At 41.2% G+C, this 545465-nt stretch overlaps 2 protein-coding genes across 5 annotated transcripts; both read right to left on the bottom strand.

The window, feature by feature from the left end:
- Window positions 1-118863: 118863 nt before the first annotated feature.
- LOC140195933 (SPRY domain-containing SOCS box protein 1-like) lies at window positions 118864-370583 on the bottom strand. Of its 4 annotated transcripts, none has more exons than XM_072254618.1 (3): window positions 370164-370583; window positions 233807-234633; window positions 118864-120039 (listed from the first exon to the last, which is right to left on the bottom strand). In XM_072254618.1, the coding sequence occupies exons 2-3, from the start codon at window positions 234498-234500 to the stop codon at window positions 119912-119914; spliced, it is 822 nt and encodes a 273-aa protein (XP_072110719.1). In that variant the 5' UTR covers window positions 234501-234633; window positions 370164-370583; the 3' UTR covers window positions 118864-119911. The 4 variants fall into 4 exon arrangements, with proteins under 4 accessions (XP_072110719.1, XP_072110720.1, XP_072110721.1 ...); XM_072254619.1 differs by lacking the exon at window positions 370164-370583 and adding an exon at window positions 369623-369691; XM_072254620.1 differs by lacking the exon at window positions 370164-370583 and adding an exon at window positions 255815-255870.
- Window positions 370584-455452: 84869 nt separating this feature from the next.
- slc25a36a (solute carrier family 25 member 36a) lies at window positions 455453-545195 on the bottom strand. The gene is made up of 7 exons (XM_072255502.1): window positions 544880-545195; window positions 503264-503434; window positions 481332-481409; window positions 476013-476113; window positions 460602-460668; window positions 458809-459098; window positions 455453-457225 (listed from the first exon to the last, which is right to left on the bottom strand). The coding sequence occupies exons 1-7, from the start codon at window positions 544918-544920 to the stop codon at window positions 457032-457034; spliced, it is 942 nt and encodes a 313-aa protein (XP_072111603.1). The 5' UTR covers window positions 544921-545195; the 3' UTR covers window positions 455453-457031.
- Between the last annotated feature and the right edge of the window lie 270 nt (window positions 545196-545465).

Genomic DNA, 545465 nt, shown 5'->3' with positions numbered 1-545465 from the left:
GCCCAACAATTCTAGTGCACTGGACTTATAAGGCATTACAGTCCTCCCTGCTTCCTCCTCCCCCATCCACAGAGTTGCTACAAGCAAACTCCAATATAGATTAAAATAGCAAACACGAGGAAAGAAACCTGCAGATGCTGGAATTTCAAGCAACACACATAAAATTTGCTGGTGAACGCAGCAGGCCAGGCAACATCTCTAGGAAGAGGTACAGTTGATGTTCCAGGCCTTCGTCAGGACTAACTGAAAGATGAGCTAGTAAGAGATTCGGAAGTGGCAGGGGGAGGGGGAGATCCAAAATGATAGGAGAAGACAGGAGGGGGAGGGACCAAAATGATAGGAAAAGACAGGAGGGGGAGGGACCGAAATGATAGGAGAAGACGGGGGGGGGGGGTCAAACTTCCGCTAGTGCCCCACCTTCCCCTTGTACCTCATCCGTTATTTATTTATATACACACATTCTGTTTCTCTCTCTCCTTTTTCTCCCTCTGTCCCTCTCACTATACCCCTTGCCCATCCTCTGGTTTTTCCCCCCTCCCCCTTTTCTTTCTCCCTAGGCCTCCTGTCCCATGATCCTCTCATATCCCTCTTGCCTATCACCTGTCCAGCTCTTGTCTCCATCCCTCCTCCTCCTGTCTTCTCCTATCATTTTGGATCTCCCCCTCCCCCTCCCACTTTTAAATCTCTTTCAGTTAGTCCTGACAAAGGGTCTCGGCCCGAAACGTTAACTGTACCTCTTCCTAGAGATGCTGCCTGGCCTGCTGCGTTCACCAGCAACTTTTATGTGTGTTGATAGATTAAAATAGCCTTGTTTGCCACCCACCCCCTTGACACCAGGTTTGGATCTTGTTATTCACTGGATTAGTTGGTCCTGTGCTGGGGCCTGTGGTTGGGGTGGGTGGTGAAGATAGCATTATGGAGGAGCATGTATGTCCATTTTGTTCTGGGGCACCCAAAGGAGCATTGCATTGAAAGTGCCACCATTTCATGCACCCGGTTCATAAATCATGTCATGAGAACAGGGGTGATCGATAAAAGAAAGAGTCTAGTGATTTCTTCTGCTTGGTGCAATATAATGCAATCATAGAACATAGAATATGCAGGCCCCTTGGCCCACTATATTGTGCTGACCCTTCAACCTACTCCAAGATCAATCTAATACTTTGCTCCCATATAACAAAATTTCTTTCATCCATGGGCCTATCTTAAGTCTTTTAAATAGCCCTGATGTATCAGCCCCTAACTCTACCATCAGAAAAATCCTCCAAACTCTTACCACTCACTGTGTAAAGATGCTGCCCCTGATATACTCCCTACACTTTCCTCCCAACACCTTAAAGTTATGCCCCCTTGTATTAGCCATTTCCACCCTGGGAAAATCTTTAGTTGTCCACGCGATCTATGCCTCTTATTATCTTGTACTCTATCAAATTACCTCTCATCCTCCGTCACGACTAAGAGAAAAGCCCTAGCTCGATCAGCCTATCCTTTTAAAACATGCTTCCTAATCCAGGCATCATCCTGGAAAATCTCCTCTGCACCCTCTCTAAGGCTTCCACATCCTTCCTATAGTGAGGTGACCAGAAAGGAACACAATATTCTAAGTATGGTCTAACAGGGTTTATAGACCTTCAACATTACCTCATGGCACGTGAACTCCACACTGTTAAGAATCTTGCCATTAATCCTATACAAGTTTCCCCCGCCATCCAAAGGTAGAGCGTTCTTATGAAATGGTTCGTAAGCCGAAATGTCGTAAAGCAAAGAAGCAATTACCATTTATTTATATGGGAAAATTTTGTGAGCGTTCGCAGACCCAAAAATAACCTACCAAATCATGCCAAATAACACATAAAACCTAAAATAACAGTAACGTATAGTAAAAGCAGGAATAATATGATAAATACACAGCCTATATAAAGTAGAAATACTTCTCTACAACGATTGCCTGCACAGATCTCCGTAGCGAAAATCTCACACAAGCGCTGTTGGCATAAACGCGCTCTCCAATAACCTTTAAACTATGAAGCTGCCAAATCTACCAAATAACACATAAAAATACACAGCCTATATAAAGTAGAAATAATGTATGTACAGTGTAGTATCATTTACCGGAATTGGGAAAACAGCGCCGAGCACACTGATGATGGTGTGTTAGACTGAGTCGTTGCAGGCTGGGTGGTGCAGTGGCCCCCACCCTCTGGGCCACCAACCCGATACATTGCTGTGAAGAATGCAGCGGTAGCTGGGAGGCACACAGCACATCGTTAAGAAAAAAGCCAAAATAAACATGCTAATTAATTAGGTGCTGCCCGGCACGTAAATGTCGGTGCAGATCAGAGGCGACTGCCGATTGCATCGCCTCTGATCTGGGCCGACAATTACGTGCTAGGTGGCACCTAATTAATTAGCATGTTTATTTCGGCTTTTTTCTTAAAGATGTGCTGTGTGCCTCCCGGCTACCGCTGCGTTCTTCGCGAATCAGTACAGTATCTGTCCGGGGCCCGGGTGTTGGGGTGGTGGGACACGGGGGTGTCATCTCATCGTCGATCAGGGCAGGCAGCTCATCTTCTCCTATGACTCCCCGTCTCAATGTCGAAGGTCGAGGTTCGTCGTCTGCTGTGGCTGATGTGGAAGGTTTGCTTGACTGCTGAGCCTCGCGTATTTTTCTATCATACAGTTGTTTGTAAGCACTCAAACTATCCTGCAAATATCCCCTAAACCTACGTACTGTTTCAAAATTAAAGTCGTACTTTATCATTGTAGTGAAAATCTCACGCAGTTGCTTCGCTTTCTGCATTCGGTTTCGATTGTTATCCTTTCCTCTTCCAATTGCATCAGCTCTTCATCTAGTTCTTGGTCATGGGATGCCAAAATCTCTTCAACATCATCTTCATCAACCTCCACAAGCCAAATTCACTTTGTCCTTGCTTCGTTCACCACGATCGAAAGGTTTAATTATGTGTAGTTTTACACTAAGTGTAACACCCTTACTCTTTCAGGCTTTTCTGACACCTTAGAACTCATCTTGCTGACGGCTGCTCAATGCAACGTGTTTAAGCAATGCCGTTCCGAATCCGGGGCAGAGCGGCTGCTCGGGGCGCGCGCTGCCTTTTATCGCGCGCTGCCTTTCTTCATAACAGTGAAAACACCTTCTGAAAGCGAAAACAGGGTACTAATGTAGGTCTTTCATAACAGTGAGGTTTCGTAAAGCGAATGTCGAAAAGCGGGGGACACCTGTATTCTGACTTCAGTATGACTTTCCAAAATGAATCGCTTCACACTTTTCCAGGTTGAATTCCATTTGCCACTTGTAAGATCGGCTCTGCATTGTATCAATGTCTTGTTGTAACTGACAAGCACATCTAGAATCCCATGCAACATTCACATTTCTGATGTGCTTTTCCCAGAGTACATCTATTCTCAATTTACCCTCCCAAGTTTCTGCCTAATAGCATCATAATTCACCCTCATTCAATTAAATACTTCCCCATACCTTCTGCTCCTATCCCTGTTGAAGACTATGGTAAAGGTCAGGAGGCTGTGGTCACTTTCTCTGAAATGTTCACCCACCGAGAGATTTGTGACCTGACCAGGTTCATTACGTAGTACCAGATCCATTACAGACTCTCCTCTAGTTGGCCTGTCTACGTTTTGTGACAAGAATCATTCCTGGATATACCTAACAAATTCCACGCCATGTGCACCATTATTATAGTGATTCTTACACTACCATCTTATCAGTGTAATCCACTGTGTAATCCATAGTGGAAATCTTGTAAATCTTGTACATCTTATTTTTAAGGTAACATATTTTATTTTTCTTACTTCTCTTCTAATATTTGTATATCTGTGCACTTATAATGCTATTGTGACACTGCAGTTTCTTTGGGATCAATAAGTATATATCTATCTAAACCTTTTGCACTGTGGAGGTGCCATTCAATATTACTGAAGCTGAAGTTACCCATGACAACAACCTTGTTATTATTGCACCTTTCCAAAATCTGCCTCTCAATCTGCACCTCAGTGTCTCTGTTGCTTTTGGAGGAGTCTGTAGAACTCACCCAGTAGAGTGATTGGCCTCTTCCTATTTCTTACCTCCACCCACACCAGCTCAGTAGACAATCCCTCCAGGATATTTTCCCTTTCTGCAACTGTTATCCTATCCTCCCCATCTCTTTTACTTCCCTCTCTTTCCCTTTTGAAACATCTAAACCCCAGAACATTCAGTAGCCATTCTTGCCCATGTAATAGCCAAGCCTGTTTAATGACCACAACATCATTGCCCAAAGTACTAGTCCAAGCCCTATATTGCCCTTGTTTCTGACACTCATCGCAATAAATAGACACGTCAACACATGCATTATACACTTTCTACTACCTATCCTTCCTTACAATCCCTCTACAATCTGCGTCTATATTTACAACAACTGCACCATCTCATGACTTATCACTCTGGTTCAGTTCCTTCTGTCAAAATAGTCTCAAACATCTCTAGCAAAACCTGCCCGCAAGGATACTGGTCTCCCTTGAGTTCAAGTGTAACCCATCGCTTTTGTACATGGCTAGTAGAAACAAATCATATTGGTAGAAACAAATTTTGATGAATTAGGATTGAAAAAATAAGCAATGCTAAAACAATTAATTTTTTTGACTTGTGAGAGTACTTAGTCTTTATGCAGGAAATGTTTCATGTTACTTCTTTTACCACTGCCTTCCAATTTGAGGAAGATCTCCACCCATCATTGTGGAAAATATGTACACATTTCCCAGAAGCAGATGTTCGATGTGACAGTCCAACAAACATGGCTGCACTGTTGTGTGTCATCGCCACTAATTGGAAGGATCAGTTGCGTATTTAACCTTTGCAGATTTTCCGGATCCCACTACCTTCAAATAAACCCTTGATCCACTGGAATGAATTAGCCATGTCTGTAAACCTGCCAAATAAAAAAGATAAAATTACAAGAATTTATCGCATAATTGTTTGTTCTTAGCCAGTAATAGAGAATCAAGAGGTGACCTAAGTGAAGATTTTAGCGATTAAGTTAATAAAATAGGAATTATTTTCTTTAGTTGAAGAATCCTCAATGAAGGAGCATAACCCATTAGCAATAATTTTAAGGTTAAAGGTGAAGTATGGGAGAAATTCTTTACGAAAGACTCAGGAAGATCTGAATCATTCCCACTCAGAAATGCTCAAGGTTCAGTCAATTGAATGTTAATGAAATCTCAACTTTGTTATGCAGTTTGCAAAATCAAAGTTGGTAAATGAACTTGACATTTAAATACAATCTCATTGAATGGAAAGCAAGCTCAGTCAAGGGTCTTGATTTTTTTTCTCTACTTTTATCTCTGAAAGAGGATACACACAGATACTGTTTTACAGATGGCACTGTGGTTACATTCTGCTATGTTAGTTTATTGTTTAATTTACACTCATATGGAAAATGGAATGGCAGTGAATATAAGGTATAATTTCTGTAACTCAATTGATTAAGATTATATTATTTGAAGAAAATAAACAAGCTGCATCTGAATGAAGCAATACTGAGTATTTAAAATAAATATTCTTATACTTTTGTCTCACATGTTTTGGGGAAACCATTTAAAGGCCATTCTTTGAAAGAATTGATGAACCTTTCTTAGCTGATCATAAGCTTCCAGTGACAGAGGGCAATCTTTATGAGACACCTTCTCATCAAAGTCAATGCTTCTCTGATGTTAACTCCTCTCTGTGGTTTGAAGTCATGCAGATGTCATTCTAGAAACACGGTCACATCCCACATATATTTCTGTTTCATTGGGCGAACATTCCAAATCATTACACAAGCTGCTCATTAAATTTTGTACCTCACTGGGCTTGAAGTATTTATCTCAGGCTTTGGCAAGTGGGGGGGGGGGGTGCGCTGCGACTGGAAGATGTATGAACTAACAAGTAAATGAAAGAAAAGAGTGATGTGAAATGGAGCCTCAGGCATCCTGGAGGAACGTTTCTGGCTGACAGAATACACTTTGTTATTCTGGACGGGTGGAAAGGGCAGCACTCTGTTGGACATTCAGGTACCTCATATACAGATTGTAGGACTGTAGATATAAAAAGCTTAGGCTCAACAGTCTGAAAAGTCCAAAAGTAGCACATGTAATTCATTTTGGAGAAGTATGGAAAATGTGCTCTGTACCTGTGATGCAGCTCCAAATAACTTCTTTCCATTGTATTTACACATGCCTGAACTTGTGCACATGGCAGTCAATTCAACTTTGAATCTGAGATGCATTTGAGGGTTAAAAAAAAATCTCAATAACCGATACGTCATGTGGATTTGTCAAGGAACAAAGGGATTAAAGTTCAAGGTTCAAAGTTCAAAGTATAATGTATTATCTGAGTACATACATGTCACCACAGACAACCCTGAGACTCTTTTTCTATGGGTATACTTAGAAAATCTATAGAATAGTAACTGTAAACAGGATCAATGGATAACAAACTGTGCAAATGCAAATATAAATAAATTAGCCATAAATAAGGAGCATGAATTGACAAAATAAAAGAATCCTTAAATGAGTGTAGTTATCCCCTTTCTTCAAGAGCCTGATGGTTGAGGGGTAATAACTGTTCTTGAACCTGGTGCTGCAAGTCATGAGGCACTTGTACCTCCTACCTGATAGCAACAGCGAGAAAAGAGCATGGTCTGGATGGTGAGGATCCTTGATGATGGATGATGCTTTTCTACGGCAACATTTCCTGTAGATGTGCTCAATGATTGGGAGGGTTTTACCGATGATGTACAGGGCCAAATCTATAATGTTTTGTAGGTTTTCCGCCCAAAAACATTAGTGTTCCCATTCTAGGCTGTAACGCAGCCAGCCAGCACAATTTCCACCACACATCTAGAGAAGTTTACCAAAATTTCTGATGACATGCCAAATTTCTGCAGATTCCTAAAGAAGTAGAGGTGCTTTTGTGCTTTCTTTGCAATTATATTTATATGATGGGACAAGAACAGGACCACTGACACAAAGGAATTTAAAGTTACTGACCCTCTCCACCTCTGATCCTCTGATGATGATTGGCTCATGGACCTCTGGTTTCCCTCTCCTGAAGTCTACAATCAGTTCCTTGGTCTTACAGACAGTGAGTGAGAGGTTAGTGTTATGACACCATTCAGCCAAATTCTCAATCTCCCTCCTGTATGCTGATTCATCACCTCCTTTGATACCGCCCACAACAGTGGTGTCATCAGCAAACTTGCATATGGTGTTAGAGCCATACTTAGCCATGCAGTCATAGGCGTAAAGCGTAATAATAGCAGTATTTGGCATGTCAATGTACATGTATATGATTTAATATGTTAGTATTGTTTAATATAGCATTCACATTAATTGCATTAATTGTTAAAACATTAGTTACTGAAAGAAGCACTGTATATTGTATAATCAATGAATGTTCACAAACAACTATGTGAAAGATAAACTGTGGAATCTGGAGCCAAACTGAACAAGAGATAAGGTGATATTTACTGACCTATAGTAGTTAAGTAAAATTTTAAAAAGTACAAATGTACATTATGTACACTTGCGGAATATGAAGTTTAACAGGTTATGTAGAAACTTAGGCTCAGAGCGAGAGGCATGGCTGTTGTGGGAAAACCCTCTATATGAGAAGTGGGAACTGAATGGGTTACTGAAGTGGTCCTCCAAATTAAAATGCAGCAGTGCTTAGTTAAAAATACTGTGGGACTTTGAGTGCAATATCCCTCTGGGAATCCCAGTTCACGTTCTCCAGCAAGCTCATGATAAAAAGTTAAAAGGTAAAGAATGTGATGTAGCTGTAAGTGATGGGCGACAACCTTCAGCAGAGATAAATAGCAAGCTAAAGAATTGTGAGAAGCAGAGACTCAAAGGGAAAATGGGAAGAATTAGTGAATATGAAAGAAGAAATTAAACAGTACTTGAAAGAAGGTGGCAATAGATCAGAGAGAGAAAGATAAAAGTGAACATACACATTTAAGTGATCACTTCATTAGGTGCACCTATACACCTGCTCACTAATGAAAGTATCTAACAGTCAATCACTGGAGGCAACTCAATGCATAAAAGCATGCAGACACGGGCAAGAGATTCAGTTGTTGTTCAGACCAGACATCAGAATGGGGAAGAAATGTGACCTAGGCGACTTTGACCATGAAAAGATTGTTGATGCCAGACTGAGTTGTTTTTGGTATCTTGGAAACTACTGATCTCCTGGGATTTTCACATGCGACAATCTCTGGAGCTTATAGAGAATGGTGCCAGAAACAAAAAAAGCATCCAGTGAGCAGCAGATTTGTGGACAACAGTATCTCAAATAACCACGCATTACAACAGTAATGAAGAGCATCTCTGGATGCTCAACACGTCGGACCTTGAAGTGGATGGGCTTCTGCAGCAGAAGACCACAACAAATTCCACTCCTGTACCTAATAAAGTGCCAGATAAGAAATGTTCAGCAGGTATCTGATGAGTCAGATTGAATAGCATGTGAGAAGGAAAAGAGGAGATTAGAAAAAGAAATGGAGAAAGAGGAATAAAATCCCAGGAGAAAGCAGCAGTCCTGAAATATATCAAAAGGATGTGTATTTAACGGTGGTATGATAGTGCTAGTCAATGTGTGATTGTATTGGGTTTGCTGACTGTGTAGTTTCAAACTTTAAAGACCTTAAACCCTATCAGATATTAATAGCCACAAGATCCCTCACTAAGGGGAGGTTATACTGCAACTACGCAATCTTCAAAGACTGGTTCACTTTCCTGTTTATTCTCCACAGCAAGTTTAGCTACCAATACCCTGTATTTGAATGATCAGTCCCCTCTCCCTACGAAGATACTTTCAGCGAACAAAGCAGCTTAAAGCACAGTTCATTTGTTTTCAGTGATACCCATTGAAATCCAAACAACATTCTTAAAACACATTTAAGTCTCAGAGTATTTCTATATTACAAAAGACTACCATAATACAAAGCATCTCCAAAACCCAGGTAAAACTCCTATAAGCTAAAAATACATATCAACAACGCAGAAGAACAAATTGTCCATCACGGAAATTGAAGGCAGGGGAATGTACTCTAGTTCACCCCACATTTCTTTCATGCTTCTTGATGTTCCTTACCCCATTCCTAATAAGCCTGAATTTCTGTCTGCGTTTATACAATTTCTTTGCCACTTAGGAGACTTCATACACATGTGATATTTCACACAGTCTAAAAGTTTGTTGGAGACTCAGTTTCCAGCTACCCACAATTAATGCTGTGAAGCTAAGTTCCCTGCGTATATAAACCTTCCAAGATTAATAGATCAGTTATTGATATGTAAAGTGATTGCCTCCATTTGGTCCACAAGCTTCCTTGAGCAATACAATTTAGCCAGTTTTGTCTATTTTGAAACAAGCTAAATTAAATAATGAATTGTCTTACACTACACCTCTTTAGTAGTTAAACAGGTGCAGTACACAACATCCTGCTTTCTAAAGACAATGTATCTGCTTTCAAACTCATTACTGATTACTGCTTTTCACTTAACCAGAAGTAAGATAATGAATATTAGTGGGAAGTTTAGCTTACAATTGTTTGGAGTTTTACAAGTGACTATGCGGTAAGCCGAGCTTGGCAAAAACTTCCTAGCTCAGAAAGCACAATAGTACAAAATATCCATCACAATAGTACACTTGGTTGCCACTTTATTTGTGGTCTTCTGCTGCTGTAGCCCATCCACTTCAAAGCATGATGTGCTGAGCATTCAGAGATACTCTCCTGCACACCGCTGTTGTAATGTGTGATTATGTGAGTTACTGTCGCCTTCCTGTCAGCTTGAACCAGAATGGCCATTCTCTTTTGACCTCCCTCATCAACAAGCCAGTTCTGCTCATAAAATTGCCACTTACTGGATTTTTTTGTTTTTTGCATTACCCTCGGTAAACTCTAGAGGCTATTTTGCATGGAAATCCCAGGAGATCAATGGTTTCTGAAATACTCAAATCACCCCATCTGGCACCAACAATCATTTCAAAGTCAAAGTCACTTAGATTACATTTCTCCCCTATTCTGATGTTTGGTATGAGCAACAATTGAACTGTTTGACCATTTCTGCATGTTTTTATGGATTAAGTTGGCTGATTAGATATTTGCATTAACAATCAGGTATACAGATGTATCTAATAACGTGGCCAATGATTGTTAGTGCATAAAATAAGCCGAGCTGCAAACTAGATGTAGGTCCGAAAGGGAATAATGCTTGTGACATGGCAAGTAAGACAGATGGGAGGGGAAGAGGCCACTGAGTGGGAGCATTCAGAGGATCAGTTTGGAAGGAATGGAAAAGTTGAAGAAGTAGAGAAGTAGGAAATGAGAGATAACTCACAAGAACAGAAACTGAAAAGAGCAGCTGCTATGACCATTGGGATAGACTGAGGGCCAGGTGATGCAACAAGGATGGTGATTGCCATTCCCCTTAATCCTGTACGATTGCCAAAACTTATTAAAGCAATACTTAAATGGGATGATTCTACAGAAGTGACAGTGTTGCTGCAAGAGGTAAAAATAATAACATTAAGTGGCTAGATGGGTAGGAGAAGAGGTTAGTCTGGTATGCTTAGGGCCAGATGTTAAGGAAAAGTTAAGCACTGCACTACTGGGGAAGGATATGTATTTGATGAGCTAAAGGCAGAATTCATGGGAATAGGGATCAAAGAGGTTGAGATCCAGCAGCAGCCTTAACAAAGTGCTGACAGGGACCATGATAGCACTCAGAGACCTATTTGAATAGGTTATAAAATAGTGCAATGTATGACTGAGGACAGTGGGATCAGCTAACTGGAAACAATCGTAGGAGATAGCTGAGCGAAGAGCCATTTCTCAAACTAATCCAACTTTTCAGGAAATGGCCCAGGTAGTGCAAGTTCCAGAGGATGGGTGTAGCGATGAATGATGGGAAACCTCCAAGAGGAGAGACACTAAAGGACCAAAAGGCTAAAGCATCAGTAGTAATGTGGGGAAATGAAGGAACAGCAAAATAATAGGAACAGAAACTAGAGGGACACCAAAGAGTACAGGGTATGTAGTTTAATTGTGGGAAGCCAGGCTGCTTTGCTGAGGCAGCCAACTGCAGCCACAGGTACCTGAACTTGGATGGCCTATAATGGGATCTGATCAAACTTCCAGCGTGGCCCAGTAACACCAAAAGAAGGGAATCAGTGTGATCAGCTTCCTCAATTTTTGATTGCTAATGGGTAATTGGAAGCTGCTGGTGTTATTGTTTTGTTTAACACAGTCATGTCTGAACATATGTCATTCCATGATCAATGTCCAGCAGCATTCTTTTCTATTAGATCATGAAGGATTCGAAGGGTTTCCTTGAGGTGTGTATTACTGTATTTGATTTTTTGATTGACAGTTTTTGATTGCCAATTGTATTTTGTTTGAAGTCTTTACCGGTCTGCAAGTTTTAAAACGTAATTATTGAGTTTATAGAAAATGTGAGAGAGTGTGGGGCCTCATCAATCCTTTAATTTTCTTCTCCCTTTTGGAATACAGTATATGTTACAGATTTTCATTATAAAACTTAAACTGTTACTATAGGGTTTTCAATTATTTGCAAAGATTCTGAAGGTAAAAATGTACAAGCATGGATCTTTGTTTTGTTTTACCTGTGGTTTAAGTTTTTGTTCTTTTAATTATTTCCTTCGAAACTGATATGTGGGAAAAAGCAAGAGGAAAACCCAGATTTCACACTGGCCACATAAAATCCAGATTCAGGCATTAGAAATGTGAGTGACTCTATTTTGGATATGAGCTTCCCACATTTTAGACAGCAATTGGAAATTTGAAATTGCTATTTTGGAAATAGATTGGAAAAACTGGAGAGTAATCTTAAATGTTGCTTTTCTTAATAAGAATGCTTGTCCAGAATGGTAAAAAATATTGCTCAAGACTTCTGATTGATTGATTTTGAGTAATTTTGGGAAAGCATGCTTTGATGCTGTCACTGTGTTTGTCTCATAAAACGCAAATATGCTGCCAGGATTCTTGTCTCCGAGAATGTAAAAATGTAATACACTGAAATTCAGCATGTGATAACAAACACAAATAAGGGTTTGTGGATTTCTCTGTAAATTGATTACATCAGGCCTGGTCTTGCAAAGGATGATAATTGCTCTTTTTTTAAAAAACTAAGTAAAATGAAAATTACAAAAGTGTCAAGCATGAGCAGCAAATCATCTCAAGGACTGTGAACCATTTACCCATTAACTTTGGCAAAACTGGAGATGATATTCTCCATTTAAGGATATGGGAAGCAGTAGGAAAGGGGTAGGACAGGAGAGATTTAATGGACAATGTGTTAGGAAGTGTTGGAATGGGATTGGGTGCAGTTAACTTCTCAATTATCAAAACACTTATAAGGAAATGAAACTAGAGTCATTGTATAATACAGCACAGATACAAACCCTTCATCCAAATGAGTCCACGTTGACCACAGTTCCCACCCAGTTAGCTCCAATTTCCTGTGTTTGATCCATATACCTCTCAGTTTCACCCTTCCATGTACATCTTAAATTAAACTATTGTACTTGCCTCAACAATTTCCTCTGAGAGATCATTCACCACCTCTGCATGAAAATTTTTCCCCGCAGGTCTTTTTTAAATCTCTTCCCCTCTCACCTTCTAATCTTCTGGATTCCCCTACACTGGGAAAATGACTGTTACATCCACTCTGTTTATATTTTAAACACTTCTATAAGGTCATCTCTCATTCTCCTGTTTAAAAGGAATAAAAACATAGCCGGGCTAAGCTCTCTCTATAACTTAAGCTCTCTAGTCCTGGCAACATCCTTGCAAAATTCTCTCTGCTCCTTCTAGTTTAACTACATCTTTCCTCTAATAGGGTGAACAAAACAGTTTTGAGGTCCAAGTTCGGCCTCACCAACGACTTATACTACTGCAGCTAATGCCTAACTCCTAAACCCAGTGCTTGACTTATTCAATAATGGGTCTCTGGAAATGATTATTGGGAAGATGGAAATTTCACACAATGAACACAGCCAAATGGCCAACCCAAAATCATGAAATGTGGGAACTTCCCCTTTTACAATGAAATTAACAGAGTCTTTCAGGGTAATAGAAGATAGAACATAGAATAGTACAGCACAGTACAGGCCCTTTGGCCCACAATGTAAAATGGAACAAGTTGAAGGTTTTATGAAAAGATCACCTGAGGTAACTTAAAAATTAAACTAAATTCAAGCAACACACATAAAAATTGCTGGTGAACGCAGCAGGCCAGGCAGCATCTCTAGGAAGAGGTACAGTCGATGTTTTGGGCCGAGACCCTTCGTCAGGTCTAACTGAAAGAAGAGCTAGTATGAGATTTGAAAGTGGGAGGGGGAGGGGGAGATCCAAAATCTGCACCCCCCACCCCCCCGCCTAGGATCTGTGAAGAAAGGAGGTTAATATAGTGTATGATTGGGAAGAATTATACAGAATGGCTAAGGTGCAGACAGACCTTACTGTGCACTGCTGATGGGACATATTTAATGGTTGGTCCCTCAAGGCTATTAATATTTTGAAATCAATTCTTCATCCTGTAACTATTGTTTATGTTAATATTAGTCATTGTGCTTTGCTATATCTTTTGAAGGTTAATTATTATTGGATTCTGTCTGCTGTAAAGGGAGCTTGTTTGAGTTATCATTGAGATATTAAATATATCAGGATCAAAGAGGATAATAATATAGCAGTACTTAACATGTCTTTGTTCAATATTCCTTCCTGATGAGCTTGACACAATCTATGCACGATTTGAACAGAAGGGGATTGCAATGTCAGCACCCACCATGACAGCCTCCAATACACTCAAAGCCACAGTCACCATTTTTGAAGCAAGATCAGAAGTGAAGCACAGAAAGCAAATGGCCTTGATGGTATCCCTGGCCATGCTCTTAGATGTTGCGCAGATGAGCTGGTGGGGGTATCTGTAGACATTTTAATTTCTCCTTGCTTCAATCTGAAGTTCCCACTGGTTGAATAAACTCTTGTCAGGCTTCTAGCCAGGTACAGATATCGGTTTTAACCAATGTTTTGATGACAAACTCTGCCATCTTCATCAAGTTTGCAGGTGATGCCATTGGAGTGGGCCACATCTCAAATAACAATGAGTCAGAGTAGAGGAAGGAGAAAGAGAGCCTAGTTCAAAGTTCAAAGTAAATTTATTATCAAAGCACATATATGTCACCATATACAACCCTGAGATTCATTTTTTCTTGTGGGCATTTTCAATAACTCCTATAAGGATAATAGAATCAATGAAAGACTGCACCAACCAGATGGACATCCACTGTACAAAAGACAATGAACAGTGGTAATACAAAAGGAAATTATACTTCATACTTCATTGTCGCCAAACAATTGATACTAGAACGTACAATCATCATAGCGATATTTGATTCTGCGCTTCCTGCTCCCTGGATTGCAAATCGATAGTAAATATTAAAAATTTAAATTATAAATCATAAATAGAAAATAGAAAAGGGAAAGTAAGGTAGTGCATAAAAACGGAGAGGCAGGTCCGGATATTTGGAGGGTACGGCCCCGATCCGGGTCAGGATCGTTCAGCAGTCTTATCACAGTTGGAAAGAAGCTGTTCCCAAATCTGGCCGTACGAGTCTTCAAGCTCCTGAGCCTTCTCCCGGAGGGAAGAGGAACGAAAAGTGTGTTGGCTGGGTGGGCCGTGTTCTTGATTATCCTGGCAGCACTGCTCCGACAGCGTGCGGTGTAAAGTGAGTCCAAGGACGGAAGATTGGTTTGTGTGATGTGCTTTGCCGTGTTTACGATCTTCTGCAGCTTCTTCCACTCTTGGACAGGACAACTTCCATACTAGGTTGTGATGCACCCTAGAAGAATGCTTTCTACGGTGCATCTATAAAAATCAGTGAGGGTTTTAGGGGACAGGCCAAACTTCTTTAGTTTTAATTAAAACAAGAAATAATAATAAATAAATAAGGAATACATATCAAGAACATGAGATGAACAGTCCTTGTGGAACAAGCTGATGGTGAAAAAAGTGACATGGTTTCATGACAACAAACTCTCCCTCAACGTCAGCAAACCAAAAGAGCTGTTCATTGACTTTAACGAGAGAATGGTAAATCTGTGGACTTCGTTGCTGTGGAGTCCAAGTCTTTATGTAGATTTGAGGTAGAGATAGGTGGGAAGGGACTGAACCAAGGGAGATAGAATGGAATCCAGATACGATGAAATGGGTTCTGTGGGGCAGGAGCAGGCAGATACAATAGGCCTACCTGGACAGTCTGGTTTGTGGATCTTCGGTAGGAGGTAGAAGTGAGCAGCATAGGATAAGGGAACAATGAGCTTGGTGGCGGTGGGTGGGTGTTCTCCAGAGTGGGTGAGATCAGTGATGGTGTTGGAGACAGTTTTCTGATGGTCTGGTGTGAGGTTCTCTTCAATGGGTAGGTATGAGGAGGTGTCTGAAAGTTGCTGCCTGAGCTCAGCAGGGTAGAGATCAGTGTGCCACTCTACAACGACACCTCCTTTGTCTGTGGGTTTGATGGTAAGGTTGGAACCGGTGCAGAGAGAGTGGAGGGCAGTACAATCAGAGCAGGTAAGGTTGGAGGAGATCAGAGGAGGGCTGAAGTTGCGATGGTCAATGTCTTGTCGGCAATTCAAGATGAAAAGATCCAGAGCAGGCAGAGAACCAGACCAGGGTGTCCAAGAAGAGGAGAGCTGAAGACAGAAGAAGGGGGTCATAAGTGCAGGGTGTGGAATCCTTGCCAAAGAAGTGGGCTCAGTGACAGAGATGACAGAAGAGCTTGACGTCACGGCGGGCACTGAGGTGCAGGTGAAGACAGTCAAGAGTGAGGCCCTTACTGAGGACAGAACATTCTTCCTCAGAGAGGGGAAGACACGGCTAGAATTAGGGCTGGGATCAGAGGGGAGAAGAGATTTTATGGTGCCAAAGGAGAGAGGAGGGTTGGGGTGTTTAGGGAAGTCGGTGTGGGAGGAAGATGGAGGCTTTGAGGATCCAAGAGCTGATGGTATGGCTTGAGCGCACAGGATTGCAGGGTGGTGGTGGGGGAAAGGGAGATGGGGATCCAGTGACAACGCTTAAGTGCTCAGCTCAGAGGTGCAGGCAGTCAAGATCCATGCTGGAGACTGCGCTAGAGGCCACGCAATCAGCAGTCTGAAGTTGTCCGGGGTCATAGGAACCAGCACTGATGGCAGTGGAATCCGGGTTCTGGATCTGCTCAGGACTGTCGGAATCGGTGATGGAGATAGTAATGTTGCCAGTCCAGAGGTGCCCAGACCCGACGGGGCCAGGGATGGAGTCAGTGAGTTCCGTAACCTACGGGTGTCCGGTGGAATTGAGGTCGAGCGGGAAGCGGCAGGGATCATGGGACGGGAGCGTCCAGGGATTGTCGGAGTTGGAGGTGGCAGGATCTGAGGTCTAGACTCAGGTGATCTTCCGATCCTTGCTGGACACGAGAAAGAAGAAGAACTGGTGGTTGAAGGTGCAGATCTGGCAGAGGATGACCTCAATCTACCTTGCTGTGACCTTACAGCTGACTGTCTACCTGCACTGCTTTGTCCTGATACTGTAACACTTCATTCTGCAATGTAAAAGTGTTACTTTTACTTTCTACTACCAAAGGACTGTTGTAATGAAGTGATCTGTTTGGATGGTATGCAAAACAGGCTTCTTCACAGTATCTCAGTACATTCATTGTACTTCAGTACATGTGGCAATAATAATAAAACAAATCTGACGTGGTATTCACATTGATCATTAAAACTCTATTCAGAAGTTTTCTGATGACTCTGCCATAGTTGGATGCATCAGCGAGGGAGATGAGGCTGAGTACAGGGCTACGGCAGGAAACTTTGTCACATGATGTGAGCAGAATTATCTGCAGCTTAATGTGAAAAAGACTAAGGAGCTGATGGTAGACCTGAGGAGAGCTAAGGTACCGGTAACCCCTGTTTCCATCCAGGGGGTCAGTGTGGACATGGTGGAGGATTACAAATACCTGGGGATACGAATTGACAATGAACTGGACTGGTCAAAGAACACTGAGGCTGTCTACAAGAAGGGTCAGAGCCATCTCTATTTCCTGAGGAGACTGAGGTCCTTTAACATTTGCCAGACAATGCTGAGGATGTTCTACGAGTCTGTGGTGGCCAGTGCGATCATGTTTGCTGTTGTGTTCTGGAGCAGCAGGCTGAGGGTGGCAGACACTAACAGAATCAACAAACTCATTCGTAAGGCCAGTGATGTTGTGGGGATGGAACTGGCCTCTCTGACGGTGGTGTCTGAAAAGAGGATGCTCTCTAAGTTGCATGCCATCTTGGTCAATGTCTCCCATCCACTACATAATGTACTGGGTGGGCACAGGAGTACATTCAGCCAGAGACTCATTCCACCGAGATGCAGCACAGAGCGTCATAGGAAATCATTCCTGCCTGTGGCCATCAAACTTTACAACTCCTCCCTTGGAGGGTCAGACATCCTGAGCCAATAGGCTGGTCCTGGACTTATTTCATAATTTACTGGCATAATTTACATATTACTATTTAACTATTTATGGTTCTATTACTATTTATTACATATGGAGCAACTGTAACGAAAACCAATTTCCCCTGGGATTAATAAAGTATGACTATGACGATGACTACTATTTGAGGGAAGTGTAGTAGATTGCCTAATCAATGAAAGGTCACTGTAGACAATGCAAACAAAAGGAATTCTGCAGATACTGGAAATTCAAGCAACACACATCAAAGTTGCTGGTGAACACATCAGGCCAGGCAGCATCTCTAGGAAGAGGTACAGTCGACATTTCGGGCCGAGGGTCTTCTCTGACGAAGGGTCTCAGCCCAAAATGTCGACTGTACCTCTTCCTAGAGATGCTGCCTGGCCTGATGTGTTCACCAGCAACTTTGATGTGTGTTCACTGTAGACAAACTGTGGAGTCAGTGGAGCTGAACTGAACAATGGTACTAAGAGAAGATGAGGAAGACATGTTTACTGATCAATTAGTCAGATAGACTGCAACACCATAGAGGACTAAACAAAAAATATATGAAGTATAGTTATGGAATCCAAAATATAAGAAGTTGTGCGGGATTGGGCTCTCTGGACATAGCAAATGCCCTCTTGCTTATTTGACTATATAGGAGATGGCCAAGCATTTCTCAAAGTCAGAGGCCCAGAGCTTCAATCAACATTAATGTGTGCATTTCATAAGAAACCTGTGAAGACTACCTGCCTGAGATCAGGTAATATATGTGACCTCAGAGTAACTGGGTTTGTAAAAATAATACCAACTAGTTTGATGTAACTTTGAACTCTTGATTATTTCAATGCATCACTTCCTCCAGAAATTTCTTAAATCTGGGAACCTATGCTCATATACTCCTGAAGGTAATACACTCAGTGGCCACTTTCTTAGGTACTCCTGTTCACCTCCTCATTATTGCAAGTATCTCATCAGCATTAAGTTGGCAGTGACTTAATACATGAAAGCATGCAGGCATGGTTAAGAGGTTCAGTTGTTGAAAGAATGGCAACGAAATGTGATTTAGACCCAACTTGGGGCCAGACAGGGTGGTTTGAGTATCTAAGAAAGTGCTGATCTCCTGCGATTTTCACATACAACTATCTCTAGAGTTTGCAGAGAATGCTCTGAAAAACAAAAAAAAAATCCAGTGAGCAGCAGTTCTGTGAGTAAAAGTGCCTTGTTAATGAGTATTTTAGGAGGAGTATGGCCAAACTGGTTCAAGCAGACAGAAAGGCAATAGTAACTCAAACAACCATGTGTTACAACAGTGGTGTTCAGAAGAGCATCAACATGTCCAACCTTGAAGTGGATGGGCTACAGTAGCAGAACACAATGAACATACATTCAGTGGCTACTTCATTAGGCACAGGAGGTGTCTAATAAAGTGGCCATTCAATGTAGAATATTAACAGTGATAATAAATAGGAAAAATAAAGAGGGTATTTTATTGGCTGATGTATAGGCATTCTGCTGCAACCATAGTTATGTCATGGTCTGGTCTGTGAAGTCCGCATTCCAGTTCACGGTCCGGTCCGTGGACTCAGGACACCGGGTCTTCCAGCTGTCCCTTGTTTGAGTTAATCATAGGCACCTGATTCCCAACTTGGGGCTTGCAATATAAGTAGCCTTGGGGTTGAGTGTGAGTGGCTGGTTTGTCTTGTCAGTCCCCCTTGGAGCAACCTGCTGATGGAAGGCTAGTGAAACCATTTGTGATCTCTAGGCCTGGTTGGAGGACCACTCCTTCATAGAACCTTGTTGCCACTCATTGGAGTAGTCTTTGCGGTATGGATTCAGCTGTTTCCTGGGCCAGCTGAGTGGCCGTCAGCCACTCCGAGCTAGGTAGGGTTCCAGCAGCTTCTGGAGTCAGAGGAGCTTGCTGGCCAAACTGAGACCCGGAGTTACCCCGGAGCAGAGATGGAACTGTCTGTCGTTCTTTGGTGTTGTCTCTTCTTGTCCTTGCCTCCGTGGGGTAAGCCAGGCCGTTTTGCCATTGCCCTGTGGAGGGATCTGTCTTGTCTTGTCCTCGCCTCTGTGGGTAAGTCAGGCTGTTCTGCCGTTGCTCTGCGGGGGGTCTTGTTTTGTCCTCACTATCGCAGGGTAGTCAGGCCATTTTGCTGTTGCCCTGCGGGGGGATCTGTCTTGTCTTGTCTTTGCCTCTACTGGGTAAGTCCGGTCGTTCTGCCGTTACACGATGGATGATCCTGTCCCATCTTGGTATGGAGGAGTTGAGTCCCGGCTTGTCTAACTTTAAGTCCCGGCTCTATGTTAATGTACAGTTCCCAGTCTGTCTCCGAGTTCCAGCCTCCGCATTTCAAGATGAAGATCCCGCAGCCAAGCTCCAAGAACCCAAGCCTCGAAGATCCCACAGCCAAGCTCCAAGAACCCAAGCCTCGAGGATCCCGCAGCCAAGCTCCAAGAACCCAAGCCTCGAAGATCCTGCAGCCAAGCTCCAAGAACCCAAGCCTCGAAGATCCTGCAGCCAAGCTCCAAGAACCCAAGCCTCAAGGATCCCAAGCTCCAAGAAAATTAACCTCGAGGATCCCAAGCCAAGATCCAAGAACCCAAGCCTCGAGGATTCCAAGCCAAGCTCCAAGAACACTAGCCTCGGGGACCCCAAGCCAAGCTCGAAGAACACTAGCCTTGGCGACCCCAAGCCAAGCTCCAAGAACACTAGCCTCGGGGACCCCAAGCCAAGCTCCAAGAACACTAGCCTCGGGGACCCCAAGCCAAGCTCCAAGAACACTAGCCTTGGCGACCCCGAGCCAAGCTCCAAGAACACTAGCCTCGGGGACCCCAAGCCAAGCTCCAAGAACCCAAGCTTCGAGGATCCCAAGCCAAGCTCCAAGAACACAAGCCTGAAGGCCCCAGCCTGCAGCCAAGCTCACGACCCAAGGCCCCAGTGTCAAGCCTCAAGAGCAAAGACCCCAGCCTGTCTCCAAGCTCAGGCCTCTAGACCCCAGCCATGTCCTGTCCTGAAGCCATATCTTGTCCTTGCCTGGTTCTGGGGTCCGAGCCCAAGGGTAGACCCTGGTTCTGGGTCCTTGTCCAGCCTCAGGCTCGAAGTCGAAGCCTTGTCTCCTTGTCCATGGTTTCTAGTCCTGGTCCCGCTTTCCCTAGCCCAAGTCTGCATTCTTGTCCCTGCTCTTGGTCTGTACCCTGTCACATCCCTACTCTAGTCAAGTCCTGTTCCTTGTACTTCAGTGTCTGTGTCTCGCATTTGGGTCCGTTACCAGCACCCCATTGTGACAAGTTAGACAATAGATGGAGTAGTAAATACTGATCATGCCACCATTCTACAGAAAGGATGCAATACCAGTAGAGATTTACAACAATGTTTATATGAATAAAGACAGAGTTTACCAAAGAAGATGGATTAGCATAGTGTTTTTGGTAGAAAGGAGTCGGGGTGTGATTTATTAAATATCCAATACAAGAAGGACCTTTTTTACTAAAAATAAAGATAATCAATGAGGGGAAATTGTGAGAAATATTGAAAAGTGAAACTAAATAGAGGAGGCATCTGGAAGTAGTGTAGCCTATAAAATGAGTAATGGGGGTCTGTAACTCACTGTCCAAAGGTTGTGTTGGGAACTGGAATCCTCATTTGAAAGACACTTAGATGAATATTTGATGAGTTGTGATCTGCAAGACTATAGAAAGTGAATAGCTCCAAAGGTTTCAACTGATGAACAACATAAACATGGGCCAACTAGTCTATTACATCATAGAACTTCATTGATTTTTCATAATAGGTGGTGGATGTGATCTTCATTTTATGAACCATTACACTCATAAAATGTACAGGCAAGTGATCAAATTGATACCATCCTTCCATGATACTTAAATCTGCAGAAGCAACAGTCAATTAATTCATTGAATTAGCCAATGTAAAAGAATCCAATAGCTTCCAATGCTTCAATGGTTTTCATGGACAAGAGAGTCTGGTGCCTCAAGAGAAAGCTCTTTTGTTCTTGGCATAGTACAAAAGGACTAATCAAGTCAGCAAATAGTGGGAAGTAGTATGTGTACAACTAACATATCAAATACCTTTATACATGCCACAAATCTCAGAGTATCAGTAGAATTCCAAATCTAGTATCTGCTATCCAGTTGTTCAAAATTCCACAAATTTACCATCCTCTGGCTAAAGAAATTTCTCCTCATCTCCATTCTAAATGGATGTCCCACTATTCTGATAGGTTGTCCTCTGATCTTAGACTCCCCCACCATAGGAAACATCCTGTCCAGAATCACCCTATTGATGCCTTCCAACATTTGTTAGTTTTCAATGAGATTCGCCCTCTTTCTGCTGTATTCCAGGCCAAGAGCCATCAAATGTTCCTCCTATGGTAAGCCTTTCAATCCCGGAATCTGTTTTGTGAACCTCCTTTGAACCCTCTCCAAAGTCAGCAGGTCCTTTCTTAGATAAGAACTTAGATAAGATAAGGAACTGTTCACAGTGGGGCCTCACCAGTGTCACCTCACACTACAAATTTTGTGCAGCATGGTCTCACTTCTACAGTAGACATTTTACAAATGTGAAAATGTAGACAGTGGGTCATTCAGTTGCAGGGGAACTAAAACACGTTGATCAAACCTGGTGTAAAATTGCACGCCCGCCATAATCAGGGAGTATTCCCCTAGTCACACAAGGTCAGATATCATCTGGTGAATCACATCTGCTCCCCAGACCCTACCACTTGTCGAATGAAACAGATGTGCGGAGTTAATTTATTGAACAAAGACCCGACTGAGTAGAACAATACTCACCCTGTAAGGATAGCTCCATTTACCTTCTCCATTGGCATTAACTGCACGGACCTTGAAGATAACTTCAGTATTGTCTTTCAATGTTGTCTCAAAAGAAGAGGCACTTATTCCAGAAAACACCACGCCCACTTGCTGTGGGGTAGCTATTTCATTATCATAACCAACCTCTTGTAAGTGTACATCAAAAGAATCCACTATCTCTTGCTCTGGAACCATCCAAAAAATCTGGAAAGATTAAGATGGATTGTTTTCATATTCATAAATTACCTTATGCTTATTGTTATAGTATGAAATTGCATAAAAATGTTTTTGCATCAGCTAAACTATGCTTACAGACTTTAAATGCTCCATATAGATTTTAAAAAGATGATAAATCAGGCATAGCTATTAAATACTTATGATATTCAAAAGTTTGAATGCAAAATTCACATTAATTATCCACTTTTGAAATTTGCATTGCTCTGAGCTTTATTAAAAGCATCCATCTATGAAATGTTGAAATAGTTCTCAATAAACAATGGAATTATCCATTAAATTGTGAAATATAGTTGATAGCCCCTAGATTTCTCAATTTTTTTCTAGTGGGTGTAAGCCCTCAGTTCTATGTCATCCTAGCATATTTTTTTGTTTTTCCTTTATAGTATAGAGACTATAGGTTATCACAGTACACCCTGTGTGGTCGGGGTTAATGTTCGATGCAAGTTTAGCAAGGGGAGTAGGTGAGCTAGGATGCTTCACGTTGTCCTTGCTTTTAAGAATGTTCCATTTCTCTTCCACCTTAATACTTTGGCTACTACCTACATTTCGCGTATTAATGGTTATTTCCGTAGTTTATTGAGATCTATTTCAGCATTTCACTATGTTTATTAGTAGCCAATTAGGCTTATACAGCAGGTTGGAAGAGCAACCTTTTCAAGCAACACACACAAAATACTAGAGCAACTCAGCAGACCAGGCAGCATCTATGGAAGAGAGTTAACAGTCAATGTTTTGGGCCAAGACACTGCATCAGATTTGGAGAAAAAGATGAGAAGTCAGAGTAAGAAGGTGGGGGGGGGGGGAAAGAGGAGGAAGAAATACAAGATGGCAGGTGATAGGTGAAACCAGGATGGAGGGGGTGAAGCAAAGAGCTGGCAAGTCAATTGGTGAAAGAGATATAGGGCTGGAGAAAGGGGAATCTGATAGGAGAGGACAGAAGGCCATGGAAGAAAGGGAAGGGAGAAGAGCACCAGAGGGAGGTGATGGGCAGGTAAGGGGATAAGGTGAGAGAAGGAAATGGGAATGGAGAAAGGTGCAGGGAGGGGCCATTACCAGAAGTTCAAGAAATCGATGTTCATGCCATCAGGTTGGAAGTGACCCAGACAGAATATAAGCTGTTGCTCCTCCAACCTGAGTGTAGCCTCATCACGGCAGTAGAGGAGGCTATGGACTGACATGTTGGAATGGGAATGAGAAGTGGAATTAAAGTGGGTAGCCACTGGGAAATTCCACTTTTTTTGGAAGGTGGAGCACAGGTGCTGGGTGAAGTGGTCTCTCAATCTACGACAGATCTCACCAATACACAGGAGGCCACACAGGGAGCACCGGATACAATAGATGACCCCACAGACTCACAGGTAAAGTGTCACCTCGCCTGGAAGGGCAGTTTGGGGCCCTGAATGGTAGTGAGGGAGGAGGTGTAGGGGCAGGTGTAGCATTTTTTCTGCTTGCAAGCATAAGTGCCAGGAGGGAGATCAGTGGGGAGGGATGAATAGACAAGGGAGTTGCATAGGGAGTGATTCATACAGAAAACAGCAAGTGGGTAGGAGGTAAAGATATGCTTGGTGGGGGATCCCATTGGAGATGGCAGAAGTTATGAAGAATTATGTGCTGGACACGGAGGCTGGTGGGTGGTAGGTGAGGACAAGAGATTGAGGGCAGATGTGCGTAAAATGGAAGAGATGCAGTTGAGACATCATTGATGGTGGAGGAAGGAAAGCTCCTTTCTTTGAAAAAGGAGGACACCTCCTTAGTTCTGGAATGAAAAGCCTCATCCTGAGAGCAGATGCAGTGGTGACAGAGGAATTGAGAGATGGGGATGGCATTTTTACAAGTAACAGGGTGGGAAGAGGTATCATGCAGATAGCTGTGAGAATCAGCGGGTTTATAAAGACGTCAGTAGATAAGCTGTCTCCAGAGATAGAGACAGAGAGAAAGAGGAGGGATGTGTCGGAAATGGACCAGGTAAATTTGAGGGCAGGGTGGAAGTTGGAGACAAAGTTGATGAAGTCGATAAGCTCTATATGAGTGCAGGAAGCAACACCAATGCAGTCATCGATGTAGCATAGGAAAAGTTGGGGAGTGATACCAGTGTAGGCTTGGGACATAGAATGTTCCATGTAGCTAACAAAAAGGCAGGCATTGCAGGGTCCCATGTAATTGCCTGTCACTACACCTTTTGTTTGAAGGAAATGGGAGGAGTGAAAGACAAAATTATTGAGAGTGAGGACCAGTTCTGCCAGATGGAGGAGAGTGGTAGTGGAAGGGAACTGGTTGTGTCTGGTGTCCAGAAAGAAACAGAGAGCTTTGAGGCCTTACTGGTGGTGGTGGTGGTGGGGGCGGGGGGTTGTTGGAGATGTATAGGGACTGGACATCCACAGTGAAAATAAGAAAAATAAGATGATCAGGGCCAGTGAACTTGAAATCATTAAAAAGATCAAGAGCAAGTGAAGTGTCATGGATGTAGGTAGGAAAGCACCGAACTGGGGGGATAAAAGTGAGTCAAAGAATGTAGATATAAGTTCAGTGGAGCAAAAACAAGCTGAAACAATGGACCTGCAGGGTTGTGGATCCCAATTAAAATTTTTAACCAGTTGCCTTGGTCATGGACCGTAATAAAACCATTCAACTACTACTTCTTCTTCTTATCGTGTCCATGGACAGTCTATACATGGCTCAGCCAGAAGTGGACACATTTTTGTGCCTTGCTGTTGAATTCAGCAAGATCTGCAACGGTACAGGGTTCCTCTAGCAATGGGCATTGCAGGAGATGTTGCATAGTAACTCACACTATATTATGTTTATTCTATGTATGGTTAGCAGCGCTCTGGATCAAGATATCTAAAGGCACATTCAATGGGATTAGGGAATCATTAAATATTTTATTGGGAATGATTTAATAATTACCCATATATCTGTTTGAACATTTTTTTTTATTCTCAATGGATTCAAGGACTACAATTAGTCCTGAGGGAAAGCATAACTGCCACAAAAACTTACAGAGTAGATTTTGGGTGTAAACCTGATGTCTGTTTGAGAAATAGCTAGGTTACGCTTTTGTTTTGAAGTCTGGTAGATTTACAACTGCAATAGGCCTTTTACATCTGGGCACCAATATCATATCTTCATAGTCAGTGCACCCCTAACAACCATAACAAGGAATGTCTTAAGAATAATTTCAGCTGGATTTTTCTAAATTACAAAGGAAATTCCCTTTGATAACAAAATACAAATAGTGAGATTTCAAGCACCTTCCCTTTGATAAAAATGATTATTTCCAGCATAAAATAGCTGAGCAATGATGTAGTAGAAATGCAGGTAGTATATGAAAAGTTACAGAAGCAGTTCCTCAGCTCAACAAATCTTACGATACTTAGTGTATACGAGTTGCATTTTAACAAGGCATCACCTTTTGAAGATTTTATTTGAATTCCAAAAGTACAGAGCATGAAAGAGACTGTGAGGTCAAACAAATCCCCACTGGAAGCGGTGAATTTGAACATTCAGTGTGCCCAATATCCTGCCCCAGGGGTGGCCAACCTTTTACATTCCATGCGTCAGTTTTTTCACGCACGAGTTCAGATGCGCCTTACAACTCTTGTACACCCACAATTCTTGTAAAAATATGTTAATATAGAACTTGTGCGTGAAAAAATTGACGCATGGAATGTAAAAGGTTGGCCAGCCCTGTCCTAACCTGTAATTTGGTAGACACAAAAGGATTAGGGAGTCTAGTTAGTTTAGTCTACCTTTAGTCTAATGTTAGGGGAGTCTGAAACTAGAGGGCTTAGGTTTAAATTGAGAAAGGAGAAATTTAAAGGGGACATAAGGGGCAAGTTTCTCCAGAGGGTGGTGATTATGTGGAACGGGCTGTCAGAGGAAGTGAGGGAGGCAGGTATAATTACAACACTTAACAGACTTTGGACATGTGTTTGTTAGGAAAAGGTTTTCGAGATATGGGCCAAATGCAGGCACAAGGGACTTAGCTCATGTTAGGATATATTCTGGAGCAGGGTATAGAGCAAATATTAATTTCACCCGCAACCAGTCATCAGACCTGAGTGTGGATTGTAGATTTAATTTAAAATGCAGTCCTGAACAATAGTGTTCCTGGAGCTGCAGACTGGAGATGATTACAAAACAGACAATGCTGACTAAAATTCATTGTGGATGACCGGAGTGTGGGTGCAAAGAAGGGGATGCTTGAAAGCTATATGTAATTCAAAGAGGCATTGTACATACATTGTAACTATAGAATTGTCCTGCTGTTACCTTTGATATTTAGCATCTAAAAATGTCATGTAATATTGGGTCAACAAGCCTCTTCTTCCAAGAGTGTCTCAATATGATGCCTGTTGCCTGTTTCTGTTGAATGAACACTTTTATATCCACTGGCTTTAGTGTCTTTCCAGTGACTTTGTTCACGTTACGACAGCTCAGATAGGAAATTTGGACGAGTTGGACTGAAAGACCTGTTTCTGAGCTGTATACTCAATACCCAACACAAACCTGTATTATTGTTCTGCTGGCAAAAGAGCAGCCATTACATATGCTGTGAGATTCTAACTACCCCAGTGATATAAGTATAACAGCTTTTCCTAAGGAATAACAATTGTGAAACTGCAGATCATCCCCTTCCAGGGAAGCACATTGGAAAATTGTTCCTAATTTGGCTGTATGTTGCTCGACGCTTGTCAATGCCATTGTCTCTTAATCTTCAGGAATGATTATGGATGGACCACAAAATGCATTACCAGCAATGTCCGTATCACTTGAACAAATAATAAAAAATAAATTCCCAAATATCTTTAGTTCAACAATAACATTTTGTACTAATAAAGTACTATTCATGTTGCAAAATGTCTTTGGAGCTTCACAGATTTGGCATTCTGTGTACGTTTTGGGGAAATATGAGGTTATCCACTTTGGTAGAAAGAATTGGAAGAGTAGAGTATTGTTTGTATGGAAAAAAGACTAGAGAGTGATGCTGTTCAATAAGATAGGAAGCTATTAAGCAGGTAAAACAAGGAGTTAGAAAGGTAAGTGGAATGCTGCCTTTCATTGGAAGTAGAATGGATGTGTTATAGAGATGAAAAAAAGAAGCTTTAGTGATGCCATGCAGACCCCTGAATAAAGGTGATTTCATCCTGCTCCTCCCCCTTCAGTCTGGGGGCAGGCACGAAGCATGCTGGAAGTCATATTTTACTGTGAATAAAGGCCTTTCAATATTTACCCTACTTTTGGAATTATTGAAGGTGCTTCAATTTTATTCGCAGTAAAATCTGACTTCCAGCATGCTGCGTGTCTGCGCCCGGACTGAGGGGGAGAAGCTGGGCAAAATCACCTTTATTCAGGAGCCACAGCGACAGTCAGCAGAGAGGTGTGTCCAGACAGTTAACCCAGTTACAACATATATGTATGGTTTACCACAATGGATATGATTTCAAAGTTCATCTTGGAGTCATGCACAAATCTAGGGCTGCAGGCAGTCTGGTTCAACTTCAGTTTCCAATGTCAGGGACTGATTTGGGAACTGTTGCATATTTAATAGTTCAGTATTATTGTAATTGTATTGTTTGATAAAGCATTCTTTGTTTGTTTAAATAATTCATTTTAAGTTATATGTAGAAGTATGTTAATGGCATTAATCATTATGTCACCACGTCATAAGTGTGTGCCTCATTAAAGTAAGAAACAAAATTAAGACACATATTTTCTGGCTCAGTGTACTTCTTTCAATTAGTTCTATGTTTTGGAGTTGTAAAAGATAACAGTGGTGACAAAGAAGCTTTTGATGAACCTGAGACAAGTACCTATCTGATGAAGCGCAGCAGACATTGGGGTTAAAAAAATCAGCGAGATGTTTAAGTTAAAAAAACACACAGCTCCTTTGCTTCTTCACAAGGGGAAGAGAAAGACCGCTGAGTTTAAAAAAATTACAGAAAACGGACAAAATTCATGGGTTCAGAAACAGTGATTACCAGGTGAAAAATCATCATAAATAAAAAAAGAGCAGAAATGGCTGGCGACGTCGGAAATGTTTGAGATTGTGTTTGATTTCACAAGAGATAAGTGGATATTATATATTGAGTTAATTAAGCCGTATTTTAAAGCAAATGAAATAGCCAACAAAAAGCAAATGCCAGTTTTGCTGCGTGCATTCCGTGGAAAGGCATGTAGATTACTTAGAAGTGTGACTACTCCAAAAAAAACCCATTCAAATTCAGATTTGCTGTTATCATAAAAGTAATGCTGGAACACTTAGAACCAAAGCAATTGTTGATTGTAGAACTCTTTAGGTTTCATAAGTGAAATCCAGAGGAAGGGGAGTCCATTTCAGGGCACGTGGATGAATGGAAGAGATTGTCAGCTCAGTGATGAATTTTTTTAGTTTGTGGACTTTTTCCAAGAAAGCATTCAAAAATAGTTCCTAACTGAAGTACAACTCACATTTAAAAGAGCAGTTGAAATTGCTTTATCAATCATTAGCAGACAGAGTCTCACATAAACCAGACTAATGCAGATTTAAAGGCAGAACTTGTAGAAAATGCAACAAAGTAGGACACATATAAACATGTCGGGTAGACAAAATTAAATGGACTGCACAAGGGAGGGAAAAAGGTAAGTCAAGTTGTAGTTTCAAAAAGAGCACTAATCTGCATGCTGTTGACAAAAAAAAATGAGAGTGACACAGCACTGAGTAGCCTTGAGGTTGACAAAATTAAAACGAACAAACAATATGGCTTTCACCAGAGGTGAACAGCAAATTAATAAAAATGGAATTGGATACTGGCTTAACTGTTTCAATATTCCGCAAAATGAGTTTGAACGACATTTCAAAGATAGTGAATTGAAGCCTGCAGATATCCAACTAAGAACTTATTCTGGAGTAAAGATAACTCCTATGGGAATGACATTCATAACAGTAAGGTACAACATGGAATGACATTTGTATCAGTGAAATACAACAACCAACAAGCCACATTTGGGCCAAAACAGCGACTGTATTCTTTTCCATAGATGCTGTCTGGCCTGCTGAGTTCCTCCAGCATCTTGGGTGTGTTGCTCGGATTTCCAGCATCTGCAGATTTTATCTTGTTTATGATTGCTTTACAAAACCCATCGGGTTTCTTATACCATCCGTGATAAAGTAGCCATGAGCTGGATCTCATGGAGGCTGAAGGAATTCTTTCCAAGGGTGAGCGGAGCCTGTTACAAAGATTGCCCCTTAGTAATACTGATCAGTTGGGCACAAAGATAATCTATATTTAATAACAAGTACCTCTCAACTAAAATGCATGTGTGTCCACAAACTAACTAACTGAGTACATAGTTACTAGGTTTCCTTGACCCTTCATGAACAGTTAGGTTGACCTAGAAAAGGTAGCAGCCAGGAAAAAGACTCTGTGCAGGCCAGGCACACAGCATGGACCCAATGAGATCTCCACATCTCCGAAGTGGGATCCTCCACATTTGTGGTGGCTGGTCCCTGAAGATTTGTCATTGTTTGTCCTCTTGAAATCCTTTATTCTTATTCCTTCCATTATCAAATCAGTCTATGATATTTCAGTTTCTTTGGCTCAAAGTCATCTGACTGACCTGTGTCAGATTCTCATTCAGTGTAGCTCAGGGCCTAAGAGCAATATTGTGTTATGGCCCACTCTCAACGACATGCCTTGAGCAACTTATGTTGTATTCAACTTTGACTGGTTCAAACCAGTCAAACCAGTCAAACCAGGTCACCCAGACAGTGGTCTAGTGAGATCCTAGATTGCTTTCTCAAGCCTGTGATTTTACACAATAAACAGCGATCTGAGAGTAGTCCCAGGTTTAGCAAATCATTAGCAGAAACACTTTGTGTCCACTTTCAATTCCTCTGATTAAGTTATCCCAGAGCAAGAACCAGTTCACAAAATCGTGGCCACAGAGACAGTCCCACAAAATGGCCACATCCATTCCTGGTTACTGATTGCAGTTCTTTCTGGTCAAGAAGTGCAAGGGCAACATCAGTAGTCTCAGTACCAAGAAGAATGGGTCTGTCAGGGTCTGTGCTGCCTTAAGGTTACCATCAACCCAGTATTGAGAGTAGATCAATACCCTCTACCCAGGATAAAGGATACCTTTGCCAACTTTTCAGGAGGGAAGCACTTTGGTAAAGTAGACTTAGCTGAGATTTACCTCCAGGTGGAGACTGAAGAAGAATCCAAAGTGTTTCTCATCATAAACACTCAGAATGGCTTTATCACTATAACAGGCTTATCTTTGGAGTAGCATCTGCACCTGCACTCAGGCTATAGACCAGATATTGCAAAGGCTACCCAGGCACTCAGTGTTAACTGGATGGCATCATTGTTGTCAGTACGGTTGATGAGAACCATCTCCAAAATCAAAAAACAGTATTTAAAAGGTTACAAGATTATGGGATCCGAGCACAATGCAATAAATGTGAATTCTTTAAACTAAGCATCACTTACTGTGGTCACACCATTGACAGACAAGGCTTACGCAAGCGTGTAGAGAAAATTAATGCAGTGGTGGGTGCCTCAAGGTCAAAGGACGTGTAACAATAGTGGTCTTTTTTAGGATTTATCAATTTCTATAACAAGTTTCTGACAAACCTGTTACTGTGCTCTACCCCTTGATCTAATTACTACAGATCGGGAAGAAATGGCAATGGACAAAACAGTGTGAGGTGGCTTTCCAAAAGGCAATTGAAATTGAGACGTCAGTCACTGTGGCATTATGATCCACATCATCCAGTGAAGTTTGCCTGTGACATCTCACTGTATGGTACACGTTCAGTCGTGTCATATGTTATGAGTGATGGAAGTGAATGCCCCATCACATTCCCTTACTGCTGCAGAGAAAGATTACACACAGATTAACTGAGAGGCCTTGCGCCTGGTTTGGGGTGTAAAATGTTTCAACCAGTACTTGTATGGGAGGGAGCTTACCTTTGTTACTGATTAACAACCACTAGTGTCCGTTTTCAATCTACAGAAGGGTGTTCTACTAACAGCAGAAGACAATTGCAGAGATGGGTTCTATTTCTTGGAGGATACAATTACAAGATCAGATTCAAAAGGGCATCTAATTACTGAAATACTGATGGATTGACCCGTTTATTCTTGGAATAGGATACACTTAAAAATTTTACAAAAGCGGACCTCCCTCTTGACATATTCTCCCTAACACAAATCACAAGTCTACCTATTTTTGGAGATGATCCAAAGGGAAACTAGAAAAGACCCCACACAGTCTCAAGTCTACATGGCCACTCAAAATGGTTGGAATGTGCCGCAGAAATTCCAGCTCCTCCATTTTTACCAGTGCCAGGATGAAATTGCCTTTGACGGAGGTGGGCTTATGTGTTGATTGAGAGTTGTTGTACCATCCAAGCTGGGACCTAAGGTGCTGGAGGAGCTATAAGCCTGTCAGCGAGGCATAGTCAAAATGAAAGCATTGGCTTAATGTTTTGTCTGGTTGCCTGGGATAAATCAGCAGGTTGAGCAGCTTGCCATGCACAGTTCGGTATGCCAACACATCCAGAAGATGCCAAGAGCAGCGCCTCTCCGTCCCCAGGAATGGCCTGCATTGCCCTGGCAGAGGATTTTTGAGGATTTTGCCAGACCGTTCATGGGCAGTAGCGGATGCAGCTACAAAATGGCCAGAGGTGTCCCCAAAAGCCTCACATACTTTTAATGTGCTGAGAAGCCTCTTCTTAAGGACTGGTGTTCTTCAGAACACTTAGTCAGTGACAATGGACTACATTTTGTTGCGGAACAGTTTCAGTCATTCCTGAAAATGAATGGAATAAGACATATTACACCTGCACCACATCACCCACCTCCAAATGGCTTGGCGGAGATGTTTGTCTAGAGCCTAACGAATGCAGAGTGAGCAATGTTAGCAGAACAGACTACACTAACACCGTATCAGAAGCTCGCCAATTTCCTCCTTGCATATCGCAAAGCAGCAGCTCATCAGCTATGCTGTTACCAGGTCATCCCTTGCACTCATGCTTGGATCTCCTCGAACCCAATCTCAGATGGAGTAGGTAGGACATACAGCTGAGATAAATTGAAGACTCCTTAAACAAGGATGGTTGATGTTTCACTCCTGGACAAGCAGTCTTGAAAGGGACTACAGAGGTGATCAAAAGTGGAAAGATTAAGAATTGGAACATTCTCCTAGACAGAGGAGGCTGTATCTGATGTCATTGGGAGACAACAAATTGATCAGTTGAGTAGAACAGTCATTTGTTAGGGAAGAAAGGTGCCAATGCTGTCAGAACCTCTTCCTGCAGCCCAAGAGTCATTTCCTACAATTGCCAAGGAGGAAACCCCAGAACCTGAGATTGTTTCACAGCCACATTTCCACCTGCCAGGCAGAGTGATCTTGTCATGGTCCGGTCCGTGAAGTCTGCATTCCAGTCCGTGGACTCGGGACTCTGGGTCTTCCAGCTGTCCCTTGTTTCAATTGGGCTTAATCATAGACACCTGATGCTTGTCTTGGGGCTGGGAATATAAGTGCCCTGGAATTAAGTGTGGTTGCTGGTTTGCCTTGTCAGTATCCCCTTGGAGCAATCTGCTGGTGGAAGGCTAGAGTAGCCATTTGTGATCTCTAGGCCTGGTTGGAGGACACCGCTTCATGGAACCTTGTTGTCTCTTGTCGGAGCAGTCATCGTGGTACGGATTCGGCTGTTTCTGGGGCCAGCTGAGTGGCCATCTGCCACTCTGATCTAGGTATGGATTTGGCTGGTTCTGTGGCCAGCAAAGGTTGCTGACTGCCTTAAGACTCGGAACCACCCTGGACTGAGCTCCCTTCCTGTCCTAGCCTCTGTGGGGTAAGTCAGGCAGTCTTTGCTGTTACCCTGTGGTTGGATCTGTCCCTTCCTGTCCTTGCCTCCGTGGGGTAAGCCAGGCTGTCTTTGCCGTTACCCTGAGGCTGGACTGTTCCCTTCCCCTCCCAATCTGAATTCCTGACAGTTTCCTTGGTGGTTTACCTCAGCAGTCATCCCGGTCCCACATCCTAGTAAGCATCCTGGCCCTGCGTCCTAGGAACAGCCCTGGCCCTGTGCTCTAAGGAGTCCTGGCTCTGTACTCAAGGGCCTAACCAACCCGAGCCTCGAGGGACCCAAGCCTGTGTCCAGTCCCGTAGCCACGTCATGTCTTCACCTATTTCCGGGGTCCAAGCCTGAGTCAAGACCCAGGTTCTGGGTCCTTGTCCAGTTTTTGGCTCGGAGTCCAAGCCCAGGCTCCTAGTTCTCAGTTCCTTGTCCTGGTCCCGCTTTCCTAGCCAAAGTCCTAGCCCAAGTCTGTGTCCTGTTCCAGCTCCTAGTCTGTGTCCAGTCCAATCTAGTTCCCAGTACTTCAGTGTCTGTGTCTTGCATTTGGGTCCAACTTCAGCGCCCACTGTATGACAGATCTCCCTTGTCAGGAAAGACGTAATCCCACAAAAATAAGAAATCTTCCCCCACAATTACATCTTTAGGCCTGAATAAGACAATTTTAAATTTGCTATGCTCTGGGTGTCAATATAGTAGTTGTATTGTGAAGTATACTGTGTGTATGTATGTGTGTGTGTGTATATATATATATATATATATAATACATACACACACATATTTTCTTCACCCCTTATGGAAGTTGTCCTGTCCAAGACTGGAAGAAGCTGCAGAAGATCAAAAACACAGCCCAGCACATCACACAAACCAATCTTCCATCCTTAGACTCACTTCACACCGCACACTGTCGGAGCAGTGCTGTCAGGATAACCAAGGACACAGTCCACCCAGCCAACACACTTTTTGTCCCTCTTCCCTTTGGGAGAAGGCTCAGGAGCTTGAAGACTCGTACGGCCAGATTTGGGAACAGTTTCTTTCCAACTGTGATAAGACTGCTGAACGGATCCTGAACCGGATCTGGGCCGTACCCCGCAAATATCTGGACCTGACTCTCATTTTTTTTTTTTTTTGCACTACCTTACTTTCCCTTCTCTATTTTCTACTTATGATTTATAATTCAAATTTTTAATATTTACTATCAATTTGTACTCCCGGGAGCGCGTAGCAAAGAATCAAATATCGCTGTGATGATTGTACACTCTAGTATCAATTGTGTGGTGACAATAAAGTAAAGTTATGGGTGATATGCATGTGTATTTTTCCCTCAATCTTGGGTCCTCTCCAGAGATCTGGGAGCTTGAGGATTTGGTGCAGTATCCTTGCTGTTCCTAGCAGTGTGCTCTTCTGGACTGAGATCTCAGATGTTAATCCCAGGATATCTTGGAGCCACTCTCCCAGTCCAGGTGTCACAGCTCCAAGTGCTCCTATCACCACTGGGATTACTCTGGCTTTTAAACTTCCACATCCCTTCTATCTGCTCTTTCAAGCCCTGGTATTTCTTCAGCTTCTCATCTTTCTTTCTGATGTTACTGTCATTGGGGGTTGCCACATCTATTACTATTGCTTTCTTCTGTTCCTTCTCCAATATTACTATGTCTGGTTGGTTGACCAGTACCTGTTTATCAGTCTGTATTTGGAAATCCTACAGATCTTTCTCTGTCATTCTCGAGTATTTCCCTTTCGGACTTGGGAGTATCCAATCAAACAGTCCACTGGCAGAACTTCTGGTTGAACAGGGTCCTGATGCATAATCTGACACAATACACTACAATTTCTTTCCTCCCACAGATGCTGTTTTACCCACTGATTTCCTCCAGCAGACTGTCCGTTGCTCCAGGTTCATGCATGTGTCTCCAGGGTCAAGGTAGTTATCAGTTGTATGAACATATGGGAAGATAGAGCTGTGTTTTTGGTTGAATTTGCCAAGAGACATTACTTTAAATAAAATTGTAAAACAGCTGTCGGAGAGATAGTGAGATAATGTTCTTAACTTTAATGACCACCATTCATCCCATTAGGCACCCCAGGAAACCATACCCACCTCCCTTCTCCCTATTTCCTTGCAATTTATCGTCTCTCAGACATAGCCACAACTCCTGTTTGCTTTTTATTGCCATTGATTTAAGCTGCCAGTATGCCTTTACAATAGGGGAGGAAAATGAAGCACTTCCCAGAACCCATAAAGTCACAAAGCAGGACTAAACTTAAATGCCTGGAGCAATGACACAATAACACTATTCTTGCCTTAAATATAAAGCTTCTATAAAAAGCATTTTTCACATACCTTGGCTGTAGACCGATTCACGATATGATGGTAAATAGTTGGTGCTACAGGTCTCTCAATATTTGCATGCTGGTTTTGGGTATTCATTTGGTCATTATCTTCTGCACTACGCTTACTTTCCATGCTTTCAATACTTTCTTTATCTATGTGAACTTCAGAAATGTTTTCCTGTGAAATTTCTGATGGAGACGAAGATTCTTCTAATTGAATTGTCTCTGATTCCTTAATTTCTGGTTCCATGCTCTTTATTTCCTCAGTTTCTGATTTCATCTTTTCTGGTTGTTCAGATTTTGATTTTAAAATTTCTGGTTGTGCTTCCATAGGACTAATGTTGTTCTTCCTTACGGAGGATGATGACTTTGAAGATCTCAACATTTGATATTTTTCTGAAATTGGTTGAAAAATTTGGTTCATTTGTTCTGAAAATCTTCGAAAATCAAAAGAAGTAGCAGGATTTGTCATTAGCTCTTTGTCTGACATATTAATACCATTCACTTTCTCCTTCAGCTGTTCTATCAACTGGTTAACAGTTTGCAAAAGCACAAATTCATCTGTTTCCTTTGCTGCTTCTCTGGCATATTGAACCAAACCTTCTGCATTTGATACATGTTTAGCTGTTGCTGTCATAAAATTGTTGATGTCTGCAATCTTCATATTTAACTCACTGTCATAAATTGCTTTGACCTGTTTTTCTATTAACTTGAGATGATTGTGTAAGATTTGAAATTCATCAAAAACCTGCTTCTGAAACTTGTTTCTGTTATCTTGAAGCATGGATTTAAAAATACTCAACTTCAGTATGTCATTTTCACTTTCATCTTTAGCTGAAAGACATAAGTTTGGATAATAACAAAAAACTATGGGAGTGTCAAAATTCCACCACAGGAGGTGTGCAAAACTGTTTCTGAAGACCCCTAAGATATGTGAACGGTTATCCATTGCTAAATTTCCACTGGCAGATTTTCTCTTTTTGCTCAAAAAAACAAGAAAAAATATGTCAATGAACTATTCAGCACTTAGTATTTAGAAATCTGCACTGACAATTTTCCACTAATCACAAAATTCAGCTCATCTAAGATGTGTTTGATGTTATTTAATTAATTTGTTTTTTACTCAGTCAACAACCATTGCCTCTCTGCTCTACATTGTTTATTTTTCTGCCCTCAATATATTTAATATTGAGGAATAAACTCTTATACATATAATCACTCAATCTCCAGTCCATCTACATAACTGGAGATAGTTATGCTTGGAAGCATTCTTGTCAACCGTTATTGCACCCTTTTAAACACCACACCTAAACGACAGTTCCAAAACCAATAACATATCTATCCTCCTGTCACAGCAGAACCAGTACGAAGGGTCTCGGCCCGAAACGTCGACTGTACCTCTTCCTAGAGATGCTGCCTGGCCTGCTGCGTTCACCAGCAACTTTGATGTGTGTTGCCAGTACTTTATATGTATGAGATAACTCGACTGCCCTGCTGCAAATTCTCTTCCAGGCATTCCCACTTTGAGGAAATTTCCCTCTATGGTGAACATCCATGAGATATTGTTTTTGCATACTCTACACTCCATTAACCCCAATATGCCTTGTATTTTAACTATTTTCGCATCAGGTCCTACTCCTTGGTCCCTCGTTTCTTGCACCCAGATTTGAATTGCACGTTGCTACTCCTTGTTCTTCCTGTCTCGGTGTATCACTGCATGCTTCCCAAAGTTAGTTTAAATCTGTTTGTGTGTGTCCCCCACCTGTCCAGCCTGTGAGCATCTTTTATAGGATGATCACTATCTTCTACGCTGTTACACTTCCAAATGTTCTATCATATGTGAAACCTTTAGAAATTAATGGTACCCACCTTTGCCATATTTTGCAATAGTGTGAAATAGATGAATTGCTTGGTCCTTGAAAGCATCCTCTATGGAACCTGTATGATGATTTTTATGCTTTTCTTTGGTGCATTCTTCACATATGGGAACCTTGTCAGCCATGCAAAATGCTGTCAGGGGTGTGTCAGGGTGATCAAAACACAGCATCTGCTGCTCTCCACCAGATGGCTCAATAAAACTGTGGTCTGTGTAGGTTTTGTTGTGCTGTTTTAGGCAGTCCTTGCAGAAATTCAGATTACAAGTTTCACATTTCTTGACTGAAAGCTGTCTGTTTTTCTTCTCACAAAGCTGGCAATAACGTTGCTGCTTGATTGTCGACTTCCTTGAAAATTTCTTGTTCCGTTTTTCCACCCTATTTAAAACCTCATTGAGCAGAAAGTTCGTTGGGAATTTGACTTTTTCAGAGCTGGTGAAATAATGCTTCTCTTGGCATACTGGGCATGTGACAACGACATGTTTCATTATTCCCCTTTTGGATATCTCTTTCTGCTTTGCAATACAGGATTCACATATGTTGTGCTTGCATGGCAATAGTTGAGGGTTAGCATACAGCTTCCCACAGGTCGGGCAAGTAAGTACATCATATATTGGTTGCCTTACATATTTCTTTTTATGCTTTGCATTTGGATCACTTGGTACTTCTGAATCAGGGCTGAAAATTTAAAAACATTTTTGAATTAGAGCAGATATGAATATTAGACTAAAGACCATCAAGCCTTCATTTCCTTGGCAGATGAATTCCATTTAATCATGATTCAGGGTTTCTGGTTTTTGAAACTTCGATGGTTGTAAGGGAAAGTAACTATGGTAGAGACCTCTTTTGTAGCCAAGGAAACAATGTTCAATCTAATTTTTTGATATGACAGTTGCAAAGGCATGATGATTCTGCCTACCTAGAAGACTTGTCAGCTGAAGAGACAAAATTAAATAAACTCCGTCAGCAGCAACCCATAATGCAGCTGTGAAGGAAGATTACAGTATCCATAAAGGAGGTGAAAATGATGTGCTAAATATGTTAGCCATCTTCCATATTAGGCATCAAACCAGGGTAGGTGAGGCTACTAACCGCACATTAATTCTTCCAATTGAAGTTATAGACAATAGGTGCAGGAGTAGGCCATACGGCCCTTCGAGCCAGCACCGCCATTCACTGTGATCATGGCTGATCATCCACAATCAGTACCCCGTTCCTGCCTTCTCCCCATATCCCTTGACTCCACGATTGTTAAGAGCTCTATCTAACTTTTTCTTGAAAGAATCTAGAGAATTGGCCTCCACTGCCTTCTGAGGCAGAGCATTCCACAGATCCACAACTCTCTGGGTGAAAAAGTTTTTCCTCAACTCCATTCTAAATGGCCTAACCCTTATTCTCAAATTGTGGCCTCTGGTTCTGGACTGGTTATAACTCTTGCATCTCTCAATCTCAGGATTTGAGACTCAGCTCTTATCTTTTCCTCCTGCAAAAGACTGTCAGGTTATTCCAGAGGCAGGCCTCTGGAGTACATCCACTGAGGCCTTGCTATGTCTCACCATATGTCATAGTTAAAGACCTGAAGAGCAATAGTAAATAATTATTATTACTACTGCATATCTTCCCTGGGTCTTAATTTGTTCTTATATTCATCCATGATAATTTATGCTTGAGAAAGCTGTTACTGAACACTGATGTGAAATGAGTCTCCATCCCTAGTCCATTTATTTCCAGTTTGATGGGTTTGATGAAAATGACTCTATACATATCGCCCATACAAAATAGCACCTATTGTAGCACCTATTGAGTCCTACATTGTGAAAAATCTTTTGCAGGTATACCATCAGGGCCTCTTGTTCAGTAATCTGTCTCGGAGACCAACGTTCCTGATGGCGTACCTGATGGGGCTCTGAAAACCTGTGTCAGTCAACTGGCAGGAGTGTTTAAGGACATCTTCAATCCCTCACTGCTGCATTTGGAGGATCCCACCTGTTTGAAAAGGGCAACAATCATACCAGTGCCCAATAAGAGCAGGGTGAACTGCCTCAAAGTCTATCGCCCAGCAGCACTCGCAGCTACTGTGATGAAGTGTTTTGAGAGGTTGGTCACAGCTGGAATCAACTCCTGCCTAAGCAAGGATCTACACCCAATGCAATTTGCCTACTGCCACAATAGGACTACAATGGATGCAGTCTCATTGGTTCTCCACTTAACCTTGGATCACCTGGACAACAGCAATACTTATGTCAGGCTGTTTGTTGACTACAGCTCAGCATTCAACACAATCATACCCTCAGTTATAATCAACAAATTTCAAAACCTGGGCCTCTGTATGTCCATCTGCAAATGGATCCTTGACTTCCTCACCAGATTCTGATTCAGATAATTTAATTATTCTACTTGTGTAGTTTAATCTTGTCAAATAAACTGTTTAAACATAGAAATATAGAAACATAGAAAATAGGTGCAGGAGTAGGCCATTCGGCCCTTTGCGCCTGCACCGCCATTTATTATGATCATGGCTGATCATCCAACTCAGAACCCCGCCCCAGCCTTCCCTCCATACCCCCTGATTCCCGTAGCCACAAGGGCCATATCTAACTCCCTCTTAAATATAGCCAATGAACTGGCCTCAACCGTTTCCTGTGGCAGAGAATTCCACAGATTCACCACTCTCTGTGTGAAGAAGTTTTTCCTAATCTCGGTCCTAAAAGGCTTCCCCTTTATCCTCAAACTGTGACCCCTCGTTCTGGACTTCCCCAACATCAGGAACAATCTTCCTGCATCTAGCCTGTCCAATCCCTTTAGGATTTTATACGTTTCAATCAGATCCTCCCTCAATCTTCTAAATTCCAACGAGTACAAGCCCAGTTCATCCAGTCTTTCTTCATATGAAAGTCCTGCCATCCCAGGAATCAATCTGGTGAACCTTCTTTGTACTCCCTCTATGGCAAGGATGTCTTTCCTCAGATTAGGGGACCAAAACTGCACACAATACTCCAGGTGTGGTCTCACCAAGGCCTTGTACAACTGCAGTAGTACCTCCCTGCTCCTGTACTCGAATCCTCTCGCTATAAATGCCAGCATACCATTCGCCTTTTTCACCGCCTGCTGTACCTGCATGCCCACTTTCAATGACTGGTGTATAATGACACCCAGTTAATTTATAATTAATATATTTACAATACCACTGAAAAAGAAAAAGTTCCTACGTGAATTCTTATCACCCTAATTTGAGCACTTTAAATAAAAATAACAGCTTTATAATAAATGCACTGTTTTAAGATTCAAATTTTTTTCAAGTTTCACCCTTATGACAGAATTTCTATGATATTTTTTCTGTTGCTTGGGAACTGCATTCGTTGGTTTCCAGAGATCTGTGGAAACCAGTTAACTGAAAAATGAGCATACTAATGTGCAAATATAGCAATTTTCTGTCTGAAACTATTACAGAGTTAATTACGCAGACCAACTTAAACTAAAGATAAAATCAATTTAATCTAGTCAAAAGGAAATATTACGTACAAACAAATTTCTTCCTCATCATATGGGGATTTCCAACAGACAAAGTCAACTGCAGTTTCGCTTTGCTGAGTTTTCCTTTCCTTTCTTATTGATGAATTTACATCCTTGATACTTGTCTGTAAATCCCTGGAGATTTTGGAGCTCACTATGTTGTCTGATTCTTGCTGTTCTATAAGTGACCCTTTCCTCAATCCGCTGATTTTCTTTAATGTATCTCCTTCTTGCTCACCCTCAGTTAATTCTGATTTGCTGCTTCCATTCTTTTCAGCCCATATGTCCTGCCCTTCTCCCTGCTTCCACTGCGTTTGACTCATTGCCAGTGATGTAGTGGAACACTGCAGCAGGTGCACAAAACTTCATTGGAATGTCAGCTCTTTTTAGCAGTTCTTTTATGGTTACAATTCATGATGGCTGTGAAGAAAAATGCTGAAGTAGAATATAACAATGTCAGATGCTCTGCAGCCAAACCTGCGTTACAATCAGTCACTAATGTCTTGAAATGTTAAACCATCTTCAGCTCAGTTTTTTTAACCTTTGCTGGTATGGCTCTTTAGCTCCCTGCCCAAGATTAAACAGAGCACTGATGTGAACTTAGAGTATGACATTATGACTCAGCCAGGGGATGTAAACATCACAGAAGGTTTATCACAAGGCTGAAACTCATATCACTGTGTCTATGACATCATAAATTGGCATCAAGGCAAGCTGTAGAAAGCCTGACCAAAGAGTTTTGTGGTCAAATCACCAGCAATATGAAATTATAGAATAAACTGTAAGATGCTTCTTCATGTACTGTGGTACGTCTTGTGGTATTTTGGTCATGGTAATTGGGAATGTATCTGCACTGTTGTGGGATACAGCTAAAGACTTTCCCACTATGGTCAGATTCCTAATGATGAGCTCTTGAATCTTCACAATGTAGAAAATGATTAACTCTTTATCCTTGCTAAGTTCACTCTCCTACCCCAGCCCCTGTTCTCTATCTCTCAATCGGGTGGATCCACTGATACTTTAGCCATTATGGGTTTTGATAGAAATCACTGCCATATTGAGATTATTTGCAGGTTACTAGATCACCTGTACTCTGTTCACCCACTAACTGTTCTTTGGGCCTTTAATTTTGATGTTGGGCCTCAGCTTACAAATGCCCCTTGAACTGTTTTTGTCTTGTCTTGAGATGTGACTGAGTTCTCAATCAAAGAATGCCTGCATTGATAGTGACTTCACTCCTGGACTTCACGGTCATTCCCATCAAGACAGTTGCAATATTTCCAAAGTTCAAAGTAAATTTTATTATCAAAGTACATATACTGTATGTCACCATATACAACCCCGAGATTTATTTGCTTGTGGGCCTACTTGACAAATACAAAGCCCATAATAAAATCCAGATAGAGGATCTGAAATGCTAATGTTAGTGGATTTCAGGCCAGTCCATGAATTGTAAACATGCTGCAGTTCCAATCAGCTGGAGTCATCGGTTGCCTGTGAGGCATTATATGAACAGAGCTTTCTTTAGAGGTCCCTTGAGATCTTCAAAAGTGATTATGGTAACATTGCTGTTGTTTTAGAGCCAGTGAGATAGAGATAACAGATTAAGGGGTGGTCAGTCATCAGTACCAATCATGGCCAGGATGAAGTGAAAATCACTGTAGTCTCTCACTCAGTCATTAACATAGATTAAAAGGTATTGGATCAAGGACATTGCTATGAAGCCTTGCACTTGGCTGTCTAATAAAGAAAAATATTATGAGTGATAAGGTAGTGTTCTAAGCATTTCATCAAGCTGTATGACTGTATTAAAATTTAACTTTCCCTAGCATTTTTTCATGCCAATCATGTACTCCAAATATACGTTAAACTTCGTTAGAAGAGTGGGGCAGTCAAACACTAGCACTTCTTTAATGAGCTCACCTGGGGTCCACGGTGAAGCTACCTCTACACTGGAAAAAACGAAAACTGACCAGGTGGCTGCACAACACCACTATTCATTCTGCTATTGTAATCAAGAGTTACGAGGAGAGGGCAGGAGAACCAGGTTAAGAGGGATACTAAATCAGGGGAGAGGACTAGATGGGCCCAATGGCCTAATTGTGCTCCAATGTCTTATGTTCTTATGATAACCATGAACTTGCAGCACAGATAGACTAGAGTCAAATCGAACTACATCATCACCATAACGCTTTTGTCAATGTTTCTCAACATATGTCACCTGTATTCCAGAACCAAGTACCCAGTCACTGAGTTGCAGAACATTATATTACTTGCCTATGTACATGTTTAATTACTGAGCTCCAAATCATTATTACATTTTTGACAAGAAATTGGGCAGACACTAAACGTCAGCAAAATAAATATCCTTATCAACTTGCTCACATTCCACAACATTTCCCTTCATTATTAAAGATTCAAGGTACGATCATGAAAAAATGTGAACTACTTTTCAGATTTTTGGGAGCGATCTCGCAGCAAAGATAGGCGTCAATGATAAAATGCACCATTTCCTTTTGTGCATCAGCACAGCTTTTGGCCATCAAGCCAAGAATTGCTTGAAGAGCAGGATATCAAACCCAGTGCAGAGTCCAAAGTTCTAAGCAGTGATCCCTGCTCTTCTGTACATTTCACAGACAGACATGAACATCTGGAGTTCAATCCTCAATCACCAATGCTGTCTTCGTAAAATCACCCAAAGCCATGATTAGAATAAACAGAGCAACAAAAGTATCATCTCCCATGCTAACATCTCCAGCCAGGGGCCTTATTACATTAAATGGCCTCAGTTGGCAGACCACATCATATGTACACACTGGGCCCCTATACCTCTCTCTGCAACTGGATAGTTGTATTCTCATCAGTAGATCTTAGTGAGGATTGGTAATAACATCTCCTCCTCACTGACCATCAAAATAAGGGCACCTCAAGGCTGCCTGCTTAGCCTCCTATTTGACTCTTTATAAAAGAAAAGCTCCAAAGCCACATACAAACTTGTTGATGACGCTGCTGGTTATTGGATGAATCACAGAATGTGATGAGTCAGCTTACTGAAGCAAGATACGGCACCATATTGAAGGGTGCCACAACAACCACATTTCAATGAATATCAGTAAAACTAAAGAACTAATTGCTGACTTCTGGAAGGGGAAGGCAAGTGAGTCAGTCTGCATTGCGGAATCGTTGGAGAAAGACAGCACTTTTAAATTCCTGGACTAAAGTATTGGATAATGTGCATTATGCCCTGAATATAGATGTATCACACGAAAAATGTGCCAGCATCTTTACTTTATTTAGTCAGTTCAGGACATTCAGCATGTCACCGAACACTCTAACAATCCTCTACAAACGTGCTATTGAAAGTGTCCTGACTAGGGGTTGCATTGTGTACAGTCTGTTACAGCAGTTCAAATGCACAGGAACTCAGGAAGCTCTAGAAAGTAGTAATACATCATGGACACATCCTTCCTCACCATCAGTAGTATCTAAAGAAGGTGCTTCCTCAAATGGTCCTCACCAACCAGGGCCTTTTCACAACAACTATTGGCCAGGAGTTACAGAAGCCGGAAGTCCCACACCACCAGGCTCAACAACAACGAGTTCCTTTCAACCATTTGGTTCCTGAAACAACTGGCACAACCCTAATCACTTGAGTTCAGCAATACTGTAACATAAGACCATAAGACACTGGAGCAGAATTAGGCCATTTTAACCCATCAAGTCTTCTCTGCCATTTAATCATAGCTGATTTATTATTCCTCTCAACCCCATTCTCCTGCCTTCTCTCCATAACATTACACATCCTTACTAATCAAAAACTATCAACCTTTGCTTTAAGTATACTCTATGCCTTGGCCTCCAAAGCCATCTGCAGCAATGAATTCCATAGATTCACCACTCTCTGGCTAAAGAAATTCCTCCTCATCTCCATCCTAAAAGGATATCCTCATATTCTGAGGCTGTCCCATTAGTCCTAGGCTCTCCAATCACCTTGCACTAAAATTGAGTTCTTTTTTTGATTTGTGTTCTTTCTTGTAAAAGTGTTTAATTTATAAACACGAGAAAGTCTGCAGATGCTGCAAATACAAAACAACACACAGATAACACTGCAGGAACTCAGCAGGTCAGGCAGCATCTATGGGAAAAAAATCAACAGTCGATGTTTCGCACCGTGACTCTTCTTCAGGACTGAGAAGGAAGGGGGAAGATGTCAAAGTAAAAAGGTTGGGGGGAGGGGAAGGAGGCAGATGAACCCAGGTGGGTGGGAAAAGTCAAGAGCTGGAGAAGAAAGAATCTGATAGGAGAGGAGAATGGACCATAGGAAAAAGGAAAGGAGAAGGGGACCCAGGGGGAAGCAATAGGCAGTTGAGTGAAGTAAAAGGGCAGAGTGGGAAACAGAGTAAGTGGGGGGCAGAATTTGTTTACTGGAAGGAGAAATCGATATTCATGCCATCAGGTTAGGGGCTATCCAGACCGAATATAAGGTGTTGCTCCTCCTACTCTGAGAGTGGCCTCATCTTGGCACAAGGGAAGGCCATGGATCAACATGTCAGGACGGGAATGGGAATGAGGGAGCAGGTGAATTGGCAGGTCGCAGCTCCAGGATCTCACCAAAAACAATCAAATATCCGAATGTTATTAGTGGTATTTTCCCCACCAGCCACCACCTCCTCTCCCCAACCTCCGCTTCCATAAAATTCCCTCTATTTAATATGCGGCCGCTGTTAAATTCCCCACTTGTTTATTTTGACTTTTTTTTTAACGGAGGCGCCAGAGCGGTGCACCCCTGGGTGTAGCACTCAGGCCACTTGCAGGGATAAGGGCCTGGAGGGAGATTAGTGGGGAGGGATGAATTGACAAGGGAATCACGGAGGGAGTGATCCCTGCAGAAAGTGGGGGGGGGGGAGGTAAAGATATGTTTAGTGGTAGGATCCCTTTGAAGATGGTGGACGTTCTGGAGGATAATGTATTGGATGTGGAGACTTTTTGCAAATGCTGCTTCATGTTGCTATGCGGCTATGATACAGCTGCAAATGTTTTTCATCACACTCATGCATACATGCACTTGTACAGATGACAATAACATTGACCTTGACGTTTTAACATCATCTCTTCAACCCTGTAAACAAGGTTGGAAAGTTTCCAGAGGTATCCTGAAATAATGGATCTGTCTTGCAGCTTCTCCGAGAACTGAGCTCTATGCCAATAACTTTCGGTTGTATCTAGATGACAAGGGGCAGATGAAAATTATTGAGCTGAATACTAAAGTTTTAGTGAAATTTTCATTTTACAATTTTACCTAAGTACTAATCATTTCACAGATTGGGGTTTTGGTATGACTGGACGTGTAAGTTGACCTTTCAAGCAGAAATATGCTGGCAGGGGGATGGGAGCTTAAGCTTGCCCAATAGGTCAGCAGGCTTGAGATTGTAAAGAGTCATTGGCTTGTGCATTGTGGCAGCAAGATTTGAAAAAAGGAGTGGAGTCAATTGGGACATTCAATTGAGATCATGGCCAATTGGCAAGGGCCAATAAAAAGAAGTGCAGACATTCCACCTCTCCCGGAAGTTCCGGGAGTCTCCGGCATATTGATAGTGGCTCCCTGATGCCCGGAAATTATATACAATATCCCGCAAATCGACTGTTTTGAGAGGGAGAGGGAGAGCAAGAGCAAGCATCCTGATTGTTCTCTCTTCATGCTAAGTAGACCTAACAGTTTTCCCTGTGGGCGGGCTTTACAGTCGACCTCAAAAATAATGACAGTGTTGCTCGCTGCACTGTTTGCAACAGTGACCTTTCTATTGCCCATGGTGGGTTAAAATGTAAAAGACATGTTGAGGTGAGTTTAACAGGTGTCATTACAGCATAGCTAACGTTATTTAAACTAGCTGGCTAGCTGCTAAGGAGCTACTCTATTGATGTCCTATGTGAGGGGATCCAGGAGTGCCCCTATTAACTGTTTGAAGAGAGACAGAGAAAGACATTCATCATTGATGATTTGTTTGGAAGAGAGAGAGACGAAGATTAACGTCACTTTAAGGCATTGGAAGTAACTTTGGATTTTTACTGAGCTTGGAGTTGGAGACAGCACCGAGCAGCTCGTAAGTTGCTACGGTGACCGACAGGACATTATTGATGTTACTTTCGAGGACTTGTTGCCTGCTTGTGCATTTCTTTACAGACAAAGGAGGGAGGGACTCTTTGAATGACAGGTGATGCTCAGCCTGGTGAAATAAATAGGAGATCAGATGATACAGACCTCAGGACACATGATCTGGACACTGAATGAGCATTGTTGTGCCCGCAGAGAAAGTGGGTTTTGGAGGATCGATCAGGCGGATCAATTCCAAATTGCTATTCCACTTTGAGGAGAAGGGGTTGACTGGTGGGGGGTTGTCTATGTGTCCACCCTCGCCTGGGTGATAGCTCCACCACAGAAGACCGGTCCCCCTGGTTAAGGTCATAGTCGGTGACTTGAAAAGGATTTCGGAGGACGACGAGAAGATTATCTGCATCAGCTCACCTGAGGACTCAACTCACTCTCTCTCTCTCTCTCCATCACTACTCAACTCAATACCACGAACTGAACTGAACTGAACTTTACTCAACATCGTAAGACTGTATCTTTTTACCCCTACACTTAAAGAAGCTTGGTTTTCATACATATCTATTCCACACTTACTTTTATATATAATCATTGCTAACCTGTTTGATTTATGTATATTTATATTACTGTATTGCCTAGTTACTAATAAATATTAGTAATTTATAGCAATACTGGACTCCAAAGTGTTTTCTATTTCTGCTGGTCTCTTTATCCCCTTCACAGGGTACGTGACACCTACGTGATGAGGCCAAACTCCCTGTAGACTTGCTTAAAGTTGTAATAGAATTAACATGATAATATAATATAATATATGTACATATTTTAATGTCACATTTTCTGCATATACTCAACTTGGTTTACAGATTAGACAAAATCACTAAACGAAGTATTACATAGATCCTTGGAGGTCGACTGGGGGCGGGGGGGGGAATATGGGGTTGCAGGGGGCAGAGCTGCTACCTCCCTGAGATGAGTTTTTTTAGGGTGGGATGTCTGGAAGTGGAGTGGCCATTGTGTAAGCAGTCATTGCTGGAGTGGGACATTGTTAGAGTAGAGAGCTGAGGCTTTGGTGATGTGCAGTAACTGCATGATGTGAGAACTGGTGGAACCCATGGCAGTTCCTGTTGACCACATCTGCAGCAAGTGTTGGCTGTTCGGGGAACTGGAGCTCAAACTTGATAACCTGGAAGCTGAGCTTCAAACATCGCGATGCATCAGGGAGGTGGAGAATTAAGTGTTAAGTGGACATAGATTAACTGTGTCAAATGCAGTCTGTGACCAGGGACAAGAGGATGTGACTGCAAGTGAAGAAGGTAGGATGATCCCAGAGGTAGTGCTAGGAAGTATCAGCCCTTGAGCTTGTGTCACAACCACGGATTCGGCAATTGCACTCGTGAATATGCACGTGTCAGCTAATTATTATTTCATTGTTATAGTGTTTAACTCCATTCATTCCATCGTAGTATTTGTCGAGACTTGGACTCAGCCAACGCTTCGCTGCCTGTTTGCTTTCTGCCTTGCCTGAGAAATTGAATTGTCGAGTCAACTGATTCTGAAAACTAACCATATTTGATTTATTCTTAGTTGTTCTTTTCAGCTGCAGTGTAAGCTACGTTTTCCATTTGAGAGTTTTAGTTAACGGCCCTGCTTGGGTTAGTGTTTTTTGTTTTATTTTCTCTTTAACACTGTTTGCATTAAAGTCTGTGAATTATCAACCCACTTCAGTGTCCCTCACTCGGCACTTGGGCCTGATCTGAACCCGGGTGACAGCAAGTCTCGACCACACAAAGATGGACCCAGCAGAAACGGCAGCTGATCTTGGCTATAAGGTTCATTGGACAGAGTGATTCATCTGTTCCGTTGGAATTCCTATGTATAAACTGTTGCTTCTGTCTCCATCGTGACAGAAGGATCTTGCCAAGTAATGGACCCAGAAAAGTTTGAACAATGACGTTCTGACATTGGTGGCTTGAGGAGAGGGTGCCTTTATTCTGAATGCATGCCCTGACTCTACATTCCGAGAGTCCCTAGTCTACATACTGAGCTTCTCTCGTCTACATTGTGTTTCTCTGGTATCCATTCCAAGCTTTTCAAGTCACAAGTACCCAGGTTCCCAGCTTTATGGTCCCGTGACTCAGGTCTGCATAACAAATGAGCGGCTCAAGCAAGCTTATCAATTGATTCAACAAATTCTCATTCTATTCAATAGTGTAAATTCTGGAACAGCCCTCCAAAAGCAGATCCCTGGTGGAGTGTGCGAATAAACAAGTAAAATAACCCTATCAAGAGTATTTTTAACTTCTTTTTAGAAGTCATTGTACAGACTGGGAAAACTGAACTTTCAAATAGCAAATTAAGCAGATCTACAGAGAACCAGCTTAGCAATGAAAGAAACCTGTCTATGCTGTCTTGATCTGTAAAATTGAGAGTATATCCTAATTGCCTCTGGAAAAAATTGTGAAAGATAAAACACTGACCAAGATTTGAAACGGTTCCTTCTCTAGGTTTCAAGTTTCATGCTGTCAAGGTTTCCCAAGAACTTTTCTTTATGTTCCCAAGGTTTTTATTTTTCCGATTGTTTCCAAGGCTTATTCAATGTGTTTAGGGTTTTTCATTGCCCTTCCCATCTCGAGGACTCCCAAGCCACCCATCAGCCTCGCCTGAGGTTTCTTGACCTCACTCGAGGTTCCCTGGTCTCTCAGTCTGTTGGGGTTCCCCAGGTCTCTCAGTCTCTCTGGATCCCCAAGTCTCCCTGCCTCTCGACTTCCCCATGCCTCCCTCTCAAGTTCCCCAGCTCTCTCAAGTCTTTCCTGGATCTCGAGTTTTCAGGTCTTTCTGGGCCATCAAGTGCCAGCTATCGGGAGGGGGGTCCTGTAATGACTTCTTCAGGCCTGTGCAGGGCATCAGAGAGCATTGGGCTCTGAGGTTTTTAGAGCACCTGACTTGGTTAATTGTTGCTTTACAGTTATTAATGGTTTTAGAGTTTCTTATGTTTTTCTCGAGCGACTCGCTCTTTGTAATGCAGTTTCTTGATACTTTCTGTTTAAGTTTAAGTTTATTTTGATAGGCTCAGGGATTGTGTGTGAGTTTTATTCTTGAAGCAGATGCCGTATTAGCTCCAACTGGAGGGTCCTCATTTTGAGAATGATTTGTCTCACGATGTCACTTGGTCGAGCTACTTCTATATAAGCTCTTGTTTCTGTCTCTACATGGAAGTCTTTGGCTCTGATATTGGCAGTGCACACCATGGCACTTATCTACCAGCGTCACTGAAGGACATCTTGGACAAGTCCCTCATCCCGGACTTCCAGCAGACGCAGGTCTGTGGCACCTCAGGGGCTGCGCCTAGAGAGGGGGACCCTATCACAGCCGTGGATTCGGCAGCGCATCAGATTCGGCAATTACGTTCGTGAATATGCATGTGTCAGCTAATTATTGCATTGCGATAGTATTTAACTCCATTCATCCCATCGTAGTGTTTGCCGAGACTTGGACACAGCCAGCGCTTCGCTGTTCTTTTCAGCTGCAGTTTAAGCTACGTTTTCCGTTTGAGAGTTTTAGTTGACGGCCCTGCTTGGGTTAGCGTTTATTGTTTTATTTTCCCTTTAACACTGTTCGCATTAAAGTCTGTGAATTATCAACCCACTTCAGTGTCCCTCACTCGGCACTTGGGCCTTATCCAAACCGGGTGACAGCAAGTCTCGACCACACAGAGATGGACCCAGCAGAGAGAGGGCAGCTGACCTTGGCCATGAGGTTCATTAGTCAGAGTGATTCATCGAGGCAACATCCGCATTGGGTGACAGCTTGCCCAACAGGCCTGATATTGTTGCTCTCTGTGAGGATGAGAATGGGAGCTGTAGGAAGGATGAGCAACCAAACTGTGGCATTGAGGTTCCGGAGCATTCCGGGGGGGGGCGGGGGGAGGGAAGAAGAAAAATCTAGATGTAACTGGGGATCATATAATCACTGGAATAGACAGAATTCTCTGTTGCAAAGAACAAGAATCCCGCAGGCTGTGTTGTTTCCCTGGTGTCTGGGTTTAGGACATCTCATCTGACCAGCGGAGGAATTTGGAGTGGGAAGGGGAAAGATCTAGTTGTTGTGATCCAAATGGGCACGAACAACAACAAAGGAAGAACAAGGAAAGAGGTTATGCAGAGCAAATTTGAGCAGCTACAACTAAGTTAAAGCACAGAACCAAAAAGATAATAATCTCTGGATTGTCATCTGAGCCACTTGCAAATTGGCACAAGGCTAATAAGATCAGTAAACTAAATGTGTGGTTCAAAGACTGATGTGGGAGAAATGGGACTCATGAGACATTGGCACCAGTATTGGGGAAGGAGGGAGCTGTTCCAATGGGACAACATAAGCAGTGCTGGGGCCAGGGTCCTGGCGAATTGTGTAACTAGGGTTTTGGATAGGGCTTTGAACAAAATAGTTCAACAGCTTTGAAAAATACAGATAAAGTAAAAGGGAATAAAAATGCAGGAGAGATTGCAGAAGTCCCCACAATAAAGCAAAATACAAAGTTTACAAAGGGACAAGAATTTAACTTCCAGTCACATGGATACATGCCTAAAAATGGTGTTGAATACAGTACTAAAGGTGTTGTGTTTGAATGCATGCTGTGTATATAAAAAGGTAGATGATCTTGTAGATCAGATAGAAATTAGGAATTGTGGGGATTATTGAGCCATGGCTGAAAGAAGATCAATTGGGGGCTTAACATCCAAGGATACACAACATATTGAAAAGATAGACAGGTGGGCAGAGGGGGTGAGTGGCTCTGATGGTAATATATGAAATCAAATCCTTAGCTAAAAGTGAAATAGGATGGGAAGATGTAAAATCCTTCTGGGTAGGGTTACGAAACTGAAGAAGTACAAAGACCCGGATGCTAATGATATACAGGCATTCAAACGGTAGCCAGGATTAGGGGTACAAACCACAAATGTAGCTAGAAAAGCATGTGAAAAGGTTAATGTTAAAATGATCATGGGGGATTTCAATATGATAGATTGGTGCTGAATCCCAGGAGATGGAATTTGTAAAATACCTGTGAGATGGCTTATTGAAGCAACTTGAGGGTGAACCCACTAGGGAAAAGGCAATTTTGGATTGGGTGTTGTGTAATGAACCAGATTTGATTTAGGGAGCTTAAGGTAATGGAACCCTGAGGAGGCAGTGATTATAATATAGAATACACCCTGCAACTTGAGAGAGTGAAGCTAAAATCAGATGTATTTACAATGGAGTAAATGGAATTACAGAGGCATGAGAGATGAGCTGACCAAGGTTGATTTGAAGGGGATATTAGTGGAGATGATGGTACAGCAGCATGAACTGGATTTCTGGGAGTAATTCAGAAGTCACAGGATCATTTCAGTCAAAAGAATAAAAATCATTCATAAGGCAACAATTAAAAGCAGTAGGGAAAAAATAGATTAAATATGAAGGTACGCTAGCCAATAACAGAAAAGAAGATACAAAAAGTTTATTCAGATGCATAAAGAGGCAGGAGTGGATATTGAACAGTTCAAAAATAATGCTGGAGAGTTAGTAATTGGGGACAAAGAAATGGGGAATAATTCAGTAAGTACTTTTGTGCCAGTCTTCACTGTGGAAGACACCAGCAGAATGCCAGAAATTCAAGAGTGTCAGGGGTAGAGGTGAGTGCAATCACTATTACTAAGAAGAAGAGATGCTTGGGAAGCTGAAAGGTCTGATGGTTGATAAGTCATCTGAACCAGATGGATGAATCCCCAAGTTTCCAATGGAGGTAGATGAAGAGAATCTGGAAGCATTACTAATGATTTTTCCAAGAATCACCAGAATCTAGGATGCTTCTGGGGGGTTGGAAAATTTTAAATATCACTCCCCACATTAAGGAGGGAGGGAGGCAAAAGAAAGGATATTATAAGCCAATTAGTTTGACTTCAGCTGTCAGTAAAATGTTAATGTCCATTATTAAGTATGAGGTTTTAGAGTACTTGGAGACACATGATAAAATAGGCCAATGTCAGCATGATTTCCTTAAAGGGAAATCTTGCATGGCAAAACCTTTGGAATTCTTTGAGGAAATAGAAGGCAAATAGACAAAGGACAGTCAGTGGATGATGATAACTAGAATTTTCAGAAGGCCTTTGACAAGGTGCTGCACGTGAGGCTGCTAAACAAGATAAGAACTTATGTTATTACAGAAAAAATACTATCAATGATAGAAGATTGGCTAACTGGCAGGAATGGAAATAAAGGGGGCATTTCTATTTTGATGCCAGTTACTAGTGGTGTTCCACAGGGGTCAGTTTTGGGACTGTTTCTTTTCACTTTACATGATGGAATTGATGGATTTGTGGTCAGGTTTGCAGATGATACCAAGATAGGTGGAAGGGCAAGCAGTGCTGATGGAGCAGGGAGTCTCCAGAAGGACTTAGACAGATTAGGATAATACTCAAAGAAATGGGAGATAGAATACAGTGTCGATAAGTGGATAGTCATGCCCTTTGGTAGAGGGAATAAAGGTGTAGATTAATTTCTAAGCAGGGAGAAATTTCAGAAATTGGAATTGCAATGGGATTTGGGAGGACTAGTGCAGATTCACTTGCAAATTGAGTCAGTTGTAAGGAGGGCAAATGCAATGCTAGCATTCATTTCAAGTAACTCTGAGACTTTATAAGGCATTGGTCAGACTGCATTTCGAACATTGTGAACAGTTTTGGGTCCCTTATCTAAGAAAGGATGTGTTGGCATTGCAAGGATCCAGAGGAGATTCATGAGAATGATCCTGGGAATGATAGGATTAATGTATGGGGAGCTTTTGATTCCTCTGGTCTTGTACTCCCTGAAGTTTAGAAGAATAAGCAGAGATCTTATTGAAACCTATGCTGATAACAATCCTAGGAAAATAGCAGAAGTAGAGCATTTGGCCTATTGAAAGGCCTAGGTAGAGTGGACATTGATAGGATGTCGCCAATAGTCGGGGAGTCTAGGACCAGATAGTACAAGTTCAGAATACAAGGATGTCCCTTCAGAACAGGGATGAAGAGGAATTTCTTTCACCAGAGGGTGTGAATCTATGAAATTCATTCCCTCTGATGTCTTTGGAGGCCCATGTATTTCATATATTTAAAGTGGAAGTTGATAGGTTATTGATAGTAAGTGCATCAAAGATTATGGGGAGAAGACAGGAGAATGGGATTGTGAGGGATATAAATCAGCCATGATCAAATAGCAGAGCAGACCTAATGAGCCAAATGTTCTAATTCTGCTCTCCCTAGGATTGTCAGCAGTGTGGGGAATTGCGGGGTCTTTAGGTCCAAGTCTAAAGTTGCTGCGCAAATTGATAAGGTAGTTAGGAAGGTTTATGGTGTGTTGGCCTTGATTAGTTGGGGGATTGAGTTCAAGAGTTGCAAGATAATGTTTCAGCTCTATAATACTCTGGGTGGACCACACTTGGAGTATTGTGCTCGGTTCTGGTCACCTCATTTTAGGAAGGATGTGGAAGCTTTAGTGAAGGTACAGCAGAGATTTACCAAGATGCTACCTGAATTAGAGTATCTGTTTTATGAAGAAAACAAGCCAAGGCTTTTTGCTTTGGATTGAAGAAGGATGGGAGGTGACCTGATAGTAATGTATAAGATGATAAGAGGAATAGATAAAGTGGACAACCACCACCTTTATTCTTGGGCAGCAATGACTAATACAAGAAGACATTTTAATGGTGACTGGAGGAAAGTTCAGGGAGGATATTAGAAATAGATTTTTTACACAGAGACTGGAGAGTGCTTGAAACTCACTGATTGCTGCCAGTGGTGGTAAAGGCAAATATATTAGGGACGTTTTTAGAGATTCTTAGATAGGCACAGGAATGAAAGAAAAATGCAGGGCTATGTGGGAGGGAAGGGTTAGATTCATCTTGCAGAAAGTAAAAAAAAATCAGCACAATGTCATGGCAAGGGCTTGTACTGAGCAGTACTGTTCCATGCTCTATGTTCTAATAGTTCAGCTTAAAAATGTAGAGCTTTTAAGTGCAAGCAATGATTGACAGAGACACACAGCTGCAGTTACAGTCAGCTAGTTCAGATCCTCCGAATGATGGGAGCTATGGAGTGAATATTTAGTAACTGTATTTGAATCTTTTTACAATCAAACCAGACAGGCTAGAGGAGAAGCAGGTTGCAGATTCACTGCGTTCACTGACAGGTAGCTATGCTGCTTCGGTGGGATTTTTAATTGACATTTCGAAGGAAGGGCAGCATTCCAATGCACTCACACAAAATTGGCAATAAAAGCTATTGGGAGACAATTACACAGCCCGGAGCCATATTACATTAACCAGTCCTGGCAAAATAGCTGAAATTAAAGATGGAATTGATGAATTTACTGCATACTATCAAAGCAGATAGATCCAGAAAAATGATAAAAGTATTTCAGGACATTCAAATTTAGCTGTAAACATTTGCTTGCGCAATGTGGTTACATTAATGTGCAGATTTGCTGGAGGCATCTAGTAATAGGATATGCATGGTTTATCTTGGAAATTAGGAGGTTTTGCTTCATTTTAAATGTGTAAGTGGTTCTGCTTACCTGAGATGTACAGGTTGAAAATGCCAGTAAATGTTGAGTTGCCTATTTCAGTATAAGTATGATTTAACAGACAATAGGTGCAGGAGTAGGCCATACGGCCCTTCGAGCCAGCACCGCCATTCACTGTGATCATGGCTGATCACCCACAATCAGTATCCCTTTCCTGCCTTCTCCCCATAACCCTGGATTCCACTATCATTAAGAGTTCTATCTAACTCTTTCTTGAAAGCATCCAGTGAATTGGCCTCCACTGCCTTCTGGGGCAGAGCATTCCACAGATCCACAACTCTCTGGGTGAAGAAGTTTTTCCTCAACTCCGTTCTAAATGGCCTACCCCTTATTCTCAAATTGTGGCCTCTGGTTCCAGACTCCTCCAACATTGGGAACATGTTTCCTGCATCTAGCGTGTCCAATCCCTTAATAATCTTACATGTTTCAATCAGACCCCCTCTCATCCTTCTAAATTCCAGTGTATACAAGCCCAGTCACTCCAATCTTTCAACATATGACAGTCCCTTCATTCCAGGAATTAGCCTCGATGTACCTACACTGCACTCCCTCAATAGCAAGAATATCCTTCCTCAAATTTGGAGACCAAAACTGTACACAATACTCCAGGTGGAGTCTCACCACGGCCCTATACCACTGCAGAAGGACCTCTTTGCTCCTATACTCAAGTCCCCTTGTTATGAAGGCCAACATGCCATTAGCTTTCTTCACTGCCTGCTGTACCTGTATGCTTACTTTCAGTGACTGATGAACAAGGACACCAAGGTCTCGTTGTACTTCCCCTTTTCCTAACTTGACACCATTCAAATAGTAATTTGCCTTCCTGTTCTTGCCACCAAAGTGGATAACCTCACATTTATCCACATTAAACTGCATCTGCCATGCATCTGCCCATTCACCCAACCTGTCCAAGTCATCCTGCATTATCATGACATCCTCCGCACATTTCACACTGCCACCCAGCTTTGTGTCATCTGCAAATTTGCTAATGTTACTTTTAATCCCTTCATCTAAATCATTAATGTATATTGTAAAGCTGTGTCCCAGCACCGAGCATTGCGGTACCCCACTAGTCACTGCCTGCCATTCTGAATGGGACCCATTAATCCCTACTCTTTGTTTCCTGTCTGCCAACCACTTTTCTGTCCATGTCAGTACCCTACCCCAATACCATGTGCTCTAATTTTGCCCACTAATCTCATATGTGGGACCTTATCAAAGGCTTTCAAAAGTCCAGGCACACTACATCCACTGGCTCTCCCTTGTCCATTTTCATAGTTACATCCTCAAAAAATTCCAGAAGATTAGTCAAGCATGATTTCCCCTTCATAAATCCATGCTGACTCGGACCAATCCTGTTATTGCTATCCAAATGTGCCGCTATTTCATCCTTTATAATTGACTCCAGCATCTTCCCCACCACTGATGTCAGGCTAGCTGGTCTATAATTCCCTGTTTTCTCTCTCTCTCCTTTCTTAAAAAGTGGGATAACATTAGCTACACTCTAGTCCTCAGGAACTGATCCTGAATCTATAGAACATTGGAAAATGATTACCAATGGGTCCACAATTTCTAGAGCCACCTCCTTAAGTACCCTGGGGTGCAGACCATCAGACCCTGGGTATTTATCAGCTTTCAGTCCCATCAGTCTATCCAACACCATTTTCCACCTAATGTGAATTTCCTTCAGTTCCTCCGTTACCCTAGGTCCTCCGGCCACTATTACATCTGGGAGATTGTTTGTGTCTTCCTTAGTGAAGACAGATCCAAAGTACCTGTTCAACTCGTCTGCCATTTCCTTGTTCCCCATAATAAATTCACTCGTTTCTGTCTTCAAGGGCCCAACTTTGGTCTTAACTAATTTTTTCCTCTTCACATACCTAAAGAAGCTTTTACTATCCTCCTTGATATCCTTGGCTAGCTTGCCTTCATACCTCATCTTTTCTCCCCGTATTGCCTTTTTAGTTATCCTCTGTTGCTCTTTAAAAGTTTCCCAATCCTCTGGCTTCCCGCTCATCTTTGCTATGTTATACTTCTTCACTTTTATTTTTATACTGTCCTTGACTTCCCTTGTCAGCCACAGTCACCCCTTACTCCCCTTAGAATCTTTCTTCCTCTTTGGAATGAACTGATCCTGCACCTTCTGTATTATTCCCAGAAACACCTGCCATTATTGTTCCACTGTCATCCCTGCTGGGGTGTCTTTCCAGTCAACTTTGGCCAGCTCCTCCCTCATGGCTCCATAGTCCCCTTTGTTCAACTGTAATACTGACACTTCCGATTTTCCCTTCTCCCAATTATTAATTTAATAGCCTAATTATTGTTAATAGTTGTCACGGCTTTAAAAGTTAATTTTCACAAGTGTGGAACTTGAGATTTTTTTTATTGCTGGAGATCTATGCCAATTAAATACTTTAATTAATTTCATGAATTTTCATTATACTGTGCTGCATGCAAACTAATTTGTTAATAAGTTGCTCTGTTTCTTTACCTATTCATACATGCCAGATACCAGTCATGAAGAGAGATGGTTACTGATGGTTGTCCAGCAGAAATACCCACTGCAGAAACTCACACGTCTTTAGACAAGTGCAACCATAGATCGTGACGTCGATTTCCTCAATTTACATTATTTGGTAATAACTAAACTGAGTAACTCCCTTGGAAGAAGATAAATGAATAACAAATATACAATACCTGTAAAGTGTATTCCCCCCTTGGAAGTTTTCATGATTTATTGTTTTACAACATTGAACCACAGTGGATTTAATTTGGCTTCTTTTGACACAAATCAATGGCAAAAGACTCTTTCAAAGTGAAAACAGATCTCTACAAAGTGATCTAAATTAATAACAAATATAAAACACAAAATAATTGATTGCACAAGTATTCACCCAATTTTTAATATGGCACACAAAATCATCACTGGTGCAGCCAATTGGTTTTAGAAGTCATGTAATTAGTTAAATGAAGATCACCTTGAGCAGTCAAGGTGTTTCAATTGATTAAAGGAAAAATAGACCTGTATTGGGAAGATCCAGCTGCTGGTGAGTCAGTATTCTGACAAAAACTACACCTTGAGGACAAGAGAACACTCCAAACAACTCCATGAAAAGGTTATTGAAAAGCGCAAGTCGAGAGATGAATACAAGAAAATTTCCAAGTCACTGAATACCTCTTGGAGTACAGTTAAGTCAATCATCAAGAAATGGTAAGAATATGGCACAGCTGTAAAGCTGCCTAGAGCAGGCCGTCCTCAAAAACTGAGTGAGTATGCAAGAAAGGGACTAGTGAGGGAGGCCACCAAGAGAACTATGACAACTCTGGAGGAGTTACAAGCTTCAGTGGTTGAGATAGAAGAGATTGCTTTCTGCAGGGATCGCTCCCTATGCGACTCCCTTGTCCATTCGTCCCCCCCATCCCTCCCCTCCAATCTCCCTCCTGGCACTTATCCTTGTAAGCGGAACAAGTGCTACACATGCCTTTACACTTCCTCCCTCACTACCATTCAAGGTCCCAGACAGTCCTTCCAGGTGAGGCGACTCTTCACCTGTAAGTCGACAGGGGTGATATACTGCGTCCGGTGATCCCGATGTGACCTTCTATACATTGGCGAGACCCGACGTGGACTGGGAGATTGTTTCACTGAACACCTACGCTCTGTCTGCCAGAGTAAGCAGGATCTTCCAGTGGCCACACATTTTAATTCCACGTCCCATTCCCATTCTGATATGTCTATCCACGGCCTCCTCTACTGTAAAGACGAAGCCACACTCAGGTTGGAGGAACAACACCTTACATTCCGTCTGGGTAGCCTCCAACCTGATGGCATGAACATTGACTTCTCAAACTTCTGCTAATGCCCCACCTCCCCCTTGTACCCCATCCGTGATTTATTTATATACACACATTCTTTTTCGCTCTCTCCTTTTTTTCCCTCTGACCCCCTTGCCCATCCTCTGGTTCTCTCCCCCCCCCCCCACTTTTCTTTCTCCCCAGGCCTCCTGTCCCATGGTCCTCTCATATCCCTTTTGCCAATCAACTGTCCAGCTCTTAGCTCCATCCCTCCCCTTCCTGTCTTCTCCTATCATTTTGGATCTACCCCTCCCTCTCCAACTTTCAAATCTCTTACTAGTTCTTCTTTCAGTGAGTCCTGACAAAGGATCTCGGCCTGAAACATCGACTGTACCTCTTCCTAGAGATGCTGGCTGGCCTGCTGCATTCACCAGCAACTTTGATGTGTGTTGCTTGAAATCCCAGCATCTGCAGATTTCCTCGTGTTTGCATATAACATCTGTTGCCCTGGTGCTTCACCAGTCACAGCTTTATGGGAGAGTGGCAAAGAGAAAGCCACTGTTGGAAAAAGCACTCACATGCAATCTTGGCTAGAGTTTGCCAGAGGCATGTGGGAGACTCTGAAGTCAGCTGGAAGAAGGTTCTATGGACTGAGCTTTTTCGTCATCAGCCTAAATCCTATGTTTGGCGTAAGCCAAGCACAACACTTCATCAAAACCACACCATCCCTACTGTGAAGCATGGTGGTGGCTGCATCATGATATCAGGATCCTTCTCTGCAGCAGGCCCTGGAAGGCTTGTGAAGGTAGAGGGTAAAATGAATACAGCAAAATGCAGGGAAATTCTAGAGGGAAAACCTGATGCAGTCTGCAAGAGAACTGTGACTTGGGAGAAAAATTGTTTTCCGGCAAGATCATGACACCCAGCATAAAGTCAAAGCTACACAGGAATGGCTTTAAAACAACAAAGTTAATGTCCTGCAGTGGCCAAGTCAGAGTCTGGACCTCAATTCAATTGAGAATTTGTGGCTGGACTTGCTCACCCAATGCAATCTGACAGAGTTTGACAGTTTTGTAAAAAAGAATGGGAAAAATTGCAGTATCCAGATGCGCAAAGCTGATAGAGACCTATTCATACAGACCCAAGGCTGTAATTGCTGCCAGAGCTGCATCTACTAAATGCTGACTCAATTATTTTGTCTCTAATAATTGTATTAAATTGTAGAAATTTGTTTTCACTTTGACATGGAAAAAGTCTTTTCTGTTGATCAGTGTCAAAAAAGCCAAATTAAATCCACTGTGATTCAATGTTGTAAAACAATAAAGCATGAAAACTTCCAAGGGGGCTGAATACTTTTTATAGGTACTGTGTACGTTATTTATCATCTCAGAAGATTTCCCAGAGACTGAGTGACTGAGTCAGGAATGGGACCAAGATTTTTCCAAATCTAACCCCAGCAGGAATTGAGCTGTAGATGTAGGAGGAGGGCTTGGTTGAGATGCTTACTATAATTTTAAAAATCAGTCATGAATATACATGCATGAAGAAGTGTTACCTAGTTAAGATTTAACATTGCATGCGTTGTCTTAACAAAGGATGGTGTCTGTCCAGGAATGAACAAGCAAATTGGTAAGAAAATGCAAACATATATAAATCGTTCAATGACTTATGTACAAAACGTTTATGTTTGGTTAGGAAGTTTTGTAGGTGAGTGTAACTTACAATTTAATATATTTCAGGTCAGTTGGTAAAAATAATCATCTTTGATGGATTGAGGATAGCCACATTGAGATAAGTATTGATGTATTAAGTTTACCTCAAGACAGATTGCTGGAAGACAGGTAATGAGATAGATTTGTTGATTTCATCAGTCTTAATTTGTGATGAATATTCACTTCTCACACCAAGGTGTCTCTTGATTTTTGACAAGTTTGGCTTCCTAAACAGAGTTATAAGTTAAACTTCCAACTATTATTCATTGTTTAGTTTTTGGTTATGAACAGGAGCCAGCCTTGGTCCTTAATACAAATGGATAGCAGTAAGCAGGTTGAAATGGGGGGGGGGGGGGGGCGGGGAGCAGCACAGCTTTGCAAACAGACACACTGTCTATAGAAGAACAGGATGTTGGCACAACAGCACCTGTCTTATTGTGGAAGTGGTGGAATATAAGACAATGGGTTATTTAATTTGGCTTGTTTCAAAATAGACAATGCTGGCAAAGTTGCTCAGTTCAAGGAAGCTTACAGACCAGATGGAGACAATCACTTAGCACATCAATAACTGATCTATTAATAAGTTGGAAATGTATGAAGTTAGCTTCACAGCATTTATTGTGGGCACCTGGGATCTGCATCTCCAACAAGTTTTTAGACAATTTGTGTTAAAAGATATCTGAAAGACTATCACGTGTGTGAAGTCACCCAGGCATGATGTTACTTTAAGAAACATGGGCTGAACCAGAGTCCATTCCTCTGCCTTCAGTTTCTGCAATGGATAATTGGTTCATCTGTGGCTCCTAGGAATGCCTTTTTAGCTATAGGAATTGTTTTGGAAATCCTTTGTGTGTTAGAAAGGGTTTGTAATTTGAAAAACTTTTGTAAGAGAGAAATCCTCTGAGTTTTAAATGCGTTTTAAGAATGTTGTCTGGATTTAAATGTGTGTCAATGAAAATAAATGCTGTATTTTAAACTCAAAACACTCTGCAGATGCTGGGGTCAATTAACGCATAGAGAGAGGAGACCCACTGCTCAAATAGTGGGTAGGGGCAGCTAAACTCACCATGGAGAATAAATAGGGATGTACACTAGTCTTTGAAGATTGGGTAGTTACAGTATCTTCTTCTTCATGTGCCTTGCGCGTTACACACTTGAGCGATCATGCTTTCCACATCGAAAGATCCTATGCAGTGTCAATGATATCTTGCACACTTAGAACTGTTAGTTCTTTCACAGTGTCCATATATTTTCTCCTTTGCCTTCCTCTTCCACGTTTCCCAGGTATACGGCCTTGTAATGTGAGGCACTCATTTCTCCCTTTCTGATGATATGACCCAGGAATTTAAGTTTCCTCTCATTTAATGTTCTCATTAAAGATCTTTTTGTATGGGCACATTGGAGTACTGTCTCAGATATTTTCACATGATATTTTACATGATATTTTCAGCATTCTCCTAAGAAACCACATTTCTGTTGCTTTGGAGTTCTGGTGTTATAGTCCATGTTTCAGAAGCATACAGCAAGATTGAACAGATGTAACATTTTAGTAGCCTAAGCCTTGTTGTCATAGAAATGTGTCTGTTGGTAAAAATGGGTTTCATTTTTTGGAGGTTGGTTTTGGCAATGGTAATTCTTTTTATTTCTACTTTACTTCTAGCATCTTGTGATATAAAACTACCAAGGTAATTAAAGGTGGTCTTTTGTTCAATCTCTTGGTTACTGATGTACAATTGGCAGTTGGGAGTATTCTGCTGTTTTGATAGTACCATACATTTGTTTTTTTTTACAGTTGATGATTAGACCAAAATCTGCACTTGTTTGTACTATGTCTAGGAGGATTTGTAGGTCTTCTGCAGCACATGCTATTAGGGTGGTATCATCCACATATCTTATTGTTGATGTTAACACCTCCCATCTAGATCTTCTACTTCTCTGAGAATCATTTCACTATAGATATTAAACAATTCCGGTGAGGCAACGCTTCCCTGTCTCACTCCTCTTTGAATTTTAGTCCAACTGCTTATATTATCATCAATTTATACTGCCGCCCTTTGATTCCAGTATAAATTTTGAAGCAGTTGTTGGTCCCTTCCATCAATGTTTAGCTTAGCGAGAATTTGAAATAATTTTTCATGTTGCACTTTGTCGAATGCTTTAGTGAAATCAATAAAACATAAAAAGACATCATTTTGATATTCAATTGCCCTTTCTGAAAGCATTCGTAGAATGAAAATTGCGTTCCTAGTTCCTCTATCCTCAATAAACCCATATTGTAGTTTAGAAGTTTCTGGTCTTAACTTGTTTTTAATTCGGCTCAGAACAATTCCCAACAAAATCTTAATTATGTGACTCATAAAACTGATTGTCTTATAATTTTTGCAGTCAATAGTTCCAGGAATTTTTGGCAGAGTTATAAATACTGATTTCAAGAGATCAGGCAATACACCAGACTCGTATATGCCATTAAACAGTTCAAAAAGAATATCTATACCCAAATCTTCTAGGGCTTGTATCCCGAGGGCTTCTAGGGAGGAGGAGGAGAAGATGGCAGCGCGATGCAGCGTGCAGCGGCCACTCCGGCGAATGATATCTGTAATCTGTTAAGTAGGGTGCCGAGCACAATCCTGATTTGATGGAGACAGATGTGAGAGAACAGAGGAACATCTGGAGAAACTTCTGAAATGCCTTTTTTGCTGTCGCTGCTACTGTGTGATCCAGAATCTCCGGAGGGGAAGGCCCCGCGTCCTCGGCTTTGCTTGTTGCTCGGCGGCCGGAGTGGGGTCAAAGTGCTCGGCAGAGATGGTGCTCGGTGTCGTTGGGGTGATCGGAGGCTCAAAGTTTTCGGATGGACTCAGAGTCGGCTGTGGTCGGGTGCTTCCAACGCGTCGGCAGTTGTCGGCACCTGGAGGTTTATGGCAGGGAGAGTTTCTCCCTTCTGCCGCCTGCTATCGGGGACTACCGGGAGTCGATCAGAACTTTGAGACTTTTTTTTTACCTTGCCCATGGTCTGCTCTTTATCAAATTATGGTATTGCTTTGCACTGCTGTAACTATATGTTATAATTATGTGGTCTTGTCAGTGTTAGTCTTGGTCTGTCCTGTGTTTCTGTGATATCCCTCTGGAGGAACGTTGTATCATTTCTTAATGTATGCATTTCTAAATGACAATAAATGAGGACTGACTGTCCTTATAATCTAATTTAACCTAATCTAATTTCCACTGAAATGTCATCAGGTCCAGTGGCTTTACCATGTTTCATGCTTTTCATTGCTTTAGTTATTTCTTCTTTGGTAATAGGTGGGCCAGAATTAGGGTGTTTAATATCTGGGGGTTCCTCTCGATTATCCTCAAGCAGCTGATCTATATACTGAATCCACCTCTCACATACTTTATCTGGATCTGTTAGTATGGATCTGTCTGCTGATCCCATGCATCCTGTAGAGGTGGTTTTCTTAATTCCAGTAATTTCCTTAATTTTCTTGTGCATTCCTTTGCTGTTGTTAATATGGCCTTCTACTTCATTACATTTTTGATTCAGCCATTCTTCCTTTGCAATATTGCACAATTGTCTGGTCTGTCTGTCCAGCTCTCTGTATTGCACTTCATTATTCTTCACTAACCACCTTTGTTCCATCAGATCTAGAATTTCTTGGGTTACCCACCCCTTGTTGGAGTGTTGGGTGTTCTTTTACAGCTGTCTTGAATTGTTGCTTCAGTATGCTATCTTTTTTAAGAGCTCCCAACATATACTTTCTCTTTTTTCCACATTTCAGTTTCTTTAATTTCGTTCTAATAGTAGCTACTACTAGATGGTGATCTGAACCACAGTCTGCTCCTGGGTAGGCTTTAGAATTTGTGATATTATTTCTAAAGCGTTCTTTGATAGTAATGAGATCTATTTGATTCCTTTTTCTACCTCCAGGGCTAATCCAAGTACACAATCTACATGGATGATTTTTATACCAAGTACTGGTGGTCACTTGGTTGTTTCTGACACACCAATCAGTAAACCTTTCCCCATTTTCATTTTTCTCCCCTAATCCAAAGGGTTCTATTATGTTATCAACTCTTTCCTGTCCAACTTTGGCGTTAAATCTCCCATGACTAGTTTTATATCCTGAGATTTACATTGCTCATAAGCACTGTCAAGATCTTCATAAAAATTGTTGATATCCTCTTCATCTGCATCATTTGTTGGCACATACGCTTGGATTAAGCTAATGTTAAAAGGGTTACCGCTTAACTTAACTAAAAGCAGCCAATCGGATATCGCCCAATATCCCATAAGATATTAAAGTAATTCCAACTCCATACATCCAGAATACATTACCAGAGAACTATTCTTAGTGAATTTGCCACTGTTGGTCCATCTAATTTCTGAGAGGCCTAAAATACCAACTTCCAACCTTTTCATTTCATTTAATGTATTGTCCAACTTTCCTTTCTGGTAAAGTGTATGGATGTTCCATGTTGCTACCCTTAGCCTTTCCCTATTGCTTACAGTCTCTGGATGACGGTCTGGTGTCACCTGCAGCACATGGCTACCCCTACCAAGCGAGGTGTTGTTCTGTTCATTAGAATCAACCCCATTCACGCTGTTGTCTGGTTTCCTTCTTTTGTTTCTTTCCATGATTGACTAGGCAGAAATTTCAACAGTGGTTTTCTGTTGCCGCAGTGCTCATCTAACTAGAGCATTTGACCTCTACTGGTGTTCCCAATTGGAAATCGTACACTAGATGTCGCCCAATCTTTGCTGTTGTTGTACAAAGACAATTCTGCACCAAAGCTTGGAATCCATCTCCCTGCTGCCGAAGACTTCAGTGATTTTAGGTGACACCATCACCATTGGTCTGGTTATTGTTCTGGTGCCAAACACTTGCCACAGACAGAGCTCCTTCATCGAGACAAGGTGCACCCGCACCTAAGCCCTGTGTGAAGGCGGGGTTGTCTTGGGTGGTAGAAGCTATATAATTGCTATTGGCATTTCCTGATATTTAGTTACAGTATAAACTCCCTTTAGTGAGGGTAGTTATGGCTATTTATATCAGATAGGGCTTAAAGTTTGAGTCTACAACTTTGCGGTCAGCAATCCTAATACCATCACAAGTTTAAATATAAAATGCTAGGACTTGCCCAAGAACACCTCACCATTTTCGATTTCATCCCACTGCATTTTATATATTTTTTAAAATATATTATAGGCTTAACAATATACTGCACTTGCATTAATAGACAACAGCTACTTTCTAGTATATCTCATGCTAATATATGTGAACATGCACAGTTACTTTGCAGGTTGTAGGTATTACACAGATATGGGGAGATACGAGGACACAGAGCTGCTATAAAATGAGCCACAATTTCTGCAACTCTACATTGTGCTTACACATTTATATTCTCTGCACTGTTTACCCTTTTTGAAAAGACAGAATAATTCATGAATGCACACTACTTGGAAGCTTGACCAATTTGCAGTTTTTCTGAAACTCCTTAATCTTCTCAAAAGAATATGTGTCATGGGTGCTATATCCACTTATTGAGTTAAGAAAGCTGTAACTTTGGATTCAATTCAGTGGAATCTCACATCTTTGGATCAACTCGCATCTTCATATGTCTTTATTTTCTTTTATACAATGTGTTGAAGTGTGCTTTTAACACCATTGTGCTTTCAACATGTTATCACAAAATAGCTCATATTTCAATGATTATCCTAATACTCCATTTCTGAATTTTACATTTGCATGGTGATATTTACAGACAAATTCTGTCATATTGTTTGAATTGTTTCTCTCTCCATGGCTTGAAGTATAATTTTATTTCTAGCTCAATTCTCTCTTTCAATCATGTTTTGCATCTTCTATAGATTAGTCATTCAGTATGAGTGGAACCTAACATAAAAAGAGCTGTCCTTCTGTAACTCAACAAAAATATTGCCAAGTGCTATCTGATTGTTAACCTTGTCATACTTGGTTTCTTGATGCTTCTACTTTAATAATTATTGGCAATGTCTCCATAGCTCTATTTGACACTGGATGTAATAGTTCAAAATTCAAAGTAATTTTTTTTTATCAATGTACATATATGTCACCATATAATATCTTGAGATTCATTTTCTTGCAGGTATTCACAGTGGGGAAAAAAAACAACACAAACAATGAAAAACTACACACAAATAAAGAAACAGAATTAGGTTCACCATCACCAGCATATGTTGTGAAATTTGTTAATTTTGCGGCAGCAGTACAATGCAATACATGATAATATAGGAAAAATATATAAATGAATTAATTACAGTAATTGGACATGTGCATATTAAATAGTTACATTAAAAATAGTGTAAAAACATAAATAATAAAAGTGAGGTAGGGTTCATGGGTAAATGTCCATTTACGAAACAGATGGCAAAGGAGAAGGAGCTTTTCCTGAATCGCTAAGGGTGTGCCTTCAGGCTACTGTATTTCCTTCCTAACAGTAACAATGAGAAGAGGGCATGTCCTGGGTGATGGGGGTCCTTAATGATGGGCGCCACCTTTCTGAGACACCGCTCCTGAAGATGTCTTCGATACTACAAAGGCTAATACTCAAGATGGAGCAGATTAATTTTACAACTTTCTGTAGCTTCTTTCAGTCCTGTGCAGTAACGCTCCAGTACCAATCCAAACAGATTGTGGTCTTCTGTTTAGGAAGTTACGCATCCATTTACAGAGGGAGGTACAGGGAGACCTAGTTTCTATAGCTTATCGGTCAGGACAGTAGCAATTATGGTGTTAAATGCTGAGCTATAGTCAACTAACAGCATCTTGACATAGGTAGTTGTATTGTCCAAGTGATCTAAGGCCATGTGAAGAGCCATTGAGATTGCATCTGCCATAGACCTATTGTGGCAATAGGAAAATTACAGTGGGTCCAGTTCCTTGTTGAGGCAGCCATTGATTCGGGCCATGACCAACCTCTCAAAGCATTTCATCACCATAGATGTGAGTGCTACAGGATGATAGTCATTAAGGCAGATCACACTACTCTTCTTGGGCCCACTCTACTCAACCTGTTCTCATACAGCAAACCCAACTACAACCAGTCTGCTGAATCTTCTTGGCACATCCCTTACAGTGGATATATTCTTTTATTCTTTTACAAGATGTATACATAAAAATCCAGGCGTGGTCTCTTGTAATAAAGACCAGCATATAATTTGTCCTGAGCAACACACACACACTGCTGGAGGAGCTCAGCAAGTCAGGTAGCAGCTCTGGAGGGATCTAAACAGTTCACGTTTTAGGTTGCGATCCTTCAACAGGATTGGAAAGAAAGGGAGCAGAAGCCAGAATAGGAGAATGAGAGGAGGAGGATGAGTTACACGCTGACAGATGATAAGTGGAATCGGGTGAAGGGGAAGGTGGGTTGGTAGGGGAGAGGATTTATGAAGTAATAAGCTGGGAGGTGATAGATGAAAGAGGTAAAAGGTTGAAGCAGAAGGAATCTGAGAGGCAAGGATAGTGGACCATGGAAGTAAGGGAAGGAGGAGAGTCACCAGAGGGAGGTGAAGAGTACATGATTTTACTTTCATAGATCTGCAGTGAAGTGCTAAGTATATCACCCTTGATCATTTCCTTGGCCTGACCTACTGCAGAATATATAAAAATCTTGGGCTAAAAGAGAAAACAATTCTAGATTATGAGTGTTTCTGTTATCATACATGCAAACACTCAGAAGACCAGGCAGCTCCTACAGAGGAAAGTTGATAGTGAGGTGTAGGTACACATACACCTGATAAGTGTTTGTGTCAGTGTTTTCTAGACTTCTGCACAGATGTGCTGGCACTTAAACCTCCACTGCAATCAGGGACTCACTACTGTATTGGGATCTGACTCACTATCTCCTTAATGTACTGAGCAGCCAGACATACTTTATACCTGGTCCCTCAGCTTTACTACGCTCATAGCTTGGGTACCTCTTAGTTCAATGAGTTCACTGATCTTCATTGAAATGGGAAGTAAAACTCAGTGGCTTGTTCATGTTTCTTTCTTTAATGTATTTTAAATTACTTCCATGAAGAAAAGTATTTATAAATTTATTACTTTATAGTGTTTTTAAAAATCATTTTCAACTTGTCTCTAATGTCGTTTGAGGCAGTATGAGCTGGCAGGGTATTCTGTGGGTGGGGCTACAGGAGGTGAATGGGAGACATATTTCAAGTTGAGCTGAAGACACCCAATTGTTTCATGCCTATGTGGGCTTTCATTTGACCTCAGTGCCAGTATGACAAGGATGGAAAACAGTGCTTTGACTCAGGAACCTAAATATCAGCTCATTATGTACCATGCAACTATTGATACAACAGATATGGCAAAGTCAGATACTAACAAATGTAGCAATCAGCAAGTCTATAACAAAGGTCAAAAGTTTTGTTTTCCTTGAAGGGTATTGGATTAGGTTATTGGATATCTTTACTCCATTCATTAAAATGAGCACAGTTTCCATTCATAAAGCAAGAGCAAACCGATAAAATTTCCCAAATAAAAGCTTTTATGCCATTCAAAGAAAGAGTTTTAACCAAGTGGTGAATATTTTATTCGTGCACTGTTACAGTAGGATTGAATTTCTGTGAAACATCTTCCAGTTATCTGTTGTTGCTGAAGCAGCCAAGCGAAGGTAAGAAATAAAAGAAAGAGTGGCCCATTTGGGCCTGTTGCATATTTTCACCATTCAATAAGATCAACTTTGCCTCAGCAAAACTCTCTTGCTCTGGCCTCATATTTCTAAATTCTCTTAATATCTACAATATCTACTGATTTTTGTCACTCAACAGCCTTGCTTGTAGAGAAATGCAAGAATTCACTACTATCAAGATGTTTCATCTCAGACTTGAATGGCTGACAGTTTATTTTGAGACATTAGCCTGGTTCTAGACACCCCAGACAAAGGAAACATCATCCCTCTATCTACTCTGTGAAGTCCCATAAAAGTGTTGTATGTTTCAGCCAGATCACCTCTCATTCTTTAAAACATAGATAGTATATGCCCATTCTGCTTAACCTCTCATTGTTGAAAAATCATCCAACCCCAGGAATCTTTAATCTACACACTTTCCTTCCTCGTGTGGAAAGACTAGGCCTGTTCCCAAATACCCCAAATGCAATTGCACTAGGGTTCAGCTTAATTGCAGTAAGGCATCAAATTTTCTTTCAATAAAGGTCAATATACCCTCTGCCTTCCTAATCATTTGCTATGTCTGTATGTTAAAGTTCAAGTTTAATCGTCATTCAACCATACACATGAATACAGCCAAGCAAAAGTGTACCTCCAGGGCCAAGGAGCAAAATACATTATCAATAGTCACACACAGCACATAGAGCACAAATAGTTAAACATTCAGTCACAAAACAATAACATAGCCCAAGTCCCTGAGTGTCATGGCCTGTACAAGCCAATTTACCACACCCAGGTTCCTTTGATTAAAAATGCTTTTCAGTCTCCCACCATAAAAATGCCCTGCTTTTCTATTTTTTAATTATTATTCTAACAGTATATATCTTCACATTTGTGCAGATTATATCAAATTGACCTTGCCCTTTCATTTTGCTGGTCTATATCCCATTTAAGTCTCTCTATGTCCTTGTCACAAGTCACACTGCCACCTAGTAGATCAACAGAAAACATTCTTCCAGACTTGCTGCCAGTCCACCTTTCAAGTTACTGAGGATCATGCCAAGGTAAATTCTATCCGATGAGTGATCATTGTTTCTCCTGAAGGCATGAACTAATGTTGGTAAACACTTACATGGATGGTATTAACACCCCTCTACCTCAACTTTGTATCAATTAAAGGAATATTAGATTATTATTCTTTGGGGTGTATGGGGTGGCCACGGAAGTGTAGCACACCTCTGACCTCTGGTGTAGGGGCTTGTCGTGCCCATTCTGGGGCAGTTCACTCACCTTTGGTCCCCAGCAGACTCTCAGCTCTCACCTGTGGCTCCAAGTAGCTGTTTGCATGTGACAGTGGCCACCACAACAACCTAACCTAAGTGAGGGTAGCTGGCGGCCTCATACCCCAGTGAGTTAGGGACATACCTGTCCCAGCATGTGGAGCCTGAGTGGATGAGGTCTACAGTGAGATCCAATGGTCTGGAAGGCAGTACTGCAACACTCTGTGGAGAGCGAAGGGCACGACAAGCCACAGAAGATGTCATGGTCATCTACTGCAACCAAGGAAGATCCCAGTTAGTGATGCTTGTTCATACTACTGGACTTGGACCTTTGAGGTCAAGAAGTTGAACTGCCCCAGTACAATGGTTTTTCCACCTTCAAAAACTCTCCTGAACAGTTTTCCTGTCATCGTTAGACATGATGGACAACCTTCCATTAGATTATTAACTCATAACACTATAGACCATGAGGCAAAGGAGCAGAATTTGGCCATTCGGCCCGTCAAATCTGCTCCCAAGTTAATCATGGCTGATTTTATTTTCCCTTTCCTACTTGCCTGCCTTCTCCTCATAACCTTTGAGGCTCTTATTAATTAAGAACCCATTGATCTCTGCTTTAAATGGACCCAATGATTTGGCATGCATAGATAGCCATTTGTGGCAGTGAGTTCTACAGATCCTCTACCCTCTGTGTAAAGAAATTCCTCCTTGTCTCTGTTCTACAGGGATGTCCTTGTACTTTGAGGCTGTGCTCTCTGGTCCTAGATGCTCCCACTGCATGTTCACTCTATTTAGACCTTTAAATATCATGAGACCATTAGATATAGGAGCAGAAGTAGGCCATTCAGCTCGTCGAGACTGCTCCCCCATTCAATCATGGACTGATCTACTTCATCCAGTCATCTCCACTCCCCTGCTTTCACCCCATACCTTTTGATGCCCTGGCTAATCAAGAACCTATCTATCGCTGCCTTAAATAGATCCAATGACTTGGCCTGCACAGTCGCTCGTGACAACAGATTCCACAGATTTACCATCCTCTAACTAAAGTAATTTCTCTGCATCTCAGTTCTAAAAGGATGTTCTTCGATCCTGAAGTAGTGCACTCTTGTCCTTGAATGAGAACCCCACACATTTTCCTAATTTCCAGTGAGGACAGGCCCAGAGCCGTCCAAGTGTTCCTCGTATGTTAACCATTTCTTCTGGACTCTCTCTAATGCCAGCACAACCTTCCTAAACTATGAAACCCAAAACAGCATTATTTTTATATTCTTGTCCTCTAGAAATGCATGCTAACATTGCATATGCTATCCTTACTAACTTGCAGGTTAACCTTTAGGAAGTTAACCTTTAGGAAGGGTGGGTAATGTAGCAGGATCCTCTTTTGAGTCAATATGGGTGGAAGTCAGGAACAGGAAGGGAGCAGTTACTCTATTGGGGGTATTCTATAGGCCCCCTGGTAGCAGCAGAGATACAGAGGAGCAGATTGGGAGGCAGATTTTGGAAAGGTGCAAAAATAACAGGGTTGTTATTTTGGGTGACTTTAACTTCCCTAATATTGATTGGCACCTGGTTAGTTCCAAGGGTTGAGATGGGGCAGAGTTTGTTCAGTGTGTTAAGAATTTTTTGAGGATGTAACTAGTCGAGTGGATAGGGGAGAACCAGTGGATGTGGTATATTTGGATTTTCAGAAGGCTTTTGACAAGGTCCCACACAGGAGATTAGTGTGCAAACTTAAAGCACACGGTATTGGGGGTAAGGTATTGGTGTGGGTGGAGAGTTGGTTAGCAGACAGGAAGCAAAGAGTGGGAATAAACGGGACCTTTTCAGAATGGCAGGTGGTGACTAGTGGGGTACCGCAAGGCTCAGTGCTGGGACCCCAGTTGTTTACAATATATATTAATGACTTGGATGAGGGAATTAAATGCAGCATCTCCAAGTTTGCGGATGACACGAAGCTGGGTGGCAGTGTTAGCTGTGAGGAGGATTCTAAGAGGATGCAGGGTGACTTGGATAGGTTGGGTGAGTGGGCAAATTCATGGCAGATGCAATTTAATGTGGATAAATGTGAAGTTATCCACTTTGGTGGCAAAAATAGGAAAACAGATTATTATCTGAATGGTGGCCGATTGGGAAAAGGGGAGGTGCAACGAGACCTGGGTGTCATTATACACCAGTCATTGAAAGTGGGCATGCAGGTACAGCAGGCGGTGAAAAAGGTGAATGGTATGCTGGCATTTATAGCGAGAAGATTTGAGTACAGGAGCAGGGAGGTACTACTGCAGTTGTACAAGGCCTTGGTGAGACCACACCTGGAATATTGTGTGCAGTTTTGGTCCCCTAATCTGAGGAAAGACATCCTTGCCATAGAGGGAGTACAGAGAAGGTTCACCAGATTGATTCCTGGGATGGCAGGACTTTCATATGAAGAAAGACTGGATGAACTGGGCTTGTACTCGTTGGAATTTAGAAGATTGAGGGGGGATCTGATTGAAACGTATAATATCCTAAAGGGATTGGACAGGCTAGATGCAGGAAGATTGTTCCCGATGTTGGGGAAGTCCAGAACGAGGGGTCACAGTTTGAGGATAGAGGGGAAGCCTTTTAGGACCGAGATTAGGAAAAACTTCTTCACACAGAGAGTGGTGAATCTGTGGAATTCTCTGCCACAGGAAACAGTTGAGGCCAGTTCATTGGCTATATTTAAGAGGGAGTTAGATATGGCCCTTGTGGCTACGGGGGTCAGGGGGTATGGAGGGAAGGCTGGGGCAGGGTTCTGAGTTGGATGATCAGCCATGATCATAATAAATGGCGGTGCAGGCTCGAAGGGCCGAATGGCCTACTCCTGCACCTATTTTCTATGTTTCTATGTTTCTATGTGTCCAGGACGGATTCCTGTCACACTGTGTGGACAGGCCGACCAGGGGGAATGCCATACTAGATCTAGTACTAGGTAATGAACCGGGTCAGGTCACAGATCTCTCAGTGGGTGAGCATCTGGGGGACAGTGACCACCGCTCCCTGGCCTTTAGCATTATCATGGAAAAGGATAGAATCAGACAGGACAGGAAAATTTTTAATTGGGGAAGGGCAAATTATGAGGCTATAAGGCTAGAACCTGCGGGTGTGAATTGGGATGATGTTATTGCAGGGAAATGTACTATGGACAAGTGGTCGATGTTTAGAGATCTCTTGCGAGATGTTAGGGACAAATTTGTCCTGGTGAGGAAGATAAAGAATGGTAGGGTGAAGGAACCATGGGTGACAAGTGAGGTGGAAAATCTAGTCAGGTGGAAGAAGGCAGCATACATGAGGTTTAGGAAGCAAGGATCAGATGGGTCTATTGAGGAATATAGGGAAGCAAGAAAGGAGCTTACAAAGGGGCTGAGAAGAGCAAGAAGGGGGCATGAGAAGACCTTGGCGGGTAGGGTAAAGGAAAACCCCAAGGCATTCTTCAATTATGTGAAGAAAAAAAGGATGACAGGAGTGAAGGTAGGACCGATTAGAGATAAAGGTGGGAAGATGTGCCTGGAGGCTGTGGAAGTGAGCGAGGACCTCAATGAATACTCCTCTTCGGTATTCACCAATGAGAGGGAACTTGATGATGGTGAGTACAATATGAGTGAGGTTGATGTTCTGGAGCATGTTGATATTAAGGGAGAGGAGGTGTTGGAGTTGTTAAAATACATTAGGACGGATAAGTCCCCGGGGCCTGACAGAATATTCTCCAGGCTGCTCCACGAGGCGAGGGAAGAGATTGCTGAGCCTCTGGCTAGGATCTTTATGTCCTCGTTGTCCATGGGAATGGTACCGGAGGATTGGAGGGAGGCGAATGTTGTCCCATTGTTCAAAAAAGATAGTAGGGGTAGTCCGGGTAATTATAGACCAGTGAGCCTTACGTCTGTGGTGGGAAAGGATCTCTGGGCATTTAGAGAATCATGGTCTGATCAGGGACAGTCAGCATGGCTTTGTGAAGGGCAGATCGTGTCTAACAAGCCTGATAGAGTTCTTTGAGGAGGTGACCAGGCATATAGATGAGGGTAGTGCAGTGGATGTGATCTAAATGGATTTTAGTAAGGCATTTGACAAGGTTCCACACGGTAGGCTTATTCAGAAAGTCAGACGGCATGGGATCAAGGGAAGTTTGGCCAGGTGGATTCAGAATTGGCTTGCCTGCAGAAGGCAGAGGGTCGTGGTGGAGGGAGTACATTCAGATTGGAGGATTGTGACTAGTGGTGTCCCACAAGGATCTGTTCTGGGACCTCTACTTTTCATGATTTTTATTAACGACCTGGATGTGGAGGTAGAAGGGTGGGTTGGCAAGTTTGCAGATGACACAAAGGTTGGTTTGTGTAGAGGATTGTCGAAGGTTGCAGAGAGACATTGATAGGATGCAGAAGTGGGCTGAGAAGTGGCAGATGGAGCTCAACTCGGAGAAGTGTGAGGTGGTACACTTTGGAAGGACAAACTCCAAGGCAGAGTACAAAGTAAATGGCAAGATACTTGGTAGTGTGGAGGAGCAGAGGGATCTGGGGGTACATGTCCACAGATCCATGAAAGTTGCCTCACAGGTAGATAGGATAGTTAAGAAAGCTTATGGGGTGTTAGCTTTCATAAGTCGAGGGGTAGAGTTTAAGAGTCGCGATATAATGATGCAGCTCTATAAAACTCTGGCTAGGCCACACTTGGAGTACTGTGTCCGGTTCTGGTCACCTCACTATAGGAAGAATGTGAAAGCATTGGAAAGGGTACAGAGGAGATTTGCCAGGATGCTGCCTGGTTTAGGGAGTATGCATTATGATCAGAGATTAAGGGAGCTAGGACTTTACTCTTTGGAGAGAAGGAGGATGAGAGGAGACATGATAGAGGTGTACAAGATAATAAGAGGAATAGGTAGAGTGGATAGCCAGCACCTCTTCCCCAGGGCAGCACTGCTCAATACAAGAGGACATGGCTTTAAGGTAAGGGGTGGGAAGTTGAAGGGGGATATTAGAGGAAGGTTTTTTACTCAGAGAGTGGTTGGTGCATGGAATGCACTGCCTGAGTCAGTGGTGGAGGCAGATACACTAGTGAAGTTTAAGAGACTACTAGACAGGCATATGGAGGAATTTAAGGTGGGGGGTTATATGGGAGGCAGGGTTTGAGGGTTGGCACAACAGTGTGGACTGAAGGGCCTGTAATGTGCTGTACTATTCTATGTTCTATGTAAGTCCTACACTAGGCCTCCCATAACTCTGTGCATTTCCAATTTCTGAATTTGTTCCCCGTTTAGAAAATAGTCTGCTCCTTCATTCCTTCTACCAAAGAGCATGACCACATATTTCCCTGCACCATATTCCATCTGCCCTTTCCTTGCCCATTCACCAAAACTGTCCAGGTCATTTTGAAAACCCGCTGCTTCCTCAGTACTACCTGTCTCTCCGCCTATCTTTACGATGGCCACAGAACTATCAATTCTGTCATCCAAATCATTCACACATAACGTGAAAATTAGCTGCTGCAAAACACTACTAGTCACTTGCAGACAACCAGAAAAGGGTGCCTTTATTCCCACTCTTTGCCTCTGCCAGTCAGCCAACCTTCTGGCCTTCCTGAAATACCAGGTCTCTTAACTTGTTTAGCAGCCTCATCTATGGCACTTTGTAAAAGAACTTGTGAAAATCCAAGTAAACAACATCTATAGACTTTTTTTGCCTATACTTCCTGTTATTTCCTCAAGAAATTCCAACAGATTTTTATTTTTATTTTTCAAATTTTATTTAAAGATAGAGCATGCTAACAGGCCCTTCCAGGCAATTGCACACATGTGACCAATTAACCTTCAAATCTGTACTTCTTTGGAATGTGGGAGGAAACCAGAGCACCCAGAGGAAACACATGACACGAGATGAATATTCAAACAACTTACAGGCAATGGTAGAATTGATCCTGGGTTTCTGGTCCGGTAATAGCATTACACTAACCACGAAACTACCATGTCACCCTTTGTTTGGCAAGATTTCCCCTTAAGGAAATCATGCTGACTTTGGCCTTTTTATTGGGTGCCTCCAAGTTCCTCGAAACTTCATCCTTAATAATGGACTCTAACATCTTACGAACTACTGAAATGAGTAGTAATAGAAATTACACTCACTTCTGCCCCTGAGAATCTTGAACTTCTGGCATCTTGAATCTTGAATTTTACAGAAAATACTTTTTTCAGTTCATCTGCTATTTCTTTGTCACCCATTAATACCTCTCCAGAGTTACTTTCCAGAATCATTTCTCAATGTCTACACTTGCTTCTCTTTTACTCTTTACATATCTGTAAAAGCTTTTAGTATCGTGTTTTTTATTTTTGGCTAGATTACATTCATATTTCATCTTTTCTTTCCTTATTGATCTTGGTTGTCTTCTACTGGTTTTTAAAAACTCCCAACCTCTAGCTTCCTACTATTTTTTTCTATTAAGCTTCTTCTTTGGGATGAATTGATACTGCGTCTTCCAAATTACTCCCAGAAACTCCAGTCGTTGCTGCTCTACCATCAACCCTGCTTGTATACCCTTCCAAATAACTGTAGACCGCTCCTCGCTAATGCCTCTGTAATTCCCTTTACTCCATTGTAATACTAATACATCTGATTTTACCTTCTCCCTCTCAATCTGTAGGGTGAATTCTATCATATTATGATCACTGCTTTCTTAGAAATCTTTTACCTTAAGCTCACTAATCAAATCTGCTTCATTACACAACACCCAATCTAATGTAGAATTGCCTTTTTCCTCGTGGCTCAACCACAAGCTGCTCTAAAAAAACATCTGGTGATTCTTGAACGATCACTACAAATGCCTCCACATTTTCTTCAGGTACCTCTTCAGAATCCTGGCTTCAGACCTTTCAGCTTCCCAAACACCTTCTCCTTGGTAATTAGTGCACTGATACTCTTGAACTTCTGGCATACTGCCGGTGTCTTCCACAGTGAAGACAGGAGCAAAATACTTACTGAGTTATTCTTGCAAACACGAGGAATTCTGCAGATGCTGGCAACTCAAGCAACACACATCAAAGTTGCTGGTGAACGCAGCAGGCCAGGCAGCATCTCTAGGAAGAGGTACAGTCGACGTTGCAGGCCGAGACCCTTCGTCAGAACTAGACGAAGGGTCTCGGCCTGAGACATCGACTGTACCTCTTCCTAGAGATGCTGCCAGGCCTGCTACGTTCACCAGCAACTTTGATGTGTGTTACTGAGTTATTCTGCCATTTCTTTGTTCCCCCATTACAACCACTTCAGCTTCATTTCCTAGTGGTCCAAAATCCACTCTGGTCTTTCTTTTATCCTTTGTACACTATATCTGAGAAAGCTTTTGGTACTGACTTTTCTATTATTGGCTAGCTTACCTTGATATTTCATATTTTCTCTCTTTATTGATTTTAGTTGTTTTCTATTGTTTTTTTAAACTTCCCAATCCTCTAGCTTCCTATTTTTTTTTCTATACTGTATGCCCTCACTTTTGCTTTTATGCACTCTTTTATTTCCCTTGTCAACCACACTTTCCTAATTCCCTTTGGGATGAACCAGTTCCTTTCCAATCAACCAGCGCATCTCTCATGCCTCTGCAATTCCCTATACTCTACTGTAATATATCTGATTTGAGCTTCAATCTCTCAAACTGCAGGGTATATTTTATCATATTATGATCACTGTCTCCTAAGGGTTCCATTATCTTAAGCTCCAATAAAATCTGGTTCATTACACAACATCCAATCTACTGTAGAACTGCCTCTTCCATAATGGCTCGATCACAAACTGCTCTAAAATGCCATCTCATAGGCACTCCAGAAACTCCCTCTCTTAGGATCCAGCACCAACTTGATTTTCCCAGTCTTCTTGTATATTGAAATACCCCATGCCCATCTTAATGTTACCCTTTTTATGTGCCTTTTCTATCTACCATTGTAATCTTTTGCCCACATCCTGGCTGCTGTTCAAACTCCCATCATTGTCCTTTTATCCTTGCAGTTTCTCAGATCTACCCACAAAGATTCTACACCTTCTGATACAATGTCATTTCTTTTTAAGTATATGATTTCATTTTTTAATCAACACCCACCCCACCCCCTCTGTCCAGCTACCTGTCCTTTTGATGGAAGGAGTATCCTTGGAGGTTAAGAATCTATCTGTTATCTTCTTTCAACCACAACTCTCTGATGCCCACAACATCTTAGCTGCCAATTTCTACCTGTGTTAGAAAATTATCAATTCAGGAAGGTCTCTTAGTTAATCCTAACTTATTTGATTCATGGGTTATAAACACACATTCTGAATGCCAGTGACAGTTCTCAGGGACGTTAGTTGGGATCAGCTGTCTCACTGTAAACTAAGATCAAACCTGAAACCTTCCTGGTCCCTATAGTTCTGCTCCATCAGAGAAAATTAATTTGTATTTAGCAAGCATGTGCAATTCACCATTGTACAACATAATGCCATTTGAGTTCATTACTAACACATGATCCTGAGTTGGAAGATTCCAACAAACACTGATGCAGAATTTCAGATGGTGACAAGAGGGCGTACAGGAGCATGTTATATCAGCTAGTTGAGTGGTGCCACAACCACAACCTGGCACTCAATGTCAGTACAACCAAAGAGCTCACTGTGGACTTCAGGAAGGGTAAGACAGGGGAACGTGAACCAATCATCATAGAGGGATCAGAAGTGGAGAGAGTGAGCAATTTCAAGTTCCAGGGTGTCAATATCTCTGGGGATCTAACCTGACCTCAACATATCGATGCAGCTATAAAGAAGGCAAGACAGCGACTATGTTTCATTTGAAGTTTGAGGAGTTTTGGTTTGTCACCTAAAACACTCGCAAACTTCTACAGATGTACTGTGGAGAGCACTCTGACAGGCTGCATCACCGTCTGGTATGGCGAAGAGGAAGGGGAGCTACTGCAAAGGATTGAAAGAAGCTACAGAAAGTTGTAAAATTGGTCAGCTCCATGTTGGGTGTTAGCTCTTGTAGTATCCAAGACAACTTCAAGAAGCGGAGCCTCAAAAAGGCAGTGTCCATTATTATGGATCACCATCACCCAGGACATGCCCTGTTCTTAGTACCTTCATCAGAAAGGAGGTATAGGAGCCTGAAGGCATAAACTCAGCGATTCAGGAACAGCTTCTTCCCCTCAGCCATCTGATTTATAAATGGACATTGAATCTATGGACACTACCTCACTTTTATTATTCTTCTTTTTGCACTATTTTTAATTTAACTATTTAATATACATATATATGCCTACTGCAAATTATTTATTTTTTCTGTGTTTGTCATGAACTGCGTTATTAGTGCTGCCACTAAGTTAACAAATTAATGTCCCGTCCCTAGGAAGCCAGGAGGTGGGACACAAGCCCATGATCAACTCCATCTCTTGCAAATCTTGCCAATTAAAGTGCCGAGGCAGGTGTCTCTCACTTGCTGCTGCCAGAGCAGGACGTCTGCATGCGACGCTCTCTCTCTCCCTCTCACTCAATACTGTCGGAGAATGGTGCCGGAGCAAGGTTTAATCGCCATACTTTGTGGATTTGGACTCTAATTCAGGTTTAAGATTTGTTCTAGTTCTGGTTGCTCCTTTTTTTTTGTTGTTACTTCTGGGTGATTTTTGAGTCGGGGCAGCCTGCAGATAATGAACACTGAGCTGAATTGAACTGAAATATGCCTTTTGATTTTGTATTTTATATTCTGTGTTTTTGCACTTTTTTTATTGCCATTTGCATGGTTTTTTTTTGCTTGAGGTTGGAGGGTGAGGGTTTGATGTTTTCCTTTGAACAGGTTGTTCAATGTTTCTTTGCTTCAGGCTGCCTTTAGGGAAGACGAATTTCAGGGTAGTATGCTATATACATACTTTGATAACAAATGTACCTTGAATCTTTAAATCAATACATCATCCAACCACAGCATCTTCAGTGCATGTCAGTTTCATTTGTTTATCTTAGAATATGGAAAGCACAATTTTGTTACCATATCTATCTATAAATTAATATACACATTTCAAAAGTGCTGGATGTGAGATTTTTGGAACTTTTTAAAGACATGCAAAATGCTAATTGTGGATATGTTCTTTATGTTTCACAATACTGCTGAAATGATTCCTGAAATTATGGTTAAGTCTTACCATTTTAATACACATCATAGATTGAATTCTTCCTAAAACAATGGAATTCTATTCTCAATTTACTGCTCTGCATGGAACACAAGTAGAGGTGTCCCCCGCTTTTCGAATGTTCGCTTTACGAAACCTCACTGTTACGAAAGACCTACATTAGTACCCTGTTTTCGCTTTCAGAAGGTGTTTTCACTGTTATGAAAAAAAAATTCAGCGCATGAAAAATCAGCGTGCGACAAAAGAGCAGCCGCTCTCTCCCGGATTCGGAACTGCTTTGCTTTAACACGTGCCTGTGAGCAACCGTTTGCAAGATGAGTTCTATGGTATCGGAAAAGCCTGAAAGAGCTCGTAAGAGTGTTCGCTTACGGTAAAACTAGACATAACTGAGCATTTTGATCGTGGTGAACGAAGTAAGGACAACGTGAGTTTGGCTTGTGGAAGCTGACGAACATGATGTTGAAAGGTTTTGGCATCCCATCGCCAAGAACTGACAGATGAAGAGCTGATGCAATTGGAAGAAAAAAGGATAACAATTGAAACCGAATGAGTAATGATAAAGTACGACTTTAATTTTGAAAGGATACATTGGTTTAGGGGATATTTGCAGGATGGTTTGAATCCTTATTAAAGGACTGTGTGCTAGAAAAATGCGCGAGGCTCAGCAGTCAAGCAAGCCTTCCACATCAGCCACAGCAGACGGCGAACCTCGACCTTCGACATCGAGGCAGGCAGAGATAGAAGATGAGCTGCCTGCTCTAATGGAAACAGGCGACGAGATGACACCCCAGTGTGCCACCACCCCAACCCCCAGGCCACGGATAGATACCAATTTGCGGAGAATGCAAAGCTAGCCGGGAGACACACAGCACATCTTTAAGAAAAAAGTCGAAATAAAAATGCTAATTAATTAGGTGCCGCCGACACGTAATTGTTGGCCCAGATCAGAGACGACGCAATCGGAAATCGGCACTGATCTGGGACGACAATTACAGGCGGCACCTAATTAATTAGCATGTTTGTTTCGGCTTTTTTCTTAAAGATGTGCTGTGTACCTCCTGGCTACCGCTGGACCCCTGCGTTCTTCACGGCAATGTATCGCTCAGCGGCCTGGAGGGTGAAGGCCACTGCACCACCCAAACTCCGACAAGTCTAACACACCATTTTTTACTCGGCGCTGTCTTCCCGATTCCCGTAAGTGATACTACACTGTACATACGTTATTTCTACTTTATATTGGCAGTGTATTTTTACGTGTTATTTGGTATGATTTGGCAGCTTCATAGCTTAAAGGTTACTGAAGAGCGCTTGCGCCGTGTTTCTGCTGAGAGCGCTTGCGTGAGATTTTCTGCCAACGGCACTTGTGTGCGATTTTCGCTACGGAGAGCAGTGCAGTAATGATTGTGGAAAAGTATTTCTACTTTATATAGGCTGAGTATTTATCATATTATTCCTGCTTTTACTATGTGTTACTGTTACTTTAGGTTTTATGTGTTGTTTGGCATGATTCGGTAGGTTATTTTTGGGTCTGCGAACCCTCACAAAATTTTCCCATATAAATAAATGGTAATTGCGTCTTCGCTTTACGACATTTCGGCTTATGAACAGTTTCATAGGAACGCTCTACCTTCGGATGGTGGGGAAAACCTGTACAATGATTCTGTGGTAAGCGTCTATTAATATGTACTACTACACAGCTCCACATGGTGGTGGTACTGTATTCCTGACATTAACTTGTATATCTCTAGATTGTATGGAAAGCAGCTGGAAAACATAATATTCCATCTCATATTAATTTCAGAAGGCCAATGTGCCAAAAGCTTTCACAAGGGGAAGTTAAGATCTCAAGGTAAGTCAAAGCTATACTCTTTTAAATGTCTATTACAGAACTGGTAAAGAAATTGGAACATCAAGATCAGAAGGTTAAGAGTGATGAAACGGAATGCAAGTGAATTGGTGTTCTGCTCATTTGTAGTGTGTTGGTTTAATTCTGGTCTTCACACCAGAAGAAAACTTGTAAATAGATGTCGCTAGTTTAAACAGCTGCAACTGATATCTATTTGAATTGATCTGTCAGTTCCCCACTGAGTTTTTATTTCCGTATACATCACAAGGCATGTCACAGACTGTCACTTGATATGGCTTGACCTCTGTCTGCTTTTGAGGTTGAGGTGCTGTGTAAACAGGGTGCAGGATTACAGTTCGGAACTGAATTCCATCTGCCACGTTGACTGGGTAAAGGTTAGGAATGTGGTAGAACTGAAAGTGATTGCTGTTCTGTTCTGTCTGGTGTTTGTTTCTGCTGAATTGGGATTCTGCTGATGCCAGAAACAGCACACAGTCCACCTGGGCATTGAATGGCACGGTCTTCACCACTCAATCACCTTTGTATTTTAGAGGTGATGCATTAAGAATAACAACAGGCAGGGAGTTCCTCTAATAAGGATTCTTCTGCATTTGATTTTGTATTTATTTTGACACATGTAGTTATGTACCTACAGTCTGCAGTGTGAAAGAAATTGTGTGTTGGGTGATGGTCTACTTCCTTCAACCTAACTGGTCTGTTTATCTTACATTTTTATTCACCTCTTTGGTCTTGCATGAGGCAGTTAGCATACAAGGTGGGAGATTTGACAGAATTCCAACACATGGGAATGGAGAGATGGGGAATGTGGAAAGAATTCAAATTTACTTCTTACGCTAATTGCATGGTATCTGCTTATTCCTTTCTTGTACCTTCATCTGGTCCTTAAAAGCCAAAATCAAAATCTCATCATAACCTTTCAGCTTCTTGGATGCAAACTCAGAGGCAAAATGACAATTAGGTGACTAAAAGTCAGTGAAATGGATACTTAAAATTCTACTAGTTTGTTTACTGTATGGTAATGTTTTTTCCCACACTCCCAGATAGGATCAGACCTAGCATTTTCCAAGTTAAATGACAGTTGCCAAACATGAGCTCATTCTTCAATCTACAGTACTCAACTTGGAGTGTTTGCTTAACATTCTGTAAGCTTTGGGGAGGGTGTGTTATTGTCCCAGAAACTACATAGATTATTCATGAATAAACTCAAAGGTGCTCATACTGACTTCTGTCAGGCAGGACTAGCAATCATTTTCCAAATAGATGCAAATCCATTGACTGTTCTTTTGAACTTTACAGCAGAAATTTTCACAAGGACATGCATGCATAGTATATGACGCTAAAGGTGCATAACAACTAATATTTTAATTCATAAAGAGCTTGCTTATAAATCTTTTGAAGTCAGTAATATAGGCTGGGAAATGTATGATTTAACTACCTTCTAAAATTATTTTCTTTTACCAATTAGCCAGTTGGGAAAACTGTATTGAACCATTATTTAGTTTAAATTTACAATATGTTTTTAACATCATAGGTCATATAACGTGCTGATGAAAGGATCATATTTAAGAAGAATCAGTTTTGAGACTAATGCGTTGAAATGGACGTTGGATGCATCAATGAAAATGGCGGGGGTCAGAATTTTACCATATACAGATTATATTTTATAGTTATGACAGCTGATAGAAAAAAAATGTCACCTCTGGATTATTACAAGAACCATTGTTCACTGTGATACAAATAATGTATTAATTGAAGTAGTACTACTGTGCTTCTCAATTGCATATGCATCTCCCTTAGTCAAGCCATTGTCCCCAGATGCTTCAAAACCTCCACAATCATCCCTGTAGCAAAGAAATGAGTTGTAGCCTGTCTGAATGACTACCGTCCTATTGCCCTGACCCCCAGAGTGATGAAATGTTTTGAACGGGTTGTCAAGCCTCATATCACAGCCAGCCTCCCCTCATTGCTGGATCCTCTACAGTTTGCTAATCGTCCAAATCGCTCTACGAAGGACGCAATATCCACCACACTGCACACAGTTCTCTCTCACTTGGACAACAAAGACACTTATGCCAGAATCCTGTACATTGATTTCAGTTCAGTATTCAATACCATCATCCCGCAGAGACTAGTGGAGAAACTGTCGCTGCCTGGCCTTAACACTGCCATGTGTCGCTGGATTCTGAATTTCTTGACAGAGAGACCACAGTCAGTCCTTGTTGGCAGGAACATCTCTGACTCCATCACACTGAGCACTGGATCCCCACAAGGCTGTGTGTTTAACCCATTGCTGTTTACACTGCTAACTACATGACTGTGCAGTCAGATTCAAGGAGAACCTGATCATTAAATTTGCTGATGATACCACAGTGGTACAAAAATGATGAAACAATGTACAGGGAGGAGGTCAAACAACTGGAGAGCTGGTGCAGGGATAACAACTTGATGCTTAATGTCACCAAAACCAAGGAGATGATCGTTGATTTCAGACGGTCTTAGCCTGAGCACACACCCCTCAGCATCAACGGCTCCACAGTGGAGGGAGTGGAAAACATCAAGTTCCTTGGGGTGCAGATCTCAGACAATCTCACCTGGGTCCAGGAACACTACTGGGATTGTGAAACAGGCCCAGCAGAGATTGCACTTTCTGAGGAAGCTTAAACAAGCATCACTCCCCACTAACATCTTAACTACATTCTACAGAGGCGTGATTGAGAGTATGCTGACCTTTTGCATCACAACTTGGTACTCCAGCTGCAGTGCTGTCGACAAAAAAGCCTTGCAGAGGGTGGTTAGGGGAGCAGAGAAGGTTATTGGGGTCTCCCTACCTTCTATCCAAGACCTCTTTCAGAGTCGATGCCTCCAGAAGACACGGTACCTCATTAAAGACCCCTCACACCCTCTCCATGAACTGTTTGTTCTCTGCCATCAGGCAAACGTTACAGGAGCATCAAAACTAAAACCACAAGGCTACTAAACAGCTTCCTCCCACAGGCAGTCAGACTGCTAAATAGCTGCTCTACCTGACTCTGCTTTGGACACTTTTAACTTGTACTGGACACTTATAACTTGATTTTAACTGACATGTGGCTGTTGTGTTTTACTATTTATTGTTATGTTTATTATTTAGTGTTGCATTTTGTTATGTTATGATTGCACTGCTCCTGGGAAACGCTGTCTCATTCTGCCCTGCAGAGCTGATGTACAGTTAGAATGACAATAAAGTTTTTTAAATCTTGAATCTTGAATAATGCTCTCTTGACAGCATATTGAATATTTCAGTTGCAATGTCTGGTCAGTTTTGCTAATTCATAGTGATGTATCTATCACGGTACTTATTAATTTGAGACCCTGAGAAAACACATTTATCATTAGAAATTGTTAAAAAAGAGATGTGATATAAACTGAAAGATTGCAACATTTCAAAAGGCTCTGAGGGGGCTTCAAGGCACAGGAATTTTTTTTTGGTAGGGCAATCAAGAATTACGGGATATTAGGATAAGGTATGACCAATCTAAGGCAAAGGTTGGAAGGAATTTCTTCTCTCAAAAAGTTGTAAATCTTTTTAATTGTATTTATTTATTTAGCAATACAGCACAGAACAGGCCCTTCTGGCCCAATGAGCCACACCACCCAGCATTCCACCTATTTAACACTAGCCTAATCACAGGACAATTTACAATGACCAACTACTAACCAATACCCTTTTTTGGATTGTAGTAGGAAACTGGAATGCCTGGAGGAAACCCATGTGGTTCATGGGGAGAGCTTACAAAGTCCTTCCAAATGGCTCTGGAATTGAACTCTGAACTCTGGAACGCCTTGAGCTGTAATGGCATTGCGCTAACTGCTATGCTACTGTAGTGCCCTGCACTACCAAGGTGCTACATAAGCCTGAGAACTGTGGAAGCTAAGTAACAAATATAGTCAAGGCTAAGTTCAATGTTTAGACCTGAGGGGAAAAAGAAGATTTAGGATCAGGCAAGAAAGTGATGGCCAAATTCAGATCAAATTCAAATTCAGTGTGCTTGTTCTTTTTCATTGATTCGATTGTACTTCTTGGATCTACTGTGAATGCCTGCAAGAAAATGAATCTTAGGGTAGTATATGGTGACATTTCTGTACTTTAGACCATAAGATATAGGAGCAGAATTAGGGCTTATGGCCCATCAAGTCTGCTCCACCATTTCATGATGGCTGATCCAATTTTCCTCTCAGCCCCAATCTCCTGCCTTCTCCCTGTATCTCTTCATGCCCTGACCAGTCAAGAATCAATCCACCTCGGCCTTAAATATATGTAACCAGGTGACCGTTGGATCTAATTCAGTATCGTTAAAGGTGTACTTAGGCATCCATCCGGGTAATGTTAGAATAGTTGTCTGTGCCTTTAAGGGAGTTGGTGATGTCATTACGCACGCGCAGGATAGTGGGGAGACCATTTTGCTTTCTGTTGAAGATGCGTTGGGGTGTTAGAATTGAGTTCTGCCAGAGTAGGCTGGGCATGGTGAGGAAAAATTTCCACGAGTGAAGAAATCAACGCTGGATAGCATGGCTTATACCAAGTAGGATTGCCACTACCGTATTTGTACCGTATTAGTTCTGGTATTTTTTATGCTGCAAACGCAATTCTGTCCATACACAAGGGTGTGGATGGAAAGTTAAACTGAGATTGTAACGGCAAAAACTGCTTGTAAATTCGTTCGTTTTGTTTCGCGACCCTCTTCTGGCACTTAAACATCGAAAACCGATAAAGGAATTAAAACCCGAAAAAGTCTTTGTTGTCCTGAGCGTGTACTTTTTCCCAGGCTACAAAGTGTGGTACCAGGAGTGGGGCTAATTCCAAGCCAGTTTAGAGGGTCTCTGACTGTTGTATGCAGTATAATATACAGTACCTAATACAGTAGTGGTGAAGACAGGTCCGAGTTCCCGTCGGGCGGAAGGGGAGAGCGCGGGAGAGCCTCGTGGAGAGCGCACTGGAGCCTCGGGAACGTGTCGAGACGGCAGCAACTGACGTCAGGACGCAGAGCGGTAACGTGGACCCAGGGAACTGCGGGCCATGAAGCCATCGCGTTTGCAGCAAAGGACAGCAGCAGCTCCTTTTGCAGGCTTGTGTGAACTTTAAAGACTTGAGGATTTACTATGTCACGCTCAGAGGACACACCAGTTGAACTTGATTTGAGTGAACAAATTAGGGAATTGCGTAGTAGGTATGATGAAGCCATGGCAACCATTGATAAATTAAGCAAAAGGTCCTATTTTTATGTTCCAAGGGAAAGACACATTGTTCCATTTATGGGGCATATTGAGAAAGATGGGAGGTCTGTTGACGACGTTATTGAAGAAGTACAACGTGCACTTCATAGTAGAAATCAGTCTGACCAGGATCAGTATGACTTTGTTATGTCCCTGCTCAGGGGTGCAGCCTTAGAGGAAGCACGTATATGCAGTGATGCTGGGGAAGACCACGCTGATGACTTGTTCACCTATCTCAGGGAAGCTTTTAGAGACAAGCGTAGTGCACCCCAGCTGTGGCATAGCTTCTACAGTCGCAAACAGCATGAGGGTGAAGATGTAAGAGAGTTTTCCCATGCCCTAGCCAAAGCTCTTAACTTGATACTGAAGCACTTCCCCGATGCCGTGACCAATAAGAGGGTGGTACTAAGAGATCAATTTATCGAAGGGATCAGGGATCCATCCCTCAGAAGGGAGCTCCACAGATTCGTGCGGGGCCACCCTGAGTCCTCAATGATAGATGTGAGGGAGGAGGCTCGTCTATGGCTCGTAGAAGAGACCCTGGGAAATACAAGGTCTGGAAAGTCAAAGTGTAGCAGTGGCCAGGCACAATTTTTGACTCTTAAAGCTCAGGAATCTGAGTCTGTCACACTAGGTGACGTCCTTAAAGTGGTCACAGAGCAGGGCAAAGCCCTTTGTGAATTGACCCAAGCAGTGAAAGATCTCACTGTACAGAGGGATTTTACAGGTGCTACTAGTGGCAGACATAATTTACAGCCTAGAGTCACAGAAGATGGGCAACCAATATGTTTCAAGTGTCAGGTGGGAGGGCATTTGGCCAAGAATTGCCACAGAAGCGGGGTGCAAGGGAAGTGGAGTCTGCATCCTCCTGCCCTCAAGAGGTTGGGAGTCGGGCCATTCGGCGGAACCTCATAGATACAGATAATGTACAGCTACCCTGTGACCAGTTGCTGCAACGCGCCATAGGAACATGTCCAGTTGTGGAGCTTGAAGTATCAGGTGGCGCTGTCCGTTGTCTGTTGGACACAGGTAGTCAGGTCAGCACCCTGACTGAGCAGTTCTTTCAAGAACACTTGAATGAAGAGGATGAGCGTATGTTGTCCACTGCTGGCTGGCTTATGCTAGCAGCTGCAAATGGTCTTGGTATTCCTTACCTTGGGTATCTAGAGCTAGAGATTCAAGCATTGGGCATGAAGATACCCAATTGTGGTTTTCTAGTAGTCAGGGATCCTGTTAGCATTGAGCCACCTATCCCATGTATTGTAGGCATGAACATTATCAGCCAGTACAGGCAACTTGTGTATGCAGTGTTTGACTTCGACGTCCAGTATCGTCCGGGTCAGAGCAATACCGTGGCTGATGCACTCTCTAAGCAGCCATTTGCAGGGGAGCCTGAGCCTGTCTCAGAGGATGCAGAGTTTGATGGGGCTGTGGCGATCTGTAGTTTGATCAATCGTGGCACTGCCCTTGACCCGGCACTGGTTACCGCTGGTCTTTACAGCTGTAGGGTTAAGCAAATTCAAGCCTGGGAAGCTGGTACTAGTGATGTAAGTGGTCCGGTGCGAGGGAACACTCCAACCCTCCCAGGTTACTCTAATGGGGACTTGCGTACTTTTCAGCAGCAAGACCCTGTGTTAGGTGTCCTAAGAGACTTATGGGATCAGAAAAGGCAGCTGAGAGGCCAGGAGCGTAAAACTCTGCCTAAACCCGTTTTGTCTCTGTTAAGGCACTGGGACAGTATCAGGGAGCGTGAAGGGTTGCTGTATAGGGTAGTTGAGGATGAGAAGCTTGGGGAGCGTTACCAGCTTCTGGTACCTAACAGCTTGAGGAGCAAAGTGTTAGAGTATGTACATGATTCTATGGGCCATCAAAGCATAGAACGTACTCTGCAGTTGTTGAAAAGCTGATGTTTTTGGGTGGGCATACACAAGGATGTGGCACGGTGGGTCAAAAATTGTCTACATTGTGTACTAACTAAGATGCCGCAGCCTAGGATCCGCACCCCCCCCCCGCCCCCGATGAAGTCATTTCTGGCTTCTAGGCCGCTTGAGGTTGTAGCGGTAGATTTCACTGTGTTGGAGCCGGCAAGTGATAGGCGTGAGAGTGTCTTAGTGGTCACGGACGTTTGTCAAGAGGCTTTTGACAAGGTCCCACACAGGAGATTAGTGTGCAAACTTAAAGCACACGGTATTGGGGGTAAGGTATTGATATGGATAGAGAATTGGTTGGCAGACAGGAAGCAAAGAGTGGGGATAAGCAGGACCTTTTCAGAATGACAGGCGGTAATTAGTGGGGTACCGCAAGGCTCAGTGCTGGGACCCCAGTTCTTTACAATATATATTAATGACTTGGATGAGGGAATTAAATGCAGCATCTCCAAGTTTGCGGATGACACGAAGCTGGGTGGCAGTGTTGGTTGTGAGGAGGATGCTAAGAGGATGCAGGGTGACTTGGATAGGTTGGGTGAGTGGGCAAATTCATGGCAGATGCAATTTAATGTAGATAAATGTGAGGTTATCCACTTTGGTGGCAAAAACAGGAAAACAGATTATTATCTGAATGGTGGCCAATTAGGAAAAGGGGGGTGCAACGAGACCTGGGTGTCATTATACACCAGTCATTGAAAGTGGGCATGCAGGTACAGCAGGCAGTGAAAAAGACGAATGGTATGCTGGCATTTATAGCAAGAGGATTCGAGTACAGGAGCAGGGAGGTACTACTGCAGTTGTACAAGGCCTTGGTGAGACAACACCTGGAGTATTGTGTGCAATTTTGGTCCCCTAATCTGAGGAAAGACATCCTTGCCATAGAGGGAGTACAAAGAAGGTTCACCAGATTGATTCCTGGGATGGCAGGACTTTCATATGATGAAAGACTGGATGAACTAGGCTTATACTCGTTGGAATTTAGAAGATTGAGGGAGGATCTGATTGAAACGTATAAAATCCTAAAGGGATTGGACAGGCTAGATGCAGGAAGATTGTTCCCGATGTTGGGGAAGTCCAGAACGAGGGGTCACAGTTTGAGGATAAAGGGGAAGCCTTTTAGGACCGAGATTAGGAAAGACTGCTTCACACAGAGAGTGGTGAATCTGTGGAATTCTCTGCCACAGGAAACAGTTGAGGCCAGTTCATTGGCTATATTTAAGAGGGAGTTAGATATGGCCCTTGTGGCTAAAGGGATCGGGGGTACGGAGAGAAGGCTGGTACAGGGTTCTGAGTTGGATGATCAGCCATGATCATACTCAATGGCAGTGCAGGCTTGAAGGGCCAAATGGCCTACTCCTGCACCTATTTTCTATGTTTCTATGTATGTTTCTATGTTTTCACTAAATTTACCCAAGCATTTCCGACTCGGGATCAAAAGGCAGATACAACAGTAAGGGTGCTCTTGAGGGAATGGTTCATGAAGTACGGTGTCCCTGAGAGGTTGCATTCTGACCAGGGCCATAACTTCGAAAGTGAGGTCATAGCGGAGCTTTGCGAACTGTACGGGGTAAAGAAAATCCGTACCACACCTCATCATCCTACTGGCAACGCGCAGTGCGAGCGTTTCAACAGGACGATGCATGATTTGTTGCATACGTTGCCTCCAGAAAAGAAGCGCAGATGGCCAGAACATCTACCCGAGTTGGTGGATGCATATAATGCGACACCTCACGCAACCACCGGGTATTCACTTTACTATCTGTTGCTTGGGCTGGATCCCCACTTGCCCATAGTTGCTCTGCTGGGGCAAGAACAGTCTGGGGACCGGAAACATGACTGGCTAGCTGTACACCAGAGCCGATCGAGGGATACGCATGCCAGAACAAAAGAATACTCTGAACAGAAGGCGGCAGAACGCATTGCCTGGCAGGAGGACAAAGTGCACTGTCCCAAAGTTGATGTGGATGTGCTGGTTTACTTGAGGAACAGATCATTAGGCTGTAATAAGATCCAGGGTGCTTGGAACTCAATGGTCTCCAGGGTAGTAGAGGTACTGGGCAACACATACATGGTGGAACCTTCGGAGGGTGGGCCTAGCAAGAGGGTGAACAGGGTAGACATCAGGCCCTGTGAGAACCATCCCACTCCAGCTATCCGAAGGAGACTGCAATCTCCAGTAACTCAGGCCAGCTCAACCCTGGGGCATGAATCAGATTCTGAGGATTCAGAGAATGGTGTGATAGTGGTAGAAGACATGTCAGAACAGGGGGTACAGAGTCCTGACCCTAGCCTAGACAACATACCTTCCGAAAATATGACACCTTCCGGAACTGAGACCGGGGAGCCGACGATGGCTAATGCAGGGGCAGAGGTCGGTAGCCCTCTTGTAGCAGCACCCTGCAGGAGTAAACGAGTAAATGCTGGACAGCACCCCAACCCACATCACGAACCCAGGTCAGTCCTTGATGAGGTTTCCATAAGTCTGACAGCAGTGTCTCAGATACTGGATAGTCTCCGTTCAGTTCTCTTTAGAGAAGCAGTTAAGGAGGTTAAAATTACCCTTGTCGTAATCGAGGACGATTAATTGAATGCAGGGGAGAATGTAACCGGGTGATTATCGGATCTAATTCAGTATCATTAAAGGTGTACTTAGGCATCCATCCGGGTAATGCTAAAATAGTTGTCTGTGCCTTTAAGGGAGTTGGTGATGTCATTACGCACATGCGGGATAGTGGGGAGACCATTTTGCTTTCTGTTGAAGACGCGTTGGGGCGTTGGAATTGAGTTCCGCCAGAGTAGGCTGGGCATGGAGAGGAAAGATTTCCACGAGTGAAGAAAACAACACTGGATAGCATGGCTTATACCAAGTAGGATTGCCACTACTGTATTTGTACCGTATTAGTTCTGGTATTTTTTATACTGCATATGCAATTCTGTCCATACACAAGGGTGTGGATCGAAATTTAAACTGAGATTGTAACAGCAAGAACTGGTTGTAAATTCGTTCGTTTTGTTTTGTGACCCTCTTCTGGCACTTAAACATCGAAAACCGATAAAGGAATTAAAACCCGAAAAAGTCTTTGTTGTCCTGAGTGTGTACTTTTCCCCAGGCTACATACACATAAAGACTTACCCTCCACAGCTGCCTGTTGCAAAGAATTCCACAGATTCACCACTCTCTGGCTAAAGAAATTCCTCCTAATCTCCATTCTAAAAGGACACACCTCTATTCTGAGGCTATGTCCTCTTTTCATAGACTCTCCCACCATGGAAAACATTCTTTCCACATCCACTCTATCAAGGTCTTTCACTATTTGATAGAATTCAATGAGGTCACCCCTCATTCTTCTGAATTCCAATGAATACAGGCCCAGAGCCATCAAACGCTCTTCATATGACAAGCCATTCAATCCTGGAATCATTTTCGTGAACCTCCTTTGAACCATCTCCAGTTTTAGCACACTCTTTCTAAGAAAAGGGGCCAAAACTCCTCACAATACTCCAAGTGAGGCCTCACCAGTGCTTTATAAAATCTCAACATTACATCCTTGCTTTTATATTCTAGTCCTAATGAATGGTAACATTGCATTTGTCTTCCTCTCCACAGACTTGATAGGGAATTCTGCACAAGGTTTCTCAAGTCCCTTTGTTCCTCAGTTTTCTGGATTTTCTCTCCATTTAGAAAGTAGTCAACTTTTAATAACAAATTTTCATTGAACTTTGAACTTTGAGATCAGTTATGTCAGCATTAAATCACAAAGCAGACTTGTTTTTTTTTCATTCTATAGGTACATCTTCAAGATAATTTAACATCACATGCTTCAGGTACAAAGACTTGTGCAAAGCTTTTATAGTTCATGCTATCACTGTTGTTTTATAAATTAACATTAAATGATTGGTTTTCTTAACCTGAAAGACAAGTAAAGAGTGTAGGTGTGGACTACTCATGATTTTCCAACCAGAAGCTCCGAGAAACTGTGAATGGAGAAAGCTTCACCATGGTGTAAATGTCACCAGAATCAGACTGTTAATTCAGAGTCCTTGACCAACTTTTCAGTGATGAATTATCCCAGTACAGAGGTTGAACAAAGTCCCATCTTAAACATTCTGGTTAGAGCTTCAATTTTCAGGCACAAGATCAATTGGCCCTCTCGTGTTTGTTCTCATCACCTGATATTCTTTTTTTTTTCCAAACTTTATTTCTAGAAAAATTTTTAACCCTGAACTCTTGAGTCACTGTTGGAATTACGTAAACCATAGCTTACAAAACATAAAATTATCCATAAATTAAAAACAAACATGGCCGAAATAAATATCAATATAATAACCATGTGTGCCAATTTAGACCTCTAATAACAGAAAAGGCTGCCATTCAGCAATATGCCTCACCACTATTTCCCCCCCAGGAAACCTAAATATTTGCCCCATTTTTGTGTAAAGATGTCCGGTCTATCAAACTGTTTGTATGACGTGCGTTCAGAAACTGCCACTTTGGCTATTTCTGTGACCCACTCCTGAAATCATGGTCCCCCCAGGTTCCTCCAATCTCTAAGTATAATTTGCCTTCCTACCATTATACTTGTCTGGATCCAATTTTGAGAGTGTTTATCGCCAAGTGTGTCTCCCAAGACAAAAAGTCTAGGGCAGAAAGGGATTTGAATATCTGAAACTTCACCAATATACTTATTAGCCTCACTGCTAACTACCACTTTGACCTAGCTCCCTTCCAAGTTAGAGTTATATTCTCAGGCTACAACGTATACTCCAACCTGCTGGCATGAACATCGATTTCTCCTTCCAGTAATTTCCCCTCCCCCATCGCTCTTCTTTTATTTCCCACTCTGGCCTCTTATCTCTTCTCCTCACCTGCCTATCACCTCATCCTGGTGCTCCACCTTCTTCCTTTTCTCCCATGGTCCACTCTAATCTCCTATCAGATTCCTCCTTCTCCAACCTTTTACTTTTCCTGCCCACCTAGCTTCACCGATCTAGCAAGCCCTCTTTCCTTACCCCCACCTTTTTATTCTGGCATCTTCCCCCTTCCTTTCCAGTCCTGAAGAGGGGATTCAGCCCAAAAAGTCAACTGTTTACATTTCCATAGATGCATTCTGACCTGCTGAGCTCCTCCAGCATTTTGAGTGTGTTGCTCTGGTTTTCCAACATGTGCAGAATTCCTTGTGTTTATTCTTGCAATTTAAATTAATTTCTGTGATTAACACTCCCAAGTTATCCATTGACACAACTCTGCAAGATCAACTTTCAGATTCAGATTTGGAAAGCTTATACTTTGGAAAGCATAAGGAAATCAGTGTTTCTTTATGATTTAGAGTTGAGTGACTAAGGATTAGCTTTGAGAGTTTTCTCTTCACTGCATCCAATACCTGAATATCTCACTTGGATGATGAATATACAAGCAAATTGTTGTGAACAGCTATGGGTTTAAACTCAGTACAGGCTAAATAAAGGGCATGCTTATGGATAAATAAACCCATAATTTATTGAAAATGTTGCAATAACCAATGGAGCAGATGGTGTGCCTCACAGCATATCATTTATTAAATGGTAAAACATCAGTTTAATTCAAAAGCAGAATTAAATTACATTGGATATCAAAACTTCAGCAACTTTCCCTATAAAAGAAATGCATTTTTTCCAAAATAAAGTGCATGGAAAAGAAGAGTTGCATACAAATTATATACATAACTTAATTTCATTTATTCAAGCGGTCACTAGGTTTGATTGACAGAAGAACTATCCACCATTACCATTCTAGCTGGTGATATCATTGTTAATAAACTTAGTCATAAAAATAGCTAACATATAAAATGCTCATAGGTTATCTGATCACTTGCAAAAGAAGGATACAGTATAGTATCTGAGGCTGAGGGTCTTTAGAAGTGAACCTTTACCTATTTTCCTCTTAAACATTAAAATATTTATTAGATGAAGAAGGAAGCTCTTAACATTTAGTTTTACAATAAATTGAAGAGCATCATTTAAGTTTCACCTAAGGTAGACTAATGTCAGTAATGAATTATCCAACTACCTACACTAAATGAGTAATTTAAGAGGGGTAAGAGATAACCCATTTCTATTTATTAGTATTACTATGAGGTAATTTGCTTTTTACCTGAATAAATTTAATCCTTTGATTTAAGGAGGTGACCAATAGGCCAAGGGAAGAGTTGTTGACATTGCCTGCATGATCTTCAGCAAGATTCTTGGTAGGGTCCAGCATGATAGGTCCAAAAGGTCAGGCTGCATGAGATCCGGTGTGAGAAAGGCAACTGGATACACAATAGGCTGGATGGTAGTGGAGGCGTGCTTTTCAGATTGGAGGACTGTGACCTGTGATGCGTTGCAGGGATCAGTGCTGAGTTTTTTGCTGTTTGTCATATATATTAACAACTTGGATGAGAACATAAATGGCACGATTAGCACATCTGCAGATGAGACCAAAATTGGTGGTATAGTGGACAGTGAAGGTAGTCTAATGTTACAATGGCATGTAGATCAACTGGTAAAATGGACCAAGGAATGGCAGATGAAATTTAACTCAGACCAGTTCGTGGTGATGTATATTAGAACATTAAACCAGGCCAGGACACACAAAGTGAATGGCAGGGCCCTGGAGAATATTGTAGAACAGAGAGACTTTGGAATACTATTCAGAATTCCCCCTAAACAGGAAGACAAGAAGAGAAGGTGGTGAAAAAGGATATGGCTGCTTGCCTTCATTGGATGGAGCATTGAGGACAAGAGTGGGAGCATCATGTTACAGCTGTAGGAGACATTGGTGATACTAAACCAGAAATATTGTGTGAGTTATTGCTATCAAGCTACAGGAAGTATGTAATTAAGTTAGAGAAGATGCAGAAAAGATTCACAAGGATGTTGCTGGGCTTAGAGGGCTTGAATTCTAAGGAGAGACTGGGTAGACTGGTACTGCTTTCCCCAGAGCAAAGGAAGAGTGACATTAGAGGGGTTCATAATATCATGAGGGGTATAGATACAGTCATTTTCCCAGGGTAAATGAGTTTAAAACACGAGGACATGGGGTTAAGGTGAGAGGGGAAAGGTTTAAAGGGGACTTGAGAGGCATGTTTTTCACAGAGAGAGTAGTGTGTTTATAGAACAAGCTGCTAGATGAAGTGATAGAGGTGGATACAAGTAGGATGGCATTTCAATTTGTACATGAATTGTAAAAGTTTATATTTGAGGCAAATGTAGACAAATGGGACTACCTGTTTCCATGCTATGTATCATTCTCAGATAGTTATATAAGTTATGCAGTAGTAATTGTGCCTGATAACACTCTGATCAGTCCATTTGGTCATCACCCATTACGGGGCTTGAGCTTTGTCCTGGTGTATCCCTTTCAGATCTGCCAACGCACATATCCCTGCTGCTTGCGACTTCTTGTGCCCCGTGGTTCACTCCATCTTGCCTTCACAAGCTGTTCATGCTTCCCCCTATCTGGTGTGCTGGCATTCTACATTTGCCCTGCCCACTTCCAATCACACAGCTCTCCCTGCCGCTTCTTCATGTCTATCCTGTCCCTAGTTCACCCTACACAGTCTGTTCAGGCATCACGCGTTCAGGTCCACTTTAGTGACACCCTGGTGTACCAATTTCAGGTCTGCTTGAGCTCTGCTCTTAAATAAAACTTAGATTTTTATTGTCTGTTAAGGATGCAAGCACATATTGGCAGGCCAATATTTTTCTTGAAACCAATGGTTCAGTTAATTTAAAAAATGGCTCTTTAGTATGTGAAGATGTCTAAACCTAATGTATTTGAAAATTAGGTAAGTTAATTTCAAAGAGATATGACTAAGAAGTTATTGTAAAGATTTGCTCTATAATGAGAAAAGTTAATTAGGGCCATTCCCACAGCTCTTTCTCCAGGAATTAAGAAGTGCTTCTTCAGCTCATAAAGAAATTAAAGATTACATTACTTGTGTTCCTAATTTCTATACTGATCTCACTTTTACATGGTCATCTCTGAATCTTTTCTTTCTTTTCTGAATTGCTTTGTCTCCATATCAAGGGATAGGTTAGACATCCCCTTGGTGTCTTAGCTATACTCCCTCCCGTTCTACCTCCTGCAAGGACTCCATTCCATTCTCAAAGTTCCTCCATCTCTGTCATAACTGCACTGATTTTGGCTCTTTCCATACAGATGCCTCTGAGATATCTTCCTTCTTTCTGAACCATGACATCTCTTCCATCATAGATGGCAAAACCCTTGGATGGATCACTATTCTACTTCTAGCACTGTTACTTTCACTCTTCTCCACCCAGGCGAGGAAATTCCACATCTTTTACTTTCCACCCTTCCAGCCTCTACTTTCAATTATTTGTAATTTTCTTCATGTAGCAGACACATTTTCTTTCTCTCCTCTTTTCAGAATGCCAACTTTATCCCCAACAACCACCTCCATTCTCATGACAGTTTCCCATCTAAATGCATGAGATGCAATGTTTTCCCTTTTACTTTTCTCTTCTCACCACTCAACAACACAACATTCCTTCCATGTAAAACAGTGATTGACTTGCCCTTCTTCCAATCTAGTGTATTGCACTGAGTGTGCCCTCTTCTACAACAGAGAAACCACAAAGGCAGATTCGGCACCTTTGCGAAACAGCTACCTTCTGTCTGCAGCAGTGACTCAGAACTACCTGCTTCCTGCCATGTTCTCCATCCCACACCATGTCTGACATATTTATCTACAGCATTCTGTATTATTATAATGAGGCCAATGTAAACTTGAGGAACAGCACCTCATTTTTCATCTGATTGTGCAATCGCCCTCCAGACCCCATACTGAATTCAACAACTTTAAGTAATTTGCTTTTGTATTGGAAGTGATAAGTTTTGCTGTAGGTACTGTATGTATTTTGGTTTAGTTTTTTCTCTCTCCTGTAGTGTAATCTCCCGTAGTGCTTTTCCTATACTTCTGCATTTCACATTTATTACATTCCTTTGTGTTCCATCTGTAACTGCCCATATTAACCTATCACTAGATAGCTTATCAACAAATTATCACACAGCAACCTCACGCTATCAGAGATATTTCCTTTCTCCTACCAATCCTCCCTAACCTCTGCAAGTGAGTAAGAGCTTGCTTTAACTCTTGCACGATTTCAGCTAAGGGTCTTTAACTTGAAACATGAACTCTGTTTTGCTCTTAATAGATGCTGCCTGGCCTGCTGAGTGCTTCCAGGGTTTTCTGTATTCATTCGGAAAAATAGATTTCCGAATAGATTTAGAAAAATAGAAGGTTAACTGTAATAGGCAACAGCAATCTGTTATAATACAAGTCTAAAGTGATTCTTTGCCAGACTAAAACCCTGATAAATATTTTATGAATTCTTATGAACACTTATTTTTCATAGCCATCCGCACTGAGTGATTAATGATTATTGATTCCTCGAAGCATCATTGGATCTGAACCATCTCTGGTTTCTAATTTTTCTAAATTTATCTACTGTGCTTATTGTAGTCAAATACATCAACAAATTACTAATGAAAGTTCCTTTGAGAGTTGTATAAGACCCATCTCTTTGTATGATGCTCACATATCAATTGATTATTGTATTCCTGTGGGAGCGAAAGAGTGTTAGACAGAGGAGGTGACCATTCAGCTCGTAATGACTGTGATGGCTCTTCAGTAAATCTCAATTCCTAACCCTTCCTCATTTTCCAGAAATAGTCTTCTCTTTTTCATGCATCACATTCTGATTTGATTGTAACCACTGAATCTGCTTTCATGTCTTCTCCATTTCAAATTGCAACAGACCACACAAAAGGTCACGTTTTCATTCCTTTTACTGATTACAATTGCTCTGCACTCTGATTACTGAGCTTTTCTCACTAGAAACAATTACTTCTCGTTTTCTCTTTCATGATTTGGAATATCTCTATCTCTTCACATTCTTTGCTCCAAATTGAACTAAGTAAAGGTTACCTTCATTCGAATAAATCTCTCTGCACCCTCTTGAAGTAATCGAAGTGCCCAGAATTTAAAACAAGATTCCAGCTGAGGTTTAACCTGTATTATATAAGGATTAAGCACAACAGCCTTTTTGTGTAGACATAGAGACAAGGTCCCATGCCTTTTGCAGCCTCTCAACTTGTCTTACCAATTACAGTGACTTGTGAACATTAAACCTTTCAGTTCTATTTTGCTGCAGCTCTGTTGCGATTATGCTGGTAGGTTAATTAGCCACTGTAAATTAAACATAGTGTAGGTAAGCAGCAATGGAATCAATGGGGAGTTCATTGACATGTGAGAGAGAACAGGTTATTGTGCTGCAGTGAAATAAGGAGGGGGATAAGTCTGATAAGTCTGATTCCTCTGCTTGAAGCTGGGAAGGATCTTGGATGCCGCCAGGGACGGGACTTGTCTCGAAACTTGGATGCCGCCATGTCCAGGACTTGACTCGGAACTTGGATGCTGTCAGGAACGGGACTTGACTCGGTACGTGGATGCCGCCAGAGCCAGGACTTGACTTGGAGCCTCCGGGTAGTGGCGAGCTCTCAACTCGGCCTGGGAACAGTAGACAGTGGTTCTTGATTCCCTCCGGCGGGTTAACTGACGGACCCACCTTGGTGAGGAAACTTCGCAGGCTCGCTTTGGTGAGGTAACTTGACAGGGTTGCTCCGGTGAGGAAAGGCGAATTACCGGCACTCGCTTTGGGCAGAGACTAGGCTTGCTCTGGCCTGATGACATTGGCACGCCATACCTTGGTGACTTTGCAAATGCTTTCGAGCCGAACAGCTGAAAACCGGAGACTATAAACTACCGGTTCAGCCGGGAGTAAATTGCCTCCAATCACCAAGTCTGAGGGACACGGGAAAACAGGGAACCAAAGGGAAACAGGGAGTCAATGGTCTGGATCATAATATAAACAAAGTAAATTTAAAGGGACCCCAATCCAGACCATGACATGGAGGTGGTGTGAGTAACTCAGAAACTGCTGATCACCTGGGATTTTCATGCTAAACTGTCTCTAGTGTTTACAAAGATTGGTGCATCTAGTGAGCAGCAGTTCTGTAGTTAAAAACGTCTTGTTAATGAGAGAGGTCAGAGGAGAATGGCCAGATTAGTTCAAGGGTCATCTAAAATGAACTGTTGTGTTTTTAAAGGTATGGGGGAAGGGAGATTTGTTCCTTGAAATGATGTGAACATAGGAGATAGGAAAAGTGATGGTGTGAGGGTTTGTGAAAGACAGGGGGAGAAAGTAGAACACCTAATGGAATGAAAGAATGGACATGAGGAGCTGGAATGCATTGAGATGAAGCAACTCCAAGCCTGGGTTTTGAGTTTACCACGGGATGGGAATAGCTAAAAAGGCATTTGGCATGATGACCTTCACTGATCAGGACATTGAAAATAAAAATTGGGAGATTACGTTTTAATGTGCGAGAAAATTCATAAGGCCGCACTGGAGTTGTGTTCAGTTTTGTTCACCCTTTTATACAAATGATTTGATTAAACTGGAAGCTGGTACTCAAAGATGCTGCCAAGAGTTGAGGTTTTGTGTTATAGGGAGAGGTTAGACAAGCTGGGTCCTTACTCCTTGGAGAAACTGAGCAGTGATCTGAAAATTATGTAAAATCAAATGGGGCAAAGATAAGTGGTCTTTCTTCTACAGTTAGGAAATTAAAAACTAGAGGATATAGTTTTAAGATTAAGGTGAAAGGTTTAATGAGAATGTGAGAGGCAACTGTTTTTTACACAGTGGGCAATTACTATATGGAACCAGCTACCAGCGTAAGTAGTTTAGACAGGTACATTAGATACATTTAAGAACTACGTGGATAGGTATACAGAGCTTAGAGTGATATCAGCCAAATGCTGGGAATTGGGGTTAGCTTGAATAAACACATCTTTGTCAGCATTGACACAGATGGGCTGAAGGGCCTTTTTTACATGCTGTACAACTCTATGACTCTGTAAAGGAAACAATAACTCAAATAAGCACACGTTACAACAGTAGTATGCAGAAGAGCATTTCTGAATACACAACATGTCAAATTTGAAGTGCCTGGGCTAGAGCAGCAGAATAACATGACCATACACTCAGTGGCCACTTTATTAGGTACAAGAGATATCTAGTTGTAGTGCATTTAATATTTCAGGAATATTTGAGTACTATTATGAATATACTGTTTGATTAAGCATCCTTTGTTTGTTTATATAATTCATTGCAGGTTACGTGTACGAAGTACATGAACAGCATATGTCATTACACCACCACATCACATGAAGTCACCTCACTAAAAGAAAAGGAAAGCAAAAGCAAGTAGACTCATAACCCTGGCTCCCATATTTTCTTTTGATTAGTTTCCGGAGTTACAAAACATAACAGTGGTGACAAGGAATTTTTTGAAAGGACACCAAATGACTTCCTATCTGTTGAACAACACCACATTTGTTTTCTATGCGGGGGGGGGGAGGGGGAGAGAAAGAGAGAGAGAGGGGAGAGAGAGAGAGAGAGAGTCAAGTAAAATAAAAGCGCAGCATGTGCTTCTTTGGTAGGGGAGAGAGTCAGTTGAGTTAAAAGGCAGAAAACAGACAAAATTCACAGGTTCATAAACTGTGAGTACCAGGTGATAGTGATAATAATTTTCTTTAAAAAGCAGAAATGGCTGGCTACATCGGAAAGATAAACGCATTCAATTGCATAGCAGATAACTGGATGATGTGTACTGAATGAACTGAGAAGTATTTTGAAGCAAATGAAATACCCAATGAAAAGCAACTGCCAGAGTGCAATTGGTTAAAAAGCACAATGTTTGCTGAAAATTTTAACTGCTCTAATCAAACCAGTCAGAATGAGCTTTGCTGATATTGCGAATGTAATGCAGGAACTCTAGAATCGAAACCATTGTTGATTGTTGAATGCTTTAGGTTTTGTAAGAAGAATCAAAAGGCAGGGAAGTCCATTTCAGCATATGGGCTGAATTGAAGAAATTGCCTGAGCATTGCCAGTCCAGTAATAGGCTTAATGATACACTGAAAGATCAATACTTAGTGGAATCTTACAAGAAAGCATTAAAAAACGGCTCCTAACCAAAGCGTAACTCACATTTAAGAGAGCAGTACAAATTGCTATATCAATGAAAACAGCAGCCAGAGTCACAATTGAGCTGCAGCCAGGAGTGAAAGCGAGCATGAACAAAATTGTAGTGTCTAAACAGAAACCTGCCTTGCCAAACAAATTACGTTAACATTGTGGTAGGGGCTCACATACACCAGACCAATGCAGGTTTAAAGGCGAAACATGCAAGAAATACAACAAAGTCAGACGCATACAAAAAGCAGGCTGGTCAGACAAATATAAATGGACTGTACTGGGAAGAGAAAAAGATAAAAAGTCAAGTTCCAGTTGCAGAAAGAGCGCTAAACAGCATGCTGTTGATGAAAAATCTGATAAAGAGGAGAGTGACACAGGACTGAGTAGCCATCAGATTTATCATGTGAAAACTAACAAGAGGCCAGCATATGGCTTATGCCAGAAGTGTTAATTAAAATGGACCTGGACACTGACTCAACTGATTCAGTCATTCCACAAAATAAGTTTGAATGGCATTTCAAAGATATTGAATTGAAGCATGCAGATATCCAACTAAGAACTTATACTAAAGAAAAGATAACTCCTGCAGGAAAGACATTTGTTACAGTGAGATACAACAACCAAGAAGCCACATTGGGCTTGTATGTAGTAACAATGGGAAGGCCATCATTGTGGGGATGTCATTGGCTGAGATAACTACAACTTGACTGGAGATCCAATACAATTTTCATACCACATACCCTGCAATAAAGTTAACTAAAAGCAAACTAAGAAAGGTGCCACAGCAGTGGAAAACTCAAACATATCAAGGATAAACAAGCAAGAAAAAGTCTGCTGATGCTGGAAATCTGAGCAACACGTACAAAATGCTGGAGGAACTCAGCAGGCCAGGCACAATCTGTGGAAAAAAGTACAGTCGACGTTTTGGACCTAAACCCTGCCGAAGGGTTTCGGCCCAAAACGTCGACTGTACTTTTTTCAATAGATGCTGCCTGCCCTGCTGAGTTCCTCCAGCATTTTATGTGCATATCAAGGGTAACATAATCTTAAATGAAAATACCATCTGTGATAAAGTAGCCAGAAAGCTAGATTTCTGGAGGCTGAAAGAATTCTTTCCAAGGTTGAGTGAAGCCCATGGGTAATTTCAGTGGTCCTAGTAGCCAAGAAGAGTGGGTCTATCAGGATCTGTGGTGATTTTAAGGTCACCACCAACCCAATACCCTCTGCCCAGGACAGAGGATATCTCTGCAAACCTTTCTGGAGGGAACACTTCAACAAAGTGGACTTAGCTGAGGCCTACCTACAGATGGAGATGGAAGAAGAGTCCAAAATGTTTCTCATCATAGGCACTCACAAAGAGCTTTATCACTATAATAGGCTTATTTTTGCTGTATTATCTGCACCTGCACTCTTACAAAATGTTATGGACCAGGTGCTATAAGGCACTCACTGTTACCTGGATGGCATTATTGTTACTGGAGAAGAAGACAAAGAACATCTCCAAAATCTTAAGACAATGTTAAAAAGATTAGAAAATTATGAGCTCAGAGCACCACGCAACAAGTATGAATTCTTTAGAAAAGGCATTATTTACTGTGATCACACCACTGACACACAAGGATTACAGAAGTGTGCAGAGAAAATTCAATCAGTGGTGGATGCTTCAAGGTCAAAATACCTGTCACATTTGTGGTCCTTTTATGATTTGTCAATTACTCTGACAGATTCCTGCCAAACCTGGCTACTGTGCTCCATCCCATGAACTTATTACTACAGGTAAGGAAGAAGTGGCAATGATCAAGGCAGTGTAAGGTGGCTTTCAAAAAGGCAAACAAAATGATGACATCAGACTCTGTGGCATTATGACCCACATCGTCCACTGAAGCTTGCCTGTGATGTCTCGCTTTATGGTACGGGTGCAATCATGTCCCATAGCCCTAGCATCACATTCCCTTACTACTTCAGAGAAAAATTATGCACAGATTGACAGAGAGGCCTTGAGACTGGTTTGGTGTTTAAAACATTTCAACCAGTACTTGTGTGGGAGAAAGATAACCCTCTTCCAGTTAAGATGGCACTACCGATTGCGAGTGACAGCTCTCTGGTAGTTAAAAGATAAGAAATCCAATGAAAACATCACTAAAAATAGCTTTACTGGGATAATTTTTGTTAAATTATCACCTCAAACAGTGAAGGGGAAAGCAATGGTGAGGTGACTTTGGGGGATGAGCCAAGATGGTGTGCAGCAGATTCGTTGCAGATGGAGTTGTGATGTCTGCTCAAGTGGTCTGTGTGTGAGGTTGGATCACTCTGGGCGCTGAACTGATTTGAACAGCTTGAGAGTGGCTTTGGGCTGGGCAGCAAAATCTGGGCCTGGAGCGAGTTGCTGAGCAGTGTGGTCTAGGCCCGGAGCCTTTCACTGCAGCCAGGTCCTAGACTGCGGTACGATTTGCTGTTTAGACAATTTAAATACCAGCCCAGATCAGTGCTGATTTTTCTCACTCTCCACAATTTTCACTCCTCTCTACAGGGCGCCGAAGCCTTTCGCTGTCCATTGTTTGGTCAATTTAAGCACTGTCCAAGATCAATCCGAAAGACAGGGTGTCAGGATCCAGGATGAGAGTTGATATCGCTCGTTCTCCGCAATGGTCAGTCCTCTCCCCATGGCGCTTAGGTTATGAAGACGGCCCTGGCTGCCATGTTCTGTGCCCACTGATATGATGAACTGATAAGCGAGGCTTTGAATCTATTCCAGGCTGCTCCAGAGTGTGGTTCTGAGGTCTCAATTTTGTTTCGGAATGTTGTTGTTTGTTCCAATTGTTTGCATGGTTTGTGATTTTCTTTCTTACTTTCTCTTGCGCATTGGGTGTTGGTCTTTTATTTTAATTATTATTCTTTTTTTTCTCTTTAACTGGGTTCTTTCAGGTTTCTTGCTTTGTGGCTACCTGTGAGCAAGCAAATCTCAAGGTTGTGTAATTTATACATTCTTTGATAATAAATGTACTTGAATCTTTACTGATCATCAACCATAGGTGCCAATTTTTGAGTCCACAGGAGGGTGTTCCACTAACAGAAGTGGTATGAGTGTAGAGAAGGGCTCTGTTTCTTGAAGGACACTATTACAAGATCAAATTCAAGAGGACAACTAATCATGAAAATGCTGATAGATTGTCCCATTTACCCTTGGAAAAGCAAGTACCTGAAAAATTTACAAAAGACGATTTTCCTCCTGGCGTATTCTCCCTATTCAGCAGAAATGACCCAAGGGAAATCAGAAAAGAACCCACACTGCCTGGATAGGCAGAGAGAGCGGTGCATCCCTGTGGCCATTCCCCTCAATAATAAGTACACAGTTTTTGATACTGTTGTGGGGGATGACCACTGGCACTGAGTATGGGTCCATGGTGCAGACGGGAAAGAGAGAGAAGAGCAGAGTAGTACTGATAGGGGACTCAATAGTCAAAGGAACAGACAGGAGATTCTGTGGACGTGAATGGGACACCCTGATGGTATGCCACCTCCCATGTGTCAGGGCCAAGGATATCTCAGATCATGTCCACAGCATTTTAGAGAGGAAGAAGGAGCAGCCAGGTGTCTTGGTGCATATTGTTACCAATGACATAGGAAGGAAAAGCAATGAGGTCCTGAAGAGAGAATTTAGAGAACTAGGTAGAAAGCGGAGAAGCAGGACCTCTCAGGTAGTAATTTCTGGATTGCTATCTGTGCCATTTGGTAATGAGGGTAGAAACAGGATGACTGAGGCGTGGCTGAGAAGTTGGTGCCAATAATGTAGGAAAGAAAAGCAAAGAGGTCCTACTGCTAATTCACAACTGTTTGGCAATTCTCTTGCCCCAGTTAAGAGGTACCATGTCCCAAATAAACAAAAGGAACCCTGACAATTTTCTCAATATTTTTTTCTTCGTTAAGACTAGTCGCAAATAACTGGCTGCCCTGGTTAACCGATGGCCCAATGAACCAGAGCCCACTGTATATGCATTGACACTGGGCAGAAATTGTGCTAGGCTTAACTGACACAAACACGAGGAAATCTGCAGATGCTGGAATTTCAAGCAACACACATAAAAGTTGCTGGTGAATGCAGTAGGCCAGGCAGCATCTCTAGGAAGAGGTACAGTCGACCCTTCGTCCTGATGAAGGGTCTCGGCCCAAAACGTCGACTGTACCTCTTCCTAGAGATGCTGCCTGGCCTGCTGCGTTCACCAGCAACTTTTATGTGTGTTGCTAGGCTTAACTGATTCCTCTTTGAATTTAAAAGCCCACCAACTCTCACTAATTAAGCTAATGTATGGAATGTCTACTGTACTTGGGTGTGATGGAGTGTCTGGGCATTCCAGATGAGAGTAAATTGGACGTGGACTCATTTTCTCTAAGAAATAATTGCATGTATTCATTTCAAAAGTATATTTCATCCTTTGGATTGCAGAATACCAAAAGATGTTTCATTTAAACTAAATGATCCTTTAGATTTTCTTTCCCAAATTTCCCCTTAATAATTCAAAGTATTGCACTTCAAATAGTAAATGGATATTTCCATTTATGCATTTTGATGGCATTGACAAATTAATCACTTATTTTAACAACCAAGCATCAATGTATTAAATGCTAATAGCAATGATGCAAGGCTTAATTATACAGATACTTAATGTTTGCTGATTCTAGAGACATTAATAAAAGAACAGAAATTTTGGGATGTTAAATCAGTTTCCTTAGAGAAAGGAGAGGTCATAAATTTATTCAAGGACAAGAAGAACCTTTGGGTTTACCTCACCTGCCACAGTCACCATGCTGCATGACAAGTAATTGTTCTGTATGTGGCGAGGAAATAATAATGTTAGGGGACAGGTTAGAATTTACTCACAGGAATGAGGGAGTGTCAGAGATCAGGGATAGTAAATGAAGAGTTAGGAGCAGGGGCTGGTGTTCAGGTTAACAAGGCGCTGAGCTGTGAAGACCATCGATGTCATGGCACTGACTTAGTTGTTTTTTAGGTTTGTAGCAATGGTTTTTGGGATAGTCACAGAGAGTTAGGGATCAGGTTAGGGTTTGAGGGCAGAGATGAGGGACTTAGAGGTCAGAGGCAGCAGATGAAGAGTCAGGGTAGGAGCTGGTGTTCGTAGTCTGTGGTCAAAGATCAGCGATCCCAGAGGTTGAGTTGCAGACAGTGAGGATACCAGCAATGCCCAGGTCCTCAGGTCCTGGATTGGAGGTCTGTTAGGACAGAAGTCATGAGTGCTGGTGACCTCCCACATCAGGGGGATGAGAGGTCCGTGCAAGTTCAGAAGTTGAGGGTGGGCGCAAGTGAAACCTGTAATTGGCTAGTCCTGGGGTTGAGCCCCGAAGTCAACCCATGATCAGTCAGTTCTGGGGTCGAGGCCTTTTGGTTAAAAACTAATCGGAGGGTCCTGAGGTCAGTGAAGTCTAAAGCCTGGAGGTAGAAGCCTGAAGGTCAAAGGCCCTGGATCAGCTTTTTCTGTTGGTTAGAGGCCAACACTGCCTCTTTTTTGTTTGTGAGTCTATGCCAGGGACTGGAGGCACAGAGGCTGCCTATCCTGGTATTGGAGGCTTGTCTGTGTGGTGCGAGAGTGGGGAAGGGGCTTGCTTTGCTTTGTTGCAGTTGTTGCTGCTATTTGTGCTGTTCTGCTGAACATTGTGGGCATGGTTGTATCAGTGCCAGAATGTGCAGTGATACTGGGAGGCTGCTCCCAGCACGTCATTGGGTGTGTTGGTTGTTAACGCAAACGCAGCTTTTTACTATGTTTTGACGTACATGTGATAACTTAATCTAAATTTGATTCTGAATCTGAATGTTTCTTGTTTCATCTGCCCTCTACTTAGCCAGTTCCACAACCTTGCCAACACGCCGAATTATAATGGATAGCCGATGACTCAGTATGTATTTAAAGGGAAGGATAATCCAGCATCATTTGCTTCCTAGCTATTTAGTTCCAATAATGAATGCATTTATTTTCTTCAGTACAATTCCGGTTCATTTTAACATCATGGTTGAATGATTTGTTCAAAGATGAGGAAAGCAATCTGACACCAGAACAAGTCAAATACAGAGACTTTCAGTACCATCTGCTTTGGTAGGTTTTACAAATGGTTTCCAGATCTTCAACAAAGTCCAAAAATTCATGCAACTTCCAATTAATTATAACATACCAGAACATTGCCCCAGAATCCTTGCAAAATTGCAGGTAGCCCTCAACAGATATACTCCTATTTAACAGTAGCAAACACAGAACTGAATTTCTCACCTCATTGTGAAAACTCTCATATCTTTGGATGCAGGCAAAGGCCATTATGAGCAGTTAATCGCTCTTCTGATTAAACTAAATTTAGATGCTGATTAAAGTAAATGCTCTCCAGAGATGAAATTCACTTCCTGAACATTTTATCATTCACAGTTAGTTGATAGCTCAAATGAGATATTAACTGATTTACTGAAGAAAATGTTTTTAATTCTGAAGAACAATAGGGACAAACAGTTCGTTTAGGAATTTCCCGAAGAAGAACAATGCACTAGATAATACTTTCTACATTAATTATGATTTGAGAGTTTTCTATGAGGTAGGCAATGAGGAAGAGTGAAGATTTGGAGTTTAAAGGTCACCTACTTTTGACAAAGTTTGGGAGTGTGGAAAAAGAAAAAATACCAAACAAGTTATTTTTGGATCAACAGACATAAAATTCTGGCAGAACTCAACGGGTCTGGCAGAACTCAACGGGTCAGGCAGCACTTATGATGAGAAACTAACACAGTCAATGTTTTGGGCCAAGATCCTTCATCAGGACCTGAAAAGAGGGCAAAAGCCAGAATAAATATTTATGGTAAGGGAGAGCACAATCTGGTGGATGATAGGCGAATCCAAGTGGAAGAAGCAAAGGGCTGATGAAGAATGAATCTGATAGGAGAGGACAGCAGACAACAGAATAAAAGGAAGAACGTGGAGTACCTGAGGCAGGAAGGTGAAGGTGATGAGTAGATTGTAAAAGTCGGGGATAACAGGGCCACAGGAATAAGGAAAATGAGTAGACGTGGTGAAATCAGAGGGGAGTTAGAAAGATGGATGCTGATGCCATCAAGCTGGAGATCACCAAGTTTGAATATGAGGTGTTGTTCCAGTCTGCATGTGGCTTCAAAGTGGCAGTAAAGGAGACTGTGGACAGACACGTCAGTGTGGGAATGGGAAATGGAATTAAGATGTCTAGTCACTAGCCCTAACTGGCTGTTGCAGTGGATGTAATGAAGGTGTTCAATGAAACAGTCCCCCAGTTAGCACCAGGTCTCACTGATGTAGAGAAGGCCACCCCAGGAGCACCGGATACAATAAATGACATTAATGGATTCACAGGTGAAGTGCTGCTTCACCTGGGGGGACGCCTTAGGACCCTACATGGTGGTAAGGGAGGAGATGTAACCCTTAGCGTGATTGTAGAGATAAGTGACTGGAGGGTGACCAAAGGTTAGCAAATGGAGTTTAGCTACAACTGGAAAGGATGGGAACCAGGCTCTGTTGTCAGTTGATGTTGGATTACTCAATGCTGCTTGACTGTGGATTTAAACTTTCTGAAAGGTGCCGACTCATCATTTCCTTGTGTACTCCAGTTAAATTACTTCTGGAGGTCATCCCATTGAGAACTCTATGGGAGAACTCCAATGTGATCTTCAGCTGGCACTGTGGCTCTGGGCCAAGCTGTCAACTACATTTGCTAAACAATCAGATCTCACCTCCACTTGATCCTCAGTTTTGTGGAAGGACATTACATGACCATGCTTGAGAGCATGAAGTTGAGCAAAATTATATTTCGATACTGCTGACTTCTTGCTCTTCCTAAGATCACTGGTCATGATGTACTCCCTTGAAATGACAAATTAGTACAGGGCAAAGCTATAGTGCAGGGAATGCAGAGAACCTATACCATCTGCAGCCTATGAAGCAGTAGTGGTTAATAGAAACAGAGAAACATAGAAATCTGCAGCACATTACAGGTCCTTGGGCCCACAATATTTTGCCGACCATGTAACCTACACTACAAACTGCCTAGAATTTTCCTACTGCATAGCCTTCTATTTTTCTAAGCTCCATGCACCTTTCTAAGAGTCTCTTAAAAGACCCTATTGTATCCACCTCTACCATCTTCATTGGCAGTGCATTCCACGCACTCACCACTTCCTGTGTGAAAAACTTACCCGATATCCCCTGGTACCTACTTCCAAGCACCTTAAAACTACGCTCCCTCGTGTTAGCCATTGCGGCCCTGGGAAAAAGCTTCTGGCTACCCACACGTAAAATGCCTCTCATCATCTTTTACACCTCTATCAGGTTACCTCTCATCCTCCGTCACTCCAAGGAGAAAAGGCCAAGTTCATTCAATCTATTCTCATAAGGCATGCTGTCCAATCAAGCAACATCCTTATAAATCTCCTCTGCACTCTCTCGATAGAATCCACATCCTTCCTGTAATGAAGTGAGCAGAACTGAACACAGTATTCCAAGTAGGGTCTAACTAAGGGCTAATATAACTATAACATTACCTCCTGGCTCTTGAACTCAATCCCACAGTTGATGAAGGCCAACACATCATACACCTTCAACACTGTCAACCTGGTTAAGGAAAGGACAAGGTTGAATGTGCCAATTCTGTGTAACTGTACATACTTTGAATATGGCTTCAGTACTGATCCACCCAAAATTGGCCAGCATAATTCCCTACTCGGTGAGTCAAGAAACCCAAATGTATTTCTTTCCCTCCCATTTGTGCCTGTTACCACTGCTTGTGTGTCCTTGGTCTGAAAGAAAGTAGGGCATTAAGTATACTCTCATTTCCTGAGTGATGTGGCTCTCCTGGTGTAATCCTTGACAGCTTGTGTGAACTGGGAGATATGTGAGCAGGGCTTACAACAATACTCAGTGTGCAAAGTTGAATGTACCTAGGAACATTTGGTACAAATCCTAATGACGATTGCTTGATGTTGGTGTGGTGCATTCAGCAGTTCCCAAGGTTGGTTAATGTGATAAGACACACTCATGACGTTAAACAAAGTACTCAAAGTATCTTAATGTGACTATATACTACCCTGAGATTAATTTTTTGCAAGCATTTACAAACAAAGAAATATAATGGAATCAATGAAAAACTAAAAGCAAAGACTAACAAACCCAACCAATGTGCAAAAGAAAACAAACTGAAATTAAAATGAAATATAAATAATACTGAGAATGTGAGTTGTAGAGTCCTTGAAAGTGACTCCAAAGGTTATGGAATCAGTTCAGAGTTGAGGTGAGTGAAGTTATTCATGCTGATTTAAGACCCTGATGGTTGAAGGATAATAACTGCTCCTGAACCTGATTGTGTGGGACCAAAGGCTCCTGTACCTCCTTCCCAACAGCAGCTGCAAGGAAAGAGCATGGCTGGATGGTGAGGTTCTTGAAGTCATTAAACTGCTTACAGTTCTGATTCCACCTCCTTTGGGTTAGACTCCTGGAATTAACTTTTGTTGTTCACTAGCCAGTTTTCCAAGGAATTGACCTCAATACTCCAGCAGTATCCAAGTAACTCATAATATTAAGCAAATGTTAACCATTTGATGCCTTAGTTCTCACTGCAGGACCAAAAATAGATGAAGATGAGTTGGCAATGGCCTAAAATTATATTGCAGTTAGAAGGCATTACCTTACTTGGTACTTACTCCACCACAGCCTCTGTCCATGATCTAAAATCCTCAGAATTCTCTGTTAGCTATGCACTGCTGCCTCCTCTCCCGCTTCCCAAGTTGGAATTACTTCCTGCTTCATTCACAAATGCACCTTTATCTTAAGTTGGGAAGTGCAAATATTCATTTACAACATTGGCATCTGCAGATGAGCCCATCTTAAACAACACAGCTTGCACTGGATGAAGATGTAAATTATTCAGGTGAACAGGTAGTTCACAGGTGCCATGCTCTCTACGTTCAGCGGAAATGGGCCAATCATGGACCTCAACCCTCATTTCTGTTTGGAGGAATATTACACTCCCTTTAAATCAGAAACTAAATCAAATGTATATGGATGAAATAAAAGTTATTACCTAGACTTGGATCATGCTACTTTGTTCATCAGAACTTCATTAATTTGGACAAAATTCCAAAATAAATTTATTTGAAATTAAATAATAAAATTATGGAAAGACCAAGCAAGTTGCTGCTTAATAAAAATTCAGGCAAATAATGATGCAAATTTATGAATAAACCTTCAAAAATAAACATATCTCCAGTCATGCAATTGCATAGTTCACAAATTAAATGTTAATTCAAAGTGAGTTGCCTTATGGAAAAGGAACAAAATATCCTATTCAAATTGTAACCAGGCAGCAATCACATAGTTTTCATTCAACATACAATAGGTGCAGATGGCACTAAGGACATTGGACTTTGCAATAGTTTACTTGTTTTATAGTTACAGGTAGTATCAGAGAATAAGAGCAGCTGGGGAAAAATCCTCAAATCAATGATGGGGGTGGGTGAAGGTAAGACATGGGGTGGTGAAACAGTTATTTCCGTTCCATCACAGGACCTCAAGTTCTTGGGATTCAAAGGCAAGTCCTTACAGCTCTTCAGTTGAAAAACCTATTATGCAATGTGGTATTTACATAACATTCAGCCAGAGCTTCTGCTCCATATCCAGCAGTGGCAGTTGACCACATCTGCAGCAAGGGGAACTGTGACAATCCCAGAAGTGGCTCATGACCCAGTTGGCTTCATCAAGTAGAGAATAGCAAGTTGCTGATGTATGTGTACAATGAGCCAAGTAAGGAGAAAGCTGATAAAAACACTATGGATGAAAAATAATTTAATTCAGTTTGTTGTAATTGCTGGATGATTTCCTGCTTAAGTGCTTCCAAGAATCTCGTGTCTACAGGTGTTATTTTCTAGTTATCTTCCAAACATTTTTTAAATGTGTCACGATGTCTGTTAATTTTTCTGTTTTAATTTGTCATTCAAGCCATACAATGGCCAGCAGCACAAGAGAATAAATTGTTGTGGAGCACAACCACCAACTCTACAGCACAATCAAATTGAGACACACGGCATGCATTTCAGAGGTAATTTAGAGATTACACATTTTCTGCTTCTTGATCACTGGTCACATTTGAGATCATAGAAAACCATTGTTTTATAACAACTTCTGACTTTGTATTATTCTTTAATAAGTATTTAAGGAAAAAGGCAAGTTAATAAACAATATGGTGCTTTTAGTAAATATCTTTAATGTAGCAGAAATTCAATGTTCTTTCTAGTGTTATAATCAGATATATGTATGGACATCTGCTCTATTGTATTACTGACCTGAGTTGGAGGAATTCTTGGAGGTTAAAACAGGTTATGTCCAAACGAATCACTGCATTAATGCAGACTCAGACACGAGAAAATCTGCAGATGCTGGAAATTCAAGCAACACTCACAAAAAATGTTGGTGAACGCAGCAGGCCAGGCAGCATCTATAGGAAGAGGTACAGTCGACATTTCAGGCCGGGACCCTTTGTCAGGACTAACTGAAAGAAGCGATACTAAGAAATTTGAAAATGGGAGGGGGAGGGGGAGATCTGAAATGATAGGAGAAGACAGGAGGGAAAAGGTGGATCTAAGAACTGGAAAGTTGATTAGCAAAAGGGATACCAGGCTGGAGAAAGGAGAGGATCATGGGACAGGAAGCCTGGGGAGAAAGAGAAGGGGGGAGAGGATCCTAGAGGGTGGAGAGCAGGCAAGGAGTTATAGTGAGTGGGACAGACGGAGAAAAAAAGAGGAAAAAAGGGGGAAAATAAAAAAATGTATTATATAAATAAATAAGGGATGGGATGTGAAGGGGAGGAGGGGCATTAACTGAAGTTAGAGAAGTCAATATTCATGCCATCAGGTTGGAGGCTACGCAGACAGAATATAAGGTGTTGCTCCCCTAACCTGAGTGTGGCTTCATCTTTACGGTAGAGGAGGCCATGGATAGACATATCAGAATGGGAATGGGGCGTGGAATTAAAATGTGTGGCCACTGGGAGATCCTGCTTTTTCTGGTGGACAGAGCGTAGGTGTTCAGCAAAACGGTCTCCCAGCCTGTGTCGGACCTCGCCAGTATATAGAAGGCCGCACCGGGAGCACCGGACGCAGTATATCACCCCAGCTGACTCACAGGTGAAGTGTCGCCTCACCTGGAAGGACTGTCTGGGTCAAGTGCTACATATGCCCTTACACTTCCTCCCTCACCACCATTCAGGGCCCCAGACAGTCCTTCCATGTGAGGCGATACTTCACCAGTGAGTCGGCTGGGGTGATATACTGCGTCCGGTGCTCCCGGTGCGGCCTTCTATATAATGGCGAGACCCGACGCAGGCTGGGAGACCGTTTCGCTGAACACCTACGCTCTGTCCACCAGAGAAAGCAGGATCTCCCAGTGGCCACACATTTTAATTCCACGTCCCATTCCCATTCTGACATGTCTATCCACGGCCCCTTCTACTGTCAAGATGAAGCCACACTCAGGTTGAAGGAACAAAACCTTATATTCCGTCTGGGTAGCCTCCAACCTGATGGCATGAATATTGACTTAACTTCTGTTAATGCCCCTCCTCCCCTTCACACCCCGCCCCTTATTTATTTATTTTTTATTTTCCCCCTTTTTTCTCCTCTCTCTTTTTTCTCCCTCTGTCCCTCTCACTATAACTCCTTGCCTGCTCTCCACTCTCCAGGCACCCCTCCCCCCTTCTCTTTCTCCCCAGGCTTCCTGTCCCATGATCCTCTCCCCTCTCCAGTCTGGTATCCCTTTTGCCAATCAACTTTCTAGCTCTTAGATCCACCCCTCCCCTCCTGTCTTCTCCTATCATCTTGGATCTCCCCCTCCCCCTTTCAAATCTCTTACTATCTCTTCTTTCAGTTAGTCCTGACAAAGGGTCCTGGCCCGAAATGTCAACTGTACCTCTTCCTATAGGTACTGCCTGGTCTGCTGCATTCACCAGCATTTTTTGATTAATGCCGACTGCCTGGTCTACAGTTGAGAATAATTTCATGTGATTTCGTGCCAGTGATAGTGGGATAAATCATATTGAGGACCGAGCATTTTCTGCTGCCTGAAAGAATAATGGAGGCAGCTTCAACAATGACTAACAAGAAATGAATATGCACACAGTGGCCACCTGAGTACCTCCTGCTCCTAACAAAGTGACCACCAAGTGTATATTCATGGTCTTCTGCTGCAGCAGCCCATCCATTTCAATGTTCAACATGTTGTGTGTTCAGAAATGTTCTTCTGCATATTAACATGTAATGATTTGAGTAAAGTGGCCACTGAGTGTATACTTTAATAGCAAATATTAAGGTCTGCAGTAAAAGAGCTGGTAGAGGAACTAATTGGATGGCACTTTTATTGAGTTAGCAGAGGGATAGCAGGACAAATGACTCCATTTCCTAGTGTAGACTTCTAAGACCAGCAAACTGGTTAGAAGAAATGCAGGCCACAAAAGAGGAGAGAAAAAAACAAGCAAGTGATATGTAGGACTTGGGGGGGGGCGGGGGCAGGAGGGATTTCAGAATCAGGAAGGACTGAGGTCTTTTGAAACATAGAAACATAGAAAATAGGTGCAGGAGTAGGCCATTCGGCCCTTCGAGCCTGCACTGCCATTTATTATGATCATGGCTGATCATCCAACTCAGAACCCCACCCCAGCCTTCCCTCTATACCCCCTGACCCCCGTAGCCACAAGGGCCATATCTAACTCCCTCTTAAATATAGCCAATGAACTGGCCTCAACTGCTTCCTGTGGCAGAGAATTCCACAGATTCACCACTCTCTGTGTGAAGAAGTTTTTCCTAATCTCGGTCCTAAAAGGCTTCCCCTCTATCCTCAAACTGTGGCCCCTCGTTCTGGACTTCCCCAACATCGGGAACAATCTTCCTGCATCTAGCCTGTCCAATCCCTTTAGGATCTTATACGTTTCAATCAGATCCCCCCTCAATCTTCTAAATTCCAACGAGTACAAGCCCAGTTCATCCAGTCTTTCTTCATATAAAAGTTCTGCCATCCCAGGAATCAATCTGGTGAACCTTCTTTGTACTCCCTCTATGGCAAGGATGTCTTTCCTCAGATTAGGGGACCAAAACTGCACACAATACTCCACACAATATCCCGGACCCTGGCACCAGGGAGGCAAACTACCATCCATGTCACCATTAAGCAGTAATAATTTACTGAAATTACCCTTACAATATGCTGATCTTCATCCTTAAATAACAGCAAAGTACAAGATCCAGTAAAGCTTCCCATTTGATTGGACGTTTAACGTGCAGGACTTACTTGGACTCTAGTTTGCAATCTGATTTCACAGCTCTAGTCCTGGAGCCTCAATCATAGTCAATCAATTCTTGGATTTTATATGGCAAAACCATACAGTCCAGACCAATGGAATCAAACCAAGGTGATGCATAATGGCCAAGCAGGCTCATTGTTTGAAGCTCCTCTTGCACAACAATGGTTCTCAATTCCATACCTTTTTTTCTAGATGCCCATTACTAGATGCACTCTATGCTCAGACTCCATACAGGTAGGGCTTTAATAGAATGATCAAAATTACAGTGCAAGTGGGACATATGGTGGAGATGGTTTGAAATATGCTTGTCCAATGCCAAAAGATATCCATGTAACACAGTGGCATTGTGACAACCCTACAGCCCAAAGAATATGTTAGAAATGCTCATCAGAAGCTTAGCACAAGATGTGTATTTTAAGGTATTCTTCAAAGCGGGATAGGAAATCAAGTGGAAGAATATTAACTCAGACAAATGAATCGCCAAGTGCATATGATGAGGCAAAGGGATGCAGACAGGAATAGCTCAGAGGTATACAGAGTTCCAAGGAACGTATGTCTGGAAGAATTCACTTTGTAATCATGGGTGTAAGTAAGGGATTTAACAAGTCCCTCATCCTAACTAAAAAAAGATTAATTGGAAACACAGATAATGCATTAATTATCCTCGGATTCGTTTATGGCATCATCGCATATGGTGAAGTCACATAGGGAAAGGTCCAATTGTCTGCATTTCTGAGGGCAAGTTGCAACAACAAGAATGTACTTCCACTTTTGTATGCATCTTGCGAACTTTATTTCTAGCCAGACTACAGTAGCACTGCTGACCAGTTATCAACTAATACATCTCTTTCTAGCAGTTAGCTGTAGAAAACAGACACAGACACACACATTGTAAAGCATGTATTGGAACAATTTCATTGCGACAGTAAACTTTATTAGAAACTTTGTCGTTCAGTGAATTCACATTTAAAACTCTGAAGGCAACACCATCCTTACATTCGACATCCTACAACTGCAACAAGTTCCAGTTTAAAAACTAAATAAATTGATCAGGCAGACACTATTAAAACAGATCCAAATTAAGCAGCAGCATCTTAAAAAGTTCTGGTCTGAGCAGCAGTGAAATGACTTAACTCCACCTGTGTAAGGACTGGTATGGAGCAGAGTCTCACACATTCTGCACAGACAAACTATTCCACACACAACAGTACATTGCAGTAAACAAAGTTTACAAGCCTGAATGAAGTAAAGGCTTTTGCAAAACTTTGTTCATTTAAAAAAGTGACTTGAGCTTTGTAAGATTGAATTTTGTGTGATCTTCCAGCGGTGTTTTTAAATTCATTCAAAGCTTCCCGAGGATATTTGCCACTAGAAGCTCTTGCATACAAGTTCAGAGGCATACATTTTCACTGTACCTGAACAGCCAGATCTCAAATCAGTCATGCTGAAATTAATAGCATAGTTAATGTATTCATGCCAGTATCTTTGCACTTAGCTATTTTAATAGCCCCCTTGATGGTGTGCATCAACTGATTATCAAAATCAAGAATCTTTTTAACTTGCGTGTTCAATTTTAAATGGGGGGCGGGTGGATGAACAATTGCAAGACTACTGGTTAATATCACAGAATGCATGTGAACAATGTAGTTTAAAGGGACTAGCTAAATTACATATGCATATAAAGGCTTCCTGGATGAAGAGAATATCATGAGGTACTCTTTTACTGTTAAAATAAGAAATTCTTTAAACACTGTTTGAAATAATTCTCTTACTTCAGAAGATGGAATCTCCTAATTCTGTTTCTGCTAAACATAGTCTATATGGAAGTCACTATTTCAAACAACTACGGTGTCCTCCACAGATTAAAATAGGATGTAAACTCTAGTTTTCCATCTCTTTGCATTGATTTTTAAACTTAGTACCAGTTTTTTCTCATCATTGGTATTGTAAATAATTCTTCAGGGAAATCGGCATTGGTAGCGTTTCTATTTCATGCAGTCGCTCTCTGCCGAGAGAAAGGCGAATGGATCTTCGGCATAAGTCCATTAAAGGCAACGGCTCCGCTAAAACAAAATAACAAAAAGTCAACATGTTAAATACTGAATAATTAAATTCAAAATTATTGGGATGAAAACTGTCTTGTACAAGCACTGCTAATTCTCAAAAAGGAAGCATCTTAATTCTGTTCTATTGTACCTTTTTATAATTTTACACCATTTTAAAGAGGTGTACCCATTTAAAATGTAACAGTCACTCTTGTTTCTTCCATTATCTTCGGGTCAAAATCCTGAAATGCTCTATTTAACAACATTGCTGATATCCCTTTAACTTACAAACTGCAGAAGTTCAAAGAAGATTATCACTGTCCCTCAAAGACAAATTTTGGAGGGATAGTGCATGATGGTCTTGAGCTAAAAATAAGATCTCCTCCAACATCACTAATCTACCAATTAGCGGAAACAATTTTTATATACAATTAATTCTCTCAATATCACTCAAGTTTGAAAACACTTCAGATCTTCTACTCTAATGCACGAAGTCCAACTCTTGGTCAATAGAAGTTATTCATTCATTATAGTTTCAAGCACACTAACAGCAAATCCCCCACAAGTCACCAAATGTTCATTCAACACACTTGCCTGCACAAGGTGGCATTGGTGAAATATTCAGCTGAGCACAAGCACAACCTCATAGATGTCCTTACAAATGTGCTTCCCAGTAAGGGCCATAATCCCACACTATTATTCCTTTCACTAAGACATACATGTAAAGTTAACTGTGGTATTTCAGTGCTATGTCAGCTAAGAATAGCTCACATGAGACGATTAAAGGTTTCTTACCACACCAAGTAGTTATCTAATGAGCTTAGAGTCAGGCATCATACATAATGAAAAAAAGTCCCTTCTATCCCCACCAACCATCAAACACACATTTATACAAATCCCATTTTATTCACTACATGTTCTCATCAATTCCCCCCCAGATTCTTCCAGTCTTCTACACACCAGAGGCATTTTAGAGGCCAATTAACCCATCAACATGACAATCCTAGAATTTTCCTATGATTTTGCTCCTACCATTAAAATGGTCAGAGCATGCAAGCTCTGTGTTCTTTAAATCAATTAGGCAGAATCAAGTTCTAGAGTGTGGCAATAATGCAGCTTCATATCTCTAGCCACCCGGCATTCTGACCTCTAATGATGTCTGTGTCCAGTTTGTCCATTCTCCCTGTGACTGCACGTCTCAAAGATGTATGTGGCTAATTGACTACTGTAGTAAATGCCCACCTCATGTAGGTTGGTGCTAGGTTAATCAGTAGAATTGATGGAACAGGTTATAGGCAAAGAAAATTGAATTACTCAAGCCAGTGAATACTCAGCCCGAATGGCCTCCTTCAAAGTCATGAGAAAATGAAAACATTTGTATAGCTAAACACTAAAAGCAAAAAGCCCACATCTGTAATAAAATACGAAGAACAAGTGCACATTTTCAAAACATGTACTGAGATTCTGGTAATTCACCATTGACTAAAATTAACCATTAAGCTAAAAGTAAACTTATTACAAGGTTTTTGCCTGGCCCACCAGTTATTTCGCATTTCAAAAACAGCAGTGTAAAATAAAGATTTCTTGAAGCATGTGTCAATCAAATGGTACAAACTGGAGTTCACATGCCAATATACTGTATATTACATGACTTCTCACTCCATCTCTTGTTCTCTCTTTAATAATAATAATACTGTAATTGGCTGTAGTCTATAAAAATTAGATGAAAAGTTATCGACCCAAAATATTCAGTCTTTTTTCTGCCAACAAATGCTGCCTGACCTGCTGAGTATTTCTAGTGTTTTGTATAGTCATGAGTGAAAGCAGCCTTGGCTAGATTTCATACTTGATTTACTTGCAGGTGGATTTGTTCAGAAAGTTCATTACAATTACAGGTGTTCCCCGCTTTTTGAACGTTCGCTTTACGAAACCTCACTGTTACAAAAGACCTACATTAGTTCCCCGTTTTCGCTAACAGAAGGTGTTTTCACTGTTACGAAAAAGATCAGCGCGCAAAAAAATCAGTGCGCGATAAAAGGTAGCACGCTCCCCGAGCAGCCGCTCTCCCCCAGATTCGGAACGGCATTGCTTTAACACGTGCCTGTGAGCAGCCGTTTGCAAGATGAGTTCTGAGGTATTGGAAAAGCCTGAAAGAGCTCATAAGGGTGTTACACTTAGCGTAAAACTAGACATAATTAAACGGTTTGATCGTGGTGAACAAAGTAAGGACAACATGAGTTTGGCTTGTGGAAGCTGACGAAGATGATGTTGAAGAGGTTTTGGCATCTCATGACCAAGAACTGATAGATGAAGTGCTGATGCAATTGGAAGAGGAAAGGATAACAATTGAAACCGAACGCAGTAGCGAAATGAACGTGAAGTGACTGTGTGAGATTTTCGCTGCAATGATAAGGTACAACTTTAATTTTGAAAGAGTATGTAGGTTTAGGGGATATTTGCAAGATGGTTTGAGTCCTTACAAAGAACTGTGTGATAGAAAAATGCGCGAGGCTCAGCAGTCAAGCAAGCCTTCCACATCAGCCACAGCAGACGACAAACCTCGACCTTCGACATCGAGGAGAAGATGAGCCGGCTGCACTAATGGAAACAGATGATGAGATGACACCCCAGTGTCCCACCACCCCAACCCCCGGGCCACGGACAGATACCGATTCGCGGAGAATGCAGTGGTAGCCGGGAGGCACACAGCACATCTTTGAAAAAAAGCCGAAATAAACATGCTAAATAATTAGGTGCCGCCCCACACGTAAATGTCGGCCCAGATCAGAGGCGATGCAATCGGCAATCGGCACTGATCTGGGCCAACAATTATGTGCCGGGCAGCACCTAATTAATTAGCATGTTTATTTCGGGTTTTTTCTTAAAGATGTGCTGTGTGCCTCCCGGCTACTGCAGGACCCCTGCATACTTCGCGGCAATGTATCGGTCGGCGGCCTGGAGGGTGGGGGCCACTGCACCACCCCAACCCGTGACTACTCATCTTAAAACACCATCATCAGTGTGCTCTGCGCTGTCTTCCAGATTCCAGTAAGTGATACTAGACTGTACATACATTATTTCTACTTTATATAGGCTGTGTATTTTTATGTGTTATTTGGTATGATTTGGCAGCTTCATAGCTTAAAGGTTACTGGAGAGCGCTTGCGCCATGTTTTCGCCAACAGCGCTTGCGTGAGATTTTTGCTTCGGCGAACAGTGCCGGCAATGATTGTGGAAAAGTATTTCTACTTTATTTAGGCTGTGTATTTATCATATTATTCCTGCTTTTACTATATGTTACTGTTACTTTAGGTTTTATGTGTTATTTGGCATGATTTGGTAGGTTATTTTTGGGTCTGCAAACGCTCACAAAATTTTCCCATATAAATAAATGGTAATTGCTTCTTCGCTTTACGACATTTCGGCTTACGAATCGTTTCATAGGAACACTCTACCTTCGGATGGCGGGGGAAACCTGTATCAAGATTCTATAATTAACCTGCATGAACTATCTCAAATTTTATGCATAGTCCTGAAGGGTTTTGACTCTAAAATGTCCAGTTTGTTCCTTATCATAGATGCTGCCCTATCTATTGAGTTCCTCCCAGTTCCTTTGTGTGTTATTATACATGAATAATATTGATCTCAACAGAGCAAAACTCATGAACACTAATGTCAGTAAAAAACAGGAGTAAGTAGAATTTGGCAAAAGTTGTCCAGGACCAAAATATCTACACTTTTCAACAAATATTTTAAGCTTTAAATATAATTATTCAAGCAGTGTATTGAAGTGTTTTTATCTTGATTATTTGATATTCAGATGAGATAAAATTTTCATTCAAAAGACAAAAGAACCAGGAAGCAATATTGATTAAAGAAAATATAAAGGGTTCCAAAGAGGAATAGTGGACAGGAAAGTTGTACAAACAAGGTTATATAGTGTGAAAAAGAAATACAATGCAACTTTACTGAATGTGTATGTTACTCATCTCCAGAGGGAGGTGAAATTCCAATATGCAGGTGTTTCTAAAAAGTGCATAAGTTACAAGACAATTACAAATTTTATGTACTTTGATATCAATTGGGCGTGAATCAGCTTAAGTTTAGAAAGTGCAGGATTCTTTAAGTTCATTCAGGATAACTATTTTAAATTAGCAACATGGAGATTTGGTAAGGTTAAAGGGGATCAGCCATCTTAATCAAAGGCTTCAGGTGCAGAGAAACACTACCACCACCAGTAGGTTACCTCCAAATATCACACTCTATCAGTTTGAAAATAAATCACTGTTCCTGCTTTCTCACAAGCTTAAATTCCAAATCTTTCCACCCAATAACAAGGTGAAAGTAGCTTCAGCAGAAGAAATGCAGTGGTTCATTTTAATTATGGATAGACAAAATTTCTTGCCGTGCCTATGATGCCAGATCCTAAAAAATGGATAAGGACAAGAAAACTAACAGGGATAAATCTGAGATTGTTTGGAGAAATGACATCTCTTCAGCCTAACTTCTTGCCTATTCTGTTTCCATTGTCTGATGGGAATGACTAAAACTCCTTTAAGTATCAGTGTAGAACCTGTCCTGTTCAATTTAGGGGCAAGAGGAAGAACAAAACAATGTATAGTGAGCATGTAATCCAATTTAAGTATCAACAGCTACAAAGCACATCAAGATGAGGAACCTTATTGAATGTGGACAGTACATTTATCTACCATGCTGTATATTTTTAAAACAATGAGGTAACTTGCAATCATTTTAGTGGACAACTAGCATTTAGCTTTAATATATCTTTGGAGAATAAAGGAAATTGACATCCACAACATAAAGTGCATCCAGTATGCATTCTCTCTGGAGAAGGAAGTTCATTAGTTAACTTACCCTTGGACAAGAATACATAACATTCATAAAGTGATAATGCACAATTTGGATGATTGCATATTGATGAGATATAGCAGATATAGATGGTAAATTGATAATGGATTAAACATTCAATTAAACAGATGTGCGTCAAGCCCAGATTTACCAAACAGTTTGACAGCAGAAAGTGAATGTTTTAAAATGTGAACACACATCACTTATATCTATTATCTCCACTTCTTATCCAAGCTTGCAACAGGACTGCAACTGAATTACCCAGATAGGCAGAAATCCTGACTGCAATTTTACAAAAGACAAAATTCCTTAATATCTGTGGTGAAACACTATCACTTGAAGTTCAGAAACGTCAAAACCTCAATTTAAGAGCCGACACTAGAAACACTTCTCTTTCTCTTTATAGCTCTGTGCATACTCACAACCACCCTGGGGTCAATGTGCTGATGATCCATTGAGGGAAGTTACCCAGTCACCTCTTCTTGAATGCAGCCCTTGTTTAAGTGATCTGCCTCCTAACATCTGCTACTGACTGATCAGTTCACCTTTCTTGACTGCAGGCCTGGTGACTGAGAAAGCTTATTTTTAAAGTGAAGCCCTGCCAGATATAAGCAACTAAAATTCTAGCTTCCCCTTGATTTAAGACTAAGTTCCAATCTGGCCCTTACCTGCTGGTGTGAGCAAATAGTGCTTGGCTCTTTTCTTCCTCTCCTGTCTGGCATCTGAGGCAGCTGTTTGATACAATTTTTAATGATACAATGTCATAACTTCTGAATTAAATTCCATGTGGACCAACATAGTTTGAATTGCTACAATGGGATTGTACTTAATACTTCAGTAAGTCTCAAGTGCAAGAACATTTTTAATGGAATATGTATTTACAATGGGGTGTGTTCCAAGTGGGGGAATCAACAATTTGAAAGCTGCCCAGCATCTGTTCTCTTTTCATTTACATGCCTTTTGTTGGTTTGCCTATCTGAAATGCTCCTTCTGATGCCCTTTTCCTCCAATGGCTCGTGATTTAATAGAAATCTATTAGCATTTATAAAAACTGCAAGAACAGGACTGTGACACAAGAAGCATGCTTTCTGCAGTATTTTGAATATTGTAGCTCTAAGGGGATCCAAAAAAAACGGGGGGGGGGGTCAGAGAAGAAAATCATGATTAAACTAAGAAATCACTCTCCCTCCCCTTACAGCTCATATTTCATGGAACTTCAGTTCAAAAAAGTCTGAACTACTACACTTATGATAATTGTCTACAAACGTGGTTGACAATTTCTCACCCATACATCTGTGCAGATCATTTAATGCAGGTACAATTAGCCACAAGTTATTTTACACCACCTTTAGGTTTTAAAACTTGATCAGCTGCCTTAGTACCTTTGACATGTCCCAAAGGAAAATGAACATCCCACCCTGACTGGAAAGTGGAGTTGCGTTAAGATGGGGGAGAGAGCAGAGTGAACTACTTACAAGGAAGTTTTCAAATATAGAAATTCTATATGGAAGGTACATGGAGGAAATAGCAGTAAAAGAGAATATATTCAATCATAATGTTTTTTCCCCCAAAAATTGGGTTTGAAATGTTTTGAGGAGAGAATGGAGGGGCATAGACATTGCCAGTAGCTTCAGTTCTACTTTAAACATTTATAGTAACCGATGACAGTTTACATTTTTTTGTGTTTCTAAAAAATGCTGCATCACACCGTACAAGCAAATACAGAAAAAGAAGCTTCTGGATTTCCCCGTTGTTAATTGTTTAACTGTCCTAATTCTACAATTATATTGACCTTTTGTTCAAGGTAACAGTATAAAGTATTTGGAGAGCAAGAGATAAAGAGCCAGAACAGTCTGGTTATGGCTCCTGAGTGCTTGCTGTCCATTAACTAGCAGAAAGTGCATGTCCATGGATATGAGAGCAGAAACTGTCTTGGCCTGGATTCATCCCATATCTCCTGCCAATACACTCTGTCTGGGCTAGTTGGCTAAGATACCAGAAGGCAGTTGGAACCTATGGAAAACTTTCTCCAGCGTGATTCAGCACCATTAGGCAAATACCTCTCATAAGATTATAAACAACTAGAAAGAGCTTCCATCCACTATTGATGGGATGCATTAATATCGAAAAAGCACTGCATCAGTGCACAACTGATACTAGACTTTATAAATCATTAATGTCATATTGCTTGTTGTGGCCTGTTTTTGTACAAAAGGACAAAATTATCATTAGATTTGCTTTCTACTGCTGTATGACGGAAAATCAGTCTCCATAATTCATAAGGATCTTTTATTCTTTTTAGAACTGCCAAGTCATTGGCACTTACCAGCAGCTGATTTGAGAACTAATGACCCAATTTATATTGGTATCTGAACACAGTACAGATTCTTTGATCAATATGAAATTAACTTTTTTTGTGTGACATCTGAACATTTTGTCTTGTTAGAAAGTTAATGCCAAAGTATGCTTCTACAGCAAAGTCACTTAATAATTCAAATGGTACTTTGTTCAAATATTACATAGTAATAACATAATTGCAATATTTGAAACTTACAGGTTATTATTGCTAATAGCTGAAGCTGAGGAATGATGCAGATGGGGTAGGGTTGCAGTGAGACTAGATTGCTATTGACAGTACAATGTAGGTTATAATCCCAGCAGTTTTATTGTGCATATTTATTATAAGGGAAAGTAATAGAATATGGCCAACACTCATTAGCTTCAGAAACACCTTGTTAACACATGAACAACAAGCCATGGGAATATAACTTAATTGCATTTGACATAAATACTTAAATGGCTCTTCCAGCACTGGATTTCAACTGTGTAGCAGGATTCCAATTTATCTTTCCTTTTCAGATGGATAGAAGATACTTAAATAAAAATAAAACAATGAATAGTTAAAAAAACAAACAGTACAGACTGTTTAATATTAAAAATGATCCCAGTTAAATGAATATTTTGCACACCATAAGTTCAAAGGTTCTTTTCATTGTCAAAGTATGTACAATAAAAATCTGATATTTTTTCTCCAGACAGCCATGAAATACAGAAAAGCCCCAGGAGTCGTTGAAAGAAAAGACATCAGCTCCCTTCTCCACTCGAAAAGGAAAAAAAAACAAAACTCACAAACCCCCAAACTCTTTTCACCCAATAACTTATATATGGAAAATGGCAGCTGGAAAAAAAAACCCCAAACCTCTCCCTTGAAAAAAAACCAGCGACAATAACATCAACCCTCACCCCCCCCAGCACCCTCCCTTGCAAAAAAAACAGCAATAGCATCAAACCCCCAATCCCCTTTCTCTCAAACAAAAACTAACAGATCACTCTTTTGCATAGATTCACAAAAAGGTTCATAAAAGTTTGCACTTTTGTATAGATTCACTAATGTATTATTTACAACCCCGTGAAAATACCCATACGCCTTCCAGTGGAAGTGGTGGAATAACCATTTTATTTACATCTATTTTTCAGATTGTGGGTGGCACTAGCAAGGCCAGCATTTGAAGGTCCTCCTATAATGCTGTGGAACAGACCAGTGATATATTTGCAGCCAGGATAATGTGCAATTTTGAGAGGATCCTGCAGGAGGTGACATTGCTGTGCAGATTGTGGATTTAGCTGTTGTTGGCGGAAATGAGCATTTTGTGGATGACTCTCAATGAATTCAGTGCACTGGTAATGCAGGGTATAAATGTTTAATGTGAGGCTAGGGCATTAGTCAAGAGAGCGGCATTGTCCAGAATATTGTTGAACTTTTCAGGTTTAGCCAAGCAGATGGAAAAAAAACGTTCAAACCCCTTGTGCCTCACAGATGATAAAAGACTTAGCTGGAATTCAGAACTTATAATGTAGTACATTATAGCTCTTAAATTTCACACTGGAATAGTCAAGCTAAAGAGGAAAAACATTATAGATGCAGGGGTCAATTAAAAGATCCCAGTGTTGCAAACATCATTCGTACTTTGTCTCATATAATGCTTTTTCTACTTCTGGAAAGTATGATTCATAAAAGTGGTCAGATTCTTGTAACACAGTACTGTGGGATCATTTACTTCAAGTCCTCAACCTGTCAGACACTGTGGTACCATCATCATGTTCTTCCTCAGCACCACCATTTGTTTACGTCTCACAAAATAATTCAGATGACACTCCAATCCATACGAAAAGTCCAGTGTAATAAATGAAAAGCTATTGCAGACGCTGGAATCTAGAACAAAAACAGATGCTTGAAGAATTCAGGGGGTCTAGGTGCAGGGGTTCCCAACCTGGGGACAACAGACCTCTGGGTTAATGGTAAGGCTCCGCAACATAAAACAGATTGGGTACCCCTGGTCTAGGGACTCAGATTAAAACAATGACTTACACCTCTTACCTCCAAAAATGCAGGTTAATCCAATGAGTTCCTCCATCTTTCTATTCTTATTCAAATATGCCAAAGCCATTTCTATACAACTGAACCTTTTCACAATCCCAAATAAATCAATTTCTGGAGCTTGCTTCTGAATCAAAGTGTATTGAATTTTTAAAATTCATTTAAAATTAAAATGTTAACAGTTTTATATGCAGAAATATCAGACATTTATAACATGTAAGAACTGAAATAATTTACATTACAGATTTGATTGAAATATATTCTAAACTGATTTAAATAATCCCTTAGAAGGTGCACGTCAATTAAAATAGTTAAAACAGAAACTTTTCTTGCTAATTACATCTGAAGTCACAGTGGCTTAAAGACTATTTATGCTGCCATTTGTTAGTTATTCAATAATTACAAGTTTAAATTGCAATAGGCAATTAACACGTCAAATGTTATCACTTCAATTTCCTACAAATGTCCATTCATGCTGTGCTGCACATAGGTCTCAAGCTAATGCAATGTGTTATGACTGGCTCATCCTCAGAGATTTTAAATTACTTCAAAACAGCATCATTGGCAAATAATCGAGGACATTGTTGATTTAATGACCGCCTCGGCTTGGGGTAAATAATGGCCATCTCACTGAGACACTTGGTTTCCAATGAAACACTAATTAGCTGGACTCCAGAAAGCACAGTTGTATCTGAAATAATTGGGTACAAGTCTTTTCAATAAGCAATTCCTCAATTTGGCTGGAGGATATAGAGCTTGGAAAGCAGATCCATTTTCATGTGCAAATAGTTTAATGAAGTAACGTTAACAGTCAAACCTGAGTGATGATGCCAACCTTGGGCAAATCAGTCAATTCACTTTGATGCACTTGTTTCCTGGTATCAACCACGCACTGAACACTGTGGCCTGTTACGCCACTCCTTTACAGCAGTTTACAACCTTGTTAAATACTCAAACCAATAGGAGTACTTGTGTATTTATGTAAAGAGGTGAAAACTGGACAGCAGCATAAGTGACTACAGTGTGCTCAAATACCTCCCAAAGCTCATAGTGTGCTTGAGCTAGTTGGGTCTGCTCTCTCCTTAACTCAAATAGATACTTATTTAATGGGTGCCTCAGTGATGACACCGATGGCAGCACTCCAAGTATTGGAGGTGTTGGTAGAGCAATGTCTGGATGCATGGTGGTTTTGTGGAATGCCCATCTATGAAGATCTTCAGAGACAAAGTACTCTATGTGGATCTTTTAATCTGCAAATATGTGGTTCATCTTAGGTTTTCTGAGGCCATTATCACAGTGGTGTGGGAAAACACTTAACTATGCTCTTGTGCCTGGTCTGCACCCACCACAAGGTTACAGTCACCTTGATTCTGAATTTCCTTGCCAAAGAATCATTCCAAGTAGCTGCAACAGAACTTTACAATGTTTCACAATTTGCTTCTCGTCCCAGCATCAGAGAGGTCACCCAGACACTATTTCTGCAGGCATGAGCTCACTCTTCCATTTCAGTAAGGAACAGGTGGCATCCTAGAGATTGGGATCTGACAGCATTGCTGGCTTACCATGAATGCAGAGAAAGGCAGCATCACGCTCAATTACACCTCCCATTAATAACACAGATTACTTCATTAATACAAAAGTTTTCCACTCCCTCAAAGTTTAGGTGGTTGTGGATCATCAAGTGAATTCCTGATTTTGAATGGCAAGTTTTTTCTGGAAGTAAGTGATACATTAATCTTCAGAACCTGAACAGCCAGGCATTTTCTGCAGCCAGAGGATTATAACTCAACGGACCAGCATGATTCTCCACTTCTCTGACCAATTTGGTATCCTACGAAAACCACTTTGCACACTTAGATTGAACTCATGCAAGCAGAAGAACATTGTGTAAAAGGAAAATAAATGGACTGGTCTAAGGGCATTCTGTAGTACACAGTGAACTGGACAGAATCTTTTTTGTACAACCCATGACTGTCATTAAACACACTTAGTACAACCAGTAGTACATCATTCTACTCTACAGATAGCAGGAGCATCTATTTATAGTGAACCACTGCTGACATCAGGGTTTTCCACATGCCTTCCAAAGTTAATTATGCGCTCCATGCCGCACAACTAAATCAATTAAATACAGTAGTACATGCCCAAAGAATAACATGATGTACATCCAAAGCCCGAGGAACAGTCTGTTGAGCAACAGGAACTTGTGGTGTAGGACAAAGGCTGTCAGTGTGATCCTCCAGGGCAGTGCAGAAGGGAGGCATTGACTACATGGCCAATTAGGGATATCCTTAAGGAGCCTGCTAAATCATGGGCTCCATCCCAGGGAAAGAAAGGAACTTAATGGCATACTGTAACACCAACAGAATTCAGCAGTGGTCAGCAGAGAACCCAGCTGACAACAATCTTACATATCCTCACATGCAGATCAATCACCACTGATAGCAACAGATGAAATAATGAATGCCCAATCCATTAACCCAACAACTGTAACCAGTGGAGTGCAGCTCACCCTGATAAGATCAGGGTATGGAATTTACTTATTCATTGCTTGAGTGAGTAGAGTTTTTCAATCTGGAAGAGCTGACAGGATTTATCATCTGTCATGGTGACCTTAGATAGTTGCCACTAACACAAATTTCAGTGAAAGAAACATAGTAATGGTTCTTTTTCAGTTTCCCATCATTCTACAGGCCCTCCCCAAGTTAAATCTCCAGATTTGTGGATTGCTCCCCTCCATCGGTGCTGCCCGCTTGCTGAGTTCCTCCAAAATGTTGTGCTGTTGTCCAAGCATTTGGGAGGCTCTTGGGATGGAATTACTGGCTGCTGCAAGGCTGCAGGCATCTTTTTGGCAAGTGGAAACAGGACAGTTCCACATGCCCACTCTGAGCCAACCCACTCAATCACTCATTGAGTCTGAAAGCGACTGGCAGTGTTCTGCCCATGAGCTCCATCACAGTTGTTTCTGTTATTCTCTCTAATACTATATTTTTGTTTGTTTCTGATTTATAAACTGTTCAGGTTATGAACAGTTCTCAGGAATAGAACCATGCATAATTTGGCGAAGACCTGCATGTGTAACTGGTGCCTGGTTGCTACAGAGGGTGCACCTTTAAGAGCTGACATAATCATCTGGTGTTTGGAAAAACTACATTTAATTGAATCTGGCTCCATCACAGACATGTTAATTCATTTTTCTGGATAGAAATCACTGTTCCAAATGCACTACTGGCTAATTTCACAATCTTTTACAAGCAACATATCAAGGAGAAATCCAGTTTTGTGCAGTATATTTGTGAATCCTCACTAAAACCATGTCTGAACATTCTGCTGATTCAGAAAGTAACAAAGCAGCAAAGGGCATCCCATCAAACATCATTAAAATTAATAGCTATGAATTTGTCAGATAATGATGATGCTCATTGACCTGAAAGATTGACTATGTTTCTCTCCGCACAGATGATGTCTGACCCACTGAATATTCCCAACTTTTTCGTTTGCAAATTTTTTGCTTGACACTCTTGATAGTTAAGTGGAAACTTGACCCAGATGCAGAAATCCAGACAATGCCATCAGTAATCCTCTCTTAACAAGCTAGTCAACAATTGAAAGCTTTTACTTCTTGGTTTTCTCCTTGGCAGAGTTCTTCAATGTATTTGCAACCAAGCCAACCTACTGAAAGTCACAGAGCCCCTAATAGCTGGTAATTAATATCAGGGAAACCGATGCTACTATCTGTGTGGGAGAATTTCTGAGGCCCTTTGTGAGCACTGTCCCTTAAATGCTGAATGGAAAATGGTCGGTATGGTATAGTCATTATCACATTGCTTGCTGCTTGACAGAGATGATTTTGCATTAATTTACTTCTGTGTCTTCTAGATTACAAATGGTGACCAGATTACAGTATATCACTGTTTGTAAATTGCTTCTGGATGTTCCAGTAAACAGGTCTTTTGTTGTTTATCTGATTGTCTGTGTTGTTTTTGAGCTTGTACAAGTTGTTGGAATGCTGTGTACAGTTTTGGACACCATGTTACAGGAAAGATATCGTTCAGCTGAAGGGAGTGCAAAGGAGATTTACATGGATGTACTAGAACTAGAGGGCCTGAGTTGTAGGGAGAGGTCAACCTGACTATGTTTTTATTCCTTGGTACTTAGGTGGGGAGTGGCGACCTTACAGAAAAATTCAAAATTATCATCAGTTAGTTGCCAACAGTCTTTTCGCCAGGGTAGTGGAGTCCAAAACTAGGAAAGTATAGATTTAAGGTGATGAGGAAAGATTTAAAAAGGATCTGAGGGGCAACATTTTCATAAAGAGGGTGGTGAGAATATGGAACAAGCTGCCAGAGGAAATGGTTGAGGCAGGTACAATAGTATCATTTAAGAAACACTGGAATAGGTGTACAGATGAGTGGGACTTGAAGGGATATGGGCCAAACAAAGGAAATTGGGTTTAGCTAGATGGACACAGTGGTCAGCATCGACTGCCTGGGCCAAATGGCCTGTGTCCTTGCTATACAGCTGTATCTGATTGAGGAGGATACAATGAGACATTCTAAGGCTAGTAAAGACATTATAGAAATGCAAGTTATTTCTTTCTAATGTCAGGACCAAAGGCTGATTTATACTTCTGCATCAACTCGACGCCATACATACGGCGTTGCTGCGAACCCTACGCAGTGCCTACGCGGATCCCTATGCTGTAGTCTGACACGCACCTCTCCCAAAATGTAACTGCGCGTTGCAGCAACGCAGATCGTAACAACTGTGATTGGTCCGCCTGGTAGCATCGCATTTCCTCCTACGCTGCAATAGCTTCCTATTGGCCGACTGAAGGGCAGGGAAGGAACCCTGGCTGCAATGCTTTCCGTAAAGCTTTACAGACCTTTGATATTACGGAGGACACATTTCGCTTTTACGAAAAAAGACGCTCGCTTTAAACTTGTTTACCCCGAGAAAGACTACCATAACCATGAAGGCTTGTGCGGGCAGCTGTGTGCGCATGCGCGACGTGCCCAAATTGCAGAGCAATGCAGACACACCAACGCACAAGTATAGATGCTCACAATGCGCGTAGGCCACTTGCGTAGGTTACGGTGTCGAGTTGACCCACAAGTATAAATCAGCCTTAACACATGTCATTACTGCAGGATAGACAGTGTTAAATTGTAGCACGCGTCCTTGGAGTACCAAGCACAGAAACGAATGTCAAAAGGAGGATTATATTTCAATTCCCTAGCAACATTGTACCTCTCATAACAACAACAGAGCATAAATACAATTTTAAATATTCCCCCGCATGCGATGGATCAAATCTTTACCGTGGATTTGTTTTGTCAAGATACAGATGACAGGAACTGGTACAAAGGATCAAGTGATGTTAGGCATCATTATCCTGTGGAAGCAGACTTTTATGTTTGACACCGAGGAGCTGGAAGAGCAACCTAACACTCCCCTCTCTTAATTAAATTCCTCTGGCTTCATGTCAGATTTGAATATTCTACATGATTATTGAAGCCATGTAATTGTTGATCCAATAATTATGTATAACCACTACATGATTATCTTTTGAGGAAAAAAAAAGTAAAGGCAGAAAACTGAAACAAAGCCTCTGCCCCACAGTCCTCTCACTAATGGACAACAGGCGATACTACTGCAACCACACACTGTGCTAACTACAAGTGAGCATTTAAAAATTAGAATATTAGAGTATCAAATTATATTACATACCTCACACCATTATCACAGGTATCAAAGTTGTGACAAAGACGCAGTGTGTGTGTGTTCATTCACAACTGTTGGGCTAAATGTGCAAAATGTTAATTATTCATTTTGGCAGGAAAGATAGAAAGATTTCAAACTGAATGATAAGGGATTATAGAGCTCAGAGAGGGAGGAGGATCTAGGTACCCATATATAATGGGATAGGATGTAGGTACAGCATATAATTAGAAAAGTTAATTACTGTTTGTTGTGAGGTGAATTAAATACAATACCATGACAATTATGTTTCAGTTATATGGCATATTGTTGAGACTACATCTGGAGTACTGTGTGCAATGCTGGGCTCCTTATTTAAGGAGGAATGTTAATGCTCTAGAAGCAGTTCAAAGAATGTTGACTAGAATACTTCGGTTGGCTTGTAAGGAATACTTGGGCAAACTAAGCTTGCATTTGTGCTGGGAAGAGTAAGGGAGTTTTAACTGAAATCTATAAGATCCTGTAGGACCTCGTCCATTACTAATGGAAAAATCTATGAATTGGGGTCACTGTTTAAAAGTACAGGTTTTCCATTTGAGACAGAGATGAGATCAAATGTCTACTCTCAAAGAGTTAAACTGATTTGGAAGCCTTCCCTCAAAAAGGCCATGGAAACATTATATTTGAATTTTTGAAGATTATAGGTATATAGATTCTCCAAGAACAGGGTGGTGAAAGACAACTGGGAATAAGCAGGAATCCAGGGCTGAGTGGCCTGCTTCAGCTCGTAACAAGTAGGCTCATGTGTTCTTATTTATGGTATATTCCTAGCTATTTTGATTCTTAACAGGGTTGATTAATGGCTGCTAGTGGCAACAAGGGTACATTTCTGTGATGACACTGAGCATATCATTTTCACACTGATGTTTGAAAGTAACCACTGATATTTATGTTTAATTAGCAGACATGCTTTCACTTTCCAAGTTAAGAGGGACTGATGGAATGATTTCAATGCAAGTTTACATAGAAGTGTAAACTAAAGAAGATACTAAGGGCACGCTGTAGGCCCTTTAATCCACCACGTTGTGACAACCTAAATAAACCTGTTCCACAATCAATCTGACTCTTTTCTCCTACACAGCAATAATCTTTCAGTTTTCTTACATTCATGTGCCTGTCTACTATAAGACTTTGAAATGAATCTATCATATCAGCCTCTACCACCATTCCCAGCAGTGTGTTCAAGGAATCTCGTACTCTGTTAAAAAAAACCTACTTCTAACATCTTCCCTCCCAACTATTCAAATTCACAAGGCCCTCAGAAATTCTCAATCACACTTTTATTTGCCTCACTTCTTGGGCAAATAAGAAATAGAAGTAGTGGGTCCCTAACGCTTGTCCCACCATTCATTAAGATCATGACTGATCTTTGACAATAACAATTTATTTCCTCAACTTCCAAAAACATCCATCAAAAGCTGTTGTATTTAACAAGCTACTGAACCTCCACTGACTTTAGGTAAATAATTCCCAAGATTTACAACTCCTCAGGTGAAGGAATTTCATTTCTCCTCAGTCCTGAATGCTGATGCCTCATTTTGACATGGCAACCGCTGGTTCAAGATACCCAGATAAAAGGAATGTCAATCCAGTCAAGCCCCAAATCCAAGTCAGTAAAAATGTACTGTGATGATATCCATGAGTAGAGAGTCTGCTATCCCAAAAAGCAAATTAGCCTTTAGAAACAGAGTTCTACAGCAGAGAAATGGGCCCTTCAGCCCATCACATCCATGTTGAAATTACTGCTCATCTCCATGAATCTCACTTTCCTGAATTAGGTTTCGAATCCTTCTATACCTTGCCTATTCTAGTGCTCACCTATACACCTCTTAAGCATCGTAATTGTATCTGATTCCACCATCTCCTCCAGTAGGTATCAACCACCTTCTGTGTTGAGGAAAAAGATCCTCTCAATCCCCTTTAGAAATCCATCTGCTCATATTAAACCTATGCCCTTTTGGTTTTGATATTTCAATCAAGGGGGAAAGATTCTGACTCCCCACCCTATTGACGCCTCTTAAGCCATTTTATATACTATTATCAGGTCATCACTCAGTTTTCTTTGCTCCAGGGAAAACAAGCCCAGCTGATCCAATCTCTTCCCATAATTAAAGTACTGTAATCCAGGCCACATCCTGATGAATCCTCTACACCCTCTCCAGTGCAAGCACACCCCCATACAGTATGGTGATCAGAATTACTTACAATACTTCAAGCGTCACCGTACGAGTGTTTTGTAAAGCTGTCACACAACATTTCTTTTGTATTCTGAAGGGGACTAGAAGAGGATGGTTGGTATATGGACGGACCTGGCAGAGGAAGTGGTAGAAGCAGGTATAATCAAAACACTTAAAAGACATTTAGACAGGTATGCAGATTGGAAAGGATTGAATAGATATGGGCCAAATGCAGGCATATGGGTCTACCTCAAGTAGGCAACTTAGTCAGCATGAATGAGTTGGGCCAAAGGCCTCACTTCCATGCGAAATAATTATAATTCAATCTACAAAGGCAAGCATGCCAAAAGTCTTCTCAAGTCTCCAGTTACCCATGTTGCCACTGTTACAGAACTATGGCTTGACGAACATCCTTCTGTTAATCAACATCCCTTAATGTTATGCTACTTACTGTATTAGATAACCTTATTTGACTATCCTGATGGGTTAGAACATGGTCTGGTATGACATTTCAAATGCACAGAATGTAAGGAGCCACAGAGAGTAATGGACTCAGCTTGATGCATCACAGGCAAATCTCTTGCACCATTGAATGTATCTACATAAGACACTGCCACAAAAAGGCACCATCTATCAGAGATCCGTCATCCAGGTCATGTCATCTTCTTGCAGCTATCATCTGGCAGAAACTACTAAGCCTGAAGTCCCACACCACCAGACTCAAGAACAGCTACTTCACTTCCACCATTTGGTTCTTGAAGCAAGCTACTCAACATTAATGACTACCTCAGTATAGCAACACCGTGCTTGTTTTACATTACAATTGACTTTGTTTTTGTTCTAATAGCGTTCTTTCTTATATCATTTTGTATAAAGTTTAATTTATGTTTTCCTAGTCAATGTTGTCTCCAATGCTATATGCCTGTAATGCTGCTGTAGGTTAAGCTTTTCATTGCTGCTGTGCATACATACTGAAAGCACAAGAGATTCTGCAGGTGCTAGAAATACAGAGTCAGGTTCTGATGGAGAGACCTGGCTTAAAACATTGAATGTTTACTATTTTCCATAGATATGGAGTTCTTCCTGTGTTTTGTGTCTGTACACATATTTCTGCATTTGACAATAAACTTGACTTTGATTTCAACCAGAAAATGGATCACCTTTTATCCATCAAGGTTCTGCCCATCTTCCTATTTGATTTCTCTCCTGGTGTAACCGTAGACAACCTTCCTTGCTATACACATCACCAACTTTATCATCATCTTGTACAAGACTCAGTGGTTGTGCTTTGTCACAGAACACCTCATCAGAATCAGAATCAGGTTTAAGATCACTGGCACATGTCGTGAAATTTGTTAACTTTGCGGCAGCAGCACAATGCAATATATAATAAATACAGAAAAAAACTTAATTGCTGTAACCTCACATTTATCCACATTAAACTGCATCTGCCCACTCATCCAACCTGTCCAAGTCACTCTGCGTTCTCATAACATCCTCCTCACATTTCATACTGTCACCTACCTTTGTGTCATCTGCAAATTTGCTAATATTATTTTTAATCCCTTCATCTAAATCATTAATGTCTATTGTAAATAGCTGCGGTCCCAGCACTGAGACTTGCTGTACCCCACTAGTCACTGCCTGCCATTCTGAAAAGGACCCGTTAATCCCTACTCTTTGTTTCCTGTCTGCCAACCAATTTTCAATCCATGTCAGTACCTACCCCCAATACTACGTGCTCTAATTTTGCCCACTAACCTCCTATGTGGGACCTTATCAAAGGCTTTCTGAAAGTACACTGCATCCACTGGCTTTCCCATGTCCATTTTCATAGTTACATCCTCAAAAAATTCCAGAAGATTAGTCAAGCATGATTTCCCCTTCATAAATCCATGCTGACTCCGACCTACCCTGCTACTGCTATCCAAATATGCCACGATTTCATCATTTATGATTGACTCCGATGTCAGACTAACTGGTCTATAATTGCCTGTTTTCTCTCTCCCTCCTTTCTTAAAATGTGGGATAACATTAGCTATCCTCCAATCCGCAGGAACTGATCCTGAATCTATAGAACATTGGAAAATGATTAGCAATGCGTCCACGATTTCTAGAGTCACCTCCTTAAATACCCTGGGATGCAGACCATCAGGCCCTGGGGATTTATTACCCTTCAGTCCCACCAGTCTATCCAACACCATTTTCTGCCTAATGTGAATTTCCTTCAGTTCCTCCATTACCCTAGGTCCTCTGGTCACTATAACATCTGGGAGATTGTTTATGTCTTCCCTAGTGAAGACAGATCCAAAGTACCTGTTCAGCTCATCTGCCATTTCCTTGTTCCCCATAATAATTTCACCCGTTTCTCTCTTCAAGAGCCCGACTTCGGTCTTAACTAATTTTTTCTTCTTCACATACCTAAAGAAGCTTTTACTATCCTCCTTTATATTCTTGGCTAACTTACCTTCGTACCTCATCTTTTCCCCCCCTATTGCCTTTTTAGTTATCTTCTGTTGCTCCTTAAAAGTCCATTTAGGAATCGTATGGCAGAAGGGAAGCAGCTGTACCTGAATCACTGCGTGTGTGCCTTCAAACTTCTGGAGCTCCTTACTGATGGTAGCAATGAGAAGGGGGCATGTTCTGGGTGCTGGGGGTCCTTAATGATGGAAGCCAACTTTCTGAGGCACCGCTCCTTGAGGATGTCTTGGATACTATGGAGGCTAGTACCCATAATGGAGCTGTCTAATTTTACCTCTCATTGCAGTTTACTTCAATCCTCCCCGCATTAACGGTGGTGCAGCCAGTCAGAATGCTCTCCACAGTCCATTTGAACGCTTTAGGTGATAAACCAAATCTCCTCAAACTCGTAGTGAAAGATAGCTGCTGCCTTGCCTTCTTTATAGCTGGTGAAGTTCCACATGATGATAAGTTGTGCAAGTTCCTCACAATTTACACCGAAGTGGTCACTTTATTAGGTACACCTGTACACCTTGTAAATGTAAATAACTAATCAGCCAATCATGTGGCAGCAACCCAATGCATCAAAGCAATCAGACATGGTCAAAAGGTTCAATTTTTGTCAGACCAAACATCAGAATGGAGAGAAATGTGATCTAAGTGACTTTGACCATGGAATAGTTATTGCTGCCAGGAGATCAGCAGTTTTTGCTCTCAGAAACTACTGATCTCCTGGAATTTTCATGCACAACAGCCTCTACAGAGTTTACTGAGAAAGGTGTGAAAAACAAAAACATCCAGTTCTGGGGCCAAAATAGCCTGTTAATAAGAGAGATCAGAGAAGAATGGCCAGAATGGTTCAAGCTGACAGGACGGCGACAGTAACTCAAATAACCATCCATTACAAAAGTGTAGTGCAGGACAGCATCTCTGAATGCGCAACGTGGCAAACTCAAAGCGGATGGACTACAACAGCAGTAGACCATAAACATACACAATACATTCAATGGCCACTTTACTAAGTACCTCCTGTACCCAAAAGTTGCAACTGTGTATAATAGGGAACATCACATACCGTACCACGTCTCAATTCAGTGAAGGGGATCATTGAATCTCCGCAGGTTTTAGGCTTTTTGATTTTTTTGTTAGTGCTTTTGCCTTTAATTTCTTGCCTCAATTAAAAAATACTGAACTGAGACAAATCTGTTTGCTTTTGTATGCTGAAACTATTCAGTCTTAGGTAGTTCTAGTTAAGTCAGTGGGCATGGCTTTGCAGCCGACAGGCTGTTAAACTGTATGAGATTTTACTTTCCTTGTACATCTTCTTTAGCTATCCAAATGATAAATTGCTTTCACAGTAGTTATCAGCTATCAAACCATGCTGCCTATTCTTTCCCACTCTCTACACTACAGAATGATCTAAAGTGACTCCCTGATGGGCTTGTGTTGTGGGACTGCTTCAGACTCCCATGAAGGCATGACCTTGGGTCCAAGTATCCAAGCCTGCTATAACCTGCCAGTGAACTCTGATGCTGTGAACTCAACTCTGAAACTCGACACCGATATATCTCCAAATCCCACACTGCCACACTGACCACCCCCCCCCCACACCCCACCGTGCAATCCACCCAATGACATTAATTCCATTCAGGAACAAAAAACGCTAAAAGATAAGTTCTACATACCTGAAATAGATGTGAAATAAGAGCTTGTGAACCAAACTGCATACACTTAAAACTATTATCCTTTAGCCTACAGGCTAGCAATAAGATAAAATATTTATGTCTGGCACACTACAATAGTAGTATTGATTCTTTGCAAACTGTTTTAACACTAAACCTTGCAATATTTGTTGAACAATGTTTACTTCCTGCAACTCATTTATTTGTACCTAGCAACCTTATCTTCTTTGGGCTAGAACAGATGCAGCTCTTTTGAATCATATGTAATCAAGCTGCTTTTTAAACCTATATATATAATTCCTTACTCTAAATCTATCCTTTATTACGTCAAGACTTTTCAAGTTCCAGCTGACAAATTTTCTGAAGGAAAAAGTGCAAAAACCACATGCATTTCCTGGGGTAAATTCCATATCTAAATCTTCAAATTTATACACAGTGTGATTTATCAAATGCTGCAGCCAAAAAAAATCTTGCTCCCCTTTTCAACTACCGCTGAAGCACCTCAACAGCAGACCAGTTGAGGAAGTATTTGCAAAAGAAAGGAGTTATTGTTCAAGCTCTTGTATAAAATTTATTTCAGTCAACTTTCAAAACCCATGTATTCTTCCCTTCATGTTTTCATTCCCCATTTAAAATAGTATTTTTTTTGAAGAGGGAAAGGAGGGGAGGGAAATATCACATGCCATTTGTTTTGTTTTGGCATTTGACCAGAGTTTAGGTAAGGACCATGGTTACAGCAAAGTTCAAAAAATTCAAAGAAACTGTATTATCAAAGTACCTATATGTTACTATTTATAACCCTCAGGTTCATTTTCTTATGAACGTACTCAGCAAATCTACAGAATAGTAACTATAAACAGAATCAATGAAAGATCAACCAGAGTACTGAAGACAACAAACTGTGTAAATACAAATATAAATAAATAGCAAGAGCATGCAATAATGAGATAAGGAATTCTTTAAAGTGTGACCAAGGGTAGTATCAAGTTGGAGATTCAATCTAGGACAGACTAGAAGAATATTTCCAAATGCATGTCCTAAAACAAGAATTCACTCAATCCAATGTAAAATATATTCGATCCATTCTTGACAGAAATGGTTAAGCTCTGCCTTCCCAGTTTACATAATTAAGACTAGCTCCCATACCACAAAGGTGGCACAACGGTGCAACCAGTAATACACTGCCTCACTGCACCAGAGACCCAGGTACAATCCCAACGTTGAGTGCTATACATGTAGAGTTTTCATGCTCTCCCTGTGACCCCCGAGTGCTTTATTTCAGGCATTCAGGTTTCTTCCCATGTCCCAAAGACGTGGGATCATAGATTAAAAGGTTACTATAAATTTCCCCCATGCAAGTGAATGGTAGAAACTGAGGAGAGTTAAATGAGAATGTGTAGAGTGATATAAAGGGAAAAAAATGGGATTAATTTACAAATAGTTATTGAGGTTATCACAGACTCAGTGGGTTGAAGGTCTTATTGTTATGTTTTATTTCTTTATGGTCCTAAGGTTGAACTAATGACATTCACCCAGACTTACTCAGACACAGCATAACAGCAGCAGTCTCCATCAAATGTAAACATTTTTTAAACACTGAGATCTAGAAAGAATGTCAGGAAGAGTTGCACACTTTAAAATTTCAGTGGTGGTTTAACGTGTGCTTAACTACAAGGGAACTGGCAAATCACCTCCCCTGAGGCTCAAGAAAGTGCTTCAAAAGATCATTCTGCAACGCAATTCAAAAGAAGATGGAAATACTTGTACTTAGCTCACTGCTATTCACACTGCTGGTACAACAGTGGTTGACCTCATCAGCAACAACGATTAAGTTGGCACAGAGAGAGAAGGTAGAGAGGCTTGTCAAATGGTGTGAAAACAGCAACCTGAATCTCAGCGTGGACAAGATAAGAGATGATTGTGGACTTCAAGGAGGCAAAGGTCAACCATTCTCCATTATGCATCAATGGCTCTGCCATGGGAGAGAGTAAAGAGCACAAAGTTCTTTGGTGTGCACTTTACAGACGATCTAACCTGTTAACACACCTCATTAGTCAAGAAGGCACAGTAGTATCGGAGAAAATTGAGGCATGCCAGGCTCCCCGTCCCCATTTTAACAACTTTCTACATGAGCAGCATCATGGGTGTCCTGTTTGACTACATCATTGTGCGGTACGGAAGCTACAAGGCATTGGAGCACAAGAGGATAGTAAAAACAGCTGATAGGATCAATGGTGACTTCTTCCCCCCATTTGTGACATTCACCAGGAGCGTTCTACACAAAGGGTCTGAAGCATTATTGAGGATCCCTACCACCCGTCTCACCATCTCTTTGACCCACTACCATCAGGAAGGAGGTACAGGAGTATCAGGACCAGGACTGCCAGACTGACTAACAGCTTCTTTGCCCAGGCAGTGAGACTAATGAATACTCTGTCAGCACCAAAGTCTTGTCACCAGGACACCGAGCTGTTTACTGTTTACCTGTGTTGTGCGCTACATGTGTTTTAAATTATATTTTACTTAATTTTTTATGGTAATATTTTGTTTTTTCATTTTAAGATGGCGCTACTGAAGATGTGCGACAACTTTACTGGTAATTCAGAAGGCAAGAAATATGACAAAAACATCATTAATAACACTTTTTATGAGGTAAATTGTGGGATTATCATTGCAAACAGTGAAGAGGCAAATGAGGGTGAAACTGACTCAAAAGATGAGCTGTGCTGATGTGCTGTAAAGTCAGGGCGCAACATGGTTGAGCCAGTTTCAGAGACGGAGATAGAGTTAGAGTGAGTGCCCATCCACCTAAACCAGATGTGAGGTTGGATCGCTCTAAGCATGAAGCTGATATGGAGAGATCAAGAATAGCTTTGGGCTGGGTGATGAGATCTAGGCCCTGCGCCAGGGCACAGCAGGGCATGACCTGGTGTTTGGATGATTATTCCAGATAGACTGAAAAGCAGGGTGCTGGGACCAGAGGCGAGGGTTGGGTCGATTTTGCTTGCTCTTCTGCGACATTCACGCCCATCTTCGCGGCACTGAGGCTTGAGTCTTCTCCCGCTGCTACAAGTTTCATGCCTGCGAGTCTCACGGTGGCTTGCCCTGCTATATGAAGAACTTGAGACAGAGGCTTTGGGCCCACTCTGACTGTTCTGGGGATTCGGGTCTATGGACTCAATTTGTTTCAAAATGCTGTCGCTTGCTTCTATAGTTTGCATGAGTTGTGTTTTTTCCCTCTTTCACTGCGCTTTGGGTGTTGGTCTTCTTTTAAAATTGGGTTCTTTTGTGTTTCTTGTTTTTTGTTCTTTGCCTGTAAGGAGACAAAGCTCATGGCTGTATAATTATATATACATTTAGACATACTTTGATAATAAATGTACTTTGAGTCTTTTATGTGCTGCGGGTGCAACATGGTTCAGAGGAATCTTGTTTCATTTGGTTGTACAGTATCGATGTACAGTCAGATGACAATTAACTTGAACTTGATATACATGAATAATGACTGAACCAGAAGAATCATCCAGGCTATTGGTATGAATTAGGTATTTTCTTTGCCATTATATAGACAAATAATGGCCCAAGTTGAAAATCATTCACATCCATTTAGATTAAGCAGTGCAACTGAACACAATGCTAACCCAAAGGCTTGTTGAGAGTAAACTATCCCATAAAAATTTTACTGGGAATGACATATTGCTGAAATGTTGAAATGTAATTTACAAGGAAATGGGAAGTGTAATTGCACACCATTCATCTAACATCCAGCTTTGAAAGAGACAGACAGGAATGTATCAGAATTACTTATTGTAGAGGTTGAGATGAATCTGAATGTGGTTTCATTAAAATGTCTTATGGGGGAAACATATAAAGACTTCTTTCTGTGGAGCTGTTATAAAGCGATAGATTGAGGGACTTCTCAGGTCTGCTTCTGACCTGCTATTGTAATTTTGCCCCAGGTGCAAATGAGATTCAATTACACTTGTAGTGGAGCATGGGTGGCTCTGGGTAAATGCAATGATCGTTTGTAAGATTATTTTAGGTATAATATACAAGAAACAAAAATGTGTACATTTGGAGGGGGAGGGGGGAGGAAAGAGGGGGGAGAGAGAGAGGGGGAGAGAGGGGGGAGAGAGAGGGGGGAGAGAGGGGGGAGAGAGGGGGGAGAGAGGGGGGAGAGAGGGGGGGAGAGAGGGGGGGAGAGGGGGGGAGAGAGAGGGGGAGAGAGGGGGAGAGAGGGGGAGAGAGGGGGAGAGAGGGGGAGAGAGGGGGGAGAGAGGGGGGAGAGGGGGAGGGGGGAGATAGAAGGGGAGAGGGAGTGAGAGGGGAGAGATAGAGAGGGAGAGGGGGGAGAGGGGAGAGAGAGGGGGAGGGGAGGGAGGGGGAAGAGGGGGAGGGGAGGGAGGGGAAGAGGGGCAAAGGGAGGGGGGAAGAGGGGGAGGGAGGGGGAAGGGGGGTATGGGGAGGGAGGGGAAAGAGGGGAGGGGAGGGGAGGGGGAGAGCGAGAGAGGAGGGGAGAAAGGGCGCATTCATATGCAGAGAAGAGTTAAGAGTTGACTTTGTGGGCCGAGACCCTTCATCGGATCTTCGAACTCCTGTGGCAGCAAGAGATGATTCCAGAAGATTTTAAAGGTACACCCCTCATCCACCTATATATACACACAAGTAAAAGGGAAATAAGCAATCCTGTCACAAGTATCGGAGAATGTCCTTGCTGTCACAGGTAAGATCTTCGCCAGGTTTCTTCTCAGCTGTCTCACATCACACCTTGACCAGGGGTTCCTAACAAAGAGCTAGTGTGCATTCTGGGAAGACTGTGTGACTACGGACATGATGTGTGTTGCAAGAGAAATATCAGCAGCAAAATGCTGAGCTGTTCTCTTGCCATATCAATCTGACTAAAGCCTTTGACACTGTTAGCAGAGAGGGTCTCAGGAAGGTGTTGGTGAAGTATGGATGCCCAAGCAAGTTCATCACTATGGGGCCGCAATTCCATGATGGCATGTAAGCTCAAATTCAGGACAATAGTGAGACATCCAAGCTCTTCCCCATCTCAAACAGGGTCCAGCAGGACAGCATCTTGGTGCCAATGCTATTCAGCCTGGTGTTTTCTGCCATGTTGACTGAGGCGGCGATGTAGGCATCAGCATCAGATTCCGTATTGATGGGAAACTGTTCAACCTCAGGAAGCTCCAAGCAAAACCTAAGCTTAAAATGGACATCATCAGAGAGACTTGCTTTTTGCTGATGACTGTGCCCTCAATGCTGTTCTAAAGATGATAGGCAGCGCTGTGTTGACAAGTTTTCTGATGCATGTACCAACTTTGGGTAAACCATCAACACCACTACTAAAGTAATGCATCAGCCTGTTCCAGGAAAATCATACTTTCAGCCAACCACCACAATCAACGGTCAAAGACTTAACAGGTTCGCGTATCTTGGCATCACACTGTCCCAGAACATCGTCATTGATGATGACATAAATGCCAGGATCACCACAGCAAGTGCAGCCTTGTCTAGAACAGAAGAGGCACAAGTCTGTAGACGAAGCTGAAGGTGTATAGGACCCAAAGTACTTCCCACTCTGCTTTATGCCTGTGAAACATGGACAGTGTACCAATGGCATGCCAAGAGGTGGAACCATGTCCACACAGACTGCCTCAGAGAGCTCAAGAAAAATGGCAAGAAAGAATCCCTGACACTGAGGCAATGACCAAGGCGGGTCTGCCCAGCATCTACACTATCCTGCTCTAGTCCCAGTTAACACGGGGTAGGCAGCGTAGCTCATATGTCAGTCCATCAGCTGCCTAACAGACTGCTTTAAGGTGAACTACAGAAAGGAAATGCTATAAAGGCACCCTGGAAAACTTCACTAAGAGCCTTTGGCATCAATCCAGGTAGATAGGAACATCAATCCTCTCCCAGGATTGGGTTGAATGATGCTGCTCAGTCTATAAGGGTTCTGTGACACACAAGGCAAAAAGGACAATTGCAGCAGAGAGATGTAGGCTGCCTGGAAAGCCACAACCAGTGACCCCCAACCCAACATAGCTGCTATCTTTTGTCCAGATTGCCAAAGAATTTTGAGTGTGGATTGGCCTCTCCAGCCATCCCCTACAAATCGCGGATGACTGGAGTGGCTCTCATCATTGCATGATGGACGAAACAGCACAAGAAATAAATATACACAACTACAAAAACAGGTAAATGTATAAATATTACTGACATTTGAACGATACTCCAGTACTAAACTAGGAGGAAGAAAGAATCCTTTGAAGCAGTGGCTAAACAGACTATCTGGATATGTTAGTCACATACAAGTTAGTTGCTGTTTTGAGTTACATAAGTCACTTGCACTTCCAGCCTGGAATTAATGGACAGGATGATGCAAACCTGGATCGTCACTGTTTCTCCTCCAGCCAAATGGCTATGAATCCAACTGGAGAAACATAAATGACCATTTTCCTAAATGCCTCTAATTGAAACTCAAAGCCAACTTTTTGTAGATCTTTATCGCTCACTGAAACAGGCTTTCAGCCTGACAAAAAAAGTCTTCCTCTCCATTATTAAGCGAAGAGAATAAGAGATTGTCGACCAATATTGAGACAAATAAAATAATAATTTTGTTTGAAAAACTACTACACAAAGTTAAAATAAACCCAAAATGAGCATTTAGTTTCCCATGCTGGTTTGATACTCCAGTCTGACAGCTTTGCAGTTTTATTACTGTGGTATCAGTGTTTCCAACAACATTGTGATGCACAAACAAAACAAGGTTGGTGGCCACTTCAATGGATATGCCAGCAGCCAAAACCAATACATCTCCATATCATCAAAAGTACTGGCCATCTGTGTCTTTCCAGTCGAATCTCACATTTACTAATGTGAAGTTTTTTTGGTTAAAAAGTATCAGTAGAATCAATGTGGTAACAGATTATACACAGACGGGTTTAGGAGCGCTCATGGGAATGGAGTGTGAAATACAATAGGCAATGCATTGTTCGGTGGTCAGAAGCTAGATGCTATAACAAGCAGCTTTGCATTCAAGTCACATGGGGGATCTGCTACTCATTTAATATTTATAACGTGGTACTATGAAAATTAAATTACCACTTACACAGACACCAGAAAAATTAGCAAAGCAGATTTTAGAAACAGCATGTCCATGAATAAGCTAAGCATGGTCACTGTGGCTATCCAAAACATAATAAGATTCGAAACAACATAAGAAGACTGCAAAAAGAAGTTGTAATGCAATGAGGGGAGTCAACAGAAAGGACTTTGCAGTGAGGTCAACAACCAGGGAACAGGAGAAGATGAGAAAACGTTTCCATTCAAAGGCTGTCAGGGGTCAGGAACTTGCTTTCTGAAAGGGTGGCAGAGGCAGGAACAACATCAGGTGTGTACTTAAAGAATTAGAATGTGCAGGGCCAGCGTCCTAATGCCAAAGATGGGATTGGCCTTTTTTAACCAGACTCAATGGGCTAAATGGCCTTATTCACTGTTGCAGATTTTTCATAATCTCGTGAAAATATAGTCAGTGAATTTATTATCCAAGTATGCATATGTTACCATATACTACGGAGGGATTCACTTCCTTGCAAGCATTTACAAAATACATTAGAATTTATGGGAAAACCATACATAAATGAACAATGACAAATAATTAAAGTGCAAAAGAAGACAAGTTGTGATCACGATATATTTCATAACTATGCATTTATTTCTCCTAGTTTGGGCCAGGTCTGTGCTCGTGTGTCTTTTTGACTAGAAGGACCACGGACCCAGGCAAAGAAGTTCAATTGTGCTGGTTTCTGTCTGTCTGTATCTTGTTTTACGGCAGTTGGCATCCAGCTTAATGGTGCATTACCGCCACCCTCTGCTCCGGAATGTGCACTAGACATATATTCTAAATCCTTTCACCCAATCACACACACACACACACACACACACACACACACCCCTACACTTTACCCTCCCATCTTTGACCATCCTAGTACCCTATTCCTGTTTATCCGTCATATCCTATAAAAAAACCCTTGTACCCCTTTGTGCTGGTTTCATTGGGGTCGCTATCCTTAAAGATCTGGAGGTTAATGAGCTCTCAGAGTTGTTCATATGAGTGTCTTGAACTCAGCAAATTGCCTATAATCAAATGATTAATGTAGTTCAATAGCAACTAACCATCTCCAATGCCAGCCTTGTTGCAGTTAACATTTCAAATTAAGCAGTAAGTTAACCACACCCTGAAGAATGAGAAGTAGATATCTATTTCACTTTTACCCTAGCAAACCATTTAATTCTTTAAAGTTAATGATCTGAGCTGCGAAAATGTGCAGCTGCTCTCTCTGAACAATCGGGACAAGATTGCTGAAGCATTGAAATGATTCAATATTTTTAGGAAAGGGATTTATCCAGAAAAAAACCCACCTTTCACCAGTGTTGTTTCTTTCTTTGCTTTCAAGAAACTAGTAGCTTTTTGCAGTGATTGAGTTTCACTAGTTTTGAAAACTTGCATATCTTGTACACTTTAAAAAGAAATAATTTGATTACAGGTGTCCCCCACTTTTCGAACGTTCGCTTTACGACACTTCGCTGTTACGAAAGACCTACATTAGTTACCTGTTTTCGCTAACAGGTGTTTTCACTGTTACGAAAAAAGGCAGCGTGCGATAAGAGGCAGCATGTGCCCCGAGCAGAAAGCTCCTCCCCCAGAACTGCATTCTAGCCGGCATTGCTTCAACACGTGAGCATCTGTGCTTTATGTCGATTTATTTTGAGTATCCATTTGCAAGATGAGTTCTAAGGTATCGGAAAAGCCTAAAAGAGCTTGTAAGAGTGTTACACTTGGCATAAAACTAGACATAATTAAGCGTTTTGATGGTGGTGAACGAAGTAAAGACAAACTGAGTTTGGCTTGTGGAAGTTGACGAAGATGATGTTGAAGAGGTTTTGGCATCCCACGACCAAGAACTGATAGATGAAGAGCTGATGCAATTGGAAGAGGAAAGGATAACAATCGAAACCGAATGCAGTAGCAAACGGATGGAAATTGAACTCGTCCAGGAAGTGAACGTGAAGCAACAGCGTGAGATTTTCGCTGCAATGATTCCAGAAAAGTACGACTTTAATTTTGAAAGGGTACATAGGTTTAGGGCATATTTGCAGGATGGTTTGAGTGCTTACAAAGAACTGTATGATAGAAAAATGCGCGAGGCTAAGCAGTCAAGCATACTGTTGTTTTTCAAGCCTTCCACATCAGCCACAGCAAACAACGAACCTCGACATTTGATATCCAGGCAGGCAGACATAGAAGAAGATGATCTGCCTGCCCTGATGGAAACAGACAACGATGAGATGACACCTCAGCGTCCCACCACCCCAGTGATCCCAACCTCTGGGCCACGGACCAATACATTGCCACAAAGTATGCAGGAATGCGATTGCTGATTGCGTTGCCTCTGATCTGGGCCAACATTTACATGCCGGGCAGCACCTAATTAATTAGCTTGTTTATTTCAGCTTTTTTCTTAAAGATGTGCTGGGTGCATCCCGGCCACCGCTGCACGCTTTGCGGATCGGTATCGGTCCACGGCCTGGAGGTTGGGGACCACTGCACCCCCCCAGCCTCCGATGACTCATCTTAAAACACCATCATCAGTGTGCTCTGCGCTCTCTTCCCAATTCCGGTAATTATTTCTACTTTATATAGGCAGTGTATTTTTATGTGTTACTTGGTTGATTGGGCAGCTTCATAGCTGAAAGGTTACTGGAGAGAGTGTTTCTGCCGAGAACACTTGTGTGAGATTTTTGCTACGGAGGACAGTGCGACAATGATTGTAGAAAAGTATTCCTACTTCATATAGGCTGTGTATTTATCATATCATTCCTGCTTTTACTATATATTACTGTTATTTTAGGTTTTATGTGTTATATGGCAATATTTGGTAGGTTATTTTTTGGGTCTGCGAACGCTCACTAATTTTTCCCATATAAATAAATGGTAATTGCTTCTTCACTTTACGACATTCCAGCTTATGAACCGTTTCATAGGAACACTCTACCTTCGGATGGCGGGGGAAACGTGTATCTCAAAAACAAGAGAAAATCTGCAGATGCTGGAAATCCGAGCAACACACCCAGAATGCTGCAGGAACTCAGCAGGCCAGGCAGCATCTATGGACGAGAGTACAGTTGATGTTTTGGGCCAAAACCCTTCAGCAAACCAGAAGAAAAAAAAATGAGGAGTCAGAGTTAGAAGGTGAGCAAGGGGAGAGAGATGCACAAGGCAACAGGTGAAACCAGGAGGGTGGTGGAGGAGTGAAGTAAAAAGTTGGGAAGGTACAGGACTGGAGAAGGGGGAAACCAATAGGAGAGAACAGAAGGCCATGGAAGAAAGACAAGGGGGAGGAGCAGCCAAGGGAAGTGATGGGCAAGCACGGAGATATGGTGAGAGGGGGAAAAGGAGATTGGAATGGTGAGGTGGGGGGGGGGGCATTACTGGAAGTTCGAGAAATTGATGTTCACGCCATCAGGTTGGAGGCTACCCAGACGTAATATAAGGTGTTGCTCTTCCAGTCTGAGTGTGGCCTCAACACGACAGTAGAAGAGATATAGACTGTCATGTCGTAATGGTAATGGGAAGTGGAATTGGAATTAAAATGGGCGGCCACTGGGAGATCCCGCTTTTTCTGGCAGATGGAGCGTAGGTGCTCAGCGAAGCGGTCTCCCCATCTACACCAGTTCTCACCGATATACAAGAAGCCACACTGGGAGCACCGAATACAGTAGATGACCCCAGTAGACTTTCAGGTGAAGTGTCACCTCACCTGGAAGGCCCTGAATGGTCGTGAGGGAGGAGGTGTAGGGGCGGGTGTAGCACACGTTCCGCTTGCAAGGGTAAGTGCCAGGAGGGAGATCAGCGGGGAGGGACAAATGGACAAGGGAATCACGTAGGGAGTAATCCCTGCAGAAAGTGGGGGGGGGGGGGGGGAGGGAAAGATGCGCTTGGTGGTGGGATCCCATTGGAGATGGCAGAAGTTATGGAGAATTATGTGCTGGATGCAGAGGCTGGTGTGATGGTAAGTGAGGTAAAGAGGAACCCTATCCCTGATGGGCTGGCCGGAGGATGGGGTGAAGGCAGACATGCGCAAAATGGAAGACAGCTTTCACCTCCTCTCCCCCACCTTCTAACCTGACTCCTCATCTTTTTTCTCCAGTCCTGCTGAAGGGTCTCGGCCCAAAACGTCAACTATACTCTTTCCATAGATGCTTCCTGGCCTGCTGAGTCCCTCCAGCATTTTGTGTGTGTTATTAATTTGATTATTTATTCATTTACTATAAGTAGGACCTCAATGAAGTCAAACTGGCTGTAAATTTGTCTTTACTGATATAGTGTTATGACCAAAGTAACTTATTGATCATAGTACATCTCTGCAGGGTAAGATGGATGGTTTTCACAAATATTTGCATTTGGCATAAACATCTGAAGGAAATTGACTGATTAGCATTAGGAAGATGGATGCAATTTTAGTAAGAAAGAGATTATCAGTGAATGATTATAATTTATTTATCCTCAATTAACCCACCATCTTGTACAAGGGATTCCAATCCGTTTTCAAATGATGCACAATAATACTTCACTGTGCAGTAGGCTATTACAGGAGTGTATGACACCTGGTTATATCTGCACGAATTTGGTTCACTGAAAGTAAATTCATTACTATCAAAAATAAAAGTCTAGGAGCTCGTGATATTAAATTCCAGTCCATATTAAAAGAAATGCATTTTGATGTGTGGGGCAGGAAGTGTGTGGAAATATCACTGCAACAGACAGATTTTGAAAAGGAATTGTCTTACCATTGTACGTGGAGTGAGTTTAAAGCATTTTGGCACAGTAAAAAAAAAATAACTTTGATTTCTAGAGCTTTTGGATGGAGCTGTTAATGCTTTTTGATTAGGTTTAACAAGGTGTGTATCAATATTACTGGTCATACGAATCAGGCACGTTGACTCAATGGCTATCAACAGTGTACACTGGATGCCAAGGCTTGCCAAAGTTTTAAAGGTGGAATTAAAGCAGCTTTTACCATCTGAATTTTCTGTGCAATCCTTTTATATAATGGGCCAGAAGCATGCTCATTTTCTTCCTTTTATGCAGTACTTTAGTATCTTAGGCAATTGTTGTAAAACTAAGTTTTAAGCACTCTAGAATTTATTTAAAGATCATAGTAACATAGAAAAAATCAAAAGCAGTAGTATGTTTCTGGTGGAAACTGCAAGAAGTTTTGTTAGATGTAAGATGTGAATTTCAGAAGTAATCAAAACCAGAGGGTACAAATGCAGAGTCATACATTAAAATAAATTAAGGATTTTTAAATCAAAATCAGGCAGGAGGTTTTGAATTTAAAATACCCTTTATGTGAGCTCTCATTTAATTACTGTGGATAAATTATTACTAGAAAAAATGCACAAAATTCACTTCTGACAAGAATGTATTACTATATTAACAATATTAGATATTAATGAGTACATATTGGAAATTGTGTAGAATTACATGTTAAATGCTATTGAAAATTATTGTTTGAATTGTCGTGCGCATAATCTTCCATATGCTTACTAATATTTTAATACAATCAACCTCTAAACATTTTTCTTAGTACAATGACCAAATTTTAAAATCTGGATTCCTTACTAAAATCTGATGCTAGAAACTAGCTATGAGGTTTTGCAGTTTTTACCATTGTATTAAGGATGTCCTTTGTTATTGACTCCATGATAATGAGTGAAAGCCTGGACATATCAAGTGAGAATGGTGTGAGAAATTAGTGGAAAACTTAGCATTTATGATCTTGTCACAACATACCAATTGCTGCCCAGCTTGGAGAAAGGTCTGCTTTAGTAGTAATTTGATTAATTACAATTCTGTGGTTTGTACAGACTGCAGCCACATTACTGAGTGTATGCGTAATTCCGTGGTGAAGGTGTTTACAAATTGAACTGCTTTCCCCTGGAAGATGTTGAGCTCAAATATTGCTGCAATTGCATTCCTTCCTGATATACACCGTCATCGAATTAATCAGAGGCAACCAATCCATTTGTGTTTTATATAACCATGCCTATCCTGCCCCTTTTCAATCTTTGCAAAAATTTATTACTGAGGTAATGTCAATAACAATTGTCAAAATATATTACTACCAGATAGTATTTAATTAATCATGTTATATACTAAATCTATTCCTAAATTTTTGCTCTTTTCACATCAGTTCAATTGGAAAGCTGTGGTTCGTCCCTCAAAAGAAATATACTTGGCAAATATATTCCTTTCAGAGTCATGGAAAAAGTTTAGCACAGAAATAGGCCCTTTGGCCCATCAAGCCTGTGGTGAACCATTTAAACTACCTACTCCCATCAACTTGTACTGGGGCCATAGCCCACCAAACCCCTACCATCCATGTATCTTAAATGTTGAAATCAAACTCACATGCCCCACTTGTGCTGACAGCTCCTTCCACCCTCTCATGACCCTCTGAATAAAGAAGTTTCTCCTCATTTTCCTCAAACTTTTCACCTTTCACCCTTAACCCATGACCTCTGGTTGTAGTCCCATCCAATTTCATTCACTAATTCCCAAAGAGGAGCTTTCACTAATGATTCAATTGAATTCAAGATGATGAGTAGATGAGGTCTGTGGTTTTCTACTTCAAGCCTATCCTAAATTAGCTGGCAGCAAAGATTTGACCTTCATGGGAAATAATACCAAGTTTCCATTCTGATTACTGCCCAGGAAATGCTTCTGGCAGCGGCCATGTAGTTTCCAGATATAGATCACCATAGGGCAACCTCTCTGCAGATTGGTGTCATGACATCTTGTTCTCAAGATACACATACCGTGTGTTTCATACACACAGGGCACCTGACAAACAGGCTGTAGTTCTATTGGACAAAGTAGTTCAAGGTCCGATCCATGAAAGGCAGCTTGGCTTGGGGAACAGTGATTGAGCTCCAATGCCATATTTAGGATTGCAGATGACTCCACTGTCATTGGCCAAATCATAGATGGTGACAAATCAGCTATATAGGAGGATATTTAAAATCTGGCCGAGCAGCGCTACAACAACAACCTCTCACTCAATGTTAGCAAGACCAATGAGCTTGAAGAAGAAGCTGGAGGTCCGTGAGCCAGTCCTCACTGGGTGGAGAGGGTCAGCAATTTCAAATTCCTCAGTGTTGTCATTTCAGAAGATCTGTCTTGGGTCCAGCACGCAAGTGCCATTACAAAGAAAGCACTGCAGCACCTCTGCTTTCTTAGAAGTTTGTGAAGATTCAGCATGTCATCTAAAACTTTGACAAACTTCTATGGATGTGTGGTGCAGACTATACTGATTGGTTGCATCACAGCCTGGTATAGACCCACCAATGCCCCCGAGTTGAAAAGACTACAAAAAGTTGTGGATACGGCCCAGTCTATCATGGATAAAGCCTCCCACTGTTGAGCATTATCTACATGAAACACTATCACAAAAAAGCAACTTCCATCATCAGCGGCCCCCACCACCCAGGACATGTCTCTTCTCGCTGTTGCCATCAGGAAGAAGCTACAGGAGCCTCAAGACCCATACAGCCAGGTTCAGGAACAGTTATTACCTCTCAACAATCAGGCTCTTGAAACAGAAGGATAACTTCACTCACCCAACACTGAAGTATTGCCATAACCCCATTGGCTTTAGTTCTCCATTGCTTTTTCTGCAGAAGGCATGAGAGACGCAAAGAAGAAGTAGGTATAATTTGACCACATCCTTTTGATCTAGAACTCATGGTGATGAGCAACTTTATAAAGGTGGAAAGAATGGTATAGTAAAAGGATTGGCGGTGTGGTCCAAAGCAAATCTTGAACTCAAATGCAAAGAAACTGCAAAAAGCATTTTCTAGACAAATACTAGGGTGACAGATGGAATTATTGGCTTTGGAACAGAGTTTGCAAAGGGGACTGAATTAGTGGCTTCAAATTAACTGGCAGACATTTGAGGAAACTTCAGTCCATATATACTGAATAACCTGATACTTTAGTGACAAAGGAAGCCTCAAGAAAAGTGGTATTGAACCAAGATGGATGCTGTCTTTCTGGATGATGTTACATTATCCCATTTGAGTGGATGTAATAAGAGTGCTTATTTTGAAAGTGCCTGCTTTGAGGATAATATTTGTAAGTAGTTTAATTACATTACAGATTAAGTTTAATATTTAAATCAGCACATTGGCTTTAATTAAATTGAAAACACAAAGTCTTGAAAAGGAGGATATAGAGAGAATGTTCCCTCCTGGTCACTATTTATAAACAGCGATTGCCTATTTATGACAGAGGGGACAAAAACCATTTAGAAAACTGACTCTTTCTGGAATTGCCTTCTAAAGTACGTTGAAGTGTTTTTTAAGTCAAAGGTAGAAAGGTACTTGATAAGAAAGGGAGCAAGAATCACCAAGAGAAGATGGGACTGCAGAGTTGCAATTACAACCAGATCAGCTATTGTCTCATTAAGTAGCTTGAGAGGGTGAGCAGCTTACTCCTAATTCATGAACATTTTTACACTGGAGTATTTAGTACATAACTCAGAAGCCTTCACAGCTGCACTCAAGCACTATGATTGGAATTACTTGATTATTTCTTACTTAGTTGTGAGAAGTAATCAAATAATCGCAATCATAAAAGGCTGGTCCATTGAGATTCTAGCTTGATCTCCAGTCTCTACCGAGTTAGCGGATGTAACCCCCTGAGCTGCAGCTGCAGCAGTGTAACACTCCTATCAGTTCCAGACAAGGACAATAGAATATCCCTTTTCTCCAAGGATTTTGCCAAGAGGTAGAACACTGTGTACAGATAAAGATTAGGCCTGTTTTTATTTTTTATTTCACCCCTCCCCCACATCCCCCAAGGTAACATATTCTCTATTTTAGTCAACTTACAAATACTGTTACACTTTTTTCCTGCTTTCCACATCTTGAGTCTCTAGTCATGCGGGGGGGGGGGGGGGGGAGGGATAGCTCCCTCCATGATCCCCTTGTCCATTTGTCCATCATCACCATCTCCCTCCTGGCACATAACCCTGCAAGCAACAGAAATGCTACACCTGACCATTCACCTCCTCCTTTACCTCCATTAAGGGCCCCAAGCAGTCCTTTCAGGTGAGGCAACACTTCAACTGTGAATCTGATGGAGTCATCTATTCCCCATTCAGACCTCTTACTACTTCTCCTCACTTGCCTATCACCTCCCCCTCATGCCCCTCATTCATCTCCATCTCCATCTCCTCTCTTATCAGATTCCTTCTTCTCCAGCTGTTTACCTTTCCCACCCACCTGCCTTCACCTATCACCTTCTAGCTATTCCTCCTCATCCCTCCCCCCACCTTTTTATTCTGGCATCTTCCACCTTCCTTTCCAGTCCTGAAGGAGGATCTCAGCCTGAAACATTGACTGTTTATTCATTTCCAGAGATGTTGCCTAACTTTCTGAGTTTCTCCAGCATTTTGTGTGTGTCTTGCTCTGATCTTTGTCTTGCATTGCAGTCTTACCAGCCCACATTAAATCCTGTGTAGCAAATTCTTTTTCTCTAATACTTATCCAGAAATACCTAGAGGCCTTGGTTTGCAATATACATTTTGCCATTCACTAATTATCATTTTCAGCTCATCTCACGAACAGTAGAACAATGAATAAACAAATAAGTGTCTTCATTCTTTTGTCAATTTCTTTTTCATCCTTTTAGTTGAACCTCAAATACCCAAATTTTGTTTTGTGACCATTTATCCTCAACCTGAGCAATTTTAGCTCTAAATCTTCAAATGCTGATAAAGAGCAAGAGTTTTTAAGTGCTCCTTTTGACTGCAATCGCACTGCTACAGTATCCCTGCTGCAGTCTCTCCTGCACAGGGGTTCCCAACATTATGATGTAATGCTCTTGGATTCCCCGGCATTTTTTCAGGACCAAGTGAGACAGAGCTAAGACAAGCCAATGCTTTGTTAACAGCCGAAAGTTGTGTTAACCAGCTCTCAGACAAGTCCAAGAAAGAATTTCTGTTATGATTTACAGAGCATTTCAGAATTCAACAGTAAATTCAGATGACAGCCAGTTTATGAGACCATTAATTCAAAAAGTGTGTTCTCTATATACAGTATAAACTTTTCATTCATGGTATATCCAGATCAGGCTGTAAAGCCACCTTTTGTATACATCCTACTCAGTTCAGACAGACAGCATACATTTTTGCGTCAGTGAACAAGGACAAATGTGTACTGGATAAGTAAATGGCTTAAGACCAACATTTCTATAGTTGAGTGTAATGAAGTAGGAACTCAAACTCATGGGCCTAGATTTCAATGTGCAATATATTAAATATACCACAAATCATTCTCATTTTAGTTAATAAGCTCAGCTTTTGTAAAGAAACAATGTTAAATAAATCTAGAAATAAATTCACAATTAATTTAGGTCACTCAAGGAAGTCTGGTAATCAATTCACTCATATAGAACTAGATTCAGACGGAATACATCAACAGTAAGAAGGTTGAAACAATTAACAATATCCTAAATAATTAAATCAATGCTTTGCCAATCAAATACATTGCACTCCACATCTTAGAAATAGAATATAGAATATAAGCATCATTAGCACAACAAGCTAGGCTGCAGGACAAGGCGCAAAGCACATAAATTACCCAGAACCATGAACAGCCTATACTTGTTTTCTCAGGATTCACAACCTGATACCCATGAGCCCAGTTTATTGGGAACTCATGATTTTAATGTCTTACTAAAGGAGAGATTTATAGTGAAACTGGGAATTGCCTTTGGACGGTCAGTTTCACAGAAATCAATGATGATGACGACGACGATGTCGACTCAGGCCTGAGAGGCCAGCGTTGGGCATTTTTATGCCTTGCAAGGTGTGGAACGAGAGACTGTGTGGCGGGCCACTCCTGAAACAGACATTTTGCAGTATAGCATTTTTCTTTTATTTTACGAGGTCAAGTTGCGAGCTCAACACTCAACCCAGCATGGATGGAAAGTGTACTTGGCAACGGCCCGACTGGATTCGAACCCGGGAATCTCCGTTCTGGAGTCCAGCGCTGATGTCACTGCGCCACCAGCCAACCGAAATCAAAAAGCATTAAAAATGTACCACTAGACAAGTAGACTAGGTTGCAAAATTTTATTAACTTGCTTTTGAAGAGTCCAGAGTAGCAGTACCTTAATCACTCATTTTGCAAATGGTAGTGTTAATTACATAATTAAATTGTGGGGATGGAGAGGCCTCAAAAGTTTTGAAATTTTCAGCACTTTTCTATTCTATCATAAATATATCTACCATAGCAATATGCACTGTGATTAAAGCAAAATTTGCAATGAGATGCCTTCCTGAATTAGAGATCCAGGGAGTGTACTAGTAAATGGAGCGAGGGGCGGGGGGGATGAGAAGAAAACTACCCAGTGCTTTGAAATGCTACGCACTAAGTGAAATCTGAATTTTTTTTAAAAAGTTAATATTCAGAACCATCCTTATCTCTGAAAGGGCATATCTTCCAGTGCCAACATTTAGTTCACAGCATTCAGAGATAAACTTGTTAGTTTGAAAGGAAGGAGGTGCTTTGATGGTAAGACACTGAAAGAGAAAGATAACTTATCTAGTCGGTCTCCTTGTTATTCCAAAGGTGAAAAGATGAAAGAACCTTCACAGCATTTTTCACCGCCTCACGACACACAAAGGCAGCTGACAGGCAAGTGCAATCACTGTAGCAATTCAGTCAAGAAACGCAGCAGATGTGTACTCAGCCACGTTCCACAAAGAGCAAAATTTTCAGTGACAAACTGCAATGTCACCACAAAACTTTTGTCTTTCTCACTTGTAACCTATACATTCAGCAATCATTCAGTTTGGATGTGAATGGAATAAATTAAACCATCCCTAGGGAAGAAAATCTTCCAGCTACCAATGTAGATTAGGGGACCACCTCATTAAGCATCTTCGCTCTTTCCACCACAAAAGGCAGGATCTCCCAATGGCCATGTTGTTGCGTGGATGAAATTACCGGAGAGGCAGAGTCACTGGTAGATAAAAAGCAGCTTCTTTATTCGACACAACAAGCAGGCATCATACCAACGGAGACGCTTTCCACAGAAAGGTCTGTTAGCTCAATGTGGGCTCGATATTTATATGCTAAACACAAAGGCAATCGCTACTTAAAAGTTATAGATGATGCATAGACAATGCTTCCTATTGAAGCTACATACGAAATATCACACCATCCTTTCCTTCTGATGCCAACATGTCTGGGTTGGTATCCACAGCCTTTAGGAATGTAAGTTAAGTCTACGATACATTTATTTGTCATTTCCCATGCTAACATAGAAGACAATTAATATTGATAATGTACAGATAATACTGTTTTCAAAACTACAGCATCAGGCGCCAGAAGCATCTGGTATTTACACCTTTTAGGAAGCCCATTGTGGTGGACTCAATCCACAGTCCTTTGTCAAACATTAAAATAGAAGTCTGGTGGCCAAAGTCATTTAAGTGTAAACAAATCATCAACCCAAAAAAATCCACTCGAACAGGCCACACATTTCAATTTGACTTCCCATTCCCATTCTGACATTTCTGTCCCTGACCACTTCGATAGGTTGAATGGCCTAATTCTACTCGATTGTCTTATGGTCTCAGGATCTTATTTCATATTCTGCCTGGGTACCCTCCAACCTTATATCATAAACAGCGATTTCCCTAACTTCAAGTAAATTCTCCCCCCTCTATAATTGCTGCCTGACTTCCCAAGTTCCTCCAGAATTTTGTGTGTATCGCTTAAGATTTCCAGCATCTGCATAATGTGATGTTTACGTTTAGCTCCGCTTCACAAGGAGTTACTTAAATTTTATCATCTGGCAGTAGGATACCAGCTGGATCAGACTGGCCACTGTTTTTAACTCTCCATTAAGTCGAATATAAAATATTATGCAAGGTCTCTAAAATGCAACCAATCCATTTTCCATTATGTGGATTAGTTTAAAATCAGCTCTATATACTGTATATTCCCCTCCTGCTTCAATGACCAATATGGATGCCACTTTCACAGTTTATCTGCTGCTGACTTGAAGCAAATACAAATAGAACTTGACATGGTCTGGTTAGGATTGAGGAGGACTTTCTTCCTCTCCAGTTTTCTGCCTTCTGAAGTGGCTGTTGAGGAAGGCTTTATTATAGAGGAGGCAGGCAGTGCTGAGCAGCTTCTCTAGTGTCTGTTGAACTTCTTTGTGCTTCCAAAACATGGACTGAAATTGGGGCCTATATTTCTAGGGAAGTCACCTTAGGAGAAGATGCTTCTATCTAGCCACTGAATGTGGAGCTTCTTGTGGACAGAGTGTTAGTGGGTATTCTTCAGTGCTTTGATGTGGCTGCACCACCAAACTGAAACATACAGGAGCGCACGGGTCACTGCTGCCGGGGAGATCATGAAACTTTACACTAGCTTTCAAACAGCTATCTTTATTAAGAAATAACCTCTGGGAGGTAGGAGGTGGCCCAGCTTTTCCATCATATATCATGATAGGTCCTTGTTAGGTGATAGGGCAGCTTGAAAGGTTTTTAAATTTGCAGATATTTTCTCCACAGGTTCAATGAATATTTGATGATGACTTGAAGTTCTATCTCCAAATCCAATCATAATTAATATACACACACACACACACGTATGTATCACAGCTCAACAATTGCAGTAAGGATAGCAATGGTTCTGCAGTGAAGTTGCGGTCAAACAGACTAGTTCCACTCCAGCTGGAAGCTGAGGCATAGGAATGTACTGGAAAAGAATGGAAGTATAGAGGGAGTGACACAGACTTGCTTGGAACAGTACTGCAACAAGTTTGGTTCTGCTGTGACCCACTGGTTAAGATTATAATTTGTTTGTAATTGCAAAGCAGGCAGAAGATGGAGATGGATTTCTGGTGGCAGCCAGACTTGTGAAGAAAGCATCACGATTCCTCTCTATTAACAGAGTCAAAGGCTGCATATCGTGTATGATGGAACTCTCTTGTATTTCTCCTGAAGTCGATACAACGTGAAGATCATTCTAATGCCTCCAGAAAGATGGGATCCATGCTGTCATTCAGGGAGCAGCACCTTGTGGGGTGGACCCTGGTTTTGAAATTCTCAAAGACAGAAAGCAGGAAGTTCCCTGAACAGTTATAACAGAGTAAATTGATTCCTCTCTCTTTTTATATCTATATGTGACAGTGGTTAGAGAGTCTCCCAGCATACCAATATGTTCTCCTCACCCCATGAAGTTCTGTAGACTTGTCCAAGATTCCTCTTTGCCAGGTTTTAAAACGTCAAAAGAGATAGCTTCAAAGTGTTCCTTCCAGCAAGCAATAATTGCTTCTCTGACATTAAATTCACTTCCATTCTTGGCTCTCAGAGAGTCAACAACTGGATATTTGGGCCATTTATGACCTTGACATAGTTGATGAATCTAGTATGTTAGTTATTAGTAAATTGCTGAACTTCCTGCTTTCTTTCTATCCACCATTTATTTTTAGGTAATGAGTTTCTGTTGGACTTTGGTCTGTGGAATTGTTTCCTTTCCCTTACAATGCAGGATAAGGTTGCATTTGCAGTTAATTAGCTCCAGAATCTCCTGATCATTCTCACTTTCTGGAAGCAAAAACTAGATTCTCTTCAAAAGTGGTGATAATGTTAGCTTGGTGTCAACAAGTTGGTTGTGAGCCATCTTTGAAAGCCCTCTAAGTCCATCAATAGTGATCTTTTTTTTTGTGGAAATGTTTCTGCTGTCAGCATTGTTCTGAAGCCGGATGGATGGAGATCATTTAGTAGATGAGATGGTGGATAATCTAGAGGGCGTCATTACCTCATGTGGGACAGTCTAAGATACCTTTTTCAACGCAACACACACAAACTATTGAAGGAACTCAGCAGCCAGGCAGCATCAATGAAAAAGAGTACAGTCGATGTTTTGGGCCAAAACCCTGCAGCAGGACTGGAGAAAGAAAGCTGAGGAGTGGAATTAAAAGGTGGAGGGAAGCGAAAAAGAAACATCAGGTGACAGGTGAAACCTGAAGTGGGAGTGACGAAGTAAAGAGCAGCAAAGTTGATTAGTGAAAGAGACAGAAGGCCATGGAAGAAAGAAAAGGTGGGGGTGAGGAACACTAGAAGGAGGCGATGGATGCCACCCCTCACCTTCTAAATCTACTCCTCTGCTTTTTTTTCCAGTCCTGCCGAAGGGTTTCGGCCAAAATATCCACTGTATTTTTTTCCATTGATGCTGCCTGACTGCTGAGTCCCTCCAGCATTCTGTGTGTGTTGCTCAGATTTCCAGCATCTGCAGATTTTCTCGTTTGTGACTAGATATCCTTTTGCTCTCTTACTTACATGACACAACTTAAAATCAACAGCGACCGGATTAGAGATGTTGCAAAGAAAGCTGGTGTTTCCAAGTAAACAGTACTAACTAACAAACTCAGCGCTGGTCAATGAGAAGTTTACAGGTGGGCCCTAATAAAGGAAAATGAATTGAAATACAAAAAAAATGCAACTATTAGAAACCTGAAATAAAATAATAAAATACTTGGGATACTCAGCAGGTTAATCTGTATGTACAGAATAAAACAGAGTTCATAGTTCAGGTCAGACTTTGTAGGACTTGAGGGGCCTTCAAAATGGTTCGCAGCCAACTTGTTGACACTAAGCTATCGTTGTTACCACTTTCAAAGAGGATCTTGTTTTCACTTCCGGAAAGTGAAAACGATCAGGAGATCCTGCAGCTAATTTTACTATGCAACCACAAAAGAGCTCAGTATGTAAGTAGCCCTGCTCCAAACTGCATCCTTTGTCATAGACCACCATTGATAGAAACAGAATAAAACGATTACAAGAGTGGGGCAACATGTTCAATTAACACATCAATTGAAATCAGATTTTGTTTTAACATAGTACCTCTCAAGCCAAGATCCGATAATATCTACTGGCAGCCTTATCCCAAGGAGATATTTTGAGTCAATTTTTACAGATATGATTTCACTGGAAAGAAAATTATGTTGCACTTAGCTGCAATAACATAGCTGAAAATTTCAACCATTCAGATGGCACTCAGGCAGATTATGTCTTACTGTTACAGAATTAGTATCGGAAGAGAATTGTACACCCTTGGGCTGAAACGTCTCAATCTATCTTTGCAACTTTATTGCAGTAGCACTGAAGCAAGTTGAAATGTCAATTAAAAAATTCTAATGTCTTTCGGATATGCTGCATCTTTCCCTGCTCACAATCTGATTTCTTTACAGGCTACTCCAACTCTATGGGATTGTGCAGGGAGAGGCTGATGAATAACAAATGATGTGCTTTGTTGCCATATTTGCTAAACCTGTCTTTTAAATAAACATTTACATGCACACTATGCAGAGCAGATTATTCAGCAACACACATCAATACGAGTTCCTTGTTGACTTCCTCATGCTTGCTTTTTGTGGCACTGCAAGTTGTGCCTGGTTACCTCAGTACACACACAAGTGAGCTTTGCCTCGGTACCACACGTTCTGTATGGGAGTGGGTGGAAGGAATTCCAAAGCCCACTTCTGGAGTGGGTTTTCTTATATATACAAAGGTTCCTCCATCTGAAAATAAATATATTAGTCTATCCCAGCTTCGAGCGAATGATCCAAGGGTTCTACAAAACCGAGAGTCAAATAAAACCAGCAATCTGACAAAAAGACACAGTAGAAGGATAAAAGCTGGAAAGGAAGTGGAGTGTGAAGTATTGCAATAAACAGTGGAATGATCAAAGGAGAATCACAGATTAGATTATCAGGCTAAAGTACCAAGAGAGCCTATTAAAGTATAAACTTCGGGCCTCTGGTGAAATGCTTATGGAATAACTCACAGGTGGTTTTGTTTCAATTCCTAGATGTGTGAGGACAAAGGAAAATACTTATCTTTGTAATGAATTCACAAAACTGTTAGACAACAGACGATTCTGGATTAAAACAGAAGACACCCGTGGAAAAGGCTTACATCTTGTGGCAAGACACTAGACACTAGAATACTACAGCACAGTACAGGCCCTCGGCCCTTGATGTTGTGCCGACCCATATATTCCTTAAAAAAATGTACTAAACCCACACTACCCCATCACCCTCTATTTTTCTTTCATCCATACGCCTGTCCAAGAAGCTCTTAAATACTCCTAATGTTTTAGCCTCCACCACCATTCCTGGCAAGTCATTCTAGGCACCCACAACTCTCTGTGTAAAAAACTTACCCCTGATGTCTCCCCTAAACTACCCTCCATTAACTTTGTACATATGCCCTCTGGTGTTTGCTATTCTTGCTCTGGGAAACAGGTACTGGTTATCCACCTATCTATGCCTCTCATAATCTTGTAGACCTCTATCAAGTCCCCTCTCATCCTTCTATGCTCCAAAGAGAAAAGTCCCAGCTGTGCTAACCTTGCCTCATAAGACTTGTTTTCCAATCCAGGCAACATCCTGGTAAATCTCCTCTGCACCCTCTCCATAGCTTCCACGTCCTTCCTATAATGAGGTGACCAGAACTGAACACAATACTCTAAGTGTGGTCTCACCAGAGATTTGTAGAGTTGCAACATGACCTCTCTACTCTTGAACTCAATCCCCCTATTAATGAAGCCTAGCATCCCATAGGCCTTTTTAACTATCCTATCAACCTGTGCAGTGACCTTGAGGGATGTATGGATTTGAACCCCAAGGTCCCTCTGTTCATCCACACTCTTAAGTAACCAACCATTAACCCTGTACTCAGCCTTCTGTTTTGTCATTCCAAAATGCATCACCTCACACTTATCCAGATTGAACTCCACATGCCACTTTTCTGCCCAACTCTGCATCCTGTCAATATCCTCTTGTAACCTTCGACAACCTACAGCTCCATCCACAACTCCAATCTTTGTGTCATCCGCAAACTGACTCACCCATCCTTCCGCCTCTTCATCCGGGTCATTTATAAAAATCACAAAGAGCAGGGGTCCCAGGACAGATCCTTGCAGCACTCCACTAGTCACCGACCTCCAGGCAGAATACATTCCTTCCACTACTACCCTCTGCTTTCTTCCTGTAAGCCAATTTTTTTATCCAAACAGCCAAGATTCCACTGATCCCATGCCTCATGACTTTCTGGATGAGTCTCTCGTGGGGGACCTTGTCAAATGCCTTGCTAAAATCCATGTAGACTACACCTACCACCCTACCCTCATCAATTTCTTTTGTTACCTCTTCAAAAAACTCAATTAGGCTTGTGAGGCACAACCTTCCCTTCACAAAGCCATGTTGACTATCCTTGAGTAGACTATACTTCCCAAATGCTTGTAGATTCTATCCTTAAGAATCGTTTCCAATAGTTTGCAGACCACCGACGTAAGACTCACCAGTCGAAAGTTCCCAGGATTCTCCCCATTACCTTTTTTAAACAAGGGAACTACATTTGCCATTCTCCAATCCTCCGGCACCTCCCCTGCAGCCAAAGAGGATTCAAAGATCATAGCTACTGCTCCAACTATCTCTTCTCTCACTTCCCACAGCAACCTGGGGTATATCACATCTGGCCCTGGGGACTTATCAATCTTGATGTTTTTAAGAAGAGCCAACATCCTTAGTCTCCACATTGACCGGTACGTAGGCCTGTTCTATTTCGACCTCACCCTGATCAAGGTCCTTTTCAGTTGTGAATACTGAAGCGAAGTATTCAATTAGGACCTTCCCAACCTCCTCCGCCTCCAGGCATGTTGCCTTCTTTATTCTTTAGTGGCCCCACCTTCATTCTTGTCATCCATCAGTTCTTTACATACGCATAGAACACCTTGGGGTTCTCCTTAATCCTACATGCCAAGGCCTTCTCATGCCCCCTTCAAGCTCTCGTAAGTCCTTTCTTAAACTCTTTCCTGGCTACCCAATATTTCTCATGAGCCTCTCCTGTTTCCTGCTTATATCTAACATATGCTTCCTTCTTGACGAGTTGCCTCACATGTTTCGTCAGCCACAGTTCCCTTTTCCTACCATTTTTCCTTGTCTTAGTGGGACAAACTTATCCTGAACCCAGCCCAAGTGGTCCCTAAACTTCCTCCACATGACTTCTGTGCTTTCACCCTTGAACATCTGTTTCCAATTTACTCTCGCTAGTTCCTGCCTCATCCCTTCATAGTTAGCCCTTCCCCAGTTAAGCACTTTTTGTCTGTTTTTATCCTTTTCCATAGCTATGCTGAAGCTAAGGGAGTTGCAGTCACTCTCATTAAAATGCTCCCCCACCAAGAGGTCTGCCACCTGACCAGGTTCATTACCCAGAACTACATCCAGTATGGCCTCTCCTCTCATTGGCCGTTCCACATACTGTGTTAGGAATCCTTCTTGAACATACCTGACAAATTCAGCCCCATCTATCCCCCTTGCAGTCAGGAGATGCCAGTCAATATGAGGGAAGTTGAAATCACCCATAACTACAACCCTGTATTTCCTGAACCATTCTAAAATCTGCCTGCTTATCTGCTCCTCGGTGTCACGAAGGCTATTTGGGGGCCTATACACTACTCCCAGCACAGCGATTGATCCGTTCCTATTTCTGATTTCCACCCACACCGACTCAGTGGACACTCCCTCTGCAACGTCCTCCCTTTCTACAGCAGGGATACTATCCCTGACCATTAAAGCTACTCCCGCCCCTCCCTTTGCTACCACCCATCCTATTCCTTGTAAAACACCTAAACCCCAGTACCTGCATCAGCCAATCCTGCCCTTCCTCCAGCGAAGTTTCAGTAATGGCCACAGCTTCGTAGTTCCACGTACTGATCCATGCTCTCAGTTCATCCCCTTTATTCCTAATACTCCTAGCATTGAAATAGACACATTTCAACCCCTCTAACTGGCTACATTTATGTTTTGTCCCCTGCCTGTCCTTCCTCACCAACTCAGACCACAAAGCATCATGCCCTAGTCCTTCTACCCTAATCTCTGCACTCACATTCTGATTCCCACCCCCCTGCCAAACTAGTTTAAACCCTTCCCAAAAGCTCTAGCAAACCTGCCTGCCAGGATATTGGTCCCTTTCCAGTACAGGTGCAGCCCGTCCTTTTTGTACAGTTCAGACCTTCTCCAGAAGAGATCCCAATGATCCAGAAATCTGAATCCCTGCCCCCTGCACCAACTCTTCAGCTATGCATTCATCTGCCATAACTTCCTGTTCCTACCCTCTCGGTCTCGTGGCACAGGCAGCAATCCTGCGATTACTACCCCTAAGGTCCTGCTTTTTAACTTTCCTAACTCCCTATATTCCTTCTTCAGGACCTCATCCTTACTCCTATCTATGTCATTGGTCCCACGTGGACGACATCTGGCTGCTCGCCCTCTCTCCTGAGAAAACTGAGAACTCGATCCGAGATATCGCGGTCCCTGGCACCAGGGAGGCAACAGACCATCCGGGATTCTCGATCTCGCCTACAGAACCTCTTATCTGTACCCTAACTATCGAATCCCCTATCACTACTGCTCTCCTCTTTTCCTTTCTTCCCTTCTGAGCTGAGGGTCCAGTCTCGACGCCAGAGACTGATCCAATATCTGCCAGAGCAAATATTAGATTGTTGTAACTGGGTATTTGTTCCAAGAAAACTGGATCTATTTATAGCTGCAGCAGGGATCACATCACACATACAGATCCCAGGATTAAAGGTGAAGTTTAATGCTAATTCTTGGGCGATTTTTCAGAGTAATGTAGCAGGGAAACAGGCCTTTCAACCCAACTGGTCCGACTGAAACCCGAAAGAAACCAATTCAAGAAAAAACGAGAATGAAAAAAATACCAACACTCGATACGCAAGAGAAAGAAAAAAAAATTATATATAAATCATGCAAGCAACTGAAGCGAACAACAACATTCCGAACCAAAATTAAGTCTTCAGATCCAAATCCTGGAGCAGACTGGAGTAGGCCCAAAGCCTCGCTCATCAGTTTACCATATTAATGGGCATTGAGCACAGTAGCCAGGAAAATTTTCATAGCCTCAGTACCATGGAGATGACTATTGCAGAGAACGAGCGAAACTGGCTCTTGTCCGACTGACACTCTGTCTTTTCAGTCCACCTGGGCCAGCATTTAAATTGACCCAACAGCAGAACAGCGAAAGGCTCCGGCACCCTGGAGAAAGGGAAGATTGCAGAAGGCAAGCAAAATTGGCACTTGCCTCTGATCTGGGCCAGTGTTTAAATGGTTTAAACAGTTAACCATACCTCTCACTAGGACTTGGAGCCTAGACATTGCCGCCCAGCGACTCGCTCCAGGCCCAGACTCTATCACACAGCTTGAAGCAGCTCTCAAGCTGTTCAGATCAGTTCAGCGCCTACAGCGATCCAATAGACAAAAGAAAACAGGTGCAGGAGTAGGCCATTCGGCCCTTTGAGCCAGCACCACCATTCACTGTGATCATGGCTGATCATCCACTATCAGTATCCAGTTCCTGCCTTATCCTCATAACCTTTGATTCCGCTATCTTTAAGAGCTCTATCCATCTCTTTCTTGAAAGCATCCGGAGACTTGGCTTCCACTGCCTTCTAGGGCAGAGCATTCCACAAATCCACCACTTTCCGGGTGAAAAAGTTTTTCTTCAACGCCGTTCTAAATGGCCTACCCCTTATTCTTGAACTGTGGCCTCTAGTTCTGGACTCACCCATCAGCGGGAACATGCTTCCTGCCTCCAGCGTATCCAATCCCTTAATAATCTTAAATGTTTCAATCAGATCCCCTCTCATCCTTCTAAATTCCAGTGTATACAAGCCCAGTCGCTCCAATCTTTCAACATATGACAGTCCCGCCATCCCATGGATTAACCTTGTGAAGCTATGCTGCACTCCCTCAATAGCAAGAGTGTCCTTACTCAAATTTGAAGACCAAAACTGTACACAATACTCCAGGTGTGGTCTCACCAGGGCCCTGTACAGCTGTAGAAGGACCTCTTTGCTCCTGTACTTAACTCCCCTTGTTATGAAGGCCAACATGCCATTAGCTTTTTTCACTGCCTGCTGTACCTGCATGCTTGCTTTCAGTGACTGATGTACAAGAACACCTAGATCTCATTGTACTTCCCCTTTTCCTAACTTGACTCCATTTAGATAATAATCAGCCTTCCTGTTCCTACCACCAAAGTGGATAACCTCACATTTATCCACATTAAACTGCATCTGCCACGCATCCACCCACTCACCTGGCCTGTCCAAGTCACCCTGCATTCTCATAACATCCTCCTCACATTTCACACTGCCACCCAGCTTTGTGTCATCTGCAAATTTGCTAATGCTACTTTTAATCCCTTCATCTAAATCATTAATGTATATTGTAAACAGCTGCGGTACCAGCACTGAATCCTGCGGTACCCCACTGGTCACCGCCTGCCATTTCGAAAGGGACCCGTTAATCGCTACTCTTTGTTTCCTGTCAGCCAGCCAATTTTCAATCCATGTCAGTACTCTGCCCCCAATACCATGTGCCCTAATTTTGCCCACTAATCTCCTACGTGGGACTTTATCAAAGGCTTTCTGAAAGTCCAGGTATACTACATCCACTGGCTCTCCCTTGTCTACTTTCATAGTTACATCCTCAAAAAATTCCAGAAGATTAGTCAAGCACAATTTCCCCTTCGTAAATCCTTGCTGACTCGGACCTATCCTGTTACTGCTATCCAGATGTGTCGTAATTTCATCTTTTATAATTGACTCCAGCATCTTTCCCACCACTGACGTCAGGCTAACCGGTCTATAATTGCCTGTTTTCTCTCTTTCTCCTTTCTTGAAAAGTGGGACAACATTAGCCACCCTCCAATCCACAGGAACTGATCCTGAATATATCTATAGAACATTGGAAAATGATTACCAATGCATCCACGATTTTTAAAGCCACCTCCTTAAGTACCCTAGGATGCAGACCATCAGGTCCCGGGGACTTATCAGCCTTCAGACCCAACAGTCTATCCAACACCATTTCCTGCCTAATATAAATTTCCTTCAGTTCATCCATTACCCTAGGTCCTTTGGCCACTATCGTATCTGGGAGATTGTTTGTGTCTTCCCTAGTGAAGACAGATCCAAAGTACCTGATCCAACGCCAATCCCAGGACAGTTCGGCGAGCACTGAATATTCTCCGCCTGGACGGTGACCAAATCAAGTGTGCGGAGATGGCTGAAGTATTTTCCTATAAATCTTGAAGACTGATGCCTTTAAGGTTATGGCTGAGACTTGTTTTTTTTAAAAAAGGTTCATAGGGATGGTTTTGGGGACAGTGGGGTTTAGGAGTCAGATTAGGGTTTAGGGACAGGGATGAAGGGAGGTTACAGGTCAGGCTGGAGTCCTCCACAGTCAAAGGCCAACAATATCTGTGAACAGATATCGGGTCAGCTTGTGCTGTGGACAAAGACCTATGAAGACAAGGGCTTGTGACTCCACCACCACCCCCCCCCACCCTTGCCAGGTCAGCGAGTACTCCAGTTTGGGACAGCAGGAGGCAGAAGAGCCAGTGACCCCTATGTCTATGAGTCTGCAACTATACCGGTGAAATCGAAGGCCTGATGACTGCAAGTCCCTGAATCCACCGGAAGCAGCCCAGTCCTGGGGCTGGAGACCTATCTTGTGTGAGTGTGTGGCTTGGAGGGAGGGAGGAAAGGGGCTTGTTCTGTTTTGTAGCTTTCTGTGTTCTGTTATTGTTGTTGTTAATGATAATGTGCTGAACACTGAGTACATGCTTTGTTGGTACCAGTATGTCTGGTGCACTTGTGGCCGTAGTCAGCATGACTTTAGGATGTCCATCCCTCCCCCTCCTCTCTTCTCCTATCATTTTGGATCACCCCCTCCCCCTCTCAAATCTCTTACTAGCTCTTCCTTCAGTTAGTCCTGACGAAGGGTCTCAGCCCGAAACGTCGACTGTATCTCTTCCTAGAGATGCTGCCTGGCCTGCTGCGTTCACCAGCAACTTTGATGTGTGTTGCTTGAATTTCCAGCATCTGCAGAATTCCTCGTGTTTATGTCTTTAGGATGTGCAAGTTGTTAATGTTGGTTGATGTACATGTGATAAATAATTGAACCTGAATCAATAAATTAAAACATTATCTTCTGGTTTATATTTGGCCACCAGTGACTTCCATTTACATATCATCTTTCACATTCATTTCAGTATGACACTACACCCATTAGAACTAATTAAGTTACTTTTTAATATAGTCAGTTTTGGAAACAAAGCAGTGTACAATAATTCTGTACAATGTTCTCATATATGGCAGGTTTTTAATGACCCAAAATACCACTTCAGTACTGTTGGCTGCAGGATAAATAAATTGTTGGTCAAGGTAATGCCATGAGATCATCTGCATTCATCTGACAGAGAAGGAAGGGTCCATTTAACGTGGATTGCAGCCTCCTGTAGTACAGTGCTGAGTGTCAACCACACTTTATGTGGGATATAAGCTCTCAATCTTTTCTGAGACTACTGTCAAGTAAGCCACAGGTGATTGGAATTTCATGATTTTGTATGTTCATGGAAGACCTGCTTTAATGTTCCAAGATGGATCAAACGTCAGCCAGGAGAAAAAAAGTGAGTAAAAATCATGTAATCCGAATTGGATTACATTCCATCACAATATAACAATGACTGCCCTCCTTCACTACTTCAGCAAGTAGTTCCCGACATCAGATCAAAAATCACTCGTTATCGTTTTCACTATTTGAGGCTTTTGGCCACAATTTTCACATTGCATGTATAATTTTGGCAGGATATCAACTCCAAAGAAGATTTAATTCTCTATTACTGTATTGATGTGGTTGTATCTATTCAATATTCAATTGTCAATGTCCAGAGATAGAAAGTTTCTAAAATCCAATGTTAATTGCCCTGACTTTTCTGAAAGGTAACTTCAATAAGGGAGATGGGTACATGCTTGCCAACAGTTACTGAGTCAGCTGTGAACATGTATTACTCAATACTGTGATGGACACTGTAGGGCTAATTCCTCTCTTAGCACTAACACACATCGGGAAATCAACCATGCAAAATTTACCTCATCCAACCGAGTATGAATGCATGTTCCTATAAAGTGCTCTGACCCACATTAGCTCCTTGTTACTGCCCTCGACCACTTGCCATTTTCAGATGCATCATTTTTAAAATCCATTTCAAACATCTCCTCATTGTCTTTCCCCTCACTGCCCACCCAGTTCCCTTCACTTATCTGAATTATTTTTAGTTTCACAAAGAACCTCTTGTCAAATTTCATGTTCCGAAGTGGTCTACACGAGAAAATTTTTGTTTCAGTTTGCAGCCGGTGTGGTACAAATTAATGGATGTTGTATCTGCAAACACTGGGTTCAAGTGACGTGCTTGGGGTACAATAGTAACCATCCTACTGTACAAGTATCAAGTCAACATGAAAAAATGGGCCAGTTCAGAGCCGTGTTGAATGTGTATTTTCATTATTATCACTAATATTAATAGTTGGTAATACACATCACAATATCGTGATAACGTATTCAGTGCTTGACATTACCCATCAGATAGTTTTTACTCACAAAATGCTGGAGGAACTCAGCAGGTCAGGCAATAGTAAACAGTCGCCGTTTCAGGCAGAGGCCCTGCATCAGGACTAGAAAAAAGAGATAAAGTCAAAGTTAGAAGGTGGGAGGAGTGGAGGAAGAAGTACAAGGTCTTCTTCCTTACCCCAGACCTCCCATTTCTACCTCCTAACCAATCTCCATAAAACTACCTGTCCAGGTAGGCCCATTCTTTCACTTTGTACTTCTAACTCTGACTTCTCGTCTCTTTTTTTCTAGTCCTGATGAAGGGTCGGCCCGAAATATCGACTGTTTACTCTTTTCCATAGCTGCTGCCTGGCCTGTTGAATTGCTCCAGCTTTTGGTGTGCATTTCTTTGACTTCCAGCATCTGCAGGTCTTGTTTGCAATTGCTTTTACTTACTGAAATAAGTTGTCCACAATATTAAATTGTAACAAATTTACACGCATCTTTCATGCATTAATTGTTCACCAGTGATAGCTGATGTCTGCAACAGATTTCCATAGATATAATAATTAATTTGTTACACTAACTAGAGCCCACAGTGTTAAAATAATTGGCAAAAGCAACACAGGAGACACTTTCTCCGGAGAGAAAGTGAAATGTTGTGACGTGGCATATATTGCTGCAAGGACAGCAAAAATCATTTTGTAATAACATTGAAAGAACTGGACAAAAATGTGAATGGCAACAATGTGGGGAAGATTAGAAGAATGGGATTAAGTAGTTAGCTGTACCAAAAAGCTGCATAAGCACTATGGGCCACGTGGCTTTAATTGTACTGTGTCATTTTATTTCTTTTATTCATTAAACTGAATCAGGCTTCAAGAAATGTTCAAACTTAACAAGGAAAATTAATGTCTCAGATTTTGATGATATACAACACACCACTACAACTGAAGTAGTATTTTATGCTCAGTGTTGTTCAGTATTTATACTCAGGGTGGCATTTTCCGGTGCAACCTTAAATACACTTGAAGGAAATAGGGAATCACATTTTACCTAATGAAAACCCAAATATATAATTTTTATGTTAAACATAGTTGTGAAAATTCAAATTTTTGTGGCTAATTACAAATACTATAACAGAACTATATGAACTTTTTTTAAAGCAAATCAACTACAATTGAACTCTGATAACTTGCTGTTCAATTGTTTGGAATCCCAATAGCTCAGCACCTGACTCAGTGGATCCCTGATTCCCAGGGTTCCTCACACTCCTTTTAACACACCAGGTTCTGTTTCTCACATTCCCTTTAGAGTCACAGGGGCCATGGCTCCCACTCTCTCTTTAAATTCATTAGATTCACAGTGAAGTTTATTATACCGCTGTGTATCATCTTTTAAAAGAAGTGTAGCAGTATTAATTGGAATAATATTCAATAGTCTGTAAAATCTGATGGTCCAGCACCACCCAAACCTCAAACATGCTAGATTAATTTGTCATTAGGCATACACATTATCACTGCTATCCTGGCCAATCATGTTGGGGAAATTTCAATGCAGTAATGTGTTCCACAGCACTAGGAGGAAGGAAAAAAGGTTAAATCAGGTGTTGAAAGCTGTGCAGCAGAGACATAATTCCCAACGTAGATCGATATGGACCTCCCCAACACGCCATTGGGCACATGTAACCTGAGCTGGAGGATGTTGAATAATTGCACTACAGAGGGTAACTTGGAACTAGTATCGAGAGATGGGTTCAATTCACCTTAGTCCCGCCCTACATTTTTTAAACTAGCATTTGCTTTTAATTTCAAAACACTTTTGGATTATTTTCTCACTGCTTGCTTCACTCATTCACTCAGTTTCCTGGGGGTAATATTGGAAAGAAAAGATTATGGTACAAATGATACAGTACTCTCGTCAATCCTCTTTACAAGATTGCTTCAGACAGAGGAAATCAACTTTTCAGGGGACTGTCCAAGTTCCTCTTTCCAAGGCTTTGGAGAGGGTGCAGAAGAGGTTTACCAGGATGCTGCGTGAATAAGAAGGTATGAGCAACAAAGAGAGATGAGACAAACTTGGTTTTATTTCTCTGGAGCAGCAGAGGCTGACAGGAGATCTGATAGACGCTTATAAAATTATGAAGGGCATAGATAGGGTAGATCAGAACCTTTTTCCCAGGGTAGATATGTCAAGAACTGGAGAACATTAATTTAATTTGAGAGAGGATGTTTAAAGGAGACGCGAGGGCAAGTAGATTTTTCTACTAAGAGTGGTAGGTGCCTGAGATGGGCTGCTGGGGGTAGTGATGGAATCAGGTATGATGGGGGCATTGAGGAGGCTTATGAATTTAAGGAATGGAAGGATATGGATCATTAACAGGCGGAAGAGGAGATATTGCTTAATTTAGCATTATTCTTGGCACAGACTTTGTGTGCCAAGGGGCCTGGTGCTGTGCTGTACTGTTTTATGTACAGAATTGTGGGCACAAACGTTAGTGTTGATGGTGGTGAGATACAAAGCAGTCAACAGCAGGTTAAAAAGGCATAATTCCTGCCCAGTGGAAAACACAGAAACCAAGCATATTTACAACACATCATGTAAAATATTTTGGAAAGAAAGCTGTCCACATGAATCTCCACAATTCACGAAAAAGTGGTATAACTGCTCTCAGTTATTTCCCTACTGCTCACACACAGTACCTCATAGATCCTGGATCTGCTTAAGGATAAAGCACACACACAATCATCACAGAAATAGACCTATCAGCCCATCATGTTCATGCCAGCCATCAAAAACTTTATATTAATCCTATTTTCCAACGTGGTCCTTAGCCTTTTAAGCCTTAGTGATTTTAAGAGTTCATTCAGATGCTTTTTAAGTGCCTCCACTACCTTCTCAGGTAATTTGTTCTAGGTTGCAACCTTCTTCCAGCTTAAGAACTTTTTCTTCACATGCCCTCTAACTGTCTAAATCCTCACTTAAACCAAAGCCCTCTGGCTTTAGATATCACAGCTAACCGGAAAACATTCTCACATTCTACTTTTTCTATGCCTCTCATGACTTTGTATCTCCTTTTTAGCCCCACTTCCCTCCGCCTCTTCCATTCCAAAAACAAATTCAGCCTATCCAATCTCTCCACACAGTGGGAACATTTCATCCCAGGCAATAACCTGCTAAATCTCCTCTGCACTCACATGTATCCTCTTCCAATTGTTTGGCAACTGGAAAAGCACACAATATTCCAGCTGGAGCCTAACCAAAGCTTTATAAAGTTGTAGCATGACCTTCATGCTCTGATCGCTGATGCCCCAGCTAATGAAGATGAGCATTTTTCACCCACCTTACCCACCCAGGCTGCAACATTTAGGAGCTATGAATTTGTATATTAAGGAACTTCTGTTCTGCAAAACTTCCTAAGACCCAGCCATTCAATTGTTATATGCTTGGATGTCTGAAAGTGTGGAATTTCACACTTACCATCTACCATTACTCCAGCCATCTTATCAATTGATCAATATTGTTTTGTAACACAAGCTTAGCTTTTCCACTAGCTACAACATCACCAATCCTTCAGTCATCTGTGAATTTACTAATCATACCTCCTACATTTATATCCAAATCATTAATGTATATGAGACAAATAGCAGGGGTTGCAACACCAATCCAAGTGGTACACCACTGATCAGACTTCCAATCCCCTACCATCACCCTCAGTTTCCCCATTACCAAGCCAATTTTCAATCCAGTTTTCCGCCTTACCTTTCATCCCATTGGCTCTAAATTTTTTGGAGCAGCTTCCCATGTGAAAACTTGTCTTAAGCTTGGCTAAGATCCACAGGTACTTCTTCAAAAATCTCTATCAAATCAATTGGAGTGGATCCCAGTAAAGTCACAATGATTAGCACTGATTTGTCCCTGCTTTTCTAAATTCAAATTAACCTTGTCCCTCAAAATATTCCAATAATTTCCCAACAACTTACATTAGATTCACAGGCCTGCAATTACCTGCTTTATCCCTGCTGCCCTTTCTAAATAATGGCACATATGCTGCTGTCTTGCCATCCAGCAGCTTACTACTAAAGACTCAGGCTGCCTAGCCATCTTCTCCCTTGCCTCCCCATTGATACACCTCAACAGCTCCTAAGGATGATCTATTTTCAAGCTCTTAAGACACTGAATAGATCTCCCTCTTAATGTAAACATACCTTAAAATATTCCCATTATTTCACCCTACAGTTACCATGTTTATCTCCTGAGAAAGTACAGTTAAGTAATATTTAGGCCTCATCCATATCCTCTGGTTCCATAAAGATACCCCACAGCCATACATTTTCAAGGTTACCCTCTTGATCTTAATATACAGTGGACTCTAGTTAATTGGGCTGTCAATTAATTGTGGCAGCTGCTTATTTGGGACAAAAACTAATCAAGAAAATGGCTGGGATTCCCCTTGTTTAGGTGGGACACTATGCCACTTAATTGGGACGGCAGGCTGTTACCAGTTTGTAACTGGCGTCAGTCATGTGCACTTGTGTGCGCATTAAACATTACACTGTGCTTAGAGCAAAAATAGCGTCAGGTGTGTGCTTGTGTTATGTTATCCATTTGGGATGACAAGACACTGATTCAAAAAGCAGTGATTTTTGTCAATGATACTTGATGAGAAATAAATGCAAGACAACTCAGCATTGTTTTGCTCACTACGGTTTCAAGCATTCAGTCTTGGAGATGTGAGAAACAGCCGAGAGCAAAAATGATATTATTTCACTAGTTCAACAAGTTAGGAACCAAGAAGAATTTGAAGGCATCAAAAACCATATTGAAAGTTACAATGAAAATGAAGATTTGGAGGACGCAAGGCAAGAAGTATGAAGACAAGGAAAGTGATGAAGATGACACATCTGAACTTAAGCTTGTGGTTACACAGGATGCCAGGAAATTTACTGCTAGATTGTGACACTACTTCATGCAGGAAGGTACTGAAGGTGGCCCATCATCTGCACTAGGTGTCTGTGCTGATTTTGTTCATTTACAGTCAATCAAAAGAATAGTGGATGAATTCCTCTGTCGATAACTATTAGGAACTAATATAGTTTTATAGCGATGTAGTAGTATTGGGAGTGTTCTAATTTGTTCCGTATTTCATTTAAATATATAATTTGTTACTCAGTTAAACTGTAATTTCCCTTTTTTATAGTGTTTTAACTATTTCCATGAAACTTTGGCTAATTGGAGCAGCCACTTAATTGGGCCAAAATATACTGGTCCTGATGTGTCCCAGTTAACTAGAATCCACTGTATTTATAAAATGTTTATTAACAAAAAAGACTTCATGGGATGTCTCTTTCTACCTTGTCATAATTTTAATCTGTTCCAAGAGGTCATCCTATAATATTGTAACTTTAATTAAAAGTTGTAGCTGAAAACTAAATCCCACAATGGTGATTAATTCAGCCTGCAGCTGGATTTAGCGCCTCTGGTAATTTTCCTAGAATTCTTTAATCATTTATTATAGGCCCCCTACAATGTTTACAAGACTTAAATGGCAACCATAATTCATATCTTAAGCGGACCACTACTGTTAACTTAATCAGTTGAGTCTGCGTTTGATGCATTAATTTTGTGATGGGTAACTGTATTTTGATTGAATGCTGGTAAGGGCCAAATTGAACTGCCACTCAAATCCAAAAAGACGTTTCCGTGCATATGTATCCCAGTGCAAATGATTTCCTTCACAACGCAAATAAAATATATTAATTTACAATCATGGGCAAGATCATGTAACTAACAACAAATACTCTTTTCATCTTAGTCATAGTCATACTTTATTGATCCCAGCGGAAATTGGATTTCGTTACAGTTGCACCATAAATAATAAATAGTAATAAAACCATAAATAGTTAAACCATCTTCTCCAGAAAGCTGAGTCACTTTCATTCAAAACAATGCTAAATTCCATACGACTTCTCCTTGAAATTGATTTTAATTTTCCATTCAATCCCAGAATGTTATAATTAAGATCTTCACCTCTTCAGTGATCTCATCATTAAACATGCACAAAATAACTTTTGCACTTCAATGTCTTCTTTCCTTCCATCCACATCAGTGTGATATGACCATGACCAAGATATTATTTCAATAAAATACAGGTGTCCCCCGCTTTTCGAATGTTCGCTTTACGAAACCTCCCTGTTAAGAAAGACCTACATTAGTACCCTGTTTTCGCTTTCAGAAGGTGTTTTCACTGTTACGAAGAAAGGCAGCGCGCGATAAAAAATCAGCGCACGATAAAAGGCAGCGCACGCCCCGAGCAGCTGCTCTGCCCTGGATTCAGAACGGCATTGCTTTAACACGATGCATTGAGCAGCCGTTAGCAAGATGAGTTCTAAGGTGTCGGAAAAGCCTGAAAGAGTAAGGGTGTTACACTTAGCGTAAAACTAGACATAATTAAGCGTTTCGATTGTGGTGAACGAAACAAGGACAAAGTGAGTTTGGCTTGTAGACGTTGACGAAGATGATGTTGAAGAGATTTTGGCATCCCATGACCAAGAACTGATAGATGAAGAGCTGATGTAATTGGAAGAGGAAAGGATAACCATCGAAACCGAATGCAGGAAGTGAAGCAACTGCGTGAGATTTTCGCTGTAATGATAAAGTACGACTTTAATCTTGAAAGGGTACGTAGGTTTAGGGGATATTTGCAGGATGGTTTGAGTGCTTACAAACAACTGTATGATAGAAAAATGTGCGAGGCTCAGCAGTCAAAGAAGAAAATGAGCTGCCTGCCCTGAACGACGATGCGATGACACCCCAGTGTCCCACCACCCCAACACCCGGGCCCCGGATACTGTACCGATTCGCAAAGAATGCAGCAGTAGCAGGCAGACACACAGCACATCATTAAGAAAAAAGCCGAAACAGACATGCTAATTAATTAGGTGCCGCCTAGCACGTAATTGTTGGCCCAGATCAGAGGCGATGCAATCGGCAATCGCCTCTGATCTGCGCCGACATTTATGTGCCGGGCAGCACTTAATTAATTAGCATGTTTATTTTGGCTTTTTTCTTAACGATGAGCTGTGTATCTGCCAGCTACTGCTGCGTTCTTCGCTGCAATGTATCGGGTTGGCGGCCCGGAGGGTGGGGGCCACTGCACCACCCAGCCTGCGATGACTCTGTCTAACTCACCCATCAGTGTGCTCGGCGCTGTTTTCTCAATTCTGGTAAGTGATACTACACAGTACATACATTATTTCTACTTTATATAGGCTGTGTATTTTTACGTGTTATTTGGTAGATTTGGCAGCTTCATAGTTCAAAGGTTACTGGAGAACGCATTTATGCCAACGGCGCTTGTGTGAGATCTTCTGCCAAGAGCGCTTGCATGAGATTTTCGCTACAGAGATCTGTGTAGGCAATCGTTGTAGAGAAGTATTTCTACTTTATATAGGCTGTGTATTTTTACGAGTTATTTGGTAGATTTGGCAGCTTCATAGTTTAAAGGTTACTGGAGAGCGCGTTTATGCCAACAGCACCTGTGTGAGATTTTCGCTACGGAGATCTGTGCAGGCAGTCGTTGTAGAGAAGTATTTCTACTTTATATAAGCTGTGTATTTATCATATCATTCCTGCTTTTACTATATGTTACTGTTATTTTAGGTTTTTTGTGTTATTTGGCATGATTTGGTAGGTTATTTTTGGGTCTGCGAACGCTCACAAAATTTTCCCATATAAATAAATGGTAATTGCTTCTTCGCTTTACGACATTTCGGCTTATGAACCGTTTCATAGGAACGCTCTACCTTCGGATGGCAGGGGAAACCTGTATTGTAGTTCCTATCACCTTATAGAGGAATAGATAAAACACTATGGAATTAAATCAGAGCTGTTACAAAATGTTGAATTTGTAGTTATTTTTAATCTAGTAAGAACACTGCAAAGTATTAAAATTGAAGTCTGACAAATTACTACTTGAATTAGATGTGGTAAGGAACAAAGAAATTATATTTAGACAGCATGTTTTATAGTACATTACTTTCCCTTTACAAAGCAATCTTTAAAATAATGTCAATTGAGAAGTAATCCATCCTAAAGAGTAGACACCAGATAAGGTGCAGATGCTGGAAATCTAGAGCAATACACAATGTGCTAGAGAAGCTCAGCAGGTCAGGCAGCTTCTAGGGATGGGAAACTCAGTCAACTGGACTGATGAAGGGTCTTGGCCTAAAATGGTGACTGTTTACAGGTGCCCCCCGCCCCCTTACAAACGCTCACGTTACGAAACCTCACTGTTACGAAAGAACTACATTAGTTCCCTGATTTTGCTAACAGAAGGTGTTTTCACCGTTACGAAGAAAGGCAGTGCGCGCCCCGAGCAGCCGCTCTGCCCCGGATTCAGAACTGTGTTCTCGCTGGCATTGCTTAAACACATGCCTGTGAGCAGCCATTAGCAAGATGAGTTCTAAGGTATCGGAAAAGCCTGAAAGAGCTTGTAAGGGTGTTACACTTAGCGTAAAACTAGACATAATTAAGCATTTTGATCGCGGTGAACGAAGGAAGGACAAAGTGAGTTTGGCTTGTGGAAGCTGACGAACATGATGTTGAAGAGGTTTTGGCATCCCATGACCAAGAACTGATAGATGAAGAGCTGATGCAGTTGGAAGAGGAAAGGATAACAATCAAAACCGAATGAGTAATGATAAAGTATGACTTTAATTTTGCAAGGGTACGTCGGTTTAAGGCATATTTGCAGGATGGTTTGAGTGCTTACAAAGAACTGTATGATCTAAAAATGCGCGAGGCTCAGCAGTCAAGCAAGCCTTCCACATCAGCCACAGCAGACGACGAACCTCGACCTTCGATATCGCGGCAGGCAGACATTGGAGAAGATGAGCTGCCTGCCCTAATGGAAACGGACGACGAGATGACACCCCAGTGACCCACCATCCCAACCCCCAGCCGCAGACAGATACCGATTTGCAGAGAATGCAGCGGTAGCCGGGAGGCACCCAGCACGTCTTTAAGAAAAAAGCCGAAATAAACATGCTAATTAATTAGGTGCCGCCTGGCATGTAATTGTCGGCCCAGATCAGAGACGATTGCCGATCGCGTCACCTCTGATCTGGGCCGACATTTACGTGCCGGGCAGCACCTAATAAATTAGCATGTTTATTTCGGCTTTTTTCTTAAAGATGTGCTGTGTGCCTCCAAGCTACCGCTGTACCCCTGCACGCTTTGCGGATCGTTATCGGTCGGCAGCCTGGAGGGTGGGGGCCAATACACCACCCAAACTCTGACGACTCAGCCTAACACACCATCGTCAGTGTGCTTGCTGTCTTCCTGATTCCCATAAGTGATACTACACTGTACATACACTATTTCTACTTTATATCAGCTGTGTATTTTTATGTGTTATTTGGTATGATTTGGCAGCTTCATAGCTTAAGGTTACTGGAGAGAGTGTTTTTGCCAACAGCACTTGCGTGAGATTTTCGGTACGGAGAACAGTGCCGGCAATGATTGTGGCAAAGTATTTCTACTTTATATAGGCTGTGTATTTATCATATCATTCCTGCTTTTACTGTATGTTACTGTTATTTTAGGTTTTAAGTGTTATTTGGCATGATTTGGTAGGTTATTTTTGGGTCTGCGAATGCTCACAAAATTTTCCCATATAATTAAATAGTAATTGCTTCTTCGCTTTACGACATTGTGGCTTATGAACCATTTCATAGGAACTCTCTACCTTCGGATGGCGGGGGAAACCTGTATTCCCAAACATATGTAACACTCGCTTCGTCTAGTGGCTTAATATAGTGGGGTGATAACCCCCTGCCCGGTCAAACTTAAGAAATCTCGTTTGGGTGGATGCTGCATGACGTGTCCCCCTGTTACAAATCAGTACCCCGAAATAACAAACAGCACACAATATGCAATTAATGATTAAACTTTATAACTCTTACTTTGACTGTCTGGTTAGTAGAGAAACGAAATAATTTAAAAAAAGGGCCCAAATCTTAGTAAACAGTCTGTGCACAAAGTGGAGCTCACTCATAGGCCAATCAGTCCCCATCGACCTCCTCCAATCATCGGTGCCCTTTGGATCCTCGCTCCGAGTTCACCCCGTCTGGTAGTCTACCAAATCTCTCCATTCGCGTCTTCTCTCTCTCTCCGGCAAAAGCCTGCAAAATCAACTGCTTCCAGATTCACAAGACAGGGCAACAAAATCCTGATTGGCTAACATACATCCACAGCCCTGTTATCTCCAGCCATAACCCAAACATTGCTGCTACAGAGAAACCGTTACTTCAGCAGTGAACATTACAATAGAAACATTACATTAGCAGTGAAACTTTACAGCACGTTACACATCAATGCTGCCTGACCTGCTGAGCTTCTCCAGCACATTGCGGGTCTTAGCAGTATCCTGAAAAGTGATTTCACATTTAATTCATCAGTAAACTGTACAGTAGGCCACAAGAACATTGTTTTTATTTCCCAGTGGATATTGTACCAAAATCCATCTGCTTGTTTGATGTGTTTCTTCTTCAAATTTCTGTTCAGAATAAGAGATATAATGGGAACACAATGTCTTTGCACTACAGCATCAAAAGCTCCATAGTCAGGGACATCTTAGGCAATAGAATTTGAACAGTATTCCAAAATATCTAGGTACTCTCCCTTTCTATCTAACAAGAGCCTTTGATTAACTAACGACATGTGACAAAAATGGTACTCAAAGCTGAATCTTTCAAACTCCAAGAGGCTGGTTTGGCTTTCGAAGGAGAATTGCTGAGCTCACAGCACTATCATTATAAATTATCCAGCTCGAAATATTCAAATACAAACTGAATTGAGGTTTCAGGGCAAGAGAAAGTGGCTAATCACCGGAAACCTGTTCAAAGCTCAGACTATTAACCACCATACCACTTTGAAATTCTTAATGAAGCTTAGATTGGGGATGGACTTGAATTGCTCGACATAAAATGGATATTAAAAAAGCAGAACTTAAGGACAGTTACATACATTCACTAAATAAGCTCCCCATGTCAAATGAATCTTTGAAATCATTTGTATTTTTTCATAAATTAACTGCGCATAGATTACTGCATAGGCAGAAAAGTGTTTAATTTCCTGTATTCAATAAAAGCTCAAATTATTTGCTACTAAGTATAAAAATAATTGTTTCAACCAGAGGTAAACTAATAGCACTGTTACAATTACTTTGATATATGTATGCAAAACTACTTCCAAAATGAAATATATCATGCCAGATATTACCTTATCCCTTCTTTAATCTTCATTAACACTGATGTATTATCAATGGTTCAAAGGTTCATTCATTACCAAAGTACGGGTGCAGTATACAACTCTTGAGGTAATTCTTCTCCAGATAGCCACAAAACAAAGAAAACCATAGAGGTTGTTCAAAAAAAAAAATCCCCTCCCCGCACAAACTTACATTGCAACTGCAAAAAAAAGCATCAATCCCACCCCACACAGAGAAAAACAAATCAGAGAACTGCGAGAACATGAAACCCCAATCCACTCCCATACAAAAAAAATTACAAATCGCCCCACAACTAAATCGCTCAGATGGCAACCAGAAAGAATGAGGCAAAAACACAGAATATAAAGACGTGAAACTGAAAAAGAATCCAGTCCAATACATAAGTTGTAGAACTTAAGTTTCATCCTCTGATAACCTCAAGGAGACCACTCAAATGCAGAGTCAGAGCAGCGAAGGAGATAGGCCATCTCACACAGACACTTTATCTGGCAACTGCAAGTGGTACGCGGTCACACACGGACACCTTACCTGACAACTTTTGTATTTATAATGTTTCTCTATTTCCAAAGACTGCTTCCCTGGTGCTAATATATTGAAAAGTTAAGCACCAATCAGAAGTTTGGTTCCCCTACCACAAACTATCCTTTTAGTTCCATCTTCCTCTCACCCCAACCCTCCCCTCTCCACTGACACTACCAGCCTCCCCCCCGCTCCTCCCAGCTCTCATTCGTGCCGGGTCTTTACCATCCCCTCTGACCTTCAACTCTCTCAGGCAAAGCGCTCTGTCCTCAGTAAGGGCCTTACCTTTGTCTCCCTTCACCCACACCTCAGCGAGTTCCGCATTCGCCATGACGCTGAACTCTTCTGCCAGCTCCATCTTTGAGCCTAATTCTTTGGCAAGGACACTCCCACCCCCACCGATGACCCCTTCTCCCATCTTCAACCCTCCTCCTCTTCATGGACATCCCGCTCTGGTCTTCTGCCTGCTCTGGATCTCTTTACTGCTAACTGCCGACAGGACATCAACTGTCTCGACTTCACCACACCTTGCTCCCATTCCAACCTCACAACTTCTGAACGCTCTGCTCTCCACTCCCTCCATACCAATCCTAACCTTACTATAAAACTTGCTGATAAGGGGGTTGCTGTTGTAGTCTGGCGCACTGACCTCTACCTTGCCGAGGCTTAGCGACAACTTGCTGATAGCTCCTCTTATTTATCCCTCGATCATGACCCCACCAAGGAGCACCAGGCCATTGTCTCCCACACTATCACCAACCTTATCAGCTCTGGAGATCTCCCATCCACTGCCACCAACCTCATAGTTCCCTCACCCTGCACTTCCCGTTTCTACCTCCTACCCAAGATCCACAAACTTGCCTGTCCAGGTAGACCCATTGTTTCAGATTGCTCCTGCCCCACCGAACTGATTTCTGCATACCTCAACACTGTTTTATCCCCCCTTGTTCCATCCCTTCCCATCTAAGTTCATGACACTTCTCATGCCCTGGACTTTTTCAATGATTTTAAGTTCCCTGGCCCCCAACGCCTTATTTTCAACATGGATGTCCAGTCCTATATACCTCCATCCCTCACCAGGAAGGTCCCAAAGCTCTCCGCTTCTTTTTGGATTCCAGACCTAACAGTTCCCCTCTACCACCACTCTCCTCCGTCTAGCGGAATTTGTCCTTACTCTTAATAATTTCTCCTTTGGCTCCTCCCACTTCCTCCAAAGTAAAGGTGTAGCCATGGGCTCCCGTATGGGTCCTAGCTATGCCTGTCTTTTTGTTGGCTTTGTGGAACAGTCCATGTTCCAACCCTATACTGGTATCTGTCCTCCACTTTTCCTTCACTACATCAACGACTGCATTGGCGCTGCTTCCTGCACACATGCTGAGCTCGTTGACTTCATTAACTTTGCCTCCAACTTTCACCCTGCCCTTAAATTTACCTGGTCCATTTCCAACACCTCCCTCCCCTTTCTTGATCTTTCTGTCTCTATCTCTGGAGACAGCTTATCTACTGATGTCTACTATAAGCCTACTGACTCTCACAGCTATCTGGACTATTCCTCTTCCCACCCTGTTGCTTGCAAAAATGCCATCCCCTTCTCGCAATTCCTTCGTCTCCGCCGCATCTGCTCTCAGGATGAGGCTTTTCATTCCAGGATGAAGGAGATGTCCTCCTTTTTTTGAAGAAAGGGGCTTCCCTTCCTCCACCATCAACTCTGCTCTCAAACACATCTCCCCCATTTCACGCAATCTGCTCTCACTCCATCCTCCCGCCACCCCATTAGGGATAGGGTTCCCCTTGTCCTCACTTACCACCCCACCAGCCTCCGGGTCCAACATATAATTCTCCGTAACTTCTGCTAGCTCCAACGGGATTCCACCACTAAGCACATCTTTCCCTCCTCCCCACTTTCTGCTTTCCGCAGGGATCGCTCCGTGCGCGACTCCCTTGTCCATTCGTCCCCCATCCCTTCCCACCGATCTCCCTCCCGGCACTTATCCTTGTAAATGGAACAAGTGCTACACATGCCCTTACACTTCCTCACTCACCACCATTCAGGGCCCCAGACAGTCCTTCCAGGTGAGGTAACACTTCATCTGTGAGTCAGCTGGGGTGATATACTGCGTCCGACGCTCCCAGTGCGGCTTTCTATATATTTGAGAGACCCAACGCAGGCTGGGAGACCATTTTGCTGAACACCTGCGCTCTGTTCGCCAGAGAAAGCAGGATCTCCCAGTGGCCACACATTTTAATTCCACGTCCCATTCCCATTCTCATATGTCTATCTATGGCCTCTTCTACTGTCAAGATGAAGCCACATTCAGGTTGGAGGAACAACACCTTATATTCTGTCTATGCAGCTCCCAACGTGATGGCGTGAACATTGACTTCTCTAACTTCTGTTAATGCCCCACCTCCCGTTCTTACCCCATCCCTTATTTATTAATTATTATTATTATTTTCCTTTTTTCTCTCTTTCTCTGTCCCTCTCACAATAACTCCTTGCCTGCTCTCCATCCTCCTCTGGCACTCCCATCCCCCTTTCTTTCTCTCTAGGCCTCCCGTCCCATGATCCTCTCCCTTCTCCAGCCTTGTATCCCTTTTGCCAATCAACTTTCCAGCTCTTAGCTCCATCCCTCCCCCTCCTGTCTTCTCCTATCATTTTGGATCCCCCTCTCCCCCTCCCACTTTCAAATCTCTTACTATCTCTTCTTTCAGTTAGTCCTGACGAAAGGTCTCGGCCCGAAACGTCAACTGTGCTTCTTCCTGTGGATGCTGTCTGGCCTGCTGCATTCCACCAGCATTTTGTGTGTGTGTTGCTTTTACCTAGCAGTTGTTTAGTGCTTACAATGTCAACCTATAACTACGCTTGTGGATTTGACCCTGAGATAAGTTTCCATTACACATCACGTCAGACTACATCCACCTCCACAACAACCAACTCATGCCAGCCTCAAATCAGCTTCTAAGAGCTTTCAACCATGTTACCTCTAGATGTGATTATTCTAACCAGTTCCTGGACACCTTGTGCCTTCCACTTGGCAGGTGATTAAACCCATCAAAGACTCTGTTGGCCTGTATTATTGGCCTGTTGTTAAAGGTTGGACAAAACTACTCTAACTTGGTAGCCCAGACAATGCAGTAACAGCAATGGAAAAACTACATCACTCCTTCACAAAACTGAGATCAAATTGTATTCTTCACAAATGCATGGCCAGAGCTGGAAACCTGAATATGAAGTCAGTGATTCAACCATCACAAGTCTGACTGAAAATCTGAAATCATCATAGAACGAGAACATGGAATGACTGCCCAGCAGAGGAAACTAGATGAAAATATGGCACTGGATGCATTTCTTATAGATTTTATCAGAAGATTTCAGAAAGCACCTTATTTTGTAAAACAGATTCACATTAGCTATACAAGACAATCAAAAATATTGAAATACATTTTTCATTTAAATAATTAATTCTCTAAATACTTGAGGTCAAGTCATAGAGTCATACAGCAAGGAAATAAACTCTCTGCTCCACCAAGTCTGCACTATCACCAAAAAGCCACCAACACTAAAGCTGCTTTATTCTTCTCACATACCTATTAAGTCTGGGGCATGCCTTCACCTAGCTTAATGGGCAGAGCTCATCCCAATCTCGAGGGAGGAGAAGATGGCGGCACAACGCAGCGCAAGTGGCCGTTCCGAATGATATTGTAACGTGTTAACTAGTGGTTGTGCACAATCCTGATTTGATGGGGACAGCCGTGAGAAGCACAGAGGAACACCTGGAGAAACTTCTGAAATGCCCGCTTCGCTGCCGCTGCTACTGTGCGATCGAGAATCTCCAGAGGGGAAGGCCCCAAATCCTCAGCTTTGCCTATTGCCTGTTGCTGGGGTCGGGGTCCAAGCGCTCAGCAGAGATGGTGCCCGGTGCTCGGTGTCAGAGAGCTGGTCGGAGGTTCGGAGTTTTCAGATGGACTCTGAGTCGGACTGTGGTCAGATGCTTCCAGCATGCTGCATGGGTAAGTTTGCAGCGCTGGAAGTTCACCATCTGCGTGAGATGATGGGACTTTCCAGAGACTTTGAGACTTTTACCGCACCATGGTCTGTTCTTATCAAATTACGGTATTGCTTTGCACTGTTGTAACTATATGTTATAATTATGTGGCTTTTGTCAGTTTTTCAGTCAGTTTGTCATGTGTTTCTGTGATATCATTCTGGAGAAACATTGTATCATTTCTTAATGCATGTATTACCAAATGACAATAAAAGAGGACTGCGTGTCCTCATAATCAAAATCTAAATCTAAATACATGGAGTCGTTGATCATTTGCCCCCTCAGGCTATTCAACGATTTCAGTAAGATCATGTCTGATGGCAAGTATATAGATCTTAAAATTCCACCACATGCAAACTCACAACTGACTGCATTGGAAAAGATAATAACTATGAGATAATATTTGCTCATTCCGAATTTTTCTTTAAGCTGTTGATTCTAACTGAACTATCCTTTCATGTATTCCACATCCCTCTTTTTACAAGGCTAAGTAAATTTTTGTATCCTTGCAAATACTCTAACAGCTATTTCTACAATATTCATTGGCATTGTTAGGGAGTATTCTGGAGCATATGTGAGCATAGCAGATATCAATGTGCGGTATGATGGTGAAGTGTCCAATCGCAATAATTTCTACAGGGTCAACCAAAGGTGTTACGGCACCTTTTAAACATACTTTATTTTTACAATCACAAGACCCTGATGGACTGAGAACTTAAAATATTGCAGATCTACCCCATCAGCGAGTTGCTCATTGGTAGAGAAAGTGAAGGAGCTGGACTTGGTGCGGATCGTGCTGCTGTCTGCGTCAGAGAGGAGTCGGTACGTGAATGTGGTGGGCAATCTAACAGCGAGTGATTGCCTTAGTCACTTTTCTTGTGATCGCAAGACCCTGTTGGATATTGTTAATGTGGAACGCTGCATCCAATTCACTGATTTATTGGTGGGCGGCGGGGAGCTGTATGTCCTCAGTCAGAGCAAGGACTAGGCCTCAAGTCACGGTGTTGCCTGTTCACAGCCACCCAGGAGAGAAGCGTTGGAGTCAGTGCACTCCAGCGGAGGCAGTGTGGCACAGCATCCAAGCTAGACTCAGGGCTGCCCCCAGTATATGTTTGGCAGAAAACAAGCCATATTGTGTTCCACTGCATATTTCTGCAACATTCATGGACTCAGGGTCTTGGACTATATTTTTCTGTGTGACTGTATTCTGATACCTTATACGTGCTTGCTATCTTACATGTGCTTTGTGCTGTGTGTGTGAGTACTGAATTTTGCATTTTGGCCCCAGGGTAACACTGCTTCATTTGGCAGTATTGAAGGGCATTTGTGTATGGATGAATGACAATTAGACTCAAACTACGAACTATGAACATTGAAACAAGAACCAGTCTCCAAGTTCTTGGTATAAATTATAAACTACTGGCAGTAAATTGAAGTTAGAAGCACAGGATGGCCCACAGACAGAGATATGGTTTTCCATTTAAATAAAAACCACCCCAAACCCTCCTGTAGATCAATTAAAGGGACTGAGAGACTTGTTGTCAGATTATTCTGACCATCCACTGTCACGGTATGGAATGTGAACTGTTGCCGGCGAACATTCCTGTGCTCCTGCCCACAGAGTAACTACTGATAGCCACTGCTAAGTTTTAGCTATCAGATATTGAAGGCGTGATGACAAGGCTACGTCAACCACAAAGGCCAGCAGGGAAGGAGGCAACAAACACATGAAGCTGCATTTTAAAGACGGGTTTACATTGAGAGCTTACAAGAGGAGGATGAAATCATACTTCTAGAATGTTTTATTGCCATCTCTGCTTAGTCTTGTAGATAGCCAGTTAGCAATGATAGCATAGAGGTAGATAAATGACAGGTTAGTGAAAGGTATTTTTAATTAGATCCTCATTAAAGTTTGACCTTCCTGGGACAAATTTCTGTCCAGGGGCCAAGAGGAGTGTATGTTAGGGAGTATTCTACAGTTATGTGAGTAAAGCAGACATTAATTTAAACAAGAATCAGTCTCCAGTTCTTGCGGTAAATTAAAGTTAAAAGCAGAGGCTGGCCCACAGACTAAGAGATATGGTTTGCAAAATGGTGATCATGAGGTGTTTGTTAAAACAAAGGGGTTATGTTAATTGGATTGCATCAAAGCAGGCAACATGGGCTAAGTTATTTACACTATTGTGATTTGAGTTTAAGCTGGCAGAACGGGCTGATGTCACTTAGCATATCAAACATGTCATGGTTATAGTTGCAATCGACAGCTGATCTAGTGTGTACTCAGAGTCAGCTCACACATACACTAAACTTGGGCATCCGGCTCTCTGTCTTCAGAAGCTTTTAGAATATCTGTGTCAATTAGATTGTCCCAGCAGGGGTGCTTGAACACTCAGAGGTATCTCCCACTGTTGATAAGCACAAAGGAAGCACTGTCAACCCAAGTTATTGAAGTAAACAATGCTGTTGTAACTATTGAAATTGTACTGTATTACCTACTGTTACCTTTGAAAATAAGGGTATAAAAACGTGATAAACTTTTGAGTTAGTGAGACTCTACCTTGAGTGTGTCCAGAAGAACGTCTGTTTGTCATGATGAATAAAGACTTTCATATCCACAACTTCACTGTCTCTTTGGTGATTTTGATCATGGTCACAACATTTGGGGGCTTGTTCAGGATATATCTGTGACCCAGTTACATGGCCAGCAACCTCAACCGTGTAAGGGGAGGGGGTGAGTATTTAGGATCGTTTCACAATATGCTTAGATCTGTTTGGGCCATTGACCATGCGTGTTGCAAGACAATGCAGGCTAGTTTGTTGTGACAGGACCACAAAATGCGAAAAGTGGTTATTGACTGTTCAGGCTAGAGGATGTGTGCATACTTGATCGCTGGGCAATGGATTAAGTGTAGCATACCTACTAGGAATGCTTGGGCACTGCAGAAGATACCATTTGGGGTGCCAGAGGTGCATGGAATTGATTGCGCGTGTCTGACTGTACTGTCTGCACTGTCTGCAATATCCATGCACATAATGAATAAAATTTAGCCATTCCTACATGACAGAAGGAATCGTATCACTAGTATTCAAATGAGCAGTGGTGTGAAAGGCACACTGAAAATAAATTTCTGGCAGCAGTTCCAATTCTATTACCCTATAACTTATGCATAATTTTAAACGTGCCTTTAGAACACAAAATATTACAGCACAGGAACAGACCTTTTGATGTGCTGAACTAATTCATTCATTCAGGTGCCTTGCCATTCGGCGCAGGTGATCATGCCTCTCCATCCATCATGGTCCCTGACCCTCCAAATTGTAGTTGTTGCCTCCCCTGTTTCTAACCATGATGTTATTCCATCTGTCATTTTCATTCTCTGTCTGCCCCGCTTCTTTTTCCTTCCAGCTTTCCAGTTGTAACTAGATGTTCTAATGTCTCTCTTTGCATGATGTGTCCAAAGAATTTTGATTGCTGTTTTCTGATCTTTTTTTAAGTAATATACATTTTGTTTGTGTTCTCTGTAGAACTTCTTCGTTGATTATCCTGTCCGTATACGATATGCATAGCATTCTTCTGAGGAACCACATCCCTGCTGCATTGATTCTTTTTTCCATTGCATTTGTGATGGTCCATGACTTGCAGCCATACATCAATATAGGAAGAATGTAGCAGCTGACAGCTCTAAGGTGGATGTCAATTGCTATTTTCTTGTTCGTTAGGATGTTTCTCATTTCTGTAAATGCTATTCTTGCTTTTATGTCTGTTTCGCATTTGCCATCAGATGTTACCCATGATCCAAGGTACTTGAAGTTGTGAACTTGTTTCAGGATTTCATTTGCAAATACGATCCTACAGTTTGGGACATCAGGTTTCTTTGATATTACCGTTACTTCAGTTTCCTTTTTGTTTAAGGTTAGGCCAAGTCTTTTGCTCTCTGTGTTTATGGTAAGTACTAGTTTCTGTAAATTTACTTCACTGTTTGCTATCAGTACTGTATCATCTGCATAGCAGACGTTGTTGATATTGTATCCTCCTATACCTATTCCAGGTAGGTCTTGTATGGTTCTCATGATGTTTTCACTGTACAGGGAGAACAGGTCTGGTGACAGAACACAACCCTGCCTGACTCCTCGCTTTATTGGCTGATATTCACCAATCTCGTTGTCTATCTGTATGGCTGCACTTTGTTGCCAGTAGAGATTCCTAATTATTCTTAGATCTTTTCCATCGATATTAATGTCTTTAAGCATTTTCATGATGACTTGGTGTTTAACTGTGTCAAAGGCTTTTGTGTAGTCAATGAAACAGAAGTACAAGTCTTGTTGTACTTCTATTGACCTTTCGATAACATTCCTGAGAATATAAGTGGTGTTTGATGTTCCCTTGCCTTCGACAAAGCCGCACTGTTCTTCACTGATCTCTGGTTTAATTTTGTTTCTTATTCTGAAGAAGTAGAATTTTTGTGAGGTGGCTTATTAAACTAATTGTTCTGTGTTGTCCACACTCTGTTGCACTTGGTTTCTTTGGCAGTGCAATGAATACTGTCTTTAAAAGATCTTCTGGTACTTTGCCAATATTGTATATTCTATTCAATTCAATAAGATTGTTAATTTCTCTACACCAAAATCTTCTAGCGCTTCATACAGTTCAACTGGAATGTTATCTGGTCCTGATGATTTCCCCTTTTGCATTTTCTTCCTAGCATGTTCCTCTTCTTCTTTCAGTATTGCTGTACCCTCGTTATTGTTGCCAATATCAAAGTTGTCCTCTCCATCTTTGTTGTCATATAGGTCTTTGATGTATTCTGACCACCTTTGCATTATTTTTTCTTCTTCCATAATTGTAAAGCTGTCTTTTGCTTTTATACATCCTGTTGTTGTCCAGCTTTTTCTCTGATTTGTGACCTCTTTGATCTCGTCGTGCATACTTTTGCTGTTGTTGGTCTTCTGCAATTGTTCTATTAAATCACATTTGTCCTTAAGCCACTTTTCTTTTGTTCCTTGCACTTGATTGTTATCTGTGCATGCAAGGATACGTAGGCTTTTTCATTTTCCTTAGATTGTGTTCTTTGTTCCATAAGATTCAGAATTTCTTCTGTCATCCACTTCTTGAAAATGAGTCCATAGGTTCTGGAAACATTTCAGTGATGGGCAAGTGAAATTGATCCCCTTTAGTAACAGAGCCTGATGGTTGGGGGGTAATTACTGTTCCTGAACCTGGTGATGTGTGCACTAGGCTCCTGTACCTTCCCCCTGATGGGGGAATGAGAAGAGAGCATGTCCTGGGTGGTGGGGGTCCCTGATGATGGATGCTGCTTTTCTGTGACAACGTTCCATGTAGTTGTATTTATGGTGGAAAGGGCTTTACCCATGATGGAGTTGGTTGTATCCACTACTTTTCTGTTCGTGTGCAATGGTGTTTCCATACCAGGCTGTGATGCACGCAGTCAATATATTCTCCACCATATATCTACAGAAGTTTGTCAAAGTTTTGGATGTCATGCCAAGTCTTTGCAAACTTCTAAGGAAGTAGAGGAACGCTGTGCTTTCTTCATAATTGTACTTATGTGCTAGGCCCAGTACAGGTCCTCTGAAATAATGACACCATGTTGCTGTCCTTCTCCACCTCTGATACCCACCTCCCCCCCTCCCCCCCACCGATGAGGACTGGCTCATGGTTTCCTTCTCTTGAAGTCAAAAATCAGCTCCTTGGTTTTGCTGACATTGAGGTTGTTGTTATTACATCACTCAAATTTTCAATCTTCCGCCTATATGCTGATTCGTCACCACCTTTGATTCAGCCTACAACAGTGGTGTCATCAGTAAACTTAAATACAGAATTGGAGCTGTGCTTTAGCCATACAATCATAAGTGTAAAGTGAGTAGAGCAGAGGGCTAAGCGCACAGTATGTGGTGTACCTGTGCTGATGGAGATTGTGGAGGAGATGTTATTGCCAAGCTGAACTGACTGCAGTCTGCAAGTGAGGAAATCAAGGATCTAATTGCACAAAGAGGTATTAAGGCCAACAAATTAAAGCTTATTGATTAATTTTGAGGGGATGGTAGTACTGAATGTCGAGTTGTAGTCGATAAAGAGCAAACTGATGTATGCATCTTTGCTGTCCAGACATTCCAGGGTTGAGTGAAGAGCCAATAAGATAGCATCTGCTGTTGAACTGTGGTGCCAGTAGGCAAATTGGAGTGGATCCAAGTCACTTCTCAGGCAGGAGTTGATATGTTTCATCACCAACCTCTCAAAACACTTCATACTGTGGGACGCAAGTGCTACTGGACGACATTCATTGAGGCAGCTTACTAGGTTCTTCTTAAGCACTGGTACCATTGAAGCCTGTTTGCAGCAGGTGGGTATATCAGCCTGCCAAAGCAAGAGGTTAAAGATCTCAGTGAACACTCCAGCGAGTTGATTAGCATAAGTCTTTAGCACTTGACCAGATAGTCTATCTGGGCCGGATGTTTTTTTGTGGGTTCACCCTCCTGAAGGATGCTCATAAGTCAGCCTCAGACAGAAATCACAGGATCATTGGGGCTGTGGGAGTGCGTGATGTTCCTCTATGTTTTGACAGTCAGAACAAGCATACAAGGCATTGAGCTCATCTAAAAGTGAAGACCTGTTGTTGGCTATGTCATTTGATTTTACTTTATAACAGGTGATAGCATTCAAGCCCTGCCACAAATGTTGAGCATCCTCATTGGTTCAAGTTTAGTCCAGAACTGCCACTTTGCTTGTGAGATGGCTTTCTGGAAATTGTACCCCTTGTAACTTTCTTGGTTACTAGATTTGAATGTCTCTGACCTGGCCCTCAGCAGATTGTGAATCTCATGGTTCATCCAGAGCTTCTGGTTGGGAAGACTGAGTCATTTTGTAGAGATTAGGTTGTTGACAATTTTTTTTTTTATTAAGTCCATGACAACCATGGTATATTCACTCAGATCCACTGATGGGTTCTTGAACACGGCCGAGTCCACTGACTTGAAGCAGTCCTGTAGCCACTCCTCTGCTTCCCACGACCAACTCTTCATTGTCCTAATCTCTGCAGCCTTGCTTTTTAGCTTCTGCCTGCATGTAAATAGGAGAAGGACAACCAACTGATCAGATTTCCTGAAAAGTGGTCTGGACATGGAATGGTATGCATTCTTTATTTTAGTGTAACAGTAGTCTAGTGTGTTGGGAAACTCTGGTGCTACAAGTTATATGCTGATGGCAATTGGGCAGGGATTTCTTCAAACAAGCCTCATTGAAATCCCCAACTATGATATGAAATGCGACAGGATGGACTGTTTCTTGTTTGGTAATGCACCGTGCAATATCAAGCGTTTAATTATAGTTGGCCACTATGTAAGTATGGACACTGTGGTCAGCATCGTGGATGAGAATTCCATTGGTAAATAGAAGGGACAGCATTTGATCGTTAGATGTTCAAAGTTGGCGGGTCCATGAGTTTGAAAAAAAACACCACACAGGAGCACAACATCATGAAACACGCACTTCCACCTTTTGCCCTTCCCGAATCAGCAGGTTTGTTCCATCCTCTGTACCGAGAAGCCTTCAGGTCTATCACCAAATCTGGTGTGTCGGGAGTAAGCCATGTCTCATTAAAACACAGACTGCAACAATCTCTCATTTCCACTCGATACACCAATCTTGCCCTCGGTCCCTCAATTTTGTTCTGTACTGACTGTAACTGCACATTTGCCTACAAAATGCTGGGTAGAGGGAGTCTCATTTCTCTGCGTTTCAGCCTGGCTTGGAATTCCCCCACCCCCCAATAGCCTCACTTCTGGCCATGGTAATGAGCCTTCATTCATTGTCATGGCCCACAATGCTATGCTGACCTTTTAACTTACTTCAAGGTCTATCTACCCCCTTTCCTCTCGCATTGCCCTTCATTTTTCTTTCATCCATGTAACTATCTTAAGAGTCTGTTAAATGTCCCTAATGTATCTGCCTCTACCACCACCTCTGCCAGTAGATTCCATGTGCTTACTACTCTCAGTATGAAAAATAAAGACCTCGAACACCTCCCTGATACTTTCCCACAATCACCTTAAAATTATGTCCCCTCGCATTAGCAATTACCATGCTGGGAAAAAGGTGCTAGTTGTCCTCTCTCACTCAACATGCAAACCAATGGCAATGAAAGTCCTACAATGAGTAGCAGATACGGTCCAGTCCACCACAGGTAAAGCCCTCAGCATCATTGAACACATCCACAAAGAGCACTGTCACAGGATAGCAGCATCCATCAGCAGGTACCCCCACCACCCAGGTCATACTCTCTTATTGCTGCTACAATCAAGTAGAACGTACAGGAGCCTCAGGACTCACACCACCAGGTTCACCAACACTTATTACCTCTCAAACATCAGGCTCTTAAACGAAAGGGGATAACTTCACTTGCCGCATCACTGAACTGTTCTCACAATCTATGAACTCACTTTTAAGGACTCTTCATCTTATGTTCTCGATATTTATTGCTTAATTAATATTCTTTTTTTCTTTCCTTTTGTATTTGCACAGTTTCGTCTTTTGCACACAGGTTGTCTGCTTGGGTGATGCAGTCATTCTATTAGGGTTATTGGATTTATTGAGTATGCCTGCAAGAAATGGAATCTCAGGATTGTATAGGGTGACATTATGTACTTTGATAATAAAAGTAAATTTACTTTGAACTTTGAATGAGCAAAGCAGGCCTTCCGGGATCAACACTAAAACCAACTTCATACTGGCTTAAATTAGACTTAAAGATTGGGAAAGATACAACACAGGAGCCAATAAGAACTGGTGAATTCAATGTCAAATCAGGTAGAGGAAGTAAAATCAAAGAGGGATAAAAGACTGGATTATGTTGGAGAACAATTACGCATAATCAGAGGGAAAAAGACTTTTAGTTTTATTGCTCATTATTTTATACATAATTTGCAGCTAATTTTCCAAAATATCTGTTAACAGACTAATAAACTATAAAGATCAACTAAACTGAAGAATTGTTGACTTACAACATAATGAAATCATTTGGTTTCAGAAAGCTGCTGTTTTACAATATAATGAGGTACTAGCTCACGTTTCCAGCAAACCCTAAAGAAAATTTGTAGTACTAGCGGTTTAGAAGTTTGGAAAATTATCACTTGCAGAAATAAAAAAAAACTGACAGCGTAGTGTAGATCCAAAGCATGACTAAAAGATTTCATTAGGAAGCCTGCCCCAAGGCAGGCTGCGGGATCATTCAAACAAAATCAACTCACAGCCTTGAAAAGCTGAACCTTTTTCCACTTGCAGATGACGTGATTTTAAAATTAGTTAATAATTGGCTTCCTTTTGATTACAAACCCTTGGGTTCCTGTGCTAATAGAAATACTATTGTCCAGGCTGCAGAAGGGTCACAGGTTAAGAATGTTGCACATTCCTCTTACAGGACAAGCCAAAAAAAATTCTTCTTTCAGGTTGCCTAAAAGCCTGATTTTAATGTAACATTATCAAAATAACCTTTCCACCCATGGGGATGAGATGAATCTGGAATTGACATATCTCCACTGGAGACATGGAAGGTCTGACACATGAGATCATCCTTGCTTATGCTGTTACATCACAGGCAGCTCGTAATGTAAATAAACTCACTGAACGAACAGACCCTCTGTCTATAAGAGTTTGCCATTTTTCAATGTCCCATACGTTTGCACAGCTTGTGATTTGTAATTCTAGACAGAAGTTGCAAGATTTAACAATGATTAAAGCATGAAAACACATACAATTATGTTTTAGATACTTCCAATGTTGTCAAAAGTCAAAGAGAAAAGCTGATTAGTTTCCAGCTTCCTATTTACATAAGTAATCTGTTTATGTTTTAAAGATGATGAGATCTGCCATGAACTAAGAATTTTCAGCCAGAAATGAAATACCTGCAATCAGATTACAATTTCAACAGCAAAATATTTTAGAAGGATTGTTGTGTCTATGCACAACTACATAGATGAGAGAAAGAAACACAGAAAGATTTCAAGTCAGCTCCTCACCACCCAGCAACGAATGGATTAGCTGACAGGCTTATCTAAACCTTCAAGAAGTCCAATAAAGCAAAGGACAAGGAGGACATCTCTCTACAGCACAAGGTGGACAACTTTCTTTTTGGGTATCAGAACGCTGTTCATGTGAGAACAAATCAAACACCAGCAATGCTGTTCATAAGCAGGAATTTGAGATCTCTCATAAACCTTCTGAAACCAGATCTCCAGAAGGAAGGACAGAATAAACATTTCAGCCAGTTGCGAAGTCAGGCAGAAAGGAGCTTTGTAATTGGACAGGAAGTCCTAGCATGTGATTTCCGAGAAGACAAGTGGACACCCAGTCGGATAGCTACAGGAACTGGACCACCGATATACACAGTGGATGTTGGAGATCAGACAGGGAGACATCATGTGGACCAGATACTGAATGCTCAACCGAAGAACATACCTGAGTCGATTGTATCCAACAAGATGGACACATTACAGTCACTATACTTACCTGTCAGTGATGATGTCACTGACAGCAACGTGACACCAGAAACCGAGAACTTTGTCTTAGACAAGACACCCACCAAACCTGATGCTACTCCACAGCGATGAGAACATTATCATTGACAAAACACCTGCCAGGCCTGAAGCCACACCACAGGTCCAGATACACTATCCTGAAAGAAACAGAGCACCACCCAAAAGACTGAACCTTCAGAACTGTGAAGTTAGTTATGGGCTGTTATTGTGAACATATATTTATTTGGAATATGGGTTTATGTAAAGGAAATTGAATGTTTTGTACATATGTACTTTTATGTTGCATTAATCTAAAGAAGAGGAAGTGTAATGTATGGATCTATTTTACAGTAATGACAACCCACCCCTGCACTCAGGAGATGCAACAAAACTCGCAGTTATTGCATTTATCGGGTGTTCCCGCAAGAAAATGAATCGCAGGGTTGTATATGGTGACATACATACATATATTATATACATATATATACACACACATCGATAATAAATTTATTTGAACTTTGAAGGATGTCATTTCATTTTTTCTTGTTAGCTTAACTGTCAACGTCAAGACAGCAGGCCAGAACTGCAGAAATTAATAAGCCTTGCACTGCTATTTGAATACTAAGAAACCAGCAGGGCTGCTCGTGGAATTTTATAGAAGCAGGTTATTAAAAAAAAAGAAAATGAGTTAGTAAGCTTCCCACATACAGAACCAACAAACCAGTTGTTTGCAATCTAATTGATTCTTCACTTTTAATTATGTACTTTGGAAAAAGGAAAAAAATGTACCCCATTGGGATTGCACACTGATAGGAAAAAAATCAAAGGTTACGACCGTGAGTATATAGTTTCATTGAAGCAATGGCTAAAAACTTTAATCATGTTTAACAAGGTGTTTAGTTCATGAAATTTCTCACTGATATTTTCAGTGAATCTTAATCAGACTACAATGATGACCCTAGACAAAATCAGGAGAGCAACATTTTTCAATCATGAGCACAAATCATCTGTAGACCTAGTAGTTAGGTTTTAAGTTTAAATGGACCGAGATGAGTAGTATTTTGTATACAAATGTTAAAACACCTGAAGTTATTTTGTTTGCAAGTTTAATCCTGAGGATACAAGTGAATGCCATGGAGGTCGTTAAGGAACATTCATTAGGCTAAAGCACTGGGGAACACACGAGACAGATTTTGAGTGTACTGTTTTCATGATTGATATTAAAAAACTCAGCAGATATATCAACAGACAGGAGTATAAAGATGAAGGAAGAACAGAACTGTGTCCTTGCAGAACATTATAACCACAATTTACTTCAAGAGTGAGAAACACTCAGCCAGCTCCTTCACAGGCACAATGTTCCCCACCACTGAGGACATCTGCAAGAGGTAGTGGCTCAAGAAGGCAGAATCCACCAAAGACACATCTGAGATATGCTCTCTTCTCATCAGGGAGGTGGTACCGAAACCAGAAAACCCACACTCAATGATTCAGTAGTAGCTTCTTCCCTTCCACCAGCAGATTTTGAACAGTCCATGAACATAACCCTCTTTATTCTTTTTTCATGCACTTTTTTATTTTGTAATTTATAGTAATTTTATGCCTTTGTACTTTCCTACTACTGCAAAACAACAAATTTCACATCCATCAGTAATAATAAACCGAATTCTGAGTGTTTTACAACCAAAGAGCAAACCATTGTATAATGCAGGAAACACAACAGCCAATTTACAGACAATAAATAACAACATAACAATGAACCTTTCAATTACATTGATTTGTTCAACGAACATTAGCCAGAAGACCATGGCAAAGCCCTACAAATCATCTTTAATAAAGAAGCAGTTTTATTTACATCCAGGACAAGATGTTACTGGATTAGCATGTCATCTGAAGAAAACAACACTGAACGGATAGAATTTTGTGATTGACTCTCTCGGCTAAGATTTGAACATGCTACCTCTGATTCAGAGACAATAAGGGCTATCCATTGGGAGATGGCTGACATAAGGCTCACTCAGGCAATGTTAAGATGTGTCTAAAAAACATAATGGTGCAATGGGTGGACAGGTGACAAATGAAACATACATCATAACCATACAATCTAGTTGTGCTATGTGCTGTTGGTAATGTGTTATGCAACTTGGCCCCAGAGGAATACTGTTTCATTTGACTATATTCAAATATGGTTGAATGATAAATAAATTAGAACTTGAACTTAAATTTAATAAGGAGTAGCAACCCAAATCATTTTGGAATGAAAGCTGAAAGCAGATGGGACAATACAGAAGGGGAGTAGGAAAAGAGAAACTGGATGTTATAAAACCAAATCTTCAAGCATGGTGGGGTATGTTAAGAAGAAAGCAAAAGCACAGCAGGTTTTCCAAGTCAAGGATTAGAATACAAAAGCTAGGAAGAATTTGCCAAATCCAATCTAAATTACTGGTTGAGTCTCAACTGTTGAAATGTAGTCAATTCTCCCTATTGTATTTTAGGAAGAATGTTTAAGACTTTAGAAGTAATCAAAAAGACACCACAGGCAACAGACTTAAATTACTGAGGCAAGGAAAAAGGAGGAATTCAGAAAGGGGAATGGAAAAAGGAAACCTAATGGAAGCATTCAAAATAACATTATTTTCAAAAGGGTTCTCTTTAGGTACATTTTCAGAGAAAATTAAGAATCTGTATTCACCTGTTGAGGACACAAATTTAAAAGGATTGGAAAATGAATGACATGACTGATGGGGAATAAAATACAATGACTTGAAACAGCTAAGTGGTACAGCTTGTAGAGCTGCAGCCACACAGTTCAACCCTGGCCTCTAGAGTCATGTGTGGAGTTTGCTAATTCTCCCCGTGAACACATGGGTTTCTTCTGAGGACTCCAGCTTCCTCCCATGTTCCAAAACCCACTTGCAGACTCGTAGATTAACTGTAGATTAATTGGATGAGGGTGTGCAACAGAATCTTGGAGAGTTCATGTGATTACGGGGAGAAGACAGTATGATTAGTGTAAATACACGCTTGAAGGTTGGCATGCCTTCAGTTGGCCGAAGGACCTGTTTTCATGTAGTATGACCATGACAATACTAAATGGTGATGAATGAAAATTACAAAACTTCCAAAATTTGCACATTCAAAATTGGAATCCATTATTGTGCAAAACATTTTATAAACAAATTAATTTTGCAATTATGAATGTAACACATCGTTAGCATAAAACCCCATATAATATATACCTATATTAGCTGTGTTAACTTCTGAATGCAGCCACAGAAGACATGATTGTAAAGACCAGTGGGCAAACATCTCAGATGTCTTATGAGTTCCTCGGGGTGGACAGATGCTGCAGGAAGAGGATTTTCCCTCTTTCAGCTTTGTTCTTCAGCTAAAATGACTAAAAGTTGTCATTTTATAAACAAAGCTTTTCACAAATGGAGGACTTGGTTTCAAAAATAGATTTTATTTTGGAAAGTAAATATCCAAGTGAGTACTCAATGCTATAATACAGTGGAGTATGGCTGAAAGGATACATAAATTGATGAATTAAGCAAATAAAGATAGGGATGAATTAAATTTATCTGATGACATTCAAAAGGTATATTTTAGCGTGAATAGCAGTTACACAATCTGTCTGTTAGAAATATGGAGAAAGGATTTGACCAACTAGAAAACACTCGGAGCAAGTCATGCAAGAAGAAAAGAGAACAACAGCCTGCATGCATTTTTCCTTGTACAAACTGTCAGTAATGTCAGTAAATAACGCTTCTTCTTATAAAAATACAGAATCTACCCAAGATTTATAAATTTATAAACACTGTTAAGGGAACAAAATAGGGAACTTATGGAACACAATGCAAATTTGTTAGAAGCAGCTTTGGTGAGAGAGAACATCAGGGAATTCCACTTATGATCAGACTAATAAGGCAGAAAGACAGACCTATTAAGATAGATTAATTGAGGAGATTAAAAGGGAACAGAGATGTCCTTTAGGTACGTTACTGAGAAATGTGGGGAATCAAAGTACTGGAAGTAGAATTTAAATATCAAGATTAAGATGTTGATTTAATTTTTTTTTACAACTTGTCTGGAATACAATAAATGCACAAAAAAAATCAATGAATGTAAAATGCAATAATCAAGCATGGATAAAGCTTTAATGATAAATAGAGAGAAAATAGTGATGTAGGTAAAGAGGAGAAAGCAAAACTAAACTTACCCAGGTGTCCAAAATGATTGTTCTACTATGGTACAGATTTGATAAAAGAGAGAAGATTGCCATGAACATAGAAATGGTGGCATGGTCTTTGACAGGATACTCAGAACAGCACTGAAAGAACCTTTAACAAAGACTGCTAATGCAAAACCCCATGACAAATAACTCTTCCAGATGCCCAACGAGATACCAGAAGGAGAAATTACAGGTAGTAAGAGCATCAGTGAATAGTTAGAGCAATAATGGAAACTATGAATTCAGCCAAAACATTCAGGATGATGAAAATTAACTGTAAATTAATTAAGTATAGGGTAAAAATGGAAAAACAATATATAGTATAGGGTAACAAAGTGATGTGAAACTATACCCCCTCTTCCCTATGATACAGTAAACCTGAACAAACATTTCAAAAAATGTGGAACAAGGGATTTTGAAAAGACATCACAAGACAAGGTTTATAAGTGTTGTGAAACACAGATTGATTGACAAAGATCAAAGAGCCACCAGCTAAATACTGGAATAAAGGAATAGTAGTACAGGCATTGCTTCACCAAGATGACCATGATGAAGGTTGAAGCAAGGTGAACTACAATGTCTACTTTTGTTCTTGGATGAGTATCATGATGACAATAAATGCAAAATGCCAGAATGAATGGTGTGGCAAGATAGTTTATGAATATTAATAATTTGTAACAGCATTTAAATTCTTTTCAAAATTATGATATTTAACATGTTGATTTGCAGACTCGCTGAGCACACCAAATGCAGACTAACAACACTCAGTAAATTGAACACAGGTTCTGAGAACATCAAGCACCAATGAAATTTTCATACATATGACCAGACTAACAAAGAGAAGCAAAATAAGCTGTGAAATCTCCAAAACCACCACAACATAATTTTTTTTTAAACATGAGAACTGGTGGCCAAGCTGGCATCAAATAAAAAAGGAAAACAAGATGCAAAGATGGACCATAATGTCAGTGTTTTTCCACTTAGACACTTACTACTTACTCAGTTGCTAGACACTATTGGCATGAGTACACATCTGTGTTATTGGAAGACAAAATGGTGTTTAGCTCGTTATAAATAAATCCTGGCCTAATCATGTGATGTGATGTCAGAGGTAATCCAAGTTGAAATTATTTGACGAAAACAAGATCCGTCAGCATAACTAAACTTAGCCTCATCAGAACACTTTAACTGCAGTCAACCATTGTAATGGTCAGATCTGCAAAATAACTTCACACAATGTACAGATTATGGAGTACCCTGAAGCAAAATACATTGTTAACATCTACATCCAAGATCAGATAAAATAACAAACAAAATCTGACAATTACTTTTGGTTTAAAAAAAAATCAGTCCCATGAAGACATTCTCAAAACTAAATCAGACACATTGCTGGTGGGGGTGGGGGGGGGGTGCAGGTGAGAAGGGGAAACATGTAACAATATGAATTGGTTCAAATTCTGAATTTGTATTTCAGAAAGAGAACATAATTGGACCAGACTGCAAAAGAACAGAATCACTTTCACTCAGTGTCTTGTCATATCTTCATATTCTTCTATTACATAGGTTGCTGTTTACAAGATTTTAGGACATAGGAATGGAATTAGGCTGTTCAGCCCATCAAGTCTATGCTGTCATTTTATCATGGCTGATGTGTTTTTCTTCTCAACCCTATTCTCCTACTTGCTTCTTGCAATCATCGACACCCTCACTAATTAAGAATCTATTGTTGTGTGTTTAATATTTTAGCAATATTATAAATTTATTGTTTGATTAAGCATGCTTTTTTTGTTTACATAATTTATTTTGGGTTATTTGTAAATGTATGTGAATGGCATACATTATCAAGCCACCATTTGATATGTGCACACCTCGCTAAAGTAAAAACAAAATGCACACATTCTCCAGGGCTTCCGTTTTTGTCTTTCAATTACTTTCATGCTTTGGAGGTACAAAACGAAAGAGTATCAACCTCCACTTTAAATATACCCAATCACTTAGCGTCCACAGCCCTCAACAGCAATGAACTCCAGGATTCTCAATACTCTGGCTAAAGAAGTTCCTCATCTCTGTTCTAAAGGAATGACCTTCTATTTTGAGGTTGTGCCCTCTGGTCCAATACTCTCCTTATATATATGAAAAAAATGAGAGCTCCTCTCTCAATCTTCTAAACTCCATGGCGTATGGGCCCATGGGCATCAAATTTACCTTATACATTAACACTTTCATTCCTGGGATCATTCTTGTAAACCTCCTCCAGAACCTCTCCAATGGCAGAATATCCTTTCTGAGACAAGGGGCCCGAAACTGCTCACAACACTCCAAATGTGGTCCAACCAATATCTTATAAAAAGCTTCAGTACTGCATCCTCACTTTTACATTCTAGCCCTCGTAAAATGAATGCTAACATTGCATTTACCTTCCTAACCACCAACTCAAACTGCGAGTTAACCTTTAGGGAATCCTGCACTAGGACTACCTTTGCATCTCTGATTCCAGAATTTGTTCCCTATTTAGAAAATAATCTATGACTTTATTCCTTCCACAAAAGTGCATGACCACTATATTCCATCTGGCACTTTCTTGCCCATTCTCCTAATCTACCAAAGTCCTTCTGCAGACTCATGCTTTCTCAAAACCAGCTGCTTCTCCACTGATCTTTGAGATATCTGCAAACTTGGCCACAAAGCCACCAATTCCATCATCCAGATCAGTAACACAAGATGTGAAAAGCAGCTGACCCAAAATCAACCTCTGCAGAACACCACTAGTTACTAGCAGCCAACTAAAATTTGCCCACTTTTTGCCTCCATGCTAGTACTTTTCCTGTAACATCATGGCCTCTCATTGTCGTTTAGCAGCTTCACATGTGGTATACTGTCAAAGGCCTTCTGGAAACCATAATAAACAACATCTACCAACTCACCTTTGTCAATTCTGTCTGCTGCTTCCTCAAAGAATTCTAAATTGGTCAGGCAAGATTCTCCCTTAAGGAAATTATGCTGTCTCAGCCTATTTTATCATATGCTCGAAAGTACCTAAAATCTCATTGTTAATAATGGACTTTAACTTCCTACCAACCATTTAAGTCAGGCTATCTTGCTTTTAATTTACTGTCTTCTGCCTCCTTCCCTTCTTTAAGAGTGTTTAAGATGGCGCTGGTGAAGCACAGTGACGACTTGTTGGTAGCAAACAAAGCAAACTACAAATTGCTGTACCAATCACACTTTTTCCTAAGAGACAATCACTGCAATCAATAGCCTGCAGCTTCCCTTTTGGAGTTGAGCTTTTGTACCACCTGCACGACCTGGCATTTTGGCAGTATTGAAGGTGCAGGGCAGTTGTGGCATGGTTGTTATGGGCCGAATCATGGCGACAGGGCCTGGGTCCGAGAACAGGGAATAGGCTAATATTTGACCATTGCTGAAGTGCAGCTGGAGGCAATTCGATGTGGCAGAGCCGAGCCGAGGCGAGGTGAGGCGAACGAAGGTGAGACAGAGCCAAAGCAGCATAGCCAGGTCCAGGGTCCAAGAGTGAGGAACAACCCAAGGTTTGGCTGACCCAGGTGCCAGGTCAGGTTGAAAAGCTCTGGGTTTTGGGGCCGGAGACGAGAGTGGGCCAATGTTCAGCTCGCTGCTCCGTGGGACTTTCTTGTCTTTGTGCTGAACCGAGGCCGTGGCCTGCAACTAACAAGCTTCCTTGATTAGCTGCAGTGTTAACTGGCTTCGTGGCTGTGGACTCAGTTTCATGAACTTCAGTTCTGAATGTTATTTGCTTAATTTATTATTTGCACAATTTGTTGTTTTTTTCTGCACATTAGGTGTTTGGCTGTCTTTTTCTTAAAAAATGGGATCTATTGTGTTTCTTTGTTCTGTCACTGCCTGTAAGGAGACAAACCTCAAAGTTGTATAGAGTACACACACTTTGATAATAAATGTACTTTGAACTTTTTCTGGTCCTCTTGAACCATTCCAGAAGTAGTAATTCTTAAAAAAGCACTAGTATTGCTTCCAGAATTTCTTCAGCTTTGCGATTTAGGTTCCTTCAGAACACTGGGATGTAGTCCATCTGGTCCAGGTGGCTTACCTACCTTCAAACTTTTCAGCTTCCTAATCACCCTTCCCTTAATAATAGTGACTACATTTACCTTTATCTTCCGACTCCCTCAAATTCCTGTTATGTTACTTATATCTTCCACAATGAAAACTGACACAAAATACTTAATCAGACCACCCACCATTTCTTTGTTCCCCATTACTACATTCTTTGCGTCATTTTCTAGAGGCCCAATATCCATTCTTGCCTCTCTTTTACTCTTTACATATCTGGAAAAAAAAATCTGGTATCCTCTTTAAATTATTTGCTAGCTTACTTTCATATTCTGAAGTTAGGGCTGCAATCATCGCAAGAGGTCACTAGTTGGTGAGGGTGCGCGAGGTTGACAATGAACTCGGGGCCTTTCATAAATCTCCAGTGAGCTACAACCATCGCGATCATTTAAAAACTTGGCATGGCCCAATAAAAAGCAGCAAGATGTAAGTGGAGCAGCCATTGTTGGAGTAAGCCAGTGATAGAGTGGTTAGGCTTTGCACAGCAGGCTTCGGTGAGGACAAATGCAGGCTAGAATTTAAGCTTGAGAAGTTAGAGGTATAACAAGTATAAGCAAGATGGTAGTTCAGACAGTAGAATTCCTCTCCTGTGAGATGTGATATTTCAGGGTACCTAATGGTCTTTCTGATGGAGGATTGTGACTAGTGGTGTCCCACAAGGATCTGTTCTGGGTCCTCTACTTTTCGTGATTTTTATTAACGACCTGGATGTGGGGGTAGAAGGGTGGGTTGACAAGTTTGCAGGTGACACAAAGGTTGGTGGTGTTGTAGATAGTGTAGAGGATTGTCAAAGATTGCAGAGAGACATTGATAGGATGCAGAAGTGGGCTGAGAAGTGGCAGATGGAGTTCAACCTGGAGAAGTGTGAGGTGGCACACTTTGGAAGGACAAACTCCAAGGCAGAGTACAAAGTAAATGGCAAGATACTTGGTAGTGTTGAGGAGCAGAGGGATCTCGGGGTACATGTCCACAGATCCCTGAAAGTTGCCTCACAGGTGGATCGGGTAGTTAAGAAAGCTTATGGGGTGTTAGCTTTCATAAGTTGAGGGATAGAGTTTAAGAGTCGCGAGGTAATGATGCAGCTCTAGAAAACTCTGGTTAGGCCACACTTGGAGTATTGTGTCCAGGTCTGGTCACCTCACTATAGGAAGGATGTGGAAGCATTGGAAAGGGTGCAGAGGAGATTTACCAGGATGCTGCCTGGTTTAGAAAGTATGCATTACGATCAGAGATTGAGGGAGCTAGGGCTTTACTCTTTGGAGAGAAGAAGGATGAGAGGAGACATGATAGAGGTATACAAGATAATAAGAGGAATAGATAGAGTGGATAGCCAGCGTCTCTTCCCCAGGGCACCACTGCTCAATACAAGAGGACATGGCTTTAAGGTAAGGGGTGGGAAGTTCAAGGGGGATATTAGAGGAAGGTTTTTTACTCAGAGAGTGGTTGGTGCGTGGAATGCACTGTCTGAGTCAGTGGTGGAGGCAGATACACTAGTGAAGATTAAGAGACTACTAGACAGGTATATGGAGGAATCTAAGGTAAGGGCTTATATGGGAGGCAGGGTTTGAGGGTCGGCACAATATTGTGGGCCAAAGGGCCTGTACTGTGCTGTACTAGTCTATGTTCTATAATGACATCTGCAGGAAGTGCACCCAACTTCAGAACCTGAATGACAAGGACAAGGATCTGGAGCTGGAGCTGGATGTGCTTAGGGCCATACAGGAGGCTGAAAACCTCACAGATGAAACTTCTACTGAGATGAACACACCCAGAGTGCAGGCTTCAGATAGTAGATGGGTGACAAAGAAGTAAAGGGGGTAAGCAGGAGACAAATGTGTAAATAAAGTGAGTCGATTCTGGTTGGCTGCCAGTGACTAGTGTGTTCCGCTGAGGCTGGTATTGGCATCGCTTCTTTTCACATTTTGGATGATGGAGTTGATGGCTCTGTGGCCAGGTTTGCGGATGAAATGAAGATAAGTGGAGGAGCAGGTAGTGTTGAGGAAGCAGTGAGTTTGCAGAAGAACACAGACAGATTGGGAGAATGGGCAAAGAAGTGGCAGATGGAATATAGGAATATATAGGAAAGCATACGGCCATGCACTTTGGCAGAAGGAATGAAGGCACAGATGGTGCCAGCAACCAACAGTGACATTTTGCAGACAGCTCACAGAACTACTAGATACTCCAGGTAGATATATTTCTGAACCGTGATCGATGCAGTCTGCAGCCTATAATTTCCCTTTTTGAACACATGCTTTTAAACTGACTAAATGATTTGGCGCTTTTGCGGCCTACCATGGGATTCAGTGAACTAGAGTCTTGAGAGTGCAGATATGGCCAGGGCGACCATCACTGGGGGTGGACGCTACATCAAGGCCTGATGTCAGGAGACAAACTCACAGTCCGCTCCATTACTTGACGCTGATTAAACCACTGAGCAAGATTAAAATCCTCGAGCTTCGGTCTACATTTGACCAGTCTCCCTCTCTTCTAACTACTACCATTGGGCAGGAGGTGCAGGAGTCTTGGGTCACACGCCACCAGAAGCTGTTATTGCCCTGTAGCCATTGGGCTCCTGGACAGGCTTCATTCACCTCAGCGCTAAATAGGCTCCTTAGGTGTGGACTTACTTCCAGGGGATCTTCAGTTCATGTTCCATGTGTTGTTTAATTTTTTTTAAAACTATTTGGGTAATTTGATCAAGGTGTCAAAGCTGAAGGCAAAGGACAAACCGATGTTCAGCTCACTAGTCCACAAGGTTTCCTAACCTCAGCACTGAACTGGCTCCATGGCTATGGCCTGCAGCCATCAGGCTCTTAGACTAGCTTCACGTGCCTCAGCACTAAGCTGGTTCCATGGTTATGGACTCACTTTTGGGAACTCTGCAGTTCCTGTTCTGTGCATTATTTGTTTACTTTGTTATTGTTAATATGATTTGTTATTTTTTGCACATTGGGTGTTCGATAGTCTTTGTTGTGTTTCTTACAAAAAATAGGTTCTATTGTTTCTTTGTTTTGTGGCTGCCTGCTAGAAGATGAATCTCAAGGTTGTAGAGATTATATATACTTTGATAATAAATGTACTTTGAACTTCAGCTATTTTATAAATGAGGAGAAAATTCAAAAGTCAAAAGTCAGAGGTACAAAGGGACTTGGAAGTCCTAGTGCAGTATTCCCCAAAGGTTAACTTATAGGTTGAGTCGGTGGAAGGCAAGTGCAATGCTAGCATTCATTTTGAGAGGACGAGAATATAAAAGCAAGGATGTAATGCTGAGACTTTATAAGGCACTGGTCAGACCACACTTGGGAGTATTGTGAGTAGTTTTGATTCCCTTATCTAAGAAAAGATGTGCTGGCATTAGAGAGGATCCAGAGGAGGTTCATGGGAGTGATTCCGGGACTGACAGGGTTAATGCATGAGTAGCATTTGATGGCTCTGGGCCTGTACTTGCTGGAGTTCAGAAGAATGGGGGGGAATCTCATTGAAACCTATCGGATAATGAAAGGCCTATTAAGAGTGGATATGGAGAGGATGTATCCTATGGTGAGTAAGTCTAAGACGAGAGGGCACAGCCTCAGAATACAGGGACATCCATTTAGACAGAGATGAGGAGAACTACTTTAGCCAAAGCACGGTGAACCTGCAGAATTCATTGCCATGGATGGTTGTCGAGGCCAAGTCATTGGGTATATTTAAAACAAAGGTTGATTAGTCTGGGCATCAAAGGTCACAGGAGAAGGTAGAAGAATGGGGTTGAGGGGGATGATAGATCATCATGATAGAATAGCAGAGCAGACTCAAAGGCCCAAATGGCCTAATTCTGCTCCAATGTCTTATGACCTTATTACATAATTTCTCTTATTGGCTCTTAGCCACTTTCTATTAGTTTTTTTATAAACCCAATCCTCTAGATTTCCACTAATTTTTGCTATATTGCATGCCCTCACTTTTGATTTTATGCTCTCTTTGACTTCCCTTGTCAGCCATGGTTGCCTTATTGTCCCTTTAGAATGCTTCTTCTTCTTTGGGATGAACTGATCCTGCACCTTCTAAATTACATCCAGAAATTCTAGCCATTGTATCAATCTTGCCAGTATCCCCTTGCAATTAACTTTGGCCAGCTTTTCTCTTATGCCTTTGTAGTTACCTTTACTCCACTGTAATAGTGATACATCTGATTTTAGCTTCTTCCTTTCAATCTGCAGAGTGAATTCTACCATATTATAATCACTGCCTCCTGAGAGTTTTGGTACTTTAATCTCCCCAATCAGCTCTGGTTCCTTGCACAACAGCAGATCCAGAACTGTCTTTTCCCTAGTGGGCTCAAACACAAGCTGCTGTATAAAGCCATCGCATTGGTATTCTACAAATTTCCTTCTCTTGGAATCCAGTATCAACTGGCTTTTCCTAATCTAGCTGCATATTGAAGTTCCCCAATGACTATTGTAACACTACCCGTTACATGACTTTTCTATCTCTCATCGTAATTTGCACTCCACCTCCTTGCTACCATTTGGAATCCTATATATAATTTCAACCAAAGTTTTTGCCCTTGCTGTTTCTTCACTCTAGCCACAATTATTCTGTATCTTCTGATCCTATGCCACATCTTTCAATTTTTATTATCTGAGCCTTCCCACCTTCTCTGCCCAACTGCCTCATTTCAATAGGATTTAGTTGACAACTGTGATCTTCTTTTAACCATGACTATGTGGTGACTACAATGTTACACCAGCCAATCTATCTACACTATAATCTCATCTATTTATTTTGTACATTGTGTGCATTCAAATAACACCTTCAGCCTTCCTTCATTAATTTTGTCTCCATTTTACCTGAAGTTAAATTCTCATCTCTTTCTAACCTTTGACTCATTCTTTATTCTTGAGACATCAATAACCTCTTCTGCACTTTCCTTCCTTTTACTTTATCAATACTTTTCCAAGCTGTTGAATGCAGTTACTGATTAGTTATCCAAGTTTTCGATAATCACTTTAAAAATTTACTTGACGTTATCAATTACAGCTCAGTGTTCAGTGCCATTATCCCCTAACCACTAATCAACAAGCATCAAAACCTGGGCCTCTGTACCTCTCTCTCTGCAACTGGGAGACCACAATTAGTGCAGATCAGTAATAACATTTCCTCCTCACTGATAATCAACATAGGTGCACCTCAAGGATGTGTGCTCACCCCAGGCTCTACTTTCTCTACACCCACAACTATGTGGCTACTGTTACGTACCCCGTAACTGGGTTGCCAAACCAGCAGAAATGGATCACTCAGTTGGAGTCTGGACTACTAGAACTAAGAAAGTTTTATTAAAGAAACAAGCAACACAGTAATCGAAAGGATAATAAATGCAACAGTTCAGCAATGATAAACACACATGTGCACAGAATTAAGATAACAGCATCAATCAAGCTCTATCGTTGTCTAGGGGTAAATGACCAAATTTCAAAGTGACACAAAAGTCCAGTTCGATTTAATAGTTCAGTTCACAGTAATCGTTGCCATGGCGATGGACAACGTGGGGGGGGGAGAGAGGGGGAGGGAGAGAGGGGGGGAGGGGGGGGAGGGGGAGGGGGAGGGGGAGGGGGAGGGGGAGGGGGAGGGGGAGGGGGAGGGGGAGGGGGAGGGGGAGGGGGAGGGGGAGGGGGAGAGGGAGAGGGAGAGGGAGGGGGAGAGGGAGGGGGAGAGGGAGGGGGAGAGGGAGAGGGAGAGGGAGAGGGAGAGGGAGAGGGAGAGGGAGAGAACGAACGAGAACGACTGATCATTCAGAAACGGCTTCCACTCACAGACCGGCGATAATTGCTCACAAGCAGCTTTCAGGCGAGTCCTTGGTGATGCCACCTGAGGTCACCGACTGTGACCCCTCCTCCAGATGCGGTCGATCCTCTGCAGTGAACTCCGCACCAAAGCAAGGGCGGACACACACCGGGTTCCCGCTGATCGTACTTTTCTACCCTGTGCGTTGTCCGGTACTTCCCACCAACTCGTAAGAGGCGCACCGCTTCCAGGGTCTCGTTACCTCGAGTGTCCTGTGTCTTGCCTTAGCGAACCGGTCCCTTTTTATCCCCCTGCTGGGGTATCGCCTGTCCATCACTACAAACAGTTCAGGGTTCAAAGGGGGAGCCGCTCCAGACAGCTCTCTCTCTCCCGTCCCTTCATTACACATCTCCGGATGCTGTTTCATTGTGTTCCTTATCTCTCTCTTGAAGACAGGTGGCAGACCAACTGCTGATCACACAGGACAGCTAACATCTTATCTATGTGTATTCTCGTCACACTACAAACAGCTCAAATGCTATCTACAAATTTGCCAATGAAACAACCGTTATTGACAGAATTTCAGAAGGCAGCAAAGAGTCATACAGGAGTGAGGTTGAGTGGTATCACTACAGCAACTTCTATCACAATGTCAGCAAGACCAATGAATCGTTTGTGGACTTCAGGAAGAAAAATTAGGGGAAACACACATCAGTCCTTAGTTTAAACACAAACAACAGGAATTCTGCAGATGCTGGAAATTCAAGCAACACACATCAAAGTTGCTGGTGAACGCAGCAGGCCAGGCAGCATCTCTAGGAAGAGGTGCAGTCGACGTTTCAGGCCGAGACCCTTCGTCAGGACTAACTGAAGGAAGACTCAGTTAGTCCTGATGAAGGGTCTCGGCCTGAAACGTCGACTGCACCTCTTCCTAGAGATGCTGCCTGGCCTGCTGCGTTCACCAGCAACTTTGATGTGTGTTGCATCAGTCCTCAGTGGAGGGTTAGCTATGGAAAGGGTGAGCGGCTTCAAGTTCCTGGAAGTCAACAGCTCAGAAGATCTATAATGGGCCCACCATATTGATGTAATCACAACAAAGGCACTCTAGTGTCTATACTTCATTCATAGTTTGACGTCACCGAAGACTCGAGAAAATTTCTAGTGATGCCCATGGAGAGCTTTCTGACTGGTGCAACACCACCTGGTATGGACACTCCAATGCATACAAATGAAAGATACTGCAGAGGGTTGTAGTCTCAGCCATGGGCAAAACCGTCCCACCCTCATCTTCAAAAAGCCATGTCTCTTCTATCATTAAGGACCTCCACCATCCAGGACGTGTCCTCTTCTCATTACTACCATCAGGGAGGTACAGGAGCTTGAAGACCCACACCCTATGTTTTAAGAGCCACTTCTTCTCCCCTCCCACCCCACCCATCAGATTTCTGAATGGCCCATGAATGCTTTTCCACTCTTTCTGTAACTTATAGTAATAATTTTATATGTCTTACACTGTACTACAGCTATAAAACAAATTTCACAACACAAGTCAGTGAGAGTAAACCCGATTCTTTTCTCACTTCTTTCTCAAGTCCAGTGATAAACTTGCCAGACAGTTTACACATTTCCACAAACAATGAAATAGATGGATAATTTAATTTATTTTTGATTTTTCACTTGGGCAGAATATGAATTGGGAGCAAATCCCAAAATATTGGTGGCTGGAGCTCATCATCTGAACTAAGAAAAATCTTTTTGGAACAGCTTGCCATATTGTATGTTGTGAGCATTTCATTGCAATTTCCCTTTGGTATCATAGTAGACATCCAGCACCCAGAGCACATCATATACGTCTGGAATATATGCCATCTCCCAGGCAGTGCCCAGAACGTGCAACTTGTAATGATCAAGAGTGGCTGAGGCAAAGCAAAAACTGCATCAGTACACAAGAAAGAATGAATAACGGTTGCTGATAGGGTGAGATAAAGGCAATTTATATGCTCCACATAAACATTAATTGGGAAAATTGCATGAGATTGAGACAAGCCAGGCCCTCCCTTCTATCTCAACTGAATTTTACAGGAGCACCATTGAGTGTGTCCTGTCAACTGCATCTCCATCTGGTATGAGAGCAGCAGAGCATCAGACTGGAAGTCCTACCTTTGGCTGAGAGGATTACATGGATCTCCCTACCATCCATCAGCAACATTTATTAAGAGCACTGCAAATGCACATCCCCTAGTATGATCAAGAACCCCAACTATCCATCCAGCTTCTCTTTGACTTTCTCCCATTAGGAAGGAGATTCCGATGCATCAGTATGGGAAACAGTTTCTTCCCTCAGGCCACTAGGTTTCTGAACTCCCTGCTGCATCGCATTCAAAGTGTCACCAGTTAATTTGTTCTGTATTTTACAATATTTAATTTATGCTCTTTATTTATGCATAATTAATTTGTAGATTTTATTCTTACTTTCCCAGATTATGTGTTATATGTGTGTTATGTATACTACTGCGGTTTATACCCTGGTCTGGAGAAATATGGTCTTGTTTGACAGTATACATGTATATAGTTAAATGACAATAAACTTAACCGGACTGCATGCAGTATGCATTATGACAATCTGATGTGTCCTTCCAATTCTTCATTCTAACAGTGACCTGAATTCGAGGCACTTCACTGTTGGTTGGATATTTTTGGAAACTAGAAGTTATGAAGTCTGCTTATCAAGGGCAAAATCCTTATTCTATAATGTTATGATTCTGATTAATAGTGCAAGTACCACAATAACCAATTATTAGATAGTGTTTTAGTTACTTCATTACACCCCTTTTAAAAATATGTTGAGGTCAGATCCTGATGACACTGAGCCAGCTGGTAAGTTTATACCACACAGTCCAACCACCTGAATATAGTGCGAATTGCCAAGCATAAATTTCTGTAGGTAACAGTCTACCAGGTTAAGTAAATCCAATTTACTAGAATCAGCCCAGAATCCTTTCAGCAAAAATAAGTAACTTAGCTCACAAATTACTATCAATATCCCAGAGTAATTCCCTCTACTGACACAGTAACTTTGTGACTATAAATATTGCTGCATCTTCATTTGAGAAATATAAGAGCTGTGCACAGCAACTGATTTATGATCATTCCAGATAACATCAATCCTACAGAGTGAAGTTTGGCCCAACACAATTTATACAGATTTATTAACAACTGAGATTGTTCCCCTCCCTCACCTTTACTCTCAATCACTTAAAAAAAAACATTATTTTGTCCACACTACCATATTTTCATCTGGAATCAAATTAACCATAACCTCCCAATGGGGGTTTCTGTTTCAAGTTCCCAAACTATTCCACCTACCTGTTTACATACACAGTGCCAACAACTCTTTAAAAAAATTATATCTTCTCCCACAACATACTTAATGAGATACAGGGATCTGCCATCTGGGTTTCTTCTATACTTAAAATCCTAAGGAGTTACACCCAAACTGTGTACTCAAGGCTCAAAAATAAGTAAAGGCTATTTACAACTTACATTAAAAATGATTACCAATTGCTATTTGCTATCAATGTTAAATATATTGGCTTAACCAGAACATTAATACACCAAAATAAACTATTAATCATAATTGTAAATAACATGAGAAAGAGGTGTGGGCTATTCCCCTCCATCTCTTCATTCAATTAAATCATGATTCATCTTTTATTCTTGTGCCTCTTTTCTTCACTTATCCCAAAGCCCTCTATTCTAAAAGTTTATCAATTTCAGTTTTGAATGTACTTGGTAACAGAATCTCTACAGCACTTGGACGAATACAAAGACTCAAGTACCCTTTGGGTGAACACATTCCTTCACATCTCATTCCTCAACTTGTGACCCCAAGGTTATAGAAGCTCTAGAGGGAAAACAAAGTATCTGAAACTTTATTGACAAGCTCTTAAGAACTTTCAGTGAGATTTGGTACATTCTAGAAATTTTCAGATTAGAATATTTAATCTCCCTATGAAAGATAACTTTGCCTGCAGTCTTAATAATCATTCCACAAGTCTCAATACCCCACACCCATTGGTTGGGCTTGTCAATTCATTAATTACTAATACATTTGTAAAGTATATTACTCTATCATAAATCAGAATCAGGTTTATTATCAAAGATGCAAGTCATGAAATGTGTTTTGCCTAGCAGGACAGTGCAAGACATACAAATTCTATAATGCAAAAGGCAAATATGAAAGTAGTATTCATGGACCATTCAGCAATCTGATGATTGTACCCCATCTAGTTATTTATGAAGCACCCCATTACAATTTCTGATAATTTCCCACCAGTGATGTCAGGCTAACTGGTTCTCAGTATTGTCTTAAATATTGGGGCTACATCTTCTACCTTCCAATCTATGGGAGCCATTCCAGAACTCAGATCACAAGACCAAGATTATTTACTTCAAAGATTTTTTTTTAAAAACTTCATGATCACTAAACAATGAGATCCAAAGTTCCTTTGGAAAAGCATCAATGGATCATCTAAATTTGGTGATTGTCAATGGAAAGACGATACCGTCTTTCATAATTCCCCTTGGTCATCATTTGAAGACAGCCATTCAGCCATCCTCAGGTCCCTAGTTCATTCATGATACATGAACACTGATCCAGTGTCTGAAGCCAGACAACAGTGAACATCTCAGCCAAGCCCAGTTCTTCTGCTAACATGACACAAAGCAGTACAGACACAAGTAGTATGAGGTTTAGGCCATGGAAGTGTAGAATTCACTCTGCCACAATATCTCAGCTGATCTGATCACTGCTTCTTATTTTATAAACGGTGAAGCCAATTTCCACGATATGTTTTCTAATTATTGCCATCCTTGTCATACAATTGAAGTTCGGAAATTTCTCATTATTATGGCGAATGAATACTATTTCTCATTATTATGACAAATGAGTACCAATTCTGCTGTTCTGGCGGAAGCCAACTTCACAGTCAACAATGATTAAACTGAATGTCATTTACTGGTAATTATTTTGTTCACTTGTGAATTCCTAAACCAGCCAGACAAAACTGCATTTAGAGGTACATTATTACCCATTTCCACTGTTCACTACTCCAATCTACAAACAATGCATGTTAAGGCCAACATTAAACAACAGATATGCAGCACAAATATTTTTTTCTGGAAGGTACATACAGCTCAGCAGAACAAATTAGATTTTCACTTCCAGTGATGCAACGGCATTTCTGCTTAAACAGTTTCAACTGGGGCCCTGGAATTCTCTTTTGCTTTGTGGGATTAGTCAAGTCTTCAAAATAATATCAATTTCTAAAGATTGCTCTGGAGTTTAAAAGCACCATTTATGCTTTAAGAGAACTGGAGAACAAACATTATGCAATGTATAAAACCTTTTGACAAACAGACAGTCACATAACAAAACAAATCTATTTTTTAATATCCATAATATCCATCTTCAAACACATGCATAGTCACTTTAATTGTCTTTAACAGTCACTTTAATTGTCACAATGATTGCAGATTTTCCCAAGGGTTTAATGACAGCATATTACTATGTAGTATTTGAAAGAATAACTTCAAAGACATTACGTATATTAAAATTTATTTAGATTACGAAGCAGCTAGAAATCAATTACCAGACAGCAGGCTCTGTTCTGAAATAAGTAAAGTGTATAAGAGTGCAGCACTAATTAATAACTACTCACTACACTATTAACACACCTTTAGCACGGTACTGCAAGTTAGATGCAAAAACAAAATCATTCCTTTTAATATTAATCAAATTGAAGAGGATGGAACATACATTTCAGACAATATTTGAGGCCACATATAGCGGCAGATATGTCTGCAGGTACACTGATACCAGAGGTTTTTTCTGCCGGACCAATTAAATCTGAAGCGAGAGGGGGGCAACTCACAGGTCTGTGAGAGAAATTTTAAAAAGGGGCGTTTGTGGGCTTTCAGCATTTTCGGGCAGCCCAATCAAATAGTGGTTAATTAGCAAGCGCAAACCAAAATAAGGCAGGGACAAACACAACGTCCGTTGTGTTAGTGGATCAGTGTTAGATTGGGAAGCTTTAGGGAGAACTAGCTTGGGTGAGAAACATAGCTTGTAAGTTTCTTCTCCTACATTTTCCATCTGTTAGAGCTAAGGCATTGAGGATGCCTCCAGGGGCTGTGCTGTATTCTTCATGTGAGATTTGGGAATTCTGAGCGACCTCCAGCCTCCCAGATAACCATATCCGTACCACAGGTGTACCGAACTGCAGCTTATCGAAGAACATGTTAAGGAGCGGGAGATGCAGCTTAATAACCTGTGGCTCATACGGGAAACTGAAGAGGTGATAAGTAGGAGCTACAGGGAGATAATAACCCGTAAGTTACAGGGGACAGGTACCTTGGTAACTGTCAGAAGAGGGAAAAGAACTGGGCAGCCGATGCAAAGAACTCCTGTGGCCTTTCCCCTCAATAATAAGTATACCATTTTGGATTCCACTGGGAAAGGGAACAATCTACCAGGGGAAGCTGCAGTGATTGGGTCTCTGGCATTGAGTTTGGTGCTGTGGCTCAGAAGGTAGTGGAGAGAAGAGGACTGCAATAGTGATCGGGGATTCCATAGTTAGGGAAGTAGACACGAGATTCTGTGGTCGTGACAGAGACACCCAGATGGTATGTGCCAGTCAATGACATCCCAGATCAGGTCCACTGCATCAGGTGGGAAAGCAGCCAAAAGTCTTGGCACACATTGGCACCAATGACATAAGTAGGAAAAGGGAGGAGGTCCTGAAGAGTGAATTTATGGAGCTAGTTAGGACCTCCAAGGTAGTAATCTCTGGATTGCTACCTATGCCATGTACTAGCGAGGGTAAGAATAAGATGATTTGGCAGATGAATGTGTGGCTGAGGAACTGGTGCTGAGGACAGGGTTTCAAATTTCTGGATCATTGGAATCTCTTCTGAGGAAGGCATGGCTTGTAAAAAAAAAAAAGGGTGAACCCAGGGGGAACCAATATCCTTGCGGGCAGGTTTGCTAGAGCTGTTGGGGAGGGTTTGAAAAAATTTGGCAGAGGGATGGGAACTGGAGTGATATGGCTGAGAATGGGGCAATTGGTATACAGGCAGTGTGTAGTGAGAAAGTCAGGAAGGACGGGCAGATGAGAGGGCAAAATTTCAGTTAGTGAGATGAGTTGCAGTGTAATAGGGGGACAAAATCGAAAAGGGTGATGAATACCAGACTGCAAGTACTATATTTGAATGAAAGCAGTATACGGAGTAAGGTGGATGATCTTGTAACACAGTTAAGAGACTGACCGATGTGACATTGTGGGCATCACTGAGTCGTGGCTGAAAGAAGATTTTAGTTGGGAGCTTAACGTCCAAGGATACACCTTGTATCGAAAGGACAGGCAGGCAGGCCGGCCGGGGGGTGGGGGGGGGGGTGGAGAGGGGAAGGAAGGGTTAGTGGGGAGGCCAGAGAGTACTGAATCTGTGGAATGCTCTGCCACAGACGGCAACTTCGACTTCCAAGGCGGAAGTTGATCGTTTCCTGATCAGACAGGGTATCAAAGGATATGGTGAAAAGGCAGGTGTAATGAACTGAGTAGGATCCGGGATCAACCATGATGGAATGGTGGAGCAGACTCGATGGGCTGAATGGCCAAATTCTGCTCCTATGTCTTATGGTCCAAGTTACATACAAGCCTCCAAACAGTGGCCAGGATATGGGCTACAAATTACAACAAGAGATAGAAAATACATGTCCAAAACCCATAGTTATGATAGTCATGGGGGATTTGAATATGCTGGCAGATTGGGAAAATCAGATTGGATCCCAAGAGAAGGAATCTATTGCATGCCTATGAAATGGACTTTTTAGAGCAGCTTGTGGTTAAGGCCAGCAGATCAGTTATTCTGGATTGAGTTTTCTGTAATGAAGCAGATTTGATTACGGAGCTTAATGTAAAGGAACCTTTAGGAGAGAGTGATCATAATGTGATAGAAATCACCTTGCAATTTGAGAAAGGGAAGCAAAAGTCAGATGTATCGGTATTACAGTAGAGAAAAGGAAATTACAGAGGCATGAGAGAGAAACCGGCCAAAGTTGATTGGAAAGGGACACTGGCAGGGAGAACAGCATAGCAGCAATGGCTGGAGTTTCTAAGAGCAACTTGGAAGGTGCAGGATAGAGATCTCCCAAAGTAGAAATATTCTAAAGGCAAGATGACACAACCATGAATGACAAAGGAAGCAAATGAGAGGGCATAGAATACAGCAAAAACTAGTGGGAAGTTAGAGGATTGGGAAGCTTCTAAAAATAGAAAGCAACTAAAAAAGCTAGGAGGGAAAAGATGAAAAATGATGGTAAGCTAGCCAATAGTAACAAAAAAGGTATAAAAAGTTTTTTCCTAGATATATAAAGAGTAAAAGACAGGTGAGATTAGATATCAGATGACTGGAAAATGACGCTGAAGAGGTAGTAATGGGGAACAAGGAAATGGTGGACAAAGTGAAAACGATTTTGCATTGGTCTTCATTGTGAAGGACACTAGTAGTATGATGGAAGTCCGAGAGTGTGAGGGGACAGAAGTGAGTGCGGTTGCCTTTACTGGGGAGAAGGTGCTTGGGAAACTGATAGGTCTGAAGGTAGACGAGTCATCTAAACCAGAAGGACTGCACAACAAGATTCAGAAAGAGGTAGCTGAAGAAATTGCAGAGACGTTAGCAATGATCTTTCAAGAATTACTAATTTTCTGGCATGTTTTCAGAGGACTGGAAAATAGCAAATGTCACTCCACTCTTCAAGAGGGAAGGGAGGCAGAAGAAAACAAATTATAGGCCATTAAGCCTGACCTCCGTGGTTGGGAAGTGGTTGGAATCGATTGCTGAGGATGTGGCTTTGGGGTACTTAGAGACATATGATAAAATAGATCAAAGTCAACAGGGTTTCCTTAAGGAAAAATCTTGCCTGATAAATCTGTTGGAATTGATTGAGGAAACAACAGGCAAGACAAATGTCGTTTACTTGGATTTTCAGAAGGCCTTTGACCACGAAGCTGCTTAGCAAGGTGAGAGCCCATGGTATTACAGGAAAGATAATAGCATGGATAGAGCACTGGCTGATTAGCAGGGGGCAAACAGTGGGAATAAAGGAGCCTTTTCTGATTGGCTGCGGGTGACTAATGATGTTCCACAGGGGTCAGTGCTGGGACCACTTCTTTTTAAATTGTTTATCAATGATTTGGATGATAGAATTGATGGCTTTGCAGATGATACGAAGATAGGTGGAGGGGCAGGTAGTATTGAGGAAGCTGGGAGGCTGCAGTAGGACTTGAACAGATTAAGAGAATGGGCAAAGTAATGGCAGATGGAATAGTGTCAGGTAGTATGGTCACAAGCATTGGTAGAAAGAATAAAAGCGTGACTTTCTCTTCTAAGATTTACGTATTCTCTTCTAATATTTGTATGTTTTTATATTTGTGCATTTGTAATGCAACTGTGACACTGCAATTTCCTTTGAGATCAATGAAGTGTCCATCTATTTTATAAATGGGAAGAAAATTCAAAAATCAGAGGTGCAAAGGGACTTGAGAGACTTGTGCAGGATTTCTTACAGGTGGAGTCAGTGGTGAAGGTGGCAATTACAATGTTCGCACTTATTTCGAGAGGACTAGAATATCAAGACAAAGATGTAATGCTGAGGCTTTATAAGGCACTACTGAGGCCTCAAGGAGTGTTGTCAGAAGTTTTGGGTGCCTTACCCAAAGAAAGATGTGCTGACATTAGAGAGGGTTCAAAGGAAGTTCACGAAAATTATTCTAGGAATGAAAGGATTACGCTATGAGGAGCATTTGATGGACCTGTACTCACTGGAATTCAGAAGAATAAGGGGAGGGGGAAATCTCATCAATAACTAGCAGAAGTTTAAAGGCCTAGATAGAGTGGATGTGGAGAGGATGTTTCCTATAGTGAGGGATTCTAGGACCAGAGGGCACGACCTCAGAATAGAGGGACATCCATTTAGAACGGAGAGGAGGAGGAATTTCTTTTGCCAGTTGGGAGTGAATTTGTGGAATTCGTTGCCACAGACGACTCAGGAGGTCAGGTCATTGTGTGTATTCCAAAGAATCAAAGCACATTAATCATCAAAGAATGTAAAAACTATATATCTTGAAAATTGTCTGCATACAGGCAGCCACAAAGCAAGAAACCCAAATAACCCAATTTTAAAAAAGGCCAAAAACCACTGTGCAAAGAGAAAGAAAGAATGAAAAAACACACACATCATGCAAACAATAGAAGCAAGCCAACAGCATCCTGTCCCAGTTCCAGATCTGCTCCTGGAGCAGCTGGAGTAGTCCCAAGCTTCAGTCTCCAGTACATCACACCAGCGGGGCAGAAATGCACAATTCATAGCCTCAGTGCTGTGGAGAAAGGAATAAACATTTGTGGAACAGCAAGCAAAATCAACCCAACCCTCGCCTCTGTACCCGATGCTGGGGCTTCCAGTCTATCGGGACTAACATATAAATTGTCCAAGTACCAAGCAGTGTCAAACTGTAGGACTCGGATCCAGGCGCAGCGTCACACCCAGCCGCCCAGCCCAAAGCCATTCTCAATCTCACCACCTTGGCTCGGCACTTGGGGAAATCCAACCTCGCACCCAGGTTAGGTGGACAGCACTGAAATTCTTCCATATCTACTCTCTCCATATCGCTAACTCCATCTCCAACAGTGAAATGAGCTCCCTCCATGATCCCAGCTCTAGCACGTTGCGCCTCACAATGCCCCAGCATGGCTCATCCCCTGACCCAGCCTCTCCTCCACCTGCCTCCTTGCTGTCTACAGCAATAGTTTACCACAATTTGCTTCAGAAAAGATGTTATAAGTGATGTTTCTTGCCTTATGATCTACCAGTAGGCTGTCACACATCTTCGATATTGCCCTCTCAAACCAGAAGTTTAAGATGTTCAAGGCTGAGATTGACAGATCCTTGATAAGTCAGGGCATGAAAGGTTATGGGGAGAAGACAGAAGAATGGGGTTGAGAGGGAAGTGGATTAACCATGATCAAATGGCAGAACAGTCTTGATGGGCCATATGGTCTAATTCTGTTCCCATGTCTTATGGTTTTGCAATGCTTTGACCTGGTCAAAGCTATGTGTTGTTGCTGAGACAATTAATGAAGAGTCTCAATGCTGGCTATATCTCCAAAACATTGCAAGTACCGTGAGTGTAATGTTTTACCTAACACAGCAAATTTTTGTCTCATAATTAACTTGTTATATAGTACTTGTGGTGAATATATGAAGAACCAACATGACTTGAGGGACTTTGAGTCCACTGCTTTATGAAGTCCAATGTTGAGAGCCTGTGGAGTGCTCAATTTGTCAAATATAGCAAAGGGATTTTTCTTTGCATTTGATTTACCATTTAGTATTATTTAATGTCAAATAAGGATTGTTGAAGTCCAGAACTTTCTCAGTGGTGTATTGCTTAGCTCTGAAGAAATATTTCACATTAAAAGCCAAAATCGTGATATAAAAAAATAATATTATGATGTATACACTTAACCAGAAGTTTTTCAAATTCGCCAAATCATTAACAGTGAATCACAAAAAAAGAGATAATCCTTCTAAAAAACTATGTAAACCCAGAAAGAGGCAAGAGTTACATTTTGAAAAATGTAAGCTAAAGGATACATTCAAACTTTGGTCAGATTAACTATATATTGCAAACCATAAATCAATATGACTTGTCCAAATCTATCCTGTTAAAAAGAAGTATTTTCAATTCTGCAAAGTTGTCAAAAGCGGACTATTTTTGTTCTCAAAATTACATATTATACGATTTATATTACTGTGGCATAATAACTATATCACGACCTAGAACAGCAGTTCAAATATACAGGTATGCCATTGTGTGCAGAGAGTAGTGGACACAGCCTGGTCCAACATGGGCACCGCACTTTCCACCACTGATGACATTTTCAGGGAGGTGCTGCCTCAAGAGAGCATCAACAATCATTAAGGATCACAATCATTAAGGATCCCCACCATCTGGGCCATGCCCTCTTCTTACTGCTATCAAGAAGGTACAGAAATGTTAAGTCCCACACCATGAAGTTCAGGAACAGCTACTTTTCAACAGCCACCAGGTTCTTAAAACCACCTGCACATCTCTAACTCTACCTCAGTAATGGAACACTATGGATCACCTCTTGCACTATGCTGGATTTAACTTTGATTGAACCTTTGTTTTTTTTATTGTGCAAAAGCAAAACTTAATGCAATTTTTTGTAAAATGTAAATGCTTGTTGCCTGGATCCACATGCCTGTGATACTGCTGCGAGCTTTTGCATTGTAACTGTACCTCACCTTGCTTGTGCACGTGACAATAAATGTAACTCAATTTATGAAATATATAGAGTTACTGCTCACTGCAGAATGATTTTTGGCTGAAACTTTGGTTTCATTCTGTGCAGATTGCACATGAATATAGCTATTTCTGGGGAATTAAACTTTTGTGCCAAGTTAGGAGTATATGTAAAGTATGTGTACGTTATTCATTTCTGTTGCTGCATTATCTGCAGAGAATAAGGCAGAGATGCTGCTTTTGTTTTAGCAATGGCAGACACTTTCCTCCAAAGTGCAGTTTTTTTTAGAATGGAAAGGAAAAAACAAAATCAGTGTTTCTTTTCTAAAGCAACATATACACACAATGATAAAATGTTTTTTTAACATGATAGCAGCTAATTTGTTGACTTGAAAACTACAATATCAAACCCCCACTGACTATCACCGATACATGTCATGAAGTTAGTGTAATACATAAAGTATACTATAAGTTACAATAAATCTATATTATATACATCCATATTAAATAGTGAAAAAAAGCCAAAAGAGTTCATGGACCATTCAGAAATCTGATGAGAAAGAGGAAGAAGGTGTATGCACCTGTGTGTCTGTCTGTTTTCAGGCTCCTGTACCTCTTTCTCTGATAGTTCTCCTCCCAAATGAAACTAAATCTTTAAGACAAGCTCAAAAAATAAATTTTGGAAAATATATTTCAAAAAAGAGAAAAGTCTACTAAAATTCACCCTTTGGGAGCTGGCATTCCTCATCATAAGGTGCTGCAACTGGCCAAGATTCTGCAGAGCTATCAATACCAACCCTTTGATCTACATCAGGAAATTCATTCATGTACAATGGATGTTAGAATTGACATCATAGTGTTTGATTACAATGCTATTCAGATAGTTTACTATTTTAATGCATTTTAAAAATCTTTCCTGGTGATACAATCTTCAAAATTTATGCAATCTTTAAGAGAGGGAAGAAAAAGGAAAATGGCAAAAGAGGAAGAGGAATTGATATAATTGCACATGAAACTTGAATTAATTATCTCAAAATCATCATCAGATTCAAGTAAAATGAATGCCCTTGATTAATAGTACTTTAACAAACTTCCACTCCATTTAGATGTTCAGGAAATTAATTTTACTACCAGCTTTTTGCAGATTCAGTCACACTGTAGCACATGTTACTCGAGGGATTTATGACAGCTACAGCATACACTTCCTAGAAATCAATTCCAGACTTCATCAGGAAACAATCATAAATCAGTGTGAATTTACAAAACATCACAGAACTTTCAATGTTTCTGTAAAGTGTTGCCAAGATCAATGATCATCAGCCAGCGCTTAAAAAAACTAATCAAACACAGAAAAAAATTAAATGCCCAATGAAAATGGACAGGCAAAGAACAGGACTAAAAATAAAATGTGCACCCATTCAAACTGAAGTGACAATTATAAGTCATGACATGATTGCCCTTGCAATCTATTCACTTTAATAGTAGAGATTTCAGCTGTCAGCAGAGGAGCAGATAGTGGCATTAGGCCTTGGAGTCAGATGATGTTGCTCTTAACTCCCATCCCAGAGATTTGAACACAAAATCTCCAGCCTAATACTCAGTGCAGCAATGACTAACTGTCGCCCTGTTAGAGGTGCCATGTATCAAAACAGAGACAAAATTGAAACCTGCTGCAAACCCTTCTGCAATTACCCTTTCCATTCTGTAAGGTTGGATGGAGCAAGAGCTGGCAGGCCATACGTGAATCCCAAGTGAAAAGGGGGTGATAGGTAGGTGAGTGTGAACAATGTATGAAGCTGGGAGCGGATAGATGGAAGTGACAAGAGTTGGGATCTGATTGGAGAGGACAGAGGAGCACGAGATAAAATGAAGGAGGTGAGCAGGAGTGTGTGGATGATGGGTAGATCAAAAGGGCTGGGTAGGGTAAAGAGATAGGGTGATGGGGGGCTGCTGGAATAAGGGGAAAAAGGGGTCAGAGGGGGGATTGTTAATGGAAGTTAGAGAAATCAATTATCATGCCATCAGGTTGGAGACTACAAACTCAGAATGATGTGCTGTTCCTTTAATCTACGTTTAACTTCTAACAAGTTGATTGCACAGCAGCACAAATATAACAGGCGATGGAGGGTAGAATCAATTGACATGGTGCAGAGTAAGAGGTGGGGCAGTTAGGTAGGTGAGATGTGGAAAATGTAAGCATTTACTGTTGATCAAAAGGCAGGTGGGACCTTTTTTTATTTTTATTTTTTTTTTAGTCCTGACGAAGGGTCTCGGCCTGAAACATCGACTGTACCTCTTCCTAGAGATGCTGCCTGGCCTGCTGTGTTCACCAGCAACTTTGATGTGTGTTGCTTGAATTTCCAGCATCTGCAGAATTCCTGTTGTTTGCAGGTGGGACCTGAAGGGTTGTAATGGAGCAATGGTGGGGAGAGGAGGAACTGTCATTAGATTAGAGAAACTGCTCAGTAGTGATTGAAGGTGGGCTCCCTCTGCTTATCCCAAAGCAGGCTTGCTCCCCTTACATAAACCTATTTCTGAATAAGTGGTCCATCAATTGACAGGCACACCTCTACGAAAATGATGCAAGTGTCATGGTGTTGAATGCTACTGCTAATATCCCAATGCTTTTACACACATTGCTTTGTAGGGACCTGGGAGGAAAATTTCAGGCTTCATAATCTATGCAACAAACTCCACTTGGTTATGCATATTTTTTTCTAAAACAAAATCCATAACACACAAACACAATCTGTGCTATGCAACAGAATTTCTAGCCTAATTATCTGAAGATAGTTGTAATGTCCATATTGCTAGGTTTGCTGATGCTCCTAAACTCAGTGGGAATGTGAAATGCAGAACAATGAACAGAGACACCTCTTTCTCCCTTATTAGGGAGAGAAAGAGCCTGAGGTAAGTCGAATACCAGATGAACAAGTAATCTTTGGAGTACTGCAGGTCTGTGTCCTTGCTCAGGCTCAAGTGATCAGTGGCGGATGCTGCTTCTTTTTTTTGCCAGAGGGGGAAGGGGGAGGGGTTGTTGCTCGCTGCCACTTACGCGTAGGAGGAAGGGGAGCTGGGGGGGGACTTTGGGGTTCTAATATTTCACTGTCATTCATTCTTTGGGGGCACCCATGGATGGTTGTGAAGAAAAGCATTTCAGGATGTATATTGTATACATTTCTCTGACATTAAATGTACCTTTGAAAACTTTGAAGCAGGATATTCTTATAAAATAGGAACTAAAAATTGTTGTGCCTCCCAGTTTTCTAATTATTCAGACAACACTAAGCATCAAATTCAGCACTTACAAAGCTTAAGTTTGCCCAGTAATTGTCCAAGTAATACAAGCCTTCAAGTCTTGGTTTAACAGCCTGTGCTTTTAGAAGTTGACATAAGACAGAATGAGAATAAGTAACAATTAGTCACAGCAACAACCACCGAGGCGAGAATATAGAAAGGGAAGTGGTGTTTGGGTCAGGTAGTTAGGTTGGGCCAGTAATTTTTCTCCTGCATGGAACAATGTACCAGAAGTACAAAATGCATATGGCTATACACATCAAATTTACTGGAGAACGCAGCAGGCCAGGCAGCATCTCTAGGAAGAGGTACAGTCGGCGTTTTGGGCCGAGACCCTTCGTCAGGACTAACTGAAAGAGCTAGTAATAGATTTGAAAGTGGGAGGGGGAGGGGTGATCCAAAATGACAGGAGAAGACAGGAGGGGGAGCAACTTTGATGTGTGTTGCTTGAATTTCCAGCATCTGCAGATTTCCTCGTGAATGCATATGGCTGTAGTGTCCAAAGCAGAACCTGAGTCAACAGTCACTGCTAGGATAAATTACGTTAAAAAACATGACCTTTCTTTCTAAAGTATTTGAAAGCCATACATTATTATAACGTAAAACTGAATTGAAGTATTTTTTAAAAAAAATTTGTTGCACAGGATTAATAAGAAACAGGAGCAGAAGGCCATCTGACTATACAAACGTGCAGTGTGATTCAATAATGAACTACAAATGCCCCTTTTCTGCTCCTCCCCCTCAATCCCGACGACTCTAGCATCTATTTCTCATCTCGGATCTAAATGTTGGTCCCTTACTTTGAGACTGTGAGCCACGGTCTTAACTCCTTAACCAGGAAACTACCTTTCTCCTTTCCAATCAAGCCCTCCGAATATTTTGCCAGTCTCAAGAAAGTCCTTCTCACTCTTCTAAACTCAGCAGAACAGAAGCCAAATCAGATCACATTCTCCTCATATGACAGACCTGTCAGAGTCACAGAGCAATATTGCATAGATGCTGCTCCTTTAGTCCCAACTAGTGACTAAATTCCCAATTTTCTCTGTCAAGCCCATATACCTCTAAGCTCTGCCCCTCTACGTAACTATCGATGCACTTCTTAAATAATACTATTGTACCTGCCACCTCAGAAACTTCACTGCACTCTAAAGCAGGCAACATTGTTTTTTTGTAAGGGAACTATAATTAAGCAATACTTCAAGTGTTGTCTCATTTAGGTATTATATCTTTATAACTAACTTTACTTCCGTTCTCAGATTCTCTTGCCAGAGACGTCAACATGCCACGTGCCTTCCTAATTGCCTACTGCACCTCCATGTTGATATTCAAGTGCCTTTGAACATCCTTGAACATCAATACTCACACTCGCATGGGCTCCAGCTATGCCTGCCTCTTCGTTGGTTATGTGGAACAGTCTGTGCTCCAAACATATTCTGGTACTGCTCCCCAACTTTTCCTTCGCTACATTGACAACTACATTGGTGCTGCTTCCTGCACCCATCCTGAGCTCGTCAATTTCATCAACTTTACTTCAAACTTCCACCCAGCCCTCAAATTCACTTGGTCTATCTCTGACACTTCTCTCCCCTTTCTCGATCTCTCGGTCTCCATCTCTGGAGACAGACTGTCCACTGACATCTTCTACCAAGCCCACTGACTCTCATAACTACCTCAACTATACCTCTTCCCACCCCGCCACATGCAAAAATGCCATTCCCTATTCCCAGTTCCTCCGTCTCTGCCGCATCTGCTCCCAGGATGAGGTTTTCCGTTCCAGGACATCTCAAATGTCCTCTTTCTTTAAGAATCGTGGTTTCCCTTCTGCCGTCATCAATGATGCCCTCACCCGCATCTCCTCCATTTCCCGCACTTCGGCTCTCACCCCATCCTCCCTCCACCACAACAGGGACAGAGTTCCCCTTGTCCTTACCTACCACCCCACCAGCCTCCGGATCCAGCACATTATCCTCCGCAACTTCTGCCACCTTCAACAGGACCCCACCACTAAGCACATCTTTCCCTCTCCACCCCGCTCCGCTTTCTGCAGGGATCGTTCCCTCCGCAACTCCCTGATCCACACGTCCCTCCCCACGGATCTCCCACCCGGCACTTATCCCTGTAAGCATAAGTGCTACACCTGTCCCTGCACCTCCTCTCTTGCCACCATTCAGGGTCCCAAATAGTCCTTCCAGGTGAGGCAACACTTCACTTGTGAGACTGTTGGGGTCATCTATTGCATCCAGTGCTCCCGGTGCGGCCTCCTCTACATCGGTGAAACCCGACACACATTGGGGGACCGCTTCGTTGAGCACCTCCACCCCATCCGCCACAACAGACAGGATCTCCCAGTTGCCACACACTTCAACTCTGCTTCCCATTCCCATTCAGGTATGTCCATACATGGCCTCCTCTACTTCCATGATGAGGCTAAACTCAGGTTGGAGAAGCAACACCTCATATACCGTCTAGGTAGTCTCCAGCCCCTTGGTATGAACATAGAATTCTCCAACTTCTGGTAATTCCCTCCCCCTCCCTTCCCCCATCCCTATTTCACTCTGCCCCCTCCCTCAGCTGCCTATCACCTCCCTCATGGTTCCGCCTCCTTCTACTACCCATTGTGTTTTCCCCTATTCCTTTTTCACCTTTCCTACCTATCACCTCCCTGCTTCCCCTCCATCACCCCTTTATCTTTCCCCTTACTGGTTTTTCACCTGGCCCTACCAGCCTTTTCCTTCCCACCCTCCCCCACCTTCTTTATAGGGCCTCTGCCCCTTCCCTCTACAGTCCTGACAAAGGGTTCCGGCCCGAAACGTCGACTCATTGTTTCCACGGATGCTGCCTGGCCTGCTGAGTTCCTCCAGCGTGTTGTAAGTGTTGCTCAATACTTCCCAATCTCTGACCAATAAAATACTCTGCAATGTCTTCTTCTACTACTGAAGCGTACAACTTCACATGTTGCCTTTATCTGCACATTGTCGTTCACCAACTCAGCTCATCTACATTTGCTTGAAACTTCTTTACATTGTCATTGCAACTCACATTCCCAATGAGTTCAGGAGCATCAGCAAACTTAATAATAATGCACTTGATCCGCTTGGTAAAGTCATTGAACTAGATTGCAAGTACTGACCCTTGAGGTATCTCAATTTATTGCCTGCCACCCTGACAAGCACCCACTTAACCTTGTTTTCCATCTAATAACCAACTCTCCATCCACACTGATACATTAGCAATTCAGTTGTTCTACATCTACTTCATCAATTTTGCGTGCATCTTACTGAAAACTCCTGAAAACCCTATACACTAATTCCCCCCATCTGCTCTAACACAGACTGAAGCAAGACTTTCCAGGCGCAGATCCATGGTCTCGTGAGACTAATGGATGCCACCACCACTCTACAAGAAAACAAACTCAAAGAAATTCCAATAGATTACTAAAACATAATTTCCCTTTCATAAATACACATTAATTCCAAGCAATTACATTAATTTCCTTTATAGATTACATCATTCTGTTGACTCCAAAGCTAGCTGATTAGCCAGCCCCATTTCTTCTCTTCCTAGAACCTGTAGACAACTTGATCCTACATATGGTACTGACAGGGACTGTGACATAATATAAAAAATCTTCATTATACAATGGAAAATATATTTACTTTTGTAGACTTAACAAGATACAAAAGGATTTTGAAAATTGACTTACGGTCTAGTCCATTGATGTACCTCATTGTTATCTCGCAGTGCCCCCAGACTGCACTGACTATTGGGTACAGTTTTTTCCCTTTTAGTCCTCTGAAGGCCACACCTAGATACTGTCCATCCACTATGAAACTCAATGTTCCTTCATCCATGTCCAAAACCACCAAGAAACTATCTGGCAGAACAAAAGATTCATCTGGCTCCAGAAACACCGGGTAAGTTGATGCTGGTTGATTTTTACTGTTGTGATACAGTTTGTTGCGACCCAGATCCCAGCCCCACGATTCATTATTGCTGCCAACTAAGGAGGTGTATCCTACAGAATGCAATGGAGCTTCTGAAGTCGCCACTCCAACAACTGCATGTGTTCCTCGTTGTCTAGTGGGCCAGTGAATCTGCCAGACGTGAAGGCCTCGAGTATACCCTACTTTACCTCGAATACAGTCTGTGCTTTGGGCAACTGGATGTCTGTGAAAGGTTACCTTGTCATCTTCTTTTACAAAAATATTCAGAGAACGGTCTTCATTATTCCAGGCATGCTTGAGCTGAACTTCTCGAGAAGCTGATGGCATGTCCAGTAGCATATCAAGCCGAGTTGGTTTGCAAAAGTCAGGACCTCGTAATTCTCGCTTAACAGGTCTGTAGGCTGGTTCCCTTACATCCACAGACTTTATATTCCCTGAGATTTTTTGGCCCATTTCTTGACTCAAAAACCACTGAGATGGTTGCTTTCACCTGCTGTTACCTCATGTAAGCTCTTCACAGTCATCCAAAATTGTGACAAGCAAACTGTTCCTTTCGTAGTCACAGAACAAGCTCCGTTAAGTAGATCTAAAAAAAACAAGAAAGGAAGATTTTCATACATATATTTTACTTCATTAACATTTTATACATACTCGTTTGATGGAATGATGTGGTATAAACTGAATGACCTTTGCTAATTCACACAACTCCTAGACTGGAACGAGTAAAAGAACTGAAGTTTTTCCCACATTAGTGTAAGTTCAGACAAAAGTTCCTATGATTCACAATATGATGCAGACATTTACCTAGACTGCTTCTTTAAGTCTGTTCCACTTTATACAGGCAGTGATGAGTCACTGTATAGAGAACACTTTGTCAAAATTCCTGCCAGACATATTAATTTAAATTTCCATTCATATCATATGAAATGCATTTTCCTGTGTCCAACAAAACCTACATTGTATGTTTCCACATCCTCCTACACGCTTTAGGGAAAATTCCACATATTTAAACTTAAATTTATAATGTAAATAATAAAATAAACTTTGCTATATTGGAAATTACCGTTCCCAGTGGCAAGTAAGATAACTTAAAACGTCCACGCAGTTTTACTATGCAGTTGAGCTTACTACCCATAACCACTGCAGGCCTGTAAATAAAAACACCAAATTTAGGCAAAATGTTCACGAGTAAAATTGAAAGGAAAGAAGAAACTGACTGGCAATTCTTTTCTATATAAAAGAAACCAAACAATTGACACCTAGACTTTTACAGTTACCATATATTTCAACAGATTTGATGTAAAAAAGATGTTTCTCCTGGGATTACTCAAAATTTGATGCTATAAATAAAGAGTTCTGAATAAATCCAGAAAGAAACTGGAAACAGCCTTTTTTTTTTTGCTTAGGACCACTGACATTGTGGAATTCAAGGGTGGTTGACACAATCAGCATTCATGCAATGAAGTGAAGCTACACAGATATGAAAGAGAAATGGAAAAAATTGAAATGTTACAAGGGTAAGACTTCAAAAAGAATACTTGGGGAAAGCTTGTGTGAAATACACTTAAGTAGAACAAAATTAGGTACCTAATAAGGCAGTATTATGTTCATAATAGCACACACAAAATGCTGGAAGAACTCAGCAGGCCAGGCAGCATCTATGGAAAAAATCTATGGAAATTTTGTGCAACATTTTCATATGACCTTTCCAAATCTTCTTTATTAACTTAAGATATATGAATAGAGGAGCGGAGTTGATGACATTACTGAACGTGTTCGATTCAAGATATTGGTCTAGCCCTGTTTTGTTCTGTTTGCATTTTTTAGGTTTAGTATTTAGTGTTTTTTTTTTCTTTTTTTTTGGGGGGGGGGAGGTTCTTTGTTTATATATATATATTTTTCTTTTTATTTCTTTATTTTTCTTTATGACTAATTTCATCATGTGTTTGGAAGTCTATTATACCCATGTTATTTGAAATTTTTTCAGTATATGTTTATAATAACATTACTCCAATCTCTCTGTATTAACATTGTTATTGTGTTTACAATTTTGAAAATTAATAAAAGATTTAAAAAGAAAAGGAAATTTTGTGTGTGCTGCTCGGATTTCCAGCATTTGCAGATTTTCTCCTATTTATGATTATGTTCATAGTGTTTTGCTGCTGTTCTCCATCTACTTCAAGGTTTGATGCGAGTGTATCCAGAGATGCAGTTCTACACACCACTGGTGTAATGCGTGCTTACTTGAGTTGCTGTTGCCTTCCTGTCAGTTTGAACCAATCTGATCATTCTCCTCCGATATCTCTCTCTCTCTCTCTCTCTCTCACACACACACACACACACACACCAACAAGGCGTTTTCGCCCACAAAACGGACACTCACTGGGTGGCTTGTTTTTCACACGATTCTCAGTAAACTTGAGAAATTATTCTGCATGAAAATCCCAGATCGGCAGTTTCAGATACACAAACCACTATGTTTGGCACCAGCAATCATTCCATGGTCAAATTTGCTTAAATCACATTTCTTTTCTCATTCTCATGTCTGGTTTGAATGAGTTGCTACCACACAACTGGCTGATTAGATACTTGTATTAACAAACAAGTGTACAGGGTACCTAATAATGTGGCCTCTGAAGGTATTATTACCAGCTGATATCCTTGTAAACTACCTCTTCAGACCGAGCCAGCATCACCTTGAGAAACATACATTGATTACAGGAAACTAGGCTGGATTTATTAAAGGCAAATCATATCATACTACCTTATTAGTGGTTATTGATGAGTGACAGAGAAGACAGCTATAGAGCCACACACGCAAAATGCTGGAGAAACTCAGCAGGCCAGGCAGCATCTATGGAAAACGAGTACAGTCGACGTGTTGGGCAGAGACCCTTCATCAGGACTGGAGAAATAAGATGAGAAGTCAGAGTAAGGTGGGGGGAAGGAAGGAAGAAATAGAAGGCAAAAGATGAAACCGGGAGGGGGGAGGGATGAAGTAAAGAGCTGAGAAGTTGATTGGTTTAAAAGATAAGGGGCTGGAGAAGAGGGAGGTGATGGTGAGTAAGGAAATAAGAGAGAAGAAAATGGGAATGAAGGGGGAGCATTACCGTAAGTTTGAGACATTGACGTTAATGTAATCAGGTCGGAGGCTACCCAGACGGAAGGTAAGGTGTTGTTCCTCCCACCTAAAGGGGACATCAAGCAGTAAAGGATGCCATGGACTGTCATGTTGGCATGGTAATGGGAAGTGGAATTAAAATAGGTGGCCACTGGGAGATCCCGCTTTTTCCGGGGGACAGAGCATAGGTGTTCGGCAAAGCGGTTTCCCAATATAACCACACTGTCTACAGCACCTGATGGACTTCAAAAAAAGTTTGATTAGGGGGCATTTAATTGTATCAAGAATGTAGCCTATGGAAAGAAATAGGCTACACAAGTAACAGATATGGCATTGGCTAAGAGAAAATGGAGAAAGGAGGCGGGGGGGGTTAAATCTTCAATTTTAAATTGAAGGGGATCAGATAGTGGCCAGAAAACACTTTCCAAATTTGTAGTTGATGCAAAGTTTGGAGGCATAAGGAACTATGAGGAGGATGGTAATGCTCATCGTTCCTCAAAGGATAGATGAGGACCAACTTAAAGGGGAGGTGAAAATACCATTGAAATTGAGATTTTTCTTGACCAGGCATGACATGATATGATGAAACTAAAGTTGATACGTAACATACAGTGCCTATAAAAGTATACACCCCACCTCAGAAGTTTTCATGTTTTATTGTTTTACAAAATTGAATCATGGTGAATTTAATTTGGCTTTTTTGACAATAATCAACAGAAAAAGACTTTTTTGTGTCGAAGTGAAAACAGATCTCTACAACGTGATCTAAATTAGTTACAAATATAAAACACAAAATAATTGATTGCATAAGCATTCGCTCCCTTTAATATGACACGCCAAATCATTACTGGTGCAGCCAGCTGGTTTTAGAAGTCACATAATTAGTTAAATGGAGATCTGTTTTTGGAGACCCGTGTGCAGTCAAGGTGTTTCAATTGATTGTAATAAAAATACACCTGTATCTGGAAGGTCCATCTGTTGGTGAGTCAGCATCCTGCCAAAAGTTACACCATGAAGACAAAAGAACAATCCAAGCAACACTGTAAAAAGGTTTTTGAAAAGCACAAATCAGGAGATCAATACAAGAACATTTCCAGGTAATTGAATATCCTTTGGCGTAAAGTCAAATCAATCATCAAGAAATGGAAAGAATATTGCACAGCTGTAAGTTAGCCTAGAGCGGGCTATGCTCAAAAATCGAGTGACCGTGCAAGAAGGGGACTAGTGAGGGAGGCCACCAAGAGACCCATGACAACTCCGGCAGAGTTACAAGCTTCAGTGGCTGAGTTGGGAGAGACTGTGCATACAACTGTTGCCCAGGTGCTTGATCAGTCACAGCTTTATGGGAGAGTGGCAAAGAGAAAACCACTGTTGATAAAAACTCATGAAATCTCAGCTAGAGTTTGCCAGAAGGCATGTGGGAGACTTTGAAGTCAGCTGGAAGAACGTTCTATGGTCTGATGAAACCAAAATTGAGTTTTATAACCATCAGACTAAATGTTACATTTGGTTTAAGCCAAACACCACACATCATCGAAAACACACCATTGCTACCATGAAGCATGGTGGTGGTTACATCATGCTGTGAGGTTGCTTCACTACAGCAGGCCCCGGAAGGCTTGTGATGGTAGAGAGTAAAATGAATGCAGAAAATTGGGAGATTTGTTTTCCCATCCAGAAATGACCCCAAACATAAAGCAAAGCTACACAAGAATGGCTTAAATACAATAAAATGGCCAAATCAGAGTCCAAAGCTCAATCCAATTGAGAATTTAGCTGGACTTGAAAAGCACTGTTCACTCATGATCCCATGTAATCTGACTGATCTTGAGAAGTTTTGTAAAGAAGAGTGGGGAAAATGTGTGTCTAGATGTGCAAAGATGGGAGAGACCTATCCTCACAAACTCAAGGCTGTAATTGCTGCCAAATATGTATCTACTAAATACTGACTTGAAGGTGGCAAGTAATTATGCAATCAATTATTGTGTTTAATAATTGTAATAAATTTAGACCAATTTGTAGAAATTTGTTTTCACTTTGACACAGAAGAATCTTTTCAGTTGATCATTGTCAAAACAGCCTAAATTAAATCCACTGTGATTCAATGTTGTAAAACAATAAAACATTAGGACTTCCAAGGAAGGGACAGATGAAGACTTTTTATGGGCACTGTATCACAAATAAAAGAAGATAGTTATGGTTATTGAGGTGAATCAACCCTGCCCCACAATATCACAGCAAGAGTTTCTCTGGGCAGTGCTTCAAAGACTTTGCTTCCATCACAAGATCAGAGATCAGGACACTCTCCAACGGTTTCACGATGTCCAAATCCATGTACTTCTCCTTAGTAAATGCAACATGCCAGCATGCAACATAAGCCAGGCAATACCAACGCAAAATAACATTTGCAACAAAAGGGCACCTGGCATTCCCACCTCCAAAAAGAGAGAAACTAATCAGTTGAATTTGACTTCAATAATATCACCATTATCAGAACTCCCATTCTGGTGCTCACCACTCAGCAGAAACTCAAATAGACCAGTCAAGAAAATACTGTAACCGTAAGAGCAGTATTTTGCTGCAAGTGATTCCCCTTCTGATAGCTTAAAGCTTTTTTTCCAACTCCAAGGAATAATGCAGGTGTGAGATGAAATATCTTCCCCTTGCCTAGATAAATGTAGTTTCAGCTTTGAAGCAGAGCACCATCTTTGCTAAAATAGCTCAAGTAATTTCCAGATGCAACACTAAACATACACTCCACCTCCTCCCCACCCCCCACTAGTAGTGCATGGTCAATGTAATTACTCACCAAGGCTAGTCTCACAGTATCTCCCATTGAAAAGGACGAGATCACCACTTCTCCTTCTTCATCACTTGGTCTAAATTTTAGAACTCCTTACGCAAAAGAACTATGGTGTACATCACCAGAAGAACTGAATCACCACATTCACAAGAACAATATGGGTGACAATAAATACAGCTGTTGCTACCAATGCCCAAGACACTAACATAAATAACAGAGAAAATTACATTTTGTCAGAGAGAAGAGGCAATTGAAAATATTTTTCAAACATCTGATGTAAGGCTATGACACAAAACATTGGCAATGCCTTTCACAGAAACATAGAAAACTTACAGCACAATACAGACCCTTCAGCCCACAATGCTGTGCTGAACATGTACTTACTTTAGAAATTACCTAGGGTTACGCATAGCTCTATATTTTTCGAAGCTCCATGTACCTATCCAGGAGTCTCTTAAAAGACACTGTTGTATCTGCCTCCACCACCGTCATCTGCACCCCATTCCATGGACTCAACACTCTCTGCGTAAAAAACTTCCAAGCACCTTAAAACTGTGCCCTCCCATGCTAGCCATTTCAGCTCTGGGAAAAAGCCTCTGACTATCCACATGATCAATGCCTCTCATCATCTTATACACCTCTATCAGGTCAGCTCTTGTTCTCCGTCACTCCAAGGAGAAAAGGCCAAGTTCACTCATAAGGCATGCTCCCCAATCCAGGCAACATCCTCGTAAATCTCCTCTGCACCCTTTCTATGGTTTCCACGTCCTTCCTATAGTGAGGTGAACAGAACTGAGCACAGTACTCCAAGTGGGGTCTGACCAGGGTCCTATACAACTGTAACATTACCTCACAGCTCTTGAACTCAATCCCACTGTTGATGAAGGACAATGCACTGTATGCTCTCTTAACCAGAGTCAACCTGCGCAGCAGCTTTGAGTGTCCTATGGACTCAGACCCCGAGATCCCTCTGATCCTCCACACTGCCAAGAGTATTACCATTAGTACTATATTTTGCCATCATATTTGACCTACCAAAATGAACCACCTCACACTTATCTGGGTTGAACTCCATCTGCCACTTTTCAGCCCATTTTGGCATCCTATCGATATCCCGCTGTAACCTCTGACCACCGTCCACACTATCCACAACACCCCCAACCTTTGTGTCATCAGCAAATTTACTAACCCATCCCTCCACTTCCTCATCCAGGTCATTTATAAAAATCATGAAGAAAAGGGGACCCAGAACAGATCCCTTAGGCACACCACTGGTCACCAACCTCCATGCAGAAAATGACCCATCTATAGCCACTCATTGCCTTCTGTGAACAAGCCAATTCTGAATCTACAAAGCCTCCTTACTTTCCCCATAAGCCTTGCATGGGTATCTTATCAAATGCCTTGCTGAAATCCATATACACTACATCTACTGCTCTACCTTCATCAATGTGTTTAGTAACATCCTCAGAAAATTCAATCAGGCTCGTAAAGCACGACCTGCCTTTGACAAAGCCATGCTGACTATTCCTAATCATATTATGCCTCTCCAAATTTTCATAAATCCTGCCTCTCAGGATGTTCTCCATCAATTTACCAACCACTGAAGTAAGACTCCCTGGTCTATAACTTCCTGGGCTATCTCCACTCCCTTTCTTGAACAAGGGAGCCTCTCCCATCCCAATTGATGATGCAAAGATCATTGCCAGAGGCTCAGCAATCTCCTCACTTGCTTCCCACAGTAGCCTGGGGTACATCCCATCTGGTCCCGGAGACTTATCCAACTTAATGCTTTCCAAAAGCTCCAGCACATCCTCTTTCTTAATGTCTGTATGTCAAGTTTTTCAGTCCACTGTAAGTCATCCCTATGATCACCAAGGCCCTTTTCCGTAGTGAATACTGAAGCAAGGTGTTCATTAAGTACCTCCACTATCTCCTCCGATTCCATACAAACTTTTCTACTGTCACACTTGATCAGTCCTATTCTCTCACATCTTATGCTCTTGCTCTTCACATACCTGTAGAATGCCTTGGGGTTTTCCTTCATCCTGCTCACCAAGGCCTTCTCATGTCCCTTTCTGGCTCCCCTAATTTCATTCTTAAGCTCCTTCCTGCTAGCCTTATAATTTTCTAGATCTCTATCATTACCTGTTTTTTTGAATTTTTCACCCTAAAGATGAATCAATCTGCTGAGTTTGGGTTTTCTTCTCCGTGATTCCAGGATCTGCAGTCTCACTTCCACGTAACAGAATAAGTTAAATTGCTCTTCATTAAGATCAAAGTCCTCAATGGTCTGAATGAGCTCTTTTCATACATTAACCATTCTGGTGATCCAATATTAGAATTCTAGCATAGGTGAGTATAAATTTCAACATGGGAATTGCGTAGCCTCAGTTGAAGCAAAAACTAGGTCTCAAGCCTTGTGCTTGCCTGCTGCTGAAGAACGCAGAAGAGACACAGAAGTGCTACAGCGTGGTTGAGCTTGGCTGAGGCCTGGCCTTGCCCATTAGTGCTGCCCTCCCGTGTTCGAGTGGTGGAATGACAGGCTGGATTGCGTGCATCTGAACACTGCCAGGATACTGTACCATCGATTGCTGGACAATGTCGCTCAGGGTCTTGGACTATATATGCTTCTTTTTTTGAATGAGTATGCTGCTTTGCTTGATATTTTGAATTATGTTACTCGCTATTTTTGAATGTTTGCTTACCATTTTGAATATTTTGCACCTTGGCCCCAGAGAAATGCTGTCTCACTCAGCTATATCAATGTATGTTTTGAATGATAATTGATTTGATTTGATTTGATTTGATTTGAAACTTAGTAAGCTGCATGTCTAATACTCTGCAATCACATTTCTGACCATGCCACAGTATGGATTGACAGTAAAAAGATAAAATCTGCAGGCACCTATTGCAGATTATGGCCTGCCTTCATAGAATGTTTTCGATGATTGCACACTCCAAATCTTCATTTTCACTGCAACGTTCAAGATGATTGTCAATACCTCAAATTCTTCATAGTACCTAACCTGTTGAAGTAGTGAAATCATTTCACTTTCACTCCCAGTCACTTCTAGCATATCCAAGCCTGAATGTTTGAGATCACAGTGAGCGAAACAGTTCTGAATTGCCTTACTGCTCATTTCCAGCTAACTACCAGTGACAAAAGTCACTGCTTTTTGAACAAAAAAGATGCACTATTTAAAAACTGTTCAGTCTCAGCACAGCATAGAGTCTAACACCTACACAAATGCATGCGACTGACTGTAGTTGGACATTGTTCAACAACAGTCTCCTGTCCCAAATAAGCAGCACAGTGTCCAAATAAATGAAGGGAATATCATCTATTTTCTTGATTAGATTTGTTCTTTAAGGGTTGTCCCAAATAAGCAGCTACCCCGATTTACTGAAGGCCCAATTAACCAGAATCCGCCGTACTGACTTAGTCGTGCAAGCTGGCATCCCCTAGCTCCACTGATTAAATTAGAATCTGGAAGGTACAGCATAAAAATATCAGAATCAGAATCAGGTTTATTATCACCGGCATGTGTCGTGAAATTTGTTAACTTAGCAGCAGCAGTTCAATGCAATACATAATATAGAAGAAAAATAATAAAATAATAAGTAAATCAATTACTGTATATGTATCTTGAATAGATTAAACATCGTGCAAAAAACAGAACTAATATATACTTTAAAAAGTGAGATAGTGCTCACGGGTTTAATGTCCATTTAGGAATCGGATGGCAAAGGGGAAGAAGCTGTTCCTGAATCACTGAGTTTGTGCCTTCAGGCTTCTGTATCTCCTACCTGATGGTAACAATGAGGAAAGCGCTTGCCATGGGTGCTGGAGGTCCTTAATAATGGACGCTGCCTTTATGAGACGCTGCTCCCTAAAGATGTCCTGGGTACTTTGTAGGCTAGTTCCCAAGATGGAGCTGACTAGGTTTACAACCTTCTGCAGCTTCTTTCGGTCCATGCAGTAGCCCCCCCTCCCCCCAATACCAGACAGTGATGCGTCAGAATACTCTCCATTCTCCTTAACTTCTCGAATCTACTAGTCATCTACACACCAATGACAAATAATCGACCAACCACATACATACTTTTAAGATAATGGAGAAAATGGAACACACAGACGAAACAAATCTAATTATTTCACTATGCCTTCAGCTGGAAAGGCCTTAAGTTCTGGAATCCCCACTTTTAAACTTTTCCACTTCTTTCCTTCTTTAAGATGCTCCTTGAGATCTCTCTGGATATGAATCATATGCCCTGCTAATGTGCAGTATTTGTTGAACACTGTCCTGCATAAAAATTGACAAATTGGTCTGTTATTCCTAATTTCATACAGTGAAATTCTTTGCTCTGTATGCTTCCATAAAGATCATTTCATCACATCAGTACATTGAGGTGGTAGAAGGGAGAAGACTGAGGATTGTTTCATGCTACTCCCAATACACAAGTACTCTGACAGGAAGTGATAAAGCAGTGGCAACTGGGGACATGAAGGGGTGGGTTAATGAGCAGTGGTGCTGATCAGTCTTACTGCTTGGGGAAAGTAACTGTTTTTTGCATTTAGTAGTCCTGGCCCTCCCTCCCTGATGGGAGTAGAACATGCAACCCATGAGCAGGGTGGGTAGAATCCGTCATGATATTGCTGGCCTTTTTCTGGCACCTTCTGTATACCTGCCCTAATGGTGGAAGGCTACCTGTTGTAGAGACTTGCTGACCATTGCAGTGTAGTTTCCATAGCATGCAATGATGCAGCATGTTAGGACGCTTTACTGTGCATCTGTAGAAGGTAGTGAGTATTGATGTGCATAGTCCAACTCTCTGCAGCCTCCTCAAAAATAGAGATGTTGATGAATTTTCTTGATGGGGTAGAATGCAACATGTTGATGCCACTAAAAGGAAGGCAAGACAGCGGCTATATTTCATTAGGAGTTTAAGGAGATTGGTTTGTCAACTAAAACACTTGAAAACTTCTATTTGACTGGCTGCGTCATCATCCCATATGGGGGGGGGGGGAAAGAGAGGGGTTGCTGCTGCACAAGGTCAAAGTAAGTTGCAGAAACTTGTAAAATTAGTCTGCTCCGCCACGGGTACTAGTTTCCGTAATATCCAAGGAGCAGTGCCCAAGGAAGGCAGCGGCCATCATTAAGGATCCCCACCATCCAGAATACGCCCTCTTCACAAGTCAACTGTCAGGAAGGAGGCAAGGAGGTAAGGAGGTACAGAAGCCTGAAGGCACACATTCAGTGATTCAGGGACAGCTTCTTCCCCTCTGCCACCCAATTTCTAAATGGACATTGCACCCATGAACACAACCTCACTACTTTTTTTTTTATTTCTGTTTTTTTTGCACTACTTATTTTAACTAAGCTGTTTAATAGACAATATATATATTTAATGTAAGGTTTTTCCCTATTTATTAATCAAGAATTTCATTGTACTGCTGTCGTTAGGTTTATGAATTTCATGGCATACACCAGTGATATTAAGTCAGATTCTGATTATAATTTTCACATTTTAACATTACTACACATAAAGAAAACTAAAGTTTTGTCCAACAATACAACTATTTCTTCTTTTGAAGCCAAGATTAATCAAGATGCATTGAGATTAATGAAAAGTATTTGACACATATGCACGAAAGGCTACATATTAACAGATTTTATTTTCCTCCCAATGCCAATGTAACAGCACCTGCGTATCCAATGCATGCATGACATTATCTTCCCACATGTGCACATAATCCAGAATGGATTCTGTTGCACATTATAAAGAAATCAAGAGAAGGAAACTGGACTGCTGTTTGTAATATTCATCATCAAAAAGCATAATATCTTATAATTTATCCAGATGGAATGTGGTAAACCATGTATATATGTTGTAACTCGGTTACCTGTCTGGACACGCCCCTCTGCTGATTGCCCCTGTGGCTCTTCCCACAGAGTCCTGTATAAAGGTGTTCGCCTTGCCCCTCCCCCTCAGTCCGGGGGCAGACACTCACTGTGGAAGTCGTATTGTACAGCGAATAAAAGCCTTTCAGTATTTTACCAAACCTCAGTCTTTTGGAGTAATTGAAGGTGCTTCAATTTTATTCGCTGTACGTTTTAAAACATGGAACAGTCCCTGAGACCAGAAAAATTAGACCTCAATCCGCAAACACCTGAAGCTGGAAACGCTTTCAATCTCTGGCTGGCCTGCTTCGAAGCATATCTAGAGGAGATTAAAGCCACCGACCCCGTAGCGAAGCGCAGAGTTCTACTCTCCAGGGTCAGTCCACGGGTCTATTCGCTGATCAGAGACCAGCCAAACTACGATGGCACAATGAACGCACTCAAAAGACAATACCTGCGGCCGATAAACAGCGTCTATGCTCAGCATCGCTTAGCGACATGGCAACAATGCCCCGGGGAATCAAGTGCTGAGTTCGTCCAGGCCCTACGGACGCTCGTGCGAGCCTGCAATTGCCAGGAGCTGACAGCAGCGCAGCATGCAGAGCTCTTAGTGAGAGACGCCTTCGTCACAGGGACCAGGTCAATGTACGTGCGCCAGCGGCTGCTGGAAGAAGCCGATCTTACCCCAAGTTCGGTGATGGAGCTGGCTGATACATTGGAGGCAGCTCTGCATAACTCCGAGGCTCTCCAGGCACGCGATCCCCCGATGGCCTCGTGGGTGCCGCAGACCCCGCAACCTGCCGGCGAATCGACCTCGGCTGCCGCCAGTCGTCAGTCCGCCAAGTTCTACTTCCGCGGACTGGAGAAGCATCCCCGGAAACGCTGCCCGGCCCGACAAGCTACCTGCTCCAGCTGCGGAAATAAGGGCCACTTCGCCAAAGTCTGTAAGTCAAAACCGCGAGCGGGATCGAGCATCGCCGCGTGCGAGACGTGGGGGTCGCCATCTTGCCTGCCATCTTCCCTGCACGCCACCACCACGTGCAAGACATGGGGGCGGCCATCTTGGTCGGCGCCACCTCCCACCGCCTACGACCAACGGGTGCTCACGGGGCACCCCGCCACGCCGGACAAGGCAGCGACCCCACCCTGGCTTTCGTGACCCTCGACCAAAGCGCTCCCCACCAGCTCGCAAGGTCAATGATGGACATCCTGGTGGAGGGGCACAGGACAAGCTGCCTGTTTGACACAGGCAGCACGGAGAGTTTTATCCACCCGGCCACGGTGCAGCATTGTGGACTCATGATACGGCCGGTAAGTCGCAGGGTCACCATGGCCTCCTGGTCGCATACTACAGACATCCAGGGGGGTTGTGTAGCGACGCTAGTGGTGCAGGGCACAGAATATCAGGACTTTACGTTACTGGTCTTGCCTCAACTGTGTGCCCCTGTGCTGTTGGCGTTGGACTTCCAGAGCCACCTGAAAAACGTGACAATGAAGTATGATGGGCCCCTCCCACTAATTACTGTCATAAATCCCCTGTTTTGTAGAGATATGTCACGTACCCCGCTACTGACCACACACACACACCGACCCGCGCATCCCACCCAACATCATGCCAACTGCCACACTACCAACACCACTTGCGGCCTCTCCACCCTCAGGATCCCTCCCCCACTGCTGTTCGCCAACCTGACCCCCGACTGTAAACCCGTGGCAACTAAAAGCAGGAGGTACAGCGCCGGGGACAGAGCTTTCATTAAGTCGGAGGTGCAGCGGCTGCTCAGGGAGGGGGTCATTGAGGCAAGCACAAGTCCTTGGAGGGCGCAGGTGGTGGTTGTTCGGAACGGGGAGAAGAATAGGATGGTCGTGGACTATAGCCAGACCATCAATAGGTTCACACAGCTCGACGCGTACCCTCTACCCCGCATCACAGATATGGTCAATCAGATAGCACAGTACAAGGTGTACTCGACCATAGACCTAAAATCCGCTTACCATCAGCTCCCCATCCGCCGGGAGGACCGCCCTTACACTGCCTTCGAGGCGGACGGCAGGCTTTATCAATTCCTGCGCGTCCCCTTTGGTGTCACGAATGGTGTATCTGTCTTCCAGAGGGCAATGGACTGGATGGTGGACCAGTGCCAACTGAAGGCCACGTTCCCATATCTGAATAACATCACCATCTGCGGTTACGACCAGCAGGATCACGACGACAACCTCCAAAAATTTCTCCAAGTGGCCAAATCTTTCAACCTCACCTATAACAAGGACAAGTGTGTATTTGGGGCCACCCAACTTGCTATCCTTGGGTGTGTCGTGGAGAATGGAGTCATTGGCCCTGACCCCGACCGTATGCGCCCCTTGCTGGAACTCCCTCTTCCCAATACCCTCAGAGCCCTCAAAAGGTGCCTGGGCTTCTTTTCATATTACGCCCAATGGGTCTCTAACTATGCAGACAAGGCCCGCCCCTAGTCAAGTCCACCACATTCCCCCTCTCTTCTGAGGCCCACGCGGCCTTCAACCACATAAAAGGGGACATCGCCAAAGCAGCAATGCATGCGGTGGATGAGGCCATTCCCTTCCAAGTAGAGAGTGACGCCTCCGACATTGCACTGGCTGCTACCCTCAACCAGGCAGGAAGATCAGTGGCGTTCTTCTCCCGTACCCTTCAAGGCCTTGAAATTCAGCACTCTGCGGTAGAGAAAGAGGCCCAGGCCATAGTGGAAGCTATAAGGCACTGGAGGCACTATCTTGCCGGCAAAAGGTTCACCCTGCTAACTGACCAGCGCTCAGTCACATTCATGTTTAATAATCAGCAGCAGAGCAAAATCAAAAATGATAAAATTCTGAGGTGGAGAATCAAACTCTCCACCTACAACTATGACATCATGTACAGGCCTGGGAAGCTCAACGAGCCCTCCGATGTCCTATCCCGGGGAACATGTGCCAGCGCGCAGATCGACCGGCTATACGCCCTACATGTAGACCTTTGCCACCCGGGAGTCACCCGGCTTTTCCACTTCGTGAAAGCCCGGAACCTGCCTTACTCCCTTGAGGAGATCAGGATGATGACCAGGGACTGCCAACTCTGCGCAGAGTGCAAACCGCACTTCTACCGACCCGAAAAGGCACCACTCATCAAGGCCACCCGCCCCTTTGAGCGACTGAGTGTTGACTTTAAGGGCCCCCTTCCCTCCATCGACCGCAATGTGTACTTTCTTAACGTAATTGACGTGTACTCGCGGTTCCCCTTTGCCATCCCCTGCCCCGACACCACTACCACATCAGTTATAAAAGCCCTGCGCAAGCTCTTCACTCTGTTCGGATACCCATGCTATATCCACAGTGACGAGCTGCGCCAATATCTACTGGCTAGGGAAATTGCAACCAGTAAGACCACGAGCTATAATCCCCGGGGGAATGGACAGGTAGAGAAGGAGAATGGCACAGTGTGGAAAGCCACACTCTTAGCCCTCAGGTCAAAGGGACTGCCGGTCTCCCGCTGGCAGGAGGTCCTTCCCGAGGCACTCCACTCCATCCGCTCCCTGTTATGCACAGCCACCAATGCCACCCCTCATGAGCGGCTCTTTTCTTTCCCCAGAAAATCGACCACTGGAACCACCCTACCATCTTGGCTGACGTCCCCGGGGCCAGTGCTGCTCCAGAAACGTGCGAGGAGCAATAAATACTCCCCGATAGTCGAGAGGGTTCACTTACTTCATGCGAACCCCCAGTATGCCTACGTGGTTTTACCTGATGGGCGGGAGGACACGGTCTCCATCCGCGACCTGGCACCCGCAGGAGCTCCGGGCCCCTACCCTGAACACTCTGTGGTGACTATTGACCCCGTACCCACCAATGTATGTACCTACGAGACACCGTGCACCCCAAACCCTATACAGACACCACACGACACTCCCATACCGGGCGCGACGCACATGCACGAGGGATTACCGACGCCTAACGTGCTGGTACCTGAAGTCAGGCCGGAGCCAGCACAACCGCCATCGCCGGTGCAATCACCGCCGGTGCTACATAGATCACAGCGACGGACTCGACCGCCTGATAGATTTAACCTGTAAATATACTTCTTGTAAATATTGTCAGTCACTTCACCCAGCGGGACTCTTTTTAAAAAAAAAAGGAGGGGTGAATGTGGTAAACCATGTATATATGTTGTAACTCGGTTACCTGTCTGGACACACCCCTCTGCTGACTGCCCCTGTGGCTCCTCCCACAGAGTCCTGTATAAAGGTGTTCGCCTTGCCCCTCCCCCTCAGTCCGGGGGCAGACACTCACTGTGGAGGTCGTATTGTACAGCAAATAAAAGCCTTTCGGTATTTTACCAAACCTCAGTCTTTTGGAGTAATTGAAGGTGCTTCATGGGGTTAAACCATTAAACAAAATTCCTGTTTCCAAAAACTGTAAGTAATACCTCGGAGAACTAGGTTTGCCAACATAAGGTTTCATTTTTTTTTGTTAACTTGAGTAAAGAGGTCACTTCGCAGTCATCTCAATTTCACTGTCTTCCCTCCATTACAAGCATGTTATTCCATTTTCTAATCAACCTACTACATTCATATTTTCTTCAGCCTGCCCATCAAAGGACTCGGACCGTTAATCCTTGATTTCTATAGCCATCCCTATTCCGCTGAAACATTGATTTTGATTTACCTGCTGTCACTGACGTAACAGGAAGCCTGGAATTAGCACTACTTTCACACCTACGCAAATAAACCAAACAATACTAAGGTTTATGACTGAGTTACACATAACCACAATCACAAATAATATTTTGCATGTCCCCTGGGAAATCTGCAGTCACTGAAAACTGCCACAAAAACAAACTATTTCTTTACGTGAGGTCATATCAAGGCATAGATGCATTGTTACCAGATTCTCAGAACACACAGTAACCCTTGGCTCACACTAATGTAGTGCAAATTAGATGAGCAACAGTTAATTGAAATGCCAGATTGCCCCACTCTACAGAAATTCCAGATTTTTAAAAATGAAGACATCAGCTTGCTCCTTTCACAAGGAAGAGAAATCCAAGCAACACACACAGAATGCTGGAGGAACTCAACAGGCCAGGAAGCATCTATGGAAAAGAATGCAGTCGACATTTCAGGCCGGGACCCTTCATCAGATCAGGACTGGAAAAGAAGATGAGGAGCCAGAGTAAGAAAGTAAGGGGAATGGAGGAAGAAACACAAGGTGAAAGGTGAAACCTGGAGGCGGGAGGGGTGACGTAAAGAGCTGGGAAGTCGACTGGTGAAAGATACAGGGCTGGAGAAGGGGGAATCTGATAGGAGAGGGCAAAAGGCCATGGAAGAAAGAAAAGTGGAGAATGGGGAATGGTGAAGCACAGGGATGTTACTGGAAGTTCAAGAAATCAATGCTCATGCCTTCAGGTAGGAGGCGCAACAGTAGAGGCGGTCGTGGACTGACATATCGGAATGGGAATGGGAAATGGACCCAAAATGGGTGGTCAGAGGGAGATCCTGCTATTTCTGGTGGACGGAGCATAGGTGCTCAGCGAAGCAGCCTCCCAATCTGCATCGGGTCTCACTGATATACAGGAGGCTACACCGGGAGCAGCAGATGCAGTAGATGACGTGAAGTGCCCCAAATAGTTCTTCCCCGTGAGGCATGAATATCCATTTCTCAAATTTCCGGTAGTGCCCTACCCCTTCACCATTCTCTTTTCCTCTAATCTCCTCAATCTGCCTATCAGCTCCCTCTGGTACTCCTCCCTCCTTTCCTTCTTCTGTGGCCTTCTGTCCTCTATTAGATTTCCCCCTTCTCCAGCCCTTTATCTCTTTCACCATTCAACTTCCCAGCTCTTTACTTCACCCCTGGTTTCACCCATCACCTTGTGTTTCTTCCTCCCCTCTTCCACCTTCTTACAGTAACTCCTCGTCTTTTATTCCAGTTCTGATGAAGAATCTGAAAGGCTGCCTGTACTCTTTTCCATAGCTTGCTCCTTTTCTAGCTCTTCAGCTACAGGGATAAAAAAAACAAATATATTATAATCTGAACAGAATGGTTTAAATTCAATGCTGCAAAAGTTAAAATGAATCAGTCGATGCTATTATACTAGCCAATGGTTGGAAACAAGATGGGAAAATTTTTAGCCATGGCCTTAGATCAATCTAATCACTCATAGCTATGGAAGATTGAGTACTGATCGACATGGAAATTACCCAATCTCTTATTCTAGTTAGGAACAGTGACGTCACAAAATGCTCTTTTAAACCCCCGCAGGACGAAGATAAGTGCTGCATATCTTGAGGTCTCTGGCAGAAATCTGATGGGTTTTCTTTAAATCTGCTTCAACATTTACACTACCCACACATGCATCTGGTAGCTCCTTTAGGTCTGTTCCAATGACAAACAGATTTGTTCATTGCCTGTGCTAATTTAGTGAATTGTTAGATAAGGATTTCCCCCATTTTACCCCCAAATTTAATCGGCTGTCTGGCTAATGAACTGAAGATCTGCAAGCAACTCAACAACACCCTGAAAAGGTTAATAAATTAAGGGAATAAAGAAGCATGGCAAATTATAACCAAAGGCATTCTGTTTATTGCATCTTTCCCTGTTAAAAATGAGCTATCCAACCTACCCGCCTTCCAGCAATTGGTCTGTAGTCTTGCTGGTTACTACTTTACAAGTAGACATTCAAGTACTGTTTACATTTGATATGGGTTTCTGCCTCCACCATTCTTTCAGGCAGTTAATTCCCAACTCTTACTACCAACCTGGTGAAAACATTTCCTTCATATTCCCAATGGGTGTAGCAATTTTGTTAAATCGTTGCCCTTTGGTTTTTGAACGTGCTACAAATATAAATAGATCCTACTTACCAAGCATGCCTTGGCCAGAAAACAACTTATCCAAATCCACACTTGCCTAATTCTTTCTGTTGCCATCAAAATTGGCCATACTCCAATTTAGAATCTCAATTCAATGACCAGACCTATCCTTCATCATAATTATCTTGCAACTAATGGAATTATGATCCCAAATACTCCATACACACACTTCTGTCACCTGCCCTAAGAGGAGATACAGTATCGCGCTCTCTCTAATTGGGATGTCTATATGTTAATTGAGGGAACTTTCCTGAACACATTTGACAAAACTCTATCCAATCCAGTCCTTTTACAGTATGGGAGTCCCAGTAAATGTGTGGAAAGAAACAGAATTAGAATCAGATTTAATATCACTGACATCTGTTGTGAAATTTGTTGCTTTGCAGCAGCAGTACAGTGCAATAAAAATGTTATATATTGCAATAAGAAATACATACAAAAAAATTAAATCAGTAATGCACAATGAGAAAAACTATTGAAGTAGTAGTATTCATGGCCCATTCAGAAATCTGATGGCAAAGGTAATCTTAAAAAACTGAGTGTATCTCTTGTGCCTCCTCTCTGATGGAAAGTAAAATCACCTACTAACAGAACCTTATTTTTCTTGCAGCTCTCTGCTAACTCTGTACAAATTTGCTCCTCTAAATCCCATTGACTATTGGGTGGTCTATAACATAATCCCATTAATGTGGCCACCGTTTTCTTATTCTTCAGTTCCACTCATATAGCCTCAATAGATGAGCTATCAGTCCTGCCCTTTCTGTAACCAAGTCTCACGTAACAGCCACAATTCCATAATTCCATGTGCTGATCCATGCACTAAGCTCATGTACCTTACCTACAATACTCCATGCATTGAAATAGATGTAACTTAACAATAGTCCAACCATGCTCAAGCTCAGCCTTTCAGTTTCTGCCTTTGTGTGCAGACTTAACATCTACCTTCCCCACAGCCATCAAACTAGCTGTTCCAGGCACACTGCTTCCCAGCCTCCTGCAATTCTAGTTTAAAACCCTCAGAGCAGTACCAGCAAGCCTTCCCGCAATATATTGGTCCCCTTCCAGTTCAAGTGCAAACCATCTCTTTTGAACATTTCCTGGAGACAGCCGAATGATCCACACTGGTAGACAGTATACTTCTTATAGAGGTGAATGGTCTATCCTCAGTCTAGTAAAATTGGCCTTCTCCAATTAAGAACCTTTAATCCTATTTTATCCCGGTCATTTTGCACAACCATGGTAAATCAGACCAAATTGTGAACACTCCCACAAAAGTGATCTGTCAGCAGCCCAACTTCATCTTCTTGAACTCTATCCAAAATTTATACCAATTCCCACCACTAGCCCTTTTACTGGACTTTCTGGATACTGACTTAAGAGTTCTGCATCTTCTACACCTTTCACACTAACCACGTTACTTGGTGTTCAGTTAAATGAAATCCTCTATTGCTACTGCCTTAATCCTTTTGCACATGAAGAGAAAACTTCTGACATCTCATAACAAATCACAAGAAAAAAATGACTAGAACTTTTGCAAAAGTGGTAGCAAAGAAAACACTTTCAATCACTACACTAAATACATTTTCTGATAAGCTCAGAAATTAAAGACAATAAATGTAGCAATAGAGCATTTAGCTCTATTGATATTTTATTAGTAGCAAATAGTTTACAAGACACAAGCACAGAATTCTGCTGCAATCAAACTCAGTTAGAAATGTAATTCAACTGCATACCAGCTTAGAGAATATTTGCATTTTCAAGTGCAACACCTCAATGAGGATATGCTTAAAAATAAGGGAATCTTTGTGTTCTGAAAGTTGTCGAAAAAAAACTTAGTTTTTCTTTCCTCCATTTGTCTCCCCGTTTCTCCTGATGGGACTGATTCTTAGTTGGATCACTCCTTGAGCAACATTCACCAAGATGAATCAATTATATGATCATTATTTAGATGCCTATCTTGATTCTGTAAGTGCTAGCTGGTGTTTAATAAAGGAAAGCTTAACTTGCTGTCAAAATGTGGTCCATGAGGCCAATCACAGAATCTAGCGGGATTTTCAGGACTTCCCTTTGTACCATCCCAATATCTGGGTCTGATGTATCCAGAAGCATAACACACTGCCTTAAACTTGACAAAGCACTTAAGCATGCGCCCACAAAATCAAAAAGGATTTTTATTGTTTTTAGTTAAATCGGTTTAATTTCAATACCAACCAAACAGAGGGCACCTTGCAGACTTTCCCCTCGCAACCTCAAAAAGGATAATTAACATTATTCTCTCAGATGCTAAAAAATAGCAGAACAAGGACAATCTGAAGTCCAAATTCACACTTTCATCACCAGAGGTCAACAAAACTGAATAGAGGGCTATCCGCTAGCGAAATTGTAGGCAGTTTCTAGAGTAGGTTACATGATCGGCACAACACTGTGGGCCGAAGGGCCCGTAATGTGCTGTAGGTTTCTACGTTCTATGTTCTAATTTCTCTTCGGGTCATTTTAACTCATGTATAAATACACCAACTTTTCTGTAATTCTAAATGCACTGATCATCTTTAAAAGGTCCAACTTTGGTATCTGCAGCAACAATGGGCTTAAGAACCAGCAGTGTATGCAGTTTATTTCAATTTCACTGGAAATGTTTGCATGAAATTAAGCCTTGAGCATTCACTGGCACCCAACCTGCAATCAGAGTGGAAACGGAAACAGGCCTTCTTTCTGCATAATACACTAATGCCACAGCAATAATACTAAATTCCTGCAATCCGAGTAACCTTCAAGAGCAAGGCATACAAAATTAAATTTGCCAAATTCATTATATCAAAGATAAATACTGTGCTTTATTCATACTAACGATCGTGCCTGCAGTAAAGAGTTGGCCTGTCACTGCTTCAGACTGACAAGAAATTGGCTTCCCTTTTAGGCACTCGGTAGGACTTTTGTTGTTAAAGTTGGCGACTAAACTTAAAAGAAACAACTGCTCAAATTGAACTAAATTTCTAATCCAAAGTCCAACTACAGAACAAACAGTATCCTTTGAGGGAGTAATATTAATAAACACTCACCATAAAAAAAGTGCCAGTACTTTGAGCAGAATTAGAAGGTCCTCAACAGACCTGGCTCATAAACACGCGGTGTCCAGGAAACTTCTGCAGAAATGCCACTAACTGTATACAAGCTCAGATGCACTTTCAGTGAGGAAAAACAACTTAGAGAAATCTAAGAAAGAGAGAGAAAGCCAGAATCCTGGACCAATTCAACTTGCATTGCAGAACTGTGGGAAACACTCGTCAGTGTCGTCGTTAGCAGCAAAAGGGGACAAAAGTGTTTTCTGACTCCGTGTGAAGTCAGACAGCCAGACAAACAGTTAAAGCAAAACCTGCAGGCGAACACAATAATCACTTCTGATAAAACGTGTACCGTTTCAACACAGGGCAGTGTTAAAAGACCTCGCTTTCAGTGGGAGAGTATAACCGACGACCCAGATGGAGAAGTCTCCAGATGAAGGGAGTGCAATACCCTGCCGTGAAAGCTGATCCAGCTGATCTCATCACATCGGGCTACTAATTCACTGATCTGGGAATGAGGAACAGATGGTGACGCCCTTTCCTTCAACCACCGCACACAGGCTTGCTGCCCGGGTCCACGACCAGACTAAGAATTAAATTGGTGGCAGAACATTTTTCTTTATGTCATGTACACCCTAGAAGCCAATATGCTCGCACAAGTCCACACGTGCACTACACCGATTACTAAAACGGAGACCAAATGGTGTTCTTAGAGCCGGGACAAAGATCATGCGACACTGAAGACCCATCGCAGGAAGCCATCTGCGGCCGCTTGAACCCCGGCAGATTGGCGTAGGTATGAATTGGCACCTTGAGACCACGTTGATGTGCAAGACAAAAGCCACCCATTGTTCCTTCTTGGAGGGGAGCTGCAGGCATATGATTACACAAGTGCACATTAAGCGAGAGCTCTCAGCTGGCAGACGTCAGGACAGATGGCAAACAATACAATGAAAGCAGATCGTCCAGGACCAGGATAATTTTCAAGTAGCAACATATTATGTTCGGAAACAAAAAATACTCCAATTAATTTTGTAAACATATGTTTAAGAATGAACGTAAGCCAATAGTCAAAATAAACCAGACTTCCGTCTGTAAAACAAAACCCTGTATTAACTTCAACTCTTATCTTTAAAAAAAAGTCCTATCTAAAGTTGAACGTTGGCTTTTTAAAAGCTATTTTAATGGATTTACTCTCAGTTAAATGAGAACAAGAAACAAGATATCACGGGGAGAAACAGGGTTTGGAAACGTTTATGAAAGATTAAATAAAGTCGACCGAGTCTCGGCATAGATAACACGCGGTCGCCTTAAATAAGTAAAATATCCGACACTGTAACCAAACCAGCCTGCTCCTGGGAAAAATAATATTGTTATAAACCTTACGTTTTAAGCACATGAATGTATCACATTATAGATGTTAATAGTGTAGAATTAATAGACATTTTTGACAATGTATTTTCTGTCTGGCCACAATCAAATTCAATTTCAGAAGAACGACGAGGGAGGGACGGCCAGATTAGACAGCGCATATGGTGCATCACAAATCAGTTAAACTCACTGCTATGTGCAGCTAATCTTTGGAACGAAGCCAAGGCACCTGCAAGGATAGGACAATGTCATTATTACCATGGATCAGAGGTAGATACAAAATCTATTGCAAATGGTGGGTCAGCAGGTGGTCTACAGATCCTCTTAATCAGTGCGCGCAACATATGAATAAGCTTTTATCACCTCTTCTACAAATCAATAATATTAATGCTTTCATTCAAGTTTTCATTGAATACTCAATTCAAGAGATTTCAATCACAACTCAAACAGACGTTAACTCAACTCCTATTTTAAAAATTTCTCTCTGCAGGGAATGTCCTGAAAGAGCATCAAAAGACACATTCTGAAAGTGCTGCCATCAGGAAGAAGCTACAGGAGCCTCAGGACTCACAGCCAGGTTCAGGAACCTCTCAACCAGCACGTTCTTGAACCAAAGGGGATAACTTCAGTCGTCCCACAATCTATGGAGTCACTTTCAAGGACTCTGCATCTTATTCTTGATATTTAATGCACATTTACTTTTATTATTGTATATTTTTACTTTTTCTTAGCTCAAGCTCGTAAAACCTGAGCTATGGGCATAGCCAAGCACACTCATTTCTCAATTGCCTGGAACTCTCGGACTATCCCAGTGGTGTTCAGTATTGTGGTTTTCTGAATATTTATATAAATATTGCTGTGTAGGCATTATTGAATGCTATTCAAACTCAATATGTAAGTTTGCTGATGACACGATTGTAGGCTGTATCTCAGGTAATGATGAGTTTGAGTACAGAGAGGAAATTAAGAACCTGGTGGCATGGTGCAAAGACAATAACCTATCCCTCAACATCAGCAAGATGAAGGAATTGGTTGTTGACTTCAGAAGGAGTAGCGGACCACACGGCCCAATTTACATTGGTGGTGCGCGAGTGGAACAGATCAAAAGCTTTAAGTTCCTCAGGGTCAATATCACAAATGACCTGATTTGGACCAACCAAGCAGAGTTCACTGCCAAGAAGGCCCACCAGCGCCTTTACTTCCTGAGAAAACTAAAGAAATTTGGCCTGTCCCCCAAAACCCTCACTAATTTTTATAGACGCACCGTAGAAAGCATTCTTCTAGGGTGCATCACAACCTGGTATGGAAGTTGTCCTGTCCAAGACAGGAAGAAGCTGCAGAAGATCGTGAACACGGCGCAGCACATCACACAAACCAATCTTCTGTCCTTGGACTCACTTTACACAGCACGCTGTCGGAGCAGTGCTGCCAGGATAATCAAGGACATGACCCACCCAGCCAACACACTTTTCGTCCCTCTTCCCTCCGGGAGAAGGCTCAGGAGCTTGAAGACTCGTACGGCCAGATTTGGGAACAGCTTCTTTCCAACTGTGATAAGACTGCTGAATGGATCCTGACCCGGATCTGGGCCGTACCCCGCAAATATCCGGACCTGCCTCTCGTTTTTTTTTTGCACTACCTTACTTTCCATTTTTCTATTTTCTATTTATGATTTATAATTTCAATTTTTAATATTTACTATGCTTTACTATTTTTAATATATTTAATATTTGTAATCCAGGGAGTGGGAAGCGCAGAATCAAATATCGCTGTGATGATTGTACGTTCTAGTATAAATTGTTTGGCGACAATAAAGTATAAAGTATAAGTATAAAGTATTGCGTAGTGACTTTGGGATGATACCATTAGGGCAATGTATACGCTTTCCATGTTCCAGAGTCTTTCAAGTTTTTCCTCCTTTAGTTCAGCATATATCTGATGTTTTCCACTTGCTGATTTCAGTATGTTATGTGTGTTTGTAATGACTACATCTATTAAGTAAATTGTTCTTGTTTTATTCTCCTGCAATATTATATCTGGACGGTTATTATGGATTGAACTATCTGTAAAAATGAATCATCCTTTACATAATTAGTGGAACTCTAAAACTGGATTGGGCTTGTATTTATAATAAGGTATGGTGTCGTTTATGAGTTTGTATTTCAAAGCAAGATTTTGGAGAATGATTTTACCACTTGGTTGAACCTGTGTAAGTAACTAGATTGAGTTAAACTGCTGCATGATCCTGTGATATGTTGGATCGTTTCTGGTTTCTTGGCATTTTCTGCATTTATTGTCTTGAATTTGTTGGTCTTTCATTATGTATTTTTGATCATTTTTACGTTATCCACCTAGTCTTGTATTGCCACAAGGAATTCCTCCATTTCCAGGAAGAAGCCTCCAACTCTGAGCCAGGCATTTCAACACTCCGTAGTCGACACCTAGTCTGCTCAGATCATAGGGATGTCTTCAATGGAGAGTCATTCTCTTCCATTGGTTTACATTTTCTTCTGCAGTGTAACGTAGTCACTTTTCTGGGTTGTGCTTTCATTTAAGTTTAGTGGTGTGTACCACTTAACAAAATTGTACATGCTCAAGTGAATGCTGAATCCTGTTTTTGTTGATGAAATTATATCCTTAGAAGTTTTATCTGACTTGTGTAAATTCTTATGGCTGTTATTCCTCTTCCTCATTTTGCCCAAGGTACTATTAATGTAGGCATGTTCGAATGTACAAAGTGTTTTCTAAAATATATCATTTCCCTTCTTATCTTTCTTTGTAAACTACCCAGATCGGTTTTGGACCAATATATTATGCCAACAGAATACATTGATAAGAGTACAACGAAAGTGTCTATTACCTTTATTATACTTGTGCTATCGAGCTTTGTTATGTATTTACCACAGATGTTCTTAAGCGTTTACACAAATTCTGTTGAAAGTTTTCCCTTTATCGCACTCTGATCCATTTTCGATGCTTGTTGATATCCTGGATACAGAAATGTTTCGTGTTCATCCATGGGTTATATTGTATCCTGCTGCTCTGTTTTATATTCCCGCAGCTATTTCACACCTTTATTTAATGTTCTGCACTTATCTAGTACAAAGTTCATGTTAATATCTTTTGGAAATTGTTCTACTATTTGAATTAATTGCTTTAGCTTTACTGATGAAGGAGCATATAATTTCAAATCATCCATGTATAGAAGGTGTCAACGTAAAATTTGTTTGCTTGTTTCTGATTTGATACCCTATTTTCATCCAATTCAGTAAGTTAGAGAGCAAGTTGAAAACTATTATTATATTTTTTCTTCTCTTTTGTATTTGCAGTTTGTTGTCTTTCGCAAATTGGTTGGATGTCCATCCTGTTAGGTGCAGTCCTTCAATGATTCTATTATGGTTCTTGGATTTAGACCATATATATAAGATATAGGAGCAGAATTAGGCCATTGGCCCATTGAGTCTGGTCTGCCATTTCATCATGATTGATCCCATTTTCCTCTCAGCCCCAATCTCCTGACTTCTCTCCATATCCCTACATTCCCTGACCATTCAAGAAACTATCAACCTCTGCCTTAAATATACATAAAGACTTGGCCTTCACAGCTGCCTGTGGTAACAAATTCCATAGATTCACCACTCTTTGGCTAAAGAAATTCCTCATCTCCGTTCTAAAAGGATGCCCTCTATTCTGAGGCTGTGTCCTCTGGTCTTAGAACCCTCTCCAGTTTCAGCACATCCTTTTTAAGATAATGGGCACAGAACTATTCACAATACTCCAAGTGAGGACTCACCAGTACTTTATAAAGTCTCAACATTACATCCTTGCTTTCATATTCTCATCCTCTTGAAATGAATGCTGGTATAGCATTTGCCTTCCTTATCAGACTCAACCTGCAAATTAACCTTCAGGTAATCCTGCACGAGGACTCCCACTCCCTTTGCACCTTAGCTTTTTGTATTTTCTCACCATTTAGAAAATAGTCAACCCTTTTATTTCTTCTACCAAAGTGCATGATCATATACTTCCCGACACCATATTCCATCTGCCACTTATTTGCCCATTCTCCTAACTTGTCTAAATCCTTCTGCAACTTCTCTACATCCTCCATTTATCTTCATATTGTCTGCAAATATTGCAACAAATCCACCAATTTCATCATCCAAATCATTGACATATATTTTTTTTAGAAAGATCGGTCCCAACACAGACTCCTGTAAAACACCACTAGTTACTGGCAGCCAACCAGAAAAGTCTCCGTTTATTCCCACTCTTTGCCTCCTACCAATCAGTCATTGCTTTATCCATGCTAGAATTTTTCCCGTAATACTATGGACTCGTAGCTTGTTAAACAGCCTCATGTGTGACACCTGTCAAAGGCCTTCTGAAAATCCAAGTACACATCAACTGATCCACACATACAAAATGCTGGAGGAACTCAGCAGGCCAGGCAGCATCTATGGAAAAATGTACAGTCAATGTTTTGGCTTGAGAGATGAATTAAAATGCCTCCACAATCACTTCAGCCACATCTTTCAGAACCCTAGGCTATACACCATCTCGTCCAGGTGACTTATTTATTCAGACCTTTCAATTTTGCAAGAACTGACACCCGGAACTTCCACCATACTGCTAGTGTCCTCAATAGTGAGCACTGATGCAAAATACTTCTTCAACTTGTCCACCATTTCCCTCTCCAGCATTGTTTCCTTGTGGTCCAATATCCACTCTCAACTCTCTTTTACACTCTGTGTCTAAAGAAACTTCTGGTATCCTTTTTAATATTATTGGCGAGCCTACTTTCATATTCCATCTTTTCTTTCTTAATGACTTGTTTTTATTTGATTTCTGTTGGTTTTTATAAGTTTCCCAATCCTCTAATTTCCCACTAATTTTTACTGTATTATATCTCTCTCTTTGGACTTTTTGTTGACTTTGACTTCTTTTGTCAGCTATGATTGTGTCATCATGCCTTTAGAATACTTCTTCCTCTTTGGAATGACTGTCACCCAGTTTTTTTGTGTCCTGCACCTTGAGTGCAACTATCTCTCTATATGTCCTGCCTATCACCCCTGCAGTCTCCTACATGATCCGGAGTTCATCCAGTTCCAGCTCCAGCTCCAACTCCAACTCCTTAACATGGAGTGTTAGAAGCTGCAGCTGGATGCACTCTTTGCTGTTGTAGTAGCCAGGGATACTGGAGGTCTCCCCGCCTTCCCACATCCCACTAGAGGAGCAATCCATGATCCTGCCTGGCATCTGTTGTCATAAGGGGCGGGTGCTGGTGACGGACCCAAATGCAAGACACAGACACTGACGTACTAGGAACAGGACTACGACAAGAGTTAAGCAAGCAAGGGAAGAGGGAAAGAAAGGATGCTGGACATAGACACAGGCCCTGGACGAGACTAGGATGCGGGGCCTAGGCGAGGACATGGACAAGAAACACAGAACCCGGACAATGAGCTAGGAACAAGGAGTCTAGACTAGTGACACGGAACTCCAGAACCAGAACCTGGACAAGGACCCAGAACCTGGGTCTTGATTCAGAACCGGAACCCAGGTCTAGGCTAGGACTCAGGATTAGGATTTTGGCAAGGACAGGATGTGGCTACAGAACAGGATGTGGAACTCCTGCACAGGACGAGGCACATGGACAGGACGAGAACACAAAGCCTTGAATTGGACAGGATGAGGTTCTTGGACGTGGCTTGGACAGGACGAGGTTCTTGGATGTGGCTTGGATAGGACGAGGGAACCCCAGCACCAGGCTGGGCGAGGTACTCGGACAGGACAAGAACACGAAGCCTTGACTTGATCGAGGGAGACAGGAGCACAGAGCCTAGGTCGAGAGAGACAGGAACGCAGAACACAGAGCCAGGACCCCTCCTTGGGAACAGGACTTGGGGCTGGGGCTCTACACAGAATGCTGAACATGACAAGATGGTTCCCAACACTAGGTAGCGACAAACAGCCAGACCTACCTAGCGAAGGCATGGGCACAGAGACAGTTCAAAACAACAATAGACAGTTCTTTATCTTGCTCCAGCAGTTGAACTTGACAGCAGTGTAGGCAAAGGTTGCAGGTGGGGCAAGCTTCAGGAAAAAGTGGCAGAGAAGGGATTCAGACAGGAGGTTTGGACAGAAACAATCCAGCAGCCAAGCCCTGGTCTCCGGAGATATTTATGTGTCTGCCCAAATGAGAATCATGTGCCTTAATTAGAGCACCCAACAGAACAATGGAAAACCGGAAAACCTGGAATACGGATCGACGGACCAGACTGTGAACCGGAATGCGGACTTCACGGACCGGGCCATAACATCTGTATCGTCCTAACTGAGCAGATCGAAAGATAGGAAGGAGAAAAAGAAACCTAACCTTGAGCTTTTCTTTCCTTTTGTTTTCTCTGACTGAAGCCTCTCTTCACTGAAGCCTTGAAGAGCTAAAGCCTCAGGATCACTACTCTGACTCTGTCCACTCAGACAACAGCCACTGTGACGATGGCTACTGCAATTGCTCCTGCCTTCCTTTATGTCGCTCTTGCTAATCAAAACAGATACGGATTGGTTGTTGGTCAAAGCACTATTACGCTGCAGCAACCCACTGCTCCATTTTCTACTCAGGCAATAGACCTGAGTGAAATCTCCTCCTCTCAAAACTTCCCATGTCTGAATTGGTCATTGGTCAAAACTCTATTTTACTGACTATGCCTGCAGGAAAATGAATCTCAGCTGACATACATGTACAGTACGTTGATAAGAAATTTAGTTCTAACTTTGAAAACCACTCTGTTTTTGGTCTCCCAGATACCTCAAGGGCTGGACTGACAGAAAAGGGTGCACTTTGCAAAACTTGATCATCATGCCTCGAATTGCTACAGACCTCTTATCCTGCATAATTTATTAATAAATAGAGTTTCAAATCTAAGTGGAGCAATTTGAAAGCTTCCCACATTATGTTTCTTACTAACAAATTATATTTTAATGCATTAAATTAACAGGAGCATTTTAAAAAGGTGGCAATTTTAATTTATTTTCAGCATCACTCACAACACGCTGGAGGAGCTCAGCAGATCGGGCAGCATCCGTGGAAACGATCAGTCAACATTTCCACGGATGCTGCCCGACCTGCTGAGTTCTTCCAGCATGTTGTGAGCATTGCTTTGACCCCAGCATCTGCAGAGTATTTTGTGTTTAACTTATTTTCAATTCTGTACCTTCATCCTGAATGCAGCCACACAGGACAGCGTTTGACGGACAGGAAATTTAATAACTTTCCTCATTTTCTCACTGGGACACCATAGCTGACAATTTTTTCCAAACATTCCTTGATGCTTGTGGACTGGAAGTGGTTATAGGGTCGTAGAGATTTAAACTACAAAATAGGCTTTGCCCCCTCTCCATCCCTTCCTCTATGTCCATGCCAATCAAGAATCCATCCATACTGATCTCAAGCCATTCTGTGATTTAGTGATCAAGTGCTTGTCTAGCTATTTCTTCAAAAACTTTAAGTTTCTCCTCCGCCCACCTACCCCACCAGCATTTACCTGGCGGTGGAGCGGACAATGGGGGCACCTGCCAGAGGTACAAAAAATTATGAAAGGCATGACAGGGTAGATAGTAGTAGATAACATTCTGTCCTGCAGTAGAGGTGTCTCAAGCTGACTGGCATTGGTTAGGCTAAGTGCTAGATGGTTTAGAGATGATTTTTCATCCAGAGGATAATTGGAATTTGGAATACTTTGTGATTCAATTTCAGTTGAAATTGCTGAGGCCACAACTAAGTTTTAGTTACACTGCCCTAGGAAAGATGCCATTAAACTGGTTTGAGTTCAGACGAAAGTTGCTGGGATATTGCCAGGACTTGACGGACTGAATCATGGAGGGCTATGGTCCAGGCTGATGGGACTAAGCAGATTAAAGGTTTGGCATGGACTAGATGGGATGAAAGGACGGTTTCTGTTCTATGACTCTATGACTCTGACAAGAAAGTGTAAAACCCTTGTGTAAACGGCCACACCGAATTGATATTGTATTTGTGAGTAGGATGCCGTGCACAATCCTGATTTGATGGAGACAGCCGTGAGAAGCACGGAAGAACATCTGGAGAAACTTCGGAAATGCCTGCTTCGCCGCTGCTGCTACTATGCTATCGAGAATCTCCGGAGGGAAGGCCCCAAATCCTCGGCTTTGCCTATCGCCTGTTGCCAGGGCCGGGGTCGAAGCACCCTGCAGAGATGGTGCTCGGTGTCAGGCAGCTGGTTGGAGGCTCGAAGTTTTCGGATGGAGTCAGACTGTGGTTGGATGCTTCCAAGGTGCTGCATCGGCAAGCTTGCGGCGCTGGAAGCTCATGGCAGGAAGAGTTTTCTTCCTTCAGCCGTCTGCGTGAGATGATGGGACTTTCGAGGGTCTTTGAGATTTTTTTTTACCGTGCCCATGGTCTGTTCTTCTATCAAATTACGGTATTGCTTGCACTGTTGTAACTATATGTTATAATTATGTGGTTTTTGTCAGTCTTTTTAGTCTTGGTTTGTCTTGAGTTTCTATGATATCATTCCGGAGGAACAAATTGTATCATTTCTTAATGCATGCATTACTAAATGAAAATAAAAGAGGACTGTGTGTCTTCATAATCTAATCTAAAGCTATAGGCGTTAAATATATGCTGTGATTCATACAAGCAGTACTGTTTAACAGAAAGAGAAAACCCCTGAGATTCTTTATTAGAATGATGGGGAAGGATTATACCAAATTTACTTTGAATCCCATGGAGCTTGTGGAAACCTTCCAATACCCAGGCGGCTCTTCTTTTTTCTTCCTTTCTTTTTAGGTAGGACTATATATGGGGGAGGGGGGGGGGAGGGTAGATTTTATCTTTTCATGTATTCTTTTTGAAAACTCAGTAAAAATTATATTATAGAATGATGGGGAAGGGAGAGCGGGGAAAAGCGAAATTATCACATTCATGGCTGAAATCAGGCAATTTGCATTATCAAGCTCCATTTAACAGCTTTTTTATTTATTTACACAGCTTTCAGTACAATACATAATAGCGCTCAATACACTAAACATGCACTAAGTTGTACAACTTATTTTATAACTACTTTGGGATTTTTATTTAAAAAGAGGAGAGGCTGTACTTGATCTAGTATTAGGAAATGAACCTGGTTAGGTGTCAGATCTCTCACTGGGAGAGCATTTTGGAGATAGTGATCACAATTCTATCTCCTTTACCAGAGCATTGGAGAGGGATAGAACAGACAAGTTAGGAAAGCGTTTAATTGGAGTAAGGGGAAATATGAGGCTATCAGGTAGGAATTTGGAAGCATAAATTGGGAACAGATGTTCTCAGGGAAATGTACTGCAAAAATGCAGCAAATGTTCAGGGGATGTTTGCGTGGAGTTCTGCATAGATACATTCCAATGAGACGGAAAAGATGGTAGGGTACAGGAACCGTGGTGTACAAAGGCTGTTGTAAATCTAGTCAAGAAGAAAAGAAGAGATTACGAAAGGACTTTTTGTGTTCTCAAGTACATACATTTCCTAAAAGTCCAGATAAAAACTTACTTGATAAAATTTTTAATTTGAAACCCTTCCATAATGCATCTATATCTAATATTTATGATATGTTGTTCGGAATGAGAAATATTCCTTTAGATAAAATTAAAAATCTTTGGGAACAAGATTTACAGATTTCAATTTCTGAGGACACTTGGAATGAAATTTTTAAATTGGTTAGTACCTCATCGTCAAGTGCCCGTCATTCCCTTCTACAACTTAAAGTGGTTCATAGAGCCCATATGTCTAAAGATAAGCTGTCTCGTTTTTATTCAGATATATCTCCCTATTGTGATAGATGTAATAATGGAGAAGCTTCATTAATCCATATGTTTTGGACTTGTCCGAGTCTTTAAAAATATTGGAAGCAAGTATTTCAAACTTTTTCGGTGCTTTTTAAAGTAAATTTTAAACCTAATCCTTTGACTGCTTTATTTGGTATTGTTGGAGGAAATTATAATATTTTGGACACATATGATCTGCATATTTTGGCCTTTATTTCTCTCATAGCCAGGAGGGCATTGTTGCTGAAGTGGAAGGATGCCACTCTGCCTACTCATACTCATTGGTTACATGATGTCATGTCTTGCTTAAATTTAGAGAAGATTCGCTGTTCAATTTCTGAACTTAGACAAGATTGTTTAACATTGTGGGGACCTCTTTCAAATTACTTTCAAATCTTGAATTTGCTATTAAGCACAGATGTTGGCTAATAATATGTTTTACCATATGTTAAGGATTTTTTTCCTTTTTTTTTTAACCAAACAGCTGTTTTTTTTCCAGGTTTAGATATTTTGTATAATACAGTAAAATTATCTCTTTTCAATATTATGTTTAAATTTAATTTATATGGATATGGGGTAATTACACTTCATTTGTGATTTCAATATATTGTAATTGATATATTATATGTCCTACTGTACTGTATTCTTTTATGTAAGAAATTAATAAAATATTGAAAAAGAATGTTTTGAGGATGTGACTAAACACATTGATGAAAGTAGAGCAGTAAATGTAGCATACATGGATTTCAGCAAGGCATTTGCCAAGGTACCCCATGCAAGGCTTATTGAGAAAGTTAGGAGGCATGGGATCCAAGGGCACATTGCTTTGTGGATACAGAATTGGTTTGCCCACAGAAGGCAGAGTGGTTGTAGACAGGTCATATTCTCCATAGAGGTCAATGACCTGTGGTATGCCTCAGGGATCTGTTCTGGGACCCCTACTTTTTGTGATTTTTATAAATGATCTGGATGAGGAAGTGGAGGGATGGGTTAGTAAATTTACTGATGGTACAAAGGTTGGGGGTGTTGTGGATAGTGTGGAGGGCTGTCAGAGGTTACAGCGGGACACTGACAGGATGCAAAACTGGACTGAGAAGTGGCAGATGGAGTTCAACCCAGATAAGTGTGAGGTGGTTCATTTTGGTAGGTCAAATATGATGGCAGAATATAGTATTAATGGTAAGACTCTTGACAGTGTGGAGGATCAGAGGGATCTTGGGGTCTGAGTCCATAGGACACTCAAAGCTGCTGTGCAGGTTGACTCTGTGGTTAAGAAAGCATATGGTGCATTGGCCTTCATCAATTGTGGGACTGAGTTTAAGAGCCAAGAGGTAATGTTGCAGCTATATAGGACCTGGTCAGACCCCACCTGGAGTACTGTGCTCAGTTCTGGTCGCCACAATACAGGAAGGATATGGAAACAATAGAAAGGGTGCAGAGGAGATTTACAAGGATGTTGCCTGGATTGGAAAGCACACCTTATGAGAATGGGTTGAGTGAACTCGGACATTTTTCCTTGGAGCAGCAGAGGATGAGAGGTGACCTGATAGAAGTGTATAAGATGATGAGAAGCATTGGTCATGTGGATACTCAGAGGCTTCTTCCCAGGTCTGAAATGGCTAGCACAAGAGGGCATAGTTTTAAGGTGCTGGGGAGTAGGTACAGAGGAGGTGTCTAAGTTTTTTTTTTTACGCAGAGAGTGGTAAGTGCGTGGAATGGGCTGTCGGCAACGGTGGTGGAGGCGGTTATGATAGGGTCTTTTAAGAGACTCCTGGACAGGTACACGGAGCTCAGAAAAATAGAGGGCTATGGGTAACACTAGGTAACTTCTAAGGTAAGGACATGTTCGGCACAGCTTTGTGGGCAGAAGGACCTGTATTGTGCTGTAGGTTTTCTATGTTTCTATGTAAGAAAAAAGAAGTGATATGAAGCCAAACAAAACACAAGAGACTGGATGCAGTGATCTGGAGCAAAAAAAACAAATTGCGAGAGGAATTTAGCATGTGTGGAGGCAAAGGGATAGTCGATATTCCAGATGTTTGAATGTGAAGGGAGATGAGGTCTCCGAGGTTTCAGTGCGAAGGGATAGTCAATGTGTCGCATGTTTCAGAGCATAGAGATCATCGATGCATCCACCTCAAAAGATGTGCATAACCTCCTGAGTTCCTCCAGCAGCTAGTTTTGTGTTCAAATGAACAGAAGTTTGACTAAACAGTTTTAAGGAGAGGAAGAGAGATCTCAAAATTTGAGGTAAAATCTGTCACAACAAGAGAATACTCATTTCCCTTCTGATGCTTTTCATGCTGGTGCCTCATTGCCAAACTTCTACCACTCGCTTTATCCCTTTATTATTGTGAACTCTTCCATTGAACTCCAAACCTTCACTGACAGCAAGGGAACTATTCTAGCTTCTAAATGCCGGATAAATTCAGACACGAGGTAAGCATTATCTCAACAAACAAGGCTACTTAGAAACAGTTCAATTAACATTCCTACTGAGCCTATGGAACAAAATAAAAGGGCAAACTGTTAATAAAATCAATCCCCTCTTTTCATGATTCCCTGTAGAAAACAGATGGTGGAAAATGGAAATTGAGAAAATTGCTCCAATGTTTTTGAAAGTAAAGTGGGAAATGCAAGTTTTATGCCTACTTCTTGGTCACCTTGAAAGTGGTGGTGGTAAACTGCTTTCAACCAAAGCAGGAGTGGGATTGATGGGACTGCTCAGGAAGCCAGTGTAGACTCAATAGGTCAATTAATTCCCTTGTGTAGCAAGAGAAATAATGAAATACAACAATAGACAATTTGCCATGGCCTGAAGTCACAAAGAGGGCAAAAGTAGATTTCCTTCCCTAAAGAACATCAGTGATAGTCATGATAGTTTTTATGGCGTCATCTTTTTTGCTTTAAGTTCTAGATTATATAATTGAACTGATTTGAACATTTACGTGAAGTCTCAAGAGTCACACAACATACAGCCCACTGTGTACATACAGACGTCAAGTACCCACCTACTCTGTTCAGAAACAGTTCATATATGCAAGATTTAGGGATCTGATCTAGCTCTTTTCAATCTGAAATGTTTTTGGTCCAACTTGTTACTTGATATCTATGTTGTGTCCACATTACACAATTGTTTCAATCTGCAGTGTAATGTCCTTGCTCCAAAAATTGAGAGTATCCAGGCTCACACATGGTCAGTTGTGTTTCGGTCATAAGAGTCATGGAACAATACAGCACAGAAAAGGACATGTTGGTAAATCTGGTCTGTGCTGGACCGTCAATCTGCTTAGTCCCATCGACCTGCATCTAGACCATAGCCCTTCGTACCTCTCCCATCCAACTACCTGTCCAAATTTCTCTTAAACAACGCTACCATCCTCAAGATGGTTCACAAAGCAACTCCTTACACTTCTTTTACACCTTTTTATTTCGTTAGTGGTTCTGTTACTGTCGGAGTCTGTTACCTACTTTGTAGTGGTGCGTTTTCAGGCTGATTGGGCGATCTGGCACTTTGGTTTCTCTGAGAAGGTTCCATGAGTCTGCAAGCAAAGTCTGCAACATGAAGGCCAGGGAGCCAGAAGAAGGGGTGCAAACCCATGATCTCCTCCATCTCTGGCCAATTGAAGTGCCGAGGAAGATTGAAATCATTGAGGTGAGTGAGGAGGACAAGCGAGTGTTCAGTGCCTTCTACCTGCCTCTCACTCACTGTTGCCAGAGGAAGGTGTTTGTGTGTGGAGGTCTCTCCCTCTCCCTCTCTCCCTCTCGTTCACTGCTCCTGAGGGAAGATCCTTGCGTTTGAATTACCTCTCTCTCCCTCGATGCTGTCGGAGGATGGTACAGGGTTCAATCATCAGGGCTTGTGGATTTGGACTCTAACTCAGGTTTATGATGTGTTCAAGTTCTGATCCTCCTTTTATTTGTTGTTACTTTTGGGCAATTTTACAAACAGAGCAGCCTGCAGATAATGAACAGGCTGCATACAAACATTGATAATAAATGTACTTTGAATCTTGAAATTGACACCACACCCCCCACTTGTACTGGCAGCTTGTTCCACAAACTCACCACCCTCTGACAGGCAAAGTTCTCCCTCATGTTCACCTTAAACATTTCATCTTTCTAGTTATCGTCTCACCCAACCTCAATAGAAAAAGCTTGCTTGCATTTACCTTATCTATCCCCCTCGTAATTTTGTATACCTCTATCAAACCTGCTCTAAATCTTCTGCGTTTTTGGGAATAAAGTCCTAACTCAGGTCCTCAAGTGACAGCAACATAGAACATAGAAATTTATAGCACATTACAGGCCATTCAGCCCACCATGTTGTGCTGACCATGTAACCCGCTCTAGAGACTGCCTAGAATTTCCCTAGCACATAGCCCTCTATTTTTCTAAGCTCCACGTACCTATCGAAGAGGCTGTTAAAAGATCCGTGTTCATCTCCCGTGTTCTCCCATATGACCCGAAGGTCATCAATCTGCAGCTCCAGTTCATACCAATAACTCCAAACCCATTCTCAGCACAATAGACAATAGGTGCAGGAGTAGGCCATTCAGCCCTTCGAGCCAGCACCGCCGTTCACTGTGATCATGGCTGATCATCCATAATCAGTACCCTGTTCCTGCCTTCTCCCATATCCCTTGACTCCACTATCTTTAAGAGCTCTATCTAACTTTTTCTTGAAAGAATCCAGAGAATTGGCCTCCACTGCCTTCTGAGGCAGAGCATTCAACAGACCCACAACCCTCTGTGTGAAAAAGTTTTTCCTCAACTCTGTTCTAAATGGCCTACCCCTTATTCTTAAACTATGGCCTCTGGTTCTGGACTCTCCCAACATCGAGAACATGTTTCCTGCCTCTAGCGTGTCCAATCTCTTAATAGTCTTATATGTTTCAATCAGATCCCCTCTCATCCTTCTAAATTCCAGTGTATACAAGCCCAGTCACTCCAATCTTTCAACATATGACATTCCTGCCATCCCTGGAATTAACCCAGTGAACCTACGCTGCACTCCCTCAATAGCAAGAATGTCCTTCCTCAAATTTGGAGACCAAAACTGCACACAATACTCCAGGTGTGGTCTCACCAGGGCCCAGTACAGTTGCAGAAGGACCTCTTTGCTCCTATACTCAACTCCCCTTGTTATGAAGGCCAACATGCCATTAGCTTTCTTCACTGCCTGCTGTACATGTATGCTTACTTTCAGTGACTGATGAACAAGGACACCCAGATCTCATTTTACTTCCCTTTTCCTAACTTGACACCATTCAGATTGTAATCTGCCTTCCTGTTCTTGCCACCAAAGTGGATAACCTCACATTTATCCACATTAAACTGCATCTGTCATGCATCTGCCCACTCGCCCAGCCTGTCCAAGTCACCCTGCATTCCAATAACATCCTCCTCACATTTCACACTGTCACCCAGCTTTGCATCATCTGCAAATTTGCTAATGTTACTTTTAATCCCTTCATCTAAATCATTAATGTATATTGTAAATAGCTGGAGTCCCAGCACCAAGCCTTGCAGTACCCCACTAGTCACTGTCTGCCATTCTGAAAAGGACCCGTTAATCCCTATTCTTTGTTTCCTGTCTGCCAACCAATTTTCTATCCATGTCAGTACCCTACCCCCAATATCACGTGCTCTAATTTTGCCCACTAACCTCCTATATGGGACCTTATCAAAGGCTTTCTGAAAGCCCAGGTACACTACATCCATCGGCTTTCCCATGTCCATTTTCATAGTTACATCCTCAAAAAATTCCAGAAGATTGGTCAAGCACGATTTCTCCTTCGTAAATCCATGATGACTCGGACCTATCCTGCTACTGCTATGTACTAACAACAAAAAATCTTCCTGGAAACTTACTAATCTTCTCTTTCTTCCTGGGCTTTCATTTGATGTAACTTTCTTGAAATAGATTGCAATGCAGGATCAGTGGGGTCAAACTGGCAATTTCTGCTATGGTATTTTCTGCTATATTCAAACTAACAACTTCATAAAGGTAGCAACAATCTGTGACAGATGATCAAAGGTCAGAAGGTTGGAGACTCTATAGTCAGGGGAGCAGACAGGAGATTTTGTGGACGTGAGAAGGACACCCGCATGGTTTGTTGCCTCCCGGGTGCCAGGGTCCGGGATGTCTCTGACCGGGTGCACGACATCCTGGTACGAGAGGGAAACCAACCAGAAGTCATGATACGACATAGGCAGGAAGAGGGATAAGGTCCTGAAGTGTGAGTTTCGGGAATTAGGCAGAAGGCTGAAGAACAGGGCCTCAAGGGTGACGTTCTCAGGATTGCTGCCAGTGCTACGTGACAGAGATGGTAAGGATTGGAGGAGATGGCAGTTGAATGCCTGGCTGAGGAGTTGGTGCAGGGAGCAGGGTTTTAGATTTTTAGATCATTGGGATCTCTTTTGGGGAAGGTGGAACCAGTACAGATTGGATGGGTTGCACCTGAACTCGAGGGGGAGCAATATCCTGGCAGGTAGGTTTGCTAGCATGGTTCAGGAGGGTTTAAACTAATTTGCGAGGGGGATGGGACCCAGAGTGATAGAGCAGTGAAAGAAGTGCATGGAGTAAAGCCAGATCTAACATACAGAGAGGCATTGAGGAAAGAGAAGCAGAATAAACGGTGTAAAGACAGTAAGGTAGAAGGGCTGAAATGTGTGTATCTCAATGCAAGAAGCATCAGGAACAAAGGAGATGAACTGAGAGCTTGGATACATACATGGAATTATGATGTAGTGGCCATTACAGAGACTTGGCTGGCACCAGGGCAGGAATGGATTCTCAATATTCCTGGATTTCAGTGCTTTAAAAGGGATAGAGAGGGCGGAAAAAGGGGAGGAGGGGTGGCATTACTGGTCAGGGATACTATTACAGCTACAGAAGGGGTGGGTAATGTAGCAGGATCCTCTTTTGAGTCAGTATGGGTGGAAGTCAGGAACAGGAAGGGAGCAGTTACTCTACTGGGGGTATTCTACAGGCCCCCTGGTAGCAGAATAGATATAGAGGAGCAGATTGGGAGGCAGATTTTGGAAAGGTGCAAAAATAACAGTGTTGTTATCATGGGTGACTTTAACTTCCCTAATATTGATTGGCACCTGATTAGTTCCAAGGGTTTCGATGGGGCAGAATTTGTTAAGTGTGTCCGGGATGGATTCCTGTCACAGTATGTGGACAGGCCGACCAGGGGGAATGCCATACTAGATCTAGTACTAGGTAATGAACCGGGTCAGGTCACAGATCTCTCAGTGGGTGAGCATCTGGGGGACAGTGACCACTGCTCCCTGGCCTTTATAATTATCATGCAAAAGGATAGAATCAAAGAGGACAGGAAAATTTTTAATTGGGGAAAGGCAAATTATGAGGCTATAAGGCTAGAACTTGCGGGTGTGAATTGGAATGATGTTTTTGCAGGGAAATGTACTATGGACATGTGGTTGATGTTTAGAGATCTCTTGCGGGATGTAAGGGATAAATTTGTCCCGGTGAGGAAGATAAAGAATGGTAGGGTGAAGGAACCATGGGTGACAAGTGAGGTGGAAAATCTATTCAGGAGGAAGAAGGCAGCATACATGAGGTTTAGGAAGCAAGGATCAGATGGGTCTATTGAGGAATATAGGGAAGCAAGAAAGGAGCTTAAGAAGGGGCTGAGAAGAGCAAGAAGGGGGCATGAGAAGGCCTTGGCGAGCAGGGTAAAGGAAAACCCCAAGGCATTCTTCAATTATGTGAAGAAAAAAAGGATGACAGGAGTGAAGGTAGGACCGATTAGAGATAAAGGTGGGAAGATGTGCCTGGAGGTTGTGGAAGTGAGCGAGGTCCTCAATGAATACTTCTCTTTGGTATCCACCAATGAGAGGGAACTTGATGATGGTGAGGACAATATGAGTGAGGTTGATGTTCTGGAGCATGTTGATATTAAGGGAGAGGAGGTGTTGGAGTTGTTAAAATATATTAGGACAGATAAGTCCCAGGGGCCTGACGGAATATTCCCCAGGCTGCCCCACGAGGCGAGAGAAGAGATTGCTGAGCCTCTGGCTAGGATCTTTATGTCCTCGTTGTCCACAGGAATGGTACCGGAGGATTGGAGGGAGGCGAACGTTGTTCCCTTGTTCAAAAAAGGTAGTAGGGATAGTCTGGGTAATTATAGACCAGTGAGTCTTACGTCTGTGGTGGGAAAGCTGTTGGAAAAGATTCTTAGAGATAGGATCTATAGACATTTAGAGAATCATGGTCTGATCAGGGACAGTCAGCATGGCTTTGTGAAGGGCAGATCGTGTCTAACAAGCCTGATAGAGGTCTTTGAGGAGGTGACCAGGCATATAGATGAGGGTAGTGCAGTGGGTGTGATCTATATGGATTTTAGTAAGGCATTTGACAAGGTTCCACATGGTAGGCTTATTCAGAAAGTTAGAGGGCATGGGATCCAGGGAAGTTTGGCCAGGTGGATTCAGAATTGGCTTGCCTGCAGAAGGCAGAGGGTGGTGGTGGAGGGAATACATTCAGATTGGAGGATTGTGACTAGTGGTGTCCCACAAAGATCTGTTCTGGGACCTCTACTTTTCGTGATTTTTATTAACCACCTGGATGTGGGGGTAGAAGGGTGGGTTGGCAAGTTTGCAGAGGACACAAAGATTGGTGGTGTTGTAGATACTGTAGAGGATTGTCAAAGATTGCAGAGAGACATTGATAGGATGCAGAAGTGGGCTGAGAAGTGGCAGATGAGTTCAACCCGGAGAAGTGTGAGGTGGTACACTTTGGAAGGACAAACTCCAAGGCAGAGTACAAAGTAAATGGCAGGATACTTGGTAGTGTGGAGGAGCAGAGGGATCTCGGGGTACATGTCCACAGATCCCTGAAAGTTGCCTCACAGGTGGATAGGGTAGTTAAGAAAGCTTATGGGGTGTTAGCTTTCATAAGTCGAGGGATAGAGTTTAAGAGTCACGATGTAATGATGCAGCTCTATAAAACTCTGGTTAGGCCACACTTGGAGTATTGTGTCCAGTTCTGGTCACCTCACTATAGGAAGGATGTGGAAGCATTGAAGAGGGTTCAGAGAAGATTTACCAGGATGCTGCCTGGTTTAGAAAGTATGCATTATGATCAGAGATTAAGGGAGCTAGGGCTTTACTCTTTGGAGAGAAGGAGGATGAGAGGAGACATGATAGAGATAATAAGAGGAATAGATAGAGTGGATAGCCAGCGCCTCTTCCCCAGGGCACCACTGCTCAATACAAGAGGACATGGCTTTAAGGTAAGGGGTGGGAAGTTCAAGGGGGATATCAGAGGAAGGTTTTTTACTCAGAGATTGGTTGGTGCGTGGAATGCACTGCCTGAGTCAGTGGTGGAGGCAGGTACACTAGTGAAGTTTAAGAGACTACTAGACAGGTATATGGAGGAGTCTAAGGTGGGGGCTTATATGGGAGGCAGGGTTTGAGGGTCGGCACAACATTGTGGGCCGAAGGGCCTGTACTGTGCTGTACTATTCTATGTTCTATGTAGAACTCAGCTACATTATCCAATTGCATCATGAATACGGTACTGAACAATCTTCTTAAACACCCCACCATGGAGACATACATACATGCCTGAATTTTTTTTTTAAAAACAGCTATTCCATTGCTTCTTCAAGTGTTGTGATTTTTGCTGCTATCATTGGGAAACGTGAGAGCTAATTTAACACATTGATTCACAAGACTGTCAATAGCTGAACTAATTTTATTCTGAATTGCAAAAAGTGCACACCACAACCAGAAACCCTGACAACTACTACATCTTTTTTAAGTGCAGTTAAGTACTCCGGATTCAACCTTCTTCTGAAATCACGTTGAAATTGTTGCACTTGTTGCTTTCTACTTCCTCTTCTTACAGCTTCTCATCTTCATTCAAATTAAAATGCTAATAACAAATTCTCCCCACACCCATTATTTAACCATTAGCTTATATACCTTCTAAGACAGTGATCAAAATAACTGACATTCATATAAAGCTTTGAAGGGAGGAATGTGCCCCAGGCCATTGCACAGAAATGTTAACTTCAAGTTCAAGTTCAATTATTACTCAACTATACATGAATATAGCCAAGTGAAACATTGTTCCTCTGGGGCCAAGGTGCAAAACACATTACCTACAGCACACAGCACACTGTAACAGCACATGGCACAAGTAGCACATATGGTTACACTTGTAAAAAAAAGTCACAAAAAAAATAGTAAAGCCCAAGTCCTGGAGTGGCATGACTGTAGATTCATGGCAAGTTGCACCGGTCCACCTTGTTCTTCCACTGAGTGAACACTGGAGGGCAGCACTGGCAAGAAATTTCAAAACCAGGCTCACCATGGATCTTTGGATAGATATCAACACACAGAAATAGGGTTTAAGGAGCCACTTTAAAGAGGACTGGGAAAAAGAGGTGGAGATGAAGTGGTGGGAGTTTCAAAGATGAGAGAGAAGACAAGTGAAGGCATAGCCAATGCAAATCAGGGATCCACAAGGTCTTAGAATAGGAGGAGTACTGAGAATACACGAATGTTATGTTTGGGACAGTTGCAGAAACATGGACGGGTGATGTCCAAAATGGATTGAAACAAGAGAAAGCAGAATTAACCAGAAGGCAATGCAAACCAGTGATTGATCAACAGTACTCATTCAAAGTAAATTTATTATCAAGGTACTTGAATGTCACCATATATAACGCCGAGATTCATTTTGCCGCGGGCTTACTCAGTAAATCTATTAAAATAGGAACTATAGCAGGATCAACGAAAGATCAGTCAGAGTACAGGAGACAATAAACTGTGCAAATGCAAACATAAATAAACTGCAATAAATAACAAGAACACAAAATAATAAGATAAAAAGTCCTTCAAGTAAGATTATTTTGGTAAACATCTCAATTATGGGGCTAGGTGACCAGACTTCTCTCACTTCGGGAAGTCTGATCACCCAGCTGTACTTCTACTCCCTGAGTATAGGCAGAGACTGAAGACTGCAGTGAGCACCCAGAGGGTATGGATAAGGGAAGGAAAGGAGCACCTACAGGACTGCTTTGAATCGGTGGACTGGACTGTATTCAGGGATTCATCTTTGAATCTGAATGAGTATGCTGCAGTTGTTACCAACTTCATTAAAACCTGTGTGGATGAGTGTGTGCCAATAAAGACTTACTGTATATTCCAAAACCAAAAGCCATGGATGAACCAGGAGGTACGTCATCTGCTGAAGGCTAGATCTGTGACATTCAAGTCCAGCAACCCAGGCCTGTACCAGAAAACTAGGTATGATTTGCGGGGGGCTATTTCAAGGGCGAAGGGACAATTTCGAAAGAAGTTAGAGGTGATATCAGATGCACGGCAACTCTGGCAGAGTCTGTAAGACATTACTTCCTACAAAGCAAAACCCAATAGCATGAATGGCAGCGATGCTTCACTACCAGATGAACTCAATGCCTTCTATGCATGCTTTGAAAGGGAGAAGACAACTACAGCTGTGAAGATCCCTGCTGCACCTGATAACCTTGTGATCTCCGTCCCAGAGGCCGACGTTAGGCTGTCTTTAAAGAGAGTGAACCTCGCAAGGCAGAAGGTCCCAATGGACTACCTGGTAAGGCTCTGAAAACCTGTGCCAATCAACTAGCATGAGTATTCAAGGACATTTTCAACCTCTCACTGTCACGGGCAGAAGTTCCCATTTGCTTTAAAAAGGCAACAATTAGACCAGTACCACAGAAGAATAATGTGGGCTGCCTTAATGACTATCGCCCGGTTGCACTCAGATCGACAGTGATGAAATGCTTTGAGAGGTTGGTTATGACTATACTGAACTCTAGCCTCAGCAAGGACCTGGACCATTGCAATTTGCCTATTGTCACAATAGGTCAACAGCAGACACAATCTCCATGGCTCTTCACATGGCTTTAGACCAAATGGACAACACAAACACCTATGTCAGGATGCTGTTCATTGACTATAACTCAGCATTTAGTACCATCATTCCCACAATCCTAATTGAGAAGTTGCAGAACCTGGGCCTCCATACCTCCCTCTGCAATTGGATCCTCGACTTCCTAACCAGAAGACCACAATCTGTGCAGATTGGTGATAACATATCCTCTTCGCTGACGATCAACACTGGCACACCTCAGAGGTGTGTGCTTAGTCCACTGCTCTACGCTCTGTATACACATGACTGTGTGGCTAGGCATAGCTCAAATACTATCTACAAATTTGCTGACGATATAACCATTGTTGATAGAATATCAGGTGGTGACGAGTGAGTGTACAGGAGTGAGGTATGCCAACTTGTGGAATGGCGCCACAGCAACAACCCGGCACTCAACGTCAGTAAGACGCAAGAGCTGATTGTGGACTTCAGGAAGGGTAAGACGAAGGAGCACATACTAATCCTCATAGAGGGATCAGAAGTGGAGAGAGCGAGCAGCTTCAAGTTCTTGGGTGTCAAGATCTCTGAGGATCTAACCTGGTCCCAACATGTTGATGTAGTGATAAAGAAGGCAAGGAAGTGGCTATACTTTATTAGGAGTTTGAAGAGATTTGGCATGTCAACAAATACACTTAAAAACTTCTATAGATGTACCGTGGAGAGCATTCTGACAGGCTGCATCACTGTCTGGTATGGAGGGGCTACTGCACAGGACCAAAAGAAGCTGCAGAAGGTTGTCAATCTAGTCATCTCCATCTTGGGCACTAGCCTACAAAGTACCCAGGGCATCTTTAGGAAGTGGTGTCTCAGAAAGGCAGCGTTCATTATTAAAGACTTCCAGCACCCAGGGCATGCACTTTTCTCTCTGTTACCATCAGGTAAGAGATACAGAAGCCTGAAGGCACACAGTCAGCAATTCAGGAACAGCTTCTCTCCCTCTGCCGTCCGATTCCTAAATGGACATTGAAGCTTTGGACACCACCTCACTTTTTTATTATACAGTATTGCTGTTTTTGCACATTTAATAATCTATTCAATACACGTAATTGATTCACTTGTTTATTTATTGTTATATTATATTTTATTTATTTATTTAATTGTTTATTTTTTTTCTCTTTCTCTCTCTCCCTCTACTAGATTATGTACATCATTGAACTGCTGCTGCTAAGTTAACAAATTTCACGTCACGTGCCAGTGATAATAAACCTGATTCTGATTCTGAATGTAGTTATCCCCTTTTATTCAATAGCCTGATGGTTGGGGAGTAGTAATTGTTATTGAACCTGGCGGTGCAAGGCAGGAGGTGCTTGTAGCTGTTTAGTAGCAAATAGAGTTTTAGAAAATCTCAAAACTATACAGAGAGGATGATGGAAGCTTGGTCTCAGCTGGAAGTAACAAAAGCACTTCAGGAGATAACTGGATGGAGAAATATTTTTTCCTGTATCTAAGTTTTGTTCAATCTATCACAAAACCATATTTGACTAAGAACTTGCGAAAATATGAAAAAAATTGAATACCATCATTTTCCAACTTGCTATAAAATCGAGAGCAACACACAAAATGCTGGAGGAACTTAGGTCAGGCTACGTCTGTGGAAATGAATAAAGAGTTAGCGTTGTGTGTCAAGCTCCTTCATGAAGACTGGAAAGGAAGGGGGAAGAAGCCCGAATAAGAAGGTGGGGGCGGGGAAAGAGTACAAGCTAGATGATGATAGGTGAGGCCAGGTGGATGGGGGAGGGAGGACAAAGTAAGGAGCTGGAAGGTGATAGGTGGAAAAGGTAAAGGGCTGGAGAAGATGGAACCTGACAGGAAAGGAGAGACACCAGGGGAGGTGATAAGCAGGGAGGTGAGAAGATGAGATAAGGGGGTCCAGTGTGAAGAATTGAAGAGGGAAGGGGGAAGGAGAAAATTACCAGAAGTTTCAGAGAGTGGTGTCCATGCGATCAGGTTGGCGGCTACCTAGACAGAACATAAGGTGTTGCTCCTCCAACCGAGAGCGGCTTCATTGTGGAAGAAAAGGTAGCCATGGACCAACTTGTTGGAATGGGAATGGGGATTGGGAACCACTAAAATCCTGCATTCTGTGGACAGAGTGAAGGTGGTCAATAAAACAGCCCCCCAATCCACATTGGGTCTCACCATTTTAGAGGAGGCCACATCGGGAGCACCAGATACAGTAGACAACCCCAACAAATTCACAGGTGAAGTACTGCCTCACCTGGAAGGACTGTTTGGGACCCAGAACAGAGGTGAGGGAAGAGGAGAGTGGGCAGGTATAGCACTTCTTCCACTTGCAGGAATAACACTGTGTGTCCGACAGAGTGATCAGCAGCACTGGGGCTCCACAGGGGACGGTCTTGTCTCCCTTTCTCTTCACCATTTACACCACAGACTTCAACTACTGCACAGAGTCTTGTCATCTTCAGAAGTTTTCGGATGACTCTGCCATAGTTGGATGCATCAGCAAGGGAGATGAGGTTGAGTACAGGGCTACGGTAGGAAAATTTGTCACATGGTGTGAGCAGAATTATCTGCAGCTTAATGTGAAAAAGACTAAGGAGCTGGTGGTAGACCTGAGGAGAGCTAAGGTACCAGTGACCCCTGTTTCCATCCAGGGGGTCAGTGTGGACATGGTGAAGGATTACAAATACCTGGGGATACGAATTGACAATAAACTGGACTGGTCAAAGAACACTGAGGCTGTCTACAAGAAGGGTCAGAGCCGTCTCTATTTCTTGAGGAGACTGAGGTCCTTTAACATCTGCCGGACGATGCTGAGGATGTTCTACGAGTCTGTGGTGGCCAGTGCTATCATGTTTGCTGTTGTGTGCTGGGGCAGCACGCTGAGGGTAGCAGACACCAACAGAATCAACAAACTCATTCGTAAGGCCCGTGATGTTATGGGGAAGGAACTGGACTCTCTCACGGTGGTGTCTGAAAAGAGGATGCTGTCTAAGTTGCATGCCATCTTGGTCAATGTCTCCCATCCACTACATAATGTACTGGGTGGGCACAGGAGTACATTCAGCCAGAGACTCATTCCTCCGAAATGCAGCACAGAGCGTCATAGGAAGTCATTCCTGCCTGTGGCCATCAAACTTTACAACTCCTCCCTTGGAGGGTCAGACACCCTGAGCCAATAGGCTGGTCCTGGATTTATTTCATAATTTAGTGGCATAATTTACATATTACTATTTAACTATTTATTACTATTTTCTATTACTATTTACTAATTACTAATAGTAATACTACTATTACTATTTTTATTACTATTTATTATTTATGGTGCAACTGTAACGAAAACCAATTTCCCTCGGGATCAATAAAGTATGACTATGACTAAATGCCAGGAGGGAGATGAATGTGGAGGCATGAATAGACAAGGGAATCACAGAGGAGAGTGCAGAAAGTGGAAAGTGGGGCAGAGTTAAAGATGTTTTTGCTGGTGGGGTCTTGCTGAAGATGGTGGAAGTTGCCGACAATCATGTGTTGGATACAAAGGTTCGTGGGGTAGTAGGTGAGGACAAGAGGTACTCTATCCCTGTAAAGGGAACGGGAAGATGATGTGAGCCCAGAGGTCTGGAAAATGGAGGTGATGTGGGTGAGGGCAACATCAATGGTGGGGGAAGGGAAACAGCATTTTTTGGACGAGGAGGACACCGCTGATGTTTTGGAAAGTAAAGCCTCATCCTGGAACCAGATACAGTGGTGATGAAGGACCCGAGAAACAGGAATGGCATTCTTACAGGAGGCATGGTGGGAAGAGGTATAGTCAAGATGGCATGGGAATCAGTAGGTTTATGAAATACATCAGTAGATAGTTTGTCTCTAGACGTGGAGACAGAGATCAAGAAAGTGGAGAGAGGTGTCAGAAATAGACCAAGTGAACTTAAGGGCAGCGTGTAAGTTGGAGGCAAAGTTGATACAATTGATGAACTCAGCATGGTGCAAGAAGCACCCCCAATGCAGTCATGAATGTAGCACAAAAAGAGTTGGGGAGCATTACCACGGATGGATTGGAGTAGGAATTGTTCTACATAGCCAACAAAAAGGCAGGCATAGGTTGGGCCCATGCCTACAACTTGAATTTGGAGAACATGCATGGAGCCGAAGGGGAAGTTGTTGAGTGTGAGGACCAGTTTTGACAGACAGAGGAGGGTGGCAGTGGAGTGGAACTGGTCAGGTCTGTTGTCAAGAAAGCAGAGAGCTTTATGGCCTTCTTGATGGAGGACAGAAGTGTATATGGACTGGACATCTATACTGAAAATGAGACAATCAGTTCCAGGGAACTGAAAGTTGTTGAGAAGATCAAGAGCACATGAAATGATATGGATGTAGGTGGGAAGGGATAATACAGTAGTTTCTTCTTATCACAATGGGGTAATAGTTACTTCCACACAAAATACTGGCTCCCAGGAAGGACACATGGCTGTAATAGTGGGTCTCATTGAGCACATGGTAGAAGAGTCAGAGGGCAGCAGAGATCATGGGGAGGGGGGGAAGGGTGGTGGGAGCAGTGGTTATTTCTAGTATCTGCAGATTTCTCTTTTTTGTACTTCCACACAATCACATCTAACAGAAGACTAGTTGGTAGTCATTTTCACAGCAGCCTGTATCCTCTTTGATCCAGGTTCAAACTTATCCAGGCTCAAACTTATCCAGGCTGATTAGATATTGATTAGGTTCTAATATTGAAGGGGAAAATCACAACAATGTGTTAAGTCAATATAATCAGCTCTCCCTGAGATACGTTACACAAGAGCCAGTGCACAAAAAGTATGTCTTTTAGTTCAAATGCAAGATACTTAGCCCTGCAGACTGAAATCTCAATAAGGTTGATAAAAGTTTGTTAAAGGCATGTTGACTGAAAATGGCAAACACTTAATTCTATACACTAAACCTTCAACTAGAACACGAAATTCATTAAAGGTAAACAAAATACAGGTGTCCCCCGCTTTTCAAACATTCGCTTTACGAAACCTCACTGTTATGAAAGACCTACATTAGTTCCTTGTTTTCGCTAACAGAAGGTGTTTTCACTGTTACAAAGAAAGGCAGCGCGCGAAAAAAGCACGCATGAAAAATATCAGCGCGTGATAAAAAAGGCAGCACGCACCCCGAGCAGCCATTCTCCCCCAGAACTGCATTCTCGCCGGCATTGCATAAACACGTGCCTGTGAGCAGCCGTTTGCAAGATGAGTTCTAAGGTATCGGAAAAGCCTGAAAGAGCTCGTAAGGGTGTTACACTTGGCGTAAAACTAGACATAATTAAGTGTTTCGATCGTGGTGAACGAAGTAAGCACGACGTAAGTTTGGCTTGTGGAAGCTGATGAAGATGATGTTGAAGAGGTTTTGGCATCCCCTGACCAAGAACTGATAGATGAAGAGCTGATGCAATTGGAAGAGGAAAGGATAACGATCAAAACTGAATGAGTAATGATAAAGTACGACTTTAATTTTGCAAGAGTACGTCGGTTTAAGGCATATTTGCAGGATGGTTTGAGTGCTTACAAAGAACTGTATGATAGAAATATGCGCGAGGCTAAGCAGTCAAGCAAGCTTTCCACATCAGCCACAGCAGACGACGAGCCTCGACGTTCGACATCGAGGCAGGCAGTCATAGGAGAAGATGAGCTGCCTGCCCTAATGGAAACAGATGACACCCCAGTGTCCCACCACCCCAACCTCCAGGCCGCGGACAGATACCGATTCACGGAAAATGAAGCGGTAGCCAGGAGGCATCCAGCACATCTTCAAGAAAAAAGCCGAAATAAACATGCTAATTAATTAGGGGCCGCCCGGCATGTAATTGTCGGCCCAGATCAGAGACGATTGTCGGTTGCGTCACCTCTGATCTGGACCGACATTTACGTGCCAGGTGGCACCTAATTAATTAACTTGTTTATTTCGGCTTTTTTCTTAAAGATGTGCTGTGTGCCTCCCGGCTACCGCTGTACCCCTGCATGCTTCGCGGCAATGTATCGGTCGCTGCCTGAGGGTGGGGGCCACTGCACCACCCAAACACCGACGACTCAGCCTAACACACCATCAGTGTGCTCGCTGTCTTCCTGATTCCCGTAAGTGATACTACACTGTACATAAATTATTTCTAGTTTATATCGGCTGTGTATTTTTATGTATTACTTGGCATGATTTGGCAGCTTTGTAGCTTAAAGGTTACTGGAGAGAGTGTTTTTGCCAACAGCGCTTGCGTGAGATTTTCAGTATGGAGAACAGTGCCGGCAATGATTGTGGAAAAGTATTTCTGCTTTACATAGGTTGTGTATTTATCATATCATTCCTGCTTTTACTGTATGTTACTGTTATTTTAGGTTTTAAGTGTTATTTGGCATGATTTGGTAGGTTATTTTTGGGTCTGCGGACGCTCACAAAATTTTCCCATATAAATAAATGGTAATTGCTTTACGACATTCTGGCTTATGAACCGTCTCACAGGAACGCTCTACCTTCGGATGGTGGGGGAAACCTGTACATGATAATCTCTGGTGATCAACAAACTGGTCAATTAGTGAGGAAAGAGGCAAAAAAAAAGTATGAGCTTATACCCAGATACCCAGTTCTGCACTTAATGAGAAGCTAGAGTTCAATCTGCCTAATGGAGAACCATCAACTTCAAGAGGAACAAGCTTGTCTCCAAACTAATCTACTGGAGCACCAATTTAAGACATGGCTTTGACTAATTTTCCTTTGAAGGGATGTCATTAAAGATTCTAAGATTCAATTCATTTGAATCTTTGCATAGTGATGTTAACATTGCAGAGAAAAACTGTATCCCAAACAAACCCTTATGACATGAATGTTCAGAGGAGATATGGTAAATGAAAAAAGCATGATAAAAGCAAACAAAAATTATGCAAAAATAGCCCAAGATATGTATTATTTGGGCTATTTTATGGTAAGAATGTTAGCAGTTTCCTAAAGTATACATATGGAGCATCAAGGGTGGCCGTAGTGAGTTGTGCACAAAGAATGCAGGGGTAGGGGGAGAGACAGAAAACTGAAACTGGAGAACAGAAAGTTATGACATGAAGACAGTTCCCCATGCAGTAGCATTTGAATAAAGCGAATAGTGAAGGGAAGGGACTTCTCAGGAGGTTATTGGAGAAGCAGGTAAAGAAATTGTTCCATGCTATTATTTTGGCATTAATATATTTTGTGTTAATTTGACCCTGTTTATGAAAAGTACTTAAAAAGTAAGAGCTTTAGTGGTGAGGTACTATAGTGGTCATTTTTGGCCGAGACCCTCCGTCCTGACGAAGGGTCTCGGCCTGAAACGTCGACTGCACCTCTTCCTACAGATGCTGCTTGGCCTGCTGCGTTCACCAGCAACTTTGATGTGTGTTGCTTGAATTTCCAGCATCTGCAGAATTTCTGTTGTTTATAGTGGTCATTGTTAGGTTTCCCCAGTCTCTGGCCATGAGGAGCTCAACATTTTCATTTCCAGCACAGTCCCTCCTATAAGTATGTTGTAAGTTCAGAAAGTGCTTAGCATATTGCACGTCAATCTTCAGCTGTGTATTTAACACTCAAAAGGGCAAATCACGGTTCAACATTTTTTCCAGCTGCAGGGGAGGATCGCTTTTGAACAAACGGATACTGCAATTACAGGAGAGGATTCGGGAAAGTGCTCCCAAGAAGCTCAACAATTTATGCAAGCTCTTTATGCTGTGAATAAATAAAACAGAATTAGAACCACAAGATTAATATTTTCATAGCTTTCAAAGATGGCACGTTACTCTACTGTTGTCATTATTTATGAAGTGCAAGAATGAAAATCCTGTCAAAAATAAAACACAGAGAGATGAATTACCCTAAGGTGCTAACTCATCATGAAATATGAATACAAATCACTCTGTCCTAGTTAATTAGATTTTCAAAAATAACACACTTAGCTTTTGGACGTGTGTGAACAAATTTCTAGCCCATCACCTCTGAAACAGAGAAAGATTTGGATAATGTCTTCAGAAGTTAGGGACAGGAAAGTGGATGAGCTAATCAATATTGTTAATGTATTCTTGGTATTGTAAAGGATTTAAAATTGAGAGCTCTGAGTGCTCTAGAATAAACAGGATATCGCAAAAGCAAATGGCAAGACACAGCCTGTAGTAGTGATGTATATGGAATCGATAGCTGGGGAAAAAAATCAAGACTTATAATGCAGATCAAAAGTATGGTTTCAGGCTTTCCACTGTTGAGTAGGAAAAAGTTGACACAATTCATTTGAGGCAAAATATGGGAAACAGAAAACTACACAGTTAGAGGCAAGTACAAAAATGTACCTAATTAAGCCGGGTACTTGTATACTTCTGCATCCGATTTTATAATAGAGATCATAGTAATCCAAGAATATTCAATAAAATATTATATAAACACCAGAAAACCAACTCCTACATTACAAATTTTGTGTAATTGACGATAAAACATAGTAAGTCAACATTATTTCATTTATCTGAAAATTTGCATTGATTAGTTTAATGTCATAGCATACTTCAACATTTCAATCATTCCATGAAACCTACAAGAAATAGCAAATCAAGGAAGATATTTTCTCATCTTTTCACCAGGTGAAATGCCTTAGTATTTCTATTAATGAAAAAGATGCTGTTTTTCTTCCAGAGGTAGATTATATATATATATATATAGAGTATCAAGAACTTAAATGGTAAAGCACATGAATCATTTTGCAGGTCAGGGAGTTTCTAGGCAGCAATAGCAGTTAGCAGAACTGCTGTGGCAGAGCCAGAGACTGGGGTTCTGTCCAGATGCATCTTGCATAATCTCCCTGTGACCATGTGGGTTTCCTTTGGGTTCTCTGGCTTCACCCCCACATCCCAAAGGCATGTAGGTTGGAAGGTTAATTGACAACTATAAATTGCTCCAGGTATGTGTGTGAGTGGGAGAATCCATCGGGAGTTTGTGAGATTAATTTAGGATTAATGTATACATGTCACACCTGAAGGGTCTGCTTCTATATTGTACGATTCTGTGACTTCTATTAAACTGCTAACTGCTTCCCTTTACACAGATGCTGCCTAACTTCCAGATCTTTTCCAGCATTTTCTGTTTTTATTTAAAATTTCTAGAATTTACAGGTTTTTATGATTTTCATAGGATGAACTGCTTTTCGTAATTAAAAATGGCGAAATCACTGGTACGAAATTCGAACTTCATCCATCTGGTTCAATATTGCTTTAAAATTCAAATTTGATAAAAGTGAAATGTAACGATTTTAGAAAATACTTCATTATCATGTGTGACAATGACAGAAAATATATTGTTTGATTAAGATTCTTGTTCATTTAAATAATTAATTACGGGTTATATATAAAAGTATGTAAATGGCATATGTCATCACACAGCATCGTACGTGAGTGTCTTGCTAAAAGTAAAACTAAGAACATACACGAATTATTCCCAGCTTCGTGTTTTCCTTTCAATTAGTTTTCATGTTTTGGAGTTATAAAACATAACAATCCCTAAGACCCAAAAGTTCAGATACAGGTTTCCCCCGCCATCTGAAGGTAGAACGTTCTTATGAAATGGTTTGTAAGCCGGAATGTCGTAAAGTGAAGAAGCAATTATCATTTATTTATATGGGAAAAGTTTGTGAGCGTTCGCAGACCCAAAAAATAACCTACCAAATCATGCCAAACAACACATAAAACCTAAAATAACAGTAACATATAGTAAAGGCAGGAATGATATGATAAATACACTGCCTATATAGAGTAGAAATACTTTTCTACAATTATTGCCGCAGTGTCCACCGTAGCGAAAATCTCACGAAAGCGCTCTCAGCAGAAACACTCTCTCCAGTAACCTTTAAGCTATGAAGCTGCCAAATCATACCAAATAACACATAAAAATACACAGCCTATATAAAGTAGAAATAATGTACGTACAGTGTAGTATCACTTACCGGAATCAGGAAGACATTGAGCACACTGATGATGGTGTGTTAGGCTGAGTCGTCGGAGATCGGGGTAGTGCAGTGGCCCCCAACCTCCGGGTAGCGAACCGATACTGATCCGCGGAGAATGCAGTGGTGCAGCGGTAGCCGGGACACACCCAGCACAGCTTTAAGAAAAAAGCCGAAATCGCCTCTGATCTGGGCCGACATTTACGTGCCAGGCGGCACCTAATTAATTAGCTTGTTTATTTCGGCTTTTTTCTTAGATATGTGCTGGCTGCATCCCAGCCACCACTGCATTCCTCACGGCAATGTATCAGTCCGCGGCCCAGAGGTTGGGGTGGTGGGACACTGGGGTGTCATCTCATCATCATCTGTTTCCTTCAGGGCAGGCAGGTCATCTTCTTCTATGCCTGTCTGCCTCGATGTCGAAGGTCGAGGTTCAACGTCTGCTGTGGCTGATGTGGAAGGCTTGAAAAACGACAGTATGCTTGACTGCTTAGCCTCGCGCATTTTTCTATCATACAGTTCTTTGTAAGCACTCAAACCATCTTGCAAATATGCCCTAAAACTACGTACCCTTTCAAAATTAAAGTCGTACTTTTCTGCAATCATTGCAGCGAAAATCTCACACAGTTGCTTCACGTTCAGTTCGTGGACGACTTCACTTTTGGTCCGTTCCCTACTGCGTTCGGTTTCGGTTGTTATCCTTTCCTCTTCCAATTGCATCCGCTCTTCATCTATCAGTTCTTGGTCATGGGATGCCAAAACCTCTTCAACATCATCTTCGTCAACTTCCACAAGCCAAACTCACTTTGTCCTTACTTCGTTCACCACGATCGAAACACATAATTATGTCTAGTTTTATGCTAAGTGTAACACCTTACGAGCTCTTTTAGGATTTTCCGATACCTTAGAACTCATCTTGCAAATGGATGCTCAAAATAAATCGAGATAAAGCACAGATGCTCACAGGCACGTGTTTAACATTTTAAGAAAAGTTTTCTTACTTTTCTTACTTTTTAACCTTTTTTAACTTAGGTTATTTATTGTATTTTTTTTCACGGTAACACGTTGAAGCTGCACCCTCTCTAACATGCTAGTGGAGAGTGTTTTATTTGGGTTTTCTGCACTGGAAATAGTTACATTCAGACACGTCTCATTAGCGGGGCAGCAGTATGGTCGCACTGTTTATTCCAGGGACCAGCTGATTGCGCTTATGCCGGCCGGTTTAGCGAACAGAGCGGCGGCCACCCCATCTGAAATCTGGAGGAAAACACACAGAGGATGCAGAGGGGGATCAAAAAGGCGAGGGAAGAGGACCGGGTCGAGACAACAGAGGCTTATGGAGAGGAGAAGTTATAAACCGTGTCTCCCCTCTCTCATTATGGGCAATGTGAGATCGCTGGGTAATAAAATGGACGTGGCTGCACGAGGACATACCCGATCAAAACGTTTCCATACAGGGCTTCCAGACCGTTTGGGCTGACTGGAATTGCACTGAGAGTGGTAAGCGTAAAGGAGGGGGGGCTTGCTGTTCTGGTAAACAACAGATGGTGCAATCCTGGTCATATTACGATCAAGGAACGTGTTTGTAGCCCAGATATTGAACTTTTTGCTGTTGGACTCCGGCCGTATTATTTGCCAAGGGAAATCTCACATGCATTTGTGGTTGTTGTGTACATCCCTCCCTCTGCCAACCCAACATCGGTGTGTAACATCATTTACACCGTCATAACCCGATTACAAACCCAGCACCGGAGTGCCCTCATTACCATCTCGGGTGACTTCAACCATGTTACCATGGCTAGAATACTGCCCAACTTCACGCTGTATGTGATCTGTACAACCAGAGGGGAGAGGACTCTGGATTTGATGCATGCTAACGTTAAGGATGCATACAGCTCCTCTCCCCTGCCCCCATTGGAAAGGTCAGATCACAACCTGGTGCATCTAAAACCCTGCTACGTGCCTCTGGTGAAGAGTAAACCTGCAACCTCGAGGACAGTGAGGAAATGGTTGGAGAAGGCTTATGAGGTGCTCCAGGGTTGTTTTGAGGTGACAGACTGTCAGGCACTCTGTGAGCCACACGGAGAGGATATTGATGGGCTCACAGAGTGCATCACTGATTACATCAGCTTCTGTGTGGACTGCAATGTTCCAACAAAAACTGTCCTTTGTTATTCAAATAACAAGCCATGGGTAACAAAGGACATTAAGGACATCCTGAACACTAAAAAGAGGGCGTTTAGAGATGGAAATAGGGAGGAGCTGAGGGCAATACAGAAGGACCTGAAAACCAGGATCAGGGAGGCTAAAGACAGGTATAGGAGGAAGCTTGAGTGGAAACTCCAGCAGAACAACATGAGAGGGGTCTGGAGGGGGATGAGGACCATCACTGGGTTCCGGCAAACTAGCAACAGAGGAGCTGAAGGCAGTGTGGCCGGGGCCAATGAACTTAACCTGTTCTTTAACAGATTTGACATTGTGGCCCCTGCCCATCCCCCACATGAGCCATCTGTTGTCGGCCCCCAACCAACACATATTCCACTTTCCCCTCCTACCCCTCCTCACTGTCCCCCACCCTGCTCTCATGACTATACCCCTTCCCCACACAAAACCACCACGGTGGGCTTCACAGCTGAACAGGTGAGAAGACAGCTGAAACATCTCAACCCAAGCAAGGCTGCAGGACTGGATGGTGTCAGTACCAGGGTGCTCAAAGCCTGTACCCCTCAGCTATGTGGAGTACTTCACCATGTCTTCAACCCGAGCCTGAGGCTCCGGAGGGTTCCTGTGCTGTGGATGACGTCCTGCCTCGTCCCTGTGCCGAAGATGCAGCGCCCCAGTGGCCTCAATGACTACAGACCGGTGGCATTGACCTCCCGCATCATGAAGACCCTGGAGAGACTTGTTCTGGAGCTGCTCCGGCCTATGGTTAGGCCACACTTAGATCCCCTCCAATTTGCCTACCAGCCCTGACTAGAAGTTGAGGATGCCATCATCTACCTGCTGAACCGTGTCTATGCCCACCTGGACAAGCCAGCGAGCACTGTGAGGGTCATTATTTTTGACTTCTCCAGTGCATTCAATACCATCTGCCCTGCTCTGCTGGGGAAGAAGCTGACAGCGATGCAGGTGGATGCTTTCCTGGTGTCATAGATTCTTGATTACCTAACTGGCAGACTACAGTACATGTGCTTGCAACACTGTGTGTCCGACAGAGTGATCAGCAGCACCGGGGCTCCACAGGGGACTGTCTTGTCTCCCTTTCTCTTCACCATTTACACCACAGACTTCAACTACTGCACAGAGTCTTGTCATCTTCAGAAGTTTTCTGATGACTCTGCCAAAGTTGGATGCATCAGCAAGGGAGATGAGGTTGAGTACAGGGCTACGGTAGGAAACTCTGTCACATGGTGTGAGCAGAATTATCTGCAGCTTAATGTGAAAAAGACTAAGGAGCTGGTGGTAGACCTGAGGAGAGCTAAGGCACCGGTGACCCCTGTTTCCATCCAGGGGGTCAGTGTGGACATGGCGGAGGATTACAAATACCTGGGGATACGAATTGACAATAAACTGGACTGGTCAAAGAACACTGAGGCTGTCTACAAGAAGGGTCATAGCCGTCTCTATTTCCTGAGGAGACTGAGGTCCTTTAACATCTGTTGGACGATGCTGAGGATGTTCTACGAGTCTGTGGTGGCCAGTGCTATCATGTTTGCTGTTGTGTGCTGGGGCAGCAGGCTGAGGGTAGCAGACACCAACAGAATCAACAAGCTCATTCGTAAGGCCCGTGATGTTGTGGGGATGGAACTGGACTCTCTCACGGTGGTGTCTGTAAAGAGGATGCTGTCCACGTTGCATGCCATCTTGGACAATGTCTCCCATCCACTACATAATGTACTGGTTGGGCACAGGAGTACATTCAGCCAGAGACTCATTCCACCGAGATGCAACACAGAGCATCATAGGAAGTCATTCCTGCCTGTGGCCATCAAACTTTACAACTCCTCCCTTGGAGGGTCAGACATCCTGAGCCAATAGGCTGGTCCTGGACTTATTTTCTGGCATAATTTACATATTACTATTTAATTATTTATGGTGCAACTGTAACAAAAACCAATTTCTCCCAGGATCAATAAAGTATGACTATGACTATCACTCAGCAATGCTGGCTAGAATGCAGTTCCAGGGGAGGAGCTTGGCTGCTCAGGGCGCGCGCTACCTCTTTTCGTGCGCTGCCTTTTATCGTAACAGTGAAAACACCTTCTGTTAGCGAAAACAGGTAACTAATGTAGGTCTTTCATAACAGCGAGGTTTCGTAAAGTGAATGTTTGAAAAGCGGAGGACACCTGTATCATTGAATGGTCATTGGACCAAATGGGACCCAAGGTTAGGTCAGTATGAAAGATTGAGTCTGCAGATCAGAAGGTGTGGTGAGAGTGGAGTGAGTTGGTGATTACTGATGACCAAAATTAAGACCAAGAAGTGTTGGTGGTGGAGATCTGTCCTCTGCTGTAGGCCTCACTCATTAAGTCTGTTGAAAGAGATCAGAGACCAGGTTTACCTGATGGATAAATCTAGTGCTGGATTTCACCAAGTGAGGTCCCAGCTGACTGGATTGCAAAGATTTGTTTTTTTTACCCCGGGAGAGCCTAATTGCCATCATTCCAACTTGCTCCTATTCCCTGAAATTCTCTAAATACCCCTGCATTCTCTCAGACATCTCACCTCTCCCGGAAGACCCGGGAGTCTCCCGCATATCGGTAGTGGCTCCCTGAAGCCCGGAAATTATATACAATATCCCGGAAATAGACTTTTTTGAGAGGGAGAGGGAGCATCCTCATTGGTCTCCCTTCGTGCTAAGAGTGGTCCCCAACCACCAGGCCGTGAGGAAACAATATGATTTGGCGATATGAAATGATATGAGTCATTTGCATCTTTCCTCATTCCCTGTCACACCCACTGTTGAACTTGAACGCACGCGAGGTCAATACGCGCGCGTCATCCATGTCAGCGTGGGAAGAAGATCAACTCCTCAAGCTTGCAAATGACAGCGGGCTGAAAAGTATGTTTGACATAACATCTCTGCTGGCATTCTGGATCAAAGTCAAGGCTCAATATCCTGAGATAGCCACGAAAGCACTGAAAACGTTGCTTCCATTTCCAACATCATATCACTGCGAAGCGGAGTTTTCTGCAATGAATGCAACGAAAACTAAATTGCGGAATAGAATGGACATAAGGAACCCCCTTCGAGTATCGCTGTCTCCCATCACCCCTCGACGGGACCGTCTTGTTGCAGGGAAACAAGCCCAGGGCTCCTACTGATTCAGCGATATTGGTGTGTTGCAATGATTTTATATGTTCATACGGGGAAAATATGCGCTGTGTGTTTAATATCCAAACATTACTTAACATGTTATGCTATTGACTTATCACCTATATTCCGGTCGTGATTAACACCCCCCCCAACCCCCGGTTGGCCGGTCTGCAAGAATATTGTCAATATTAAACCAGTCTGTGGTGCAGAAAATGTTGGGGACCCCTGCTAAGTAGACCTATCAGTTTTCTCTGTGGGCGGGCTTTACAGTCAACCTCAAAAATAATGATAGTGTTGCTCGCTGCACGGTTTGCAACAGTGTCTTTTCTATTGCCCATAGTGGGTTAAAATGTAAAAGATATGTTGAGGTGAGTTTAACAGGTGTCGTTACAGCATAGCTAACGTTATTTAAACTAGCTGGCTGGCTGCTAAGGAGCTACACTATTGCTGTCCTACGTGATGAGGCCAAGCTCCCTGTAGACTTGCTTAAAGTTGTAATAGAATAAACATGATAGTATATGTACATATTTTAATGTCACATTTGCTGCATATACCCAACTTGGTTTACAGATTAGACAAAATCACTAAACAGAGTATTATATATACTCTTGGAGGTCGACCGTGGGGGGGGGGAATATGGGGTTGCGGGGGGGGGGGGGTGCTACCTTCCTGAAATGGTGGCGATACCTCCCTGAAATGAGTTTTTGCAGGGTGGGATGTCTGTTCTCTACATAACTGAGGCAGAAATTACTGACACACAGGGTGAACTGGGACCAAATACACCCCATTGTATTTCAGAAGTTACATAATTCGACACGGTAATATGATCACATTCGGTTCTAGGGGATAAGATAGCAATTTTCAAACTCACAGCCATAAAAAAGCAGGGGACCTCAGTAACGTCTCAACCAAAGTTTCAGCAAACCAATCATACTTAGTTTTGTTAGTCAATAAGTTTGCCATGACAGTCACTCATTTGGCTGATCACCGATGATGATGTCAGGATATGCTCTTTTCACAGAAGCAGAATACCAGGCCAGCGCTTTAGCTTACCAAAATACCCAAAGTACAATCTGCTAAAATTTAGAAACAATGATTATCTTATGACCCAAGCTGCACTTTAACCTGCTGAGCATTTTAATGATGAACTAAATCAAAACAATTACAAGCAAAGACATTATTCAAAAGATATTCAATCACAGACAAGAGAAAATCTGCAGAAGCCGGAAATCCAAGCAACACACACAAAATGCTGGAGGAACTCAGCAGGCCAAGAAGCATCTATGGAAAAAAAGTATAGTCATTGTTTCGGCTGAGACCCTTCAATCAGGACTGGTGTCAAATATCAAAAGATATTTATTCATTTTTAGTTAACTAGTTGAGAAGTAAACTGAAGAGTCTAGTCTTTCAGACTAAAAGCCTGTTCTCAGCATAAGATATGTATCTGGAAGCGATTGCAATGTGTGCAAAGGCTCCACTATACCGAGATGGGAAACACATTTGGATGAATCACAGAAATACCTAGCTCAAGACTCGCTTAGACTCTAATGTAGGTACAGACCGTTATACGCCATGAATTGGGCCACAACATGTAATGACCATCTGTTATGACTGGTTGAAGAAATTAAGAGCTTTTACTCTTGAGAGTTCAAGTTCAAATTTTAAAGTAAGTTTATCATCAAAGTACATATATGTCACCATATACAACCCTGAGATACATTTTCTTGTAAGCATTCACAGTAAGTACACAAAACACAGTAGAATCAATGAAAGACCGTGCCTAATACAATGGACAACAACCAATGTGCAAGTACAAAATGAGAGAAAAAAAACAAAATAGTACTAATAAAAATATGCAATAAGTATCAAGAAAATTAGTTATAGAGCCCTTGAAATTGAAGCAATAGACTGTGGGAACAGTTTAGCGATGGGCTGAGTGAAGTTGAGTAAAGTTAACGCCTCTGGTTCGAGAACCTGATAATCACATAGTCAATGATCAATCTTCCCAGCAACAGGAAATGATAGGCAAGAAGTAAATTTGCCAATGAGGTGAAGTTGCTGAAACCAACAGACTTTGCTTTGAAACAGACCATGTTGTCAATTTCTCCTCTACCCACTTATGCCTTAGACCATGGGGAAATAATTGAAGTACTATATAAAATCCACACTTTTGCTGAATTTTGAGCAGATAGATGGCAGATGAAATTTAATGTGCTAAGTGTAAAATATTATATTTTGGAAGGAGAAATGAGAAACTGCTCTATGAACTGCAGGGCACTATTCTAAAGAAGGCACAAAAACAGAGATCCAGCTGTACGTGTACATAATTAATTGGAAGTGACAAGAGTAGATTGAGGAAACATTCAGGGAAGTCATGAGGAACTCTTCTAAAATACATATTCAGCCATAACCAACTGTTGTGTCCTGTTCTGGTTGTCACACCTGAGGAAAGTTGTAATCACGTCAGAAGGAAAGCTGAAATACTTATAGAAATGATTTCAAAGATGAGGAACTTTAGCTCAATAGATAGACAAGGTTGTTTCCTTGGAACAGAGGGTGTTGCAAGGGAGATGGGATAGAAGCATTAACATCATGAAGGGCAGAGGCAGAATATAGAGGGAGAAGTTATTCCCATTCAGAAAAGGGTTGAGAACTGGGGTGGGGGGTGCATGGAATTAAGGTGATTTGAAAAAGAACCAAAAGTGATAGAAGGAAAAACATTTTACTCAGTAAGTGGTTAGGGTCTGGAATGTATTGGTAGGAAAGAAGATTTAATACTTGCATTCAAAATGGATGCGTATCTGAAAGGAAAGGATTAGCAGGACAGTGGGGAGATCGAAAGGGAATGAAACCAACTGGATTTCTCTTACTCTGAGTTGGTGTGGCTTCCTCTTCGGCTGTAACAATTCTCTGATGTCACTCCATAAAACTGGCTGAGAAACCCCGACCCTACAGAAATGATCCCTGAAAACCCAGTGCTCTGACACTGCCCAAACAGAAGAGAGGAATAAATGATATTTGACAAATCTCTTTTTATCTCAACTAATAATCTGTTATCAAGATCTCTGTCACCCTGTAATTAAGTTATAATTCATCCCATTGCTCAATAATGTTACAAACAATATTCATCCATTGAGGTATTGCAGGAAACTATTTACAAAATCTAACATCTCTGTCACCTGCCTTCATTAATATTTCATTTCCAAATTTCCCTTTATTCCTGGAAAGAGTTGTGAGCTAAAAAATGGGCATTTTATATGGTGGGTGAGAATGTTGGGTGGAGGGAGGCTTAGACACATCCAGCCCAGGTCTAGGTATTGGCCATTTGTGTTGTGGGTCACAGCGTAGATACACAAAGTTGTTTGGAGTGTACTCCGTCAGTGAAACTTAATATCTTCCCTCCACTTGATTTCACATTTGACCTGTTACTAACCTCTCATCTCCACCAAGCTCTTGACTTTTTCCACGCAAAATTGTTTAGGCTGACTGCATCATCACGCTAAACCCAACATGTTCTGTCAGTGAACATTCTCTTACTCAGCAATGACTGCTGCCTTCCTAGTCTACTGACTCATTCTCTGAAAAGCCCCTGATCACAAACGTTCAGGTACTATTTTCCTTGAGAACTGCTGGCTCTTGGTTTGCTTCCCACTTGCTTCCAACAAAGTGTTTTCTACCCAATGTAAGCAGCAAATACAAGAACTCAATAGCACTCCACGTAATAAAGCCCACCTGAAAGTGGTGGGAGCTCACTATGAGCCAATAAATTGCAGAAGAGAAAACAAAGTCTAAATAATGACTTGTACTTTGCTTCTTTCATAACTTCCAGTTATCTGAAAACAGCTTAAGGTCAATTAAATATTTCTGCCGTGTTATCATGATTCCAGAGGAGATGAAGCATATACAGTGGCATGCAAAAGTTTGGCATCCCTAGCCAAAATTTCTGTTACTGTGAATAGCTAAGCGAGTAAAAGATGATCTGATTTCCAAAAGGCATAAAGTTAAATATGACACATTTCTTTAATATTTTAAGCAAGAAAACTCTTTTATTTCCCTCTTTTACAGTTTCAAAATAACAAAAAACGAAAAGGGCCCAAAGCAAAAGTTTGGGCACCCTGCATGGCAGTACTTAGTAACACCCCCTTTGGCAAGTATCACCGCTTGTAAACGCTTTTTGTAGCCAACTAAGGGTCCTCCAATTCTTGCTTGGGGATTTTTGCCCATTCTTCCTTGCAAAAGGCTTCTAATTCTGTAAGATTCTTGGGCCGTCTTGCATGCACTACTCTCTTGAGGTCTATCCACAAATTTGCAATGATGTTTAGGTCAGGGGACTGTGAGGGCCATGGCAAAACCTCAGCTTGCGCCTCGAGGTAGTCCATTGTGGATTTTGAGGTGTGTTTTGGATCATTATCCTGTTGTAGAAGTCATCCTCTTTTCATCTTCGGCTTTTTTACAGACGGTGTGCTGTTTGCTTCCAGAATTTGCTGGTATTTAGTTGAATTCATTCTTCCCTCTACTAATAAATGTTCCCCGTGCCACTGGCTGCAACACAAGCCAAAAGCATGATCGATCCACCCCTGTGCTTAACAGTTGGAGAGGTGTTCTTTTCATGAAATCCTGCACCCTTTTTTCTCCAAACATACCTTTGCTCATTGCGGCAAAAAAGTTCTATTTTAACTTCATCAGTCCACAGGACTTGTTTCCAAAATGCATCAGGCTTGTTTAGATGTTCCTTCGAACCTTTTGAATAGAACTTTTTGGCCGCAATGAGCAAAGGGAGAAAAAAGGGTGCAGAATTTCATGAAAAGAACGCCTCTCCAACTGTTAAGCACAGGGGTAGATCGATCATACTTTGGGCACACCTCAAAATCCACAATGGACTACCTCAAGAGGTGGAAGCTGAAGGCTTTGCCATGGTCCTCACAGTCCCCTGACCTAAACATCATCGAGAATCTGTGGATAGACCTCAAACGAGCAGTGCATGCAAGACGGCCTAAGAACCTCACAGAACTAGAAGCCTTTTGCAAGGAAGAATGGGCGAAAACCCCCCAAGCAAGAATTGAAAGACTCTTAGCTGGCTACAATAAGTGTTTACAAGCTGTGATACTTGCCAAAGGGGGTGTTACTAAGTACTGACATGCAGGGTGCTCAAACCTTTGCTTTGGGCCCTTTTCCTTTTTTGCTATTCTGAAACTGTAAAAGATGGAAATAAAAAGTCTTCTTGCTTAAAATATTAAAGAAATGTGTCACCTTTAACTTTATGCCTTTTGGAAATCAGTTCATCTTTTACTCAGTTAGCTATTCACAGTAACAGAAATTTTGACCAGGGGTGCCAAAACTTTTGCATGCCACTGTAATTACTGCACAGCTGCATTCTATAAACAGCGGTGATAACTGCAAAATCCCCTGTTTACAGGCCATAGCTAAAGTAACAGCAGAAGCCCAGTCAAAATGGAAAGCAACTACGGATTGAAGTGAAGAAGAAATAGGCAGTGAAGGGTCCAGGAGTTGAACAGAAGCTGAAAATGTTTCAGAGTTATATAAATTGAAATTGTAAAATTAACACTAATTTCAAAAAGTAGTGTAAAATTAACAAATAAAAGCTGAGTTTACCAAGACTAGAATACACAAGAATTTTTTTAAATAGCTTAATATTATGGCAAATATGAAGAGGTAAAGACATAATAAATTGTAACATCACAACACTTGGACATTATTTTAATATTTAAGTAATACTTTCTGAGATGTAATCTCAGACAACGGAGGGGAAGTGGTGCACCTTTAGGGGAAGAAACAGGCAATGGGATGAACTCCACTGTGCTCTGTGGGAGAAGTGAGAGAGGTGTACCAAGAGTACTGTGCATGAGGTTCTAGTGTAACAAATTGATATTATGTCTTTACAGACTTAAAGATACTGAAGATGAATAAACTTAAATGTTCTGAATATCTTATATTTGCATTAGAGTTTATTCCTTGACATTTATATGTTCTTAATCAGGAGATCAGGGGTCCCCAACCTCTTCTGCACTGCAGACCGGTTTAATATTGACAATATTCTTGTGGACCGGCCGACCCGGGGGGGGGGGGGGGGGGCAGCGGGTAGGTAGGGTTGCCACTGGACAAGAGTAGCAGTGAAATATGTTGTGTTTACCCAGAGAAAGACTACAATGACCATGAAGCCTTGCGCAGGCACCAGTGCGCATGCGTAACCTGCGCATGTGTGCGCCTGCCGATTTTTTTCTGCAAATTGTTTTTGGCGATTCTGTTTGGGGGGGGGGGCAGGGTGTTAATCACAACCGGAATATAGGTGATAAGTGGCTAATACGCTCAATTTTGTTTCTAAAAGGGTTCATCTAACAAATTTAATATTAAACACACTGCATATTTTCCTCCCATGAATATAGTGAAAAGTCAATTATCAGGGGAGGACAGGGGAGCTTGAAGTAAGCGTTGAATGACTTCCAGTAGAAGTGGCAGAAGCAAGTTCGATATTATAAAGAAAAATTGGATAGGTATATGGACAGGAAAGGAATGGAGGGTTATGGGCTGAGTGCAGGTCGGTGGGACTAGGTGAGAGTAGCGTTCGGCACGGACTAGAAGGGCAGAGATCGCCTGTTTCCATGCTGTAATTGTTATATGGTTATATAAGTAAGTCAACAGCATCATAACATTTTAAGTTATGTTTGGATATTAAACACACAGCACATATTTTCCTCGTATGAACATATAAAATCATTGCAACACACCAATATCGCTAAATCAGTGGGAGCCCTGGGCTTGTTTCCCTGGAACAAGACGGTCCTATCGAGGGGTGATGGGAGACAGCGATACTCGAAGGGGGTTCCTTATGTCCAGTCTATTCCGCAATTTAATTTTCGTTGCATTCATTGCAGAAAACTCCGCTTCACAGAAATATGTTGGAAGCAACGTTTTCAGTGCTTTCATGGTTATCTCAAGATATTTAGCCTTGACTTTGATCCAGAATACCGGTAGAGATGTTACGTCAAACATACTTTTCAGCCCGTCGTCATTTGCAAGCTCGAGGAGTTGATCTCCTTCCCGCGCTGACATGGATGACGCGCAGGTAATGATTTCGCAAGCGTAATGGCTCAACAGTGCATGACAGGGAATGACTCATATCGCCAAATCATATCGTTTCCTCGTGGCCCGGTAGCGCATGCTTTGAGGCCCGGTACCGGTCTGCGGCCCGGTGGTTGGGGAACGCTGTTCTTAATTGTCATGAGTGTCTTGTTATCAATGGAATTTATCAAGAATTCATATTGAAAAACATACACTTTCTAGAAGAAATGATTTTTCAGGATGAGTAGACGTTGGGTGAATTTTTGAAAGAATATTCCGCAGTTTGCCACTTTCAACAAAATACACAGCAGCATTCGAGAAGAATAACCAAGAAGATTTCAGATGTAAGAAAACAATGCTGGTTATAACTGTGTCCCCTTCAGAGCCTTTACTATGACAGCTTTCAAAGAAATCACAGCTTGAATACTGAGACTCAATTTAATGTCAACACTATAAAAAGCAACACATGCCAGATTTCTTCTTTTCCCACAGTATTGGTCCCACGAGAGTAAACAAGTCATCAGCTCTTGGTTTTCAGCTGTAACCACTACCACCGATCTTATCAGCCATTCAGAGGCTGCATCCATTTCAAGTCCTCCCTCGCGGAGATATACTATGCGTCAAACTGTCCGATAATGTTTCTGAACATCTGATGTATAGTTTATTTGAAAATATCAACTGAAGGAGCAATAACAAGATACATCGGATGGCTGTGCAAGTTTAGATTTTAAAAGGCTGTGCTTCTCCAGTGACTCTTGAGTCAGGCATGCTAGTCTACAATTTTAGGTTGCTTTTTACACTGAAACATAGAAAAGTACATTATCAATGACAGCACGTGAATAGCAAACCCAATAATTATTTTGAGGGTCTATGCCAGTATAGAGAATTAGGACCACCTGTATTATTTCAGCAGTAAAAAAAAATGACATCTTTGTCATCTTGACTGGGAACTACAAATCATTGCTTTATCACTGAGAACTTCAGTTGGACGTAATACTCAGAAACTTAGTAAAGTAACCCAAATGATAACATCCAAAGCACTTGTTTATTGTCCATTTCTATCTAAATCAAACATAATGATAAAATACAGTGTTCTCTATGATTTTCTGCAGCAGTTTGAGCAATAGTGACATCAGCTAAAACTTCAACAATGATAAAAAAAAATGCAAAATTTACATCAATTGTGATGATGGGAGATGAGAGGAGCAGTTGAAGAAAGAATTAGTAGGCTGAATTTTATGACCAGCTATCAGAACATTTAGTTTTGCAAATTCCTTAAGAGAATTTGTTTTATCCCTATGTTATTACTGAGAGTGAGGGGAAATAAAATCAATTTTGCCAAAGAACCCACTTAAAATATTCATTACTAAGACTTGCAGAGTTGTTTCTGATATTCTTTAAACAATATTCATCAGAGTGTGTTATCTTTCATAGATTAGATTTGTAAAATAATAGTCTCATTTAATGCCCTCAAAATGAATATATGAAGCAATTATCTTTTTAGGCCCATGGCCTTTAGCTAAACAGAATCTTTCAAATTTCCAAGACATGCTAACAGATTAAATGCATTGGTATAAAATTAAATATTAAGGAGTACAAGATAATTCAATAATTTATATTTGGATCAAGATCCTAAATTGAACATTATCCTCAGTTAAAAACTAATGTAATAGAAGTAAATTAAACAGCTCTGGACACTGGAATTCTATCCTCAAGATTAGCCATGGACAAACTTTATCTAATTCTCATTCTCCAGTTCACTGATCTTCCTATTGGCAAGAGTGCCTTTGAGTTTTTTTTTAAAAACATTAGCAAAGAGGGAAAATATTTCAACTTGTATCAGGCAAAGGTGTTTTAAAAATAACTCTCAGGTACTAATTACTAATTCCAATATTCAATATAAAACATACAGCACTTTTAAGTTGAACTTTCTTATACTATCCTTTTCCAAAAGAGCAAGACACAACATGAAAAGTGCTGCCCCACACTGCCCAGCACAAGTTATATGCCAGCCTTGAGTTTCAGCTGTTCTCATAAAGAATGGTCAAATAGCTAATCCACAGCAACTTTCCATCAGAATTACACAAATAATTACCAGAGAATGACTTATCTCCACTTGCTTACTTATTCCAATGACCACAATGCCCTACTGCATTGTTTCAGTAGAACATCAATGTCATGAACTCATGCTCTTTGTTATCCATATCCCCCAACCTAATAACAACCTACATCAGGCCACACACATCAAAGTTGCTGGTGAATGCAGCAGGCCAGGCAGCATCTGTAGGAAGAGGTACAGTCGACATTTCGGGCCAAGACCCTTCGTCAGGACTAACTGAAAGAAGAGCTAGTAAGAAATTTGAAAGTGGGAGGGGGAAGGGGAGATCCAAAATGATAGGAGAAGACAGGAGGGGGAGGGATGGAGCCAAGAGCTGGACAGGTGATAGGCAAAAGGAATATGAAAGGATCATGGGACAGGAGGCCCAGGGAGAAAGAAAAGGGGGAGGGGGGGAAAACCCAGAGGATGGGCAAGGGGTATAGTGAGAGAGACAGAGGGAGAAAAAGGAGAGAGAGAGAAAGAATGTGTGTATATAAATAAATAACTGTTTTGTTTGTTTATTCACACACAGGATGTGGACACCACAGGTAATGTTGACATTTATGTCAATCCCTAATTGCTTCAGAATTGAGCAGTTAAAAATCCATGAGGAACTGCTTTGCACAAATATTCTCAATTCCTGACGGGGGCCACAAGTCCATGAGCCCAGTAACTCCAACCTGTAATGGCTGGTCCTAAGACAGCTTACACATTCATAAAAACAAATAATACACTAATTATTTTTCAAAGTAGCTTTGAAAGGAATGTTGATCAGCCAGTTTGATTTCAGTTTACAAGGGAATATAAGTGCCTACTATTAACCAAAATAAAGTAAAATGATGAAATTAGTTTAGTTAGTTTGCTCAAACAACTATATGGCATAAGATTGTATGCCATTACAATCATATATCAATGGCTTCCACGTGCAGGGACAAAACACAGATAGAAGTACTTTCGTCATGTTTCTTCTTCCACACCCAATATTCTGCTCTACTGAGGTTAAAAAGAACCATATCTCTGATGGATAGTATAACAAATAGTCAATACTGTACCAGCAGTTTAAGATTAACATCAACACTGTGCCTGTGGGAACAAAACCATTTCACATCAGTATTGGGAATAGCCCTCAAACAAATCAGACAGTGTCCAATGCAGCTGTGTAAACTTACATGCAGTAGGTAGGTGAAAGCCACAGTTCCATGTTCAATGTTCAATTAATCAAAAACTTTGGCATCTTATGCCAGAACTAAACACTCAGATTTAGTTAGGAGCATTCCAGTGCAATGACATTTTGCAATATTATTCAAACTGATCTTATTTAGGAATTTCAATGTAACAAGTCAAAACCTGTCCTCGATTACTCAGGAGTTCCCAACCCAGGGTTCACGAACTCCTTTCTTAACGGTATTGGTCCATAGCATTAAAAAGTTTGAGAACCTCAGGATCAGATTATTACTACATCTATTCATCATAAGCATAGCCATGAAATCAATGGGACATTAATACAACAGGCTGCTGCTCAGGCATGAAAATGGGTGGCTTGTTTGAGAAACTGCAGCAAAACTGGTTTGAACAGAAACTGCAAAAACACATAAGGGCAATCTCACACAAACTTTGTTTCTTGTCAAGTGTATCCATCAGAACCTAAGCTTTGTAAAAAAAAGTTAAATCCCCAAGCAATCCACTTGATCAATTCTTACAGCTGCATCATTAACACTTGTGTAAAAAATATTACTGTCACATTGAATCCAGCATTCCCTAACCAAAGATTGGAACAGACAAAGCTGTACGTATGGTTTAAGTCAGCGGTCCCCAACCACCGGGCTGTGGTCCAGTGCCGGGCCACAAAGCATGAGCTACCGGGCCATGAGGAAATAATATGATTTGCTGATATGAGTCAGCTGCACCTTTCCTCATTCCCTGTCACGCCCACTGTTGAGCTTGAATGCGCGCGAGGTCATTACTCGCGCGTCATCCATGTCAGCGCGGGAAGGAGATCAACTCCTCGAGCATGCAGATGATGGTGGGCTGAAAAGTATGTTTGACATAACATCTCTGCCGGCATTCTGGATCAAAGTCAAGGCTACATATCCTGAGATAGCCACGAAAGCACTGAAAACGTCGTTTCCATTTTCAACATTTTTCTGCGAAGTGGAGTTTTCTGCAATGAATGCAGCGAAAATTAAATTGCGGAATAGACTGGACATAAGGAACGTCCTTCGAGTATCACTGTCTCCCATCACCCCTCGATAGGACCGTCTTGTTCCAGGGAAACAAGCCCAGGGCTCCCACTGATTTAGCGATATTGGTGTGTTGCAATGATTTTATATGTTCACACTGGGAAAATATGTGCTGTGTGTTTAATATCCAAACGTTACCTAAAATGTTATGATGCTATTGACTTATAAGTGACTTATATAACCATATAACAATTACAGCATGGAAACAGGCGATCTCTGCCCTTCTAGTCCGTGCCGAATGCTACTCTCACCTAGTCCCACCGACCTGCACTCAGCCCATAACCCTCCATTCCTTTCCTGTCCATATACCTATCCAATTTTTCTTTAAATGATAATATCGAACCTGCTTCTGCCACTTCTACTGGAAGTTTGTTCAACACTTACTTCAAGCTCCCCTGATAATTGACTTATCACTATATTCATGCGAGGAAAATATGCGCTGTGTATTTAATATTAAATTCGTTAGATAAACCCTTTTAGAAACGAAATTGAGTGTATTAGCCACTTATCACCTATATTCCATTCATGATTAACACCCCCCCAAACAGAATCGCCAAAAACGATTTGTAGAAAAAAAAATCGGCAGGTACACGCATGCGCAGGTCACACATGCGCACTGGTGCCCGCGCAAGGCTTCATGGTCATGGTCATTGTAGTCTTTCTTTGGGTAAACACGATGTATTTGCTACTCTTGTCCGTTGGCAACCCTACCCCACCGCCCCGGGGTTGGCCAGTCCGCAAGAATATTGTCAATATTAAACCGGTCCGCAGTGAAAAAAAGGTTGGGACCCCTGGATTAAGTGATCATCTGGAGAAGGAAATTCTTCCCTGCCCTTGTACCAAAGACATCCAAACAAAAGCACACCTTCTTCTACAAAGCAAAAAAATGACAATTGAGAATAAGGAATAAGAGCAGATAGAAATGAGAAGCATTCAGCATGTCACTTATGATAAAAGGTTATCAACTTAAAACATTAGCCATTTTTCTCTCTGCAAAACTCTGGCCTACTGGGAATTTCCATGATTTTCTTTCTATTTCTATTTACTCTTCCAACTTAACAAATTTGCAAAGGAGAACTGAAGCCTCCAATATTAATCAGCTTCCTTCTGGACAGGAGATAATATCCTCATCTGTAAGACTTCCTAACGTGCTTTATCTCTGATGATGGCATTCTCTGAGATTCCTGACAGCAGATTAGCAATTGATTTAGAATTAACCACTCTCAAACTCTTTCCACTTGTTTGGCAGCAGTAAAAGCGGAAAGTGCTAACATTCTAAAAGCAATTTGAGCTCTATTACGATATATTCTCTTCCACAAGATTATCTCAATATCTGTCAAGATAAAGATCAGCCTTACCATATCTGCCAGGGTTCACTGGAGTCCAAACCAATTTAATTCTATTCTTAAAACCCATTTTATAACAATCAGGAGCCAAATGTATGAATAACAACACCTATAGGGAACCATATTGTAATTCTGCAATTTCAGAAAGTCTTTTTAGCAAGTGCTGCAGATTTTGGACTTGCACACTCAGGTTCAGTAGTTTGTGTTAGTTCTTAACACTTTCTGGTCAACCATAAATTTTGTAACTGGCTGGTAGTCTGAAACAGTGAAACTCTTTTCTGGATTTGATCTCATGTCATATAGTTGAAATCTTGAGAAGATTAGTCCTCTGCTCTCTGGCGTTCAGAAGAACGTGAAGGGATCTCATCAAGCCACGGACCGAGGGGCTTGTCAGGGTTTGATGATGGGAGAAAGTTTCCCCTTGTGTGCATACAGAATGAAGCAGTATCCCAGAATAAGTCACTCCTGTAAGAATGAGGGACAGCCAAGCTTTAAATTCCATACCAACTGAGTCGCTGAGTATAATCAAGCTAAACTTTAAGATTATAGGGTGAAGATGAAGGAAAGCATAACTGAAGACCAACAGCAGATCAGCTAACCTTACAAAGCAGTGGAGCAGCTTAAGCTGTCTTGATTTCTTCCCACTCCTTTTTTCTCAAACACTAAGTTCAGGATGTCCAAAAAGGTGAACCAACTTTCAGTATATTGCAGAAATTGCTCTATTCCAAAGGAAAGAGAAAATACAGAACAGCAAAAAGGACTGACTCAAACCAGTGAAATTTCCAATGATAGACTGTAACAAAACACCTGACAACACCAAGAGTGGAAGAGTAATGCGGCACCCAAAGTTTGGATTGAAACCGAATTGCAGCTGCTGTTTCACAGTTCCTGCAATGTGTTTTCAATCATAACCTCCGGTGCTGTCTGTGTGTCTCCCCGTGATCGCGTGGATCTTTTCTGGATCCTCCCATATCCCAAAAACGACAGCTCGGTTGATTAATTGGGTAATGTATTGTGTAGACGAACAGTAGAACCCGACAGGTGTTGATGGGAATATGGGGAGAATAAAATGTGTTAGGGCAGGATTAGTGCAACTAAAGGTGCTTGGTGATCAGCATGGCCTCAGTGGGCAGAGCAGCCTGTTTCTATGCTGTGGCTCTCTATCACCATATGGGTGATTGACTGGTTGTCCATGGTATTGGACGATGATAGGTTTGTGCAGTTCTGTTGTGTGTTCATAGGTGGCTGTTGAGTCGAAATTGTGAATGACGTAGGAGTCCACAATAAGGTCAAGAAAGCTCTGCTGGATCTGGAAGAGGAGCCGCTGCAATTGCTTTCCTCCTTCGTCAGGCAGCGATTAGTACTGCTTGGCGTCTCTCCTCCAGGTGGTTGCGAGCAGTTCGACACAAGGCTTGCCAGCCACTCCGGTCTTGCTCGCTGGTCCAGCTGTTTTGGTAGAAGCCCAGCGTGTGCAATGTTAGCTTTCACGCACTCTTTGAACCTCTTACGGGGCCTGCCTCCATTGCTCTTGCCCAGTGAAAGCTCACCATATCACCGCTGCTTGGGGATTCGGGAACCCTTCATGCATATGACACACCCTGTCTAATGAAGCTGAGCTTTTATAATCATGGCCTCAATGCTTGTGTTTCCTGCCCTGTTAAGGTCCTCTAGGTTTGTGACTCAGTCCTGCCAGCCGATGCCACAGATCGACCTCAGACTGCGCATGTGGAATCCCTCTAATATTTTGAGATGTCTTCTGCACGGTCCAGGTTTCACATCCACGTGGGAGAGTGTTGAGGACATCAGCTTATTAACATATTATTTAACATATTAGCACCGCTTCTTGATTAGAAAGAAGGGATTCTTTTTGGAATTAGTTGCTAAGTTATTGATAGTCAAAGATTCAAAGTGCATTTATCAAAGAATGTATAAATTACACAACCTTGAGATTTGTTTGCTTACAGGTAGCCACAAAGCAAGAAACCTGAAAGAAACCAATAAGATAAAGACCAACACCCAATGCGCTGAGAAAGGGAGAAGAAAAACACAAATCATACAATCAAAGAAGACAGTAACAACATTCCACACTAGAATAAGTCCATAGATCCGAATCCTGGAGCAGGCCCAAGCCTCGGTATCAGTCCATCATATTAGCGGGCATGGAGCACAGCAGTCTTCATAGCCTTAGCACCATACAAGCGGAGTGTACATCATGTGAGAGTGAGCAAAATTGGCTCTTGCCCCCTATCCCAAAGCCCTGTCTTCCCAGTATATCATTAAAATTGTCCAAACAGCGTACTGGGATCCGAGCACAGTTGCAGCAAAAGGCTCTGGGCCTAGAACACACCACTCAGCGACTTGACCCCAGCCCAGCCCAAAGATACTCTGGATTTCTCCAAATCAGCTCAGCGCCCAGAGTGATCCAATCTCACACCTGGACCAGTTGTACGAGCATTCTAACTCCCTCTGCCTGAACTTCTCCTCTCCAAGTGGCTCACTGCACCTGCATTGATTCTGCAACATACCAGCATTATTCATCCCTTGAACTTGCCTCGCCTTAGCTCGCCTCTTCATTGCTTGTGGTGATAATTTACTACAATTTACTTCAGAAAAGGTATTACTAGTGATGTTTTAAGTCAAATTTCTTGCCTTTTGAACCACCAGTGAGCTGCTGCATGCATTCGGTAGTGCCATCTTAAACCGGATAACTTTATGTTGTTTATCAGGATCAAAGATTATTTGCTTCATCCCTGGTTTTAAGGTTTATTAAGTAAATGATGAGGTCAATGTGGGAACTGCAGACTTTTAAAACAGATAAAACAGGAGAACTGAATTGTTTACAAGGTGGTGCTCTCCTGCCAACTACACATGACCTGCGTATGCTCCAGATGCTTGGATATCTGGTGTCAATGCCCTGTTAAGTGTTCCTTCTTCACTTTAAACAACCAGGGCCAATGGATTCTCAGGAGTCAATAGGGATGCTGCATTTTTTCTCCCCAAAGACTTTGGGATATTCCCCGGCTCATTACACCTCCATACAGAGATCAATAGAGTGATGATAAGTGTCAGATGACTCTCTGAATGACTTGACTATACCTATTGCTTCGAGTCCAGAAATACACCATTCCAATCTTGGCATAATATTCATCTGGCTGGAGTATTAGAATTAGAATAGAGACACTCAAAGCACAAGATATGAGGGTTTTGTTTACAGCACATTAACATCACTAACACAATCAAGAAAAATCCTAGCAACACACATAAAAGTTGCTGGTGAACGCAGCAGGCCAGGCAGCATCTCTAGGAAGAGGTACAGTCGACGTTTCTGTCCTGACGAAGGGTCTCAGCCTGAAACATCGACTGTACCTCTTCCTCTCCAGCAACTTTTATGTGTGTTGCTTGAATTTCCAGCATCTGCAGATTTCCTCGTGTTTGCGGAGGAATAACCCTATGAAGAATTGTTCAAAAAATCACAGAACCAGACATAAATTTACAGAAAGTGAACAGGTGTAGCTGCAGTGAACTTTGCCACCAAATTTAACATCCATAGACTAGTGAAATAAAACCAAAGCCAGTGGCAAATATAGATCTTATCGGTTTTTCAGTTTAGCATATTAAGATGCACTAGTTGAGGGAATTAAAATGGCATATGTTTAAATTAATTATGCAAATGATAAAAATTTACAGCAATTTACATTTGTACAGTGTCTTTAATCTAGCAGACATTACCAGATTAATGCCCATGACAGCAAATCAGATGTATCCAGAAATGATTGATTTAGTTGACAAACATTTTTAACTGTGTAGATTTTGCTAAAAATGGTAACATCTCTAAATAATTTGTGATTAGAATCTAGGTTATCACAAACAAGACAGTAGAAAATGGAATATACACACTACTGTATATACAGTATACAATGTGGAATATACTCTATTGCAGAATTGCCATAAGGAGAACAGCCTAAAAATGAAATACTGTCATATTGCAGTTAGATTCTAAAGAGAATTTAAAATAGCATTCATTTCTAAAGAAAAATTTTTCATCTTTTGTTATTTCGAACTTTGGAATTAAAATTCACACATTAATAGTTTTAGTTCAGACCAAAACACCTAAAATAAATCACTTGGTATGTGAATGTGCTAGGTGAAACCTTGCTCTAAAAATGCAACTTGGCAAGAATTAGTCTTATTAAAACACAAGGAATGCCCTGAAGAATATCCTTAATATACAATGTATACAGTAATGAAGCATCTGCAAAGTAAGCAACTATCTAATTGTTTCAACCACACTTTGCAACTTGAAAACAATTTGACACCATACAATGGACTCAAAGTAAGTGCTTTTCCTTCACCCCAACTTCAAAGATGATTAGCAAAGGTGTAAAAGAATCTTGAACTTCAGAGTTTACAGGCTCTCAAGTTTCAATGGAACCTTTCCCAGATAATATGAATTCTGGAATCATAAAATTATTTTTATATGAAAATGTTGACAAGACTACTGACAAATTTCTAACTACTAGCACAATTTTTAAAATCAGAAATCAAAAAAAAGGGTGTACTGGGTCTAAAGTTGGGAAAGTAAGAAGGATGATTCAATAGTCTTAAGTTTAAAAGAAAACATTTCAGTATTGCATAAAATCTACTTCAGTCCTACCAAATAATAGTGACTAAATTATTCAATGCCAATTTCTAATCAATTACAGTTGAATCATATGAAAATCTAAATCTACTTCACCATTGAGAGCAAAGAGCCGTATTGTGCAAGATTATCTGGAGTATGATGTGCTTTGTTTCAAAATTATTTCTACAACGTTAATACAGAGAGGATGCAAATACAAAAGAAAGAGTTCAAGAAAGAACAAAACAACTCTCTGCTAGAGGACTGTATATTGATTGCATTCTCACCAGACAATAGTCTTTACAGTACAAACAGCAGAGACAAAATCAATTGCATCATCTTTTTCAATTTTAAGTCTCGGAACAGATATTTCAATGGAAAGTATGCCTCCCAAAAGTTCTTAATGAAACTGTATAAAATTATTTTATCTACAAATCTTTAAAATACAATGTAGCTCCCCATACTGAGAGAAGTCCAGCTTGTGAGTCTGTAGTGAATGACAATGTTACAGATTCACCCTGGAACATCAGCAACTGATAGATCTAGATCCGTCACAGAACAATTAATTTGAAAAAAATGTGTTCTACAATTTGATTTTCAGGGACATAATTCCATTCTTCTGCATGGTCTACAATGCAAGGATACAGCAAAGGTAATTACATCTTAGATAACTATTAAATTGGTGATGAGCATTGTACAGAGCTCAACTTTGAAAGCAGAATAAAAACTCCCAAAACGTGCTTTCTTTAAAATAAAAGTGTTTTTAATAGAGCCTTAATTTAAACCCTACTTGGATACTTCCGGAAATTATGAAAAGAATGACCAATCTTAATCATAAAATTACAAGCCAGTGATCTCACAAATGCCTCCACAATACTTCTCAGCCCACTACTTGTCACAGTCTAGTCTAATTTCATCAAAAGCACATTTGCTCTAAAGAATTGCAGTTCCCAGCTCAGAGTTTTTGAAAGCATGTCCTTTATCACTCAATACCCCTCCACCATATATTAATCTCAACTTTATCTGGCTTATTTTCATTTTGTACGTTTCCATCACAGAGACAATCACAATTAGCATCCTGCGTTTTTTTCCCCTCAACCTCCCATTTCCAGATCATTTTCTAGTAACCATGATCCATGTTGCCATGTAAACTTGCCCTCTCTCCTCCCTAACTTGACTTTCCTGGAAATGACTGGGGCATTCTTCCCAGGACAACCCCTATCAATTTATCTGCCAGCTACATTCTCCAAAACCAATTAGTTCAATCATAGGGAGATCATACTCAAAAACATTCACCTCCACATTCTTGTGCAGGATTCTCCTTCCACCAGTACAGTAATTCAGACATACTGTTGCCCGTATCAACCTCCCCTACATCTACACTTTGACAACAGAAAAGCCTACAAAAAGTGGTACAGCCCAGACCACCACTGGAAAAGCTTTCCCTACCATTGAGCACATCTGCAAGGAGCACTGCCACAAGAAAACATCATCCATCATCAAAGGCCCCCACCATCCAGGCCATGTTACTTTCTCACTGTGCTATTGGGAAGGAGATACAGGAGCCTTTGGTCCCACACTACCATTTTCAGGAACAGATTTTCCTTCAACCAACAGGTTCCTGAACCAGTCTCACCTCAATTATGAACTGATTCCACAACCTATGGACTCACTCTCAAGGACTGCACAACTTATATTTTCAAGACAAATTTATTTATTTTTCTGTATTTGCACAGCTTGTCTTATTTTTGTTTTACACATTGGTTGTTTTTCATTGATTCTATTGTATTTTATTCTACTGTGAATGCCTGCAAGAAAATGAATCTTAAGAATAAAATATGGTGACAAATACAGTACATACTTTGATAATAAATTTACTTTGAAGTCGTCCATAAACCTGCTTAGTTCAACATGAAATTTCCTTCACTCCAAGTTCGCCGTGTCTGACTGCCTACACTTTTCTAATCAGTTTTTGGAAACCACATCATCTATTTTCCCAGGATACTCCAGGGATATGTGGTTTAAACATTGGATACAGATAAATTTTGCATTTAAAATTTATTGAGATTTTTGCTGATATATAAAAAATGTGGGGTAGAAAGAGAACTACGCAATTAATCTTTTTCCTTGGTCTGGAATCGCTGACCCATTACTTATTGCTAGCATTTTCCAGCTATATTACTGATTGGGAGCACTTGAATTTTTCCACATTTCCTCTCTGGCTCATCCTTTGTGAACCTCTGCCACATCTTGGCTTTTGACTCTTATACAGAAATACAGAAAATGTGATGACTTCTATTAAGATACTTCATCAGAGAGATCAAGTTTTAGCTTGCATTCAGTAATTTGCATGAGATTCAATCTCTTTAGATTTAATTCCATTTTGACATGTCCCATTGGAAAAGCTGACATTCATTACCATGTTACATTTGCAATAAACAGATCAGAGTCAATGCCTCACCGAACTACTGCAACTGCTCCCACCATATTGGTGGTAAACGTTTCTTTTTAAATTCTTCATAGCAGTTTGATGCAATTACTTACATAACTCATCAGACAGGCAAATAAGAATGAACCATGTTGGTGTTGGATTAGAGACAAAAAGTCTGGAAGGCAAGGCCAAGTATTTCCTCAAAGACATCAGCACTCAGTGGCAGCTGCTTGTTATTAATACTGTTGGTGCACAAATCCATTGTAAACAATCCCATTCCAGCTTTACTGATAGTGCTCTGTTACTAGTAAAATCATCTTTATTCCATCTTCTTTCACAATTGCTGATCCACTATGTTCCTTTGACTAGCCATCCCCTCTCTGTTTTATTAAATATCTTTTCACTTAGGCAAGAAAAAAAGAACCAACATGAATGTGCCCATTCCTTTGTCCAGTAAGAGCGTTACAGCACATGTGAAGCTGTCTGTCAGTAGATACAGGACAAGAGGCCAGCTGTACATCTAACTATCTCAAGACTGGTTAGCCTTAGCTTCCTGTGTCATGTTTGTTACCTTCGCACAGGTAAGTATTTCTTTAGTGTAACTCATTTTATGTTAAATGCTTGCCCAATAGGAGTGGATATGGATAGGGGTCAGCACAAAGTCACACACAGTAAATGCTGGAGGAATTCTGCAGGCCGGGCAGCATCTATGGGAAAGAGTAAACAGCCGTGTTTTGGGCCAATGCCCTTCATCAGGACTGGAAAGGAAGCGGGAAGAAGTCAGAGTAAGAAAGTGGGGCAAGGAAAGGAAGAAGTACAAGATGGTAGGTGAAAGGTGAAACAGGGGGTGCGTGGGGTGAAGTAAAGGGCTGGGAAGTTGATTGGTGAAAGAGGTAAAGGGCTGGAGAAGGGGGAATCTGATGGGAGAGGACAGAAGACTATGGAAGAAAGGAAAGGGAAGGAGCACCAGAAGGAGGTCATGGGCAGCTAAGGAGAGAAGGTGAAAAAGGGAAACTGAAATGGAGAATGGTGAAGGAGAGATGGGGAGTGCATTTGCTGGAAGTTCTAGCAATCGACGTACAAAGTAATGTGGTTGCATCAATTGCAGTTTACAGGTATATTTATCCAACTAACTTGGCAAAGCAGAATCACAGATCATAAATTTTACCACACAGGAAGCCATTTGGCCAATTAAGAGATATCATGACTCATAGTAATTTCCAGCACTGCAGTTCTTAGTTCTTCAGGTACACAACTACTTCTTAAATGTGATGAGAGTTTCTGCCTCAACCAGCCTTGTAGTAGCAAGTTCCAGGCAGTTCACGCTAATCCTTTGATCAATTATATTAATCTGACACCTATGCGAAGGGAAATATTTACTCTATGTACGTCCCTTATAATTTTATGCACCTCATTTAAGTCTCCCATATATATGAAGGCATTGGTTCCACTGGCAGAAGTGTCAGTAACCAAATGATACTAATTTATGACCACTTAGAGCAATAATGTGTTTCCATTTTCCAGGGTCAATCACAATTTGAGGAACTCTTGCCTCAAAGCAAACAATATCTTCAGTACACAAAATTCAGCCCTGATGGTTGAGTAGATTTACTGGTGAGTTGTTTGTGTTCAAGGTGGCACCAACGCAACATTGTATGAATACTTCTGCACTGCATACACATCTAAGTGGTCAGGACATTGTCTTGCACTACATAATCCCCACCCCCAAGCTAGCTGTGACCAGAAGCATGATTCCCCTTTGTTGTCAGATGCTTTTGCTGACTGTTAACAGAACAAAACTGAAGGAAAGAGGATGGTGGAGCAGAACGGGGCAGAAGATCAGACGACAGGCCAGGAATAGGAAGTAAAAGGGGACTTCAGGCAGCAAAATCAATTTGGGTGCACACTGAATGTTCAGCATCCACCACACTATTAGCCAGTGCATAGCACACCCAAGACAGTGGTGATGCAGGGTTTGTAGAGTAATATTTTATTTTTAAATAGTCTCCAATGGCCATTTAATTGTGTGATGTCATTTCTTAAGTAACTGCACATATATCTCACTTGCATTTGAGTGGTACATGTAAGAATACTAAAAGGAAAGCCTCAAAAATCTTCTTCTAACACAGCAGAAACATTTTCTGCCCTAGCTTCTTTTGTGGATAAAGGGTTGTCTCCAGATATGCTTTACAAAATGTGTCAGCCTAAGTCATATGAAAGAATTGTTTTTATTAAATAAGTTATAATGCAGAGTATACTAATTGATGGGCGGAAGTACGCTTGTAAATGAACTCAATAAAAGTGATAAGGAGAAAAGTAAAAAAATATCAAGTGTGGGAACAGAGCAGAACAATACAAGTAACTGAAAAGATCTTTCAAAGAGCTGGCATTGCTAAAGTGGCTCTTTGTCCTCTCTTAATATTAGTGCAAAAAAGGAAAAAAGTTAATATGAATACAAACCAACTGAAGAGGAATTAAAAGAAATGTAAAGATAACATTCTCATTTGGTCAAAAGAGGAATGATGGCTTTGTTACCATCATTTTTTTCTTCATCTATTATATCAGCAAATGCCCTTGATTCCACATTCTCTGGTCCTCATATTAGAGTGAGAGAATTCACTTACAACTGTTCCCTCCAAATACTCACTTGAAGTTCCTGTTTTGAGTCAGTTTGAAAGCTCTGGATATTTATACTTATTACACATTACACAAGAGCTCTGGTTCTCTGGACAAAAAGGCTCCAGTTCAAAAAAACAGGGCAAAGTTAAATCGATCCTCACTTGTTGTAACACAAAAGTTGGTCATAACAAAGATAAAACAAGGTGTTGAGAGACATGCACATTACAGACCAACGAACAACAGATCAGAGTCCACATGTATGCAATGGGAATTCCTCAAAAACCGTAACATCGCTTGTCATTCTGGATATGAAGTTGGATGTCAGGGGTGAAAAAAGAAATTAATGAGCAGATTGTATATTTAACAATATAAAAGATATTACACGTTATTTTTCACTGCTGTTTCTTCTAGGACTTTGAAACTGTTTGTGCAGAAGGCTACTGTTTAGCACAGGGAATGAAAAATATCCAGTAACAGAAATCAAGCATGCTCAAATTAACAGAACCAGATTGTATCAGTGGCATTAAATGCCAAGCAATCAATTTTTAACATCACCACGTAATAGAATACAGAAATTTATATTTAACTGTTTTGACTCAAGTTTTCAGTTGCTCAGCTAAGTAACAATTATCTAAAAATGAAAAACTATATGATCTTAGTGTGCTGACTTTACTCCTTTGCAAACTTTTGACTTTCTGGCGACAGCAGCTTTACAATATTTGTAAAAACGGTGCCCATGCTAGATAGCAAGTAATGTGGGATTTTGCTCGGATGCCTGCTGTGTTCCCCATAGATTTACAGAATTCATTCTGTGTATACCACAAGGGGATGTAGCTCAAAAAAAACAAATACTAGAGAAAAGGTAATGATGGATGAAACAACAGGACATATGCACAATAAAGCTAGCTCCTCATGTCAAGATAAAAGCAATTAATTTGTGCACTTACCCCAGCTAAGATCAAAACATTATAAGCACATTATTACAACTACTTAAGCCTCACAATGAGACTGGAATGACCCATGGGATAAAAGCCAGTACATTAAAATGAATGTATTAAATGCCCAGTAAATTTCAGCACGCCCAACTGCTTTAATTTGACCTGTGATAAATTTTAATGCTTAACAGTGGTGACACGGTGGCCTATTTTGTCAACACATTTAAAATTCTCCTGCTGGAAGAGATGTTCTGTACAGAAGTATGCAAACTTATCTATTCAAATTCATTATCCCCGCCGTGCAAATTTTGAACTAGAAAGGAGAAAAGCTACTGTGTACAAGAACACTTCTGAAAGAAAGAAGGTCCTTGTGTTGGCCAAGGATAACCAACAATTCTTTTCAAATCTGAGAACTAATATAAGCAAATCATCGGTGTGAAAATTCTTCCCAGCCAGAATGTAAACAATCTTTAGTCACCTGCATTAAATGCCTGCAAGAGTTCTGTCAACCAGCCGTATTCAGCTTCTTCACATTTGGTTACATTGATTTCAGTGCAACATTAATGATAGCTTATGAATCTTACTTTTTACTGTAGGATGCCATGCTAGGCATCAGTTCCATTTCCCCACTCTATCCCTATAAGTTATTTCCCCTCTATGTCTGTCCAATTCCCCTTTAAAAGCCCTAATTGACTAGATCTTCATCTCTCTTTCAGGAATTTATTTTCAAATCTTAAAACACTGTGTATAAAGATGTTTCATCTTAACCCCTCTGTCTTTTGATCTTCAATTTAAAACAATGTCTCCACGTTCCTCAACTATTCTGTAATAGGAACAGCTTCTTCATATTTATGGTATCTAAACCCTCAGTTGATTACATATACCACCCTCATTTTACTCCAAAATAACCACTTTCACTGGAGTAACACTTTAAGTAAAAGTCCACATGACTGGAATCAAATGCCATTTTTAAACAAATAAACTTAATCTTCCTACAATGAGACTAACTACTATATTCTCAGGATTCAATACACTTACTGTGTTTGCACTCAATGTCTCCTTCTGAATGCAAGGATCATACATGACTTGCATCACCTACATGATCATAGAAGAGTTGTAAATTCAAACAGATGTTTTTGCTTACCATTTAGTTTTCTGAAACTTGATAATACAATTTTGAAAAAGTAAAGAAATAGCAAGTAAAAGAAACAGTTTCTGACTTCAATATCAAATTGTAGCAGTCAATAGAGTGGTTTAAACTAATATGTCAAGTGGGTGAGGATGAGCCAGCAGGTTTATGAGTAGATGATGGATGTAACATGAACGTAAGGAAGGACTAGCCAATGACTGGGTACAAATGAAGACAGAGCAAAGAGCTATATTGTACCACAGTGGCAAAATTCAAAAGGGTGAAGAATGCAAGACTGAAGGTGCTGTATTTAAATGCCCGATTAGAGATTGGTTAGTATGACATTGTGGGCATCACTGAGTCGTGGTTGAAAGAAGGCCATAGTTGGGAGCTTAACATCAAAGGATATACTTTGTATTGAAAGGACAGACAGGAAGGCCTAGACAGTGGTGTGGGTCTGTTGGTAAGAGATGGAATTACGTCTTTAGAAAGAGGTGGCATCGTGTCAGAGAATGTTGAATCTTTGTGGGTGGAATGAAGTAACTGCAAGGGTAGAAGAACCATAATGGGAATCATATATAGGCCTTCAAACAGTAGCCAAGATGTGAGATTGAAATTGCAAAGGGAGCTGGAAAAGGCATGTCATAAAGGTAATGACAGAATTGTAATGGTGGACTTCAATATGCAAGTGGATTGGAAAATCAGGGTGGTGTCAGATCACAAGAGAGGGAATTTGTTGAATGCCTATGAGATGGCTTTTTAGAGCAGCTTGTTCTTGAGTCTATTCAGGGAAAGATTATTTCAGATTGGTTGTTGTGTAGTAACCCAGATCTTATTAGGGAGCTTAATGTAAAGGCACCCTTTGGAGGCAGTGATCATAATATGACTGAATTCATACTGGAATTTGAGAGGAAGAAGCACAGGTCACATGTATCAGTTTCACAATGGAATAATAAGAATTACAGAAAGCTGAGAGACGAGCTTGACCAGGTGGATTGTAGGAGGATACTGGCAGCAATGACAGCAGAGCAGTGGTGGCTGAAGTTTCTGGAAATAGTTCACAAGGCACAGGATAGATATGTCCCATGGAGGAAGATGTTCTCTATTGGCAGGGGTAGGCAAGTGTGGCAGACAAAGGAAGTTAGGGACTGCATAAAAGCCAAGGAAAGAGCATATAAGGTAGCAAAAGTGAGTGGGAAGTCAGATGATTGGGAAGCTTTTAAAATCCAACAAAAGGCAACTGAAAAAGCTATAAGAAGGGAAAAGATGCAATATGAGGGCAAAATAGCCAATAATATAAAGCAGGATACCAAAATTTTTTTCAGTTAAATAAGGAGTAAAAGGGTGATGAGAGTTGATATTGGACCACTGGAAAGTGATGCTGGTGAATTAGTTATGGGGGACAAAGAAATGGCAAATAAACTTAATGAGTACTTTGTATCCGTCTTCACTGTAGAAGACACTAGCAGTGTGCCAGAGGTCCGAGAGTGTCAGGGAGCAGGAGAGAGTATCATTGCTATTATAAAGGTAGAAGTCCTCAGCAAACTCAAAGGTCTAAAGGTGGATAAGTCACCTGGACCAGATAGACTACATCCCAGATTCCTGAGAGAGGTTGCTGAAGAGATAGCAGATGTATTGGTCATGATCTTTCAAGAATCACTTGATTCTGGCATGGTCCCAGAGGACTGGAAGATTGCAAATGTCACTCAGCTCTTTAAGAAAGGACGAAGGCAAAAGAAAGGAAATTATAGGCCAGTTAGCCTAACCCCAGTGGTTGGGAAAGGGTTGGAGTCTAATATTAAGGATGAGGTTTCAGGGTACTTGGAGACTAATGATAAAATAAGTCAAAAACAGCATGGTTTCTGTAAGGGGAAATCTTGCCTGGCAAATCTGCTACAGTTCTTCCAGGAAGTAACAAGCAGGGTAACAAAGGAGAGGCAATGGATGTCATTTACTTGGATTTTCAGAAGGCATTTGATAAGGTGCCACACATAAGGTTGCATAACAAGATAAAATCCTATGGCATTACAGAAAAGGTACTGGCATGGTTAGAGGAATGGCTGACAGGCAGGAGGCTGCGAGTGGTAATAAAAGAGGCCTTTTCTGGTTGGTTGCCAGTGACTAGTGGTGTTCGTCAGGGGTCAGTATTGGGACCGCTAGTTTTCACATTGCTTGTTAATGATTTGGATAATGGAATTGCTGGCTTTGTGGCAAAGTTTGCACACAACATGAAGCTAAGTGGATGGGTAGGTGGTGCTAGAAAGCAATGTGATTGCAGCAGGACTTAAGACAAATTGGAAAATGGGCAAAAGAATGGCAGATGGAATACAGTGTTCAGAAATGTATGACAATACATTTTGGTAAAAGGAACCATAGTGCAGACTATTATTTAAATGGGGTGAAGGTTCAAACATCAGGGGTGCAGAGAGACTTAGGAGTCCTCCTGCAAGACTCCCAGAAGGTTAATTTACAGTTTGAGTCTCTGGTAATGAAGGCAAAAGCAAAGTTGGCATTTATTTCAAGGGAAATAGAATATAAAAGCAAGGAGATAATGCTGAGCCTTTATAAGACACTGGTCAGGCCGTACTTGGAGTACTGTCAACAGTTTTGGTCCCCATATCTCAGAAAGGATGTGTTGTCATTGGAGAGAGTCCAGATGAGTCATGAGGATGATTCTGGGAATGAAAAAGTTAACATATGAGGAGCATTTGGCAGCTTTGGGCCTGTACTAACTGGAATTTAGAAGAATGCCGGCGGGGCGGGGAGGTTCTCATTGAAACCTACCGATGTAAAAAGGACTAGATTGGGTGTATGTGGAGAGGATTTCTCCTCTGGTGGAGGTATCCAGGACTAGAGAGAACAGCCTCAAAATTGAGGGGCGATCTTTTGGAACAAAGGAGGAATTTTTTAGCCAGAGAATAGTCGATCTATGGAATGCTCTGCCACAGACTGCGGGGGAGGCCAAGTCCTTGGGTATATTTAAGGTGGAAGTTGATCGTTTTCTGATTGGTCAGGGCATCAAAGGCTATGGCGAGAAGGCAACTGCATGGAGTTGAGTGGGATCGGGGGTCAGCCATGATGGAATGGCGGAGCAGAGTCAATGGGCTGAATGGTCTTATTCTGCTCATATGTCTTATGGTCTTAATTCAGTTTTGGTATTAGAATTAGTCACTGCAATTCTATATCCTAATAAGGTTCAATAACAATAGAGAATGGAAATAATGCTGCCTTTATCAAATCATTGTGCCTCATTTTATGTGTTGAACTGGATAGAATATCAACATAGAGCAAACAGTATCATCAAAAGATTGAATGATCCTATAAACTTCCATTCCCTCTGCTACTGCAGCCCCGTCCTTCGAAATTAAGGAGATTGGAAATCCACCAAAGCTGTAAAAGCTACATAAAAAGAAGATGATTCAATAGATTTTACAAAACACAACAATAACTCAATTGCTGCTTCTTTTGGAGAATGACAACAGCTGCTTTTGCACATTAATTGGGAAAGTGCCATCTGTAGGGTGATTCAATCTGCTGTTAAACAAACACTGATTAGCACCATACTCAGTCAATGAAAGACCTGCAGGTATTAAAAGTAGCTGCCAAGCGATGTCCAGAAATCATTTAGAAATCACCTTTTTGAAAAACATTTGGTGAGGTTCTTTATCCAAAACTCTTATCACGCATCAATTTAAAGGTTAAATTTATTGTGGCATTTTAAGCTAAGTCATGAAAATGACAGTGGACTTCAGTAGAAAATGGATCTTTTTGCAGACTGCATTGGATCCTCTGCCATCTGCATTCTGAACAATGTAGTGAAGGGGACACACCAGCTTGCAGACAATACCCAGTTAGATCAGCTGAAGTCAATTGAAGGTATATACGTCAATCAAGGAAGCACAGCAAACAAAATTAATGTGTTCAGAACAGACTTGTCATTCAACTTGGGAAGGAAATTTGCTCATTCACCAGATCGCAGCTTGTCAAAATAAATTGCTTTCAAGGAGAACACATCTTAGCATCAAATGACGATTTTAACACCTTCAATTAGCAAGGTCAATTTTGCAATATTGTTTTCGATATTCTGCCCACTTCCACACAGAATTAATTTTGACAAAATTTTACATGTCTATTCCTTTCACAACATGAGGGAAGAGGGAGAGCAACAGAAACCAATTTTGTCTCTGGTTCCTAATAATTAATTTGCAATCCATTTGGGTCTGATCACAATCAGATCATGGCTCCAGACATACCTAGTCCTTGATTCTTCCCTACTCTACTTTGGTTTGAGAAAAAGTTTACAGGATTTTATAAAAATCACCACATTTCAAAAAAGTCTTCTTCATCTTCCAAGCATGGTCAAATATATTTTCAGGGGTAATTAGTGTTGGGAAAGGAAACAGACCATGAAAAATCAACTCAATTAAATTGTATGTCTACCTACCTATCTGGTATAAAAACATTTTTCTGTCATCTTATTCTCTAGTAGAACATTGTTTTATAAACTCCCTTGCTGCTGTATTTTGATTTGTGGTACTTAAGAGTATAAATGCTTTACTTAGAGAACAGTAACAAACAACAAGCATGGTTGACGTACTGTATAAATATTTTTGGTAATAAAGTGCAAGGAATTCTGTTTATGGTACAACTGTTCAATTTAATAACTTAAATTAACAACCAACTTTTAAATTCTGTACAAAACCCTTTGTATAATCAACACACTGAAATTAGCCTGGTTTAATATTCAAAGTACAAGCACTGACTGAAACATACACTGTACATGATATGAAAACACTAAATCCAAATACGTAAGCAATTCAAATTTACTGACAGAACACTTTGATATGGACAGAAGATGTCCCTCCAAGCTAGCTCCATTTGCCAGCATTTGGCGCATCACCTTCTAAACCTTTCCAATGCATGTGATTGTCCAACTGTCATTTAAAAGTAATTATTATATCTGTCTCAGGCACTTCCTCTGACAGCTCATTCCACATAAATACAAGCTTTTGTGTAAAAATAAGTTACCCCTCAAGTTCCTATTAAATCTTTCCCCTCTCACCTTAAATTTATGCCCTCTAGTTCTTGAATCCACAACCCCAGGTAAAAGTCCAAGACCGTATCTATGTCCCTCATGTCCCTCTTATATGCCTCCATAAGATCAGTTCAGTCCTGTCTACCCTGAGGAGTCAAATCCTAGCTTATCCAGTGTCTGCCTATAATTCATAGAACATGGAACAGTACAGATCCATTCAGCCCACAATGGTGTTCCAACGTATATAAATGTATTCCGTAAACAATCTATCCCTTCGCTCCTGCACAGAACACAACTCTTCTTTTGTCTTACATCCATATGCCTATCCAGGACTCTACCAGCACCCACTGTAATGCATTCCAGGTACCCACCACTCTGTGGAAAAAACCTACCTGTTAAATCGCCCCCAAACTTTCCCCACTCACCTCAAACAGATGTCCTCTGGAATTGGCCATTGTCACCCTGGGGGAAAAGTGCTGGCTATCCACTTTCTCTATTCCTCTCAGAACATACACCTCTTAAAAAGTTGCCTATCATCCCTCTTTGCTCCAACAGAAAAGCCCCAGATTGCTCAACTATTCCCAACAAGGCATGCTTACATCCTGGTGAATCTCCTCTGCGCCTTTTCTAAAGCTTCTACATCCTTCCTATAATGAGGGACCAGAACTGAACGCAGTAATATAAATGTGGTCTAATCAAAGTTTCACAGAACTGCAACAGTTTGTCCAGCACTAACATGACACTCACTGGTCCATAAATTCTAGGATTTTTCATAATTTCCAGGATTATCTCCATTTCTTCCCTTGAACAATGGGCAACCTTTGCCATCCTCCGATCCTCTAGTATCATTCTGTGACCAGTGAGGTCACAAGCATCTTTGTGAAATTCCCAGCAATCCTTTTCCTTGCTTCCCATACTAATCTTTAGTTTATCTCATCTGATTCCAGTGACTTACCTATCATAGTGTCTTTTAGGAGGTCTAATACTACATCTTTCTTAACCTCGACACATTCCAGCACATTCGATTATTCTACACTGACCTCATATTCGTCTAGGTCCTTTCCCCTGGTGAACACTGAAACAAGATATTCAGTAAGGACCTCCCCTACCTCCTCTGGCTTCAAGCACATGTTTCCCCGCTTTATCCCTCATCAATCCTACCCTCACTCTCGCCATCCTCCTGTTCTTCATGTATGTGTACACCACCTTGGGGTTTTCCGTAATCCTACTAGATAAGGATTTCTTATGCCCTCCTCCAGCCCTCCTACGTAACTCACGTACTGTCAAAATCCCTGCAGATCTTTTCTGCACTCTGTCTAGTTTAATAACACCTTTCCTAAGGCAGGCCAACCAAAACTGAATGCAATACTTCGTGCGCGCTCGGCAGCATCCTGTACAACTGCAAGGCTTCACAATTTTTATATTCTCATTGGTAAATTGTATTTATATATATATTAGCAAGTTATTTGAAAATTACAAATTGGTTCAAAGATTTTAAAAATCTTATCCATATGAAACAAGCAAGATGTTAAAATTCTTCTAAAACACATCTGCTGTTGGTAGAAACAGCCAAAAGTGATTAACCCTTTGTGGATTTGTATCCAATTTCAGAGTGAGACCTATTTCTTGGGATATTTTTGTCACCTTTTCCACATTTGGCTGTACACATTCCATGATTACAACTGAACAATTAATTATGTTTTGGATAGTGAAAAAAAGAACAATCAAGCCAAAAATCCTGTCCTAGAGATCAAAACACAAATATACTCTTTCAAAGGTTCAATGATTCCAGTAGTTTATCAATCCAATAGTAGATGGCTTGGTATGGTGAGGGGATGGGGGGGGGGGGGGGGGGAAGAAAAAAAATATCAGATTTTTAGATGAAAAATGGCTTGAAAATCTGTCTTCAGTGTAAAAACAGGCTATCCATTTACTATTAGATTAAGAGAAAGAGGAAGGCTTATATTTAAGTCAAAGATCTGTCCTCGTACATGGGCTAGGTTCCAGCAGAACACTCTGCTTGAACTCTATCATAGGATTTGCTGCATTTACTCGAGAGGACAGGCTACCCATTTCAGCATCTCCACACAGTCTCTCACTTGAAAGGTTCCAACCCTGACAGGACACTACTCCCTCAGAAATACAATGAAACATCAGCCCAGACTATCTTCTGATGCCTCAAGTAAGTAGTCACTCCATTTTCAAAGCAATTTGACTTGAAACCTTTCAAAGCAGTTTTAATCAATAAATGTAAAGAATCTAATGTCACCAAAATTACAAATGACCTAAAATATAGACAAATAATTGATTTTTACTAGTTTTTAAAGAATTGATAAATAGACTTAGGTGCAGAGCTTCAAAGTATACCACTCAGAAAAACACAATTTTCTTAACTCTACAAATAATACAAAAGACTTTTAAAAGAAAAGGTTAGAATCAAAAGTTAGGATCATAGTGGTTTTATTCTGGAAGTTCAATCACATAAGGCAATGGTGGTCCATGCAACATTTTAGATGGTTAGGCCAGACTGACAATTCAAAACATTTGAGGACCACTCACATGTACAAGCAAGCGCCTGTCTTCGTTGAGAGGTCTTCATTGATGCCATTCTGAATGTCCTCAAGCACTGTGCACCACATTACCAGGCACCAAATTTAATTAGTATACCAGCACTTATGCTGGGAAATTTTCCCACTGAGTCTGTGCTAGGTCAGTCCCACCACAGATTCAGTGACTCCATTCATTTTCACAGAGAAGAAGGATAAGGCAACATTTCAGCTAATTCACATTTTTAAAATTAATTTACAAAGAGAAAAAAACACATATTTAATTCAGATTTTGGTCGCTAGCAAGCTTAATCTTTTTAGCAGTTTGGTTAATGGTCTTAGTTTATTTTATGCTTGTGAACATCAGAGGTCAGAGCAAAGATTATGTCCTGATGGTTGAGACAGCCAGGCACAAATTCTGTGCTGGTCGGGAGGGAGAACATTGCTCAACTGCCTGGACAGGCAGAGCTTGCATTTTCAATTGGCCAACACAGATCCTCATTAATTAGCGGCAAAAAGCCCTTCCAGTCAAGACCCTGTACAGTATAAGCAGTGCAGCAGGATTACAACATCAGCAGTTTCTTATGATTCCATCGTACTGATCAGAAGTTGGCTGCAGGAGCCAGGCTTGTGCTTCAGTTCGTAGATATAGAGGCTATTGCAATATGGTGAACACTTACAGTTGGCTGCTCTCTGAGGCAATTTGGAACAAACCGTCTGTATCATAGGAACAGCGTGCATTTACTTATGAGCCTCAACATTAACGAGAATGTAAAATCAACAATTCAGCACAAAATGTGAAATGAACCACTGGCTCCGATGCTCATAAGATTATACATTTCCCTTTTTCCTTTATGATATAGAAAGAGGCCATCGTGACCTACTATATCAACTTACAGAGAAATCCATTCCCCTATTCATCCCAGATTCAACCAACCACCCACTTATTAGAAGCCATGTGCAGTGCCCAATTGCAAATTTTTGGGATGTAGTGGATGCTCTACACAGTTTCAGGGAGAATGTGCAAAGCCCACGCAGGGAGCATCAGGGGTATGGATTGAACCCATGTCATCGAAGCTATGAGAAGCTGAAGAAACAAAATGAGCTTCAACTTGAAAAGTTGATCTTAATAATGGAAGCTGAAGGTCTACAAGCCTGAGTTAACAAAGGAGTCCACAACTGAAGGAGACTTTGGAAACGTTTTCACTGAACCTGGCATCTCCATATTCCATGTAAGATTTCTGCATTTTTGGGGTGGAGAGAGGTGTTCATCACTCCCATGTCTCCCCAGCGTGCTCATCTATGACACCATGGAGTCAGAGCATTCAGTGAGACTGGATGCATGCTCTTGTCTGTTCTCTATCTCTCCTGCTTAGTTCAACAAATATCACCTTCACTGTTCAAATATGTGGTTACTCTGCATAGCAAAACCATAGGCCTGAGATTTACTCAATTCTTTGCATATTATGCAAGCCAAATAAACTACTTTCCTGCAGTTCCAAAACAATATGACACAGAGCCACTGCACTGCGTGATTCTACAGCAGATATCCGTGTTCTTTCCAATCTCATCTCTCGCTTCTAGTGCAAAATCTGTTTTAGGACTGAGACCTGGTAGATAAATTTACTTTGAACTTTGAATGGGATAGGCAAGCAAAACTTGGTGAACATGGTGCAGAGGTAATGAAAGAAGGGTGGAAGCAGGATGGATGCAATATGGAGTTAAACCAGAACTTGGATGAAACCCAGTGCCAGAAGCTAGGCAGGGAACTGTCTAGTGCAGGTGCTGGAGACAGAATGTGAGACATAAGATTAACATAGATTTATCCAAGGCTTTTGGCTTTCAGACTGCTAGCTTCAAATCCTGCGACATTCTCTTCACTTATCACACAAACCATTCAGACAGGGCTACATTGCAATTTCTATTGAATTACACAATTGAAGTTGAAGAGGCACTGGCTAGAGTCAAGAAAACAAACACATCAGTCATATCATACTCCCTTGTGAGCACAAGATGCAACACCCAACACAAAGTAATAGACCTTTAAAGTTAGTGAATACATCCCACAAAGAGGAAATGAATTCAACTACTTTCAATTTAATGTAGTTACTTACAGCATTCAACGTCAAATATCCTAATCATCAAGTTGAGTTGGCAAGTCTAAGCCACAGTTAACAATTTGATCCTTTTACAGATAATACCTCACTTAATCAACAACGACGAATCAATCAACAATTCTTTCCAATGTCCCTGTTACAGAAAGCATTTTAACATCAGTGTTCACTATCATGTCAGCAAGCTACAGCAAACTATGTCACATAGATATAGTGGGACGTGTACTGTTGACATTAAATTATTATATCATGCTATTGCATCCCCAGCACCGCTCTTCAGTCTTAGTCCGGCTGTGCCATTTTGATGGCAGCTGAAACAAGCATTGGACAGCTTTTTGAATCAGGATTCAGTAACTCAATCCCTTACAAGCACAAGTCAAAAAACACCCAATGAGTGACAATTAAGAGTCCATTTGTAAGAAAACAAGGGCTATAATTTTTTCAGAAATTAAATTGGTTATTTAGAAATGTACTGTACATGTACAGTATCTCTTTTTTTTACTGATGGGACAACTCCAGATATTAACTCCTGCATTAAATCTGATGGGAAAATTGAATTCACTTAATGTTGTACATTAATGTAATCAAAGAATTGATTTTTAACTGGAAGGCCACATATACAGATGAAAGACTTTGGTCTCATTTTAGATCTTTGATGACATGGCTAATGTCATGATGGGTAGCAAAAGTCTCTTACAATTAGCTATGCCCACCAAGTTTGGGGAGACGATGAAAGGAAGATGGAAATAACTAGCTAACCAAAGAAAATCTATAAGAATATATTGTGCAAATCTTAAAGCATAATGGCGTTACAGCCTGAAGACACACACTCAACATTTCTGGTTTAAGAAATCACCACTGAAGGTGCGCTACTGGCAGTTTTCAAAGCAAGAAATAGGACTGAATACTGTACTAATAACACTTTTTAAGTGGAAAATTGAGGTAAATGATCACCGCAAACATTGAAGAAGCGAGCAAAGGCGAGGCTCAACCGAGGGTCAAGGTGTGCAGGTGCAAGATGGAATCGGAGCGTGGTCAAAGCATGTTCGAGTGGCTGGAGCATGACATGTTCAAAACAAAGTAGAAGTCAGAGATAGATCTGCAGAGCCCTGAAGATCTCTGCTGCACCCAATGACCCTGTGATCTCTGTCTAAAAAGGCCAATGTTAGGCTGTCTTTAAAGAGAGTGAACCCTCACAAGGCGGAAGGTCCCAATGGAGTATCTGGTAAGTCTCTGAAAACCTATGCCAACCAATATTCAAGGACATTTTCAACCTCTCGCAAGTGGGCCTAAGTTCCCACTTGCTTCAAAAAGGCAATAATTATACCAGTGCCTAAGGGGAATAATGTGAACTGCCTTAATGACTATCGTCTTGTAGCACTCACATCTACAGTGATGAACTGCTTTGAGAGGTTGGTCATGACTAAACTGAACTCCTGCCTCAGCAAGCACCTGGATCCATTTCAATTTGCCTACCACAACAATAGGTCAACAGCAAATACAACCTCAAAGGTTCTTCACGTGGCTTTAGACCACCTGGACAATACAAACACCTGCGTCAGGATGCTGTCCATTGACTATAGCTCAGCATCTAATACCATCATTCCCACAATCCTGATTGAGAAGTTACAAAACCTGGGCTTCTGTGCCTCCCTCTGTAACCGGATCCTCAACTTCCTAACCTGAAGACCACAATCTGTGCCGATTGGTGATAACATCTCATCACCGATGATCAACATTGGTGCACCTCAGGGGTGTGTGCTTAGCCCACTGCTCTACTCCCTCTATACCCATGACTGTGTGGCTAGGCATAGCTCAAATACCATCTATAAATTTGCTGATTATACAACCATTGTTGGTAGACTCTGATGGAGACGAGAGGGCGTACAGGAGTGAGATATGCCAACTAGTGGAGTAGTGTCACAGCAATAACCTTGCACTCAACGTCAGTAAGATGACAGAGCTGATTGTGGACTTCAGGAAGGGTAAGACAAAGGAACACATACCAATTCTCATAGAGGGATCAGAAGTGGAGAGAGTGAGCAGTTTCAAGTTACTGGGTGTCAAGATCTCTGAGGACCTAACATGGTTCCAACATATTGATGCAATTATAAAGAAGGCAAGACAGCGGCTATACTTCATTAGGAGTTTGAAGAGATTTGGTATGTCAACAAATACACTCAAGAACTTCTATAGATGTACCATGGAGAGCATTCCGACCGGCTGCATCACTGTCTGGTATGGAGGGGCTACTGTACAAGACCGAAAGAAGCTGCAGAGGGTTGTAAATTTAGTCAGCTCCATCTCGGGTATTAACCTACTCAGGACATCTTCAAGGAGCGGTGTCTCAGAAAGGCAGCATCCATTATTAAAAACCTCCAGCACCCAGGTCATGCACTTTTCTCATTGTTACCATCAGGTAGGAGGTACAGAAGCTTGATGGCACACACTCAGCAATTCAGGAACAGCTTCTTTTCCTCTGCCATCCGATTCCTAAATGGACATTGAACCTGTGAACAGTACCTCACTTTTTAATATATATTATTTCTGTTCTTTGCATGATTTTTAATCCATTCAACACATGTACACTATAATTGATTAATTAATTAATTAATACTAATTTTCCTCTTTTTTTATATTATGTATTGCATTGAACTGCTGCTGCTGAGTTAACAAATTTCACAACATATGCCGGTGATAACAAACCCGATTCTGATTCTGAGAGTAGAGCGGAGAAAAGTTGGTGCGGAATTGTTTTGGAGCCCATCCACCTGAACAAGGAGTGAGGTTGAATGTACCTAAGTGCTGGGCCGATCTGTAAAGCTCAAGTACAGGCCAGCCCAGAGCATATCACTGCTGTGGGGCCTGGGTCTGAGTGTGGGCAATGACCCGGTGCTTGGACATTTTAAATGCTGGGCCTAAAGGACTGAAAAAGCAGGGTGTCGGGACTGGAAGTGAGGGTCAGGGCTGGTTCTGCTCCACAACGTTTTACTTCACTTTCCTTGGTGCTGAGGCTGAGGCTGTGTCATGCTCTGGGCTTAGTGTCTGCGAGCTTTGTGGTGATTTGCCCCGCTGTGTGATGAACTGAGACTGAGGCTCTGGGCCTACTCCAGCTGCTCCCGACTTTGGGTTTACGGACTCAATTTCATTCTGAATGCTGATGCTTTCTTTACTGTTTGCATGATGTGTTTTTTTTCTCGCTCTCTGTGCATTGGATGCTAGTCTTTTTCAAAAATTTTCAGACATCCCACCCCGCAAAAACTCATTTCAGGGAGGTAGCACTATCAATTTGCGGGAGACTTCTGGGAGAGGTGGGATGTCTGCAATAGAGTAGCTCCTTAGCAGCTAGCCAGCTAGTTTAAATAACGTTAGCTATGCTAATGAACGAATGACACCTGTTAAACTCACCTCAACATGTCTTTTACAGTCTTAACCCACCATGGGCAATAGAAAAGTCACTGTTCCAAACAGTGCAGCGAGCAACACTGTCATTATTTTTGACCCCTATTAGGCAGGGGTACACTTTAGTGTAGTCTGGGGTGACATACGTTTTATATTTTCTCTTTTTGGAACATTCTGCCATGGCGCGCTCGCTCTTGCTCTCACGCTCTCTCTCGCACTCTCTCTCTCTTGCATTCTCCCTCGCGCTCAAAAAAATTGATTTCCAGATATTGTATATAATTTGCGGGCATCAGGGAGCCACTATCAATATGCGGAAGATTCCCGGAACTTCCGGGAGAGGTGGGATGTCTGAATTTTGTTCTTTCAGGCTTCTTGATTTGTGGTTGCCTGGAAGCAGATGAATCTCAGTGTTGTATAATTTATAGGTACTTTGAACTTTTAGGAACAGCTCCTTCCCCTCCACCATCGGATTTCTAAATGGACAATGAATCCATGTACATGATATCACCATTTTTTTGCACTACTTAGTTTATATAATGTCTTATAGTAGTGTATAGTTTTTTAAAAATTATGTATTGTACTGTACCACTGCCGTAGAACAAATTTTGTGACATATGCTAGTGATATTAAACCTGAATATGATTCTGGCAAGGTACTGTGAGTTCAGATATGCTCTACCGAGTAGCCCATCAATGTTCGTAGTCCACATACAGGAATTCACATTTTAAGATTTGCACTTTTTCACCACCATTTATCTGTGAAAGAATACCTTGAAACAGAGACAGAACCATTTTCCAGCATTAAAACATAGGAACAGAATGGTTAGGAACTCAAACAAATCAAGATTTGATTAGAAGTGACATCCGATAATACTTTTACTGAATAAATCAGTCTCAAGTACTGCAGTTCCAAAGATGAGCAAGATGATTGATCAAAGTAATAAATGGCAGCAGCAGCAAACATTCGAAAGGCTTTTGTTACCCTGGAGATATTTTTCTCAAACCCATTATAGTGAAGGATTTTGGTTGTTGAGAAATCCTATACTGCTTACAGGATAAATTTAAATTTCTCACTAGAAGATTATCCATCTAAGCCGAACACCATTGCTTTTTATGTTAAGCATTGCATCATGATTTATCTTATTAATGTAATCATGAAGTAATAAAAAAGTACTTCATCTTCATCAATGAGGATTATCTACAGTAACTCACATAACTGAATCTTTCAGTCTACCCTCAGATGCTGACAATGTTCATTTCCTTTATTGTATTTAAAGGTCAGTTTATACCGCCACCAGATGACAGATATAAGTTTGCTATTAAAAATGCAAAGCTCCATCATCCCATACCAAAGTGTACAACAACATTTATTTTTAAAAGAATGCCTTAATGCATGAAATATAAAACCTCATACAAATTTAAATAAAACTACAAAAGATTCTAAGCTACTCCATGCCTTGGACAATATGCAAAAAACAGAAGTTAATATTCACTTAACGACAATGAACATATAAGCAAAATAATATGTTTTACCACCAAAACAGCAAGTTTCGTTGTTGGATTTTACATCTATTCAATAAGCAATCAGGCTGACAAATATTTTGGAGTAACAGCCTAGATACTAGATTTCAGCACTTTATTGCACGAACTGTCATTACTATGAATGCTCCCTCCCGAGTCCTACATAAATAAATTGCAAAATTAGCCAGAGATGCTTGAACTTGAGGTTAGCTTACATTCAGATACATGAATTAAAATGAGACTCATGCAGTCTTTGTTATGATAACAGTTTGCCCCAGCTACCTACAATTTGATGCATACCAATGTCTGAAGGGCATTCACCCTCAAACATGCCATAGTAACCAGACTCTAGCAACACACAGCAAAGCTAAGAAGGAGGAGATTGAGCATTCTGCTCTGATTTACATTGAGAGACACGGAGGACCTGGTCCAAGATCTTTGTGCCCAGATTAAAAAAAAGGTTATTCCATGCCTTTCGTCACCTCAATTTAGACCAAGATGGCAAGGAACCATAGGACAATCACTACACAGAGAGGAATGCAAATGCAATGTCTGTCTTTAATTGATAAGGTCATCCTATTAACAAAGAGTAATGGGAATACCTCAAGGGCAAGTGCAATCTACAGTCTGCAAGGTATGCTCAATAGAAATATTTCATTGTGATTACTACATCCACGTTGACTCAGTGAAGAGTATATAACCTCATTATCATCTGCGATGCTGCATAACCATAGAATAGCTTTGACCCAAATTTACAAATGCAACTATTGTATGTTCTCATATTTTCTATTGGCATGGAAAGTCATTCAGCCAACTAAATGAATGCTAGCCCTCAGAGATTTCTCTTCTGTCCCATGCTCCCACATTTCTCTATAAACTATCCTCTGTCAGGGGCCCTTCATCTCTTCAAGTATTCCTGCCACCCACTTATACTAGCCATCATTGCCAATTAACCAACCAGCACATCTTTGGGATCTGGGAGGAAACCAGCATTCAATGAAGGTAAGTGTCAATCTCTCCATTTTGCACCATAATTCCAACCTAAATTGCCACAAGTTATAGTTTTTAAAGGAAAAAAAACACATAATGTCACTTAGTCTTGTTTTCTTAAGCAAGAGAGGTATGTAAAACTTAAAACGACAGCCTATTTCTTAAAATGCTTCATTGTACCTAAAATTCTCCAAAGAAATGCTCTATTTCAGTAACTGCTGTACCCTACTGAAATAACACCCAAAGGCAATGTGCCCAACTATGTACTAGGCACCTTGTCTTGCATAAAGGTTTTAAAATCAATACCTTGCAATTATTTCACTCAAAAATTAGACCATTCCAATTACATTACCACATCAGCAATTGACCAACAAATGATCATGACCCAATTACATTATTCTTTCCAAAGTAAATAAATGACCAACTTCTTCACAGATCATTTGAAAATTTCTTAATGATGTTGTGAAACTGACATGGTGGGTGGTTTTTAAGTAGAAACCACATCTTTACACTGCTTGAATTGTATTCTGTGCTACAGCCAAAATTCAAAGTATTTCAATTGCGTATGCCATTTATAATGAAAGTCAATTCTTTTGATGTTACATGGTCCTATTTGAGCACACATTTACTCCTCACTGTTTGTACTCCATTTTGCAGCAATGTTAAAAATGTAGTATAAATTCAGAGTCTGGGTCTGACCTAATTTCAGACAGAGATCCCCTGGAGGGTACAGTCTCACACCATTTGGTTTTGACATCATTTACAACTCCAGTGCACTGTCAAGCTAGATTTAAAAAGTGCTCAAGGGGTTCCTTGTACTGAACCTTCAAACCCATCTGCATTTAATTTAAATATTTAGATAGTGTCATACTTAAATTTAATAGTTTGGAAAAGATTTCACATATGAAACCTGTACCACGTTGGTCAACCTACAAAGTAGTGGTTGTATGAAATGATTTTGTTATTCCTTTGGATTGGCGCCAATTATTTCACTTGCCTTGAACACAGGAGTGTCAAGTGATGTCAGGCTGTCACGAACAGCACACATACTGAAGCTAATGAAAAAGAAAAATTAAAATCTTCTTGAAATTTTCACATGGAGCAGAAGACATTACCATAAGACCATAAGATGTAGGAGCAGAGCTAGGCCATTTGGCCCATTGAGCCTATTCTGCCATTTCATCATGGTTGATCCAATTCCTGTATCGCTTCCTGCCCTGACCAGACCAGACCAATCAAGAATCTATCACCCTCTGTCTTAAATATACATAAAGACTTGGTCTCCACAACTGCCTGCGGCAAAGAATTCCACAGATTCACCACTCTCTTGCTAAATAAATTCCTCCTCATCTCTGCTCTAAAAGGACACCCCTCTACTCTGAGTCTGTGTCCTCTGGTCTTAGACTGTCCCATCATAGGAAACATCCTCTCCATATCCATTCTAACAAGACCCACCACCATTCCTTACGTTTTAATGAGGTCACCCAGCATTCCAGTGAATACAGGCCCAGAGTCATCAAAAGATCTTTATAATGACAAGCTATTCAATCCTAGAATCATTATCATGAACCACCTTTGAGCCCGCTCCAATTTCAGCACATCATTTCGAAGATAAGGGGCCCAAAATTGCTCGCAATGCTCCAAGTGAGGCCTCACCAGCACATTACAAAGGCTCAACATTACATCCGTGCTTTTACCTTCTAGTACTCTTGAAATGAATGCTATCATCATATTTGCCTTCCTCACCACAGACTCAACCTGCAAACTAACCTTTAAGGAATCTGGCACAGAAACTCCCAAGTCGCTCTGCACCTCAGATTTTTGTACTATCTCTCCATTTATAAAATAGTCAACCCTTTAATTTCTTTTACCAAAATGTATGACCATACACTTCCCAGCACTGTGTTCCATCTGCCACCTCTTTACCCAATCTCCTAATCTAAATCCTTCTGAAGCCTCTCTACTGCCTCCATCTATCTTCATATCATCTGCAAATCCAGGCCACAAAGACATCAATTCCATCATCCAACTCACTGGCATATAACGTAAAGAGAATCATTCCCAAAACAGAACCCTGTGGAACGCCGCTAGTCACTGGCAGCCAACCAGAAAAGGTTCTCTTCCTGCCTATCAGCCTCTGCTTTATCCATGATAGAATCTTTCCTGTCATGCCATGGGCTCATAGCTCGTGAGCCTCATAAGGGGCACCTTGTCAAAAGCCTTCTGAAAATCCAAGTACACAATATCAACTAATTCTCCTTTTTCTATCTTGTTTTTATTTAAACCATAAGACCATAAGACATAGGAGCAGAATTAGGCCATTTGGCCCAACAAGTCAGCTCTACCATTCAATTATGGCTGACCCTTTTTATTCCCCTTCCCAGCCCCCTCCCCGGCGTTCTCCCCATAACCTTTGATGCCGTGGCTAATCAAGAACTTATCAATCTCCAACTTAAATACACCCAATGACCTGGCCTCCAAAGCTGCCTATGGCAACAAATTCCATAAGTTCACCACTTTCTGGCTAAAGAAATGTTTCCGCATCTCTGTTTTTAATGGACACCCCTCTATCCTGAGGCTGTGCTCTCCTGTCCTAGACTGCCCCAACATGGGAAATACCCTTTCCACATCCTCCCAAATGTCTCTAATGCCAACACATCTTTTCTTAGATAAGGAGCCCTAAACTTTTCACAATACTCAAGGCGAGGCCTCACCAGTGCCTTATAAAGCCTCAGTATCACATCCTTGCTCTTGTATTCTAGGCCTCTTGAAATGAATTTTAACATTGCATTTGCTTTACTCAGCCTGCAAGTTTGAGGACCAAGAGGGTATGGACAAGGGAAGCACAAGAGCGCCTACAGGACTTTGAATCAGTGGACTGTAATGTATTCAGGGATTCATCTTCAAACCTGGATAAGTATGCTGCAGTTGTTACCAACTTCATTAAAACCTGTGTGGATGAGTGTGTGCCTACAAAGACTTACTGCACATTCCCAAATTAAAAGTCATGGATGAACCAGGAGGTATGTCGTCTGCTGAAGGCTAGGTCTGTGGCATTCAAGTCTGGTGATCCAGGCCTGCACCAGAAAACTAGGTATGATCTGCAGAGTGCTAATTCAAGGGCGAAGAGAAAATTCTGAACAAGGTTGGAGGCGACATCGGATGCACGACAACTCCGACAGGGCTGCAAAACTACTTCCTACAAAGTGAAACCCAATAGCATGAATGGCGGCAATCTTCACTACCAGAGGAACTCACCAACTTCTTTGAAAGGGAGAATACAACTACAGCTGTGAAGATCCCTGCTGCACCTGACGACTCTGTGATCTCCGTCTTAGAGGTTGATGTTAGGCTGTCTTTAAAGAGAGTGAACCCTCGCAAGGCAGAAGGTCCCGATGGAGTACATGGTAAGGCCTGACACCCTGTGCCAAACAACTGGCAGGAGTATTCAAGGACATTTTTAACCTCTCACTGCTACAGGCGGACGTTCCCACTTGCTTCAAAAAGGCAACAATTACACCAGGACCTAAGAAGAATAATGTGAGCTGCCTTAATGACTTTCACCCGGTAACACTCACATCGACAGTGATGAAATGCTTTGAGAGGTTGGTCATGACTAGACTGAACTCCTGCCTCAGCAAGGACATGGACCCATTGCAATTTGTCTATCATCACAATAGGTCAATGGCAGATCCAAACTCAATGGCTCTCCACACGGCTTTAGACCACCGGGACAAAACAAACACCTGTGTCAGGATGCTGTTCATTGACTATAGCTCAGCATTTAATACCATCATTCCCACAATCCTGATTGAGAAATTGCAGAACCTGGGCCTCCGTACCTCCCTCTGCAATTAGATCCTCGACTTCCTAACCGGAAGACCACAATCTGTGCAGATTGATGATAACAACTCCTCCTCGCTGACAATCAACACTGGTGCACCTCAGGGGTGTGTGCTTAGCCTACAGCTCTACTCTCTATATACCCATGACTGTGTGGCTAGGCATAGCTCAAATACCATCTATAAATCTGCTGACAATACAACCATTGTTGGTAGAATCTCAGGTAGTGACAAGAGGGCGTACAGAAGTGAGATATGCCAACTAGTGGAGTGGTGCCACAGCAACAACATGGCACTCAACGTCAGTAAGATGAAAAAGCTGCTTGTGGACTTCAGGAAGGGTAAGACAAAGGAACACATACCAACCCTCAGAGGGATCAGAAGTGGAGAGAGTGAGCAGTTTCAAGTTACTGGGCGTCAAGATCTCTGAGAGTCTAACCTGGTCCCAACATATTGATTCAGTTATAAAGAAGGCAAGACAGCGGCTATACTTCATTAGGAGTTTGAAGAGATTTGGCATGTCAACAGAAACACTCAAAAACTTCTATAGATGTACCGTGGAGAGCATTCTGACAGGCTGCATCACTGTCTGGTATGGGGGTGCTACTGCACAAGACTGAAAGAAGCTGCAGAGGGTTGTAAGTTTAGTCAGCTCCATCTTGGGTACAAGTCTACAAAGTAACCAGGACATCTCCAAGGAGCAGTGTCTCAGAAAGGCAGCGTCCATTATTAAGGACCTCCAGCACCCAGGGCATGCCCTTTTCTCACTGTTACCATCAGGAAGGAGTTACAGAAACCTGAAGGCACACACTCAGCAATTCAGGAACAGCTTCTTCCCCTCTGCCGTCCGATTGGTCCCTCTCAGATTCAGGTGCAACCCTTCACGTTTGAACACGTCATATCTCCCCCAGAAGAGATCCCAAATTCCAGGAACCTGAAGCCCTGCCCCCGCACCAGCTTCTCAGCCATGCATTTACCTACCAAATCATCCTGTTTCTAACCTCAGTAGCGCGTGGCACAGGTAGCATTCCAGAAATGACTACCCGGGAGATCCTTCTCCTCAGCTTTCTGCCTAGCTCTCTAAATTCTCTCTTCAGGATCTCTTTTCTTTCCCTTCCTATGTCATCGGTACCATTATATACCACAACATCTGACTGTTCTCCCTCCCCCTCCTAAATGCTGTGGCCATGATCCGAGATGTCCTTGACCCTGGCATTTGGAAGGCACATACCGGGTGTCCCTTTTGTGTGCACGGAATCTCCTGCGTGTTCCTCTGACTATTGAGTCGCCTATCAGTACCGCTGCCCTCTTCTCCCTCTTTCCCTTCTGCACAACGGGCCCATGCTCAGTGCCAGTAATCTGGGCTCTGTGGCATTCCCCTGGGAGGCCACCCACAACAGTATCCAAACAGTATACTTATTAGTGAGAGGAATGGCCACAGGTGTGCAACTTCCCATTCCTCCTCCTGATAGTCACCCAGCTACCCGCCTCCGGCAATTTCTTCAAAGAGTTTCAACAGATTTGTCAGGCAACATTTGTCCTTTAAGGAGACCACGCTGAGTACAGCCTATTTTATCATGTCCCTCCAAGAACCCCAGAACCTCAGAACCTCAGCCTTAATAACTGACTCCAACATCTTCCCAACCACTGAGGTCAGACTAACTGCCCTATAGTTTCCTTTCTTCTGCCTCTCTCCCTTCTTGAACAGTGGAGTGACATTTTCAATTTTCCAGTCTTCTGGAACTATTTCAGAACCTGGACATTCTTGAAAGATCAGTACTAATGCCTCCACAATCTCTTCAGCCTGCTCTTTCAGAACCCTGGGGAGTCCACCATCTGGTCCAGGTGACTTATCTACCCTCAGTTCTTTCAATTTCCCAAGAACCTTCTCTCTAGTAATGCAATTTCACACACTTCGTGACCCCTGACACCTGGAACATCCAGCATAGTGCTAATGTCTCCCACAGTGACAATCGATGCAAATTACTTAGTCAGTTCATCCACTATTTCCTAGTCCCCATTACTACCTCTCCAGCATAATTTTCCAGCGGTCCGATATGCACTCTTGCCTCGTTTTTGCACATATGCACCTAAAGAAACTTTTGTTATCCTCTTTAATGTTATTAGCTAGCTTACTTTTGTATTCCAACTTTACCTTCTTAATGACTTTTTTAGTTGCTTTCTGTTGGTTTTTAAGAGCTTACCAATTCTCTAACTTCCCAGTAATTTTTGTTTTATTATATGCCCTCTCCCTGGCTTTTATGATGGCTTTGACTTCTCGTTAGCCACTGTTGTGTCATCTTGCACTTAGAATACTTCATCCTCTTTGAGATGTATGTATCCTGTGCCTTCCTAACTGCTTCCAGAAATTCCAGCCATTGTTGCTCTGCCATCATCCCTGCCAGTGCTCTTTTACAATTAATTCGGGTCAACTCCTTTTTCATGCCTCTGTAATTCCCTTTACTCCACTGTAATAGTGAGACATCTGATATTAGCTTCAACATCCCAAATTTCAGGGTGAATTTGATCATAATATGATCACTTTCCCCTCAGGGTTCTTTTACCTTAAGCTCTCTAATCAATTCTGGTTCATTGCACAATACCTTGCCTAGAATAGTTGACCCCTCGTGGGCTCAACCATGAGCTGCTCTTAAAAAGCCATCTCATGGACATTCTAGGAATTGCCCCTCTTGGAATTCAGCAGCAACCTGATGTCCCCAATCTAGCTGCATATTGAAATCACCCATGACTATTGTAATGTTGCCCTTTTTGCATCCATTTTCTATCTCCCGTTGTAACTTGCAGACCACATCCTTACTACTGTTTGAGAGTCTGTATTCAACTCCCATCAGGGTCTTTTTACATTTGCTGTTCCTTAGCTCTATCCACAATGATTCAATCCCTTCCGAACCTATGTCACCTCTTTCTGATGACTTAATTTCATTTTGACCAACATTGCAACACCACCTCCACTCCCTTCCTGCCTGTCCTTTCGATACGAAGTGTATCCTTGGACATTGAGCTCTCAGCCGTGATTCAGTGATGTCCACAATGTCATACCTGCAATCAGTAACTGTGCTACAAATTCAATTTGCTTATTCCGTATACTGCGCTCATTCAAATATAATACATTCAGTCCTGTATTCACCATTTCAATTTTGTCCACCTTTTACGTTGCAACTCAATGTTGCACGCAATCTTGTCCTATCATCAGCCTGTCCTCACTACACATTGCCTTGGTTTGTAAACCAGCTACCTCATCTTCAGCACTATCATCCATCTTTCCTACGATACTTTTTGCATTGAAATATAGGCAAATCAGGACACTAGTTGCACCACGTTTAAACTTTTGATTCCTAACTTTGTCTAAGTTCTTGCCAAAATCTGTCTCCACTACCTCTCCACTCACTGTTCTAGCACTCTGTTTCCCATCCCCCTGCAACTCTAGTTTAAACCCAACCCTGCAGCATTAGCAAACCTTCCCACTACCATATTAGTCTCCCTCGAGTTCAAGGTCAAACCGTCTCTTCGGTACAGGTCCCACCTTCCCTGGAAGAGAGCCAAATGATCTTAGCCCTCCCCTCGTACACCAACTCCTTAGCCACATATTAAACTGTATAATCTTCCTAGTTCGAGCCTCACTAGCACCTGACAAGGCAGCAATCCTGAGGTCTTAGACCCAACCCCAGAGGTCTTAGACCCAACTCCCCGAACACTCTAAACAGAACCTCGTCACTCGTCCTACCCGTGTCATTGGTACCTACAAGGACCACGACCTCTAGCTGTTTGCCCTCCCACTTAAGAATACAGAGGACTCGATCCTATGTATACCGGACCCTGACACCCAGAAGGCAACATACCATCCGGGAATCTTGTTCTCACCCACAGAACGCCGTGTCCATTCCCTTAACTAACGAATCCCCTATCACTGCAGCATGCCTCTTCTCCCCCACTTCCCTTGAGTCACAGAGGCAGACTCAGTGCCAGAGACCTGACCACTGTTACTTTCCTCTATTAGTTCCCCCACCCCCGCAAACAGTATCCAAAGTGATATAGTTGTTGAGCATCAACAACTTTCATAATGGCAAATGAAATCAAAGTAAATCAGGGTTGTATACAATTTACTACACAAAGACAATGGAGAAATTCACTCTATCTTAATATAAGGAAAGGAAAGTTTTCTCTTTAAAAAGTTATGAAGGTGTTTCAGTGTAATAAAGCCAAATACCAGGAGCTGGTAGAGCAGTGCCAGAGACAGGTGGAGGGCATGATGCAAGCCTGTAGAGGTGGGATGTAAAGGATTTGATGGCAGCTTACTGTGCAGAGCCTACTCCCTCCTTGGCATTACGGGGACTGCAAAGAAAAGAGCCATCAGGACCGTCACAGAGGCTGCTAAGCAAGTCCCCAGATGGCTATGGACCAAGAGGTGCAACCCTTGGACCAATACTGCTGGGACACCAATCAGGGCCTGATCAACCCTAGCTGGGTCACCTAGGTGAGGGTATCTGATGCTGAAAGACCTGAAACACCCGATGACCTCAGGTTACATCATTGACGAGGGCATCCCAGCACATCCTAGGATGTTTCTGAGCATCAAGAAAAAGATATATATAATTTAATGATTAACAGGGACATTTAATTCCAGATCAAAGCAAGCTTCTGCAAAACTGTGCAAATTCAGTCGTGTCACAATAACTTGTTTTGTTAAAAATAAGTTGATTAAAAATAAGTTTATATGGCTTTGTCTTGAATAAAATCTAGATCTATCTTATGATTACAACCACCTCTGTCACATGAGAATTTCATTTTGTCGCAATTCACTGTGCACCCCACCCAGTACATTCCTACTAACTTAACATTATTAGGCAACATGATATGACAGCTCCAGTGGAACATTGGGTCCCATGGTTAATATGCTGATGGCTCACTGGCCTTCTCCTATTAAAACAAGGATTCAAAAACTTCAGCATGGAAATGTTGGAATATCATCTCATACAAGATTAGTTTTCCAAAGATCAAGAGTAGAAGCATATTGGTAGAAATCTGGTTTAGCAAAGAGCTACATTGCTTTAATAATAAATGTATGTATCTAAGCATGTGGCACAGTACAATTTTTAAACTGAAATATTATCAGAGCATTATTTCTACAAATGATGTTGCTTTGGTAATTTTGTAGGCCCTCCAGAGTCTTAGGATTCTTTGGTTGATTTTTTAGCAAAGTTCCTTCAAACAGGGTAAAACAGAATTCCAAGTAACTGGATAAATTTGTATTTCGTCCTTTGCAGGATTTTCCTCCTCTTTAAAAGCCACTACGCTCTGATTTATTATGACTTTGAAAGGAAGATCAGTGTGCAATGATGCAGATAAACAATCATTATGCCTCTTCCAAGTTCCATTTGGCTCTGATTTTAAAAAAAGTTACAAAAATGATGCCAATTATGTCAAAGTTCAATGCAGGAATATGTAATTATATATGATTTTATAGCAAAAATTTTGCAATATAGCGCATAGCAAACTCAGCTGACAAAAAAAAATCACCAACTCCATAAATTACAATGAGGTTCAAGCCTCAATGCTTTACACCAAGAGCTCACAACTCTTGAAAAACAAAGTGCATTTTATGTTGTTCATCCATCCACCACATAACAAAGTAATTAGAACAGAAAGCTGGTAATACAAGATAGTAAAGCAAAGAGATTGAGATATTTATAACTGGTCCATTTTAAATCTAGACAGCTTTTAAATGAGAAGGTAAATGCAAAAGCTTAGCCCACTGCTCAACTCTCTCTGTACTCATGACTGCGTGACTAGGCACAGCTTCAGCACCTTCTATAAATTTGCAGATGACACCATTATTGTTGGCAGAATCTCAAATAGTGACAAGCAGGCATACAGGAATGAGATTGATTGGCTTGTTGAATGGTGTTGCAACGACTTTGGACCCAACGTCAGCAAGGCCAAGGAATTCCTTTTGTCTGCAAGAAGGGAAAGTCTTGAGAACACAACAATCCTCACTGAGGGATTAGCAGTGGAAAGGATGAGCACCTCATAGTCCAGGGCATTAACACCTCAGAGGACCTATCCTGGATCCAGCAATAAACCAGATTCGGATTCTGAAATTGAAACGTTAATGTACAACCATTACAGGTCACACAGATTTTGGTACATTTACTATCTGTTCTTGCTACATGTTTTTTAAATGGGCCTTTAAAGAGATATGTGAGTTATTTTCCAGGTACATTATCACGAGGAAAAGTAAGTCAAAACGAGAGGTAATTTGATGAAAAACGGTGTACAACAAACATCAGGTTGACAATATGAATGAGAACACAGTTAAATGTAGAAAGCTCAGAGGGCAGGTAAAAATGAAATAAGAAGTGCAAAGAGAAAAAGTAAAAGACTGATAGCAAAAGGGAATTCTAAGAACCTTCTATAGGGTTAGAAGTAGATGGTAAGTTAAAATAAACCCCATAGCTCTGAGGCAGGGAGGGGTAACCTTAGTCCTGATGAAGAGTCCTCACCTAAGATGTGGATCTTTTTCCTCTCCCCATTGACACAGCTTAACCTGCTGAGCACTCCAGCAATCTGTTTTAGTTTAACCTTGTTGAAAGGGAAACATCAACAACAGGATATAAATAGCAATCAGTTGGAAACACGTGGATGGATTAGGGAAAGTCAGCATGGATTTATTAAAGGTCACACATGCTTAATTAACTTCATTGAGTTTTTGGATGAGATAACAAAGATCGTCAATGAGGGAAATACATTCGATGTAATGTATGTAGATTTTAAATAGCATTCCATATATCATCACATTATAGGCTGAAAGAGCAGAAGCAACATCAATAGTAAACTGGCCAAGTGACCTGAACAGTTGTTTTTCAGATTAGGAGATAGTGTACAGAGGAGCTCTGGAGAGATCAATATATCCTATTTATTTCAATCCTCTGGCTATTGGTTAACCTTATCTTATGGATAATTCTTTAATGAAGCTATCCAGTTTGGAAGATCGCAGCATCAGGGACTTGGGAGTGCTTGTGCATAAATCACAAAAGGTTGGTTTGCAGATGCAACAGGTTACCAAGAAGGCAAATGGAAGGTTAGCCTTAATTGCTAGATGGACTGAATTTAAGAGTAAGGAGCTTATGCTGCACCTGTACAGGATTCTGGTGAGGTTATACCTGGCATATTGTTTAAAGTTCGAAGTAAATTTATTATCAGAGTGTATATATGTCACTATATACAGAGATTCATTTTCTTGAGGGCAATCACAGTAAATACAAGAAACACAATAGAATCAATGAAAGACCACACCCAACAGGACAGATAACAACCAATGTGTGAAAAAAACAAACTGTGCCAATACCAAAAAAGAAAAAAAAATAAGCAATAAATATTGAAAATAAGCAATGAAAAGTCCTTGAAAGTGAGTCCATAAGTTATGGGAACAGTTCAGTGATGGAGCGAGTGAAGTTAAGTGAAGTTATCTCCTCTGGTTCAACAGCCTGATGGTTGAGGGGTAATAACTGTTCTTGAACTCGGTGTTGCGGGTCCTGAGGCTTCACTACCTTCTTCCTGATGGCCGAAGCAAGAAGAGAGCATGTCCTGGATGTTGGGTGCCCTTGATGATGGATACTGATTTCCTGCAACAGCGCTCCGTGTAGATGTGCTCAGTGGTGCAGAGGTCTTTACCCTTGATGGATGGGGCCATATGCACTACTTTTTATATGTTTTCCAATTCAAAGGCATTGGTGTTTCCATGCCAAGCATACTGTGATGCAATCGGTCAATATACTCTCAAGCAAACATCTATAGAAGTTTGTCAAAGTTTTGGATGACATGGCGAATCTTTACAAACTTCTAAGAAAGTAGAGGCACTGTCAAATTTTATTCGTAATTGCACTTACATGCTTGACCCAGGACAGATCACCAAAATGATAATACCAAGGAATTTAGAGTTGTTGACCCTCTCCACCTCTGATCCCCCGATGAGAACTGGCTCATGGACCCCCAGTTTCGTCCTCCTGAAGTAAATAATCATCTTTTCAGTCATGGTGACATTGAGTGAGAGTTTGTTGTTGTGGCACCACTCAACTAGATTTTCTATCTCCTTTCCATCACCACCTTTGATTCGGTCAACGACAGTTTACCACGATCTTCTTAGGCACCAGTGTGAAGTGAGGCCTATTTAAAGCAGGTGGTTACCTCAGACTGCTGAAGTGCAAGGTTAAAGATATGGGTGAACACTCCAGCCAGTTGATCAGTACAAGTCTTCAGTAGTTGGCTAGGTACCCTGCCTGGACCAAATCCTTCTGCAGGTTCACCCTCCTGAAAGATACTTCTATGCTGAGTATAAGCATGCAGTCCTGATCAACTTACTTGAAGTAAGACATACTGGCTTTGGAAATGGTGCAGAGGTTTAACAGGTTGATTCTGGAAATGAGGATATTAATATATAAGGAGACATTGAGTCGCCTGGGTCTCTGGAATTCAGAAGAATGAGAAGGGATATAAAGGAAACATAAAATTATGAAATGAATATGTAAGAGAGGTGGGAATGCTTTTTCCAAAGTGAATAGAACTTGGGGACATCGCATCAAGATTCAGAGGAATAGATTTAGGATGAAGATAAGGAGAAACTTCTTTTCCCAGAGTAGTGAATCTGTGGAATTTTCCAGCCAGGGAAGCAGTAGAGGCTTTCTTATTAAATATATTTAAGACACAATTAGATAGATTCATGCACAGCAGGGGAAATTAAGGTTCATGAGGAAAAGGCAGGTAGGTGGCACTGAATCCATGGGCAGATTAGCCATGATCTTATTGGATAGCGGAGAAGGCTCAATGGGCCAGATGGCTGACTCCTGCTCTTATTCCTGATGTTCTTAAGTAAGAAGACAGACAAATGATTTGGATGTTTAATGCAAAACTTTCAATTTACAGTTGACATAAAACTTACAAGCATAGAGAACCATAAGCAGAATATTAATACATCTGAAGAGAATATGGATAAGAGGAATGGATAGGATGTGGCAGGTTAAATTTAAAACAGAAAATTTAAATGTGTTACACTTCAGGATATAAACACGGAGGGCAGATGGGAGAACTGTATGAGAGTACAGGAGGAGCAATATTGGGCTTTATACCGAATATATAAACCACTAGAACGGCAGGGCAGGTTGAGACAGCAAATAAAGGGACATATGAGATTCTGGATTTTACAAATTAAAGTATGGAGTACATCAGTGAGTAAGTCATTAGGTTATGAATATGGGTTTGGTCATACAGTGCCTTATAAAGTATTCAGCTCACAGCCCTTTGTTCACACAAATGAGTATTATTACTAGGAATTTTGATCAATTTAACTGAGAATTTTCATGTGTGAATCATATGCTCAATTTCTCCAGAGTAGAGCCTAAAAAACAGGGAAAATTGTAAAGTATGAAAAACTAAAATTCAAAAACTGTTATGTCGGAACTTCACAAGTATTCATTTCCCTTTGCTCAGCACTTAGTCGAACTAGCTTCTGCAGCTATTACAGCCTGTATTCTTTTTGGGTAAGTCTCCATGAGCTTTGCACAACTTGATGGAGCAAGATTTGCCCATTCCTCCTTGCAAAATTGCTCAAGCTCTGCCAGGTTAGTTGGGGAGCGGTGGTGGAGAACAATCATGAGGTGCTACCAGTGACGTTCAATCGGCTTAAGGTCAAGACTCTGACTGTACCGCTCAAGCACTTCAATTTTCTTCATTTCAAGCCATTCCCTGGTTGCTCTAGCAGTGTGCTTTGAATCATTGTACTTCTTCACCAGTTTAAGCTTTCTGGCAGAGGTGAGCAGGTTTTTATCCAGGATCTTTATTTCCTGCAGAGCATCAAGAAAGCTCACCTCTGTCCCAGGATACGGACAGATTTTTACAGCTGTACCATTGAGAGCATACTCACCAACTGCATCTCAGTGTGGTATGGCAATTGTCCCATATCAGACCGCAAAGCACTCCAGCGTGTGGTGAAAACTGCCCAGCGGATTATCGGCACCCAATTGCCCACCATTGAGAACATCTACCATAAATGCTGCCTGGGCAGGTTGAAAAGCATTATCAAGAATGCATCTCACCCTAACCATTGACTTTTTACTCTCCTCCCATCCGGTAAGCGCTACAGGAGCCTCCGCTCCCGCACCAGCAGGCACAGGAAGAGCTTCTTCCCTGAGGCTGTGACCCTGCTGAACCTCTCATCACAGCGCTAAGTAGTATTGCATCCGTATGGTACTGTCTCAGTACTTATATATTTGTGTGCTGTAGCCCTTACTTTTTATTCACAGTTATTTTGTAAATAACACTATTCTTTGCATTTCTGGTCAGCTGCTAACTGCATTTCATTGGCTTCGTATCTGTACTCGGCACAATGACAATAAAGTTGAATCTAATCTAATCTTTCTATATTTAGCAGCATTCACCTTCCCATCAATCCTCACCAGATTTCCAGTCCCTGCTGCTGACAATCATCCCCAATAGCACGATGCTACCTCCACCATACTTAACAGTAGGAATGGCATTACCCGCCTGACGAGCAGTATTAGACTTATGCCACACGTATCACTTACCACTTAGTGTTGAGGCCAAAAAAGTTCCATTTTAGTATCATCTGACCACAAACTTTCTTCCACATCTTTACAGGCTATAGTTTCATATTTTTTTCACTTTTTCATGATGGACATCACTGAGCTCCAAGATATATTCAGTGCCTTTGAGATGGTCTTGTACCCTTCCCCAGATTTGTGCTTCTCTGTTATCATTTTCCAGACTTGTCTTGAATGCTCTTTTGTCTTCATTTTAGATTAATCTGCTAAAATCTGCCATACTGTTGGACCTTACAGATAGAGGGGGTATTTGTTCTTTTGAATTAATTGAAAACAGGTGATCCTCCAATTGTCTACATCAACAAATTGGGTGAGTTGTTAAGGTAATATACAGTATTGCATCTGAGGAATGTTAGTATAGTAAGTTCAAAGGGGATAAATACTTTTTCAGCCTCACAATTTTGGCTTTTAATTTATAGTAAATTATTGACAGGTTTTGGAATTTTTCATTTGATATGACATGATGCACAATGTTTTGTAGATTACCTCAAAAATCCTACTTCAATATATTTTAAATTTAGAAAATGAGACAGTAAAATGAGAAAATAGCTGTGGGGCCTGAATACTGTTCAATACGTGCTCTCCCTCCAGAGAGAAGGGGGTACGTGCTCTCCCTCCGGAGAGAAGGGGGTACGTGCTCTCCCTCCGGAGAGAAGGGGGTACGTGCTCTCCCTCCGGAGAGAAGGGGGTACGTGCTCTCCCTCCGGAGAGAAGGGGGTACGTGCTCTCCCTCCGGAGAGAAGGGGGTACGTGCTCTCCCTCCGGAGAGAAGGGGGTACGTGCTCTCCCTCCGGAGAGAAGGGGGTACGTGCTCTCCCTCCGGAGAGAAGGGGGCACGTGCTCTCCCTCCGGAGAGAAGGGGGCACGTGCTCTCCCTCCGGAGAGAAGGGGGCACGTGCTCTCCCTCCGGAGAGAAGGGGGCACGTGCTCTCCCTCCGGAGAGAAGGGAGCACGTGCTCTCCCTCCGGAGAGAAGGGAGCACGTGCTCTCCCTCCGGAGAGAAGGGAGCACGTGCTCTCCCTCCGGAGAGAAGGGAGCACGTGCTCTCCCTCCGGAGAGAAGGGAGCACGTGCTCTCCCTCCGGAGAGAAGGGAGCACGTGCTCTCCCTCCGGAGAGAAGGGAGCACGTGCTCTCCCTCCGGAGAGAAGGGAGCACGTGCTCTCCCTCCAGAGAGAAGGGTATAGTTAAGATACTGGAAGTGCAATGAAGATTTACCCAGATTGATTTCTAGGTTGGAGGGATTTGTCCAAAGTACAAATATTAAGCAGACAGAAAGCCTTAATTTATCACATAATTTTTCCCAGTTTACAATATATTTTTGTGTAAACAGTTGAATAATTTACCGCAAACAGGAATTCTGCAGATGCTGGAAATTCAAGCACACACATAAAAGTTGCTTGAATAATTTACCGATCACTTTATACTGACCTGCCTATATCTACTTTCTTACTTATTGCACCATTTGGACAACTGAGTTCACACCAGCTCCTGGCAGAGCAATTTCATTCCGACTTCCTTCTGTCCCTTTGACCTGCAACTTACTATATCTCATGACCATCAACTTCACTTCGATACTTTAATGCCACTTATTTCACTAAGGGGTAACTTACAATAGCCAATTAACCCACCGAGCTTATCTTTGGGATTTTGGCAAAGAAACATAACACCTGGTGGAGGAGAAGACACTTGACATCATGAATGAACCACGGTTCCTGCAGCTGTGATGGGCCACTGTGCCAATCCACTTCACAGTTAATTACACCATCAAGTTCCAGTTATACCAAACTTACTCAACATTTGTGCTCTGACCTGATAGTCCACAAATTTTTACTTGAATTAGTCCCAGACATATTAGTAATTAATTTTATGAGGCATGAATGGTTCACATGACATGTAAAGATTAAGACATCATCAACAAGAACCACAAAGCTATCCAAAGACGCCATGACTAGGATTCTATTACCATGACAAGGCAATGTTCCTCCCAGCCAAATAAAGAAGGTGTCTTGCTTCCATAAAGATGTTATATTTTTCATCCATGAGAAAAATTACAAGTGAGAAATTTGTCAATAAGCATAGTGGTATACTTAAGAAAAAGTATTTTAATAAAATTAAAACCATAAATTATATTTAAATTATATTTATTTTAAAGCCATTTTTATATTACTTTCAGAAGAATTTACAACTGTTGTTCCTTGCCATACCCTTATACAATCACCCCCTATTGTCACCTTATCTTTCCTGCTTATCGAAGATATAATGCAGCTCTCCTACTGTTACCCCATACTTTAGATTTTGAAGCCTATCCAGTTTTTCCAGTTTTGGTAAAAAGAAGCTTATCTTACATAACAAATACATCTGTTTAAAAATGTGATCTGACCTGCCTTGTACTTCCAAATTTTTCTGCATTTAATTCATATCTCTGGTATCTTCATCATTTTGCTTGTCTAAAAGCATGAATGTGTTTGCTCAAGAGTTCAATGTAGAGCCAAGATATCTTCCATGCCAACCCTGAAAATAGTACACAGTCCAAGCACATTGGTCCACCATCATCCCTGTTGACCACAATGTCCCTCAGGCATCCATTGTAGGGCATACTGGAGGGGAGGTAAACCTGTTGACAAATTAAAGAGCTTACACTGAAAATAGGTCTTTCTATTTATTTATTCTTGACACATGCTCATTTCTATCAATTCTGGCAAATATTTTCCATTTTCAGTTTCTGCTGGACTGATGAAGCAGTTAAGAGCAGAACTACATTGTGGGTGTGGAAGTATGAATAAAGTGAACATCAAGTGGAACTATCCCCATTTCCTTCCAATGGAATTGATTCCACCTCAAGCTCACTTTATCCAACAAGCTACAAACTTCACTTCATACGGCAAAGACAGTTTCCTGCTGCGTGGATTTCATTTTCCTATCTTCCTGGCAAAAGAATTTACTCAGATTCTAATCATTAACATGCTCACCTCATCTCCCAGTGTCCAGAGTGTGCAATGGTCTGAAACCACATATACACTCAGTGGGCTCTTTAATAATTACAGGACTGGAACACAGTGATGTCTTCAGCTGCTGTAGGCCATCCATTTCAAAAGTTTGATGTGTTGTGCATCCAGAGATGCTCTACTGCACACCACTGGTGTAACACGTCACTATTTCAGTTACTGTCAGCTTGAACCTGTCTGGTCATTCTCCTCTGATCTCTCTCAGTAACAAGGCATTTTTGCCCTCAGAAATGCCACTCGCTGGATTTTTTTTTTGACTTTTTGCATCATTCTCTGAAACTCTACAGACTGTTGTAGGTGAAAATCCCAGGAGATCAGCAGATCCCAAAATGGTTAAACCACATGGCACCAACAATCATTCCAGGGTCAAAGTAACTTAAATCACACTTCTCCCCTGTTCTGATCAACAACTGAACCTCTTGACCATGTCTGTATGCTTTTATGCATTGAGTTGCTGTCACATGATTAGCTGATTAGATATTTGCATTTACGAGCAGCTATACCGGTGTACCTAATAAAGTGGCAATTGAGTGTATTTCCAGTTGAAACACCAGTTGATCTACCGCCAAAACATATCTTGTCCCTCTACTGCTTTAACAATTGCCTTCTTCAATCACATTTGTTGGAGTGAAGATGTGCTTAAAGTGGTTTCTGGTTAATTGGGCCATCAGATAAGTGGGGCAACCAATACATGATAATACAGAGAAAAAACATTATATATATATATATATATATATATATATATATATATATATATATATATATACACATACACACACATACATATATATACACACACACATACATACATACACACACAAAGCAATTATATAAATATATATAAACACACATAGTTGCAAGAAAATGTTTTACCTGGTTTTCTGTATTAATTACTCATAACGTGTAGTCTGATCTCCATCTAAGTCACAGTAATAAACAAAACACAACCTGCCTAAACTAATAACACACCAACAATTGTACTTTTCATGTGTTCTATAAAGACACTGTTTAATCATTCACAATCCAGGCTGGAAAAAGTAAGTAAACCTTTATATTTAATAATTAGTAGAACCTCCTTTAGCAATAATAACCTCCTCCAAATGTTTCCTATAGATGCTGATCAGACTTGCACAATGATGAGGAGGAATTTTAGACCATTCCTCCATACAAAACTCTTTCAGTTCATCATTTTTTTTTGAGGATAGCTTGCATGAACAACTGTCTTCAGGTCATGCCACAGCATCTCAATTGAGTTAAAGTCTGGACTCTGACTGGCCATTCCAAAACACAAATTTTCTTCTTTTTAAACCTTTCTGTTGTTGGTTTACTCTCGTGTTTCAGATCATTATCTTGTTGCATCATTCAACTTATATTAAACTTCAGGTGACGGACTGCTACCCTGATATTCTCCTGTGAAATGTCTTGATACAGTTTTGAATTCATTGTTCGCTCAACGATTGCAAGCAGTCCAGACCCTGAGGCAGCAAAGCAGTCCCAAACCATAATGCACTTTGCAACATGCTTCACAGTTGGGATAATCTTCTGAGGTGTATATATTTCAATGCTAGGAGTATTACGGGGAAGGCAGATGAGTTGAGGGCGTGGATTGACACGTGGAATTATGACGTTGTAGCAATTAGTGAAACTTGGCAACAGGAAGGGCAGGACTGGCAGCTTAATATTCCAGGGTTCCGATGTTTCAGATGTGATCAAGGCAGAGGAATGAAAGGTGGGGGAGTAGCATTGCTTGTTTGGGAAAATATTACAGCAATGCTCAGGCCGGACAGATTAGAGGGCTTGTCTACTGAGTCCTTATGGGTGGAGCTGAGAAACAGGAAAGGTATGGCCACATTAGTGGGATTATATTACAGACCACCCAATAGTCAACGAGAATTGGAAGAGCAAATCTGCAGAGAGATAGCAGGCAACTGCAGGAAACATAAAGTTGTGGTGGTAGGGGATTTTAATTTTCCATATATTGATTGGGACTCCCATACTGTTAGGGGTCTAGATGGTTTAGAGTTTGTAAAATGTGTTCAGGAAAGTTTTCTAAATCAATATATACAGGGACCAACTAGAGGGGATGCAATATTGGATCTCTTGTTAGGAAACGAGTTAGGACAAGTGACAGAAGTCTGTGTAGGGGAGCACTTTGGTTCCAGTGATCATAATACCATTAGTTTCAACTTGATCATGGACAAGGATAGATCTGGTCCTGGGGTTAAGGTTCTTAACTGGAAGAAGGCCAAATTTGAAGAAATGAGAAAGGATCTAAAAAGCATGGATTGGGACAGGTTGTTCCCTGGCAAGGATGTGATCGGTAGATGGGAAGCCTTCAAAGGAGAAATTTTGAGAGTGCAGAATTTGTATGTTCCTGTCAGGATTAAAGGCAAAGTGAATAGGAATAAGGAACCTTGGTTCTCAAGGGATATTGCAGCTCTGATAAAGAAGAAGAGGGAGTTGTATGACATATATAGGAAGCAGGGAGTAAATAAAGTGCCTCAGGAGTATAAGAAGTGCAAGAAAATACTTAAGAAAGAAATCAGGAGGGCTAAAAGAAGACATGAGGTTGCCTTGGCAGTCAAAGTGAAGGATAATCCAAAGAACTTTTACAGGTATATTAAGAGCAAAAGGATTGTAAGGGATAAAATTGGTCCTCTTGAAGATCAGAGTGGTCGGCTATGTGCGGAACCAAAGGAAATGGGGGAGATCTTAAATAGGTTTTTTGCGTCTGTATTTACTAAGGAAACTGGCATGAAGTCTATGGAATTAAGGGAAACAAGTAGTGAGATCATGGAAACTGTACAGATCGAAAAGGAGGAGGTCCTTGCTGTCTTGAGGAAAATTAAAGTGGATAAATCCCCAGGACCTGACAGGGTGTTCCCTTGGACCTTGAAGGAGACTAGTGTTGAATTTGCAGGGACCCTGGCTGAAATATTTAAAATGTCGCTGTCTACAGGTGAGGTGCCGGAGGATTGGACAGTGGCTCATGTTGTTCCGTTGTTTAAAAAAGGATCGAAAAGTAATACGGGAAATTATAGGCCGGTAAGTTTAACGTTGGTAGTAGGTAAGTTATTGGAGGGAGTACTAAGAGACAGAATCTACAAGCATTTGGATAGACAGGGGCTTATTAGGGAGAGTCAACATGGCTTTGTGCGTGGCAGGTCATGTTTGACCAATCTATTGGAGTTTTTCGAGGAGGTTACCAGGAAAGTGGATGAAGGGAAGGCAGTGGATGTTGTTTACACGGACTTCAGTAAGGCCTTTGACAAGGTCCCGCATGGGAGGTTAGTTAGGAAAATTCAGTCACTAGGTATACATGGAGAGGTGGTAAATTGGATTAGACATTGGCTCAATGGAAGAAGCCAAAGGGTGGTAGTAGAGAATTGCTTCTCCGAGTGGAGGCCTGTGACTAGTGGTGTGCCACAGGGATCAGTGCCGGGTCCATTGTTATTTGTCATCTATATCAATGATCAGGATGATAATGTGGTAAATTGGATCAGCAAATTTGCTGATGATACAAAGATTGGAGGTGTAGTAGACAGTGAGGAAGGTTTTCAGAGCCTGCAGAGGGACTTGGACCAGCTGGAAAAATGGGCTTAAAAATGGCAGATGGAGTTTAATACAGACAAGTGTGAGGTATTGCACGTTGGAAGGACAAACCAAGATAGAACATACAGGGTTAATGGTAAGGCACTGAGGAGTGCAGTGGAACAGAGGGATCTGGGAATACAGATACAAAATTCCCTAAAAGTGGCGTCACAGGTAGATAGGGTCGTAAAGAGAGCTTTTGGTACATTGGCCTTTATTAATCAAAGTATTGAGTATAAGAGCTGGAATGTTATGATGAGGTCGTATAAGGCATTGGTGAGGCTGAATCTGGAGTATTGCGTTCAGTTTTGGTCACCAAATTACAGGAAGGATATTAATAAGGTTGAAAGAGTGCAGAGAAGGTTTACAAGGATGTTGTCAGGACTTGAGAAACTCAGTTACAGAGAAAGGTTGAATAGGTTAGGACTTTATTCCCTGGAGCGTAGAAGAATGAGGGGAGATTTGATAGAGGTATATAAAATTATGATGGGTATAGATAGAGTGAATGCAAGCAGGCTTTTTCGACTGAGGCAAGGGGAGAAAAAAACCAGAGGACATTGGTTAAGGGTGGGGGGGGGGGAAAGTTTAAAGGGAACATTAGGGGGGGGCTTCTTCACACAGAGAGTGGTGGGAGTATGGAATGAGCTGCCAGACGAGGTGGTAAATGCGGGTTCCTTTTAAACATTTAAGAATAAATTGGACAGATGCATGGATGGGAGGTGTATGGAGGGATATGGTCCGTGTGCAGGACAGTGGGACTAGGCGGAAAATAGTTTCGCGCAGCCAAGAAGGGCCAAAAGGCCTGTTTCTGTGCTGTAGTTTCTATGGTTCTATGGTTCTAAGGTTTTGGTGTTGGTGTGCAGTGCCTTTTCTCCCCCCCTCCAAACATAGCAGTGTGCATTTCTGCCAGAAAGTTCAATTTTTGTCTCATCTGTCCGCAGAACATTGTCCCAGAAGCACTGTGGAGCATCCAGATGAAGAGCAGTGCTTTCCTCCATGGTGTCCTTCCATGAATTTAGCAAGTTCTAGAGATTTCTACAGGTCTCTTGCTGTTATCCTTGGGCTCTTTCTCACCTCCTTTAGCATTACACGTTGTGTTCTTGGTGTGATCTTTGCAGGACACCCACTCCTAGGGAGAGTAGCAACAGTACTGAATTTCCTCCATTTGTAGACAATTTATCTTACTGCAGACTGCCAAACACTCAGGTCCTTAGAAATGCTTTAGTAGCCTTTTATAGCTTCATGAATCTCTACAATTCTTCTTCTAAGATCCTCTAAAAATCATTTTGATCGAGGCATGGTGCACATAAATAGATCTTTCTTGCGAAGAGAAGACTGTCAGTAACCTGACTTAACGTGTCTTTTTTTTATATATATATAGGGCAGGGTTCCTCTAAAACCAGCACCTCCAATCTCAACTCATTGATTGGAACATCTGACTCCAAATAGCTTTTGTAGAAGGCATCTCCCCAAAGATTCACATACTTTTTTGAACCTAGACTGATACAGGTTTCCCCCGCCATCCGAAGGTAGAGCGTTCCTATGAAACGGTTCGTAAGCCGAAATGTCGTAAAGCAAAGAAGCAATTACCATTTATTTATATTGGAAAATTTTGTGAGCGTTCGCAGGCCCAAAAATAACCTACCAAATCATGCCAAATAACACATAAAACCTAAAATAACAGTAACATATAGTAAAAGCAGGAATGATATGATAAATACACAGCCTATATAAAGTAGAAATACTTCTCTACAACGATTGCCTGCACAGATCTCTGTAGCGAAAATCTCACGCAAGCGCTGTTGGCATAAACACGCTCTCCAGTAACCTTTAAACTAAGAAGCTGCCAAATCTACCAAATAACACGTAAAAATACACAGCTTATACAAAGTAGAAATAATTTATGTACAGTGTAGTATCACTTACTGGAATTGGGAAAACAGCGCCGAGCACACTGATGATGGTGTGTTAGACTGAATCGTTGCAGGTTAGGGTGGTGCAGTGGCCCCCACCCTCCGGGCCGCTGACCCGATACATTGCCGTGCAGAACGCAGCAGTAGCTGGAAGGCACACAGCACATTGTTAAGAAAAAAGCCAAAATAAACATGCTAATTAATTAGGTGCTGCAAGGCACGTAAATGTCAGCGCAGATTAGAGGTGATTGCATCGCCTCTGATCTGGGCCGACAATTACGTGTCGGCGGCACCTAATTAATTAGCATGTTTATTTATGCTTCTTTCTTAAAGATGTGCTGTGTGCCTCCCGGCTACCGCTGCATTCTTCACAAGTCGGTACAGTATCTGTCCGGGGCCCGGGTGTTGGGCTGGTGGGACATGAGGGTGTCATCTCATCGTCAATCAGGGCAGGCAGCTCATCTTCTCCTATGACTGCCCGCCTCGATGTCAAAGGTCGAGGTTCGTCGTCTGCTGTGGCTGATGTGGAAGGCTTGCTTGACTGTTGAGCCTCACACATTTTTCTATCATACAGTTCTTTGTAAGCACTCAAACCATCCTGCAAATATCCCCTAAACCTACGTACCCTTTCAAAATTAAAGTCGTACTTTATCATTGCAGCGAAAATCTCACGCAGTTGCTTCACTTTTTGCATTCGGTTTCGAATGTTATCCTTTCCTCTTCCAATTGCATCAGTTCTTCTTCTATCAGTTCTTGGTAACGGGATGCCAAAACCTCTTCAACATCATCTTCGTCAACTTCCACAAGCCAAACTCACTTTGTCCTTGCTTCGTTCACCACGATCAAAACACTTAATTATGTCTAGTTTTACGCTAAGTTTAACACCCTTACTCTTTCAGGCTTTTCCAACACCTTAGAACTCATCTTGCTAACAGCTGCTCAATGCAACGTGTTTCAGCAATGCTGTTCCGAATCCGGGGCAGAGCAGCTGCTCGGGGCGCATGCTGCCTTTTATCGCGTGCTGATTTTTTCGCGCGCTGCCTTTCTTCGTAACAGTGAAAAGATCTTCTGAAAGCGAAAACAGGGTACTAATGTAGGTCTTTTGTAACAGTGAGGTTTCATAAAGCGAACGTTCGAAAAGCAGGGAACACCTGCATACTTTTTTGAACCTAGACTGATTGTTTAAATGGTGTACTCAGTGTTGATGAGAAGTACAATTGTTTGTGTGTTATTAGTTTAGGAAGATTGTGTTGACTATTATTGTTACTTAGATGACTACCAGACCACATTTTATGAGTAAGTAATGCGGAAAACCAGGTGATTGCAAACCTTTTCTTGAGTATTAAATAGTTAAGTTAAAAATGGTGCAAAAACAGAAATATTTTTTTAAAAAGTATGGTAGCATTCACAGGTTCAACGTCCATTTAGGAATCAGATGGCAGAGGAGAAGAAGCTGTTCCTGAATCACTGAGTGTGTGCCTCAGACTTCTGTACCTCCTTCCTGACAGTAACAACGTGAAAAGAGATGTCCTGGGTGATGGGGGTCCTTAATAATGGGCACCGACTTTTTGAGGCAAAGCTCTTTGTAGATGCCTTGGATACTACAAAGATTAGTATCCATGATGGAGCTGACTAATTTTACAACTTTCTGTCGTTTCTTTTGATCCTGTGCTGTAGAACCCCACCCCGCCTCCTCCCTAGACCAGACAGTGATGCAGCCTGTCAGAATGCTCTCCACATCTATAGAAGTTTTTGACTGTATTTGTTGACACACCAAATCTCTTCAAACTCATAATAAAGTATAGCCGCTGTCCTGGATTCTTTGTAACTACATCGATATGTTGGGACCAGGTTAGATCCTCAGCGATCTTGACACCCAGGAACTTGAAACTGCTCACTCTCTCCACTTCTGATCCCGCTATGAGGATTTGTTCATGTTCCTCTGTTCTATCCTTTCTGAAGTCCACAATCAGCTCTTTGATCTTACCAACACTGAGTGCAAGGTTGTTGCTGCGAAACCACACCATTAGTTGATTTTTCTCGCTCCTGTACACCGTCTCATCTCCATCTGAGATTCTGCCAACATCAGCAAATCTATAGATGGCATTTGAGCCATACCTAACCACACAGTCATGGGTATAGAAAGTGCAGAGCAGTGGGCTAAGCACACATCCCAGAGGTGCTTGAGCATTGATCGTCTGCAAGAAGGAGATATCATTACCAACCCACACAGATAGTGGTCTTCCAGTTAGGAAGTCAAGGATCCAATTGTAGATGGAGGTTCAGAGGCCCAGGTTCTATAGCTTATTGATCAAGACTATAGGAATGATGGTGTTAAACACCTTACTTTACTTTATTGTCACCAAGCTATTGACACTAGAGTGTACAATCATCACAGCGATATTTGATTCTGCGCTTCGCACTCCCTAGAGTACAAATAGATAGCAAATAGTAAAAATTTAAATTATAAATCATAAATAGAAAATAGAAAAGGGGAAGTAAGGTAGTGCAAAAAAACCGAGAGGCAGGTCCGGATATTTGGAGGGTATGGCCCAGATCCGGGTCAGGATCCGTTCAGCAGTCTTATCACAGTTGGAAAGAAGCTGTTCCCAAATCTAGCCGTACGAAGCTATAGTCAATGAACAGCATCCTGACATGGGTGTTTGTATTATCCAGGCGATCTAAGGCCACATGAAATGCCCTTGAGATTGTGTCTACCGTGGTTCTATTCATTTATGTGTGATACTATGCTGCTTAGCTCGGGCAGAAGACTATTGCCGAACATCTTACAAATAGTCAAGTCACTTTTTATTGTCATTTCGACCATAAACTGCTGGTACAGTACACAGTAAAAACTAAACCACGTTCCTCCAGGACCATGGTGCTACATGAAACAACACAAAACTACACTAGACTAAGTGAGACAACAAAAGGCTACACTAGACTACAGACCTACACAGGACTACATAAAGTGCACAAAACAGTGCAGGGCAGTACAATAAATAATAAACAAGACAATAGGCACAGTAGAGGACAAATCACAATATAATAATAAATGATGTAGATGTCAGTCTAGTCTCTGGGTATTAAGGAGTCTGATAGCTTGGGGGAAGAAACTGTTGCACAGTTTGGTCATTGAATGCCCGAATGCTTCAGTAACTTTTGCCAGATGGCAGGAGGGAGAGGAGTTTGTATGAGGGGTGCGTGGGGTCCTTCACAATGCTGTTGACTTTATGGGTGCAGTATGTAGTGTAATTGTCTGTAATGGCGGGAAGAGAGACCCCGATGATCTTCTCAGCTGACCTCACTATCCGCTGCAGGGTCTTGCGATCTGAGACAGTGCAATTCCTGAACCAGGCAGTGATGCAGCTGCTCAGGATGCTCTCAATACAACCTCTGTAGAATGTGGTGAGGATGGGGGGGTGGGATATGGACTTTTCTCACCCTTCACAGAAAGTAGAGACGCTGCTGTGCTTTCTTGGCTATGAAGCTGGTGTTGAGGGACCAGGTGAGATTCTCCGCCAGGTGAACACCAAGAAATTTGGTGCTCTTAATGATCTCAACAGAGGAGCCGTCAATGTTCAGCAGAGAGTGGTCGCTCGGTGTCCTCCTGAAGTCAACAACCATCTCTTTTGTTTTGTTCATATTCAGAGACAGGTTGTTGGCTCTGCACCAGTCCGTTAGCCACTGCCCCTCCTCTCTGTATGCTGACTCATCGTTCTTGCTGATGAGACCCACCATGGCCATGTCATCGGTGAACTTGATGATGTGGTTCAAGCTGTGTGCGCTGCACAGTCGTGGGTCAGCAGAGTGAACAGCAGTGGACTGAGCACACAGCCCTGGGGGGCCCCCGTACTCAGTGTGGTGGTGTTGGAGATGCTGCTTCCGATCCGGACTGACCGAGGTCTCCCTGTCAAGGAGTCTAGGATCCAGTTGCAGAGAGAGGTGTTCAGGCCCAGTAGTTTCAGCTTTCCAATCAGGTGCTGAGGAATGATTGTGTTGAATGCTGAACTAAAGTCTATAAACAGCATTCGAACGTACGTGTCTTTTTTGTCCGGGTGGGTTAGGGCTAGGTGGAGGGTGATGGCAATGGCATCATCTGTTGAACGGTTGGGACGATACGTGAACTGCAGCGAGTCCAGTGAGGGGGGCAGCAGGGTCTTGAGGTGCCTCATGACAAGCCTCTCAAAACACTTCATGACGATGGATGTGAGTGCAACGGGATGGTAGTCGTTGAGGCAGGACACTGAAGACTTCCTCGGCACGGGGACGATGGTGGTGGCCTTGAAGCACGTTGGAATGACGGTGTTGCTCAGGGAGGTGTTGAAGATGTCAGTGAGAACATCTGCCAGCTGGTCTGCACATCCTCTGAGCACTCTGTCAGGAATATTGTATGGTCCAGCAGCTTTCCGTGGGTTGACCCTGCGTAGAGTTTTCCTCACATCGGCCACAGTAAGACACAGCACATGGTTATTGGGAGGAGGAGTGGTCTTCCTCACCACCACGTCATTTTCTGCCTTGAAACGAGCGTAGAAGTTATTCAACGTATCTGGGAGGGAGACATCACCAACACAGGTAGGTCCTGTAGTTGATTATGTCCTGAATGCCCTTCCACATGCGCCGCATGTCGCCGCTGTCCTGGAAGTGGCTGTGGATTTGCTGGGTGTGTGCACGCTTTGCCTCTCTGGTGTCCCAGGACAGTTTGGCCCTCACTATTGTTAGGGCTGCCTTGTCGCTTGCTCTGAAGGCGGAGTCACGGGTCCTCAGCAGCGCACACATGCACATGGGTGGTTGTTAGATGAACACTGTGCTTCAAGCGAATAGTTTTTAAAATAGCTTCAGTTGCGTGTTTGTGTCATTGAGAGTTGGTAAGAAATAATCAGTAAGACAATTCAGAACTGGTTTGTCCACTGCAGTTTCAAGCATTCAAGCTTGGTGATGCCAGAAATGGCCGTGATTGAAAGTGAAATGATTTTACTAATACAAATTAGAAACTACAGAGATTTTGAAGGTATCAGCAATCATCTTGAACGTTACAATGAAAGTAAAGATTTGGAAATGCAATGGCCTGGTATGAAGGCAGTCCATTATCTGCTCTAAGTGTCTTTGCTGATAATGTGTATTTACAGTCAAAAGAATGCAATGCGGATTAATTCCGCTGTCTTTAAGTTTTAGTAAGTAATATCCAGTTTTATAGTACTGCAGTAGTATTAGTAGTGTTTTAATTTGTTCAGCATTTCATTTAAATGCATCATTTGCTACTCAGTTTGCCTTTTTATGTACCTTTTTAACAATTTCCACAAAACTTCAGCTAATTGGGCCAAAATGTATTGGACCTGATATATCCCAATTAACCAGAATCCACTGTATTCTTTACAATAATGAGGCCAACTTTCCATAAACAATCTTTGACTTTCAATTATTTCATATGTATATGTTCTTAAAAGTGGTTCACAGGCTTTGCATGCCGAGACCACATTTGGGTCATTATTAGAGAGATCACATTGCTAATTAGATATGTCACTGGGAATATATTAATTTTAATAACTGTTGAGGATAAATGGAACAGATGGCGTGGAGTGAGAATAGTGACTTTAATCTTCCTAGTGAACTCCTGCAGGCAATTTTTTTTTATTTCAAAATATACTTTATTCAAAAATAAATATATACAATAAACCATTCAATAACTTTTCATCCTTTACATATGTTTCCATTATACTCAGTACATATCCGTATTTATAGCCACCCACGTGGCACTCCAGTAGTTCAGCTTACCACATCATTGTTGAGGGGTATACTCTCCGCCCACCGACCCCTCCCACTCCCACGGGTGGAGAAACCTATACTGTGGTCCTTCCCCACCGGGCCCTTGCGGTGGCTGCACCGAGTTTCAGTGCATCTCCCAGCACGTACTCCTGCAGCCGAGAATGTGCCAGTCGGCAGCATTCTCCCACGGACATCTCCATGTGCTGATAGATCATCAAGTTTCAGGCTGACCAAAGAGCGTCTTTCACCGAGTTGATGATCTGCCAGCAGCACCGGATGTTGGTCTCCGTGTGCGTCCCTGGGAACAGCCCGTAGATCAGAGAGTCCTCTGTTACGCAGCTGCTGGGGATAAAACGTGACACTAGCCCGTCCATTTTCCTCCACACCCTCTTTGCGAACTGGCAGTGTGCAAAGAGGTGGGTCACAGACTCCTCCTCACTGCAGTCCTCCCGTGGGCAGTGGGGTGCGGAGACGACGTTCCGGGCGTACAGGAGGGCTCTGACTGGGAGGGCCCCTGTCACCGCCAGCCAGGAGAGGTCTTGGTGCCTGTTGGTGAGATCTGGCGATGAGGCATTTTGCCAGATGCACTAGACAGTCTGCTCAGGGAACCACCCCACTGTGTCCATCACGTCCTTCTCCTGCAGTGCCTGCAGGACACTATGTGCCGACCACTGCCTGATGGCCCTGTGGTCAAAGGCGTTCTCCTGGAAGAACTTTGCTACGTAGGACAGGTATGCCGGCAACGACCAGCTGACTGGGGCGTTGCGCGGGAGTGGGGCCAGACCTATCCTTCGTAGCCAGGGCGACAGGTAGAACCTGGGCACATAGTGGTACTTGGTGCCCACATACCTGGGCTCTACACACAACCTGATGCAGCCACATACGAAGCTGGCCATCAGGGTGAGGGCGACATTGGGGACCTGCAGGCAATTGCCACTAGTCTAAAACTGGAAGGCAAGGAAGCCTAGAAGCAGTGCAGTGGCACTTAGTTGTGAACCAGGTAGTGATCAAGGTACCTTCAGGTAACAACGAGAAACCTGAAGGCATGTCTTTGAATAATGTTTTCAAGATGCCACCACAAGATAAGACTGAGAAAAACCAATGCACTGGCACATGAATACTTCTACCATACAACATATTTTCCATTAGTTCCTTGGGCAAGTTGGAACACATTGCGTTACCAGCACACTGTTTCCCTCTGGAAGTGCACCTGTGAAAATTTCAAGCATTAGGTCAGGAGAGGTAAGATCCAACAAATGTTTTAGAGATGGAAGAGAAGATGTTGTGATAAAAACAGGTGAGGAGAGAATTCAGGAACTGGGAAATACAGAAGAAGCTAGAGAATGGGGAAACAATTAAATAAAGGAATGGCATGATTCAAAAGACAAGCAATCAACAAGTGAGTCCTGCCAGCAGATTGGAAGGTAAGGGTGTTACCATATGAGGCAGTCTCCCCCCTAGATGATAAACAGAGGCAATGGAGGAACATGAGATCACTGATCACAACATTTGCAGAGAGATGGAGGAAGATAAAACCATATGGTGATAAATTAATTCAAAATGTATTTTCCTGTAAATTTAATTTTTAATTTTATTTTTAACTAGAGATGCAGCACAGAACAGGCCCTTCCAGCCCTACAAACCACGCCACCCACTATTTAACCCTAGCCTAACCAATTTCTACTAACTAGTATGACTTTGAACTGTGTGGAGAAAATCGGATGGACATGAATCTTAGATTGAAGAATACTTTTCAAGAACAGTGATATGCATATGTTTCTGGAAAAGATGTAGGTGAGGAAAAGCATTCTTTGCGCATAGCAGCTCATTCTTTAGAAGTTGGTGAAAAAGACAGAATCTCTCCCAAGTTATATAAAGCATAAAAGTCACAAAACAAACCAGTTTTCAAACTACAAAATGCCTAACAATTTCCAGCAGCCCTTTCTTGAGTTGACAATGTATTTCCATGTGACAGTTACAGTCTAAAATTTCAAACAGAAAACTGAACTGATCTGAAATAATATTTCATTGATAGAAGTTTGCAGATGAGATTTAAAACCTTCAGACTGATATCATGCTGATAATCTAGTGTGTTAGATTCAAGCTAAAGAAGGAGCAAATTAATGAAAAACGCTATTCCTGCTTTGTGCCCTAAGAAGGAAAATAGTTTTTCCTTAGAATTAAACCATGTCATTAACACTTTTAGCAGGTCAAATGAAAATCAACAATACAGATCAGATTCCACAACCAAAGGCAAGTATGGGAAGATTCAACTCACTTAAAGCAACAGTGTAAATATTGGCCTTGATATTATTTAGTTATAGGTGAAGGGGTACATTCAAAAGAGTCATATTGTTTCAACTGATCACTACTGCCACTGGTACAGACATGATGCCAAAAAGCCTCTGTGGTGATATCATGTGTCACGTGTAAGGAAGTGATTGGACAGAGTCAGGAGCACGTGCAGAAATGACAGAATGATCTAGAAACTGTATGTTAAAGACATACTTGCTGTTTCCTGTTGTAAATAAACATTCTAGCTTTAATTCTTCCAGAATATGGTTTGTTCTTAGTAACCCACGGTACGTGTAAAGAACACAACATGGTGTCAGAATTCAGTCTGGAAGAATAATTCATTTCGCTAACACGGGAGAAGCAAAGATAATCGAAAAAAGAGCGCGAACTTTTTCATTGTTTGCTAACAGCTTTAAAAATGGAAGTTTTGCAACCCCCATCGATGCTTCAGCTGACTGGAGATGTAGCTGGAAACTGGAAAAGATTTAAACAGCGTTTTGGAAATTAGTTATCGGCGACCGGAGCAGAAAATAAAACGGAGAAAACGAAAGCTGCAATTCTACTCTACGTGATAGGGGACGTCACAATTGAGGTATATAACTATTTTACTTTTGAAAATGGAGATAATTTGAATCTAAAAGCGATAATTGACAAATTTGACACATTTTGTATACCAAAGCGTAATGTGACGTAAGAGCGCTATAAATTTTTCAAATGTCGGCAGAGACCTGGTCAAACGATTGATCAATTTGTTACGGAGTTGAGAAACCACGGTCAAAGATGTGAGTTTGCAGAGCTTACATATTCCCTCATTAAAGACAGAATTGTTTGTGGCATTCTGGATAATGGTCTATTGACAGAAAGATGGTTAGAAGAAGATTTGAACTTGAAAAAGCTGTGGCACTCTGCAAAGCTTCTGAGGCCGTGATGTTGCAGGCTAAAGAGCTTTTTAATCGAGAACAGCTGCATAGATGCTGTAAAGTGCGAACATTAGAAAAAATAATGCAGTGACAATGAAACCGACAGAGAACAAGACGTCATCTGAAAGAAAAAAAACTTTGTGATGGCTGTGGGCGGCAACATCATCTAAAAAAGTGTCCAGCGTATCGGAAAATGTGCAACACCTGCAGTAAGAGTAATCATTTTTCACGCTGTTGTAGAAGTAGAAAGGAAATAAAACACATAAATGCAGTGCTTGAAAATGAACGCGAGGAGTTTTATATAGATGCGCTTTGTGAACACAAACAAAGTAAGAATGAGTGGACTATTCCATTGCAAGTGAATCAAAACAATATTCTGTTTCAACTTGATACTGGAGCACAAGTAAATGTTCATGCAGAATCTAAGTTTAATGTATTAAAGCCTAGACCAGAGTAACATCAGACAAATATAAAAGTGACTGGGTAATCAGGTGCAGACATTCCAGTTAAAGGAACATGTGTGGCAAAAGTATCACACAAAAATATTGAGCACACACTTTCATTCGTGGTAGTGCCAAAAAATGTACAGTCAATACTTGGTTTATCTGCCTGTGAGAGACTGAATTTGGTAAAAAGAGTCTTAGTCCTGGACAGTGACACAGAGTCAGAATACAATGACTTGACGAAAGAGTATGAAGTCATACAGAGACCAAACTTGCTGGTACAGTACAATACTGACCTGAAGCCACAGAGTGACAAGAATCAGGATTCAATTGAAGAAGTGAAAGCACAAATGAAGGAATTGAGAAGCTTTATTGATATGATGAAGTCTCAGCATAAAAAACAGATTACACAGTTAATGAATGAATTAGATGAAGAAAAGAAGATTCGTATTTCATTACAAATGGAAGTGGAAGAATTAAGAAAGTTACAGTACTTGAAGTACAACCCAGATCATACATGGTCCAAACAGAAGGAGCAGTGTTAAGAAGAAATCGCAAAGACCTCAAGAAAGAGCCAACTTCAGAGTTTCAGTTAACTGATGCAGACCAGATGAAACAAGGAAATAACAATGAAACACAAGAACTGTGTAAACCACTTAGAAGGTCCACTCGATTTTGTAAACCCCCAGGGAGACTGATAGAGACATGTTAAATTATGTATTTGTTCTGGTCAATGTTGCTAATTGTTTTTCTTTTTACGGAAAGGAAGATGTGGTGATATCACGTGTGACGTGTAAGAACGTGATTGGACAGAGTCAGGAGCATGCGCAGAAATGACAGAATGATCTAGAAACTGTATGTTAAAGACGTGCTTGCTGTTTGCTATTGTAAATAAACGTTCTAGCTTTAATTCTTCCAGAATATGGTTTGTTCTTAGTAACCCATGGTATGTGTAAAGAACACAACAGCCTCTACTGTCATTGCAAAAGAAATGGTTAACTGAACATGAGTGGGTAGCCCTGCTATTGTACATCAAATCTTGTCCAGCAATGGTCACTATCTTGGGTTTTGGGAAAGGATTTTTTTTGACAAACAGTAAGAGAGAAAGAGGAGGTTATATTATGTGTGACAAGCCACTTGCTATGCCCATCACAAGTTTGTATCAAAGTCTGATTAACCTTCAAGGTTCGCATTGTTTTGCTCTTTCTTTCTTTCACTGCTTCACCAGCATCAACAATCATCACCACAGTGAAAAAGGCAACATCAAAACAGAAAGTGAAAAATAAAAAAAAATCTTGCAAATGTTGGAAACCTGAAACCAAGAACAGAAAATGCTGTAACAAACAGCATCTGTGGAAAGAGGAATAGTCAACATTTCCGATCTTCAACCCTTCATCAGATGAGCTAGAGTTTGGTTCACAGACCTGAAACATTGAATGATCTTCTTTTCTGATGCTGCTGACCGGCTTAGGATTTTCAGATTTTCTGTTTTTTAATCAAAACGGAATGCCTCATTCAACTCATATTATGGTATAGTCTTCAATCCACGACTACCAATTAAATGGTTTTGTTTATTATCAGAGAACGTATACAGTACACAACCTGAAACCCTTACTCTCCGCAGACGTCCTTGAAGCAGAAGACAAACCCCAAAGAATGAATAACAGAGAAACGTTAGAACCCCAAAGAACCCCCCCTTCTCCTGGGCACAAACAGCAGCAAAAGTATCAACCCTCCCCCTCCTGCCTCAGCAAATAGGACCAGCCACCCCACCACCCGACACACAAGGAATAGCAAACCCCCGCCCCCAAAGAGACCATGATCTACAGTCTATCAAAAACCACCGTTCACCCAACAGTTTAACATGCCACAGGCTCTCTCTCTCCCTAATATATGTGTGTGTGTGTGTGTGTGTGTGTGTGTGTGAGAGAGAGAGAGAGGAGAGAGAGAGAGACAGGGAGACAGAGACGCACCAACAGCTCACTGTTTCGGTGATAGTCTGCAGTGTCTCTTATTTCAACATCAGGGTACACAGTTAACTATCATAAATAAATTATATTCTTTGAGGGAGCAGGTGTCCATAACACTTAACTATAGAATCAAGCTATATCTATAATTTACTTAACCTTTGTCCCAACAGTTTGGAATTGTTGATGTCTGCCCTAACCCAGTAGTAGCATTACCATCTGAGTCAAAAGTTTACGGCTTTAAGTCCTGCTGCAGAGACCTGAACATGAAACTCTAGCATGACATTTCAGTCCCCTATTTTGGAAGCCAGAAGTACCAGGTTTCAGATGAGACATCAAGACCATTTCAGGTGGAAGTAAAATTATCCATGGCCCTATTTCAGACAAGCGCCTGGCCAATACACATCCTTCAACATACACTTCATTCAAAACAACATTATCTGAACATTATCACGTGGCTGTTAAAGGGGGCTTGCATTTCCTAAATTACTAATGGCTGAACTACAGAAATATATCACTGGATGTAAATTGCTTCTTGACCTTTTAAAAGGCACCTGTAAAAAAGGCACTATACAGAAGCAAACCTTTTTTCCCCTCAGTTGATAATTTAGTTCTCCCGAAAAGCCAAACACAATCTAACGTCTGTTAATATCTTAAATGTAGCAAGAAGCAATGTAAAATGTATATCTATGCTTAAAGGTTAGGAGAGATTGTATATAACTACTAAGGTAGCGCAACTGCTAATAGTTTAAGAATATGCGAGCTGTCCACGGAATGTTGTTTGTTTTAAAATTGTAAGACAGATTTCAAGAAATTCTTATTTTTATGTCTTATTCGCAATAACGAGCTGGAAACATTGACACAGTAGCGAGGTAGGGAGAGGAAAGGAAGAAAATCTTACCACTAAAAGCCTGCGGGGGTCCAAATCGTGAGATCGATTAATTTGAATCTAAATGTCTAAATTTAAATTTCTATGCCTGGGGAATTTCTAACCCCGCGGCGACTGCTGGTCCCGGCCAGGTCCCCAAATGACCCAAACGCCAGATGAAGCCCCGTACTCAAGCGGCTCCCCGGGGACTCCAACCCAGTCCGACTCCTCGGAAGATACGACCAGCTCACTCCAGTGACTGCATCCTGCCCTTCAGATGCACGATCCAGAGTATCTGGAAAGGGCACGCCAAGCTGAAGCAAAACTCCTGACTGCCCTATGGTATCTCAAATAATATATTTAAACAGGAATTTACTTCAACCTGAAAGGAGCGTACCAAACAAAATAATGATGGAAAGGCACCAGAATCTTCCGAGGAAGCCGAGCTAGGGTATTAAAATACACGAGCCTGGAACATGTTCTTGTAAAAGCAAAGAACACATTTCTAGTAATAAAGTAATGCAAAAAAAAATTACAATTCTTTTACAAAATCCACTTTCAGCGGGCAACTCACCGGGCAGGAGTCAGAAGAGAAATGTTTGCCTGCTTTAAGAAAATAAATCTCCCGTGTCCCTTTAATGTGCTTCCGAGGGGAACTTTGGTGAGCAGTGCCCCGCTGGCAGCTATCGCTGCTCCCTACTTCTGGGGACAAAGCCCCTCGCCCGCACGGACTCGGAGATTGACAGGCGGACCCGGCGCGCCCGCGCCCGCGCGCGCTCCCTCACTCCAACCTGCACTGGACAGGCTTTGTGTCCTTTCTCTTGCACACCCGCCACTCCGTTGCCGAACCGATCCTGCATTAACCCAGACGTTCATTCAAACCCGATCGGACGCTGCAACCTCGAGATTAACGTTAATTGTAACCTGACTGGGGAGGCCTCCGTGTCCGTGAAGCAGGTTAAATTGCAGCAGTCATTGCTAACGGTGCGAACACTGTGACCCCTAGAGGAAAGCGGAGACGGACGTAATTTCTAAATAGATCCTTTGAATATTACTCGGACGAGAATCCTCTGAAAAAAACCGTGAAGCATGATTCAAGTTCTAGGAAGACCACATCATTTTTCGATTACGCACGTGGAGCGGTCGGTAGCCTTCTGACCTTGGCATTGGGAGTAATTTAAACGGTTGAGATTTTTCTCCTCGTCTCTGTACGTGATTAAAATCAGTTTAAGAAGCAAGAAAATGCAGAAGCTTGAAAAGCGAAATTAAAAGCTCCTAAACAGGTCAGGTTGCACCTGTAGAAATAGAATCGGCTTTTTTGATTCGATCTCCAACTTCTTCAGATTATAGAAGACCTGGACCCGAAATGTTAAGTCTTTCTCTCTCCATAAGTTCTACCTGACTTATTAAGTGTTTCCTCTATCTACATCTGTTTCATTTTCAAATACCAGTATTTTCAATTGTGTTTCTGTTTTTTGGAATTTTTGCTTACATAAAAGGAGATATCTTCGGAGATATAGCAAATACAACAGGTTTCCCTGTATTATTGAAAACTACTGTATACATGAACGCCATTGACAGAAGCCGAAATACTGCCGTTCATGTATTTCATATCTCCAGTGTTAACTTCATTTCTTTCTGGTCAACTGTACGTCAGTAAAAACTCTTTATATACTGTATTGTGAAACACATACACAATTTGGATGTTTTTAAACTCGCTGTTTGATCTGTTTATCTATCTGCCTCCTATTTTTTTAAACGATGCGTTGCTTTTGTTCTGTTTGCTTGAGTTCTGTGTTCTGCCGATCATTCTGGGCATGCTATGTTCATACTCAATGTGTGGCGACTTGTGAACTGGATCCAAGGCACCCTTGGGCGTGCTGGTTGTCCAAAGATTCATTTTATTATCAAAGTATGTTCGTAGGATAGAACTCCGAAGTTTGTCTTTTTCAGTTAGCCGTAAATACAGAAAACCATATAAGCAGTTGAAAGAACAAAACTAAGATAAAAAGATTAAATAGAAGACATAGAAAAAAATGAAATGATTGACTATCAGGAAGATGTTGCTCAAGGACTTGTGTTAATGCAAATTATGCAATTGTGTGTATATGTGATGTACACTTGATAATAAACTTGAACCTTGAAACTTGAATTTGTTCATTTCACCTTTTAATATGTTTACATATTCAAACATGTCATATGGAAATGCAATCTTCATATCATTATTGGTCTTAAATGCCTTTCAATTACTCATGTGATTATGTAACAACTACAATCATGCAAACATCTTAAAATATTGGTATGGCTTTGTCTAAGATGTAAAGCAAAAAATACTTGGACCATATTTAATTGATAAAATTTGGTTTGTCTCATTAAGCTACTCCTTCCTCTTTTAAGATAGACCCTCTCTTCTCCTCTCACTTTCACACACACACACACTCACTCAGAGCCCTTTTTATGAATCACTGCAAGGTGCTTTTCAATATCAAACAATGCTAGAGGTTGCAAAGTTTACGGTTTGAAGGATTTATAGGAGGTCGGATCAAGAGTACACTTGCAATATAATTTATGGCTGACACGATAAGGATGAAGATGGGGGTGCAGCAGTCAAATTACCTGGCTGCTAATTTGGAGGACAGAGCTAACAATCCAGGGGCACATATTCAAAGCTGTTCGTAGCAAATGGGGATCAGTCTTTGAAATAAGCAACACACCAAAATGCTGGAGGAACGCAGCAGGCCAGGCAGCATCTATGGGGAAAAAGTAAACAGACAATGTTTAGGGCTGAGACCCTTCATCAAGACTGGAGAAAAAAGATGAGGAGGCAGAGGGGAGGGGAGGAAGAACTACAAAGTGATGGGTGAAACTGTGGGTGAGGGAGGGTTGAAGTAAACAGCTGGGAAGTTGATTGGTGAAATAGATAACAGGGCTGGAGAAGGGGAATCTGATAGGCAAGGACAGAAGACCATGGAGGAAAGAAAAGGGGGAGGAGCACCAGAGGGAGGTGATGGGCAGTTGAGGAGATAAGGTGAAAGAGGGGAATGGTGAAGAGTGGGACATTATCAGAAGTTCAAGAAATTGATGTTCATGCCATCAGTTTGGAGGCTACCCTGAGTGAGCCCTCATTGCAACAGTAGAGGAGGCCATGGACTGACATGTCAGAATGAGAATGGGAAGTGTAATTAAAATGGGTGGCCACTGGGAGATCCCACTTTTTCTGGCGGAGAGAGTGTAGGCGCTCAGCAAAGCAGTCTCCCAATCTACGCCGGGTCTCACCAATATATAGGAGGCCACTCTGGGAGCACCAGATACAGTAGATGACCCCTACAGACTCACAGGTGAAGTACACAGTGTACTCTTTTCCATAGATGCTGCCTGGCCTGCTGAGCTCCTCAAGCATTGTGTGTGTGTGGCCTGGATTTCCAGCATCTGCAGATTTTCTCTGTCAGTCTTTGAAATGATTGACACTATCATCTTCACAAAGGGAATTACTATAATAAATACTCACATTGCCAGCCATGTCCAGATCACAAAATATGATTAAGTAAAATAGAAACAATATTATTGACTGATGAAGGGTCTCTGCCCAAAACGTCCGCTGCTAATCATTTCCATAGATGCTGCCTGACCTGATAAGTTCTGCCAGCATTTTGCATGCGTTGCTCTGGAATCAGAATCAGGTGTAACATCACCTGCACATGTCATGAAATTTGTTAACTTTGTGGCAGCAGCACAATGCTAAATACAGATAAATACAGAAAAAAACTAATTACAGTAAGTATATATACAAATGTATATTAAATTGTTAAGGTAAGTAGTGCAAAAAGATTTTTTTTAAAAAGTAGCAAGGTGGTATTCATGGGTTCAATGTCCATTTAGGAATCGGATGGCAGAGGGGATGAAGCTGTTTCTGAATCACTGAGTGTGTGCATTCAGGCTTCTGTACCTCCTTCCTGATGGTAACAATGAGAAGGGGGCATGTCCTGTGTGGTGGGGGTCCGTGATGATGGAAGCTGCTTTTCTGAGGCACTGCCCCTTGAAGATGTCTTGGATACATTGGAGGCTAGTACCCATGATGGACCTGAATAATTTTATAACTTTCTGCAGCTTACTTCGATCCTCTGTGATAGCCCCCACGCCCCTCCCCATACCAGACGGTGATGCAGTCAGTCAGAATGCTTCCCATGGTACATATGTAGAAATTTCTGAGTGTTTCAGGTGATAAACCAAATTTCCTCAAAGTCCTGATGAAATATAGCCGCTGTTTTGTCTTCTTTACTGCATCAATACGTTGTCTTTAAGCTTACAGTAAATTTTGGAGCTATTAGGTTCATTGTGATTCTGCAATCTTTGTAAAAGCAATCTGAAATATTAAACAGTTAGCTTTATTCCCTTCCAGAAAGTATTATCTTGTATTTTCTCAAATGCTTACAGTACTTGATCAATAATCTCTTCTGTACCATTTTTGTGACAATATATTCCATGATCAAACAATTTTCTGCCCAATACATTCCTGATGATGTTTTTCTTTGTTCTTGTAGTTACAATTTAAAAATTGATAATTGATCCAGTATTAGCTAATCAGAAAGAAAACCAATTTTCTCCATGTTTTTCTAACAAACCCTTTATAATTAAAAATAAACCTTATTAAAGAAAAGCTTTTTGCCATTCAGTGAAAACCACCCTCTATTTCAATTTTTTTCACAAGTTAATTATTTTCATCTCCCGTCCCAAAGTCTCAAACCCTCGGTGAGATAGGGAGTTGTCTATCCCAGCATGTGAAGACAGACTCCGGCGGATTGAGCGGACGGGACCAATGGAAGGTCCAACGGTCAAGAAGGCAGTCTCTGCAAGCGTCGTGGAACATGTAGAGTATGTTCATCCACTATGCCTAGTCCCATCTCCAGCCGTCTGGACTCTGTCTTGAAACTGGATCCAGATGGGAATTGGAAAGATAGAGTGAGTCTGACGCTGCACAACTCTCCCTTACTTAATTCCAAGTCATGCGCTAGTCTTGACATCATCAATGGTGTCGAGGTCTTCATCGACGACGACGATGGATGAACATATTTACATCTGCTGCCATCTTGGTGAATTTTTAATACTATCGGTGGCTTGAATGATCATAAGACCATAAGACATGGGGGTAGAATTGTGTCTGCTTTACCATTCAATCACAGCTGATTTATTATTTCTCTCAATCCCATTCTCTGCCTTCTCCCTGTAACCTCTGGCACCCTAACTAATCAAGAACCTGTCGACTTCAGAATTGTACATAGTCCTCTAAATACAGTTAAACAATTGGCATGTGAAGTTTACTTATTTATTTATTCAAGATGTCGTTCAGTCTTCCTTTTAGATAAATGTAACCACATGCCTGTTATTGATTGACTAACATGACTCATGCACTATAATTAAAACAACAACAATGATTTCGTGTGTCAAATAAATTTATATTTCATGGTACTCATTATTGTTCATAATGGTTTTTATTACAGTGAGCATTCTGAAAAACATCATAAATATCCTTGTTCTGGTGCAATGGGCAATCATAATGAAAAAGTGGCAAGTGACAAACAAGTTGTACTTTTAAATGGAAACTTAAATATAAACATTCTTAATGCAGCAAATCAATAAAATTTAGACATACAAAATTGCTAAGGAAACTAAACTTCTGAGAGCTATAATAATGGAAGTGATAGAAAGTAGCTTACATAAGTCTCAAGAAATGCAGAAATAAAATAGTGATAATATGTATGTTTCTTTTAACGTTTATGATGTTGGCACTTAAAATAGGAACATTTTCTGTCACTCCTATTCTCTTAACTGGGAATAACTTGAAAATCACTTTACTTTATACTTTATTGTCGCCAAACAATTGATATTAGAACGTACAATCATCACAGCGATATTTGATTCTGCGCTTCCCGCTCCCTGGATTACAAATATTAAATATTAAAATATTAAAAATAGTAAAAAATAGTAAATATTAAAAATTTAAATTATAAATCATAAATAGAAAATAGAAAAATGGAAAATAAGGTAGTGCAAAAAACCGAGAGTCAGGTCCGGATATTTGGAGGTTACAGCCCAGATCCGGGTCAGGATCCATTCAGTAGTCTTATCACAGTTGGAAAGAAACTGTTCCCAATTCTGGCCGTATGAGTCTTCAAGCTCCTGCGCCTTCTCCCGGAGGGAAGAGGGACGAAAGCTGTGTTGGCTGGGTGGGTCATGTCCTTGATTATCCTGGCAGCACTGCTCCGACAGCGTGCGGTGTAAAGTGAGTCCAAGGATGGAAGATTGGTTTGTGTGATGTGCTGCGCCGTGTTCACGATCTTCTGCAGCTTCTTTCGGCCTTAGACAGGACAACTTCCATACCAGGTTGTGATGCACCCGAGAAGAATGCTTTCTACGGTGCATCTATAAAAATTAGTGAGGGTTTTGGGGGAACAGGCCAAATTTCTTTAGTTTTCTCAGGAAGTAAAGGCACTGGTGGGCCTTCTTGACAGTGAACTCTGCTTGGTTGGACCAAGTCAGGTCACTTGTGATATTGACCCCGAGGTACTTAATGCTTTTGACCTGTTCCACTTGCGCACCACCAAATAGATATAAATGATTTGATTTGTCAATGATATATAAATTGTGGAAAAGATTGTTTTTACTTATACCAATAATGTAATGATTAAATTGCTGGAGACTTTTATAAATGCCCACACTACCAGGTTGGCTTCAATATCATTTTATACGTGGAAGCTGACCATCTTTGCAAGTGGAGTTTCCTCTGTCCCAGCAACTCCCATAGCAGTACTTGATTAAAAAATCCTGGTTTTCCTGATATTCTGCACAAAAGTATCATATATGTTTTTTTTTAAGTTGTTCCTATGGTAGGGGTATCAAAAGGTTATAGGTTTAAACTAAGAGGAAGAACTATTGAAGGGGATCGGAGGGAAAAGATTTTTTTCACTTAGAGAGTGATTATAGATAGATAGATATACTTTATTGATCCCGAGGGAAATTGGGTTTCGTTACAGCTGCACCAACCTAGAGTAGAGCATAAATATAGCAATACAAAAACCACAAACAATCAAACAACAAAATGCAAACTATGCCAGATGGAAAATAAGAACAGAACCAGTCTATTGGCTCAGGGTGTCTGACCCTCCACGGGAGGAGCTGCAAGTTCGATGGCTACAGGCAGGAACGACCACCCGTGCCACCCAGTGTTGTATCTCGGTGGAATGTGGCCGAAGTCCAACAGTAAAAAGTTCAATATCCGGTCTACAAACACGTTCCTCGATCGTAATATGACCCGGATTGCACCATCTGTTGTTAACCAGAACAGTAAGCATCCAACTCCTTTACGCTTACCGCTCTCAGTGCACTTCCGGTCAGCCGGAACGGTCTGGAAGCCGTCCATAGAGAAGTTTTGATCGGGTATGTCCTCGTGCAGCCCCGTTCCAGTGAAACACATAAAACTGCACTCCCGAAATGTTCTCTGACACCTGGCTAGCACCGTGAACTCGTCCATTTTATTACCCACTGAACTCCTCTTCTCCATAAGTCTCTGTTGTCTCGACCCGGTCCTCTTTTCTCGACTTTGTGATTCCCCCTCTGCATCCTCTGTATGTTTTCGTCCAGATTTCAGCAGGGGTGTCCGCCGCTCTGCTCGCTAAACCGGCCGGCATAAGCACAAGCAGCTGGTCCCTAGAATAAATAATGCGACCATGCTTCTGTCCCGCTAATGAGACGTGTCCGAATGTAACTATTTCCAGCGTTAAAAACCCAAATAAAACTCTCTCTACCAGCATGTTACAGAGGGTGCATCGTCGACGTGTTACCGTGAAAAAAAATATAATGTAAGTTTAAAAGTAAGAAGAAAAAAGTAAGAATACTGATCGGAACGGCTGTAACAGGCTGCATGCGCACGATAGACAGTAGCATCAGTTATGAGCTTCTTCTTTTAACTTAATTGTATCTCTTAACCACTGGAGTTATTATTTCTCAATGAAATGCAAATTAATTGATAATTATGAAATATATTTTTTTTATTTGTCTAATGGTAAACTTCTTAAAGTCTAATTTCCCAATGTACCTAACCCACTTTTCACATCTATGTAATTGAATAAATTTACATTCAAGACTCAAATTTCCAACTGAATTTTGTTTCTGACAAACATTTGCTTTGGAACACAAGAGATTCTGCAGATGATGGCAATCCAGAGTAACATTCACGAAGTGCTGGAGGAACTCAGCAGGCTGGGCAACATCTCATGGAAATGGATAAACAGTTGACATTTTGGGCTGAGACCCTTCAGCAGGACTGAAAATGAAGGGAGCACATTTCAAAATAATAAGTTGGGGGTGGGGAAGGAGTACGCGCTAAAAGGTGATAGGTGAAGCCAGGTTGTTGGGGGAGGGGAGGTGAAATAAGAAACTGGGAAGTGATAGGTGGAAAAGACAAAGGGCTGGAGAAGAAGGTATCTGATAGGAGAGGAGGATAGACCATTGGAGAAAGAGAAGGAGGAGGGGCATCAGGAGGAGGTGATAGCAGGTGAGGAGAAGAGCTAAGAGGCTAGAGAGAGGAAAGGAGGAGGAAAACATTACCAGAAGGAGAACTTGATGCTCATGCCATCTCTTTAGAGGTTACCTAGATGGAATATGAGGTATTGCGCCTCCACCCTCAGAGTGACCTCATCATAGAGAAGAGGAGGTCATGGACTGACGTGTCAGAATGGAAATGGGGATAGGAATTAAAATGTACAGACACCGGGAAACTCTGCTTTTTGCAGCTGGAGCAGAGATGCTCGACAAAGCGATCCCCCAATTTAAGTTGGGTTTCACTAATGTAGAGCAGGCTGAACTGTAATCACTGGATAGACTAGGTTACCCCAACAGATTCAGAGGGGAGTGTTGCCACATTTGGAAGAAGTGTTTGGGACCCAGAATGGAGGTGAGGGAAGAGGAGTAGCATTTCTGTCACTTGCAGAGTTACATGTCAGGAGGGATGTATCGCTTTGGAAATTCATCTGTGAGATAAGAGTAATTGCTACACAACGCTTATCTTCAACTATAAACAAGTATCTAAAAATAAGAACATAATTGTGCATGAAATGTAATGTGAGTTATTGAACCAATTTGATTACTTCAATGCAAAACAGGCAGTCTTCTGCTTCAGATTAAATGAATATCTTTGATGCTTCATTCAAGTTTAATTACTTTGCATATTTAATAGGGGATATTGATTCCAACATTATTATTGTAACCATCTTGTTTTCAAGCCAATATGCTGAAGCCAAATTTTCAATTCCAGCACCCGTTCTGTAAAGAGTCTCTGTATATTCTCCCCATGGAATGCTTGGGGTTTCTCCAGTTTCTCCAATTTCCTCCCACTGTCCAAAGATACCCAATAGGTTAATTGAACGTTGTAAATTGTCCCGTGATTAGGTTATGATTAATTGGGGATATGGGGTTGCTGGGGCAGAATGGCTCGAAGGGCTGGAAGGAGCTACTCCATACTGAATTGCTAAATAAAATGTGCGCACGCGCGCGTGCGTGTGAGTGTGAGAGTGAGTGTCTGTGTGTGCCTGTGTGTGTGTATATGTGTGTGTGTGTGTGTGTGTGTGTGTGTGTGTGTGTGTGCGTGTGTATGTGTGCATTTGCGTGTCTGTGTACGTGTGTGTATGTGTGTGTGCATGTGTGGGTGGGTGTTCGTGCGTGTGTGTGTGTTTGTGTGTATGTATGTGTGAGTATCTTTGTATGTGTGTGTGCGTGTATGTGAGCTTGTGTGTGTGTGTATCTCAGTATGTGTGTGCATGTGTGTGTGTGCACACATGCGTGTGCATGTGTGTGTGCGTGGCTGTGTACACGTGTATATATGTGTGTGTGCGCGCGTGTGTGTGTGCATGTGTGTGTGTGTGTGTGTGTGTGTGTGTGTGTGTGTGTGTGTGTGTATGTGTGTGCTCCCTTACAAATTAAATTTGGAAAACAAGTCAATATATTTTGGTTCCAAGAGTAATAGATCATATAAAATGAGAGTGCAATTCAAGCATAGGATTGCCTTATCGTTAAGCCTGATCATAATCCAATGTTCTCCTCCCAGCAAAAGTAACAGGATAAATATCAGCTGAAACCCAACCTCAAAGTCTTTTGTTCTGTTACATTGACTCTGGTGCTAAATGAAGTAATTTTATGACCATGGAATCTAAAATCAGAGTGTGAAAGATGTAATTTTTTTAAAGTACACAAAGGAGAACCTTTCAGACCAGTTTGTAGATAACCCAGTTGAGAAGATAAAGTATCGGGCCTAAATTTAGGAATAAAGCCAAGCCAGTAGTTAAGTGTCTGTTGGTGCCCTTTCTTGTAATAGCGTCCGTAACTCTTAAAAGGATGATATGGAAATTAAGGTCCTGAATTGGAGGAAAGCTGATTTCAGTAAGATAAGATAGGGCTTGTCAAGGTAGACTGAGCAATAAATTCACATCAGACAAGTGTCTTTTAGAGGTTCAAAGTTTCCTTTATTATCAATGTATGTATGCAGTATACAATTTTAAGATTTTTCTTCTCCAGATAGCCAAAAAACAAAGAAATCCATAGAAGTTAGTTCAAAGAGAAACAGCAAATCCATCCCCTGCACAAAAAATAGCAATGACACGATCATCAAATCCCTCCCAACCTTCTTGCTCTGCACAAAATGCAACAAGAACATCACCACCCTAATCCTCCTTTCCCACATGAAACGCAACAAGAACACCTGCCCCCAAATCCGCCTTCCAACACAAAAAACTGACAAAAATGCAACAGAAACATAAATCCCCAAATCCCCCTCCCACCGCACAAAAGAAAAAGCGACAGAACGGGTGACAACACAGAATATACTGTAAAAACCTTAAGACTGAAAAAGTCCGTAGTCCATAGTTCAAATCCACAAATGTAGAACTTCGGTAACATCCTCCAACATCATCAAAAGAGAGACACGCCGAGACATCATTGAGAGTGAAAATCCAACATGTTCCTGTAAGGGTGAAAAGCAATGAAAGCAAGTTCAGGGAATGCTGGATATCAAGGGATATTGAGCATTTGAGTAAAAAAAAGAGGATATGTAGAGTACCTGTTGAGCATCCTTTATCCAAAACTTTTTCGAGCACTGAGATGACATCACAAAATGGAAAATTCCACAAGGTGCTGGGAAGGTTCCCAAACAATGTGCAGGTCTCTGCGCACCACAGAAGTGACGGTATACTGATCACGAAACAAGCAAAGATCTAGCACGATCAAGTGAAAATTGAAGGTAATGTGAATATTCAGCAGGTTGGTTGCCGAAATTTAAGAAAAGGCACAGCATTAAATTTTTAAAGATTTATGGTGATAAAACATCTCCTGATCACAAAGCAGCAGAGAAATTCATTGATGAGTTTGCCAAGATTGTCGCTGATAAAAATCTAACATACTGAACGGCTGCATCTGTCATGAACCCTGCGGGCTTATGCATCTGTATTTGTTAATTGTTATCTTAAGAGTCATCAAGCCCTTGTGCTTTCTGTTTATGTTGTCAAATTTATATTGACTGGCACGGGTTTTCTGCTTACTGTGATTATTTAAAGCAGACACTCAATTAGCGATTGTTGCTAATTCTTCTGTTTCAAGAATGATTAGTCTTGCAGCGTCAGCAAGTCAAGCCATCGATGTTCAGGTGGAATTACTATGAATAAGCTCTTGATCCTGCTCTACATGGGAGCCTGTCGTTCCTCTGCACCTGGGTTCAGTTGTCTGTCACCACACACCGTGGGAGTAGGACCCCACTGTAAACAGACCCCGCGGAGTTCAAACAGCGGCTTGGATGTTGGTCAGCTGAAGGCGAGCGTGCCTTCTATTCTTAGTGCCTATCTGAAGGCTATGTTCTGGGTTTCCCAAGGCTACCTTCGAGTTTCTTGAGTCCATGTTTCAAGCTTCTCTAGTCTACATTCTATGTCATCAAGATTTCTTGGGTCCAGGTTTCCAAATTTGATTCTATGCTCCCAAGTTATATGCAATGTTCCCAAGTTTACCACCCCTGTCTCAAGAGCATCAGGTCTGTCTCAATTTTGCCAAGCCTGTCTCAAGTTACAGGGCTTCCCGGGCTGTCAGGTACCAGCTTTAGGAGAGAGAGATACAGTCTTGAGCCCTGCCAGTCTTGCACCTGTGTTTGTTAATTGTTGTCTTATCTAGAGCCGTTAAACCCTTGTGCTTTCTGTTTCATGTTATCAAGTTTGTTTTAGCTGGCACAGGTTTTCTGTGTACTGTGATTATTTAAAGCAGGTTCCCAATTAGTGCTTATTGCAGGGTCCTTGTGTTTCGAAAATGATTGGTCTACTGGTTTCATTCACAAAATTATTAAGATATTATATAAAACTATCTTCAGGGTATTTGTATAAGCTGTATATGTAATGTATATTGATTTTGTGTTTATACTTGGGTCCCATTCAGAATCAGAATCAGGTTTATTATTACCGGCATGTGACATGAAACTTGTTAACTTAGTAGCAGCAGTTCAATGCAATACATAATATAGAAGAAGAAAAAAATAAAAGTAGTAATAATAATAAATAAATAAGTAAATCTTATTCAGTATACATTATACAGCATGTACATATTGAGTAGATTAAAAATTGTGCAAAAAACAGAAATACCATATATTTTTTAGAAAGTGAGGTAGTGTCCAAGGGTTCCATGTCTACTTAGGAATCAGATGGTAGAAGGGAAGAAGCTGTTCCTGAATTGCTGAGTGTATGCCTTCAGACTTCTGTACCTCCTACCTGAACGTAACAGTGAGAAAAGGGCATGCCCTGGGTGCTGGGGGGTCCTTAATAATGGACACTGCCTTTCTGAGACGCCACTCCTCGAAGATGTCCTGGGTACCTTGTAGGTTAGTACCCAAGATGGAGCCGATTAAATTTACAACCCTCTGCAACTTCTTTCAGTCCTGTTAAGTAGCACCCCCCCATACCAGATACTGATGCAGCCTGTCAGAATGCTCTCCATGGTATATCTATAGAAGTTTTTAAGTGTTTCCCAAGGTATCTCATTATATAGGATGTAAATATTCCAAAATCCAAAAAAAAAGCCGAAATCCAAAACACTTCCAGCCCCAAGCATTTCAGATAATGGGTGTTCAACCTTTGTTGAAAGAGACCCTTCAGGAGTTCGGAATGTGCAGGATGTTGATGTATATAAAAGTCAAAGTTGAGTTTATTGTCAATTGCACAAGTGCATGGATTCTCAGGTGCAATGAAAAACTTATTTGCACCAGCATCACAGGTACAGTGCATCACATAAGCAGCATTCACAAGGAAAATATAAATTAAACATAAATTATGCACTATTTTTTCCAAGAACACAATTAAGTGCAAAGTGATCAAAGTGGTCATAGTGTTACTAAACTGTAGTGATTACGACAACATTTAGAGCAGGGGTTCCCAACCTTTGTGTCTAATAGTTCCTAATATTTAACAACAATCTGCTGATGCTTGGGGTAAAAACCCTGCATCCTGGTTACCCTCATTCTGTCCCAGATTCCCCTTATACTCTAAATCAGGGGTTCGCAGCCTGGGGACCACAGATCCTTTGGTTAATAGTAGGGGCCCAAGGCATAAAAAAGGAATAACACCTCGGCTCACACCATCTCGAAGTTTCTTCGCATCAAGGCAGCCCAAGTGCACGCTTCCAGAATCTTCTCAGAGACAGTAAAGTGCTGGGTCACTCACACAATCTCCAAACTGTAAATTGCAGGCTCTAACAGACCCATTTAATTTGAAAATCTGACATAGGACAAGTAAAAAAGACATTTTTATGAGCTATCTGGAAGATGTCGACCAAGGGAATGTTGTATGCTGGCACCATCTTGAACAGAAGCACAATAGATCCTATTAGTTATACCCAGTATTCTCCAATCCAGGCAACACCATGGTTAACCTCTTCTGCACCTTCTCCGAAGACTCCACATCATTCCTCTAATGTGGCAACCAGAACTGCACATAATACTACGGCTTAAACAAAGTATTATGCAGCTGCAATATACCTTCCCATGTTTTATGTTTAACACTATGACCAGTGAATGCAAGTATGCAATATACCTTCTTTACCACCCTACTCCACTTTCTATTGCCAGCCAATTTTGAGTCCAATCTGCTAAATCTCCATGAATCCATGTGCCTTTCTCTTCTGGATCAGCCTATCATGAGAGAACTAGTCAAACACTTGATCTTCATCACCTCCTCAAAAAGCTGGATAAAGTTTGAAGATATAACCTCACCACACAAAGCCAGCTACCCTTAATAAGTCTAAGATTTTCTAGATTTAAGTAGATTCTATCCCTAAGAATCTTCTCCAATACTTTCCCTACTGATGTTGAATGGCTTACAGGCCTACAACTTCCTGGTTTGTTTCTACCGCCATTCTTCAACAGAGCAAAAATATTAACTGTTTCCAGTCCCCAGCAACCTTGTCTGTGGAAAACATCTCTGTGCAAGGCCCCTGCAATCTCCTCTCTTGATTTTCACTCAATAAACTGGAATAGATTCCATCAGGTCCTGGGGACAGAGATGAAATGTTCCAGCATTGATATGAGACTGGACAGTTTCTGATTCTGATTCAGATTTATTTAACACATGCATATCAAATCATACAGTGAAATCCATCATTTGTGTTAATGACCAACACACCTAAGGATGAGCTGTGGGCAGCCCCCAAGTGTTAGCATACTTTCCAGCCCCAGCATTGCATGTCCACAATGTTTGGCAGAACAACATAAAGCACAACATAATAAGCAACAAAACAGTAACAGCAAATTAAGTCCTTTTACTCCCTCCCACCCACAAATCCACACTCCTCCGGGCTCAGAACAGGCCTCTGGTCTCCGGTCTCCACTCTCCCGGCTTTGGCTTCTGGGCTTCCAATCGACCTTAAGAGTTCAGCCTTTGGTATCATCTCCTAGACTAGCCAATGACAGGATCCAGAACTCCAAGGCCAACATCTGGACTCACTGACCGAATTGTCCTTGAGCCTCCTGCTCACGGCAACATCCGATCCTCGGACCCACTGACCTAGGACAGCCCGACATCCACAGTTGTCCTTCGTCAATGTCACTGACCTTCGAGAACAGAGCTGAGGCCTAAACACTGGATATTTTTCATCCCCATGTCCATATCGCTGACCTTCAAGCATGGAGTGGAGGCCTGGAGTACGGATGTCATTTACCCCCATGTCCACATACTAGTCTTGGAGTGCTGAGTTTGTTTTCTTTAGAGCAGAAGAGGTCATGGGGAATCCAGAGAGGGGTATAGAAAATAATGTAAGCATGGATAGGGTAGGTTATGAGAAACTTTTCCATAAAATGGAGATGTCTCTCCATAATAGTGGGCAGAGTTTTAATGTTAGAAAATAGAAGGCAGAGGAAATTGAAGGAAGAAATTTTCCAAACTAAGCGTAATTGTATTCTGGAACTCACTGCCTATAAATGTACTATGAACAGGAAATCAAATAACAATTAAAAGGTACAGTAATCAAATACTTGAATTGCCACAGCATGAATGGCTACAGATCAAGAGCTGATAAATGGGATTAGTATGGATGGGCTCGTGATTGTTGGCATTGATTTAATGGGCTGAAGGGCCTGTTTCTTTTCTGTGTGTCTCTTCTCATTTTGTATATAGAGCAGGGATTGACCTTGGCATCTGTCACTTTTAAAGAGTGCAAACTCTCGAAATTCAGTTATTAATCCTTGAAGCCAGAAAAATAAAGCATAAACATAATGCCCATAATTAAAATCCCTATCTCATCCCATATCACATATAGTAATGTCATGACTTATTGGTAGATTCCTTAGTCAAAATGTGCATCCAAATGTACCATTAGATTTATATCTAGTGGAATATGAGCATTAGGATGGAATCAAATCCTACTTCTTTAGGAAGCAAGGATAAGACAGGGTTCCTGAGAGTTACAAGATAGCCAGAAAGTACTTGAAAAGTGGACTTAGGAGAGCTAGAAGGGGACATGAGAAGGCTTTGGCAAGTAGGATTAAAGAAAACCCCAAGGCATTCTACATGTATGTGAAGAACAGGCCAGGGTGTGGGTAAAACTGATCTGGAATAAAAGAGGAATAATGTGCCTGGAGTCATATGAGGTAGGGCAGCTCCTTAATGAATACATTGCTTCAGTATTCACCAATAACAGGGATCTTGCTGTTTGTGAGGACAGCATAAACAGGCTGATATGTTTGAACATGTCAATATGAAGGAAGCGGATGTGCTGGAAATTTTGAAAAACATTAGGATAGATAGGTCCCCAGGGCCAGATAGGATATTCACCAAGTTCCTATAGGAACCAAGAGAAGAGGTTCCTGGACCTTTTGCAATGATCTTTATGATCTCAATATTCACAGGAATAATACCAGATGATTGGAGAGTGGCAAATGTTCAAGAAAGGGAATAGGGATAATCCTGGGAATTATAGATTAGTGAGGCTTACTTCAGTGGTGTGCACATTATTGGAGAAGGCTTTTAGATATGGGATTTATGAGCATTAGGGGATAGACAGCATTGCTTTGTGAGGGGCAGTTCATGCCTCACGAGCCTGGTTGAATTATTTGAGGATGTGCCAAAGCTTATTGATGAAGGTAGAGCAGTGAATGTGGTGTACATGGAGTTATTAAGGTGTGTGATATGGTTCCCTATGGTAGGTTCATTCAGAAAGATAGGAGGCATGGGATCCAGTGAAACTTGGCTAAGCGGATTCAGAATTGTCTTGCCCAATGAAGGAAGAGGGTGGTAATAGATGGAATATATACTGCCTGGAGGTTGGTGACCAATGGTGTTATACAGGGATCAGTTCTGGGCCTGCTGCTGTTTATGATTTACATAAATGACTTGGATGAGGAAGTGGAAGTGTGGGTTAGTAAGTTTGCAGATGACATGCAGGTTGGTGCTGTTATGCATAGTGGAGGGCTGCTGATGCAGACCTGGGCTGAGAAGTGGCAAATGGATTTCCACACAGAAAAGAGTGAAATGATTCTCTTTGGAAGGTTGAATTTGATGGAAGAAAGCAGGGTTAGTGGCAGGACTCTTGGCAGTGTCAAGGAACAGAGAGATCTTGGGGTATGTGTCTATAATCTCTCAAAGTTGCCACACACGATAATAGGGTTGTAAAGAAAGAGAATGGTGCATTGACCTTCATTAGTCAGGGGATTAAGTTCAAGGGCTGTGAGGTAATGTTACAACTCTGTAGAAATCTGGTTAAACCACACTGGGAATATTGTCAAAATGCTGGTGGGACGCAGCAGGCCAGGCAGCATCTATAGGAAGAAGCACAGTCGACGTTTCGGACCAGGACCCTTCGTCAATACTAACTGAAAGAAGAGATAGTAAGAGATTTGAAAGTGGGAGGGGGAGGGGAATATCCGAAATGATAGGAGAAGACAGGAGGGGGAGGAATGTTCATACCATCAGGTTGGAGGCTACCCAGACAGAATATGAACATTGACTTCTCTAACTTCCGTTAATGCCCCTCCTCCCCTTCTGACCCCATCCTTTATTTATTTATTTATTTTATAGTTTTTCCCCTTTCTTTCTGTCTCTTTTTTCTCCCTCTGTCCCTCTCACTATATCTTCCTCTGGCTCTCCCTCCCCCTTTCTTTCTCCCTAGGCCTCCCATCCCATGATCCGCTCTCTTCTCCAGCCTTGTATCACTTTTGCCAATCAACTTTCCAGCTCTTGGCTCCATCCCTCCCCCTCCTGTCTTCTCCTATCATTTCCTATCATTTCGGATCTCCCCCTCCCCCACCCACTTTCAAATCTCTTACTATCTCTTCTTTCAGTTAGTCCTGACGAAGGGTCTCGGCCCAAAACTGTACCTCTTCCTAGAGATGCTGCCTGGCCTGCTGCGTTCCACCAGCATTTTGTGTGTGTTGCTTGAATTTCCAGCATCTGCAGATTTCTTCATGTTTGCGCTTGGAATATTGGGTTCATTTCTGCTCATCACATTTCAGGAAAGATGTGGAAGCTTTGGAGAAGGTGCAGAGGAGATTTATCAGGACACCGCCTGGACTAGAGGGCATGTCTTATGAAAACACATTGAGCTAGCGGGAGCTTTTCTCTTTGGACTGAGGAAGGATGATGGGTCATTTGATAGAAGTGTACAAGATGATAAGAGGCTTGGGCCGGAGTGGTCGGACACTTTTTCCCAGAGCAGAAATGGCTCATACAAAGGGGCATAATTTTAATTGATTAGAGGAAGGGATGGGGGTATCTCAGAGGTAAATTCTTTACACAGAGAATGATGAGTGCATGGAATGCCTTGCCAGGAGTAGTGAAAGAGGCAGATACATTGGAGACATTTAAGAAATTCTTAAATAGGCATATGTATGAATAGAAACACAGAGGGCTATGTAGGAGGGAAAGGTTAGAGTGGTCTCAGTAAGTTAAAAGGTCAGCACAACAATGTTGGCTGAAGGGTGTTACATACCTCAAGGAGATCTTGTGACTTTCTTGTGAGAATGATGTAATGGTCTTTTGGAGGTCACCCGATGTAATTTTCCCGCCGATGTGAGGTCACATGATGACATGTTCACCACTGGTATAAAAGGGAAGACCTCTGGTGACGCAATTAGTTTTTTTTTAGTTTTCTAGCTAGAACGTTAGTCAGAGTCTCCGTTTCCATTGCGTATTTGTTTTATGATGCAGTTTCATTTTAAAACGAAGTGTTACATTCTGTTGCAAGATACAATAGTGCTGGACTGGCAATTTCTGCTAGTTGTGTTGATGTACTTTTTCAGTAGTATTGGAGAGTGAAGACTTCATCAAAGTACAGGATATGAAGGATTAAGAGAAGTCAGGAATGTTTGGCCGTTTAATAAATGATCGACCTTATTGAGTCTTCGTTGAAGAAGTAGCGTCCTGCATTAAGGATAACTCTTGCCAAAAGAGCAAGGAAGTTCATGCAAGGTACTCTCTAGAAATTAAGTTCAGTTGTTTTAAGCCGTTTACTTCCTTCATCGTGAATCCTTTGGACAGAACCAGCAGGAAAGTCGCGTCTATGAAGAAATCCTTCTTCAGAGAAGTCTCTCCCAATTGAATGTATAAATCTGTTGGACTTTTGAATTTACCATTTTAAGAACAGTATTTGACTTTACCACTTTAAGAACTGTTTTCGCATTTATTGCTTTAAGAATCAGCACCGAGTGATGATTTGTTGAACAGCCCCACAGCGGTTAACTTCCGGTTAAGGTTTTCATTGGTTTTTTTTTATTGTTTATCCATGTTTAATAAATGTTTGGTTGTTTTTGTACAACCTGACTGGATTGATATTCATTGTTGCCAGTTACGTAACAAGGGCCTTTACTGTGCTGATGTCCATTTTCATAGTACAATCAACGTAGCAATATTTCCACATTTTTACAGAAATATTTGACATTCTATCTGTTGGCAGAATAACGCAATCATGAATTATACTTCTGTTACACTCTTCTGTGAATGAGTTAGTTGATCTTCATACTAGATTGCCAAAGGTGGACAATAAATCAACAAACTTGTACAATTATGCACATTTCTGCGCTGTTAGGTCCCCAGTGTTCAATTAGCCATTAACATGGACACTATCTATAGAATGATTTTCATTATCCAAAAATTAGTTCAGTTTTTATTTTTAGATCTCCAGGATTTCCTGCTGGTACAACTGACTGCTACGTTCAAGTCAATATTATGTAATGTATTTTTACGAAATATTTCTATAAAACTCTGGGATCTTACAAAACTCTAACCGTTGGGTGAGTTCATAGGATTAATGTTGCTTTTCTTTCGTTGTAGTAACATTGAAACTTCGGACATACATAATTGTTTTCTGTCAGCAATGGCACTGTTATTCTTGAATAAAATGTGTTCAAATAAAACTTAACTTGCTCTTTGTGCTATTCAGTAGTCCATGATCTTCATATTTTTTTAAACTATGGAGTTGCTCATAACATCAAAGATGCTTGGTTTGTCTCTCTGGATGACTGTTTGTTGATTAGCTTCAGTACCACAGATTACTGTATTGATTTGGTGGCCCTGATATTGTCATGACAACATTTCTTCTTTTGCTGGTAATTGTCTGTCATGCATGGATTGTTCTGAAAATCAAACTGTTAGATAATTAAACTGTTGCATGGCCGTCTAAAGAAAGTAATCAGTATTTGTGAAAATTATAAATTTTATTAACCCAAGAGTAATAAAGTCCACTCAATTGTACAGGTAACGTTAGAAGCCTTTAATTATAGATAATAATAGGGACAAATTAATCATGTTGGTCTCCACATCACGACAAATTACCAGGAAATTCCATTATTAAGTTTTAGCTGAAAGGAAGAATATGGAGCTGAATAGAGAATTAATTTTTGAAAATAATTGCATTGGAGGTACCCTGTAATGAATTTAAAAATCCCCAAAGTACACAGGGCAACTGTGTGCCGATTATCAGTTACTTCAGAATTTAAAATATGTTTGTGTGGCAACAGTCAGGATATATATGATTTTGTAATATTTTCTGAACCACGGTACATGGAATAGTTCAACATTGGAAAGAGAAGAAACCCCAAAATTATTCAGCACAGGGAAAGATAGATTAAACAGGTGGTGTAAGATGAACCTAAGTTGGATTTTGTGAATGGACCTATTATTGTACTGGTCTATTCTCACAGGGTGCAATAGATATGCTCAAGGGCCATTACTCCACTAATTTAGAAAGGCAGGTGATTGAAGTCTTGCCAGGGCTGTGGTGATAAAATAAAATCTTTGAGAGAATTGAATGGCTTATCTTATGAGGAGTGTTTTTTATTGGTTCTGGGCCTGTACTCACTGAAATTCAGATAAATGAAAGGGGAATCTCATTGAAACCTATTATGTTGATGTTGCAGCAGAGCTAGGCGTGGGATGCTGACTCGGGTGGCTGAGTTGGCTTGACTGGAAGCTGGCTGTGTTTTGCTTGATGCGTGAGTGTGTTTTGGAACCTGTTGAGGGAAAGAGAGTGGGGAAGGAACGGAAATTGCTGGGAGGGGGTCGTGTGGGTCTGGTAATGGCGGACAAGATAAGAGGCGGGGTTGAGGGAAAGAAAGTGGAGAAGGAGAGGGATAGAGACTTGGGACCAGAGGTAGGCAGCTGGGGAGAGGTGGATTATTGTGAAGGGAAAAATAAAGGGAATGAGGAGGTAGTGAGGGGTCGGATGAATAAAAACCAAGACAAAGGGAATAAAAGAAAAGAGAAGATAGTGGAGAAAGCTCTGAAAGTGAGGACGATGAACAAGCTCAGAGAGGAGGTGTTGTCATAATTAGGTTTAATGAGAAGGCTCAGGGACATATGAAGAAAATTAACCCGTTTGTGCTAACAACAACTCTGACAAATAAGATAGGGGAAATAGTATTTGCAAAAGTCCTTAATGATGGCAACTTATTGGTAAGATGTGCGAATGAGGAACAACTTGAGAAAGCACTCAAGCTAAAAGAGATAGGAAAATGCAAGGTGGAATACACTGGGAGGGTGGGAGCACAAAACAGTGGTTGTAAAGGAGTGATCACGGGGATACCAGTAAGTATAAATATGGAGGAGATAAAGAGGAATATCAAAGGAGGGAAAGTAATGAATGTTCAAAGACTGAAAACAACAAAGGAGGGAGTGAAAAAGGAAAGTGAATCAGTATTGATTGAATTTGAAGAAGAAAGAGTGCCAAGGAAGGTGTTCCTGGGTTTCATGAGTTACCCAGTAAGGGTGTATGTGCCAAAGCCACTGAGGTGCTATAATTGTCAAAGGTTTGGACACGTGGCTAAAAACTGTAAAAGGCAGAGGAGATGTGCTAGATGTGGGGGTGATCATGAATATGGAAAGTGCGGAACAGGAGTTCAACCAAAATGCTGCAATTGTGGAGGAGCTCATAATGTTGCATATAGTGGGTGTGCGCTTGTGAGACGGGAGACTAAAATTCAAGAAATAAGAGTGAAAAGAAAGATCACTTATGCAGAAGCTGTAAGAATGTCAAGAGAACAGAATAATGTTCCTAATGAACAGGGAGCAATAGGGATACGAGAGATGCAACAAAGAACAAATGACAGGATTTATGTAGACAAAAAGGCTCTAGTAACATTCATTGCAGGAGTGATTAATAGTACTGCTGAGGTAAAGTCAAAAAGTGACAAAATTCAGCTGGTGGTAAAAAGCAGCAGTAAACCATTTAGGGTTAGTAGGACTGACATGGGAGGAAGTGAGGGAGAACCTCAGTAATCAGTCAAGCCAGGAAGTGTCATGTGTTGGTTAATACTAATTATGGTGATTCTTTTACAATGGAATGCAAGGAGCTTACTGGCCAATAGCCAGGAATTCAAGCACTTTATTAAAGAAATGGTTGTAAAACCGGATGTAGTGTGTATTCAGGAAACTTGGTTGAAACCAACTTTAGACTTTGTGGTATATGGGTATACAATGATAAGGAAAGATAGAAATCTAGGGGGAGGAGGGGGTTGTGCTATGTTAATCAAGCAAGGTACACCATATAGGGTACTGGAAAAAGGAGATTATCAGGAATACATAGTGGTGGAAGTGTGGGAGAGAGGGGAGGGAGTGGTTATAATTAACTACTACAGTCCATGTAAAAGGTTGGATTTGGACAGCCTATTAAAGATACAAGGACAAAACAGACATAAAGTAATGTGGTGCGCAGATTTCAATGCTCATAGCACAATATGGGGGGATCAGATTACAGATCCAAATGGAAAGGTAATTGAAGATTTGATGGAAGAAAGGGATTTGGTGTGTATGAATGATGGTAGTGGCACAAGGATAGATATAACAACAGGAACTGAGTCAGTGTTAGATATTACGTTAGTGTCTAATACCTTGGCTGGCATTAGTAACTGGGGAGTTTGGACTGCTTCAACAGTAGGCAGTGATCACTACCCAGTTTTATGTTTAGTGGGTGAAAGAGTTGAAGAAAGACCAGGTGGCGGAACCCCAAAGTGGGTGTTTGAAAAAGCTGATTGGGGTAAGTTCCAGAAGTTGAGTGAAGAAGGGTTGACAAAGATTGATATTTCTGGAAATGTAGATGAATTAAACAGTCAGGTGACTTCAGCAATTATCATGGCAGCAGAAGGATCTATACCTAGGAGTAAAAATAGGATGAATAGAAAACTGGTACCATGGTGGACAGAGGAATGTTGTCAGGCTGTAAAAAACAGAAATAGAGCATTCAGGCTAGTTAAAAGAACCCATAATATGCAGCATTTGGTTCAATATAAGAAAGCACAGGCAGTGGTGAGAAGAACTATACGTCAAGCTAAAAGGGCAAGTTGGAGGAGTTTTTGCGACAAGGTAGGAAGAACAACACCTGTGGGAGAGATATGGGGAATGATTAAGAGGATGGGAGGAGATAGAAGGGAATGGGGATATCCAGTAATGATATCTGAGGAGGAAACTGCAGTCTCCAGTAGGGATAAGGCTGAGGTCATGGCCAAGTCATTTGTACTGATACACAGTTCAGAAAATTTGTCTGAAGAATGGAGAAGAAGAAGGGAAAGAATAATGAGCCAACACCCAGGTGTGTTAAGCAGGAGGGAACGAACAGATGATATAATTGATGATCCATTTATATTAGCAGAAATGGTGAGAGCAATAAAGAGATCGAGACCAACCTCCCCAGGGAAAGATCTGATATGCTCTGTGATGCTAAAAAATCTAGGAGAAGGAGCGCTCTTGAAGTTGCTGCATTTTTATAACAGAGTGTGGGAGGAGGGAAGATTACCAAGTGCATGGAAAGAAGCAGTAGTAATTCCAATAAGGAAGCCTGGCAAGGATCTGTCAAAACCCACTAACTACAGACCAATTGCATTAACATCAAGTATATGTAAGATAATGGAAAGGATGATAACCGAAAGGTTATCATATGAGCTTGAGAAAAGGGGAATGCTGGCAAGTTATCAGAGTGGTTTTAGAAAGGGAAGGAATTCCATGGACTCAGTGATTATGTTAGAGACTGAAATAAGGAAGGCCCAGGCAAATAGAGAGTCAGTAGTGGCAGTGTTCTTTGATATTGAAAAAGCCTATGATATGATGTGGAAGGAAGGATTATTAATTAAACTGCACAAGATGGGGGTTGGTGGGAGAGTTTTTAATTGGATTAAAGATTTTTTGTTTGGTAGAAAAATTCAAGTTCGGATTGGATCAGAATTATCAAAACAGTACATAGTGGAAAATGGCACACCTCAAGGTAGTGCGATTAGCCCATTACTTTTCATGATTATGATCAATGATGTCTTCACAAAGGTACCAGTGGATATAGGTAGGTCACTGTTTGCGGATGATGGGGCCTTGTGGAAAAGAGGCAGGAACATGGACCATATAATCAGGAAACTACAAGAAGCAATTGATGAAGTGGTGGAGTGGGGTTATGATTGGGTATGTAGATTTTCAGTAGACAAAACTCAATCTGTATTTTTTACCAGGAAAAGGGTTAAGGTAGGGAAGAAGTTAAGGATGTATGGGGTTGAATTAGAAATGGTTGCATCATTTAAATTTCTGGGAGTTATATTTGATTCACGATTAACATGGGCAGACCATATCAGGAAAGTTGAGGAGAAATGTAAAAAAGTAATAAATGTGATTAGATGTTTGACTAGTAGGGAATGGGGAGCAAGTTTTTCAGCTTTGAAGAGAATGTATGTGGCTTTAGTAAGATCTGTATTGGATTATGGAAATATAGTATATGGATCAGCAGCTAGGTCTCTTATAAGGAAACTGGATGTGATTCAGGCTCAGGCCTTGAGAGTGTGCAGTGGGGCTTTTAAAATGTCACCAGTGTCAGCCCTACAGGTAGAAATGGGAATAATGCCTTTGGAACTAAGAAGGATGCAACTGATGGCAAACTACTGGGCTAACTTGCAGGGGCACAATGATTCTCACCCTACTAAAGGAGTGTTGCAGGAGTGCTGGGAAAATGGGAGGCTTCAGAGGGATACCTTTAGTCGGGTAGGGAATGATATCGCGAAAGAATGTGGAGTATTTGATCTGAGGATAAGTCCTTCAGTAGTTTATCCGGTTGTAGCTCCATGGAAGCTTGTATGGCCTGACATAGGCTGGCATTTGTTGGAGGTAAAAAGGAAAGAAAGATATAAAACAGATTTGGTAAATGCATTTAACTGTCATGTGATGGAAAAGTATAGCGATTATACTCACATTTATACGGATGGTGCGAAGGAACCTGCAACAGGAGTGATAGGGTTTGGGGTGGTTATACCAGCAAAAGAAATTGGAATCAGCAGAAGAACATCTAATAAGTTAGGAGTGTTTACAGTGGAGATGCTGGCGGTGTTGGTTGCGTTGCAATGGGTGCAGAAAGCCAGACAAGCCAAAGCATTGATATGTTCAGATTCATCCTCAGTTCTAGCAAGTTTAAGGTCTTTTCACACAAACAGTCGGCAAGATGTACTTTATGAAGTCCTTCAGTTAGTTACAAGAATTGCAAATCAGGGAGGTCAGGTAAAATTTCTATGGGTTCCAGCACATGTAGGGGTGAAGGGGAATGAGAGGGTGGATGAGTTGGCAAAGAGGGCGTTAAAGAAAGAAAATGTAGAAATGCACATTAGTATCAGTAAAGCAGAGGTTAAGTGTGTAATCTGGGAAAAAGTCAACCGAATGTGGCAAGAAAGATGGGACAGGGAGGGGAAAGGGAGGCATTTATATCAAATACAAAAGAGTGTTGCAGTTACTAGGGTAAGTAATGGAAACAGAAGAGAGGAAATTGTGTGGACTAGGTTAAGGCTGGGGCATTGTGCATTAAACAAAACATTGAAAATGGTAGGGAAACACCAGACAGGATTGTGTGAGGAATGTCAGGAAGAGGAGTCAGTAGAACATGTAGTTCTGAGTTGCAGGAAGTATGGGATACAGAGAGAGATGATGAGAAATAAATTAAGGGAGTTGGGGATGCAGGAATTCACATTAAAAGGGTTGCTGGGCATGGGTGAGAGAGCACAAGTCTGGGTATTTTTAGCATTTTTAAGGGGTACAGGGGTTTTTTATAGAATATGACGAATAAACAGGAATAGGATACTAGGATGGTCAAAGATGGGAGGGTGAAGTGTAGGTTTGTGTATGTGTGTGTGATTGGGTGAAGGGATTTAGAATGTATGTCTAGTGCACATTCTGGAGCAGAGGGTGGCGGTAATGCACCATTAAGCTGGATGCCAACCGCCGTAAAACAAGATACAGACAGACAGAACCTATTATGTTGAAAGGCCTTGCTAGAGTGGATGTGGAGAGAATATTTCCTATGGTGGGGGAATCTAAGAACAGAGAACACAGTCTCAAAATAGAGGGCTGTCCATTTAGAATGGAGATGAGGTAGAATTTCTTTAATCAGAGAGCAGTGTGTCTGTGGAATTCTTTGTCACAGGTGGCTGCAGAGCCCAAGTCATTGGGTCTATTTAAGGCAGAAGTTAATAGATTCTTGATTAGTCAGGGCATGAAGGAATACTGGAAGAAGGCAGGAGATTGGGGCTAAGATTGATGAAACGGTGGAGCAGACTTGATGGGCCAAATGGTTGTGCTTCTACATCGTACGTTCTTATGGGCTAAATGCGAGGACGTAGATTTAAGGGGAGAGAAGAAAAGTTTAAAGGTGAGTTACAATGCAAATGTTTTACTTAAAACATAGTAGGGGCCTGTTATGTACTGCAGAGACGATAGCAACATTTAAGAATTCTCTAGATAGGTACTTAAACAGGCAGGGAATGGAAGGATATAGACTGTGTGCAAGCACTGGGATTAGTTAGATTAGTGTCCTGGTCAGCACTGATATTGTAGCCTATAAGGGTTGTTCCTGTGCTGTGCTTCTCCATGTTCTATGTCCTGTTCTGTATCATGTGCTCTTCATTTTCATGCCCTGATTCTCCTGCCTCCTGTTTACATCAGGAGTTAATTTAACTAACTAACTCACCTCTTACTGGATCCTTGCAATGAGAGAGGGTGCTGAAGCACCCACACAGTCAGAAGGAAAATACATAAATTTGTTCTCAGACAGCATGGGAAGTCAGGATTGAACTTGTGTGGCAGGAGCTGTGAGCAAGCAGCTCTACCTGCTGCCTCCCTGTACCATCCTTTCAGAGGTTTTGAGCTTCAGGAGTGACATGGGGAAAATAGGTTGACACTCTTTTACAGGAAGAGTTACAATAATATATTTCTGAAAGAAAAGGACTGTCAATTGGCAAAGGATCTGCTTTCATCTGAATTTGATATTATGCAGTACGTAATCAAATATGAATTGCATATTGCTTGTAAAATTTGATTCCATTGCAGTGTCCTTGAGTGGTTTTGGATGGCAGATATATGTAGGATGTGGCTTAGAGATGAGCTGCTATGGGAAAGTACCCGCCATAATGGAATATTACCAAGAGATTGATACGGAGCTGTGACAGGGCAAACAAGAGATTAATGTCTGAAACATGTATTAGTGACAATATATATATATGTCAGGCAGTCTAATGTGTCACTTCTTGAATCATTTTCCTGTGTAGCAGGTATAAGCAGACACGAGAAGTAAACTAGTTTTCTATCCATTTCAGCCCAGCTGGTGGAAGGTACAAAAATTAAAGTAAGCAGCATTTGGGTGACTGATCATAAAGCTGTCAACTTTAATTGAGAACGTAACAGATAAATGTAGAAGGATTACTTCTCAGGAAAGCAGTCTTTGAGGGGAACTAGACTGCTTTGCAGAGGGAAAACTAGGCTTCTTTAACAAAAGGATCTTCAAATTACAAGGGAAGCAAGAAAGCTTTTCACAGAGCCTTAGTATCTTAAATGACCTGCAAACACGCCCAATAGGTCATAACCCGACTCTCCACAGATGTCTATTGACCTCCTCCTGGGTGTTTCAAACATTTTTTTGTTTTTATTGCAGATCAATCACTGTTTGTTGTCATTGCTTGATGCACAAGATGCTTTTGAAATCTGAAAGGCATGTATGTGGCTTTTATCTCTCAGGAACATGACCATTTTGTGTTTGCTTTTATTAAGGTTGTGCTATTTGTGGTGCAACAGCAGCTACATTATGCATTGCTTCAACTGCAAAGTCCTCATCATCATTAACTGCAACAAGGAATGATTGCTGCTGTAATGGAAACCAGCTGGGCAGTGTTCCTACAAAGTTAGGAGTTAGGGATGCTGGAGCTGGGCAATGGAACACTACATTCTCCATATGAAAGCTTGGAGTTTCTCTTGTTTAAGGAAACATTTAAGAGTATGGATTCAATGCTAGGAGGGTGAGTCTGCAGTTAGAAATCACGAACATTAATTTTCTTAAACATTTTATGTTCCTTATGTTGCTTCATGTTGGATCTACATTCCACAAGTAACACTCAAAATGCTGGAGTAACACAACAGGTCAGGCAGTATCTATGGAAAAGTGTAACACTTTGAGACTCTTCTTCAGGACTGAGAGGGAAGGGGGGGAAATACTGGGGGGGTGTGGGGGAAGAAGAGGTGCTGGAAGGTGATAGGTGAAGCCAGGTTGGGGGGGGGGTCAAGGGCTGGAGAAGAAACAATCTGATGGGGGAGGAGAGTGGGCAATAGGAGAAAGGGAAGGAGGAGGGGACCCGGGGGAAGTAGGCAGATGAGAAGTTAAAAGTCAGAGTGGGGAATAGAGGAAGGAGGGGGAAATTTTGTTCACCAGAAGGAAAAATCGATATTCATCGCATCCTCCCCCCACCTTTTCATTCAGGCACCTCCTCCCTTTCCTCTCAGTCCTGATGAAGGGTCTCAGCCCAAAATGTTGACTGCTTTCTCTTACTCATTGACTTACTCATCATAGATTCCTTTTGAGGGAATTATTTCTTGAGATTAGGTAGTTGAAATCAACTGTAAAGAAAAGATAGACTTTAAGTTATATCTCTTGTTTCTTCCTACAATTATGTCAAGTACTGTTTACAGGTGTTCCCCAGGTTACAAACACATCAACTTCTACAGCACAAAAATATGAACCAGCATTTGGATGACTGGTGTATGAATTTTTTGGCTGCCACAGCTCAGTGGTATCTGGCATCTTAGTTCACAGATGCATTTCTGAATTTTGAATTATCTGGGTTACAGACTGCTCTTTGGAATGGAACCATGGGGAGGCGCTTTATATAGTTCCACAAGAGAATTCCATCTATTTGGGTCCCTCACAGAGAGAGGGTGAGGAAAATAAGAATTCCAGCTATTCTTTTTTAATATGAAAGGGTTTAACAGACCTTCAACTTCAAAGTTCAAAGTACTTTAATCATCAAAGTATGTATACATTATGCAGTCTTGAGATTTGTCGCCTAACAGGCAGCCATGAAACAAAGCAATTCAAAAACAAACTCCGTACATATGAAAAAAGATTGTGTAACACGCAAACGTGCAGATAATAAAAAACAGCACCATGTCCATAAGAAAATAAAAGAATAAGATAACCCATAAAAAGACTGTTGAGCACCCAATGTGCAATGGCAAAAAAAACATCATGCAAACAGTAACTGCAAGTAAATAGTGTTTCTGAACTGAAGTCCACAAGAAAGTCCCATTGTTCAGCAGAGAGCGGAGTAAACGTGGAGCCATGATCTTAATTGGCCAGTATCCTCGCCTCAGGCCCTGGAACCCTAACCTTTCCAATACCTTGACCTTTTCAATCTGGCCTGGTGCTTAACGCTCCTTCTGAACATTAGGTTCTGCTGCTTCGAGGAGTGATCTGAACCAGCTCGTACCTCGCCTCGAGCCTCAACTCCCTGATCTCTTCAATCTTGCCCTGCACATAGGTCTCCGTCTGAACAACAGGTTCTGCCACCTGGATACACGGGACTTTGCCACTTCAATTCGGCCTGTAAATCTTTGTCTGCTCATCATGCTCAGTCGTGTCTGCTGCCTGGACCCCATGGCCTGTGCCTGATCTTTCATGCCCTTTCACACTCACAGCAATGGGCCTGTCACCTCACCTTGTCTTTGTTCTGCAACATCAAATTGCCTCCAAGTCCAAAGGGGAGTGATTGACTTCCCTTATTACTCATGACATTAATTTGCATGAAAAAGTGTGTTTAGCAAAGTACTTAGTTGCTACCCTTGTTTCATTCGCCAGCGTCCAGAAGTCGCAGAGGTTCACCAGCACCACCTTAAACCGGATGTGACTATAAAACTTAACCATAAAACAAAACAAAAGGCAATTGTAGCTCAGTTTTCTGAAGGGTACACCAGGGGAGGAGTTCAATAGACAAAGATGGAGAGTTGTGTGAAATTTTTCAGGCAGACCCAACTGTGCTCCACAATTAGTACATCAAATTCAGACTCAGACACATTTATTTAATCCATGTCAATGAAACACACAGTGAAACATGTATGAACAACCGACGTAACATAAGGGTGCACTGCGGTCATTCACAAGTGTCTGCACACATTCCGGCGGGAACACCGGGAACAAATTGTGTTCAGAAGAATAATGACAATGAAACAATCCCCTTTCCTTCCTCCATCCATCCACCTACTCATTCACACATATAGAGAGTCCTGCAACCTCTGGACAGAACAGGCCTCAACTTCGCAGGCTCTCATATATCAGCCTCGAAATTCTCCAATGAACTCGCAATCCTGCAGATCCAGGCCTTTTCAGCAAGTTGGCTTTGACTTCCAAGACTTCTGACCTTCAGATTTCAATCTTAAGAATGGACCCCAGTACTTGCCATTGACAGAACCCAAACCTCAGGCCTCAAACTCCAGACTTGCCCATGCTGGGACCTTGAACTCCCAGCGTCAAACTCTGGGCTCATCGACTCAAGTACCTACAGGATCAATAGGCGTTGGAGACCTTCCCACTCTGATCCTGCTGATCCTGTAGGTGACTCACTAAACTGGAGGACTATCCTCCTTGCCGGTCTTTGTCCACTGCACTTGCAGTCCAACATTGTGCTTGATGTCCTTCTTCCACGTCACTGAAGGCCTTTGAAATGGAGCGCAGACTCTAGCCTGACTTGTAACTCTCCATATACCTGTCCCTAACCTCTAGCATGACCCCTAACCCCTTTCGCTGTCTTTAAAACTATTCCTATTCATCTTCAATGATAGCATGCATCAATTCTACCCTTATTTGTTTCCAAATTCCTAAATCACATACTACAAGTCAAAGCCCTATGCAATTAGAAATCTTTTTTGTTTGTTTACGTTCCAATGTATAAATTTATATTTCATTACATGGAAAGCACCCCTGTAATAAAATTTTTTAGGAGACCTAACCAGATTGAACTTCAATCCAGGATTGAAAGGCTTGTCATATGAAGAGCATTTGATGGCTCTTGGTCTGTATTCGCTGGAATTTAGAAAAATAAGGAGTGACCTCATTGAAACCTATCAAATATTGAAAGGCCTCGATAGAGTGGATACGGAGAAGACATTTCTGATGGTGGGAAGTCTAAGACCAGAGGACACAGCCTCAGAGTAGAGGGACATCCTTTTTAGAACAGGGATGAGGAGGAATTTCTTTAGCCAAAGTGGTGAATCTGTAGAATTTGTTGCCACAGGTGGCTATGGAGACCAAGTCATTGGGTATACTTAAGGCAGAGGTTGATAGATTCTTAATTAGTCAAAGCTTGAAAGGATATAGGGAGACGGAAGGAGATTGGAGCTGAGAGGGAAAATGGATCAGCTGTGATGAAATGGCGGAGCAGACTGTATGGGCCAAATGGCCTAATTCTGCTCCTATATCTTATGATCTTATGGTTTTATTGATGTGATTTTCTTGTTGAAGCATATATATCGTATCTTATTTATTCCTTTTTCTGCACTGGGACATTGGCCTAAATCTTATCCACTTCTTGCAGAATTAGCTTGCACCATCTCCTTGATGTTTCTTCTGAGAAATGAAGCAGTTTTCAGAATTAGGATCCCAAACTCACAATACTTTGCCACATGTAATATCATTCCCCTTTATCTTTTATTGATATAATAATTAGCTTGCCCAACCAGTTGTTACACCATTGTTCTTTTAAGAGTTGAGCCCAGAAGTCTTATGGTTGAATGCCAGGCAATACAAAGACTGTCCGTTGTTTTGTTTTTATTCCCTTTAATGAAAATAGATATTTTGATAGCTACAGGATGCCGCTCTAATACAAAACTGTATAATCTCAATTATTTTCTGTCAATTTAAGTCATCTTGTGTGTCAAATATTCCCAGAGTGTCTGAAAAATCAGCATTTTGTTCCAACCTTATTTGTTCTGTTGTTTTCCACTCTGGACTCCAGTCACTCATCATGTGGTGTAGTTAAGTGTCTCGAGCTGACTTCCAATTCCTTCTTCAAGTGGCCATTCATATTTTTGTGTATCTGAGCAGAAACTTGTGAGTAGAATACAAACGGGAAAATTAATTTATATAAGTACTATGTACTTACAATAAAAACCATGGTATTTTTTGTTGTTCACCATCTGATGTAGCTACACTGTCTGAAAGTGCTTTGTGATAAGATTTAGCAACCAATACTATCGTTTACATTGGAAAATGAGAATGAAAATAAATTATTTGATATTCAAGAAAAAGAACTCCTTCAATTCAGTGCAACACAAAAAAAAACTTCAAAGAATCTTCCAAGGTCTCAGGGTTTTCCAGCAACCTGATCTCTTAAAGATTCCTGGGATTGTTGAAGCACACACAAGGACAGTATTGTGGCTGTATGGATACTAATTGCTGTCTGAAATAGAATTGGCAAACAATATTTATATTTTCAAACAATGGAATTACTTTACACCCAGATCTTTGTGACTACATATAAATAATTATTTCATTCCCTGTATGAATATCTTACAAGTAAATGATTATATGCAACCAAGTGTAATTTAGTTTCCACCATGTTGTGATTCTGTATTTAGATGTAAGTGATCATTTTAATCTTTTCAAACCCGACGTCCTCCCATGCTGCCACCCTATTCTATTTCCTCCTCCCTTTCCACCCTCCAGGGTTCCAAATGCTCTTTCCAGATGAAACTATGTTTTCTTATATCCCTTAAATTTAGCATTCTATATTTACATTCACAACACCACCAATCCATTGGGAAAACTGAATACAATTGGATGTTTGCTTTGTTCAGTCTGCAAGCAGTACATTGCAGGGGATGTGTGATTATTGGATGCCAGTTCTGGCAATTTCTTCAGATAAATATGTTTTCGGTGTATTTATTATGTATCCTATTTGTATTGAGAAATATAATGAGATGATGTATGTAAATCAAAATACACTTTCTGGAGTTTTGCCCTGTTCTGAGGCTATTGAACTCAGTGTAAGAGTAATATGGTATTTTGAGATTAGATTACGATATTTTTAATAGATTACAATATTTTTAATTAGCATTTGCTCTTTTATCATCGCCCACAAATAAAAAGTGTCAAGGCTTCGTTATAGAGCACTGAAGCCTGTTTAAGCAATGATGCAGTGAAGTGCTTGTAACATTGACAGCCAGAACATCTGTTGTGCCTCAGTTTATTGTGAGCCTGAATTTTATTTAAATTAGGAAATGGTTCAATAATATGCCTTGATTGCTTTAATACTGCTTCTAGATGCTTAGCACCTGTTTGAAGCAGGTGCTAAATGGGGAACTTTTCCCATATGTTAGGCTCTTTTGGGTAAGTATATTCATATGATGTCTGCACATGCCATATTCATTTGGATATATTTTATTAATATATTATAGTTTACCCAGCTGATTTTACGAGATTACTGTGAGCTTCCCAAAACTGGACATCTACTGGTTCTGCCCATTTCTTGATCGTTTCAGTTAATTTCCAGATTTCCTTTGTATTTTTAGGTTGCTGTAGACAAGAACAATGCTAGACAAGTACTTTGGGAGAGCAGTTAGGATCAAAACACCGTTGTGCATGTGGTCAGATGGTGAGGCCTGGACATGACCAATGAAGTAAATGCAGAAACTATAATTTCCAGTTGGTTTTTCCTAATACAGTGGATTCCAGTTAATTGGGCTATTAGTTAATTGGGACAGCTGCTTATTTGGAACAACTCTTAAAGAACAAAAACTCATCAAGAAAATTGCTGGGATTCCGTTAATTTATTTGGGACACTAGGCTACTTTAATTGAGGCAGCTTCAGTTGTATACACTTATGTGGCAGTTAGACACTACCCTTGGCTTAGAGCAAACAGTTTTTAAATAGGGTCATTTGCACATGCTTCTGTTCAAAAAGAGATGATCTTTGTCACAGATAGTTGGCGAGAAATAAACAGTAGGCCAGTTTAGAACTGTTTAGATCACTGTGATCTCAAGCTTTGAGTCTTGGAGATGCCAGAAATAGCCAGGAGTGAAAATGAAACAATTTCACTACTTCAACAAGTTAGGATCTACAGGTATAACGAATTTGAAGGTACTGACAATCATCTTGAAGGTTACAATGAAAATGAAGATTTGGAGGATGCAATCATCAAAATCATTGTATGAAGGCAGTCCGTTATCTGCACTAGGTGTCTGCGCTAATTTTGTTCATTAACAGTCATCAAAAGAGCATGGCAGTGTAAGTTTCTCTGTCAATAACTATTTGGAACTATTACACTGATTTATATTACTGTAGTAGTATGGGTAAAGGAGGGAGGAGAAGATGGTGGCGCGACGCAGCATGCGCGGCCGTTCCAAATGATATCGATATGTGTTAACTAGGGGGCCGTGCACAATCCTGATTTGATGGAGACAGCCGTGAGAAGCACGGAGGAACACCTGGAGAAGCTTCTGAAATGCCCGCTTCGCTGCCACTGTGTCATCGAGAATCTCCGGAGGGGAAGGCCCCAAATCCTTGGCTTTGCCTATTACCTGTTGCCAAGGCCAGGGTTGAAGCGCTTGGCAGAGATGGTGCTCGGTGCTCAGTGTCGGAGAGCTGGTCGGAGGCTCGGAGTTTTCGGACGGACTCAGAGTCGGACAGATGCTTCCAGGATGCCGCATTGACAAGTTGGCGGCGCTGGAGGTTCACTGTCTGTGTGAAATGATGGGACTTTCGAGAGACTTTGAGACTTTTACTGTGCCCATGGTGTGTTCTTATCAAATTATGGTATTGCTTGCACTGTTGTAACTATATGTTATAATTATGTGGTTTTTGTAAGTTTTTAAGTTGGTTTGTCATGTGTATCATTCTAGAAAAACATTGTACCATTTCTTATTGCATGCATTACTAAATGACAATAAAAGAGGACTGCATGTCCTCATAATCTAATCTAATCTAATTTGTTAGTCAGTTAAACCCTAGTTTTTCTTTTTATGCCTTTGTAACTTTTCCATGAAACTTCAGCTAATTGGAGCAGCCACATAATTGGGCCAAAATTCTGATCCAAATAACCGGAATCCACTGTACAAATTTTGTAGAGACAGTAATAGTGCTTAATGCTTTTCCAGATTCAGAATCAGATCTATTTATTATATGCACATCAAACATACAGTGAAATCTGTAATTTGCAATAATGACCAATACACTTAAGGATGAGCTGAGGGTAGCCCGTAAATGTTACCACCATTTCCAACATCAACATCAACAAAGTAACTATTGTTGCCAATACTAAGATACAATTAAATAAGATAACTAAAATAACTGGGCCCAGAACACACGCACTCTTACAACTGAAACATTCCTTTTACTTGTGCACAAGGAGAAAAGCATGGGCCCCTGTCACCCACACTGTGCTAAAGCTAGAACAGAAAGCTACTATTTTTATATAGAATTGGCTTAATCAGTTATGGTTATTGAGTATTATGAATTGTATATGCTTGAAATACTTACTCCTGACATTAATTGCTATTCACAATAGAGATGTTAAAATCAATCGAAACTTCGAGCGGTCAGCCGATGATATTTTGAAGTTAGAAAAGGTAATAGAGCCTTGGTTATTGGGCATGTTTCCCCTATTATGCAAGGGGAAACAATATTTCAGGAAGACCTTTTGGAAAAGTCTCACTACAGAGGCCTCACTTGTTTGACTGGAGTACACACTGCTGAACTCTATATGGTCTGTACTAGGCAGAGGTGTCTCCAGCAGTCTCACTTCAAAGGTCTTGCTTGACTACAACTACCCCAGGCTACATTTGCCTTGCTACAACTTCCACACACACAATTAAGAACAGAACAAGCAATGAAACAACAACAGTAAAACAAGCTCCTTTCTACTCTCCTATTCTTGATCCTGGTAACTGCCTATGGTTGAACAAGAGTTTGCAGCCATGGTGTGGTAATGTAGTCTTATATTTAAGACCATAAACCAGAAGCCATAGGAGCAGAAATAGGACATTCAATCAATTGTGTCTGCTCTGCCATGCAATCATGTTCAATTTGAATTGAATTGAATTGATTTTATTTCTTACATCCTTCATATACATGAGGAGTAAAAATCTTCATGTTACATCTCCGTCTAAATGTGCAATGTGCAATTATAGTAATTTATAATATTATATATAACAGGATAGTCAATATAGCATAGAAATACAGTTGTGTCAGCATGAATTAATCAGTCTGATGGCCTAGTGGAGAAGCTGTCCTGGAGTCTGTTGGTCCTGGCTTTTATGCTGTGGTACTGTTTCCCAGATGGCAGCAGCTGGAACAGTTTGTGGTTGGGGTGACTCGGGTCCCCAATGATCCTTTGGGCCCTTTTTACACACCTGTCGCTGTAAACGTCCTGAATAGTGGGAAGTTCACATCAACAGATGCGCTGGGCTGTCCGCACCACTCTCTGCAGGGTCCTGCGATTGAGGGAAGTACAGTTCCCATACCAGGCGGTGATGCAGCCAGTCAGGATGCTCTCAATCATGCTCCTATAGAAGGTTCTTAGAATTTGGGGGGCCATACCAAACTTCTTCAACCGTCTGAGGTGAAAGAGGTGCTGTCGTGCTTTTTTCACCACACAGCTGGTATGTGCAGACCACATGAGATCCTTGGTGATGTTTAATATCACTCTGAACTCCATTCTCCTGCCTTCTCCCAGTAACAGTGGATGCCCTTACTAGTAAAGAACCTATCAATCTCCGTTTTAAACAAACCCAATGACTTGGACTCTGTCCTTGTATTCTGAGACAGTGCTCTCTGGTCCTAGACTCCCTTACTATTGGAAACATTTTCTCTTTCTAAGCCTTTCAATACTTGATAGGTTTCACTGAGATCTGCCCTCATTCTTCTAAAGTTGAGTGAGTACAGGTCCAGACCAATCAAACATTCCTCATACGTTAACCCTTTCATTCCTAGGACAATTCTTGTGAAATTTCTCTGGACTCTCTCCAATGCAGCACATCTTTTCTCAGATACGAGGCCTAAAACTGCTCACAATACTCGAAATGCATTGTGACTAATGCTTTATAAGCCCTCAGCATTACATCCTTACTTTTATATTCTAGTCCTCTCAAAATGAATGCTTATATTGTTTTTTGCTTTCCTTACTACTGACTCAGCCTGCAAATTAACCTTTAGGGAATCCTGCCATAGGACTCCCAAGTCTCTTGCACCAGTGATTTCTGAATTTGTTTCTCATTTATAAAATAGTCTATTCCTTCCACTAAAACGTATGACCATACACTTTCCTACACTGTATTCTATCTGCCACTTCTTGTCCCATTTCCCTAATCAGTCTAAGTACTTTTGCAGACTTCCTGCTTCCTCAAAACCACCTGCCCCTCCACCTATCTGTATCATCTGCAAATTTGGTCACAAACCCATCAATTCCATCAGCCAGATCATTGACATATAATGTAAAAAGAAGCGGTTCCAAAACTGACACCTGCAGGTCACCACTAGTCGCCAACAGCCAACAACAAAAGGACACCTTTATTCCCACTCTTGGCCTCCTGCCAGTTCTTCAATCTTCTATACATGCTAGTATCTTTCCTGCAACAGAATCTTACCTTGTTTAGCATCATCATGTGCCGCACCTTGTCAAAGTCCTTCTGAAAATGCAAGTAGCCAACATCCTCTGGCTCGCCCTCTCCTGTCCATTATTTCCTCGAAAAATTCCAACCAATTTGTCAGGCAATATCCTCTTAAGGAAACTGTTCTGACTTCAGCCTACTTTATCATGTGCCTCCAAGTACCCCGAAATCTCATCCTTAGTAATGGTCTCTAAGATCTTGCAAACCAATGACATCTAGGTAACTGGCCTATAATTTCCCGTCTTTTGCCTCCCGCCCTTCTTAAATAGTGGAGTGATACTTGCAATTTGCTAATCTTCTGGAAACATTCCAGAATCTAATAATTCTTGAAATATCACTATTAATGTCTCCACAGTCTCTTTGGGCTATCTCTTTTAGAACCCTGGACTACAGTCTGTCTGTTCCAAGTGACCTATCTGCCTTCAGACCTTTCAGTGTCTTCCATAGCTGCTGCTTAGTAATAGCCACTGCACTCACTTTTGCCCCCTTTGTGATGAACTGATCCTGCATCTTCCAAATTACTCCCAAAAACTCCACCCATTGTTCCTCTACCATTATCTGTGCTAGTGTCCCCTTCCAATCAACTTTGGCCAGCTCCTCTCTCATGCCTCTGTAGTTCTCTTTACTCCACTGTAATACCAATAAATCTGATTTTAGCTTCTTTCTCTCAAACGGCAGAGTGAATTCTATTCATATTATGACCACTGCCTCCTAAGGATTCGTTTACCTTAAACTCCCTAATGAAATGTGGAAATCTTCATTCAAGCCTTCCCTATTTCCACTCATGTCAGGATAACCTCCACTATGTTACTTAGGCTACATCCACACTACGCCAGATAATTTTGAAAATGAAGCTTTTTCTCTTCGTTTTGACCCTCTGTCCACACTAAAATGGTGTTTTCATCCCCCAAAAATGGAGATTTTCAGAAGTGGTCTCCAGAATGAATAAATCTGTAAATGCCTAATATCCGTTGCAGTGTAGACATGGTAAATGGAGCTTTTTAAAACCGCTGTCTTGACGTGCCTCAACAGATGGCAGCAGCGTGGCATTTCATTGTTTTATTATTATTATTACTTTATTGTCGCCAAACAATGGATACTAGAGCGTACAATCATCACAGCGATATTTGATTCTGTGCTTCGCAGAACCTAACAATTTCAGAACAGACGGCAACGAGACTGAAGCCAGAAGAGTTAGAAATGTACTCCCCAAATACTTTGATTCATGGCTTACTGAATAAATAAGATACTCACTTTGCCCTCTTTTCTGTCCTTGCTTGTACGAAGGTAAGGACAGAAAACATCCTCCACCACCTCCAGTTTAAATTCTGTGTGGAATATTTTGGAGGTTCAAGAACCAAGAACCGAGAACCAAGGTGGTTTACCTATTTATGCAAGTACTTCTCTGACAATAGATGTGTAACAGCCTAATGTAACATTGTATGGAAATACAAGATAACACTGAAGCAGACATGTTTTATACATTTAACAAGGTGTTTTATTAATGCAACAGAGTTAGTCAGTTTTTCAATGTTCGTCGTCAGCCGGATCATACTGTCCATGAACTCCCTGTCGGTTGCCTCCATACGCTCCAGTATTTGTTTCTTTTTAGTTTTAAGTCCTCCTGCGCGAGAGCCAAGAGCAATTCCTTTTAAGTTTTTCTACTCTGTAACTGGACAAACGTACACCAAGTATACCGTTTGCTCCTTGCTTGTTTTCTATGTGTCCTGCGCATGCCCAGTAGGAGGAGATTTGCCCAAATATCCATCTAATGTGGACAGAGATATTTTGAAAAACACTTAGTGTGCACACCTGTCATTTTTACTCGAAACTGGTGTTTTCAAAATTATCCAGCGTAGTGTGGATGTAGCCTTAGGCCCAGTGCCTGATGAATATTCAGCAGCACTACAGGAAGCTATAAGGAAATTCAGGACTCTGAGGCAAGCATAAATGATTGTGCAACTCTTTAAGTTCCACACGGCTGATGGACACCAACAGTTGGTTGTATACTGGAACAGATTTACTCACAAGAGTCTAATGCAGTGTGTAGGCTTCTAAAGTTTCCCAGCAGTTAATCTGGGGACTTCATCTATGAAACATGCACTCAGTTAGACCTAATACATTTTCAGAAATTCAGTTCATTTGATGGAGAGGAATGCTGATGATGGAGAATGGGGTGTAAAAGGTTATTAACATCTTTTCAATGTGAGTTAAAATAAAGGCATTCTAATCATCGGTTAACCAGTCCAAACTGTAACCCCACCCCATCCTAAAACATGTAAATGTGACCAATTTGTATGTTGAAGCATGACACATGTTGTGTTAATTAAAAAGAAAATGCTATGTTTAATTTTTAATAAATTTTAAAATGAACATTTGTATAAATGTTCAAACTTAGCCTAGGTGCACGTGATGGATGGAGGGCAGGTTAATAGCTGTCAACATTTTCAATGGGACTTGGGCAGAAGACACTATTCTGTACAGAGTACATGGATTTGTGGAAGGAATTTGATCGGGTGAATTAATTAAGTATAAGATTGAAACTTGATCTGAGCCAATCCAAAATTACTCCAAGACTGATAAAGACATAATTTCTACATCTGATCCAATGTGACTTGACATCACAATAAATGCTATTGTCCAGAGAATCCTGTTGTAAGCATGCAGTATGAGTCCACCAGATTCAACGTTGTGGGCAGGACACAATTTTTGTGAAAAATAACATTTCCTAAAATATGATTTCTGGATTTTAGTGCAGTGAAGAACCAAATCATCCTTACCTTAGCTTGAGGACTTGTACGTTTTTGCCATTCCTGACTTGACCAAACCTGATTGTTACAATTAAATATTACACTGGACAACACAGATTTTGCTTCCTGAATACCCTTTAGGTGTATCTTATGAATTTTGGGCTACTGATCATGAAAATCACCATGAAATTTCTCTATTACGCACCATTTTTTGAAATCACTTATGTTTATTTTTCAATTCATAATTCAAGTCAATTAAAATGTTGCCTACAATGTGAGTTGGAAAGTTTCCTATCTTCTCGAGGCATGCTTGAGCATGCTTAGGCTGCTGCATGGCAGGACAGGTTTTAGTAATAATTATTGGGTTCAGGACTGTGAGGATGGAATTTGCTATCACCAGGCACAAAAATTTCTATGAAGAATTTTGATATTTGAGACAGATGCTTCCCAGAATAACTGATGCTGAGATTAAGGAAAGCATTTTTGTTGGTCCACAAATCAAACAGGTCATCAATAACAGGCAGTTTGAAGAATTTCTAGTGTGACTGGAGAAAATCACATGAAAGGCATTCAAGGAAGTTGTTGAAATTTTTCTCGGCATCTACTGAGCACCAAACTACATGGAGCTGGTTGAAAGCAAGCTTCAAGCATGTAAAACCATGAAATGCAACATGTCACTAAAGATTCATTTTCTGAATACTGCATTCCCATTTAGACTTCTTCCCTGCAAACCTTGGTGCTGTTAGTGAAAGGTTTCACCAGGACATTGCCGTCATGGAGAAAAGATACCAGGGCAACTGGAATCCATCAATACTGGTGAATTATTGTTGGACACTTAAACAAGAAGCCTCAGACACTGAGTACAAATGAAAATCATGAACAAAATATTTTTAACAATTGAACTATTGCAAAACATCAGCCCTGTTATGCAATTAAACACATTATATTCAATAAAAGTTAATTTGTTGTTTCTCCAAATTCACACGTGATACAAGTAGTCTGAAATTATATTTGTGTTTATCTTCAAGCAGTCTATGTTTGCTGTTGTGTGCTGGGGCGGCAGGCTGAGGGTAGCAGACACCAACAGAATCAACAAACTCATTCGTAAGGCCAGTGATGTTGTGGGGATGGAACTGGACTCTCTCACGGTGGTGTCTGAAAAGAGAATGCTGTCTAAGTTGCATGCCATCTTGGACAATGTCTCCCATCCACTACATAATGTACTGGTTGGGCACAGGAGTACATTCAGCCAGAGACTCATTCCACCGGGATGCAGCACTGAGCGTCATAGGAAGTCATTCCTGCCTGTGGCCATCAAACCTTACAACTCCTCCCTTGGAGGGTCAGACACCCTGAGCCAATAGGCTGGTCCTGGACTTAGTTCCTGGCACATGTTACTATTTAACTATTTATGGTTTTATTACTATTTATTATTTATGGTGCAACTGTAACAAAAACCAATTTCCCCCAGGATCAATAAAGTATGACTATGGCTAAACAAAAAAAAAAAATTTGAGGAAGCAACACTTTTGGAAAAAAATTGTTGTCCAGTGAATTATTGGGCTTGAGTTGGGGAACCAAGGCTAAATGTGATCAAAGGGTCCAATCAAGGTAACAACATGTCCAGTGGGCACAGTGATCGGTAAGAATAATGGCAACTCTGAGGAAATATGGGACCATCATCATCTACAATCATGTTTCTTGGATTCTAATTTTTCTTAAATTTGTTTCATTAAGCATTCTTCAGTTCACTAATTTATTTGATTAATGCCTCACTTTATATTAAAATTCTCAGGGAACAGAAAATACTGGAAACACTCAGTACGTTAGGTGGCATCAGTGCAAAGAGAAACTGTCAACATTGTGGACCTGGAATCTACCATCCCTGCTAATTTTACTAACTTATTTTTCTCCGTTTCCCTGGGAAATGGTCAAAAATGTGTTCATATAAGTAGCAGATACATAGGAAAGAAATGGATAGAACAAAGTGATTGTCTCATAGGGTGAGTCCAAAGGGTTGATGGAAGCAGAGTTGGAGATGCAACCATGTACAGTCTCTTTGACTGCATAATGTGTTATCAATATTGAAGCCATGAAACTATGAGCCTTCAGGCCAGGGTATACAAACTGGAAGAATAAAATTCTCAGCCATATTTACTATATGTGTTCCTCTACAGCTATCCCTCTCTCTTGAATCATTTTCTCTATAATCGTCTCCAGCCCTACAACATCTGGGATACACACACAAAATGCTGGAGGAACTCAGCAGGCCAGACAGTATCTATGGAAAAAAGCACAGTCATCTGGGATATCTCTGCTCCTTCAATTCTGACCTCTTGCACATTCCTGATTTTAAAATAACTTCACCCTTGGTTCCTAACTCCTCAACTGCCAAGGCTTTAAGTTCTGCAATTCCTCTGGTAAACCACTCTGCCTCAGTTAGCTGAGTGGGGCAGTACATGTCTTTCACATCTTCAGTACCAGGCTTCCAAAACAGATATTCTATTTTGCACAATTTGTCATACCAGCTTTGATATAGGCAAAGATTCATGGACGAACTAAATGCCTCTTGGAAAAAATGCAAACTCCTCGCTGACTCCCAGGAATCTCTAGCTCAGGTCCACTCAAGGTCGAGAAAAATTGGGAACATTGAGGCCACTCTTTGGGAAAACTTTGGGCCTACAAAAGTGGTAGAAAGAATGAACCACCTTACTATCCATCTGCTTGCCCCAACTCTTGAAGTTTATAGTTGCCATATTGTCTACCTCAAAGACAAAAAAACTGTACAGTACTGCCTAAGAAATGGCCACATTAGCTATGAGATACATCTTGGACAAAAATTATGTTTTTCTCATATTACCGTATGAGATAACTTGACATAATACTCAACACTTACAGGTCCATTAATCTGGGCGTTATCAGGAGCTTTCATAAATTGTGATGGACATTCACCTCTTGGTCAGAATCCCATGTTTTGCAAAGCTGACATTCTAAACACAGCAGCTGCTTCTTGTAAGATCGACCAGTTATAAGTAAACCATGTTTTGTTTAGCTTATGGCCATAAATGGGAGTCAGTTTTCAGTTCTTAAAATGTAAATGGAAAATAGTAATCAGCTTAAAGTTTAAAAAACAACACAGCTTTGCAAACAAGCTCTGTTTATACCTCAGATTTGCTGGCTCATACCACAAGGCTAACTGCTCCAGAGATGCAGTGTGAGACAATGGGTTTTTTAATTTGACTTATTTCAAAACAGACAAAGCTGTCTAAGTGATTTAATTTACAGGCGCTTACAGACCAGATGGAAAGAATCATTTAGCATATCAGTAACTGATGTGTTTATATTCAGAAGGTTTGTGTACTCAGAGAAGTTAGCTTTACAGCATTAATTGAGATCTATGTCACCAAAGAATCTTTTATGGAAATTTTATGAGGAAATATTATATACTTGCAAAGTCCCTTACGTGTTAAAGAAACTATATAAATCGAGAGAGCAGTTTAAGCTTATTAGAATGGGATAAGGAACATCAAGAAGCTATGAAAGAAACACAGGGTGAATTAGAATCCATTCCTCTGGCTTCAGTTTTTGCAACGGACAACTTATTTGTCTACATCATTGGTACATATTTTTAGTTTATAGGAATGTACCAGTGTTTTGGAAATTATTTGTGCTTCGTGTTTTATCCTTTGTAGTTTAGAAATGGTTTGCAAGTTGGAAATGTTTAAGGTAGAAATTTTCTGTGAGTTTTAAATGTGTTTTAAGAGTGTTACTTTGATTTAAAATAAATGCTGAAAATAAATGAGTTATGTTTTAAGTTATTTTGTTAGCTGAAAGTATCTTCTTCTTGGTAGGGAGAGGGTACTCATCACACAAATTGTAGATAATGGCAGCTAAACTCGCCATGGAGAATAAACAGGGAAGTAAACAATGAAAAAGGGCTTAAGGTTTTCACTTGAGTTTAGAACTTCGCAGTTAGCAAACCCAATGCCATCACATTACGTTGTTTTGAAATTAAATAGTGACAATACAAACTATATTTTGTACCTTTTGGGTCCCAGAACTCAGGAATTAGCCAAGCATTTAAAAATTATACAAAATTAAATTTATTCATAAAAATATTTACAAAAGTAAGCTGCTGAATGCCTTTTCTTCCCTTACATCCATAGTCAATGTGCACTGTACAGTTCTATAGCATTCATACTGGGGTGGTACATTACTACAATAATTGAGGGGCTCTGAAATGTGTTTGTGACTATCAGTTAGGTTAGGCTCAGGCTCAATTTGACATTTTTCTCCCTTATGTTTTCCCATTGAATTACCTACAACGTATTATTTACGAAAAAGTAAATAGACATCTAGGTGTTGTACTAAAGAGTATCCTTAGATTAGAGTATGGAAGATAGTGCCAGAGGAATTGTGATGAAGGCAATCACAAATGTTTAATCTTGGTGCTGATACCAACTGCACAACGTACAAAATGTATTGTCTTCTGTTGGATGATTTAGTCATTATTTATTTGCAGTAAATAACTATGTGACAGCACAGAAAGTAATGTTTCCATGGTCCACGATAGCAAACTATTAATAATAATTACCAAACAAGTGTTTATGCAGGTGCTGAGAGTGATTGAGGCTCCAGAATAGGGTTCTTCAATGAAAGAGAAGGAAATTGATGAATTTAATTTAAATTTGAATTGCTAATTTTCTGTAACGGTTAAGGATTGATCTGAAAACCTTGGCTACATGCTAGTTACACATATGGCTGAGGGTGAAATTTCTTTCAAAGCAAAATGTGAGAATAAAAACATTTGGTTTTGAAATATATGATTCCTGACCTTGTAATGGTTTTAATTATGGAAAAAGAGCAATGCTCCTTTTAGACCATAAGACCATAAGACAAAGGAGCAGAAGTCGGTCATTCGGCCCATCGAGTCTGCTCTGCCATTTTATCATGAGCTGATCCATTCTCCCATTTAGTCCCACTCCCCTGCCTTCTCACCATAACCTTTGAAGACCTGGCTACTCAGATACCTATCAATCTCTGCCTTAAATACACCCAATGACTTGGCCTCCACTGCTGCCTGTGGCAACAAATTCCATAGATTCACCACACTCTGACTAAAAAAAATTTCTTCGCATTCCTGTTCTGAATGGGTGCCCTTCAATCCTTAAGTCATGCCCTCTCGTATTAGACTCCCCCATAATGGGAAACAACTTTGCCACATCCACTCTGTCCCCATGCCTTTCAACATTCGAAATGTTTCTATGCGGTCTCTCCTCATTCTTCTAAACTCCAAGGAATACAGTCCAAGAGCGGACAGATGTTCCTCATATGTTAACCCTCTCATTCTCGGAATCATTCTAGTGAATCTTCTCTGTACCCTCTCCAATGTCAGCACATTCTTTCTTAAATAAGGAGCCCAAAACTGCCCACAGTACTCCAAGTGAGGTCTCACCAGCGCCTTATAGAGCCTCAACATCACATCCCTGCTCCTATACTCTATTCCTCTAGAAATGAATGCCAACATTGCATTCGCCCTCTTCACCACAGACTCAACCTGGAGGTTAACCTTAAGGGTATCCTGCACGAGGTCTCCCAAGTCCCATTGCATCTCAAAACTTCAAATTCTCTCCCCATTTAAATAATAATCTGCCCGTTTATTTCTTTTGCCAAAGTACATAACCATACACTTTCCAACATTGTATTTCATTTGCCACTTTGCCCATTCTTCCAATCTATCCAAGTCTCTGGGCAGACTCTCTGTTTCCTCAGCACTACCGGCGCTTTCACCTATCTTTGTATCATCAGCAAACTTAGCCACAAAGCCCTCTATTCCATAATCCAAATCGTTGACGTACAACATAAAAAGAAGGGGCCCCAACACAGACCCCTGTGGAACACCACTGGTAACTGGCAGTCAACCAGAATAGGATCCCTTTATTCCCACTCTCTGTTTCCTGCCAATCAGCCAATGCTCTATCCACGTGTGTAACTTTCCCGTAATTCCATGGGCTCTTATCTTGTTAAGCAGCCTCGTGTGGCACCTCGTCAAAAGCCTTCTGAAAATCCAAATATACAACATCCACTACATCTCCCTTGTCTAGCCTACTTGTAATTTCCTCAAAAAATTTATAATAGGTTTGTCAGACAGGAATTTGCTTTAAGGAAACCATGCTGAGTTTTGCCTATCTTGTCATATGCCTCCAGGTACTTTGTAACCTCATCCTTGGCAATGGACTCCAACAACTTCCCAACCATCAATGTCAAGCTAACAGGTCTATAATTTCCTTTTTGCTTCCTTGCCCCCTTCTTCAATAGCGGAGTGACATTTGCAATCTTCCAGTCCTCCAGAACCATGCCAGAATCTATTGTCTTTTGAAAGATCATTGCTAATTGCCTCCGCAATCTCCACAGCTACTTCCTTCAGAACACGAGGTGCATTCCATCTGGTCCAGGAGATTTATCTACCTTTAGACTATTCAGCTTCCTGAGTACTTTCTCTGTCGTAATTGTGACAGCGCACACTTCTCTTCCCTGACACCCTTGCATGTCTGGTATACTGCTGATGTCTTCCTCAGTGAAGACTGACGCAAAATATTCGTTCAGTTCCTCCGCCATCTCCTTATCTCCCATTACAATTTCTCCAGCATCATTTTCTATTGGTCCTATATCTACTCTCATCTGTCTTTTACTCTTTATATACTTGAAAAAGCTTTTAGTATCCTTTTTGATATTATTTGCTCGCTTTTCTTTAATTATAGGATGATTGGATTACACCACAGAAAATCTGACATATTGATAATTATTGATTTTATTTTTAAGTGCTTTGCAGTCTTTACAAAGGGTATCAAACATGGTTTAGAATTGATGATAACTATAAAAAAAATCCTTTAAACTAAAATAAAGATTAGGTTTTATCAAGCTCAATTGGATAGGCTCCACTTTACACCACCTTACAAAGTGAATAATGAAATAATAAAATCAAAACACATTCAGCACTTCAGATGTTGTTGGAGAGCAACCTTTTGTTGGAAAAGTTCAAAAGTTCGAAGTAAATTTATTATCGAAGTCTATTTAGGTCACCAGATACAATCTTGAGATTCATTTCCTTGTGGGCATACTCAAAAAGTAAATAATAGAATAATAACCTAATATAATCAGTGAAACGGCACCAACTTGGGCATTCAACCAGTGTGCAAAAGATAACAAACTGTGCCAATACAAAATGAAAGAAATAATAATAATAAAAATAAATAAGTAATAAATATTGAGAACATGAGAGGAAGAGTCATTGAAAATGAGTCCATAGGTTGTGGGGAAAATGAAGTTGAATGTAGTTATTCCCTTTAGTTCAGGAGCTTCATGGCTCAGGGGTAATATCTGTTCCTGAACCTGGTGGTGTGAGTCCAGGTTGGTGTACCTTCTTCCTGATGACAGCAGAAAGAAGATAGCAAGATTTGGGTGAAAAGTACTTTTAGCTACATGGTTTGTATGAAAAGTGCACTATAAATAGAGTATTATTGGTATTATTGTAATTATTATTATTGCATCTTATTTTTTCTCAGCCGAAGCTGCTAAAACCTGAGGTACAGGCATAGCCAAGCATGCTCATTTCTCAATTGCTTGGAGCATTCAGACTATTCTAGTGATGTTTATTATTGAGGCTTTCTAACGATCTACGTAGATATTGCTAAGTGGCCCTAATTGTTTACTCCTATTGTGTAGTGCCTTTGGGATGACACCAGTTGTAGATATTACTATCGGGACAATGCATACCTCGTTCATGTTCCAAAGTCTTTCAATTTTACTTTTAATTCAGCATATTTCTGGTGTTTTTCACTTATTGATTTCTGTATGTTATGTATGTTTGGAATGGCTATATCTATTAAGTAAGTTGTTCTTGCTTGTTTATCCTGTATTATTATATCCAGACAGTTATTATGGGTTGTCCTATCTGTAATAACTGATCAGTCATAATACAATTTGTGGTATTCTGACTCGAAAACTGGATTAGGTTTGTATTTACAGTAAGGTGTGATTTAATTTGTGAGTTTGTATTTTAAAGCAAGGTTTTGATGAATGGTATTTACCACTTGATTGTGCCTATGTAAGTAATCAGATTGTTAAATTGCTACAGGATCCTGTAATGTGCTGGATCGTTTCAGTTTTTTCTTGGCGTTTTCTACATTTAATGTCTTGAATTTGTTGGTCTTTTATTATGTATTTTTGACAGTTTTTTGTGTTAATTACCTGGTCCTGTATTGCCACAAGGAACCCTTCTGTTTCTGGGAAGAGGTCCCCAACTCTGAGCCATGCGTTCGACACTTCCCTGTTGACATCTAGTCTGCTTAGATCATGGGGATGTCTTCCATGGAGGGTCATGCTCTTCCATTGGTTGATTTTTTTCTTCAATTGAGATAATGTCTTCATTTTTCTGGGTTGTGCTCTCCTTTAAATTTTGTGCTGTATACTTCTTATGAAAATTGCATAAGCTTGCATGAAGTGTTGATTCCTGTTTTCATTGATGGAAGTATATCTGAAGAAGGTTTATCTGACTGTTGTGTAGATTTTTAATGTATGTTATTCCTCTTGCCCCTTATTATTGTTATTATTATTATTATTATTTCTGGCTGAGACTGGAAAACAGTCCAGAATAAAAAGATACAAAGGCGGGTGGAATGTTGAAGCACAAGACGGTAGGTGAATCCAATTGAGAGGGCGAAGGCAGGTGTATGGAGGGGGTGGGGAATGGGAATGATGTGAGAAGCAAAATCAAAATGAGATTCTTTTGAAATTTTGTATCTTAAAATACAATTTAATCTGAAATCTGCTTATATTCAAAGACTGTATTTTGGAAAACTTGATTCCTTTTCTTTTATATTATTTACTCACATTTAATTCAGAAGCTATGCTGGAATGGAAATGCTACTTTAGAGTTTTTTCTCCATGATTCTGCCTGAATCAATTCCAGTGGATATAGTACAATATGGAGCTTCTGTAAAACTTACTGAGAAAAATTAATCTTTGCCTTATTTAATCTCTAAAGGTAGGACTAATATTTAGAAACATAGCTTTAGGGATTGTATTGATCATTACATCTGGTATGGTTCAACACATTTCTTATGCAGTTCCATGTAAATCCCTGAAATATTTTCCTGGTTACCAAAAACACTACATGAAAATCTTAAGATTTCCATTTAGCTGCACTATCTTCTGTACATTAGTCTATTTAGAATTCATGGTAACATTCAATGCCACTTTTTCTCTCATGATGTTGAATTGTATCTGGATTCTGGTACAGATTCTGCATGCATGCCTGCATTGGATGATATTGCTAATGTATTAATCCATCATGAGGCCTTTATACAGCATAGTTAAGTAGAATTCAGTTTGTAGATTAACACAGAAAGGTTGTGTTTTCATTTTACTTTACTAAAAATTTCTTGCTTCTTCTCCAGGCAATATACAGCTTGCGGTCGCTTACTCACCCAAAAGCACATAATCTAAGCTTCTGGCGCCAGGTTAACTTTGATGAGTCACAGTTGGAAATACTCCCATCCAGGAGCTGCTTGATCGCAATCAAACTGAGAACCCTGATTGATTTTTGCATTCTGCCACCCAGAGGAATTAAAGAGAGACCTACTATCCACTATCAGCATGATTAGCCATGAGCAAATAACAATTAGGGAATATATAACCATGTTCAGGATGTTAATCATGGATGATATCAAAAGGCATTTGACAAAAATAGGTTAATTAAAGAAAATCATAGTGGAATTGTTAAAGGCATATCTAAATGATTTGTTAGAGTTAGTGAACTAGCAGAAAGTGAAATGTTGTTGATGTATATATAGACTTCAAAAATACCATATACTGTAATAGCCTTGACATCAAGACTAAAGCCTTTTGAATGAAGGGGAATGTAACAATATGCACAAAAATGGCAGAGTAACAGGAAATTTAGAGTGACAATAAATGATTGTTTTTTGGATTAGAGAGAATTGCTGTAATTATTAATATATACAAATAACTGGATTTGGACGTTAAAGATGCAGTTTCCAAATTTTCAGTTGAGACAAAACTTAAAGCCATAGTGAGCTGTGAGGGAGATTAGATTAGATTAGACAGATACTTTATTGATCCCAAAGGAAATTACAGTGTCACAGTAACATTACAAGTGCACAGATATACAATTATTAGAAGCGAAGTAAGAAAGAATAAAACATAAGTTACCTCAAACAGGAGGAGGTCATCGCTTCCCCGGCTATAGCTTGACTCATTCTAGAGCCTAATGACCTCATATAGCGCTGTTTGGAGCAGCACAGATGGCTTTGTCTATTACTAAAGGCAGTTGGAATGGATAAATGAAAATTAATGTTGACTAATACCAAGCACCACATAATTATAACAAGTATATGTAAAGGTACAAAGGAGGTAGGAAAAGAGATCTGAGAGGATACATGCCTAATGTTGTTGTAAGTTGGGTGTAAATTAAGAAAGCAGTTTTTAAAAAGATAGATTCCTGAGCTTTGGAAGTAGGCTAAACAGCAAGGAAGTTATGAAGAATCTCTGTAAAACACTGGTTCAGTCATTACTAGAATATTGTGTCTATTTCTAGATGACTTTCCTTAGAAAAGAAGTCAAGGTTTTAGAAAGGGTACGGAAGAGATTTACTGGCACTTTGATGAGTGAGAGACTGGTGATATAGTGGATTGTGAAGAAGATTATGTAAGATTAAAATGGAACCTTGATCAACTGGGCCAGTGGGCCAAGGAGTGACAGATGGAGTTTAATCAGATAAATGAGAGGTATTGCCTTTTGTTTAGAAAAAAACACAGGGCAGACTTATAAAGTAAATCCTAAGCTCCTGGGGAGTATAGTAGAACAGAGAGACCTGGGGCACAGGTACACATTTCCTGGAAAGTGGCATCACAGATAGATAGGGTGGTGAAGAAGTCATTTCATGTGCTTGCATTTACCAGTCAGAATATTGAGTACAGGAGTTCAGACGTGATGCTGCATTGTACAAGGCACTTCTAACACCATATTTGGAATACTACGTCCTGTTCTTGTTGCCTTTCTATAGGAAACAATGTAATTAAACCAGAAAGTATGCAATGATATTACTAGGATAGGAGAATCTTGTTATGTTTTGTAACTTCATGAACTAGTTGAAAGAGAAACACGGGACCCTGGGAAAATGTATATACTCTGTTTTACTTTAGTGAAGCACTCACATGTGATGTGGTGACATAATGGTGTATGCCATTCACATACTTTTACATAAAACCTGTAATGGATTATTTAAACAAACAAATAATGCATAATCAAACAATGTCTTTAAAATATACCTGAAATATTAAATACACTACACTCTTCTCTGCTTAGCTATAAACTCAAATACGTAAAATATTGCTCTATAGTCATATATATACTGTACATTCACAGTACACTATAGAAAACAACTACTATACACACATCCACACCATAGTAAATTTTAAATGGTTTGAAGATTTACTCATGGTAGAAGGTTTTGTACTCTTGTGTGTTAACGTATTTCCTGACAAGGGGGAGGGGCCATTCTGCTTGGCAGGTGGGACTTCTGGCTGTGAAAAACAATCTCATGTTCTGGGGCTTCCTCCATGGTGGTTGTAGGAGTTGACTCTGGGACTACAGGAATTGGTTCTGACAGCTCTGGACACCTTTATTCTCCAGCAATTCTGCTCTCCTCAACTGATCAATGTGTTGTCTCTGGATGACTTCAGAAGCAATCTCCACTGTGTAGGAGAGTGGTCCAGTTCTGTCCACATTGGGGAACTGATGGCTTTGTGGCAAAGTTGGCAAATTATACAAGGATAGGTGGAGAGGTAGGTAGTGCTAAGGAAGCAATGCGATTTTGGCAGGACATAAACATATTGGAAGAATAAGCAAAAAAGTGGAAGATGGAATACAGTTTTGGGAAATGAAATGCATTGTGGTAAAATCCAAATTGGGGGAAGGTTCAAACATCAGAGGTGCAGAGGGACTTAGGAGTCCTTCTGCAAGACTCACAGAAGATTAATTTACAGGTTGAATCTGTGGTAAAGAAGGCAAATGCAATGTTGGCATTTACTTCAAGGGGAATAGAATATAAAAGCAAGGAGATAATGTTGAGGCTTTATCTGACACTAGTCAGGCTGCACTTGGAGTATTGTCAACAGTTTTGGGCCCCATGTCTTAGAAGGATGTGGTAATACTGGAGAGAGTCCAGAAGATGATTCTGGGAATGAAGGGGTTAACATATGAGGAGTGTTTGGCAGCTTTGGGCCTGTACTCACTGGAATTTAGATGAATGTGGTGTTGGGGGGGAATCTCATTGAAACCTACTGAAAATTGAAAAGACTAGATAAAGTGTATGTGGAGAGGATGTTTCCTACGATTGGGATATCCAGAACTAGAGGGCACAGCCTCAAAATTTTGGGGTGACCTTTTAGAACAGAGGTAGGGAGGTATTTTTTTTAGCCAGAGAGTAGTGAATCTGTGGAATGCTCTGCCACAGACTGTGGTGGTGGCCTAGTCTGTGGGTATATTTAAGGCAGAAGTTGATAGTTCCTTGAGCGGTCAGGGCATTAAAGGATATGGCGAAAAGACAGGTGTATGGGATTAAGTGGGAGCTGGGATCAGACATGATGGAATGGCGGAGCAGTTGATGGGATGAATGGCCTAATTCTGCTGTCTTATTGTCTTATGGTTTAAATCTATAGAACTGTAACTGTAAAGAGGACATATCAATGGCGTGTGAAGCTGTAGAGGAGGTTATCTCCCACTGTGTAGCTGTATCCAGCACTGCTAAGAAATTTATTGCCATAAATATCACAGAAAAATCCACATCCAGGGCAATGCAGACCATTCCCAGGGAAGTAGAGGCACTACTCTTTGCATCTTCTGTATGTGTTGGAATCCCGAATAGTGCATGGTGGTGAGCTGCTCAACCTGCTGATCTATCCAGGGCCACCCGAGAAAACTTTGAGCCATAGTTTTCATTTTGACAACAACTAGATGACCGGCATACACTGTTACTCCTCCAACACTTTAGCTCTCTGCTTCCAAATCCATAGTAATGAATTCAAGGGGTGGAGAACAGTAGCCAGGTTTGGCAGAAACCTGTTATAGTAGTTGATAAATCCTAAAAAGGGCTGCAGCTGTGATATGTCCTTTGGCCTTGGGGCATCCACCATCTTTTGAATCTTCTCAACAGACTTATATAATTCTTATGAGTCAATCATGTGACCACTGTAAGTGATGCTCGGTTCAAAGAATCCACACTTATTGCTTCCTGCTCTGAGCCCATAATCTTCTAATCTTTTTTATCATTGTCTTGAGATTTTGGAGGTGTTCCTTGCCATCCTTACCGCTAACAATAATGCCATCTAGGTAATTCTGAGTGGCTGACCAGCCTTGCTGCACCTGGTCCTCAGCTTTCTGCCAGAGTTTAGATGCAGACACTACTCCAAAATTTAGCCTATTAAAGTGATAAAGTCCTTTGTGAGTGTTTATTGTGAGAAACACTTCAAATTATTTTTTGATCTCCATCTGTTGTAGACCTTAGCTAAGTCCACTTCGTTGAAGTGTTTACCCCCAGAAAGGTTTGCAAAGATATCCACTATCCTGGGCAGAGGTATACTTTCAGTACTGGATTAATAGTGACTATAAAATCACTACTGATCCTAACAGGCCCATCCTTCTTGGCTACTGGGACCACTGGCATTGGCCATGGGCCCCACTCAAGCCTGGAAAGAATTCTTTCACACTCCATGCAATCTAGCTCACTGGCTACTTTATCATGGATGGTAGATGTAACTGGATGGGTTTGTAAAACTTGTGTGTGGCATTTTTATTTAACACTATTTTACCCTTGCTATGTTTGAGTTTTCCAATGCCTTCTTTGAACACAGCTGTGACATCTTTCAGTAACTTTCTTAATTCACTTTCAGTTGACTCTATTGTAAGGGATGTGGCATGCAAATAGTGGATGGATCTCCACTCAAGTTGTAATTGTCTAAGCCAATCACAGCCCCACAATGCCTGTGTTCCTGTTTTTACCACATACATGCCCAATGTGGCTTGTTTGTTGTTGTATTTCACTATTGCAAATGTCATTACCACAGGAGTTATCTTTTCTCCAGAATAAGTTCTTCGTTGGATATCTGCAGGCTTCAGTTCAGTATCTTTGAAATGCCGTTTAAACTCACTTTGTGTGAAACAGCTGAACCAGTGACCAATTCCATTTTAACTAATTTATTGTTCACTTCTAGTGTAAGCCATATTGCTTTTCTGTTAGTTATCGCATTGTATATTCTACAGCCACTCAGTCCTGTGTCACTCTCATTATTATTAGATTTTTTTTATCAATAGCACGTAGATTAGTAACACACATAAAAATTGCTGGTGAACGCAGCAGGCCAGGCAGCATCTCTAGGATGAGGTGCAGTCGACGTTTCAGGCCGAGATCCTTCGTCAAGACTAGACGAAGGGTCTCGGCCTGAAACGTCGACTGCACCTCTTCCTAGAGATGCTGCCTGGCCTGCTGCGTTCACCAGCAACTTTTATGTGTGTTGCTTGAATTTCCAGCATCTGCAGAATTCCTGTTGTTGTGCACGTAGCTTAGTGCTCTTTTTGGAACTGCGATTTGACTTTTTATCTTTTTCTCTTTCTTGTGCAGTCCATTTATTTTTGTTCTCCCTACATCCTCTTTGTATTTGTGCTACTTTGTTGCCTTTTCTGCAAGTTTCAGCTTTAAACTTGCATTGGTTCAATGTATGTGTGTACCTGCCACAACAGTACCACAATTTTTTCATCCAGTCAGGATTCTGTTTAGACATCACAATTTTGTTCACACCCACTTTTATTCCTGACTGCAACTCAATTATGCCACCAACTGCTGTTTCCATAGATATTGTGATTTCAGCTGCTCTTTTAAATGTGAGCTCTGCTTCAATTGGAAGCTATTTTAGAATACTTTCTTGTAAGATTCCACGAACTAAACAAGCTCTCAGTGCATCATTAAGCCCATCCCTGAATGCACAATGTTCAGACAATTTTGTTAATTCAGCCACAAAATCTGAAATAGACACCCTTCCTTTAGATTACACTTATGAAACTTAAGCATTCGCAATCAACAATTGTTTCAGTTCTAAATGTTCCTGCATAACATTTATGTTATCAGCAAACCTCATTTTGGCTGGTTTATTTGAAATAGTTAAACTCCTAAGCAAACTGTATGCTCTTCCACCAATTGCGCACAGTAAAACTGGCACTAACTTCTTGGCTATTCCACTTGCTTTAAAATACTCGCAAAAAGTGCTGGTGGGTGCAGCAGGCCAGGCAGCATCAATAGGAAGAGGAACAGTTGATGTCACGGCCCGAAACATCGACTGTACCTCTTCCTATAGATGCTGCCTAGCCTGCTGCATTCACCAGCATTCTTTGTGTGCGTTGCTTGAATTTCCAGCATCTGCAGATTTCCTCGTGTTTGCTTTAAAATACTGCTCAATTTCTTCAGTATACATCATCCAGTTATCTGTTGTGCAATTGAATGCATCCATTTTTCTGATGTAGCCAGTCATTCCTGCTGTTTGTTTATTTGTTATTATTTTCACCCATACTCACTATTTATGAATCCTTGAATTTTGTCCATTTTTGCCATTTTTTAAGTTGATGAGTTCTCTCCCCTTTCAAACAAACACTTTTTTTTTAGCTCAAGCATCTCTCATATTTTGAAGAAAAATCATACTGCACCTCAACAGGTAGGTAATTGCTTTTCAGCTTCCTTATTGCCTCTTATGTTTTGTAACTCCTAAAACTAATCGGAAGTAAAACACGGGAGCCCCAGAAAATGTGTGTACTCTGTTTACTTTAGTGAGGCTCTCACATATGGCATGGTAGCATAACGACTTATACCATTCATGTAATTTTAACATATAACCCATAATGAATTATGTAAACAAAGAATGCTTAATGAAACAATATATTTTTTGTTAATTTTTCATTCCTGAGGGGTTATTGCAATGTTGAAAAAAGAGTTGTTTAAGTATCTGAAGGGAAATATTTTACTAGGAGCTGTGGTAAGAGGCTGAGTGGGAGCAGCCTGATCAGTTGAATAGTCTCCTGTGATGTTATCATTCTTTAATCCTGTAATTTAACTTCAAAAGTGTTAATGAACTTTAGATTTAATAATGGTTGCTTCTCAGATCTCTGATCCCTTGTGAGTAAATGAAGACTTCTCAGCAAAGTTGAAATCATAATCTCTGAGAAGCCATTTGGCCTGGGCCCATGTTCTGCTGTAATGAATAACAGCAAGTTAAGGCAATAATTTGTACCATTTACATGATATGGAATAAATATGGACTTACAAATGGATTTAGAGACTGGAAAGTTGATGCACTGCATTTTTCATTTCAGAACCATGAGATTGAAAATGCATTTTGGACAGACTGGAATTTATCATCAAACATTATGGATCATTTGTGTTAAACTGGAAATATCACTGGACACAGTATAACATGAGTCATGCTGACACTTCTCGTGCAATTTCTGCATCAGGAGCATTTTATTTGAAATCATTTCCTCTGCAACTATCTTTTTGTAGTATTAAAAGAGAAATTAGACCACATTCTGAGGAATAACCACTGTTGTTCATTCCAGGACAACTACCTTTCATGTTCTTGCCCTTAACTGGAATTCCAAAGTGATAAATGATTTCATGTCTTTTTCAAAGCCTTCAAACATCGCTTGAAGCCCTGGAGTGTTGTTTTTTGCCACATCATTGATTGACTTCCCCAGTTCTTGATTGGTATCCACCATTCAAGGTATCTTCTCTCCTCCTCTCTTGTAAATCCGAATATTCTGTTTTTTTTTTCATCTACATGCTCCTGCTCTGTGTGCAAGCCCTTTGTTCTTCGTACATTGAATACCTATAGTAGCCAAAGGGAGATTAAGAGAATGTTATTTTAAATTCATAGCGGGTTTGGTGGGTCCATTTATGTGTCATGTAGGCTAATACGATTTAAAAGAGCTTCAATTTGAATATAAAAGGGAGCTACATTTAATAAAGAGGGAAATTATAATTGCCTAGTGTACAAATGACAGAAAAGACCAGAAGGCAGCTTCTTACAGGAGTTGCATTGAACAACTGTTTCTCTCTTTAAAACAGATAGAACCTTGATGGGTTCAATGCCTAAAATGGCTGAGGCATGTTAACAGAAATAATGAATAATCTGCTACATCCACATATACATAGATGATTTTCAGTATCTGAGATAATGTCCTTGGTAAGGTTGCATAGCATGGGCCTTCCTTAAAATAAACATGTTCAGGATGTGTGCTCTAAAATAATCATTTATACATTTAATATTGTTTCAGTGCGGCAGCATGCAAAATGCTTAGACAATCACTAAGCCTCTGATGCAAGTCTAAATTGCTACAGGGCAGATTTTGTTAATGGCACACAAATCTGTTCCTAATGACCTACATAAATTTTGCTAATTAATGTTCTCTGTTTAGAAGCTATTGGAATCACAAAAGGGATGATGGCGGGAGCATCTCTGTTAACTTTGTACCTGACAGTGCGAAAAGCTCTGAGCCATTGCACATTGGTGACGTGATGCTACTGGAAAGCGTGAGTTCATTCTTCCCGTCCTTCCTTGCTCATTCTCTGACTGATTCATTGATTTTCACTGACCGGAGTAGGGTGACTCAGAATCTTAGAGATTGCTAATCAGCCATTTCACCTCTGTGCAAATGTCTGCAATGTGATTGCTCTTGTCTCTGTGTTTTGCACTGCATTTCAAAACAATTCATTACCTTCAGTGATTAGAGACATTTCTTCCTGATGCCACAATTATTTACTTCTATGTGATAGTTTGAGTGTGAACATGGAAGGTGGAGATGGGAAGCATAATGAATTCTAACAGTATAAACCATCACACAAAAGCAAAATACTGCAGTTGTTGGAAATCTGAAACAAAAATATATGATGCTGAAAATACTCAACACGAGTAACAGCATCTGAGAAGCAAAGTAAACGGGCTGGACTGAGCTGAGCGCTAACTGGAATTGGTGAATGCTGATTGTCAAGTAATTCTGGATTTTCAAAACTAAATGCTGCCCCAAGCAAATGCAGCAGAGTCATCACATTCTGCTCCAGACTTATCACTGAGTCCAGGAGGATATCTGAATGATGAGAGGAAAGAGTTACACTGTATATTTCTATTTTCATTTCATTTTTAAATACTGTTACACATTTATTTTACATTTTACAAAGTTTTAAAAATGTTTTTCTGTAGTTTCAAGTTGTCTTGGATCATCAGAATGACTTATATGATGGAACAACTGAGCTGACAAGGACATGAGATCAATGGGGGCCGGGAGGCATAAGTCAGATCCATCAAGACATGGCTGGATATTTCAGGTCAACTGTCCCTCATCAACATAACTGATCTGAATCATCCTTACCTCTGCTAAACAAAAAATGTCAACCATGTTTTCTTTACGTCAGGCTGTCGCTGACTTCATGTCTATGCATGGAAACACAGAAGTCAGAAATGGTAGCCTTGGTGATGACCTTAGTCAGGGCCAAGATTTGTGCTCATCTTTACAGCACCAATATTAAGTTTGGCTCTATTCATTCAGATGAAGTCATCAATCTAAGGCAAGTTTAGCAAAGTATTTCCTGGATTCGCACATAATTAAAAAAAATTAATTTACAGCTGTCTGGTCACGGAGCACTGAAATGCATTTCATGGCTTTCTCTCAGCTTTAAGCTAGCCATTGCTGAAGTGAGTAGTCTAACCCTGTCTCTGAGTGTGTCACTGATCTAGGGTGGAGGGAAGTGCAGCTACGGATATTGTGCATTTCTCTTATTTGTATTGTTTTCAATTAATTTCAGCTACTCCAAGTCTTTTATTATTTAAATCTGCTTGACTATTTTGAGCATCTTTGATTATCAGGCACCAGCGAATAGCCCAAGGCCATTGTGCATTGCTGTGATTGTCCCGCAAGATCCAGAACCTGGTCCGCCTCCAGGGAAGGACTCTCAGATGTGAAGGGTCAATTTGTCAGTCCTTATATGGATAGTACCAGCGGGGCAGGCAGGTAGTACAGACAATGAGGACAACTGTTTTTGCCTCTTCACAGAAGACAAAGTCGGTGTTCAAGTCTATATTTCCTAACAGACTGGATTCTTTCTCAGTTTGAAGCTTTAAGTTTATCCACATTAAAGATTCAGAGCTCAGGTGAAGGATACACTCACCAAGCACTTCAAACAGAGCTTGTACAGCTTGCAGCGTTTTGCTCAGGGTGCATCTTTCACTTTCAGTTCACCTTTCTATCAGAATTGAAGCTCAGATATTAAAGTTGTAACATGCAAGAGGTTACAGCTGTGTCCCCAGATGAATGACAGAACTGGGACTGATTTAAAAAGACACAACTCAAGGTCTTAGAGTGGAAGACATTTTATTTTTAAGTCCTCATAAGGGTCATTTATATGTTTTATGTAATTCTGGTTTTATGTGCTCTGTGTTTTAATGCAAAGAATATTAAAGACTTTTTTTTGGGAGATTGAAATGTTTCCACCTTGGTAAGTAACAACACATTAATATGTTATAGTGTCTTTCCTGACCTTGGGATGTATCAAAGCCAATGAATTAATTTCAAAGTTTGGTTACGGTTGTAGTGCAGGAAAATTGGCCACCATTTTATGCAGGGAAAGGTCTCTCGGGCAGCTATGTTAATAAAGCCAGATGGTCTGTTTTCAGGTTTTGATTAAGGGATAGATTTTTGTAGCCAGAGCTCTGGAGGTAGGTTCCCTCTTCTTTGAAGTAGTGATGTTGAATGTTTATGTCCACTTGACAGCAGATTATTTTTGCTGTTCAAAAGATGCATCTCCAGCAAGACAACACTACACAGTACTGCACTAGATATTTTGTTACTTAGGATCTGGGAATATAATCCAAACTTCATGATTCAAGTGAGAGTCTCCAAGGAAGCCACAGTACTCTATCATGTCACGTGCAACAATTAAATCCTTCATTAAAAGTGGAACAAAATGGTAAATTTTCCCTTTCTTTATTTTTCTGCAAAGTAAAATTTTATTTTTGATCTTACCTCCATTTGTTCCCAAAAACAATTTAATAAAAGGTCTCTCTTTACTCAACTAATTCATAATAGTATAATTCATATAAACTGTTTTTAGTCTTAATCATCAAAAAGATTTTACGTCAAGTAGAGTTCTCAGGATTTCAAAATATATTTCTTTTAAGGCTATTTTCTCTAATCATAGCTAGCTACTGTGCTATATCAGTCACTGTGGTGTAGGAGAGTGCATGCACTACTCCATGGCGATTAATACAGCACAGTAGATAACTATGATCATTACATTATGACAGCAGTTTATTGTATGCAGTCCATGACTATACATTAAAGAAATAAAAGTGCTGGCTCTCAGTCTTGGCTCTAAAATAGTGCATTATCAGAATTTGTTCTGTCACTGAATTAGTATTTTCTGAGGCTAGTAAATTATTGAAGAGATTTCTTCTGTGAATCTGCACATGGCTTATTGAAGAACTAGAAGACTTCACCATTGAATTCTGTGGCATATCAGTATATGTGTGTGAATGCTAGAGCATAAATTTCTGTATGTTTTTTTAGGGAAGTCATTAGTCATGTTTTCAGAGTGTGTTTATGGAACTTGAACGCAATTACAGTCATATAAATACTGACAAATAAGAAAAGGCTCTACTTTCCCTTGAGTCCTGCTCACTCTAAAAAATGGCTTTTAGTGCATGCTGATTTTCCTAATATTGGGGAGGTGGGAGAGAGGAACGGAATGATTAACCTCAGTGCTTGAGTTAGGCAGAGCTTCTTCCTTTCTAATGGCATCTGCTTGAATAGGGAGAATCCTGAGCTGTGCTCTGTTGGTGCAATATGAAGGTATTCCAGAGTACAGGTATTGAAGCTAATGGTCCTCTATTGCTAAGTAGGCTGGCAATACCCATGACTTTTCTTCCTAAGGCAGACAGGTGCTCCTTATGCCTCCTTAGACCCCAACACTCACCCACAATCTGGGTAACACTTAAGTGCTTCTTCCTTCCAAAACTAGGAGCTCTAGGATTTCCTGTCTGCCTCTCACCAACTCAACCCAGTGATACTTATGCTTAACTCTAGCATTAAGGAGTCAGAAGTGTAAGTGGATTTGTTTGCAGTTGGTGATGAAAGAATTGGGCTTTCTGTATCAGTTTTCTTTGGATGATAACAGTATTCTGAAAGGCTCAAATCATCTTCAGTGATTGTAGTCAGAAGGTGTGTAGTTGATGATAGGATGGGGAATGCGTTGATATGGGCGGGAAGTATTCTAAATAATTACCATTTCCAAAATTTCTTTATTCAGCCCTCCAGTAGCCTTTCAGTTTGCTAAGGACCAGATCCCTAGAAAGAGGTGACACAGGATCAGAAGGTGTAGAATCCTTGTGGGTTGAGTTAAATTACAAGGTTAAGAATACCTTGATGGGAGTTATATACAGACCTCCGATTAGTAGTCAGGATGAGGAGTTCAAATTATAAAAGGAAATAGAAAATGCTTGTCAAAAGTGCAATAGGGGATTACTAAATGCGGGTACATTGAGAAAATCAGGTTGGTTTCTGGACCCCTGGAGATCGGATTTATAGAAGGCCTACAAGTGGCCTTTTTACAAACCTGTAAGAGTGAATTAAACTTATGGGAAATGCTATGGAAAATTTAGCTCATTACCTTTCTGTTCTTTATTCACATACTGTCTGACTGCTAGCGCCCTCTCGTGTCTGGTCAATGAATGACTTTTCCCAACCAGTTCATCACATGGTAATTTGTAAATGGTATTGATCATTTACTGTTCGGTGCCTATCTTCATTTATTTTTATGTATTGAGATATAGTATGGAATACGCCCCTCTGGCTCTTTGAGCCATGGGGCAGCAATCCCCCAATTTAATCTTCGTCTAAGCATAGAACAATTTAGAATGACCAATTAACCTATCAACCTGTATGTCTTTGGACTGTGGGAGGAAACCTGAGCACCCGGAGGAAACCCACACAGTCAAGGGGGTACCTGTGTGAATGTGCTTCTTCTGCATAGATGTTGCACATACCAACCTGCTGCAGTGCCAGATTTAGTTCAATTACATCTCTCTGCCATATCTTATTGTGTTAATGGTGCCAAAGAAGTGTAAGGTGTTGCTGCATTAATGATCATTTTGAAAGATGGATGATGTTTTTTTTGCAATCTGCTTCCAGTGGGTTTGAGCCATTGGGGTAAGACTTAAAACCCTAGTCTCAGAAGTGATGTATAGAGTGATGAAAATAAGCACAGTCAATTGGACTGCTTCCTTTGCTGGCATGCCAATGGCTCACACGAGTCTACTGTGCAACAATGTGTTCAAGTGATGGATTACTTCCTTGGTGTTCAATTAGTTCATCATCTTTTCTATTGGTGCCAATAAACAATAAAGGATATGATGGCTTTTATTGACTTGTAAAAATGGGACGATTTCAGGACATAATTTCTGGGATTTGCCAAGATTTATTGTATTTTTATTAGGATCTGGTCATTGACAGCAAGGCTATCAAATATTACCTACCCTATACCTAATTAGAAACCATAGAAAAACTACAGCACAGAAACAGGCCTTTTGGCCCTTCTTGTCTGTGCCGAACTATTTTCTGCCTAGTCCCACTGATATGCACGCAGACAATATCCCTCCATACACCTCCCATCCATGTACCTGTCCAATTTATTCTTAAAAGTTAAAAAAGAACCCGCATTTACCACCTCGTCTGGCAGCTCATTCCATACTCCCACCACTCTCTGTGTGAAGAAGCCCCCCCAATATTCCCTTTAAACTTTTCCCCCCTCACCCTTAACCCATGTCCTCTGGTTTTTTTCCTCCCCTTGCCTCAGTGGAAAAAGCCTGCTTGCATTCACTCTATCTATACCCATCATAATTTTATATACCCCTATCAAATCTCCCCTCATTCTTCTACGCTCCAGGGAATAAAGTCCTAACCTATTCAACCTTTCTCTGTAACTGAGTTTCTCAAGTCCCGGCAACATCCTTGTAAACCTTCTCTGCACTCTTTCAACCTTATTTATATCCTTCCTGTAATTTGGTGACTAAAACTGAACACAATACTCCAGATTCGGCCTCACCAATGCCTTATACAACCTCATCATAACATTCCAGCTCTTATACTCAATACTTTGATTAATAAAGGCCAATGTACCAAAAGCTCTCTTTATGACCCTATCTACCTGTGACACCACTTTTAGGTAATTTTATATCTGTATTTCCAGATCCCTCTGTTCTACTGCACTCCTCAGTGCCTTACCATTTACCCTGTATGTTCTACGTTGGTTTGTCCTTCCAAAGTGTAATACCTCATACTTGTCTGTATTAAACTCTATCTGCCATTTTTCAGCCCACTTTTCCAGCTGGTCCAAGTCCCTCTGTAGGCTCTGAAAACCTTCCTCACTGTCCACTACACCTCCAATCTTTGTGCCATCAGCAAACTTACCACATTATCATCCAGATCATTGATATAGATGACAAATAACAATGGACCCAGCACTGATCCCTATGGCACCCCACTAGTCACAGGCCTCCACTCGGAGAAGCAATTCTCTACTACCACTCTTTGGCTTCTTCCATTGAGCCAATGTCTAATCCAATTTACCACCTCTCCATGTATACCTAGTGACTGAATTTTCCTAACTAACCTCCCATGCGGGACCTTGTCAAAGGCGTTACTGAAGTCCATGTAGACAACATCCACTGCCTTCCCTTCATCCACTTTCCTGGTAACCTCCTCGAAAAACTCCAATAGATTGGTCAAACATGACCTACCACGCACAAAGCCATGTTGACTCTCCCTAATAAGTCCCTGTCTATCCAAATGCTTGTAGATTCTGTCTCTTAGTACTCCCTCCAATAACTTACCCACTACCAACGTCAAACTTACTGGTCTGTAATTTCCCGGATTACTTTTTGATCCTTTTTTAAACAACGGAACAACATGAGCTATTCTCCAATCCTCCGGCACCTCACCCGTAGACACCGACATTTTAAATATATCTGCCAGTGCCCCTGCAATTTCAACACTAGTCTCCTTCAAGGTCCGAGGGAATACCCTGTCAGGTCCTGGGGATTTATCCACTTTAATTTTCCTCAAGGTAGCAAGCACCTCCTCCTTTTCAACCTGTACAGTTTCCATGATCTCACTACTTGTTTCTCTTAATTCCATAGACTTCATGCCAGTTTCCTTAGTAAATACAGATGTAAAAAACTCATTTAAGATCTCCCCCATTTCTTTTGGTTCCACACATAGCCGACCACTCTGATCTTCAAGAGGACCAATTTTATCCCTTACAATCCTTTTACTCTTAATATACCTGTAAGAACTCTTTGGATTATCCTTCACTTTGACTGCCAAGGCAACCTCATGTCTTCTTTTAGCCCTCCTGATTTCTTTCTTGAGTATTTTCTTGCACTTTTTATACTCCTCAAGCACCTTATTTACTCCCTGTTTCCTATACACGTCATACAACTCTCTCTTCTTCTTTATCAGAGTTGCAATATCCCTTGAGAACCAAGGTTCCTTATTCCTATTCACTTTGCCTTTAATCCTGACAGGAACATACAAGCTCTGCACTCTCAAAATTTCTCCTTTGAAGGCTTCCCACCTACCGATCACATCCTTGCCAGAGAACAACCTGTCCCAATCCATGCTTTTTAGATCCTTTCTCATTTCTTCAAATTTGCCCGCCTTCCAGTTCAGAACCTCAACCCTAGGACCAGATCTATCCTTGTCCATGATCAAGTTGAAACTAATGGTGTTATGATCACTGGAACCAAAGTGCTCCCCTACACAGACTTCTGTCACTTGTCCTAACCCGTTTCCTAACAGGAGATTCAATATTGCATCCCCTCTAGTTGGTCCCTCTATATATTGATTTAGAAAACTTTCCTGAACACATTTTTCAAACTCTAAACCATCTAGACCCCTAACAGTATGGGAGTCCCAATCAATATATGGAAAATTAAAATCCCCTACCACCACAATTTTGTTTTCTGCAGTTGCCTGTTATCTCTCTGCAGATTTGCTCCTCCAATTCTCGCTGATTATTGGGTGGTCTATAATACAACCCCACTAATGTGGCCATACCTTTCCTATTTCTCAGCTCCACCAATAAGGACTCAGTAGACAAGCCCTCTAATCTGTCCTGCCTGAGCACTGCTGTAACATTTTCCCTGACAAGCAATACTACCCCGCCCCCACCTTTTATTCCTCTGCCTCGATCAGATCTGAAACATCGGAACCCTGGAATATTAAGCTGCCAGTCCTGTATCCAAGTTTCACTAATTGCTATAGCGTCATAATTCCACATGTCAATCCACATCCTCAACTCGTCCGCCTTCCCTGCAATACTCCTAGCATTGAAATATATACACCTCAGAAGATTTTTACCACCACTCACAACCTTTCTATTTGTGGCTTTGCTTGAACTATTAACGTCATTTAATTTCACCCCAGCCACACTGTCAGCTCTGGCACTCTGGTTCACATCCCCCTGCAAATCTAGTTTAAAGCCTCCCCAATAGCACTAACAAACCTCCCTGAAAGGATATTGGTCCCCTTGTAGTTCAAGTGTAACCCGTCTCTCTTGTACAGGTCCCACTTGCCCCAGAAGAGGTCCCAATGATCCTGAAATCTGAAACCCTGCCCCCTACACCAGTTGTCCTTGATCAATTGTCCTTGATCAGGTGAAGAACTACCTTCTTGAACTGCTGCAGTCTTTCTGGTGTTAATGGGGATGGTGTTTCAGGATTTAGAGAAGTGACGATGATGGAATGGGAATATATTTCCATTGCAGGTTTTTGTGCAGGTGGATCTGTACGTCCGCTCAGGATTATTGGTGGGAGATAATCCCAAGAGATTCTGGAGAGTCTGGAAATCCGGAGTAACACACACAAAATAGGTCAGGTAGCATCTATAGAAAGGAATAGAGTTGATGTTTTGGGCCGAGAACCTTCATCGGGGCTTGAAAGAAAGGAGAAAGAAGCCAGAATAAGAAGGTGAGGGTTGGGGAAGTAGCACAAGCTAGAAGGCAATAGGTGAGGCCATGTGGGGGGGAGGTAGGTGGGATGAAGTGAGAAGCTGGGAGGTGATAGACGGAAAAGGCAGGGGGCTGAAGAAGAAGGAATCCAATAGGGGAGGAGAGTGGACCATGAGAGAAAGGGAAGGAGGAGCAGCGCCAGAGGGAAGTGACTTGCAGGAAAGGAGAAGAGCTGAGATGGAGAGCCAGAATGGTGAATGGAAGAAGAGAGATGGGGAAGGAGATAAATGGCTGTAAGTTAGAGAAATCGATGTTCCTGACATTAGGTTGGAGGCTACCCAGATGGATTATGAGGTGTTGCTGATTAATAATTATTGGACACTCAACTATATCCTGATACATTTTGCCTTTAATAAATAGTTAACAGGAAATTAGGTGCAATGGGAAAATTAATATATGCTAATGAAGACAATGATTTGTTGCTTTCTGTGAAAAATTGAGAGGAACAGGGAACTCTATCCCCAAAACACTATTAAGTATCTTAAAATACACTGTAATAAATTGCATCTTCACTTATTCTGTTACCTTGCATCAGTAATTCTGAGAGTGTTACGTTGTGTGTCACAAAGATTCTAATCTTTATGTTGAATTCTTGAGAGGAGGGTCATTTCAGATGTCAGATCCTTTTATTTTTTGATTTTTAATCAAGCAGCAAGAAATAACAGACATTTAAAACTGTTTGATCTTTCAAAATCCATATAAACTCCTATGGAATTAAAATAAAATTAAGAACACAAATTCTGATAAAATATCACTCTTCAGAAAAGCAGAGCACTTTACAACACCCATTTTTGTGGATTGATGATGCATATTATGAATTGATAATAATGGCATTTTACTCTATATAAATGAGTGCAATATATTTCAGAATCAGAGTCAGGCTTAATATCACTGACATTAGTATACCACGTAAGTTGTTGATACAATGCAATTCATTAAAAAATTACTATAAATTACAATAAGAAATATATATCAAAATTGCACTAAATAAGTAGTGCAAAAAGAGAGCAAAAGTAATAACACAATTTGATGAAGAACAAATCATGGGCATGGTAAAAAAAGTCTCAAAGGTGCCCAAGTCGATCGACTCCGGAGTCCCTGATAGCGGTGGCAAAGGCTACTTGCCGATGCCTTGGAAGCAGCTGACCACAGCCGACACCGAGTCCATCCATCCGAAAACTTTGAGCCTTCGACCAGCCCTCCGGTACAGCCTCCCGAGCGCCATCCTCTGCCGAATGCCTTCGACCTCGCCCCGACCGCTGAAACAAGCAAAGCCGAGGATTTCATAGAAACATAGAAACATAGAAAATAGGTGCAGGAGTAGGCCATTCAGCCCTTCGAGCCTGCACCGCCATTTATTATGATCATGGCTGATCATCCAACTCAGAACCCTGCCCCAGCCTTCCCTCCATACCCCCTGACCCCTGTAGCCACAAGGGCCATATCTAACTCCCTCTTAAATATAGCCAATGAACTGGCCTCAACTGTTTCCTGTGGCAGAGAATTCCACAGATTCACCACTCTCTGTGTGAAGAAGTTTTTCCTAATCTCGGTCCTAAAAGGCTTCCCCTCTTTCCTCAGACTGTGGCCCCTCGTTCTGGACTTCCCCAACGTCGGAACAATCTTCCTGCTTCTAGCCTGTCCAATCCCTTTAGGATCTTATACGTTTCAATCAGATCCCCCCTCAATCTTCTAAATTGCAACGAGTACAAGCCCAGTTCATCCAGTCTTTCTTCATATGAAAGTCCTGCCATCCCAGGAATCAATCTGGTGAACCCTCTTTGTACTCCCTCTATGGCAAGGATGTCTTTCCTGGGCCTTTGCTCCGGAGATTCCGGTTACCACACAGTAGCAGTGGCAGCGAAGCGGGCATTTCAGAATTTTCCAGATGTTCCTCCATATTCTCACGTCCATCTCCATCAAATCAGAACTGCGAACCGTCCCCTACTTGACAGGTAACAGATATTCATCACCGGAGAGGCCGCGCGCACTGCCGTCATGCCGCCATCTTCTCCTCTTCCCGCTTGATTTATTTGTAAGACTAGATCTGAACAATGCTCTTATCTGATTTTGGAGAAATGTTGTTTTTGGAGAGAATGCTAGAGTTATGGAATTATATGACAATAACAGGCACTAATTAAAACGAGAACCAGTCTTCAGAAATAAAGATTGTTCACAATTCAACTTTCATTGATACTGTAAGGCAAAGGAAACCAATCACCGGGTGTGGGATTTTATCACAGTAACTAAGCAGGAGAAAGCCAATAAATTAATGTTTATGTTCATTGGTGCTCTTTGTAACCTTTATGATATGATCAGAGAAGCAATTAAATGGTCATCTCGTGTATCAATACATTGTTAAAGGCATATCCCCGCTATTTAATGCACAGTTCAGGATACATCAGTGTGTCACTTAACATTTAGGCTGTTTGTATATTCGACACTGTAACAAAAGTATATTTTGGGTGTATAGAGCTTCTCAGACCAGTTATCAATGTATGAATGTTCATACATTGGTATGCTACACCACCATCAAGAATGCCTACTGTGCTATTCCACGCCCTCACTTCGGGAAGTCTGATCACCCAACTGTACTTCTACTCCCTGAGTATAGGCAGAGACTGAAGACTGCAGCACCAACAGTGAGGACCAAGCAAGTTTGGACAAGGGAAGCACAGGAGCTCCTAGAGGCCAGCTTTGAATCGGTGGACTGGACTGTATTCAGGGAGTCATCTCTAAATCTAGGTGAGTGTGCTGCAGTTGTTACCAACTTCATTAAAACCTGTGTGGATGAGTGTTTGCCTACAAAGACTTACTGCAAATTTCCAAATCAAAAGCCGTGGATGAACCAGGAGGTACGTTATCTGCTGAAGGCTAGATCTGTGACATTCAAGTCTGGCAACCCAGGCCTGTACCAGAAAACCAGCTATGATTTGCGGAGGGCTATTTCAAAGGGGAATAGGTTGGAGGCGATATCAGATGCATGGCAACTCTGACAGGGTCTGCCTACTTCCTGCAAAGCGAAACCCAGTAGTGTGAATGGCAGCGATGCTTCACTACCAGATGTACTCAACACCTTCTATGCACGTTTTCAAAAGAAGAAGACAACTACAGCTGTGAAGATCCCTGCTGCACCTGATGACCCTGTGATCTCAGTTTTAGAGGCTGATGTTAGACTGTCTTTAAAGAGAATGAACCCTCGCAAGGCAGAAGGTCCCGATGGAGTACCTGGTAAGGCTCTGAAAACTTGTGCCAACTAACTAGCAGGAGTATTCAAGGACATTTTCAACCTTTCACTGCTAAGGGCAGAAGTTCCCACTTGCTTCAAAAAGGCAACAATTATACCAGTGCCTAAAAAGAATAATGTGGGCTGCCTTAATGACTATCACCTGGTAGCACTCACATCAACAGTGATGAAATGCTTTGAGAGGTTGGTCATGACTAGACTGAACTCCTGCCTCAGCAAGGACCTGGACTATTGCAATTTGCTTATCGCCATAGTAGGTCAACGGCAGATGCAATCTCAATGGCTCTCCACACAACTTTAGACCACCTGGACAACACAAACACCTATGTCAGGATGCTGTTCATCGACTATAGCTCAGCATTTAATACCATCATTCCCACAATCCCACAATCCTGATTGAGAAGTTGCAGAACCTGGGCCTCTGTACCTCCCTCTGCAATTGGATCCTTAACTTCCTACCGGAAGACCACAGTCTGTGCGGATTGGTGATAACATGTCATCTTTGCTGACGGCCAGCACTGGCACACCTCAGGGATGCGTGCTTAGCCCACTGCTCTACTCTCTGTATACACATGACTGTGTGGCGAGGCATAGCTCATATACCATCAATAAATTTGCTGATAATATAACCATTGTTGGTAGAATCTCAGGTGGTGGCGAGAGGGCGTACAGGAGTGAGATATGCCAACTAGTGGAGTGGTGCCACAACAATGACCTGGCGCTCAACATCAGTAAGATGAAAGAGCTGATTGTGGACTTCAGGAAGGCTAAGACAAAGGAACACGTATCAATCCTCATAGAGGGATCAGAAGTGGAGAGAGTGAGCAGCTTCAAGTTCCTGAGTGTCAAGACCTCTGAGGATCTAACCTGGTCCCAACATACCGATGTAGTTATAAAGAAGGCAAGACAGCGGCTATACGTAATTAGGAGTTTGAAGAGATTTGGCATGTCAACAAATACACTCAAAAACTTCTATAGTTGTACTGTGGAGAGCATTCTGACAGGCTACATCTCTGTCTGGTATGGGGAGGGGGGGCTACTGCACAGGATCAAAAGAAGCTGCAGAAGGTTGTAAATCTCATCAACTCCATTTTGGGTACTAGCCTACAAAGTACCCAGGACATCTTCAAGGAGTGGTGTGTCAGAAAGGCAGTGTCCATTATTAAGGACCTCCAGCACCCAGGGCATGCCCTTTTCTCACTGTTACCTTCAGGTAGGAGGTACAGAAACCTGAAAGCACATACTCAGGGATTCAGGAACAGCTTCTTCCCCTCTGCCATCCGATTCCTAAATGGACATTGAAGCTTTGGACACGACCTCACTTTTTAAAAAAAATACAGTATTTCTGTTTTTGCATGTTTTTAAAAATCTATTCAATGTACAAAATTGATTTACTTGTTAATTTATTATTATTATGTTTTATTTTGTTTATTATTATCATTTTTTCCTCTCTGCTAGATTATGTGTTGCATTGAACTGCTGCTACTACTAAGTTAACAAATTTCATGTCACATGCTGGTGATAATATACCTGATTCTGATTCTGAAAGGAGTCCTTCAATTGAGATGTGCTCCCATTGTAGATATGTTATTCAGCAAAAGTTATCTGTCTGCATTCAAAATGCTAAATATGATAAATTATAGGCAGTAAAATGAGAGTTAATCGTTTATTGTTATTTTTTGGTGTTTAAAAAGTATTAAATCATCACTGATGTACTAATCTGTACTGATGAGATTCATCAGCAAGTTACCAGAAGATCTACCAGCAAGTCTCTATGTGCCTCATTTCTGTAGCTACAATTGCCACTCTACTTTTCAAAAATAGCAGTCCATCAAGGTTTAAAACTATTTCTATGCTTTAAACCCATATCTATGAAAGGCATAGGAAAAATCAATCTAGCCATTGCTCTATTCATCCCTTACATAGAATAGCAATGATATAAACATACCTCCATCAAAAGACCATTTCTTCCATTTGCCCTCATAGCATCACTATGTGCTTATCTATTTTTGAGTATCCAGGAAATTTTATCTAGGTGTTAGATACACATCAGGTGAGTGGTTAGATATCTGGAATACAGTTGAGATGATCTTTTGGATTCTCTTGAGGTTAGAAATCTGGAACACAGTTGAGAGGACCTTTTGGATTCTCTTCAGCACTGTTAACCATGATGGCACAGTTATCGTTTGAACAGTAAACTCCAAGGGCAATGCTGGAAGACCAAAGAAGGAGAAGGATCACTGAGGAGAGCAGGTTGCTCTTCCATGGTTTTCTTGATGCAGTTGGTCAGCCAGCGTTGTGATTCGATGGACAGCTGGTGGTAGGACAGTTAAGACACTGAAACTGGAGAGTCTATATCATCCTTCTGAGCTTCCGCTGTTTTGCATTTTCATTCCATGATGGCTGGTTGCATTGCAGCAGGCGTTTTTGGACTTCTACTACAGCAGTTCAGAATCAGAATTATTTATTGTCACTGAGTTATATGATGTGACATTTATTGTTTTGCTGCAGTAATAAGGTGTGAAGACTTAAAATGACCATTAGAAAATAAACAAATAGTGCAAAAAAGAATAATGTGGTAGTGCTTGTGGAGCCATGGACCATTCAGAAATCTGATGGAGGTGGGGAAGAGCTGTTTCTGAATTGTTGAGCATGGTTCTTCAGGCTTCTGTACCTCTTTCCTGATGATAGTAACGAGAAGAGGACATGCCATTGATGGTAAGGGTACTTAGTATAGACCCTAAGACCATTAGACATAGGAGCAGAATTAGGTCATTTGGCTCATCGGGTCTGCTCCACCATTCAATCATGGCTGGTTAGTGATGGATGCCACCTCCTTTAGACACCGGCTTTTAAAGATGTCCACAACGGTGGTGCCTGTGATGGAGCGGCTAAGTCTACAAACCTCTGCAGCCACTTGCATTTCTATGCATTGGAGCCTCCTCACCGGTCTGCGTCGCAAGCATTCACAATGCCCTCCAGCATATCTATAGAAATTTGTAAGAGTCTTTTTTGACATACTGAACCTCGTAAAACTTCGAATGAAGTCGAACCACGGGGATGCTTTCATTGTGATTGCATGAATGAGTTCGGCTGGGATAGGTTCTCTGAGATGTTGACACCCAGAGCTTAAAGGTGCTCATCCTTTCCACCACAGACCCCTCAATGAGGACTTGATTGTGCGTTCCTGATTTCCTCTTCCTGAAGTCCACAATCAGTTCCTTTGACTTGCTGCTACGGAATGCAAGGTTGCTGTGATGCCACTCAACCTCCTGTATGCATCCTTTTTGCTCTCTGAGATACTAATAACAGTGGCATTATCAGTGAAGTTATAAATGGTATTTGCACTGTGCCTAGCCACACAGTCATGAGCGTGGAAAGAGTAGATCAGTGGGGTAAGTACCCATCCTTGATGTGCGCCTTTGTCGATTGTCAGGGAAGAGGAGATGCTATTACCAATTTGCACTGATCGTGGAAAATAGTTGTCAGCCAAGAGATACAGTCAAGCCGCAAGCTTGTTCATCTGACAGTGAATAATTAGGCTCCCCAGGTTCCTCACTGGAATTGATCTCTGTTCCAAGCCGAGACTGGTTCTAAGATCTGCTTCAATTCACAAACTGGAGACCAAATCCTCCATCATTTATAGTAATTTTTATTGTAATTCACATTGACTTTTATGTCTTTACACTCTAGGGCTGTTGCAAAATAATAAAATTCACAACATACAAAAGTCAGTGAAAATAAAACTGTTTCTGATTCTAATTCTCAGCTATAAACTTCCAGGCTATCCAGTGTACTAGGTCTTCTTCTAAGGTTTGTCTTTGTATTATCTTCATCCAGCTTTCTCTATTGTAGAATTAATGTGTGGACTTGCCTTGGTAAGATAGCCCCTAAGATCCCATTTCACCTGATGTTCCAAATGCCCAGCAACATTGCTTCTTTATCAGCCATTGATAGCATTACATTTGTTCTTTGCTACCATTAGTGTGGGTTCAAGTATGCACACGTCTGAATGAGCAGATAGAGGAGAAAATGTGACTGAAAAAAGGAAGGGTAATAAAGGAGTATAGTGTTCCCATACACCCAGTATCTTTACCCTTCCAGACTGACTTGTTCAGGAGCTGTTGCTGGAGAAAACTTCGTGCTTCCTTTTGTGCTTCTTGTCTATGCAGCACAATGGTGGAATTTGAAGGAAGTATTACTTAACTTAGTGGATATGATGTAAGCAAGCTTATTCAGTCTTGAGCAAGTTAGAGTGCTGACTTACAAAGACTATTGTTTTACTTTATACAAGCTCCCCCTATCATTGATGGTAACAAGAAGGTCTATCAATAGAAGCATAGAACACTACAACACAGAAAATAGGCCATTCAGCCCTTCTAGTCTGTGCCAAAACTTTATTCTGCTAATCCCATTGACCTGCACCCAGTTCATAAGCCTCCAGACCTCTCCCATCCATGTACCTATCCAATTTATTCTTAAAACTTAAGAGTGAGCCCACATTTACCACATCAGATGGCAGCTCATTCCACACTCCCACCACCTTCTGCGTGAAGAAGTTCCCCCAAAACTTTCCCCTTTCACCCTAAAGCCACGTCCTCTCATATTTACCTCTCCTAATCTAAGTGGAAAGAGCCTATTCACATTTACTCTCTCTATACCCCTCATAATTTTGTAAACTATCAAATCCCCCCTCATTCTTCTATGCTCCAAGGAATAAAGTTCTAACCTGTTCAATCTTGCCCTGTAACTCAACTCCTGAAGACCCGGCAACATCCTAGTAAATCTTCTCTGCACTCTTTCAATCTTACTGATATCCTTCCTATAGTTAGGTGACCAGAACTGCACACAATATTCCAAATTTGGCCTCACCAATGTCTTATACAGCCTCACCATAACATCCCAACTCCTATACTCAATACTTCGATTTATGAATGCCAGGATGCCAAAAGCCTCCTTTACAATCCTGTCTACCTGTGACGCCACTTTTAGGGAATTATGTATTTGAACTCCCAGATCCCTTTGTTCGTCCGCACTCCCCAGTGCCCTACCATTTATTGTGTATGTCCTACCTTGATTTGTCCTTCCAAAATGCAACACCTCACACTTGTCTGCATTAAATTCCATCTGCCATCTTCTGGCCCATTTTTCCAGTTGGTCCAGATCCCTCTGCAAGCTTTGAAAGCCTTCCTCGCTGTCCACAACGCCTCCAGTCTTAGTGTCATCGGCAAACTTGCTGATCCAACCTAACCCATTATCATCTAGATCATTGATATAGACAACAAACAACAATAGATAAATAGATATACTTTATTGATCCCGAGGAAAATTGGGTTTCGTTACAGCCGCACCAACCAAGAATAGAGCATAAATATAGCAATACAAAACCCACAAACAATCAAACAACAAAATGCAAACTATGCCAGATGGAAAGTAAGTCCAGGACCAGCCTGTTGGTTCAGGATGTCTGAGCCTCCACGGGAGGAGCTGCAAGTTCGATGGCCACAGGCAGGAACGACCTCCCGTGCTGCCCAGAGTTGTATCTCGTTGGAATATGGCTGAAGTCCAACAGCAAAAAGTTCAATATCTGGTCTACAAACACGTTCCTTGATCGTAATATGACCCGGATTGCACCATCTGTTTTTAACCAGAACAGTAAGCCCCAACTCCTTTACGCTTACTGCTCTCAGTGCACTTCCGGTCAGCCTGAACAGTCTGGAAGCCCTCCATGGAAAAGTTTTGATCGGGTATGTCCTCGTACAGCCCCGTTCCAGTGAAACACATAACACTGCACTCCTGAAATGTTCTCTGACGCCTGGCTAGCACCGTAAACTCATCCATTTTATTACCCACTGAACTCCTTTTCTCCATAAGTCTCTGTTGTCTCGACCCGGTCCTCTTTCCACGACTTTGTGATCCTCCCTCTGCATCCTCTGTGTGTTTTCCTCCAGATTTCAGCAGGGGTGTCCGTCGCTCTGCTCGCTAAACCGGCTGGCATAAGCTCAATCAGCTGGTCCCTGGAATACACAATGCGATCATGCTTCTGTCCCGCTAATGAGACGTGTCGGATGGTCCCAGTACAGATCCCTGAGGCACATCACTAGTCACAGGCCTCCAGTCTGAGAAGCAATCATCCACTACCACTCTCTGTCTTCACCTACACAGCCAATTTCGAATCCAGTTTACAACCTCTCCAAGGATACCTAGTGTCTGAACCTTCTGAACTAACCTCCCATGAGGAACTGTGTCAAAGGCCTTACTAAAGTCCATGTAGACAACATCCACAGCCTTTCCTTCACCTACTTTCTTGGTAACTTCCTCAAAAAAATCTACAAGATTTGTTAAACACGATTTATCACGCACAAAGCCACGCTGACTATCCTTAATCAGACCTTGGCTGTCCAAATACTTGTATATCCGATCTCTCAGAACACCTTCCAATAACTTGCCTGCTACTGATGTCAGGCTCACCTGTAATTACCTGGGTTACTTTTGGAGCCTTTTTTAAACAACGGAATAACATGAGCTATCCTCCAATCCTCCAGCACCGCACCCGTGGCTAAGGGCCCCTGCAATTTCTACACTAGTCTCTCTCAAGGTCCGAGGAAATATCATGTTAGGCCCGGGGGATTTATCTACTTTTATTTGCTGTAAGGCAGCAAGCACCTCCTCCTCTTTAACCTCTATATGTTCCATGACTCTACTGATGGTTTCCCTTCCTTCCATATACACTCTGCCAGTTTCCTGAGTAAATACTGATGCAAAGAAAACTGTTTAAGATCTCCCCCATCTCGTGAGGCTCCACACATAGACAACCACTCTGATCTTCTAGGGGACAAAATTTGTCCCTTACTGTCCTTTTATTCTTAATATACTTGTAGAAACCCTTCGGATTTACGTTCACATTATCTGCCAAAGCAACCTCACGTCTTCTTTTTGCCTTCCTGATTTCTTTAGTATTTTCTTACATTTTCTATACTCCTAAAGTACCTCACTTGTTCCTCGTTGCCTAAACTTGCTATACACCTCTCTCTTTTTCTGAACCAGATCACTATTGTTCCTTGAAAACCAAGGTTCCCTATGCCTGTTAACTTTGCCTTTAATCCTGGCAGGAACATGCAAACTCTGCACTCTCAAAATTTCACCTTTGGAGGCCTTCCACTTACTGAATATATCCTTGCCAGAAAACAACTTATCCCAATCCACCCTTCTTAGATTCTTTCTCTTTTCCACAAAATTGGCCCTTCTCCAATTTAGAACCTCAGCTCGAGGACCAGACCTATCTTTATCCATAATTAACTTGAAACTAATGACATTATGGTCACTGGACCCAAAATGTTCACCTACACATACTTCTGTCATCTGACCTGCCTTGTCCCCTAATAGGAGATCAGGCATTGCATCCTCTCTCGTAGGTACCTCTATATATTGATTTAGAAAACTTTTCTGAACACTTTTGACAAACTCCAAGCCATATAACCCTTTCACAGTGTGGGAGTCCCAGTCAATATGTGGAAAGTTAAAATCCCCTACTATTACAACTTACTATTTCTTACATCGGTCTGCTATCTCTCTACAGATTTGCTCCTTCAATTCTCTCTGACTATTGGGCGGTCTATAATACAACCCTATTAGTGTGGTCACACCTTTCCCATTCCTCAGCTCCATCCATATGGCCTTTGTAGACAAGCCCTCCGGGATGTCCTGTCCACGGACAGCTGTGGTATTTTCCCTGACTAGTAATGCCACTCCTCCCCTTTTCATCTCTTCCCCTCTATTACGTCTGAAACAACGGAACCCCAGAACATTAAACTGCCAGTCCTGCCCCTCCTGCAACCAAGTCACTAATAGCAATAATGTCATAATCCCATGTGCCAATCCACGCCCTAAACTCGTCTGCCTTACCTACAATACTCCTTGCATTGAAATAGATGCACCTACCTGAGAACATTTCTATCATGTACAAACCATTGACTTCTGTCTATACATGCAGTCCTCGCATGGCCTTTATCCTCCTCCACCTCACTATCTGCTCTAACAGTTCCCCTCCCCTTGCAAATCCAGTTTAAACCCCCTGGAGCAGCTCTAGCAAATCTACCCGCAAGGATGTTAGTTCCCCCTCCAGTTCCGGTGCAAACCGTCCCATCAGAACAGGTCCCACCTTCCCTGGAACAAAGCCCAATTGTCCAGAAACATGAAGCCCTCCCTCCTGCACCATCTCCTTAGCCATGTATTTAGCTGCATTATCTTCCTATTTTTAGCCTCACTAGCACGTGGCACAGGTAGCAATCCTGAGATTGCAACCCTGGAGGTCCTGTCCTTCACCTTTGCACCTAACTCCCTAAACTCTCTTTGCAGGACCTCCTCCTCCTTCCTATCCACATCATTGGTCCCTACATGGACCACGACATCTGGCTGCTCACCCTCCCTCCTGAGAATACTGAGAACTCGATCCAAGATATCGTGGATCCTGGCACCAAGGGGTCAACAGACCATCTGGGATTCTCAATTTCTCCCACAGAACCTCTTATCCATGCCCCTAACTATCAAATCCCCTATCTCTACTGCTCTCCTCTTTTCCCTCCTTCCTTTCTGAGCTGAGGGTCTAGTCTCAGTGCCAGAGACATGACCACCACAACTTGTCCCTGGTAGGTCGTCCCCACCAACAGTATTCAAAACGGAATACTTATTGTTGATGGGAACGTCCACAGGGGTTCTCTGCTCTTTCTGTCTATTCGCCTTCCCTCTCCTGACAGTCACCCTTCTACCTGGCTCCTGACTTTTAGGGGTGACTATCTCCCTGAAACTCCTGTCTATTTCTGCCTCTGCCTCACGAATGATCCGAAGTTCATCCAGCTCCAGCTCCAGTTCCCTAACTCGGTTTGTCAGAAGCTGCAGCTGGATGCACCTTTCACAGGTGTAGTCATTAGGGCCAATTGTGCTGTCCCTGACTTCCCACGTACTGCATACGGAGCACTCGACTGCCCTAACTGCTGCCTCCATTACCTACTCCAAAGTTAATTAAATTAATTAAAGGAACTTACCTGGCCTTATCTCACTGGGAGCAAGCTCGTCCTCAGCCTCTGCTCGCCAAAGCCTCAAAGCTCCACTCCTACCCTGAGCCACTCTCACACTGGCCGCTCCTCTTCAGTTACCCCTCCTTTTATTTTTCCTTGCCAATTATCTCAAGTACTCTCTCCCTCTAATCAACTAATCAACACTCTGTTTAACCCTTCAGTTGCTCTCCACGCTCCTTTTAAAGCACACTCACCTCAGCTCCTCAGCTACTTCCCAGCACTCAGTGCTCTCCCGAGCCCCTCGCTCCTCCTCCTGCTGCGACGGTTCCATGATCACACTAATATGGAATAACTTTGTTATTACGCTATTCCTCCCACACTCCCAAGACGTATGTTTGGGTTAGTGAGTTGTGTGCATGCTATGTTGGGGTGATGGATGATGGGGTGGTAAATTGGATGAGTAAGTATGCAGATGATACTAAGATAGGTGGCGTTGTGGATAATGAAGTAGGTTTCAAAGCTTGCAGAGAGATTTAGGCCAGTTAGAAGAGTGGGCTGAAAGATGGCAGGTGGAGTTTAATGCTAAAAATTGTGAGGTGCTACATTTTGGTAGGACTAATCAAAATAGGACATACATGGTAAATGGTAGGGCATTGAAGAATGCTGTAGAACAGAGGGATCTAGGAATAATGGTGCATAGTTCTCTGAAGCTGGAATCTCATGTAGATAGGGTGGTGAAGAAAGCTTTTGGTATGCTGGCCTTTATAAATCAGAGCATTGAGTATAGGAGTTGGGATGTAATGTTGAAATTGTATAAGGCATTGGTAAGGCCAAATTTGGAGTATTGTGTGCAGTTCTGGTCACCAAATTATAGGAAAGATGTCAATAAAATTGAGAGAGTACAGAGGAGATTTACTAAAATGTTGCCTGGGTTTCATCTCCTAAGTTAGAGAAAGGTTGAACAAGTTAGGTCTTTATTCTTTGGAGCGTAGAAGGTTGAGGGGGGACTTGATAGAGGTGTTTAAAATTATGAGGGGGATTGATAGAGTTGACGTGGATAGGCTTTTTCCATTGAGAGTGGGGGAGATTCAAACAGGAGGACATGAGCTGAGAGTTAAGGGGCAAAAGTTTAGGGGTAACATGAGGGGGAACTTCTTTATTCAGAGAGTGGTAGCTGTGTGGAACAAGCTTCCAGCAGAAGTGGTTGAGTCAGGTTTGATGTTGTCGTTTAAAGTTAAGTTGGATAGATATATGGACAGGAAAGGAATGGAGGGTTATGGGCCGAGTGCAGGTTGGTGGGACTAGGTGAGAGTAAGAGCTCGGCACGGACTAGAAGGGCTGAGATGGCCTGTTTCTGTGCTGTAATTGTTATATGGTTATATGTTATATGGTCATGTTTGCGCCGAAAGTATGGTGACACACTTGTGGTTGCCCATATTGGATTTGATGCAAATGATGCACTTCATGGTAGGGTTTCAATATACACATGACAAATAAAGCTAATGTCTTTTTTTTCTTTAAAATGGTTAAATTTGGTATGGTCCTATTCTTTCACTGACCATGATGGAAAGGACTATTAGAATTTCTACCAATTTAAATTTCTGCTCCTCCTTTAAACTACTTTTAATGTACACATGCAGTATAGTTTCATGTTGAACACAACGTCCTTTCCCTGCAGCACCACCCTGTGGCTAGAGTACTATATGTAACAATGTTTATGAAGAGTTTTTTTGTTCTTTTTGGTCTATGATTTAGATGCAGTAAGGTGTAACAGCAATGATGTATTTTCTAGTCAGGTGTTGTGATTTGGAGGGGATTATACAGATTATAGTGGTCTTGTTCACCTGGTGCTTTGTCCTTTTTGTTAAGATGGGCTATTAGTTTGCAATGTGCTGTTGGAATGGCTGGTGTGAGTAGAGTAGGAGAGTGCATTTGGTAGTTGATACACCATACAATCACTGTGTTGAGTTTCTTGAATGTTGTTGTAGCTGCCCTAATTCAGGTGTAGAGGATTCCATAATGTTCCTGATTTGTAGATGATGGGAAGGTGTTGGGGTGTTAGAGGGCGAGCTACTCCACACGGATCCCCAGCTTCTGTAGCTGTGGTATACTGTATACCCTTAACTAGCCCAGGTCAGCAATGGTGAAGTTGATGTTGGGGAACCTGACAATGGTAATGCATTGAATGCCAAGAATGAGGTTAGGTATTTTCTTATTGGAGGCAGTCATTCATACCACAAGTCTGTGTCTGCCTTTTTGCATTCTGTCCCAGACTGCTTCTCCTACTGAAGAGTTTAAAATGGAACTGAACTTTGCACTGTTAGCAAGGGTATCAAAGATGGAAAGACGTCCATTGATGGAAATACCTTAAGATCGAGAACACTCCCCGAGGAACACCTTATAAGCATGATTAAGCGCCAACAACCATCTTCCTCTGTGTGAGCCATCATTAGAATTTTTTCACCCTCAATGCCAAGTGACTTTGATTTTTGCAGGGCTCCTTTACATTTCACTGAAGTGTGTCCTTGACACTCACTGATTAGTTTGTAAGTGCTGCTTGAAAAAATTGTTAATGATGGATTGTTAATTTGCAGATGACTAACCCTAATTAGGATAATTAAATTTGTTTTATATTTTGTGAAGATAGACTAATCAGGGCAATTTTTCATCATTAGATTAGTTGTGTCTGTGTGGGACCAGCTTAGCCCAAGGCATGGCTATTCCACTTGATCCCTCTAACTTTGCTAATGTAGATGTTTCAGATATTTTCTAATTATTATGTGGAGTGAACTGAATTGGGTGAAGACTGCCCACCAATATGGTGGGAAATGTCTGAAGGAGACTAGATTGGAACATTCCACATTTCTCACAAAACTGGTTTGCAAAAGTTTGTCTTACTTATAGCACATCTGTTTTGGGCCTGCTGAGGGTATAGCAAAAGCATTGCTACCTTTTGCAAATAAATATGGCAAGATTACAAAACTTAGATTTGATCCAAGATTGAATAAGGATTGTGACACATTGTATGTTAACATCTACATAGTCTTGATTTGCAACTTCACCAGATCAGCGCCTCATTAGTAGGAATGCACTTCTCATTGAACTAGGATCAGTCACCTGTATTGATAGCAACAATAGAATGAGGGCTATGTCTGATCTAGTAGTTATACTGTAGATGATCTTGTATATATTGCTGCTTCTGCTGGACCACAGAAACATTATATTGAGATCTGTTCTGAGACTCTCATTAAGGCCTTATCTGGTTGAAGGTTTGTTTTAACAAAAATCCTAAATCTCCATGAACCTGAAATAGGAATTATACTAGCAGCTGTTAAAAATTCAATTTCACCTCACAGTATTTTATGTGAAGCATTGAATGTTAAATGCAGTCAGTATCATAAAGCTATATAGTTTTTAAATTATGTATTACATTTTTACCCTTTTAGACCATTTATCCACATAAAATTCCAGTGCTTTTTACAATTGTTAAAAATAAATATACTGCAGAAGAACGAACAATGCTTTAAAAGCGAGACTTTCTCTCATTATCAGTGTAGTCACTGGAGACTGCAAAGATTCTACAAGTGACAACACTATGGTCCCTCACCCAGGAAACTTTCTATGGATTTACAACCAAGCAGCAGTATCTGGCAATCATGAATAGCAGTTAAAGACCCCTTGTCTTCTGTTAAATGCTGTTTGGATGTCCTAAAAGAGCAGCAGATTTAATTGGAAGTTCCCAGTCAAATTTCAACTCTGACTGAGATGAATAATGTGGAATCAGTAGTCTCATTCTTGAATCCCTTTGGTAACTTAAATTCAGTATCACAAAAGTCTGTAAAACAAGAGATCTTTAAAATATATAACTGGCAATCTATCATGTCTTTTTAAAGGAAATTTTAAGATCTCACAAACAACTCCAGTCATCTTAATAATCCAGGTAGAATGTGCACCAATAGTTGGCATTTCAAAATCTTGCAACATTTAAATATGGTTTTAAGGAGAATACAGAGGCTGTTACCTTGGACAAGGAAATCACACATTAGCTGCAGTATTCATTTTCAATTTTATTGACATTTCACAACATTCACAAATATACACAAAAATAGTTAATTGCTAAAACTATAGTCAAAGTGAAAATTAGTTGCAAATCAGTTCAGTAGTGTACCAAATCCTGGCATCAAATTAGTAAATTTCTTCTATTACATCTCATTCAGCTGTTTCTTAGTTTTCAAAGATATGCGTAAGGAGTAATTATCTGAAAAGTAAATGTTTGCAAAACTTGCACATATGGACTTGCAAATATATATTTTCTCACTCCAAAATAAAGCACAATTTATAAATGAGGGGGGGTGTTTAATCAAACAAACATGGAACGCTACACATTGAAACATGGACCATTCAGTTTGTAGGATTCAGTTTGAAAAATAGATAAATATTAGGGCAAAAACAGATTTCTGAAGTACACAGCTCAAGCATAGACAAATTTCATGTAGCATATTTTGCTTGGGTTTAGAACAGCTTAGAGTTTGTGTTAACATGTTAGAATTCTGTGCAAATTCACACAGTATGAAAGCTCACTTAAAAAAATCCATCCATTGAATGTAAAATTTGAAACAACTTCCAATCTCGAAAATATAAAATAAGGAGAGTGCATGGGGTGAGGGCAACAAGGCTTATGACTCACAGATACTGAAATGGCATGGATTCATTTAACTTAACCAACCTTTCTGATTAAGAATTATGTATGCTCATGTGCAAACGAACATGAAAACAAAAGGTACATCTTAAGAGAAGGTTCACTTTAACTGCAGTAGTACCAGGTGTTTTTACTGTAGCAATTGGATGTTCATATTGCATTATGCAAAAAAAATTGTTTGTACCCAGTTTCTAACCTCAAATTTAACAAGCCAAATAGAAGCTCTTCTCCAAACTCCCAGTAAGATTTGCTAATATGCAATAACATGTACTAGTTTTCTTATACATTAATCACTGAATATTGTCAGAAATATGAACGTCTACATCACACTTTATTAAATAGAATAAACCAGATTCCAAATTAAAACAGCTGCCTTTGCTTCACAAAATATCAGAAGTCACTTATTTTTTTTGCAATACAGAAAATTGACATTCAATATTGCACTGAAAGAGTTCATAGCTGACAATCACATGATCAGACATCTGGTGTGTTTGCTCTTAAAAACATTTTTAAATATACTAGAATCACCCAGAAATGCATTTAGCAAAGAACTGCCAAGAAAATTAACTGCAAACACAACTTTTAAATTTTTGTTAAAGGATACATAGAGTTATGATGCATGTTTGTGTATTTTTTTGTTGAAAATCATGGCCAAAGCCCATTGCATGAAGTGGGGGAAAATATCAAAAGAAATCAAACCATATAGGAACTAACTTGTTTCTAACATAATCCTGGTGTAAAAGCTAGAGCCTCTAATCATCATCACCCTGTTAAATATGCACACTGCCCTCACCTTCATTTGTTCTAAAGCTGTCTTAACCCTCTCTTTTCCCTGTCCTTCACCCCCTTAGATTGGAATCTTTCAAATGCACAGGCACTCTTTCATGACTTTTGTTTGTCTACTGTGCTGAGCTGACTAGAAATAAACCGAACTAACTTTTCTCCCCTAATGATGAAACTTTTAATGATAGTTCAGGTTCAATCCAGTTGCCTGGCCAAAAGAATTCATAAGATTTATTAGAATTGGAATAATGGCTGTGCAACTGGAAAATCCATTTCTTCTTCCAAAGCAACCAGAGTTTGTTCCACCCTGCTGAATAATTTGGGATATCCTGATTGTTCAAATAAAATGTACATGGATTCAGATGCTCAAAAATTTAGCATTAAAGAAACATAGCATCTTTTTACTTTCAAGATCATCATACAGAAATTTATGAAGATTCAATTCAACGTATGCACAGGGAGAAGTCTCTGTACTGTATGATGATCGAAAAACTGCTATATCCAAATCATAAAACCAAAACTTTTCCTTACATTATACAAATTCTGGTGGATCTCAAAAAAAATCACTGCATGAGGCATGTGTGTGAACTTGTGAATGCATTTTTGTCTAGCAGTTAATTTCTTTTGCAACAAGATATCTAATTAAAAGGCATCCAGGAATACCACATACAATGTATACTAATGAAACCATTGTAGCATTTTCTAATTCATTTTTAATCCTTTGCAATATAGAAGCATCCAAAACACATGAAGACTTAAGAATTAAAGATTCTGTACAGAATATGTACATACATTGCTTGCACCCAAGGATGCACTATGCACAGAAGATCGAACACACTTTAGATCTGGAAATGAACAGCAGAGTTTTTGCAAAACATCTGTCTAAGGCAGCATATTTAGATATACTGTAGCTTTATGACCATGATTACAAACATTGCCAAGGTATGAAAACAAAAATAAAAAATTAAACTGTACAATACCAGCCCAAGTGTAGACCGTATTTCACATTACGACATGCTCAGATATGAGAATGGACTTGTTAAAAAAAAAGGTAGTAATACAAGTCATTGTAGCTCAACAGGACATTGTGTAGTTGAGATTCCGTATGGCAATTTCGACCCCCACCCCCAATTATAAATAGGTTCAGATGACTAAATTGTAAAATCACATTAATACTGTTTTGCCAGTTTTATTTTTGAGGTTATTCTGCACTAGTATACAAGTTGTCAAATGCACTCACACTTCCATCAACTGCAATGAAAAATGTTTTAATTTTAAATAAACTGTGTTCACATCCTTTTTCTGAAACTATCCAAATGACAGGTTTGTATCTGTCCACCAACTTAAAATCTGCTTTTTGCATAACAGATTCAGATAAACAAGTTTAAAGCATACGGAAATAAGGGAAGATCATAGCACTCTTTCCAAGTACAATTTGAGAAAAGACAAGGCAAACATAGAATTTGTATATAATGATTTGTTCATCAGGATTCAACAAATGCAAAAACTGAAGGATGCAAATATTTAAGAATACACAGTGATAGTAACAAAACTTAAAAAGGTACACAAAGTTATTATACAATGTAATTATGGATTGAGAAGTGACTGCAAAATGCACAACTTTAATAACAGAAACCATCTATATTATATCGAACAAACTTTTGTGAAAGATTTATTAGCTATTTTGACAATTTAAGAACTGAAATCATCTGGGGAAAAGAGTAAAACCCACAAGGTAGAAAGGCCACAAAGTGCTTGAGGAAATATTCAAGACAAAGTCACTTATGATAACGTAAAATTTAGATTTGTAACATATAGTGGAGTATTGCATATTTTTGTTTCCTCTTCCAACATTAGCATCCCTTTTTGTAAGCATCTACAGACTGAATAGACAGACATAAGCATAACGTAATAACACTTACAGCTGTTTCTTTGAAGCAATTAACAGTCTATAGATATGCTACAATAAGTGTATGCAAATACTTCAGGGGAACAGTAAACAAATCAACCTTATTTATCTTGCTTTACATTCATTAGTCATACCTTAGATGTTAAGTGAATAAATTCTTAAATTTAGAATTTAAGAGGTGCAATTCAAGTTTAAATTTCAGCATTATTGGAGTTTAAGCAAGGATGTTACTGTGCAAAATATAATGTGCTTAGGAAAAAAAATCTAAGAACACCATCTCAGCCTACCTCTCTCCACCCTCCAAGATTTAACGCTTTGCATGAGGATACTAGATTGTAATTGATGCATCCCTGGGCTTATTCAAAATACTGTTTAAATACTGAAATATACAACTGTTATTTAATATGGGCTTCAATGACGAGTGAACTTAACCACCTTTGTAAGCTTCTTTTCTAGAGGTTGATCTACGGGGGAGATAATTGGTACAAGGATTTCAACTCAGTGGAATGCCTCTCAGATTATTGGGAGAATGCCTATGACTCTTGCATCATTTGAGTGAAATGGTTTAAAGCAATACATTTCTTATTACAAAGATTGCCTGACACTTCATTAAAATTGAAAGCTTATCAAGATGAAAAAACCTGATGTTATAATGAAAGATAACAGGATAATATAACATTTAGATTTGTTAAATGTTCCCCATTAAGTGGTGATTCTCTAATTTTGTGTCATTGCCATGACTACCGGCAGCTCCTTGATCACAGCAAGTTCTTTTCATGAACTGGACATTCTTTGTCTTAACAGCAGCTTAAATCTTCACAATTGATTCATTTTTCTCAGCATTAAATTTATCTGGGGTTTCTGGTCCAGTCAAATCCTTTGGTCTTCCAGGTTTGCACAATAGATCATCACTTTCGTTACCCATCAAGAAGATAAACCACCAGCTCATAAGTGGCCATCATGATCGCAGTGTTTGGAATCTGTCTTACCAGATGGGTGATGAGACCACGATAAAGTGATCTGTAACCTTCCTCAGATATTACTAAGGAAAATGTCTGAAAAAATGATCTGTATTTTGTTCCTTCTTCACGTAGCCTAGTTCTTATGACTTCTGTAAAAAAAAAGTGGATCAAATTATGATTAAAAACTGCACATTTACAATTATATTATCCAATATATTGAATATTGAATTTTTGCAGACATTGAAATCTTCATTCAAGCAGGATTTGCTTTACATTACAGAAGTTCATAAACTCTACATAATCCAACATTGCAAAGGAGATTTAGAAAAACACTAAAAATCTGTGGTGATATACTCTTCTCAAATGAAAGGTAATAATTTAAAATCCAAGTTATTAGGAGATTTTGACACATCAAACAATCATTGACACAAAGCCACAAAATGAGATGAGATATAATCAAATGATTGTTCAAAAGAACAAATTTTAAGGTACATTGTAGAGGAGAGATCAGTCAATTTAGGTAGTGAATTTCAAAGTTTAGGATCTAGGCAACTTTAAATGCAGTAAAATGTGAACCAATGGGGAGAAAAAATGATTAGTGGACCACCAGCAGACCAAATTAAAGGAGCACAAAGGACCTTGAATGGTTTTAGAGCTGACGCAGGTTTACAGAAAGAGAGGGATCTAAAAAATTGGGATGAAAATTAAAAACAAAGAATAGTTTTCTTTGACTAGGATCAAAGATGGGCATATTTACATTTAGATAAATATAGATGGAACATGGGCTGCCAAGAAACGGAGCCAGAATAGAGCAGATCTTATTGTGGTTGATGAGAGCGAACTGCGGCAGATTTATGTTGGGGTCTCTATATTTTGTAGCTTTATAAATGAAATTTATATACTGAAGTCAGAGATGAAGAAATAATTTTTATTTCTGGGTCCTGAGTTTTTAAATACTTTTTAAGCCAGAGGAAATCAAATTCCTGCTAAGTGAGGTGGGGGGAGGGGGGTAAAAAGTTATGAGTAGAATGTACAGTTCAAATCACAATCTATCTAATCAGCCGGCATCATATTAAATGTCAGTAAAGGTTTGAAGGGCTAAGTGGGCTTCTGCTTCCAAATCTTGCTCATGTGTGTTTGTATGTACACCTAATTGCAAACAAGGACCTTTTAAGCTAAGAACTTTGGAGTATATTACACATTTTAAGAAAATATAGTAAGAAATGGGCTTTAGAAAATTCTAATGAAAGGCATTCTTAAGAGCATAACATAAGAAATAGGAGCAGAGGTAGGCCATCTGGCCTGTCAAGCATGCTCCGCCATTCAGTAAGATTATGGCTGATCTGGCCATGGACTCATCTCCACCTACCTAGCTTTTCCCCACACCCTTAATTCCCCTACCATGCAAAAACATCTACTAGGATTAACTCAGTTTCTTGTTCCAAAGGTGCAGAATGTCTACAGAATTTTCATTTTATTTCAGATTTTCATCCTTTATTTAGGTTTTGGCAAACAGGCTTTGTGCAATGAATAATCTATAGCTCCAGAGTGTTATGATAAGGATCAGGATCAAGTAAAAGGGAATCTAAGTTCAGAGAGGATAGCAAGCTCAATGAACAAGCAAGGGTTCACAGAATTACATTACATCTAACCTAGGCTTAATTACAGAAGGAACTAAACTAGAACAGTCATGGAAAAGTATGTTGTTTATAAGTGCATAGAAACTACGTACCATGTGGATATGCTATACTGGTGGCACATGTTTTAGATGTTGCGGCAGCTAACATCAAGGCTATAAAGTCTGAAGCATATTTAACAGAATCTTCTTCAGGATCCATGTTTGAAGATGTTTTGGATTGCATCAGTCTCTGCTTTATGCTTTCATAAATTACAAAATGAATGACAGTCTCAGATATGCCTGCATAGGAAGCCGACATTCCTCTGTAGAAGCCTCTAATACCATCAAAACGATATACTCTTCTCACACATTCAAAAGCACTCATCCGTGTTTCACCTCGGCTCCTACATAAAGAAAAGGCAATTCCAATGAACAATTAATATATTTTCCAATACATAGTTTCAACTTCTCAATTCTATGTATTAAAGAACATGAATTGCAGCAACAGGTACGAGGGGTGATTGATAATTTCGTGATCTAAGGTAGAAGGAGTCAGTTTTAGAAAACCTAGCACACTTATTTTTCAACATAGTCCCCCCCGGCATTTACACACTTAGTCCAGCGGTTGTGGAGCATACGGATCTTGGACCTCCAGAAAGTGTCCACAGCAGGGGTGATTGATAAATTTATGGCCTAAGGTAGGAGGAGATGAGTTATACAGCTCTCGTTACATGCACATGCAGTTCACCTCTGAGTGATTGCGCAGGAAGTTTGAAGTTAATAACTCATCTCCTTCTACCTTAGGGCACGAACTTATCAATCACCCCTCATAGATGCTGACAGAACAAGTTGCGTGACCTTTCCAAACAAAAGCACATCTTCAATACTCTTTAGAATACACAGCACAGCAAACTGCAAGATAATAAATTCTTTCAATTTTGTTTCAGTGGCAATAGCAAAAACCTCATTCCCACTAGTAAAGAAAATGTTAAAAGTCCTGTATATGTGACCAGCAGTTTCTCTTGAAGTAAAGCTGTGAGGATATCCTTTTCCAGCAACAGAGATTGGCCTACAATGTTGTGCCAACCCTTTAACCTACTCTAAGATCAATCTAACTCTTTTCTTTCATCTATGTGCCTTTCAAAAGTCTAGAGTTCCTAATGTAGCTGCCTATACCATCTTGCCTAGGAGTGCATTCCACACACCTATCACTCACTGTGTAAAAAAAAACCTGCCTCTGACATCCCCCCATACTTTCTTCCCAATACCTCAAATTATGTCACCCATTTCCAACCTGTGAAAAAGTCTCTGGGGGTCCAGTCGATCCAAACTTCTTATCAGCTTGTACACCTCTGTCAAGTCATCTCTCATCCCCCTTCTCTCCAGAGAGAAAATCCCTAGCTCTCTCAACCTGTCCTCACAAGACCAGCTTTGTAATCCAGGTAGCATCCTGGTAAATCTCCTCTGCATCTTCACTAAAGCTTCTACAACCTTCCTAAAATGATGCTAAGAGAACTGAACACAATATTCCAAATTTGGTCTCACCAGAGTTCTATAGAGATTTTTCTACCATTAACTTCAATGGAGGGGGAAAATTGCTGCAAAGGACTTTTGTAATAAATTTAACAGCCAATTACAAAAGACCTTCGGTGCATAGGATTTTAAAATCAGAAATTTAAGTAAATTTTTAAAACAAAATGTTTCTAAATTAAATTATTTTCTTAGTGTACATGTTAAGTGGATGTGGTGAGAATAGATATATACAAACAGAAAGCTATTCATATTTTTTTTAAAAAATCTGATCATCACTGGAACTTCCTACATTTATTTAAAAAGAAACAATTTGTTCATTTCTATTTTCCTTCCTAAAAATACCATAATTAACAGGTTAAATGAGATTTGATTACCGTGCTTCTAGTTGCAAGCGTGTCTTTATTAGCCAGATGGGATTGGTGGCTGTAATAGCAGTAAAGCCTGGGAAAAAAATAACAATACTGATAACATAGCCTTTGAACTCTGAACATGAGACAATTCTAATAATGTTAATCTCAAATCTTAAGAAATCCACATTTTACTATCTGCTACAAATAAATTATGCATGGCAATTTGAATTAGTAATTGTTTACTTCTTGATCTGCAAATGTTTTCATTTTGCTGAAGTAACAAATTGAGTATAGCACAAATGACCAGGTCCACTGTTTAATCAAAATGTATCTGTCCTGGCACCAGTCTCTCATTATTCTCATAACATACAAAGCTCTGAAGAAAATTAAATGGCTATGGCAGAGGAAGAATTGCTTGTATATTCAAACTAAAAAAAAATCATGATTCCACTATCAATATTGATTAAAGCAACTCTCCTGGAGATTTAAAGTTCTAATAACTGAGTATTATATTTCTTCAGTTTAAAAGTGCCTGTGCCACAGACTGCAATATTAAATAGAAAAAAATGCAGTGATGAATACACCTAATGGAACAGTTGTTCTTTTAGAATCTTGGAAACATTAAGACGGAAACTAAATTGGTCATCCAAGGTAATTTTCATTTACATGATTTTTGAATGTTCTAATTTCACATCTAACTGAAAAAAATACAGTTGGCAAGCTCCTCTGATATCTGAATAGATAAAAGGCCACCAACCTGTGTGCAACTGAACTACTGGGAACAAGGCGCCTCCAGGTTTGATCCTTGGATTTTGTCATGCTAGTTGTTCCCTGCCAGAATGGCAGTCAACGGACTTAAGTTTCCCAGGTTAATATAAGTTAGGCAATGCTCCTGCCACTGATCCTGTTAGAAAGCGAGAGTTGTATGTATGTTGGGCGAGGATTAAATAAAAGGCTCAACTACAATGTCAGCCATGGTACAAATAACCTAATGACACTCACTGTGTAAGCTCACACTTGTGAACAGCCAGTTGGGTGAGTTGCCAGGAGTGTTGACATCTGTGGAACCAGCATGAGACAACACCCTGTGGAATGGAGAGAAGTGCGAGCGTGAGTGTGTACGAGTGTGCGTGTGAGTGCAAAGGGGGTTGTTTGCTGGTGCCCAACAAACTTCAACTGCACTAATCACTCATTCCTAATGAGTGGAATACAAAAAAATAACCTTAATGAGGATTATGTGGAGATGATCTATTCTAAATGTCTGCAATTACCCAATCTCAAAAAGAAGAATATTCACTTACCATTGGGTTTTTATTGTGTTTATTCTATAAATTAAAGAGGGGCAATAAACAATGGCCTTCCAAATTTATTTTCGGGTCAGTCTGTACTTCAGCCTACCAACCAATTGTGAGGTTTGAACCTCCAACTTAGAATAGTATTAGCATTTACCCATTTCATTCCCTGAATCATGTTGCTGTTATTAATTTTAATGTCCCTGACAAAAGTGTTCAAGGTACATTCATGATGAGGGAAATAAAATAAAATGCCTTCACAACAAGAACACAGGGCCTGATGCATTCTGTTAAATATGAAGAACATATCAGTTTAAGCGTATGATCAAGAAAATCTGGCTCACAGGACTATAAAGTCAATCCAAACTCACTAATATATACCTCACACATTCTACCCAAATATTACACGACCTAACCAATTAAATGATTTATAATATGGAAACTATCTCTTTCTAAAATTCATTCTTGGCCACATAAGCAAGAGCAGTATTTTTCACTAATCTCTAAATGCTTTCATAATGGCCCTTTCCCCTATGGTACGATAGAGACAATACCATTTCCTACAATCTATTATACAAATTTACCATACCACTTCAGATAACAGCTAAGAGAGTTAATCACATCAGCTGGAAGCTTTGATAGTTAATGAGAAATCAGGTTTATTATGAGACAACTGTAGCTATTTCTTTTGAATGTAATTTGAAACTGATGCAGCCAAAGAGAGGCTAGCTCTATCCCACCCATTTCTGGACTGAGAATTGAACACAGAGAGAAGTAGCTTTTGCAATGTCGATTAAAAAAGTAGACACAGACACACAGGAGTTTAACTGAAAATATGTGGTGCATTCTGAATGACAAATGTTTTTTTAAAATCTGTATTGCCGCATATAGTTATAGTGTATAGACTGCAATCAGTACCTGGTCCTGCGCTCTCAGAATTAAAACTAGTAGTTATTTATGCCTAGTAATGATGAAAGAAAAATTATCTGGTAAGGTGGAACATGGGATGAGAAAGTTTACTCTTTTCTTGAGAGAAATGCACAGTATATATACCTAAAATAGACACAGGCTGTCTGCATCACAATGACAAGTGACCTTATCAGATGAACTTGCAATACTGTACCTTATGGTAGAACTCAAATAATTAAATGCAAGTCTCATTCAAGTTCAGTTTTTTCCCCCTTTGAACAACTGTAAATTAAAGAAAGGGCCAAGAGGAGATAATGAAAAAAGGCTTATACTTAAACATTGTAGTACCGAGTTTTTGCTATTTGCAGCAGAGCATGGAAGTTTAAACTGCAAAGTAATCATACAAAATCATAACCATTAGTACAACAAAGTAAAGTGCATTACACTAATAAAAAGTTTATTGTTTTGTTTCTTTTTTAGAAATACGTAAAAATGCTAACCTTGTCCATCCGAATACAGCAAATATGCATTGATAAATGTTTAAACATTAAGAGACTTAATAAAGCACATTTTATTTTCTGGGTTTCTACAAATGAACGTACAAAGACAGCCAAATTTTTTACTATCTTTGGTATTTTCTTCCTCATTTGAGTTACAAGGGATTGTATTAAGCAGCAATGAAAACAAAGCTATATTGTTACATTATTTTGCATCCAAAACAGTTTTACTGCCAGGATGAACTTGGCATCAAAATCTATCAGAGAATGCAGAATACCGAATACCGTAGTCTACAATTACAATCAATATAGATGAAATAAAAACTTTTGCAGAACTCCTCCCATACCAATGGATTTGATTTTGGTTTTAGGCTTTTTTCTAAAAAGGGAAAATCTAGGCCTATTACAAATTCCATGCATTAACCTTACTTTCTAATAGTTTAAGCAACCTGCTTTAATGAAAAAAATTACACAGAACAAATGTATTTAAGTCCTAAGGGACCTTGGCTAATGCTCATAAAAATCTATAAAGGACACAATGGCTAGAGGTAGAAATCACTGTTACTGCACAGTACACTGAGCATATCATTACACTAAATTTGGCAAACAACACAAATCAAAGTTGCTGGTGAACGTAGCAGGCCAGGCAGCATCTCTAGGAAGAGGTACAGTCGATGTTTTGGGCCAAGACCCTTCGTCAGGACTAAATGAAGGAAGAGCTAGTTAGAGATTTGAAAGTGGGAGGGGGAGGGGAGATCCAAAATGATAGGAAAAGACAGGAGGGGGAGGGATGGAGCCAAGAGCTGGACAGGTGATTGGCAAAAGGGATATGAGAGGATCATGGGACAGGAGGCCCAAGGAGAAGGAAAAGGGGGAGGGGGGGAAAAACCCAGAGGATGGGCAAGGGGTATAGTCAGAGGGACAGAGGGAGGAAAGAGAGAGAGAGAAAGAATGTGTGTATATAAATAAATAACAGATGGGGTACGAGGGGGAGGTGGGGCATTAGCGAAAGTTAGAGAAGTCAATGTTCATGCCATCAGGTTGAAGGCTACCCAGACGGAATATAAGGTGTTGTTCCTCCAACCTGAGTGTGGCTTCATCTTTACAGTAGAGGAGGCCGTGGATAGACATGTCAGAATGGGAATGGGATGTGGAATTAAAATGTGTGGCCACTGGGAGATCCTGCTTTCTCTGGCAGACAGAGCGTAGGTGTTCAGCAAAGCGGTCTCCCAGTCTGCGTCGGGTCTCGCCAATATATAGAAGGCCACATCGGGAGCACCGGACACAGTGTATCACCCCAGCCAACTCACAGGTGAAGTGTCGCCTCACCTGGAAGGACTGTCTGGGGCCCTGAATGGTGCTAAGGGAGGAAGTGTAAGGGCATGTGTAGAACTTGTTCTGCTTACAAGGATAAGTGCCAGGAGGGAGATCAGTGGGGAGGGATGAATGGACAAGGGAGTCGCGTAGGGAGCGATCCCTGTGGAAAGCGGGGGGGGGGGAGAGGGAAAGATGTGCTTAGTGGTGGGATCCCTTTGGAGGTGGCGGAAGTTACGGAGAATAATATGTTGGACCCGGAGGCTGGTGGGGTGGTCGGTTAGGACCGGGGAACCCTATTCCTAGTGGGGTGACGGGAGAATGGATTGACAGCAGATGTGCGTGAATGCCCTTACACTTCCTCCCTTACCACCATTCAGGGACCCAGACTGTCCTTCCAGGTGAGGCAACACTTCACCTGTGAGTCAGCTGGGGTGATATACTGCGTCCGGTGCTCCCGATGTGGCCTTCTATATATTGGCGAGACCCGACGCAGACTGGGAGATCATTTTGCTGAACACCTACGCTCTGTCCGCCGGAGAAAGCAGGATCTCCCAGTGGCCACAAATTTTAATTCCACATCCCATTCTCATTCTGATATGTCTATCCACAGCCTCCTCTACTGTAAAGATGAAGCCAACCTCAGGTTGGAGGAACAACACCTTATATTCCGTCTGGGTAGCCTCCAACCTGATGGCATGAACATTGACTTCTCTAACTTCCGCTAATGCCCCACCTCCCCCTCGTACCCCATCCGTTATTTATTTATATACACACATTCTTTCTCTCTCTCTCTCTCTTTTTTCTCCCTCTGTCCCTCTGACTATACCGCTTGCCCATCCTCTGGGTTCCCCCCCTCCCCCTTTTCCTTCTCCCTGGGCCTCCTGTCCCATGATCCTCTCATATCCCTTTTGCCAATCACCTGTCCAGCTCTTGGTTCCATCCCTCCCCCTCCTGTCTTCTCCTATCATTTTGGATCTCGCCCTCCCCCTCTCAAATCTCTTACTAGCTCTTCCTTCAGTTAGTCCTGACGAAGGGTCTCGGCCCGAAACGTCGACTGCACCTCTTCCTAGAGATGCTGCCTGGCCTGCTGCGTTCACCAGCAACTTTGATGTGTGTTGCTTGAATTTCCAGCATCTGCAGAATTCCTCATGTTTACGTTACTAAATTTGACTTTTTTTTTATTCCAAAAGGGGTAAGTTTCCTTTTCTACAATACAAAAAATTATTTTGCAATTGTATCCAAGAGGTCAGTAATTATCAGCATAGATTTTTTACTCCAACGTTTATGATTGAAAAGATGTAGCTTATCATGGTAATTCCACAATGATTCTGAACTTTCATGTAAATAATGGTGAAAAACAGTGGCCAAGATAGTACAACAATATCTCATTATCTTTTGTTTTAAGAGGTAACATACTCTTTCACCCTAGAGGCATAATTTGAACAGGACCATCGCAGTGACATTAAAATATTTTAAATCATTACAGAAATGCTTACAATAGTCTGCCCTTTCCTTTATGAATACCATCAGTTACGTGCCTTCAGTATCTTCTTTACACTGCCCTGCATTTATGTTCTATTTTCAATGGCAGAAGAATGAAAAATTATTTGCTACAAACTCTAGAACTCCTTTCACAAATCTGTTTTGTGGTTTCACTCTCACAACTTTATACTGCATAACTAAACAAAAATTCCTATTTAGTTAATTCACAAAACTGTGTGCATCTTATCATTTCATCATCTAATGGAACCATCACCAAGCATCCTTCAGAGGAAAACAAACAAAACAACATGGGACAAAAGAACACAAGGTGGGGATGATAGGTTCACGATGGTGGAGAGGGAATCATGTGAAAATAAAACAGCTGGGATAGTTCATAGCTAAAGCATGGCTAGTAAAGGTTCCTTAAGGATGTCTTAGCTGAGAGTGGTAATGGGGACAAGCTCCCACCACCTATTCAATACTCCCAATGGCGTGCATCTCAAATTGCCTCTAACAACCAATTTCAGCTCCTGTCCTTCATGTGTGGGCTTAGCTACTAAGCTCAGTGGAACCACTTATACTGACAGAAGAAAGGACAAAGGCAGGTTACTGGCACCTTAAAACCAGTTGATTCGGGCAGATGGGGCTCATCAGCTATGGTTGGCAGCTCATCTAGGAGAAGGAAAACTCTGATCTCAAACCTCCGCTGCCTTGAGGCTATAACCACTCACAGGGAAGGCTTCAGGAGTAAACCCCGAGACTAAATCCAAAAGAGTTCAATGCAGACTGGCAACTCCTGCAATGCCACTGGCATCAAACTGTATCAGTCTCTGCCATTCCTTTGGATTTATCAGCTGCATGGAGAAGGGGAGCCTGCTACATGGGCAACAGCTTGCTCTTGATGTTGTACTGTCCTGGCTTGTGTATCACATAGACAGCTGAGACGTAATATCCATGGTCAACCCAACCAACAGGGGGCAAAAAATGAAATATTTTATTTGCTAGCCAGTGCAACTAGCCAAGACATTTGACATAATCTTCAGAATAGAACCTAATCCAGGAAAAGATAGGAAAGTTACAATTTCTCAGTATTGCCATTACTTTTCCCACTAGAGTAAAAGGCAAGAAAGTGTTTCACTGCTGAAGCAACTTCTGAATATACAGAAATTATTCAGTATCAAATCGAGATGTTAACGAAACAAAGTTGTGATCAAATAGGGATACTTTTTATACAGTACAATATTTCATTATGAAAATTATAGCAATAATAAAATTAAATTATTCAGTAGTTTTGAAAGCCCAAAGATAACAACAAACATTGGAGTCTGGTTAGCCAAGTCACCAGAAAGGGGCCTAGTAACAGCTGCCTCTGGCTGAATGCTGACGAAAACCCCTGCATATGGGCAATAAACAGAACTGGCCTTTTCAGTGATCACTAAATTTAGCCTCTCACTGAAGGTTCTTCTGAAGAATTACTGCTTGGACACAGTATCAGAGGGTTGTACTCCTGAGCCAGCATGATATTCAGGGCAAGAAGATAAAAAGATCTGTTAATAAATTAAAGTGCAATAAAATATTAATGAGCATGTTTCAAAACTGATGGGAAATAAAGCTGTTCTCTGAATTACAATAATTCTATATTACGAGTACCTAGAATTGAAAATAGAACACAAGTAGCTGCAACAACCTGACCTCACAATTCTATATTCATTTTAAAGTTGAAATTTTCTCAAAGAGCTGGTGTCATCGTAAACCAATTATAGCAGGAATACCTGCTGTCCGTCATTGTCCTCAACTAAAATGCTAAGCAGATTCAAGCAGAATTTAAACATTTTAACCCTGGCAGTGTATAACTTTGCAGATTTACTTTCACAAATGAGAATAGGCAGTATCAGCTCGAAGTCTCATTTCTCCTTTTGATTTGTACTTAATTCCTGTACAAATAAAGATAACTACTTGCTCTGATGAAGACATAAAAAAAACATATTTTTCTAGCAAAGTAAGCATAAACATCTGGCATGATGACATTCTAATTTATAATCAGGGCACAACTTCAGTTTGATCCTGTAAAAAAACTATAAAAACAATTAAAAATATATTTTTGGAATAACTTACAAATATTGAATTGCTAGAAGGGAGAAATTAGTCTTTATTATAGCACTCATCAAAGTTGCTGGTGAACGCAGCAGGCCAGGCAGCATCTGTAGGAAGAGGTGCAGTCGACGTTTCAGGCCGAGACCCTTCGTCAGGACTCTTCCTTTAGTTAGTCCTGACGAAGGGTCTCGGCCTGAAACGTCGACTGCACCTCTTCCTACAGATGCTGCCTGGCCTGCTGCGTTCACCAGCAACTTTGATGTGTGTTGCTTGAATTTCCAGCATCTGCAGAATTCCTGTTGTTTTTATTATAGCACTGTTCATTTTATTACTGGAACCTGAAAGTAATCTGGATTAGATCAAGTCTCCGCTTTTAAAAATACAATCATTTCTGAGATGTACTTGGTGCTACTGAAGTCAGCTTTTGATAATAAAGTTAGGCAACACAGAACTGCTTACCTGAGCTAGTCCTATCTGCTTAAATTTGGCCCATATTCCTCTAATCATTCCTAACCATGTACCTGCCTAAATATCTTTATAACAGTTGTAATTGTACCCTCAGTTCAAACAGAGAAAGCAATTGTTAGATGCTTTCTTGGACCACAGCCAATGTATGAAGCTACTTCCATTAGGTTTTGGAAAAGAACTCAGAAATTTTGATTTATTGCTGATAAAGGAAGTGTAATAGATTTCAAAATCAGGATGGTATACAATTGGAGGAAATTGGTAGTATTATCACGTCTACTGCTCTGAAGGTCAGTTTGGAAAGTTATTGCCAAAAATAAGAACATTGGCTTGTAGCTGCAGGGAACTTTGTATAAAGGTACAAACTACAACTCCAGTGCCCTGAGAGTTAATATTCCAGACTGTTGGTAAATGCCAACAAAACACTGTCATCCTGCTGTCGAGCTACTTGAGTGCTGATGGAGCCCTCTTCCTTCAGGCATGGGGCTAGTAGTTCAGCAATAGAAATAGTTTTGATTGTTGAGGGCATTGATTAAAGACATCTTTTAAAAGACTTATTGCTGACACTTAAGTGACAAGTAACATTTGTATCGCCTATCAGTCGATGTAAGTACTGGTTGTGTTATCATGTTGGCACACTTCAATATCTTAAGGGTTGAGCACAGAATTATGATGTTGCGTAATTAGCTAATTTCCCTACTTAGAACACATTGTTGTGTAAGACATTAATGAAGCACAGTTAAGGATGGTTGTGCTTAGGATACTGTTCAGGAATTCCTACAGCGATGTTCTAGAGTTGACATTGATAGATTTCCAGTGCCTATAAATAAAAAACTTTGCAACGAATTTAATTATTCCTAAGATGTAATTTTCAACTTCCAGTTTAAGAGGAACCTGAGGGACAATTTTTTCACTTAGTGGATAGCCCGTTATTTAGATTGAGATATTTGAGCATGTGGTTGAGGCAGGTAAATCAAGGCCTGGACATACACATGGATAGGAAGGGTTTAGAGGAATGCAGACCACCTTAGATGGACATCATGGTTCCATTGACCATTTGGGACAAAGCACCCATTTCTGTGCTGTACGACTCTTACTTGAACACAATAATTGAAACAAGTTATGGCATAAATGTTCTGAATTTCTAGCCATTTTATTTAAACTAATATATTTATTAGAATCCAACTGGTATTCACACAAATAAAAGATATTCTGACCAATACAACAATTTGAGATTTTAGGCAACAGCTGCATAAAATGATAGCAATTTGCAGGAGTAACATAGAAAGGAAGATTTTTATGCTCCCAACAAGTGACAAGGTTAGCATTTTTAAAGAGTTACTTTTAAATGTGAAAACTTATTACTACTTCTTAAGTTTTCCCAAATCAAACTAAAGCTTCCATGACAATTTTCGCAAGTGATCGGAGACTCCTGGCTACTATTCCATAGAAGAACTGATTAAAATATTTCCATATGCATTATTTTTGAGCTCCCACCCCCGATAACAGAATACAAAATGAAAAGCTATGTTGCAATGCAAATCACATATGAAATTATCAACTAACCAGCAAGTTAAAGAGAACAACTGCAATCCAACCTGAAGACGGATCCTCGTACCACAAGGAATCCTCTGTGACTGATCGCCAACATGAAAGTCTGAACCCAATTTTTGATTTCAAGATATTCCTCCAAAGTATTAACAAACAATTTTCAGCTAACAGAACAGAAAATAACACAATTTCCATGCACTAATTTATTTTACAAACACTTGTATTTCAACGAAGTGTGTTTAACATTTACTATAAAATTCTCGTAAAACAATATAAATAATCAGAATATTCAAAACTGTGCTAAATATTTGCAGTGTATTGGCTGCATAAAAATTGGTAAACACCATGCCACAAATGGAATATGCTACAATATGTTAAGTGGGTGATAGGATGAAGAGATTTTTTCCATACTGATACTGTTATTCTTTCCCTACTTTGTCATATTCTGAACAGACTGACACATGAAGGAAAGTTCGGAAGACACGAGATATCATCTAGTAATTTGTCCAAGTGATAATCATATTTTCTACAAAATAAGTTTTATTATTTTGTTTTATAATGGTCAGGATACTGGCAGTGCAGCACTCAAGTAATATGTCTCTCCTAACTGTATAGATAACCCTGATTCATTGGATAGGAATTAAAAATAAATTGTTTGTTTGTTCAACTGAGCCTAAGCACACAAAATATAAAAAGGAAAATACTGACAGTGTTGGCAGTCTGAAATAAAACATCCTGAAACCACTCAGCAGAAAAGGCAGTTTCTGCTGCCGAGGAAATCAAGTTGATGCTTCAGTTCAGAAAAATGGGCAAGTGTTGTCCGGAAGGAAAAGAGAAAGGAGACCAAAAAAAAAAGTTAAATCTGTAAAAGACAAGATGAAGTTAAACAGGGGTTGGAAGGAAATTGTGAATAATAACGACGCAGGAAACAAGGCAGGCAGGTCAGATTGAAATTATTGACTAAAATTCTTGAATTCAGAACTATTCAAATGATTATCTGTTGTTTGTTGATCATTTTGTTCAGTTTTCTTGGAACAGGTTTAGTTGGTCAGAGAAATGGGGGATGGAGAAAGGATTGGGGTAACAGAAAATTATGACAACAGTAAGCTTGCAAACTGAACAAAGCTGTTCCTTCAAGATGGTCTCTTGAATGGTATTTGGTCACCCCACAGGACAGGAAATTGAGTAACAAATGCAGAAACAAAATCTGGTACATCAGAGCTATTACTGTAGCTGGAAATGTACAGGTTGGTGAATATGAGAAGAAATATAGTAAAAGGTTGGATACTGCATCTGCCATTGTTGCAAGGTAGAAGGGAATGGGGAAAAAACCTGCTTGGCCTTCGCAGGTAGTCGTTCAGAGTGATTAAGAGATGGTGTAGTAATTTTGTTTTTCTGATTGGCCTTCTGCATGTATCTCAAGAGATTTCAGGTTGTCAGTGACAGTCTGGATGCAGTTTCATATTGGTCAACAATGAATTGAACACTTTCATGAACCAGCTGAGGATATTACACTTTCAGGTGGTTTTGTGGAAGTCCACACAGCATTCCCTCTGTCCTCCGGGAAAATTCTGTTCTGAACTCAATTCAATGCAGTCTGTTTTGGGACTCTGATGTCAGGCATGTGAATGATAATGAAGCTAACTACATGTAATTATAGCCTCAATGACAAGAAGTTGGGTTGGAAGAGGGCAATGACATAGGTTTAATTTACTCTGCCAGTGGATTCGGAGACAGTCTAGAGACAATACTGGTGACCACTTGTCAGTGCTTGGCAACAATATTATGTGAGATATCAGAAATAATAGTGACTTATAGTTGGAAAAGTGGCATGTGAATTATAGACATCTTCTCATGTTTTTAGAAAAGAGGAAAATGGGCAAGGAAAGAGGTTCAGGAAGTGCAACAAACTAGGTTTAGACCACCATTAAATTTGGATGGAACGGTGCTTTGAGGAAAATAAGAAAAGTAATGAATAGAGAATGAATATCATTTTACATTTCCCTCTGTCCCAACTAACAAACATTAGGCAAAGTTATCATGCAGCTTCTTGACTCAGGTAAATCAAAACAGAAATTGGTAAACACTTTAAGAAATATCTGTGTCAGTCTGGAAGGACAACTGAACTGCTGCCTTTTTTCTACTTTAATTCTCTATTCTTCTCCTGTTTCAATGATGTTTAGTAGAAGATTGATCAATAGCTTGGTCTTTTGAGTAGACACATTTAAACTATGTAGCCCAGGTTGAATACTGTGATCACTATTTAAAACAATGGTCTGCTATGCCTATTTACATCTACTTACAACTTTTCTTTTGTTTCTTCACTAGTCCAATTATCACCCTTTGCCTTGTCCAATGATCCTTTGTAGCTTCTAATTCCTTCTCTGCCTTGTCACAGACTACCACCTATACCACACTCATTTTCTCCATCTTTAAACTTCTGCCAATTTGAAATATGTGACTTTTCATTAGGAAATAGTAATGATTTTCTCTCTCTCGGGAGTTCCCGGCCTGGGGTCCACCGACCCTTTGCCTAACAGTATTGGCCCATGGCATAAGAGAGGTTGGGATGCTAGCTGATTTTCAGAACCTTCAATATTTTACTCAGAATGCCAAAAGCAGTTGTTTGGTTTCCATGCCTGTTAATTTAACATGGGCCAGTGATCACATTTCCAATTACAGTGATATTATCCTACTAAAAAACAAAGCTCTATATTCACTATTCATATTGAATGGTTATGGGAACAGTCAGTCAGTCAGTGGGTGCCGTCCCGAATCCGGGGTTGGTGGCTATGCACCTCCATCTTCTTCGATCTTGCGCTCTTTTTCTGGCCTCAGTATAACTCAACCCAGTCCATTGCCTCACATTATCGTACCAAGTGGTTCGCTGCCTTCCTCTTTCTCCCTTTCCTTCTATCATCCCTTCCAATAACAATTTCTGCAGTCCACCACCTCTTAACACGTGACCAGCATATCCCAGCTTCCTTTTCTGCACATTCTTCAACAACTCCTTTTCTCTCCTCACTCTCTTCAACACTTCCATATTACTGACCTTCATCACCCATCTAATTTTCTGCATTCTCCTTAAACACCACATTTCAAATGCCTCCAGACATCATTGCACTTCCTTGCATAAGGTCCACAATTCGACTCCATACAAGAGATTGCTCCAAACGTAGCATTTCCAAATTCTACAACGCAGCCCAAAGTCCAACCTCTTGCCACACAGCACGTCACTCAGGCTCCAGAACATTGATCTTGCAATCTCAATTCTTCTTCTAATTTCTGTATCACATTTCCCATCCTCTGTGACCATCTGTCCCAAATACACAAACTTCTTGACTCACTCTATGCCTAAGCCGTTAATTTTGATACTGGTTTTGGGGACAACTAGTTGCTTATTTTGATTTCATTCTGTTCTTTAGTGCCAACATTTCTGTGCTGATGACAAGACTTCGCACAACAGTGTTTCCAAGAGGACTTTGTTTTCCCTTAAGGAAGCCATATTTACCATATTTGACAGGCCTTTCTTTCTAAAGCATCCACTCCATTTCCCATTCTCTAATGCCTTCCCTTTTGATTCCGGGAATGAGAGGGTTAACATATGAGGAACGTTTGTCCGCTCTTGGACTGTATTCCTTGGAGTTTAGAAGAATGAGGGGAGACCTCATAGAAACATTTCGAATGTTAAAAGGCATGGACAGAGTGGATGTAGCAAAGTTGTTTCCCATGATGGGGGAGTCTAGTACGAGAGGGCATGATTTAAGGATTGAAGGGCGCCCTTTCAGTACAGAAATGCGAAGAAATTTTTTTAGTCAGAGGGTGGTGAATCTATGGAATTTGTTGCCACGGGCAGCAGTGGAGGCCAAGTCATTGGGTGTATTTAAGGCAGAGATTGATAGGTATCTGAGTAGCCAGGGCATCAAAGGTTATGGTGAGAAGGCAGGGGAGTGGGACTAAATAGGAGAAAATGGATCAGCTCATGATAAACTGGCTGAGCAGACTATGGGCCGAATGGCCTACTTCTGCTCCTTTGTCTTATGGTCTTAACCTTCACCACCCCTCTCCCCCATTCGGAAACCCACTTTTTTTTTAAAAAAACAGATGAAGCACATGCAGATTTTTCAATTTAATGTACTGGATACAAGTGTTCATAGTGACCTCCTCTACACTGGAGAGACCAAAAAAGCATATTACAGAATTACATTGATAGGCTACCTATCACATCAATGTTCCATCACACTCCCACTCTGACTTCTATCTTTTGCTTCCCATTCTATTCAGATGAAGCCCAACAAAAACTCAAGAAAAATGATGACATTTTCTGAGAGAACGTATTGTAGCTCTCAAGATTCAGAATTAAATTTAACAATTTCAGATGAAGCCTTTCTTGCTTACATCGAGAATGGGCAGTTTTCATGTACAACTATCAACATGGCTTATTAATAATGTTTTTTGTCTCTCCACTGATTCTGCCTAACTTGCTCAGTATTTCAGGCATCATCAATTTCTGCATCTCAGTTTCAGCTCTCCTTTTTGTCCTTTTCACATTCCATTAACACACCCTCCAGATTGATCAGCTATTAACAAGTCTTCACTGTTCTCAAATGGCACCAGCAGCATAAGGTTAGTCTGTTTTAACATAGACATCTCCTTTGTTCTCTTCAAAACCTCCCTCCATGCAATTTAAAAAAAACACTTTCTCACTTTTTTCAGATCCAATGAAAAGTCATCAATCTGAAATGTTGCTACCTGACCTTCAGACCATCTCCAATATTTTGATTTTTTTTCAAGTTTTTAAAATCTGGTATTTTGTTGCTTTTAGAATGAAGTTCACAAGATCCAGTTTAGCATCTAAGGGAACATCAAATCTGCATCTAATGTTAGAATTTTTTAAAAAAACAAAATCACTTCTTCCTTTTTGAACTCTCTGACTAAAGTGCAGGGCTCCTGTAACTACCACGGTAACAGCCAGTTATACAAATACTTACACATATCCAACCTTTCAGCAATTATCCTTTCTCTTGGGTGTGTCACATTTTTAAGTTTGTTGTCATGATGTTGTGATACTAATGTTAACAATTACACAGAAAAGCAAGAGAAAATAAACATTGCCCATTTATGTCTTTTTTAAAAAGTTTAATGAATAGAAAAAAGACATTTCCTATTAAGTTAGTAAAATTTAATAATTGTGAAACTGGTTGAAATACTATAGATTGCTTTAAAGATACTGACATTATTTGATTATTTGCTCACTAACAAGATTAATGTAGCCGAAAACTTTGAAAACTGGGAATGAGTCAAGGAAAAGACGAACAATGATTATTTTAAATATATGGGATATTAAGAAAGTTAGACAACTCAACCATGTCAATTAAAAGAGTCAACTGCCCAATCTTCAACTTGCCAAAAATATTCAAATGACTCTGTATCGGAAACACAGATAAAGCAAATCCAAATAATAATGGTTTCTGACAGTTATATTTTAAATAGCAAGTAATCAATTCTCACATACAAAGGATATGATTTTCAGATGTCTTAAACTTCTTGGAAATTATGATTTCTGTATTATGTATGGGCACTTTAAAGTTAAATAATGCACACCCAAATAAACTTTGGCTTTCAGTTTGATATTGGAACAGAAATGCAATCAACAGTGAAATTATAATAGCAATTCTTTATAAATGTTGCATAGGTAAAGTTGTCTGGTATTTAATTGTCGTGTTTTGAAAATCACAAATATTGTGGAGATTTAAGACCAGTTCCTATAAATACTGTTAAGCATGCTACAAAAACTTGCAGATAATAATAGCACTTCTCACTCATACCTGCCATTCCAGCAGACAGCATGTGCACCAGGCTTGAATCAGGTTCCAGGATGGCATTCAATTTTTCCTTCGAACTGGAGTAAGCAGCAAAGTATATAGCTCTACAAGAAAGAGCAAGATCATGTAACCAGTGAAAAATTAGTTTTAGGTGTAATCCATTAACTTAAGAATTTAAATGCAACTAATTTAACTCTGCTCTTTTCCATATCAGAAGGCAAAAATTTTGTCTACTGTTCTGTTCCTCATCTATTTAATATTACCTTGCAGAAAATGTGTTCTTATAAATTTATGAAATGCTTTTTGATATTACTGTTTAGGAATTATTTTTCATTAAACGAACATCAGAGAAACAGGTACATAAAACATCAATCCATTGTTGATTTCCACATAGAAATTATTTGGAGGATACTGTGTGCATCTGTAATACCCCAACTCATCATGCTATGGATGTAGATAATAGTACCTTTAGCTGTTGCTGTAAGTTAGGTTAAAGAACCAGCACCAGTTTTCCTTAGAAAGAACATACCAATTTTGTTAACATCCTCCCCCCCCACTAACTTTTCTCCACAGTTTTTGTATTCTTCTTGTAAATCAAAATCAGTTCCATTAATCCAAAGTGCCTGTAACTAGATCTCCAGCCCTAACAGATATGTACTACCTTACCAAGCTGGTCATATTAATGCCATAGGTTCAGATGAGAGCTACTCAATAATGGTTTTCATAGCATAACTACTAAAACAGAGATTGCTGGAAATATTCACATCAATCAGTAGCTGTGGAAAGAACAGACAATTAATGTTTGGCATGCAGACACTTCAGCCAAGTCAATGCAGAATGTTGTCCTTACTTTAAATTATTAGTAGGACAGGCATTAAATCTATGCTGCCTGGAACATTTCCAGTTTTTCAACTTTCTACAAAAAACTGAACAATTTCAGGGCATCTTCTTCCTGGACATTTACCAATTTAAGGATGAAACATCAAATATTGACTCAGATAACAAAATACATGTAGTTTTAACTACACAACCATCCTGCCTGGTAAGCTGACCTAGTCCAAAAGCATTATCAGAGTACAGTGTTGACCCAAAACTGACACATCACGGCAGCTGGTCACATCAAGCTAAGGTCAAATGGCCAAAGTTCTACTTCCTCTTATCCAAGGTAGAAAGAACAAAGCAAAAGATTTGATCATCTGAACCAACACCAGCTGACTGCAAAGGTTTCAAACAAAGCCCACTCTTAATTATTCCAGGGTAACGTTCAACATTTATCATTATTTTATTTTGCAGTCAGACCTGAACATTGTGTTAAGTGAAAAGCAAAATAATTTATCTATCAAACTAAAAGTATCCACCAAGAAGCAGTTTAATACTTTTCATAAATAGCTACAAAAACTTTCCAACTCTATGTTGTACTAATGGTGACATACTGCTTTTATTTTAAACACAAGGTCTTGTGTTATGATTTTGGTAATTTTCCTCCTATATTCAACTTTAGTAAAACATTACTTCATTAGAATTCCCTTAACAGCAGGTTGATTACATATACTGAACAAGCCTTAGAAGTGTACTTTGGATATTGACAGATGTCTTGTATTCATGTTCGTTAATGAATTACTTCTAAAGTGAGGTATCCATGACATTTTAGTCCATGGTAACCAATGCTCTTGTCAATAAATAGGGAGAAATTGTTGCTACTTAACTCACCAACCTATTACAGCTATTAGTCACAAAAAGAAAAGTTCAACTATATCACATACAGCTTGTTAAGCTTTATGATAATTTTGAACACACATCATTAATCATATTTATATTACGTCTGCAACAGGTTACTTTAGTACTGAATAGAACATTATGGGCAAATAGTACTGAAGATAAGCAAATCACTTATTTTGTGGTGTCAATTAATGCTCAGCGGAAAAAGAAATCAGATAACCCTAATTCTACTAAATGGATAGAAGCCATTTTCTCTCTCAAATTACAAATTTCATTTCCAATAGGCTAATAGATGGTCTAATTATATCAGCCTGTTTTGATACATTTATATACAGAAGATAAACAAGTAATTTGCTAGTTGTGAGCACAAACTAGCCAAGTCGGCACACAAAACACAAATTTGGCAAATTTTAATGGTTTAAAAGTCTTTTTGCTTACAGTACTTTCCTAAGAACTGGCCACACAAAAAGAATGAAATACTAAGGATACAAAGTTTTCACTCACTGTATACCAGTTCAATGAAGGATTCAGTCAAGATGTACTTTGAAATTGCTTTTATATAAATACTGCATACAAATGAAGTGTGGTAAATGGTCTTGAATGTATTTTTTTTTAATTAATTGATTCAAAATTAGGTATTCACAGGTAGAAGATAGGACTAAAAGTGGTTACTTTTGAAAAATAATTTTAACTGTATTAATGAAACTTCAGATTGCTAATCCATTAGTTAGTGCCGGTTGAAAAAAAATTGCCTTGTTAACAAAATCAGAGTGGCAACATCTTTTCAAAACTTAAAGCTGATACACCGAAATTCCTCAATTTCCCCAATTTCCCTGCTTAAAACCCTACTCCAAAACTTTCTGAAAGTATGAGTATTAAGACCCCTATTATTTACTTATAATAAAGCACAATGAATTTAAGCCTTCAAATATTACACACCCCCAATATTTGTCGTTACTGGTTCTTCTTCAAAACTCTTTCCATATCCATCTTCATTTGCCTGACACTTTAGGTTTGCTCTGCTTAGTCTTTGTCCAATTTATATCGCAGCTGACATCCATGGCACACATTCAAAACCTGCCTACAGCATAATTGCTCAAAACTGCTGAATATGAGTTAACAAGAGAAACCTTTGATTTGTTTAGTTTAGCAAGGTACAGGTGTTGAAAGTGGCTTAGAAAACCATTTAATTTTCTGCAAGAGAGTTGCATTCAAAAATGTGAAACATTAAAAAAAAACAACTTTTTTGAAAAATAAAGAGCAACACACACATAATGATCGAAGAACTCAAGCAAGTCAGGCAGCATCTATGGAACTGAATAAACAACTGAAGTTTCGGGTAGAGACCCTTCTACAAGACTAGAAAGGAAGGGAGAAGATGCCAGAATGAATAGGTGAGGGGAGGGCAAGGAGGTAAAGTCAGGTGGGTGGGAAAGGTAACGTGCTGGAGAAGGAAGATCTGATAGGAGAGGACCACAGGACAGAGGGAAGAAGGAGGGGCACCAGGGGGAGGTGATAGGCAGCTGAAGAGAAGAGATAAGAGGCTAGAGTGGGGAACAGAAGAAGAGGGGAGGGAGGAGGGGAAAATTACAGGAAGGAGAAATTGATTTTCATGCCATCAGACTGGAGGCTATCTAGATGGAATATGAGGTGTTACCCCTCCACCCCGAGAATGGCCTCCTCATGGCAGAAGATGAGGCCGTGGACCAACATGTCAGAACAGGAATGGGGGCAGGAAGCAGGAATTAAAATGATCGGCCTCACAAAACTTCTTCGTCGGCAGATGGAGTAGAGGTAGGTGGTTGACAAAGCCGCTCCCCAATTTACGTCCAGTCTCTCCAATGTAGAAGAGGTTGCAACGGGAGCACCAGATACAATAAGTGATCTACACACAGACTTGCAGGTGAAGTGTTGCCTCACCTGGAAGAAACGTCTGGGTGCTGAATGGATGTAAGGGACAAGGTTAATGCGCAGGTGCAGCATTTCTGTTGCTTGCAGGTATATGTGCCAGGAGGGAGATTAGTGGGGAGGGATGAATGGGCCAGGTAGAAGTTGGAGGCAAAATAGATGAAATTAATTAGCCTAATACTCCCCAACTCTTCCTGTATTATACTGACAAATGCATTAGTGCTGCTTCATGCAGCCATGCTGAACTCGTCAATTTCATTAACTTTGCGTCCAGCTTTCACCCTGCATTCAAATTCACTTGGTCCTTTTCTGACACCTCTCTCCCTTTTTGGAATCTCTCAGTCTCCATCTCTGGAGACAAACTGTCTATCGACATCTTTTATAAACCTTCCGATTCCCATGGCTATCTTGACTGTACCTCTTCTCACCCTGTCTCCAGTAAAAATGCTATTCCCTTTTCTCCTTTCCTTCATTTCTGCCACATCTGTTCCCAGGGCGAGGCTTTCCTTACATCAGAGATGTCCTCCTCTTTCAAAGAATGGGGTTTCCTTTGCTCAATCATCGATGCTGCCCTCACCTGGATGTCCTCTATTTCCCGGACATCTGCGCTCATCACATCTTCCCACTGTCTTAACAGAGATAGAGTTCTTCTTGTCCTCACCTACCAGCCCATGAGCCTCAGCAACTAACACATCATTCTACACCACCCCCACCACATCTTTACCTCCTCTCCACTTCCCACTAAGATCACTCTCGGTGACTTCCTTGTCCATTTGTCCCTCCCCACCAATCTCCCTCTTGCCACGTATCCCTGTAAAAGCGACACAAAATGCTACACTTGCCCATTCACCTCCTCCCTCATCTCCATTCAGAGCCTCAAACAGTCCTTCCAGCTTCACCTTTGAATCCATTAGGTCGTTAATTGTATCTGGTGCTCCTGAGGCAGTCTCCTCTAGGTTTTTGAGACCCAGCATAAATTAGGGAACCACTGTCGACTACTTCCGTTCCATCCACCAAATGCGGAATTTCACAAAGGCCAACCATTTTAATTCCCATCACATCTCCTATTTTGATATGTCAGTCCATGGCCCCCTCTTTTACCATCTTCTCAGGCTGGAGGAGCAACATTTTATATTCTGTCTAGGCAGTCTCCAACCTGATGGCATGAATAGTGATTTCTTCTTCTGGTAATTTATATTTTTCCTTCTTCAATTCCCTACTCTAGCCTCTTAGCTCTTCTCCTCACTTGCCTATCATCTCCCTGTGGAGCCCCTCCTCCTTCCTTTTCTCCCAATGTCCATTTTCTTCTCCTATCAGATTCCTTCTTCTCTAGCCCTTTACCTTTTCCACTGTCCTGGCTTCACTTTTCACCTTAGTCCACTTTCCCCTCCCCACACCTTTCTATTCTGGCATTTTCCCCCCAGTCCTTTCCAATCCTGAAGGAGGTTCTTGGCCTAAAACATCAGCTGTTTATTAGCTGCCTGACCTGATCAGTAGTGTGCGTTGCTCTAGATTTCTAGCATCTACAAAATTTCTTGTTTATATTTGAAAAATAGTTGTGACTACAATTTTTCAAGGCCTGTTAAATAACAAAGAGTATCAAAACAAGCAATTCAAAAAACTCTGTGAATTCATTAGCAGAGGATTTCATGATAGAAGTTTTCCCAAATAATAATATCTAATTCTACTGCTTACCTGGATGGTGCGACGCCTATCAGGTTTGGACCTAGCCCTCTGAAGAGAGACCGGGGACCTTCTTTTTCTAGAATCATCCTGCAAGTCAAGTTGCACAGTTCAGAGACTGATTGTGCATCTGAAAAGGTACATTTGTGGATAATATACAATATGTTCCATCAAAACAGAAATCAACTTATCACATAGAAGATGGCTATTTACTATAATTAATTTATTCTAAGTTTTGCAAGCCTTAACTGTCTGAGAAAACCTATGCTAGTTACAATTACTGCATGCTGTTCTTAGTCAAGAAAATGAACAAATGTTAAATACAACTTGAGTTCAACAAATCCATACCAATTGTCCTTGGTTAATCCATTGCTTTTGAAATATTTATTACATTTTAAAATTATATATTATATACCCCAGTAGTTCACCCGTAATGGGTTTATCATTACTTGATTAAAGCTTCACTAAACCATTTACATTTTAGTGAACTAACCAAAGTATTAAGTTCAAAGTAAATTTATTATCAAAGTACATACAGGCGTTCCCCGCTTTTCGAATGTTGGCTTCACGAAACCTCGCTGTTATGAAAGACCTACATTAGTTACCTGTTTTCGCTAACAGAAGGTGTTTTCACTGTTATGAAAAAAGGCAGTGCGCGATAAAAGGCAGCGCGTGCCCCAAGCAGCTAAGCTCCTCCCTCGGAACTGCATTCAAGCCGGCATTGCTTAAACACGTGTATGTCGATTTATTTTGAGCATCCGTTTGCAAGATGAGTTCTAATGTATCGGAACAGCCTAAAAGAGCTCGTAAGGGTGTCACACTTAGCAGCATAAAACTAGACATAATTAAGCATTTCAATCGTGGTGAACAAAGTAAGGACAAAGTGAGTTTGGCTTGTGGAAGTTGACGAAGATGATGTTGAAGAGGTTTTGGCATCTCATGACCAAGAACTGATGCAATTGGAAGAGGAAAGGATAACAACTGAAACCGAATGCAGTAGCGAACAGACCGAAAGTGAAGTCGTCCAGAAACTGAACGTGAAGCAACTGCATGAGATGATAGAAAAATGCGTGAGGCTAAGCAGTCAAGCATACTGTCGTTTTTCAAGCCTACCACGTCAGCCACAGCAGACGACGAACCTCGACCTTCGACATCGAGGCAGGCAGACATAGAAGAAGATGACCTGCCTGCCCTAAGGGAAACAGATGACGATGAGGAGACATCTCAGTGTCCCACCACCCCAACCCCCGGGTCACGGACCAATACATTGCCGTGGTAGCTAGGACGCACCCGACACATCTTTAAGAAAAAAGCTGAAATAAACAAGCTAATGAATTAGGTGCCGCCTGGCATGTAATTGTTGGCCCACATCAGAGGCGATCGTCAATTGTGTTGCCTCTGATCTGGGCCGACATTTACGTGCCAGGCGGCACCTAATTAATTAACTACTTTATTTCAGCTTTTTTCTTAAAGATGTGCTGGGTACATCCCGACTACTGCTGTACCGCTGCACCGCTGCATTTTCCGCAGATCGGTATCGGTTCGCTGCCCGGCAGTTGGGGACCACTGCACCACCCCAACCTCCGACGACTCAGCCTAACACACCATCATCACTGTGCTCGTTGCTATCTTCCCAATTCCTGTCAGTGATACTACACTGTACATACATTATTTCTACTTTATATAGGCTGCGTATTTTTATGTGTTATTTGGTATGATTGGGCAGCTTCATAGTTTAAAGGTTACTGGAGAGAGTGTTTCTGCCAAGAGCGCTTGCGTGAGATTTTTGCTACGGAGAACAGTGCTGCAATGATTGTAGAAAAGTATTTCTACTTTATATATCAGTGTATTTATCATATCATTCCTGCTTTTACTATATGTTACTGTTATTTTAGGTTTTGTGTGTCGTTTGGCATGATTTGGTAGGTTATTTTTTGGGTCTGCGAACGCTCACAAATTTTTCCCATATAAATAAATAGTAATTGCTTCTTCACTTTATGACATTCCGGCTTACGAACCATTTCATAGGAACGTTCTACCTTCGGATGGTGGGGAAACCTGTAATATGTCACAATATACAACCTTGAGATTAGTTTTTTTGTGGGCATACTCAATAAAAGCCATAATAGAATAAATGAAAGACCGCACCAACTTGGACGTTTAATCAGTGTGCAAAACACAACAAATTATGCAAACACAAAAATAAATAATAAATCAATCAATAAATATCAAGAAATGAGATGATGAGTCCTTGAAATGGAGTCCATATGTTGTGGGAATATTTTATGATGGACAAGTGAAGTTGACTTCACTCAACTTTTTGGTTCAAAAGCCTGATAATTGAGGGTTAATAACTGTTCCTGGACCTGGTGGAGTTTGTTGTCAGGCTCCTGTACTTTCTTCTTGATGGTAGCAGCGAGGAGAGTGCATGACCTGGGTGGTGAGGTTCCTGATGATGGATGCTGCTTTCCTGCGATAATACTTCATGTAGAGGTGCTCAGTGGTGGGGAGGGCTTTACCTGTGATGGACTGGCCACATCTACTACTTTTTATAGGATTTTCAGTTCAAGGGCCTTGATGCTTTCATATCAAGCTGTGATGCAACCTTTCAATATACTCTCCACTACATCCATAGAAGTCAAAGTTTTAGATATCATACTGAATCTTTGCAGACTCCTAAGGAAGTAGAGGCACTGTCATGCTTTCTTTGTAAATGCAATTATATGCTGGGCCTAGGTCAGGTCCGCTGAAATGATAACAATGAGGAACTAACAGTTTCTGCCCCTTTGCTCAGCAGATGGCATCTGCTGTGGACCTATTGCTCTGGTAGGCAAATTGGAGCAGATCTATGTTGCTTTCAGGCAGGAATTGATATGTCTCATCACCAACCTCTCAAAACACTTCATCGCAGTGGATGTAAGTGGTACTGGCTGAGGCAGGTTACCAAGTTCTTCTTGGGCACCGGTATAACCAAAGCAGGTGGGTATCTCAGACTGCTGAGGTGAGAAGTTAAAGATCTCAGTGAACTCTTCAGCTGGTTGATCACCACAGGTCTTGAGGTCTTGGCCAGGTACCCTATCTGGGCTGGCTGCTTTCATGGGTTTATCTTCCTGAAAGCTGTTCACACGTCGGCCTCAGAAACTGAAATCATAGGATCATCAAGGGCTGTGGGAGTTCCTGCTGGTTCCTCCCTGGTTTGATAGTGAAAGCGAGCACAGAATGCATTTGGCTCATATGGAAACAAAGCCCTGTTGCACCTATGTCATTTGATTTTACTTTATAAGAGGTGATAGCATTCATGTCCTGCCACAAATATCCAGCATCCTTCTGTGATTCAAGTTTAATCCAGAACTGCCACTTCACCCATGAGATGGCTTTCTGTAGATCATATCTGGACCTCATCCAATTTACTTGGTCAGCAGATGTAAATGCCTTTGGTCTGGTTCTCAGCATACTGCAAATCTCATGGTCCATCTAAGGCTTCTGGTTAGGGAAGACTCCGACTTATTTTGTGGGAATACACTAATCTAGAACAGTTTTAATAAAGCCTGTGATAACCATGGAGCTATCATTCAGATCCACTGATAAGTCCACCAACTCCAAGCAATCCCATAACTGCTCTTCTGACAGTAATTGGGCAGGAATTTCTTCAAACAAGCCTGGTTGAAGTCCCAAACTATGATTTGAAATGTGCCAGGATGGACTGTTTCTTTTCTGGACATGGCATCATGCAGTATCTCAAGTGCTTGATTATAGTCAGCTGCTGGTACCATGTAAACTATCAGGATTGTGGAGAATTCTCTAGGCAAATAGAACTGATGCGATTTGATCATTAGGTGTTCAGGGTCAGGGGACCATAGTTCCCTCTAAGCAGTGCGCATGTGCGCGTGCTCACACGTTTTTCAACCAGCGCACAAAGGAAATTAATGTGTGCACAAAAGGTTAGTTACCTAAAATAATGTAGTAATTAATAATTATACTTATTGAAAATAATCTTTTAGCTATCTGTTTCTGTTAACTAGTTGGTCCGTTTTTCAAATACCACAATGCATGTCACTAGTTTACGTCACCTCACCTTTCCTGTTCCAGTTTGTACGGCTGCATCATGGCGGCAGTCATGTTTGGCGGATAGTGTTCATATCGTAAAGTTTACAAAGATCTCTTTCAAATTCTGTAGATAGCTTACTAAGTTTTTATTGGAAAAATTATTGATTCACTATGTTGAATTCAAAAGAAGCGACGGGCGTGAAGCGCAAAAGAACTGCAAATTTGTTTAAAGTTGAATGGTTTAACAAAATAGTAGAAACTGCTACACCAAATGCTCATGAGGTCATGAACGTTCAGCTACGAGAAATATTTATGTAGGATTCAGAAACTGGAGTTATCTGTTTGCATTGTCGTGATGCAAAAGTTGCTGGAGAACTTGCTAGTGGGATGATATTTGGAAACTTGACTTTTTGAAGTGTCATTTGGCAAGTAAATCGCATTTGAATGGTGTACAAAAGCTCAGGCAACAGAACCCATCATTACCCATTACAGGAGTGCTACGCATGTTACGGATGAGTGCAGATGAGCAAGAGCAAAAACGATCAAACACAGAGGAGATTGAAGTTGAAGTACAAGAATGGTCAGCTTTTGATTTTTCCGCAATTGCAGATTGTGACTTCACATTTAGTGATGGACAGGTTAATGCCTTATGTCTAAAAAATCATGATTTTCTGGCTAAAAATATTGTAATAGTTAGACAGTTTAACAATTTCAAATTTTCCGTGCAAGAAAAAATTAAGTCCAAACTGCTTTCAAACTTGGCTCAAATGGTGGCATTTGTACTTCAAAATGAACAGTTTTGTGACCTTGCACAGTTGATGGACATTGGGGGAACCTTTCTTGCGTCTAGTGCGGACTGTGAGCAAGGTCTTAGCCTAATGAATCAACTCAAAAACAAGCTGAGAAACTGTTTAGGTGAATGTCATTTGGATATCTTAATGAGAATCAAAAGCTATCAATTGGATGTAAGTTTTGTTAGTCTAGATAGAGCTTACAAAGAATGGGTAAATGTCAAAGACAGGAGAGAAAAAAAAATAACTGAGTGACTTAAATATGTATGTTATTTTGTTATTATTCTGTGCAGTTTTATGTCAAATATTTTGTAAACCTACAAATGTTTGTACGGAAACTGTGCCATGTGTGCATTCAGAGCGCACATACTTTTGTCACAGGAAAAAAATTTACACAACATAATATTTATGCGCACATTGACTACTAAAAATTAGAGGGAACATTGCAGGGGACCACGAGTTTAACAAAACTACCACATTGGAGCACCACTGAGAATTTATCATGAAACACACACCTCCAATTAACTGTAGATTTTAAACTTTATTAAAAAGTTGTTGATTGAATATTCTGAAAAAAAAAACACAACACAATTTAACCAGCAAAAAATCAAATCAGATTTTGGCAGATTCCATCTTACTTTGTTTACAAACATTTTTAATCTCTCCCTCTCCCAGTGTAGAGTGCCCTCCTGCTTCAAATTATCCACCATTATCCCTGTACCAAAAAATACCAAGGTAACACGCCTGAACGACTGGTGTCCTGTCGCACTCACCTCAATAATGAGTAAAAGCTTTGAGAGGGTGGTCAAGGATTACATCTGCAGCTTGCTACCACCCACACTGGACCCCCTACCGACGTAACCGATCGACAGATAACACAATAGGCACAGCTCTACACAGTCCTTACACATCTGGAGAAGAAGGATGCTTATGTGAGAATGCTTACGTGAGAATGCTGTTCTTGGACTACAGTTCAGCATTCAACATCATAGTTCCATCCAGGCTCGACAAGAAGCTCAGAGAGCTCGGCCTTGACCCTGCCTTGTGCAGCTGGATCCTGGACTTCCTGTCAGATCACCAGCAGATTGTAAGGGTGAGCTCCCTCACCTCCAACCCTCTGACTCTCAATACAGGAGCCCCTCAGGGCTGCGTACTGAGACCCCTCCTTTACTACCTGTATACCCATGACTGTATCGCCACCCACAGCTCCAATCTGCTAATTAAATTTGATGATGACACTACATTGATTGGCCTTATCAAACAATAACGAGGTGGCCTACAGGGAAGAAGTCATCTCTCTGACACAGTGATGCCAAGAAAACAACCTCTCCCTCAGTGTCACAAAAACAAAGCAGCTGGTTGTGGATTACGGAGGAATGGAGACTGGCTAACCCCTATTGACATCAGTGGATCTGGGGTTAAGAGGGTAAACAGCTTCAAGTTCCTCGGCATCCACATCATCGAGGACCTCACGTGGTCTGGGCACAACAGTGCCTTTTTCACCTCAGACGGTTGAGAAAGTTTGGTATGGGCCCTCAACTCCTAAGAACTTTCTACAGGGGCACAATTGAGAGCATCCTGACTGGCTGTATCACTGCCTGGTATGGGAACTGTATGTCCCTTGATGGCAGGGCTCTGCAGAGAGTGGGGAGGACAGCCCAGCGCATTTGTAGTTCTGAACTTCCCATGATTCAGGACATTTACAAAGACAGGTGTGTTAAAAGGGCCTGTAGGATCACTGGGGACACAAGCTATCCCAACCACAATCTATTTCAGCCGGGAAGCGGTACCACAGCATAAAAGCCAGGGCCAACAGGCTCCGGGACAGCTTCTTCCACCAAGCCTGGGTGAACTCACGCTGATTTGAGTGTACTCTATATTACATTTACTGTTCTATTTATGATAAATTATAAATTATGATTGCACATTTAGATGGAGATGTAATATAAAGACAACTCAATTCAACTTAATTACATACTAATCTTTGGTTTACTTTGATTAAAGATATATTTTTCTGATCCTATTTTATCTCTAGGTGAAGATAATTCTTAGATGCTTTGACAAATGCTACCCATCTGAGCTTTTGCACCAGGAGTACCTCAGAAAGCACTGACCTGGGTCTGCTTGGGTTGCTGTTAGGTGATGATTTTGGGTTTGTTCATTGACATGCTCTGGTCTACTCCTCATTCTTACCCCATACTGCATCCATGTGGCTCATGCGTCCATGCATTTTGCAAGACTCACTGTTGTGTCCAGACTTAAAGTGGGGCAATCTGTAACTGGTGGCTTAGGCAGCAGGTACTGAGGTGCAAATGTCACGACACCATAATGACTTTGACAGTTTTTCCCCACAGTCAGACCTTTTTAAAACAATTTGTAAATATTTGCTACAACTTGGGAGATTTAAAAAATAAAATAATATAAAAATAAAAGCGTGAAACCTATTAAATTGAAATAAACTAAAATTATTAAGATAATACAAATGAGAAGACAAATACTTTTGCAATCAAGGCATGCAGTCTCATTCACATATCACAGTTAGGGCCGAATACAAAGTTCATCAAGACCTTAGGCTTATCAATTTACACTCTGCTCTCGACACAAGAGTAGAAAATTAGATATGCTGTCATCAAGCTCTGAGCTTGATCCTGACTTCCGCAGAGCAATGTACAATCACATGAATCAGAGGCGAACAGTACATAGAGATTGTCTCAATTTGTGCAGAACGGCCAGCAAAAAGGCAAGAACATACAAGACATTTAAAAAAAATCATTCCTGAACATTACAATTCAGATCACTTGACAGTTAATAATTTAAATGCTGGCTTCCTGTCAAGCATGAAAAAAAACTAAATATAAATCCTCCGCTATTCAAGAAATTATGTCCTTAATGGTCCACAGTTCCACCGCTATCTCACAAATATATATACTTACTATTTCATATTAAAGCCTTGAGAAGATTTCAGCACATAGCAAATTGGAATTCAGCTCAACTTAAACTATCACAGTGATAAGTTTACACACTATGATAACTATAAGAAACCATTTCAATTATTGTGAAGGAAGTTTCACACTGCTTGCTACAAATTTGGAGCAAAACTAAACAAAAAGCATTCAGTTGTGTTAATCATTCACACATAGACTGCATACAATTTAACAAAGACCTTGTTCCTGCAAGCTACTTATTGCAAACATGCTCATTACTGCAGGCTTACAATCTAATTAAAAGAAAATTACAGAAACCAAATATCTGAATCCAACAAAAAATTTAGGGAATGAGAATACATGTGATCCATATTTATAGCTATTTGACAATTTGCCTTTACAGAATTCACAAATCACGACCCCAAAAATTGGAGATTAGGATAAAAGTAACTTACAAAGAATTTATGTGAAAAAATTGCAAATAAACCTTTCCTGTTTCTTGATTCATGTACAGATGACGTAGTCTGGCATTACAAAAATGAAAAAGCAGGCTGATTTCAAGGAAGGCATGTTCACAATATTTATTGCTGATTTATTTGTTATTATTTCTTTCTTTTTGTATTTGCAGAGTTTATTGTCTTTTGCACAATGGCTGTACATCCAGTTAGCGTGATCTTACATTGATTCTCATTATGGATATTCGATTTACTGAGTACGTCCACAAGGAAAAGAATCTCAGGGGTGGGTATAGTAACAGATATGTATTCTGAACTTCACCCTATAATATGGAGTTACCTGCATTACCCCCTTATCATGCAGATCCCTCCGCATTTAAAAGCAATCCCATGTTAACATTTGGATAACACATTCCTTTCTAAAACTGTATCACTGGCAAATTTAGCCACACTCTGAGTGACTTCAGGCAGTTTATTCGTAAAATTCAAAAGTTCCAACCTGTATTGCATACAACTAATTGCATCACATTTACTGTACCTGTGAAAGATCCATTTATGCCTCATGTCTCTTGTCATCAATTTCTAGGTACCCAAGTTTGATTTGTCAGATGTTTAACAAAAACGTTGCGGTTTCTTGCACATTCTAAAGCCATAATGCATGTTGAACAGCTATTGTAAATGATCCCTTAATGCAGACATTTGAAAGCTTTTTAAAAAAATTGCAATCACTAATGATCTGAAATTTAAAAAGAAGAATACTGGATACAATACCCGACATCTTCCCTTCCCCACCCAAGGGCATTGTTCACTTTAGTGTATCCCTGGTCCACTCTTCCAACCTAATCAACCAATCCCTTTTTCACTTTCCTCTACAACTGCAGAGGTCACAACAGCTGTTCTTTATTGTCACTCTTTTCCACCATCCATGGATACGAACAGTCCTTCAAGGAGAAGCAATCACCTTTAATCTAACGTACTGAATTTTATACTTGCACCTTGGTCTCCATAGAAGCCAAATGTAGAATGAATGACCACAGGTTTGAGGAAAAACACCTTATCCTCCATGTGGCAACAGTTGAGACTCGACATTAAATTCAGCAATTCCAGGGGGTGTCCTTTTTCTATTTGCATTAACTCAGTTTTTCTTCCTTCCACAGACACAGCCTGATCAGCTGGGCAGTTTTCAATATTCTTTTTTTGTTTCAGTAACAATCAACATGCAGTGCACAACTTTCTTTTTCACCTTCTCTATCTCTCAAACTGCCATGCTTTGTTAAATTGATGTGTACATATCTGTATCACATAGGAAACCTTAAGAATATTTTTCTTCTCTGCATAGCCCGCCCCCTCCACCCCCACTCTCTGCAACTTAATACAGGTATCGTCCGCTTTTCGAAAGTTCGCTTTACACCACTTCGCTTTTATGAAAGACCTACATTAATACCTGTTTTCACTAATCGAAAGAAATCCAAAGAGGATTTTCACCTTTATGAAAAAAGGAGAAAAGCGAAAATAGTGTTCAGCGTTTGTTTTGCAACGAGCCGTTATAGAGGCAGCGCGCACCCCAAGCAGCGAGAGTGGTGCTGCCAAGCTCCTTCCCTGGGAACTACACTCAACATCTCAGCATCAAGCCGCCATAGCTTTGAACTGTGTCTGTGAGCATCTGTGCTTTATCTTGATTTATTTTGTGCATCCGTTAGCAAGATGTGTCCTAAGGTATCAGAAAAGCCTAAGAGAGCTCGTAAGGGTGTTTATCATAAAACTGGATATAATTAAGCATTTCGATTGTGGTGAACGAAATAAAGACACTGTGCGTGCGTTGAACTTAAAGGTTACTGGAGATTGCGCTTCGGCTGATACTGAAGTTACCAAAAAGTTCCCAAAAAAACTGAAGAAAATAATTACAGAAGGTGGTTATTCATATAAGTAAGTGTTTAATTGTGATGAAACTGCAATTTATTGAAAAAAAATACCGAGCAAGACATTTATTTCAATAGAAGAAAAGCAGGCTAAGGGACACAAGGCATCGAAGGATAGGTTGTGTATTTATCATACCATTTCTGCTTTTTCTATATGTTCGTGTTATTTTAGGTTTTATGTGTTATTTGGTATGATTTGGTAGGTTTTTTTGGGTCTGGGAATGCTCAAGAATTTTTCCTATATAAATTAATGGTAATTGTTTCTTCACTTTACACCATTTTGGCTTACAAAAGGTTTCATACGAACACTCTACTTTCGGATAGCAGGGGAAACCTGTACTAGTTTTCTCAGATTCTACATTCATCAAGTCTTCTATTGAAAACATTAACCATTTTTCTTTCCACAGATGTTGACTGACTTGCTTAAATTTTCAGCATTTTCTGATTATTATTCCCTTAATGGAAGAATCAAATGGGGAGTGGAGGTAGAAAGTGGGGCTAATGGAATTGCCTTGAGGAAATGAAGGAAATGGGCCAAGAAGCTTCTTTCTAAATGGTAAACAAAAGTTTGCTAGCAAGACAAGATATTCAATTGCAGAAGCAATTAGTCAACTATCCATTAGCTAGCTATGTGGTAGTTTTAGGAGTTCTGTTTACACATACTGACTGAGGTACATAAACACACTCACAAGGCTCCACTAACATGTCTACTTAAGATGATTTAGGTTGAGATATTGGGGAAACTGCAAGAAAGCAAGGGTTAACATATTGTCCAGACAAGGACAGATTGCAAATGGAGTGCAGACAGCACAGGCAAGAAGGTCTTTGAAGAGCATAGTTCCATGTTGCACACCAGGGGTCTGCAGTCAAGATAAGCAATCCAAGGCAAACATATCCAAGGGACAATTGCTTAACAATGCACCAGCCACTAACAGCTTGTAGTTTCTATTGACTTTTAACACCTATATTGTGAATGGTGATTATTCTTGCAAGCAATGAATTCATACATACAGTTTACTAAATTGTCAACATTCATAACTACTAGTCAATTCTGCATAAAAATGGCATTTCCCTGTTCAGAATTCAGAACAGTGAGGTGACAGGGTTCATGCTGTTCTCCTGTGTACAAGTAAAATACAGCATGGTTGAGGCATAAGGGTGTGTTTATTCTGGGTCCAGTTATTTTAGTTTATTATCAGCGATGACATTAGTTGGAGGTTCCACCAAGATGGCCAACTCTTGACTTCATTATACGGGGGAAAGGAATTCAGCCCCAATCAGTCCTGAATCCTATGTTGCTCATGTTTGAGCAAGGGGGACTGAGTCTGCTGCTGCTCCTGTAGTCAATGTATGCCAACATCTTAGTCGCCAACATAGGAAAGCTGCACCTTTTAAAATATAGGGGAATGCCACGGTCCAAGTAGGGTCTCACACAAGCACAGGGAAAAGGGGTGCCCTAGTCTGGGTTGCGTCCTGTAGGAAGCACATGGAGATGTTACTGCGGTCGGGTTAGGTCCTGTGCCAAGGAAAAAATTGCCGTGGTCCAGTGAAAAAATCAATAAATGTGTGTGCCTCTGTGCGTATGGACGTGGGTGTTTGGGTATGCGTGTCCATGCATGTGCTTGTAAATAACAGCATGAAAGTTCCCTGTCCTGGACCTCTAAAGGACTCTGGCAGCATGCATATTTGTACATTATGGACCCCAGAAAGCATTATGTTGAGAAGCAACACACAACTCTCACAAGAAACTGCTCACAATACTCCATGAGGCCTCACCATTGCCTCATAAAGCCTCAGCATTACATCCTTGCTTTTATATTCCAGTCCTGTCAAAATTAATCCTAACATTGCATTTGCCTTCCACAGCACTGATTCAACTTGCATAGTAACCTTTAGGGAATTCTGTACGAGGACTCCTAAATCCTTTTGCCCTATGGATTATTGAATTTTCTCCCCATTTGGAAAATATTTATTCCTTCTACCAAAGTGCATGACCATACAACTCTTGACACTGTATTCCATTTGCCACTTCTTTACCCATTCTCCTAATCTGTCCAAGCCTTTCTGCAGCCTCCCTGCTTCTTAAACACTACCTGCACCTTCACCTATCATCGTACCGCCCACAAACTTGGGTCACAAAGCCATCAATTCCTTCATCAGAATCATTGACATACATTAAAAAGCAGTCCCAATTTTGACCCCTGTGGAACATTACTAGTTACAGGTAGCCAATCAGAAAAGGCTTCCATTAGTTGTTCTCTTTATCTCCTGCGAATCACCCAATGCTCTATCCATGTTATGTATCTTTCCTGTAATACCATGGGCTCTTGTTAAGCAACCTCATGTGCGGCACCTTGTCAAAGGCCTTCTGAATGTCCAAGTACAGAACATTCACCGATTCTCCTTTGTCTATCCTGCTTGTTATGTTTACAACAGAAAAAAAAGTAGTGACGCCAACACTGAACCCTGTGGAACATCACTAATCACTGACAGCCAGCCAGAAAAGGCCCCATTCATTCCCACTTTTTGCCTCCTGCAAGTCAGCCGATCTTCTATCCATGCTAGGATCTTTCCTCTAGTGCCATGGGCTCTTATCTTGTTACGCAGCCTCATGCGTGGCACCTTGTCAAAAGGCCTTCTGAAAATCCACGTAAACAGCATCAATTGAATCTACTTTCTCTATCTTGTCCATTATTTCCTCAAAGAATTCCAAAAGATTTGTCAGATAAGGTTTTTTCTTGAGGAAACCATGCTATGGCTTATTTTACCATATGTCTCCAAGTACCTTCAAACCATATCCTTAACAATTGACCCTAACATCTTCCAAACAACCAAGGTCAGACCAACTGACCTTCAATTTCCTTTCTCCTGTCCCTCTCCCTTCTTGAAGAGTGGAGTGACATCTGCAATTTTTCAGTCCTCCAGAACCATGGTAGAATCAAGTGATTCTTAAAAGATCACTACTAATGCCACCACAATCTCTTCAGCCACCTTCTTCAGAACCCTAGCTAGGGTGTAGTCCATCTGGTCTACTTGAGATAGGTTCACTTTTCAGCTTCCCAAGCACCCCCCCCCCCCCAGTATTAGCAACTACCCTCACTTTCGTCCCCCAACACCCTCACATTTCTGGCATACTGTTAGTCTTCCACAGTGAAGACTGATGCAAAATACTTATTCAGTTCATCTGCCACTTCTTTGTCCTGCATTATTACCTCTCCAGCATCATTTTCCAGTGGTCCAATCTACTCTCCCTTCTCTTACTTTTTATATATCTGAAAAAAACTTTGGTATCCTCCTTGATACTTATTGCTAGCTTACCTTCAAATTTCATTTTTTCCGCCTCTTATAGCTTTTTTTTTTTAGCTGCCTATGTTGGTTTTAAGCCTCAATCCTCTAATAATCACTAATTTTTGCTCTATTACATGCCCTCTCTTTTGCATTTAAGTTGGCTTTGACTTCTCGTCAGCCACAGTTGAGTCATCCTGCCTTTAGACTACTTCTTTGGTATGTATCTATCCTGCGCCTTCTGAATTGCTTCCAGAAACTCTAGCCATTGCTGCTCTTCTGTCATCCCTGCTATTATTCCCTTCCAATCAACTTTGGCCAACTCCTCTCTCATGTCTCTGTAATTCCCTTCACTCCACTGTAATACTGATACACCTGACTTTAGCTTCTCCCTCTCAAATTGCAGGGCGAATTCGATCATCATCACTGCTTCCTAAGGGTTCCTTTATCTTAAGCTCCCTAATCAACTCTGGTTCATTACATACCACCCAATCCAGAATAGCAGATTCCCTAGTGGACTCAACCACAAGCTACTCTAAAAAGCTCTCTCGTGGACATCCTACAAAATCTCTCTCTTGGCATCCAGCACCAACCTGATTTTCCCAATCTACCTGCATATTGAAATCCCCCATGGCAATCATAGCACTGCCCTTTTGACAAGCCTTTTCTAACTCCCATTGTAATTTGTAGTCAACATCCTGACTACTGTTCGGAGGCCTGTATATAACACCCATCAGGTGTTACCCTTTAATTTGCTTAACTCTACCCACAAGGCTTTTACATCTTACAATCCTATGTCACCCCTTTTTACGTATTTGATTTCATTTTTTTTTAAGTCAACAGAGCCACACAACCCCCTCTACCTAACCTTTTGATACAACATGTATCAACAGATGTTAAGCTCCCAACTATATTCTTCTTTCAGCCATGACTCAGTGATGCTCACAACTTCATACCTGCCAATTTCTAACTGCACTACGAGATCATCTACGTTATTCCATAAAATGCATGTATTCAAATAAAAAACACTCAATCCTGTAACCAAAAGCCTTTTCAATTTTGTCCTCCTACACTGCAACTGATCCTATTGACTGCAATTTTGCTATCATCAGCCTGTTCTTCCTGACAGTCTCACTACACATTGCCTCTGCTTGTAAACCAACAGCCCTATCACTCCAGTTCCTATCCCCCTGCCAAATTAGTTTAAACCCTCCCTAACAGCTCTAGCAAACTTACCCACAAGGGTACTGGTCCCCCTTGGATTTAGGAATTACCTGTCCCTTTTGTACAGCCATACCTTCCACAGAAAAGATCCCAATGATCCAGAAATCTGAGCCCCTGTTCCATGCACCAGTTCCTCAGCCATGCATTCATCTACCAAATGCTCCTATTATTATCCTCACTGGCACGAGGCACAGGCAGCAATCTGGAGATTGCTACCTAGATGGTCCTTCCTTTCAACTTTCTACCTAGCTCCTAAATTCTCTCTTCAGGACCTCCTTTTCTACCTATGTCAAAGGTGACAATATGTACCAAGACTTCTGTCTGCTCACCCTCCCCCGTGGACTGATCCAAGATGTCTTTAACTGTCACACCTGTGAGACCACATACCATTTTGGTGTCTCTTTCATTCACAGAATCTCATGTCTACTCCTTTAACTATGGAATCCCTACCACTACTACAGTCCTCTTTTCTCTTGTCCCTTCTGAGCTACAGGACCAAACTCAGTGCTAGAGCCCCAGCTGCTCAGGTGGGGTCTCTGGCAATGACATTTTCACTAATCATTACCAGAGTAACTTCTGCTTAAAATTTCACTGTAAACTTTGGTTTCAACTTTACCCGCTTTATACACATATGGCTCATGTGACCTACTTGTGACTGGTAATTTTTGTTTTGAACAGCAGAGACATATTTGAATTGAAATGACTTTATTACTTACATCCTTCACATACACAAGGAGTAAAAATCTTTATGTTACATCTCCATCTAAATGTGCAATATATAATTTATAGTAATTTGTAATAAACAGGACAGTCAATTAGCACAGAAATACAATTGTATCAATGTGAATTAATCAGTCTGATGGCCTGGTGGAAGAAGCTGTACTGGAGCCTATTGGTTTTGGCTTTTATGTTGTGGTATTGTTTCCCAGATGGTAGCAGCTGGAACAGTTTATGGTTGGGGTAACTTGGGTCCCCAGTGATCCTTCGGGCCCTTTTTACACATCTGTCTCTGTAAATGTCTTGAATAGTGGGAAGTTCACATCTACAGATGCATTGGGCTGTCTGCACCACTCTGCACGCAAAGTCCTGCCATTGAGCTATTCTAAATGTATAATTTTATAGTTCTTTGATTCAGGCCCACAAAAATGGAAAGTGGATGGTGGTCACGATAGGGGTACAACATGGGAATGCCCTAAGGGGTATGTTTTTGTTTGTGGACAGCCTGGCCACTGGGCCAAAGCATCTTCGGTAACAGTTTTTGCTTCCACCACCACCAGCACCATAGCCTATGCAGTTTACTTTAGGTAACCCATTTCTGAATAGTACTTAAGATCTTGTACTATTTTAATTGCCTGTTGTAAAATGTCACCTGGTGTAAGTCTGTATGTTATTTTCTTTGGTTTTTCCTCCACCTCATATAGTAGCTCAACCTGAACAAAGTCTGCATCCTTGCAGCTAGCTGCTGTAAGCACTTACACTGAATTTTGTTATGTAGATGACAATGGACAATTGTGGGCTATGACCAATTACATGGGTTTTTCACCTCTTCGGAACTCTGATAAACACTGTGAATTAACGACGAACATTTTCCTAATTTTCATTTACTTACAACAATTATTGTAAAAATTCTGCGGCTCATACTAATGGGAAGCCTGAAATAGCTAGAGGGAACAAAAGAGCTGACATCTTTTCTAAGGCAACGTAGAGCACATATTTATGGCCACGTAGCACTCCAGAGTGATCAAGTTGGCAATACTTTCCAAATCCTTTAATGAACTAGTACAATTACAGCATGATGCATTAGGACGAAGGCATACTATGTGCAAGACTACAACGATGATGGGTATAATTGATGAGTGATTCTCAACCTTAGCAAGAAAAGTAGCAGTAACTGTATGACTTGCCACAGACACAATCCTGAAAGACATTGCCGGTATTTCTGCTGCTGAGTCCTCCCCTAGGAGGTTATTTGTGCATCTCCCATGGACTTTATGCAGTTACCTAAATGTATGGGTTGCGATTATGTACTTGTTATTGTGTATGTTATCTCCATGGGTAGAAGCTTATCAAACTCATAGAAATGATGTCGTAACTTAGTAAGTCCCTGATGACCAGAATTTATTCCTAGGTTTGAGATCCTTGAGAAAATCTCAAGTGATAACCGATACAAGAACTGCCTGGAAGGATAGTTTGTGCATCTGTTTTCTGGTGAACTACCTCATGACACTAACACTCCTGTTGGAAACAACTGTCTTTTTTTTTAAAGATACTTTTTATAAGATGTATACTTTTTAAGAAACTCATGTATTTTTCACACTCACTGGCAGAAAGCAGTATAGTAGCTAAACTAACAGTTTATCACCTTTCTCATTTTTCATTGGTTAAGTATTAGCACATTACCCATGTGATGTAACTGTTTTATTTATGTAGCCTATTACCAAATTTATTTTGAAGGAATTTTCTTTATCTTACCTACAGATGGTGACGAGAGGGCATACAAGAGCGAGATATACCAACTAACGGAGTGGTGTCGCAGCAACAACCTGGCGCTCAACATCAGTAAGACGAAAGAGCTGATTGTGGACTTCAGGAAGGGTAAGACAAAGGAACACATACCAATCCTCATAGAGGGATCAGAAGTGGAGAGAGTGAGCAGCTTCAAGTTCCTGGGTGTCAAGATCTCTGAGGACCTAACCTGGTCTCAACATATTGATGCAGTCATAAAGAAGGCAAGACAACGACTATACTTCATTAGGACTTTGAAGAGATTTGGTATGTGCACAAGTACATTCAAAAACTTCTATAGATATACTGTGGAGAGCATTCTGACAGGCTGCATTACTGTCTAATATGGGGGGGGGGGGGCTACTATACAGGACTGAAAGAAGCTGCAGAGAGTTGTAAATTTAAGTGGCTCCATCTTGAGTACTAGCCTACAAAGTACCCAGGACACCTTCAAGGAGTGGTGTCTCAGAAAGGCAGCGTCCATTACTAAGGACCTCCAGCACCCAGGGCACCCCCTTTTCTCACACACCCATTAGCATTAATTCCCTTCTCAGCATTGTTTCTCAGCTCTTTATTTAGTTTGCTTAGCATTTGTACGTTTGTACTCTGAAACAAACTTAAATCTTGAATTAAGAGCATTTGCCATTTTTGACTGCCGAAAGAACCCCAAGGATCAGAAACTAAACAGAGATCCACTATCCTAACACTATCTTAGTTAAGAATATGCGCTGCATACTACCCAGTCAAGTTGTTGGGTGTGCTCCAGGTGTCTTATACATTCAGAAGGTGGCTTGCCAGTATGTTTATGGCCCTGAATCATAGTGAGTTTAATTCTTTGTTTTACTTTAGTAACTAAACTAGAACTGTAAGGAGAGCACAGGTCTGCACTGCCCATAGGGATGATTCTTGCCAATGCAACTGCATCAACCTACTTACCGCGATTGCACACCCTGCCTCCCACCCTGCACCGAAGCTCCTTCATGAGGCTATGGGTGAATCATGTTACTGTAACCATCAAGGGACGGACCTAAACTTAGTAACACTGTGAGCAATTTCTAAACTACTGGTGACCCTCCAAATCCTGTAAGTAAAGATCTTTCAAGAATCACCAGATCCTGCAGTGGCTCCAGAGGTATAGAAAATTACAAATGTCCTCCACTCTTTAAGAATGGAGGGAGGTAGAGGAAAGGAAATTATAGGCCAGTTGGCCTGACATCAGTGGTTAAGAAGTCCATCATTAAGGGGATCAAGTTTTGGGATACTTATAAGCACATGATAAAACAGGCCAAAGTCAGCATAGTTTCCTTAGGGGGAAATCTTGCCTTACACATCTGCTGGAATTATTTGAGGAAATAACATGTAAGATAGCCAAGGGAGAGTCAATAGATGTTGTTTATGTGGATTTTCAGAAGGCTTTTAACAACGTGCCACTCAAGATAAGAGCCCAAGGTACCACAGGAAAGATCCTAGCATGGATAGAAGATTGACTGACTGGCAAGAGGCACAGAATGGGTATAAAGGGGGCCTTTTCTGGTTGACTGCCAGTGAGTAGTGGTGTTCCACAGGGTTCTGTGTTGGGTGACTTCTTAGGTTATATGTCAATGCTTTGGATGATGGAATTGATGGGTTTGAGGCCAAGTTTGTGGACAAAATGAAGATAGGCGGAGGGACAAGTAATGTTGAGGAAGCATGGAGTCTGCAGCAGGACTTGGATAGATTGGGAGAATGGGCAAAGTGGTGGCAGGTGGAATATAGTTTAGGGAAGTATATGGTCATGCACATTGGTAGACGTAATAAAGGTGTAAGCTATTTTCTAAACCGGTACAAAATTTTAAAAAAAATCAAATGTGCAAAAGGACTTGGGAGTCCTCGTGTAGGATTCCCCAAAGGCTAACTCGCAGATGACCCAGTAGTAAGGAAGGTAAATGCAATGGTAGCAGCCATTTCAGCAGGAGTAGAATATAAGAGCAAGGATGTAAAGCTACCACTTCATAAGGCATTGGTTATACCACACTTTGAGTACTGCAAGCAGTTTTGGGCCCCTTATCTAAGAATGATGCGCTGGCACTGGAGAAGGTCCAGAGAAGGTTCACAACAATGATTCTGGGAATGAAAGGATTAATGTGTGTGGAGTGTTTGATAGCTTGGGCCTGTATTCGCTGGATTTTTAGAAGAATGAGGAGTATGACCTCATTGAAAGATCCTTCTTCGAATGATTTGTTAGTGTTTGGTCCCTTTGGATAGCTGCCTGGTATCCAGTTTCAAATATCCTGGGTATACAGAGTACTTACGGATGGTTCTTTCTCTCCTCCTTTGTTTAAGACAAGTGGTGCATGGAAAGTATGCTCTGCTCACATTTTTAACTAAGCAATGTTTGTAGTTTCCGTAACTTGGGGAACATGAATATTTGGTCAAACGTTTGTAAATAAATGAATAATATACTTATTCACAGTCAGTGTTTTATGTCACACTTGCCAGACCCGCAAACCTGATTCAAAATTACAAATGGCAGCACGGCTCTTTGCTTCTTTGAACAGAGTTTCAACAGGCTTCTCTCCACAGACGCAAACGTGGGCAAACAATGTCACAATGAACAATTCCTCTTTGACTCACTCACTTCCACCAAACTAAAGGTGTAGCTATAGGATCCTGCATGTCACCTTCCAGGTGAGATACATGAAACAGTTATTTTCCAGCCCTAATCAGAACCATTCCATTCCTCTTTTTCTGGTTCACTGATGACTCAAATGATCTGAGTACTACATTTCTATATATTTGACTTGTACATTGAAGTCAAATCATTTATCATCTTTACATATAATTTCAACCCTGCTCTCACATTCACATAGCCTAACGTCAAGATTTTTCCCTGTTTGACGGGCAATGGATTAGTGCCCAATATTGATTTTAAGTCCACGTATTTCCTCAATTGACTTGACAACACAGCAACGCATTGTTCCGTCTCCACCAACCATATCTCTCTCACTGCATCTTTCCATCAAAAAACATAGTGCAACATCTGCTTCTTCACCTCTTCTCTGCCCACCAAAGAGCCATTCCACACTATCAGATGAAAGAAAGGTGACAACTTTGCAGAACAGAGTTTACAAAGGTAATCCTGAAATTCCATTTAACTATCCCTTAAATTCTCCATCCCACTGGGACCTGTCTAAACTTTTATACTATCTTAATATATAATTATAGGAAACACCTATAATTCACTTTTATGTCACGGGAACTTCAATCCAAAATCTTGTACGACCAACTCTTTCCAACATGGCCAGCTCTAATGAACGGATATTGGCCTAAACCTTTAACTTTTACATTTGAGGCACAATGAACAGCCGCTGATTCAAAACAGGAACATCATTTCACTTTCCATAGAAGCACCTTGACCTGCAAGTAATTCCTACATTTTCTACTTTTATGTCTCCTCCCTTTATTCAGTTTTGAATTCTAATTCCCTTTCCAACTTTTGCAAGATCATGTGTCATTAATAACACAAATATGGGATTGATATTTTCAGATGGAAGTCATATAATTGATGTTTGAATTATAAAAAAAAAATACAGACAGCCTTGCCTGGAACTTGTAACCTTACAAGACATTCAAACTCGCATGCTTGAGTAAGGTTGTGCTTTCCATACGACTTTTTCCCACAAATTAATTGCTCACTGGATGTAGAAGTCCTCCTAACTACAGTTATAGGCACTTTGTCTGGATGATCATTAGGCTTTTCCTCTTATAATTATCATCAAAGAGAAAATTAGAAAAACTATTGGGTGTTTCATTGTTTATCCAACTGATTTCCAACAATTCTTCTGCTCTAAAACCCTTTCCTCTACCCAATGCACCTTCTATTTCTGTCAGAGAAGCATGCAGAGAAAAGGCCCTTGTGCAAACAGCACCTTCAGTAAAAGAATCTACTTGCTGGGATGTCACTGGAATAACACGTCGAGGATTATGCTGAAAGAAATAGTATCTCCCAGTGCAGTGAAAACTCTGCCCGAAATTTTAAGGCATAAATGGTAAGTATATGAGGAACGATAGGTGTAAGAAATTTTAGTGAATGATTTATTTTGATTACCACTCTGAAAATGGAGTAATGATCAGATTGGATCCCAAGACTCAAAGTCTACCAGCTGGTGGGTTCAGACATATACGCACAGCAATCCGGTATGAGGAACAGACTTTTAAGAATGATGTCAACTGGTGAAGGTCAGATACGAAGATGTCTTTGAGAGACTTACATACCTTCAACTTAGCTCATAGATGTAAACAGTATTCACAAATAACAGACAAGAAATGAGGCACCATTATCACCTGCTTCAGCTAAACTACAGATTCTTGTGAAATCAATTTTGCTGGGACATACAATAAAATGAGTTTCTTTGCTGGACACATCAGTGCATAAAAATGCAAAGGTAAGGCTTGTAAGATATTATTCATTAGTGAAATAAAAATAGAAATAAACCAGATTTGAAAAGGGGTCTCTTGAATCCCCGGCATATATGATGAATAAACTCTTCCCAGATTTTCCAGCTAGAAACCAGATTTGTTAACTCCTGACTCACAAGACTCTCACTGGAAGATGAATTTGGTTATGGTATTATACTTGGGTAAAATACTAGCTGACATTATTTAGGTTTATATTCGAAACATGCCCACTTTGATTAAAGTATCAGAAGGCATCCATTCTAGTTGTAACTGATGATTTAATTTAAACTTCAAATCAGTCTAAACTAAAAGGTACCCTGAAGCTGGATTCACATCTTGGAAACATCCAATACTTACTTTAAACAATGCAGAGGGCCAGGCGAAACACGAGCTACCCGACCCACACGGGCTCCATTTATTGCGCTGAGATGAACTTCTGGGATATAGAATGTAACAGATGATGACTGCAGTCTAGTTTTCACCACTTCCAGAGGACACGTTAAAATGGCTCCAACTGTACCCCCGCAGCTGCCAAAAGAGAGAGAAAAAAGTTACAGTACTGTGAAGGCTTAGGCACCCTACATTTATTATATAAATTTTGTTTCAGATGTTCATTTTTGTCTTCTGCATTAATGTTTCAGTAAAGAGCAAACTTTAGATTTCCAAATATTAATTTATTAATTCCCCCTGCCCAAAATGTGAGAGTAATTTTTGTATTTTGTTAAAGAAAGTAACAAATTGAGTAATGGATCACTTTTCAAATTTAAAAAACTTAATTACTTTGTAGGTATACAGCACAGTGCATGATTAAACAAAGATTGCCAATGATCAATAACTTAATGAGTTGAATAACCTAAACCGATTAACTGAAACAGAAATGGGTGTAGAAGGAATCAAAATGGGTGAAGGACAATCAAGCTAAAAGGTGAGGGTGTAGCAGATGTGACAGTTTAACCTTCATATCATATCATCAACTTTTACACCATGACTAGAGTGACATTTCAGTTTTTTTTTTAAGTTTTTAGTTTTTCATGCTTTACAATTTTCCCTGTTTATGGGACTCTTCTGTGAAATAAGGAGTATGTGATTCACAAATAAAAATTCTCAATTAAATTGATCAAAATCCATGCTTGCAATGCTCACAGGGGGCTAAATACTTTTTCAAGGCACTATATCGATGCCTTTATGATGCTGATGCAAAACAGGAAAATCCTACTGTCAACCCTTGGATTTTCCACTGTAAACTTTGTACCGATATGCAGCAACACCCAGATTACTCAAATAGCCTACTTCTGGACTCTGGCTGGACATGTACCAGAAAGATTAAATCAAAGATTTGTCTAAATAAAAAACAGTTCATATTCAGCTTAATGAAAGATTCTTATTTATACGATTATTTGGAACCACCTTCGTTTTTGGCAGTCGCCTAGGATAAAGGGCAACTTGCTTGCATTCCAGTTTTGTAGCTTCTGGATGTGATTAATGAGAGGAATATTGGAACTCAACTCTTTATAGATGGGGATGGAAGTAGGTGACAGGGTAATGCAGTGGTTGGATTATCAGATGCGTTTTTGTGTGCTCCCAATACATGGCAAAGGTTATCCATCTCATTCCAAATATTCTTTTGATAAAGGCCCAATGGATCCAAGAAGCAGTGGAATGCTACATTTTTTCAAGGATACTTTGGGCAGATCCTTGAATCATTTTCAAGGAATAGAACAGAGTCTGGAATAATGTATGTTTTGGAATATAAAATAAGAATGGCTGATGTTAGATTTTAGACAGACCATGCCATTTACAACTAAGTATAACTAGATTCTCAATACTGTCAATGTTGGCACAGGACAGGAACATCTAATGTCATTTCCAAAACGAAATGTCTCATGCAAATGTCGAAAAAAGTTTGCCTATGTATCGTTCACATAAAAGTCAGAGGGCATAATGTTATGTGTCCCGTTATTTCTCGCAGAAACAGAAATGCTTTCTCCTGCAGAGGCACTGATTCCTAAGATTACACAGCACAAAAACAGGCCTAGCTCATTTGTGCGAGCCAAGTTGTCTACTTGAGCTTGTTGCATTTTCCTGTGTTTGGTCAACATCGCTCTATCTGTATACGCATGTCTAAATGTCGTCTTAGTATCGTATTGGATACCAACCTCCGACTTCTCTGGCAGCTCATTTCATATATCCACCTCCCTCTGTGTGAAAAAGTTGCCCCACAGACACCTCTAAAATCTTTCCCCTCTCAATTTAAACCTAAAGCCTCTACATAAGATTTAGAAAACTTGGCATTGATTTCAGGTTGGTTTAAAAAAAACTATTTAAAACATGATAATGTTTTAGTTTTAAATATCACTCAAATTTGACATTGTCAAAGCTAAAATTATTTGCAAAACACATTATTTCACCAAAACTGTTTTGTTCAGGCCCGATCAATTGAATTTCCTTTCCCTTTTCTTTAAACGCTTTTCCTTCCCAATATCCTCCCCTTAAGAAAGTCTTGACTTGAAATGGCTACTGTCTATTTCACTACAAAAATGCTGCCTGAACTTCAGCATTTTGTGAGTACGTTATTCAAGGTTTCCAGCATCTGCCGGTGATTGTGATCCCTTTCCAGCCTCCTCCCATGAAACACAGATAGCGAGAATGCCAGTTGCACAGTGAAAAGCACTACAGCTTACTCTGATAATATCACTAGGGTAGGATTGCTCGGGGATAGAAGAGGAAATGTGCCTAGAGTCAGAGGTGGTAGGGGAAGTCCTTAATGAATACCTTGCTTCAAAAATCACCAGTGAGAGGGACCTTCACATTTGAGAGGTCAGTGTATAAAACAGGTTGATTGATATGCTAGAACATGTTGATGTTAAGAAAGAGGACGTGCTAGAACTTCTGAAAAATATCTGGATAGGTTATACCCCAGACCACTATGGGGAGCAAGGGAAGGGGATTCCTGCATTTTTGGCGATGATCTTTGCATCTTCCCTGGCCATAGGAGGATACCAGATGATTGGAGGGTGGCAAATGCTATTCCTTTGTTCAAGAAAGGGAGTAGATATAACCCTGGGAATTACAGACCAGCATGTCTTACTTCAATGGTGGGGAAATCCCTGGAGTGGAAAGGTGGGTTCGTAAGTTTGTATATGACACCTTGGTTGGTGGAGCTGTGGACAGTGTGGAAGGTTATTCAGTTACAACAAAACATTGACAGGATGCAGTGATAGGCTGAGAAGTGGCACTTGGAGTTTAATCTTGAAAAAAGTGAAGTGATTCACTTTGGAAGGTTGAATTTGAAGGCAGAATACAAGGTTAGTGGCAGGAATCTTAGCAGTGTGATGGAAGAGGGATCCTGGCATCCAGGTCCATAGATCCCTCAAAGTTGCCACACAAGCTGATAGGCTTAAGAAGGTGTACGTTGTACTGGCCTCTATTGGTCAGGGGACTGGAGTTCAAGAGCTGCAAAGTAAATGTTGCAGTCTATAAAATCCTGGTTAGACCACACTTGGAATATTGTGTACAGTTCTGGTCTCATTTTAAGAAAGATATGGAAGCTTTAGAAAGAGGGTGCAGAGGAGATTTACCAGGATGCTATTTGATTTGGAGAGCATGTCTTATGAGGATATGTTGAGCAAGCTCTAGGGGTTTTCCCTTTGGAGCAAAGTAGAATGAAAAGTGACTTGATAGAGGTGTACAAGACAATCAAGTAGATAGCTTGAGACAGTTTCCCAAGGTGAAAATGGCTAAAAAGAAAGGGCATAATCTTGAGATGACTGGAAGAAAGTATGGGGGGAGGGAGGGGAATGTCAGAAACAAGTTTTCTTTTAAAAAAAATTGCTGGATGTGTGGAATGTGCTGCCAGCAGTAGTGGTAGTGGCAGATACAGTACGGACATTTAAGAAACCCTTAGATAGGGTCATGAATAAAAGAAAATTGATAGACTATGAAGGAGAAAAGGATTCGATTGATCTTAAGAGTATGCTGAACTTCATGGGCTGAAGGGCCTGTACTGTGCTGTTATCTTCTATATTTACTAGTATAGTATATACCCCAATATCTAGAGCAGTCTTTCTCAACTTTTTTGCCCTGGAGGAAACCTTGAAATAATTTTCAGGTCTCAGAGAACCCCTGTGTAAATATTATTATGTCTGCAGCTCACGGTATGTTAGTGTGATCAGTAAGTTGTAGATATAGTAATCCAAAAGTAATTGCCAGTGCTGTTTTGAGTAGAGAATGAATTTTTAGCCAACCTTTCTTGAAAAGAAAACAGGTAGCTCAGCTTATCTTCCTTGAAATAAATCTTTTCCTTTCATAAATCTGAAAAACTCATGAGGCAAAAATAATAAATTTCTGTTAAATAACTGGCTTAAGCCAAAATGGGATTTAATCTTTCAAAAGGTAGGCTTGGTAGATTTAATTTAAATAAAGATTGTAAAATGATTTTAATTAATGCTATTTACAACATGAAAATTTATTGACAATGTTAAATAGTAAAGTTACTAAAAATTATAAGCCAAAGCAATACGAATGAAAATACAGCCCAAGACACAATTTTATACAAAACTTTGAAAAAAACATTTCCTTACGAAGTGTAATGATCAGGCTCAAATGTAAGCCTAGCATTTGAAACCTGTGCTTGTTTTTTTATACTGCACAAATACTCAATTCTGGGTTGAACTTGAGATAAGCACACGGATTTCACCTTCAACTGAAATGAGATGATCCCTATCTTTGCTCTTGATGCTTGTTAAACAAGAAAAAGCTTGCTCACACATGTAAGAAGTTGAAAACTGCAGCAAAATGTTAATTGCTTTCCTATGACAGGATACTCTTCTTTCACAGAAATTTAGAACTTGTCCCCTCAGTAAATCTCATCTTGAGTGCATGATCAGACTATAGCTCACAAAGTTCATCTTTTTCCTCTCTCAAAGTCGAATTCTCAGGCTGAGCAAAAGATTCAGAGAAAAAGTCCCACACCCACACAGATACGAGTTGGAAGGGAGGAAAACTACTGTTCAATGTTGTTCTGCAGTTCTTCCAGGTGGTTTTCAGTAAGACTCAAGACTTTCTGGTCCTTCCTCACTCTCAAGCCCAAACAACACATTTCAAGATTTCTTTTTGCAACATGATTTTTCCAAAGATTCTGTTTACTTTTAAATCCAAGAATTTTGTCACTTGAAGTCAAAACATTTTATCCAGGGCCTTGCAGAGACTTGTTCAACTGGTTCACATGATGAAAAATGTCTGCTAAGTAGGTTAGGTTAGTTTCTGCAGCTATTCTTCATCTTCAAAGAAGAGGGGACTCTATTGTTAGGGGTTCATACAGGTGATTCTGTGGACACAGGAAAGAAATGCGGATGGTAATTTGCCTCCTAACGTGGGAAGGTGAACAGCCAGAGGTCGTGGTACATATTGCTACCAATGACATAGGTCGGAAAAGGGAGGAGGTCCTGAAAACAGACTACAGGGAGTTAGGAAGGAAGTTGAGAAGCAGGACTTCAAAGGTAGTAATTTAGGGATTACTGCTTGTGTGTATAGTGAGTATAGGAATAGAGTGAGGTGGAGGATAAATGCGTGGCTGAGGGATTGGAGCAGGGGCAGGGGGCAGGAATTCAGATTTCTGGATCATTGGGAACTCTTTTGGGATGGGCGTAACCTGTACAAAAAGGATGGGTTGCACTTGAATCCGAAGGGAACCAATATCCTGGCAGGCTATTGCTCAATATTGCTCAGGCTATTGCGGAAGAGTTTAAACTAGAATCGCTGGAGGGTGGAAACCGAACTGAAGAGACTGAGGAAGGGGCGGTTGGCTAACAAACAGTGGAAGCTTAGAGACAGCGCGAGAGGAAGATAGGCAGGTGATAGAGAAGGGATGTGCTCAGATCGATGGTTTGAGATGTTGTCTATTTTAATGCAAGAAGCATCATGAACAAAGCAGTTGAGTTTAGAGCGTGAATCAGTACTTGGAAGTATGGTGTTGTTGCCATTACAGAGACTTGGCTGGCTCAGGGGCAGGAAGAGTGCCAGGCTTTAGTTGTTTCAGAAAGGATAGGGAGGGAGAAGTGGGGGTGTGGCACTGCTGATCAGCTTTAGTCATGGAGGGATTGTCTATTGAGTGTGGGTGTGTGTGGAAGTTAGAAACAGGAAGGGGTCAATAACTTTACTGGGTGTTCCTTTTCTATATAGACCACCCAATAGCAACAGGGATGTTGAGGAGCAGAGAGGGAGACAGATTCTGAAAGGTGTAATAATAACAGGGTTGTCATGGTGGGAGATTTTAATTTTCCAAATATTGATTGGCATCTCCCTAGAGCAAGGGGTTAAGATGGAGTGGAGTTTGTTAGGTGTGTTCAGGAAGGTTTCTTGACACAATCTGTAGATAAGCCTACAAGAGGAGAGGCTATACTTGATCTGGTACTGGGAAATGAACCTAGTCAGGTGTTGGGTCTCTCAGTGGGCCAGCATTTTGGGGATAGTGATCCCAATTCTACACCACAACATTGGAGAGGGATAGGAACAGGCAAATTAGGAAAGCATTTAATTGGAGTAAGGGGAAATGTGAAGCCATCAGGCAGGAACTTGGAAGCATAAATTGAGAACGGGAAGTGTATAGCAGAAATGTGACAAATGTTCAGGGGATATTGCATGGCATTCTGCATAGGTATGTTCCAATGAGACAGGGAAAGGATGGTAAAGTACAGGAACCGTGGTGTACAAAGGCTGTTGAAAATCTAGTCAAGAAGAAAAGCTTATGAAAGGTTCAAAAAACTGGGTTATAACAGAGATCTAAAAGGTTATAAGGCTAGCAGGATGGAGCTTAAGAATGAAATTAGGAGAGCCAGAAGGGGATATGAGAAAGCCTCGGTGAGCAGGATTAAAGAAAACCCCAAGGCATTCTACAGGTACGTGAAGAGCAAGAGGATAAGACGTGAGAGAATAGGACCAATCAAGTGTGACAGTGGAAAAGTGTGTATGGAACTGGAGGAGATACCAGAGGTACTTAATGAGTACTTTACTTCAGTATTCACTACGGAAAAGGGTCTTGGCGATTTTAGGAATGACTTACAGCAGATTGAAAAGCTTGAGCATTTATTCATTAAGAAAGAGGATGTGCTGGAGCTTTTGGAAAGCATCAAGTTGGCTAAGTCACCGGGACCGGATGAGATGTACCCCAGGCTACTGTGGGAGGTGAGGGAGGAGATTGCTGAGCCTCTGGTAATGATCTTTGCATCATCAATGGGGACGGGGTGGTTCCGGAGGATTGGAGGGTTGCAGATGTTGTTCCTTTATTCAAGAAAGGGAGTAGGGATAGCCCAGGAAATTATAGACTAGTGAGTCTTACTTCAGTGGTTGACAAGTTGATGGAAAAGATCCTGAGAGGCAGGATTTATGAACATTTGGTGAGGCATAATATGATTAGGAATAGTCAGCATGGTTTTGTCAAAGACAGGTTGTGCCTTACAAGCCTGATTGAATTTTTTGAGGATGTGACTAACCACATTGATGAAGGTAGAGCAGTAGATGTAGTGTATATGGATTTCAGCAAGGTAATTGATAAGGTACCCCATGCAAGGCTTATTGAGAAAGTAAGAAGGCATGGGATCCAAGGGGACCTTGCTTTGTGGATCCAGAACTGGCTTTCCCACAGAAGGCAAAGAGTGGCTGTAGATGGGTCATATTCTGCACTGAGGTCGGTGACCAGTGGTGTGCCAGAGGAATCTGTTCTGGGACCCCTTCTCTTAAGAGATTTTTATAAATGATCTGGATGAGGAAGTGGAGGGATGGTTTATTAAATTTGCTGATGACACAAAGGTTGGGGGTGTTGTGGATAGTGTGCAGGGTTGTCAGATGTTACAGCCGGACATTCATAGGGTGCAAAACTAGGCTGAGAAGTGGCAGATGGAGTTCAACCCAGATAAGTATGAGGTGGTTCATTTTGGTAGGTCAAATATGATGGCAGAATATAGTATTAATGGTAAGACTCTTGGCAGTGTTGAGGATCAGAGAGATCTTGGGGTCCGAGTCCATAGGACACTCAAAAGCAGCTGCACAGGTTGACTGTGTGGTTAAGAAGGCATATAGTGCATTGGCCTTTAGCAACTGTGGGATTGAGTTCAAGGGCCAGGAGGTAATGTCACAGCTATATAGGACCCTGGTCAGACCCTACTTGGAGTACTGTGTTCAGTTCTGGTCACCTCACTATAGGAAGGATGTGGTAACTATAGAAAGGGTGCAGAGGAGATTTACAAGGATGTTGCCTGGATTGGGGAGAATGCCTGATGAGAATAGGTTAAGTGAACATGGCGTTTTCTCCTTGGAGCAACAGAGGAAGAGAGGTGACCTGATAGAGGTGCATAAGATAATGAGAGGCATTGATCGTGTGGACAGTCAGAGGCTGTTCCCCAGGGCTGAAATGGCTAGAGTGAGAGGGCACAGTTTTAAGCTTCTTGGAAGCAGGCACAGAGAAGATGTCAGGAGTAAGTTGTTCTTTTTTTAAAAAAACGCAGAGAGTGGTGAGTGCGTAGAATGGGCTGCTGGTGACTATGGTGGAGACAGATATGAGAGGGTCATTTTAGAGACTCCTGGATAAGTACATGGAGCTTAGAAAAATAGAGGGCTATGGGTAACCCTCGGTAATTCATGTTTGGCACAGCACTGTGGGCCGAAGGGCCTACGTTGTGCTCTAGTTTTTATGTTTCTGAAGTACTCAGCAAAATTTGGCCTTCTATTTTCTTGAAAGTACTCCTGCAATTCACCTTTCAGTTCAAATACCCTGTTGAGAACTCTTCCTCTGCTAAGCCACCAGATGTCTGTATGTAGCAGGAGTTTGGTGTGCTCTTTGTCCATGCTTTCCTACAACTTTTTTTTAAACATTCTCAAGTGAACTGGTTTTTGTTTAATGAAATTAATCATTTTTGTACCATCATCCAGAACTTTTTTCATTTAATCTGCAATGGTGTTTGACATCAGCACCTCTCTGTGAAGAGGTGTGTTGTGACGACGTCAGAATTTTCTTTGTTTTTAAACGAGAAACAAAACCTCTCATGGAGCCAACCATTGATGGGGCACAATCAATATAGATGCCAACACAGTTCCTCCAAGACCTTTTGTTTCCAGATATGAAGACAAAACAATAAATACATCTTGGCCTTTGCTTGTTTCGGATCCCTCTTTGCAACAGAAAAAGTTCTCTTGAATTTCACCATCATTTACAAATCTTACAAACGCTACAACATGATATTTCAATGACAATATGTTGACTATCATATTGTTTGAGAGTGGCCACCTTCTTTCCCAACCAAAAACCATGCAAGAGCCCATATTCGAGCTACTATATGTGGACAACTGTGCTCTTGTCATGTACACAGAGGACATGCTACAGGCTGCAGTCACAGTTCATCAAGGCTGCAAGGGCTTTCAGGTTAACGGTCAGTTTGAAGAAAACAATGATCCTCCATCAGAAGCCCCCTCGTGGCGTTTACACCCCACCTTGGATCACCTTTGACGATCACTCTCTCACCACAGTTGAGCAGTTCACCTACCTGGGCAGTGTCATCTACAACGACACTAAGGTAGAAGAGGACATTGACAATTGACTCGCCAGAGCTAGCAGTGACTTCGGGTGCCAGAAACCTGTGTGGAAGAACCACCAGTTATCTGTCCACAAAAATCCAGGTGTGGAGGGCTGTCCTTGACATAAGACTGCCATACGGCTCTGAAGCCTGGGCTTTACACCGGAAGCAAATCTGGTTGCTCGAGTGCTATGACCAGCACTGCGTCCGCTCGATCATGCGTATCAGCTGCCAGGATAGTGTCTCCAACAATGAGGTCCTGGAGAAGGCTTAACTTCCAAGCATTGAAGCCACTTTGCTGCTCAGACAGCTCCAGGTTACCAAAAGCAGCACTCTACGGAGAACTCTCTCAGAGCAAGAGAGGTCGTGGTGCCCCATGATAGAGGTCAATGAGTGGCAGCAGCTGGCTTGTAATAGAGACTGCTGGAGAATGCTGATCCACGGCGCAGCCAAGAATTCTGAAGAATACAGAAGAGCGACTGCTGAAGAGAACAGCAGGTGCAGGAAGGATCCTACTACCCAAGTGCCCATATACCACCCGTTCCCATGTACCTACTGCTTCAGAGTCTGCAGATCCAGAATTGGCCTCTACAGTCACCAACAATCATGCCATCACTCCCGAGGACTCTTCTTCCCAATTGATCTTCGCAAGTGAAGAACCAGCCATCAGGATCATTGAGTGTGAAACCTTTTCAATTACTCATACTGCGTTTTACCACTATAACTACATGCCGGCATTATTAGGTTCTCACCAACTGCGTGACTTTTCCTTTTCTGGGTAATGAGCTCTGTTACTAAATAACTTACCTCCTTTCCCCTTTTACTGACTGTGAGTTTATTAACAAAAGCTTTACTCTGTTTTGAGATTCCAATAGCCTTCTAAAATAATTAGCACTTTTATGTGTCATATAGCTGTGATTTGTTGATAAGTGTCTTTTCAATTTTGCTGGAGTCATTGCTGCATTTGTAAGTTCTTTGCTACAGTCTAGGCACAATGGAATAGGGCAACTTGGATCACCAGTGTATGTAAAACCCATTGATAAGTAGCTTTCATTGTAAAGATGGACTTTTCTGTGTCCATTGTTGCACTAGTACAGCGAAATGACTCAGAAGATTGCAATCTAAAAATCGTCACAATGGACCGTCAGACATGTCTGTGAAACACAGGGTTAATAAAGCATAAAAATGGGCGAGTCCGCTCAATGCTTGGAAAATGAACTTCCTGCTCCTCATCAGTCTAGCGTTCCCTCCAAGTAATAGAGTGCTCACCAATAATCAGCTGTCCTCCCCTCCATGCAATATAGCACTCACCAATTATCAATCGCCTCCCCTTTCTTGCGTTAAAAACTGAGAATGGACTCAACCAAATAAACATGGTCCTTCAACGCAGTGTATTGCCATAAGGGGCTGAGAAACCTCTAAATAGATTGCTAACGGGTCTGCTCGGTCACTGTCCACCACGAGCATTACCTGAAGTTCAAAAAGAGATTTAAAAAAAATCATGATCTCTTACAGAGCCCCGAGTGACCTCTCACTGAACCCCGTTTGAGAAACCCCGATCTAGAGGATAATGCATTATGTCACTCACAAACATCTTCCACTGCCCTGTTCCAGATGAAGTAGGTTTCATTCTTCTTTCTCCAAACATTGAGAGAAGGCAGTGGTGAGCTGCCTTCTCAAAACACTGCAATGCTTTCAGTGAAGGCAGTTCCACAGCATTGCTGGGTATGGAAAACCTAGTGCTGATGAAGGACTAGCAATGTGCAGTGGATTCTGATTAACTGAGACACATCGGGACCAGTACATCTTGGCCCAATTAGCCAGTTTCATGGAAATAGTTTTAAAAAAAAATACAAACTACAATTTAACTAAGTAACATATTAGGTATTTAAATGAAATACATAACAAATTAGAGCACAAATTATCAATACTATTATATAGTTGTCTTTCTCTTATTGTTGGTATGAGTGATCGAACTGCTTGGGCTCTTCTGAGAACTTCTTCATTTGATGTGTGTGTGGTCCATGATATTTTTAACCTTCTCCTGTAGAACCATAATTCAGCTGCTTCTAGTCAGCTCTACCAACAGTAAGAGAAAGACAACTCAGATTCCTAGGACACATCATGCAGAAAGATGAACTAGAAAAACTCATACTCTCGGGAAAGATTGAGGGGAGTAAACCTAGAGGAAGACCTCGGCTTATGTACATCAAAAGCACAGCCAGGTGGCTACACATCGAGGAAATGGAAGTCATCCAAAAAATGAAGGATAGATCTATATGGAAAACCATGGTCATCAAAGTCCACATCCGATATGGTACCTAGACAAACAGACTATACAGTACTGATGAATTCAGCATACACTGTCGTTTTGTTTTGATTGACTGTAAATCAACAAAATCAGTGCAGACTGCTAGTGTAGACAATGGACTGCCTTCATACAATGCTATCAATGATTGCTTCCTCCAAGTCTTCATTTTCATTGTAACATTCAAGATGATTGTCATACCTTCATATTCTTCGTAGTTCTTAACTTGTAGTGAAGCCATTTCATTTTTTCTCCTGGCTGTTTCCGGCATCTCTAAGGCTGAAAGCTTGAAACTGAAGTGAGCAAAATAGTTCTGAATTGTCTTACTGTTTATTTCTATCAGTGACAAAAATCACTGCATTATGAACACGATCACTTGCAAATGACACTATTTAAAAGCTGTTTGCTCTAAGTATGGTGTAGCGTTGCCCAAGTCCATGCGTCTGATGCTAGTTAAAAACTATCTGGCAAGTTTCCTGCCCAAATTAACTAGCATAGTGCCCCAAAATAAACAAAGGGAATCCCAGCTATTTTCTTAATTTGTTTTGTTCTTTAAGAGTTGTCCCAAATAAGTGACTGCCTTGATTAACCAATGAACCAATTAACCACAGTCCACTATACTTCCAAGTTGGGATTGTGTGGAAGCTGCATGTGGTGTTCTCATCTGCCTGCTCATCTTGACTTCCTTGGTAAAGGACAAAGGAAGAATTGTCAGAGTTGCTTAGGCAAATAATTGCAATGCATTTCGTGGAGGAGAAGCAATGAATTTCGTGGAGGAGACACAATACATTCATGATATGCTGGTGGTGGAGGGAATAAATATTTTGGGTTATAAATGGAGGCTGCTTAATGTGGTTTCTTGAGGATAGCATGCTCATTATGCCCAACATCTTCTTGCATCTGCTACAAATAGATTGGGGATAATAGATTCACGACCTATAAAAAGATACAGACAAACTGCCAGCTGTGTCATCAGGGCTGAGCCAGCTTTGCGCTGGACACAGAAGACCAGACCAAGAGGACCAAGAGTCCTTTTATTTCTCTTGTTACTTTCTGTACTTTGTCCAGGTTTAGTACAACACTGAGCATAAATAAATTCATCAGCGAAGCACTGACAGTTGATTTCACTGCCATATAGGACTCAATGTCATGTGACTTCATGGGGTATGCAAACATTGAGGATTTCAAGGGCTACTCCACCTTGCCTATATATTGCCATACTACCACCTCTGTTGGGACTGACCTGCAAGTGGAAACAAGACAGAACCAAGGACTGCACTGGAACAGACTGGCAAATTGTATGCAAGGTTTGATTTTGTGTATACAGTACATATCAAGCTCTTGCTTGAATAGTCAGTAGTATGAATGTCCTATCACCAGATGTTTGTAAAAAGGACATTTGCAGGTTAAATGTCCTACTACTGGCTTTGCCATGTCTAAATTTGTTGCTTTCGTCAATGCCAGGTGGTCAGTTCCATTTTATCCTTTATAGTGATTAGAGTTCTGCCTCCGTGCATAAAATCTAGTGCAATTGCACTGGGTGACTTTGGCTCTTTAGAAAATTACTTAAAACCAGAATAATAAAACTATAGAATTTTACTTTTTGACAATTATCAGTTTTGCATATTCTGCTGTATACATTCTTACTGAAATTGATCACTTGAAAATAAAGAAAAAAAACACAGCATCAAAATCTGTGTGTGCTGGGAATCAATCTGCATCCTGTCACCGTGCTACTGGTGGACTCAGCGTGGATTTCTGAAATGGAGAATGACCTTTGCACACAAGGTTCATGCAACAAAAACAAGCTATTGTGTGCACATGGAAATGTAAATGGATTTTTAAATTATCTATTTATGCCGTTATAAACTACAATGCTAACTGAACTAAAAGCTGAACAGATTATGTGCAAACATCTTTGGTACTTCTTTCAGCATGCTCAGTCTAAGCTATTGGAAACATTATTCCTGCAATGACAGCTCTATACACAGTCAGGTTTCAAGAATGAAAACCTAATATAACAACTATGATTTAATAGTGAGCACCTGACACATCAGCACTGGAAACACATTAGAGGTTACTTGACCAAATCAAAGAATTAAAACAGAAGGACATTTTACAAGTTTAAAATAGCAACATTACAATTACTTTACCGGTGAAGGTAGAGGTTTTGGAAATCTACCTCAAATTGAATACTGAATAATAAGTTACATTAACAGAGATGAGTAAGAAAATGCAACTATGAAAAAAAATCCATTTCATTACAACTTTTGTTTGCCTAGGTGGTGTTCTTCAGCTTTAAATTAAAAATAGTAAACAAAAAAAATGACCAAAGTCCAAATGCACAAAGCCAACCACATAAAACTGAAGCAAAATGTTTGAACGCAAACAACAGGAATTCTGCAGATGCTGGAAATTCAAGCAACACACAAAGTTGCTGGTGAACGCAGCAGGCCAAGCAGCATCTGTAGGAAGAGGTGCAGTCGACGTTTCTGGCCGAGACCCTTCATCAGGACTAACTGAAGGAAGAGTGAGTAAGGGATTTGAAAGTTGGAGGGGGAGAGGGAGATCCAAAATGATAGGAGAAGACAGGAGGGGGAGGGATAGAGCCAAGAGCTGGACAGGTGATAGGCAAAAGGGGATATGAGAGGATCATGGGACAGGAGGTCCGGGAAGAAAGACAAGGGGGGGGAGGGAACCCAGAGGATAGGCAAGAGGTATATTCAGAGGGACAGAGGGAGAAAAAGGAGAGTGAGAGAAAGAATGTGTGCATAAAAATAAGTAACAGATGGGGTACGAGGGGGAGGTGGGGCATTAGCGGAAGTTAGAGAAGTCGATGTTCATGCCATTAGGTTGGAGGCTACCCAGACGGAATATAAGGTGTTGTTCCTCCAACCTGAGTGTGGCTTCATCTTTACAGTAGAGGAGGCCGTGGATAGACATGTCAGAATGGGAATGGGATGTGGAATTAAAATGTGTGGCCACTGGGAGATCCTGCTTTCTCTGGCGGACAGAGCGTAGATGTTCAGCAAAGCAGTCTCCCAGTCTGCGTCGGGTCTCGCCAATATATAAAAGGCCACTTTGGGAGCACTGGACGCAGTATATCACCCCAGTCGACTCACAGGTGAAGTGTTGCCTCACCTGGAAGGACTGTTTGGGGCCCTGAATGGTGGTAAGGGAGGAAGTGTAAGGGCATGTGTAGCACTTGTTCCGCTTACACGGATAAGTGCCAGGAGGGAGATCAGTAGGGAGGGATGGGGGGGGACGAATGGACAAGGGAGTTGTGTAGGGAGCGATCCCTGCGGAATGCAGAGAGAGGGGGGGGGAGGGAAAGATGTGCTTAGTGGTGGGATCCCGTTGGAGGTGGCGGAAGTTACGGAGAATAATATGTTGGACCCGGAGGCTGGTGGGGTGGTAGGTGAGGACCAGGGGAACCCTATTCCTAGTGGGGTGGCGGGAGGATGGAGTGAGAGCAGATGTACGTGAAATGGGGGAGATGCGTTTAAGAGCAGAGTTGATAGTGGAGGAAGGGAAGCCCCTTTCTTTAAAAAAGTAAGACATCTCCCTCGTCCTAGAATGAAAAGCCTCATCCTGAGAGCAGATGCGGCGGAGATGGAGGAATTGCGAGAAGGGGATGGCGTTTTTGCAAGAGACAGGGTGAGAAGAGGAATAGTCCAGATAGCTGTGAGAGTCAGTAGGCTTATAGTAGACATCAGTGGATAAGCTGTCTCCAGAGACAGAGACAGAAAGATCTAGAAAGGGGAGGGAGGTGTCAGAAATGGACCAGGTAAACTTGAGGGCAGGGTGAAAGTTGGAGGCAAAGTTAATAAAGTCAACGAGTTCTGCATGCGTGCAGGAAGCAGCGCCAATGCAGTCGTCGATGTAGCGAAGGAAAAGTGGGGGACAGATACCAGAATAGGCACGGAACATAGATTGTTCCACAAACCCAACAAAAAGGCAGGCATAGCTAGGACCCATACGGGTGCCCATAGCTACAGCTTTAGTTTGGAGGAAGTGGGAGGAGCCAAAGGAGAAATTATTAAGAGTAAGGACTAATTCCGCTAGACGGAGCAGAGTGGTGGTAGAGGGGAACTGATTAGGTCTGGAATCCAAAAAGAAGCGTAGAGCTTTGAGACCTTCCTGATGGGGGATGGAAGTATATAAGGACTGGACATCCATGGTGAAAATAAAGCGGTGGGGGCCAGGGAACTTAAAATCATCGAAAAGTTTAAGAGCGTGAGAAGTGTCACGAACATAGGTCGGAAGGGATTGAACAAGGGGTGATAAAACAGTGTCGAGGTATGCAGAAATGAGTTCGGTGGGGCAGGAGCAAGCTGAGACAATAGGTCGGCCAGGACAGGCAGGTTTGTGGATTTTGGGTAGGAGGTAGAAACGGGAAGTGCGGGGTGTGGGAACTATAAGGTTGGTAGCAGTGGATGGGAGATCCCCTGAGCGGATAAAGTCGGTGATGGTGTGGGAGACAATGGCCTGGTGCTCCTTAGTGGGGTCACGATCGAGGGGTAAATAAGAGGAGGTATCCGCGAGTTGTTGCTGTGCCTCGGCAAGGTAGAGGTCAGTACGCCAGACTACAACAGCACCCCCCTTATCGGCGGGTTTAATAATAAGGTTAGGATTAGTGCGGAGGGAGTGGAGAGCAGAGCGTTCCGAAGGAGTGAGGTTGGAATGGGGACAAGGTGCGGTAAAGTCGAGACGGTTGATGTACACATTCTTTCTCTCACTCTCCTTTTTCTCCCTCTGTCCCTCTGAATATACCTCTTGCCCATCCTCTGGGTCCCCCCCCCCTTGTCTTTCTTCCTGGACCTCCTGTCCCATGATCCTCTCGTATCCCCTTTTGCCTATCACCTGTCCAGCTCTTGACTCTATCCCCCCCCTCCTGTCTTCTCCTATCATTTTGGATCTCCCCCTCCCCCTCCAAATTTCAAATCCCTTACTCACTCTTCCTTCAGTTAGTCCTGAGGAAGGGTCCCGGCCTGAAACGTCGACTGCACCTCTTCCTACAGATGCTGCTTGGCCTGCTGCGTTCACCAGCAACTTTGATGTGTGTTGCTTGAATTTCCAGCATCTGCAGAATTCCTGTTGTTTGCGTTTAAATTCACTACTGCGAAGCCTCTTCCGGTGATGCCTACACCGAAGAAGTTTAGATCCTGTCTTCGACGGGAGTTCAGTGAAACCATCTCTCACTGCTCCCCATCTGTAATTTCTTCGGCTCTTCAACTTTTCGACCACACTTTGACTCAGACTCCCTATCACAGCCATATATCCTTTCTTGGAACGTGCCTCCGTCGCCAACTTACTCCAGTTGGCTTTAGGATTCGTTTCCAAGCCTCTCAGTTTGGATCTTCTGAGGATCCCAGGTACTCACATTTTATTGACTCTGCCTCTCGCCGCTTCTCCCATCAAGCTCTGAAGACGACTCTCTCCGCCATGAGGAGGTACTTGGTGTCCCTATCCCAGACCCTTCCACACCTTCGGGACACTTTCTTCGCCATCTGTAATGGTCCTACCCGTTATTTCATCCTCCGTCGGATTCACGCCTGCAATCGCCGTTTTTTTGACTTTGTCATGTTAGGCAAAGATCGCAAGATCCTACATCTACGGACTCCAGAGCCTGCTGGCCCCGACACTAGCAGGCATGAACTTCAGATTGCGGCCCCTGCCATTGATCTCGCCGGCTTCAGTTAGTCCTGACGAAGGGTCTTGGCCTGAAACATCGACTGCACCTCTTCCTACAGATGCTGCCTGGCCTGCTGCGTTCACCAGCAACTTTGATGTGTGTTGCAAAATGTTTGATGTCACATTACTCTATTTCAGAAAGGGACCGAAAGTTACAAATGGATTTGATGCAACAAGGCTATTTAATGTTTGAAAGTTAAAGAATAACAGAAACGAAGTGCATGAAGGAATGTAGCTCAAATTAAAGATTATTGTAGTGGCTACAGCAGAGCAACAAAATACAAGACAAAACAAATTGCAAATTTAGCAAACTGATTAAGGCATCGGATTCAGAAAAGGATCCACAATGCCCAAAAGGCAATGACCAATTTTAGAGTCAATTTCTTCATTGATATAGCATCAAGTTGCCAATTTTGAGATCAATATTAAACTCACAACAGAATAAAACATTGTTAGCAATCCAAATGAGCTTGTAGCACTAATAATCATTCATGCTAATCCACTTTTGCCACAGAAAATTAGGTCCTTCTTTCAGCCATTAATTACTGGAGAAATGAAAACAATTTTAATAATTTGTTGAAAAATACTATTTTTCTTTTCCCCTCAATATCTTGGAAGTCACCTAATAAATTGTACTTCTTAATCCTTCTACTGTTTACTTCCCAATTCTTCAATGTGATTGGGTTATAAGATACCCCATATCAGTTGCACTAAGGTCCTGGCTGCCAGTTCTTTTGCTGTACCATCTTCTGTTCTTCCAACAATTTCACTGTTTGCCTGGACTTATTTTGGAAATTCAGAACATACCTTCAATATTTAAATGTATTTTGAAACTACTGTAATCCTTGTTAACCTTGCAAATACACAAATAACAAAAAAACCCAAAATGAGCTAGAAGCACAAATCCATCTTAAACCTTATGACACAGTAACCACTACAACCAGAACATGACTGGGAGCTAAACAGAAGTTGTTCAGGGAAAAGTGCTAAGACACATAGTATATACATTCAATGGTTTAAAATAGGATGAAAATCTTATTGAATAGTAGTAACATTATTACTGATGGTAGGGAAGAGAAAGGGTCTGTGGCATTTATAATATAAGCAGGATAATATTTTCAAATGACATAAAACAGACCAGATCAAATCATAATTTTTCTGAATAGTGCACACTGTACACTTAAAACCAAATGACAAAGGAACACTTTAAAGTACGGGTTCCCAACCCTTTTTTATGCCGTGGAGCCTTACCATTAATCAAGAGGTCCCATGGAAACATTGCAAGTTATATCATCAAGCTAAAATAGATCCTAAAACAAATGACTTAAATAACAATTCAAAATTTAAAAAAAAAACACAGTGGATTCCAGTTAATTGGGCCATCGGTTAATCGTGGCAGCCTCTTGCATGGGACAACTCTTAAAGAACAAAAACTAATTGAGAAAGTAGCCTGGATTTATTTTGTTTATTTTGGACACCACAATTAGAACAAGAGAATGTTGCTGAACAGTTTCCAACTAGCTTCAGTCATGTGCACTTTTATGGCTGTTAGACACTACACAATTTTCAGAGCAAAGTTTTTATATAGCTTCAGTTGTGTGCACTTGTGTTCAAAAAGCAGTGATTCTTGTCACTGATAGATGGCAAAAAGGTAAGCAGTAAGACACAATTTAGAACCGTTTTGCTCACTGCAATTTCAAGCATTCAGGCTTGGAGATGCCAGAAATAGTCAGGAGTGAAGATGAAATGACTTAACGACTTCAGCAAGTTAGGAACTATGAAGAATTTGAAGGAATTGACAATCATCTTGAGCGCTACAATGAAAATGAATATTTGGAGGTTGCAACAGTTTCTAACTAGCTTCAAACACGTGCTTTTATGTGGCTGATAGACACTACACTGTGTCAGAGTGAACAGTTTTTAAACAGCATCAATTGTACATGCTTGTGTTATTTTGTTCATTTGGGTAGAGTGATGCTAAATTAAAAAGGAGTGATTTTTGACACAACTTCATGCAGGAAGGCAGTCCATTGTCTGCACTGATTCTGTTCATTTACAATATAAAAAACATGGCAGCATACAATGGACAAATTCCTCTGTTGTGTAACTATTAGGAACTAATACAGTTGTATAGTACTGTAGTAATATTGGTAGTGTTCTCATTATTCTGTATTCCAATTACATATCCAATTTGTTACTTAGTTGAACATAGTTTGTCTTTTTTAAACTACTTCCATGAAACTTTGGCTAATTGGGACAGCCACTTAATTGAGCCAAAATGTACTGGTGTCCCGATGTGTCTCAGTTACCCAGAATCCACAGTAACTCTATCGCTTAGAAGGATAGAAGAAATTTGTAAAAGGTCTGTTGGATAGTGAGTCAACGGAAATTCAGGGAAAACCCAGGGAACCAAGAAATATATCAAAAACAGGTAAGTAACAACTCTTTGCCTCTGTTTAATTAATTCATGAGAATATTTGAAGCCGATCAAAGAACTATCAGCTTTCTCATTTGTATTTTCCTGAAGCTTATCTACAAGTCCAATCAAAGTAGTTAATAAAGTTTTTTCCTCAATCCTCATCCCTCACATCATTATTCATAAGGCACTAACTCACACTGAAACCGTACAACTCTTACAGGCACTAGCAACCATTCCAAGAATCCAAAAGTATGCACGTGAACATGACATGGCAGAGAAAGATATGCCTGCAATTAATTTGATCTTTACATGTTTCAAAACAAACCAAGTGATACCTTGGTTCCTTAAATATGTGCCATTTGATATAGTACCATGTATTGAATTGAATTGACTTTATTACTTACTTTCTTCATATACATGAGTAAAAATCTTTATGTTATGTCTCCGTCTAAACTTGCAATGTGCAATTTATAGTTACTTGTAAATATAGTATGTATAATAGGACAGTCAATATAACATACAAATACAATTGTTATTGGCATGAATTAATAAGTCTGATAGCCTGGTGGAAGAAGTTGTCCTGGAGCCTGTTGGTCCTGGCTTTTATGCCACGGTACTCTTTCCATAGAACCATAGAACCATAGAATACTACGGCACAGAAAACAGGCCATTCAGCCCTTCTAGTCCGTGCCAAAACTTTATTCCGCCAGTACCATTGACCTGCGCCGAGTCCATAACCTCCAGATCTCTCCCATCCATGTATCTATCCAATTTATTCTTAAAGAGTGAGCCCGCATTTACCATGTCAGATGGCAGCTCGTTCCACACTCCCACCGCTCTGAGTGAAGATCCCCCTAATGTTCCCCCTAAACCTTTCCCCTTTCATCCTAGAGTCATGTCTCCTCGTATTTATCTCTCCTAATCCAAGTGGAAAGAGCCTACTCGCATTTACTCTGTCTATGCCCCTCATAATTTTGTAAACCTCTATCAAATCTCCCCTCATTCTTCTACACTCCAAGGAATAAAGTCCTAACCTGTTCAATCTTTCCCTGTAACTCAACTCCTGAAGACCCAGCAACATCCTAGCAAACCTTCTCTGCACTCTTTCAATCTTACTGATATCCTTCCTATAGTTAGGTGACCAGAACTGCACACAATATTCCAAATTTGGCCTCACCAATGTCTTATACAACCTCACCATAACATCCCAACTCCTATACTCAATACTTCGATTTATGAATGCCAGGATGCCAAAAGCCTTCTTTACAACCCTGTGACGCCACTTTCAGGGAATTATGTATCTGAACATCCAGATCCCTTTGTCCCTCCGCACTCCTCAGTGCCCTACCATTTACTATGTATGTCTTACCTTGATTTGTCCTTCCAAAATGCAACACCTCACAATTGTCTGCATTAAATTCCATCTGCCATTTTCTAGCCCATTTTTCAAGTTGGTCCAGATCCCTCTGCAAGCTTTGAAAGCATTCCTCACTGTCCACTGTTTCCTGGATGGTAGCAGCTGGAACAGCTTGTGGTTGGGGGTGACTTGGGTCGCCAATGATCCTACGGGCCCTTTACACATCTGTCTTTGTAAATGTCCTGAATAGTGGGAAATACACATCTATAGATACACTGGGCTGTCCACACTACTCTCTGCAGAGTCCTGCAATTAAGGGAAGTACAGCTCCCTTACCAGGCAGTGATGCAGCCAGTTAGGATGCTCTCAATTGTGCCCCTGTAAAAAGTTCTTAGGATTTAGGGGTCCATACCAAACTCCTTCAACCGTCCGAGGTGAAGAAGTGCTGTTGTGCTTTTCTCATCACACAGCCAGTATGTACAGACCATGTTAGGTCCTCGGTGATAATGTAAGCTGAGGAACTCAAAGCCGTTCACCTTCTCAATGCCAGATCCATTGATGTCAATAGGGGCTAGCCCGTCTTCATTCCTCTATAGTCCACAACCGACTCCTTTGTTTTTGCAACATTTTGGGAGAGGTTGTTTTCTTGACATTACTGTGTCAGGGTGATAACCTCTTCTCTATAGGCTGCCTTGTTATTATTTGAGATAAGGCCAATCAATGTAGTATCGTCAGCAAATTGAATTAGCAGATTGGAGATGTGGATGGTGACACAGTCATGAGTAAACAGAGAGTAAAGGAGGGGGCTTAGACACAACCCTGACGGGCACCTGTGTTGAGGGTCAGAGGGGCAGAGATGACGGAGCCCACTCTTACCACCTGCCGGTGATCTGACAGGAAGTCCAGGATACAGCTACACAAGACAAGGTGAAGGCTGAGGTTTTTGAGCTTCTTGTCGAGCCTGGAGGGGATTATGGTGTTGAATGCTGAACTGTAGTCCAAGAACAGCACTCTCACATAAGCAACTTCTTCTCCAGATGTGTAAGGATGGTGTATAGAGCTATGGCTATTGCGTCAGCTGTTGATCGGTTGTGTTGGTAGGTGGACTGTAGGGGGTCCAATGCAGGTGGCAGCATGCTGCAGATGTAGTCCTTGACCAGTCTCTCAAAGCATTTGCTTATTACTGAGGTGAGTGCAACTGGACTCCAGTTGCTCAGACACAATACCTGGTCCCTTTAGGTATAGGAACAATGGGGAATATCTTGAAGCAGGAGGACACTCTACACTGGCAGAGGGAGAGATTAAAAATGTCTGTAAGCACACCTGCCTGCTGTGCCGCACACACTCTGAGTAACTGCTCTGGGACACCATCCAGTCCCGCAGCCTTGCAAACGTCCACTCATTGGAAACACCTGCGTACTTCAGCCTCAGAGATGACTAAGGCGCAGGTTGCTTCAGTGGCTCTCCTCAGGGGCTCCGTGTTGGTGACACTGAACCGAGAGCAAAAAAGATTTAGCTCATCTGGGAGAGAGGCAGCGATGTTGGAAACACCACTGCATTTACCCATGAAGAATATTGGTAGGTACTATTCATCTGATGTTTAACTATTACCATGTGAGATAAGTTTCAACATGTCTAGCTTGAGCATCAAATGTAGTGGATTCCAGTTAAATGGGACACACTGGGACACGCTGGCCCAATTAAGCAGCTGCCCCAATTTGCAGAAGTTTCACGGAAATAGTTAAAAAAGGGAAGGTATTTTAAAAAAGGCAAACTACCATTTAGTTGAGTAACAAATTATATATTTACATGAAATACAGAACAAATTCGAACACTAGCAAAACAACAATACTATAAAACTGTATTATTTCCTAACAGTCACTAGATGAGTTCATCCAGTGTATGCTGCCATATTCTTTTGATTGAGAGTAAATAAACAAAATCAGTGCTAAAACCTAGTACAGATAGTAGACCGCCTTCAAGCAGAGCTTTCAATGACTACATCTATAAACCTTCATTTTAATTGTAACATTCAGGATGATTAAAGAGACCTTCAAATTCTTTGTAGTTCCTAACTTGATGAAGAAGTGAAATAGCTTCACTTCTGTTTCTGGCATATCCAAGCCTAAATGCTTGAAACTGCAGTGAGCAATACAGTTCTGAATTGTTTTACTGTTTCTTATTTGCCTACTATCAATGACAAAAATCACTGCATTTTGAACATGCAATGATGCTATTTAAAAGCTGTTCACTATAAGCACAGTGTAGTGTCTATTGGCCACACGACATGCAAGTGAATATCACTAGTTAGAAAATGTTTGGTAACAGACTCCTGCCCCAATTAAGCAGCACAGTCCTAAATAAACAAAGGGAACCTCAGCTGTTTCTGCAATTTGTGTTTTTTTTAAAGAGTTGACCCAAATCGGCCAATACCCCGATTAATCGATGGTCTAATTAATCAGAATTCACAGTAAATTCAGATGAAAAAGGGCCACCTATACAGCTGAAATGATTGATCAACTTATGCTCTGAAGTCTAACAATTTTGGGGAACTCTGAACTTGTAATCAATAAAAATGTACATGTTAAAGAAGAGAAAAAAAAACTTAAAAGTAGAATGAGTCAAGCGATACTACCACTTAATTCATCTTCTATTAAATTTTAGTTTCCATTCCCAGAAAGTACAACATTCAGATAACAGTAAACGTGTTCAATAACCTCATACAAAAAACAAAGTTACAGAACCATTTAGAACTTAGTTGAAGAAACAATAGATCCCGTTAATGATGTTCAAAAAAAGATAAAAACAAATATCTACTGATAATTACAGCACACCACTAGGTAAAAGACACAAGCATTCTAATCACTTTCAGCTGGTGATCTTTATGAAGCAAGCCGAGTAGATATACAGTTGCAAGAAAAAGTTTGTGAACCCTTTACAATTGCCTGGTTTTCTGCATTAATGACTCAAATGTGGTCTGATCTTCATTTAAGTCACAATAATAGACAAACACAATCTGCCTAAACTGTAACACACAAATGATTGTACTTTTTGTCAAGACTGAGTACACCATTTAATAATCAGTCTAGGTTCAAAAAAGTATGTGAACTTCTTGGTAATGACTTCTACAAAAGTTATTTGGAGTCAGGTGTTGCAATCAATGAGATGAGATTGGAGGTGTGGGTTGCAGAGGAGCCCTGCCCTATAAAAAAGACACACAAAGTCAGAGCCTGCTTTTCTGAAGAAAGATCTGTTTATGTGCACCATGCCTTGATCAAAACAACTTTCAGAGAACCTTAGAGGAAGAAATGTGGAGATGCATGAAGCTGGAAAAGGCTACATAAAGCATTTCTAAAGACCCAATTGTTCATCAATCTACAGAATGAGAAAATGTCTGCAAATGGAAGAAGTTCGGTACTGTTGCTACTCTTGCTAGGAGTCGGTGTCCTGCGAAGATTGCACCAAGAGCACAACGTGAAGTGCTGAAGGAGGTGAAAAAGAATCCAAGGGTAACAGCAAAAGACTTGCAGAAATCCCTAGAACTTGCTAGAGTCTCTGTTCACGTTTCTACTATAAGTAAAACACTGAACAAGAATATTCATGGAAGGACACCACCACTGCCCAAAAAATATTGCTGCCTGGATGTTCCACAACACGTCTGGGACAATGTTCTGTGGATAGATGAGACAAAGGTTGAACTTTTTGGCAGAAATGCACATTGCTATGTTTGGAGGAAAAAGGGCACACCAATATCAAAATCTCATCCTAACTGTGAAGCATGGTGGAAGGAGCACTATAGCTTAGGGCTGCCTTGCTGCTTCAGGGCCTGAACAGGTTGCAATCACTGAGGGAGCAAAAAATTCAAAATTATATCACAGAAGATCAGGGTCGCAGTCTGTCACCAGAAGCTTAATAAAAGTTGGATGATACAAGACAATGATCCGAAATGAGTAAATCAACAACTTCTTCATTTGCCTTGCGCGATACACGCTTTGGCGATCATGGCACTACACATCGAACGGTCCCTCACAGCGTTAATGATATCTTGCACAATTAGATCTGTTAGTTCTTCCACAGTGTCCATATATTTTCTTCTTTGCCTTCCTCTTCCATGTTTCCCAGGTATACGGCCTTGTACTGTAAGGCATTCTATTTCTCCCTTTCTGATAACATGGCCCAGGAATTTAAGTTTCCTCTCATTAAAGACCTTTTTGTATGGGCACGTTGGAATACTGTCTCATTAGTTACCCTATCTCTATATGATATTTTCAGCATTCTTCTAAGAAACCACATTTCTATTGCTTCTAAGTTTCTTTGGAGTTCTGGTGTTATAGTCCATGTTTCGGAAGCATACAGCAAAATTATCCAGATGTAACATTTTAGTAGCCCAAGCCTTATTGTCATAGAAATGTGTCTGTTGGTAAAAATGGGTTTCATTTTTTGGAAGTTGGTTTTGGCAATGGCAATTCTTCTTTTTATTCCTACTTAACTTCTAGCATCTTGTGATATAAAACCACCAAGGTAATTAAAGCTGGTCTTTTGTTCAATCTCTTGATTACCGATGTACAATTGGCAGTCGAGAGTATCCTGTTTTGATATTACCATTTATTTATTTATTACAGTTGACGGTTAGACCAAAATCTGCACTTGTTTGTACTACTTTGTCTTAAAATAAGTATTTGTGTTTTTCAACAGGCAAATCAGAGTCCAGACCTTAACCCAATTGAAATGCTGTGACATTACCTGAAGAGCTGCTTATGCACGGTATCCCAGAAATATTGATGAATACAGTTTTGATTGAATTGATGAATACAGACTTTTTTCTTAAAGATGTGATGGGTGCGTTCCGGCCACCGCTGCATTCTTCGCGGCAATGTATCAGTCCACGGTCCAGAGGTTGGGGACCACTGTGATATAGGGTTTCCGTCTAAAATGTCAGCTTAAACATTCTGCCCTTACAGAAGCTGTTTAACTTGCTTGTTCTTCTAGCATTCTCTTTTACATGACCTGAAATTGATCTGAAAGCTGTTTATGAAATAATCTAACCGGTCACAAGGTAAGCATGACAACAATACCCTTGTGTAGCTTTTTCATCCACTGACATACATAATAGTTGTGCTCTTTTGGTAGCATTGATCTTTTTGATATATGTAAATGGAGCAATGAATGTATTATTAGTTAAGTTGTTCCACTGTTCCATGCAGAGGTCCTACGATGACAATTCCAGCTGAAAAGCTGCAACTGAAACTGCAATGAAGTTGAAAGAACTTTTTTCCCCCCGAATGCAAATTAGAAATATTCTCCTCTGTAAATTTCTATATACATTGGTCCAAATGTCTGAGAAGATTCTTCTCCACCACAATTTCTTCTAAATACTGAAATCGATTTGCTGGATTTTTTCCTGTTACAGTATTTCTCAGTTAACACAGAAAATATTACATTTATCCCAACTGATTCTATTAGATCACAGATCAGAAGATTCCTTTAACATCTGTCAGTCTGTGAAATGTGGTTCCATCTGCTATGTGACTGATGGTGAAAATGTAGACAGAAACAATCGGTAGTTCAAAAAAAAACAGCACAGGGCTTCAAAGTGGATGGAGCTAGTAACGACAAACCACAAGTCCAGGTGATCCCATGAAAACTTACAAATACTAACCTACGAGCCTTCATATACTGAGTAAAACATTATGAATATTGAAGACACTAGATGCATTGATATGGTTTTCATTGCCTCTATTATTTCATTATATTTTATTATTCATAAGTGAGAGTAAGCACTTACTTATGTGCAAACTGTATAACTTTAGCAAGGATAGATGCACAGTTAAGCTTAACAGTTGACCAAACTCTGCTTGCAGTTTTGCAAATATGACATCCAACTATCTAGAAAAGTATTAAGCAGAGGGCAGTTCATACACATACACGTACAGTGCCTATAAAGTATTCACCAACCCCCACACCTGTTAGAAGTTTTCATGCTTTATTGTTTTACAACATTAAATCCACTGTGATGCAATTTGTTTTTTTCACATTGATCAACAGAAAAGACTACTTTGTGTCAAAGTGAAAACAAATTTCTATAAATTAGTCTAAATTTATTATAATTATTAAACACAAAATAATTGATTGCAACCTTCAAGTCCGTATTTAGTAGATACACCTTTGGCAGCAATTACAGCATTGACTCGGTGTGAATAGGCCTCTATCAGCTTTGCACATACGGACACTACAATTTTCCCCCATTCTTCTTTAAAAAATTGCTCAAGCTCTATCAGATTACATGGGGATCGTAAGTGAACAGTCCTTTTCAAATCCAGCCACACATTCTCATTGGGATTCTCATCTGCACCCTGACTTGGCCACTCCAGGACATTAATATTGTTGTTTTTAACTCATTCCTGTGCAGCTTTGGCTTTACACTTGCGGTCATAGTCTTGTTGGAAAAAAATCTTCTCCCAAGTCACAGTTCTCTTGCAAACTGCATCAGGTATCCCCCCCAGGATTTCCCTGTATTTTGCTCCACAAGCATTCCAGGGCCTGCTGCAGTGAAGCACCCCAACAGCATGATGCAGCTACCACCATGCTTCACGGTAGGAATGGTGTGTTTTTAATGATGTGCAGTGTTTGGCTTGCACCAAACAGTATTTAGTCTGATGGCCAAAAAGCTCAATTTTGGTATCGTTAGGCCATGGAACCTTCTTCCATCTGACTTCGGAGTCTCTCAGATGCCTTCCGGCAAACTCTAGCCGACATTTCATGTGAGTTTTTTTTTCCAACTGTGGCTTTCTCTTCACCACTTTCCCATAAAGCTGTGACTTTTGAAGAACCCGGGCAACAGCTGCGGTATGTGCAGTCTTTCCCATCTCGGCCACTGAAGCTTGTAGCTCTTCCGGAGTTGTCTTGGTGGCCTCCCTCACTAGTCCTCTTCTTGCACGGTCACTCAGTTTTTGAGGATGGTCTGCTCCAGGAAGGTTTACAGCTGTGCCATATTTTTTCCATTTCTTGATGATTGACTTAAATGTATTCCAAGGGACATTCACCGACTGGGAAATTTTCTTGTATCTATCTCCTGAACTTGTGCATTTTAATAACCTTTTCACAGAGTTGCTTGGAGTGTTCTTTTGTCTTCATGGTGTAGTTTCTGCCAGAATACAGACTCACAAGCAGTTGGTCCTCCCAGATACAGGTGTATTTTTACTACAGTCAATTGAAACACCTTGACTATTCTAATTCTAAAATGAATTGGCTGCACCAGAGCTGATATGGTGTGTCATATTAAAGGGGCTGAATACTTATGCAATCAATTACTTTGTGTTTTATATTTGTAATTAATTTGGATCACTTTTTAGAGATCATTTTTCAGTTTGACATAAAGAGTCTTTTTGTCGATCAGGGCCAAAAGAAGCAAAATTAAATCCACTGTGATTCAATGTTGTACAACTATAAAACATGAAAACTTCGGGGGGAGGGGGTTATACTTTTTATAGGCACTGTAGATACACAGTGAATTTGCTTTGCTAGAACAAGGGGAAGTGCATTTCAGGTTAAGTACCTTTAACAACAATCTACACCTTACTTATTATTTGGTAACCTCTCTAACATTGACGAGGAGGAGTATACACCCTAGCCAATTCATTAGGTACACATGATCATTAATTTAGTTTAATTTAGAGATATAGTGTGGAGCAGGCCTTTCCAGCCCAGTGAGCCATGCCACCCAGCAACACACCCATCGATCCTAGCCTAATCACAGAACAATTTGTAATAATCAATAAACCTACTGAGATTGGTAGGTCTTTGGAAAGTGGAAGGAAACCAGAGCACCCAGAAGAAACTCACACATTCACAGAGAGAACGTTAAACTCCTTAAAGATGGCGCCTGAAGCAAAAGGATCACGCTGCTACACTACCATAGTGCAATTATCAAATCAGCCAATCATGTGGCAGCAACTCAGTGCGTAACAGCAAGCAGGCATAGTCAAGAGGTTCAGTTGTTATTCAGACCAAACATTGGAATGGGGGGGGGGGGGGGGGGAGAGAGAGCGATGAAGTGACTTTGACCGTGGAACAACTGCTGATGCCAGACAGGGTGGTTTGAGTATCTCAGAAACTGCTATCTCTTGGGATTTTCACAGTCTTTAGAGTTTACAAATATTGGTGGAAAAAATTTAAAAAAAACATCCAGTGAGCAGCAGTTCTATGGGAGTAAGGCCTTGTTAATGAGGGAGATCAGAGAATGGCTAGACTAGTTCAAGCTCACAGGTACTCAAATTATCATACATCTCTGAATGCACAACATATCAAAACTTGAAGCGAATGGGTTAAAGCAGCAAGAGTCTGAAGACACACACTCAGCATTGTAGGAACAGCTTTTTTCCTGTACATCTCAGATTTCTGATCAGATAATGAATTCATTATACTACCTCACTATTTTTCCTCTCTTTTTGGACTACTACTTTAATTTAATTTATTATATACAGTAGATTCTGGTTAATTGAGCTATCAGTTAATTGGACAGCTGCTTATGTGGGTCAACTCTTAAAGAACAAAAACTAATCAAGAAAATAGCCAGGATTCCCTTTGTTTATTTGGACACTATGCTGCTTAATTGGGACAGGAGTCTGTTGCAGAATAGCTTCTAACTAGTGTCAGTCGCGTGCACTTGCATGGCCATTAGATTCTACACTGTGTTTGCAGTGAACAGATTTGAAATAGCATCAGATGTGCATATAAATGTTTAAAAACCAGTGATTTTTGTTACTGATAGATGGTGAGAAACGAGCTGTAAGGCAATTCAGAACTGCTTTGCTCACTGCTGTTTCAAGCTTTCAAGCTTGGAGATTCAGAAACGGCTGAGAGTGAAAATGAAATGATTTCACTACTTCAACAAGTTAGGAACTACCAAAGGATTTATGTATCGACAATCATCTTTAATGTTACAATGAAAATGAAAATTTGGAGGATGCAATTATCGAAAGCAATGTGTGAAGGCAGCCTGCTATGTTCATTAGGTGTCTGTAACTTAACAAAAATCAGTTCAATCGAAAGAAAATGGCAGCATACACTGGATGAGTTCCTACCCTGATAATTATTAGAAACTAATATACAATTTTATAGTACTGAAGTACCGTTTGTACTGTTCTAATTTGTTCTGTATTTCAGTTAAATACATAATTTGTTACTCAAGTTACACGGCAGCTTGTCTTTTTTTTTATACCTTTTAAAATATTTCCATGAAACTTTGACAAATTGATGAAGCCACTTCATTAGGTACAGGAGGTAACTAACAAGTGTCCACTGAATATACAGCTCCTTTGTTTTAATGTTTCAATGCCATTGCAGAGTTACAATTACCAATTACTATTTTCCTCTCTATATCAGCTACAGTATTCATTAATCTAACTTGTGCAGATAATATTCCCTGTGCAGATAATAATATTCAAACTTCAGCATAATTGATGATGATGATGATGATACAGTACCTAGCAGCTTGCTGCAGTACGTCAGGTGCCAGATTTTCTATTCAGTGTACTGCGTCACTTTGATTTGTAAATTAAGAGCAACTTTCCTCAAAAATCCATGGAAATACAACAGGATAAAAGCAAAGGTGTAACAAAACAGTGGCCATCGTGGCTATCACCTTTTCACTGGCTGCTGGAGAACCTCCATTTTAGGGAAAAAAATAAGGTATTTTTTTGCCTCAGTGTAACATGTTTGTGAACTGAGGAACTAACTACAAGAGTTAAAAATTACAAGATCTGTTATTAAGTAACCAAGGCTAATCTTCATGTCCCCACTGGAGATCAGAAGAAAAACAAAAATAAATCAGCAGGCCCTAAGGCTCAAGTTCATCCAGAAACGCACTTGGAATAATAGAGACGGTTTCAGAAACAAAGAATCCTGAAATCCTCAAGCGGATCAGCTAACATCTGTGAAAGAGATGAAGAATGAATATTTCAAGTCAATGGTCTTGTGTCAGAAATGTTCTGATGAAAGCTGATTGACCAGAAACATCTCCTGTTTCTTTCCAATTGTGCTTGACTGCTGCATTTCTCGAACATACAATATACTCACAGCCGTCTGGCATTCATGGGGAATGGAAGATTCCAACTATATCAAGTTCAAGGTCAATTTAGATGAATAAGCTGGTTGAATAATTGCTCACAACTGTACATATTATGCAGAAAATCTATATATAAATTGTCAAATCATATGCCACCTCTTTACCCTTTTAAATAATGCGTGAATCTGCAAATCTAAATTTTGAGGTGAAACATTACATTGGACAATTTTTTTTTTGAAAGTGTTACTTCCCGAGAACTTTTTTTTTGTTTGTGATGAATTGCTTGTAGCTGAACACAAATATAGTTTCAGACTACTTATGCCACTCACAATTTGGAGAAACAAAAAATTAACGTTTATTGAACATGATATGTTTAATTGCATAATAATGCTGATGCTCTGCAGTAGTTCAACTAAGCTTACATGTTTTATTGATTTTTTTTAGATTAGATTATGGGGACACAGAGTCCTCTTTTATTGTTATTTAGTAATGCATGCATTAAGAAATGATACAATGTTCCTCCAGTGTCTGAGGGCTTCTCCCTCAAGTGTTCACTAATAATCAGCCAGCATTGATGGATTCCAGTTGCCCTAATACCGTTTTTCCATGACCTCTTTTGCTGTCTGTTTGAGAATATCAGATGGATTAATAGCAAATTTGATGGTTTATTTTGTTTTCATACTTTCAGCATTTGAATGTTTTTACTTTTCAATTACAAGTCTTAATTATGACTAAACAACATTTAGTAATTACCAGTATCATGCCAATATGCCAAAAGGAAAGTGTTTTTTAAAATTATGGTAATATCCTTCAATGTTTACAATTTTTTTAATGCACTGCAACCATGAATGAACCTTGTAATCTCAATAGTAAACAACATTTGCAACTACTAGCAACTTAAACCCAATTTCAACAAGCATCTGAGTCTTCCAGCTAAGAAAATTCTCAAGCTGGAAAGATGGCATGGGTTAGATAAAATGATCTCACTTTAGGCCAATAGGGTGCAGTAGAATTGTTTGCAATATTACTTGCTCAGACAAGAGAAAAAATAGTTCCTAAACATATTTTCTATTTAATATTAGCTAGTGGCCCTCCCAAATATACAAAATCAGGCTGCACTGAAACACCCTGTGATCAACTGGTCTCTGACAATCGTAACCCAAGCCAAGAATAACTGCGGGACATTACACAAAGAAAAATTGTTCTGCCAGCAGTCATTCATTCTTTATAAAATACCAGAGGAGGGGGAAACCACAACCCAGTTAACGCAGTGGAAAATACATCCAGTAAGATGGCAGCATGCTCAGACGCAGTGGCCTCTCCGGGTCTAACCAAAGGTGCAATTGTTCATCCTTTACATCTTTTTCTCAATTGCAAGATACTGCTGGAGACTATGAACATCTAACACTGCAGGTCTGTTTGAAAGCAGAGGAGCTGGATTTGGTACAGGCTGTATTGCAGCCTGACACAGGGGGTCATCGGAATCAGTGCGCTATCTAACAAACAGTGTGAGTGATAGTCCTAGATGTTTTTCTCGTAATCACAAGACCCTTTTGTACAATGGTAAGGTAGAATACTGCAATTCCAGTTCATTGGTCCATTGGCAAGATCATCGGTAGGGGCGCTGGGTGTAGTACGGACTGGGCCCTCGCTGCAGTGTCACCTGTTGCAGCTGTCCAAGAAAGGAAATGCTGGAGGTGGTGTGGCACAGCATCCATGCTGGGTTAGAGGCTGGTTTCCTCCCGTCAGTGCTGCCCTCCAAGGTTCGCACGGTGGAAGACAAGCAGGACTGCGCTCACCTGCAGACTGCTAGAAGATTGTTCTTGCTGTCAACATCCATGCACCATCTATAGGACATAACACTCAGGGACTTGGGCAATATTAGTTTTTGTGCAACTGTATGTTTACTGCTATACGTACCCTGTACTGTGTATGACTGTTAGTACTGTGTTTTGCACCTTGGCTGTATTTATGAATGGTTGAATGAGAATTGAATTTAATATAATTTGTTTTTACAAGAATTGTTTTGGCATTCTGTAGGTTATTCTGTTAATCTGCAACAGCATATTTGGAATATTAAATGGAAGAGCAAATTAAAAGCAGTTCAATCACTTTAGATTACAATGCACATAAAGAACATCTTCCTTGTAACACCATGGGCTGGTCTCCTTTAGTGTTCCATAATTTCAAGTTATTAGCAGGAGCTTAAGTCAATAGAGGACATTAAAGAAGTTACAACAAAGCACGAGTGTGCTCATGTAGTAGTATTGTTGGATTTGCCATTTCTGAGAATGTATGGAGGAAAGTTAAGCTTGTACAGGTCAACAAACTTCACCAATTCTGACTCCACATTCTAACACATTAAACTTTACTTTCAGATAGAATTAGCTAGGTACCCACTTACTATATATTCATCGCAAATATCAGCAGAACTCCCAACCAGCTAATATTCTGCCAACACAAGGGTTGGGATAATTATTTTTATAGTTATGCCAAAAGGACTACAGATGCTACTGTAAAGCAGTGACAACACTGATTCACACCTAGTTTTTTTTTGCTAAATTTATTAGAGTGGAATTTCAACCAACACCTTGGAACTATAAACTAATGTCCCAGCTGAGGGCGAAAACCAAGTTTTGTGAAGTACTCATCAGGGACACATTGTTTGCAGACGACGCGGCACTGGCAACACACTCTGAAGAGCAACTGCAATGCCTCATGGACAGCTTCTCAAGAGCCTGCCAGGACTTCAGCTTGACCATCAGCCTGAAGAAGACCAACGCGTTGGGCCAAAGCGTTGAGCACCCCCCGCCATTACCATCAACAACTACAAGCTGGAGGTAGTTTACGAGTTTACATACCTTGGCTCCACCATCACAGACCCCGAGATCAACAGACGGATCGGACAAGCAGCCTCAACATTCGCCAGGCTGACACAGAGTCTGGAAGAAAAGAAAGCTGATGACGCACACCAAGGTTGCACTCTACAGGGCCTGCGTCCTCAGCACACTGCTTTACGGCAACGAGACCTGAAGCCTCTACTCCAGACAAGAGCGGCGCCTCAACGCCTTCCACCTTCGCAGCCTGAGATGCATCCTGGACATCAAGTGGATTCACTGAGTCACCAACAATGAGGTCCTGGCCCACGCCCAGATACCCAGCCTCTTCACCCTGCTCCAACAATGCTGTCTCTGCTCGCTAGGCCACGTACACCGCATGTCAGACGGGAGGATCCCGAAAACCTGCTGTATGGGGAACTGGCCTCCGGCAAGAGAGCACAAAGGCGGCCCCATCTTCGCTTCAAAGATGTCTGCAAGAGAGACATGAAGTCACTGAACATGAATGTCCGGGGGGGGGCGTCACGTGATGACGTGGGATTGAAACGTGTAAATCCAGCTCTCCCGTAAAAAATCAGCAAAGTACCGTTTAAACAGGGTAAAGTTACTAAATACTTTCCGAAAACTACTTATAAACTTCGTAAGACTACTCTACAATATGCCTCGTAAACCGCAACAGAAGAAGTCTGTTGTTGTGAAGTCGCTGCAAGATGGGAAGAAAAAAGGGCCTACTACAGCGATGGAGCCTCGGGTTCAGGTTGGATCTCCTTCGGAGGAGATGCATTTTATCTCTGGCGTAGAAGAACAGGGAGTAATGGCGGCGGTAGCGGTCTCTCGGAAGAAGATGCCTGAAATACGCATGCGCAAATCGACACAACTTAAACTACAAGAACCGACGGCCACTGCAACTGAAAGTGACTCAGAGTTAGAATTGGATTCTGCAGAGAATACAGATGAAGAGGAGGAGGAAGAACTGGAAGAGACCGGAAGTAAAGGAGACGACGGAGACATAAGAGAGGCTTTATTGCAATTAACGGCCAAACTAAGAAAATTAATAACAGAGCTTAGAGACATGAAGATGTGCTATGATAAAGCTATGAAAAGACAGGATAAAATGGATAAGAAACTTCAGAAGATGGAAAGAACAATGGAGCATATTAACCAGTGGAAAAAACAGAAAATGATGTGCTCATCTGGAACACGGAAAGAAATCGACTCTTGGAGAAAGTGGACGTGTTGGAAAATTTTAGTAGATGTAATAATACTAAAATTGTTGGTCTTAAAGAAGGTATAGAGGGAGATAATCCAATAGAATTTTTTCAAAGATGGATCCCGAAGACCTTGCAAATGAAAGAGGAAGATCGATCAATTGAAATTGAGCAGGTACATAGAGCTCTAAGACCAAAACCACAAGATGACCAATATCCACGATCAATTTTAATAAAATTCTTAAGATTTCAAGATAAAGAAAGGATTCTACAGGCGGCTGTCCAAGCTGCCAAGAAAAGGGCCACTGATGATAGAAGGGAAGAAAATTTTTTTCTACCCTGACATAAGTTATGAACTTTTGAAGGAAGAAATTTAATCCAGTGAAAAAAGCCCTATGGGATCACGGTTATCAATTTATATTGTGTTATCCTGCAACCTTGAAGATTTTTTTGACTGGTGGAGAAAAAAGATCTTTTGACGATTACCGGAAAGCGGAGGAGTTTGTGCAAGATTCTTTGAATATTCACCAGATACAAGAACAAATCCAGGGGAGCGAGATGGATTGAAGATGAAGACTGGATCAAGGAATAGGCCTGATGGATTTTTAGGCAGATGAATATATAAGTATATTATTAATTATATGAGGGAGGGGAAGAAAGGTTAAAATTTGAGGAATACTAGTTGGGAATAATGACATTAATTTTTTTTATATATATACAATTTTTTTGTTACGGGGGAGCTGGAAGAAACACTGACCAATCGCTACGTTATTCATGTGTGCAACGTGGCAATAACCACAACCTGCACAATGGAGGGGGGTAGTGTTGTGTATCTTTTCATTCATAACATTAATGGGGGGGTATTTTGTTTTTTCTTTTTTCGTATCTCTTCTATTTTTTTTTCTTTTTGCCTGGATGATTGGGAGGGAAACACATAGCAACATGGTGAAGTTCAAAGAGATTCCCCAGGGAACTATGAGAGTTAAGAAGCTATGTTTTAGATATGATAAAGATCTTGGTTCCTTGGGGAAAGTAACAAATATATACTAAATTTATTTCTAATCCCATGGAGCATGTGGAAACCTTCCAATATTCAGGCGGTTCTTCTTTTTTTTCTTTTCTCTTTAGGTAGTAGTATATATAGGGGGGGAGGGTTAAGGGGGAGGGGGGAGGGTAGATTTTCTTTTCTCTTGTATTTACTTTGAAAACTTAATAAAAATTATATTTAAAAAAACATGAACGTCCAGAGGTGGGAGGACACTGCAAGCGATCGCTCTCACTGGAGGCTGGAATTATGCAGAGGTCTAAAAAGAGGAGAAGAGAAGCTGAGGCTTGCTGCTGAAGAAAAGCGCACTCGCCGAAAAAACAGCACCAAGACAACACTGGAGGACAGCGCCTTCAAGTGCAGTTGCTGCAGCTGAGACTGTCACTCCTGTGTGGGCCTCTACAGCCACAACAGATGCTGCTCTACCAACACAGACTGAAGCAAGACTTTCCAGGCACAGCTCCATGGTTTCGCGAGACTAACGGATGCCACCACCTTGGAACTGTAAACTAATGCTGTAATAACAATGTAAAATACTAAGTTTTACGGCAGAGTGACCTTACTACAATAGGTGCTAAATGACGAGGAGAAAGTTTTAAATAGAAACAATCTGGAACAGTGTCAATGAGCACAAGTTAAAAACAAAAAAAAATCCATTGAAGTTTTACATATACAGAGGCCAAACGTTTATATTTCTAATGTAGGCATTGAGTAATCTGGGAAAATTCATAATCCTTCTTCAAGCACAAAGAAATATATTCGTAACAGTTTACATAGAAAGTTGTTACAAGTGAAAGACAATAAATTCAAATTGGCTACCTGCATTACTGTAAATTATATTCACAGTCCATTAGTGCCCATCTTTCCTCCTCCACTTCTATGCAAGATAAAACTATGTAATGCTGACAGATGACAATAGAATATTTATAAGATAAAAAATATTTTTAGAATGCAAGCATCCTTAGCACACTCAGTGGCCACTTTATTAGGTACAACTGCTCTTTAATGCAACTACCTAATCAGCCAATTATGTGACAGCAACTCAAAAGCATGCAGACATGGTCAAGAGTTTCATGTTGTTGCTCAGACCAAGCATCAGAATGGGGGAACAATGCGATTTAAGTAACTTTGAAAACGGAATGATTGTTGGTGCCAGACAGGGTGGTTTGAGTATCTCAGAAACTGCTGATCTGGAATTCTCACACACAAGCCTCTAGAGCTTACAGAGGTGGGTGCCGAAAAACAAAAAAAAAAATCAGTGAGCAGCAGTTCTGTGGGTGAAAACATTTTGTTAACGAGAGGTCAGAGGAGAATGGACAGACTGGTCCGGGCTAACAGGAAGGTGACAGTAAAATATATAGCCATGTGTTACAACATTGGTGTGCAATGGAGCACCTCTGAACACAAAACACATTAAATCACAGCAGAAGATCACACCAGGTTCCACTTCTGTACCTAATACAGTGGTCACTAATTATATATCCCCTACCTCTAAATATATTTGAAACATGGTGGTGACCCTCTTTTTTTCCCCAGCCACTGCATATCTTTTGTAGAAGGTACATCTGCAACATTGTAGCATTTATATCCAGGGATGATGAAGGAATAGTAAAACATTTCTGTAAGATTATTGCCACACATAAGCTCCAGTTTCCCCTCAAATTTAACTTACAGAGAAGCAATTTTTTTTTGTTATTCTATACTGACTTTTCAAAGTTGTCAAATTTAGAAACATAGAAAAACTTCAGATTGCTTATTATACCACTGTAGCTTATCCAACCGATTGGGTTCATGCCAGCACTGAAAAGGGCAGTCCCATCAGTCTCATCCCCTTTTCCTCATTTCCCTATACCCCTGCAATCCATTATCCTATCAACTCTCCTTTGGTTCTTTTGCCAGGCAACTATACTAAAGGGTAATGTAAGGAGTGAAGTAAGCCATCAGCATATCTTTGGGATTTGGAATGAAAATGGCAGAAACCCCACTCGTTACATGCAACACCACACAAGATATACTGAAGTGATAATCAAACCTGGGTTCTTGAAGCTACAAGGCATCAACAACTGCTTTGCCACCAAGCCATCAATATTGGCATCCATCCAACATTGTGGAAAATTACCCAGCTAAGTATTGTTGAGAAAAGGCAGGACAAATCCAATCGAGCTAATTCATCATCGACAAAGTGATGGGAAAATGTCACTGTCAAGTTAAACTTACGAGTACAGGTCCTCCCTTAATTACGAAAGCCTAACTTATGGACACTCCATACACATAAGCAAGCATTTGGGAAACCAGCAGGATGATTTTGTTTATTTCCAATTCATCCAAAAAAAAAAATAAATCAGGTTCTGAACAGTTCCCTGGAAGGAACCTGAAGGACTGCCTGTAAGCTGCTCAACAATGCAGAGACTGGATTTCACTAGAACTCCAGACACCGAAATAGCCTTGGCCCAAACACAAGCAAAGAATGGAATTCAAGGAAAGTTAAAAGTGACTGGTCTGCACATCAATGCAGCATTTGACCAAAGCAAATCCCCACAAGTGATTGTGGCTCTATCTGCCTGCTGCTTGGGTCCTCCTTATTGGCAGCAGTGATGGACTTGGTAAATATTTTTGGAGAAGTTTCAGCAAGAAACTACAGTGTGTTTTGTAGACAGCATACACAACAGATGGAGGAAATGAGTACTTAGTGTTGGAAACTAACAAATGCCTCTTCCAAATTGCAACACTGGAATAGTTTTGGAGTGTCCCGGAGAACTGCTCGCCACTGAATACCCAACTCTCAAGTTGCCCTTATAGATTTTGTATTTATCTATCGGATTTAGCAGAATTTGTGTTCAATGTTGACCCCAAGGCATTTCTGGTAGGGAACTCGGTAATGGTGATGTCAATGTTACTGAATATAAAGAAAAACTGTTGAAGATGGATAATGCCTGCTACTTCTGTGGCAGTTGTTACTTATCACTCATTAGATCATACTAAGATGTTACTTTAATCTTGCTGCATGCAGACATAAGCTGTTTGGTTTGCTGAAGATTGTAAATGCAAAGTGAATAATGTGCAATCATCAGGAAATATTCCTATTTTTGCTATTATGAGGGAATATGAGGGAATGAGGTGAAGCAGCTAAAGTTGGCTTTAGGACACACTGGGGGCATCACTCAGGAATACACACATTGATGTCTTCAGGCTAGATGATTGATCTCCAACAACTATCATCTTTTATCCAAAGTAGGACTCAGTCATTTTAGCATTTTCCCATGATGCTAGCTGTTTCCATTTAACCACCACAATGAAATGATGTCTTGACGTATAGGCCAGTCATCTCACCTTTCCTCAAAATAAGTTTGTTGATATTTGTTTGAATCAAAGCTGTTATGTATGCCTGGACAGGAGTGAAGCTCAAACTGAGAATTGGTGTGGTTATTTATAAATGCTATTTGACACATTGTCAATGACTGTTTCCACCGTTTGGTGATGAGGAGACCAGTTGGACAGTAATTGGATTGGATTTGTCCCAATTTCATAGACAGCACATACCCGTTCAATATTCCCCTCTGTTCGCTAGATATCATTGGTATAATTGCACAAAAAGCTGGACTAGTTCTATAGTGCAATACTTCAATACCACAGCTGAGACATTATCTTCACTGGCATGCAAAAATTTGGTTTGGACCACCTATCTTTCCCCAAGAACCAAGATTAAATTCTACCCATCCCACTTTCTGTCAAAATTGCAAAGAGAAAACATGGCAACTCAATAGCAAATTACAATCACAAAATGCTGGAGGAACTCAGCAGGTCAGGCAGCATCTATGGAAAAAAAGTACAGTCGGCCCAAAATGTCAACTGTACTTTTTTCCACAGATGCTGCCTGGCCTGCTGAGCCCCTCCAGCATTTTGTGTGTGTTGCTCAGATTTCCAGCATCTGCAGAGTTTCCCTTGTTAACAAATTACAATGAATGACCAGAATCACTATTATTAGCATACAAAACAAATATGATAAATGACAGCAAACAAGTCCTGACGCAGGGTCTCGGCCTGAAACGTCGACTGCACCTCTTCCTAGAGATGCTGCCAGGCCTGCTGTGTTCACCAGCAACTTTAATGTGTGTTGCATGATAAATGACAGGTTATTTCAGGTAATGCTTAAGGTGCTCAGAATTTTAAGGAAAGAATTTAATGTTATTTCTTAGTCATAACTATTGTGATGCAGTTTGTGTTGCTTGTTGCATAAAGTAAAACTATTATAGCAGTTACAAAACTTTTCTCCACATACTCTTCCCCCATTGTCAAACAACATTCTTCATTGTAGAAGTTATTACTAACTAGCTCTAACCCACAGCTTTACCCCAATTAAATCTTCATGATGGGATGGATATTCAGGATCAGTGTTTTTCCACTGTATATAGGTTTCATTATATGAGATCAAAAGAGACCTCTTCACTCCACCACCAACATGAAAAATTCAGAGAAACAAGAAACTGTAGATACTGAAATATGGAGCAAAAAAAAAAGTGCAGGAGGAACTTAGCAAGCTCCAGCAGCATCTGAGAAGGAAAGTGGATAGTGGACATTTTCAGATCAAGACTCTTCATATGGACTTAATAGTCTCAACCTGAGACATTTTCCATTTCTCTCTACAGATGTTGCCTAACCCACTGAGTTCTTCCAGCAGTTTCTTGTTTTTTTTAAAACAGTAAAATTAGAGCTCTGAATGTGGGAACTTAAATTTAGCTTGATCTACTATGAATGAAACTGCAACACAGCTGAGAATGAACTGTGTGTATCATTTTCTGGGTCAAGCAAACTATTCTAACCATTTGCATTAAATATTGATGGAAAAAAATAGAATAAATGAAGGACTATCAATTTGACATACAAAGTAACTTGTAGTTTATGGATTTCATGTTTTTTAGGTTTTCTTCCCTTCAATATTTTGTTTAAGAGCAGTTAGATTCCAAATTAAAAGCATATATAATATCGCTTGTGTAAAATAAGAAACAGTTCTTGAAATCTTGAACTTTTACACCAAATGGATGATGGGAGTCACAACAGAAGAGATCCACTGCAAAGATCACCACAGACAAGTCTTTTTTAAAAACTGTATAAATAATTAATTTGCATTCACTGACGCTGGAGTACTGCCACTGTCAGTCAGGCTGCAGTTCACAGCCCTGCCGTGCCGTAATCCTCGAGTCGGCGGCTGAGAGTCAGCAGGTCGGCAAGGGCGCCAGGCAAGCCCGCGGATGAACGGGGCCTGCACAAGCAACCATAACGACAATACGCACTCACACTTCTTATCGGACACGAACGATGTATAAATAGATGAAGAGATCACCTCGGATCGCCTGCCTCTGTGAGGACCGAAGCACAACCTTCATGACAAAATAAAAAAAATATCCAAGCCCCTCCCCCCCAAACGCAGACATGTAATCCCGGGGCGAGAGGCAAACGTCCCGGCCCAACCTACCCGCCAGCAAACAGATGTATCAAGGGCTCCCTCTGATTCATGGTGAATCATTATTGTCGTGAGCCCGCGGGACCACCGCCTTCTCTGTGCCCGGGGCCGGCGCCGCTGCCGCTCGCACTGTGTCGGAGCCGCCAGCCACCGTCGCTCCCGCTGCCACTGACCGGAGAGAAGCAGCTGCACACCGTCGCCCCGCTGCTTCGCTGCGATCAATTATTATTAATCTCCAGCACAAGGGGCTGCCTGTCTCCTTGTAATAATTTTTTTTCGCTGGCGGTTTCATCCAATCACGCTGGGAGCATTCACCGTGCGCGATGCGGTCACGGTGTCGGCGCCGTGCGATGTTGAAGTTTAGCAACTGCTCACGCTTGCGAGGCGTGGAGCGATTGCAGTATCGCGAGGGGTAGGTGCCGAGCCACGGCCAGTCTCTGTTTTAAAAAGGTCAGATCCACTATCATTCTCTTTCGTTCAGGGTTTAAAAACTGCAAGATGCACAGGAGCGAATTAGGCTATTTAACACCTTCAGTCTGTTGATAATACCTGAAATGCATATCAATTCTATTTAACTGACTTACAATCATAAAGCTAA

The sequence above is a fragment of the Mobula birostris genome, chromosome 4 (assembly GCF_030028105.1).
Source record: "Mobula birostris isolate sMobBir1 chromosome 4, sMobBir1.hap1, whole genome shotgun sequence".
In the NCBI taxonomy this organism is placed as follows: Eukaryota; Metazoa; Chordata; class Chondrichthyes; order Myliobatiformes; family Myliobatidae; genus Mobula; species Mobula birostris.
Note: the sequence above shows the minus strand (reverse complement) of the source record. Positions and strands in the feature narration are given on the sequence as shown.

Excerpts from the sequence above, each read along its gene's own strand:
- LOC140195933 (XM_072254618.1), bottom strand. The coding sequence starts at position 234,500 with ATGGGCCAAAAAATCTCAGGGAATATAAAGTCTGTGGATGTAAGGGAA. Across the intron at positions 120,040-233,806 it reads GTACATCAATGGACTAGACC|CGGAGCCGTTGCCTTTAATG; the intron begins GTAAGTCAATTT and ends ATTTTGTTTTAG.
- slc25a36a (XM_072255502.1), bottom strand. The coding sequence starts at position 544,920 with ATGAATCAGAGGGAGCCCTTGATACATCTGTTTGCTGGCGG. Across the intron at positions 503,435-544,879 it reads ATACATCTGTTTGCTGGCGG|CTGCGGGGGTACAGTTGGAG; the intron begins GTAGGTTGGGCC and ends CTCTTTTGGCAG. Across the intron at positions 481,410-503,263 it reads GGCCCTCTGCATTGTTTAAA|GATGATTCTAGAAAAAGAAG; the intron begins GTAAGTATTGGA and ends CTTGACTTGCAG.